Raw genomic sequence first — 507,637 nt, forward strand, 5'->3', positions numbered from 1 at the left:
AAAACTTATACTTGAAGTTTTAAGCCAAGAAAATAATGAGAAAAACTTTTTTACCAAACCTCTTGGACTGAGAAAACCTTTAAACCAAACTCTTGACCTGTAATCTCTCTCTTTTTTCTGTCATCACTTCTGGCCATGATAACTACAAAATATGTAATCAAACCCTCCTTATTAGTTGCTGCTTGATAAAAGACATGTCAGTAAGATGTTCGTTTTGATCAACCATGGTTGGTCAGGTAGTAATGTTAAGAGATCCAATGGGCATCACATTGTGCATTGCATACTCTTTTCTTCAAGTAATGGTCATAGAGTGGAAACTCTTATTTTTAATGGTCAGGGGACTATATCTATCTGCTTGACCAACACCTATTCACTTAGATTAATCTTTATAAAAGAATAGAAAATATGAATGATTTTTTGTCTCCTGTCAGCAATGAAGAAAATTAAACAGGCATTGTCCACTGGAAGAAGGCTGGGATTTCATGCCTCTGGTGAGCAGTGTGGGAGAACAGTTGCCAATATGATTTTACTTTAGCATCTCTAGTCCTTTCTGAAAAAAAGAATTCCTTACTAACAAAAGCTGAATGAAAGCCACAGACAAAGACCAAAAGCATATGAAATTAATTTCAGTTCAGATTTGTAGTGTTTTTGTACTTAAAATGTGAAGGTTGGCATGTCTGAAAATACTGATGCTTACCTAAAACAAAATGCTATGTGCCCAACTCCCAACCTTTTATTTAAGATATTGTATTTTTAATATTACAATTTTTAGTTATTTTTATTTCTTGATGTCATTTCCTTTTTATTTTTAATGTAAATGTTTATGTCTTTGCACATAGTTATAATAGCTGCTATAAATTCTTGCCTGCTAGTTTGAGAATCTGGTCTTACAAGGGCCAATTTCCCTGGAATGTTCTTTTGTTATATGAGTCACATTATCCTGAATCTTCATATGTGTGGGAATTCTGGATTGTATATAGGACACGTGAATAATACATTGTAGAGCCTCTGGATTCTTTATATTCTCCCAAAGAGTGATTTTTGTTTTTGCTCTATTTTATGAAGTATTTCATTCCAAACTTCATCTCTGCTTCTGTGGGCAGCAGCTGAAATTTCTGTTCCAATCTTTTTGCCTTAATTAGGTTTCTTAGAGTCTCCTCTGCTCATGTGTAGTTTGGAGTTCTGCTTGGTAGTAGGCAGTTAATACACAGCATTTGTCCCCCACTACCCTCCAACTGTTTCCAAGATTTTCCCCTTCACTCTCAGGATGCTGTGTTAGCTCCAAACTCTGGTTCGTTAAGGCAGTAAGACTGTGGGTTTTATTTGTGTAACTTGAAATTACTGAAGCGAGATCAGCAAGCAGAAGACAGAGGAGTTGACATGTAAACTTAGAAAAAGAGAATGGCACTGGCTGAATTCCAGTAAGTTTCCTGGTTTTAAAGGATTTTGCCTGAAGGCCAAATAAATAAAGTGTGTAAATAAAATATTTGCTACATATAGTTCATTCCCCGATTTTTAGACTGTAGTTTTTACATATAGGAAAGTTGCTCTTTCTGACTCTAGAAGCAGAATTCTACTCTAAGCTTTTTTTAAATTTCTTTATTGATTAAGGTGTTACATATGTGTCCTTATTCCCCCATTACTCTAAGCTTTTAACTGCAACTATATCGTTCTATATGCCTACTTGAAGTACCCCTCAATTTTATTTCATATTCTCCCAATTTAGCAACCATTTAGGACCAAATTTTATTCCTGAAGGAATTTTTTTCTTACTCTTCTAGCTGACAGTATGATTTCCATCTCATATTACAGCATAAACTCTCCAGTTTAACCCACCAAGCCTCTGTTTTCATATCTATAAATATAGAAACAATAATTCTTATCTCCTAGGACACTATGAATTTTAATAATACCATATATATGTATGTGTTTGTGTGTATGTTTATGTGTATTTATGTGTCCATTTGGTAAGTACTCAGCAAAAGATAGGTTTAATTTCTGTCTACAATTTTTACCTGAATGGAAGGTGATGCATTTTCAATTGCTCTTTGAAGTCTTAGAAGGCTGGAACCAGGTACCAAGATTCAAGGGTGCTTTTTATATAGTAGGTTCATAATATTGTTTAATAAGTAGATAAAGTAAAAGTCATTATAAGAAAATCCTGGAATACTATGCAGCTTTTCTCTCCTCTCCTTTGGATAAACTTTCCATCTTCTGTGCATTCCAGATTAAGGAAGTATGTAACTTCTCTCATCTTAAAAGTTCTTCATATCTTCACCAGGATGAGAAGGAACTTACACAATTAATCAACTTTTTCAGGTTCTTCTGGGCCACAGTAAGCAATGAATGTATTTGTATAAAGAAATGAGTCAGTAATATAAGCAACCAGGTTGATGGAAGTTAGGCAGCAAGTACTTAAAGGTTAAATGTGATTAAAGTAGTTTATATTTTTATAATCAGAAATTGTGCATATAAAGTTATTTTAAAGTTATAAATAGGATTAACCATAGTACTCAGTTTATCAGAATTTTGTAACACTGAGATTTGAAAGAAAGAGAAAAGTGAGGAAAAAGGAAGTGATAAACAGGATTTATTCTGAAGAAAAGCTTCTGTGGCATTGCTTGAAGATTATATATAATCAGTTCAAACTCCTACACTATCCCAGAAATGTACAATAAGAATTGTTATTCATGGTGATGATTCTGAGTCACACGATCTAACTCACCAAATATGTTCATTCTCCTCCACAGATTATACTTAATAAGCCAAGAAGGGGATTAAGCCATTTTCAAAAGGTTTTTAAAAGGATTGAAATTCTAAAAAAGGTTTTTCTCCTGAGTTTACTTTAAGTTCATGAGAAGATTTAATTAGTCAGAACATCCCATTTTCTGAGCACTGTACTATTAGTATGTAAAGAGCTTTTTAAATCTCCAAGCTGCTCTGTGAAATGTTACATTTACTTTTATAATTTCCTGCCCTTCCTCTCAACTTTAGTTCTCCCAAACAAAGAAGACTGGGGAAAGGAGAAGGAAGAAAATAAAGAGATGTTTATTCTAATGCATGTAGATAAATTTATTTATTTATTTATTTAAATTTTAATATTGCTTGGAAAATTGCTTCAGTATGGAACTGATCAAATTTGATACTGTGGGGAATAAGTTTTTTATTGTGCTATAGTTAAATTATTCTCTTTGGGAAACCAGAATTTAAATCTTGTAAGTTCAAACTATTGAGAAAAGAGAAAAAGGAAGGAACAGTGTCATTTCCTAAGAATATCTTGGCTGTATAAAGCCTGATTATAAAAAGGTCAGCAAATGAAAAATGTTCTAAATAAAAGGAGTCAACATTAGCAAGACAAACTTGGCTGTGTGGAGAATTTCTATATAAATGCTACTTAATTTTACACTAGTTAACTTATGGGGAGAAAGTATTATGGTAAGATAACATAAAATTGGCACTGGATTTTGTCAGCTGAAACATAAAGCAACATGCTTCTATAATAATAAAAAATAAATGAACAATTTATTTGAAGACAAATGATTTTTATCTTTGGTTCTATGTATGTTTGGTGTTTTTCCCTCTGGCCCCTAATATTTTAAAAATTAATTTCCTGAAGTTTGAATATGTTATACCTAGGGACTTTTGAGGCATTTATTCAGCTTGGTGTTCTCTGAGTTTCCTGGGTTTGTGGTCTGTCTCTTCAAAGTTAGTTTTGCTGATGATGTCTCTACAATCTAAACCAATAAAAGCATTCATAACAAAATTGTTGTTATAATAGTTTTGATCAATATTTAGGAATATTGATCCTCAAAAAAACACACCACACAACTAAAAATGGACTTGCCTTATGACCCAGTGATTCCACTTCTAGATGTATATCCGAAGAAACCCCAAACACTAATTCAAAAATATATATGCAACCCTGTACTCATTGCAGCATTATTTACAATAGTAAAGCTATGGAATCAACCCAAGTGCTCATCAATAGACAAATAGATAAAGATTCAGTACATACATAAAATAAAATATTGCTCAGCCATAAAAAGAATAAAATCTTATCCTTTGAGACAGCATGGATGGACCTGGAGAACATTATACTAAGTGAAATAAGTCAGTCAGAGAAAGACAAATACCATATGATTTCACTTACATGTGGAATCTAAAGAATAATATAAATGAACAAACAAAACAGAAACAGACTCAAAGAAACAGAATAAACTGATGGTTGCCAGAGTATAAGGAGTTAGGGGACTGGCTGAAAAGGTGAAGGGAATGAGAAGTACAGCTTGGTATTACAAAATAGTCTTGAGGATGTAGAATATAAACAGGAAATATAGTCAATAATATTATAATAACTATGTATTGTCCCAGGTGAGTATTGAAAATATCAGGGGGATATTTTCATATACTTTGTAAGTATATGATTGTCTAACCACTATGCTGTACAACTGAAACTAATACAATATTGAATGTAAACTGTAATTGAAGATAATATAAAAAAAGGAATGTGAGGAAAGTACAAAATGCTATTATATTGATAGATCCCATGTCTATTTTCTTCTCTAAGCAATGGAGCAAAAGTGGCACATACCCATATTTTGAGAATTTTATCTTGGCACCTTCATGGGCTTTCTGGTAATCTAAATATTAATATCAATCAACAGTTTAAATAGACAATTTATTATTATATTGTAACATATATTTGTTTGAATGTCTGAAACTGAGGTCCAAGAGGACTCAGCAAAGAACATAAAATCCATGTGGTCAGGTCCATTTGTTTTACTTATCCTTGTTTTTTCAGCAGTTAGCATAGACCATGGTAGGCCCTTGTACTGTGTCATTATGATTAATTGCTGCACATTCAAAATCTTGGGTTCAAACATTCCAGTTTCTGGACACAATGACATATCCTTCTAGCTTACTTTCTCTACCGTAATCAAAAAAATGTGTTGATATAACAAGACAATACTTTCTTTTCAAGATTCATCAGCCTTCCCCATCTTGTTCTTACTTCCATCTTTCCCATCCTAAATCCTCTGATCGTTCATTGTGGTTATATCTTTACCAACTATAACTCTCTTGTCCCTTGAATCATCTATTTTTCTTACTCAACAAACCCTAATCCTATCTAATAAAAGAGTAATATGCAAATTGACCATCACTCCAAGATGGCTGCTCCCATGTGGTCAAAGATGGCCACCCCCACGTGGTCAAAGATGACCGCCCCCATGTGGTCAAAGATGGCTGCCCCCATGTGGACAAAAGTTGGCCGCCACAAGATGGCCAGCAGGGGAGGGCAGTTGGGAGGGACCAGGCCTGCAAGGGAGGGCAGTTGGGGGTGATCAAGCCTGCAGGGGAGGGCAGTTAGGGGTGACCAGACTGGCAGAGGAGGGAAGTTGGGGGTGACCAGGCCTGCAGGGAAGGGCAGTTGGGGGGGACCCAGGCCTGCAGGGGGGGGGCAGTTAGGGGAAAACAGGTTGGCAGGGGAGCAGTTAGGCATCAATCAGGCTTGCAGGGGAGTGGTTAGGTGGTGATCAGGCTGGCAGGCAGAAGCGGTTAGGGGCAATCAGGAAGGCAGGCAGGTGAGCAGTTGGGAGGCAGCAGTCCTGGATTGGAGAGGGTGCAGGCTGGGCTGAGGGACACCACCCCCCCGTGCACGAATTTCTCTAGTTTAATATAAATTCAGCTGTCTTCCTACTCTAGGGTTACATACAAACTGATGAGCATGGCTAGAGAAAAATTGTATAACTATTATTACTAGTCTCATATATAATGTGCATGATCACAAATCTCAGATGAACACTCTTCAATTCTCAGGAATCCTACAATATGGTTATAGTAAGTTCCTTTCTCATATGCTTATGTTTTCTCAATAAAGCACATTGTGACTAAGGAAATTGTGCATGACTCCCATCCACCAAGTTTCATGGTACATCCCTTCTCCTACTCCATCCTCCCCCACTGAAGTCTTGGACAGGTATTTGGTCACTTCAGCCAGTAGGGTGATGTGGGTAATGAGACAGTTTTTCTTCAAAAAGTTAAGCTGACTATCTTCAAGTATTTGTCAAAAGGTTATGTACAAGGTTAAAACAATGATTTTATGGGTCAGTTACTGAGGATATGTACTTGTGGTTCTATTTTGTAGCATTTGGTTTCACTGACAGTAATTGGGAAATGATTCTTTGAGGCTTTAGCAATTACTCAAAACAAATGCTGTTTTCCTAACAACATCAAATAGATTATGTAAACTTTGTTATAAGAATTTTGATACTGTTCTGTTACTTGACCACCCATAATTTTGAATTAAAGATGTACTTAGACAATGAATAGAATTGTTGTTACCTATTCTGCATGTCAACTCCTCTCTGCAGTGTTCACGTAACAGCTTCACGACTTCTATGTATGTACTCCAACTTGTTCCCTACTGCAATTGTTAGATCAGATTGAGGTATCATATGGAAAATTTTCTGAGCATGTATTTTCTCTTGTGAGAGGATGTTCAGTCTATCAAACTATCCCCAGAACAGGAGGTTAATACCTAAGAGCAACCATATGTAACTTCATTCATAATTGGTCTTTTTCACTTGGTAGCTCTGCTTTCAAAGAAAAATGAAAATACTCAGACATAAGACTTCCCTTATTTAAAAAAAGGATCTTTTTTTGTTCATCAGTTTATGTTGTTCATTATAAAAACAGATCCAGAGACAGAGAAGCATTGATTAGACTGTCAAACCTCAGAGGGAAGGCAGGGGAGGGTGGTGGGAAAAGGGGGAGGTCAAACAAAGGACTTGTGTCATGCATATAAGTGTAACCAATAGACACAGACACTAGGGGGGTGTAAGGGCATGAGCAGGGGGGTGTGGGGAGCGATGGGGGATAAGGACACATATGTAATACCTTAATACAAAAAATCAATAAAAACATTAAGAAAAGGAAGGAATAAAACTTAATTATTATTTTACATTCAAAAGTTAGTCACTTTCTCTTGGGAGTAAGTGATATCTATATGCTACATTGACAGTAGACATACTATAATTTTTAATTATAATATTTCTATGATCATTATAATCTATTTATAAGAATTATTGTTTTTAACTTAAAAAGTTAAGCTGACTATCTTCAAGTATTTGTCAAAAGGTTATGTACAAGGTTAAAACAATGCTTTTATGGGTCATTTACTGAGGATATGTACCCGTGGTTCTATTTTGTAACATTTGGTTTCCCAGTTCTTTTTATTTTTGCCATATATAAAATGCTCCAGCCAGTCATTCATTCAACTGGCCAGTTGAACATCATCCCCATAGCAGCTCAATTAGAGCAAATGATATCTGATTATTTAACAATGGATGTACTATGGCTGATGTTTCATCTAATCACAAGTTAGAACAGCTCTGCCATGTTCTTGCAGTTATAGCCAGAGCTACGTACCTAGCTCCTTTGGTGGCTAAAATCCTGCCAAGTCACTTTCTGATCTATTTTATCCTTGAGGGTGCTTGCTTACATTGTCAGTATGTGAAGGGAGTTTGTTTTGAAACCTGGACTTTGAATTTAAGCCATCAAACAAAGTCTATTAATGCAGAAGTTTAGTTTGTAGTTTCCTCAATGAATACATTTTAAAATGGCACAAATAATACTATGTAATATCCTTCATGTGAGGTTGGCTTATGTGCTAGCAAAATGTAAAATAAGATTTAAAAATCATTCTGGTTGCTCTGAGGAGAAATCACTCAGTTAAAGCTACAGAAATAAAACACTAAATTGCAATGTTTTCTGTTCGTCTGGTTCAGTTGTGCACTTGCTTGAAAGTAACTTGCTAAGTTATCATTTCCCTTTAAGATGGTGTTTGCTGAGTAGATAAAACACATCTATAACTTTTCATTAACTGAAGCATAAGTTTTAAATACTGAAAACTTAATCTCACATAAACACAAAATTTGGCAGTAAAGTTTTCAGCCTCGAATATAACTATCTTATAAATTTAATGCTCAGCAAAATATCAGATTATTTGAATAAGTTTAAAAGAAAGCCTCTTCTAAAATATTGCCTCTGATTATTGGACTAACTCTTAAAATGTAAATAATTCATCTCAGTCATAACTTCCACCAATTCTTCAGGAACTTTACCCTCTCTTGTGTCTATAATCTCTCCCTCTGAAATGGATCTTTGCCATCATCACCATGCTCAGAATTCTCCCACCTTAATAAGTGTTTTTCCTTACCCAACTTTCCTTCACTCTTCTATATGCAATTTTCTCCTTCCTCCTCTAGAAACACCAATCAGAAAGGATATATGCACCGCTATGTTCATAGCAGCACAATTTACAATAGCTAAGATTTGGAAACAGCCTAGGTGCCCGTCAGCAGATGACTGGATCAGAAAACTATGGTACATCTACACAATGGAATACTATGCTGCCATAAAAAAGAAGGAATTATTACCATTTGTAGGCACCTGGATGGAATTAGAGAACATTATGCTAAGTGAAATAAGCCAGTCAATGAAAGAAAAATACCACATGATCTCACTCATTTGGGGATAATGAAAAACATTATAAACTGATGAACAAAAAGATACAGAGGCAGTAAAGCATCAAACAGACTGTCAAATTACAGCGGGAAGGTTAGGGAGAGGTGGGGGAAATAAGAGATCAACTGAAGGACTTATATGTATGCATATAAGAGTAACCAATGGATGCAAAACATTGGGGGGTGAGGGCATGTATGGGAGTGGGGTGCGGGGGGGCAATAGTAAGATATGTACACATATAATACCTTAATAAAAAAAATTAAAAAAAATATTAGAAAAAGAAAACCCTTCTCTGATGCCCACTTCTGCATTGAGCTGTGTACCTAAATTCTTCCTCTGAATGTCTTTACAATACCTCCACTAAAATTTTATACATGTCCCAAGAAGTACTCTATAGTTCTTCCACAGAGATCTACCTTTTCCATGTTTCCCATCTCAGCAAGTACAAGTAGCATCAGCATCATTTAGTTGCTTAAGCTAGAAACTTGGAAACCATTACTTAGCCTTTTCTTTCACTCTCAAAATCGGGATATCTACTATTCCTTTAAATTTTAAACTCGCTGTCTAAAATGCTTCAAATGGCTATCTGTTTGCATCTAGGAAAAAAGCATGCTTTACTTGTCTTCCAAACTCAGGTAATCTTAACTACCTTACCTGGAGACCATACTTCCTTTCTTTCTGTGTTCCATTGACAGGCTGCTGCTTAGTTCCTTCAAACCCATTTTCTCCTCCCTGATTCACAACCTCATTTATTCTTCCCTCTATCCAAAACTCTTTCCATTGATTAGTTAACTCTGACTCATTCTTCAAAGCTCGTTTCATTTACTGTCACTTGAGGATGTCTACTACATGCTTTGATAATATCATTTACTTCGTTTTTATAGCACTGTTATAATTAAATAGTTATCTATTTTTGTATTCTAATTTACTTTCTTACTTCTCCACTGGAATATAAACTATATTAGAACAAAGAATATGATTATACCCTTAACTCTTGGCATAATGCCTCACAGTATTTCTCAAATTAATAAATACATAACGAGTGAAATTTTCTTCTCTAATTAGATTTTAAAAGATAAATGTTTCAAAAATGAAAACAGAACACAAAGTTAATGTTTGGTTATATAAATCTAATAAAAATAAATGTTGCTATTTTAACTATTAACATTTTTTTAAAGCTTTCTGCCATTTACACTTCAAGAACTGAATTAAAACTCGTTGATCAGGTTGGAAGTTGTTCAGTTACTGTATTTTAAATTGTGAAATCCCTTTTAATCATACAATATATTATACATATTAAACAGAGTTTTCTTTTCAAGCTTGATTGAATATTAACAAATACGTTTAAAAATAGGGACAATCAGTGAAAAATACTGACTACCAAAGACTGCAAAATTAAACTGTTTTGGGAAATGTGGCAAAGGTAGATACCGAATCTCATAATTATATTTTGCATTTGTATCCTTTTCCTTTAGGATCTCAAAACAAAACATGTAAATTCTGAAATATCACTAACTAGACCATTGACCACATATATTTAAATATTTTATTACTTATAAGTAAGACCACAGCCTTTTGCTTATCTCTGAGCTCTTTCTCTTCTTAAGTTCTATAACAGTTGAGTGTATTAGAAAATGCATCATATATATTGTTTGGGAAGTTTATTTTATTCATAAATATATTTCATAAGTAACTAAAGCTTAGCACTTAAGTCACAAATACTTTTTCTAGGCATCTTGTTATTGGTTCTAATTTAATTCCATAGTGGTTAGAAGATACATTTTTTATGATTTTAATTATTTTACATTTGAGAGTTGTTTTATGGCCCAACATATATCTATCTTGGCATATCAACTACTTGAAAAAGTTGTGTATTTTGCAGTTGCTGGATATAGAGGTATATAAATATCAATTAGGTCAAGGTTGATAGTGTTGTTAAGATTATCTACACCTTTACTGTTTTTTTGTGTCTAGTTGTTCTATCAATTTCTGAGAAGATGTTTAAAATCTCCAACTATGACTATGGCAACATTTATTTTTTTTCCTTTAATTCTATGCATTTTTTTCATCATGTACTTTGAAGCTCTATTACTATGTTCATATATATTTGTGATTGTTACATCTTTTTAACTGATTATTTTATCATTATTAAATGCCTTATCTGATATAAAATAGTCACTGCAGGTTTCTTATGCTTACTCTTACCACAGTGAATCTTTTTTTACATACATCTTTTTTTGCAACTACCTGTGTCTTTGCATTTGGATTAAATAGCCATTCCTTATGAACTTAGATGGTGTGTGTCAGTCCCCCAAATCCAATCACACCAGCAAAGCTTTCAACAAGATTGTGTGCTATGGGGATTTCACTCAGTTGTGGCTACTCCAACCTTAGACCAAATACACTGAAACAGGCCAGCTTTTATTCATAACATCTCTACATTCCTTACTACCATCCTAATAATATGAATTTACACATTTTGGCAAAATCTGTTAGCAAGCCGAAACCGGTTTGGCTCAGTGGATAGAGCGTCGGCCTGCGGACTGAAGGTCCCGGGTTCGATTCCGGTCAGGGGCATGTACCTTGGTTGCGGGCACATCCTCAGTGGGAGGTGTGCAGGAGGCAGCTGATCGATGTTTCTCTCTCATCGATGTTTCTAGCTCTCTATCCCTCTCCCTTCCTCTCTGTAAAATATCAATAAAATATATTTTAAAAAAATCTGTTAGCAAATAATGATATTTAGAAAAAACACAGTGGAAGGAAGAAAAATTTAAAAGTTATTCATTGGCCTCAAATTTTTGGTCTAGTCAGGGTTTTTTAAAGTCCTTATGTGTGTGTGCGCGTGCATGTGTGTGCTTGTGTGTACATGAAGTCTTTGAAAGAGTTCTTAAGAGATGGCTTGAGAAGGGAGCAAAATTCTGAGCCGCTTATTTAAAAGAAAATCATAGAGTTCAGATCCAAATCCCCCAGACATGATTTCAGCATGGCAGTCATCAGGGATTGTTGAAGGGGAATGCTAGGCTAACATGCAGCAAGACAAAGGTCTTGTCAGGGTGAGAACTTTTCTCCATCTAGAATAAACTTGACTTTATATCTTTTTAAACTTCTATGTGTGGTTACCGTGAACCTCTTGTGTTTATGAAATAAAATTTCACATAAAATTTATTTTCTGGGAACAATTTATTCATGTTAGAAAGTGCTTACTAGAGATACAAGCACTGTCATTTGTTCCCCTGATCTTACACAGTAAGTCAACAGAATTGCTTGTTTGGGGATTCTTTCCTTTGTTTCCGGTCTGGTGGAAAGAAGGCACCAGAGAGTGAAATCCTGTTGTCTGATTGATGAGATTTCGTTCAGGGTGTGACAGTGCATAAGTCTTCTCATTGCCCTATCTGTTGACCCCCAGAGAGGCTAGGAGTAGCACAGCCTTGGGACATAAAAAGTTTAAAAATTTTTTTTCTAACACAAAAACAGGAATCAGCAGCAGCTATAATAGTGGACAGTGGAATGTATTTTTTAGCCAGAAAGCTAAGAGAAAATTGGTGAGCTCAGGATACTTAATAGGGCTAATAAAGCAAATACCACCAGACTTAGTACTTTTATCAGATATATAAAAATATTTTATTTTTCCAAATCAAAAATTAACTCATAACTATAGTCCATATTTACTTTTTAATATTGCTCACTGATTGCATGGGGGACCAGGATGACTTAGGTGTATAACTTAATGCTATTCATATTTCCATACTGGAAGCAATTGGAATTTCATTTTCCACTGATTGAAGTGCAAAGCCTTTACCTTTTTTTCTGAAGAATGGAAAAATCATAGCATAGGTTATAGGTCACTGGTTAAAAATGTAGTGTTAGTCCTTAAAAAGACTTAAAAATAAGTGAAATGAGAATGAAAGGTAGTGTGCAATTCTGAGTTAGTAGGTTTTTATTATTTATTTCAAGAAGAGTAAGTCTATAAGTAGTCCAGACTAAATACAGATTTAAAATGGTACCTTTTCATTTATTTAATTTCCCCACATATTTCTTGAAGTGAATTGTGGCATAGAGTGGCACAAATATAGGGATGAGAGGTTTTCTTGATGGAAAAAAATTAAAGTCATATTTTCTCTTTTTCAGTTGTTTAGGTATTTCTTAATCTGTACTTTATAAAATGATAAAGGTGTTATTTCAGCTTTTGACCAATTCATTAATGATAGTTTTTATGTTTAACTTCAAAATGATAATTAAGTTTGTTGGCTTCTTCACTATTTACTGAATCATATCTGATAATTAGAGAATAAGCAACACATTTTATAGGCTTCATAATTAGTCCTGAAAAGAAAGTTTAATGGAACACATTTTTTAAAAATAGAGTCAAGAAATACGACTTGAGTCTTGATCATTTCCTACTAATATTAATTTATATTATAAAGGAAGAAAGTTTCTAAATTATCAATAATTTTTAAAGAGAATGTATTATGAAAAGTTGAATCATTCTTATTATTACTATAATTATTAGTGCATAATTAATCCATTTCAGAACAAATAAACCTAGTAAAAACCACCAAAAAAAACTGTTCATAATAAGTGTCACCATATAGCTGAGACCAGCCCAGCATTGGAGCATGCCCTACAAGAAGGCTGTGACTGCATATGATCCTATAGATTTATAAGTATGTTTGTACAGCCTACACTTTTTATTAAAACATAAGATTCATTTGGATTCATATAAAAGTTCATAGAACAATGTAATCAGCTAGTTAATTGAAGTTTCATGTTTCATGATCTGTGGCTAAAATTTGGGGATAAGTCCGTCTCTGTAAGCCGTTAATTTTGCAAGACAGAGATCATAGGTTCTTTAGGAAAAATTGTACCCAAGAGCATCTAAGCAGTTATAGCCACCTGGAAAATAGAGAAGTCAAACAGGTCTTTATGGAACCTGCTTAATTCCCCTTTGTCCTCATCTAATTTTCCCCTGCTACTCAATCTAAAGATATTAGTAGAAAACTAAGTAGATTATAAATGAGTAAGTAAATTTCTTCATTACCTAGATTTTCATTCTTCAGAAAGACTTCCTTGAGTCCCAGCTCCGGTAAAGTACCTCTCATATATGATCTCTCTTGCAACCATAGCATGCATCATGTAAATATTCTTTTATTTGTCTCTCTCCATTTGTTAGAATGCTCCAAGGCTAGAAACTGTCTTAGTCATCATTCACTTGCTCGCTCTTGTTCATTCATCAATAAGTATTTATGGAGCTCCTCTTATGTGGTAGATTGGGGGAAAAGAGGAAAGGACAGATAACAGATATCAATAAAATATGATGGGAGGATTTTGTGAATCTTTAGTTGTGGGGAATTGAGGGTGGAAGAGAAATCTAGAGTGACGTCCAAGTGCCCAATTTGGTTTCCTGTATAGATTGTTGAATTAGTAGTCAAGTAGAAAATAAAGAGGAGAAGAAGCTTATGGATGACAGGATGAGGAGAACAGGAAACTAATTAGTTCAGGTTGGGCTTTATTGAGCTTAAGATGTCTGTGAAACATTCAGATGAAGAGGACCTGTGAGTAATTGCAAATGTGGGTCTGAACCACTGGAGCATGGTCAGGCTGAATATACAGAGAGGTTCCCACAGCTGGATGCAGTTGCTATAACCTGGACATCCAGGCAGACTAGGAAAGGGAAGGGGGCACTCAGAGAAGAGAGAAGAGTAGTGGGAGAGCAAGATACCATGAAGATAAAATAAGAAATGTGTATTATATAACATATGTGATCACAAGTTACAGTGGAGTCAAAGGAGGTGAAATGAACCACATGCAATAATTAACATTTTTAAAATCGTATTTATAGTTTTTTCTATTCTGAATGTGAAAGCTTCACCTGTCTGGGGTTTTTTAAAACCCAATTAATTTACAAAATACTTTGTAATAAGCTATGTATAATTAAATAAGTTTCAATGTCTCCTTACCTTTTTTCTTTCTCAAATTAGAGATTCAGTGAAATGATTCTTTTAGCTCTAATATTTTACATACAGTATTGGAAATAAGCAGGAAACTTTCTTGGTCAGAAGCAATTTTCTAGAAAATAAAAGTGGACAAATATAGACATCTTATGTCAAGTTCATATTATACATCATAAAATCAACCATGTAAGAAAATTGTGCAAATAGGAATGTAAGAGAGCAACTATTCCCAGTTTTTGTTTTGTTGGATGAATTGCTTTTATTATATGTCAACTGAAACCAAATCAAAAATATATATAATCAGGACACTGTTGATGTTTTCCTTCACAAGCTTTATCCAAATGACATATGATTGCCACACCAGGATTCAAGGAAAAGTTATTAAATCTGAATGATTCCTGATGAACAAAGGTCAATGAATCACATTATTATTACTGGGCAATATTAATACATACTCCATAGAGAGAGAAAATTCTATTAAGTTATATATAGTTAACTGAAAAATATTTACAAAAACTTAAGCTTTCTTAACCAAAATCAGTGTGGATGACTTTCAGGGTGCTATCAGTATTATGAAAGCTGAAAGATACTAGTACCTGGTAATATCTGGGTCAAGACAACAAGAGAGAGGGGAGAAGAGAAATCATTAACATCCCAGGCATTTATACATGATAATAATTATCCCCAGAGACTCATATGAATAGGCTTTCATTGGAAACATGGAATAAATAGCTGTCATGAATATATGCTACCAAAACGAAAGCTCTGCTCAACTAGAGAAACAACTGGGACACTGGTGAACCAGTGCATGCTCGCACCTTAGGAAAGCAAATACTTTTCACTAAGCCCATGATATGACTTATCATCAGGAACGATTTATTTGGGAAATAGTAGAAATCTCTAAATATTCTCAGTATTTACCAAATGTCCTATAAACATTGGCTCAAAATTAAAATATAATAACCTTTTTTATTCATTGTCCAATTTTTAACTATCAGACCTTGAATTATGAAAATAAACTCTGCTTTACAGATGGAGATAAAAATAAATGTAAATATTTGGGGAAAAACAAATTTTCATGTCTAATGCAGTGTGAAAAGAAGCCTGTGGATGGTGCATCCGAATTGCTGGCATGAACCCTGTTCACACACAGACTGCTCCTGGTCAGAATGCCCTTGTGTTTTGCCTTGAGTACTCCATTGATATATATTTGAAAGAAATCATGCGATTACAATCCTGAAAGAAATCCTAAGAGATAATCTAGTCTATTTTAGTGGTGCCAGACAGTACTACATTGAGAGGGGCGTGTGGTTGGGGGAGAGAGAGAGAAGGAAGAAAAGAGGGAAGTAGGGGTAAGACCATTGCATATAATTAAAAAATAAAGAAGAAATTTACCTCCTTCTATGATTCTTAGAAGGCAGAAGCCACATGAAATCATTATGATTTAACCCAGAAACTTGGTTAGCATTAGGTCTATAAGCAGATTTATAGATAAAAGAGTTATGTCAAATATCCACTATTCATTCATTCATTCATTCATTCATTCATTCAATAAATATGTAGTACAAGCTAATCATTTGGGTTACTGGATAAAATTATTAATGAAATTATATATCTATCAATCTTGGTTTTAGGTTAAACAATATGAAATTTCTAATATTTTATTTTTACCTCAAAAAATGAAAAATTGAAACTAGTATTCAAATGATAAATGTTAAATAATAGCTTATAAGATTAGCAGAAATTATATCAATTTACTAAAAAGGATAATTATTTTTAATGTATTTTTTATTGATTTCAGAGAAGAAGGGAGAGGGAGATGGAGATAGAAACATTAATGATGAGAGAGAATCATTAATTGGCTACTTCCTGCATGCCCCCTACTAGGGATTGAGCCCACAACATGGGCATGTGTCCCCCCTACTAGGAAATCGAACTGTGACCTCTTGATTTGTCGACACTACACCAGCTCTGCCAAAAAGGATAATAATTCTTAAAAATCTGAGTAAAGTAAGGACTTGCTCCTTTTTATGGGTTATCAGCTACCAAAATAACAATAACATCAGATTTCTTGCTAGAAAGTTATTGCCTACAAATCTTTTTGTATCAACAGTTGTTTGGATACCTTTTAATTAAAGCATTAATGAGTTAATCTATTTGTAACAACTTTGAACCTTCTAAATTTAATGTTTTTAGATGAAAGCCTTGATCTTCCCATGGGTCATAAAACAGCATCCTGTCATTACAATGATGGTCCTACTGGGAAAGACAGGAGCCCAATTTATTGAATAAAGATTTTAATATTATGATTAGATATTTCTAAATCTCACCATGATTTAAAAAAATGCTTTTGTGCATAGTGGATGACTACTATATTTAGCTATTTCAGATGTTGTGGCACTTAGTGAATTTTCACATAAATTGATATCCTCTGAATAAGCTATTATATCAGTTTATAAAGCCTTATGTATTTGCTACCTTCCAAATGAGTATTCAGCAAACATCAATTGTGTTTTATAGTATACTTAACTGTAATTTAGTAATTCTTCTTTAAGGGAAAGGGGAGTAGAAGAGCTCAAATTGCATGACAAAGTCCATATTAGAGGAAATTAGCATTTGTTTTTAATAAGGGGAAAATGTGTTCTATGTAATTCTGAATTCTCATCTTAAGCATTTTAGTGAGCAAACATCTGTTATAATTGCACTGGTTGTTTACTATGTAATTTACCACAGAACGGGATGCATATACATACAGTTAAATTCATTCACCAGATATGCGGGATTTAGGAAGGTCAGCTTTTGACAGTTAACCAATCCAAAGGCATTCCTAAAAATATGGTTGGAAAACTTGCTTCAGGAAATAGCTTCCATTTGTCTTTAAACATTAATTTTTAAATTGATTAGCATGAGGTCTAACTTTAAAATGGATGAATTATATTTTGACAATAAACACTTGCACTAAAAATTAGGTTATTTTTAACAGAGAATTATTCTTGTACTATCTCTCTGAGCAGAGTACACGACATTTATTTATTTAGTTGCTGTGCTAGGCTGAAATTCAAAAGGGGTTACTAGTGAAGGAAGAGGATTTTTGCCTAGTTTTGCAAGAGTTTTATCTATAACACCTGTAAAAAGGAAAGCTTTCAATTGGGGAAACCAGCTGAGATTCAAATGTCATAAATTTTAGAGGTGGAATAACTATTTAAAAAATAAATCTAGCCATACAAAATTGTCTAGGTCCCTTTGACAGTTGCAATAAGAAGGATTTCTCTTATTGTGCTCTTCCAGAGTGTCCATATCTCAGATCCTCATATAGTGCTATGCCCAAGAGGGATTCCAGGTAAATTAACACTTTTTATTGCTAATTAGACTTTAAATTTAAATCCCTATGCTCTTGCCTAGTTGGGCTGAACTTTCATCTAATGCAATGTATGTCTCACAGAAGACCTGAACTAAAATCTAATTTGCGGGGTCAACTCCTGTTCCATTTTTCCTGGTTGATGCCATGGGCTTGCGAGAAGGAAATGAAGTGTTTCTGCCCATGGCCCCCTATTACTATACAGGACGATTAAGAGAAAAGCAATGTCGAGAAGACAAGCAATCCAAGAGCTATAACATACCATAAAAGGGAAACTGGACACAGAAGAGTTCTTCATTTTTTCTTTCATCAGAAATCATAATCTCCTGCATCATGCCTTTGCCATGACTGACATTAGTGCTTATTTTTATGAGTTAATTAAGTACAGGATTAAAAAGGGAGGTAGAGTTGAGATTTATTTTTTTTCCTAACCGAGAAATGAGATTAAAGATTTCAAGGTAAATAACAAGACCAGTCCAGGAGATCTATCGATGTAATAGGGAAAGATATAATTGCTAGTTTAAGAGGTCACAGACTGAGCCAGTAAAATTCAAGGACCTTGCTCAGAGTGCCACCACCTGAATGTCAAGGTCAATCCAGGCAAAAATGGAAACCAGGAGAACAACACTGGAAAATGAATAAAGCTTTAATTTATTCACAGGCCCAATAGCAAAAATGGAACAAAGGATTTGTGAGGCATAAATAAATGGGAGTCCAACTACAAATCTTGATAAAGATATGCAGAAAGGAATCTAAGGGATAATAATCCCGTTAAACAGCTTTGACACTGGCATGTGGAAAAAGAGTGAGTGTATGAATTTCAACAAAAAGAGTTAAAAAAAAATAACTGGATACCTATAAGTGAATGTGAGAACCTGTCAGTAAGACAGCGTAAAGCATGTTAACACTTGATTAATGTGGTAAACCAAGTCACCTCTCTGGAATTTATATTTCAATTGTGAAAAATGAGGGGATTAGATTGAACCTGATGATTTATAATGTTCTTTAAGGATTTAAAAACCTATGATTTACGGCTCTAAATTGAGTTGAATAATGTATCTATTTACCTGCAACAAATTTATTTAAACTCAAAGGTGTTTTTTTTTAATTGATTAAGGTGTACATACTGGTATGTGTCCTTATCTGCCCTGCTCATGCCCTCACCCCCTTGGTGTCTGTGTCCATTGGTTATGCTTATATGCATGCATACAAGTCCTTTGGTTGTTCTCCCCCCCTTACCCCCTATCTTCCCTCTGAGGTTTGATGGTCTGACCGATGCTTCTCTGTCTCTGGATCTGTTTTTGTTCATCAGTTTATATTGTTCATTATATTCCACAAATGAGTGAGATCATGTGATATTTATCTTTCTCTGACTGACTTATTTCGAAGGTGTTTTTTTTTCCCCACAAGAATAACAAAAATTTTGCTAAAGTTATGTCATATAACGAAAATAATCCATGATGGTAGTCTGAAGAGTGTTAAATGGAAAGATTGAGATCCAAAAAAAAGAAAATCCTGATTTCTCAGATGATAGTAATGAAAGTCCGTCATGAGGTCATTTTATTGGAGAGTTATGTGCTAACTCAGTGCGTCTCAAATGTATGTGCATAAATACCATGTAGGCCGGGGGGAAGTCAGTGGGGAAAAAAAGGAGACATATGTACTACTATTTGTAATACCCTAAACAATTAAATTTAAAAAAAAATACCATGTAGGGATATTGTCAAAGTTCTGAATCAGTAGGTCTTAGGGGTGGGGGTAGTGCTGAGCTTTTTATTTCTAACAAGCTCCCTTGAGATAGCAATAAATACCCCTTTTTTCATATCCAGGTACATATTATATTCTGATGGTTTAAAGTGAAAAAAAAGCAAATCCATGTATTCCATATTTGTTCATAAGTCAGATTTTGGCAGTTTTCACAATGCCATTCATCCAGAACTAGTTCTTTATCTATCCTGTAGCAAAGATGAGGAAATGCTGCCAGGATTTAGGTAAAGGAGAGAGAAAAAAAAAAAAAAAAGGAGTACACTGATTTAGTTTCTTATGTGAAAAATTTAGACTGCTGAATTTTAAATCTCAGTTGTCTGACTTAGTTTATTTTAGTGGAAGACAGTTTAGAAGTAGCAAGGAAAACAAGGGAAAAATCATTAAACCAGACAAACTAAAGAAATGGTGATCCACAGTGATGAAGGAGGTTGAAGAATCAGAATTTAAAAAAACACAGCAATCTGGAAGGCATTTAATGGATGGTCCAACACTCTCAGACAACGTGGTACTTCCTAGGAGATTCATTCTCTTGAATACAGGACAATAGTTTTGACCCTCATATCATCAATCATAGGATAGATTATACCCAACATATTACCCAGTTTGATGGATAAATCAGTGGAGTGTTCAATGCAGTTTAGAAAAATTGCCATTCAAAATGTCAAACATGTTTTGTTAATATGGTGTAATTTTATAACTAAATGGGTATTTTTTAAGCATATTGAGGATTTTCTCTTCTAGAACATGTTATTCCCAAGGAGAATACATAAAAGAGGTGTCAGTGACAATATACACATTAATGCTGCCTTTAAGCATAATTCAATCTATTTTATTGGACTGAAAATAAACCACATTCTCTGAAGACTGTGCTGGCATAGAGAAAAGACTTACTACTGTTAAAAAATGTATCTGGATACTTTTTCCCATACATCACTTGAACTCACTCTGCCAGGTCACCATTTAATGATTTTCACCTGTGTAATTTTTCACATTTCAGTCATTATGCCAATAACACTCTAGAAGTGGAATTAGTACGACTGCTATCAGTCTCTACACTCAGATATGATTCCAAGGTACATTTTAAGATATTGTGTTTCCCTAGCAAGTAACTAAGGAGTTTGGAAAAGTAAGGATCAAAAATATTTTTTCCTTGGGCTGCAAGTGGCCTCTTTCCTAAAATTTTTCTTTATTGAGAGTTTCTAGGTTGCAAGTGCCTTCAATATTTAGGCATTGTAGTCAAGTTTTTATTATCTCACATTTTCTAAATACTAAATGTTTGAGCCTCTTTTGTCCCTACCCTTTCACAAACATTCAGTGATGCCTTAAACTAGAAGAGTGATGTCAAGTGACCATGTGGGATAAAATTATTTTAACACTTAATGAAAGAATTCAGTAAATAAATATATCCGTTCAGGTTTACTTTGTGATACTGAATCCTCTTAGTCTATAGTGCCTTTGAAAAAGGAGTAAAAGTATTGTTCTTTCTGAAGTACACACTTGTGTCCTGTGATTCTTTATTTCCTGGTTGTTTTTTTTTTATTTATTTAAAATCTCCTCTCTCTCTCTCTCTCTCTCTCTCTCTCTCTCTCTCTCTCTCTCTGTTGTTTGGGAGGAATGGTTAAGATGAAAGGAGGATATAGATTAGGATTTGGATTGTGGTTTCTAAATGTTCTCTTCATGTAAAATTAAAAATATACTTCTATTGGATTTTTTTCTTCATCATTTATTGAACTGGACTCGATAAATCTTGAATGTTCTTGATACTAACCTTTTTGAATACCCATTATCTTTGACTCTTCATGGACTCCCATAAGTGAAAAATGAATTTTCAGTATCTGTACTTTTTACTCAATATTAACCTGTAATTTGAATACAAATGATTATTCCACAGAAGAATCAATTTTAAATAGAATAATACATACTTTGAGTATCATGTATACTTGTGTTTATACTCAGAACACTTGTATATCAAGGGATATAAAACTGCCATGAGAAGGTATATTTAACATAGCTAGAACATTGTGGAAAAATACACTTGTCACTCATTAGTTACATGTAAACCAGAAATTCTATCATCTATGCCTATTTCAAATAGCTAAATTAATTGCTAAATTGGCTTTTGGTCAGATAATCCCAGTTATTCTACAAATGAGGTAACCTCTTTTCATGAGATCCTAAAGAAAAAAAAAAGCAGAAGTTACAAAAAGAAGTAATAATTAGGAATGACTTATTTAGAATTAATAGAACATTTCCACCATTGTTTCTCATTCAAGTAAGTTTAATACTACTATGCATCAGATGTCTAGAAATTTGAAAAGTTTGCCTTCAAATAAAAAGTGAAGAAGTTCATAAGTTTATTGGGGGAATAAGAGATATAGCCATCAAATGCCTTATCATAATTTGATTTAAATGTGTTAAAAATAGAAACATAACTTTGCTTGCATTTGTCTATGTAAAGTGTTTATGTGACCAAAATAGAACTATTGGCTTATGTTAGATTTGTAGATGTCATTAGGCTGTGCTTACTTCCCTCTACCAGGGTTTATTGGTGATGTTTTAAAATTGCAACCCAGCATATTTCAAACAATTTTGGTGTGTAGCCTATTTGAATCAACATGGAAAGTTATAGAAGAAAAATGGAATACTAGGTTAGTGATATAATGCTATCATAAATTAGAAATGCAATGTTCTCTTCTTAAGGTGTTGATTTGTCTACTGAACAAGGGTATTCATTCAGAACTATGCTAACAAAAAAAGGAAAGGAAAGGAAAAGCAAGCAAGGAAAAATAAAGGTACAGAGATATATTTGTTCTCTAAAAACTCACTTTTTATAATTCTAAATTCTAAACCTGACTTCCATGAAGTTTAGCAATTATTAGCATTCTCCCTAACACATTTTAAGAGCCTCTTACCTAATAATAGAGAAACATGTAAATTGACCATACCTCCGCTAACCGCCCACAGCCAATCAGAGTGAGTATGCAAATTAACCCGACAAAGATGGTGGTTAATTTGCATACATACCTGGGTCCTGGGTACCTCCTTGGCACCCAGATCACTCCCAGCCGGCCCTGGGAGGGGCTGAGCCTGCCATCGGAGGGGCGGGAAGAGGGGAGGGGCGCTTCCCAAGCCTAAAGCCTGGGGCTTGGGAGGGGGCCGAGCCTGTGACCAAACACAGACCATCTGGAAGTCAGTGCTGGGTTGCCCAGCTGCAGCCTGTGGACCCAGCACTGACTGCCCAGGTGGCTGAGACCCAGAAAGTGAGTCAGGGTCTGATCTGCAGCCTCAGTGGAAGCTGTGGATCAGTGTACTTACCTCTCTCTTTCTCTTCCTCTTTCTTTCTGATCTTCGCCAGCAGCCAGGCTTTTCTTTCTCTCCCGGCCTCTGAGGGGGCTGCTATTAAGCCCTGCCTGTTTGATCAGGCCCAGAGATAGGCCTGGAGATGCTGACTGGCATAGGAACCAACCAATCAAAACCAAAGGTGGGTGCTGTGGGGAACCAATGGCTGCCGAGGAGGCAGAGCTTCTGATGCTGACTGGCATAGGAACTGACCAATGAGAAACAAAGGCGGGTGCTGTAGGGAGCCAATGGCTGCCTAGGAGGCAGAGCTTTTGATGCTGACTGGCATAGGAACTGACCAATCAGAACCAAAGGTGGATGCTGTGGGGAACCAATGGCTGCCTAGGAGGGGGAGCTTCTGACGCTGACTGGCATAGGAACCAATCAATGAGAACCAAATCTGGGTGCTGTGGGGAGCCAATGGCTGTCTAGGAAATGAAGCTTTTGACGCTGGCATAGGACCGACCAATCAGAACCAAATTGGCCACCAGAGGAGGGCAGTTGGGGGCAACATTAGGCCTGCAGGAGAGGGCAGTTAGGGGCAATCAGGCAGGCAGGCAGGTGAGCAGTTAGGAGCCAGTGGTCCCAGGTTGTGAGAGGGATGTCTGACTGCCGGTTTAGGCCCGATCCCTGGGATTAGGCCTAAAATGGCAGTCGGACATCCCGCAAGGGGTCCCCAATTGGAGAGGGTGCAGGCTGAGTTGAGGGAATCCCCCCTCCGTGCACGAATTTTGTGCAACGGGCCTCTAGTTTCTATATAAAACAGAAAAAATGTTTCAATGGTTTTATGCTTTTGGCTATTTATTTATTTATTTTTTTTTTTCATTGATTTTTATTTTTTTATTTTATTTTTTTTTAAATAAATCTTTATTCAGATTATTACAATTATTTCTCCTTTTTCCCCCATAGCTCCCCTCCACCCCTTTCCCACCCCACCTTCTGCCCTTACCTCCCCCCCACTGTCCTCATCCATAGGTGTATGATTTTTGTCCATTCTCTTCATGAACCCCCCATACCCCTTTCCCCCTGAGAATTATCAGCCCACTCCCTTTCTATGCCCCTGATTCTATTATATTCACCAGATTATTCTGCTCCTCAGGTTTTTAATTCACTTGATTTTTAGGTTGGCTTGTTGATAGATATGTATTTGTTGTTCATAATTTTTTCTCTTTACTTTTTTCTTCTTCCTCTTCTTTAAGAATACCTTTCAGCATTTCATATAGTACTGGTTTGGTGGTGATGAACTCCTTCAGCTTTTTCTTATCTGTGAAGCTCTTTATCTGCCCTTCAATTCTGAATGATAGCTTTGCTGGGTAGAGTAATCTTGGTTGTAGGTTCTTGCTATTCATCACATTGAAAATTTCTTGCCACTCCCGTCTGGCCTGCATAGTTTCTGTTGAGAAGTCATCTGACAGTCGTATGGGTGCTCCCTTGTAGGTAATTAACTGTTTTTCTCTTGCTGCTTTTAATATTCTCTCTTTGTCTTTTGCTCTTGGCATTTTAATTATGATGTGTCTTGGTGTGGTCCTCTTTGGATTCCTTTTGTTTGGGGTTCTGTGGGCTTCCTGGACTTGTAAGTCTATTTCTTTCACCAGGTGGGGGAAGTTTTCGGTCATTATTTCTTCAAATAGGTTTTCAGTATCTTGCTCTCTCTCTTCTTCTGGCACCCCCATAATTCTGATGTTAGTACGCTTGAAGTTGTCCCAGAGTCTTCTTACATTATCTTCAACTTTTTGGATTTTTTTTTTTGCTTTTTGCTTTTTCGGTTGAGTGTTTTTTGCTTCTTTGTATTTCAATTCTTTGACTTGATTCTTGTGTTCCTCTATTCTGTTTCTGGGTCTCTGTATAATATTTTTTATTTCAGTCAGTGTATGTTTAATTTCTAGTTGGTCCTTTTTCATATCTTCAAGGGTCTCTTTATATTTATCGGCCTTTTCTAGGATATTCTTAAAAAGCCTTATAACCGTGGTTTTGAATTCTATATCCAGTCGTTTGTTTTCCTCCATTTCTTTCGTTTGTGATCTGATTCTTTGACCCCGCATTTTCACTGAATCCCTGAGTTGGTAAGGTAGATATTTGTGCTAGGTTTCCAATATGGCCCAGTGGGTCTGCTTCCCCAGTTAACCTGAGGTGGACACTCTTGGTGCACCCCTTTGTGGACTGTGTGTACAGCCTTGTTGTAATTAAGTCTTTACTGTTGTTGGTATCACTGGGAAGAATTGACCTCCGGGCCAGTTGGCTGTAAGGATCAGCTGTGTCTATGCTGGGAGAAGCCCGGTGCTGGAGACAGCCTTATAGGATTAGACTTGCCAAATTGCAATAGCCTCTGTGCTCAGCTTGGATGGGGTGGAGTCTCAGTCTTGGCTTCCTGTCAGCCCCGCCCCTGCGCGCTTGTGCGCTTTCAGTCCTCCGCCTTCCCCAGCTCGAGTCTCCGCCTGAGAGTCCAGACTCCCCCCACAAGAGCGTGGGTCCCCAGGGGCTCGCCTGGAACTGGGGTTCACTGCAGTCAGAACTGGGGCTCGGTGCAGTCAGAATCCTCTGACTCCCCTCCACTAGGGAAAGCCTGTGGCAACCCCCGCAGCCTTTGTGCGCACCGGCGCGGTGCGCGTGCGCACTTTCAGTCTTCCGCCTTCCCCGGCTCCCGAGTCTCCGCCCGAGAGTCCAGACTCCCCCTACAAGAGCGTGGGTCCCCAGGGGCTCGCCTGGAACCGGGGTTCACTGCAGTCAGAACTGGGGCTCAGTCAGGATCCTCTGACTCCCTTTCACTAGGGAAAGCCTATGGCTACCTCCGCAGCCTTTGTGCGCACTGGCCCGTGTGCGCCTTCAGACTTCTGCCTTTCCCAGCTCGCGGTCCGAGGCTTCCTTCCCCCTTCCGCCAGAGGAAGTCAGCCAAGCTCTCAGCCGCCCTTCCTCTCTGCGCGCACAAAGCCCCTTTGCCGTACCTCCAATTCTCTGTGAGCTTTTCTCCTTCCTTCTAGTTGTAGAATTTTCACTCAGCCTGCTTTCCTGTGGTTCTGGATGGTGTCCGTTCTGTCTTTTAGTTGTAGTTTTGAAATTGTTGTGCGAGGCAGCAGTTTAGGTGTTTACCTATGCCGCCATCTTGGTTTCTCACTCTATGCTTTTGGCTATTTAGATAAGGAATTTAGTTTCATGTTTTTGAGTTTCTATGCAAATTAAACATTAAATTCAGTATAAATATTAAGTATACATTTCAGATTACTGTTCTCAGCTCCGTAATATGGGAGAACACTGTCAGTTCAGGACTGCTCAACCAACTGTACAAAACCAGCGTCCTCTGGCTGAATGGCCTGTACAAATCATTTAAAATCTCTTGGTCTCTAATTCCTCATCTGAGAAAGAGTTTGTAAATGTGTTTTGGAGAGCAGGGTCACTCAGTAGCACCTGTTATAAGAGTCTGTAGGTGCATGCCCATCTCAATAAAATAGTAATCTATACTAATAAAAGGGTAATATGCTGATTAGACCAGACGTCTTCAGAACGTCTTTCCTGACAAAGCCGGGCCTGGATGAAGCCACCCTGTCCTGGGTGCCTGCGGCTGCGGCCAGCCTGGGAGAAGCTGCCAGTGGTCCTGGGTGCCTGCTGTTGGCCAGAGGGAGGGAAGCCCGGGTCCTGGGTGCAGGGGCCAAGGCAGAGGTGGTTAGGGGCTATCAGGCTGGCAGGGAAGCAGTTAGGGGTGATCAGGCAGTCAGGCAGGTGAGCAGTTAGGAGCCAGTGTCCCGGATTGGAGAAGATGCAGGCCGGGTTGAGGCCCCTCCACCCCCACCATGCACGAATTTCATGCACCAGGCCTCTAGTGATGATAATAATGAAGTAATAACATTTATGGAGTACATGATATACCAGACTGTGGTAAGCAGAATGACATGCTGCCCACAACCCCCTTCCTCGGATGTCCCCATTCTATTTCCCAGAACCCAGGAATATGGCACTTTACATGGTAGGGACTTTGCAGATGTGATTAGGTTAAAAACCCTGAGATGGGAAGAACATCCTGGATTATCAAAGTAGGCCCAACCTAATTGCAGGAGTCCTTCAAAGCTTTCCTGCAGGGGTGAGAAAAAGATAGATACAATGTTGTTGGCTTTGCAGCAGCAATAAAATACTCTGATGTATCAAACTCCACTGTGGTAATTTAAAGTAACTCTTTTTGGTCTCAAAACAACCCAAAGAAACAAAGACCATCATTATCCCTAGTTTACACATAAGGAAATTGAGGTTTAGGGTGTTTATGTAACTTCTCAAGCTCACAGTTTATAGATGATAAAGCCAGCATTTGGTCCCAAGACTGTTTTGTCTACTAAAGACAATATGTTTAAAATACCCCTATGTATGAAAACCATTTAAGAGTTTCCTGTTTATTTTCCTACTGTAGAATGAAATCTTTTTTTTTTTTTTTTTAACAATTTCATAGTGGAAAGAAGGCCAGTGAGGATAACTGTGATATATTCTAGAATGTAGCAAAGGGTCTTTTGTTTGATGGGGGGTTTCCTTCCTTCCTTCTTTCCTTCCTTCCTTCCTTCCTTCCTTCCTTCCTTCCTTCCTTCCTCCCTTCCTTCCCTCCCTCCCTCCATTCTCTCCCTCCCTCCATTCCCTCCCTCCCTCCTTCCCTTCTTTCCTTCTTCCTTCCTCCTTTTTCTTTTTCAGCCTAAGCAGTACCTTACTTACCTAAGAAGAAAAAAAGTTTGATCTCTTTTAAAAAGACACTGCCAGGCAAAAATGCTCCCACCTGTTTGTCTTCTCTCTTATTCTTTGTTACTCCCAGATGCCTTTCTTCTCTTTGATGCTTTAATGCTTCTTTTCTCCTTCTTTCAAAAGCCTTCCTACTTTCCTTTTTACTCATTCACGTTGGGGAGGTTTGTTTTTTCTTTTATCATTTATTTATTTACTTACTTAGTGACTGACTTATTTACCAGGGAGCATTGGATATTTTATCTCCTCTTCACCAAAATAATACTTCTTCCTGCCTCTGAATGGCATCTGAGGTGATGAGCTCCTGAGAGCTGTGAGGTCTCTTTGCAAAGCACCTGACAGGTAATTCCAAGTCAGAAAGCTGGAATGACTAGCATGTAATTTAGCTCCTTGGTTTCTTTTTCTTTGGTGCTGCATGCCTTTGAAGCTTAGGGGCTCATAATATCTCAGAACCTCTATAGGCAGGATCCCCTCTGGTGTGAACTGCAGTACAAGAAGGACATTTTGGTGTGAAAAGGAGGAAGTTGAACAGGGTGAATTTACAGGGAGTTTTGCTTATGTTGCATATTCTAAGAAAGGCAGATGGAGTAAGGATGGAGGAGGAGGAAGAGGGAGAAAGTTAGTACTTTGGATACTGTCACCTAAACAGGCTTTATAAAAGCTTCCTGTCCTCAGTCACTGTAAAGGAAATACATATTTTATACCTCTTCACTGTCTTCAGTTTTGTTAGACGTAGCATACAGTCATCACGGACATCCCTCTGCATGCTCTCCCATTGTCATTCTCCACGAGGTCTTCTGACATTCTTGGTGCTGAGTGCAGTCACAGAACAGAGTAACGGAGGTAGATAAGACTATCTTCAGGTAAAGTTGTGAGGTAACTTATTATTAATAGAGGAGGTCCTTTCTGAAGAGATGACGTCTCACCCTGTTCAGTGAGGTTAGATATTCGTGAACCAGTGTCTGGCAGAGTAAGGAGGAGACAAGAAGGAGCAATGAAGAAGTGCAGTAAAGATTAGCCCTCAAAGATGAGATGGAATAGGTTTGTTCCATCTCCTCTTTCCCCCTATTACTTCTTCCTAACTACTCTTAGGAGCCAAATAAAAATTCTTCTATTCTATTTTTGAATTAAATCAATGAAGAAAAGCAAGGTTTGTAGTATCTTAAGGAAATTAATTCAAATAAAGTATACTTGCTTTCTACCTAAACCCAGGGAACCATGCTGTTTCCTATTTCTTCAAACAAGGAATCATTCTCACTAGGAAAGGGGGCTTTTAAAAAGTCACTGAATATATTGAAGATAAGAAATGACTTCCCTGTAGATACAAAATAGAAAGAGGAGGTTGAGAAGGAAGAAAAGCATTCTCCAGTCATTCTAATTGATAAGCAACTTTCTTCAAGTTCTCTTTGTCTTTGTCTTTGAATCTGCATATATCAGAATTGGTCACCCTGCAATTTACAGTAACATGGAAAGTATCATGCAGGTATCGAGGTGTCTTTTTGGGGAAAAAAAAATGACTTTCTGAATGTATTGTGCTCTAGTTAGCTGCCTCTATTTTTGTGAAAACACCAAAGGTTGTTAAATAAAATTCCTTTAAAGGATGAATGTGCTTGGATGCTCTCCTGATGTCTACATTCCTCATTACGTGATGATCACCTATTACGGCTTTGCAGTGGCGTTCGGAGTTTCGGATATTTTGCCTTGCTGTCACCATAAATGCACTCGTACTTGGCAGACTATGTCTCAGTTTTTCATTGGGGAGATATGGTCACTTGTATGTTTCCAAACAGATTTCCTTGGCTCTTACTGTTTGAGATGGAAATCGAACTGTTCTTTGGGAAGCACCTGCCATGTGCCAGAGTGACTGATGGCCTGCATTCATTACCTACTTCACGCGAAAGATAGGTACCATTAGCCCCATTGTGCAGTTTGTGAAGTAGAGAGGCATAGAGGTTAAGAAATGTATCGAAGATTATACTGCGAGGAAGTCATGGTGCTGGGGTTCAAACCAGAACTTTAGAATACCAAACCTCTGGGGGTTTTCCTTCAGGCAGTAATTTTCTGCCTCACTCTTCTGTACTTTCTGCTCAATTAAATATGAAACTTTAGCATAAGTGAGAAGTTTTCTAAAAATTAAATGTGTGAAGACTTTGTTATGAAATGTAGGATTTAAGTCTCAATACTAGAGAAGAATCACAGTGCAATTTGTCTTAAGTTTGATAACCTTGTTACCAGTCTGTCATGTTTGTCTGCCTGTAGTCGTGTGTGTTATAATTATCTGTTTGGTAGTATAGTATATGTTTATCTTTCTTGCTGTCATCTGCTCGGTGTGACATAACATATTAGCTTTGCTCCACTGGTGAAGAAATTTTGTACTTGGAGTTCTACTCTCTGCTTGAAGGCTGCTGACATAGAAGGAATCTAACTTACAAACGTTCAGAGGTACAGAACAGCCCAGTAGTGAAACAAAAGTTCAGATAGAAACCTTTTAGCTTAACAATTAAAGTAGCACCTTGCTAAATCTCTATTGTATTATTCTTATATATGAGAAAACAATATGGGTTATGGTATAATGTCTTTAGTTTTTTTTTCCCCCTCTAGATTGAGTTCTATCACAAGCTGCTCTAATGAAGTAAAAAAAAAAAGTTTCTCCAATATGTTATATAAATATTGATGTTTTGAGGAATTCTCTGAATAGTAGTAATCTTTGGTCAAAAGATATATATGTTGGGCAATAGAAAGGATACAGCTTATCTCACCTTTCCTTAGGCAAATGAATGGCAATAGGTTAAATAGTATAATATCACAAAATTGCTTCTGACTTCATGAAAGTTGTTAAAATGTACGACCTGAATGTAAATGATGTTTAAATCACTATAATACTCTAAACAAAGTAGAATTTTCAAAAGCACGTAGAGATCTTATATCTTTAATATCCAAGAGCTAGAAAATAATTAAAAATGTGCACATATCTCATACCCTCTAAGAGTAAATAACTTTAGGTAAGAGGAGACCAAAATTGGTAAGTCAATTACCAGTTAAGACAAAAAATTAGATTAGAGTGTTATTTACAGTTAAAAATTAAAGAAGAAATTTTGTTGGTTTTCTTCATGGTAAAATATTGTCAGTTTAGAAAATGGGCCTAGTGATGAGGTATATTTTGTTTATTCTTTCCCAAATTCCCAGAAATCTCACCTAACTATAACATGGTTTAATTTCTAACCATATATAGAAAAAATTATTTCATTCTATCTTACTAGATAGAGGAAAGAAATTTATTGCCTTAAAAATATGTTCTATAAATCAATTCATGTCCTTCTACATACCAATTAATTTTTGCTCATTAATTAAAATACTGGGGTGACTGTTGGATCTCAGAGGGAAGGCGGGGGAGGGGGAGGTGAGAAGAGATCAACCAAAGAACTTGTATGCATATATGCATAACCTATGGACACAGACAATAGGGTGGTGAAGGCCTGCGGTGGTGGGTGGGAGTGGGCTAGATGGAATCAATAGGGAAAAAATGGGGGACATATGTAATACTTTCAACAATAAAGCTTTTTAAAAATCTGCTGGGGGTAAAGAAGTGGCTGTGTGAGGTAACTGGTCTATCAAGTTTAAATGCAAATAATTAAGAAGGATAAACATTAGCAGGATGGCAAGCAGAACCACATTTCCTCATGATCCTCTGGGGAAAGCCCAGGTGCTTTCTAGAGAGAACAGCTTACCCAAAATGACCTGAGTTCAAATATGGCCACACCTCTCTCCTGCAATCTTCACTACTCTACTTTCATTTAATTCTAGCAATCCTGAGGGAGAACTGCTGTTTTAAACAGAATTTTGTTAATTGCTATGCTGATGAATACTGGTCCTAAAATTAATTTAAAAATTGATATTATATCTGCTACCATTTCTTGTTTCAAATTACTTTACAGAACAACCACTTTGTCTTCAGAGCCTATTTGTAGGACGTCAGTGAGCTATGGATTGGCTTCTCTCACAGAGTTTATTCAGGATCCTCATTATACCTGTTGTTTAGGACTTCATATCAGTGACAATCTCCTAATTTATTTCTTTGATGTTATACTTGATTTATCAGCACAGTTTCCACATTAATTGACAGTGGAATTTCTTCCCTAGAATTCTAAGTCCATTGGCAAATATGTGAATCATTATGAATATGTCATAAGAACAACAAATCTGCAATTATTCAAGCCAGTTTCTTCTAATCAAGGGGAAAAGTTTACTTCATTTTGTTGTTGTTGTTGTTAAGTATGATGCAAAGTTGTTACTAATAAGGAACTAACAATCTGACTTTTCTAAAGTGAGATTTATGGACTACTTTTATTTCATTATATAAGTGGGTTGTTTTTTTTTAATGAAATATTCTAACCTCAAGGGTTCTTGCTCCATTTTCCTTCTAGTCCAGAGTGGTTATTTGACCAGCAAGAGCATAAACTAAAAATGGTAATAGGCAAACAGTTTATTCCTACTTTCAACACCTACAAAGTATCAAATATCAAGTTACACTATCACTGACTTGAACAACAAAACGTTTGGTGTTGTGTTTACTGTAGTTGACAGTGAAATATTTAGGGGGAATAGCAATAAGTTTCCAGCCACACCATTACTTACAAGTAACCAATTAAGCCACCCTTAACCTGCTTGTCAGAAAGCTGCAATTGAAATAGCAAACTATTCTAGTTTATATTAGGATGGGAGGAAACTCTTGACACATAAAAATTGCCATACTTTCTTAATATTAATATACAAAGAATGACTAATTTTCTCCTAGTTCTGCTTCCTTCCTTCCATTCCTCTCACTTCCTCTCTTCTTTCCTCCCTCCTTCACTCCAAAATCAATCTCTTTGTTTTTTTACAGAAAGAATGAATATTTATTATTTTTTTTATTTACAGTTTGTAATCAGTATTATTTTGTATTAGTTTCAGGTGTATAGCACAGTGATTAGACAATAATATACTCTACAAAGTGATCCCCCTGATAGCATCTTTTTTGAAGTGTTTCATTTCTAACTTTAGAAGTTCCAGAGAAAGTACTGATACAGTATTTACACTTTACCAGTGGAAAGGCAGTGGTTCTATTATATGCTTCATTGCATGTCATGGTACCTACATTTGAAAATGCATTATCTTCTACATATCAGTTATGCCAAACTCTCCAAAATTCAATACTTAAAAAATACCAAGATGCTGTGACCTGCACAGCTGGGTTCAGGATCTGAAGGAGGGTCTGACACACAAATGAAAACACTAAACAAGAAATATGAATTATTAAGGGGTGGGGGACCAGGTGGTGTCTCTCTCGTGAAGAGCACACTGACCTCTGACCTATCCGATTTTTATTTACTTAAATACACATTTTCCCTTTAGCAATGCATATAGGCATATCAAAGGTAAAGTTTGGTAAACAGTAAAAGGATTATCAGGTTAGAGAATTGCCTTGAGCCACCACTATCTCAATAGATGAGGTGCTTAGTGTCAGCCCTGCTAACACCTATGGTCTATGGGTCTTCTGCATTCCTTGGTGCACTCTCATGATAGTATCGGCAGTGTGTGGCTTCCCGCACCAAGATGATTTAGAACAAATGCATGGTGTTGTGTTAATAAAATTAATAACTGGATTAAGAATAAGAAGGGTCATTTTGTTAAGTCAGTTCTGCCTTTAATACTAAAAATTCTCTGGTCCTCAGCCTCCCTAGTTATATCATGGGAATCCTGCAGAAAATAATCTCCATGATTTCTTCACATTCTAATGTATAATGTCTATAAACCACTAGATATTTCCTTATAAAAGTTCAGTGGCAGAAATAGTTCATAAAGCCGGAGGCTTCTTACCTGCCAACCTCAACCATTCAGGGCCCAGCCCAGAACCCATGGGAAATACAAAGGTTCTGAGCAGCCAAAATAAATGCTGATGTCCATGAACTAAACCTTATTCTGAAGGCAACTCCTTGGGGCCCTCACTCCGAGACTATTCACTCTCTAAATAGAATCTCTTTTTAAGTTTGATTAGCTTGTTTTCAAAGGCCTGGCACTTTGGTGGCAAATTGGAAAGGGACTGGAAGGCAGTGACATAGTGGAGCAGTGCATGGGAAAGTGCTCCGTAGGCTCTGAAGTGCTGTGTACGGTGAGCTGTTAGCAGGAGTGACAGGAAGAGTGAGAAAAAAAGATCAATCACCTCACACAAAACAGCAATTTCAAAATCCTGTTGGGGTGGGACTGTTTAGTATCCTGGCAAACGGGTTTAATCATTTTAGTAGTTCCCCAGATCCTCACTGAATTATAGCATAATACGCTTATGGAAATAACTGAGTTATCACAGAAAAGTTTATTTATAGCCTGAATAACACTGACTTTAAAAGGTGATATACTTGGTGACATACCTGGAATATGCATGTTCAAACACTACAAAATGTTAGCTATTGTCATATTTGAAGTCAGGAGAGTATGCAACGTAGTACAAATGTTTTCCTTGTAAAAGAATTAAAAATCTACGAAACATAGGGGTTACATTTGAATTACCTAGAAAATTGTATCTGAATAATCTTAAATACATAAAATATTACTCTAATTTTGAAATACAGTTAATTTTTATTACCCGTAATGAAAACAATTAAGATAAAATAGCATTGATTAACTTTGTTACATATTTAAACAAAATGATTTTTTCTTGGTTCAGAATTTTTGCAGCATTGTTTCTAAACTCATGAGCTTATTATCATAGTACTATCGGAGAGATATAGAACAGGGAACATGCCAACACTCAAAACATAGTACAGGCTGAGGAACTATTATGAAAAGTTTCAACAATTATTAAATGATAGTGGTACCCAATCTAGAGGAAACCAAGTTATATCTAAAAATATTAATCACTTGATATAGAGTTAAAACCCCAACCGAAGTTTGTTCATTGTCAAGTTACTAAAATATTCATGGGAACCTCCAACAGTAAATTAAGTTCTGAAATGAGAAATATGACATTCTCTTTTTGTAAGCTTTTTCCAGTCCAGACACAAATGTAATATGGTTTCAAATCCCAGCCAAGCATTAACTGTATGCTTTTCTCATATTGGGGAATGTGAATCCTAGACTATTTAAGCTTTGTTTTATATCATATGATCCATGAATAAACTGATGCCCAGGAAGGCATGATTACAATGAGTAGAGGTAAAGATGAGACAAGAATTCAGGTCTCTAGACCCCTATGCCAGTGTTCTTTCAACTACAAGTTATAGAACTGATATTTTATCTAGATATCTGCTGCATAACATCAATGGCAGACTTTTTAAAAATATATATTTTTGTTGATTTCAGAGAGGAAGAGAAAGGGAGAGAGAGATAGAAACATCAATGATGGGAGAGAATCATTGATTAGCTGCTTCCTGGACATCCCATACTGGGGATTGAGCCCACAACCCAGGCATGTGCCCTGATGGGGAATTGAGCCGAGACCTCCTAGTTCATAGGTTAATGCTCAACCACTGAGCCACACTGGGTGGGCAATGGTGGAGTTTTTAATAATAAAGATCTGAGGGACATGACAGTCCTTGATTCTGGGGGTTTGAGGCCATAATTTTGGAAATCATTTCCCAGAGTTGGGGCATTTAAGGAAACTACACAGAAGCAACTGAATAGTGAATAGGAGCAAGGCCATCAGCCAGGCAGGTGCAGGTTAGTGGGATCGATGGAGCACAGATAGCTCAATTACTCCTTTGTACAGCAGGGAAAGGAAAACTCACACACACACACACACACACCCCACCAGAAGCTGAGCTGCTAACTCCCGGCTATGAGCAACATTCAAAAGAGATATTTGAAAAATATTTAAGTAGTATTTTCCACTCCCTCCCTGTATAGGAGAGGCATAGTGCATCAAATGAAAGCTGAAATGCACTAGTAACTGAAGTTGGCAGCACTAGGGCTGGCAAATCTCTGTGGTCACACTATCACTTGGGAATTGGAATGTTTAAACAATAATGGCACCATGGCTTTGTACTTTACATCAGATCTTTGCATGAGGTCCTTAGTCCACTCATCGGTGTTTGCAGAACACTTCGGGAGTTCCAAAAGAATTCAGGAACTGCTCTAAAGAAGAAAAATTACTAGTGACAGAAGAGCACAATTTTATGTCTTTTTCTTTTACATTTCATGTTTGAACTTTCTTATCAAAATTCTAATTGGTAAATATAAAGCCATACAAAAAGGAATATTTTATGGCTATTAAGTTCTAGCTTTGGGCTTTTCTCTTTCTGTAAGTGCATAGGTTTTACCAAAAAGGTCTTGCATGTGTTAAAGTCAAAATGCACATTACATTAACAATCTGAGTTTAGAAATCCAGGCACCCAACGCCAACAGAGTTAATATTTGCTTTGGACTGTTCTGCTTATTTAGTCTCAAGCTTCTCCAAAGAGCTAACACAAAACGGCAGCTTTCTTATTTGCCTAGCCAGAGTGTGATTTCACACACAGTGTATGATGTGCTTCTGCAGAGACTGAGTATTAGCTGTTCTTCATGTGAGCAGTGTACCTAGCTGTGTTGGGAAATGTGAACTTTGTAGTTGCACCATACAGCAAACTTACTGAAGCTCATGTCAGTTACACTTTGGAAATGTCTCCTCTTTATCATGCTTCCTCTTCTTCATTCCCGTTCCTATTTCACTATGATTACGTGACCTCCTAAACAGTTTAACTTCCTAACAGGTCTACCTCCCCCTAGTTCCTTCTCCAGCTGGTTATCCTCCAGGCTACAGCCGAAATCTGACCACTTCACTGCCATCCTTTTATTGCCTCCTCACTCCTTATGGGATAAGGTCCAAATTCTTTCAGCTATTATTTAAGGGCTTTCAAAGTATCACCCGCAAAGTTCCTTTCCCAGCTGTATTTCCTCTGCTGCCTCTCACATGCCCTCAGTGTCAAGCCACACTGGCTGAGCATGATCATGCCTTTTGTTCCTAGCCTTTCTTCTGCAAGGGCTTTCTTGCATTTTCCTTTTCACTTGAATAAGTTCTCATCTGTGAAGATTACTATGAATATCCTTTTTAGGTAAAGTCTTCTCCAGTCTATTTATCAATCTCTCCTCTGCTCCTACAACATTTGGCATATACTGTATTCCATTTAATTAAAGCGAGGGAGACATAATAGCTAATTCATTTTGAGCCTTTTTGAGACATTTTATAAATTCTTAATGTTAAAAATTGTATATATTTTTTAAATTATTTATACTTAATGAATTTAAGGTATACAATGTGATGTTTTGATATATGTATACATTATGAAATGATTACCACATTCAAGTTAATTTACATATCACATATTTACCCTTTGTGTGTGTGTGTTGGGGGGAGATAAGAAACTTGCGATCTACTCTCTTGGCAAATTTTAAGTATATATAGATTAGTATTAATTATAGTCACCACACTATGTATTAGGTCTTCAGAACTTATTCATCCTATAAGTTAAAGTTGATACCCTTTGACCAATTTCTCACCATTTTCCCCCTACATTCCCAAATCCATCCTACTCTCTGCTTCTATAAGTGTTTTTATTTTTTTATGTTCTTTTTAGATTCAACATATAAGTGAGATTTGTATTTGTAAGTAGGCATTTGTCTTTCTGTGTAAAACTTATTTCACTCAGCATAATGTCTAGATTCATCCATACTGTCATAAATAGATGATTTTCTTCTTCTTTTTTTAAGGGTGAATAGCATTCATATGTGTGTATGTGTATCATTTTTTTTATCCATTCATCCACTGACAGACAGTTAGGTTGTTTGCATATCTTGGCTATTCTGAATAATGCTGCAATTACCATGAGAATGTAAATATCTCTTTGATAAAGTGCTTTATTTCCTTGTGATATATACCTAAAAGTGGTAGAAGTAGGATTACTGAATCATATAGTTCCATTTTTTATTTTTTTTTAGAATCTCTGTACTGTTTTTCTTTTCTTTTCTTAAATTTTATTTTTAATTAATTTTTAGAGAGAGAGGGAGAGAAAAAGAGAAACATTGATGTGAGAGTGAAACATTGATTGGTCTCCTCCTGCACACACTGGGGCCAAGCCCACAACCCGGGCATGTGGTCCAACAGGGTATCGACCCTGCAACTTTTTGGTGCACAGTGACGCCCAACCAAGTGAGCCATGTCAGCCAAGATCCTCTGTACTGTTTTTTTTTTCCTTTTTTTTTTTTATGGCAGTACCCACAAACAGTGCACAAGGTTTCCCTTGTCTCTACATTTTTGCCAATACTTGTCTTTAGGCTTTTTGGTAATAGTCATTCTCACAGGTGTAAGGTGATATCTCATTGTAGTTTTGATTTTTTTTAAAATGTGTTTTTACTGATTTTAGAGAGAGGAGAAAAGAGATAGAGAGAGAGGAAGAGGAACAGCAATGTAAGAGAGAAACATTGATTGGTGGCCTCCCATAAACTCCTCCATCTGGGACGGAACCTGCAACCTGGGCATGTGGCCTGACCAGAAATCGAACTCGTGATCCTTTAGTGCACTGGATGATGTTCAACCAACTGAGTCACACCAGCCAGGGCTGTGGTTTTGATTTGTATTTCCCTGATGATTAGTGATGTTGAGCATCTTTCATAATAGCTAATATTTACTGAGCACTTCTTCCATGAAAAGCACTCTTAAGCAACTTACATATATTTATTTATTTTTTAGTCACCTTAGTCCTGTGGGCTTCATACTGTTACTGTCTTCCATTCAATAGTTGGGGAATGTGAGCACCTTTCAGTTAAGTAACTCTCACCTACCTTATTAGTAGCAGGGCTCCAGTCTGACTCATGCATTCTGAGTCCAGAGACTATGCTTTAACTGCTGTGCCGTGCTGCTAGTTGTGTTTCGTCTGCATCTTGTAGAGTTTAATCTCGAGTAGAGAATGTCTTTATATTTGTATGCCCAGCAGAAACATAGTATTTGACATATTGTAACCAATCAATAGCTTTCTGTCCAATGTCTTTGAATTAATATGAAATAGAATCCTTGTCTTTGAATTAATATGAAATAGAATCCTTGGATTAAGGGAAATTTGATTTTCAAAAGTTTATAGAAAATATTCATAGGAAAAAATAGGAAATGTTTAGCACAGGTCAATAACAAAAAAATCTATGATATGAAGATGCACCATGTGGCTCTTGATGTTTAACATATATCTTTTATTTTTAGTATTTTTTAAAGTTTTTCTCCTTTTTATTGAATTTATTCGGGTGATACTAGTTATCAAAATTATACAGGTTTCAGATGGACAATTCTGTAACACTTCATCTGTACACAGTATTGTATGTTCACTACCCCAAGTCAAGTCTCCTTCTATTACCATTTATCCCCCCTATCCTCTCCTGCATCTCTCTTGACCCCCTACTCCCAGCACTCACATATATATTTTACAGTTTCTCAATTACATCAATAATACTGGATAAATGTGTAACCCATATTTATATGTAGTCTATTTTCCAAGCACATGCAATTTTTCTTTTTCAATAGATTTCACTGGATTTCCATATACATCATCATAAATTGTCTTATAACTACAAAGTTTTGAGAATGAATACCACACTTCCATAATGACATATTTCTAAATCCCATGTGTATCAGTTGTTTTCATTGTCCATATGTTTACCTTGGGTGACTGTTAGATAAGGTGTTATGTTGGAAATTTCCTTTGTAGAATAGCTTCCAGATTTTAAAATTAAATGTAAGAATCAATGGATTTCTGAGTAACAAACTCTAAAGTCATATTAATCACCTAGAAAGTATTTAATATATACTATTGATTGAATATGTGCCAGTAATCATAGTTGTATGTTAAAGCTGCCTGCAATTCAAAAAAGATAAAAAAGAAAGTATTTTCAAGTTGATTCCAGAGATGTTCTTTGTCATCTGTATAATATACTCAGAGGTAGAATTATGGTTGGAAAGCATGCACTTAAATTCCATATTTTTGTAGGACTCTTAAGAGGGAGTTAGCTTGCAAATTACCATTGGCTTTTCAGACAGTGACAGTCTAAACATTTCAGTCTTTTCCATTTGGTTTGTTTGGTTATTAATTCATTTCTTCTTGGGAGGACAGTAGCTTTTGGAGTTCTTTCCGTTATAGAACTTTAATGAGATTCCTAAACGAAAGCCATGACACATCTGAACCCTTGCTGAAACTCTTAGAGCTCATCTCTGTAACCTGGAACTCTTTAATGGGTATGAACAGTGAACTTTTTTTAACCTTAATGACACATTTGTCTTTAAAATATGTTATAAATAGCAGAGCCGAAGAAGTAATATTATAATATTCAGTTTAGGGGAATTTTTAGTGTCATTATCTCCTTGAGCAGTAACCATGAACAAATTATCAAAGACACTATCTCTTTTAAATGGAAAGATGAACCAAATGTATTAGCTCCTCAATGGGATTGGGAATCTGTGGGGAACATAGTCCTAAAACAGAAATTACTTGGCTTCACCTCAGCCCCAGGACACCATGTTCAGCAGAGGTCTTGGTGTGTCAGCACCTCCTGAGGTCCACCTGGGGACACAGCTGCCTAGGCTGAGATCACCTGTGCTGGTGGATGCAAAACTTTGCCCTGGATGATTTATGTCCTTTTCTGCACCGTAATCAAGGAATATAGATGACATTATCTAAATATAGAACATGTTCCATAGACTGAAGAAACTTATGGCATCTTTTTTTTTTTTTTAATTCATAGAGTATTTTGTGTGTTTTAGGTTTATGGGAAAATTGAAAGGAGAGTTCCCATTAACTCCTTCAACAGTGCCCTCTCCCAGTTTCCTTTTATTAACATCTTGTTTTAGTATGGTCTCATTGTTAGAATTGTTGAGTCACTATTGATACATCATTATTATTATTATTATTATTATTATTATTATTATTATTAACAATAGTCTATACTAGGTTTCCCTCTTTGTATTTCCTTCAATTTATGGGTTTGGACACGTGTATAATGACTTGTATCCACCACTGTAGTGTCAGAATAATTTCACTGCTCTAAAAATTTCCTGTATTCCATGTATTCTTTCCTCCACACCCCACCTCTCTCTGCTTGAACCCCTGGCAACCACTGATCTTTTCCCTGTCTCCATAGTTTTGCCTTTTCTATAATGGCATATAGTTGGAACAATACAGTGTCTATCCTTTTCAGATTGGCTTCTTTCACTTAGCAATATGCATGTAAGGTTCCTTTGTGTCTTTTCATGACTTGATATCTCATTTCCTTTTAGTGTTGAATAATATTCCACTGCAAGGCTGTACCACAGTTGGTTTATCTATTCACCTACTGAAGGACATCTTGGTTGCTCCCAAAATTTGGCAATTATGAATAAAACTGTTATAACATTCATGTGCAGGTTTTTGTGTGAACTTAAATTTTCATCTCAGTTAAAAGTTGTAATTGTGAAAAGTACTTTTGATGGAAAGGAAAGACGTGGATTTTAAAATTAGAAATACTGGATTTGAATCCCAACATTTTCATTCAATAAAAAGTTCTTGGCAGTCTATATCTCTACTCTGTTAGGTGTAAAGTGCTGCTCTCTCTGTTGAGTGCCTCGTCTACATTAAAGAGCTTTATTATAGCTCTGGATCTTTATCTGAAAGATGCCTATGTTCTCAGTTGTTGTTTTTTTTAATACATTTCTATGTTCTTTTAAAAATTAGATGAGCTATCATTGAAAGGCGTTAGTATGCCTGGGAATAAATGCTCATTTACTACATAGCAGCCCATTGAGAGATAGGTGATCAAATATATTAGTTTATTTTTTGGTAGTCCTTCCAATCTACAGGGTATTTTTTTAAAATATCTAAGTCTAAATGTGGAAAGCATTATAACACTTTTCAGGCAATATTCCTAAATTGGCTATCATATAAAATGAAATATGAACATGTAATGACTCTCTCTATATCTATAATAATGATGAGAATTTAACTTAGTTAAGAATTAATTTTGAGCCCTGGCTCTACCACATATTGGCTTTGTGATGTTGGAATCCTCTCTTAGCTTTGCAGGGTGAACAGTGTCTTATCAGTAAAATGAAGTATCATAATATTTGTTCAACATACTAGTTTATATGCTCAAAATACAGGACTTTGTGAGGTCCAAATGCAAAAACATACCATATATATATATATATATATATATATATATATATATATATATATTTATAATGTTGTGAACTATAAAGTACCATAAAAAGTCCATTATTATTACTATCATTGCTCTACTATATCACTTGTTTATAATTTAGCTAATTCTTTACTAAATCAAAGTGTAATGTGTGTTTTCTTATGTTCATATTGAAATCCTAGTATACTAATGTCAGAGAAGGGGTAATATAGTTATGTTCTGCTTAATTTCCTCCATGTGTTAGTCAGGAGCCTCTGAGAATAGCTGCCAAAGTGCATTAAACATGCAAGGACTGTATTAGAGGAAACACTAATGTTATAAAAAAAATGAGGAGGGAGCTGGTGAGCTGAGAGAATCATCAGACTGCAATGTAAAACTGACCCTAAGGAAAGGAGGTTCAGTAGACATGTCCTAAATTGCCGTGTAGTCTAAGGAATGTTTGCCAGAAAGTTGGGGAGTCCTTGGCCATAGTCAGACCTCAGAGAAGTCCCTTGTCTCAGCACCTTGCATGCCTTCATATTGCTGCTGCACTCAGTTGTGAGCTGGAAACAGCTAGTAGAAAGTATGGCTTTAACACAAACTTGGTGATGGCTAGTAGAGTGTCCCAGTTGGGCTCCTTGGAAAGTTACATTCCCTGCAGTTGGGAGCTATGAAGTACATTTCATGTCCATCAAACCTCACAAACATTTTTTTCCTTTGAATAGTAAAGAGGAAGCATTGATGTAGTGATGCTTTATGAGGCTGTGACGATAGAAAGCAGGAGCAGTGAGATATGACATAAACTTTTGCAAGCTTGGAAAACCAGCTACAGGTACGTTTCTCAGGAGAGGTGTTCCCGTGTAGAGTTTAATAGCACTTCACATGCTTGGGTTCCTGTGTGATCACAGTCTACAGAAGACCCATTTTCTTGTAAGAACCTATTTCCTTTATCTAGCTTTTTTCCCTACCTGCCCATGATAGCTAGTTTTCCAAAATTTCTTCTGTGATGCATTAAACAGTTTTCTAAATTAAAGCATAAATATGGCATATTTTATTTATTCTTTTAAAATAAATTTTTATTGTTGACAGTATTACAGATGCCCCCATTTCCCCCTTCCCTCCCTCCACCCCCCCTCGACCCCCCATCCCCCTCTACCTGGCCCCTGCTCCACTCCAGGCCTTCCTTGCACTATTGTCTTTGTCATTGGGCTATGCATATACAGTAGGTTCTCGGGTTACATCGGAGATCCGTTCCTAGGGCGTGACTTAATGGGATTTTCACCGTAAGTTGGAACCCACCTACAGAAGCAACTACATCACTCACATGGAGCACATACACAGCAGTAATGAAGTGAAACAGTAAAAAAAAATTAAAAGAAATAACAATTCCTGACCTTTACTTGTGGTAAATAAATAATAAAAAACATAAAACACATACGTACATACGTCAAAATGACGGAACTTTTTAATTTATAAATACTGTAAATGGGAGATGGCGACGTAACAACAAAACGACGTAGTCGAGTCCGATGTAACCCGAGGACTGCCTGTATGCACATATTTCTTTGATTAAGTTACAAGTGGCCACTAGTACTATGAAATGGAGCTTTCAGAGTTAAAGTCTTTGGGAGTAAGGGACAGTTTCAAAGCCAGAGACAACCTCAGGTCCAGATTTCACATGCTCTTTAAAACATTCCTCCACTCTAACACCCTTAGAAATGATAAAACTAGCTTTCAATACAGCTTTCTATATTTCTCCTCACTACTCATTGCCATCCTAAATTATCCTGTTCTCTTTCCCACTTTTCCTCCCACTCTTCAATTAAGAATAATAACTGTCAGGGAAAATGGAATATATAAAAAGTTACTGTTAATATTAATAGATGACACCATTGTCTCTCCAAGTTCATGCATTCCATAGTTACTTCATTGAGCTGTCATTGTGGACAAGCTACAATGGGTATTGTTTTCCAAGCTTACTTGGTCTTTGAGGTGACAAAAGATCTCCAAAGTCTGGAAAATGATTTCCATTTCATAGAACAGATTATGCTGATTTCCTAGGTGTATATAACTACTTGTATTACTTTAAAATTGTATCTTCCCGGTGGTTTTCATCTCTTTCAAAAATATTATCTTGGAAAAATGTTTCTATTTCTCCTTTTTCCTCAAAACTAGAAAGTTAGATTTTATAGTAAGCTGAGTTTAGTTCTTAAAGAAAGGGAAAATGCAATGGACAGCCATCATTTTCTTCCTATGACCTTAAATTATATTACAATGCCTCTGGGGAGTTGTCAATTAAAAGCATGGAATTTACACAAATCTCTGTCTCGGATACCAGCCAGCAATCTGTGCTGAATATGTGGGAAAACCTATTAAATAGATGTTTAACCTTTATTACTTACCATGTTTGATTGAAATATATATCCTCAAGAGACATAGGCAATGCTAATTGGGATTCATGTGAAAAAAAGGAGCAAAAAACGATTTTAACCTATGTAAACATTTTCTGGTACCTAATTAAATACTTAATATGGAATATTCCAGAAGTGATCCTACTGGAAAAGAACATTAAACCAATCCAGAAGCAGAAGTTTACTACTCTGCTCATTCAATAGCCTTAACAATTAATTTCCTATCACTGGTAATTCATTACCTCAATGATAAATTAAAATTATCTAATGCTGTTAAGTATTACTTTAAATGGTAAAGTAATACAATTAGCACAGGTTGTTATTAAGTGAAGTTTTCTGTGAAAATAATGATGACCTTATTAGCTAAAAGTCTTTGTGATACATCTTTCCTAAGACATTTTGAGAAGTAGTAAAGCTATTAGAAATTTGTCGTTTGGGGATCTGAGAGTGTTATCAAGGACAGCTTTGATTTTCTCAAATAAAGAGGTCTTTTAGTTGTCATGGCATTAAATTACTTGCAGAAAACAAATTTACTAATGTCATAATAACTATGAACTCTTTCTGAAGGCAGACTCTAGTCTCAATTCCAAGATTCCATTACTTCAGATGATACAATTAAGGTTTTTCATGAAGTGTCACGCCTGCTTTCCTGTTGATAGTGTTTTCAAGAATACAGTACAGTTATTGTTCTTGCTATAAATAACTGAACTGTATTCACAATGTCAATATGATTTATGTCAAAATGCACAGGAAAATGTAAGTTGCACATTCAAATACAACTGATTTTCTTAAGTAGTTAAGCCTGGACTTTCAAGCTCAAAAAATATGCAAAGCAATGGAGCATAAATGTATTCGTCTTTCCTTTGCATTATTTTAACCCAAGGAGTGTTCAAATATTGGTTTCTTCTACCTACCTCTTTTGATAAGCTACTTCGCAGTTGAAGTTGTCAGGATCTTAATACAGTTAATACAAGAACTAATGCAGGAAGGAGAGCAGAAGGAAAATAATATTTAAAATATATATGTCTAGAATTTAAGCTCTATGTGAGAATTATATTGACTAATTATCTGAGTGCAGAACAATTATATGATTCTCCTTATATGAGCATTTTAAAAACACAGCATTAAATTCCTAGATAATTAGGAGAAGTGTGCTAATAGACAATAGTCAATTTTATGAACTTCAACTATCATAAATTATTAATTACATAAATGTTTTTTCATTTATAATAAGCTAACTATCCTATCTAATAAAAGAGTAATATGCAAATTAACCATCACTCTGCTACACCCACAAGCCACGACCACCAGCCATGAAAACCAGCCCATCAGGAGCGAGTATGCAAATTAACCCAACCAAGATGGCTGTGGCCACAGAGGGAGCAGGAGGGAGGCTTGGGTTTCCCCAGCGATAGAGGAAGCCAAGCCTTCCACACACCCTGGCTGGCCCACTCCAGGCTACAACGTCTCAATTATAGAAGATAAATAAATCCCAACAAAAATGGCAGCAGCCACGGAGATGGAGAGAGCAGGAGGCTAGGGTTGCCCCCGGCAATGGAGGAAGCCAACCTTCTGAAGACCTGGTCTGCCTTGGCCTCCACTACAAAGTTTCAATTATAGAAGATAAATAAATCCCAACAGAAATGGCTGCCACCTCAGAGGAGCAGAAGGCTTGGCTCTGCTCCAGGCTATAAAGTTTCAGTTGTAGAAGATAAATAAATCCCAGATACCAGGGCCTCCACTTGGGTCACCTGGGTGTGTGGCTGGCCTGCAAACCACCACAGGCCCCTTGCCCAGGCCACCCCACGCCCCAAGGGAACCCCCACCCTGATCCGGGACACCCTTCAGGGCAAACCAGCTGGCCCCCATCCATGCACCAGGCCTCTATCCTATCTAATAAAAGAGTAATATGCAGATTGACCATCACTCCAACACACAAGATGGCTTCTCCCATGTGGACACAAGATGGCCATCACAAGATGGCCAGCAGGGGAGGGCAGTTGGGAGGGACCAGGCCTGCAAGGGAGGGCAGTTGTGGACGATCAGGCCAGCAGGGGAAGACAGTTGGGAGGGACCAGGCCTGCAAAGGAGGGCAGTTGGGGGCATTCAAGCCTGCAGGGGAGGGTAGTTAGGGGTGACCAGGCTGGCAGAGGAGGGAAGTTCAGGGTGACCGGGCCTGCAGGGAAGGGCAGTTGGGGGGGACCCAGGCCTGCAGGGGAGAGCAGTTGGAGGGAACCAGGCCTGCAGGGGAGGGCAGTTAGGTGTGACCAGGCCTGCAGGGGAGGGCAGTTAGGGGCAAGCAGGCTGGCAGGGGAGCAGTTAGGCATCAATCAGGCTGGCAGGGGAGTGGTTAGGGGGTGATCAGGTTGGCAGGCAGAAGCGGTTAGGGGCAATCAGGAAGGCAGGCAGGTGAGCAGTTGGGAGCCAGTAGTCCTGGATTGTGAGAGGGATGTCTGACTGCCCGTTTAGGCCCGATCCTACCAGGTTTGGGCCTAAACGGGCAGTCGAACATCCCTCATGGGGTCCCAGATTGGAGAGGGTGCAGGCTGGGCTGAGGGACACCCTCCCCCCCCACCCCCATGTACGAATTTCGTGCACCGGGCCTCCAGTATAGTATAAAGGAAAATACTAGTATGTTTAAACAATCTCCTGTTTAGTCTTCTTCACTGTGAAAATCTACTTTAAAATAAAATATAAAATATTGTCCTTTCCATATACAAACACACAGCATTAAGTGTTTTTAAGGGTTTGTATTTAAATTGGTCCCTGCACAGAGACCCGTATTTGGCATGTTGGCATAGACCTCATAGCCTCGTCACTGAGGAATGATGACATGGTAAACACAGAGTTCAGCTGTGGGACAAGTGTGTGGGAATCCCAGTCTCATCACTAGAACAAAGAGTGTGCAGAGAGTTGCCAAAGAGACCTTCAAGTCTGGTGCTTTCAGTGATGTTCCCAAAAGGCTAGATCTGTGCACTGTTTTGCATGTATGTTATATATTATTAAAAAGGTTTTTTTAAGACAAAAGTAGATTTTTTTAAAGCAATTTTAAGACACTGACTTCTAATCACCATAGCACTTCTCACCATCAACTTGTTGGAGTCCCTAGAATTTTAAAAAGTAGCACACATGGCTTTCTGGAATGCTAAATGCAGAGAAAAGAATACGAGCTCTAGAATATGTTCTTGAGAATTACTTTCAATATAGTGCAGTGGGCTTTATTTTACCCTTTATTATTGAGCTCCTGCAAATGGTGCTGCAAAAATTTTTAAAATGAGTAAAATGTAGGCTTTTCCTTCGAAGAACTTACAGTATAGTGGAGGAATTATACTGATAAATTCCCCTTTTTTGAAGGAAAATTAAACTTGTAAATATATATATGTATATATACAGTATAAACTTGTAAATATATACTGTATATATATATATATATATATATATATATATATATATATATATATATATATATATAATTTAAACTCCATGCAAGCAGGTTTATCAGGTTTTATTTATTTATTTATTCCTGCTGAATTCTCCAACCTGGACCTGGAACAGTGATTGGCACAGAGTAGGCACTTAGTATTCAATGAATAAATGAAAATGAATGAATGATTAAAAATTATGATCACAATATATAGAGAAAAGAAACAATATATTTGGCTTTCAGCTCTTTTCAATGGGTTAATGTATAACATAGTGTGGATTACACTTAATCTTATTATTGCTATATTAATGAACATTAGGTTACTCCAGTTTTTAGTATTCAAAATAATGCTGTATTATATTTGTATTCAATTGTGCATTTGTGCAAAAACTTTTGTAGGATGGATTCCTAGTGGTAGAATGACTGGATCAAAGGTGTTAGCCTTTTAAATTAGGTGTATACCATCAAATTGTGCTTCCATACTTTCTATTCAACCTTAAATATTATATTTTTTATTCAGTGTTCTCTTTGACAATTTGATGGAAGCTTTGAATTCTCTTTATATAAAAACAAATGTTTTTATACCACAGTTTGGGGACTTTTTAAATTACTTTAGATGAATTACAGATGCTCTGGAGTTCATTTATGGACCCAAAGTTAAGGAATTCTAACAATCACAGTAGAATCTGTACATTTGCTGATTTAAAATGTATGTGGCATCTCTCAAAAAATAAAAATAAGCATGTATGACTAAAATCAACTCTGTTGCTTTTTAAATAATTTCTAAATAGAATTTTTGCTATAAAGTAGCCCCAAAAAGGAATTCAAATGCTAGTGTTGAAAGTAAAGAGAAATTAAAAAGATCTAATAGTTTATTGCATTTTATTAGGGAAATTTTATGTGCATTTATGAATTTGGAAAAATTGCCAGTCTTAGGACATATTCCTTATGAAGGCCAAAGATTTACTATGTAGAAATTACTATAGTAAAAAAATGGAGTTTGCCTTCAAAGAGGAGACCAAATGTCACTTAGTGCCTCTACATGATCCCTGCTATGACATTCTGGTGACATAATTCATCTTTCCATCTATAGAAACTAATGAAATTTATTCCAAGAAGCCTTTACCGGTATCATCAAGCTCGTTGTTGGGATTCTTTTCTCTGCACTCACGCAGCACTTAGTTAACCTCTTAAGCAGAGCATACGAATTCCATCATGTTCCTTGAGGAATAGGCCTCAGTATTCGTTTTATGTGTTTTCCCACAAAGAATACTTAGCAATGTGCCTGTAGTTGGTGCTTTACAAACAGATGATGCATGGAGATACAAATACATGATTTTTGAGATGGGCCTTAAGGATATATAGAAATTCAGCCAGAGCCTAAGGAACCATGATAAAATAAAGGCGAGATGGGGCAAAACCTAAAACAATTGGGAAGAATTATGACTTATCCAGCCTCATAGATCATTCCATGCTTATAGTATACTGAGCTATAGGGAAATGGTAAATTAAGAAGATAGTTTTCAACACAGTTGTGCAAATACTGATACTCTTTTAAAATTTGTATTGTTTTTTATAAATCACCTTTGTAAGACATGATATGAATTCTTACATTGACCTATACTTTTTAAATAATTGAATATTTTGAACATTATAATATACCAAATTTGGAAGGGAGTGAAGAGCGCATATCCTAAAATATATTTATGTATACCAGCAGTATTTTATAATTTAATATGTTGGTTCTCTTTCCTCTAAATGTTATTCCACAATGTCCTCACCATAGTATCTAACGATACATTGTAATGAATATATATATTACTGATTTTCTTATTGGTAGGGATTATACAATCATACCTACTTTATGATATATGACCCTTTGAAAGGCAATGCAGAAAGTAAATGTTAAGCAAATGTATCCCTGCTCAGATTCAGCAAAGACACAACTTGGCTCCCAACTATTTAAGTTTACTGAAAGGAAATTGAAAAAGGAAAAGAGAGGAGAAACACCCTTTTATCTATTTCTCAAAAATAACATTAGATTTCATCAGCTCTCTTCTCCCATCTGCCATCCTTTCCAAATTACTTGCGAATTGCAGGCCCTTGTAACACACACACACACACACACACACACACACACACACACACACACACAGTCTTACTTGTTTTATATTACTTGACCTTGATAAATATCTTAAACTCTTGTTTAATGCAATAAAGTATGGGAATAAATGTGAAATAACTTTGTGTCATTGAATCATAAAATCACAGGTTTGGAAGATACTTTATTTTTTTTTTCTTTTCCAATTTGGATGCCTTTTATTTTATTTCATTTTTTTGTGTGTCTGTTATTTCTTTATTGATTAAGGTATCACATATTTGTCCTCATCCCCCCATTCCCATCCCAAACCCCTCCCCACACATGCCCCCATCCCCCTATTGTCCATGACCACTGGTTAGGCTTATATGCATGCATACAAGTCCTTTGGTTGATCTCTCCCCCTTACTCCCACCCTCCCCTACCTTCCCTCTGAGGTTTGACAGTCTGATCCAGCCGTGGGCAAACTACGGCCCGCGGGCCGGATCCGGCTGTTCTATCCGGTTCTCTTGCTCTCCCCTCCGCTCCTTTACTTTGAATTTATATTAGTTCACACAAACACTCCATCCATGCTTTTGTTCCGGCCCTCCAGTCCAGTTCAAGAACCCATTGTGGCCCTCGAGTCAAAAAGTTTGCCCACCCCTGGATCGATGCTTCCCTGTCTCCGGGTCTGTTTTTGTTCATCAGTTTATGTTGTTCATTATTTCCCCTAGATGAGTGAGATCATGTGATACTATAAATACCCTTATAAGAACCGAAAATGAGACAAGCAGTAATGGTTATGCTGAGAGGCAAATGAATCAGTTTGTAGTGAGTTTCTTTCTGGGCCAACAGTTCTTTTGAGTCCCAATTTCAATGTCAAACAGTTCCTTATGTGTACATGTCAGCAATGATATTTCAGTTCTGGATGGTGGACAAATGGTGGTAATGCCAGTCTGACCCTCTCTGGTTTGGTCCTGGGCAACCTGCAGCGACGCAGAGCTGCTGACTGCTAGTATGGCAAGGCATTGTCAGCGTCTTCCATCTCTGGACTATTTCTCTTCTGTCTTCATGGCTGGAGCAGTCCTGTCAATTCCCCTCTGTTGCAGGAATCCACAGGGTCTTGGAGTTGTTTTCTGAAAATATACAAACATATTCTCGACCAAAAGTTAATAAAGAAATCCTTTCTATAAATTTGACTTGGGATCCTTTTTCATTTTTTGCCCAAATGATTTTCCTTTGGCTTGTTTTGACACCATGTGTGTTTTTCATGGGTGTCTTGCTGTTAGCATTTAAAATGAAAGTTAATTTTCTAAAGTAAAAATTTTCTAGATGTAATTTACTTACAGGATATTTTTCCTTACATGATATTTTTCTACTATCCCCCCTTTTTTTGATTTACATATTAGGAGGCTTTTGGAAATTTTATAATGTAGTCTTGATAGCTTTTAAATTTTAATTGTTTGCACTAAAATATGATTGCTTTAGGTTCATTACATGTTATGCAATTTTAACATGAGATGAACTACCAATAAAAATTTTAGTTAACACTTTAGGAACAGCTTTTTGTCCAGTACCATTAATTTTTCTAGTATATTCGCTTATTTCAACTAGCCAATTTAAATTAGTCTGAGAACTTGACTACTATTTTACTGTCAAATTTAATACTCTACAGCAATCTTATTTTACCCTGTAAGTATTAGTGGAAAGGATTATTTGCCTTCTTGAGTAGGCCCTGAGCATTCCTGGTGCTAGGCTGGATTTAGATATCGAAATCCCACTTCCCCACACCATGGGTACAAGACAACTCAAACAAGTCTTGTTGCAGTGAGAGGGCAGCTGCTGTCGGCCAAGTCTCTGTCTGTTACCTGGGTCCCGATTTGAGCTGGGCATGGGAAGTGAAGCAGCCATGGGGGCAGGAGACCTCCCTCAGAAGGGGTGAGGGTTCAGGCCCCTGCAAAGTTGAGGGGGTGAGGGTCTGTACCCCACCTCTGTTGACCCCCTAGTTCTCTCCTGATGGCCCCTCTGCGACTGTGCCTGTCTTAGGTTGTTCCTTCCCTGAGGAATCTTACCAGTCTCTGGCTAACCAGCCATCCTCCGGGGCCAAGCAGGGTGATGTGAGGTTCAGTTCTGTCTCCTTGGTAGCCTATGCCCCTGTGGCCTCCATGCCCAGCATCTGCCTTGGGATCCCCCACCTGCTGGTGGTGCCCCAGCTCTGATCACATATCTTGGGGAACCCAGGTTTCTTCTCCAGGGAGGGCCCAGCTCACCCCACTGGGAGAGAGACAGATCCATAGTACCAGCCACCACAAGGTTTCAACCTCGGCATCAACAGAAAGCTCAGGCAACAGCTGTGGGCAATTGGATTGTGAGAAGAGGGTCCCTCTTGGCCAAAAGGGCAAGAGGGGCCAATATAGAATGCTCAGGTGCCTTCCCAGGGGGCCCTCTACACAGTGGAAGGGATTAAATCCTTTCATGTCCTTTTTAAATTGCTGCCAGACATTCAAAGAATTAGTTTCTGAGTTTGTTTGGGATAATTGTACATTATGCTGTTGTTATTCTAAAATATCAAGAGATGTGTTACCTTTGTCTCCAAGCACCATAAAGATGATTTTTTATTGATTCCCAAGGGTGCGAGGTACTATTATAGGTAATGGGGGTATGGAAGATTCTTTAAAGTTATCTGCTTCACTCTCTATTAAAAGAGCTATGCTATATTATCATATTAAATAAAATGTCATATGTATATTTTAGAAAGTACATATAGCATGTATAATTTGTGTTTGATTGTGGCACATGAGTTAGATTTGTTAGACTGTTTCTTGACATTTCTGTAAAGAGATTGCATCTCAAATTCCTAGAGTCAGGAATCAATGCCCTTGTATAGTTTAATATAAGATGTTTTGTGAGGAAAAAAGTTTGGATTTGATAATAGCAAGGTGTTTTATGCACCTTTTCTAGATCCATCCCTTCATTCATATTCAGACCTACTGAATGTTTAGTTCTACACGAAGATTCTATTTTGTAACAAAGTTCCCTTTATTGGAAACCACATTTTATTGAATGAAGGAGGCCAATTATTGAAAATCTAAACTAGTGATTCTCAACTAGACTGGAGTTTGGGGGTGGGCATTTTCCTCCCACGGGACATTTGTCATGTCTGGAGATTTTCTTTTCATAACTGGAGGAGGGTACTTTTGGCACCTAATGGGCACAGGTAGGGATGCTGCTACCATACACAGGACAGTCCCCCACAGTAAAGATTTACTGTATTCAACCCAAATGTCAGTGGTGATGAAGTTGAGAAACACTGCTATAAATGGATGTAACAAAATATTTACATGTTTTAGTTAGAGTTGTACATATCTTAATTTATTAATAAAGCATATTGGGACACTAGCATTTTTACCTGTCAAATTCATCAAATAAGTGTGAAAGTAACTTCTAAGAATAACTTTATTTCTACCTACTTCTCCCCAACAATTCATTTGCACAAATAAATTTGCCTAACATTTCTGTATAACTGAGAGTTATTTCTTATAAGCTCTGAGTCAAGTATATTTTATGATCACTTGCCTGAGATTCTATATGTCAGAATTATTTAGTCAGGAGATTTTTCTTATGGTGTGGTTTTCCTATGTATTTTCACTGAATTCTCCTATGTAGCCTTTCTAGTTCTATTGTTCTCTATCTTTAGTTAGTTATTATTCATAAAAATTTAAATAATTATGCATGTATTTTCAAATATATGTTTTTATAATTTATTTTATGTCAGGACATTTTTATAGAAACATTAGTATTAATAATTTATAACAATACCTTAATTTAAAGAACACATCAAATATAGTTATTTTCTAGCCCATTTTAAAGCCTCTTATATCATATGCATGTACATGTAAATATAACATATACCACATAGAAGTGCACATGCTTGTACACACACACATTTCTTCTACATTTTACACTTAACCTCTTTGAGGAAGGACATCATAGGCATTCTATATTTGCAATAATGTCCAATAATCTCTAGGCTACAAAACCATGAATAATTTATCCAACTTATATTATAGGGAGAAAGTTGTAGGGAAATTCTAAGGTAAATTTAATTTAGGCTTGGCAATTCAAAAATAAAATCTCTTCTATGAAAAGTATAAACAGAATCATTTGTGTTGACAAGTACTTTGAGTCTCACTGGCACTTCATCTTAAAGACAGACACCTTTAGAAATCAGGATGCCAATTCACACCAAACCACAGTTGTCTTTGTAGCCACTTCATCCCTACAGAGTTGAAGAAATTAGCTTTCTCCCAGGTTTAAGCATTTACTCTTTCTCTCAGGTGAACCTGGAAGTCAGTATACTCTTACCAGAAGAGGAAGGTTGATGATTATAACAAACTTGAAAATTATTTTTAAAATCATTATAATTGTGGACCCTAATTCCACCCAATTGATTACCATTCATTCTGCCCTAAATTTGTAGAACAATGCTTCTGTCTGTAACTGTTGGTCTTTTATCCATTGGCCTCATTCTTGTCACATGTCATATTTTCCTTATGTTTTTTATGTTCTAAAGAGTCCTGCCCTGGCTAATTTTGGATGTCAAGTTGTCATTAAAAGACCCAGTGCATGAATTTTTAAATAATTTAAATGATCTCTGCTTTAAATCATCTTTAAATTATTGTGGTCATCATAGTAACAAAATGACTTTTCATAGTATCATTTACAAATCACAGAGCACAAATAATCCTTAATTTCTCTTGAAAGGAAAGGGGGAGGGGATGTTTTCTGTAGTTTCATCCATGATCTCTTACAAAAATGTTGTATTGTTTCTCTTCAAAAAAGAGAGTGCCAGGCAAAAACAAATCCCCGTTTTATATGAATCAAAAATTTATGACACCCTTGAGAATATATGGTAGGAATAAGACTTCTCAAAATCCCTGTGTTGTCAACTCCTTCCTGATTTTCGAAAGTTAATTTGATAACCAAAATGGAAAGGACTCCACAACGTTCAAATGAGAAATCACCTTATTAGAAGCCCATTTTATCCCAGGAACTGCTCATAGGGATGCAGGGACTAAACATGCATGGTCCCTTCCCTGTTGTAACTGCACTTTCATTACTAATACACTATGGACTTGAAATCTGTAGAGTTTTACCATTTTTAATAAAATTTGATGTGTGTGTATATATATAGCACATTAAAGTTCTCTAGGGAAGAGAAAAGAAAAATGGTCTGTATGAAAGAACGAAGCATTCCATTTTTGGAAAAGGAATTTTCTTACTTCTCTTTCCTTACTGTGTACCTAGCAAAGGATTCCCCTTGTTGGTACCTAAGCTCTGTAAGTTGTTTTCACTTCTTGACTAACCGTGGGAGCATCCTCAGTTGTCCAAAGATGTGCTTTTATAATGATGAGATAATTAGAGGTGGATGTCCTGCCATAATCGAAGGTATAGATCCAGATAATTTTAGAGTTATTGCATATTCAAACACCTTGCTATATACTGATAAATAAAACAAAACATTAAATCACAAAATGGTTTCCTTGGCTTGACATACCTGCCCCTGGTTAGTGCATTAACAGATGTTAAAATGCACTATTAAAATTCCATATTTAGAAGCCAAAGAATTGTAGAAAATTATTCTGTGTTGTGAAATAAAGCAGTTTCTTAACTCCAATTAGTCGGCCTGTCTGCAACCATATATCTCAATCCTCACAATTCTTATTTTTATTTTAATAAGGCTGAAGAGATCATCTCTTCATTTACAGGCTTATACTTTTCAATGGATTGAAGTTCAAAGGAATTAGAGTTACAACATGGGAAAGATTAAGCAATTTAAAAAAATATTGAGGTAATTTTTATATTATAGCATTGAAGATACAGTAAACAATTTTAGTAAACATCTTATCTCCAATAGCAAGTGAAAACCACATTCTCATGGGATAAACCATGTGTTCTTTATTTCAACAATGTTAAAAATGCTGGAAAATAGTTGTTATGTGACATAAAAACATAAAATTTGTGTTCTTTTTAATGTTTTTGTTCACCGGAGCAAAATTGCTTTAAAGGGGCATAGCTTCCTTAACTGACAGAATTTTTAAATAGGGATTTTACTACTGTTTTTTATTTTTACAAAGGTTAATTATTTTTATCCCAATATGAAATTTTGTGTGTGTTGTGATTCATGGGTAATGGTGAAATATGCTATTCACCCTGACCTGTTTCTTCAGAAAGTCATAGATGGTCTTATTTATGTGTTGCAAATTGCCTTAGCTTTGCACTTTAGCACCACCTGGTGGACAAAATATTTTTCCTCTACCGTTAAATTTAGCCCATTCACTCTATATCCAATTATGACATATCTTAATTATAAAAATATTTAATCTTAAAGATTATGGCTAACAATGTCAGGTAAAAAATCTGAGGTGTTTCCTAAGTACTATTGACAAGTTAAATATCTGAATTTTTCTAAAACTACATGAATATATATGGATTTGAATAGTCTGTTACATACATATATAAACATTGTGGGGTGTTGTTTTTTTTTTACAATTTAATATTTTTATCATTTACATATTTTATATAGAATTTAAATAAATGTAAGAAGTTTTCAGTGCCTTAGTTGCAAACTATGGTTTAAGTTAGATTGTTTGCATTTTGAAAATACTTTATGAAGAATTTTTATACAACAAATTCTTATTGTGATAATAATTTATGTACAATTAAAATTCAAACTACTGTTTTAATCATTACTACTACAATATAAGCCATTTTCATGCTTATTTTCCCACTTATAATTAAAATGTATTACAACCCTATATGTATTATTTCTTAGTTTTTAATACTTTAAAATTTTTTCTAGAAGATAAATATGATATTTTCAAGTAAAAAACAATTATATTTTAAGTTAGTTTTGGTAATTTAATACATGTTTATCTTTGTCTAGTTCAGGGGTGGGCAAACTTTTTGACTCGAGGGCCACAGTGGGTTCTTAAACTGGACCGGAGGGCTGGAACAAAAGCATGGATGGAGTGTTTGTGTGAACTAATATAAATTCAAAGTAAACATCATTACATAAAAGGGTACGGTCTTTTTTTTATTTTATTTCAATAGTTTTATTCATTTCAAACATTTTAACAAGAATGTAAACACTAATTATTATAATTTGAAACTTCAAAAAATGGAGGAATCATAGCACAATAACATACCTTATATTGAAGATGGCAAAGGCAAAATAAAATTGCCTAACAAAGGAAAGGTACAAAAGCCTTTCAAATTAAACTTAAATATAATAAAATAATTTTAAACTAAAACAAATAGAAAAGAACAAAATGTGTAAACAGTAAATTAAACATTTTCTTTAGTGCAACTTCCAAATTATGCCCGGGACGTAGATGTAGATGGCAATGTAGACTGGGTTGAAAGGTTTTTGGTCTTTAAAACATCAACTTCAGTGGGAACAGTGTTGTTGGTCTCCTTTTTAGCTAATGCTCTGATACTGTGCTCTCCAGGGGCGTGTCTCCCTACATCACCACGATAAGGTGTCTACACATTCCCAGGGTGATGTCGGGGGATGTGTCCGCGGGCATTACAAGGAGCCTCTGGAAGATTGAGAGGTTGTTCCTTCTACTCAGAAGAAGGAGCTGCGGCTGTGTTTCCCGACGTTGCCGTGTTAACACTGCTGCTGGTGAAGGAGCGGAGGGGAGAGCAAGAGAACCCTCCACTCTTTCGGCTCTGCGGGCCGGATAGAACAGCCGAACGGGCCGGATCCGGCCCGCGGGCCGTAGTTTGCCCACGGCTGGTCTAGTTCCGCACTTCTTTGAAATATAGTGAGTGTTTTTCCCATGAAATACAGAGAGCCCGGCCGTTTATGGCTCAGTGGTTGAGTGTCGACCTATGAACCAGATAGTCACAATTAGATCCCTCTTTAGGGCACATGCCCTGGTTGTGGGCTCAAGTGGCCCGATGGGGAGTGTGCAGGAAGCAGCAGATCAATGATTCTCTCTCATCATTGATGTTTCTCTCTCTCTCTCTCCCCCTCACCCTTCCTCTCTGAAATTAATTAAAATATATTTTTAAAAATACAGATTTCACTGTGTCCATTGGGAATACACTCTTATGTATGCCCTGATAAAATTGGAGGAGGGAGGCTGTAAATTTGAATTGTGTAACATTCAAGGCTTAGTAGCTAAATAAGAGCTGATGATATTTAGTAATACTAGTATATATGTTCTAGCTTCACACTTTTAGTATGTCATTTAAGATAAAATGGTAATAACCTTCGTTAAGATATGCATCTTAAAATGAAGTTATTTACAGCAGTCTCCCATGCCCCCCTAATCCAAGACTTCACTTCTTATGTTTCAGTTACCAAAGACAGCCAAGGTCAGAAAATATTAAAGGGAAAATTCCAGAAATAAACAATTCATAAGTTTAAATAAGCACCATTCTGAGTAGTTTGACGAAATCTATGCCATCCTGCCCTGTTCTATTTTATTGTTAACTAGGGTCCCAGTGCACAAATTCATACACCTTGAAAGAAACTGTGGGCCATGAGGCTGCGGTGGGCCCAGGGATGGGTCTCAGCCCATCCTCCACGCCCCTGCCCAGCCCCTCCCGCTGTGGTCCCCAGTCCCCTGTCTGCCGGCAGTCCTGGTCCTGCCACAATCACTCCCACATGCTGATGGCACCGGCCCCACTTGCACTATGGCATGGCATGGAGTGAGTGGGGCTGGTGCTGTCAGCGGGTGCCAGCAGTGGTTGCTGCCCCATTGCCCCTCAGAAGCAGGGGGAGGTGGAGAAGCCCTGAGGGGCAGTTGGGGCCAGCAGCTGCTGCTCACACCCATTGATGGTGCCGAGCGATCGGGCCGGCACTGGGCGCTGGCAGCGGGTGCATGCGGGGCCAGTGCTGGCAGCAGGTCTGAGCATCTGGTCGGACCACAGTGCTCAGGAGCAAAGAATTTTCAATAACCACCAGAGGCTCACCCCAATGACAGCAACCAGTGCCCCACCTTGGTCTGGCACTCCCACTCACCTGTTCCACCATTCCGCCGTGGCCGATGCCCACCATGTCCCACGTGCACCCTCTGGTGATCAGCACACATCATAGCGACCAGTTGTTCTGTTGTTTGGTTGTTCAATTGTCCTACCATTCGTTCTATTTGCATATTAGGGTTTTATATATATAGATTATTGCTGTTAACCTCTTATTGTGCCTAATTTAGAAATTAAACTTTATTATATGTATGTACAGGGTAGGGCAAAAATAGGTTTATAGTTGTTTGTATGGAACAATATACAATAATTAATAAATAATGATACAAGAATGAACTCTGTGTTTTGCATACTCACAACTGTAAACCTACTTTTGCCCCACGCTCTATATGTAGGAAAAATACGTATTCTATTTAGGGCTTGGTACTATCTGTGGTTTCAGGCATCTATTGAGCGTCTTGGAATGTATCCCCTGTGGATAAGGGGAACTACTGTACTTTGTTACTTCAAGAAAATACTTAAAATCTTCTCTGTCTTTTCCCTTTTTTCCTAAGGCCTTGGATTGTATACTGTAAGTTCAACATATGGAGATACCATTATCATGCCTTGCCGACTCGACGTACCTCAGAATCTCATGTTTGGCAAATGGAAATATGTAAGTGGGACCTCCCTTGGATTTGGTTAATTTGGCCTCTAGTTTTTGAAATAAAATTCCATCTGTGAGTGAATGTGAATTTCAAATGAACATATTGGAAATATTCAGCTGCAGTACAAATGTAAGAAGGTAGAATTCATGTGTTGAATATATGAAAAGAATTAATTCCTAAGTTTTACATAGCAAATGCTATTTTAAAATAAAGCCAATAAACACCTAATTCTTAGGTCCTATTAATCTGAAAAATCCAACCTTAAGTGTTAGAGGCAGAAGAAAAGGCAGAGTTCCCGAGAACAGCAGGTGGTGCACAGGACAGAGCCCCGTGGAAGACAGCAGCCGCACGCTCATGTTCTGCTTAGTATGCCTATTGCCATAGCCAGCACACCCAAGTATTCACTGAAAATTAACCAATACTAAAAGCTCATTTCTGGTGATTTAGTCTCAGAACTGTGTTGATATGGTAGGTCCCTTTTACATTTAACATTGTTGACTTGATCCATTTTTTTGCAGACAGCAAATTCATATTTTCTCAAGTATCAAGGTACAGATGAATCTGGAAATGGAGGGTAGATACCCTGGAAGGTGGATGTGGAGTAGTTAGGTAACACTGGCTGACAAAATGTCTCAACTTAGTTACCAAAACCAACAAAAGGTGTTCTATGAGACATGATTTCCCAGTGTTGGATCACATGAGAACCATGGTAGTTTATAAGCTTAAAATAGACATGTTTCCTTGAACATAATGGCAAATGTGCCCCAGCTTCTTGATATATTAAAATATATTTGAATAGGAAAATGATTTGATAGATAATTTTTGAAGTTCATTTATTGCAACACTTTTCAGAGACTTTCATATATTAGGGTGCATTATGAATTGTCTTAGTTTGATTGATTTCTTAGGTTTATTTAACCATACAACTCCCCCCCCCCCCCCCCGGATATCTATAAAAATAAACATTCTACAGAGCACACTTTAGGAAATGTGGTCAATGTGCTAAAGGCTGCACCCTAAGGGTGGTATAGCACATTCTTTTAAAATATGGGTTCTGAAGTCAGACCAGCATGTTCTATCACACACTCACTGTGGGATTCTGAGCTGTGAATTCATCCCCATTTTCTCATCGATAAAATGAGTTGATAAGAATAATCTTCCCTGTAGTATTGTGAGGGTTACATGAAGTAACTCATATCAGAGTGCTTGGCACATGGATAGTTGCAAGAAAAATATAAGCTGTTATGACTGTGGGGCTGCGAAGTCCAAAGCACACTGTATGTGAGGGGCATGTGAAAGGAGGGCAAGGCCGTGCTACGACATAGCACTTCACTGTGCTCACCCGCCTCTGTTATCCAGCGCACATTAAACTATTTCTGACTTCCTATAAAAGTGGACATATGAAGTTAAGGCCTATGAGGACAAAGTCTATTTGAACCCCTAAAATTCCTACGGACTGGAGACTACCACAAAGTCTATTTGTACCCCTAAAATTCCTACGGTCTGAAGACTACGACCTGTTGAGTCAAATTTACTGCCAAAATTAGTAGAACACAGATGGTACACGCTTCTGTGATCACAGACTTTTCTGAGGATAACCCAGGGAATAATTTTCACCTAAGCTGCACTGGCACTGTGGTGGTGGAAACAAACAATAATGGCAATTTTCAAATGGTTAATTTAGTAAAAAGCTTCAGCAATAAACTGATGAGATGCATCTGATGTACCATGTGCTCTGAAAACTGTTGATTTGCAGGCATAATATACAAGCTCTAATTTAATGTAGCCTGAAAGACAAATGGCAGGTTTGGACATAATGAAGGGAGCAAACATTGAAGGATGGGTCATCTCTTCCCCTACTGCGTGGTCATCTCCCAGTGAATGGAGATCCTAACTCCCAGTGCTCCCCTTTGCACCCCACTCCCACAACCACTTCACCTGTATCTGCCTCAATGCCTGGTATGGAGGCAGCATCTAATGGCTGTAGAGAGTGGTGCTAGGTAGTCATCATGGAGCCAGATTGCTACGCTGCAATCTTGCTTTGCTGAGATACACTAGCTGGGCCTTTGGAGAAGTTACGTAACCAACCTCTGTCTCCATTGTCTAGCCGGGCACTAATATCATAACTCTCAAGGTTGTTATGAGTATTACATTAATGAATGCATAGAAAGCTCAAAGAAAGCACCTGGTATATAGTTAAGTACTCAAAACTTAACTATTATTTATTACGTAAGTGAATGAATACACAAATTTGAGGATATTCAACCAACTAAAACTTGAGAACTCCAAGATTAGATTAGTAATTGCATTAGTGTGGGCCCTTATTACAAAATACCAGAGACATGGACTTAAACAACAGATATGTCCCACAGCTCTGGAGGCTGAGAAGCCCAAGATCAAGGTGCTGGCTGGCACATTTGACTCTTGGTGGGGGTCCTCCTGATTTGTAGACAGCTGACAGTTTGCTATGTGCTCATATAACCTCTCCTCTGTGCTCTCTTGGAGAGACAGACACAACCCATGTCTCTTACCTTCTTATAAAGGCACTAATCCCAAATGAGTGCACCATTGCCAGAACCTCATCTAAACCTATTTACCTCTCAAGAACTCCACCTCCCAATACTAACTCATGGGGGCTAGGACTTTGACATGGATTAGAGGAGGACATAAACATTGCACCCAGAACAGTAATAAATACTAATAATTTTTAAAATGTAACACTTTGAAATTCGCCATGCACTTTAAAATGTTTTATCATTTTTATTTTCTCAAAGGTCTTGAGGTAGGTAGAAGAGAGATTCCCCCTATTTTTTATTAAATTCCTTAATAAGTAAGAGAATTCTTATGGGAACAGACGAAGAAATGAATTACATGTCTTAGTGCTTTTGGCATAGATGTGTATGCCCAGGTTATATTTTATTTTGATAAAAAGCTTTTATATGAAAGCCCTTTGAGCTAAGTTTTATGCCTCAGGTACAAAACTATGGATTTTAGTGATTAATCTGATTCTATTGCTAAATGGACATCATTGTTTCACAAGGGCAAATACTGTTCCTCCATGAAGAGTCATTAAACTATGCTATGTGTAAAGGTCAACTGTGTCAGTCTTGGCTGAAAATGAAAGGAATGGGCATTTAAAGCACCGTATGTGCATTAAAGTAATGAATATGCAAAAGAATTCCCCATGACTGCTAAAGGCGTGTTTGCAGCTCAGGTGTATGCTTGCTGTGATGATTAGCTGAATATCATTGTGTACATTTGTATATTTGTTTACATCTTTTGTTTTCCTTTATATGAGACACAAGGCCAGCTCTTATTAGTTTTAAAACAGTCACTAATTCTGCCCTCCAGATGCAGGGAAAGCTCAGATTCCTAGAGCTTTGCCCTTCCCTCTTCAGATATTTAAGCTGGTACCTGTAAAATAACTTTCAGCTTCTCGTACAAAGATTAATTTCCTGTACTCAAAGATTTATGTGAGGCTTGTATCCATAATAATTCTTTTTGGACACAACTGTAAATATCAGTGGAAGAATATGGCCAAAGAAATTTTGTTGTTCTGGATACGATCCTGAAACATCTGCATAAGCTTGTATTTAAAATGTATTGTTATTTTAACTTTTAGGAAAAGCCCGATGGCTCCCCAGTATTTATTGCCTTCAGGTCCTCTACAAAGAAAAGTGTGCAGTATGACGATGTGCCAGAATACAAAGACAGATTGAGCCTCTCTGAAAACTACACTCTGTCCATTAGTAATGCGAGGATCAGCGATGAAAAGAGATTTGTGTGCATGCTAGTGACTGAGGACAACGTGTTTGAAGCTCCTACAATAGTCAAGGTGTTCAGTAAGTAGTCGGCAGTATAAGTGCTAAGTGGGATTGATGGCTGGTACTAGAAAATGTTCCTGAGAAAGAAGAGAACTCTGTAGTGTCTCCACAAGCAGGTAGGTATCTATGTAAGAGGATTTCTAGCGATCTTCATTCTCCTGCGTTCTGTCAGTGAGGAAAACAAAACAAAACAAAACAAAAAATCAAAAAGGATTTTTGAAGTGTGGGACTAAAAGAATATTCTCTGTTGTTTTGTCGGCTAAGATTTCCTGTGATGTGAGGTACTACTATATGAGAATTGGCACATGATCTTTAATATTCACTGACATGTACAAATAAATATTCTGTGATATTACATATTTATACAACACATACACATAATCATGCATGTCATGCATACATATATATGTTTTAGGCAGAATTTTGATGTATAAAAACAATAAAATATAGGCAAAATCCAAACTATCTTACGATTTAGACATCTAAGCTTTATATGTGTGTGTGTATGTATAACCCCCCCCCCATACATACACACATTCTAACCTTTAATGCTTGCTGATTTATTTTCAAAGTGTTCAGTAGGTGTATAAAATTGACCTAAAATAACAAAGTTTACCATATCCTGAATGTGTATGTAGAAAACAAGAAGGAGAAACATAGAGTAGGGTTAAAAGAAGAGTGTGGAAGAAACTTGGAGTAACTACCCTAGTCATTATGGCAAGGCTCCCCTGCCCCAACAGTTAATGTGACTTGGCAAATAGCTATGCAAATGAGTGACTCGAGAAGTTCTAATTAAATTATTTTATCTTTTAATCCTATCTAATAAAGAGGGAATATGCTAATTGACCATCACTCTATCACAAAGATGGATGCACCCACAGCTGAGGCAAGTTCCCATAAGGAGCAATCAGCAGGGACCTGAGGCTATGCCCTCCCCCACCCCCCCGTGGGGCTTGATGGGACCTCAGGCCACGTCCCCCACCCGGCAGGGCTTGACAGGGGACCTCAGGCCGCACTCCCCACCCTGGCATTAGGCTGGGGGACCTCAGGCAGCACCCCCCCACTCCAGTGCCAAGCCAGGGGACCTGAGGCCACACCCCCCTCCCAGCAGGGCTTGACGGGGAACCTCAAAGTGTGCTTCCCGTCCTGGGGCTGGGCTAGGGGACCTCAGGCTGCTCCCCCTGCCCCAGTGCCAGGCCAGGGGACCTCAGGCCGTGCCCCCCACCAGGTGGAGCTTGACAGGGGACCTCAGGCCACGCCCCCTGCCCCAGCACCTGGCCAGAGAACCTGAGGCTGTACCCCCCTGCCTGGCTGGGCTTGACAGGGGACCTTAGGCTGTGCCCCCGACCCAGCGGGGCTTGACGAGGGACCACAAGGTGCACCCCCAGTGCTGGGTTGGGGGAACTCAGGCCATGCCCCCCACCCGGCGTGGCTTGACAGGGGATCTCAGGTCATGTCCCCCACCTGGCGGGGCTTGATGGAGGACCTCAAGGCACGCCTCCCGCCCCGGTCTGGGCTGGGGGACCTCAGGCCACGCCCCCCATCCTGGCAGGGCTTGACAAGGGTGGGACTGGTCAGGTCTGGATCTAGCCCAATTGTGGGGGAGGCCGGCTGGGTCTGGGTCTCATGCGATTTTGAGGTGCATGTGGGTGGGCGGGGACTTGACTGGGTCCTATGGTGTGCCCCAGACTCTGACAGGAGGAAGGTTTTCATATACATTTTACTAATTTTCTTTCATCTCTGACACTTCTATTATAGAGAAAGGGCAAATAGCAATATTAAATTATTTCCTCTAATTAATCTCCTTTTAATGTGCATGAATTTTGTGCACCAGGTCACTAGTATTCAAATAAAATGTCCCGCCTCTGTTGCATCATAATATCTTAGAAAATACAGGGAGAAAATCATCTCCAAAGCTCCAGAATGCCAGTCTTTTTAATTAGGGAAGAAGGTCTCATGTTTCAGTTGTTTTCCCTCTGCTTCCTGATGAATTGGCAGCACCTAGGAATAATTAAAATAAATAGGGAAGGAAGAAACCCAGAGGGCCTTGGTATTGCAGCAATAAGCATGGATTTTTCCTGTTTCTCTTGTAATAGCCTATGCAACCAAGGAGGACTGTCCCTAGTATTTATATGGACTTCAAAGCTCCTATGGACTTCATGACACGGATTCAAAGAGTGCTTTGTTCTCCAGAAGAAACTTGTAAAAGCGTATTACAGGTTTCAGTTGATTACCTTTTACCTTAGAAGGCCCTTGCCAGAAACCATCCACTCTTCTCGATTATTTTAGGAATCAAACCAACTGTCAAGGGTTTGTCAGTCATGCCACCTTCTGTTAAACACCCCAAATAATCTACAACCTGTATTTGGCAATGGCCCATGTATGTTTTCTTTCTTTCTTTTATTTCATTTTGATGCCATTAGGAAGATGGATGGGACACTGCTAGGGACACTCTCTAAAGAGAACATTTTTTTAATGAGGTCATGATGTCATAAATGTAAACACATTCAAGAATGTACCCCAGCAGGTACAGAGATTAAGTCGCAGCACTCCAAAGTTTGTATGTTTGATTTGTCATTGTCGGGTTTCTTTTTTACTGGGTTAAAATTACCTAATCTCAAGATAGTATACAAGAAAATTGAGAAAGTTCAGGTGGTTACATTTGTGACAATTTTCAGACTATACTCTTTTTTTAAAAAATGCCCTACAGCAATCTGAAAAAAAATTCAGTTGGTCTAATTGGATAAAATTTGCAAACCATTTTGGAATACAGAGGATTTCTGATTGTGAAAACAAACTCACACCCTCACCCTCAGCACCCCTACCCCCTTCTCTTCTGAATGTTGTGGAAAACAAAGTGATTCTCAGAAACAGAATTTGCATTCCAGGCCCTGAGCCAGTGAGAATTTAAATAGACAAGTTACAAGCTCTTGAAAATGGAGTTTTATACTAGAAACCATGGGACACTGCAAGGCTTATCAAATGAACAGCACAGCTCATGATAAAGAAAATGTGTACAAGAGCATATAGGGGCTTCTCTTCATTTTTTAAAAGAATGAATTTACTTGGGGTCACTTTTCATAAAGCAAACAGCAGCTGTGGCAGGGAGGCTTTCATGCTATGCATGTATATATTGCAGTCACTTAAGAGTTACTGGGCTCATCAATCAGTCCTCTGTTTCCTTCTGTCAAATCACCTAGCAACATGCACTGTGTACCACAGAATGGAGAGTGGTTAACGTGAGCTAATCCCAGATCAGCTTGCTGCAGAGTGTCATCTCATGGGCAAAGTTAAATTGCATTTATTAAAACTAGGAGCCATGACTGATGACTTGTTACCTCTGATGTAGGGTTGTTTGTTTAGTTTCCACCTATACCTCAAATGCAAGAAATCATTTCAATAAAGCAGCCCAGAACACAATAAATCATGTGCCTTGTCACCACTAATACAGCTTTTTAATTTTTGGCAGATGAATGGCATTGAAATCAAACTGTTTTTACATTTAATGTCCATCCGAAGTCAATACCATTGAAAAGGAAGAATAGACCTTTAAAAGTTCTTAAATATTCACTCCAGTCATTGTGCAAAGGTCTTAGAGGTCAAATGGGTAGCCAGATTGCCAAATGGCTGCTGTCAGTGGTGTCATGGAAAAATCACGGAACTGGTCATCAGGAGACTGAGCGTTGTTAGATGTGCTGTTGCCTGGCAGGGGTGGCTCAGTATGAATCAGGAGGTCATGGTTGGATTCCCAGTCAGGGCACATGCCTGGAATGCAGGCTTGACCCCCAATGGGTAGCATGCAGGAGACAGCCGACCAGTGATTCTCTTTCATCATTGATGTTTCTATCTCTCTCTCCCTCTCCTTCTTCTCTGAAATAACACACACACACACACACACACACACACACACACACACACACACACACATATATATATATATATATATATATATATATATATATATATATATATATATATAAAATATGCTGCTAATTTCTACCCTTGGGTAAGTCACTTCATAGTATGCTGGGGCTAAGAATCCCTCCTCATCACTAAAATAAATTCTTTGGATTAGAGGCCAGTTTTCCCATTGTGTTCCTAGGATCCTCCTGACCAGTGGTCAGCAAACTGCAGCTCGTGAACCACATGCGGCTCACGAGCCGCGGTTTGCCGCTCTGTTGACTAGTGAGTTTGCCGACCACTGACCTAGACACTCGATTCCAATAATTACAGGCTGTTGTTGCTCCTTGTGATTAAGCCCCGACAATTCTAGAGAGTTGAGAAGGTGAGGAGCTACTTCTGAAGATTAGCTAGAATTCTACCTACTCAATATGTCAAAGTTTTCTCATGATAATTTGTTCAGAGGGGAAATGAGGGGAAGCAGAAGAGCTTCACCTCTAAGAAATCATTTGAAACCACCAATCCAGGCTAATTTGTCCAGCCTCTTATACTCTGGTGTCTGTAGTGTTAAAGAAAGACTTGTTCCCAGGACATAGAGTCTGGTGTTCACCTGGACCCGCTCTTCTCTGTTTTAGTTATTTTAGAACTTGCTTTGGATATTGTTCTCAATGTTTTATCAGAGTAGAGCATGCTTCCTCCTACCTCCCTGGGAAAGTTAGTCAACCTGCAAATAATTTTTCTCATGAAGGAAGCAGAAAGTGACCTATTTAACAAATGAGACCTAAATTGTATATTTTATTCTAATTCTTTAAATATAAAAAAAAATTACCTTTCCCATCTCATGAGGAAAATAAACTCAATCCATGCTCACAGTGGTTTACTAAAGTACATCAAGATTTGTGAGGGGTGATTGCTAGCAAAGTACTGGGAGAAGCACTCTGAGCCACCATCACAGTTCACCTGCCTTTCTTTGCTCTCCTGCCACATCAAATTGAGCTCTCCTGTGTCTGGTTTTATAATAACACTCTACCTTGTGGATGATATAGAGCAGTTTTGCATTCATCACTCCATCCTCACTTGGCTATAAGACACTTGACAAAATTATTTTAATAATGCAAATAAATTTGGGGCATGAATTTTTCTTTCAGTTCTATAGTTTTTCTTTCAGCTCAGTTCTATGAATCCTGGAATCATATTAAGACATAATTCATGAAAATTTTTTTAAACACTTTGGAATCAATATGCAATTTTGTTAAAATAGTACGTGTGTCCTCTTTTATAGTCTTCCAACTAGTACTCATTGATTGTTGCAAGCTAATGTAAGAGAAAATTACATACAGAATATACAGTTAATATAGAGGGTTTGAAACAAAAGCTTAAAGAGAAAATAACTCAAATAAATGCAATAGGTATTACTATTACTCCCACAATACCCACTGTGACTCCCTCTTCCAAACAGAAAGATGAACCACAGTGTAAAGAGAACTAAAGTTTAAGCATTCTTTCATCAAGATTCTTTGGGTTTATTAGTTTCATTTTATTGAATTAAGAATAAATTTTTGAAGACATTAATGGAAGTTTGTCCTTTACACATGGCCAAATATTCATGATCTTATGTGAACTGATAAAACATCACAGGATTCACCAGGCAAAGGAGAGGAATATATTTCACATAAGAGGAAGCATGTTCTCAACTATCTAGGTATGTGATTTTGGTGAACTAGAAAGTAGTGAGACTTAAGCAAACTGATTACCTACATTTTGTATTAAGAGCCTCAATTTTTTCAGAGGATTTTTCAAATCTCTCCATGTATTCCAGGCATAGATACTACTGAAAAACAAACAAACAAACAAAAAAAAACAAACAAACACATTTTTCTTGTTAATTTTGACTTGATAGACCACATAAATAAATTTAGTATCTTATTTCCCTTCAGCTCTCAGAGAGGTTTTACTAAGTTACTGATTTTAGTTCCCAAAGGATTTTTGTTTACCTATTTAAGCCCCAAGAATTTTCATTATGTTTAAATATTTTGGTTGCAGACCTCTTTAAGATGTATTATATTTGCATTAAAACATCAATTCTCAACAGATTTAATGATTAGCAATAACTCAGAGTTGTAATTATGAACACAATGACATTACATTAACTATAGTGAAAACATCAAGGCTTAATGATATATGGAAGGCTTCCCAGAAATTGCTGTTTATATTGAGTTTTTATCAGATTTTAATAAGTTTCTTGGTCATTTTTTTATTTGTTCACCTTCACCAGAGCTTATTGGGAGGGAGAGAGAGAGAGAGAGAGAGAGAGAGGGAGAGAGAGAGAGAGATGGATGTGAGAGAGACACATCGATTGGTTGCTTCCTGCATATGCCCCAACCAGGGCATGGGACCAAATAAACTTGAAACCCATGTACATGCCCTTGACCAGGAATCAAACCTGTGACCCTTCAGTGAGAAAAGCTGATGCTCTAATGGCTGAGCAACACCAGCCAGGGCTGATCACATCTACACTAATAAAAGAGAAACATGCAAATTAACCATACCTCTGCTACACCCACCAGCCATGCCCACCAGCCAATCAGGAGCGAGTATGCAAATTAACCCAACAAAGATGGTAGCAGCCATGGAGCTGGAGCGAGCAGGAGGCTTGGGTTGCCCTGGCGATGGAGGAAGCCAAGCTTCCCACCCACCCTGGCCTCCCACCCGCCCTGGCCTGCCCTGGCCTCCGCTCAAGGCTACAAAGTTTCAATTATAGAAGATAAATAAATCCCAGATACCTGCTTCCTGCTGGCCCTGGCCTCCGCTCAAGGAGTTGCTGATAAAAAAAAAAAAAAAAAAAGGAGGGGCTGGGTGCCTGGATCACCAGGGGACATGGCCAGCCTGAAAACAGCCCTCAGCTCCTCACCCAGGCTGGCCACACTCCCATGGGGTGAGGGTCCCTGCTGGGGGGCTTGGCCAGCCTGCAAACAGCCATCAGCCCCTCCCCCAGGCTGCCCCATGCCCCAAGGGAACCCCCACCCTGATCCGGGACACCCTTCAGGGCAAACCAGCTAGCCCCCACTCATACACCAGGCCTCTATCTATACTAATAAAAGGGCAATATGCTAATTAGACTGGGAGCCTTCCGGATATTCTTCTGGACAAAACCATGGTGGCAGGGCCGAGGTAGAGGCAGTTAGAGGCCAAGAGGGGAGGGCAGTTGTGAGTGATCAGCCTGGTGGGGGGTGGGGCTGTTGGGGGTAAGCAGACCAGCAGGGGGGCCAGTTGGGGGTGAGCAGGATGTCAGTCGAGGTCAGTTGGAGTGAGCAGGCCAGCAGGGAGGCAGTTGGGGGTGAGCAGGCCAGCAGGGGGGCAGTTGGGGGTGAGCACACTGGCATGGGGAGGGCAGTTGGGGGTGATCAGGCTGGCGGGGGGGGGCATTTGCGGGGGAGCAGGCCGGCAGGCAGAGTGGTTAGGGGCAATCAGGCAAGCAGGCAGGCAGGTGAGCGGTTAGGAGCCAACAGTCCCAGATTGTGAGAGGGATGTCTGACTGCCGGTTGAGGCCCAATCCCTGTAAACTGGCAGTAGGACATCCTTCAAGGGGTCCCAGATTGGAGAGGGTGCGGGCCGGGCTGAGGGACCCTACCCCCCACCCCCCATGCATGAATTTCATGCACCGGGCCACTAGTTTTTAATAATCAGGGAGTCAAGTGTCACTTCCTGTTTGTATTAATGTAGTTGCTTCTGTCATATCTTTCTATTCTTCTATGTTTCTTTTTTATATTTTTATATCTTTTTAATGTTTTGTTTCTAATATATGTATTTAGAAAATAATCACTTGTGAAAATTGTATGATATTTCTAGAGTTAATAGTAAATAGGCCCTCCTATAATTAAAGTACACGAGTTCCACACATAAGCAGATTTATTATTATTCTAATTTATAATATAAAACATATTTGCAAAGGGGAAATTAACTCTCAATATTAACCTGAAGAAGTTTACATTTTTTGCTTATAGTCTTGGTGATATTCACTTTGCTGCCCCAAAGACTTTTTGTTTTCACCTTTGTCTCCTGGAATGGTCAGGGGAGGTAGCATGTCTGATAACTGAATTCCAGACTGAGTAATAATTATAAAAAGCCAGTTTAGTTTGGTATTGGAGATGACGAACAATAAGACTATAAAAGAAAGACTAGCTGGTTGTTTTTATGTGTCTGTTTATATGAGAATAGAATAATTTTGCTCCGTGCAACTCACAAAAAATCAATGCCAGTGAGGCAATCTCCATTTCCTGTAGGCTAATTGTTAGAGCTAATTAAAAATTCCATCAATGTTAGAAAACTAGTGGCAAAGAATAAAATAAGCTAAAATACTACCTTGTTGCTGAACTTTTTAACCAATTCTTCTTGATGCCTCTATTAGAATTTGTGCTCACAGAATTTCCTGTATTTAAAATGCTTCTGTCCATTATCTCAGTTTAAAGATTTGAAAAATGTCACCACATTTATAGTTTTATAATGTGACTTCATTTGATAAAGTTTGAGAAATACTGGAAAGTTGGGCCTCTGTGTCCCTTAATTATTTCTCATTATTTTAGAGCAATGATTCTGAAACTTTATTGTGCCCTCGAATTCCCTATGGAATTTGTTCAAAATGTAAATATACATGTACCTCTCCCCCCTCCCCCCGAGACTCTGGTTCTATTGGACTGGTAGAACTCAGAAATCTGCATTGTAAACAAGTACCCCTGTGATTCTGATGCACGTGTATTCAGGTCTTCACCTAAGGAGTTGGAAGCTATCGATAAGTGGACATGGTAATCAATTCCATATTTATTCTTTATAATGTGCCCAAAAACATTATTGATATTTTATTCAAAGAAGTTACAAACATTTTAAATAATGTTTAACATAATAAAGCAAATATTTAAAGGGGGTGGACTGACTTGATTTCATAATGACATATTATACTGGAAATGTATATGTTGTTGCTTGATGTTTCTAGTTTGAGTAAATGAATTATTTTTATAAGCCAAAACACATCTTTTTATGCTTCCACATGTACTTAAAACCTTTCTCTACTTAACTTTAGAGCAACCATCTAAACCTGAAATTGTTAGCAAAGCACCATTTCTTGAAACAGAGCAGCTAAAAAAGGTAAGAACTTGTTTTTGACTAGTTGCTTTACTTAGCCTAGTATTAAATGTCTTCTCTGGGCCTCAGATGCCAGGACAAATAAGAGAGTAATTGTGTAGCTGACAGCGTGACAGGTGCCAGTCAGAAAGTCTGCAGAAGGTAGAGTGGGGACACAGAGGAAGGCGATGCCATTTCTGAAGGAGAAGAGGGAAACGAGAGTAGAAAGAGGCATGTCTTTCTTGTTTGAATGAACTGAACATTTAATGGAGTCATGAAAGATGTGTAGATTTTTTCCCAGGCCAGCAATTTGAAATAATACAATGTGAAAGAGAATGACATTTTTTGGAAAACATAGTTATTTGCATGTTGAACCTTTGGGTGCTAAGACAGTAGGTGGGAGAGAGAAGTAAGAGGTAAATCTGGAGAGGTAGGAAGAGGCTGGTTTATGATAGGCCTTATATGTTACGTAGGGAATTTGGACTTTATTCTATTGACAAATTAAGCTACTGAAAAGTTGAAGTAAAGGTCAGATTTGAAATATCACGTTAGCAGAGGTGTAAGGGAGGCTATAATGGAAGAAGGACATATCTGGAGTTCCATATTTGGGTACATCAATTGCCTAATAATCCCATTTCAGTAGCTAATTTTACTTTATGGGGGAATAAAAACAAGTCTGGAATTCTTTTAATCATATTAACTTTTTCTGCATAATATTATTTTATAAACACTGAATGTTAAAGTTAAAACACATTTGAAGAAAAGCGGTGGGTATTATAGATCTCGGTGGGTGTATGTACTATAGTATGGAGCGTATATAGTATGAAGCCAAAGAGGTAACCACACTGTAACACTGTTAGTGACTTCTGCATATGCAGATCTATGAACCATGGCAATAGCCAGTGTTAATTTAATTATGTTATTTAGTTCATGTTAAAAATGAATCATGCACAAAATAAAATTGGTAATGTTTTTACATGAATGTGGGTTTTATTAATAGTTGGAGCATCTGTGGCATAATTTAAAATGGGCAAGACCATAATTGTTTCTATATAAGAGAGCATTCATTCAGCCCTTAGTCAGTGCTTGGAAAATGAGTAGGTCAGGAAACCTTTGGGATAACTCTAAAATTCCCTGACCATTCTGAGCTTCCAAATTGACAACTGCTGATGAAACCAAAGTAGTAACATTTCCTCTTTTATTTTGCAGTTGGGTGACTGCATTTCAAAAGATAGTTACCCAGATGGCAACATCACGTGGTACAGGAGTGGAAGAGTGCTGCAACCCCTTGAAGGAGGTGGGTACTAAGTGGGCAACAGTTGAGACGACCTGTTTTCACTTCTCTCGACTGAGGATGCCTTGAACTGTCCCGCACCTGAATGTGTTGCCCTCTTTTGATCTGTGACTATGTGCTTTGTTTCTTTAAGTACTCATTAACTCACTAAGTGATTTTTTAAACACCATTTTAGCCCTTGTGCAGAAGAATCTAGAGCAGAGAAAACTATTCTGTGTGTGGCATGTTTTAGAAGTTAGAGTGAGTGGAAATCAGATTCTGGGATTCTGTTTCTGTCTTTGTCTCTGGTTCATGGTGTTGAAAAGACATCCTACCTCACTACATGCCACTTTCCCCTCCTGTTGAATACATTGAGAAGGACAAAACCACTTCTTAAAGGTGTTTGTGGCATTTAATTAAGAATTATAATTTTTTAAATGAAAGATCCTGTCATTAGTGTTCTGTATTTTCTTCAGTGGTGGACATAGTTTTTAAAAAAGAAATGGACCCGGTAACTCAACTCTATACCATGACTTCATCCCTGGAGTACAAGACAACCAAGGCTGACATACAAATGCCATTCACCTGCTCTGTGACATACTATGGACCATCAGGCCAGAAAACAGTTTATTCTGAACAAGCAGTCTTTGATATCTACTGTAAGTAACTCAACATATCATTATGCAATTTTAATTCATTAGGGAAAAAAATTCAAATGCTTATCAGCCTTTTAAGTCCCTAACGATTTTGGGATTCTACTTCCAACCCCACACCCCTACTCCATAGCACGCTAATAATCTCTTCCTCATTGAAAAACCTATAGAATAAAGGCTTACGTGTCTTGTGATATCTTTCACTCCCTAATTTGTTATTTTTTAGCAATTTTTTCTGTATTCTGCTAGATGATAAAGTTCCTTAAATACAAGATCTCTAACTTAGTATTTCCCCTCTTATGGTTCTGAGCCCTGGCACACAGCCCTGAACTTTCTAGGAGTTCAAAATGCCCTCTGATGGTTTCCTGAATGAATGACAGATGAATAGAGACTTATGGCTGATTGATCTTCTAGATAAGGGCTTTCCATTTCAATTAAGAGATTTATTTTATTAATGAAATCGATTTCTTAAGTTAAATAAGATGTTGTAGTCCAAGATGTTTTGGTTAAAACTTTATTTCACAGATTTGATACCTAGAATAGTAGACTACAAAGGAAACTTCTTAATCATCTTGTCTGACTCAATTATTTTACTTAGCAGTAAAGTGAAGCCCTGAAACTTATCCTAAATTAGAGGCTGGGTTAGAATCCTTTTCTCTAATGCTTTGCTGTTTCCTGTAAGACAGATGTCAAGATAATCTAATAATGAAGAGCAAACGTGCTGGTGATCCTGTCCCGGCACTGTTATTACTGTGTGTTTCTAGAAGAGTAGCTTAAATACTCTAGGGTTCACTCTTCTTATCTCAAAATGGGAAAAATATAATACTTAATTTTATAGTGTCATTATGGAGATTAAGTGAAATCACAAATCTAAAATAGCATACTGTATGGCACATTAAATGCTCATTACTAGGTACTATTGTCATTATTACAAAATTATCATTGTTACTACATAAAGATATATATAGTTATATCTTTTTAGGAAAAGGCAAGAAAGAAGTTAATTTTTAAATGCATCAAAAATTCTTGTAATGCTACCATGTGTTGGAGAATAACCTAACACTTCTACATCTGTTCTGGAAAAAGGACATAAAGTCCACCTGAGCCTCAGAGTTATTACCCACCTACATTTCTATTTTGGTTCCATAAAGTGTGGAACCTTATTAAGAACAAAACTGAATTACCACTTGTCCTAATAATAAAGAGTCATTTTTGCCTTTCACTTTGAAAATATGCACATTTCAGCTTGACTCAAAAGCAGTGATTGAGAGGATTTTATCATGTACAACTTATCTTAAAACCAACTATTATTTCTGTCTGTTCAAATATCCAGTTGGAAATAAACTATCTTGGTATAAGTGCAAGAATAAAAGAGAGGAAAGAACATAAAGATGAGTAATAAAGAATGGGACATTGGCTTAAGAAAGAACAGAAGTGTACGTGCATGTCAGGCATGGGGAGTTTGGTAGGCAGAGAGGTTCTTGATCTTATTGAAGGAAATTATTTTACTGTGACTGGCTGTGTTGGGTGCATTCGGCATGGCTTTTGAGAAGGCACAATGTATGCAGTTCTGGGCTTCATGGTGAAGACACAAAATTGTTTGTGATGTAGTCCTGATATTTAAGGAATTTGCTACTGCACTAGGGAAATTGACAGTGCCAGATTGCAAGTGGTCCAAGTGCCACAGGGACTTGGTGAACAGTCCTAAGAGCTCAGGTGCTCAAGGACAATGATCATCAAACTTGAATGGGCATCAGCATCACCTAGAAAACTTGTCAGAACACAGATTGCTGGACCCTGCTCTAGTTTCTCATCCACTGGTGCTGGGAGGAGTCCAGCACTGTGCATTTATAACAAATGCCCTGGTGATGTTAATGCTGCTGATCAAAGACCACACTTTGAGAAGCCCTGCTCCAGTGTGTCGTCAGAGAAGAGAAGGGGGCAGCTGAATCAAAAGGACTCAAAGTACACTCAAGAAAAAGAAATTTGATAAATTCATCTTGAAAAAGTTGTCCTAATCCATTCCTTCCTTCTCTTATTCAATCAGTTAAGAATCCTTATAGAATCTAGTTCCTTAATCTTTGTGTTTACCTGATTTCTGCCTTCTTGCACCACTCAAGATTATGCCACCATTCTTCATCATCTGTATTTTGGTGACACTTTTCTAAATAGTATCCCTCTTGTTTATTCACTGCAAACTGCCCTCCAAACTGCTGTCAAAAATCCATATGTATAAAAGCCTAGTGACCCGAAGAGTGGAATGACCAGAATGACTGGTGGCTATGACACATACTGCGGCAGCCAACCAGCCTGATCTGAGTGCCAATCACCATCCCCCCCCCCCCGGCCCACAGCCAGCCTGGCCCCCAATCGGCCCCCAACACCCCAATTGGGGGCGGCCAACCACCTGCACCCCCCACCCTGCTGGCCCAGCCTAATGGGCCCCCATTGGGGCAGGCCGGCTGGACCCCACCCCTGCATGAATCTGTGCACCTGGCCTCTAGTATCTTTCTAAAACACAAAGGTGACCATGTCACTGCTGCAATTAAAATTCTTCAATGACACCTTAGATCTCTGAGACTGATCTTCACACTCCTGAGCAATTTTAATATGCCTTAAGTCTCCTATGGACATGGTCTTGCTCTATGTCTCAACCTTCATTACTTCACTGTACCTACCACAGTTTGTTCTGTTTTCCAGATTCTTCCTGTAAAATACCACTTACATGCCTAGCCATATACTGTTACCCCCTCACCATTGTTATCTATCAAACACCTACTTAGTCTCAAAACCCAGATCCAGAGTCAATTTCTACTAGAAGCTTCCCAGTCTCATGTATGTATAAGGTACCAATGGTCACTTTGCTTACATCTATGCAGTTTTTACATTGTAGTCTTAAGTATGGTGTGATAGTAATTTGAAAGTTCATTGAAGGTGGGGACTATGCTGCTTTCACATTTATAACTCTAGTACTTAGTAGCACAAAATAATTATTAGCTAACAAATGAATAAATGACTGGACAGAGGATAAATGAAGAGATTGGAGAAAGAAAATTTGAGTAGTCTCTTTTGCTTATAATGTAGGGGTATGTACAGAGTAGTGAGATGAAAAATAGATACCAGGTTAAGAACTATTTATTTCAGTCATACATATTGGGAACACATGAGGGTTTTGAATATCCTTGTAATAGTCAAAGCACAGCTTAAAAACTGATTGAGAGGAAATACACAGGAATGGGCAAAACTGGGTGTATAGTTGCTCATATGAAAAATACAATCTATTTATATATATATCAGTCTAAGCAACCATTATGACCAGTTGACCAAATGACCGGTTGACCAGTCACTATGATACACACTGACCATCAGGGGGCAGATATTCCATGCAGAAGCTGCCCCCTGGTGGTCAGTGTGATCCCACAGCCAACCTCCCATGGCCTCTACCCCCAGACTGGGCAAGATGGCCCCAATAGCCCCGATCGCCAGCCAGGCCGAGGGACTCCACCCATGCACAAATTCGTGCATTGGGCCTCTAGCAATTAAATAGTAATACAAGAATAAACTCTGTTTGGTGCACTCAAAATTGTAAACCTATTCTTGCCCATCCCTGTATATGAAGGAGTAGAAAAGAGAAAGGTTCAAGGTGAGGGACTGAATGAAGTTTGATGGCAGTGTTTCCTCTGTAGGTTAATTAGATCCTGGACTAGGGAAGTGTTATTAGGAATAGGAGAGAATCACATGCCAAATATATTAAGTATTAATCATTAAGACTTGGTGATTGAGTGGATAAGAGAAGACAAAGGAGAAAGCCAGAGTAACTGGCAGAGTGACAGAGTAAAATTCAAAATCAGGGCAAAGGGAGTGCAAGAGATCATTAGTTTTGCTTGAAGCATGTTAGTGGATATCAAGAAAGTTACTGTGAAAAGTAAAATGTTACATTAACCTTCTGAACTCAGTCCTTCATCCCCCTAATTCAGAGCAGAACCTATTGAAAAGGGGACACAGAGAAGGGGAATTTTGAAATGGAGCAGGAAGTCAGATAGATTGTGTCAGCCTTGATTGGGGATGTGCCACAGTGGTAAGCAATGGGCCAAAGCTAGTCAGAGAAGGGACACCTAAAAGAGTGAGGAAGGCCTAGGAATGGAAGGTCAGTATGGGCACAAAATCAAACTTAATTTACTTTCCAACTTTACCGGGAACTTCTGGTCAGGATTCTACCTCAGACAATTTGAGAAAAACAAACAAGAATTATATTAAACCAATCATTGTTCAGCCTCAGAACATTCTGGGCAAATACTCAGAGATGCCCAAGCATGAAGAAATGGCAAAGAAGCAATTTAAAACAATCCTCCTAAATTTCTCCTGTACTTTAATCTTAGAAATATAAGTGACTGCAAGAGATAGAAGAGAGCACCCAAATCTACCACTTACTTGTTTTAGCTAATAGCAAAATAAGTCTTCATAGATCATTTTTAGTGCTACCAGTTTGGAAATATAGATGCATACCTCAATGGTATTAAGCCTGTGGAAAGGTTCTGTAAAATAAACTTTTGCATTAAATGGTTTTGAAATTCATTGTTTATTGTATTATCAAGCTATATAACAGGTGGCTAAGTTAGAGAGTGGGTGATTTATAACTACCAGCACCACCTCCTTTTATTTTATACTAGAGGCCCAGTGCACGAATTCGTGCATGGGTGGGGTCACTTGGCCTGGCCGGCGATCATTGCTGATCAGGGCCAAGGGAGGTTGGCCAGCGGGGAGAGGGGCCACAGGAGGTTGGCCAGCAGCTCCGATCGGGGTCATCTAGGCCAGCCAACTCGGGGGGAGGGACTGCGGGAGGTTGGCTGGCCTGGGGAGGTTGGCTATGGGAGCACACTGACCACCAAAGGGGCAGCTCCTGCATTGAGTGTTTGCCTCCTGGTGGTCAGTGCACGTCATAGCAACTGGTCGACTGGTCGTTTGGTCCTTTGGTGGTTCAGTTGCTTAGGCTTTTATATAGAGAGATTTGCTATATATGGTCCACTGGCTTCAGGCTTTAATTTCTTTAGCATTCTACTGTTGAGCAGTAGCCTCACTAAAGAATACCCTTTGGCCCTATTTTCTCCATAAAATTGATCAAAAGGGAATGAAAGTTGCATCTTGGCTCCACTGAACAGAACAGAATTACAATATACTTATGGTCTTGCATCACCCTCAGTTCATGGCATTCATCTTTTTGAAAGCGGATCTGTTCTCCTGCATCCCCAAAATATTGCTGGCATTATTTAGCTCATGTGTCTTTTTATTTAATATATAAGGTATTATTATGTAATGTGAGTGCAGGAGTGCCTAATAGCTTTAGCTACTTTAATAGCTGATCCAGTCTTTCCAAACTGTTAAGATTCATATAATATAGTTAAATGTCCCTATAATGAAATCATATAGTGCAATTGTTCCTACTGGTATGGTACCCATAAAATAATTATGTTCATTCCTACCTCAGTTGAAGAAATTTTTCTAAGAATAAATTGATTTTTTTTTTTATAACAAGGTTTCTTTGCAGTTTGTTCTAACCAAGATTAGTGCTTGGTGTAGCAAGTAGCTATTAACTCCAATCCTTCTATAAAAGGATACATTTAAGTAATTACCATTACTAGCTTTTTGAGAAAATTGTGTATAATTTAGTGATTTACATTGTATGTACAGAGTAATTTGGTATTTGACAAAAATGGTTAACTCGTATCTGTGACTCCTGCAGATCCTACAGAGCAAGTGACCATCCACGTGCTGCCACCAAGAAGCGCCATCAAAGAAGGGGACAACATTACTCTGAAATGCCTAGGCAATGGCAACCCTCCTCCTGAGGAGTTTTTCTTTTACTTACCAGTAAGTGCTTGAGGGTTATTACTTGAGCTAGAACTCTATCATTTGTTTGGCAGCTGGCTGACAGTAAGGATTGAATGGACATGAGCAGCTTAAGTGAGAAAGGCTGTTTTTCTTGGGGACAAGGGATACCATTTTTCAGCATCTTCCAATGGTCTTGCCCTTTTTTCAATGTCAAGAGATTTTGAGGATAAATGCCGATCACAGGAAAACATAATTATAAAACCTCAACATTCATTATCCAAGTAAACTATAAGAATCTGCTCTTTAGATGCAGGCAACTGTGAAATGAAGAGTGATGGCAGCAAATGCTCTGCTACAGATTTTTAATCTACCCATAGCACCTTCCTGAACACACCTGTGGACCTCTGAAGTAGGAACAGTCCTGTTGCAGATTATATTTAGCTTGTCACACTAAAGCTGGGTCTATACCTTGCAATTGTAGATGGTCTCGAAGCACCAGTTCCTTGACTTTTATCAGTATCATAGATGAAAGAAAAGATATGTATAGAAGATCATTTAGACAATTCTTCTAGAATGAGTTCTAGATGTCATAGTGATATGGAACCATACCAGAAGACAGCTCATGTGAGGACAACTGTTTGCTCCCCCACAGCTCTTCCTGAGTCTTTCTTTGACATAACCTTCCATTGAGAGAAGCCTTATACAACTGTGTATGCGTTTACTGCAGGGGTATGTTTACAAATGCCATGTGCTGCATTACTCAGTAGTGCTTAAGACTGTCATCTTAATACCAAGCAACATTACTCAGAAGACTAGTATAAGTAATTTCCTTTAGACTTCATTGTTGATACACAACTTTGTTTCTTCTAATAAATTGACATACTGTTTTTGTCTCATGTGCAAATGATGTTTTGAAACTAGTTATGTTTCCTTGGCTGTTGGGAATCACAGAGCCAAATGTTGTCTTAGTTTTAGCCATAATATCTGGTACTTACCCTTTTTTTTTAAATCTATATTCCCAGTTCATCTATGTTTTTATATTTTAGTTTGTTATTGTTTTTTTCCCTTTTATTTATTTTTTCTCCTCTTTTACTTTCTCTTTCCTTCTTTGCCTCCTACTTTCTTTTCTTAATTTCTTCCTTCCTTCTTTATTTCCTACCATTCTTTTCCTCATTTTTTTTATTTGGATAAATGGCATGTTTTATTTTAAGTTGCCTTGAATCTTTCTGTCAGATTAGGCAAGTTATAAATATAAAAATAAAATATTGGAAATTAAAAAAATAAAATGTAATCCATGCTATCAATAAAATAGATGTCACCAATACAATGTAAATTAGCTCCTCAATATCAGTTATTTTTCCAGGAATCAGATAATACAAACTACTCTTATTTGTCCAATCAAAAACTATATAACCTTTATTTTTCTTATTTGAGAAAATGTCATTTTCATCAAGAAATACAACTGTTCTTATTGTAGCTACCAAGTGCAATAACCTGATATTTTGCCTCTATGAAAAGGGACAACCTGAAGGAATAAGAAGCTCAAATACTTATACACTGACAGATGTGAGGCGCAATGCAACAGGAGACTACAGATGCTCCCTGACAGACAAAAAGAGCATGACTGCATCAACAACCATCACCGTGCACTGTAAGTCACCTTATTCTTCATATAAGGTGGTTTCATGTGACTTGCTGAAGGGCATAGAAACAAGCTCCACCACTCTCCAGATTTGCACTGCAATATTGAAACCTTGCATGGATCGAATAGCTGCAACTTTTGACAGTGGTAAACCTCCATCTGTTTTATAAATGCCTTCAGTTTGAGGTATCAACAAAATGCATACATGGATTTTAAAGAAATAACTCATTTTATCTTTTAAATAAAATATTAGATATTCTTGAAATTTACAAGATTTGCACTTGGCACATAAAAGTATAGATTAAGTATCACTTTGAAAATAACATAAATAATATTAATACCCAATCCCAAGCAACACAAATTTAATGTTAAAAAAAAAGTTAATGTAGACTCAACCTTTGGAAGAGGAGGTAGAGACTACTAAAAGCCATTTATTGGCTTCTTTAGAGAAAGATGAAACTTTTTAGAACTAGAGCCTCTTCAAAATCACTCTGAAGTACCTTTTTTTTGTTAACTTTTCACCCGCTTTTGATCTCCAGGTACTTCAAACGTTATATTTACTCCAGTGTGATAGCAAAAGGTACACATAGAAAACAGACACTTTACTTGTGTTCCTTATATTGTAACTCCTGGAAGTCTATATTACAGATGTACCTGATGCAGCGTGGAAATTGGGAATGAATTTGAACTGTTCTCTAGTGACACTAGACTTCACAGAGTGCCTTGGGGAAATGTCAGTCTTGCTTGGAAGTACAGACCAAACATCCTAATATATATTTTGCACCCAACAGCACCATCATATAAATAGGTTTCCTCTAGACATGATCCACTGCCATCCCATTAGAAACTGTTCTGAGGAAATGACTCTAAATCTTTCACTCGACCCATAATGCTTGGGAAACATGTAGGATAGAAGCTAAAACTTTGAGGGAGGTACTTTATGGTTATTCTGGAGTGTGTGATGTTGGAAGGGCATCCTGGGAGGCCTTTAAAAATGGTGCAGTTAAGAAATATTCACAGCCAGTCCATGTCTCTGTTTTTTGCTCCATATTCGTGTTGCACAGATCTGAGTATGTCTGCCACCAGGGACTGTTTAGACAAAAAGCAGTGACCTCTCAGGATAGCAACAGCGCTACTTTTCTCTGAGAACTAATCAGTCATGGGGCCATTTTTCCAGCCTGTTCTATATGAAAAAAAGGTAAATTAAGAGACTATAACCAACATATAGAATTGCCCATGGAAAACTATATGATATAACTGGGTCAATGACCAATAATTCAGTGCTAAGAGGTGGTATGTTTATGTTGAAGAGATGTTAGCTACTTAGCTACTCAGGACCCTAAAACGAGAGGGCTCTTATTTGTATCACTTATAGATCAAGCAGGGAAAAATAGATAAACTGATAAAGCAAAACACTTGGATACAGCCACATAGTACCTCCAGGATACTGGGATAAGAAAAAAAATGTAAACAAAGCATATAATAGTTTAATTGGAGTTCAGTGCATTTTACTGAATTTAAATGATTTTTATTTTTGACAGACAGACTGTTATTATTAGATTTTAAGTCCTAGATAGCTCCTTAAAAGCTGAAAACAAGTATTGCAAGCAAATCAAGATTCTACTCCAAGTTCCATGAAATGAAAACATAAAACCGTATTTTTGCCCGTTTATCTTGATTGCTTGTTTGTTTTCCAAAAACAAGATTTGTTTTCTTTTCATTGGTGGCTGAAGGGAGTGTGTGTGGCTGGAGGATCTCCAGCCCATACTTGCACATGTTTGCAAAACAGACCTCTCAGCAGGGATTCCACCCACAGACCCATCGTTGTTGATGAAATGTCTACTAGTCTTCTGCCAATTCCTGCACATGTAGATTCTTCAGCAGAACTTCCAAAGCCCGCCATCATTCTTTAAAGCTTTTTATCACTGGCAAGTTAACTACCTAGGAAGGGAAAACTTCTAACTCACCCTAAATAGAATTTTCATTTAAATATAATTCATCAAAAAACTCCACTTTTCTATGTGAACATGCATATTTTAATATTAATGAGAAACTGAGAAAGCATACTTCATTCATTCAACAAATAGTTTTGAGAGCCTACCATGTGGCAGACACTATGGAAACACAGTGACAACTCAGATTGTTGTCCCTACCCTCATGGTGCTTATAGCCTAGCAGGAGAAACAAGAATTTAAAAATGATGTTCAAACAACCAACGAATCACAATGATAACATGTAAAACCGAGGAGAAGCACAGGGTGTGATAGCAAATTCCCACTGATAGAGAGTAAAGTTACAACTCTGAGATTGGCAAGCACAGTCCTTTACATCTTGGCCTCAATTAATTTATCTTCCATGTGTTATAACCATTCATACCAGATTACTCACCATTGGGAAATCTCTCTTTGACTGTTTATGTGGCAGATCAAGCAGGGAAATACACCTCCACTTTATCTCCACTTATCAAAGTCCTTCTCAACCACTGGGGCCACAAACATACTGCCCCCTATACAAAACCTTTATTACTGCTTTGAAATCCAGTTTGGCTCTTGTCTCTATACTCTCATCTTTGCTTCTACCTCTGTTTGTAGCCCTTCCTTTATTTTTTTCAATAAATATTTATTGAGCCCCTTATTTCTAGCATGTTTGCCACCAGGTGCTGATTTCATGCTGCTGTGCATTATAGTTGCATAGTTGAGTACAATTACCTCTACCTCAAAAATTGTACATTGCAAGCTTAAGTGATTCATCGCTGTGTCTCCAATCAGTGCTTGGAACATAGTAGCTGTACAATAAATGTTTACCATATGGAATTTGATATTCCTCATACAGATTATTCTATGACAGTAAAATTTTTATAGAAATTACTGCTCTAAAAGAGTATACTTCCTTAGATATGTATACACTCTATTTTTAAAAGATGATATCTGCTAACAGTGTACCTTACAATAGATCTGATTTAAAATGTCAACTGCATGAAAAATTGAATCCTTTTTTAAAAAAAATACTTACCTACCATAGTCACTTCTCTCTGAAGAAACTATGTCGACTTCCTCATGACTTTTTAATTTATCATCTGCTGGCTACATATACTTGATTTCTCATGTTATGCTTTACCTATTGTTTTTATAATAGTTACCTAGTCATCATCATTCTTTATGTTATTCCAGAAGTGATTTAAGAAATTTTTTTTCTTAAAGTGATAGACCCCTGGGGAATACATATGTACAGTGAAAACATCAATCATGTTAACTGCAAATAAATGCATAATCAATTAGATGGACCATTCACTTAGCTGGACTCAAAGCTCACTTGAAAAACAACTGATTATGTTACAGTTCAGTTATTTCAGGCACACAAATCGGTTCTGAATTTTCAAGTGCAGTTAGAGGGATTTTTCCCATCATTTCTTCTCCAAACTATTTTGATTATCTTTCTTCCTGGAGTTTGAATTTTAAGCACATTTTCTGCTTCACAGATTTGGATTTGTCCTTAAATCCAAGTGGGGAAGTGACAAAGCAGATCGGGGATGCCCTGCCTGTATCATGCACAATATCTGCTAGTCGGAACGCAACTGTGGTATGGATGAAAGTAAGTAATATTCCTTGGTAATATTCTGCTGTTTGAACTGATTCTTCCTCAGGTTTCTTTTGCATTTTATGTGATATCCAATATGTATATTCATGGGTAATGTGTTTATGTACTCACACTCATACTCTATATATAATAATAAAAAATCATGTCACAATACAATTTTAGAGGTACTAAACAATAGTGCAGCATTTATAATTGAAACTTAGTTTGGGGGTATTAATTTAATAATGTGTATATACTAAGTAATTATACACATATATACATGCTCAGAGACACACACATATACATCTATATTCTTTAGGGCTGAACGATTTATGATGTGTTATAACCCACATTATTCTCACATGACAGTTACAACAACCCTGTGAAATATGCAGGACATTTATTATTTCCTCATATTAATCATGAAGAGGTTGAGATGAGAGAAATCACCAAGCACATAAGTGACAGAGTAGAGACTTGAGCTCTGGCCTTACTGAGAGTAAAGACTGCTAAAACTAATCGTAAGTGTCTGAATGTGTGTTCTACTGAACTAGTAGCCCTTTGGAGGTACATATCTCTTTTCATCTTTAAACCATAGTAGAACATCTCTAACATGCTAGGATCTCAGTCAGTACTTCTTGAGTGAGTGCTAATATTTTCTTGTAATTGTCTGAAATGTAGGGCATTTCCTGGACCCAATTATTGTTATATTTTTAGAGTACGAAAGTAGGATTGGTAATTTGTTATTTGAGACAGGGTTCCCCCGAAAGTCAATGGTTGTAACTGTGATCCCTCCACCCAAATCCTTAGCTACTAAATCTAAACACTTAGTACATTAATCCCCAGGACATGGCATACAACAGGAGCATTTTACCAGTAATGTGTTGACAAAATGCATACATACTATTTGAAGTAAGAGTTAGCAAATATTATCTTTATAAACAATTGTGGAGAAATTTATTCCTAGAGCTTCTTCTTGATGAAAATATAAATGATTTTGTATTGCTCTTTGATCTCTTTTAATGCCAGATTCTGTTACTTGTTCTCTGACTCTTACTAGTACTTTCTTATTGCACTTTGTTTTAACCACCTTATCACAACTTTCTGTTCACTCAGATATTAGTGTTACTCAAGATACTGTATATTTAACATAATATATTTATGATAATTGATAATCAAAGGGCTAGACAAGTTCTAGGCAACTAGACTACTCAGTGGCATTATGAACATTCATAGTGTGTTTTACTATAGGACTAAAGGCTCTAGTTTACTTGACTAAACCAGTTTCTATATCAACTGCAGTCACTGTTGTTAATTGAATACCTAATATCAGTGATCAGTATTGTCTGGCCATTGGTTCATTGATGGGAGAGGGAAAAATTCATAGTGGACAAAGATAACATAATCTTAGGATTCAGTTTAGTTGTCTGCTTCTGAACATTTCAATTCCTGATAAAATAGCATCATTTTCTATATATCAAGTGATTTTTTAAATTAAATGTTATATTTTCTTTGTTCATTGAAATTAGGATAGTAAGTTGTTATTAAGAGTTTCTTTAAAAAGCATGTTGTCACCCTAGCCAGTTTGGCTCAGTGGATAGAGAATCAGCCTGTGGACTGAAGGGTCCCAAGTTTGATTCCAGTCAAGGGCACATACCTTGGTTGCAGGCTCCATCCCCAGCCCAGGTCAGGGCATATACTGGAAGCAACCAACTGATGTGTTTCTATCTCTGTCTCTCTGCCTCCCTTCCACTCTCTCTAAAAATCAATGGAAAAAATATCATTAGGTGAGGATTAAGCAATAAGTAAATAAATAAGGCATGATGTCATAATTGCCATGGCTCTGTAATGGATATCCTCTGTTGATAACTGTATCCTTTCACACATCTATACCCATCACCGATTACGTAGCACAAGTCTTCAATGTCTGTCATTCCTAGTTACATTTTCTACAAGGGGTAATTACTATGAATCAAGAGCTTTTCTTAGTATAAACACATTGTATTGTTTTTATAAAAAGGCCTCATAACAGTTGAAGAAGGCTATTATCCTCTCTTACAAATAATGAAACTGAGTCTCAGAAGTTTAAGAACTGCTCCAAATTACAAGTTCAATACACAGAAGAGTCTGAAATAATGTCCAATTCTAGCAGTACAAAAGAAAAGGGAAACCTACTTTTGAAGTTACCCGAAGTTAAGAAAAAGAAGCTTGAGTTTTCATTAGACCCAGAAGAATCATTTTAGGCCTAATTATTTATCTAGTAAACACATTGAGAGTTATTATTGTGCCCTGTGCAGTAATTAACTTTTTATTTAATCAGGATAACACCAGGCTTAAATCTAGCCCATCATTTTCTAGTCTCCAATATCAGGATGCGGGAAACTATGTCTGTGAAACTGCTCTGCAGGAGGTGGAAGGACTAAAGAAAAGAGAATCATTGACTCTCATTGTAGAAGGTAATAAAATACTTGAATACTCCTTCAGTTTTTTGAGAATTTGCTGTCTGGTTAATTTTATGACCTTTGTTCAACATCTTATTTTAATTTTAATAATATTTCAGGAAAACCTCAAATCAGAATGACAAAAATTATTGATCCCAGAGGCCTGTCTAAAACAGTCATCTGCCATGTGGAAGGGTTTCCGAAGCCTGCCATACAGTGGACAATTACTGGTAGCGGAAGTGTCATAAACCAAGCAAGTATTCGTCTTCTTGTTATACGCTGCACTTGGACCAATATGGGGTTTTATCTGGACTTAAACTGTGGGTGAAGCTGCTTACCAAGGTGAAATTTTCAGAATGTCCTCAGAAGAAGCTTTTGCTAAATTCTTAATTTTCCAAAAGGCAGAACTTTGCTCAAAGAGAGATTTTAGCTACCAGGGCCATGGAGAATAAAAGAATCATGGTGTTGTGGTCAGTATCTGTTTTTAAAAGAACATAAATTGGATGTTGTTCCATGGTAATTAACTCCTGAAACCTAGTGATTAAAACATTAAGGGATGTACTTTTCTGCATGATAAACTTACACATCCTATATAATAAAAGGGTAATATGCAAATTGACCATCACTCCAACACACAAGATGGCCACTCCATGTGGTCAAAGATGGCTGCCCCCCTGTGGACACAAGATGGCCACCACAAGATGGCCAGCAGGGGAGGGCATTTGTGAGGGACCAGGCCTGCAAGGGAGGGCAGTTGGGGCAATCAGGCCTGCGGGGAAGGGCAGTTAGGGGTGACTGGGTCGGCTGAGGAGGGCAGTTGGGGGTGACCAGGCCTGCAGGGGAGGGCAGTTGGGAGGGACCAGGCCTGCAGGGGAGGGCAGTTGGGGACAATCAGGCCTGCAGGGGAGGGCAGTTAGGGGTGACTGAGCTGGCAGGGGAAGGCAGTTAGGGGTGACCAGGTCTGCAGGGGAGGACAGTTAGGGGCGACCAGGCTGGCAGGGGAGGGCAATTAGGGGTGACTGGGCTGGCAGGGGAAGGCAGTTAGGGGTGACCACGTCTGCAGGGGAGGACAGTTAGGGGCAACCAGGCTGGCAGTGGAGGGAAGTTAGGGGTGACCAGGCCAGCAGGGGTGGGCAGTTAGGGGTAATTGGGCCAGCCGGGGAGCAGTTAGGCATTATTCAGGCTGGCAGGGGAGTGGTTAGGGGGTGATCAGGTTGGCAGGCAGAAGCGGTTAGGGGCAATCAGGAAGGCAGGCAGGTGAGCGGTTGGGAGCCAGCAGTCCTAGGTTGTGAGAGGGATGTCCGACTGCTCGTTTAGGCCTGATCCTGGTGGAATCAGGCCTAAACGGGCAGTCGGGCATCTCTCGAGGAGTCCCAGATTGGAGAAGGTGCAAGCTGGGCTGAGGGACACCCCCCCCCACCCATGCACGAATTTCATGTACCGGGCCTCGAGACAGTATAAGTGTCCTCCATTACTTTGCTTACTTACGCACATTAAGGGATGTTTCCTCTTAAAATTGGGCCCTGAAGTGTGGTAGAGAACACATTCAAGTGTTTGCTGATATCTGGTCTGGTTAGTGTGTGCCAGGGCCAGGGCCAGAGTAAGGCTAGGTAAATACATAGTATCTAGGATGTGTCCTTCTGAACCAAAGGAAACATAAACCAAAACTTAATATTTGTACCTTTGCCAGGACATTTTAGTCATAGTAAAGGGCTAAGAAGTTATGAACACCACCAGTAATTTTCTTTTTACTTTGATACATTTTTTTAAAAAATAAAAAGATGAAAATCTGGTCTGTCACTAGGAGTTCAGAGCTAGAATCTCATTAAATTGCCTTTCTGCTGGGGTTACGGAGATACTTCTTAATTCCATTTTCTCTATGACAGTCTTCAGGTCCCTCTTCTCAGTAGAGCCAGTTAAAGACTCTTTAGCAACACCCAAAGGCGCCATTTAATTCTCTGAATCTTCTGTGCTGCCCTCTTCCCAGATTTGGGCCCAGTTGCAATGTGAAAAGGCATAAATAAGTAAAGCAGAGTTGCAATTGGGTTTTAAGTTTAAATTTCTACTCTCTCTGTCCAGGGATGTTGGGCTGCTGGTCCAGATTATGTAATGTGGTTTTGTAGAGCAAGGTGAATTTTGTCTCTTTAACCTATGGTTGATGCACATATATTTGCATAACTCCAAATATGGAAGGTCCCCAAAGCAAAAGACTACTGATCTGGTTAGGTGGGATGGGGACACACAGAAAGCATGCATGAGCAAGACAAAGAGGCTCTGGCAGGAAATGCAGGTGTCCTGAGCCAGGTGAAAATGTTAACCACCTATACAATGTACAAGTTAAATTTTAGCATCAAAAATGACTATTTTTTTTTTTTTTGCTTTTTCCCCTTCTCTTGTTCAATTAAAGCCAAAAGAACCTATAGGTATTGGTAATGTAAGTATAAAAAAAATAGAAAAATAAGCACACAATAAATATTTGATGAATGAAAGATGCAAAGGTTTAAAAGAAATGAGTAAATATATTTTGTAGAGATAAAAATAACAAGAAGAAAGACTCAGTGAGAAAGTCACATGAAAAATACTGGTGGGAAGTGGTACAATAGCAGGTGAACTTACTATGAGGATAAAAATAATAATGCCATTCTTCATTGTCAAGGAGAAGAATTGATTCTGGTCCACTAGGTGATATGTTATTTTTCTTGTTCTAGGTTTGTGCTGATACACATAATCTTTTATTTGTTCCCTCCAAAAACACATGGTGAATCTATTATTTTACAACTCCTGAAAACCCTGTCCCACTCTGCCCCAGGAACTAGAAAAAAATCCCTAAGCATGAAGCTAGCTCTTGTTCTCAAGGTCCTTACATTACAGCTGAAGGGAAACTAAGTAGGGGCCAATGTGTCTAAATAAGGGGATTGAGAAAAGAGCACCAGTACATATTTGCTTTTGTTGTGTTAGACTTAGGAGTCTAGTCCTAGGGAAGAGATTAAAGTGAATTGTCTCATTTTGGGAGGAATTAAATACAGTGATTGTCCTCATCAACACTTCACAACAACAGAATGAATTTACCAAAGAACTCATCTTCTGTGTTTAGCTCAGGACAATTGAGAAAAAAAAAGAGTTAGATTTCCCATGAGTAAAAGCCTATATAAATATGTACTTAGATATAATGGTCATCCTATGTACCAAGAGGTCACTGATTGGATTTCCAGTCAGGGCACATGCACAGGTTGCTGGCTCAATCCCCAGTAGGGGGTGTGTAGGAGGCAACCAGTTGTTTCTCTCTCATCCATGTTTCTATATCTTTCCCTTTTCCTTTCTTTCTCTGAAATCAATAAAAACATACTTTTTAAACAAGAACTGAATTCATTAGTTTATTGGGGGAAAATTGATGATTAATATTTTGAAATAAGCACTCTCATGCCAAAATATTAACTAATCTGAGTATCTTTTGAAAAAGATGAGTTTAGTGAATTTAATTATTAGAATTTATAATACAAGCATAAACAGGAATCCATTTATAAATTTACTATTCTTTTCCCATCTCTGCTGTAGATGTAAACCTGAAGCGGTCTATGTCTATGACCTTACATATACCCTTGAACACCAGATAGCACTATAGAGCACCACACCTATCCTATTTCACTCAGCATTACTCTTTCCCATGTTGTTCACCTAGTTCCATTTCTAAATCTGTATTTCTTTGTTCTTTTCCAGACAGAGGAATCTCCTTATATCAATGGCAAGTATTATAGTAAAATTATCATTTCCCCTGAAGAGAATGTTACATTAACTTGCACAGCAGAAAACCAGCTGGAGAGAACAGTAAACTCCTTGAATGTCTCTGCTAGTGAGTATTTCATTTCTGACATTAAAAAAGTAAGAAAATTTGAAGTTATTCTTCATTAGTTTAAAATCTTCAATTCCATCTTCCTATCCTGCATTATGGTAAGTTTTATTTATTTTTCATTTGGTATCATCATCATAGGTTCTTTTTTTTTTTATTATTTGTGGTGTCCATTCTTGTATAATTCTTGTCTTGACAGCTAAATCATTTCATGTCTTATGGGTCAAAGGCCTTAACTTATATGGCAATATTTCCCAAGAGCATGAGATGATATGAACTGAATTGCTATTATTTAATCTATATTTTGTGTTCAGAGTACAGATAATTCAAAGATTTTCTTAAAACACTTGTGTAACAGTTTCAATTTTGATAAAACTTTAATTATTTTTAATCTGTTATTTTGCATTCTATTTTTGGTATTTATCCTTGTACAGGAATGTCACATGCTTAAAGTCATTTAGCAAATTGGTAGTGAAACTGGTGTCAGAATTAATGAAATCTAGTTTTAAAAATTGATGCTTTTGAATACAATATTTGAATCATAGCTAAAAAAATCATGTGAGATTATCTCTGAAAAAGTAAAAAAAAAAAAAAAATCGTTCATTACTGAAATCAGGATAATACATATACACCAAAAGCAGCTTCTGAAAACATTTGTCATTTATTTGAAACTAGAGGCCCAGTGCATGAAAATTCATGCACGGGAGGGGGGGTCCATCAGCCCGGCCTGCCCCCTCTCACAGTCCGGAAGCCCTCAGGGGTAGGAGGCAACCTGGTGATCAGGGGAAGGCGATGCCCCATCACACCTCTGCTGCTGTCACTGCCGGCAGTACAAGCCTCAGCCAGCCCTGGATGCCTGAGCCGGGCGGCCATGGGCGGCTGGGCAGCCGCCATCCGAGGCTTGCCTGTGCATCAGGCTGGTCCTGGGTGGCTGGGGGGTTGAGGGGACTGAGCGCCGCCATCTTGTGGCTGTGGCACCACCATCTTTGATGGCAGGGCAGTCAATTAGCATATTCCCTCCTTATTAGATAGGATTATCCATCGTCTTCAGTTCTGTCATTGTTCCTGTTACTATGACAACCTGAAATCAGGAGAGGCTTAGAATGAGGTTCAGCTCTGAATAGAGGCTAACTGACCTTCCAAACTCTTATTCTTCAGTCTGTTGGAATCTGTATGTGACATTAGCAGGATAGGAGTACACTGGCCAGGAATTAGCTGGAGCCAGGAGAAAATAATTATCTAAAGATAATAGTTTTTAACAGATTATGACTGGAATATAAAAGCCTGCTGAACTGACAAGAAAAGAACCAAACAAATTTAACTCAAAAATAGGAGCATTGACTTCTCAGAATTTAATTCAGCGAGTATTGATTTGTCCTACCTAGAAAGAGAACTTATCCTTTTTCCCTGAACACAAGTCTCTCTTTTCATTTTAAACCACTGAAGAGTGGTCTTCTAGACTTTGCAGTGGCTTGATCAACATTTAATACAGTCGTTTTTCAATTCAGTGAGCACCTCCTGAGATCCCCATTTTTGTAAGGAAGGACTGGGGAATCTGCAGTTTAACAAACATCACTGGAAGTCCTGGTTCAGGCCCATGCCTAGAAGAATATTTCGGTAGTTAGACTTTAGCTGGTAATCCACTGCAGCAGTGATTCTTAAAATGAGCCAGGAGCCTGGCACCATCAGAGTTATTTGAAGGCTTTTACAAACATCACACATGGTGCCTCTTAACCTCCAGGACATCCCTAGTTTTAACCTCCAGCCCCACCACTTTAAGGAGGTCTCTAGTGGTGAGTCCTTAACAATGACGAGGGAAATTACTTCTCTATTGAGGCAGGAAAAATTGAGAAAATTTGAGAAACACTGCATTATAGATTTCAAATGTGGCAACTTGTTTCTCCTTAAAAAAAAAAAAAAGTCCCATTAAAAGGTGGTAGGTTGTGGGGAAATTTCTATGTATTTTAGATTCATACTATAGCTTGCCAGTTGTGAAATTTTTATGGTAAATTAATCCTTTTGCAATTTTAACTACTCTCCTTCCTTAAAAGAAGATTAATTTTCTTGTAGGAAAGTTCCCGCTCTATTAAATGTAAAAAAATTGTCTACCCTTAGCTCTAGAATAGATATTTTATCTTTAAGTATTATTATATCATACTATAATAGTAAAGGTGACTTTCATTTATCAACAGATTTTGTTTTTAATTTCATATTAACATTTTTCATTTCAGTAAGTATTCCAGAACACGATGAGGCAGATGAGATAAGTGGTAGGTACTATGCTGCCGACTCTTCTTCCTTGACTATCAGCTCAAGATTTATGAAGTGTCAATGTTTAAGTAATTTTCTTAGCCTCCACAATTCTGACTTGAATTAAAAATGAAACAAGATAGTAAGAATGCTAAAATTGTATCCTTTCAATTCACAAGTTTGCATGTTACTAATAGTAGTGAGCCACAATCATTTTTAATAAGAATATAACCAGATTGATTTCTTTCCAAAAATCCTTGCATTGTCTATAATCGCATGGGTCTTTCTTCTTTGTTGTAGATGAAAACAGAGAAAAGGTGAATGATCAGGCAAAGCTCATTGTGGGCATCGTCGTTGGTCTCCTCCTTGCTGCCCTCGTTGCTGGAGTTGTCTACTGGCTGTACATGAAGAAATCAAAGTAAGTTGTGTGGGAAAGATCTTCCTTGTTCATTGACATCCACTGGGAGGAAATACAGTGTGTTAATTATGCTCCCTCCAGCTGTAATTTCTATGATAGGAAAGACATATCATCCACTCCAGGCTGATCCTGTTTGCTTTCAGCTCATCATGATGACATTACCAACATCGGGGACACAGCTCGGGCTATGATTTCACATGTGTCTCATTACTTTTCTCAGTCAGTAGTCTGAATTCAACTATTTAATTTTTTCAATGCCTAGGTGGATTTTTAAAAACCATATATTGCCTAAAAGTCAACCATTCGAAACCATTTTATGGAGGTTGATAGAGATTACTTAAAAGTGACTAGCACTTCCTGCACATATGGCCAGGTGTCTTTGAGGGACAGGTCTAGCCATCAGTAAAACTGCCCGTGAGCTAGAATTATCCTGTTGTCACTACTCCTCTATTCTATTTAGGTCACTTTGCTCCATACAATGATGTAATTCAGAGAAAAAGTATTCGTTATTTCATCTTGAATTTTTTTAAAAAGATGATTAGACAAAGTACCAAGACTGCTTTAAAATGATTTAGATGGCGTTTAGGTTTAAAATTATTAGAATCATAAAATAATACACATAGTATCAACCTTATAAATCACCTTAACAGTGGTTTGTAATGAAAATACAATGAACTAATGAGGATTCTTAACATTCACACATGCCTGATACTTACTCCTCATCACCCCACCCCTGACCCTATATTGAGATGCACCTGGGCAGAGATGGGTTTTAGCAATTGCATTTTTTAAAAGTTTTATTGGTGGTTCTATGATATACTGCTCATTTAAAACATGGGCTTTTAATCCCCTTGTGTTATAAATGAAGACATTGACTTTTGCAAGGGGATTTGTATAGCTAGTGGCAAATTTGGACTTAATTTTATATTCTCTTGTTGTCTAATATAACCACTTTTCCCAGCTCAGGTAAATTAACCTAAAAGAAAATCAAATGAAAAAGCACACTCAGGGTTCATGATCTTACCCTATGAAGATATTAATAATTTCAGTGGAGAAATATTCAAATGGAGCTCAAAGAGAGGCTCTAGCTCAGAATTTTTAAAGTCACATAATATGAGCATTTATTGAGCTCTGTTTTGTTCTCATAACCCATCTTTGAAGTAGATACTATTATTATCCATACTAGAGGCCCAGTGCACGAAATTCGTGCACGTGGCGGGTGTCCCTCAGCCCAGCCTGCACCCTTTCCAATCTGGGACATCCCTCTCACAATCCAGGACTGCTGGCTCCCAACTGCTTGCCTGCCTGCCTTCCTGATTGCCCCTAACCACTTCTACCTGCCAGCCTGATCACCCCCTAGCCACTCCCCTGCCAGCCTGATTGATGCCTAACTGCTCCCTGTCAGCCTGTTTGCCCTCAACTTCCCTCCTCTGCCAGCCTGGTCACCCCTAACTGCCCTCCCTGCAGGCTTGATAACCCACAACTGCCCTCCCTTGCAGGCCTGGTCCCTTCCAACTGCCATCCCCTGCTGGCCATCTTGTGGTGGCCATCTTGTGTCCACATGGGGGCAGCCATCTTGTGTGTTGAAGTGATGGTCAATCTGCATATTACTCTTTTATTAGATAGGATAGAGGCCTGGTGCATGGATGCGGGCCAGCTGGTTTGCCCTGAAGGGTGTCCTGGATCAGGGTGGGGGTTCCCTTGGGGCGTGGGCAGCCTGGGCGAGGGGCCTGTGGTGGTTTGCAGGCCGGCCACGCCCCCTGGCCACCCAAGCAGAGGCCCTGGTATCTGGGGTTTATTTATCTTCTACAATTGAAACTTTGTAGCCTGGAGCAGAGCCAAGCCTTCTGCTCGCTCCTTGGGGGAAGCCATTTTTGTTGGGATTTATTTATCTTCTGTAATTGAAACTTTGTAGCCTTAAGCAGAGGCCTGAGCCTGCCAGGGTGTGCAGAAAGCTTGGCTTCCTCCATCTCCAGGGAAACCCAAGCCTCCCTCCTGCTCTCTCCATGGCCACAGCCATTGTGGTTGGGTTAATTTGCATACTCGCTCTTGATTGGCTGGTGGGCGTGGCTGGTGGGTGTAGAAGAGTGATGGTTAATTTGCATATTACTCTTTTATTAGATAGGACTAGGTGCCCAGTACATGAATTCATGCACCTTGAAAGGAACTGTGGGCCACAAGGCTGCAGTTGGCATAGAGGTGGATCTCAGCCCATCCTCTGCACCCACGCCCAGCCCATCCTGCTGCTGTCCCCGGTCCCCTGTCTGCCAGCAGTCCCACTCCCTCCGCCACCACTCCCATGTGCTGATAGCACTAGCCCCGCTGATGGCGCTGAGAGATTGGGTCCTGATCGTGCAAAGCGATTGGGGCCGGTGCCAGCAGCAGGTGCGAGCAGGGCCAGCACCATCAGCAGGGTGTGAGCGGCAGCTGCTGCCCCAATCACCCCTCAGGAGCAGGGGGAGGTAGAGAAGCCCCAATTGGGGCCGGCGCCAGGTGGTAGCAGTGGGTGCGAATGGTGGCTCTGGCACCGGCAACAGTTGTGAATGGAACCAATGCCAGCAGCAGGTGCAAGAGCTGGGTGGGACCATGGCACAGGAACAAAGAATTTTTGGTAACCACCAGAGGCTCGCCCCGATGACAGTGACTGGCACCCACCTTGGTCTGGTGCGCCCACTCACCTGCTCCACCATCTCATCGTGGCCAAAGCCTGCCATGTTCTGCACTCTGCTGCCTGTTGCCGATGCCCACCATGTTCCACGCATGCCCCCTGGTGGTCAGCACACATCATAGCGACCGGTTGTTCAGTTCCGTTGTTTGGTCTATTTGCATATTAGGGTTTTATATATATATATCTGTTTTACATTTTAAAAAAAAAACAGGCAGGGAATGGTTAAATGACTTGAACAGTTGGTAAGGGACAGAATCATGTTTAAGGCAGTGATGTTTTAGAATCTTTGTGTTTAATCACCAGGCCTTACTTCCTCTGTCTGTGCCTTACTTTTTCTCTTATTTGGTCATGTAAGGCAGAACCATTTTCTTATTGTATGTTGAGGTTGATGTATATGTGCACATTCACACTGGGGTACAATCACTTCTGATCTTGGGACTTCACTCCTCAATCTTGGTCAGTCCGCACCATCACATGGTAACAAGTGTTCTTTTTCTCAATGCACATTTTGCCTATAACTACTTCATGTGGGTTTGTGTCTGTGGTTTCTGTGGAAAATTTAGAAGTTTCCCTGCCTGTCCCATGAAAGTGAAAGGAAATGCAAAGAGTTTCCCAGATGTAATATCTATCTTATAGAAATTCGCTGTCTATTTGTATGTTTCCTAATGATCAACATCTATAACAGACAATAAGGAATGCACAAATCTAAGAGCTTGGGCTCTAGGGTTTTTCTATTTTAGTTTCTTAGGATTTCTGACATACTCCAAAGTATTTATTTCTTTTATTTCCTAAAAGAATGAAAATAAAATTTTTCTATACTGAGAAATTGAGCTGAAAAAATGAGCAGTAGTCCTCTACATTATGGTCAAATTACTGTTAAATTCTTGAACTATCCCCAACATCCTTAATCACTGTATTCTAATTCCCAGTATTTCATCAGATACCATTTGTCTATGAATAAAAGAAATTTATGTGGGCAATTAGGTTGTTACTCCATTGGTTATTACCATATGGTAATCTAAAATTAACATCATGGATAAATAAATGCTGGTCACTTGCCTTTGTAGTGTCAATAGGTTAATGGTTAAGCCTTCCTAAATTTCCTTTACAGTATCTTATTAAAGCATTATCCTAATCCCAAAACCAGATAAAGACTCTACAAAGAAAGAGAATTACAGGCCAATATCACTGATGAACATAGATGTTAAAATCCTCAACAAAATTCTAGCAAATCAGATCCAGCATTACATTAGAAAGATCATACACCATGATCAAGTGGGGTTTATTCCAGGATGCCAGGCTGGTACAATACCCACAAATTAATAAATGTTATACATCACATAAAGAAATTGAGATACAAAAATCACATAATCAATAAAAAATATCCTGGAAACAAATGACAATGAAAACATAACAATCCAAAATCTAAGAGACATAGTGAAAGCAGTCCTGAGATGGAAGTTCATAGCTCTGCAGGCATAACTCAAAAAAAAAAAAAAAAGAAAAAGAAAAAATGGTAATAAATTACCTAACCCAGTGGTCGGCAAACCATGACTTGCGAGCCACATGCGGCTCTTTGGCCTCTTGAGTGTAGCTTTTCCACAAAATACCACAGCCTGGGTGAGTCTATTTTGAAGAAGTGGTGTTAGAAGAAGTTTATGTTTAAAAAATTTGGCTCTCAAAAGCAATTTCAATCGTTGTACTGTTGATATTTGGCTCTGTTGACTAATGAGTTTGAGTTTGCCAACCACTGACCTAACCCAACAACTTAAAGAATTAGAAAGAGAGCAACAAGAAAAGCCCAGAGCAAGCAGAAGGAAGGAAATAATAAAGATCAGAGTGAAAACAAAGGACATAGAGACAAAAAAAAATACAATAATAAAACCAAGAGATGGTTCTTTGAAAGGATAAACAAGATTGATGAACTTCTAGCCAGGCTCACCAAGAAACAAAGAGAGAGGACCAAAATAAAATCAGAAATGAAAGAGGTGAAGTAACAACAGACCCCACAGACACACAAAGGATTATAAAAAAAAATACTGTGAGCGACTCTACTCCAACAAACTGGACAACCTAGAAGAAATGGACACATTCCTAGAAAAATACAAGCTTCCAAACTCAATCAGGAAGAATCAAAAAACCTAAATAGGCTGGTAACTACTGATGAAATTGAAACAGTAATCAAAAAACTTCCAGCAAACAAAATCCCTGGACCTGATGGCTTCACAGGGGAGTTTTGCCAAACATTCAAAGAAGAACTAAAACCTGTCCTTCTCAGATTATTCCAAAAAATTCAAGAGGAAGGAAGACTTCCAATTCTTTCTATGAAGCCAGAATTACCCTAATCCCAAAACCCGATATTGACACTACAAAGAAAGAGAATTATAGGCCAACTAGAAGCCTGGCCCACGACATTCATGCACTGGTGGGGGAGGGTCCTTCAGCCTGGCCTGCACCCTTTTGTAGTCCGTGAACCCTCGAGGGATGTCTGAATGATGGCTTAGTCCCGCTCCCCGTGGAGAGACTCACGCCACTGCCACTGTGCTCGCCAGTCATCAGCTGCCTTCTGGCTGAGCGGCTCTCCCCCTGTGGGAGCACACTGACCACCAGGGGGAAGCTTCTGCATTGAACATCTGTCCGCTGGTGGTCAGTGCACATCATAGCTACTGGTCATTCGCTGTTTGGTCAATTTGCATACTACCCTTTTATTATAAAGGATAGGATATTCATGATGAACATAGATGCTAAAATCCTCAACAAAATTTTAGCAAATTGGATCCAGCATTACATTTGAAAGATCATACACCATGACCAAGTGGGATTTATTCCAGGGATGCAAGGCTGGTAGAATATCTGTAAATAAATAAATGTGATACATCACATAAACAAATTAAGAGACAAAAAATCACATAAACATATCAATTGATGCAGAAAAGGCATTTGACAAAATCCAACACCCTTTCCTGATAAAAACTCTCAGCAAAGTGGGAATAGAGGGATCATACCTCAACATAATAAAAGCCTTATATGACAAACATACAGCCAACATCATACTCAATGGGCAAAAACTAAAACCATTTCCCCTAAGAACAGGAACAAGACAGGGATGCCCATTATCACCACTCCTGTTCAACATAGTACTGGAACTGCTAGCTATAGCCATCAGACAAGAAGAAGAAATAAAAGGCATCCAAATTGGAAAAGAAGTATAACTGTCCTTATTCGCAGATGGCATGATACTGTATAGAAAACCCCAAAGACTCCATCAAAAAGCTACTAGACCTAATAAATGAATTTGGCAATGTAACCGAATACAAAATCAACACTCAGAAATCTATGGCTTTTTTATCACTAATAATGAACTCACAGAAAGTGAAAATAAAAAACCAATCCCTTTTACCATTGCACCAAAATATTAAGATACCTCGGAATAAATTTAACTAAGGAGGTAAAAAACATATACTCAGAAAACTACAGGGCATTGAAAAAAAAAGAGAGAGATAGAGGAAGACATAAACAGATGGAAGAACATACCGTGTTCATGGATTGGTAGTATCAACATCATAAAATTGTCCATACTACCCAAAGCAATCTATAGATTCAATGCACTCCCCATTAAAATACCAAGGACATATTTCAAAGACCTAGAACAAACTTTCCAAAATTTCATATGGAATAAAAAAAGACCGGAATAGCCACAGTAGTCTTGAGAAAGAACAAAGTTGGAGGGATCATAATACCAGATATCAAGCTAAATTACAAAGCCACTGTTCTCAAAACTGCCTGGTACTGGCACAAGAACAGACATATAGACCAATGGAACAGAACAGAGAACCCAGAAATCAACCCAAGCCATTATGCTCAATTAATATTTGACAAAGGAGGCATGAGCATACAATGGAGTCAAGACAGTCTCTTTAATAAATGGTGTTGGGAAAATTGGACACATACATGCAAAAAAAAATGAAACTAGAGCACCAGTTTACACCATACACAAAAATAAACTCAAAATGGATAAAGGAGTTAAACATAAAACGGGAAACCATAAAGTCTTAGAAGAATCCAGAGGCAGCAAAATATCAGACATATATCTTAGCAATATCTTTACCGATAGAGTTCCTAGGACAATGAAAACTAAGGAGAAAATAAACAAATGGGACCACATCAAAATAAAAAGCTTCTGCACAGCAAAAGAAACCATCAACAAAACAACAAGAATGCCCACTGCAGGGGAGAACATATTTGCCAAAGTTATGTCAGATAAGGGTTTAATTTCTAAAATTTATAGGGAATGCATACAACTTAACAAAAGGAAGATAAAACAATACAATCAAAAAATGGGCAAAGGGCCTAAATAGACACTTTTCCAAAGAGCACATACAGAAGGCCAAGAGATATATGAAAACATGCTCAAAGTCTGAGAAATGTAAATCAAAATGACAATGTGGTAGCATCTCACACCTGTCAGAATGGCTAACATCAACAAATGACAAGTGCTGGCGAGGATGTGGAGAAAAAGAACCCTCTTGCACTGCTGGTGGGAATGCAGACTGGTGCAGCCACTGTGGAAAACAGTATGAAGTTCCTCAAAAAATTAAAAATGGATTTCCCATTTAACCAAATAATCCCACTTCTAGGAATATATCCCAAGAAATCAGAAACACCAATCAGAAAGGATATATGTACCCCTATGTTCATAGCAGCACAATTCACCATAGCTAAGATTTGGAAACAGCCTAAGTGCCCATCAGCAGATGAGTGGATTAGAAAACTGTGATACATCTACATGATGGAATACTACGCTGCTGTAAAAAAGAAGGAACTCTTCCATTTGAAACAGTGTGGATGGACCAAGAGAGCATTATGCTAAGCGAAATAAGCCAGTCAGAAAAAGATAAATATCACATGATCTCACTCCTTTGTGGAATATAATGAACAACATAAACTGATGAACAAAAATCGATCCAGAGACATAGAAGCATCGAACAGACCAACCTCAGAGGAAAGGTGGGGGCAGGGGGGCGGGGTAAGAGATCAACCAAAGGTCTTGTATGCCTGCATATGAGCATAATAAAAGGACACAGATAGTAGGGAGGTGAGGGCATGTGCTGAGGAATGGGAGTGGCTGAAGAGAGGTCAATGAGAGAAAAAGGAGACATATGTAAACCTTTAAACAATAAAGAATTTAAATTAAAATAATAATAATATTATTAAATTAAGTACAGTTTCTACCATCAGACTTGAACATTCATTCAAATACCTGTTACTTAATTGAAAAGTGTTCCAACTTTTCAAGAGTTAATATTATTGGTAATAAATTTCATTTATCATCCCAAGAACCAAAGTGTTTTCCTTATGAATTTGTGGCACTCTTCAGGTTTGCTAAGTGCTTTGCTTTCCTGATTATTCTTAGCATGTTATTCCCTGCTGGTGCCGTCTGAGATAAGTCAGCATTTTGGCAATACGAATTATTGTTAATCCCCTTGTCTAGTGCTCATATTTATAATAAAAGCCTTCAAGTTCAGAATTGCTAAAGTCTATTTTTGGCTTTACTATGTTCTCTTTCTTCCTCCTCTTCTAGATCATTTCTTAAACTTTACAAATTATTGTAAGGGTTTCATTTTTACCTATAGCTAATTCATCACCATTTTATATACATGTGATAAATTTTTAATAAAAATATGGTCCAGACTTTCCCTCAGATACCTAAAAAAATATAGCTTTGTGTTTACCATCCTACAAAATAATATCAATAAACTTAGAGTCACTTATTGTTGCAAATAGCTTTGAGCAACAATTAAATTGTGAGTCAAATATTTTATTTAAAAGCCTCAATGATACAGGTAGCCCAGTGGTGAAGTTCGAGAAACATTTAGGGAAGTTTTTGTATTGGCCATTTAAAAACTCATTTGAGACAGACGAGAAAGACAAATCTTTTATACCCAAGTAGAATTTAAGAGTATATTTGATAACATACTTAGTGGCTACCCAGCTAACATGCACTCCCCATTCCATTATTATGAGCTATATATTTTTATATCCATTTTTTATATGGAGACCTGCAGCAAGAAGTGCTTAGCATTTTGAAATGATATACTCATAGCAGAGTAAGAACTCATGATTCCTCTGCTATTTTGATTCATATAACTTCTCACTGGAAGTTTTTTTTTTACTTGGAGATTTTTTTAGTAATGAGAATGGATATTTCCCTAATGTGTAGGGTTTTAACTAACAGTTCCAGGCAAAAGGCATTATTTGACTAAGCCCACTCCATGTCTAGTTGTAGAACAGGTTGGAGAACATAGAAGATCTAGAAATAATTTAATAGTTTTTAAATTATTTACTCCTTTTATCGTCATCCTGTCCTTTATACATTGTTGTTAGCTCTGCAGGAATTTAATGTGACTATTTGAGTTCCAAATCCTCTCCTACATAGTTTATAGTACAAGAACTAATGAAAAATTAAAAGAGCCAACGATAAAGGGGAAAAGGCAGCATGATGTAGCCCCAAACTTGTTCAGAGGTTTATTAAAACCATAACTTTCAGTTTTATTGCATTTAAGAGACCCCTGACCACCATACTTCTTATCACTAAGCTGGGAGCAAGCATATACCAGACATCTGTAATCTCAAAATACACATTGTCTGAGCATTAGAAACTTACCGAGAGATTTATCTTTTGCAACTCTGGAACTCATGACTATTTTCATGAAAATTAGTGAGTAATGTATAGGCCATCTGGAAATCTGAAAATTACAAATATGTTCTGTTAGTTCTGCCTTTATATAATGCTATATTATTCCACTACTGTGTCAGGAAAAGAAAAAGACAGTTCTAAATTGGTGAAGGACTAAAGAGGACTTGCCTATAACACTGAATGTTAAGAAACACTGTTCTATTAAGCCTTTCTAAAACCCTTCTCATTAGTATTTCTTGATGTATGGAATTAGGATCTCACAGGAGAGTTTATTTTAACTGAATGCTGTTTCCAATCCAATCAATACTCACTCTGATGAGGGAATATTGACTCCATACTGAATAAATCTAAAAGATAGTGCTGGGGGACCATTCATAACACATTTTAAATCTTTCCTCATTTATCATTACCTAAGCACCTACTACCCTTTTTGTTTGTTTGTTTGTTTTTGTTCTTTTACTTAAATCCTCAACAATTTAATGAGGGGAATACAACTAATCTTGTTTCATAGTATCAAAGGCTCAGTGAGATTAACTTGACCAAGCATATTCCCTATCTCATATATTTTCAAATATATTTTGGTGCCTCCCCAGGACTTCTTTGGAATTAAAATTGCGTACCTGACTTTGATGTTCTGCTGGCATTTAATATAGTGTTCGGGTTGGAGGGTGAGTTCTGAAGCTCAGGGCTGACGTGGTCTCTCCCCCTGTATGAGAAGAGGGGCTAATCCAAGTTTGGCCTTCTTTCTCCTTTCCTATCCATGGTCTGGCAGGAACCAGAAGGAAAAAAGGAAATTCCTCATTCTTCTATCGAACCACAAATAATAGGGTAAACTAGAGGGAAAATAAGATCACATGGAAGTACCAGAGCCCTCATCTAGTCAGTCACAAGGTCATTGGCTACTTAAAGGGCAGAACCAATCATGGCTGTCCCCTCCCCTACTACATGTGACCTGAAATATTTCCAGATGAAAGGGCTTGTATCAAAATAGAATGTTTTCAAGTTTTTAAATTTACTTGATCTGTATATATACATGCTTTTTTTATTTCAAATGTTTGTTTGTTTTAATTATCTTTTCAAAGGTAAAGGAAGTCCTGTTCCCTGAGCACCTGCCATGGGCCAGGCTATGTGCTGACCCAACAGTAGCCACCTTAGCAATGCACTTCAAGCCATGATGCAGAATGCATGCAGGTGGCATCCTGTTTTTATGCATATTCAGTATGGTTATGTTTGTGTTGGCCTCCTCATCTTTTAAATGGGTGGTCCCCATATTTACTAGATGAAAAGGCCGTTTTCTATTTCTTACTGAGGACAAAAGGATTCCCTATTTAAATGGAGAGTTTCTCTGGAGACTCTTGGAAATTCTAAGGACATAAACTTGAAAGTTGTAATAAGACCAACTATTCATTCTTCATTTTCTTCTTTAAACCCAGAAATTGCTGACAGAAATTGTCCTCCTGAGATGCAGGGATTAGAGCCTTCCTTTCCTTTAACTAATTAATCTTGGGCCAAGAGGAAATTCAGTCTGCTGACAGCTGTGATCAGGGAAGAGAGAAAAGAACTATTGTCTTGGTTGGGATTCTAATTGCTTGTACAGATGTCAATAGCCAGCTTGCTGGAAGTGGCAATTCTACAGGGCCAGGGTCCCAAGTCTTAAATACCTGCAGTCCCATTGCCCTTTTGTGGTGAGTCCCAGGAATACTATACATTAAAAATCACAGAAAATGCTTCTCAAACTAGAAAGTATTAATGACTTCTCATGCTGCCTCTGAGTTTTCAGATTCGTTGTACATATGCCTACATTTGGAAAACCTAAAATCTTAATGAGCTCTTTCATGTATGAATTATTTTAAATGGGATTTTTTTGTTTTTCAGGTATGTAATTCTATTTTAATAGTTCATGTATCTTTTCAAATGATAGCACATCGCAAGATTGTGATGTATTAGCTATATCCACCACGCCCATGCTCTTCACTTTTGCTGCTTCCTCAATCCCCCACTAAATAATGTTTTAGTTGGACTGTAATTGACATATAACACTGAGTAAGTTCAAGGTGTACAAAATGTATTGACTTGTTACATTTATATACTGAAATAAGATTACCACTGTAGCATTAGCTAACACTTCCATCAGGTCAAATAATTATCATTTCATATTGTGGTAAGAACACTTAATATCTAGTCTCTTAGCAACATTGAAGCAAATTTAGGAGATGCCACCAGATTAGTCCACTACATTCTTTGAAGGAGATTTGGAAACAACATTATATTATTGGGGAAATCTCTCAAAAAAGCTAAATCATCTTTTAAAAAGTTATTTTAAAGTAACTTGAACCCTTAATAGGCACTTCAGTTATGGAAATAACACAGATGAAGTGTCCAGACCAGGTTTAACTCCATTCTGCTACTTCATAGCTAATGGCCTTAGGAATAGCTTCATGACTCACCTTCAGTTTGGTGAGGCCCCTCACCTGCTGGGGTCTCCCTGAAATGTCAAATTTATCCTCACAATAGCCCTGTGTGTAGATCCTGTTGTTTCCTTCCTTTATAGATGAGCAAGCATGCTTTAGAGGAGGGACTTGTCCAAGGACTTTCAGCTCAGACTTGACACATGAGGATGAGAACCCAGGCCCACTGGCCTCTTCTCTCTGCCTCATGGATTAGACTAGAGGGTCACCTCTAGGGCTATTTCTAATGCTAATTTATTGGGATTCTATGATTTAAAATTTCTCCCATATTGAGTTACAAAAAGTCAACTGATGAAGAACGTTTAAGACAAATAACCATATAATTAGTATTTTTTACCCAAACACTCATTCTTTATAAATGCCTAACCTTGTCCCTCAAATCAATTGACTGAAAATATTTTGCTGAAAGGAATGATTTAAATAATTGTTTGTTCTCTTCCAGTCATAGATGGATTTTTAACCTCTGTAATTCTTTCAAAACTGAACTTTACAAAAGGATGCATCCATAAAATTATATTGATTTTTGTCACAGCAATCTCAAAACCAAGCCAAAAGTAATCAGAATAATTTTTAAGGGTATTTCTCTGCTAGGGAGAGTGGATTCTCAGTAACAAAAATAAAGAAATTTATAATAAAATGCATATAAATAGTATATACATATACTCAATGAATAAATCCACCTAGGAAGTAAATAAAATGGGAATGGATTACATGTTTGCCACTTAGGAAGTAAATAAAATGGGAATGGATTACATCGTTTGCCTGGTTCTTTCAATCTCTGGCCAAAAGGATCATGCTTTAATTGTTTTCACAACAGGGTGGGGCAAAAGTAGGTTTATAATTGTGAGTCCACGAGACATTTTATTCTTGTATTATTATTTATTGTATTATTTTCCATAAGAACAACTGTAACCCTACTTTTGCCTCATCTTGTATGTTTTTGTAGTATGAAGGTAACATTTGCTTACATTAAATGTACAATTACATCTTATTGGATAAATGTATATACCTTTGTAACCATTACTTCAAATCATGATATAGAGCATTCCATCACCCCAGCTAGTTCTCTTGAACTCCCTTCCTGTCTGACCCCACCAGCCCTGTTCTCAAAGGCAGACACTGTGTAACTGTTAACAACAAGATTTGACTAATCTTAAACCTCATATAAATGGAATTATACATTATGTACTCCTTCGTGTCTGACTTCCTTCATTTAACATAATGTTGCTGAGATAAATGTATTAATAATTTTATTTTAATTTCTGAGTAGTTTTCCATTGTTAGGATATATCATATTATTTTAATCCATTCTCTTGTTTATGGACATTTGCAGAGTTTCTATTCAGGATATTATTAAAAATATGGCTAAAATCAACATTCTCAAACAAATGTTTTGGTGGGCATATACATGTTTTTATTCTCTTGGGTAAATATCTAGAAATGGAATTTCTAGGTCATAGGGTAGATATTTGTTCATGAGAAATTACCAGACAGCTTTCCAAAGTATTTGTCCTTTCTGAGATTCCCACCAGCAGTATATAAGCGTTTCAGTTCTTCCAAATCCTCACTTGAATTTGGGGTTGTCATTTTGTTTAATATCTCTCATTGCAGGAGGTGTGGCATGATATCTAATTTTGGTTTTAACTCACATTTTGTTGAGACCTAAGGATTTTAAAGTCTATTGCTTATTGGTCATCTTCTTTTGTGCAGCGAATATTTAAATCATTTGCCAGTGACTTTATTGGAATTTGTCCTTTTATGATTGATTTGTAAGAATTATTTGCATATTCCACAAAAGTCTTTTGTCATAATTAGATTTTGAATAGTTTGTCCTAGTTTGAGGCTGGATTTTTCCTTTTATTAATGCTGCTTTTGTTGAACAGAAGTTTTTCATTTTGATGAAAAACTTCTCAATTTTTTCTTATAATGTCTAGTGCTTTCTGTGTCCACTCTACAAAATTTTTGCTTTCCCCAAAGTAGTAAATATACAGTATTTTTCTACGTATTTTTGAGAAATTTTATAGTTTTAACTTTTACATTTAAGGATATGATACATATAAAATTTTGTGTATGGTACAAGGTAAAGGTGGTGTATTTGTTTGCTTGTTGCTTTAGTTATATATGTTTAGCCAGTCATTCCAGCACCACTTGCTATAAAGACTTTATTTTGGCCTTGGGGCATTTGTCATAATAATGATAATCATGTGAGTCCTTCAACTTTGATTTTCTGTTCATGTTAACAATCTTATTTCTGTACACTTCCATATAAAATTTAACAACTTGTTAATTTCTACCAAAAAATTATAAAACATTAGGGATTGTGGCTGCTTTGAATTTATAGATATACTAGAGGCCCGGTGCATGAAATTCATGCATGGGGAGGTGTGTCCCTCAGCCCAGCCTGCACCCTCTTCAATCTGGGTCCCCTCGAGGGATGTCCAACTGCCCCTTTAGGCCCGATCCTGGTGGGCAGTCGGACATCCCTGTCACAATCCAGGACTTCTCGCTCCCAACCGCTCGCCTGCCTGCCTTCCTGATTGCCCCTAACCACTCCCCTGCCAGCCTGATCTACATCTAACTGCTCCCCTGCCAGCCCCATCGCACCTAACTGCCCTCCCCTGCTGGCCTAGTCACCCCCAACTGCCCTCCCCTGCAGGCCTTGTCCCCCACTACTGCCCTCCTCTGCTGGCCTGGTCACCGCTAACTGCCCTCCCCTGCTGGCCTGATTGCCCATAACTGCTTTCCCCTTCTGGCCATCTTGTGGTGGCCATCTTGGACCACATGGGGGTGGCCATCTTGTGTGTTGGAGTGATGGTCAATTTGCCTATTACCTCTTTATTATATAGGATTATATAGGTTTGGATAGATTTCATATCTTAAAAATATTTAGTTTCCAGCCTGGCCTGTGTTGCTCAGTGGTTGAGCATTGACTCGTGATCTGGGCACAAGTCCTGGTTGCAGGCTCTATCCCTAGTAGGGGGCATGAAAGTGGCAGCCAATCAGTAATTCTCTCTCTTATCATTGATGTTTCTTTTTTTTTTTATTGTTTAAAGTATTACAAATAGTAGTACATATGTCTCCTTTTTTTTCCCCCATTGACCTCTCCCCCCAGCCTCCCCTACCCCCCATTACATGCCTTTACCTGCCCCTCCCACCCCCAGTGTCTTGTATCCATTGGTTATGCTTATATGCATGCATACCAGTCCTTCGGTTGATCTCTTACAGCCCCCACCCCAACCTCCCCTGCCTTCCCGCTGCAGTTTGACAGTCTGTTCAATGCTTCTTTGCCTCTGTATCATTTTTTCCCCATTTCTTTCCTTTAAAAAAATCTTGCCTCTGCAGACTAGAAATAAACATATAATAACAAAAAAGGTTTGAGTCCCAATTTCAATGTCCAACAGTTCTGAGTCCCCTTTTCAATGTCAAACAGTTCCTTATGTGTACATGTCAGCAATGATATCTGGATGGTGGGCACATGGTGGCAATGCAGGTCCGACCCCCTCTGGTTTGGTCCTAGGCAACCTGCTGCATCGCACAGCTGCTGACTGCTAGCGTGGCAAGGCGTCGTCAGCGTCTTCCATCTCTGGACTGTTTCTCCTCTTGTCTTCGTGGTTGGAGCGGACCTGTCAATTCCTCTCTGATGCAGGAATCCACATGGTCTTGGAGTTGTTTTCTGAAAATATACAAACATATTCTCGACCAAAAGTTAATAAAGGAATCTTTTCTATATAATTGATTTGGGATCCTTTTTATTTTTGCCCAAACGATTTTCCTTTGTCTTATTTAGACACCATATGTGTTTTTCATGGGTGTCTTGCTGTTAACATTACAAATGAAAATTAATTTTGTAAAGTAAAAATTTTCTAGATGTAATTTACTTATAGGATATTTTTCCTTACATGATATTAATCTACTATCCCCCCTTTTTTGATTAATGGAGGCTTTTGTAAATTTTATAATGCAGTCTTGATAACTTTAAATTTTAATTTTTTGCACAAAAATATGACTGCTTTAGTTTCATTGCATGTTCAGGAATTTTACCATGAGATGAACTACCAATAGAAATTTTAGTTACTACTTTAAGAACAGCTTTTTGTCCAGTACAATTAAATTTTCTTGATTATTCACTTATTTCAATTAGCCTATTTAAATTAATCTGAAAACTTGATTATTATTTTACTGTCAAATTTAATACTTTACCAACAATCTTAGTTTACCCTGTAAATATTAGTGGAAAGGATTATTTGCATTCTTGAGTAGGCCCTGAGCATTCCTGGTGCTCGGCTGGATTTAGATATAGGACAGCTGCTGTCGGCCAAGTCTCTGTCTGTTACTTGGGTCCCAATCTGAGCTGGATGTTTCTATCCCTCTTTCCTTTTCCCTTCCTCTCTCTGAAATCAGTGAAAACAGATTTTTAAAAAATATTTAGTTTCCCGCCCTAGCCAGTGTGGCTCAGTTGGTAGAGTGTCATCCCGTGCACCAACAGGTTGCCAGTTCGATTCTCAGTTGGGGTGCATTCAGGAAGCAGGTGATCGATGTTTCTCTCTCATTGATGTTTATCTCTCTCTCCCTCTCCTTTCTTCTCTCTCTCTAAAAAAATCAATAAAACATATTTAAAAATATATATATTTCGTTTTCCAATCCATGAATATCATATATTTCTTCATTTACTTTAATTTTTTCCATTTTTTCTTAGCAATATTTCATGAATTTTAATGCAGATATTGGACATCTTATAAAATTCATTCATGGTTTTATGTATTTTGCAGATGTTATAAATGCAAACATTTTATAATTTTTATTTTCCACTTATAGTAATATATGGAATTATGATTAATATATGTTTTAAATTTACCTTTATTGTTGAAAGTATTACAGATGCCTCCTTTTTTCCCTATTCACCCCCTCCACCCCACTCATGCCTTCCCCCCATAATTAATATCTTCCTAAATTCATTGGTTAGTTCTATTAGTTGTTTTGTGGATTTCTTGAGATTTCTATCAAAACAATCAGTCAATAGAGGTAATTTTACTTTTTCTCTTCTATATGTCATTTATTTTTCTTGCACTCATAGAGAGCTCTAATACAATGTTGAATAGAATGTTGACAGCAAACATCTTTATTTTTTTAAACATATTTTTATTGATTTCAGAGAGTAAGGGAGAGGGAGAGATAGAAACATCAATAATGAGAGGGAATTATTGATCGGCTGCCTCTTGCATGCCCCCTACTGGGGATCGAGCCTGCAACCCAGGCATGTGCCCTTGATGAGAATCGAACATGGGACCCTTTAGTCCCTAGGCCGATGCCCTATCTGCTAAGCCAAACCGACGAGGGTGACAGCAGACATCTTTACATGTTCCCGGTCTTACAGAAGGAATTATTCAGTATTTCCCACTATGGATGATGTTAGCTGTATGTTTTTCATATGAGCCTACCCAGAGTTAGCCAAACTGTAAGGTTGAGGACACAGTCCTCCAAACTGCCAAGTCTGTTCAATATTTCTGACCTCAAATGCAAGGATTTAGGGTACAAACAGGAAGTTAGAGGGAAGAATCCATTTAAGATTGCCCTCATTTCTGACATCAACTCAAGTTTGATGGTTTTCTCAAAACCATCCTCAGGCTTGGTAATTTTCTAGAAATATAGAACTCACTGAAACCTATTATACTCGTAGGTTTATTATAATTAAAGGATACCCTAAAATTGACCAAGGGAAGAAAAGTATAGGGTAGAGTCTGGGAAGGTTCCACATGTGATGTATCCTTTGTCCTCAGAGATTGTTACTTTACCGGTATAGACATGTGCCAAAAGTATGGAGTTTGCCAATCTGAGAAGCTTCCCAAGCTTTAGTGTCCAGAGTTTGTATTGAGGCTTTATAAAGTAGGCTTGATTGATTAATCGTCCACGTGGATGAACTCAGTCTCCAGCCTTTCACTTTCCCAGTCAGGCTGATATCTCATGGCCAAAGCCACCCAAATGCATATAGTTGTTCTCTCAGCTGGGGCCACCGTTGATGGCTCTTACCTGGGGCATTTCCTCAGCATAAACTATCAGGTGTGACCTAAGAGGCTCACCATGAATAAGATGACTCTTATCACTTAGAAAATTCTAACTATTTAGAGGTTATCTCCCAGGAACTAAGGACAAGGGCCAGACCTCTTTTTGAGCAAGGCCAAATTCTTTACTACACAATGTCCTGTAAAAGGTTACAGAAATTTTCAATATTCCTATTCCCAGATTGCTAAGAGTTTTTTATCATAAATCACTGTTGAATTTTCTCAAATGCCCTTCCTGCATTACGTTACATTTATATCCATGTTATTTCTACAAATAATCATTTATTCTCATTTTTTATTCTTAAAAAAATGGTAAACTACATTGATTGACTATTGAATGCTAAGCCAGTGTTGCATTCTGTAATAAATCCAAGTCTTTATGATGTGTCATAATTTTTATATATTGATGGATACAATTTGCCAACATTTTATTAAGGATTTTTTTTCTATCTGCATTCATGAGGAATATTGGTCTGTAATTTTCTTTTCTTGTAATATCTCTGTCAAGTTTTGTTGCTAGGATAAGGTGAGCTTCATCAAATGGCTTGGAAAGAGTCCCATCCTCTTCTTTACTGAAAAAGTTTGTTACTTTCTTAAAAGTTTCATATAATTTAATGGTGAAACCACATGGGCTTGGAGCTTTCTTTATGAAAACTTGTTTTTAAAAAAATAAATGACCCTAGCCACTGTAGCTCAGTGGATAGAGCATCAGCTCCTGCACTGAAGGGATGTGGTCCAGGTCAAGGACATATACCTTGATTGCAGGTTCCATCCCTGGCCCCAGAGCTTATGGGGGAGACAACCAATCAATGTTTTTTTCTCACTCTCTCTAGTTGATGTTTCTCTCTCTCTCTCTCTCTCTCTCTCTCTCTCTCTCTCTCTCTCTCTCTCTCTCCCTCCCTCCCTCCCTCCCTCTCTCCCTCCCTCCCTCCCTCCCTTCCACTCTTCCACTCTCTCTAAAAATAAGCAATGGCAAAAATAAATATTCTCAGATGAGGATTAACATATATGTTAATAGAAATAAAGTTGCTTCTTCTTGAATAAATTTTGGTTTTTCAAGGAAAATGTTTTCTTCATTTAAGTTGTTGATATTTTTGCAAAAAGAAAAGTTATACATAGGATTCCCTTATCCTTTTTTGCCTGTGATTGTGTAGTGATAACACTATTTTTCTAATATTGTTATTTTGCACTTTGTTCTTTTTCTTGCTCAGTCTTTTTAAGGGAGTTATCAATTTTCTTAATATTTTAAAAACTCTTGGCATTGTTTTTATTTCTATTTCTTCTTTCCCATTTTAATTACTTTTGCTCTTATATTGCTGTTTTCTTTCTTCAAGTTATTTAGAGTTTAACTTGCTCTTCTTTCTCTGATTTCATAAAGTAAAAAATTTACATCATGGATGTTAGCCTTTCTTCTTTTATAACTCAAGCATTTAAACTATTAATTTAATCTCAGCACTCTGTTAACAACATTCCACAAATTTCAGTATGTTGTATTTACATATTTATTCAGTTCAAAATATTTTTAAATTCCTTTTGTGGTTTCTTATCTGGAGTCATGTAACTAGAACTGTATTAAATTCTAAACATTTCTCATTTAGTTCTGTTTTGTTAAGACAGCCAGCTCTGCATGCTTATACTCTTTTAAAATTCATTGAGATTTATTTGTAGGGTTTTTTTGGGGGAAGTGGGGTTGGTGTGCAGGCATGCAATATTTCCTAGTAGATGCTATGTTGGACCTTGAAAAAAATAATTTGATTATTGGTGGGTATAGTGTTCTATAGCTGTATATTAGGTTAAATAAGATAGTTTAAATATTATCATAATTTTTTTCAATTATATAAAATCACTTTACATATAATGTAAGGATATACTAGTAAGCATACATTTCCAGTACTAGAGCTACCCAATACTAGCTACTTTATTAAGATCAAGCATAGTGAATTTTGATTTATTAATCCTATCAGCTACTGAGAAACGGTCATTAAAGTCTCTAAATGAGATTGTGTACTTGTCTATGTTTCCCTCAAGTACTTGTCAGTATTTGCTTTATTCTTTCATTAGGTACACACACTTACAGTTGTTATGATTTTTTAGGTGTTAAACCTGCTATAATTGTGAAATGTCTCTCATTATCGCTGCAATATTGCTTGTGTTGAATTTTACATTGCCTGGTATTAAGATAGCCACACGGCATCCATAAGCTTACTGGTTACATGTTTATCTTTTTCTATCCTTTTATTTTCAACTAGGGGCCCAGTGCACGAATTCATGCACCTTGAAAAGAACTGTGGGCTGCGAGCTGCGGTGGGCAGAGGGACAGGTCTCAGCCCATCCTCTGTGCTCCCGCCCGGCAACCCCATTCCTGCCACCACTGCTCCCATGCTCTCCAGCAGCAAGTGCAAGCGGGGCCGGTGCTGCCAGTGGGTGTGAGTGGTGGCTGCTGCCCCAATCACCCCTCAGGAGCAGGGGGAGGTGGAGAAGCCCTGAGGGACGATCGGGGCAGCAGCCACCACTCGCACCCACTGACAGCACCGAGCGATCGGGGATGGCTCCAGACACCGGCAGTGGTTGCGAGCAGCAGCTCCAGTGCTGGCAGCGGGCGTGAGCAGGGCCAGCGCCAGCAGCAGGTGCAAGCACCCAGTGGGACCACAGTGCGTGGGAGCAAAGAATTTTCAGTAACCACCAGAGGCTTGCCCTGATAACAGTGACCGGCTCCCCTTGGTCTGGTGCTCCCACTCACCTACTCCACCATTTTGCCACAGCTGATGCCCACCATGTTATTCGGTTGTTCTGCTCTTTGGTCTATTTGCATATTAGCGTTTTATATATATAGATATTATTTATCTCTTTATGTATATTTAAAGTGCATCTCGTATAAAGTAAGGCTGATCAAACCATGACTCCAGGCTGCTGCCTCATTTTGTAAATAAAGTTTTATAGGAGCACAGCCATTGTTGGTTGCTTCATACTACACTGCCGGAGTGGAAGAGTTGGACCAAAAACTATGCAAGCCTAAAATATTTGCTATCTGGACCTTTCAGAAAAATAATTTAACCCCTGCCCTCAAGCATTTTCTTGTCTTACATAGTATAGTATGACAATCTCTAACTTTTAATTGGATATTTTAGCCAAGTTACATGACTTAACTATTGATATAATTAAGACCACTATCTCCCTATTTGTTTCTTAGTTGTCCTCTGGTCCTCTTTTCCTGCTTTCCAGTACTCAAATAAGTTTTAGTATTGCATTTTAATTGCTCTACTGGTCTTTTAACCCTACTTCTTTGTATTCTTTTATTGTGGTTGTTCTTGAGATTATAATAACAACTCTTAGCTTATAACATTCTATTAGAATAATCAAGGTACATATGTATGTATGCATATGATTTTGTGCAGTTTTATCTGAAAAGATTGTTGTAAGACATCACTCAAGTTCTGTCATTCTATGCAGTATTCTCTATATTTTACTTGTCTGTAAGACAGCAGCTGGGTATATAGAACTTTATGTTGGTGAACACTAATATAAGGAACAGTAGAAGGAAATAGATATGAATATAAACAACCAATTACATATTTTGTGTGTTACATGTATTATCCTATCTAATAAAAGAGTAATAGGCAAATTAACCATCACTCCGCTACACCCACAAGCCACGCCCACCAGCCAATCAGGAGAGAGTATGCAAATTAACCCAACCAAGATGGCTGTGGCCACAGAGCGAGCAGGAGGCTTGGGTTTGCCCGGCAATGGAGGAAGCCAAGCTTTCCACACACCCTGGCAGGCCCAGGCCTCCACTCAAGGCTACAAAGTTTCAATTATAGAAGATAAATAAATCCCAACAAAAATGGTGGCAGCCACGGAGCTGGAGAGAGCAGGAGGCTTGAGTTGCCCCCGGCGATGGAGAAAGCCAAGCTTCCACAGCCCTGGCCTGCCTTGGCCTCTCCTCAAGGCTACAAAGTTTCAATTATAGAAGATAAATAAATCCCAACAAAAATGGGTGCAGCCACGGAGCAAGCAGGAGGCTTGGCTCCGCTCAAGGCTACAAAGTTTCAATTATAGAAGATAAATAAATCCCAGATCCCAGGGCCTCCGCTTGGGTCACCAGGGGGCGTGGCCGGCCTGCAAACCACCACAGGCCCCTTGCCCAGGCCGCCCCACGCCCCAAGGGAACCCCCACCCTGATCCGGGACACCCTTCAGGGCAAACCAGCTGGCCCCCGCCCGTGCACCAGGCCTCTATCCTATCTAATAAAAGAGTAATATGCAGATTGACCATCACTTCAACACACAAGATGGCTGCCCCCATGTGGATGCAAGATGGCCACCACAAGATGGCCAGCAGGGGAGGACAGTTGGGAGAGACCAGGCCTGCAGGGGAGGGCAGTTAGGCGTGACCAGGCCGGCAGAGGGCGGAAGTTGGGGGTGACCGAGCCTGCAGGGAAGGGCAGTAGGTGGGGGACCAGGCCTGCAGGGGAGGGCAGTTGGGGGTGACCAGGCCTGCAGGGAAGGGCAGTTGGGGGGGACCCAGGCCTGCAGGGGAGAGCAGTTGGGGGGGACCAGGCCTGCAGGGGAGGGCAGTTGGAGGTGACCAGGCCTGCAGGGGAGGGCAGTTAGGGGCAAACAGGCTGGCAGGGGGGAGCAGTTAGGCATCAATCAGGCTGGCAGGGGAGTGGTTAGGGGGTGATCAGGCTGGCAGGCAGAAGCGGTTAGGGGCAATCAGGAAGGCAGGCAGGCAAGCAGTTGGGAGCCAGCAGTCCTGGATTGTGAGAGGGATGTCCGACTGCCCATTTAGGCCCAATTTTAGCGGGATCGGGCCTAAACGGGCAGTCGGACATCCCTCGAGGGGTCCCAGATTGGAGAGGGTTCAGGCTGGGCTGAGGGACACACCCACTCCCCTGCCCTGTGCATAAATTTCATGCACCAGGCCTCTAGTATACTATATTCTTACAATAAAGTCAGCTAGAGAAAAGAAAATTTTATTAAGAATATTATGGTGAAGAAAAAACACATATACGGTGAGGTCAGTTCAGTTCATCAAAAGAAATAACATATTCAGTCAGTGTATTATATGCTATGGGTAAATAAAAGTAAAACATGGTCCTTACTTTCAAGAAGCTATACTCAAATCAAGAAGAAGAGTGTGCCCATATTTTGAAGTGTCATGAGATTGATGGCTGGAGATATGGATGGAAACTCTCCAAAGAGATGGATCTCTATTTAAGTGCTGGAGAAAGTAGCACTTGCTAGAATCTTAATCAGAAGCCTTGGAGGGTCATGCCTTAGGGCAGTGGTCAGCAAACTGCGGCTCGCGAGCCACAGTTTGCCGCTCTGTTGACTAATGAGTTTGCCAACCACTGACCTAGACTCTGGATTCCAATAATTACAGGCTGTTGTTGTTCCTTGTGATTAAGTCCCTATCCCAGTGGTCGGCAAACTCATTAGTCAACAGAGCGGCAAACCGCGGCTTGCAAGCCGCATGTGGCTTGCAAGATGCATGTGGCTCGCAAGCCGCAGTTTGCCAACCACTGCCGTAGGGAAAAGGGCAAACAAGAGGAACACTGGGTCTTACTAAAACTGCAGCTGAGCCTCAGCCTAATTTAAGCCCTGATTAAACTGGAGTCATCAGCCCCTCACCCTGCCTACTTAACAAAGGAAAGGGGGACCTTATCTGATGGGAAAGAACATTGTTTGCAGTCTCTACAGCTCATTTATATATGGTGTCATACAAAATACTCTAGATAAAAAGCAAAGTGTCAAGAATATACAATCAAAAATCAAAAGAAAATGTAGACAAGCAGATTCATGCATGATTTTGGTACTATAGTTAACAGACAAGGATATTAAAATAACTCTAAATAATATCTTGAAAGTGGAAGAAAATATGGTCATTGTAGATTAATGGAATAGAGAATTTAAATGTATTTTAAAATCAAATTGACACTTTAGACCTGAAAATATATATTGAAAAATAAGTCTTGGGTGGATGAATTTAAAAACAGATGGGCTACAGCAGAACACAAGAGAAGTAAGCTAGAACACAGATCAATGGAAATCACCCAGATTGAAGCACAGAAAGGAAAAAGAATAGATAAGACACATAAGAAAATAAGAGATGTGGGACAACACAAAAGATCTAATTTAAGTATAAGTAAAATCCCAAAAAGAACAAAAAGCAAGAATGCCCACCACTAGCAAAATATATAAATAAATTATAATTTATTTAACCAGTGACAAACTATACAGCCATGAGAATCAAAACCTACACTACATACAACATTATATATGAATGTCACAAACATCAGTTGTGTTTAAATAAAAGGCAGAGAAAAGTGAATACATGAGGTATAATTCCATTTATATTCACATTACAAGAACTGGTAAAACTGTTCTTTTTTTTAATTTAATAAATCTTTACTGTTCAGATTATTACAGTTGTTCCTCTTTTTTCCCCCATAGCTTCCCTCCACCTGGTTCCCACACCACCCTTTCTCCTTACCCCCCCCCCCCCACTGTCCTCATCCATAGGTGTACGATTTTTGTCCAGTCTCTCCCCACACCCCCACACCCCTTGCCCCTGAGAATTGTCAGTCCACAACCTTTCTATGCCCCTGATTCTATTATATTGACCAGTTTATTCTGTTCATCAGATTTTTTATTCACTTGATTTTTAGATTCACTAGTTGATAGACATGTATTTGTTGTTCATAATTTTTATCTTTACCTTTTTCTTCTTCTTCCTCTTCTTACAGAATACCTTTCAGCATTTCATATAATACTGCTTTGGTGGTGATGAACTCCTTTAGCTTTTTCTTATCTGTGAAGCTCTTTATCTGCCCTTCAATTCTGAATGATAGCTTTGCTGGGTAGAGTAATCTTGGTTGTAGGTTCTTGCTATTCATCACTTTGAATATTTCTTGACACTCCCATCTGGCCTGCATAGTTTCTGTTGAGAAATCCACTGACAGTCGTATGGGTGCTCCCTTGTAGGTAACTAACTGTTTTTCTCTTGCTGCTTTTAATATTCTCTGTTTGTCTTTTGCTCTTGGCATTTTAATTATGATGTGTCTTGGTGTGGTCCTCTTTGGATTCCTTTTGTTTGGGGTTCTGTGCACTTCCTGGACTTGTAAGTCTATTTCTTTCACCAGGTGGGGGAAGTTTTCTGTCATTATTTCTTCCAATAGGTTTTCAGTATCTTGCTCTCTCTCTTCTTCTGGCACCCTCATAATTCTGATGTTGGTACACTTGAAGTTGTCCCAGAGGCTCCTTACACTATCATATTTTTGGATTCTTTTTGCTTTTTGCTTTTCTGGTTGAGTGTTTTTTGCTTCTTTGTAATTCAAATCTTTGACTTGATTCTTGTGATCCTCTAGTCTGCTGTTAGATCTCTGTATAATATTTTTTATTTCAGTCAGTGTATGCTTAATTTCTAGTTGGTCCTTTTTCATATCCTCGAGGGTCTCACTAAATTTATTGGCCTTTTCTAGAAAATTCTTGAAAAACCTTATAACCATGGTTTTGAACTCTATATCCAGTCGTTTGCTTTCCTCCATTTCTTTCATTTGTGACCTGTTTCTTTGTCTCCGCATTTTCGTTGCTTCCCTGAATTCATAGAGTGGCTTTGTGTGCTAGGTGTCCTATTGGGCCCAGTGGCTCAGCCTCCCCAGTTACCTGAGGTGGACACTCTTGGTGCACCCCTTTGTGGGCTGTATGCACAGTCTTTTTTAAAAAAAATATATTTTATTGATTTTTTTACAGAGAGGAAAGGAGAGGGATAGAGAGTTAGATACATCAATGAGAGAGAAACATCGATCAGCTGCCTCCTGCACGCACCCTACTGGGGATGTGCCCGCAACCAAGGTACATGCCCATGACCGGAATCAAACCTGGGACCCTTCAGTATGCAGGCCAACGCTCTATCCACCGAGCCAAACCGGCTTGGGCATGTGTGCACAGTCTTGTTGTAGTTAAGCCTTGATTATTGTTGGTATCACTGGGAGGAATTGACCTTCAGGCCAATTGGCTGTGAGGATCAGCTGTGTCTATGCTGGGAGAACTTCTGTGTTGGAAACACCCTTATGAGACAAGATCTGCAAAAGCCTCTGTGCTCAGCTTGGATGGGGCGGAGTTTCAGGGCAGAGCATAGAGCATTGGTTTCCCATCAGCCCTGTCCTAATAGCCCCCTGTGTCTCAGTGTCCCGTGGTAATCGCTGCAAGCACCTCTGAGAGAAAGCTGCCCTTGAGTTCCGCTCGCTGCCAGACAGTCCAGTTTCTCCCAAATTAGTCTGGGTCCCCAGAGTCTTACCCAGAACTGGAGTTCAGTGCAGTCAGGAGCTTTTGTCTCCCTCCCGCTTGAGAAAGCCAGCCGAGTACTCAGTTGCCAGTAATCTCTGTGTGCGTGTCTCAGTACCTCTGCCTCCTGCAGCTCCTCTGAGTCTCAGTGTGCTTTTCTCTTTCCTTCTAGTTGTAGAATTTCCACTCAGCCAGCCTTCCTGTGGTTCTGGATGATGTCAGTTTTGTCTTTTAGTTGTAGTTTTGAAATTGTTGTGCGAGGCAGCAGTTTAGGTGTTTCCCTATGCCGCCATCTTGGTTTCTCCTAGGTAAAACTATTCTGTGAGAACTCAGGACTGTAGTAACTTTTGGGAGGCAATAGTGAGAGGAAGGAGCATAATGTACTTCAGGGTCTGCAACTGTTCTATTTCTTGAGCTGCGTACAGGTTGCATTCATGCATGCAGTTTTTGAAAATTTATTGAATTTTACTTTTATTATTGGTATATTATTTTATATGTATATAATTCTTCAACAAAATAAATCTTAAAGGATTTGTAAATTTATAGAAAGTCTAGGCCTTAAAATAGGACTTAGAAAGCATCCTAAATCACCACCCCTCATATTTTACTGTTGAGGTTACTAAGATTTTATTAGGCATTAGTTAAGTAATTTGTTAGCAAAAGAGAATAGACCTCAAATCACCTATAATATATAATATATAGTATATTATATAATGTAGATGATATATATACACACACATTATTATATACACATTTTATTATTTGCCTGGAAAATATATATAATAAAGAAGTTGTCATTCATTGTTGTATATGTTAATGTACAATGTATAATGTACCATTTTAGTACAAGATAGAAGATATTTATGTGATATATATAATTCAAGATATAGACTCAAACTTACAACATGGTCTCACTTACATTTTTAAATACCTTTCTCATAAAACGCTATCACATATAGGACTTAATCATGTTGACAGAGTTTGAGATTGCTCTCCTGCCTTTATGCATAGATTTAGAAGGCTGTAATTTAAGCTAAACTAAGGATTTTTAAATCACAAATTAAATTTATACTAAATATAATGAATTTCCAGTTTGAATGAGCTGTATGTCTTTATCTCAATTGGACCAATGTCATACACCATTATAACACTTTTTCTGGTAAAATTGTGATTCTTAGCAAATGAGTTCAGAAATTTTATTTAAAAAATAGAAATACTTTGAGGGAAATTGGAGTTTACTACCCCAGCTTCCATAACCAAGAGATACATCTAGTATTATATAATTTCTTAAAAGTAGAAGAATTACTAGGAATTATATGGCAATAATAATTTGAAGTTCCATATCACTGTGGTTCCCCTGATGTGCTTACAACAGAGAGTGAAGGAGTTAGGGAAAGAAAAAAGGGAGGGAGGGAAGGAAGGAAACGGGAAAGAAGGAAATGATACACTCTTAGATACAGTGATGACTTCTCCTGAGTGATCACAAAACCAAAGAATTTGGCCGTGGGTTTAAGAAAACCTGGTTTAAGTGCTTAAAGGATGGGATCTAGTCAATCATATGTAAACATGGCAACCACTAGGGCAGCGGTTCTCAAACTTTAGCTTGCAGCAGAAACACTAGGTCTTGCTTATCATAGATTGTATGCCCCATCTGCATTTTCTGTTTCCATAATTCTGTTGCTGATCTGGGACCACTATTTGAGAAACACCACAGTAGAGCTGCTTTAACTTCTGCTGCTGCCAATCTTCTGTCGTAAATCTCAGTCTCTTTCTAATCTTGCATTTGATTTATCCAATAAAACAAAATCCATAAACAAAACTACAGGGAATTGGCTCTACCTGGAGGCATAAAAGGGGATGCTAAAAAGGAAATGACCTTAATGAAACTCCCTCAGAAAACTTTTGCCAGAAACTATTTGCACAGAATGAAAATTTTGACTAAAAAGTGATAGTAATTACTTTCCAGAAAGTGGAGAGAAAACCCAGCCAAAACCAGGATGCAACTATGTATATATAGTCTGTGTTCAAAATAATAGATTTATGTTTCTCTTAGCACATATTTAATGCAACCCAGCTGTCAAAGTCATTTCATTGGAATGGGTCCTGTTACCAATCAAGGCTCACAAATGTGGAATTGTTCTTCCTAGTGGTTTGCCTATATTAGAGGTAAAACATGTGCTTCTCAAAGATACATTAATGTGAACCCTAAATTTAAAAAAGGAAAATGTGTGTGTCAATGTAATAATGTTTGATTAATTCCTTTACAGGACCGCATCAAAACATGTAAACAAGGATCTTGGTAATCTAGAGGAAAACAAAAAGTTAGAAGAAAACAATCACAAAACAGAAGCCTAAGAGAGAAACTGTTCTTGTTGTTGTCCAGGTAAGTAAGCTGTGTGAGGTTTATAGAAATAATTCCAAGTAAAGAATGAAACACCCTATGAGATGAAAAGGAAAGCCTTGACAGTAAGATGCTTCATAATTGAGGCTTTTAAAACAGGAAGAGAGCTTTTCAAAAGCAAGCTTTGGTAACTCAGGTGTCTTCAAAAGAATGGAATCTCAACCATTTCCATATCCTCCAAACAAATAATCATTATCCTCTGAATAATTAAAATCAATTTTGAAATTTTAACATTTAATTAGCATTTTATATTCTAATGTCAAAAATTTTGTTGAGTGCAAAGAAGCTTAATTTTATAAACTGTGTTTTGGTTGGATGAGCGCTGATTCTAATAATTTAAATTTATTTTTAAAAACAATTATGAGAATAACTTAAATATAAAAATTCAAATCCAAGGATTTAAGATATTAAAAGTATCAGAGTGTTTATACAGCCATCTCTCAAATCATTTTAATGAAAAGATTAACAAGTTTGTGTACACACACACACACACTTTTGCGGGTCCCTTGGCCCAGCCTGCACCCTTTCACAGTCTGGGAGCCCTTGGGGGATGTCTGACTGACGGCTTAGGCCTGCTCCCCATGGGCCTTTTATTACCCTTTTATTACCCATGGGGAGCGGGCCTAAGCCATCAGTCAGACATCCCCCGAGGTGGGAGAGGCTCCCACCACCGTCGCTGAGCTCACCAGCTGTCAGCCTGGCTTCTGGTTGAGCGGCGCTCCCCCTGTGAGAGTGCACTGACCACCAGGGGGCAGCTCCTGCATTGAGCGTCTGCCCCCTGGTGGTCACTGCATGTCATAGCGACCGGTCGTTCCACCGTTCGGTCAATTTGCATATTACCCTTTTATTATATAGGAGGTATATGTATATATGTGCCTGTATATGCACATATACATATATGTGTGTATAATATAATATATATACACTTGTTATGTGTATTGCATATATTTTATGTAATTTATATGAGTGTGATTCTTTTAAGGTAAGTCATTTGGGCACATTATTTTGTGTGTCCTTGAGTGAGAATAACTTACTGTAGCTGACTCTCTGAAGTTAAAATCCCCAACAACCATAGTAAAACTTTGCTTCATTATACATAAGCCATAGTCACAATTTGAATATGTCACCCAAATTAATCCCATAGAGAAGATATGGGGCATGGGAAGAATTGTAATTGGGAGGATGCACACAGGAAAGAAAAATAGAATAATTTAGGTAAGACACTTTTAAAATCTGAAAACCAGGACGACAGACTGATTGGGAGAAAGAACTGGATTCTTTCCCCATATTTGCCTTTCATTGGAAGCAAGGCAGGCAGCATTTCCACCTGTGGTTTTTTTGTGTTTTTTTTTTTTTCTGCTTCTCTAGAATTCATTCCTCCATCTTCCATAAATATAGATTTTTACCTACTGTTACCTTCAAAATTGGATAGAGTAAATCCTCAAAGGAAAATTGAGATTGAAGACAAAGCCCACAAAAGAGTGTGATTTGAGGGGATAAGTGAATTTTTTAAACAGAATGAAATGTTTTCCTGAAAACCTTTATGCTCTTCACATGAATTAAGCAATTTTCATAAAAATAAAGACACTCAACTATTCCAAAAAAAATTATTTGCAGAAGGGGCATAGCAATGCCTAGCATTACAGATGGGTTCGGGGACAATGGAGTTTTATGAAAGTCTCCTATAAAGTAATTCCTGTCACTTTTAGTACAAAGCATCTGTTGATGGTGAAAAATGATTGCTATAGTAACTTACTAAATTATGTTTTTTTTTTCATTATTTCAGAGAAAAAAACTATATAGGCCAATTGAAGCATGAACGTGGATTGTATTTAAGACATATACAAAGACATTGACAGCAATTCATGGTTCAAATATTAAGCAGTTCATTTTACCAAGCTGTCACAGGATCTTAGAGAATTATCTCAAGTCAAACAATGAAATGAAATTGCAAACAATAACAAGTTTTGGTAGCCATGATGATAGGTCATATGTTGTGTTTGGTTTGATTTTTTTTTTTTTTTCTGTAAATGTCTGCACTGAGGATTTCCTTTTGGTTTGCCTTTTATGTAAATTTTTTACGTAGCTATTTTTATACACTGTAAGCTTTGTTCTGGGAGTTGCTGTTAATCTGATGTATAATGTAATGTTTTTATTTCAATTGTTTATATGGATAATCTGAGCAGGTACATTTCTGATTCTGATTGCTATCAGTAATGCCCCTAAACTTTTTCACAAGCCCCTAACTCCCAAAGGTGGCAGCTTGTGAGGACTGGGAACACGCACATTGCCCAATTCCAAAACTGTGGTTTTATCCTGAGACGGGGAGGCGGAGAGTCAGATTGATAAACCCTGGATGAGCTGATTCTCCGTATGCACCACCAGCTGGCTCTCAGAAGGAAATCTCACATGCATATGGACGCACATACATAATAACGGTACTCCCAAACTGACAATTTTGCCTATACTGAAAAAAAAATAACATTACAGAATTTGGGTAGCACTTTAGAGACATCTGCTAGTAAATTATTTTCTGTCAGAAGAAAGGGAAAAAAAAAACAATGTGTGAGAGACAGTTTGGAAAAATCATGGGTAACATTTCCATTTTCATAGATCAGAATGTAAATCACTGTATTTAAAAATTGGTATTAAATCCTTTGGGTTATCCACTGCCTTAAAATTATGCCCATTTCCTTTTTAAAAAGATATCAGTCAGAATTGGAGATTTTTAACAGTGGTCATTATCAAAGCTGTGTTATTTTCCACAGAATATAGAATATATATTTTTTTCGTGTGTGTTTTTGTTAACTATGCTACGGATATTGAATGCACCTTGAGATAATTTAGTGTTTTTAACTGGTACATAATTTATCAAGCAGTACATAAAAGTGTAATAATAAAATGTCTATGTATCTTTAGTTACATTCAAATTTGTAACTTTATAAGCGTGTTTTATGCTTGAGGAACTTTATAGGGTGGTAGTATAAATGGAAACTTTTTGAAGTAGACTGGATATGGGCCAGTAGCTACTTGTGACTAGACTTTTAAACTTTGCTCTTTCAAGCAGAAGCCTGGATTCTGGGAGAACACTGCACAGCCATTTTTGTCCCAGGATTTACATAACTTTATAGAAAAAGAAAATGAACATCAGATTCCCAGGTATAGAACTGTGTTCTTGGGAGAGAGGAAAACTGGTGTTTGTTTTTTAGATTGATGGAATAAAAATTATGATGGCAATGAAAAATAAATTGAAGATGGATATTAGGAATAATATTTTGCCACTTCTGCATTATTTAGAAACACATGCTGTTGTACATTTGTAAACCATTTACTATCTGGGCAATAGTATCTCAGTTTAATAAAAGCTTCCTGTAGTGCATTGGTATGAGTTAAATACATAAAATATCTTATTAGACTCAAAGCTGTGTAAAATATTATGGGAGGGGGGAGAAAACATGTTATTTTGCCTCTAAACTTTCATTTATTGAAGTTTTATTTGGCAGGAAAAAATTGAATCTTGGTCAATATTTAAACCAAAGTGAAAGGGGAAAAACCAAAGTTATTTGTTCTGCATGGCAAAGCCATTCTGTTATCTCTCTGTAAATACTGTGATTTCTGTTTTCTCTTTTCTTTAGAATTTTGTTAAAGAAATTCTAAAATTTTTAAACACCTGCTTTCCACAATAAACCATGAACACTAAAATGAAATCCCTTTGATATAAATACTTTTTCTTTTGGTGTGGGAGCTCAAAGGTTTAAAGTCTAACTCCTAGGGTATATTTGCAGAAAGAAGCAATGCTACAATAGAAAGAGAGGGTTATGCTACAGTTATTTCTTGGCTTTCATTTGCTGTGGTTAACTGAGTCCGAAAACAGGTGTCGGAACCTAGAGAGCAGAACATTCACAGCACAGAGCTCTGGATGGAAAGCAGAAAGTTTGCCGGGAAACGGGAGGCAACATTAGAACTATTGAATTCATGCCCGGATGAAAAGGAAAGCTAATTTGTGTAATGGCAGAGATGTGCACAGCAAGGCTGGGAAGGAAGATCATGCACAATCCTCAACTTCCGAGGTTGCGTCTCTTCAGTTTACTACTAACTCTTCGGCAACAGGAGACAGGTTTTGCCAGTTCAAGTTTCACTTCCAATCTTTGATTATAGGAAATGTATGTGGAAATGGATTAACACACCCGTCTATGCCTAAAAGATAATAAAACTGAAATATGTCTTCACATATCTCTCACAGCTGTCTGCCTCTTCTCTAAACTAGGGTGTTTTTGTATAGAAAATAGTTGTCTTTATTAAACAGTAGAAAACTCATTGTGACTCTTCATCTCTCTGGAGAGGGAATTCAGCAAGATGAAATTGTCTACACCTTCCTATTCTGCCACCTTAACCAGTCCTAGATTTTACCTAAAATTGGTTCTATAATGTATGTGTCTCTATCTTCAGTGATAGGATCATATTTATTGTGGGTGTCCCATGTGGCTGTCCTAGGAACATAATTAAGAGGACATGCTCCTATTTCTTTACTTCTATTATTAACACACCATTCAGTTTACCATTGGAAATTACTGAGGCATGAACTTTCATAGCAATTCTTTACCTTTAAAATAAGGTAAAGTCAGCTGTGAACATCAGAGAAAAAAATTAATATTTATTGAGCCCATACTATGTGCTAGGGCCAACCATACATTATCTTATTTAACCCTTGCTAGTTGCAAATAGTATTAAATATCCTCCCATTTAATAGCTGAAATCTAAGGTTTAGAGAGGTTCCATAAGTCCCAAGTGCATTTAGCTTCTAAGTAGGTAAGTTGGTATAAAAACCAGATCTGATTCTAAAGGCCATGCTTGGCCCAATCTGCTATAGTTTCCAAACTTCTTTAATCAAGAAATCCTCCTTTTTTATAATATGTAAAATTGGGAAATATTAATTGACACATGAACTGGTTATACCATCTATAAAGGATAGAATAGGCCAATATTATATAACTAGAGGCCCGATGCACGAAATTCATGCAAGAGTAGGCCTTCCTTCCCCCGGCTGCCAGCACCGGCTCCCCTCTGGCAAACGGGACCCGGGCTTAACCTCTGGCACCCAGGACCTGGGCTCCCCTCCAGCCACCGGCTTCATCCTGAAGGTTGTCCGGAAGGACATCCAGTCTAATTAGCATATTATGCTTTTATTATTATAGATTTTCCAGCTGAGTTTGGATGATCAGATATTTTATTAGACATTATATGTATAATTACATGTGTTTATTTAAAACACATGTTTAAAATGTGCATGTATATGTGAGACATTTTAAACATGCATGTTGCTGTCATACACCAAGTACCTCTTATGTGACCGGCACTGTATTGATGTGTTATTTACACTTTCACTTGAATGTATTCAACATCCTGTCACAGGAGGCACTATATCCATGTTACAGATCAAGACAATGTAAATAACTTTGTCTACAATCACAGACATGGGAGGTGGGTAAGCCTGGACCTATGATCAAAATGCCAAAGTCCAAGTTCTATTCACTACATTGCTTGCCTTCCCTGTTATAAGAACATACATCTATCAGCCGAAACCGGTTTGGCTCAGTGGATAGAGCATTGGCCTGTGGACTGAAGGGTCCCAGGTTCGATTCTGGTCAAGGGCATGTACCTTGGTTGCGGGCACATCCCCAGTGGGAGGTGTGCAGGAGGCAGCTGATCGATGTTTCTCTCTCATCGATGTTTCTAGCTCTCTATCCCTCTCCCTTCCTCTCTGTAAAATATCAATAAAATATATTTAAAAAAAAAAAAAGAACATCTATCTATGCTTGGGAAGACGACCAAGAGAAAAGGTTTGAATTGAATAACTTATCTGATCCCCTTAGCAACATGTCATTCATATTTAAAGACATGACAACCACTTTGAAAACAAATTATTATATAAGTATTAGTTTTTTGCCCCATTTTCTTTATTTAAAAAGGAATTTCTTGAATACATACAAAATATTTGTCAAATAGGAAGCAGCTGTAGGGTGAACATGTTCATGGCACTTTGATGTGAGGCATTCATGGGTGTTACAGTTACAATAGCACATACAAGACTCAACAGTTGCAGTGAAATTTGCATGAATAAACCTAATTGCATAAACTCTATGATATCAGGAAATAAATGAGGGCCTCAACATAATAGGTGCTCAAAATAAATTATTAGATTTTTGAGAAAACTTGTATATTCAGAGAACAGAGGTTGTGGTCTCCAAAAGGTACAGCACTTGACAAAATGAGCCTTTGGAAGTTGACAGCAACTCGGTTTAGACTGTGTAAGGGAATCAAAATTAAAAATCAACTTCCCATAAATATTTTCTTTCTGATCATATCTTCCCAGGTAGGCCAGGATAAATGGAGCTTCAATTAACAATTTAAATTGATGGTTGACTCACATATGATCTGAGATGTTCACTTCCACAGAAATAACAATTAAAATTCGGGCAACCCTATATTATTCTTTGAATTCTCATCAGTAAGAAATAATATGTAGTGAAATATTAGTGAAATAAGATGAAGTTACTGCTTGAAAGTAGATTCACAACCCTCTCCCTGGATGGCCTATTAAGGAAATAGACTACTAGTATTTCTGTTAAGAAAATGTTTATGTCTAAGTATTAGAGTCATCCCTTGGAAACTAAATTGTTATTAAAACCCAATTTACCCAGAAATTCTTGGCTTCTACATTGTTGACAATAACAATTAAGTTCCTTTTTCTTAGCTTGATTAGAATTGTCCACCAAAAGCTTTAAAATAGACTTTGTATTGAGAGACAAAGATATATCACCTATTGTTGAATCTGATTCCAAGAGGAAAGTTTATTGTTTAAAACTTTTGCAGGTTCATGTACAGGAGTCATATTCTGTGAGTTTTCTTAATTTGGAGAGCTTTTTTTTCATATATAACAGTTGCACACAAGCTGTTTAAAAGATGATGAATTTTTGGTCATATTGGCAAAACCACAAAAACAACCCATAGACCGCCCCCCACATTCCTAACTGATAATCTGTTAAGATTCCTATAGTGACTTTGTTACTCTCACATTCTTTTGAGTTATTTTTCTTAAATGTAATAAAATATTTAATAATTATTAAAATAAAAATTTGTACTTCATAGTTTTCATGACAGGATTCGGATTTTCTGTTGTCCTGATGATAACCGGCAATGTATGGAATCAGTGTTCATTTCAAAGATTGTGCAGATTGATAAATATTAACGCTGTTGTTTTTGTGGTATTTCTGCAACAAAAATGGAGTTGAATTGACATTAATACCATCAACATCAGTATCCAGTGACTCTTGGCATTGTACTGAAGTGGAACTGGCACTGAGGCAGATTTATTGGTCCATCTTCATCATTCCCCCTCTTTTAAAATTTCTTTTCTAAGCATTTGATCCAATGAGAAAATCATGTGGTTGGGAGCAAAGTCAAATGGACTTTACCAAAATAGTTTATTTTTTTTAAATCTTTATTGTAGAGAGTATTACAGATGTACCAGATTGGAGCAGGAGAGGGTTAGAAAGTTGGATAAGCACAGGAAGCTGTTCAGTTACGATTTGGTTCTGCATGTCAGCTCGAGTTTCCAGATATAAAACACATATATTTGCAATTGTAGTTAACTGAGCTTTTGCTAAAAGATGACTTTATGGGAGGAAGCATGTCAGCAACAGTTCACACAGTTTTTGATTTTGTCTTTGGCTCATCTTTTCTTCCTAGACAAGACTAATACAGTAATACCACAGCACAGGCCTTTTCTTTATATCCTCCCTGTGTGTTTCAGAAGATGCTTCCTAATGCCAAGTGCTTTTGCAAAAAAAAATCCTATTCCTGTTTCACTCATGAGCCATTTTTTGCATTAAATGCCCTATTTCTTTTTGTTTTGTTTTGTTTTTTAAATATATTTTTATTGATTTCAGAGAGGAAGGGAGAGGGGGAGAGAAAGAAACATCAATGATGAGAGAGAATCATTGATTGGCTGCCTCCCGCACACCCCACACTGGGGATCAAGACTACAACCCGGGCCGAAACCGGTTTGGCTCGGTGGATAGAGCGTCGACCTGTGGACTGAAGGTCCCAGGTTCGATTCCGGTCAAGGGCAAGACTACAACCCGGGCATGTGCCCTGACCAGGAATTGAACCATGATCTCTTGGTTCATAGCGACACTCAACCACTGAGTCACACCAGCCAGGCATTAAATGCCCTAATTCTTTACCTTTACCTGTCTCCATACCCTTTTTATGTGACTTTGCAATTCTTCCCACAAAAGGACCAGAGAATGTTTTTCAATTCTTTGACACTAGGTTCATCCATATGATTCGCTTTATCCAAAAAAATCATGTGGAAGTGACAGTTTTTCAGTTCTGAGTCTACAAGCAGCATACCATATTTCTTCTTGACTTCTTGTACTTCTCTGATCACCATGGGAAGGACAAGCTGAGGCCAGCCTGTTCATGCCAAGATGGGGTTAAAGACACGGAGCAGATTCGCACCAGGTAAGGTGCCTCAGACAAACCCAGAGTATGGCAGGGCAAGCTCAGTCAAGATCACTGGAGCCCAATCTGCCTCAGCTGTCAGTCAGATCCACCTGGGCTACAATAATAAAGGAGTGTTTTAAAGCACTAAGTTTTGAGATTGTTGTTATGCAACAATAGCTAACTGGCACACTTCTTCAAGGGTAACAACTTCCTGATTGGATAATTAGGTCAGGATATAAAAAATACTAGAGGCCCAGTGCACAAAATTCATGTACTAGTAGGGCCCCTAGCAGTTGCTGGCTGCTGGCCAGGTAACTCCCTCCCTTCCCCTGGCCACCTGCCCCCTGCCACTGCCGCTGGTTGCCGCCGGTGGGGCCTGATCGCCCCACCGATTGCACTGCTGCCGCCCAGCTCCCAGGTGCTGAGGGAGCCGGGTGGCAGGCCCCTGCCCTGCTCCCTCAGCACCTGGGAGCCCAGCGGTGGCGGGAAGATCAGATCAGCAGGGCAATCAGCCCCTGCCCAGCGACCAGTGGCTCGCACCCGCCTTGGCCTGGTGCCGCCCACTCACCTGCTCCACCATCCCACCCCAATCCCTCTTTTATCGGGGCCCATCGGGGCCTGCAGTGCCTCCCCTGCTGCCCACTGCCAGTGCTGCTACACCAACACCAGCCATGGTCTGCGCCACCCCCTGGTGGTCAGTGCACATCATAGCAAGCAGTCGAACACCTGGCAGAACTCCTGGTAGAGGGGACAATTTGTATATTAGGCTTTTATTATATAGGATTTCTTTCACACAAAAATAATTGGGCATACTTTATTAAAGCTGTAATGACTAAACTTTTGTGCTTTTGAAATGTTCCCCTCTTCCCTGACTTTCTGGGAAAGTCACTACCCAGGGCCCCCTACCCTGCTATATGTATTAAATATACTATGGCATCAACACATAGGGATTGTTTGTAGTAATGCCAGGTAGCAGTTTAGAGATGTTTCTTGAGCATATAAATCATATACACATCTCCTGGCAGTCTGGGAACATTATGAGTTCTGCCTGGCACTGGTCCCTATTTGTCCTTTCTCGTTGTTCTGAAAGTTCAGCATTTATGACAGGTTCATATAATTGCTCTCTCTGTATGTCCACATAATTACATGCCAATACCTTTACTCAAATTAGAAATTACATTCAGTCTAGATATTCTGCTGACACCACATTCCTCACCAAATGTCAGAGTCCCTTAAAAATATTCTCAGCTCAGAAGGCCTAATTAGATTTCCAGCTCTTCGTGTCATTGGTTGTTAGGACAACCACGCAAACCAACCAGCTCTCAGGTATCCAGGTACTAACGAAATGGGAACACCCTAAAAGAAATAAAAGTTGTTCTAACTGCATTTATTAACCTTTTCCTTATGTTTTCACATTTCAGGCTTATAAAACTCAGCAGGAAGTTTCAGTGTAAAAATAGGGAAATATGGACAGGGCTATTTAAATACAAACAATTAGAAAGGAGTTATTAAACAAACCTACACATACATACACCCTCAGCAAATTTTCCTGCAAGCTATGCAGATTCTCACTGTCCACGGCATCCTGGACGAAGAGATGGTGACAATGGTGTGAGGGTAGACGGGGGCACTTCATTTCTGTGTCCACCAAATGGCACAAGGCCTTCTTGAGGGACAGATGTACTTATTGGTTTAATGAAAAAAAATGACAGTCTTTAGAAATAGATTTTGAATGGACTTCTAAAAGGATGGGGATCTGCAATTCATTAGTAGTGAGGCTTTGAACATAACTCCTGAGCCTCAGTTACCTCATCTGTAAAATGGCTGCAGAACTAATTACATAAGATCTTCTGAACAGAATAAAATGCACAAGTTAAAGAGAAAATTACTCTGGCTCCCACTATTTAGTAAATTGCAGATTATTAAATTGCAGGGCGGGGGTAACCCAATTCAACAGAGTATAGTTTACAAACATGGAGGCAGTGAGCAAAGAAACAGGTATGTGTGTGTTTTTTTAAATATGAAAACTATAAGCAGTATATTTTCCCACATTGGGAAGTTTTTGAGAACTGCTGACTCGATGGTGGTATTTGGCCTAGTAGATTAGTCCTGGGGCAAATGCTGGCCTAGCTGTTGGTGGTTATTCCTGAAAAGAGTCTTCTCCACAAACGTGAAATGGGTCTTCTTTATGGCCTACGTCAGCTCTGTGCTGCTCTCAGCAGGCCGCTGGCAATATCCAGGTTTGAATCATCAAAGGGATCACAGTGCCTGCTCTATAGTGAGTAGGTGCTCGATGTAGGTGTGTCTATCTTACATTGTCCTTGACTACTACCCTTAGCAGCAATATGGATGTAGATGACCCCATACAGCTAAAACGGATTGAGTAATCTTTGTGGTGACATCACCTCTTCCAATTCAATCAGGTTAATTACTTGCTTCCTTTGTATATTAATGTATTTCAACTGGTATGCTATGTTTGAGAAAAATAATAATAACAAAATAATTAAAGGAGACAACTTTGAATATCCCGAAGCTGAAGGGGAGAAAGGAAACAGTCACACCTCATTTCTGTGCCCACATCTTAGAACAAACTGGAAAAAGGAAAGCCTCCCTCGGAATTAACATTGAATTATTGATTAATATCTTGGATGGACACTCTTACTGAATTGAGACTAAGTTTGGTGATTTCAAGTAACAAGGGAATTGTCCACTTTCTCCCATGAACCAAAAGTTCCCGAATCCTTCCCAAGTTCCTATCCAAGGACAGGGCACTTAAGATTCTCTTCATTGGGGTATCTGGTTCTTTAGACGGAAATCACTGAATAAACAATGCAGCAATCAACACCAGGGCTAACTTTGCCTCAGTATTGCATGTATACCTAGACTAAACAAAGGAAAAATGATTGTCTGCACTATGGAATACCAGTTAGGCTGCTGAAAGTAACTAGGAGATTGTAGATAAGAAATATATTATTGGTAATTTCTTTCTTACCATTCCTTCCACTTTTCTCCTCTTACAAAACTCTTACACACTCATCAAATACAGGATGAGTCAAATTATCTCATCACCATTACAACTAATGAGATGAGCTTTCTATTGTTCACAATTACAAATTCAATTTTGTTAACAAATCCATCTTCCGTTGTGCCCTGGCAGAAAACTTTGTAGACAGTCTTATAGAATTCTCGCAATTACTGCCAGTGATAGTGGATTTAAAGGATTTGAGGTCATCGATCTAAATTAATGTCTGGTCTGATTAGAAAGCAAATCGCAATGCAATTCATTCTTTAAAGGCTCTTCTCCAGAATTAAACTAACACGTGGTTAGAGTATCTTTTTCCTGAATTTCCTCTGTATCTCAAGCAGCTGATAATTAGCATGCAAGGACAATCATTTTAAATTCAAAATTTAATACTTTTGACAGGCTCCTCCCTTTCCAGCTAGCAATTTTAATCCCTTTATTATTAACTTAATTAAGGCAAACTACTATATGTGACTGTGAAGGAACAAAGGCCAATCCCAGTTAGCATGCTGATTTATTTGTTTCAATTGCTAAAAACGATATGCTCGTTAGCCTGTGATATCAAGCAAAGGAAAAATATTTCCTGCACAAAATAATATATGAAGAATCCAGAGAAATATTTCAAATTTAAAATGGCTATTTGTGTTGGGGGAGGATGTGTGCTTTTGTGGATTTAAAGGAAAAACAAAATCCGTAACACATATAAATGACATTACAGCACCGCCAAAGGCAACTTAGTTAACCAAGAAGTCTGTGCTAAATGAGCGGGTTACCTGGGCTGCACATGATACCTTAGAGAAATATAACCAAGATAATTTCACAAACCTCATTTATGTTTCATTTTCATGCTGTTGCTCTTTTTGCATTTCACTGATCATATTAGGAAGAAGTTTTTCTTCTTCACCTTGAAGAGAATGCATGATATTTTGTAGAAGAGAGCTCCATCTGTATTTTTATTTTAAAGTGTAATAGACACAAACAAATCCATTTGTACACACAATTTATTCATGTAACATGGAAATAAAGAATTTGAAGGTTAAAAAAGAAATTTCTGAAGAGCCTAAATTAATAGTAGGGAAAATACATTTTTATTTCAACTTTGTTGATTTACTTTCCTCCTTTCCCTTAGACATTCCACTTATCTAAATTGTCTTTCTTTTTCTCTGCCATCACCAAATGCTCTTCTTTCTTTAAGACTAGAATCAAGTTGCATAAAATTGTGATCCTTATTTTATTTTCTAATGACTTCCAAGCACCTATGCTAGTGTTTACTTCAGAAAAGACACACCAAATACGTATAGGAAAGAAGGCTAGGAGGATGGCAGTGATTTGGGGTTTTTTGGTGAGCAGGGTACAAGAGTGATTTCTTTCCTGGGTTCTTGTCTAGATGGATTTGAAGAATGAAGCCACGGACAAAAGATGGTGGATGAGAAGTACAGAAACTCTATTGCAAGCAGATTCTATCTCTATCTCTAAACCAGATTCTAATTCTAATACCCTGTCTCTCCTGGCTAAGGAGAGAAAGAGGAGCCCCCTAAAGAGGGTGGCCACTGCTCTCTTTATCTTGAGGTATTATATACCCTGGAGACCCTTTCTCTTAATCATGGGCCACTCTGCTATATAGTACCAGTTTCAAAGGCCAAAGCCCAGGAGGTGGCCCCCTCTTCCCCCTTATTTTACAACATTTCTATATCCTCTGTGAAAATGTTTCCTCCCCCCTCCCCATATCCTGTGACTTTTTTTAATCTCCCATGAATGTATGTCTTTCTCCCCCCTTATCCTGTGACATTTCTCTGTCCTTCATATATCCATCTTATCTGTCCAGGTTGGAGTTGCTTTTGATCTACCTTATGGCTTTCTCTCAGTTGTCCTGGCTAGATATCTTTTATTACCCCTCATGGGTCTCCAAGCGGCTCAGGTCAGGGCTGCTTTTGATCTAACTTATGGCTGCTTTAATTGTTCAGGCCATGATGCCTCTATCCTCTCTAGACCCCCTTCCTTCCTGTCTGCCTGATTAAGCTAGCTAGCTCACCCTTATCAGTAGAGCAAGAGGGAAAAAGATGGCCACTGGACACACAGTAAATAATTGAAGAGGATTTAAACCCAGGCAGTCTACCAGCAAGCTATTAGAATTAGATTCTGTTCCCACAAGGTCATGATGCTTAAGTGAATCTTATTTTTAACTACCATATTTAACAACCCTAAAGCCTGCATTTTTCTTATATTTTAACATCTCATAATTAAGATACAAGTTATGATCAATGACACCTTACTTTACCTGGCAGCAATCATGATAGTTGTCATTTTATAGGAAAACTAGAGGCCAGGTGCATGAAATTTGTGCACAGGGCGGGGGGGGGGTCCCCCCTCAGCCCAGCCTGCACCCTCTTGCAATCCAGGACCCCTTGGGGAATGTCCGACTGACAGTTTAGGCCCGATCTCTGTTGGCTATCCCTCTCAAAATCAGGGACTACTGGCTCCTAACTGCTCGCCTGCCTGCCTGATCACCCCTAATCCTTTTGACTGCCTGCCTGATCTCCCCTAACCTCTTATCTGCCTGCCTTATCTCTCCTAACTGCTCACCTGCCTGCCTCATCACATCTAACTGCCTCTGCCTCAGCCTGGAACCCAGGCTTCACTCCTCCGGCCAGCTGAGGCAACCGGGACCCGAGCTTCCCTCCCTCTGGCTGGCCCCAGGCGCCCAGGACCTGGCCAGCTTCCCCTGGCCACAGGCAACCAGGACTGTGGGTGGCTTCCCCTGGGCCAGGCCCCAGCTTTGTCAGGATTGATGTCCTGAATGATGTCCCGAAGACATCCAGTCTATTTGGTCTAATTAGCATATTACCCTTTTATTGGTATAGATATGAAAAGCTCCAGCACTGAAAGTTGCAAAATTAAATTTTGGTACATTGGAGAAAAATCAAAAGTACTCCTTCAACTTTCATTATAATAAACAATTTCAGGGAGAGGTGGAATTTAATGGGCTGAGTAAGTTCCAAATGGTATTTACAGGTAAACTACCTCTATATCTTTTCAAAATTGACTTAGGAGCCCAGCACCAATGGACTTTAATTATATTCTGGCTCTTAGGGGCACAGAGAAAAAGGTATGAAAAAACATAAACCTTGAATTGAAAAGCAATGTAGAACAAGTCACACTCTGAATGGTAAGAAATTTTAGGAATTCTTAGCCAACTTCATTTGGTAATTGTTGATTTTCTGTATGATAATGGTGATATATATTCCAAAATGAATGTCTTAGTAATACTATTGAAATTTATTTATTAGCAAATAAAAATTCTAAATGATAAAATATTCTTATGCCATAAGTTAGTTGACAGCATTTTTTTCTTAATACATAAAATAATTGAGTCTTGCAATTGTTGGCACTTTGGATCAATAAAATGTAGTATGTGATAAATAAAAAAGCCACGGACAAATCACAAAGAGTGATTTGCATTAGCTAGAGAGGTGTAAGCAATGCTCTCTCCCATGAATTTGCTCTTCTACCATCAAGCAAGCATTAATATTGACATTTTGAAACCTCCTCTGTGTGAGTGCTGGGTATCCTTGGGGAAGTTATTTAACCTTTATCTGTAAAACAATGAAAAGAATGCGTCCCACCAAAGATTGTTGTGAGAAGTAAGTAGAAGAAACTTAGTGCCTGGTCCCTAGCAAACAGTTTATAAGTGATTTCAGTGTTTTTATTTGTTTGTATATACACAGGTGTCAGCCAGATATGGTCTCCCACAATACAGCACAGCACCTGTGATTTCCCATAGGAACTACTTGTTATGGGTTTGGTTTCTGCTTCTAAAGCTTTCCTCTCACCCCTTCTTCCTCCTGTAAAACTTCAAGATGTTGCTTATCTCACCCCCGCCTTCGCCCAGGCCTCATACTTTCAACAGTAAAGATAAAAAAAAAAAAAAAAAAAGCTAAAATAGTGGTTTGGGCCAGGGGAAGGTTATCTCTGGAGACTGGAATTGTGAATAGGTACAAGAAGGGTAAGGAGATAAGCTTTTTGAACCTTTACAAACTATGTTTAAAGTAAATTTTTAAAAATAAATTTGTTTAAAAACTAAAAAGAAGATAAGGTGTATATTACCTGTGGAGGAAGCTCTAGTTTAAAAGAACAATTATGGCTCTGACCAGTTTGGCTCAGTGGATAGAGCGTCAGCCTGCGGACTCAAGGGTCCCAGGTTCGATTCCGGTCAAGGGCATGTACCTTGGTTGCCGGCACATCCCCAGTGGGGGGTGTGCAGAAGGCAGCTGATTAATCTTTCTCTCTCATCGATGTTTCTAACTCTCTCTCCCTCTCCCTTCCTCTCTGTAAAAAATCAATAAAATATATTTAAAAGAACAATTATGGTTAGGCACAAGGAAATTTTCCTTCTGATTACAGAAAGATAATCACCAATCTGTGATTGTCCTCTATCTAGTTCTATGACACAAAGATAATAAAGTTAGAATATGAAAAGAAGGAAAAAAAAAAAAAAAAAACTAAAAACAAGATGCTGCTTATCATTCCAAATTCAACTCATTCCTCACCCTGATAGTTAAATTTGGATTTCGGTGCAATTATTTGGGCAAACATCTCTTGTAGGCCATAATATGCAGGTCCTTTTGTATCACATCAAGAGACATGTGTCTGGTAGTCTTACTTTTTTGTAAAATTGTGGTAAATATACATAATATAAAATTGACCATCTTTACCATTTTTAAGTGTACAATTCAGTGGTATTAAATACATTCACATTGTTATGCAACCATCACTATTCATCCCCACAGGTCTTTTCATCTTGTAAAACTAAAACTCTCTACCTATTAAAAAATAACTCCCCATTCTACATTCCCCCAAGCACCTAGTAACCACCATTCTACTTTCTGTCTCTATGATTTTGACTATTCAAAGTACCTAATATAAGAGGAATTATACACTGTCTCTTTGTGAGTGGCGAATTTCACTTAGCATAATGTCCTCAAGGTTTATGCCTGTTGTAGCATGCCCTTTTTGAGAATAAGTAAATAATATCCCATTGTATAAATAAATACTACATTTGCTTATCCATTCATCCTTCAATGAACACTTGGTTGTGTCAACGTTTTAGAGATTGTGAATAATGTTGCCATGAATGTACAAGTATCTCTTCCAGACCCTGATTTCAGTTCTTTTTGGTATACAGCCAGAACTGGAATTGTTAGGTCACATGGTAATTCCATTTTGAATTTTTTGAAGAAATGCCATACTGTTTTCTACAGTGGCTGCACCATTTTACATGCCCCACCAACATTGCACAAGGGTTCCACATCCTTGCCAACACTTGTTTAGTGATTGTCCCACTTTTAGTTATGATTACATTTGGGGTTCAAGGTGCTTGTCATGAAGTTCTCTATCGATTTTTAACAAATGGTTGAACATCCATTGATGATCTTGTCCAAGTTCCACTGATAATTTAGGGGTTGATAAATGATGATTTTCTAATTCTATCATTCTATCTGCATGTATTAGAGGAAATTATTCTGTAACACATTAATTACTTGGTTACCCAAAGTAAAGTTTACACAGGAAGGAACAACAGATACCTGGCTCTTCCTTAAATAGTTTTTAGAGAAATGGCATTGGGTATGAACATTAGTGATCTCTAAATGATGATTAAAGAGTCTTTTCATTTTTTTAAGAATTTTAATGAACTGATAGATTTTTATATATTTTGTGTGTTTCAGTACATGGTAGTCATTGTTCTTTTTGATGTTCACTTTGTCTTATTTTAGGCCGATAAGAGGAAGCCCTTTGCATTTGGTTTCCTAATTCTTTACATATAAGGCCATTGATATAGACAAATTCCTATTTCTGGTTACAATAAGATGTTCCATGTTCACTGTGGAGAGTGGTTACAGTGTTTGGACAGGTTCAAGCCTAGGACTGATGAGAGGGCACAGTCCTCTCATGGGCACGTGCAAGTCCCAGCTTGGAGGGCAGAGCCCTCCCAGCACAATTACAGCCAACAGCTATAGTTGTAAGCTTGAACCTATGGTCTGAACATGTGGTCCCACGTGCCTGAGTAATGTGGGCTTGATAGAGTTCAGGTGCATGTAATTGAGTAGGATCGAAACTCAGGAGAATCTTGTAAACATCTTGACCACGCCCTTACTTTGCCTCGTGGAATCTGGCTATAAAATAAAGACACGGCTTGTAGTCCATAGCGCTGTCTCTCCACAGAGGAGCAGCATCCCACCCAGCCCCAGCTTCATTCTCTTGTCTGTCTTTTCCAACTCCTTCACGGCCCCCACTCAGGCTCACCCTTGGCCGTGCTGGCGCGGCACAGTTCGCCTCTCCATTTTCTGCCACATGTCTGAATAGAATCAGCTATTTCACCAAGAGTCCTAGAATATTTTAATGGAAAATCAAACTTACAAACCACATGAATTCTCATTGCTGCTAGGCCTTTTCTATGGACAGTCAGGAAATAAAGGTTTTTATTAAGAGAAAAAAATTTTCCACTTCAAATTCAGGTTGCAGGTTTTATTTTTGTTTTATTTTAGATAGGTAGGTATCTCCCATATTTTCTCATGCTGATAATCATTTTCCTTAACTACAATAATTATCTACTTTTATCTTAAATATATGTATTGTGGTTTCAAAATAACTTATCTACTACTAAAAGTAGTCACCTGAATTTTTTTAACCTGAAATAACTTTTGTCTATTTGTTGTTATACAATCAACAGTTGAGTTCATTTGTTTCAGTTTTTTAAATTTAAAAATTTTCTCCCTATTTAATATATTTTTTCTCAATTATGTATAAAATATTTACATATTTTCAATGTCAAAATTGTAACTCAAGTTCATAATGCAGTCCTTTTCCTCCTTTACCCTTTATGTTTCCTTTCTGATAGATAGTAATTATTGGATTTTTTAAAGTTATCCTTCCATTGTTTCTTTTTTGAAATACTATAAATAAATTATATATTTATTTATATATGTATATAAACTCTCCCTATTTACTCCAGTTTTACAGAAAGGTGGCAAACTATAAATACTATTGTGCACCTTGACTTTTTCCACCTGACAATATAACTTAGCAATCACTCCTCTTAGAGACTAATCTCTTTTTACACCTGCATAATACTCCATTCTATGATTGTACCATGATTGATTCAATCAACTTCCTTTTAGAGCAGTGTTCTCAGCCTTTCTAATGCCGCGACCCTTTAATACAGTTCCTCATGTTGTGGTGACCCCCAACCATAAAATTATTTTCGTTGCTACTTTACTTTATAACTGTAATTTTGCTACTGTTATGAATCGTAATGCAAATATCTGTGTTTTCCGATGGTCTTAGGTGACCCTGCTAGCGATTCTCAACCTGTGGATATTTTAGTGTGTGCAATTTTTTTATATATTACTAATAAAGCTTCCATGGGTATTCTTATGTACACGTTACATTTTATACCAGTGTATATCTGGAATATATTTCTAGAAGTGAGATTGCTAAGTCAAAGTGTAATGTGCATTCAATTTTCCTAAATATTTTTATGTACACAGAGTTGTATCTTTTTTTTCTGGCAATAACATAAGAGAATCCTGTTTTTCCACAACCAATGAGTATGAGCAAGCATTTCATTTTTAATCATTTTGATATGTAACAAGTATATCTTAATTTAGTTGTAATGTGAATTCTCTCACTTTGAGCAAAGTTAAATATGGTTTGCATTTTACATGAAAAGTTACAGAACAGTGTTGTGTTTTCTTTTTTAAGTCTGTGCCTTAATTGGCTGGGCTGGCTACTTGTGCGGGATGAAGTGGATGAAGTGGGTGGCCCGATGCCAATGCCAGACACAGTGCTTCACAGGCTTGTAGGTGAGAGAACTCGCCCAGGTAGTGGCCTATCATGTTAGGTTTGATTTCCACCTGGTTGGAGCTCCTGCCGCTGTAGAAGCCCACCACACTGCCCACAAGCTTGAGCAGGATGCTCCTGACGCACAGGTGTGTCTTACCACCTTGGGCTTCTCCCCTGGCTCCTCCTTCCTGGCCTCGCGCAGGCACAGCAGTGGGGCAGGCTGCCTCCCTGCAGGTGGGTGGCTGCAGGCGGTGGTGTTCAGCTGCATCAGCTGCTCCTCCCACAGGCCCGCATCTGGTCCAGGTCAAGGACAAGGTAGGTGAACTTGGAGAACGCCCTCTTCTGCTCTGCTTCCACTCATTTTATTCTTGGGTTATTGGCCTTTTCTGAATTTTGGATACTGTATAATTTAGGGATATTGTGTTAGTCAAGATTCTCCTGAGAAACAAAACAGAGAGGGAGAGAGGGGAACAGAAGGAGAGGAACTGGCTCGGGCTCATGTGTCTGTGGAGGCTCGAAAGTCTGACTTCCTGGAGCAGGCTGGCAGGTCGGGGGAGTGAGTGTTTGTCTTCAGCCCAAAATCTGCAGGCTGGACACAGGGGGTGTTTCTATGCTGCAGTCTTGAGGCAGAATTGCATTTCTGAAAAATCTACCGGTGTGTGTGTGTGTGTGTGCAGGTTTATTTTTTTTCTATCATTTATCCGATCTTCTCCCCCCGCACCTCCCACTCCCACTGTAATCACCATACTGTTGCCCATGTCCATAAGCGTGCTCTCTTTTTGCTCTTCAACTGATGGGATGAGGCTGCCCACATTAGGGAAAGTAGCCTGCTTTGCCCAGTCTACTGAATGAAATGTTAACGACATCTAAAATACAGTTTCACGGCAGCAAGACTGGTGCTTGAGAAACAACTGAACACCATTGCGTAGCCATCACAAAGGATGTTTTCCCCAAGTGTCAACTGACTTTTGACATTGTCTACCTCAAATCTTACACATAACAAGTATTCAAGTACTTGTTGAGTTAAATTGACATTTATTTACATATAATATCCATTTTTATAGAGCCTAAGATGTCCATTGTGAATTCTTAGATCTTAGTCTTCTGGGAACTTAAGTTCAAATATTAATTTCTTTATGTGAGGGTTATTAATAAATAATAGTTTACATTAATTTTTTAATTGTAGGACTACAGTTAAATGAGAACTTTTTACATATTCATAGAAACACTGGCTGTCTTTGAGAAATATCTGTCACAAGATATTTCCACAAAAGGAAACATTTGCCCTAACCGGTTTGGCTCAGTGGATAGAGCGTCGGCCTGCAGACTGAAGGGTCCCAGGTTCGATTCCGGTCAAGGGCATGTACCTTGGTTGCGGGCACCTCCCCAGTGGGGGGTGTGCAGGAGGCAGCTGATCGATGTTTCTCTCTCATCGATGTTTCTAACTCTCTATCCCTCTCCCTTCCTCTCTGTAAAAACCAATAAAATATATTTTTTTAAAAAAAGGAAACATTCTTTTAATTCTCAAATCTACAGTCTATATTAAATGAAAACATTTGAAAATCTGAAAAAAGTCTCACAAAATAGTGTATGTGTGAATTTTGTCTCCTCAGAACCACATTTAGCCTCTTTTTTCCCCCTAGGAAATGTCCCTTCCCCCCACTCCCACTCCCACTCTATGTTATACAAGTGGTCCCCACTAGCATCTTTTGGCCACAGTGATTGGTTCTGATCAGGACAGGATATTCAATATCGTTTCTTGGGACTTAATTTGGGAGTAGAGAAAAACAGCGTCAGTTCCTCTCCACTATGAGTGATGTAATAATCTGAATCCATGCCCCCTGATGTGTTTGGAAGAAGCTGGTCAGCTGGGTAAGTGAGTAATGCCCACCTGTGGGATAAACAGAGTCACGAGGTGGCGGGAGCACCTTCGCTCTATTCCAAGCCCTGGTTCAACCTGTTTCCAAGGTACCCATATTTCCACCTGTACTTTATTTAAGTTCCTTTTTGGATATGCTAGTATGGGTTCAGTTTCTGTCACCTGCAACCCAGAGAGTCCTAACCTATGCAGATGCCCAGAAGTTTTGCATATTGTTTCAGAGGATTCATGAGCTTCCTAAAGAAACCAATATTTTGATCCCTTATCCATAGTGCTCAAACATGAACCTCTATTCAAAATATCCATCAATTCTCTATCTGCTGTTTATCCAGCAAAACACTAATATCATAAACTTTTTCACCTGGTAACTTTTATGCACTTGATCACATTCAGTTCTTATAACCACGATTCAGTCAAGTAGACATCATCATCCTTGGTTTATGCCTAAAGACATGAGCCAGGGAAAGTGAAATAATAATTTCTAAAGTGGTACAGCTAAACTAAACCTACTAATTTTGTCTCAAATCTAGAGTTTTTTCTCTTTTACTAAAGTTGTCCGTAAGCATGATAGACTCTGTTAGCTGTTTTTAATTATTGTTTCAAATTACAACTTTGAAATTTGCCTTTAAAGAAGAAATATAATTTAATTGAAACAGGAAAGTACACACTATTGGCAATATAAGAATGTAATAAAGAAAACATGTATAAATGTAATTTTAAAAGAAACTTTTAGATTGCTTATTAGCATATCACCTCCAATTTTTAAATCAATAAGCTGTGATGAATAGCAGTAGCCTAAAGCATGCTGAAATCAGAACATCATTATGAGAAAAGAGCCATAGTAATGAAAGTGTTATTATAAGTAATTAGAAATGCCTGTCACACATCCCCCTTCAAAGGTTGTATAAAATGACTAACATGCAACCCACCTGGATTAATCTTCCCACTTCGGTTTTGGTTTAGTTTCTACAAGAAGCTAGTTAACTTGGGGAGAGTGAAACCCACAGAAGCAAACCATGAGAACAAAGCCCAGGACTGTGTGGAAGGGCTTGTTTTTTTCCCAAGCACCAGCATGTGAATCAGCCCTTGCAAGTTTGCATTTCAGAAATAATTGAGACAGCAGGGGAACTCGTGCGCCACATCTCAGAGTGGAACAACCTGCTCTGGCCAAGCAGAGGGTGGAGCCCACAGCAAAGCTACTAGTAAACAAGTCCACGTTCGGCCCCTGCGCATGGCCCCTGCACACCTCCCCTCCCATCCCCAACCATCTCTGGTGAAGTGAGATTTTCCTTTTGATCAGGCAATGTCCACAAATGACAAATCAGAAAATTTTAAAGGGACTGAGTAAACAAAGACAGCAGGAGGACTTGGGCTGAGCTGTGGCTTCATTGTTTCTGCTGTCCTAGATTCTGTCCTTCTGCGAAGCCATTGCACAGCATCTACCTTCATTCGGTTTACAAAAGGCTTCTGTGCACCCTTGTGCCTGGAACACATACTCTCACTGTTCTCAACAGAGTGTTCAGGTTGTTCAGCAGCTCTGTGATTTACAGGGCCCCCTGGGTGCTCTGGATCTGGTTAACGCCCGATTCCCTTACTCCAGGAATGAATATTTTCTGTGCTAACAGATAGAATACTTGCCAGCTTAAAATTAGCTCCTCTTGAGTAGAATGCATTGTGATGTGACATCCTTTCGGCTGACCTTGACTCTCCGGCTTCTCTCAGGCTTCTAAGATGTTGGCAGACAGAACAGCCAGGCAGAAGGCCCATCTTCTCCTTCCTGTGTCACCCCTCACTGAGCCCAGTGGGTGCCCCAGAAATGTTCTTGTTTGTCAGGCCAACTGTGGTCTCACAGAAGGTGGGACCATAGTGTCACCTCTCCTTCCCAGGAAGTCTCCATTCCTCTCATCCCCACAACCAAGCACTGAGGCTTTGGAATTATCCAGCTGGAGGCATTTCTACAGCCACTTGCTCACCACTTGCATCTTTGAAGCTGTTGACAGGGCTAGATGAAACAGGCAATGGGTTCAGCGTAAGAGTTTTTAATAGAAGGTGGATCAAGAAGATAAACTAAGCAAGTCTGTGTGTAAAAAAAAAAAAAAGCATTAAATAGTTAAGCTTGAATTATGGGCCAGGAATTTTTCCATTCATGCATTCACTTTAGCACCAATGATTATTTACCAGAGTACATTATTACCTCCATTGCACAGTTGAGAGAATTGAAGCTTAACTGATGTTGGTCCCATACAGATAAATAATGACTGTGTCATACTGTAAAATCTGTGCCTGGTCTCAAAGACCACTCTGCCTCTTTGAATAAGGACTAGTACAAGACTCACATTAGTATCCACTTCAAATGTTATGGGCAACATTTGGGAAGAAATAGAGCAGGAAAACATTGTGGAAGGAGACACAAAGCTATACGATAGCTTAAATCCAGAGAGTGGCTGGAAAAATCCTGGAAGAAAATTTGCAAGACAGATTTGGAAATAAACAATTTGCTTTAGGGACTCACATAAAAATGAGGACATCTTAGGGAGGCAGTTATAATGAATGGGCATTTCAGTACTGGGTAAGCCGGTGAAGTTGCTAGAAATGGGGTGTTAAGGATGCCATCACTCTTGTATCCATCCAGGACCATATTCTGAATCAGTTGACGACATTGGTTCACATACTTTATTTGGGCTTCTCCTCCAGAGAAATGGTCAGCTGACCTTGAGCAATAAAGCATCGCTATCTGCTAACAACACATTCTAGGGAACACTTGTGTGGCAGTCAAGAGCTGCTGCTGCTCGGAAAGAGATAACAGGTTTCCATCAATCACTCATAGTAGGAAGGAATGTCTGGGGCTGCAGTCCACTCATTCAATCCTCTTGTCTAGAGTGGAGACTCACATAGGGGAGATTCAGGAGGAAATGGCAAAAGCATTGACATTTACCAGTTACTTTACATTTATTCCTCACAACAATCCTGAAGTAAAGGTTACTGCCCCATTTTTCAGAGGAAGAATTGCAGATTCAGGGAGGTTAAGTTAGCCAAACTCAGTCGTTAAGTGTTTCAAATGTAGGCTGATGTGATTTCAAGATCAGCTCTTTGCATTATACCACAACTGACTCATGCATAATTTTAATACCTAAATTATATATTGCCTTGGATCCAGATAGTAGCAGCAGCAGCAATTTTTATGAGATTTCCATGTGCTAAGCATTTTATAAAAAATGGCTCATTTAATAATCAAAACAACCAAATGAGGTAAAAAATTTTTATTATGCTTCAAGACATGAAGAACTTTGTCTTTCTTCCACTTACAGGTGTGTTTGTGTGTGTGTGTGTGTGTGTGTGTGTGTGTGTGTGTGTGTGTGTGTTGGAGAGATACAGATGACTGCTTGACTGCTTGGTGTTGATAGTAATGGAATGAACATTATGATAGTAATGGAATGAACATTATGAGCTCTAGGCTGCATCATGAAAATTAAACAACAGAAGAACAAAGGGGTATCTTTTTAACCAAAATGTGGGCTATTAATGAATCCATGGAGCTTTTTCAACTGGGCATGTCTTCCTTGTCATGTAGGACATTGATAGTCAGCTGAAGTATACATATCATGGTCTTGCTCATTTGTTTCTACATTCTGGCTATGTTCATTAGCCTAAGATTCTTATTACTACAGATTACTTCTTCTGATGTTATCTTAGTCCTATGCATAAGCTTTAGAATACATATATTTTCTTAAGGCTGTTTTCTATAGAAACAGTACTCATTAAGCACATCCTTGCAAGCATGTGACAGGTATATATTTTTAAAAAAACACACACACAAAAAAAAACCAGGGACTTTGTGAAGATTTTCCCTAGTTTGGGAGAGGATAGAGATTCCCATTGGAGATCCTTCCTCCTCAATTCCTATCACAGCCCAGCTTATCACTCACATCGGTTACAGTAGATGCAATGTACAGTTAGAGTTCTGGCTTTCTTTCCTGCCAGGTATGTAACACTGAATAGGTATCACTTTCTTTAGGTCACTTGTTACCAGTTTAAAACACTATAGGTCATGTACTAAACTTACACATCTGTTACTCTGCCCTAAATCTAGCAGCTGCCTTCTGCTCAGAGATGGGAACTTTCCTGAAGGAAAAGAGTCAGCACCCCCCTGGGACTCATCACAAAATCGATTTCTACTTCCATTCTCAACTTGCCCTCGAAACACAGATGCTGTGCTTAAAAGACTAATTGATTATTTTATTTCAATTGCACAGAAATGATGATGAAAAAGTAGGCGGAACACAGGCCATTAGAGCTCAATAGTAGCAAAAAGCAAACGGTTTATCAATTAAAATTAGAAACTCAAATCCCCACTGCTTCCAATTGTCATGGTAATAAAAAAAATCTTCCCAAATGCTACAGTATTGACTACCAATTTAATTCTTATAAAACTATATCTAATGCAATGTTTATAATATTAGCATTGCCAATTACAGTAGAAATATGCTGGCTCTAGTAGCTAATAATTTATATGTATTCTTTAACACCATCTATAAGTTAAATGTAATATTTTTATATGCAATAGATTCAATTTCCCTTTCTACTACATACTTTACATGAAACCATTCACTATTGTTATCATTTGTGTAATTTAATGACTTCCTCCCCATACCATTCTTTACATTTTACCAATGAAATGGCATTTGGATCATTATCAGTAAAAGAAGACCAGGAAATCCAAACTGCTTAGGAAGCTATTGTCATTAGTCTATAGGAGAGATTATGAGGAACAAAATTTTTGGACCACCATCAGAAAAATGGCATTAAAAGAGATTGTAGCAGAGAAGACTATGGGGAAAAAAAACATTTATTCACGTCTTCATGGAGTTTTAAATAATGCATCATTCATAAACAGGAAAATCTGCAGAGATCAATGTACTCTCTAAATAGCTGTCATTTTATTCAAGAAGAAACATAAAACTATAATAAGAACATTTCCGCAGGACTTGTTTGATCATACTGACCAACCTTTTGCATACACATAACTCCTTGCAGGGGCCGGGACCCTTTTCTCTGCCAGGGGCCTTCTGGATATTTATAACATCATTCTTGGGCCATACAAAATTATCAACTTAAAAATTAGCCTGCTCTATTTGGTCAAACATTTAATTAACTCACCCCTAATGTCTTGGCAGGGCCAGACCCAATGATTTCAGGGCCTTATATGCCCTGCAGGTGGGACATTCCCCACCCTGGAGAGGATCTCTGCCTGTCTGGAAATAAACATTTCAAGGAAAGTACAAGGTATTAGCTAAGAAAGCACCGATGCAAGAAAGCTTGAAATGCCTACTGTGCTTTATCCCAGAGGCCAACTAAGGACAAAATCAGGATATGGGAGTTTGCAAAGTGGTGTAGAATTACAATTAGAAAGTTAACAGATACTTAGGGCAGGGACAGATTCATGGGGTAGACTCAGCCACAGGATGGGGCGACCAGTAGGACAGATGGAGCGTGGCAGTACAAGAGCATAGTGAAAAGATTGCAGATGACTGCTGGCGTGCTAGAAAGGTGGCTTTTGAAATGGCAAGCAAGCCCAGCAGTGACAAATGTATCATGCTGGCCAGGGCACTGAGCCTAGCCACGGAGACACTTGTGGACATTTAACAGGCAGGTAAATAGAATTATGTTGGTGACCAGGTGACCTAGTAACTGAAAGCCCACCCACTGGGTCACTGGATCAGATATTGGGTCTGAGAGAGTAGCTTAATCCTGAGTCCCACCCTGCCTGAAATATCCTTCCTCCAGGTATGCACATGGGCACCCTGCTTCTATTAAGTAGCCTTCAGTGTCAAAGAAGGTCTCTGTGATAGGTGACTGTAGATTCTAACATGTTCCCACTCCCCACAGGGAAACCGCCAATCCCATTCCCTGCTCTATTTCCCTTCACACTTATCACTCTAGTACATTTAAAAAAGTAATTTGTGTATTTTCTCCATCATACTGTCCCTAAAAGAATACAGTATCCATGTAAGTAGTGGCATGGTTCTCGCGTGTATTCTCAGGGCCCAGTATAGTACTCGGTTTTAGGCATGTAATAAATGTTTTAGAAACATTGAGCAAAGGGAAGAATAATAAGTTAATGAATAAATGAGTTGAGTCCAAGTGTGGCAGGGCATGGAGTTCTGTGCACATGGAGGCACCATCCATAGATCATCAATGATAAACCAAGGAAAACAGAATCAGGGGCTATTATGACCGTTGACAAGAAACAATAAGCAACATTCTAATCAATTTTAGTGATTCTCTTGATGATAAGACACATTATGTGAAAGGTATGTGTGGAGGGCTATGCCTCATATTTGATAAAATGTCATACTATCAATTGCATAATCTTTCTCTTAGTTAATTATTAACCAAAGGTTGAAGATGGAGAGAGAATTCAGATAGTAATTAGGTACCCAACTGGAACTGCCATTGACCTATGTAGTATCTATTCTTCCCATCCTCCTTAGTGATTAATGCGCGAGTTACACCTTGAGTTCATTGCCTTTCATAATTAACGACAACATCCCCCAGATTTCCCAGCCACCCTTATAGTGAGTCATATGAAGTTCTGGATGAATTTGTTGTGGGGACTTCAGTGACTATTGCTTAAAAAGAGCTGACTCCATCGGAAGCACTCGTGTTTAGTGGTATTCTGCAGTTCTCCAGGTAGCCTCCAACTGGGAGGTGATGGTTGGAAACCCTGAGAAACCAACAGTCCTCTTGGAACACAAACTGATACTGATGATGGGAGCCCTGTGCTAGGATGGTGAGGAAGAGAGAGAGGAGCCTGATCCTTAATGATGTCATAGTGTCACCGTGGCAACTCAAGACTGCTCATCTCCAGGTAGAAGCATAAGTAAAAGACAACTTCTATCCCATTCTGGCTATTGCTGTTGGTATATGCAGCTGAATGTGATCCTAACTTGTGGGGCACAGCTACAGTGTTTTGGACAGGTTTTAGCCTCAGATTAATGAGAGGGCACAGTCCTCTCGTGGCCACGTGCAAGTCCCAGCTTGGAGGGCAGAGTCCTCCCAGCACAGTTATAGCCAACAGCTATAGTTGTAAGCTGGAGCTTATGGTCCAAACAGGTGGTCCCACGTGACTGAGTGATGTGGGCTTGATAGAGTTCAGATGCCTGTAATTGAGAAAGATGGAAACCCAAGAGAATGTTGTAAACAACTTGACCACACCCTTACTTTGCCTAGGGCATCTGCTATAAAATATAGACACGGCTTGTGGGCACTGGCGCTGTCTCTCCATCAGAGAAGCAGCGTCCCACCCAGACCCAGCTTTCATTCTCTTGTCTACCTTTTCTAAGCCTTTCAGCCGCCCCCACTCAGGTTCACCCTTGGCTGTGCCGGCACAACACACTAACATACCTGGTTTCAAGAATTATAGCAAATGGGTTATTAATGGAAAAAATACTGAAATTATATCGAGAAAAACGAGTTTCTGTTGCTGGCTTCAGTGACAATCCGTTGTCACAACTGGGAAAGTAATTTAATCTTTTTGAGAATCTGTTCCTCCACTTTAAAATTTGGGAAAACAATACATGCTTGTAAATTTGGTATGAGAATTAAGTGTAAAAGTATATAAGAAGGTGTTTTAGATACTTCAGAGTATTAACTGTAACTATGAATAAATAAGCAGTTTTTGCAAAAACAAAACATAAGTCCTTGCTTCTGCTGGCCTATTTCAACATTCTGAAGAAGTGATGAATCAGTGTCTCATCATGATTTAACTAAAAAATTAGAAACCACCTACTATGTGCAAATCAATATTGGATTTTCTGATAAAAATAAATAAATTAAATACCAGACACCAATCACCTCTAATATAAGTAGAAAGGAGAAAAAAAAAGCAACTTTAAACAACTACAACCCAGTCATGAATTACTATTCCTGACAGAGTAAATGATGCCAGTGACAAAAATTAATTTTGGTTTCTACCCATCACAAATCTCTCTGGTTAGTCCTTATCAAATCTTGGAATAATTTACTGAAACGGATTGAGAACTGCTGGCTATTTTCTAACAACTCTCATACAGAAAAGTTTTAAACCACATTTTAGAGTTAATTTGGTAAAATTCCACATTTCAACCTCAGGCTACCCTATAGCATGGATAAAATATTTTGTTGGTTATACTTAGAAAAAGGAAACTGGAGCTTAAGAATAGAAAAAGGGAGGTAATATGGATGCTAGAGTACAAAATGCTGTTTTTGCAATGCATCTTTGTAAGAAATAAAATCAATGGAAAAGGGACAAATAGTGCCCAAATGTTAGCACTACACTTCTCATTTTGTGGGGTGAAAAATGAGAGGTGTACTGAGAAATTACTTATACACTGTGGTTATTATTAGTGATATTTACAAATATTTTTGGCTTCCTACCTTCTGGGCACATGGAATAATGTGTTTTGGCCCCTCTGCAGATAGGTGATGAGTTATGGAAGAAGATATAGATCAATTTTGAGCCTAAATATTCAATTATTGCTGCCAGACCTCACAGAGCGCTCTCCCTCTCCCTCTCTCTCTCTCTCTCTCTCTCTCTCTCTCTCTCTCTCTCTCCTAGGATGACCACCAGTGTTTTTACATAGTAGTTGCTTCATCAGACTGGGTTCTGAAGAGTGTGGTGAAAGGCACAAAACCCCAGCTGACCCACATGGGTCTATGGAATGAGCAAGTCATATATTTAGATGTTTTTCTGTTGCTGAGATTTTGGATTTCTTTGTTACTGCAACATAATCTAGTCTTCCCTGACTATATAATACTAGAGGCCCGGTGTATGAAATTCATGCACGGGGGGGGGGGTCTCTCAGCCTGGCCTGTGCCTTCTCGCAATCCGGGACCCCTTGGGGGATGTCTGACTGCTGGTTTAGGCCTGATCCCCCGGCAGTCAGACATCCCTCTCGCAATCCAGGACACGGCATGCACCAGTGACCATACTCTTCATACAGGTGAAAGGCATCTTGCTGTTGTATGGGCAGCTACATCCCCCCCCACCGCACCCCGATTATAAAAAGTAGTACATAACATGATCCTTCTGAGGCAGTAGTGCCATTTTTCTCATCTTATGGGTGGAAAAACTGAAGCAGAGAGAAGTTAAGTAATTGGTTTTGTCACACAGTTATAAGTGTCAGAATCAGGGCTGACCACCACATGTGCAAGCCAGAGCTTATGCATGTCATTGCTGCATCATCCTGTTTTTCAGTGTTAGAGTAGCCTTGCCAGGTTTTAATTTTTAAATCTAAGAGACTGTTCCCAATATATAGGGTAGGGTCCCTAGGCCTGGCCAGCAATCAGGGCTGATCTGTGGGGCAACCGGTGGGCGGGGTGATCGGGGGGCCCCCACTGGCACCCACCTTGGCTGGTGTCCTGGCGCTGCCTGTTGGCTGGCCCCGCCTCCCAATCGCCATCGCCACTCGCTTCCCTCTTCGGGGGCAGTGCACATCATAGCAACCGGTCATTCCACAGGTCGTTCCACCATTTGGTCAATTTGCATATTAGGGTTTTATCATATAGGATTAGAAAGTTTGCCATAATATGCCATGGAGAGGCTAAAGGTAGTGCTAGGGCAGTGGTCGGCAAACTGCGGCTAGCAAGCCACATGCACTCTGTTGACTAATGAGTTTACCAACCACTGACCTAGACTCTTGATTCCAATAATTACAGGCTGTTGTTGTTCCTTGTGATTAAGACCCTATAGGGCTATAAACTTTATAATTAATGTAGGAGATAGAAATAATAACTTGATGTCAAAGGAGATTTGCTCCATTAGTTTTGTGAAGCTAACTAAGTTAAAAATATGATAGAAAAATTATAACAAAACCTCAACTATTTACTGACTTCCCAGATGAATAGATAATAGGGAGCTTGTATTCTTTAAGTAAATGGTGAGGCTGAGAATTACTGTTAAATTGCTCTGTACCTAAGGAAAAAGGAAAGGAAGAATTATAGCAAGACCTGAGGGTAGGAGTGGTGTGGAAAACCGAAGCCATGAGAGCTAGAAAAACGGTTCTGGGAGGGGAGAGAGAAAATGAGACCAGATGAATTAGAACTTTGGAGGTAGAACAAGGAGAGCTAATGGAGAATTACATTAAGTATTTTTGTGTGGCATGCAAATGCAACCGTCTTCTCCTTTTCCCACAAAATTTTTACTGACACACCCCCCTGCAAAGCAAATTTAATTTCACCATATCTTATAACTATTTTAGGTTATACCAGTTGTCGGCAAACTGCGGCTCATGAGCCACATGCGGCTCGCGAGCCGCGGTTTGCTGCTCTGCTGACTAATGAGTTTGCCGACCACTGGGTTACACTAAAGTATTGATTCCTTCTTTAAGCAAGGGGTAGGGCAAGACTATTAAGTTTCTATGGAGCCCAGACCTAATTGGGAAGCAAACAATTTATTCCCATTTCAAGCATTCACATTACTCTGTGCTTGTAGAATCTCACGGAGACAATTTTGAAACTGCAAAAAATGAGTCAAGAGACTTATAACTACAAAAGTTGTCAAAGCTACAGAAGGAGAATTTACAACTACCGTTTTTATAATTTTCAAATACATTTTTTGGAAAACTTAGGTTGTCTTCCATTTTAAGTCAATATTATTTTTTTAAAAATGCAACAGTGATCTCGCTCTAGTAAAAACTTGGATAAAGAGGGATGGTTTTCAAACAGTGGCAGCTTCAGGGTAAGGAGCAGGCCAAGGCAAGAGAGCTCTCAGCTTCCATCATCTCTTCCATTCAATCAGAGTGGCTTCGCTTTTATGTATTTCAAATATTATCATTCCAGATTTAAAAATTCATCATATTTTAAAGAAATTTAAAAATTCAGTTTTTTGGGGAAAGTTTGAATACTTCCATGTGTATTCTCTTTACTAGGTAAAACATAATAATATACAACATCACTCCCATTTTCAAATACTTATCTGCCTGGTTTCTTCTGAAAAAACTGCCTTTAAGTTCTTTCTATACGTTTTCCCCTCCTGATCAACCCTCACCACCTCGTACATTGTACTCTCAAGACAACTGCAAATCTGCCACGTTGACCTTGTGTGCTTAGGACATCTGTGGCATTGATCTTGACTTGTGCCTCCCTCTCTATGTTCTGCTAACAATTTTTATTTTGCATTTTGATTTCAGACTTTTATTCTAAGCTTGGTATCCTCCCATGTGTCTCTGACTCCTTCAGCCTTATGAGTGGTCTGTGAAGTCAAGTGCCATGACTTCTGATTCCTCATCTTCAATTATAGAATCAAACAAAATCAAAATATGATATTTAAAACTTTAAAGCAGAAATTATCAGTCAGTTTATAGATGTGCTTCATGGCTTACATTAGAGCTCAGAGATGATATTCTACTATATTTAAATTATAAACAGTTTCCATGTCAGGCAACTCTGCCAGGAGATAAAACAATACAGGGACAAATCTTTTAAGAAAGCATTGATAAAGCAGCTTGCCAATTTTTATTCTTTAGTCAACCTGTCATAGGCAACTTTTTCATGTAACCAAAAATGCAGGTCAAGAGAGATAAATCAGTGGCTTAAGTGCACTGTGAGACTCAGTCACCTGCTTATGCAAATATCTTGTGCCATTAGAAGCTTCTCAAGCCCAATGTCGTATATACCCCATCCATTAAATAATGGGCTGTTGTCACCCATGCCCAGAAATGTAAGACAGGTGGTTCACATTCCTGGTCACTCATCCTATGGTGACTGACTTCCTCAGTCTCTAGGACAAGCCATACTTCAGAGCTATATCTCAAATGGAGCGTGGTTGCTGAAAAGAGCATCCTCTTGTTCAAAATTCTGAAACAGTCAGACAGACACTTGTGGCAGGCTCCATTTAGCATTCCAGGAGCCTAAAGGAAATTTAAGCACTTTTAGATCAGCTGGATGCTAAGGCTTAAGTGACAGAGCACTTGCAATGCAACCTAGGACAGCGGGGGAGCCTTCTCTAGGTCATATTTAAAGATTCAAAACCTGGTGCTTCCCCTGCGACTCTGTGTGGCATGCAGTGACCCCTTTTTCTAGGACCTATGAGTATAATAAACTTTGTTTTTTGTGCAAAAAAGAAAAGTTCTATAGGTTATTTGGTAAATGGTCAGAGCAGCACATCCGAATATTGGATTCATGTTGCATCCAAAATCAAAGAGGCCCACTAAATGTTGAACTTTTTCCCTGTGGTTGGTAGGACAAAGTGTAGCAGTTGTCATTCCTTTGAAGGATATAACATGCCAGAAAAATGGACATACAGAAATTTCATTGAACTGGCATGTCCATGAATTTTCTTGGGGTTTATATCTCATTATCTTGCATTCATTTTTCTTCCCAAGATATTATGTGTATTATGCTCACCGGGTCCAATATTCATGATGTCTTTAATGTAGTGGACAGTGTAATGTTCTGTGGAATGTGAGATGATCAATATTCCTGTGCACTTAATTATGATAGAGAACCAGAAAGTTAATATAGAGGGAACTAAGATTGTAAAAAATACTGTTGGCTCTTCAAGGTGAAAGAAAATTGATTCTGATAGTCTTGGTTTATTATTATCTATATATATATATAAAAGCCTAAGCAACCAAACGACAGAATGACCAAACACCCGAATGACCAAACGGCCGGTTGCTATGATGCACACTGACCACCAGGGGACAGACGCTCAACACAGGAGCTGCACCCTGGTGGTCAGTGCGCTCCCACAGTCAACCTCCCACAGCTGGCCAACCTCCCGCGGTCCCTACCCCAGGTGGCCAACCTCTCGCAGCCCCTCCACCCAGCCCGTGGCCCCAATCGACCCTGATCACCGGCCAGGCTGAGGGAACCCACCTGTGCATGAGTTCATGCACTGGGCCTCAGGTTATAAAAATAATTTGCCATCTCACAAACTTCAAACTTCTATCAATATGAGTCACCAAGGCACTAGTCAAGTACCTATATTGGTAAGTCTTCTCCAGTTGAAGTTCCTACCTGACAAGTTGAAATACTCCCTAAAACCCATCTAAGTTTTTCAGTAATGGAGAGGAGGAGGAATACCACCTGTATCAGTTTCTTTGGGCTGATGTAACAAGGTACCATAAACTGGGTGGCGACAAACAACAGAAAATTATTGTCTCACAGTATTGGAGGCCAGAAGTCCAAAATCAAGATGGTGGTAGGGCCATGCATCCTCTGAAATCTGTAGAGGGGAATCTTCTTTGCCTTTTCCTACCTTTCCATGGTGGCCATTGATCCTGGACACTCCTTAGCTTGGCAGTTGAATCACTCCAGTCTCTGCCTACATGGTCACATGGCTTTCTACCTCTATGAGTGTCTGTATCTTAACATGGGAGAGAGCAATAGAAACATCAATGATGAGAGAGAATCATTGATTGGCTGCTTCCTGCACACCCCCTACTGGGTATTGGGCCCAAAATTCAGGCATGTGCCCTGACTAGGAATCAAACCATGACCTCCTGGTTCATAGGCCAAGGCTCAACGTTGACCGCACAGGCCGGGCCAGTATGACCTCATCGTAATTTAACTAATTATATCTGCAAAAGCCATGTGTCCAACCAAGGTTACTATCTGAGGTACAGAATGTTGGGACATCAACATATCTTTTTGGAGGTTGGGACACAGTTTAACCCATACACCATCTTTATTTATTCTCAGAACTTTGATATTGGTCCTCATTTCTGAAATTTCCCTAAAGATTCAGTACTGTATTTTGTGAATAAGGATCTTCAGGGGCTTCAAATATATTATTTATATCTTAATAGATTCCATTCCTTTGGTCAGGAAGCTGCTAGTTATAATATATATATATATATATATATATATATATATATATATATATATATATACATACCAATGATACATTGAGAAACATGGAAAAATAGTATCAGAATGTACCTGCAAATTCACTCAGGCTGAAATTCCATGTTGTTGCAAATGGTAGGAATTCTTCATTTTTTTAGAGCTAAACAACATTCTATTGTATATATTTTACCACAACTTCTTTAATCATTCACTGATGGGCACTCAGGTTGTGTCCATGTTTTGACTACTGTAAAGTAATGCTGCTGTGAACATGGGGATGCAGATATCTTTTAGAGGTAATGTTTTCATTGCCTTTGAATATCCCCAGAAGTGGAGTTGATGAATTATATGGTAATTCTATTTTTAGTTTTTGAGTATCCACCATATTGTTTTTCACAGTGGTTGTACTAATTTATAATCCCACCAATAGTGCACAAGGGTTCCCTTGAACCATTTCATGGTTTCCTTTTTTTTATTGAACTTCTTTTTTTGTTGTTCATGCATTTAAAAAAAAATGTTTTAGTTGTCTTTGTGTCCTTGTAGTTCACCAAACTTTTTAAAGATGATTATTCTGATTTCTTTGCCTGAGTGTTCATATCTCCATTTCTTTAAACTTAGTTATTAGAGCTTTATTAGTTACCGTTAGTGATGTCATATTTACCTATTTTTTTTGGGGGGGGGGGGTCTGGTGTGTTTTTTTACATATACTTGTTTTCTTACATTGTTATCTGTGTGTTTGAGTAATCAGGTTCCTTTTCCAGAGTTTACAAGTTTGCTTTGGCTAAGACACATCTTCACCAGTCAGTTCAGTTTAGGTTTCTGGGCACGTCTGCTAGTAATATCCTTGGGCACGTGGGGCCAGCTATTATGGTCTATTTGGGGGGGTGAAGCAACTGTTCACACTCTGGGTTTGGGGGAAGAGGAGAGTGTACCACTGGCTAAGAACACTTGGATAGGAACTAGGTGTTCTGGCCAGTCCTGCTCGGGTGCAGAGGGGAGCCACAGCAGGTGGGATTATGTCTCAGTTCCCTTGCCTGGGCAGGAAGGGGAGGGATCACTCCAGGCAACTTTATTATTTTTTTTAATATATTTTATTGATATTTTACAGAGAGGAAGGGAGAGGGATAGAGAGCTAGAAACATCGATGAGAGAGAGACATAGATCAGCTGCCTCCTGCACACCTCTCACTGGGGATGTGCCCGCAACCAAGGTACATGCCCTTGACCGGAATCGAACCCGGGACCCTTCAGTCCGCAGGCCGACGCTCTATCCACTGAGCCAAACTGGTTCTTAACAGGCTCCCTGGTAGGAGAGTCTGGGTATTTCCTCAGCCTTGGCTCTGAATGAAACCTCCTGCCTATGTGTAACGGGGAAACTCCTCACACCCAGTACTGGCTTTGCTCTGAGGGTTATCAGCTCTGCCTGCCAGACTTTAGGCATGAGCTCCACCACTTTTAGGAGTTGTCACCAGCCTTTAGGCTGATATGGCTGGGTGGGGCTGTGACTCAACTTGCATGGTCATGGGCAAACCAGGCTCAAGGGTCAGCAAAACTCCTCCTTTGAGGATCTGAGTCAGACAGATCTGCACTCCAGTTAAGTTTCCAAATCAGAGTGTACCCCTGTCTTGGTTCTGCAGATAAACAATCCAGAAAATCCTTAGCATACAATAGAAAGAGGAATATAAAGACTTAGGAAGCTAGGGATGATGGAGTAGATTATTACATACAGCTTACTCATCCAAACTCTAATTATGCTATTGCTTGGGACTTCTCCCTGGGCACTGCAGGTATGAACTTGGTCTGCCAAGATCCATGTGCTAATTGTTGCAAGACCCTCCCGCTTCTGTCAGATTCCCAATGGTTGAGCCCAGAAGAGTCTCCTATAATTCCCAGCGGTGAAATCAAATTAGGTACTTCCACAAAGTGACCCACAATGCTATAGGGGCTGGTTATCCCCTTCCACATGGGTTCTTTTTTCCCATTAGAGGATCAGAGGAGACCTCTTGTGTGGCGCTGTGCTGGCCTTGGAGAGGGGCAATGTCATCGACATGTATCCACTTCTCTTACCTTCAGTTCATCTTGGTCACTGCAGTGCAAGGGGTCACTTCAGCCTCACCCCTGTGTTCTAGGGTTCTCTCCATGGTGTTTTGTTCTTGAATAGTTGTTAGTTGGTTTGTTTGTTTTTGTGAGGGGAAGCAAAGTCAGGAATGACATATATTGTCATCTTGGTGTCCTCATTATCCTCTAGTTTTGCTTTAAAGGCTTTCAACTGATAAAGTGAGGCTCCTGCAGATTATGAAAGGTAACGTCCTTCCCTTACAGTGACCTGATTATAAACGTTAGCTTCATTTACAAAATACCTTCATAGCAACATCAAGATCAAGGTTTAATTGAATAACTAAGCACTATATCCTAGTGAACCTGACACATAAAATTAACATCACACTTCTCTTTCTGGGACCCATCACTCAGTGAAATAAGTCAGACCATTTAAATGGCAGGATTTCCTACTTTAATAAAGGCCTACAAGGACAACCTCTATAGAGCTTTATAATAACCTGTTATGTCTCTCACTTATGAGTTTTTCAGGGCTTTGGTGAAAAGTTTGTTCTCTGGGTCCTCCTACAGACATAATTAGAGTTTGGATGAGTAAGCTGTATACTGGTATAATAATGTACTCCGTCATCCCTATCTTCCTAAGTCTTCATGTTCCTCTTTCTATGGTGTGCTAAGCATTTTCTGTATTGTTTATATCAGTCAGTGAAAGCCAGTCTTGAGTCAGAAGCACTCCCAGGTACTCCTGCTGGCATACTGAATTCCACCTTTCTGGAAAATGTACACACATTGTTAAACTTGACCTAACCTAAAAATTTGCTCCTTCTTTTCTATTTAGACACTGGAATTTATTTTCACACATATTCTTCAGTATGATTACACAGAAAGTAGCAAAACCTTGAAAATTTTGGCTGTCAAACTATCGCATCCCATGATTGATTTTGTTTTTGAACCCTGGACATATGGGGTGTGACTCTATTTTTAGTCAGGATGCACTAAGTTTAGGGCAGTGTCATGAAAACAGTTGGGTTTTGCTTGCAAGGTAAGTACCTCATGTGAGGACTTACAGGATCTCCAAACAACATAGAATTAGCCTTATAAGACAGAGATAAGGGGACTTCTGTGGACATGGGAGGATTAATAGGTTTGGTGGGCCAGAAAACCCAGATTCCTTTTAATCTACCTAAGTACATTCATCCCAGTTGTGAGATTCCAATTTTTTTTTTCCTGAAAATTGCCCTAAATTACAAAGAGACTTGATACACTGTGCTTGCATCTATATATATATATATATTTTTGGTAGCCTGCACTAACTGTGCCTTTCAGTTTTAGTATATTGTCCTGATAAGAGATCATTTTAGGGCAGCCACAAGGTTCCTGGTCCTTGATAATACTTCAAGCTGAAAATGGAAAAATTTCATCATTTTTGTCAAAGCTCCCTTCCTCTTTCCCTCTCTATCCCTTGTTCCATCTATCCCCTTTCTCCCTTCTTCCCTTCCTTCCTTCCTCTTTTCCTTCCCCTCCTCCTCCTCCCCCCTCTTCTCCTCCCCCTTCTTCATGCATATCTTGTTTAAGTACAAGCTTCCAGTCCATTTATAGTCTCTGTGTTGTTCTTTCTCTTTATCAAGGCCCATGTTAGAAACCTGTTTTTCTAACAAAGCCCAGCCTTTATTCCAGGTGATACCGTGTGGTGATTTAAGTACCTTTTTTTCTTTTTTTCATTTCGTGCATGGTATTTTTTGTACTTCGTTTTTCAATCATATTACACTATCATTACTGCTTTTACTCCAAACCAGATGAGACAATCCCAGATGTTCATCTTAAGTGTTAACATATTGCTTCAAATATTTCATCAGTGTTGTTAACAGAAACCATTTATGTTCAGAAGATAAAGTTTAATACAGAATATTAGGTGGTTAGAACATCATTTGAAGGGCTTCAGGAGAATGTTTTAGGTTTGGTCTAGTGAAATGATTTCCAGATACATACAGGACTGACTCACAGGAGCATTATTTTTACCTCGGGCAAATACTAGAGTTAGGAGTTTGAGAACACCCTGGGGCTCTGATTCAGGCTTTGTAAAATTGGAAATAAAAAAGCTGTCATGGAAACTATCTCTTAACACAGAGGAAGAAAGAGATGACATTTAAACATTGCTTCTCTTAAGCCTTCCAAATCTTAAACCAGTCCATCTAACAAGTAGAATCTAATTCAGATTTTAAAATAAATCTAAGTTGAAGGTAGTCTGGAAAATAGGGTTTTCACCTTTCCAATTTAACTGATAGGATGATGGATATGAGGTTGTGTAAGTCCTTTTCTCAATTTTTATCAGAAATGGAAATCTGGATGCCACCCAATAGTGACTTAGGAGGCTCTTGAATTTCCCTCCTTTCACGGATGCACCAAATATAATATACAGCTTCACATAGCAATTCCCTCTGAGAGAAATCCACAAACTAGCTAAGTGACTCCTACACATCAGGCAACTGAGAAAAAGCCACATCAAAACAGGCTGGAAAGGCTAAGACACATTCTTGCCAAAAAACCCACCCCTACCATAGTGTGATAAAATCAGGAGAAAAATCCTACCCCCCAGCTGCTCCTTGAAGAGCAAGGAGTTTGGCCCATTCTTATGAAACCCCAACTTTTAAGGCTATCCTCCAAGAGATGAACCCCCAAATTACCTAGCTCTGAAAGCGAATGGGGCTGGCATTCATGAGTCCAACAGAACCCTAGCAAACAAAGGAGCACTGCATGCAAGCACTAGCTGTGGCTACCTACCTAGGGCTCAGTGCAGAGGGATCCGGCAAAAATGCCCATCCTCAGTCTTTTCCTGGAAGGAATTTGACTACATACTTTATACACTGCTACTTGAAGGCCCGGCTTCTAATTAGAATACATCTGGATGCTGACTGTGATCCTCCCAGGAGTCTGAAAGAGCCATGTGCACTTCCCTGCCTTCCCCTTCTGAATCACTCTAACAGTAAAACCAAGAATCCAGCTTCTCCCTGGAAGGAGCTTGTCCACACATCTAGTGCTCCAACTTTTGAGGCAACCATCTGAGAGACAGGCCTTCAAATCACCTATCTCTGATAGCTAACAAGCCTGAGCCCTCACATATTAAATTTTTAAAAAGCAGTCTTCAAATGGGTGAACAAACACTTTTGTCAGCTATTCCCTCAGGGCTAAGCACAGAGAGAGCTCACTAAAATGCCTGTGTCCCAGTTTTTCCTTGGAAAGAATTTGCATACTTTCCCAGCTGCTGTCTGAGGTTCTGGCTTCTAATAACTTCATGTGCTCACTGTGATCCTCCCAGGAGCCTGATAGAACTGGTGAGTGCATCCCTCCCTATTTCCCCCCCAGCTTGCTCTAGCAATAATACCAGTGTTCAGTTTCTCCCTGGAAGGAGCTTATTAACATATGTAGCACCCCAACTTTTATGGCTGTCTTCCAATTGTTATTAGCTCCCAAATCACCTAGTGCTAGGAGCTGATAAAGGATTAACATTCATGAATCCCCAGGGACCACACAAAACAAAGAGGCAGTTCTATTTGGGTGCGTAAGCAATTTCAGAGACTATTCCCTCTGGCTCAATGCAGAGGGAATAGACAAAAAATACCTAGTTCCTCGCTGATAGGAGCTAGACTGCATATCTAACATCCTGACTTTCCCAGCTGCTACTTGGAAGTTGAGCTTCTAATTAGCCTACATTTGGGAGCTGATGGGGCAAGCAATCAGTAGTCATCCTGGTGCCTGAACAAGCATATGGGTATTTTCTATGCCTGTAGGAAACCAACAGGTCTTGGTACATTCTCAGCTTCTGGGAGCCACTCATAACAAAGACAGCTGCTTAGACAATCACGTAGGTTTGAGCTGGGCGGGGCTGATTGACAAGGTTCATCTATATGAGGCCAGGCTCTCAAGTTAGAGAAATATGCAGAAACCTACACAGATAGTTAAATAAAATAAAGAAATGAGGGAATATCTTCCAAACAAAAGAATAATATGTCTCTAGGAACTGACCTTAATAAAACAGAAATGATTTACCCAATAAAGAGTTTAGAGTAGCAATCATAAAGATACTCACTGAGGAAAGAAGACCAATATATGAACAAAGTGAAAATTTCAGCAAGGAAAAGATATTAAAAACTATCAAATGTAAATAAAACTGACAAATACAGTAACTGAACTGAAAAAAATTTAATGAAGAGGTTCAACAGCAGACTAGTTCAAGCAAAAGAAAGGATCATAGAACTCAGGAATAAATGGTAGGCTATTAAACTTTAAAGAATAATGAAATTATACCAAGCATCTTCCCCTACTACAGTGGTATAAAAGTAGAAATTAGTTACAAGAGAAAAACTTGAAAATTCACAATTATGTGGAGATGAACAGCCGGCTCCTGAACAAACAATTTGGTCAAAGAAAAAAATCAAAGATCAGAGTAGAAATAAATGAAATAGAGAGTAGAAACTCAATAGAAAATATCAATGAAACCAAAAGCTGTTTTTTGAAAAGGTAAACAAAATTGACAAAAGTTTAGCTAGACTAAGAAAATAAAAGAGAAGACAAATAATATCAGAAATAAAAGAGTTGTGACTTATTAGAAATACTAAGAATCATAAGAAACTACTGTAAATAATCATATGTTAAAAAATTAGAGGACCTAGAAAAAATAATAAATTCCTAGAAACTTACAAGCTTCTAAGACTAAATTATGGCAGAATAGAAAATATGAACAGATCAATTACTAGTAAGGAGATTAAGTCAATAATAAAAAAAACTTCCAACAAACAAAAGTCCAGGACCAGAAAGCTTCACTGGTGAATTCTATAAAACATTTCAAGAAACATTAATACCAATTCTTCTGAAACTTTTCAAAAAAATAGAAAAGTATAGAACACTTCCTAACTCATTTTATGAGACTAGAATTACCATGATACCAAAGCCAGACAAACACTACAAGGAAGAAAATTATAGGCCAATATCCTTTGGGAGAATAGATTTATTTTTAAATTCTCAATAAAAGTACACAGTACACTTAAGGGATAATACTCCATGATCAAGTGAGATTTATTGCTGGGATTCAATGATGGTGCAACATATGCAAATATATAAATGTTATATATACCAGAAAAACAAAATGAAAGATATAATTCATGTGATTATCTCAATAGATGCAGAAAAAAAAGCATTTGATAAAATTCAGCATACAGTCATGACAAAAACTCCCAACAGATTAGATATAGATAGAATGTGCCTCAACATTCCATGTATGATAATCTCACAGCTAATGTTATATTCAAAGCTTTCAGAGAAAAGCTGAAAGTTTTTTCTCTAAAGTCAGAAATGTGTACTCTTGCCATATTTATTCAACACAGTACTGGAAATTCTAGCCAGGGTATTTAGGCAAGAAAAAGAAATATTAAGGCATCCAGTTGGAAAATAAGAAGTGAAATTGTCTGATTGTAGATGATATATTATATAGAGAAAACACTAAAGACTCCACCAAAAAACATTTTTAGAATTAATAAACAAATTCAGTAAAGTTGCAGGATACAAAATCAATACCAAAAAATCAGTTGTATTTCTATATAGAAATAATTACTGTCAGAAAAGGAAGTTAGAAAACAATCTCATTTACAATAGCATAAAAAATATCTAGGAATAAATTTAACCAACGATGTGGAAGATCTGTACACATAAAACTACAAAAATTGATGAATGTGAAGTGAAGGCACAAAAGATACTCTCTATTCATGGATTGAAAGAATTAATATTATTTAAATGTCCATGCTACCCAAAGTGATCTACAGACTCAATGCAAAAAAAAAAATTTTCCTAAAATTTGAGTGGAACCTATAAGACTCTACATAGCCAAAACAATCTTGAGAAAGATCAAAGCTGGAGGCATCAGATATCCTGATTTCAAACTATATTACAAAGCTATAGTAATGAAAGCAGTATGGTATTGTCATAAAACAGACACATGGATCAGTGGAACAGAACAGAGGGCACATGGGTAAACCCTTGCATATATGGTCAATTAATTATTAACTAAGGCACTAAGAAAACACCAGAGGAAAGGATAGTCTCTTCAGTAAATGGTCTTGGCAAAACTGGGCATCCACAGGCAAAACACCCCTATCTTACATCATAAGCAAAAGTCAACTCAAAATGGATTAAAGACTTGAAGAGAAGGCCTGGCCCTGTCAAACTTTAAAATATACACACACACACAAAACATGTGGTAATCAGCCGTGGGCAAACTACGGCCCGCGGGCTGGATCCGGCCCGTTCGGCTGTTCTATCCGGCCCGCGGAGCCGAAAGAGCAGAGGGTTCTCTTGCTCTCCCCTCCACTCCTTTACTTTGAATTTATATTAGTTCACACAAACACTCCATCCATGCTTTTGTTCTGGCCCTCCGGTCCAGTTTAAGAACCCATTGTGGCCCCCGAGTCAAAAAGTTTGCCCACCCCTGGGTAAGAGCCTTATCATTAGTCTTGGCAATTGCTTTTTGGATATGACACCCAAAGGAAAGACAACAAAAGTAAAGTCAACATAAAAAGCTTCTGCATAGCAAAGGAAACTGTCAACAAAATAAAAAGGCAACCTAACCAAATGGGAGAAAATATTGCAAACCACATACCCAATAAGGTTAATATACAAAATATACAAGAAACTTATATAATTCAATAGCAAAAAACAACAACACACAACCCAATTTAAAAATGGGCACAGGTCCTGATTAGACATTTTCCCAAAAACATACTAAATGACCAGCAAGTATATGAAAAGGGACTCAGCATCACAAATTGTCAGGGAAATAAATACAAATCAAAACCACAATGAGATATCATCTCACATCTGTTAGAATAGCTATTATCAAAAAGACAACCAGTATGAAAAACATCATATAGATTCCCCAAGAAATTAAAAATAGAATTACCATATCATCCAGCAACCCTACTTCTGGGTGTTAATCCAAAGGAAACAAAATCACAATCTCAAAGAGATAGCTGTACTCCCATATTCATTGCAGCATAATCACAATAACAAAAAACCTAAGTGTATGTTGACAGATGAATGGGTAAAGAAATATATAAAAATTTATATATAGTATCCTATCTAATAAAGAGGGAATATGCTAACTGACCATCATGCCCTCACAAGATGGCAGCACCCACAGCCAATAAAGAGGGAATATGCTAATTGACTGTCACACCCTCACAAGATGGTGGCACCCACAGCCACAAGATGGCGGCGCCCAGTCCCGTCAGCCCTGCCTCATCCAGCCTCAGTCCCCCAGTCCCCTCAGCCCTGACTCATCCAGCCTCAGTCCCCCAGTCCCCTCAACCCTGCCTCACCCAGTCCCCGCAACATCCAGCTTCATCCAGCCTCAGTCTGCCAGTCCCCTCAGCCCTGCAGGGGAAGGCAGTTGGGGGCAATCAGGCCAGCAAGGGAGGGAAGTTGGAGGCAATCGGGCCAGCAGGGGGGAGCAGTTGGGGATGATCATGCCAGAAGGGGAGCAGTTAGGCATCAATCAGGCCAGCAGGGGAGCAGTTAGGGGGCTATCAGTCTGGCAGGCAGAGTGGTTAGGAGCAATCAGGCAGGCAGGTAGGCGAGTGGTTAGGAGTCAGCAGTCCCAGATTGTGAGAGGGATGTCCGACTGCCAAGGGGTCCCAGATTGAAGAGAGTGCAGGCTGAGCTGAGGGACACCCCCCACCCCATGCACGAATTTCGTGCACTGGGCCTCTAGTATATTATATATTATACATCATATATATCATTCAGCCTTAAAATAAATTAAGGTAGTTCTACCATTTGCAACAACTTGGCTGAATATGGAGGGTACTGTGGTATGTGAAATAAGACAGAGAAAGACAAATACTGAATAGTAGCACTTACGTTAGAATTAAAAAAAAAAAAAATCACACTCATAGCAACAAAAAGTAGAATAGTGGTTGCCTGGGCCTGGTTTGGGGTAGTGGGGGGAGTTTAAGAAATAGTGAGATGTTGGTAAAATGATACAGGCTTTCAGTTATGAGAGTCTGAGGATCTAATATATAACATGGTGGCGACAGTTGATAATACTGAATTGAATAATTGAAATTTGCTTTGAAAGAAGGCTTGGTGATGGAGGCAGGCTAGAAAGGGTCAATGGGCAGAAAAGGGAACATATGTGACACTTTCAACAATAAAAATTTTTTCAAAAAACAAAAGTAGAACTCAAGAGAGTAGAACTCACCCCCCGAAAAAGCAGGAATTTATGGAGCAGAGGACCTGCCTGGTGAAGTTGTTTTGCTGAGGACCTGTCCTGCAGCCTTGATCGTACATGGAGTCTTGTGTGGTTAAAATTCTACATTTTCTGTCATAGATTATAGATTACAAGATATCTGGACCTCATTCTGATAATGATCCCAATTCTATATTTGCCCAGGAAGGGAGTAGACTGGAAGCCCTCCTGTGTAGTTTTTATTGTTTTCAGAGTGTAAATTCTCCTTCTGACATCATGGCTAATGTCGAGCTATCAATCTAATGCCATTGGAATAGGAAGGGATGGGCATAATCAACTCTTAAAATCCTTCAAGAGTGGGTGTCAGCACTTTGCCAGGCCTCTGGCTTCCGAGAAGAATGGAGGAAGTGTTCCCTTGGATAGAGCTTTGGCTCACCCTGGAGGCCCACTGAGGCATGCTAGTATGCCTGCTCAGTGTAATTCTGAAGCTGTTGCTGTTGTGTAGTTCTGAAGTACATTGCATTTATGAAGTGAAGAGAGAAGATTAGAAGGCACACAGTGGTCCTTAATACAACCCCCGTGACTTCTGTCTGAGATTAGATAAAGAATGTGTGAGCATGGGGTGCCCAAACTGGTTAATTGAGCCACCTTTGGAAAGCTGCTGAGTACATACACCTTAAATCTAGAGCTGTGTTTCTTTCCCCGTCAGAACGTGCATCAGTTTGTTATAGATATTCACTAGCATGACTATCTTTCTGGTGCTTTTCCAGGAAAGAGCCACGAAAGTTTGAACACTATATGCTTTTGCTTATTACCATATTCCCAGTGTCTAGTGATAGCACCCAGACTGGCACTTTGAAAAGTATAGAATGCCCAGAATGCCAGAGTTCAATTCTTTCTTAAAGGAAACCTACCTATTCCTGTACCTTTTAAAACTTCCTTATAAATCAGGCATTACTCTCCTTCAGATACTGCGCAACCAAATACTGAATGCAAAGAAATCTATCCTGGGTCTCAATAAAGTAATATTTCTTTGTTTTATTTATGACAAATACCTTCTCATGATTCACATCTAAGAACACAGTAACACCCCCAGAGAATGGGACAGAGGAATCATACTGGATTTATTATTATGATAAATGAGACATATTTCAATTGTGGAAAGATTCAGAGATGCCTCCTAGTGAGAATCTGAACTTAAGAAGATGAAATCTTCTACTTCAATGACTTTCTGCTTCCATTTCTAAATCAACCTACCAATTTCATATTTACAACTGAGATAATTCATTCATTCAAAAATGTATTATATAACTACAGTCTATACAGTCCTTTTTGCCTGTCTTTTAAATTGCTATGATGCTAGGAGGGCTATGAATTTTTTCAAAAGAGAGAGAAATATAACCACAAGAAAACTGAAAATTAATTTCAAAAAACATTTATTGCAAAGAGTCAAAAGTAATAAAGAACACTGGAACAGTGGGTGACAATACATTTTTGATTGTCAATTTCATGAGCTCATCACAATTTGAAGATTCTCAGAAAAATTCAGAATATTTTTAGAAAGAAATTTATCTTCACACACTAAATTCAAGAAACTCAGTTCGTGGGCTCAGCAATCTCTTTTTTGTGCTGTGCCCCTAATAAAGGCAACAGTAATTGGTAAAGACACTTTCCAATTGTAAAAAAAAACTGTCAAAACAGGTAAAAATCTTACAATATGCGTTGACCTAAAATGGAGCCAAGTTAAACGGAGGCTGGATTGCAACCAGATGGAAATATTGGAGAAAATATTAAGTACTAGATGAGTAGTTGATCTAAATGTTTTATAAAGCACTTTTCTCCTAAAATTCTGTTCCTACAAAAAATATGAAAAGAAATGATGGATATTTTAGCCAGTGGACTATATAATAGTATCCACTCAAGTGCACAAAAAGTTACCTGATTGTCTATATATCTTTTTTATTTTCTTTTTCAGTTAAAATTGATATTCAATATTACTTTGTATTAGTTTCAGGTGTACAGCATAGTGGTTATAATTTATATAACTTACAAAGTGATCCCCCAACAAATCTTATATCCATCTGGCATCATACATCGTTATTACAATACTAGAGGCCCAATGCACAAAATTCATGCAAGAGTAGGCCTTCCTTCCCCCGGCTGCTGGCACTGGCTTCCCTCTGGCACCTGGGACCCGGGCATCCCTCCGGCCGCTGGCAGGGAAGCCCAGGACTCAGGCTTCCCTCTAGCCACCGGCAGGCACCCGGGACCTGGGCTTCCCTTGCAGCCCCAGCTTTGTCTGGAAGATGATCCGAAAGGATGTCTGGCCTAATTAGCATATTATGCTTTTATTATTATAGATTATTGACTATATTTTCTATGCTGTACTTTACATCCCCACAACTATTTTGCGATTACCACTTTAGTTGATTGTCTATAAATCTTGATGTCAATTGATAAGCTTCACAGAGTCATGGATGTCAAACCCTCTTATTTAGCCCTCCTACTTTGTATCACCACATTGGTCTCTCCGAATGCTGATGTGCTTTGCATATGCAATCACAGTGGTAGATACAGACCAGATATCATGATTCTAACGTAAGAAGTGTGATTTTTCTACTACTCTACCTTGAATTAAGTTATGGCCACTTAAGGAAAAGAGACTGTGCTTATTTTACTTCTCATGCTTTCAGAAAATAAGTACAATTAAAATGTGTTTGCCACTCCTGCTGCTGCTGCAAACATTAGTTTTTGAGTTGGAGAGTTAGGAATTTTGAATTAGGCAAAGCCCTAACCTTAAAAAGTACCTTGCTGAGAGATTGTTTTACTGCACAGCAGTTTGGAGGACAGGGCTAGCAAGAGACTATGAAGTATTAAGCACAAATAAGTTCAACAATAAGAAATGGTTTCTTATGAAAATTTCCCCTTTGTTTTGAATATTCTGAAAGAACAGTTTAGAAAGCTTGCCAATAGGTAAAAAAATCCTTTTTTAAATACACTTTTAAAAATACACTGCACTGAGAATTAAATCACCAGGCAGTTTCAAACCATAGGGCAAAAATGAATCTACAAATTACATTTATTGGACACATTTTATCTGGAGGAATCTCAGAGCACCTTATAACCTGATTAGAAAGCATATATCTAGGAATCGGAGCACCCACAACTCAAAGAAATACTGCTGCCCCTGGGGCCGTCCGAGCAGCTCTTTAGGAAAATACAGCCATGTCACACCGAGAAGGGACACAGAGGCCCCTGGCTAACCACACCACACATCAGCTCCTCATTCAGTGCCAGGGAGCTGCGTATTACAAAGCATGGTCTTGAAATGCGAACGTCTAAAAAATTACACTAGAACCAGCCATCCAGGAAATGACAGTGATTCTCTCATAGCATAGTGAATAGAGCATGAGCTGTGGACTCGGACTATCCTTGGGGGTGAAACGCAACTTAACCATTTAGTAGCTGTATAATCTGGGGCAAGTTCTCTAACTGTTGAAAGTCTCAGTTTTCTTATATACATTACTCCTTGTAGTAAATGAGATGATACAGCACCTTAATCCAGTGCTTAGGACACAGCAGCTGTTCAATAAATTTTTGTTTTTGTTTTCTTCTTTTGCTTACTGATTAGAGAAATTAGCATTTTTTTAAAAAAAACATTATTATATACCTAAATTTGCTTTCTTATTCATGTTGGTGTTATCCTTACCACCGTTTAAATATATGCACACACACTCTACAATATATGATATATGTATATCAATATAATATGATTTTGCTATATATGATTCCATATATACACATATAGAATACTATGTGTATACTAGAGGTCTGGTGTACAAAATTCTTGCACGGGGGCAGGGGGGTTCCCTCAGCCCAACCTGTGCCCTCTTGCAATCCGGAACCCCTTAGGGGATGTCCAACTGCCGGTTTAGGCCCGATCTCCTAAACCAGCAGTCGGACATCCCTCTCACAATCTGGGACACTGCATGCACCAGTGACCATACTTTTCATACAGGTGAAAGGCATCTTGCTGTGTATGGGCAGCTACATTTTTTTTTTGCCCTGATTATAAAAAGTAGTACATAACATGATCCTTCTGAGGCAGTAGTGCCATTTTCCCCAACTTATGAGTGGAAAAACTGAAGCAGAGAGAAGTTAAGTATTGGCTTTGTCACACAGTTATAAGTGTCAGAATCAGGGCTGACCACAAAATGTGCAAGCCAGAGTCCATGCATGTCATTGCTGCATCATCCTGGTATTTTTAGTGTTAGAGTAGCTTTATCAGGTTTTAATGTTTAAATCTAAGAGACTGTTCCCAATATATAGGAATGCATGTTCATCCCCATCCTATATAATAAAAGGGTAATATGCAAATTGACCCTAACCGTGGAATGACCAGAACGACCACTTGACCAGTCACTATGAGGCGAACTGACCACCTCTCGGTCCCGTTCCCCAGCTGGCAGGCTCCGATTGCCCAATGGCAAATGGGGAACCAGGGTTCGGTGGCGATGGGGGGCGGGGCTGGCTGCGGGCAGCCGGGGAAGATGGCCCTGATCACAGGCCAGGCCTAGGGGCCATACCCACACATGAATTTCATGCACTGGGCCTCTAGTGTAGAATAAACAGGATGTGGACAGTTTGGAGATCCTTCTGATGAATTAGGATTTAGTAGCAAAGATCTCTTTTTCAAATGCTGCAGAAGCCACCTTCCTTGCTTAACTGTGTATGGGATGTAGCAGTTTATGAGCTATGACACAGTCACTCGCAATCAGGACCCCTCTGGGGATATCCGACTGCCGATTTAGGCCCAATCCCCCCAGGCATCAGGCATAAACTTGCAATCAGACATCCCCTGAGGGACGAAGCAGTGTGCCAAGCGGCAGACGACCAGGGGCTGAGCACCATGCAGCTCACACTCATCCTGGCCGCTGTGCCTGCTGCTGCCACTTGGCAGTGCTGCTGTGGAGTTGGGAGAGGCTCCCGCCACCACAGCTGTGCTCGCCAGCTATGAGACCAGCTTCTGGCTGAGTGGCACTCCCTCTGCGGGAGCGCACCAGGGGACAGTTCCCGCGTTGAGCGTCTGCCCCCTGGTGATCAGTGAGCACCATAGCGACTGGTCAACTGGTTGTTCTGGTTGTTCCAGTCATTCTCCCATAACAGTCCCTGGGCTTTTATATATATAGACATGTACATGGAGTAGGCTTTGATTTGCACTCTTGCCCTGCACCCACCATTGTTAGAGGAGACCTTGGAAAGACAATTGAATCTAGTGCACACGTAAAGGGATGGACTTTATGCAGGAGCAAAGGGAGCTCTCCCATGTTGTCAGGAGGGGAGGCTGAGTCTGAGTGCAGGTGATCAAGGCGGGTAGGCATGGTGGTGGGAGTCTTGCGGAATTTTACTGATTTTTTTTTTTAATTTTTGGATTTTTTTTTTTTTTCAGTGGAGTGGATGCAAAATTATCAGCTGAGAGTGAAGGTAAGGCAGAAAGTTAGGGATCTTTGAGGAGAGAGAGGTATATAAAATAATCATCTGGATAACAGTGGGGATAAATAACCAGGGTAGATGAGGCAGGGTTCCTGGCCAGCATTAAAGGCCCTCTTGAGATTTGTGCTCATGATTTTACTTATTTATTTATTGTCTAAAATTTTACATATGTCTCCTTTTTCCCCGCTTGCCCCGCTGGCCCACTAGCCATTTCCACCCCGGGCAAGCCTCCACCATCCCAGTGAGTGTGCTCATGATTTTAAAGTGAGACCAGGCAGCATATTTGTATTTTTCTTTTGTCATATTCAGCTGCATGACTACAAGCATGGAGAAGACAGAGAATTTGATTTAACCAGCATTTAAATTAAATCTAGGGTTTAGGATGGCCAAGAAAATAGGATGACAAGAGAGAGGTAACAGACTGGAGGGTGTGTGCATTGAATGGATTACAATGGTGGGCCTAGAATTTAAGCTGTAACAGGAGGAGAAACAGGACACCAAGGGTGTGAGGGAGAATGGCAAGGTGGTAGGATCGACAGACGGGAGGTGCTGGTAGGGTTGAGGGATTATGAAGAAAATGGTCAGAGAACTTGCTGCTGCAATTGAGATTATGGAGGGTGGTAATCATTAGCAAGGACAGGGTTTAAAATGTGACCATAGCAGTGAGTGGATGAGGGACAAAACAAGATAGTTGGCGTAGAGAAGGTCAAAGTTCCTAAGAGGCCACTATGTTGGAAAGATCATCAACTTCTATATTAAAATCACTAAGATTTTCAACAATGATAGTGTGAGAGAGACTTTTATTCACCCAGAACTTAGCATATTGAGAAATGAATGGGAAGACCCAGGAGTTGGGAAAGGACTCCAACAATAAGGGGGAAGTCAGTGATTTAATATGATTCCATGATCTTCAGAGCTGATGGGATCTCATGGTCTTTGTTGACATCTGTAGATGGAAATGAAGAGATCCTGGGTGGTGGGGGGGGGGGCGGGATATTAAGAATAAAACATTATCTTGTCACCCATAGATGATGGTATTTTGGAATCCATTTTTACAGATTTTAGATACCTATCCATATTGAATAGAAAGAGTGGTAGAGTCAGTTACAAAAAATGTGTGTCTGCTGTCCTCTTTACTTCACTGGAGAACTCAGGCACCTACTGGTGAGCTGAGGAAAACAGCTGGGAATGATGAGAGGAAAGAAGAGCTGGGAAGAAAGTGTAGGCTACCTTCTCTTTCAAGGAGTCCTGCTTAGAACCTCCAGAGATGTTCTGCCACTTCGTTGCCTCAGACTCAAGGTTTATGAACTGAAGCCAATTATAGTGCATATGTTGTATGAATTTGGGATTAATGTCCCTAGGTCTGTGTATTGAAGATATCTTTCCCAGTCTGTGATGGTTTATGTTATTCTATCTAACCAAAGTTATGAATTTTATCTGTTGGGGAGAACTTTGTTCCCCTGCCCCAAGTTTCCACCAGAGAAAGACTTTTCAAGCCAGTATCTCACGTGGTGAAAAGCAAACTGGCCAAAGAATAAAGTCCTGTTCCCCAGCCATTGCTATCTGATAAAACTGATCTTTTGATCTCCTACTCATGAGCTTTATTCCTCCAATAGTTCTGAACGTGGGAAGGGAAAATAGGCAGTTGTGTGTTTGCCCATCCATCATACACATACATATGTTTATCCTTTATGTTTCTTTGTTTTAATGTCCTGTTTCAAAAGGTCTTCCTCACAAGGTAATACGTTTTTCCACATTGCACTGTAGCACATTTATGGTTATCTCTTTTGTAGTTAAGTCTCTACTCAAGCTCAAACTTACTGTTGTATGAAATAGCAATTTTTTAACATTTTAAAAATTCTTGATTATCTTCAAGCCATTTATTGGATAGCCTATATTCCCCCCTCCCCAACACACACACACTGGATTGAAATTATTACATGTATAACCCAGATATCAGAAAAATTCAAATGTTCTTGAACTAGAAATTTCTTCTACTCTCTGGATATTGTGGAAGTTCATATTCTCCAATCATTTTTGGCTTAATTTGCATCATCTCCACTTTTGTTTATCTGAAAAAAGATTGTGTTTAGTTTTTTTGTTTGTTTTCTTTTTTTTAGGTATATAGATTCTAGATTGAGAGTTTATTTCTGTTATCACTCACTTTAAAATGTCATTCCCCTGTATGTAATATTTCTTTTTGGAGGTGGAGGGAAGCTGCTTATAAGATTCTTCTCTTAATATATGTTTTTCAGAATTGAAAATTGTGTGACTTGTTTTCTGATCATTTATCTTTCTTCGGATTTTTTGTTGAACTTCTGTCAGTGTCTATAGTTTTCATGTAACTTCAAATTTTTCAAACAATGTATTTTCACATAATTTGTCAATGCCCATCTCTTCTTTCCTCATGAGTCTCCAATCAGAACATGTGGAATTAGGTCACAGGTCCCTGATGCTTCTTTTTTTAGCCTATCTTTCTATACTATATGTAGATGTATGCTATTGCAATATCTTTAAATACTATGTTTAATTTGTTGTTAAACCAGTCCAGTGAAATTTTCAGACACTGTATTTCTCATCTTTAGAAGTTTCATTTGTTTTAATTTTTAAATATCTTACATTCCTCTAATATTGTTTGCATTTTCTTTTAAATACATAAATAATATTATATACAAAGTTATAATAGCTATTGTAATATCCTTTTATGCTTCTTCTATCATCTCTGGCATTTCTGCATCTGTTTCAATTGATTGAGTTTTCTCCTGGTTATGAGTTACATATTTCTGCTTTTTGGCATGTCTAATAATTTTGATCGGATGCTGGACATTATGATGATTACTTTGTTACAGTTATGGATTTTGTTGCTTAACTCTAGACTGCTGGATTTCTTTTAACATTATTTACCAATCAATTTGATACCTTTGAGCTCTGCTGTTAAACTTATTAAGGTGGGTATAAGTACCTTATACTCAGGATAATGCAGCTCTAATGGTGAGGCACAGGGCAGCTGGGTCTCCCCTGAATGACCTGATGACCACTGAGGAGGTTCCACTCTGGTTGGACTGAAATAATCCCTTACCCACTATGGGCTCTGGGAATTGCTCTCCTTACAACGCCCTGGTCATTCTTTAGTCTGGGTTTGTAGTGTTTTATACTATGCATGTGTGGCACAGTCCTTAGCAAAGACTCAAGGAGAAGCTAAAGCAGACAATTGGGGCACTTTTTCTGCATAACCATCTCCTTTTCTGGGACTCTGCCCACAAATGTCATCTGCAACGGTCTCATTTAACACTGATCTCCAAATCCTCAACTCCATCAGACTCCCACATACTGGTTAGTTTCCACCTCTCTCTGACCGTGATCAAAACCTGCCTTTTGCCCAATGTCTGAAAAGAGTTGTTTTCAAACACGGAGGCTTAGTTTTTTGACTATTGATGTCAAGATGTTAAACCTTACATCTTCATTTTTGGAAGCAAAAGTAAAATGTTTCTATCAATTTACTTATCCATTTGTATGTGATCTATCTTTCTGCAGTATTTGCTTTAATCTATCTTTCATGGACATTAAGAATTATCTATAATGTATCAAATCTGTCTCCCAGTTATTGAATTCTATTTATAGAAGTTCTAATTGGTCCTTACTCAAATTTTTATCATTTTTAACTTTATTTCTTTTTGTATTTTTCTTATCAAATATTATCCATATTTATTTTGTGTTGCTTTTCAGATTATGATCTATAATTTCAAAGGTATTTTTATTTCAGTATTTAAATATGCAAGACTTTTCAAACTCAGCTCTTCAAATTTTCAAGGGATACTTGTTTTCTATCTAGAGTCTAGATCAAGACAGGTAAACTTCCTTTTCAATTCCCTGTGTTTATGTAAACTTTGCCATAATCTTCTTTTTTGCTGAGATTTTAGCCTTTTGAGATCCTAGTTTTATGTAGGAGTCTCAGTTTTAGCTCCTATTTGTAGGGGCTCACAGTCCTACCGACTCTCTTTCCACAAGCTTTATAAAAGTCCTTCCATAACTCAGAATAATAACAGCCCCTTGGGCAGAAACACCCTAAGTTCACATGTTTATTACCTTCATTTTCAGTACACTATTTGTTCCTGCACCTTGAGATTTTCTTTCCTTTTTTACAAGCACTGTTGTGAAATCACAATTTTTTATTGTGTTCAGCATCTATTCTTACTTTTAAGAGGAAATGATTCAGTTCCATAGACAATCATATTGCCTGATTAGAAATTCTGTATTATTTTCTAATACATCAAAAATGAAAATTACTTCTCATTTGAATCACATATAAATATGATAGTCTAAATAAAGATTTCTTCTCTTCTTGAGAATTATCTATTTAATTAAATTTTTGGAGGAGTATATTCACTACCATTTTGATTAATAAAATATCTGACTGCAGTTGAACATATAGGGGTGTTTTGGGTTCAATTTGTTTTTTCTTAAATATATATTTTTTATTGTTGATAGAATTACAGATATTGCCCATTCCCCTCCACCTTTACTCCCACCTCCCAGCCCTTACCTACATCCCAGGTCTTCGCCACCCTATTGCCTGTGTCCATGGGCTATGCATATACATATATAAGTTCTTTGGTTTCTCTCTTCTCATCCCCCCAACCCCACATCAAGGTATGTTAGTATGTTTCATGTCTCCATGCTTCAGGTCTTATTTTGTTGGTCAATTCATTTTGTTCATTTTATTCCACAAATAAGTGAGATCATGTGATACTTATTTGTCTTGCTCATATTGGCTTATTTCACTTAGAATAATATTTTCCAGGTCCATCCATGCTGTCCCAAAGGTTAAGGGATCCCTCTTTTTTACAGCTACATAGTATTCCATAGTATAAATTTCCCACAGCTTTTTTATCCATTCATCTACTGATGGGCACTTGGGCTATATCCAAATCTTAGCTATAAAGTTGCTATGAACATAGGGAAGCATATATTCTTTCTGATTGGTGTTTTGGGGTTTTTAGGGTATATTTCCAGAAGTGAGATCACTGGGTCAAATGGAAGTTCCATTTTTAATTTTTTGAGGAAACTCCATTCTTGTTTTCCACAGTGGCTGCACCAATCTGCATGCCCACCAGCAGTGCACTAGGGTTCCCTTTTTTCCACATCCTTGCCAGCACTTGTTGTTTGTTGATTTTTTTGATGATAGCCATTCTGACTGGTGTGAGGTGATATCTCATTGTGGTTTTAATATGCATTTCTCTGATGATTAGTGACTTTGAACATATTTTCATATGTCTCTTGGCCATTTGTATGTCCTCTTTGCAGAAATATCTATTTATGTCTTCTGACCATTTTTTACTTGGATTGTTTGTCTTCTGCCACAACCTTTTGCAGCAAGGATTCAGAATCTGGAGAAGGGGCTATACGGAAATGGATATTCTAGATAAGAAATATAAATTTAGAATGCATGGGGGAAAGCCAGGCGGGGGGCCTACCCTCTAGTGGAGTGTCCGGACCTATAGCTTTTTTATTTACTGGAATATACATTTTCCCTTTAGCAAAGCAAACAAGCATATCATAGGTAAAGTTTAGTGAACAGTAAAAGATTATCAGGTTAGGAGATTGCCTTCAGCTACCATTGTCTCAACAGAACAATTGGTGCATAGCTTTTAGCCCTTGCTAAAGCACCAAGGTCCATCAGCCTTCTGACGGACCTCTCACATTTATTATGCTAACTACTTTTTGGTCTTAGCCTCCAGCAGTCTTCCTTTTGTTGAGTTGTATGAGCACTTTATATTTTGGATATTGATCCCTTATCAGATGTATCATTGGCAAATATGTTCTCCCATATCATGGGTTCCTTTTTCATTTTGATGGTGGTTTATTTTGCTGTGCAGAAGCTTTTTATTTTGTTGTAGTCTCATTTGTTTATTTTCTCCTTAGTTTCTTTTGCCCTAGGAGATTAACCCTCACGCAGACTGTTATGTGGGATGTCTGAGATTTTACTTCCTATGTTCTCTTCTAAGATTTTTATGGTTTCATGCCTTACATTTAAGTCTTTTATCCATCTTGAGTTTATTCTTGTGTATGGGGTAAATTGGTGGTCTAGTTTCATTCTTTTGCATGTGTCTGTCCTGTTTGCCCAGCATCATTTGTTAAAGAGACTCTTTACTCCATTGTATGTCTTTGCCTCCTTTGTCAAATATTAATTGACCATAATGGTGTGGGTCAATTTCTGGGGTCTCTATTTTGACTCATTGGTGTATATGTCTGTTCTTGTGCAAGTACCAGGCTGTTTTGGTTATAATGGCTTTGTAGGATAGTTTGATATCTCGTATTGTGACCCTCTCTCCTACTTCATTCTTTTTTCTCAAGATTTCTGCAGCTATTTGGGGTATTTTATGATTCCATATAAATTTTTGGAGTATTTTTTCTAGCTCTGTGAAGTGTGCCATTGGTATTTTAATAGGGATTGCATAGACTCTATAGGTTGCTTTGGGTAGTATAGACATTTTAATGATGTTAATTCTTCTAATCCATGAACATGGTTTATGCTTCCATTTGTTTCTACCTTCCTCTATTTTTTTCAATGTCCTATAGTTTTCCAAATATTCCGGACTTTTACTTCCTTAGATAAGTTTATTCCTAAGTATCTTATTTTGTTGTTGTTGTTGCAATGGTAATTGGGATTGCTTTTTTAGTTTTTCTTTCTGAGAATTTATTACTGGTTTATAAAAATGCCATCAATTTCTGGATGTTGATTTTGTATCCTGCTACCTTGCCAAAATCATTTATTAAGTCCAGTAGTTTCCTGGCAGAGTCTTTAGGATTTTCTATGTCATTTACGAATAAAGACAGTTTTACTTCCTCCTTTCCAATATTGAGGCATTTTATTTATTATTCTTATCTGATCACTATGGCTAGGACTTCCAGTACTATCCTATATAATAAAAGGCTAATATGAAAATTGACCAAATGGCGGAATGACTGGTCTCTATGATGCACACTGACTACCAGGGGGCAGATGCTTAATGCAGGAGCTGCCCCCTGATGGTCAGTGCACTCCCACAGGGGAAGTGCCACTCAGCCAGAAGCCAGGCTCACAGCTGGAGAGCACAGTGGTGGTGATGGGAGCCTCTCCTGCCTCTACAGTAGTGCTAAGGATGAGCGGGCCTAAGCCATCAGTCAGACATTTTCCAAGGGCTCCTGGACTGTGAGAGGGCACAGGCTGGACTGAGGGACCTCCTACCAACACCCCCCTGCCCCCGCAAGTGCACGAATTTTGTGTACCGGGCCTCTAGTGTTGAATAAGAGTGGTGAAAGCAGACATCCTTGTCTTGTTCCTATTCTTAAGGGAAACACTTTTAGTTTTTGCCCATTGAGTATTATGTTGGCTGTAAGTTTGTCATATATGACCTTTATTATGTTGAGATATGAGCCCGCTCTTCCCACTTTACTGAGAGTTTTTATCAAAAAAGGATGCTGGATTTTGTCAAATGTGATTTTTATCTTATAATTTGTTTATATGATGCATCACATTTATTGATTTGTGAATATTGTACCAGCCTTGCATCCCTGCAATAAATCCCGTTGGTCAGGGTTTATGACCTTTTTAATACATTGCTAAAATTTGTTGAGGATTTTAGCCTTTGTGTTCATCAGGGATATTGGCCTGTAATTTTCTTTCTTTGTGGTATCTTTATCTGGTTTTGGAATTAGGATAATGCTGGTTTCCTAAAAAGAGTTTGGAAGGGATTCTTCCTCTTAAATTTTTTTGGACTAGTTTGAGGAGGATAGGTGTTAGTTCTTCTTTGAATATTTGGTAAAATTCACCTGTAAATCAATCCTAGTCCAGGATTTTTGTTTCCTGTAAGTTTTTTGTTTGTTTGTTTTGTTTGTGTTTTTTTTTTTTTACTGCTTCAATTTCATCGGTTGTTATTGGCCTAGTCAGGTTTTCTGATTCTTTCTGATTGAGTTTTGGAAGATTGTATGTTTCTAGCAATTTGCCTATTTCACCCACATTGTCCAGTTTGTTGGCATATAGTTGTTCATAGTATTTGCTTACAGTCCTTTGTTTTTCTGTGGTGTCTGTTGTTATATAGCCTCTATCATTTCTGATTTTATATATTTGAGTCCTCTCTCTTTGTTTCTTGATGAGCCTGGCTAAGGGTTCATCAATCTTATTTATCTTTTCAAAGAACCAGATCTTAGATTTATTGATCTTTTGTATTGTTTTTTTAGTTTCTATGTCACTTATTTTCGCTCTGATCTTTATTATATCCTTCTTCTAATTCCTCTGGAGTTTTCTTGTTGTTCTCTTTATAATTCATTTGTGTTCAATTTGAATGCCACTATGCAAATTAAGAAGTGATAAGCTGTAACTCCTAGTTTAAAACAGTGGTTTTTAAACCTGGGTCTATGTCAGAAATGTTTATAGATATTGGTGAAAATAATTGGATATTGTGATTCAGTAAATCTGGGGTGCAACCATGTATAAATGGAATTAAGTTTTAATCCTACTTCAAACATTCCTGAAAACTCCATGGCCTCAAAAATTGTGTTCTCTACTAAGTCTAAAATGCCATTAACCAGCATCCAACAAAACCCTAGAATTTGATAATAGGAAAAAAAAAAAAAGAAATACAGATAACTATCATTTTAACCATAATGTCTTATTTAGGACATGCAAATTTGTGTTTTCCATCCTGCCCCCTATGTGATAAAGGGCAAGTTGGCAACAGTTATTTTTTGAAATGTGCGCAGATCTAAAATTTTAATCCTGTTGATAATTGGAACTGAATATCCTGGTGATTTGTTTTATTTGCTTCAGCTTATTTTAAATGGAGATAGGTTTAAGCTTGATATATACTTACTTAGTTCTACTTTGTACTTCTTTCAGAAATCTTATTACTACTGTGAATTGCTATATAGGGGTTGAATTTTATTTTCTATTTTCCATTTAATTTTTTTTTTTACCTTTTATCAAAGGTAAGTACTTTTTTCCTTTTATCAAAATATAGTTGACATACAATATTAATTAGTTTCATGTGTACAACATAACGATTCATTATATACTTTATGAAGTGATCACCATGATAAGTCCAGTAACCATCTGTCATTTCATCTTTTTCATTTCAAAAACACTATTAACTTGGTGTGGACAAATACTCCAAAATAAAAAGCTTTCAGTACTACCACTGTGTCTAGAAAATCACTAAATACCCAAGTACTCCATAAATGTTTAATTGATTTCATGATCTTTATTTGACATGCATTTTCCAAATAATTACAAACTTCTTACTCTCTCCTAAGTTCATTTATTCATCCTCTTTCTCACTCTGCTCTTTCTCAAAATCCTAGATACATAATGATCAAGAGGCTATTACATGTATGTCTCACCTGAACACTATCCTTGTGGTCACAGCTGTCCATAATGTTCCCAGAAGCACCACCAGTTTCCCTGAGTATCACCATAGTACCAGAACCCACATTCATTAACATTATTTGATGGGGCACTAAAGTCTACCTGCTATTAAACTACAACTCTCATCTGGGGGAAACACACTAATATTTTCAAAACAGTAGCCCGGAAGTACCTATTCTGTTCATGACAAAGTAGCTGCTATTGGGCTACTGGATCAACCCACTGGCCAATAAAAAAAAAACCACAAGAACTGAGTGTGTGTGTGTGTGTGTGTGTGTGTGTGTGTGTGTGAGAGAGAGAGAGAAAGAGAGAGAGAGAGAGAGAGAGAGAGAGAGAGAGAGAGAGAGAGAGAGAGAGAGAGAGAGAGAGATGGAGGGAAGAGGGGAGACAGACAGACATGATACTGGAGAGCAACTAAGCAGGGGAATAGAGCACAAACAAAAAGCATCAATTTCATTGGGTTGAGGATGCAGACAAAAAGATTTCCAGAGAGGTAAAATTCCAGAGAGAATGGTTCCATGGAGGAGGGAGGATAAAAATCCATATATGATTTCCCTTTAAGGGATTGCCTCCTAAGCTGCACAAATATAGAGAAAAATTTCACAAAACCATGAAGATAGCAGCAGCTGGAGGTTGAAGAGCTGAATAGAGACAGTAGTTCAGTGTGAGGGACTTGTACATGGATGTTCAAATCCTTTCAAATTAGGCCCAGTAAACCTTAGGCATTCCCTTGAGGTCCTGAAAAGGTTATATCCTCCTAGGACTAAGAGCAAAACCCAAACAGCCCAGGCCTATCAAAAACTAAAGCAAGTCTATAGGAGAATAAGTGTTCCACCCCAAACTCTAAATACCTTTCAACATATTTTAATATGTTTGGAGAAAGAAAATATCAAGAGCCTCTACAATTTATTTTCCACAATGTCTGGCTTCAAATCAGAATTATAAGGTAAGCCAAAAAAAAGGCTAATTGACTGGATACCAAGAAATGCAGCAGGTAATAGGAAGAGACACATCAATGACTCAAATATTTATATTTTCAGCAAAGACTTTTAAAATGAATGCAATTAATATATTCAAGAAAATAGAGGAATATATTTGTAGTTCCAGAAGATACCCAGAATTTATAAAAGCAAGTCAGAGAAATTCAATTTTAAAACAAGAAAATGTAAGTTTTTTATTGCCCAGAGAATAATGAAAGACTGTATAATTTAAAAGCTGATAATGGAAAATATTGAATAATTTAGAAAAGTTTGATTTATTCCAAGGAAGGCAAGAAAAAAAGAAACACATAGAGAAAAAAATATTAAAACAAACAGCAAACCCAAGTATATGAGCAATTAATTGAAATTCATCTGGACTAAATACTCCACTTACAAAAGGTGATCATGTTGGCTAATAAGATAATTACATAAACTTATAGGTAAAACACTTTAAATATCTTCAGAAAGAAAATTGAAAGCAAAAGTATTGCCCAGCAGGTGTGATTTAGTGGTTGAACATCGACCCATGAACCAGGAGGTCAAAGTTCCATTCCCCATCAGGGCACATGCCTGGGTTTTGGGCTCCAGCCCTGATGGGGGATATGCTGGAGGTAGCCAATCGATGATTCTTTCTCATTATTGATGTTTCGGTCTCTCTCTGCCCCTTCCTCTCTCTGAAATCAGTAAAAACATATTAAAAAGATAAAGTATTTAAAAAATGTACCATTAACATATTAACCAAAATAAAGTAGATATGGCTTTAGTAACATAAGATAAAATAGTTTTATAGGAAAATATTGCCAGAGATAGTGCTACATTTTATAATGAAAAAAGTCAATTCAATAGGAACATGTAATAGCCCAAATTCTCTGCATCTACTACCACAGTTTAAAAATATATAAATAAGGTTAATAAAAAGGAAATAGAAAAAACATAATTAACTACAGACTTTAATAATAAAAAATGAGGAAATACATATAAGATATGAAAAAAGAGGAACTAACTTGACTTAATTGGCACTAATTGCAGTTTTATAGCATTGTACTGTGCAATTGCAGAATAGACATTCTTTTTAAGTGAACATAGAATATTTATAAAAATAGACCATGCATTGGTATCAAAGCAAATATCAATAAATGTCAAAGATTGAAATAATTTAACATATGTTTTCCAATGGCATTGAAATTAAACTAGAAATAAATAAAAAATACCTAGAAAATTTCATTTGTTTGTAAATTAAGCAGTATACCTCTCAATAACCAATTCCATTCAAGAGAAATGAATGCATATGTTCAATAAGAGAGTGTATGATTATGCATAGCAAATTTATTCATAATATCCTCAAACAGAAAATAATTCAAATGCCTTTCATTGGGTGAATGAGTTAATTGTAATATATCGATACATAGCAGTTAAAAAGAACAAGCTACTGCAACATGGAACTAAACAGGTAGATTTTATAGATATACTAGAGGCCCGGTGCCTGAAATTTGGGCACGGGTAGGGTCCCTAGGCCTGGCCAGCGATCAGGGCCGATTGGGACCTTCTGGCTGCCACCTGGGGCCTTCCCTCTGGCTGCCGGCTGGGGCCTCCCTTCCCTGGCTGTTGGCTGCCAGCCAGAGCCTTCCTTCGTTACTCACCGCCCCGTGGTGGTTGACGCACGTCACAGTGAGCAATCGAACTCCTGGTCTCCTGGTTGAACTCCCGAGGGGACAATTTGCATATTAGGCTTTTATATATAGATTGTTGACTACAAGAGGCCAGACACAAAAAAGTACACACAGTATTATTTCATTTATATGAAATTGAAGGACAAGCAAAATGTGTCTATTATGATAGACATCAAAATAGTGGTTATTTCAGGAAAAAAAGATGGTAATGGTTGCAAAGGCACATGATAGAGCCTTTGGGGTAAATAGAAAGATTTCTATGTCATCTTCTAGGAGGTAGTCACGTGTGTGTGTGTGTGTGTGTGTGTGTGTGTGTGTGTGTGTGAATGTGCATACATATGACTTTACTTTATTGTAAGCATCTTATACCTCTTATTATGGACTGAATGTGTCCCTCCCAAAATTCTTATTTTGCAGTGTTAATCCCTACTACCTCAGAATGTAACTGTTTTTGGAGATAGGGAATTTAAGGAGTCAATTATGGTTACTGTAAATGAGGTCTTGTGTGTAGGCTGTAATCCAGTCTGACTAATATTCTTATTAGAAGAGGATATCAAAGAGATACCAGGGTCATGTGTGTGCAGAGAAAACCCTGTGAAAGGTGGAAAAAGGGTGGCCCTTTGCAAGCCAAGGAGGCAGGCCTTAGGAGAAACCAGCCTGCTGGTACTTTGATCTTGTACTTCCAGCCTCCAGAACTGTGAGAAAATAAACTTCTGTTAGTTAAGCCACTCAGTCTGTGGTTTTTTGTTATGGCAGTCCAGGCAAACTAATACTGCCCCCAAAATAGAAAATAATAGCTAATATTTTAGGTGTTTATTATATGCTCATTTAATTCTTTCAACAATACTATGAAATAAATACAATTATTAACCTTATTTTACAGATAATACTTAAAAAGAATGAGTAACTTGACAAATCATAAAGCTAGTAAGATGCAGTCGAGTGATTTGACTCCATGCTGCCTGACTCCAAAGTCCATATGTTTAATCCCTAGATTATATGTTTACTTTCTAGATTGTATTTCCAGATTATACTGCAGAGGGTTTTTTCTAACAGTTATCTAGCAGACAGCAGTGGTTGTGCAGGAATTTCCAGGAATGTTCTTGGACATGGTCACTGGGAAGGAGAAAATTCTAGAGCATGGGGCATTAGAATGAGTAATGGAAGAGTAGGGTTAAAAGGATCTCTGGTGTTGAGTCAGGAGGAGAGGAACCCTGGACTTCATCCTCTGAATTAAGTGTCAGCTACAGAAAAAAGGCTGTTCACATGTTTAAGTAGATACTTGATTTACTTCATTCTAACTATTTATGAATGTTTCCCACTGTGGACGAAAGGGGCCACATGCTAATCTGACAGCTCAGGGAAGGCCTACATGGCAGTCTTGCAAACTCTTAAGACCTAAAGTAACCACAAGGATGGCCTAAAATTAAAACTTTAAAAGCAGTTATGGTAGGTAGTCACATCCTAGGACAGCATCTTCCCTGACAAGGTCAATCTTTACCTTAACTGAGCCTATTGTCTTTTTGCATCTATAATAACATATCCTTGAAATGTCAGAGTAACTTGTAACCACCCTTTTTTCTGGACCTCTCAGGACACAACTAAATTCCCTGGGTGCCAGGACAGATACCACAAATCCCTTCATTGTTATTATTACTATGTTAATTGTTGACTGTTATCTATCTTGTACCCACCTAAGTAAAAGAAGTATGTGTCTATCATTTTACTCTTTATCCAATCCCAGAAGTCCCCCCTGCCCCCACCTTTGTTTTCTCCCACCTCTCTAATCTATCACTAATGGATTTCATGTAATCCATCTACATCTCCTCCTTTGATTGTAATGTATAAAAATAGGTAAAGCCCTGACTGGTTTGGCTCAATGGATAGAGCGTTGGCCTGCGGACTGAGAGGTCCCAGGTTCGATTCCGGTCAAGGGCATGTACTTTGGTTGCAGGCATATCCCCAGTAGGAGGTGTGCAGGAGGCAGCTGGTCAATGTTTCTCTGTCATCAATGTTTCTAACTCTCTATACCTCTCCCTTTCTCTCTGTAAAAAATCAATAAAAATATATTTTAAAAAAATAGGTAAAAAAACAACAACATAACAACAACAAAAAACCATTCTCTGGAGCATTGTCCCAATACATTGAGATTTTGCTTCCTGGCAATTGTTGACAGTTTGGTTCAAATAAACTCACAAAAATTCGTTATAGGTTTGAATGTTTTTACATTAACACCACCATGTCCCCAGACCCTAAACTCCTTGAAGTAAGTGTAACCAGACAATCAATGGGTCCGTGCTGCCTGTCACTACTTGAGCCAATTAAGCAGAGACAGGGTTGAATCACATATGAGCATTTATTCCAATACTGACGGCAGTATGGAAGAGCAGCAGGTCATCCACAAAAATCTGTCTGCAGCCCCCCATAAGCCAGCTGCTTATATAGGGTAGGACAAAGATTACATGGGAAACCAGGGACTATAGGCATGGGGGGAAGTAGGAGGCTAGCGTGGGATTCCATTGTTTGGGCAACAAGTTTGTTAATCTTTCCATGATAATACACAGGTCTTGAATGAGAATAGACTGCATTCCAAGGTTGACTCCCAGGTCCCAGGGCATACAACTCTCAGCCAGGTCAGAATGCCCTTTCTTTAACCAACATAAGGCAATCATGGTTAACGGAGCATGATTAATATTTCCCATAAACATAGCTAGTCCCCAATATTCTATTTTTGCCCCTAACATAAGGACTGTGCCTAGTTTCCATTCTTTTATATAAAATGGGACACTGAATGGACACTCAGCACATGTTGTTAAATTAAATGGGAAGGACTGGCAGGTTCCCAAATGACTTTCCCTACTTAACACTTTTCCTTGAAACTCACCTTATGCTCATCTCAAATCTGGAAAATAAATTTCAGGCTCACTTTCTACTTCCCAAGTTCTGTTAGGCTTTATTTATTAATGCTAATCAAATCTGCCAAATGTGCCTGTTGAAAATAAAATGGGATTCAGCCATGAATTTTTGGTGCCCTGTTTCCTCTGTCATTTATTCTTCTCTAGAGCTTTGTTTTTATCTCTGTTCCTTGCTTTCCCTTGCCCCCTTCCTCTCTGTGCAGTTGTCTCCCTGTCTTTTGCTCTCTGATTTACTCTCTTTTAGGAGGGCTGTTACTGGAACTGCATCCAGAGATTGATAATAATGTCTTGATCTTGCACTGTAATTGCTGTGTCAAGATGGCAGGCGCAGCAGGCTGCCACATTTTTAACTCTGACTAGAGAGCAGATTTGCTGCATGCTGATTAATTTCAGGGCGCGAAGGAGTGAGGGGTTCAAATGAGGATGTGACTCTCTCAAAAAAGGCTCCCTTCCTTCTCACTTCAAAGACAGAATCACTAACCATGCACAGTACACTCATTCACAGTGGTCAAGGCATTGTGTCTTTCCATATATTGTGTTTAATTGGTTTTGAATAATCTTTTCAGAACTTTTCAAGATAATGCTTATTTAATCTTTCCCAAGTTCTTTTAAATAAATGAGAGGCTGTACTACCATTCTTTGTTATAGATAAGGAAATTTGTCAATAAAGGTCTTCCATGTGCGGTTTGGGGGGCTAATGCACACATTCCATTCCATTAGACAGTGAATCCCAAAGGTGGATATTTTTGAGTGAAGCAATTAATTGCATTTGCATAAATGAAGCATGGGATTGCAACTGGCATCATGTTGTACTCATAGTTTGAGCTAAAGTTTGATCAACATTTCCTGATATTTGAATTATAGGTGGTCAGTGTATATATTTTAACCTAAGGGAAACTTAATTGTGTCTAAATATACATTAAAATCTTACACTCAACCAGAATGTTGGATAGTCTTGCAGTATGTCAATAATTTGTCTTTGTTTTTAATTTATATAACTAAATAATATTGTGTGTACTTTAAACTCTCCTTTAGCGTTGGAATGAATGCTATGCAGTGATTAAGAATAGCAAGCAGCTATTAGTCAAATGTAGGGAAGGTTGGGTCTGGAGTGAACGTGGTATGCATATCTTTTAAGATAACATGAACAAAGCAATGAGGTTGGGAAGTTGAACAGGATGAGCTCTTGAGGGCTGCTTCAGGTCTAACCATCTATGAAAACAGCTCATCTGTAATGCCCTGAATAAATTCACATTTAGCATAGGCCTTTAAAGCTTTCTTCAAGTGGGTAGGTTTTGTAGTATGTGCTGTGGGTGTTTTCAGATAACAGGAGAGAATGCAAAGCCCTCAGCAGCTGCTTATCTCTAGGTCCCCAGAATTTAACACTTAGGGATTTATAGCAAACCCACTACCCTAATGGAAACAAAAGGTCACTCATCTTGCTCAGAGCTAAACCAGTATGTGCTTAAAGTTAATCTCCCTAATAATATGCCAAAGACAGCAGTGTAGTGAGCTGAAAGCTGTTGCAGAATCTCCCAGCAATTCTGCCTAAAAATGTGTTGGCTTCCAAATTCCTGGATTGCTGAAGTTTAACTGAAAGTATACTCTTGTCAGAAAAGTGTTATACTTATTGCTTCTGGATTATTATTTATGGGGGAACCAACAAGCAGATTTAGGTGTATGTATATGAAGCTAACTCCACCAGTCCTCCTCTAATGGAAAGGAAATACACGGACTAGCTGGTGTGGCTCAGTTGGTTGGGCACTGTTGTGTGCACCAAAAGATTGCTGGTTCGATTCCTATTCAGGGCACATGCCCAGGTTTCAGGCTCAGTCCCTGGTAGGGGGCATGCAGGAAGCAGCCAATCAATGTTTCACTCTCATATCCATGTTTCATCTCTCTCCCTCTCTCTCTAAAAATAAAATAAAATAAAAAATATATTAAAAAAAAAGAGAAGGAAATACAAGTTTTAACCTCAAAGAAATATAAGGTTTGATTATCTTCAACTGTCCTAATCATGAGGTTAAGTAGTTTATATAGAAGTAGAGGCCCGGTGCACAAAATTCATGCACGGGGTGGGGAAAGTCCCCTCAGCCCAGCCAGCACCCTCTCCAATCGGGAACCCCTCAGTGGATGTCCGACTGCCGATTTAAACCAGCAGTTGGACATCCCTCTCACAATCTGGGAACACTGGCTCCTAACAGCTCACCTGCCTGCCTGCCTGCTCGCCCCTACCTTCCCCCACCACCATCCTGGTTCCCCCTTACTGCCCCCCACCTGCCAGCCTGGTCACCCCCAACCACCCCCCCTCGCTGGCCTTGTCACCCGTAACTGCCCCACCATGCTGGCCTGGTTGCCCCTCACTGCCCCCCCTGCTGGCCTGGTCACCCCCAACTGCCCTCCCCTGCTGGCCATCTTCTAGCAGCCATATTGTGTCCACATGGGGGTGGCCATCTTTGACCACATGGGGGCAGCCATCTTGTGTGTTGGAGTGATGGTCAATTTGCATATTACTCTTTTATTAGATAGGATACTTTTCTCATAAAGAATTATTTTAGCCGAAACCGGTTTGGCTCAGTGAATAGAGCGTTGGCCTGCGGACTCCAGGGTCCCGGGTTCGATTCCGGTCAAGGGCATGTACATTGGTTGCGGGCACATCCCTGGTGGGAGGTGTGCAGGAGGCAGCTGGTTGATGTTTCTCTCTCATCGATGTTTCTAGCTCTCTATCCCTCTCCCTTCCTCTCTGTAAAAAATCAATAAAATATATTTAAAAAAAAAAGAAAGAAAAGAATTATTTTAGGTCTAATTTACTTTTTCAGCTTTATTGAAGTATAATTGACAAAATGTTAATATATTTGAAGTATATAATGTGATGATTTGATACACATTATTAAAGGGTTTCTACAATTGAGTTAATTCACACATCATACCTCATATTTACCCCTTTTTTTGTGAAAACACCTAAGTACTACTCTGTTAGCAAATTTCAATTATACAATACAGTATTATCAACTATAGTTACATTGTTGTACCTTAGATCCTCAGACCTTATTCATCTCATAAATAAAAGCTTGTACCCTTTTACCCAACCCCTTCTCTAATAAGGGAGATGCTAGGAGTTGGGGGTTCCCTCCAGATTGAATGGTGCTGTGGGACTTAATGGCAAAGTGTATCTTAGACTTTCCTACTTGTTGAAGTTGTGGGTACTTTTTTAGTCACCTGATGTGTAGGAGTCACTTAACTAGTTTTGGAATTTCTCTCAGAGAGAAATGATCCATGTGTGAATGTATATTTAGTGCATCTGTGGGAAGAGGGAAATTCAGGAGCCTCATGTCATCTTCTTGGTGACATCCTCCTCCCCATATCGATTTACATTTGAAAGAACCTATAGAAATAAGTTGGTCCATGCTTGATAAGTTGTAGATGAGGAAATGGGCATAGAGAAATGACCTGACTTGCTTAAGTGGTTCAAAAACAAAAATGGCAATCACCAGTCTGATTTCATTTCTCCTGTGTCTTGATATGCCAAGAAAGTTAATAATAGAATGAGATCATGATTTCTGAAGTTATGAGTGAACAGCATTAAAGATCAGAACTCTTTCTGGGGGCTTATCCCATTGAGACAACTAATTTTCTAGAATTTCCCTCTAAGAACTTGGATAAGATGGAACCACATGAGGAAGCAGTGTGTTAGAGAAGCTGGTAAAACTTAATCTTTAAACAATCATAGAGAGTTCTGTTTCCTGTTCACAGTAAAAACTATACAGATTTTATGAATATATTTGTTAAATGTAGTGAACATAACTGAAGCCATTTAAAGTCTTTTAAATTAAACTGTGGATTTTCACAATATATTGAGTCATATATTAATTCTTGGGGCATGAAATAAAATCTGAGAATGCTAAAGTTTAACGTAACTAAAGAACACAAAATTAAATACCGAATTAACACTACTAAATCAATGCTGTGCATCAGCATTTTATCTATAATGTTGGATCAAATCCTTGATAATATTTTTGAGGGAAGTGGAACTTGAATCTCCTTATGGATATATGAACATATTTTTATTAATTATTTTATTTTTTATTGAATTTGTTGGGGTAATATTGGTTAATATAATTATACTAGTGGCCTGGTGCACGAATTCTTGCACATTGCAAAGGAATTCGGGTATCTGGTTATCTGGCTCCCTCCTCCCTCCTGTCAGGGTCTGGGGTGCGGGCGAATGGGATTCAGGGTTGTCAGCGTGCCAACAGCAAGCTGACCAACGGCCGATTCCATAAGGAATGGGGATCCCACTTCCCTGCTATCAGGGTCCAGGGTGTGGGTGAACAGGAATCTGGGCTGTCAGGGTGCCAACAGCAAGGTCTGGATCAGTGCTTGTCATAGCTACCAGCTGGTCATCTGGTCGTTGGTCATTCTGGTCGTTAAACCATAACGGTCGCTGGGCTTTTATTATATAGGATAAGTTTCAAGTATACAATTCTATAATACACCATCTGTGTATTATATTGTGTGTCCACCATTCAAAGTCAAGTTTCCTTCCATCACCACTTATCCCACTGTACCCTCTTCTATTCCCCCACCCTCCTTTCCCTCTAGTGATCACCATGCTATTGTCTGTATCTGTGAGTCTAGTTTAGGTTTTGAGTGTGTGTGTGTTTGTGTTTGCTTAATCCCTTCACCTTTTTCACTCAGCTTCCAACGCTCCTTTCCCTGTGACAGCTGTCAGTCTGTTTTCTGTATCTATGAGTCTGTTTCTATTTTATTAGTTTTTTGTTTTTTTCATTAGATTTTACATATAAGTGAAATCATATGGTATTTATTTTTCTCTGGCTTATTTCAGTCAGCATAATTCAATCATGCTGATGCAAAAGGTAATATTTTCTTCATTTTTACAGCCCAGTAGTATGCCATTGTGTAAATGTACCACAGTTTTTTGATCCACTCATCTACTGATGGGCACTTGGGCTGCTTCCAAATCTTGGCTGTTATAGATAACACTGCAATGAACATAGGGATGCATATATTCTTTCTAATTAGTGTCTTGGGTTTCTTTGAATATATTCCCAGAAGTGAAATCTCTGGGTCATAAGGCAGTTTCATTTTTTATTTTTTGAGGAAACTCCATACTGTTTTTCACAGTGGCTGCACCAATCTGCATCCCCACCAACAGTGCACGAGGGTTCTCTTTTCTCCACATCCTTGCCAGTACTTGCTGTTTGTTGATTTATTAATGGCAGCCATTCTGACAGGTGTGAGGTGATATCTCATTATGGTGTTAATTTGCATTTCTCTGACAATGAGTGACATGAGCATCCTTTCATATGTCTATTGGTCTTCCATATGTTCTCTTTGAAGAAGTGTCTATTCAGATCCTTTGCCCAATTTTTAATTGGATTGTTTGTTTTTTGATGTCAAGTTGTATAAGTAGTTTATCAATTTTGGATATTAACCCCTTATCAGATATCTCATTGGAAAATATGTTCTCATTCAGTGAGTTGTCTTTTCCTTTTGTTGATGGTTTTCTTTGCTTTGCAAAAACTTTTTATTTGTATTTTATTATTTTTTTAATTTAATATTTATTGTTCAGATTATTACAATTGTTCCTCTTTTTTCCCCCATGGCTCCCCTCCACCCGGTTCCCACCCCACCCTCTGCCCTTACTCACTCCCCCACTGTCCTCATCCATAGGTGTAGGCTTTTTGTCCAGTCTCTTCCCGCACTTCCCACACCCCTTCCCCCCTGAGAATTGTCAGTCCACTCCCTTTCTATTATATTCACCCCTGATTCTATTATATTCACCAGTTTATTCTGTTCATCAGATTTTTTATTCACTTGATTTTTAGACTCACTTGTTGATAGACACGTATTTGTTGTTCATAATTTTTATCTTTACCTTTTTCTTCTTCTTCCTCTTCTTAAAGAATACCTTTCAGCATTTCATATAATACTTGTTTAGTGGTGATGAACTCCTTTAGCTTTTTCTTATCTGTGAAGCTTTATCTGCCCTTCAATTCTGAATGATAGCTTTGCTGGGTAGAGTCATCTTGGTTGTAAGTTCTTGCTATTCATCACTTTGAATATTTCTTGCCACTCCCATCTGGCCTGCATAGTTTCTGTTGAGAAATCAGCTGACAATCATATGGGTGCTCCCTTGTAGGTAATTAACTGTTTTTCTCTTGCTGCTTTTAATATTCTCTCTTTGTCTTTTGCTCTTGGCATTTTAATTATGATGTGTCTTGGTGTGGTCTTCTTTGGATTCCTTTTGTTTGGGGTTCTGTGTGCTTCCTGGACTTGTAAGTCTATTTCTTTCACCAGGTGGGAGAAGTTTTCTGTCATTATTTCTTCCAATAGGTTTTCAGTATCTTGCTCTCTCTCTTCTTCTGGCACCCCCATAATTCGGATGTTGGTTTGCTTGAGGTTGTCCCAGAGGCTTCTTACACTATCTTCAACTTTTTGGATTCTTTTTTCTTTTTGCTTTTCTGGCTGAGTGTTTTTTGCTTCTTTGTATTTCAACTCTTTGACTTGATTCTTGCGGTCCTCTAGTCTGCTGTTAGGTCTCTGTATAATATTTTTTATTTCAGTCAGTGTATGTTTAATTTCTAGTTGGTCCTTTTTCATATCCTCAAGGGTCTCGCTAAATTTATCGGCCTTTTCTAGGAAATTCTTGAAAAACCTTATAACTGTGGTTTTAAACTCTATATCCAGTCATTTGTTTTCCCCCATTTCTTTCATTTGTGATCTGTTTCTTTATCTCTGCATTTTGGCTGCTTCCCTGAGTTGGTAGAGTAGCTTTGTGTGGTAGGTGTCTTCTAGGGCACAGTGGCTCAGCCTCCCTAGTTACCTGAGGTGGACACTCTTGGTGCACCCCTTTGTGGACTGTGTGTACAGCCTTGTTGTAATTAAGTTTTGATTGTTGTTGGTATCACTGGGAGGAAATGACCTCCAGGCCAATTGGCTGTGAGGATCAGCTGTGTCTATGCTGGGAGAATTTCTGTGCTGTAGACACTCTCATGAGACAAGATTTTCAAAATTGCAAAAGCCTCTGTGCTCAGCTTGGATGGGGCGGAGTTTCAGGGTGGAGCAGACAGCCTTGGTTTCCTGTCAGCCCTGCCCTATGAGGCCCCTGGGTCTCAGTGTCCCTCAGTAATCGCTTCAAGCACCTCTGAGAGAAAGCCGCCCTCAAGTTTTGCCCACTGCCAGACAGTCCAGTTTCTCCCCGAATGAGTCGGGGTTTCCAAAAACTTGCCCGGAACTGGAGTTCAGTGCAGTCGGGAGCTTCCTTCTCCCTCCCACTTTAAAAAGCCATCCACGCACTCAGCCGCCCATGCACACAACCGCCCATCCTCTCCACATGCAAGTCTCCGTACCTCAGCCTTTTGCAGCTCCTCTGAGTCTCAATGTGCTTTCCTGTTTTCTTCTAGTTGTAGAATTTCCACTCAGCCAGCTTTCCTGTGATTCTGGATGGTGTCCGTTTTGTCTTTTAATTGTAGTTTTGATATTGTTGTGCGAGGCAGCAGTTTAGGTGTTTACGTATGCCGCCATCTTGGTTTCTCTGCAAAAACTTTTTAGTTTGATTTATTTTTTCCTTGGTTTCCCTTGCGTATGGAGATATATATATACCAGTATACATATATATATATATACACACATATATATACATATATACGTATACATATATATATATATGTGTGTGTATATATATATCTCACCTGAGGAGTGAGGATATTTTTCCATTGATTTTTAGAGAGATTGGAAAGGATGCGGGGGGAGAGAGAGAGCAGAAAGAGAGAGAAAAAACATCAATGTGAGAGAGACACATTCATTGGTTGTCTCCCACTCACAACCCAACAGGGACTGGGATTGAACTTGTAACTGAGGTATATGCCCTTGACAAGGAATCACAACCACCACACTTTGGTCTGCTGGCCAACACTCTAAACACTGAGCAAAACCAGCCAGTGCAGAAGCTCTTTCTTTTGCCTTCAATTTTAAATGACAGCTTTTTGACTATAGTAGTCTTGGTTGTATGTCTCTGTTTTTCTTTTTCTTCTTTTTTAAAAAATTCTTTATTGTTTAAAGTATTACATATAGTATTACATACTGGTATGTCTCATTTTCTCCCCATTGACCTCTTCCCGGCCACCCCCATCCCCCAGCACATGCCCTCAACCCCTAGCATCTGTGTCCATTGGTTATGCTTATATGCATGCATGCAAGTCCTTTGGTTGATCCCTTACCACCCCCCCCGCCCCTGCCACTGCCTTCCCTCTGAAGTTTGACGGTCTGTTTGATGTTTCTCTGTCTCTGAGTCTATTTTTGTTCATCACTTTATGTTGTTCATTATATTCCACAAAGGAGTGAGGTCATGTGATATTTATCTTTCTCCAACTGACTTATTTTGCTTAGCATAATGCCTTCCATGTACATCCATGCTTTTTGCGAATGGTAAGAGTTCTTTTTTTTTTACTGCAGTGTAGTATTCCATTGTTTAGATGTATGACACTTTTTTAATCCACTCATCTGCTGATGGACACTTAGGTTGTTTCCAAAATCTTAGCTATTATAAATTTTGCTGCTATGAACATAGGGATACATGCATCCTTTCTGATTGGTGTTTCTATTTTCTTGAGATATATTCCTAGAAGTGAGATTACTGGGTCAAATGAGAGTTCCATTTTTAATTTTTTGAGGAAACCCCATACTGTTTTCCACCAGTGTGCATTCCCAGCAGCAGTGCAAGCAGGTTCCTTTTTCTCCATATGCTCTCCAGCACATGTCATTTGTTGATCTGTTGCTGATAGCCCTTCTGACAGGTGTGAGAAGGTACCTCATTGTCATTTTGATTTGCATCTCTCAGATGTTTAGTGACTTTGAGCATGGTTTCATATGTCTCTTGGCCTTCTGTATTTCCACTTTCAAAAAGTAACTATTTAAGTCCTTTTTTTTCCTCTCAGTCATTTATTTCCACTCTGATCTTTATTTCCTTCCTTCTGCTCACTTTGGGGTTTTCTTGTTGCTCTCTTTCTAATTTTTAAGTTGTAGAGTAAGATAATTTATTACCAGTTTTTCTTTCTTTCTTTCTTTTTCTTTTTCTTTTTTTTTTGAGGTTGTCTGTAATACTATAAACTTCCCTCTCAGGACTGCTTTCACTATGTCCCATAGATTTTGGATTGTTGTGCTTTCATTGTCATTTCTTTCCAGGATGTTTTTATTTCTTCTCTGATCTCTTTGGTAACCCAATCATTATTTAATTGCATGCTATTCAGCCTGCAAGTTTTTTATTTTTTTCATTGTTTTTATTGTAGTTTATTTCTAATATTATGCCATTGTGATCTGACAAGATGCTTAATATAATTTCAATTTTCTTGAAGATACTTTGTCCCAATATGTGGTCTATCTTGTAAATGTCCCATGTGCACTTGATGAGAATGTACATTCTATAGCTTTGGGGTGAAATGTTCTGAAGTTATCAATTAAGTCCATGTGATCTAGTGAGTCATTCAGGATTGGTGTTTCTTTGCTGATTTTTTCTCTAGAAGATTTATGAAGTGATGTCAGTGGGGTATTGAAATCCCCTACTATGATTTGTATTGCTGTCGATCTCTCCCCTTATATCTTCCAAAAGTATTTTTATGTACTTGGATGCTCTTGTATTTGGTACATATATGTTTAGCAGAGTTATATCCTCTTGTTATATCGATCACTTAAGTATTATGAAGTGTCCTTCCTTATCTCTTGTTATAGCCTTCACTTTGAGGTCTATTTTTTTCAGATATAAGTATTGCTACCCTAGCTTTTTTTTTCCATTTCTGATTGCCTGAAACATATTTTCCCATCGTTTTACTTTTTCCTGTGTGAATCCCTTGTTCTGAGGTGGGTCTCTTTTAGATAGCATATATATGGATCATGTTTTCTTATCCTTTCAGCCACTCGATGTCTTTTGATTGGATGTAGTCCATTTACGTTTAAGGTTATTATTGATAGGTACTTGTTTGTAGACATTTTTATTCTTTATGCCTGAGTTTTTCTTCCCTTTCTATTTTTTCTTTTTAAAATAGTCTCTTTAGCATTTCTTACATTGCTGGCTTGGTAGTGATAAACACCCTTAGGTTTCTTTTGTCTGTGAAGATCCTTATTTCCCCTTCAATTTTGAATGATAGCCTTACTGGATAGAGTATTCTTGGATTCAGATGCTTGCTTTGCATCACTTTGTATACTTCATTCCATTCTCTTCTGACCTGGTCTGTTTCTGTTGATAAATCATTTGGTAATATAATGAGAAATACCTTGTAGGTAACTATGTCTCTCTTGCAGTCTTTTAAGATTCTCTCTTTGTCATTAACATTTGCCATTGTAATTACGACATATCTTGGTGTGGGTCTTTTGGGGTTCATCTTGTTTGGGACTCTCTGTGCTTGTGTGACTTTTTCTTCCCCAAATTAGGCAAGTATTCTGTCATAATTTCTTCAAATAGGTTTTCTAATTCTTACTCCTCCTCTCGTTTTTCTGGTACCCCTATTATACGGATGTTACTTCGTTTCATGTTGTCTCAAAGCTCCCTTAAGCTGCCCTCCTGCTTTCTAATTTTTACTCCAATTGCTGTTTAGATTGGCTGTATTGTCAGCCCTATTTTCTAACTCACTAATTCAGATTCCACTTCTTCTGGTCTACTGTAGAAACTTTCCATCATTTTTTTTTAATTGTAGCTATGTCATTTTTTATGTCCTCTTGATTCTTACATAAATTGTTGATTTTCTCATTTACCTGGTTTATGAACTGTATGACCCTTACTCTTAATTCTTTTTATGACATATTTCATGCCTCCATTTCATTTAATTCCTTTTCTGGTGATTCCTTCTTCTTTCCTTGTGGGGTACTTTGTCTCCCCATTTTTGCTGTCTCTTTCTGGCCATGGGCACCCTTCTTGAGGTTTGAGAAGTTGAAGACCCTATCAGGACAATTGTCCAAAAATCATTAGCCTGGAGGCTGGGACTGCCTTGAATCTCACACCTTTATTGTCCCTGCTCTGAGTTGTATCCCCTTCTCCCACAGTCCTGGTTCCTCAGTTGTTTACTTCAGATGCTTGGGATGGTGGGATTGTGTGCACAGTTCCTCTGGTGTACAACTCCCTGTGAGGACCCAGAGCCCTCTGGCATGCAATTCGCTGTGAGGCCTTGGCACCTGTAGCTGGTTGACACCCTAGGTTCCTCTGGCAGCACACGTGCAGCTTGATCCTGTGGCCCTTGGCTGGGCACATGGCTTGCTCTGGGTTGCCCTGGCAGACCTTTCCTATGGCCTGGTGAGGCGTGTGCTGGGTTGCTCTGTGTAGTCCCTGCAGGACTGTCCCAGGGGCCAGGGAGAAGCAGGTGTGGGTTGCTCTGGGTCACACAATCAGAGTTCTCCTATTGCCTGAGTGGGGCACATTCTGGGTTACTCCAGGTTGCCCCAGTGACAAGACCCTGTGCTCGGGGTGGAGTGGGTGTGGGTTGCTCTGTGTAATACAGTCCTTGCTTTCTTGTAGCCCAGAGTGAGATGTGAGCTGGGTTGCTCCAGTTCACCTTTCCTCAGTGTGAAGCGGGGGTGGGTTGCCCCGGGTGGCTCAGTCCACATTCTCCTGTTACCCAGAGTGAGGTGTGCATTGGGTTGCTTTGAATGGTCCCGTCAGGACTGTCCTGGGTCTGTGGTGGAGGGGGTGCCAGCTGGCTCTGGGTCGGGCTAGCAGCACTATTCTGGGGTCCAGGGTGGGAGTGGGGTACAGGGTTCCCCCTAGCTGGCACACACTGTGTGGTCTTGGAGCCGGATCCTAGGATGCTCGGTCCCAGTGGGCTGGTGAGGAGGCCTGGTGTGGGAGTTCACTCTGGCAGCACATGCTCCCTGCAGACACACTGCTGTGGCACGGTGGTGATTCCACATAGGTTATGGCTAGCAAGCGGCATTCTCTAGGCATCCTCTGCCCTTCCTTATTGAAAATTGTCTCCTCGGCTGTGTTTTATTTGTTTACTCAGGGTGGATGTTCTCCATTTTAGTTGCTTTTTTGGCCTGACCCTAGGAGGAGTGCATAACACTGCTGCCTATTTGGCCACCATTTTCTATTCCCATCTCTGTTTTTCATCACTTGGAATATTTTGTGCCAATCCCTTCTGGCCTGCAAAGTTTGTGTTTAGAAATCAGCTGATAGCCTATGGGAACTTTCTTGTAGGTAACTAACTGTCTTTTTCTTGCTGCTTTTAAGAGTCTCTTTTTTTTTAACCTTTACTATTTTAAATATGATATGTCTTGGTGTGGATGTCTTTGGGTTCCTCTTGTTTGGGGTTCTCTGCACTTCCTGGGCTTGTACAGTGTCTTTTTCCTTTATTATGTTAGGGAAGTTTTCAGCAATTAATTTTTCAAATAGTTTCTCAATCCCTTGCTCTCTCTGTCTTCCTTCTTTTGCCCCCATGATACAAATGTTGTTATACTTCATGTTGTCCCAAAGGTAACTTAAACTCTCCTCATTTTTAAAAAATGCTTTTTCTTTTGCTCCTCTAATTGTATATATTCTGCTACTTTGTCTTCCAAATCACTGATTAAGTGCTCTGCTTCATTCAACCTACTGTTTATTCCTTCAAGTATATTCTTGATGTCAGATATTTTATTCTTAATTTCTGACTGGTTCTTTTTCATGGCTTCTATGTCCTTTTACATGCTGTTGAACTTCCCATTAAGTTTTTGAAGTTCTCACTAAGTTCCTTGAACATCCTTATAAGAATTTTTTTTAATTCAATATTTGGTAAATTCTTTGCCTCCATTTCATTTAATTCCTTTTCTGGAGATTTCTCCTGTTCTTTCATTTTGGACATGTTTCTTCCCATTTTGGCTGCCTATTTGTGTTTGTTTCTATGTATTATATAGATCTGCTTTGTCTCCCAGTCTTGATAGGTTGGCTTTATGTAGGAGGTGTCTGATGTGAACAGATTTTAATTAATAGTGGAGACTTTGAATACTTCTTAATTGTCCAGGTGGAAAGATTGTATGTTATCTCTTAAGGGAAGCCATACTCTTATTCTAATCTTCAATAACAAGTGAGTTTAATTTAAAGGGTTAATACCACAAAATACTGACAAGTCATTTGGTGAAGTGGTAGTGGCCCTTTGAAAGGTGAACAAGAACATTGGTCTTCCCAAGGCACTGAAGTGATGATGTGAGGCATAAGAGTCCTTATATGCCATTAATGTGAAAAGCAAAGTATATTAAAGCTAACTTTGCAGTGTTCTTAACATGACAAATTTATAGCTACTAAGAGATTAATAGCATGGTGGCCAAAAGTGCTTCTGCGTTACACATCAGAGCTTCACAAATGAAACAGATGCTTTTTAATTTAACCTGTGATAATATTTATTTTTTTCTCCTTCTCTACTTATTGGCTGTTCACTGAAGCAAGCAATTACCCACTTTTCTTTTGCTGAGAAATTGCAAACTATAATGTAACTAGAGGCCTGGTGTACGAAATTTGTGCATGGGGGGGGGGGTCCCCTCAGCCCAGCCTGCACCCTCTCCAATCCAGGACCCCTCAGGGGATGTCTGACTGCTGGTCTAGACAGGCAGTTGGACATCCCCCTCACAATCCTGGACCGCTGGCTCCTAATTGCTCACCTGCCTCCCTGCCTGGTCGCCCCTAACTGCCCACCCCCCTTGCTGACCTGATCGCCCCTCACTGCCTCTGCATGCCGGCCTAATCACCCCTAATTACCCCCACCGCTGGCCTGGTTGCCCCTAATTGCCCCCCGCTGCCGGCCAGGTCACCCCCAACTGCCCCCTCCCTGCCGGCCTGGTCGCTCCTAACTGCCCCCTCCCCACCAGCCTGGTTGCCCCCAACTGCCCCCCCCCCTGCTGGCCTGGTCACCCCCAACTTCCCCCCCTGCCAGCCTGGTCACTGCCAACTGTCCCCCTGCCATCCTGGTCGCCCACAACACTCCCCCTGCTGACCTGGTCACCCACAACTGCCCCCCCCCACCAGCCTGGTCACCCACAACTGCCCCCCCCCACCAGCCTGGTTGCCCCTCATGCCCCCTCCGCCCCCTGCCGGCCTGGTCACCCTACACAGCCTGCTTGTTCACTTGTTTGGTCGTCCCTCAGGCCAGCCCTGGGTGGCTGGGCAGCTGCCATCCGAGGCTTGCCTGTGCCTTGGGCCGGCCCTGGGTGGCTGGGGGGCTGAGGGGACTGGGGGACTCTGGAGGCAGGTGCGCAGAGCGGCCGCACCCGCCTGGGGGCAGGCCCAGCTGTGCCACACACCTGCTGCCCCAGCGGGGCTGAGGGGACTGGGCACCGCCATCTTGTGGCTGTGGGCACTGCCATCTTTGAGGGTGTGGCAGTCATTTAGCATATTCCCTCTTTATTAGATAGGATTTTTTCTTTTCCACTTTTTAATATACACTATAAATTAATAAAAAAATAGTTAAACACATTGAAAATGGCTAGGTGGAATGACCCATAATGCAAAGTCACTGCAGAATACATATTGATTGACTCTTGCACATTTTCAATTTGCTAATCACTTCACAGAATTTGCAGTGTATAGTTCAGATTCAACTACATGGTTCTATTTACTTGCAGGATAGTGTTAGTCAGTTATCAAATTATTCTTAATAAAAACAACTGGTCAATAAGTAAAACATGTTTAATCTTTCTGGCCACACTGCAATATGCAATAATGGTAATAGGTGAAAGTTGCTTGCTCATTTTCAATTCCTTTTCTTGCCCACAAAAGGATTGCTTGGATCTTGCCTGAATGTTTTTATGTCTATTTTTCATATCTAATGTTCAGCATGGGACTAATTAATGGATTATAATTCTAGCTCATGTGAATTATTGAGTGACCCAAGGAAAGTTATTTTTGTTCTCCAGGTTGTAAATTCTTTTTACGTGCAAAGAGAGGGTACCAAATGTAATGTACCTATTTCAAATGAGTTTTGAGAAATGTAACTTTGAAAATGCAATATAAAACTTTCCCAAATCCAAAGTACTATATAAATGTTTAATTATTTTAACACTGATTAAAATGCCCAATAGAGGTACATTCGTCTTGCTTTTAACCATCTATTCTCCCTTATTTTGCAAGAAATGCCAGGTAAATAACACTGCACATTACTCTTGATTAAACATTTATACAAATAAGTGCCTTGGTACTGTTTTTGATTCATGTCTGAGTGGCCTGGGGTCTAGGTACTTGTGGTTAAGTTTAATTTTCTTCAAAGTTATTTTGCATCATGCATTGGAACATTTCTTCAGGGAAACATATAGTTCCTTTTGAGAGTAATTTCAGCATAGTCACTGATATTCTAGATAAGTTGATGCCAGATGTCTTATTTCATGCCCCACATATTTACTTTATAAACAAGCTAACAAACGAAATTTGAATAGTTTACTGGAGGAGAATGAGTGTCTGTAGTGATGGGAGAGTTGGGGATGAGATTGGACACTGTACTGTTGGGTGACAAAGAGGAGAGGGTCTCTGCTGGTGAGACTGTGGGAGAGTGAGCCAGCTTGAGGGCTGCATAACACTGAGCTTGCCAGGCTGGGAGATTTTCCAGAGAAATAAGCTGAATCTGACCAGCTCACAGCATCTTTTCAGAGGAGCTTCTAGTGATGGCAATCTGACTTTGAAACCTTTTTTTTAAATCTTCACCAAAGGAATGAAGATATTTTTCCATTGACATTTAGAGAGTAGAAAGAATGGGTATAAGGGGAGGGGGGAGAGAGAGAGTAAGAAGAGTAAGAGAAACATCAACATAAGAGAGACACACCCATTGGTTGCTACCTACTTGTGCCCTGATCAGGGCCAGGAATTTAACCTGCAACTGAGACACCTGCCCTTGACCAGAAATTGAAACCATGAGCCTTCGCTCCATAGGCCAGCACTTTAACCAAGCCAAGCTGGCCAGGGTGAATCTTTTTTTTTTTTTTTTTTAACCTAAGGAAACCACCATTTAAATCCATTTTAAATGAAATAATTTGTTTTACTTTTAGTCACCAACTTAATGAACTGTGAACCTAATGGGCGGCCAACATGGTAAGGTGTGATGTTTTCTTCTCTAATAATTACTTTTGACCTTTGAATTTACCTTTTCTTGTCTGTTCCACCAACACTCTAATCCAATCTATCTAGTCCACTGTCTCCAGCCCTGGCCAGGCTTCACCTTGGGGGCTAGGAGAAGAGAAGGAGCAAGAGCTACTTTCCTACCCTTGCTCTTCACTCTTATGTTGCTTCTTCGGGATTGGAACTGGGCAGAAAGAATTAAAGAAGGGTGATAAAATTATTTTTACATCACAGATGCTATTGTGCATCCTTGATTTTTTTTATTTCATCTGTGTGGTATGCCCCTAAATGTGGACTCTATCATTGACCATATGTGAGTTCTTTAGGAGGTCACTTGCTGAGTCATTGTCTGACATTAGGAATCCTTTGGTGGACACCCTGTTGCCTGATCCAGTCATGCATACCACAAAGTCTCTTGCTGTTTAGTTATAATGCCTGGTAGGCAGCCTTCTTGAGTCCTGTTAAGATGACTCAAGCTCACTTGCTTTGACAGGGGTCCAATCTCAATGTAACCTTGGCCCTCCCAGTGGTGGGCTGCGTGTCAAGTGATTCGTTGAAGACTCCTCCCAAGCATTTTGTTTTCAATCGGCTCAGTTACTCACAGATGGCAGATTAGTAAGTCCACTGCATAAGTAGATTGTCAATGGAATCAAATGACAGTTTCCTAATCTCTGTAATGGAGATGTCATTATTTGGATTGAGAGAGGTGGATTCAATCCCTAACATTCTCACCCATCACTCACTTCTCCAAGTCAACCCTCAAATGCATCATCTTTTGCTTATATACTTTTGGGGCTGTGGAAGAGAGTTCTGCCAGCAACTCAGAATGGGTTCTGCAGAGGTTTGCTAAATAGGATTTTAGAATATGGAGGCACTTAGTTAGTATCTCTTGTTTTCAGCTTTGGAACTACAGCCTCATTCTAGGAAAAAAAGGGAAAGTCCTGTTCAACAACCTGCTACATTTGGTATGAGGGGATTAAAGGAACCCACACGTTATGCCACTGTTCTCTATACCCCAGAGTCAACATTATTTCCCATGCCTAGATTTTAAACACAAAAAAGCCTTTCATTCTATATAATAAAAGCCTAATATACAAATTGTCCCCTTGGGTGGTCGTTTGACCACTAACTATGACTTGCTCTGACCACCAGGAGGTGGTGCAGAACATGGCACTGTCAGTGGGCGGCAGTGGAGGTGCTGCCGGCCCTGATGGGCCCTGACGAGAGCGGGGCCGTGGCAGGATGGTGAAGCAGGTGAGTGGGCAGCATCAGGCCAAGGCAGGGTGCCAGACAGGGCTGCGAGGCTGGGGGCATGAGCTGGGGTCCGATTTCCGCAAGCCACGCTGAGGGACCACACCCAAGCATGAACTCGTGCACTGGGCCTCTAGTCTATCTAAATAAAAGGCTAAGTGACCGATCGTACGGCTGTCCAAAGGTCCGACCTACCGACTGGCCAGTACATATAACACATGCACTGGCAATTTAAAAATAAACGTTGACGCACATGCACGATACATATAAAGCTCTAGCTGGCGCCAATCACACGTGAAGCCAGAATGTATGTGAAGACCAGAACTTATCGCACCTTTTACATGCAGAAGCAAAAGTCTTAGTTAATATCGTTCTGGTCATGCAGAAGGAGAGGTTGTTCTGATTCCAAGAATTGATTTGTCCCCATCTGACACAGGCCTCCCATCTATAATAATAAAAGCGTAATATGCTAATTAGACCAGACAGCCAAACGACCTTCTGGACGTCATTCTGGATGAAGCCTCAAAGGCCGAAGCAGATGTGGTTAGGGGTGATCAGGCAGGCAGGCGAGCAGTTAGGGGTGATCAGGCAGGCAGGCAGAGGCAGTTAGGGGCAATCAGGCAGGCAGGCATAATGGTTAGGGGCAATCAGGCAGGCAGACAGAGTTGTTAGGGGTGATCAGGCAGGCAGGCAGGTGAGCGGTTAGGAGCCAGCGGTCCCAGATTGCAAGAGGGCAGTTGGACATCCCCTGAGGGGTCCCGGGTTGTGAGAGGGTGCAGGCCAGGCTGAGGGACCCCCCATCCCCATGCACGAATTTCATGCATCGAGCCTTTAGTTTAAAATAATTTGAAGACAGTTTCCCATGATGCCAGCATTTGTGATGACTGTTAATAAATCACAAAGTCAACTCTAGACAGAGAAGGAATATTCTTACCTGAACCTGTTTTCGGACATGGTCAGTTATATGTTGCTTTCTCTTGAGTATGAAGAGCGTGTGACGTTAAAGTTGTAAATACTTCATCACAAAGGAAATTAGTCAAGCACTCTGAAAGTGTTTTTACTCTTAATGTGTACAGGGAGATATTAGAATAAGTTTAATCACTTTATCAGTCACTGTTTTTATCAATGTTTTTATATCATGTTTTTGTTGTTTTTATATTATGTCTTTATTGTTGTTATATCATGTTTATTAATCAATTTATCATTCATTGTTTTTATCAATGTTGTTTTTACATCATGTTTTTGTTATTTTTATATAATGTCTTTGTTGTTTTTATATCATGTTGTTATTGTTTATTAATCAATTTATATATTATTTTCATATATATTTTACTAATTTTCTTTCATCTCTGACACTTCTATTATAGAAAAAGGGCAAATAGCAATATTAAAATGTTTTGTATTTTAATTTTATAATACTATATTATATATACTATTTTGACATGTAATTTTTTGCAGTAATGTAATTACTGCACAAATCTTTCTTCTAATTAATTTCCTTTCAATGTGCATGAATCTGTACACTGGGCCACTAGTTAATAAAATAAAGGACTTGCAAATATTTGGTCTAGGTAGTGGTCAATGATGAGAAAAGCAGCTTTCAAGAAATCCACACTGACCTTTGGCGGTCCACCCAGCTCATCATCTCTAATCTCTACCGTCATCACATGGGGTTTCAAGTACCAAGCACAGGGACAGTGCATCGTGTAGGAAGTTTTTAATGTTAAAAACTCAACTCTGAAAATTGGTTGGCAGAATTTATAGCTCATTATTCTTCAAAGTTTCAATGTTTCTCATTTTAACCAAAACAATTTTGTTTCACTGTAGTCTAACCCTTGCTATTGAAGTAATAAGAAAAATCAGACATGCTTTTCTTTGCTGTCTACTTTGGGGATTCTGAGAGATGAAATGTGACTTAAGGCCCCCGGGTAGGGTACATGGCAGTTACAGATGAGGCAACTAAAGTACAGAGAGGTTAGGATACTTTACTAAGGTCACACAGCTTGGAAATGGCAGAAGTTGGAATTGATCCTAGGCAATCAAGTTATAGAGCTTTTTTTAAAGTTAATACTTTATTGATCCAGTAAAATTTTTCAATTACCACTATGTGGAAAACTTGCTGATTATTTTTAAATTTTTATTATTTTTTCTGTTTTAAAAATATGTTTTTATTTATTTCAGAGAGAGGAAGGGAGAGGGAGAGAGAGATAGAAAAATCAATGATGAGAGAGAATCATTGATCGGCCTCCTCCTGCACACTCCCCACTGGGGATTAAGCATCCAACCCAAGCATATGCCCTGACCAGAAATCTAACTATGACCTCCTGGTCCGTAGGTCGATGCTTAACCACCAAGCCATACCAGCCAGGATTATTTTTATTTTTAATTATAGTTGGCATACAGTATTATATTAGTTTTAGGTGTACAGCATAGTGATTAGATATTTATGTACATAATGTAATTTCCACAGTAAATATAGTACCCATTTGGCACCATACATAGTTATTAAAATACTAGAGGCCCAGTACACGAAATTCATGCACTGGTAGGTTCCCTAGCGGCTGCTGGCTGCCAGCCAGGTATTCCCTCCCTTCCCCTGGCCACCTGCCAGTGCCAGGGCCTCCCTCCCTTGCCCTGGCCGCCTGCCAGTGCCAGGGCCTCCCTCCCTTGCCCTGGCCATTTGCCAATGCCTGGCCTTCCACCCTTCTCCCGGCCACCTGCCCACACTGCTGGCTAGGGCCTCCCTCCCATACCCCAGCTGGCCTGCCCCCTGGTCGAACACCCCGAAGAACTCAAGTCGAGGGGACAATTTGCATACTAAGCTTTTATTATATAGGATTTTTGTCTGTATTCCCCATGCTTGACTTTACACCCACATGTCTGGCCCTCTGTACTTCTTAGTTCTTTTTTTTTTTCCACTCATTATCCTACTCTTCTCCCCTCTGACAACCATCAGTTTATTCTCTGTATCTGTGAGTTTGTTCACTTATTTTGTTTTTTAGATTCAGCATATAAGTAAATTCATATGGCATTTTTCTTTCTCTGTCTGACTTATTTCACTTAGCATAATACCCTATAGGTCCATTTATGTTGTAGCAAATGGCAGAATTCCATTTTTTCTAATGGTTGAGAAATATTTTGTTGTATATACCAGTATGTAAACTTCCTCTTCATGTATTCGTCTATTGATGGAAACCTAGGTGGCTTCCATATCTTGGCTATTGTAAATAATAATTCTGCAATGAACATAGGTTCATTTATCTTTTCAAATTAGTGTTTTTAGTTTGATCAAATAAATACCCTGAATTAGAATTGATGGATCACGTGGTAGTTCTATTTTGAATTTTTTGAAGAATTTCCATACTGTTTTTTACAGTGCCAATTTAACAATCCCACCAGCAGTGCACAAGGGTTCCTTTTATTCCACATATTTACCAACACTATTCTTTGTTTTCTTTTTTATAATAACTACTAGAGGCCCAGTGTACGAAATTTGTGCATGGGTGTGGTCCCTAGGCCTGGCTGGTGATTGAAGCACCAGCGTCTGGTTTGGACAGGCAGGTCCCAGCTCACCTCTGAGCCCTGGGCATCACCTAGGCCCTCAACCCCCCATGTGCCCCCTCCGCCTGAGTCATTGGGCCACCGCCTGGCTCCCTCAGTGCCTGGGAGCTGGGCTGCAGTCCCGCCTCCCACCACTACCACTGGTCACTATCTGCAGGGCAGTTGGCATGGTGATCAGGCCCCACTCGCACGCGCCTTGTCCTGGGGCTGCCTGCTCACCTGCTCCACTGCTGCCTGCTGCCAGTGCCACATCGCCGATGCCCACCATGTTTTGCGCCACCCCCTGGTGGTTAGCACATGTCATAGTGAACAGTTGAACTCCCAGTTGAACTCTCAGTTGAGGGGATAATTTGCATATTAGGCATTAATCATATAGGATTCTGACAGGTGTGAGGTGATATGATATTAGCTCATTGTGGTTTTGATTGCCACATCCCTGATGATTAATGATGTTGAGTATCTTTTCTTTTCTTTTTTTTTTTTTAAATATATTTTATTGATATTTTACAGAGAGGAAGGGAGAAGGATAGAAAGCCAGAAACATCGATGAGAGAGAAACATCGATCAGCTGCCTCCTGCACACCTCCCACTGGGGATGTGCCTGCAACCAAGGTACATGCCCTTGACCGGAATCGAACCCAGGACCCTTCAGTCCGCAGGCCGACGCTCTATCCACTGAGCCAAACCGGTTTCGGCTTGAGTATCTTTTCAAGTGTCTGTTGGCCATCTGTATGTCCTCCTTGGAAAAATTTCTGTTTAGCTACTTCAGCCATTTTGTAATCAGATTGTTTTTTGGAGTTGAGTTATATGAGTTCTTTATCTATTTTAGATATTAACCATTTAGCATATATATCATTGCAAATACTTTTTCACAGTCAGTTGCCTTTTTGTTTTGAGAAAGGCTTCTTTCACTGTGAAAAGTTTTTTAGTTTGATATAGTCCCATTTATTTATTGTCTTTGCCCCAGGAGACATAACCAAAAGAATAATGTCAAACTTTATTGCCTGTGTTTACTTCTAGGAGTTTTATGGTTTCTGGTCTTACAATCAACTTTGAGTTTATTTTTATGTATGATATCAGAAAGCAGTCTAGTTTCATTTGTTTGCATGTATCTGTCTGATTTTCTCAACATCATTTAGAGAAGAGATTGTCTTTATCCCATTGTATATTTTTACTTCATTTGTCATATATTAATTGACCATCTTGGTCTTGGTTTATTTCTGTGCTCCCTATTCTGTTTCATTGATAAGTGTATCTTTTTTGTGTGCCAGTACCACACTGTTTTGATTATCATAGCTTTGTAGTATAGTTTGAAATCAGGTAGGGTGATACCTGCAACTTTGTTCTTCCTAATCAATGATACCTGCAACTTTGTTCTTCCTAATCAATGTTTCTTTTCCTATTTGGGGTCTTTGTGGTCCCATATAAATTATATAATTATTTTTTCTAGTTCTGTGAAAATGCCATTAATAGATTGATAGAGAGTGTATTGAATCTATATAATGCTTTGGGTAAAATGGACATTTGAACACTATTTATCCTTCTAAACCATTAATTTGATCCTTCCATTTTTTGTATATTTTTCAATGTCTTTCAGCAGTGTTTTATAGTTTTCTGAGTACAGGTCTTTTACCTCCTGGTGAAATTATTAGGTATCTTATTTTATTTTTTTGATGTAATAGTAAATGGGATTTTCTTAATTTCAATGACTGATAGTTCATTATTAGTGTAGAAAATGCAATAGATTTCTGAATCTTAGTTTTTTATCCTGCAACTTTGCTGAATTTTATTCTAATAGTTTTTTGTTTGTTTGTTTGTTTTGTGGACTCTTGAGGGTTTTCTATATAGTATTATGTCATCTGAAAATCGTGACAGTTATACTTCTTGCTTTCCAATGTGGTGTATTTTTTTTCTTTTTCTTTTTTTGCTGTGGCTAAGATTTCAAATGCTCTTTTGAATAAAAGTGGAGAGTGTGGGTCTCCTAGTCTTATTCCTAATTTTAGAGATAAAGCTTTCAGCTTTTCACCATTGAGTATGATGTTAGCTGTGTATTTGTCATATACAGCCTTTTTAATGTTTAAGTGTGTGCCCTCCATTCCCAGTTTGCTGAGATTTTTTAAAAATCATAAATGGATGTTGGATTTTGTCAAATGTTTTTTTGTATGTATTGAAATTATCATATGATTTTTATCCTTCATTTTGTTGATATGGTATATTGTATTGATTCATTTGCAGATATTGAACCAACGTTGCATCTCAGAACTAAATCCCACTTAATCATGATAGTATGATTTTTAATGTCATACACCATGACATTTTAAAAAATGCTGAACTTGGCCTACTCCTATTGCTGAATTTGGCTTATTACTGTTTTATTGAAGATTTATATATCTGTGTTCATCGGGGTATTGGCTTGTGGTTTCCTTTTTGTAGTGTCTTTGTTCTTTGAATCTTTTGTAGAATTCACCTGTGAATCCGTCTGGTCCAGGACTTTGTTTGATGGGAGTTTTTGATTACTGATTTAATTTTATCACTACTATTTGTACTCTTCAGATTTTATATTTCTTCTTGTTCAGTATTGGAAGCTTTGTTGGTATATAATTGTTTGTAGCATTTTCTTGTAATCCTTTGTATTTCTATGGTTGTCACTTATCCTCTTTTATTTTTATTTTTATTTTATTTTACTTTTTAGGGCTCTTCCTCATATTTCCTTGATGAAGCTGCCTAAAGGTTTATCAGTTTTTTTTATCTTTTCAAATAAATATCTCTCGATGTTCATTGATCTTTTCTGAGCTTTTTTTTTTTTAATATATTTTATTGATTTTTTACAGAGAGGAAGGAAGAGGGATAGATAGTCAGAAACATCGATGAGAGAGAGACATCGATCAGTTGCCTCTTGCACACCTCCTACTGGGGATGTGCCCGCAACCAAGTTATATGCCCTTGACCGGAATCGAACCTGGGACCTTTCAGTCCGCAGGCTGACGCTCTATCCACTGAGCCAAACCGGTTTTGGCTTTTCTGAGCTTTTTTGTTTGTTTGTCTTTGTTCTTTTTATTTTTATTTATTTATTTATTTTTATATATTTTTATTGATTTCAGAGAGGAAGGAAGAGGGAGAGAGAGAGATGGAAACATCAATGATGAGAGAGAATCATTGATTGGCTGCCTCCTGCACACCCCTCACTGGGTTCGAGCCCACAACCCAGCCATGTGCCCTTGACTGGAATCGAACCTGGGACCCGTCAGTCCCCAGGCCGACGCTCTATCCACCGAGCCAAACTGGCAAGGGCTGCTGTCTTTGCTCTTTTTAGTCTGTCTCCCTATTTTGGCTCTAATTTTTATTATATCCTTATTTCTACTTACTTTGGGCTTTATTTCTACTTATCTTTCTAGTTCTTTTAGGTGTAAGATTAGATTGTTTATTTGAGATTTTTTTTTTCTGTTTATTGAGGTAGGCCTATCTATATTGCTGTGAATTTCCCTCTTAAATCTGCTTTTGGTGTGCCACAAAGATTTTTGGTCATTGTGTTTCTATTTCATTTGTCTGAAAATATCTTTTGATTTCCTCTTAGATTTCTTTGTAATTGTTTAGTAGCATGTTTTTTAGCCTACATATGTTCATGTTTTTCCAATTTTATTCTTGTTATTGATTTCCAGTTTCATAACATTGTGATTGGAGAAGATGCTTGTTATGATTATAATCTTCTTAAATGTACTAAGGCTTGTTTTGTGGCCTAACATGTGATCTGTCCTGGAAAATATTCTATATGCACTTAAAAATAATGCATTTTCTGTGTGTTTTTTGGGGGGGAGAGTGAAATATTCTTTAATATCTGTTAAGTCCATCTACCCTAATGTGTCATTTAAGGCCACTGTTTCCTTGTTGATTTCTGTCTGAATGATTTGTCTATTGATGTAAATGGGTTATTAAAGTTTCCTACTTTTATTATACTATTGTTGACCTCTATTTCTATTAATATTTTCTTTATGTATTTAGGTGATCCACCATTTCATGCATAGATATTTACAAGAATTATATCCTCTTGTTGGATTGACCCCTTTATCATCACAAAATGCCCCTCTTTGTCTCTTGTTACAGTTTTTGTTTTAAAGTATATTTTGACTGATATAAATATGGCTACCCCATTTTATATTTGTTTCCATTAGCATGAAATATCTTTTTCCAGTCCTTAACATTCAGTCTGTGTGTGTCTTTTGATCTCAAGTGAGTCTCTTGTAGGCAACATAGTGTGTTTTTTATCCAGCCACCTTATGTCTTTCGATTGGTGTATTTAGCCCATTTACATTTAAAGTAGTTATTGATAGATATGTAGTTATTGCCATTTTACTTATTTTTTCTTGTTTATTTTCTGTTCCTTCTTGCTGTCTTCTGTTATACATCGATAACTTTCTAGAGGTGTTTTGTTTAGATTCCTTTCCTTTCTTTATCTTTTTGTGTATCTATTATAAAATTTTGGTTTGTGATTACTAAAAGATTCATATAAACCAAGCTATGTTTATAGAAGACTATTTTAAATTTATAATCACTTAACTTCAAACATTCTAAGAACAATACAATTTTTACTCATCTCCCCTTATAAACATATTTTATATCCTGTGTCTATCTCTTAATACTGTATTTACACATGCTTTTAATACTTTTTCATCTAACCTTCATATTAGCTTTATAATTGTTTGACCCATTATTTATAATAAGTGTTTGCCTTTATTGGTGTGATTTTTCTCCCTTTGTTTTCTTATTTTTAGTTTTGACCTTTTCCATTTAAAGAATTCCCTTTAACAGTTCTTGCAATACCAATTTAATCTTGATGAACTCCTCCAGCTTTTGCTTGTCTGGGCAAATCTTTGTATCTCCTTCAATTCTGAATGATAACCTTGTGAGATGGAATAATATTGATTGTGGGCTTTTCCCTTTTATCATTTTGAATATATGGTGCCTTTCTGGCCTGTAAAGTTCTGTTGAAAAATCACCTGATAGTTTTATGGGGCATCCCATTGTATGTAACTAACTTCTTTTCTTCTGCCAATTAAGATTCTCTCTTTAACTTTTGCTATTTTATTTATGAAGTGTTTTGGTGTGGGCTTCTTTGAGTTCATCTTGTTGGGACGCTGTGCTTTCTAGACTTTTACGTCTATTTCCTTTCCCAGGGTGGGTGGGTTTTCAATTTTTTTTTTTTAAATAGCTCTGTCTCTCTTCTCCTTTTGAGATACCTATGATGCATATGCTGACACTCTTGATGTCCCAGAGTTCTCTTAAAAATCCTCAGTTTTAATTTATTATTTAATTTTTTACTGTTCTGAATGCGTGATTTCTATTAGCTTGTCTTCTAGTTCGGTGATTCACTCTTCTGCATCATGTAATATAATTTGATTCCCTCTAGTGTATTTTTAATTTTAGTTATTGTATTCTACAGTTCTGATTGGTTCTTTCTTATATTATCTGTCTCTTTGTTTAAGTTCTCACCGAGTCATCTGGTTTTCTCCCAAGTTTGTTGAGTATGTTTATAACTATAGTTTTATACTCTGTATCTGGTGGATAGCTTATCTCCATTTCATTTAGTTATTTTTTTTTTTTAGAGTTTTGTCCAGTTCTTTAATTTGGAACATATTTTACTGTCTGCTCATTTTTTCTGTCTTTCTGTGTTTGTTTCTATGTATTAGGTAGATCCTCTACATCTCCCAGTCTTCAAAGAGTTGGCTTATGTTGAAGGTGTCCTACAGGGCCCAGTGGAAGAGTTCCCCCTGGTCACCAGAGCTAGGTGCTCCATGGGTGTCCCATATGGGTTGCACACGTCCTCCTATTGTGAGGTTGGGCTGTGATTGCTACAGGCATGTCAAGGTTGACCTCAAGCTGATTGTTTGTGAGGACTAGCCATGACTGCAGTGGACCAGCTGTTATGTGAGGGCTGGTCCAACAGTGCAGGAATCGCTTTAGCAGGGCTCTGGCACCAGCTGGGTCACTAGTTGTGTCAGACTTGGGACCATTAAGTGGGAGATAGATGTAAACAAAGTCTGCCTGCCGTTTGAGCTGGGCTTGTGGCCACTTGGTGAGCGCTACATTGTGAGCTGAGACCAGCCTTTACTTGTGCCAGGCATGAGACCGCTTGTAAGGAGCTTCATTGTGAACTGAGGCCAGTGTTGTGTGTGCTGGGCTTGGGGTCATTTGGTAGTAACTACAATGTGAGCCAAGTCTGGTTGCTGCTTGTGCCAAGCCTGAGTGTGAGACTTCAGTATTAGCTGAGGCTGGCCTCCACTTGTGTTGAATCCAACCAAGGTTATCAGGGGGGTCTCTGCAGCCAAGATATCCTTTTTTATTAATCACTATACCATGGATATGGGACCTGTTCTAACCACATATCCATTCTCCTACCCATCCTGATGTTGCTTCTTTATATCCTTAGTTATAGGAATTCCAAATAGTCTTCAGTGGTTCTCAGTGATGGTTGTTTTATAATTGCCATTTTGATGTATTCATGGGAGGTAGTGAGTTCAGGATTTACCTTCTGTATTTTGACTAGAGCCTGTATTTTAACCACTATTACATTGCTATAGGAATCTGTTGAGTACTAGTCTTTTGAATAGACATGCTTGACAAAACCTCTTTATGAAGAATTAAGTATTCTTTTCACTTCTCAAATTACTAAAAAAAAAAAAAAAAAAAAACAGGTTCGAGTTTTACCAAAATATTTTTATAACTCCTAGCTTGTTTTTTAAAAAAAATATATTTTTATTGATTTCAGAGAAGAAGGGAGAGGGACAGAAACATCAATGATGAGAATCATTGATCAGCTGCATCCTGCATGCCCCCTACTGGGGATTGAGCATGTACCTTTGACCAGAATCGAACCCAGGACCCTTCAGTCCGCAGGCCAACGCTCTATCCACTGAGCCAAACCCACTAGGGCTATCTCCTAGTTTTTACTTTGTGTATCTTATTTTTTATTAAATAATTTTTGCTCCCAATCCAAATAGTGATAACAAAACTAAGGCATCTACTATAATCACATTAGTGAGTGGGCTTATTGATCTTCTCCAGGCGTCCTCAAACTACGGCCCGCGGGCCACATGAGGCCCGCTGAAAACATTTATCCGGCCCGCCGGGTGCCGCTGCCTGTCCTGCTTAGCAGCCGACTCGTCCTGGGCCCGCAGTGTGCATAGGAATTTGTTCATAGTGTTTTTTTTAAACTACAGTCCGGCCCTCCAACAGTCTGAGGGACAGTGAACTGGCCCCCTGTTTAAAAAAGTTTGAGGACCCCTGTGTCCATGGGCAAAGAAAGTAGGTTCACAGATGCTATTCCACACAGATAACTCCAGACTGTTTCCACTACTTGCTCTTTAAATGTGCAATTTTCATTTATTTGAAACATTTTGTTGTGTACTATGTACTGGGCTCACTATTAGGTGTGTGGGACAAACATAAATTAGACATGCTTCCTTTACTATAGAAGTTCAGTGTAGTTGGGCCATCTATGGAATGAAGTCATTGCAAAATCACACGTGAAGTGTTATGAGATTGGTGCTATGAAACATAAAAGATGCCATGCTCATCTCAACATGTGGGGTAAGATAGGAAATGCTTCATGGAGCCAGTGATTGAGCCGGCTTTAAAGTAAAAGACTTGACCTGGCTGGAAAAGGGAAAGGATCAGAAGTAGTAACATGTACAAAGACATAGAGCACATCTGGGCAGTTGCAAGCTCATAAGTGAAGGGGGGCTAGGCTGGGAAGTACGTATAAAGAGGAATGCAGAGAAGGAATCCCTACAGTAGAAAGCCATTAAGTGTTTTAGGTCGAGAAGTAACATTGGATTTGAATTTCAGAAACTTCATTCTGTCTTTCATTAGAGCAATAGAGGTCAGTTAGAGGCTATTTAAAATTCTAGGGAGTCATAATTCAGATCCAAAATATGGTAGTGGTAGTCAGGATGAAAAAGAAAAATAATTAAGAATACTGCCCAAGTTTGCCTTGAAAATCAAACAAAAGATATATAATTAGCCTGTTGCCTGATTATGGCACACACTAATTCCTCTGTTTTCATGGTTATGTAATCTCTGACCTCTATCTAGCAAGTGTTTCCTGATTCCATGATTCCTATGATTGTAGAATGGTCTACACCAGCAGTCGCCAACCGGTGGTCTGCAGACCACTGGTGTGTCCATGAGGTCCGAAAGGTTGATGGGTCTACACTGTCCTTACCCTTCAGGTACCAATATACCCTCTCCAGGCTCTTGTGGGTTCCTCAGACCCCACTACTTCTTGCTTTTACCTTAAATAACAGTATTTTTATTATGTGTGATATTCCTGGTTGAAAAGCTTTACTTCTGAAGTTCTTTCATAACAACCACAAAAACCTAGCTCCTCTTTTAGGCTGACAAAATGCTATTCATTTACCAAACTTTCAAAAGGAAATGTGTCACACCCTGCTTTCCTCCCTGTCCTAGATGAGGCATGATGGTAGTTGAAAGGATTAAATGTTTTAATACTAAGTTCCATGTATATAGTAAGGGCCTGATAAAAGTTCTTAAGCACTTACGGTAAGCTCAGAATTCCATTACAATGTGATAAATTATGTACAGTATTTAGTATATTGGAACTAGAGGCCTGGTGCACAAATTCGTGCACCAGTGGGGTCCCTCAGCCTGACCTGCGGGATCAGGCCGAAACCGGCTCTCCCACATCCCCTGAGGGATCCTGGATTGCAAGAGGGCACAGGCCAGGTTGAGGGACCCCACCTGTGCACAATTGGGGCCGAGGAAGGATGCGGGAGGTTGGCCAGCTGGGGAGGGACTGCAGGAGGGCTCCAGGGCATGTCCAGCCCTTCTCACTCAGTCCTGATCAGCTAGATCCCAGCAGCAAGCTAACCTACCAGTCAGAGCATCTGTCCCTTGATGGTCAGTGCACGTCATAGCGACTGTTCGACTGTCTGCCCCCTGGCGGTTAGTGCACGTCATAGCGAGCAGTTGAACAGCTTTAGCATATCATTAGCATATTACACTTTGATTGGTTGAATGGCTGGCCGGCCACTTAGCATATTAGACTTTTATTACATAGGACTAAAGGCCCGGTGCACAAAATTTGTGCATGAGGGGGTTGTCCCTCAGCCCGGCCTGCACCCTCTCCAATCTGGGACCCCTCGGGGGATGTCTTAATGCCGGTTTAGTCCCAATAGGCCTGACAGTCGGACATCCCTCTCACAATCTGGGACTGCTGGCTCCTAACCATTCACCTGCCTGCCTGCATGATCTCCCCTAACCACCTCTGCCTGCCAGCCTGATCACCCCCTAACCACTCCCCTGCCAGCCTGATCACCCCCAACTGCTTGCTCCCCTGCCAGCCTGATTGCCCCTAACCACCTCTGCCTCAGCCCCACCACAGTGGCTTTGTCTGGAAGTCAGGACGACCAGAAGATGTCAGGTTGGCCCGATCTAATTAGCATATTACCCTTTTATTAGTATAGATTACTTGCTAATGTATAGCTCCCATTTAATTCTATGTGCTTTGAGGGTATAATTATTACTACTATTATTACTACTATGCATGGGATTTTGCATGTACCAATTACTTTCACAACATTCTGCTAAGGTTCTTGATTTAAAAAGTTATTCATATTCTTTTTTTATTTCCATTGTTCTCTCCTCACTATATACTGTCCAGGAACAAATGACTCAAAAAATTAAGAATTTGGAGAACAGATGTTATTGTTGATTAGGAATTATCAATTATACGGTATGTCATCCTTCAGCCTTTTCCAGATATGTATTTCTTACTTGGGAGCTTAATATAACTGAATATCTTAAATATCTTAAAATAATGATATGGGATGGGTACTTTGCATTACTTTGTCCACCAGCTCTTAAATGTCTTTTGCTTAACATGAAGAAGAAAAATTACAACATAGAAATGCTCTGAAAGAAATGTGTGTGTTCATTTGAAAAGACCATACCAATTCTGCATTTAGTTAACATTCATTTTATAAAATACCTTAAAAGATAAAGTACTTGAGTTTACATAATAACCAGAATTGAAAAAGGATGAATAAAATATAAATTAATTGAACACATAACTATTTTGCCACATTAGACAAATTTTTTAAAAAGGCATTTAAAAATAAAATAGTAATTGGGAAGAAAACCCTTCATTCTATTGCTTTTTCTGGAAACTTTTCCTAGAAGCACTAAAATTCCAGGTTAGCAGGTTGTACCTGTATTATTGAAAACATGCCATAATTTGCTTCCAAATCTGTCAGCTTAAGAGAAATAATTGGAATTTTAAACAGGATTATAATTCAGTGCAAATTAAAGCTTTAAGTTGAAAATTGGGGAGGAATCATAATGTCCAAACTGTAGAAAATACTTCTGAAACTAAAAAGGAAATTCACATTATGAAGAAATCTTTGCAAGTGTTCTTGTGTGTGAAATGTTTAAAAATTGGCCCTTTGAAGTTGCAACTGGGAGTCTATATTAAGACTATTTGCAATGTGGCCAAGGTCATCTTTGTGGAAAGAAGTTTAAGTTAACCATAAGCACTGCTTTGATTCAATTTCAGAAAATTTGGCCAGGATATGACAGACATTGAAGGGAAATAAATTTATGGAAATTAATTTACTTGACTACCATTGAGGATAAATACTTTTACTCCTAGAATATGTTGGGGGATGGGGGAGAGCAGGTTAATGCTGTCCATGATTTGTTTTAAATATTAGGGATATTATAGCATACCAGCTAAAAAAAATAATCATACTACCAAGTCTTGGAGAAATGTGAGGAATGCCTAACTTTTTGGATCACAGTAAAACCAAGTTGGGATCATTATCAACCATTAATGGGCAGTCACTTTATAATTAAAAATATTTGGGTTTAATTATTTCCTCAAAAGTTTTTCTTGGAGTTTGATAAGTCATAAATAATAGGTAGCAATGGGCTTTTCATGACAGTTTTTGACAGAAAGTTTTCTCTTTTCATTCCATTCTGTACAAGTTTTTGATTCATTCTTTTAAATGACAAACCAATGGTTGCTATTGAGTACAAGATGTAGAGATTTTGGTGGAAGTTAGTAAAATAGATTTTTATAAAAAATTTCCAGTCTAATTTACTATATTTCCATAAGTCTCTTCTTTTTTTTCTAATTCTCACTTGAAATGCTCACACATTATTCAGAAATTATTTGACAATGTACTGTTTTCTAACATTGTATTTTGCATCATTCCCTAATCTATTAAGACTGTCATAACAATGTTATCACAACGAAGTGGCAACTCTTAGATTTTAGACTGTACCTATGATCAGCAAGTCATAAAGCCCAAAATACAGTGCTATTCCCATGTGACATCCAAAACTGATGAAATAACTGGAAAACCATGATGACATAACATGGAGTTCATAAAGCAATGGAGAATTAGCCAACATAATTTTTAAAAGTGTAAAAAAACTGCAGTCATATACCAAACTCACAGGAAGAATATCTAAGGCAAATTAAAAATTCCCTTCCAGGGACATTAATCGGCTCAGAATCACCTGAAGAAATTAAAACACAAGCACAAACTATCCAAGGCGTGTGACTCCTCAAGGACCCAACATCATGATAGCCAAACTGTCAAGTGAGGGCAGGTGTCAGTTTGCACAGGAGCGCATCAGTTCCCCTCCAGGTCACGACACATGTCTTAAACAGCATTACTTTCCATGGGATCTGCTAGATGTTTGGTCGTGTCCTTTCATATCCTGGAGAGCAGCTCACCATCCAATGCATCTTTTTACATCGCACTGTGTCAAGTTACGGAGTGGGAGAAGCATGCACAATCCTGCAATTAGTCTGTATTTAGAACACCTTCTGTGGTTCAGATACTTTACACAGACTTGGTTTTGTCTCATTTCTCCACTAACTTGTCATTAGGAAAGAAAAAAAAAAAAGCAGATTGCCTGAAAATTCTGAAGCTTTGATGGAAACTTTCCAGGCTTTGTCCATCAGAGACTTTTACCATCAAAAGCGCAGATAAAAAACCAAACTGAAATCAGATTGCAACAGTTGTGCTTTAAAAACAGTGCTGATTGCATCACAGATGCACAATAAATATTTGTAGCGTTATTAAAAGTATCAACATGGTTTCTGAAGAACCAACCTCAATATTGAAAAAAAAAGGCAAAACTATACATTTCTTTCACCTGACTGGATGGAGCATTGTGAAGCAATGAATGAATTTACAAATTTAATACAAATTGTAATTTGATTGCAGAGAGAAAATTACTAAGAATTTTGCAAAAAAACAAAAAAACAAAAACAAAATACAAAATAAAACAAAAAAATTTGCCACAGTAGCATTAGCACTTAACAGTGCATCAAAGATTTAACGTTTCCACTGCAAAATGAACTGGATCCTAAACCTGTTAGGTACCAGAGTGTAATCACTCAAATAGGAAATTTGGGAGAGGTATGACCATAATTTTACCTGAAAGTCATGAGTGTATTTCGGGGAGACAGCATGCCTCACAGTGATTCAGGCATACATATCAGGGGACCTCGTTATACAAGTTCTGTACACATTGTCATGTGCGAGAGTATTTCCCCCACCTCTGCAGGTAGTTGCTTTCTAATAGTTTAGTTAGGTTTTTACAGTCAGGACACCCTAGGGATGACAAAGATGAGAATAAAGAAGATTAAGATCCCAAAACTTAGACTAAAAAGGGAAGCTCCTCTATGTTATATGAAAACACTTTATAAAAGGCAGTTCACTGACAAAAAAAAAAAAAAATGCTTTATACATTCTGATTTTCCCCATCTCTCAACAACAATGGTTTCCAAAAGAAGACTCAGTAGTGAAGGCCACACACTTTTTTTTTTGCATTAGTTTGATATGTTGAAAATCAGAACCTTTAAAGCATCTTGTAAATGGGAGAGATGCAATTGGTGGGGATGAGGTGTGCGGGGAGAAACCAAAGTGAAGGCGTGACTTAGTTGTTTGGTGTGGACAGCAAGGGAGTTGGTGGGAAATGTTACAGCAGACCTGACCGCTCAACAAAGGGTCCATCAAGAACACAGTACAAGTATCAAAAAAAACAAAACTAAAAACAAACTGCAATTCGACAACTTGTAAACAAGGAAAAGCATTTCACAGATTCAAAGTTCAAGGGAAGTAAACGTCTTTAAATTATTTTTTTTTGTCAGTTCAACCCTGATTTAAAAGTATGGCTAGCAAAAATAAAGAAGCCGCAGCTGTGGCCATCCTGAGCAAACAGCTGTCTTCGGAGAAGCAGCCCTTCCAGGCCCTTCAAGAAGCCACGTGAAGAGGAGACACCTTCTTTCTCCAATTCCACTGCACGTCTCTCCTTTCCATGCTCCTGGAATATGCACCAATTACTTGACATGAGGGTGGTGACAGTCCTGGCTGCTATAGATTCAGACGTGGGGAGACTGGAGGGGGGAAGGCAAATTCCCGGAGGATGCTACGGGCCACTTCGACATTATTCTGCGCTATCTCTAAGGCTCTTTTCACCTCTTCAAATGCATAACCCTCTCCCATCAGTTTTGCAATTTTTGCATCGACATTTTCCAACGCTGCCTCGGGCCCATGGGGTTTTCTGTGGTGGACTTCCGGTGCAGTCCTTCGGGGTCGTGGTTTAGGAGGTCTGGCTGGTGCCTGTGAACCATCTGTGTAGATTTTAAAGAGAAGCATCATTTAGATAATGAGATAAAAGGAAAGACATAAACATTAGTATGATCTCATTTTATATGAAAATCTATTTTTCATTTTCTCTACAACTGAACTTTTTTTTTTCTTTTTATATACTACTAGAGGCTCGATGCATGGATTCATGCACCGGTGGAGTCCCTTGACCTGGCCTGCACCCTCGTGCAATCCAGGATCCTTTGCGGGATGTCAGATAGCCGGTTTTGGCCCGATCCCCCTAGGCTAGGCCGAGGGAAGAATCTGTGCACCGGGCCTCTAGTATGCATATAAGATATTTGGTTAATCTCATTCCACCCTCCCCTCTTCCCTCTGAGATTCATCAGTCTATTCTGTTTCCACATGCCTGTGGTTTCTGCTCCTGTGTTGTGTCTGCCCCCTGGTGGTCAGTACATGTCATAGCTACCAGCCAGTCAGCTGGTCACTTAGGCTTTTATATATATACTAGAGGTCTGGTGCACGAAATTCGTGCACGGGGGTGTGGGTCCCTCAGCCCAGCCTGCACCCTCTCCAGTCTGGGACCCCTCAGACATCCCTCTCACAATCCAGGACTGCTGGCTCCCAACTGCTCGCCTGCCTGCCTTCCTGATTGCCCCTAACCGCTTCTGCCTGCCAGCCTGATTACCCCCTAACCACTCCCCTGCCAGCCTGATTGATGCCTAACTGCTCCCCTGCCAGGCTGTTTGCCCCTAACTGCATTCCCCGGCAGGCCTAGTCACCCCTAACTGCCCTCCCCTGCAGGCCTGGTCCCTCCCAACTGCCCTCCTCTGCTAGCCTGATCACCCACAACTGCCCTACCTTGCAGGCCTGGTCCCTCCCAACTGCCCTCCCCTGCTGGCCATCTTGTGGTGGCCATCTTGTGCCACATGGGGGCAGGATCTTTGACCACATGGGGGCAGCCATCTTGCGTGTTGGAGTGATGGTCAATCTGCATATTACTCTTTTATTAGATAGGATAGAGGCCTGGTGCACAGGTGGGGGCCAGCTGGTTTGCCCTGAAGGGTGTCCTGGATCAGGGTGGGGGTTCCCTTGGGGTGTGAGGCAGCCTGGGCGAGGAGCCTGTGGTGGTTTGCAGGCCGGCCACGCCCCCTGGCGACCCAAACGGAGGCCCTGGTATCTGGGGTTTATTTATCTTCTACAATTGAAACTTTGTAGCCTGGAGCGGAGCCAAGTCTTCTGCTTGCTCCGTGGTGGCAGCCATTTTTGGGGGGATTTCTGTATCTTCTGTAATTGAAACTTTGTAGCCTTAAGCAGAGGCCTGGGCTGGCCAGGGTGTGGGGAAAGCTTGGCTTCCTCCATCACCGGGGGCAACCCTAGCCTCCTGCTCTTTCCAGCTCCATGGCTGCCGCCATTTCTGTTTGGGTTTATGTATCTTCTATCATTGAAACTTTGTAGCCTTGAGTGGAGGCCTAGGCCGGCAAGGGCAGGCGGAAAGCTTGGCTTCCTCCATTGCCGGGGAAACCCAAGCCTCCCTCCTGCTCTCTGTGGCCGTAGCCATCTTGGTTGGGTTTATTTGCATATTCGCTCCTGATTGGCTGGTGGGCATGGCTTGTGGGTTTAGTGGAGTGATGGTTAATTTGCATAGTACTCTTTTATTAGATAGGAGGACTAGTGGCCTGGTGCATGGGGATGGGGTGTCCCTCAGCCTGGCCTGCACCCTCTCCAATCAGGGACCCCTCGGGGGATGTCTGACTGCCGGCAGTGAGACATCCCTCTCACAATCCGGGACTGCTGGCTCCTAACTGCTCACCTGCCTGCCTGCCATTTGCCCCTAACCACTCTGCCTGCCGACCTGATCGCCCTCAAATGCTGCCCCCAGCAGCCTACTCACCCCCAACTGGCACCCTGGCCTGCTCGTCCCCAACTGTCCCCTCCCGTCAGCCTGCTTGCCCCCAACTGCCCCCTCCCATCGGCCTGCTAGCCCCCAACTATCCCCCCTGCTGGCCCGATCGCCCCCAACCGCCCCCCCCCCCGCCAGCCTGATCACCCCCAACTTCCCCTCCCGCCGCTGGCCTGCTTGCCCCCAACTGCCCCCCCCACACCAGTCTGATCGCCCCTAACCGCCTCTGCCTCAGCCCCGCCACCATGGCTTTGTCTGGAAGAATGTCTGGAAGGTCTCCCAGTCTAATTAGCATATTACCCTTTTATTAGTATAGATTATAGGGTAGGTTACATTGTCCCCATGTTTAACACAAATTTATTTCCAATTCCATATACTATTCTTCAAGCTTTATGAAGTAAGAGATGTAGAAGAAAAAAAATAAACCTGACTGAAAAAGACAGGCTTTTACTCTGGCAACATCATGCATCTTATTTACTAGGTGGAGGAAGTGTCTACTAGATGAAAATCTGTTACAAGCTCACAAACATTCCTTATAGAACACCCCACCTGGCCCTCCATCCCACCCATGTCACAGCAGCACTGCTCTGAGAAACATGTTTGTACTGTCTCTGCCTGTCTGATTTTTCAAGTTAATAATGCTATAAAGTGATGCCTTACTGATCCCAGGGAGGGAAGCAGGGGAATAAAAAGAAATGTAGATGGCTCGAGTCTACTGCTAGTTAATAGGATGAACAGAAGTACTTTGCTCAGATACTTTATCCAGATTCCAATATAGGAAGCTTTGCTTGAGAAAAAGCAAAGCCAGCCAAAACATTGGCAAGGGCCAGCTGGGTTCCAGATCAGTCCCCTGATGATAACGGTTTCTCTCAGTTAAACCAAATGAACATTGGTGCCCACAAGTGGAGAGTAATTTTAGTAAGACAAAATAAAATTACAGGCCACCACCCCATACACATCATCAGGGCATGGGCTGGTAACTTGAGAGGGTTGTATACTCTTTCATGGATTTCCATGTATCTATATTTGGCATTTTAATTGAGATGCCGGGATTTTAAAAATATTACAATAAAAATTATCAAATTTATGCCATAAAACACTATGTATACATCAACATTTATTTACCATTTTTCTTCTTAGAGCATTCACAAATGCCAAGTGATAAATTCAAGAACAGGTTAAGTAAAGGAGGAAGGTGAAGCTAGGACCCAAATGCCTCTTGCCACCTGTCCCCATCTTATCCGCTCCCAGTCTCTGCTGCCTTGCCACATTTCCCAGTGGCTTCAGGAGATACTGTAAGTAGATATTTTCAATAATAAAATCTAAATCATGAAATATTATCTAATACTTTATTTCATATTTTTCTAAGTATGATATTTTTATATGAGAAGATAACTTGCAAAAAACATCCCATTCACATTTCTAGCAATCCTATACAATAAAAGCCCAATATGCTAAGTGTCCAGTCATCCGTTCAACCAATCAAAGCATAAAATGCTAATGATATGCTAAGGCTGCTCAACCACTCACTATGACATGCACTAACCACCAGGGGGCAGACAATTGACCAGTTGACCAGTCACTATGATGTGCACTGACCACCAGGGGGCAGATGCTCTGACCAGTAGGTTAGCTTGCTTCTGGGGTCCGGCCGATTGGGACTGAGCGAGATGGGCAGGACATGCCCTGGAGCCTTCCCGCAGTCCCTCCCTGGCTGGCCAACCTCCCGCGTCCTTCCCCAGCCCCGATCATGCACAGATGGGGTCCCTTGGCCTGGTATGTGCCCTCTCGCAACCTGGGACCCCTTGGGGGATGTCAGAGAGCTGGTTTTGGCCTGATCCCACAGGCCAGGCTGAGGGACCCCACTGGTGCATGAATTCATGCATGGGGCCTCTTAGTATCTATATAACATACATAAAACCACCCAAGATGAAAATGTTTGGTTCCATACCAAACTGAATAATAGTCTTATTTTTAATTTTTTCTTTCTTATAAGATAATGCTTAGTTTGAAAAAATATTACAGTGGTAGGTAAAGCTTATTAAATTCTGCTCATATAAAAGAACACATTAATTTCTGGTTCTTGCTAAGTCTGTATTGTTTCTTGCTGTAACTAAATATCTCAAATATTTATGGTCTGCTAAATTGCATTGTTTACTGTGTTTTGAGGTTCCATTTATTTTTCTATTAAGTATTTCCATTATGTTATGCAGAGATGAACAATAAATTATGCTTTGCTTCTAATCATTTCCAAAAAAACTATTAGAAATTCTAACAAGCCTTTCTTTAATCAATTACCACAGAATTTATACATTGAAATCTCCTCTGTTCTGATTTAACTGAGAAAAGTACCTAGACATAAATGAAGTCTAAATTCCTTGTATTCTGCTGGTAATTTTCTAAGATTTTTTCTACTATTGTTATTTTGTTTCTGTCCAAAATACTAAGATGGGCACACGAATGTCAAGCACCTGTGGAAAGAACAGCTACTAGTGTGTGTATGTACTGCTAAAGTAGTGCAGGAAGGCAGCCAGAGTTGCATCAAATAGGGTAACTGGAGTGAAGTCTTACGATTTAGAGCTTTTAGATTTAATAAACGTATGTATCTTTGATTTTGGTAGATGTCACCTATTAAAAAACCCCAGGAAACCTATCCACTCTGTGAGGCTGCTATAATGAATCCTGGCCAAATGCAATGAAATTCCGATGACTAATTTTATTTAAGGGAAAGCTATTCTTTGCTTGTAAAATTAAGCAGCAAGCATAATTTAGGAAACCTAAGTTAGCAAGGAAAAAACACTTGCATATACACACTACAATTAAATCAAATCTCTAGTTAGAGAAGTGAAGGTCTCTCATTCTCGAATTGTTATTTTATTTTTGCACACAAACTATAATGGAAATATCAACTAGAGAAAATGATTCAAACCCATTTTGGAATGAGTCCAGATAGATTTTTGAAGACATTTTAATAAAAGTAAAAACTTATTGAAGCAAATATTTTTTCAATACATGGATTTCCCTTTTAAATCCAAAACTCATAGATCCCAGCCCTCATTGCCCTAACTCAAAATCTATTTTCCCCAAACAGTGCTGATAACTCTTCAGAATCTTACAAGTGTCCAGAGGTAGAACTGTATCATGCATTAGAGCCTACAAATGGAAAAATGGAATCTTTGTTGCAATTTTTTACCACCTGTTATATATGAATTTCTACTTGTCATTGAATATTTTATTCAATTTTGAATATGATATTTTTTTTTTTGTTTGGCTGTTGTGGTCAGATACATCTCAGTGTGGCCTCTAAGATATTGAGTAATTCTGATTTAAGCAATTTACTTTTACAATTCTCATTCTCTAAATCTATGCCTGTATCTCCATTTTTAGAGTTATTACTTATCCCTTCCCAGGTAGCGTGTAAATTAATTAATGTAATGTTCAGTGTATGTGCTCAGGAGATGATTAAAAAGAAAGGACGATGAGTTCACATTTACAATGATCACTGCTACACTGAAAACATCAATTACTGTTATTAATAGAGGTGTGGAAGAGGATAAAAACATGCCATTTTTTTGTGAGTGCATACTTATGTAGAAAGCTTTTAAACAAGATCTTAAGCAAAAATATCTTACAACCTGAATAGGGAAAGCTGTTTTTTAAAAAAGAGGCAGACCATTTCCATGCTGATCATTAGAACAAATTGCTTAAATGAATCTCTCTTTTGACATTTCTTCCCAAAGCTCCTAAACAGCCTTCTCTGTACCCACTTGTTCTTTTTCACAATGTCTAATGGTAGGAGACTGCAGGTCCTTATTTGCTTTAGAGCGTGTAGTAGGAGAAGGAAGCAATGAAACAGAAGATAAAGCTATCGCACAGTTCCTCGAATTATTATAGTGTAGTTTTGGAGTACATGGCATGACAGAATTTTACCAACTCCATGGGAATTTCTGTACCTGAATAAATATCATCCTTAAAAAGTTATTGAAAAGGCCTGTGTTTACTCTAGAGCTGTTGTACATGCTTAGAGTATTTTTAACTCCTATGTGCAATAGCAACATCAAAGTAAGTACAAGAATATGTGGATATAAATATGTGCAGCACCAGTTTTACTCAAGGATGTCAGATTGTTAATAGTTTTTAATACTGAAATGAATACAGGTATACCAATAAGTAAAATGCAAAATTTGCATATATTTTTTAAATTAAACTGACTTTGAAGCAATTTTCCTGCATGTGATTGTCCACTTTTAGTTAGAGCCTTACTCCCTGTGTTGTTCAGAGTTAACTATTTGGTGTGGAGAAAGATTTTAGAAGCAATGATTTAAGAGTAAATTTGACTTAATTTTCATTTTCTGAATCTATTAAAGAGCAGAGTCATAAAGTCCTGGATAGCATGAGAATTAACCTGATGACAACACAATTAGAAGAATCCCTTGAATGAGTACTGTGCATCATGCATTTTAAATGAGGACACAATCAACTCCTACAGGGCAAAAGCCACAGTACATAGAAATATGTAATATATCTAGTGTATCTGTGGTAATAAACTTTCATTATTGCAGAGTGGGGCAGGATTGAATAGTAGAAAAAAGGACTAAAAAGGCCTTTAGGTGGACTATGATAAAAAAGAAAAGGGTTTGACTCAGTGGATAGAGTGTTGGCCTGCAGATTGAAGGGTCCAAGGTTCGATTACAGTCAAGGGCACATACCCAGGTTGCGGGCTCCATCCCCAGAAGTGGGTGTGCAGGAGGTAGCCTATCAATGATTCTCATCATTGATGTTTCTATCTCTCTCTCTCCCTTCCTCTCTGAAATCAATTAAAAAAAAAAAGGTGAGGGACACTGTTGTATGTCGACATTTATAGGAGTGAATACCAACTATTTTACCATAAGAGGTCCTTATTTTTTCCTCCAGTATTTAAACTTCGGTGTTTCTTTTAATTTTTGTTTTTCTTTTAGTCCATATTTTGAAAGATGTGTTTAATAAGCAAATGTCATCATTAATGAGTACATTTTCCTACTTTCTATTTCTTTTCTATTAAGTCTTATTTAATAATACCTACAACACCAAGTTTCTGTATTTTAAACCAAAGAAAAGGCACTTAATGTGTTAGTTTTCTTGCATATAAAGTTAGAATTTCTGTTAGACTTTTAAAATATTAAGTAGTGTTTGACAATACATAAAAATAATGGACTATCATATAATTTAAAATGACATTTATTTTAGAAGTTTATGTGGTAAGATAATATGATACTATGTTAAATGGAGTTGAGATAGAATTGACATATTAAGTATGATTTCAACTATGTGAGCATGTGCATAAAAAAAACATGTTAGAAAGAAATACTCATTTGGCAAAAATGTTCTTTGATGATAGGATTACAGGTGTCTTCTTTTTCTTGTTGCTTTTCAATTCTATTCCATTTTATACATGTCTATATTTAGAATACTTAGCATAACATTTGGCCTATAGTATGCCTTAACAAATTTTAAAATGATTATTTTGTACAATCTGAGACAATCTCTAAAAGCTTATTCAGTAGTTTAGTGACAACACTTGGGATAGACATCAAGACTCTTAAACTACTGATTTCTCAACTGTATCTGAGGATTAAATGACGAAAATAATATAAATTTAATTGATTAAGGCATGATAGAAATCTGAAACTCATCTATACCATATATTATAATAGACAATTATGATAGTTAAGGTTATAACATACCATTTTTAATGGTTATTAAAGAGCATTAGATTTGTAAGGAAAAAAAAAACTTCAGGTATTCCAACTGTGTAAACTGTAACAGTTTTATTATCCTTGTTAAAACACAAAACAAGATCTTCAATAATTTATCTTAAAACATCCCTAACAACAATACACAATTCTAACCCTTTGTGAAGTGAAGCTATGATTTCTCATTGAGATTTTAATGGAGATAACTATAGAATATTTGGCCTTAATATAAAATTCATTCAATACTCAATTACTTTTCCTTTAAGCAACCAAAGGAAATGCAGTATTGGAATTAATTGCTTTATAATGAAACCTCCTTTATTTTGTCTGTGTATTTGGCAATAAGACCTTTAGCAGTTACAAATAGATTCAATACAAGTTATGTGCTGAAATTATTGTATTATTTTCAAGTGTTGCCTTGAACTGCTAAGAATATGAAAAATCTCCAGAGCTAATGCTCCATTTCCTCAGCATGACTGTGTTGTTCTACTACAAGATAGATTCCCTGGGTTTTTCAAGAACAGTATTCAAACTGTAGCGAATTTTATCTTATAACGAAAAAGCAAAACTAAAGTTTGTGAAAACTCAAATATATCTAGTAATAGGCATGAATACCACATGAATAATATATCCATGTGAAGAAATAAGCAGATTATTAGCAAAAAATCGTTGCCTCATATACAGGTATATGTGAATTTAATACAAGCTGGTTAAATCCAGTTACTTCTGATTAACTATCATTAAATATCAATTGTTACATCTAAAAACCATCCTCCCCTGCCCCAATTTTTATAATTGTCTTAAACATTTGGAAGGCTCTTTGTACATGCAGATATGTGTGTGTGTGTGTGTGTGTGTGTGTATATATATATATATATATATATATATATATATATATATATATTTATATTTGTATATGTGTGTGTATATATATATATACACACACGTATATATAGTATATATATACACATCCTTTTAAAATAAAATCATATTTTCAAATTCTATAGAAAGCATCTTTACATAGAAATTTTACACATAAGTCACTACTAGTCATTTAGATCACCATAAAGACCTGAGAAATTGAATTTATAGGTGTAGCAATTACATCAGAATCCTCAACGGTCATCTTAAAAAGGCCTTAATAAAAGCATATTACTGCAAAATAAGGGCTATTAGAATCCTAAAGGCACATAGCATCCAGTCTCAAGTTTTTGATGCAAAGACCTAGGATAGAAGGCAAGCCCAGTCTCTCTGCTGGTGTGAAATTAACAAGTGGACATCTTGGTAGCTCTGTGAACTACATGCGAGCAAATATCTTGTTGGAAAAAGTATCTTATTTTCTGAGGTTTGACCTTGTTTGTAAAGAGTTCAGGGAGTAGGTTGAAATATTTGATGTCATAGCTAGTGGAAGCTCTCAGAGTAATAACCAGGTCTATTTTATCACGCAGGTAAAAGCTGGTTCAGGCTTCTGGTAAATGCCTATTTGGGGACATTTCAACAAGGTTTGTGACTCAAGGTTTATCCTTAAAATTTCTAGTGTAATCAGAATTCCTACCATTTGATATCACACAGGTGAATGATGTTCCTCTGGGCTCTACAACACTCACATTTTATGGAACAACTTGTAAAGAAGCTGTGAAAATAGAGCATTCTGGCCACAACTCTTCCCATAACTTGAGTATATGTTTCTTCTAATTCAGAGTTGGTGGTATTCTAAATCAGTCATGGTACTCTCCTCAAACTCGTACTTTTACATCATTTCCTTATGGGACTTGATTCCTTCATTTACATAGAAGCTGCCTGGTATTGTCTCCCCTTCTTCTTGACTTTCACACTTTTTCACTGATCTGAAAATCTACCCCTTTGACTGGAATTACAGTGCTTCATTGGCTACCCCATGGATATATCTAAAATCTTGGAAAGACTAGAAGTAAACTGGTAAGAGCATGGACCAAAAATTGAAAAGGCTAATAAAATTTTCTATGTTCTCCTGAGTTTTATTCAGGTATTAAAACTTACAGGAGAATTTCAGCATTTCCAATGCATGTCATCAAGTATGTAAGAACTGGCTTGATAATTCTCAAATCAGCCAATACTTATTTTGATTCAGAAGTTACAGAATATATGGCTATCACTAATAACAAACTTTCTGTAAACTGAGGTTTGAGCTAAAGAATAAAAATCTAGTAAGAAAAATGTCTGATGTTTACAATTATGAGATAAAAATATTGTCCAAATTGCTAAAAAAAAGTATGGGTTATGAGTATGGCTTATATTTACTAAAATGGGATATCCTTCTACTTAATGGCTGGTAGTGGAGCATTGACTGACAGCCCTAAATAAGCTGTACAAATTAAGAGTTTGGTGCTAGTATTAATTCTAAAGAGATTTCTTCCTTAAATGGAGAAATGAGAGAATGTTGAATTATAATGTATAGAGAGATTTTCCCTTTTCAGATATCTGGTAAGGCAGAACAAAAATTAGAGAATAGATATGCATCAGAGAACACATTTTACTGACTAATCAAAGATAACAGAATAGCGATTTTTCTTTTCTATGAAGTAATTTTGTAGGCAATCCTCTCATAATACAAGCTTTATAAATAACTTGCAAAGGTGATAAAAATACTTTCTTAGGCTGGCAGTGCTCGCTGAACTGTAAATGAATAAAAAAGGTAAGGTACTCCAAAGAGCACTGAATAAACGGAAGGTATTATTACTATTATCAGCCAACTCACCTGAAGAGGACGGAAGCTGATCGTAATCCTGGGATGTTCTGTTGGATTTGACATTTTCACCTGGCAATCTCCTAGCAGGAGGCAAAGGAATTTGGCCACTTGCTGGATCAAAAAAGGGATCTTAAAAATTAAAGATAATTTTTTAAAATTAGAATGTCTCTGCTGGTTGATTGAAGAAAAAATTCTAGAGATTCTAGTTTTTGAAAATAAATTACAAAACTAATTTCATGACTGATAACAATTTTTAATCTGCCAGCATATTTTCTTTCTATTTGTCACTCAATAAAATGTTTTTCCATTTATTCCTAGATAATAAAGGTTACCCGATTTTATATTTGTATTTTCAGATATTATTTAATTGTAAAATTGTTGATGCAGCTGTTTCTAATTTTTATTTTCTGTTCCAATCTTTCATGTACAATGAATAAATTACAGAAACTGTTGTAATAGTTATAAAAAAGGATTTTGAATTTTGCTCTATCTGAAATCAGTTAATCATTCTTAGTAGGCAGTCTGTAAAATGGACATTATATTTGTGATTTGTGAGGATTAAATGAATTTATGAATGTGAAATTCCCTGTACACATATGGTGCTTTTTAAAATAACATTATAGGCATCCTATGTTAAAAATCACTGTTGTTAATTGGCTCACTGAATAATGAATTCAATTGTTAAAAGTTGTGATTTTTTTTTACTACTTTGGCAGTCAGAGAAGGAGCATCTGAAATAGTGAAAAATATATATTGTAGACAAATTAAAATTTACTACTTCTAATGATATTTATTAACTGGAACTAAAGGCAGGAAGAGATTTTGTCAATGCTACTATATCAAAGTGTTAGGCCCATAAACTTAACTGGTTTAAAATTAGTAGTTCCTGGGTTTAAAGGCATATAACTGATTGTTTTGGGTCACTGATCACTTATTTAGCCATCACTTCCATCACCGGATCCTCCGTTTTCCTCTCCCATCTCACGCACTCTTACATCTGCCAGATCTCCAAAGGTGCTACCACAGTTCTTGGAGGTCAGGGACCTTATCTTATTCATCCTGTTTGAATTTTATCTCCTAACACAAACACAGTACCAAGAACACTTAGCAAATAGCCTGGACTTCATAAATATTTACTTTTAACTACAAAAGGTAAACACAGACAGATTGATTTTTCAGAAATTCAAAATCAAACCCTGAATTTCACTGACAAATCCATGAAATGTGAATTGCTGACAAGGCTAAAATTGTAAATATTAAAGACCTAATTATATTTCATTGTTTTAACTTCCATTTGAGTTTTTCATTAAGAATATGTAAGAGTTTGGTTACTTAAGAAGGTAATTCATGCTGATTTATACCAATTTTTGTAGATAACGTAAGGCAAGACTTGAAGTCATTGATTATTTTTTCCCTACTCGAGTACAATAATTATCCCCAGCTTTACTGGGGACTTTTTGGCCTAAGCAAGGCTACTTAAGTTGCTTTCATTAATTTCAAGATTAAAATGAGTCTTAGATTTTGAGCTTTCAATATTTGAACAGCCAGTGGTTCAGCCTCATTAATTTTGCTGAAAAGTTTTAGTAAGATAAATCAAATTCTATGCAACAAATGTTAAATGTTAATCTTGATGAGAAAGAGTAACCAAAGGAAGCAAATATAGTAATTTCTGAACAAATTTAGAAATTTTCCAAGGATTTAGATTTATTCAATAAAATTTAAGTTCTTGTGCAATCTAAAACATCACTGATGTAATAGGTTAGAGCAGTGGTTGGCAAACTCATTAGTCAACAGAGCCAAATATCAACAGTACAATGACAGAAATTTCTTTTGAGAGCCAAATTTTTTTAAACTTAAACTTCTTCTAACGCCACTTCTTCAAAAAAGACTCGCCCAGGCCATGGTATTTTGTGGAAGAGCCACACTCAAGGGGCCAAAGAGCCACATGTGGCTCGCGAGCCGCAGTTTGCCAACCACGGGGTTAGAGGAAAGATTCTTTTATAATACATATACTTTTTTATTTTCTTAGGGGTAATTTATGGGTTTTTCAGATATGCTGTTTTCAATCATCTATTTATTTAAGGCTAAACATTAGATTCTAAATACATAGTGTCATAAATAGACTACAAAATATACAGTTGTTATGATGTTGTTCTGTTAAACTATTTCACTTAAAAAGTCACTAGATACATGAATAATACCATAAATAATATAAATATAGTTTAGTCTGAATCGCTGCCATGTTCTGTCACGCTTTTATAGCAAGTTGGGAAGTTAGTACTGGTGCTTCGTTGGGAAAAAATACACAATTACTAGAGATACATAATTAACTGTCTCCTGATAAGGACAAATTGAAAAGCAATAACGTTTAAAAAAATAATTCTTCAAAAACTAATTTTAGTAAAATTTTATATCCACACTTAGGATTAAAACATACAAATGGAAAATACCACAGCCAATGTACCATTATCTATGTATATAAAAGGCTAATATGCAATGTGTCCCCACAGGAGTTCGATCAGGAGACCAGGAGTCCTATCGATGTGCGCTGACCTCCAGGGGGCGGTGCAGAATGAAGGGAGGCCTCGGCCAGCAGCCAGAAGGCCCCGATCGGCCCTGATCACTGGCCAGGCCTAGGGACCCTAACCGTGCATGAATTTCATGCACTGGGCCTCTAGTCTATATATATAAAACCCTAATATGCAAATAGACCAAAGGGCAGAACAATCGGTCACTATGATGTGTGCTGACCACCAGGGGGTGCGCGCAGAACATGGTGGATGACAGGATGGTGGAGCAGGTGAACGAGGGTGCCAGACCAAGGTGCCGGTCACTGTCATTGGGGAAAGCCTCTAGTGGTTACTGAAAATAATTTGCTCTTGTGTGCCATTGTCCCGCACAGCGCTTGCACCCGCTGCTGGCACCGTCAGCAGGTGTGAGTGGTGGCTGCTGGCCCTGATCGCCCCTGAAGGTTTCTCCACCTCCTCCTGCTCCTGAGGGGCAATCAGGGCAGTAGCCACCACTTGCACCCACTGACGGAGTTGGCCCCAATTGCTCAGTGCCATCAACATGTGGGAGTGTTGGCAGGAGTGGGGCTGCCAGCAGACAGGCTGTGGTGGGAGGGGCCGGGGGGGCACGGAGGATGGGCCGAGACCCACCCTTGTGCCTACTACAGCCACACGGCCCACAGTTCATTTCAAGCTGCATGAATTCGTGCACTGGGCCCCTAGTATAGTAATAAATATTTAAGAAATGAGAATAAACATGATGGGATTAACCTATTTTGAAAAGCAAAATACTAATGCCTGTGGTTTATAGTAGGTAGTGCTAAATTTAAAGTTTAATACTTATTTTAAAGATTATTTTAAAAAAAAAAACGAAGGGAAGACTAGAAGGAAAAGGTTTGCTAATGATAAAAGAAATGGGAAAGACTTTTGGTAAAGATGGCAGAGTAGGCAAACACTGTGCTCAATTCCTCCCACAACCACATCAAATCCTATATAATAAAAGAGTAATATACAAATTAACCATCACTCTGCTACACCCACAAGCCACGCCCACCAGCCAATCAGGAGCAAATATGCAAATAAACCCAACCAAGATGGCTACGGCCACAGAGAGCAGGAGGGAGGCTTGGGTTTCCCCGGCAATGGAGGAAGCCAAGCTTTCCGCCTGCCCTTGCCGGCCTAGGCCTCCACTCAAGGCTACAACGTTTCAATGATAGAAGATACATAAACCCAAACAGAAATGGCGGCAGCCACGGAGCTGGAAAGAGCAGGAGGCTAGGGTTGCCCCCGGTGATGGAGGAAGCCAAGCTTTCCACACATCCTGGCCGGCCCAGGCCTCGGCTTAAGGCTACAAAGTTTCAATTATAGAAGATACATAAATACCCCCAAAAATGGCTGCCGCCACGGAGCAAGCAGAAGGCTTGGCTCCGCTCCAGGCTACAAAGTTTCAATTGTAGAAGATAAATAAACCCCAGATACCAGGGCCTCCACTTGGGTCGCCAGGGGGTGTGGCTGGCCTGCAAACCACCACAGGCTCCTCACCCAGGCCACCCCACGCCCCAAGGGAACCCCCACCCTGATCTGGGACACCCTTCAGGGCAAACCAGCTGGCCCCCACCTGTGCACTTGGCCTCTATCCTATCTAATAAAAGACTAATATGCAGATTGACCATCACTCCAACACACAAGATGGCTGCCCCCATGTCGTCAAAAATCCTGCCCCCATGTGGACACAAGATGGCCACCACAAGATGGCCAGCAAGGGAGGGGCGTTGGGAGGGACCAGGCCTGCAAGGGAGGGCAGTTGTGGGTGATCAGGCCAGCAGGGGAGGGCAGTTGGGAGGGACCAGGGCAAGGGACGGCAGTTGGGGGTGATCAAGCCTTCAGGGGAGGGCAGTTAGGGGTGACCAAGCCGGCAGAGGAGGGAAGTTGGGGGCGACCAGACCTGCAGGGAAAGGCAGTTGGGAAGGACCCAGGCCTGCAGGGGAGAGCAGTTGTGGGGGACCAGGCCAGCAGGGGAGGGCCATTGGGAGGGACCAGGTCTGCAGCGGAGGGCAGTTGGGGGGGACCCAGGCCTGCAGGGGAGGGAAGTTAGGGGTGACCAGGCCTGCAGGGGAGGGCAGTTGGGGGGGACCCAGGCCTGCAGGGGAGGGCAGTTAGGGGTGACCAGGCCTGCAGGGGAGTGGTTAGGGGGTGATCAGGCTGGCAGGCTGAATCGGTTAGGGGCAATCAGGAAGGCAGGTAGGCGAGCAGTTGGGACCCAGCAGTTGGGAGCCCACCAGGATCGGGCTTTAATAGGCAGTTGGACATTTCTCGAGGGGTCCCAGATTGGAGAGGGTGCAGGCTGGGCTGAGGGACACCCCCATCCCCTGTGCACGAATTTCGTGCACTGGGCCTCTAGTTTACAAATAAACAACCATAACTGAGAACCACCTGAAATCTAGCTGACCAGAAGTCCTATAACTAAGAATATAAAGGAGCCATGTAGAGCCTGGTATGCAAGGTGGAGATATGAAATAGGCAGATCCCACACCCCCACTTTGGCAATTAAGAATCAGGAGGCATAGCTCAGATACAGAGGTGTCCCCTAAGGAGCAAGGGGGTCTCAGTCCAACCCTGAGCTCCCCAAACCAGCACTCCAGTGCCAGGAAGAGGAGTCTTCATAACATCTGGCTATAAAAGCCAGCAAGGACTGCATCTAAGTGAGAGGAAAGGCTGCTGGAGAACTAGGTGCTGTAGGTCTCTAAGGGCACAAACTCACTCACTCTGGGCTCCTGTGCAGAGGCAGCATCTCAAAACCAGGGACATATGGGGAGAAACTGAATAGACTGGCTAGGGTTGGATGGGCAGGGGTGGAGACAGCTCTCTCCAGGGTTGGAAGTGCTGGCAGGTGCCATTGTATTTTTATTGAAGGCTTCCCCTACCCAGCCATTCTGTCCCAAGTCGGTGCTGAATCTGGGATCTCTATTAACCTGGCTAACACTCTATGCCCTACCCTGGTGATTCCCTGAGATCATGCCTCATCCTACCAGCATGTTCACTTGAACCTTTTCCAGTGATCCTCCACACAAGCAGCCTGCCTCGGCTCATGCTGCACTTTCCTAAAACCCCCCAAATGTCCACAAAATCCAAAAAAGCACTAAGTATCTGGCCTTTGTGTGTTTTTCTATGCTAAGATAGGCATGATCAGTGATCAATCTCAACTTGGCAATGTACTAGGTGTACCAGTTAATAATGCGGATTTTTTTTTTCAATAGATGGAGTTACACATAGGTTGATATGTATGCTATTTTGTTGTATTGACAGCAAGCCTCAAAACTTCATGTCAAATTTTCTGAAGGTGTTAACATAGATATTTTTACACTTAAAACTGTCGAATTCCGTGCCCCAAAAAAGAGCATTTGCGGGAAGTTTTAATTCATTACTTTATTTTGAAGAACAGTGCTGCTGAAAGTTGTCGTATACTGCGGAAAGCTTATGGTGAACATGCTCTACCTCAAAATACTTGTGAATGCTGATTTAAACACTTCAAAAGTGATGATTTTGATGTGAAAGACAAAGGAAGTCTAGGTCAACCGAGAAAGTTTGAAGATCAACAATTACAAGCATTATTGGATGAAGATATGTGTCAAACTCAAGAACAACTTGCAGAAAGATTAAACGTTGCTCAGCAAACAATTTCTGATCATTCATAAGCAATAGGAAAGATTTTAAAGGAAGGAAAATGGGTGCCACATCAACTGAATGAAAGACAAATGGAAAACTGAAAAGTCATCAGTAAAATGTTGCTTCAATGGCACGAAAGTCTTTTTTGCATTGAATTGTGACTGGCGATGAAAAGTGGATTTATTTTGAGAATCCCAAATGCACAAAATCAAGGGTTGATCCATGTCAACCATCAACATCGACTGCAAGGCCAAATTACTTCAGGAAGAAGACAATGCTCTGCTTTTGGTGGGATCAGGAAGGTGTGGTGTATTATGAGCTTCTAAAATCAGGTGAAACCATTAATTCTGATCTCTATTGGCAACAAATAATCAATTTGAACCACACTTTGATCGTGAAATGACCACAATGGGCCAGAAGACACAGCAAAGTAATTTTGCTTCATGATGACGCACCATCACACACTTCAAAACCAGTTAAAGACACGTTCAAAGATCTTGCCTGGGATGTATTAACCTGCCCACTGTATTCACCAGACATTGCTCCTTCAGATTACCACTTGTTCTGATATATGGCACACGCACTTTCTGAGCAGCACTTCAAAACGTTTGAAGAAGTATAACATTGTGTCTCTGAATGGTTTGTCTCAAAACAAGAAAAGTTATTTTGGGATGGTATCCACAAATTACCTGAAAGATGGGGAAATGTGTAGCTAGCCCCATCTTGTACATTACAGATGGACATTACAGTAGGTCCTTGGGTTACACTGAAGATCCGTTCCTATGGCGCGACTTAATGTGATTTTCGCTGTAAGTAGGAACCCAACTACGTCACTCACGTGGAGCACATACACAGCAGTAATGAAGTGAAACAGTAAAAAAATTTAAAAGAAAGATAACAATTCCTGACCTTTACTTGTGGTAAGTAAATAATAAAAAACATAAAGCACATATGTACATACATTGAAATGACGAAACTTTTTTTTTTTTATAAATAGAGGCCCAGAGCACGAAATTTGTGCACGTTGTGTGTGTATGTGTGTGTGTGTGTTCCTCAACCCAGCCTGCACCCTATCCAGTCTGAGACCCCTAGAGGGATGTCCGACTGCCTGTTTAGCCAGGACTGCTGGCTCCCAACTGCTCGCTTGCCAGTCTGATCAACCCCTAACCGCTTCTACCTGCCAGCCTGATCACCCCCTAACCACTCCCCTGCCAGCCTGATCAATGCCTAACTGCCCTTCCCTGCCGGCCTGACTGCCCCTAACTGCCCTCCCCTGATGTCCTGGTCACCCCTAACTGCCCTCCCTTGCTGGCCTGGTCGACCCTAACTGTCCTCCCCTCCAGTCCTGATTTCCCCCAACTGCCCTCCCCTGCCGGCCCGGTCACCCCTAACTGCCCTCCCTTGCCAGCCTGGTTACCCCTAACTGCCCTCCCTTGCTGGCCTGGTCGACCCTAACTGTCCTCCCCTCCAGTCCTGATTGCCCCCAACTGCCCTCCCCTGCAGGCCTGGTCCCCCCCAACTGCCCTTCTCTGCTGGCCTGGTTACCCCTAAATGCCCTCCCCTGCAGGCCTGATCGTCCCAAACTGCCCTCCCCTGCAGGCCTGTTCCCTCCCTACTGCCCTCCCCTGCTGGCCTGATAGTCCCAAACTGCCCTCCCTTGCAGGCCTGTTCCCTCCCTACTGCCCTCCCCTGCTGGTCTGATTACCCACAACTGCCCTCCCCTGCCGGCTATCTTGTGGCGGCCATCTTGTGTCCACATGGGGGCAGCCATCTTGTGTGTTGGAGTGACAGTCAATTTGCATATTACCTCTTTATTATATAGGATGGGAGATGGTGATGTAACCACGAAACGACGTACGTCAAGTCCGACGTAACCCGAGGACTGCCTGTACTTTGAATAAAGTACTTTTGATGTTTCTTTTGAAATTATGTGTTTTCTTTGATTACAAAATCCGCATTAACTGGTACACCTAGTAACTCGCATTAGGTAGCCCCAGGTCTGATATAAGCAGTGGCCAGTCTTGACTTGGAATGTAGCCTCAAACATGGTACAAGTGGCAGGTGGCCTCAACCCACATCCTGGGGCCATCAAAGGGTCCCAAGCCCAACACTAATGGCTGCCAGCCTTAGTTTGTAAAATAGCCTCTCAGGAATCTCCAAGCCCAGCACAAGTGGAAACCAACCACAGACTGTTCACTTTGTGGCTCTTACCAGATAACCCCGAGCCAGGAACAAGCAGTAGGTGAACCTGACCTGCACTATAGCCCCACCCAAGAGGCTCCAGAACAGTACACACCTGGTGCCAGTATCAGAGCCCCACCAACCAGCTTTACAAATGACAAACCCAAAGGGCAGACTTGGCTGGCATTAGAGTCCCACTAAAGAGACCCTTAAACTGTGGGGTCAGCCCTTGCAAAACAGCTTGTCCTCTATAGTCACAGCCAGCTCTCAGACACAGTCAGCCTGAAGGTCAAACCTACCCACTGACATGAAAACAATAATCAAGCCCTGGTTGGGTGGCTCAGTTGGTTGGAGCATTGTCATCCCATATACCAAAAAGGTAGTGGGTCCGGGGCATGTACTGGAGGCAACCGATTGATGTTAACTCTTACAGTGATGCTTCTCTTTTTTCTCTTGATGTTTCTTTCTCACATCAATGTTTCTTTCGCTCCTTTCCTCTCTCTAAAAAAATCAAAAAAAGCATATCCTCAGGTGAGGATTAAAATAAAATAAAACAAGTAAGCAAACAAACAGTAATCAAGGCTCAACTACGATAGGAAGGTATACACAACACACACAAGGGGCATCTCTGGAGCAATCAGCTCAGGTGACCAGGGAAACTGCACCACTGGGTCCCACAGGACAACTATATTAGGCCACACTGCAAAGACTGGGTGATGAAGCAGATCTACCTAATACATAGAAACAAACACAGGGAGTCAGCCAAAATTAGGACTCAAAGAAACATGTCTCAAAAGAACTAGAAAATGAATTAAATGAAATGGACAAGCAATCTACCAGACGCATAATTCAAAACACTGGTTATAAGGATGCTCAATAAATGTGGATGAAGAGTACATGAACTCAGTAAGAACATCAACAGTGAGGTAGGAAAGGTAAAAATGGGATAGAAAACAAAACAAAAAAATGAGTCAGAAATGAAGAATGCAATAAATGAAATTAGCTGGAATCAGCAATAGATCAGATGAAGCAGAGGATCAAGTCTGCCATCTGGAAGACAAGGGAGTTAAAAACACCCAATTAGAACAGCAAAAGAAAAAAGAATTTAAAAAAATGAGGAGAGTTTAAGCGACCTCTGGGACAACATCAGTTTTAACAACATTTGCATCAAAGGTACTACAAGAGAAAGAGCAAGAAATTTAATACTATTTGAAGAAATAACAACCAAATCTTCCCTAATCTAACAATGGAAACAGATGTACAAGTCCAGGAAGTATAGAAAGCCCCAAACAGATGAACACAAAGAGGCCCACACTAGGACACATAATTAAAATCCCAAAGGTTAAAGACACAGAAAAAATCTCAAGCAGTTAGTTATGTAAAGGGAGCTCTATTAGGCCTCAGCTGTTTTTCAACAGAAACTTTGCAGGCCAGAAGGGAATGGCATGAAATATTCAAAATGATGAGAAGCAAGGACCTACAAACAAGATTGCTCTACCCAGCAAAGCTTTCATTTAGGATCAAAGGAGCAACAAAGAGTTTCCCAGACAAGAAAAAACTAAAGGAGTTCATCTCCACTAACTCAGTGTTATAAGAAATGTTAAGTGACTTCTTTAATTTGAAAGAAAAGATACAAAATACAAATAAGAAAGTACAGGAAAGAAAAAAAGATCTCACTGACAAAGGCAAACATCTAGGAAAAGCTGTGGATCATCCAACTATAAAGCTTGTACAAGCATTAACCCTTTGTTCGCCATAAGTGTCTATAGGCACAATTTAATTCAAAATAATGTGGCATGTGGGGATGGTTTCCAATTTGGATGCATGGCAGTTAACTGGTTAAAGACAAGAGTTAGAAGATTATGTGTTATTACAACAATAAATTAAGGGATACACATAAACACATGCACAAAAGAAGTACAAAATGACAAAATATAAGTATGTAGGGATGAGTAAAAATGATAGTGATTTTAGAATGCATTCAAATTGAAGCAATCATAAACTTAAACTGCTATAAACAGCTTGTATATATGAAGCACATAGTAATCACAAACCAAAAATCTATAAGAGATGTACAAGAAATAAAGAAAAAGGAATCCAAATACAACACTATAGAAAGTCATCAACATACAAAAAAAAAAAAAAAGAGCAAGGAAATAAGAAAGGAACAGAGAAAACTACAAAACAGAAAATAATAAAGTAAAAGTATCTAAATAACTATCATTAATTTAAATAATTAATTTAAATGTAAGTGGACTAAATACTCCAATTGAAAGACCTAGCATGGGTGAATGGATAATATAACAAGACCCATACATATATTGCCTACAAGGGACCCACTTCAGATTGAAAGACACAAACAGACTAAAAGTAGAGGGATGAAAAGAGATATTTCATTCAACTGGAAACAAAACTAAGCTGGGGAAGGAATAATTATATCAGACAAAATAAACTTTAAAACAAGGGCTGTAATGAGGGGAAAAAAAAGAACATTCCATAATGATAAAGGGATCAATTCAACAAGAAAGTATAACTCTTGTGAACATCTACACATGTAACCCAGTCGCATCTAAATATATTAAGTAAATATAAAGGACATAAAAGAAGAGATCAACAGTAATACAGTAATAAAAAAAACTTTAACATCCCATTGATATCAATGGATAGATCATCCAGACAGAAAATCTACAAGGAAATAGTTGCCTTAAATGACACTTCATACCATAGAACTAAACTGATATTTTTAGGACACTTTCCCAAAAGTATAAGAATGTACATTCTTTTTAAGTGCATGTAGAACATTTTCTAGGATAGATCAAATAGTAGGCCACAAAATAAATCTCAATAAACTGAAAAAGACTGAAGTCCAATGAAGCATCTTCTATCACAGTGGTATGAAACTAGGAATCAATTACAAGAAGAAAACTGAAAAACACACAAAAATGTGTAAGATGAATAACATGCTACTAAACAATGAATCCTAACATATAACTTAGCATACTACTTAACAGTGAGATCAAGGAAGAAACCAAGACATCTGGAGACAAATGAAAATGAAAACACAATGACCCCAAATTCTATCGAACACAGCCAAAGAAGTTCTAAGAAGGAGATATATAGCAATACAGGCCTACCTCAAGAAACATGAACAATCTCAAATAAACAATCTAACATTACACCTAATGGAACTAGAAAAAGATGAACAAACAAAGCCCAAAAAGAGTAGAAGGAAGGAAATAACAAAGATCAGAGTGGAAACAATAGAAATAGAGTCTAAAAAGACAATATAAAGAGGTTCTTTGAAAAGACTAATAAAATTGATAAAACTTTAACCAGACTAAGAAAAAAAGAACTGAAAGAGGAGAGGTGACAACAGGCACCACAGAAATACAAATGATATAAGAAAACTAGAGGCCCAGTGCATGAATTCGTGCACCAGTGGGGGTCCCTCAGCCTGGCCTGCAGGATCGGGCTGAAACTGTCTCTCCCGACATCCCCCAAGGGGTCCTGGATTGCCAGAGGATGCAGGCCAAGCTGAGGGATCCCACCGGTTGGCCAGCCGGAGAGGGACCACAGGAGGGTTCCAGGGCATGTCCGGCCCATCTTGCTCAGTCCCAATCAGCCTGACTCCAGCAGCAAGCTAACCTACCAGTTGGAGTGTCTGCCTCCTGGTGGTCAGTGCATGTCATAGCGAGCAGTTGAGTAGCCTTAGCATATCATTAGCATATTATGCTTTGATTGGTTGAACGGCCCACTGGATGACTGGACACTTAGCATATTAGGCTTTTATTATATAGGCTAGGATTCTAGAAACAATTATAGTCCAAGAAAATGGACAACCTGGAAGAACCAAATTCCTAGAAACATACAATCCTCTAAGACAGAATCAAGAAGACAGAAAATATATGCAGACTGATATCTACTATGAAATCAAAGCAGTAATCTAAAAACTTCCTAGAGTCAGAAAACCTGATTGACTTGTCAGCTTCATAGCATAAGCTCCCTTGGTAGCCACATCATGATACCACTTTATAAAGGTCACAGTCAAGTCCCCATGCATACTTTTCAGTACTGTTACTAATGATTACTTAAAAGTAAAAACAGTAACAAAACAATAAAATGAAGGTAATTCAGAAAAACTTATCACTGTTATAACAATGTAATTTACCAAAATATGTTTTTTAATGAAATTATGCCCCTAAAATATATGTAGTAACATTTTTAAAACTTACTAAAAAAAATTACTGTACTCAGAATCAGAGACAAAGTCTAAATTTTGTCTCCACCATCACGATTAGCCCAATCATGGAGCCCTCTGGTTCTCAGGGACGGTAACACAAGGGTGTTATCTGGACTGGAATGATGTCTACAGCACCATTTCCACATTCTATTCTTCCTATTGCTTTTGCCATTTTTTTAATCCTTTTGCAATTAGACCAAGCAATTGACAAACAAACCTACTCAACTGCTATTTTCCCTCTCAGGTGTTTTTTTTTTTTTTTTTTTTGCCAAGGAGATAGAAACCAATGAATTACTCATTTGACAGTATGACCTTAGAAATATTTTGGCTTTAAGTGAAAAGTTTCTCTCCTACCTGAAGGAAGAAGGAAAAGGTCTTGTCCTGAGGATGGCCGGCTACTGGAGCCAGGAGGTTTTGAATGTTCGATTAGACTATGCCTTGCAGGAGGTGGAGGAGGTGGGAGGGAAGGGGGGAGGGCATCAAAAGCACCTTCACCTGCATTTAAAGAAAGGTCAGTATCAACAGCAGAACTTCATTAGTCAAAACACAGTATAAGGCCAAAGTAATTATTGATTTTCTCTTGTTGCTTATAAAGAACTTCACCTGCAGTGTTTATCCAGCTGTTCACCAACTTTGATAATGGGAGTTAAATATTTTGTGGACTATGGAAACAGCAAACCAGACACACAAACACATATGTGTGTGCAAACTTTCCCTATTTCCCAGGTCTTCCTATTAAAAAGCAGCACTGGTTATGAAACAGCTTATTATTCACCTGTGAACTTTATAATATTAAGACACTAGAATTTTGAACTAAAAATTATGTCACACCATCAAAACAGAACTTTTTGTGTAACAGCCTCTAATTAGAAAATCACACTATGCACAAAGATTTAATGTCACATAATAGATTATCTTTTAAACTTTATCCTACTAGGTTGTAATTTATTGAAGCTAATGCTCCATATATTTCATTATAAAAATATACAGCAAATGGCCACCTACAGGAGAAAAATACATTTTTCTATTACAATATATCTCTAAAGAGAAACAGTTAAATACTACCTTGTGTGGTCACAAAGCTAATTACTCATATTTGCATATTTTCCAGTTTTAGAAACTACAGAACACTGTGGAATGCTTTTGTCTATATCCCCCTGCCACATGTACTATTTTATGCACATTTTCCCTTATAATGATTCTTTAAAAAAATTAAGTTGCAGAGTACATAAGCAATCTCAAATGCTCTGCGAATGAAACATAAATAAATAGCTACATATTCCAGTAACAAAAACTCACACATATTTAAATTTACTGACAAACAAAAAGGTATACGTAAAGAAAATAGTTTTACGATTCATGCAGCTTGCTTTGCAAAAAATACTTAAGATATTTTCGCTAATGATCAAAAATATTTTTTCTAACTTAAAATATGTGAAGGTATAGAAGAGGTAGTTCTGTTATCATTCCAACCTTAAGCTATCTGCTAAATTATCTGATTCATTCAAGTACTTTTTCAGCCGTACAGGGCACCATGCCAGGCACATAGGTAACGTGAAGATCTAAGTCATAAGGATCTTAACCAAAGAGCTTAGAGTCCATAAGGAGATCTAAGAAAAGTTCACTAATGATTCAAGATGAAAGTTCCATAGATCCCACAGAGAGAGATTCATTTTAAGAGGGAAGAGGAATGAAGAAATTGGCATTAAGCAAGGTGTTACCAAGAACAAGAAGGTCTGGGCTATCAGTGGCTCAAAAATACTTGTCAAATGGGAAGATGGTATCTTTTAGACATAGTAAACAGTGTGAATAAAGCATAAGTTATACAGAGGAAAGTGGGGTTAAAAAGATAGGTTGGAGCATTTGTCTATACTGCCCAATATAGTAGTCACCATGCACATGTAGCTATTTAGTTTAAATTTCACTAAAATTCAGTTCCACCGTCACATGTGTGAATATATAGACCCTTACATCACCACGTGAAGTTCTATTGGACAGTGATCACCTAGATCCTGTAGACTTGGGTAATAGGTCAAACATCAGTGTGTAAGAAGAATAAGGGAGAAAAATACCACATAAAGAAGTTAGAAGACTTGTCGTTCATGTAGGTGAGAATAAAGCACTGAACTACTGAAAGGACAGGAGAGGTTTCAAGTGTAAAATAAAAAGAACAGGAGAGTAAAAGACACCACAATAGTGTAACTGGAAACACTGGTTGATAGTGTTTGAGGAAAAAAATAAAAAGGTTTACTTCACATTTCTGGTAGTCTAATAATTCAGAGAAGCTTAAAAATGGACCTTCATCATACATTATTTTACATTATGGTGACCCGTTATTGTAAAGCCTTAATGTGTATGAAGGTTCTAGTTGACTTTCTCTAAAAATAGGGCAAGAAACTTCCCACCTAGACTTAAGGAATTAACACAGGCAGCCAACTTTAGCATGCATACACACCTGTGTATCTCCACACAGGTACATACACCGAACACAAAGTATGCTTCTTCATATTAAAATTTGAAACAAAAATTTAGATTCGTTGGATGTGTTTTTTTTTACAATTCTTTGCAATGGTGGTAAGATAATTTATTCTCAGCTCTCTACAATAAACTATATAATTTTCCATAATGTAACTAAGTGGGACCGGATCATCTTATGCTGAAAGAAACAGTACACATTCATTAAAAACTGTATTTAAAGAAAATTTCAGCTGACCACTTCAAATCTACTAGAACACAAGTGCCTGAACAATGCTCTCATATATTTTTTTGTAGACTACATTTAGTACATGAAGATATAACCTGATAAAAGTCTGAGGGCCAGCTATTGACACCATTGCTTCAATCCTCTGAATGGAATAATGGTCAAATGAACTTGAGAGCACCATCACCTGAAGAATCCATTCTAATTCAGACAGATTCAGAACCTAGTGAGTCTGCATTACATGAAACTCCGATTTCTGATTAATTCAGATACTAAGTGAAAGAAGAGGCAGGGTGGCTTGTTAGAAATTTTTAAAAAAGGTTTCAACCTAATGGAGGGATGAGAAGATCATAATCAGAGGGCGTCCTGTTGAGTGAAGAACCATGCTTTGGATTGTCCCGAGTTGGAGGCCTGGCAGGTGGTAATGGCACTGGATCAGAGGCTGAATCAAAAACATCTCCTAGAGGATAACACAAAATCTTAATGTATTTTCAGTTCAACATTGGCATGGACTTTTGCCTTTAAATTCTGACCATTAAGATGTAGAATACAATGAGAATATGTATTATACATACCCTTTATATATATGCCTAACTCAGGGATGTTTGATTTCTTCATCTCTGAAGATGTACCATGTGTTCCATTCAATATACAATGACCATTATCATAAGACCTACGGCAGAGATCAGAGGATAAAAATCATATGGATAATTACTTTCCATTTAAAAGTCACTTGGGAGGGTAATGGGAACTAGCAACCCAGCTCATATAATAAAGTTTGAAAATAAATATAATTAAGTTGCTTTTCTGGGAAAAGTACAAGTAATATTATCTAGATATTCTTACTCGAATATTTTTACAAAGTAGAAATAAATATCCCATTGAACACAAATTACCTTTTTTAAGTGAAACTAAGAATTACAATAGTCACAAAAAGTGTACTTGAAACACATCTTTGAAATTAACATATTGCTTTGAAAGAGTTCCCTAATACTTTGTCAAGTTTTTGAAGAAAAAATGTAATAAAGCGAAGAAATACGTTATTTAACATTATATTTTTATTTCTGTAACTTGAGCTGTCTTTATAACAAACTAGAGCCCATCAAAGATGGAGAACAATATTAAAGGATCAGCAATTGATTAAAATTCTAATGGGCAGCCTGGCTGGTGTGCTCAGTGGTTCAGTGTCCAACCATGAAATAGGAGGTCATGGATCGATTCCCAGTCAGGACACATGCCCGGGGTGTGGGCTCGATCCCCAGAAGGAGGCGTGCAGGAGGTAGCTGATGGATGTTTCTCTATCATCTATGTGTCTATCTCTCTATCCCTCTCCCTTCCTCTCTCTAAAACAAACAAACAAACAAACAACATATTAAAAAAAGTCATTAAAAAAATCTGATAGGCATATTCAAAGACCTAGAGTCTATAGTATAATTTCACTGCTGCCACAAATAAGACATTGGCAGTTCTGACAAATGTACAAAAATGACTTTAGCAAAAGTCTTGGGTATACAACCAATATTTTGATCTAGGTGTCTATAAAAATAATACTAAAAATTATTTTTGCTGTTGAAATCCATGGGAAGACAGCAACAGGAAGAGAAGATACAGACCATGTGTTGTCTTCAGGATATAGCTGTGTAACAATGAACTCTCTGTTCATCAACTTCTGCTCACAAGAGCTATATAGAAAGCAGAGTTTAGATTTTGCTTTTCTCTAATTTACTCTGAATTCTTGGGGCAAAATAGAATTACATACATAATGGAGGAGATAGTGGATATTTAAATAGTTATTGTAAGAGTGCTTCATTTGTAATTCATTTCCATTCTCTCAGGTAGCCACCTCTCTTCAAGGGGCCAGAGATGTTTCATTTAAAAATAGTTAGCATGTATTGAATTTTCATAATAGTGATGGATTTTTACTGAAACTGAATTGAATTATTCACCTACTGTTTAACTTTTTCCACATATTGACAATTTGATTCTTCTGATGTTCAAAAGGATAAGGGGGAACAGAGGAGAAAAAACTGTTTAAGCTTAAATAGTGTTTTGTGGAGGACATAAGAAGATACTCATCCATCAGCTTTCAAGAACAAATTAGATAAAAAATGCACTCCAATTAAGATTAGGGATTATCAACATTTATTACTTCTCTATAACAGTACAAAGATGGTAATGGTGGACATAATTCAATTTTATTTTCTAGATTTGGGAGGCCTGCCATCAAATAGCTCATTCAATATGATGTGACAATAAAAATTTAAAGTATTAAAATTATACCCCTCACTTCTCCAGCAATGAAAAATAATGATACCGTGTAGACAGAAGTATTTCATCTAATTTCAGTTTTTAAAAATTACTACACATTTGTAAGAGTCAAAGGAATTGAAAATTGTAATAATTTGTATTTGACGTAAAGGAATAATTTTTTTTCTCTTATAAGAGTAGTAGACACTTGGTTCTCCTGATACAATAAATTGCCTCTCAGTTATTTCTTTGTCTTCTCAATGATATTATTTTAGCAGCAAATGTCTTAAACACCAGCAATTAGCAAGAAATACTTCGGTTCTTGCTTTGAAATATGAAGCCCTGGACTTCAGAATGTTAATAATACCAGTTAATAACTTGGCAGAGTGTTGATAATTCCAACCAGGATCACTCATTAAGACAGATCTCTGGTTATAATGAAGAGTTGCTTTTCTTTTCCAAGCTTTGCATTTTCTGTCTCAGTACAATACTCAGAGAAAGGCATTAAGAACATTTTTAGATTTCTCATCTGAAAAGGGAAAGCTGCTCACGTAAAATGCTTTCCGTTGATTGACTAGACCTCAAAAGGAAACAGTACACTAAATAAGGATGGCATAGATGATTGAAGTGTTCAAGGGCTCTCCTATCTCTCAGTCAATCAAGAGACACTGGCAGGGAGAAGGCTGGGCCATCGCAGCAGTGGAACCCTAGTTTAAGTTCCCAGCACAGCTCCAGGGATGTTATTACACAAAGAAAACTGAGGTTTAGAAAGGAAGTTTTGAAGCTGAGATTTCACTTATTGAGTACCTCATATATGTCAGGCTTTTAAAAAAATTAATAATATATTATGGTTTACTAATTCAATTAAAAAAGACAAGTTAATATTTCAATACATGACACCCATTTTTAATAACTCATAATTTAATGGGGCTGCTACTTCAAAGATCAAGGATGTCTCTAGTATAGTGAGAATAAATAACTGACAAGAAAAAACACTATTCCTCACATTCTTATTTGATCCAAGCAAAAGGAAGATAGATAGTACCTGATAAAAAGCAGTTAAGAGAAAAAGTTTTAGGGTTTTTTTCTCTTTTTCTTCAAGATCTGAATAGAAAAAGGTAGCACATCAAGATGGGAAGTGAATAGAAATTACACTACTCTTTACATCATGAAGAAAAATTCTAAGGATGGTTGGCATAATACCTTAGTTTCTAAGCACAAATTTTTCTTCAGGAGGTATGTACTTAGAATTTATAAAAATGGATTGAAATTAGCTTATGGAAAATTCATGAATTAATCACTATAGGTAACCATTAACAAAATTTGATCAGAGTATGATTTGTTTTTAGGGAGGGAGAGAGGGGCAGAAGAATGTTCCATTAGACTTACTAGTCAACTAAATTAGTCAAATGACTTGCTAAAAAATTTTTATCTTTTAGTTTTTTCTGAAATTAATTCAGAAAACAGTATATAAGAAGAAGAGACTTTGAGCAAGAAAGCAAGGATTTTTAATAAATAGATATGATTTAATTGCTTAAAAATGAACATCACAAATGATAATGTGTATGCAGATGTGAGGAGATTGAAAAGGTGCCCATATTCTTACCTAAGAGGAGGTTTTACATTATGACAATGAGATGGCTGTGAATTCAGGGAAACAGGATGGGATGAAGGAATCTTATATTCATCATCATCTTCCTCTACTGGGTCTCTTGTTTTCTCTGAAAGACAATTTGCTAAAGGACCAGTACACCTACCAGAGGGGGAAAAAAAAATCCAGTCTAGTATAAGCATAGTAATTTAGAACAAGAAAGTCTGATGTGACATAATCAAATTAAAGAAGCTACTTTGTCAAGTGTATTCATTTTTCAGTTACAAGGTAATAGCAGAAGGGCTGTTCTTATGCTAAATACAAAGAAAAGAATTTTCAATCTTTTGTTAAGACTCTACTGATGAAATAAAAGAATTGTTATACTTATAATTTTAAATGGCACAGTAAGAAAAACTAGTAACCTGTCAAATAAAATGATCTTGGAGTTAAGAGAAAATGCATAAAATTATTCAAAGCAAAGCTACTAAAATATTAACATTTTGTTCCAATTTAACTTACATCAGTAAATTAAGATAATATATATGTATATGCATGGAAACTTAATACTAGTATATTAATGAAGTTCTTTTAGAAAGGTCAAACTTTCTGTCTTTAGTAAATATTACCCATAATTGAAAAAAAAAATCCAGTTTAATTAAATGAAACAATTCTTCCTCCTGTGAAGTCACAGTTTAAATTATTTTTTTCCAAATACAACCAAGAAATAAAAATGACCGAAACAATTAGAAGTAGATAATGAGAAAACAAATTAAGTTGTTGAGGTATAGTACATTATTTTTCTGGCTTAAATGAAAAAGAATGAAAATGAGTAAGATGATCACCTAATATATGTTCAAACATTTTATTCATCCATGAAAGTAAATGAATTAAACAAAGCCAAGGAAACAAAAACCTTTTGTTTTCACAGTTTTTGTTACTGGAGTTTAACCCTTGCTGATGCAAAAGAGAAATACCAAATTAGAAACGCACAAACCTATCCTGATCAACTTTAGGACAACCAACCAGTTTACAAGACAGTGGAGATACATATGGAGCCAAAACTTTTTGTTAATCATCATGAACTTCATGGCAAATCTATTTCATTAAATTAAAAAATAAAAATAAAATATCTTTTTGACTGCAATTTTGAAGCACCTTCTGTAGAGGGAGCAAGAGTCCTTTGGTATGTTTGCCATCAAGCAAGCCTGAAATAACTTTCATTTTGATCTTCTCACTAGTTAGAATGAAAACAATTTTAAGGGCTTTCTTTGTGTCCATTATAAGATGCTTTGAAAACCTGGAGGTTTTCAAGTTTTAATGATAACTGAGTCTCTAGGAAGTTCAGAAATGAAAGAAAAATTGCTTATAAGATTTTTCAAAAGTATATTTTTACCTATCTTTGGAGACTTTTTCAATACTGATTTTGAATTCTTGTTTGAGCGACCTTGGACTTCAAATGACAGTTCATGGTGGGATAAAAGCACAGTGATGCAGTGACCAAGTCCACTGTCAGTGCCCAGAGCACAAGTTAATAACCGTATTAATAAACTAAGGATAACACCTTCTGTGGTGTAACCTTGCGAGATGTACATTTCAAATGAAGGCTGGTGAGGATATGGACTGCAAAGTGATGGCTTGATTAGAGCAGGGATTTCAAACACAACCTTTCCACAAACTCCTTATAAACATGGATATATCAATTTAGCTAACTCGAGGACCAAAGTGGGTTGGTTCCATTAGCAAATGAAATGAGAGAAATATATACCCTTTCTATGTCCTAATACTTTAATTCATAATGAAACTTTTTTCATATGCAATTCAAATATATACTGTGTAAAAGAATAAGACCTATTGACCAAATATTCAACAATCATATCAATGTCAGGAAAGTTCTACTACCTGCCTGATGCAGGTGACTTCCAGAGATTTAAGTTTTTAAAGGAGCACTGCATTATGAGACTAGAACAGACAATTCTAAAATCACATCTGTTGCAGCTGGTTCTATATTTTCTCTTCACCTTACTCTTCCCCCCCCCCCCCTCCGCAAATCAACTGAGGGAGTATTTCTGAAGGAAATGAAAATCAAAGCAGGGAAGGCGAGGCACTTGACTGGGAAGAGGGCATAGAGGAAATCTCTGTACCTTCTCCTCAGTTTTGTTTTGAAACTAAAACTGCTCTAAAAAATAAAGTCTGAATTAAAAATAGAAATGGAAGAGGAAGGTACAATGAAGATAAAGAAGTTGTATATAAAATACCAAAAGAGTAATCTTGATTCATGCAAACAATTACAATATGTGTAATTATATGTGGGAATTTTTTTCCTCTTCACAAACTCATTCAAGAAGCAGGTTCAATTTAAGTTGCAACTAAATAAGTGGTAAAATAATTAGTTTAAGAATTTTCATTAGCAATCATGTATGTTTACTTTACTTTTGGCAGTGGAGAAAATATCTAACTTTGGGACATGGGAAAATGTGCAGTCACTGATTTAGTGTAAGGGAAATTTTTAAGATACCAGTTAAATAAATCGAAGCAAATTCTATTTGACTGGTTCCGAGTTAAAGATGCCAAGTGAACCATCCTACCATTTACACCTATTGCTTCACTTTCTTTATATTATCATCACACGTTGATGGAGTGTTCTTCATCACTGTGGCTGCCATTGTTGAGCTAATAAACTGGTAATGCACAGGACACATACTCTCAAAGATGTACAGCCATCCTCACCACAACCTTGTAAAATTCATTGTGTGCTAGTTATTTGAGCCGTCACTGAGTAATACATCCATTTTCTTCAGGTACACATTTAAAACAAAAAAATATGTAATCTAACGCTATTCTTAGTGATTTTTATATTTTGAAACTTAAGGCTCATAGGTGCATCCCTCGCAAACATGTCAAAGTCGCGGCTGGCGGACTGTGACTTTGACATGCTTGCTATAGCATTCTATATTCCTGGTGTGAAGCATACAGGGTGGGTAAAAGTAGGTCTACAGCTGTGAATACATGAAACAGAGAGGTTATTCTTGTATTATTATTTATTTATTGTTGTATTATTTTCCATATGAACATTTGTGAACCTACATTTGCCCCACCCTGTATAATCAGAGGGGTGCCTTCTACAGATCCCATTGGATTTACCTATATAACATACTTCAGACATCACCCTAGCAAGTTCTTTCCTTCCCTTCATTTGAGCAACTCTTTTTTTATTGAATTTATTGGGGTGACATCTATAGTAATCTATAATAATAAAAGCATAATATGCAAATCGACCAAACGGTCAAACAGCAGAACTACTGTCCAGACAACCATGCTATGACACGCACTGGTGCCAGGCTAACCAAGGTGGGTGTGATGCAATTGGTCGGGGGTCCCCACCATTGCCCCATGATCGCCCTAGAGAAGGAGGCCCAGGCCACCAGCCAGCAATGCTGTGGTGGGTGGGCGGGGCCAGCCAGCGATCAACCCGCAGAGGGATGCCCAGGCCAGCCAACGGATTGCACCCCACTCCTGTCACCCACAGAGGGAGGCGAACAGTGGCGGGGGGGGAGGGGTGCTGCCACAAAGATGGCAAGCAGTGGCAGTGGCGGGGTGGGGGCAGGGCCATCTGCCATCAGCGGGTGAAGGAAAGCCCTGATAGGCCCTGATCGCTGGCCAGGCCTAGGGACCCTACCCATGCACTGCGGAGTCCAACCAACTGGATCTGGGCCCATCAGCTCCCCCAACCTCTTGCAGCCCCTCCCCATGGCCTGCCCCGCTTCCAGTTGTCCCTCCCCCCCACTCCCAACCCTGACAGGAGGGAGCCCAATTCCTCATGGAATCAGCCATTGGTTAGCTTTCTGCCAGCACCCTGACAGTGCCGAATCCTGTTCACCTGCACCCTGGACCCTGACAGGAGGGAGGAGGGAGCCCGATTCCCTGTGGTCCCTACCCCAGGCTGGCATTGGCAACAGAATATGTCTGAAGACCAATTATTGGCACAATGTACCTCTGAAGCTTAAAGAAGCCGGCCTTGTTGACAGAATGTATCTGAAGACCAACTATTGGCACCAGGCCTCTAGTTGGTTAATAAAATTATATAGGTTTCAGTTGAGCAATTCTTAATACCTCAGTTAGTCCACCCACTTTTTCAGAAAGAAAGCAAAGTAGAAACATCCATCTTCACTTTCTATACATGAACCTCCTGTGACATTGCCCTTGACATAAACATGTCTCTTCTATTGTGTGTATTTAGTTATGCTTGTCCACTGACACTGCATTTTTTTTTTTTTTATATTCACCTAGGTCTCTCTTCTATTTCTATCTTAAATTGCAAAATACTTAAGGGCAGACCCTGAATCAACAAAGGCCTGCCATGGTATGTGTCCAGGAGAGTGCCCACAAGCTTTTAGAGGAAAATAATGACTGGTTATTACAGGAATACATGACCAAGCTGTTAATGGAAAAGAAAAAACATTTTTAGGATCCTTTCATAATCTAGAAAAGCATTTTAAATATAATATGTTATTTTCCTGGTTTTAAACATGTAAGATTCTTTATTTAAGAATATATGAAGACAAGGCATTTAAAAATATTTTATTAAAACTGAATCTTTAGAGCCTGCAATGCAAACTGGTCCATATTTTTTGTAACTATCCAAATTCTAACAGGAAATATCTAACTCAGAAAAATAATACCCCAGAGAAGTGCTAACACCAACTATAGTTGAATTTGAAATGGCTACACATGTGCCACATGTAAGTCATTTCCCCGATATATCAGAGTAAGGCTTATAATATATGTATTAATTTTGAGGGTTCTTTCATCACGAAGGAAAGTCAGTGTGGCATATTATTAGGTTTCATATGCTTAAATTATATGCATTTTCACTGACTTGTTTTTAAATTGGAGAAACAAATTTCAAGTTACATTTTTAAATTAACTTATTCAGGACCAGCATTATTTCTAACACTTTTAGGGTCTGCTTTAGCAATCAAAAAGATAAATGTTGAGAAAACTTGTACTTTTCTCGATACCCTAATTTTCCAATATATGTCAAACATTAAAGACTTCATGATGATATTTAAAGTGGCATTACTTACAATAGCAAAAAAAAAAAAAAAAAAAAAAAAAGAAAATTACCCAAATGTTCCTCAGTGGAGGTGTGCTTTACAATGGAATGCTTACTCTGAGCAATAAAAGGAACAGATTATTGACACACCTGACAACATGGCTAAATCTCAAATGCATTATGCTCCCTAGAAAGAAACCAGACTCAAAGGCTACATACTGTATGATTCTATTTATATGACCTTCTGGATAAAGCAAAACTATATGGACATAAATCAGACTGGTAATTTCCATGGGTTTGCAGTGAGAGGAGAAATTCACACAAGACATGGAGGGATGTTTATTGAATAATGAGTAGTCCTTCTTCATTGTGGCGGTGATTACATGACTATGCATTTGTTAAAACTCACAAAACTGTACATTAAACATTAGGGTTTTACTGTAAATAAATTATGCTTTAATAACAACTGGAAATATTGTATTTTACAATTAAAAATTTATTTTAACTCATTTAAAATACTGGCCATAGCATCTTTTCACAAACAAATATGCTTAATCTTCCTAGTGGCCTTCAAAACATTATTTAATTAATTTGAGCCTATGGAGAAATGTTAACAGAAACATAAGAAATGCTTGGATATGGTGTAATACGTGAAGATGTCCTTATTTAATATGAAAATAAAATCGCTTTCTAACGCTACACATTTTCTATCAATGGATCAATATGTTCATGGAAAAATGGAGAATATATGGTAGATTATGCCTCTGTGGAACAAAAAAGAGACAGTATAAGGAATATAATTTAGATTGTATCTTTAAACAGAATCTAGTGGCTCACATGTCCATCAAAGACTACCTAATTGTTTGTGATCATAAATTACAGGTTACAGATTGGTCAGACTACTGGGATAATGTTAATACCAGTTCCCATCAAAGCTTTTAGATGGAGAAAATGAAAGGTTAGTGGAATTAGTGGCATTCCCCCATCCAGATTATAGCCATCCTCCAAATGCCCATATTATTTATTTTGTACCCTTTTCACAAACTACTGATCTTTTAGTTGAGGCTGGTTTAAAATGATTTATTTGCAGCCCTCAATTCTTCTTATCCATGTGTCAACAAGTAGGTTCCAGCAATTCCCCAACAAAACACTAGAAAACCTATGTTAGGATAGTCCAGCTGCTTTGCAGGAGGCTTAAACAAAACTTAACCTTTTTTTTCCTGAATAATCACTCTGATTTATAAATTAAGTCTGAGTTTCAAATACTGAATCATATCAATGGGTCCAAACCAAATGCACAAACATTTCTATATGCTCCATCAACGAAAGAAAAATGTGATAGGGATCACAACGAACAAAGTGAAAAGAAGGCCCTGTTTCACACCATCTCCTCTATACCATGCCAACTGTTACTTACAGGGCACTGCCAGCTTTGGTAATAGTGCACTTTTCCATCTAGCAAAGGCAAAATAATAAACAAAAATAGTACATCAACTTAGCATGTCTAAAAAGATTTTAAGGTAACAGAATGAAAGCCAGTACAAGGATTAATAAAAAACCAACAATGTTCACTCACTAGGGTTCACTAGGGTTAATAGAGTAATTCTTAATTATAGTTGTAACTTCCATTAAAAAAAGTTTCCACCACATTATATTTAACTCAGTGATACTAATCCCCTCAAAATCTCTAACTGAACATACCAATAAACTGGATTAATGTAAAACTGTAGTACACATTGCCTACATAACAGAAAATGTTTTCCTGCTCTTTTGACTTCAAGCATAAGAGAATGTAGACTGGTGTGCACCATATACAAGATGAAAAATGTCCATCAGGCTCATTACCTTGAAGTTTTTAAAAATTACAATGTGATATTTGTTTTAATAGGTTCTGTAGCTTAGTACTTTTTTTCTTTTCTTTTTTCTGTTATTTGCTCTCTAGTTATAAAGGAAGCAAAATAAAGCAAACATTTTACAATGAATTTGCCCATCACTTCAGTCAAACTGGTCTAGCCTTTATCTATCTATGGACCACTTTGGCCACTATTTAAAGACAACCACACTCCCTGGCATGCACACATGCCCAGGTATGGACCTCTTAGATGACTCTCACTAGAAGGTGGCAGTAGTTGAGGCTGCATTCACAAATCTACATTTCTAGTTTATTTTCCCCAACAGTTTAGTATATAAAGGAAAATTATTATAATAACCAATAAAAGGTGATGTTTACTAAAATTTTGCTACACAGAAATGTTCTGAATATGTTTTCTATGATATCAAAATTTCAGGGGTAAAAAATATGTAGAAGGTAATACTTTAAATATATAAGTTCCTACATTGTTAAAAATCTCACTGAATTACATTCATATGTCTAGGAATGTAACCAGTCTACTAAATTTGGCCCAGGCCATGTAGAATGGAATTTATCAGCTTTAGATAGTACCTACTGAAATTTCTCCCTGCAAGGCATTTACATGTCATAGGTGTTTGGTGATGTGCTATACCATGAACCTTAACAAACCTGAGCTGGACTTACTGTGCAGCAGAAGGCAATACTACTGCATTTTCTTTCCCCTTGGAAACCCTAAGATGAGACTGTTCACTCATTTGTAGGGTCACCAGTGTTGGAGCCAACTTGATGACACATACTACTAGTAATTGAAATATTTGCCTGAATACAATATAAAGTTTAAAGCTTAGACGGTATGGCCAACTATCCCCTCAACATCTCTATTTGAAGATGTGTGTTGTGTAACAAGCATCCCAAACTCAACAGATCCGTAAGTACTAATTTTACCACCTCTACCCTTTCCCACACATGCCCCTTCTTTGATTTCCCTCACTTTTGTAAATGGCACCAACCAATCACCAAGTTTTGTTTTGTTTTTGTTTTTTGTTTTTTTTTTAGCCAAAGACCTATGTAAGTGTCATCCCTGACTATCATACCTCAGAGACATTCAATTTATTAACAGACATTAGTGGATCCAAATGCAACCCAAAGCTGACCATGTAACTTCACCAGTATCATGCCAGTGAAAGCCTGGCCATCTCTCACTGGTCTACCCATCAGACGACTGCAAGTCTCCACTGATCTCCCTGCTCCCACTTTTGCTCTCTTAAAGACTCTTCTCCAAAGAGCAGCTAGTGAAACTCTAAAAACACAAACCAGCATCATGGCATAATGCTGATTAAAACCTTCCAATAGCTCCTAAAACTAACCAAACCAAAGTTCTTAGCATGGCATTAAACGCAGCAGAGGAGTTAGCTTCTGCATCATTGTTCAACTCCAGCCGCATTGCCCGCCTGACTCACTGACTTCACTGTTTTGAATTTGAGTTCTGTTCATGCTTGTCACCCAGACAATCTAGTGGCTCTTTCTTTTCTTTGCAGGTTTCTGTTAAAATATTACCTTTCCCAATGAGCTCATTTAAAGCACAAACCTCTCTATCACTATTTACTCCTTCATTTTTCCTCCTAGCATTTACCATTGCCTGACAATACACCACAGTTACTGGTTTCCTTTCTATCCCCCTAACTAGAGCATCGATTCCAATGAGGATGGGGCTCTATCTGTTCACACTATATCTCCAGTAAGAACATGCAACTGAATGAAAATAGAACAGTTAGGCCAAATCTGATTCTCTATTCACTGAACCTAAAACATTAGCAACTTTGTATGTTTAGAAAAGTATATGACAATAATCAACACCACTACCTCCAACAACAAAAGAGCCTTTTTATAAAAATATAAACCAAGTAATATTGGTTCATGTGTATTTGAAATCTTAATAGGTCAAAAAGTACACAAGATTCATCTCTAAAAGACCAGGCACATTAAAATATTATTTAAAAAAAAAACACATAAAAACATTCCTCAGCATTCCAGAACATTCTTTTATCTGGAAACAATTATTCCATCATTACTTGCAATATTCTTTTGCTTATTTCCAACATCTTATCTTGTTTCAAATTAAATATTTTAACTGTTTCAGGTTATATTTAGTATAATTTTGAAAAAATCAAATTATCTTAAGATTAAATATAATTTAGTAAAAATTTAACTACAAAGTAAACATAATCCACATAGGATTTTTTTATTCATCCTCCCACCCAAAAATAATTACCTATATCTCAAGGTTTTATTTAAAACTTTTATATTTACAGCTAAATGTCAATGTTAATTAAATAGAAACCATTTAGAAAAACATTTAAGAAAAAAATAAGTGAATCTATACACACTAGTACAGTTTTGGCTTTTATGACAATATTTTTAAAAGATAAATTACAGCTTCTTCTAGGTCTCAAGATGTATTACACAATAAGTCACATAATTACAAACACACAGTTTTACAAGAAAGTAAACATCATCACAGAGTAGCCTCTTTTATCAAGTAAGTAGGAATCAGAGCAGCGTTATATACTTTAACAATTACACCTCAGTAAACATTTACAAGAACATGGTATAGATTTAAAGGTAAATACTAGCTTTGACATTACTGAATTCAACATTGGGGTTTTTAACATTTGTGAGACTGCAGAAGTCGATATTAGGTAGTAATTTGTAATTTTGCTTTGGTCTGATTTTTGAAACATGCACTAAGAGTCCAATATGCAAACAGGTACTTGAAAATCCATCCAACTTCCCTATTTCAGTGAGTTACATTTGTCCTCTGTTCTATGCTTATAGAACTCATTATACTCTGGTTATAAACTCAAATGAGGCCATAGTTGACAAAATATCAAAAAAACTTAAAAAAGCAGGGCAGTATCCAACTCAGACTGGCTTCAGCAACGGGACACAACTAACCAACTACAAATGAATATTCAAGTTGCCAAATATTTGATATATAATTAACACTACAGATAAGTACCCCTTAAAATATTTCATAGAACCTAAAAAGTTAAAGCTCAGAAGGATTTTGGAGATCATGTAAGTAAACTGATCCCTTCTTTTAGTAAAGGGAGAAAGGGAGGCCCAGATAAGTTACCTTATTCAGATACAGACAAATACTTAATGTTGGAGTCAGGTCTGGGACCAGATCTGAGTTTATTTTAATGTTCACTTTGGAATTATATGCTGGTTTCATAATAAATACAGTGCATAAAGGATTAAGAAAAACACTTATTTAAATATTAAGTGACGAAGGAGGACATGAAATTATCTCTACAATATAATCTAAATCATGTAAAAAAAGTCTTAAAGAAAAAATGTCAAAATATTAAAACTGAGCATTGATATCTGGAGTATGTATATACCTGTATTTATGCATTTAATTTTTTTCTTTTATATACTTCCTATCTTTTCTACAATGAACAACTGCTAGCTAATAGTAAGAATAAAAATAAACGTGAGAGATAAATGTGCCATTAAAGCCAACAGTTGTATTATTAACTATGGTTAATTTGTAGCATGCAAAATACAAAGCTAATTTGCAGTTAAGCATTGCTAAAATATTTCGCTGGTTATGTAAAGCAATTGCATTGAGGGGAAAATCAAGAGTAAAGAGATAGTGTATCCACAAACATGTACAAATGAAAGTATTACAAAAAATGTCAGTAAATACATTTTACTATAAATTTATTCTTCTTTTTTTATTTATAAAGAAACTACAGGCCCGTGCACGAAATTCGTGCATGGGTAGAGTCCCTAGCAGCTGCCGGCTGCCAGCTGGGGCCTCCCTTCCCAGGCTGCCAGCTGCTGGCTGGGCCTTCCTTCGTTCCACGCTGCCTCCTGGTGGTCAGCGCACATCATAAGGAGTGATCAAACTCCCGGTCCATCAAACTCCCGAAGGGACACTTCGCATATTAGGCTTTTATATATATATATATATGGGTACTTACTATTAAATACAAATGAAGCAAACTGCAACCTCTGACTCTTATCCCACTTGTCAATATAAATTTAATAAACAGAATGTGAAAATTTAATCTTTAAGTAGCAAGTTTCATTTATCCCACTTTCTGATGTTCTCTGAATTCTCAAAGGTAATTGAACTTATATGTTATAGTACATATACATTTATCCAGAGTTCACTTGAGGCTCAAGTATCAAAATGCTCCTACTGATTTAGAGCCTACTACACAGAATATGTGTATATGCTTCCAACTTCTATGTCTGCTACATATCTGTCAGTTTCAGGAAAAGTGACCACTGGAAAATGGTCCAATTAGCTTAGTTTTCCACTGTCCCCTGAATGATGTCACATTTCACACTCTGGCTTTTTCTCATGCACTCCCCCTTTCCCAATTGTGCCTACCCTCCATGATTCAGGAAATTTCCATCCTTTCTATAAAGCATCTTTGACTTACAAAATCTATAATAGCCTCTCCTCAAGCTTATATAAAAACTAAAAAGTTCAAATTCATACAATTTAGTGCATAATGCTCTCTAGTGATTTCATGTATGTTAACTTCATATTAAAGTAGATTGTAAATGTTCTGTAAGCTCATATCTAGTGTATCCTTCTTCTGCATTCATATGCACAGTGGGAGTTCAGTGACCAGAAGAGAAAGAAAGATGTGTTAAAAGTTTCAATAAGAAATGAGAATCTTAGCAGATTATGAAGTCAATCAACCAAGCAACCAGGTATTCTTGGTATCCATTTGGCAGAGAGCAAAAACAGGTGTTATGGGAGAATCAGAGAATACAAGAATATGTTTTTGATGTGAGAACCTTATAATCTTTTTAATGTAAAAGGCACTTTAAAATTAGAAAACAGTAGACCAGAGTACATTATTATATGTGTAGAAAATAAACGGTGGGAAGGGGAATGAGAATCAGTTTTACTACTAGCATTATGCCTGAAGAATTCCACAAAATGTTTCATAAAGAAATAGAGCTTGAGAGACATGGACTTTTAGAATAAAGGTTCTGAAAAAAAGTGGTGCATAACAGGGAACAGACTGAAAAACTGACAAAGCCAGAAAAAAAAATCAAAACAAGATTAGAGGCAAGCACTAGGAAATTATTGAACAATATTGTAGTTGGGTAAAATTCTGTAGGTCTTACTGTAGAAGAGTAAAGGATAATTTAGGAGGAAAGAAAGAACAATGCTGGAGAAACCAAGATGGCGGCATAGGTAAGCACCTAAACTGCTGCCTCGCACAACAATTTCAAAACTACAACTAAAAGACAGAACGGAAACCATCCAGAACCACAGGAAGGCTGGCTGAGTGAAAATTCTACAACTAGAAGGAAAGAGAAAAGCTCACAGAGAATTGGAGGGAAGCAGTGAAAATGCGGCGTCAAAGAATCAGATCACAAATGAAAGAAATGGAGGAAAACAAACGACTGGATATAGAATTCAAAACCACGGTTATAAGGCTTTTTAAGAATATCCTAGAAAAGGCTGATAAATATAACGAGACCCTCGAAGATATGAAAAAGGACCAACTAGAAATTAAACATACACTGACTGAAATAAAAAATATTATACAGAGACCCAAAAACAGACAAGAGGAACACAAAAATCAAGTCAAAGAATTGAAATACAAAGAAGCAAAAAACACTCAACCGAAAAAGCAAAAAGCAAAAAAAAAATCCAAAAAGTTGAAGATAGTGTAAGAAGACTCTGGGACAACTTTAAGCGTACCAACATCAGAATTATGGGGGTGCCAGAAGAAGAGAGAGAGCAAGATACTGAAAACCTATTGGAAGAAATAATGACCGAAAACTTCCCCCACCTGGTGAAAGAAATAGACTTACAAGTCCAGGAAGCGCACAGAACCCCAAACAAAAGGAATCCAAAGAGGACCACACCAATACACATCATAATTAAAATGCCAAGAGCAAAAGACAAAGAGAGAATATTAAAAGCAGCAAGAGAAAAACAGTTAGTTACCTACAAGGGAGCACCCATATGACTGTCAGCTGATTTCTCAACAGAAACTATGCAGGCCAGACGGGAGTGGCAAGAAATTTTCAATGTGATGAATAGCAAGAACCTACAACCAAGATTACTCTACCCAGCAAAGCTATCATTCAGAATTGAAGGGCAGATAAAGAGCTTCACAGATAAGAAAAAGCTGAAGGAGTTCATCACCACCAAACCAGTATTATATGAAATGCTGAAAGGTATTCTTAAAGAAGAGGAAGAAGAAAAAAGTAAAGAGAAAAATTATGAACAACAAATACATATCTCTGAACAAGTGAACCTAAAAATCAAGTGAATTAAAAACCTGAGGAACAGAATAATCTGGTGAATATAATAGAATCAGGGGCATAGAAAGGGAGTGGACTGATAATTCTCAGGGGGAAAGAGATATGGGGGGTTCATGAAGAGACTGGACAAAAATCATACACCTATGGATGAGGACAGTGGGGGGGAGGTAAGGGCAGAAGGTGGGGTGGGAACTGGGTGGATGGGAGCTATGGGGGGAAAAAGGAGAAACAATTGTAATAATCTGAATAAAGTTTTATTAAAATTAAAAAAAAATAACAATGCTGTATTTGTTTATTGGTGTGTGTTTTTTTGTGGAGGGGGTTGTTGTTGTTTCTTTTTTAGTCTTCACATGAGGATATCTTCCCACTGAGTTTTAGAGAGAGTGGAAAAGACGGGGAAAGACAGTGAGAAATATCAATGTGAGAGAAACATATTGATTGTTTGTCTCTTGCACGAGCCCCAACCAGGTCCTGGGCTGGTGAGGAGCCTGCAACCAAGGTATGTGCCCTTGACCAGAATTGAACATGGGACCCTTCTGTCTGCAGGCTGACACTCTATCCACTGAGCCAAACCGGCTATGGCAACAATGTTGTGTTTTCGATAAGAAAGTGATCTTGGGAAAGCATAATTTAAATTAAATTGGCTACGAGAACAAAATATATTGGAGGAAAAGTAGGCAGCCTGATTTAATATAAAGGGTAGGAAAATGGGAATCAGAAGACTTGGTTTTATCCTAGTTTGATTTTGGTAAATGTATATAACTGTCCATTGTGCCTCCTGTGTTCCCATTTTTCTAATGAGACCCCTGGGTTAACCTATTTTTCTAATTTTAAAAATCTATTGATACTAATTCTGAGCTCATATCATATGATCAGGTATAAGGCTTGTCCAGCTATGAGCTGAAGATAGTGCAATGGGGAAGATCTGCTGAATATGACAAAATTCAAAACAATAACCAACAGGGTTTAATGGATGAATGGATCTGGGAAATGAGAAAATTGGAGGAACCAAAGATTATTTATGATGTCAAACTGCATAGCTGGGGGAAATGTGGTATCTCGGAGGAAGAGAGCATACTGGAAGGGAGAGCTTGCTGTGCTATGTGTTTCTCCACCTTCTCTTGGCTGCAGGGAAGACAGCTTTCGCTCCCTGCTACTCTATGTGGAATCTCAGTGCTTAGGGTAGGTCTCCAAGATGCTGTGGTCACCAGCACAGAACCAGGAAGGCCCTAGATTTCTGGCATTTCAATTTATAAGTACAGCTGGATTATTTCATTGATACATTTGTATTCACTCCATACTTTCTGTGCTGAGAACATCAAAACCACTCTTTATGATATCTTTATACATGGGCAAAGATCTCCATATTCAATACAACTCACTTGATGCTAGGGAGGAGGGTGGTAGCTGGAGGAGGAGGAGAAAGCCGAGGAGGAACATCATACTCTTCACTTCCTAGGTGACCATTGGAAAATACCTGAAAGGAAATCAAAGGGTAGTTTAGAATTTAATTTCTGGAGGACCTTAAAATAATAGCACCTTTAGAAAAACTTTGAAAAGAATTTATAACTTTGGTTTATTTAATCAAGTGAAATACAATACAATTTACTTTAAGAGTTAATAGCACCATAGTGATAATTCACACCATCCAAAGTAGTGCCAAGTTACATTAAAGAAATCCAATACAACATGATTCTTAAACATAGTGATAAGGAATACTATAATTTCTATAAATCAGATACAGAGAGCTAGGTAAATAAAGAGTAAAATTCCCCAAGCATGATCAGTTTTTACTGAAAAGTTAGAGTCTCTGTAAGGATTCAATACAGAAAAAAGTAGCACTGGTGCAATTCTTATTTCAGTTCATCCCAAGTGCTTGAGGTTGTATCTCTCAGGGGCTAACAACATTTTAAGCTTCTCAATAACACAGTACATGAGTATAACCAGAAATGCCTCTGCTCTTTCAAACTTTAGCACAACTGGCAACTGGAGACCTGTTCTGACTTTCAAAGTGTAGACACTTTTATACATATATTTCCTTTTGTAAATGACACAAACCAAAATTGTTACCTTGCTCATAAAGTACCACAGTCACTGTTTTCCAGGGTGCTCAGTTACATTACAGAAACTGTCTGAACAACTGCTCTGTACTAATCTAACAACTTGAAATTAACGCAACTTAAACAGAGAGAGCATAACTTTGCAAAGACATACTCACGAGAAAAGCTTAAACGTATTTTAAGACCTTTAAGCAACCTTTAGGGTTCTATCATTGGCCTCTTTCCCACACTCTTATTAATGAATACTTAAAAGGTATAGGTGAATGTTGGTGCAAAAAGGATGTAATATACCCTGAATAGTCCTAGGTAACAATTAATGACCTGCCAATTCCTTTTTTGCCCCCTTCATATGTCTAAAGTGGTATTGAAGCTTTAGAATGCAAAATTGAAAAGGCCCTACATATCCTTCTCTATCAACCTTAAAAGAAGTAAAGCAACAGGTTAAGGAATACATTTGAAATATATCAATGTTTACATTTCAAAGCTACACAATCTAAATTTTATAGCATTAAAGTTTCACTCTAAAACCTAGGCCCTATACTATAGTAACATTTTCTTTTTTTTCATACCTCCCCACTTTAGATCCAATATACTATAGTTAAGCTATGAGAAAATGTATCTTTAAATGAAATTATGCTATCACAGACATCTGACTATAGACCAAGTATCAGAACAAGGCATTTTAAAAAAATTTACTAGAAAGAAAAAATTATTAAGTACATATTAATCATTGTAAAGTTCAATAAAAACTGTTAACTTAAAAAATGCCTTGTAGGGATGAAGGAAGATGGCAGACGGCAGGATGGCAGTGAGGAAGAGAGTGTGAGAGAGTGAGGGAGCTAAAGGGGTATGTGTGTGTGTGTGTGTGTGTGTGTGTGTGTGTGTTAGGTCCTGCAGGACTTTTGAGGGCTGGTGGACAGGGCTCTCCTAGATGGGGAGACCTGCTACCAGTGCAATCACTCCCAGGGCAGCTGGCTCTGACACAATAAGCACACCATCTTGAAGGGGAAAGCTGCTGTGACTAGGAGCCCATCCTCACTACACCCAGAATGGCCCTAGACACCACCCTAGACCCTACAGGCACTCTGACCCAAGACCTGCTACCTCAGATGCAAGACCTATGGACACTGGGACCCCAGCCTCCCTGTCCACAGGATCCTGTGAGTTTCAGAGTGTGCTCCCCTCCTGCCAGCCCACCACTTTGGCCCTGGGCCCCATGACTGTGTGACCTGCCTGCCAGTTCCGCCACTTCAACAGCAGGCCCAACACGTCCAAGCCACTGGGCCCGCCAGCGAGTCTCGGACTATGCAACCTGCCCCCCACGCCCACCGATACAACTGCAGGCCCTGTGCATCTCGATGCCAGGGCCCTTCAGGAAGTCTTGGTGAGTGTGACCCTCCTGATAAGCCCACCACTGTAGCCACAGGCCCCAGGTGACTCAGAGCCTAGATCTTTCAGTAAGAGCAAAAGTGGGGAGACAAAGGAACAACCTCCAAAGAGTAATCACCAGAAAAGGTACTAAATGAAATGGAGGCATGCAATATATCATAAAAAGAATTCAGAGTAAGGGTCATACAGTTTCTAAACTGGATAGATGAGAAAATAAACTACTTATGTAAGAATCAAGAGGAAATAAAAATGATATAGCTACAATAAACAACACAATGGAAGGTTTCAACAGAAGACTAGAAGAAGCTGAGGACCAAATTAGCGAAGTAGAAGCCAGTGCTGAAAAAAACTACCAATCTGAACAGCAATTGGAGAAAAAATTAAAAAGCAGGAGGAGAGCCTAAGGGAGCTTTGGGATAATATGAAATGAAGTAACATACTTATATTAGGGGTGTCAGAACAACAAGAAGAGGATCAAGGATTAGAAAACATATTTGAAGAAATAATGACAGAAAAATTCCCTGATTTGGGGAGGAAAAAGTCACAAAATCAGAGAGTCCCAAACCAAGACACATCATAATTACAACGGCAAACGTTAACAACAGAGAGAATCTTAAAGACTGCAAGAGAGAGAGAGAGAGAGAAAGAGATACCTACAAAGAATCTCCCATTAGATTATCTAACGATTTCTCAACAGAAACACATCAGGCCAGAAGGAAATGGAATGAAGTATACAAATGATGCAAAGTAAGGGACTGAATCCAAGAATACTCTGTCCAACAAGGCTACCATTCAAAATTGAAGGGGAAATCAGGAGCTTTGCAGACAAAAAAAAAGGCTAAGGAAGTTTATCACTATCAAGCAATGCAAAAAAAGCCAAAGGTACTGTTGTAAAAAGAAAGGGAAAAGGGAAGAAGGAACACAGGCACAAAAAATAAAAATGGCAACAAACAAGTACCTATCAATAATAACTTTAAATGTAAATGGCCTAACTGCTTCAATCAAAAGACATCCAGTGGCTGAATGGATGAAAAAAAAAAAACACAAAAAAACATTACCCATCTATATGCTGTCTACAAGAGACCCACCTCAGAACAAGGGACTCACACAGACTGAAAGTGAAGGAATGGAAAAATATCTTTCAGGCAAACAGAAATGAAAAAAAAGCTGGGGTACCAATACTTATATCTGACAAAATAGACCTCAAAGTGAAGGCCATAATAAGAGATAAGGAAGGCCACTTCATAATACTAAAGGGATCAATACAACAAGAGGATATAACTCTGGTAAACATATATGCACCCAATGTAGGAGCACCCAACATACATAAAAAAAACTTCTGAAAAATATCAAGGGAGAAATTGACAGCAATACAATCATAGTAGGAAATTTTAATACCCCATTGACATCACTGGATAAATCCTGTAGACAAAAAATCAGCAAAGAAACAGTAATCCTAAATGACTCACTAGATAAGATGGACTTAATCGACATCTTCAGAACATTTCACCCCACAGCTGCGGAATATACATTCTTCTCAAGTGCACATGAAACATTTTAAAAGATAACCCACATACTGGGTCATAGGCAAACTCTCTCCACAATCAAGAAGACTGAAATCACATCAAGGATCTTCTCAGATCACAATGGCATAATATTAGAAATAAACTACAATAAAAACAATAAAAAAATTCAAACACTTGGAGGCTAAGTAGCATGCTATGAAACAATGATTGGGTTACCAAAGTAGAAATTAAAAACATCCTGGAAACAAATGACATTGAAAACACAACAACCCAAAATCTATGGGACACAGTGAAAGCAGTCCTGAGCTTCGGGAAGTTCATAGCATTACAGCCCTACCTCAAAAACAAAATAACACAAACAAACAAACAAACAAACAAAAAAACACCCCAAAAAAACAACAAACAAACAAAAAAACAAATTGGTAATAAATTATAAAACTCTACAACTTAAAGAATTAGAAAGAGAGCAACAAAAAAGCCCATAGTAAGCAGAAGGAGGAGATAATAAAGATCAGAGCAGAAATAAATGACATAGCGACCAAAAAAAAATACAAAAGATCAATAAAACCAAGAGCTGGTTCTTTGAAAGGATAAAGATGATTGATGAAACTCTAGCCAAACTCACCAAGAAGCAAAGAGAGAGGACCAAAATAAACAAAATCAGAAATGAAAGAAGCACAATAACAACAGACCCCAGAGAAATACAAAAGATTGTAAAAAAATACTATGAACAACTATATTCCAAAAAACTGGTCAACCTAGAAGCAATGAACATATTCCTAGAAAAATATAACCTTGCAAAACTCAATCTGGAAGAATAAAAAAATATGAAAAGGCCAACAACTATGGAGGAAATTGAAGCAGTCATCAAAAAACTTCCAGCAAATAAAAGCCCTGGGCCAGATAGCTTCACAGGGGAGTTTTACCAAATAGTCAAAGAAGAACTGAAACCTATCCTCCTCAGACTATTCCAAAAATATTCAAGAGGAAGGAACACTTCCAAGCTCTTTCTATGAAGCCAGCGTCACTGTAATACCAAAACCAGATAAAAGACACTACAAAGAAAGAGAATTATGGGCCAATATCCCTGATGAACACAGATGCTACAATCCTCAACAAAATCCTAGCAATTCAGATCCAGCATTACATTAGAAAGATCGTACACCATGACCAAGTGGGATTTATTCCAGGGATGCAAGGATGGTACAATAACCACAAATCAATAAATGTGATCTATCACATAAACAAATTGAGAGACAAAAATCACATAATCATATCAATTGATACAAAAAAAAAGCATTTGACAAAATCCAACACCCTTTCTTGATAAAAACCCTCAGCAAAGTGGGAAAAGAGGGATCATACCTCAACATAATAAAAGCTTTATATGACAGACCTATATCCAACATCTTACTCAATGGGCAAAACCATTTACCCTAAGAACAGGAACAAAACAGGTATGCTCACTCTCATTTCTGTTCATCATAGTACTGGAAGTGCTAGCCATTGTGATTAGACAAGAAGAGGAAAGGAAAGGCATCCAAACTGTAAAAGGAGAAGTAAAACTGTCATTATTCTCAGATGACATGATATTGTACATAGAATACTCTAAAGACTCTATCAAAAAACTATTAGACTTAATAAATGAATCCAGCAATGTAGCAGAATACAAAATTAACACCCAGAAATCTATGGCTTTTTTACTAGTATACACCAATAATGGACTTACAAAAAGATAAATTTAAAAAACAATCCAATTTACCATTGCAACAAATAATTAAGACACCTAGGAATAAACTTAACCATGGTGATAAAGACCTGTACTCAGAAAACTACAGGACATCAAAAAAAGAGATAGAGGAAGAAATAAACAAATGGAAGAATATACCATGTTCATGAATGGGTAGAATCAACATCATTAAAATGTCCATACTACTCAAAGCAATCTATAGATTCAATGCAATCCCCATTAAAATACCAATGGCATATCTCACAAAAATTCATATGGAATAAAAAAGACCCAGAATAGCCACAGCAATCCTGAGAAAGAAGAACAAACTTGGAGTGATCACAATAACAGATATCAAGTTATATTACAAGCCACTGTTCTCAAAACTGCCTGCTACTGGCACAAGAACAGACATATAGACCAATAGAACAGAACAGAGAACCCAGAAATTGACCCAAGCCATTATGCTCAATTAATATCTGACGAAAGAGACAAGAGCATACAATGGAGTCAGGACACTTTCTTCAATAAATGGTGTTGGGAAAATTGGACAGATACATGCAAAAAAAAAAAAAAAAAAGAAGAAGAAAAAGAAACTAGACCACCAAATTACACCATACACAAAAATAAATTCAAAATGGATAAAGGACTTAAATGTAACATAAGAAACCATAACAATCTTAGAGCACTCCACAGGCAGCAAAATATCAGACAATATCTTTCCATTTTTCCTAGGAAAATGGAAAAGAAGGAGAAAATAAACAAATGGTACTACATCAAAATAAAAAGCTTCTGCACAGCAAAAGAAACCATCAACAAAACAAGAAAGCCCACGGCATGGGAGAACGTATTTCCCAATGTTATCTCCAATAAAGGATTAATCTCCAAAATTTATAGGGAACTCATACAACTTAACAAAAGAATCCAATAAAAAAAAAAAATGGGCAAAGGACCTAAATAGACACTTTTTGAAAGAAGACAGAGAAGGTCAAGAGACATACAAAAACATGCTCAAAGTCACTCATCATCGGAGAGATGCATATCAAAACAACAATGAGCTACCATCTCACACCTGTCAGAATGGCTATCATCAACAAATCAACAAATGACAAGTGCTGACAAGGATGCGGAGAAAAAGGAACCCTCATGCACTGCTGGTGGAAATGCAGACTGGTGAAGCCTCTGTGGAAACAGCATGGAGTTTCCTCAAAAAATTAAAAATGGAACTCCTATTTGACCCAGTGAGCCCACTTCTAGGAATATATCCCAAGAAATCAGAAAGGATATATGCACCCCTATGTTCATGGCAGCACAATTCACCATAGCTAAGACATGGAAACAGCCTAGGTGCCCATCACCAGATGAGTGTATTAAAAATGGTGGTACATCTACACAATGGAACACTACGTTGCTGTAAAAAAGAAGAAACTCTTACCATTCGCAACAGCATGAATGGACATGGAGAGCATTATGCTAAGCAAAATAAGCCAGTTGGAGAAAGACATGATCTCACTCCTTTGTGGAATATAATGAACAACATAAACTGATGAACAAAAATAGATCCAGAGACAGAAGCATCAAACAGATGGTCCAATCTCAGAGGGAAGGCAGGGGAGGGAGGGGTAAGAGATCAACCAAAGGACTTGTATGCATGTATATAAGCATAACCAATGGACACAGACACTAGGAGGGTGAGGGCATGTGCCTGGAGGTGGGAGTGGCCAGTGAGAAGTCAATGGGAGAACAATATGTAATGCTTTAATCAATAAAGAATAAAAAAATGCCTTGTAACCAACAAACACATACATCAAACTACAAATGGTCAGTGTGATAAAAAGTCATTCTTCAGTGGAAATCTGTGCATGTCTGCATGGGTATAAGGCGAGACTTTTGGAATCAAATTACCTAGATCCGTGGTCGGCAAACTATGGCTCACGAGCCACATGCGGCTCTTTGGCCCCTTGAGTGTGGCTCTTCCACAAAATACAACGGCCTGGGCAAGTCTATTTTGAAGAAGTGGCGTTAGAAGAAGTTTAAGTTTAAAAAATTGGGCTCTCAAAAGAAATTTCAATTGTTGTACTGTTGATATTTGGCTCTGTTGACTAATGAGTTTGCCGACCACTGACCTAGATGTTTTTTAATTCTGGAAAATATAGTATGGCTCAGCCGGTGTGGGTCAGTGGTTGAGCATAGACCTCTGAATTAGGAGGTCAGAGTTCAATTACTGGTCAGGGCTCATGCCCGGTGTGGGCTCGATCCCCAGTAGGGGGCACGCAGGAGGCAGCTGACCAGTGATTCTCTCTCATCAATGATGTTTCTATCTCTCTCCCTCTGAAATCAATAAAAATATATTGACAGATCTGCTCGAACCACGAAGACAAGAGGAGAAACAGTCCAGAGATGGAAGACGCTGACGACGCCTTGCCACGCTAACAGTCAGCAGCTGTGCGACGCAGCAGGTTGCCTAGGACCAAACCAGAGAGGGTCGGACCTGCATTGCCACCATGTGCCCACCATCCAGATATCATTGCTGACACGTACACTTAAGGAACTGTTTGACATTGAAACAGGGACTCAGAACTGTTGGACATTGAAATTGGGACTCAAACATTTTTTGTTATTATATGTTTACTTCTAGTCTGCAGAGGCAAGATTTTTTAAAGGAATGAAATGGGGAAAAAAATAGATACAGAGGCAAAGAAGCATTGAACAGACTGTCAAACTACAGCGGGAAGGCAGAGGAGGTTGGGAGGGTGGGGGCTGTAAGAGATCAACCGAAGGACTTGTACGCATGCATATAAGCATAACCAATGGATAAAAAACACTGGGGGGGGGGGGCATGTAAAGGCATGTACTGGGGGGAAGGGGAGGCCGGGGGAAGGTCAATCAATGGGGGGGAAAAAAAAGGAAACATATGTACTACTACTTGTAATACTTCAAACAATTAAAATATATATGTATATATTTAAAAAAAAATTAAACAAAACAAAACAAAAATATAGTATGAATTTTATATGCCATTATTTATTTTCTTGGGAGAAAGTATCTAATGTACTGATGATATCTAATAAAATTCCAGCAGTTATAAAAGGGAGATATGGAAATAACAGTTTCAGTTATATTTGCTCAAGTTTAACAATAAGCCAGCCGTAATTTTATAATCAGAACACTGTGAATATAGTATATGAAAAGGAATATCAATATACTCAAACACTTACTGATGTTAAAAATGCTTTCATTTGCACATCAGGTAAATGAAACAATAAATCCTATATTAATAAAAGGCTAATATGCAAATCAACCGAATGGCAGAATGACTGGTCGCTATGATATGCACTGATCACCAGAGGGCAGACGCTTAATGCAGGAGCTGCCCCCTGGTGGTCAGTGCGCTCCTACAGGGGGAGTGCCTCCCAGCCAGAAGCCAGGCTCACGGCTGGTGAGAGCAGCGGTGGTGGCGGGAGCCTCTCCTGCCTCTGCTGCAGCGCTATGGATGTCTGCTGAGTTAGGCCTGCAGGGAGTGGGCCTAAGCTGACAGTGGGACATCCCCTGAGGGCTTCCGGACTGTGAGAGGGCGCAGCCTGGGCTGAGGGATCCTCCTGAGTATATGAATTTTGTGCATGGGGCCTCTAGTATATTAATAATAAAGCATACACAATATTTTTGAGTACTACCATTAAATTTTGACAAGTCACACAGGCAATGATGTCTACCATCAATAAGACCATGAAGCACAGTTAATGATATACTTTATTCTAGGAGAGCAATAATCTATCAAAGTTAAGTGACTTGCCCTAATTTTGTGACACTATCTATTCCTTTGCTTTAAAATGCAAGCAATACTCTCCCCTACTGCTTTAGACACACTGTTATTAATGCACAGTAACCCGAGGATTTCCCCTGCTTCTGCAATGTCATCGTCTTTTCTGAGCCATTCATTTGGTTCTTGGCATGTTCTGCTGTTTTGTTTATGTTCTGTGGAAGAGCATTCATGCCACAGTGAGTCTTAGCACAAAGCCTCTCTGACTTCCTCATTTTATAAGACATTTACTTCAGTGCTTTACACACAGTAGGGCTGGGTGAAAACTGACTGCTGATTTATTTCAATGACCTTTCAATGGAAGCATTAACCAATGAAATGACTTTCTCTTAGTACAGTTGGAAGAAATTCATGAGTTTACTGAAATTCTCGTAGCAAACCTACCCAATTTGTTTAATGGCTGATCCTGCATACAATACACCTAATACCAAACAGGTAATTCGTCATAGTTTGTTTTTTTTTTTTTCTATTTGATAGATTGAGGTTACACATATATGCAAACATCAGAGGACCTTAATATGCGGGTACTGAGGTGATGTTCATATTTCAGCTCCTCTAAAGTGCTCCTTTATATTACCTGATAGTGGTAGAATTACAAGATTAACACGATTTCATTTTTGAATTCCATGCTCCCAGCTGTACCCATTTCACTAAACAGAAAATCATTTTAGCTGCCCCTACCTGAGTGACTGCATTAAGTCACAACTTTTTGAGTTAAAGATAAATATTTCATTTTCTCTGGAAATCTAAAAGGCTTGCTTGCAAATGGGGGAAAATTCTAGTTCTGCAAATGCATACGTTGGTAGTGTTGACTGAAGCAGTTCACACAGAAATCCCACTGATTTGGGCCTCTTTAATTCTCAAACAAAGAAACATCCTTTTCTTCTGTCTTCCTAGCTCCCTGTCCCCAACCCACAACAATTCCATTGAACATTAAGCCTCAACACCAGAAGAGCAAAAGCCCCAATTTCAAAAAGCGAAATCATTCGATATATTTATCTAGAAATATCTTCAACAGATACTACACACAGGATCATTTTAGAATAATGTCATGTGCAGTAATATGACAAGTCAGAGATAGTCTTCATCACATAAACTATCAACTTAATTATTCTGATTCTATCACTCCTCTGTCAGAACAACTTTTGAATGTGCTTTCCTGTCCAAATTAGCTTCATGTATAATAATAAAAGTATAATATGCTAATTAGACTAGACAGCCGAACAACCTTCCAGACGTCATTCCAGACGAAGCCGTGGTGGTGGGGTCCGAGACAGAGGTGGTTAGGGGCTATCAGGCAGGCAGGCAGAGTGGTTAGGGGTGATAAAGCAGGCAGGTGAGTGGTTATGGGCGATGAGGCAGGCAGGCAGAGTGGTTGGGGTCATTAGGCAGGCAGGCGAGCGGTTAGGAGCCAGCAGTCCTGGATTGTGAGAGGGATGCCCAAGTCCAGGATCAGGCCTAAACTGACAGTTGGACATTCCCCGAGGGGTCCTGGATTGTGAGAGGGTGCAGGCTGGACTGAAGGGATCTCCCCACCCCATGCACGAATTTCGTGCACTGGGCCTCTATTATAGAATATAAGACATTCCATACTTAGTTTCAATCTGTTGTAGTTTTGCCTGTTTATTCTGTGATTATGCCCTATATTCTGTTCAAAATTGACTTCCTATACTATGCGTGTTTCCCCACCTCCATTCCAATCCTTCCTTTAATGTCTATAAAAATACCTACCAGTCTTGCAATGTCTAAAACCAATGACCCTCTTACATGAAGCTTTTTTTAATTCTTTTACCTTATATCTCAAATAGAATGTTTTTGTCTTGGCGAACCACACTGTATTTTCTGAATGCTACTTCTGTGTCTTATTTCTTAGTTAATGGTATACCTGTCTCACCCTCACTATACTGTGCTTTATTCATTTTGTATTCCCTGCAGTATGTTGGACATCCTAAGTACTCATATAGCCGAAATAGGCTTTAGGAATAATAATTCTCTAGGGGAAGTTTAGACATGTGGGAGAGGAATAATCTGAGTTACCACATATGTTATTATAAACTTTTGGTTACTTATATGCTAGATTAATATTTTTCTACATGCCTCAAGATAGCACTGGATCCTAATCTTGAAGTTTGAAATATTTTCTCATGATAGATGTTATCTAACAATTACGGTTAAAAAATCTGGGACTCCTGATATATAGGGAAAATAAACACTCTGTGATAATCTTGGCACAATTAAGAAAAATCTTTTTATTTGCACAAAACCTCTAAATATCTTGTTTTATTTTCATGGTCAGAGATTTCTGTCCTATAGCGCTGTTTGTATTCTCTGAAATTTTCAGGTTCTAGTCACATTATTAACCTGTTCCTTAACAAATATTTTGTTGGCTAGATATTTATTTGTTATTGGTGGTGGGTTTTCCTTATCTCACACATGTAATCCCACACATTCATTACCCTCACAATGTTGCTATAATTTGTCCTTCAACATCAGATTAGAAATAAAACCAGCACACAGAGTGTATTTATTTTCTGAAAGATAGCCATAGACATTTATAGGCAGACTTAAGGTCATTCATATGAACATGAGCCTCACCAGCAGAAGAGCAAAAGCCACTATCTCAAAAAGCAAAATCATTCGATGTATTTATCTAGCAATATCTCCAACAGATACTGTTCACAGGGTCATTTTAGAGTAATGTCACATGAAGTAACATGACAAGTCAGAGACAGTCTTTATCACATAAGAAACAGCAGCTTTAATTTTTCAAGAGGAACAAACCAATATAGTTGGACACAATATTAGTATCTAGAAATAATGAGATAAATTCCAAGTGTCAATGATATTTTACAACATTATACTGCAAATATTTTCACCTCAAATGGTTACCACCAACTGACCAACAAAATATTTCTGAAGGAATAGGTTAATAATGTGACTAAGACTCGAGAATTTCAGAAAATGAAAACAATGCTACTGGACAGAAATCTCTTACCAAGAAAATAAAACAAGGTAAATAATCCCAATAGCTCTTAGCTTGCAGATTCATGTTATAAGCATTATGTTAGCTATTTGGTTATGGTAAGTGGGAAGGGGAAGAGAAAGGGGAGTAAATGGAAGCCACAGAAAATTCTTACACTTCACTTTAACTATGAATTAGAGGGCTTTTTTTCCTCAGAGCTCTCTACAGCTAGCAAATGGAGTAATTAGAATTTAATTTATTCTTGCTTCCCTTACCATTTGTCTAGTGAAGATGCAAATAAAAAGGGCAAATGTTCTAACGGATGATGAAAACTGGCACATGAGAGAAGACACATGATGACAGGGAGTGAGTTGTCACTCCATTTATAGGGTGTTTAGTTTTATGAATTCTCCGTATGGTATTCCATATGTACATTTAATTTTAATTTACACTTTTAGAACTTAGCCAAGTTTTCTTATCTTAAAGTGGGAAGACAATACTTAATTTGAAGCATTGCCTCTAATGAAAACAAGTCTAAATAACATATTATATTTGAAACAAAAATGTAACTTTCCGTACAAAAATTAACAACCAGCATCCTAGGGCTTTTAAGAGCAGGTTTATATTAGTATTAAAACTGTATAACATAGTATTGAAAAGAAACTTGAAAGGAGAGGTCTTCAGTGAATTGGCTAAGATAATTATTTTAAGTATTTCTGAAGTTCATTCAGGAAATATTTTTTTAAAATATATTTTATTGATTTTTTTACAGAGAGGAAGGGAGAGGGATAGAGAGTTAGAAACATCAATGAGAGAGAAACATCGATCAGCTGCCTCCTGCACACCGCCTACCGGGGATGTGCCCGCAACCAAGGTATATGCCCTTGACTGGAATCAAACCCGGGACCCTTCAGTCCGCAGGCCGACGCTCTATCCACTTAGCCAAACCAGTCAGGGCAGGAAATATTGTTATATGCTGCTAATAAATAACTAGTCAATTCCTGTCAGAGATCATTTCAACACTCTTCTCAAGAGAAGTCTGATCATGTAGGAATGAAAAGAAATAGAGACTAAAAGGGAAAAAAAGCATTAAGAAAAAAAGAATGGTGTGGAAACATTCTTTTGAGGATAACAATCTCCATTTTCAGAAAGGATCATAAAGATGCTTTTAAAAATTCTTTCTCTTTAATTTACATATTTTGATGACTTTGGGGGGAAACTTTGGAGATCTTCATAAGTATAATAGACTAGAGGCCTGATGCATGAAATTTGTGCAAGGGGCTCAGCCCCCACTGCGGTGGCAGCTGCCTCTGCCTTGGCCACCGCCTGCCACTGAAGGACATCTGGTCTAATTAGCATATTACTCTTTTATTATTATAGACTAGAGATCCGGTGCACGAAATTTGTGCATGGGGGGGGTGTGTCCCACAGCACAGCCTGCACCCTCTCCAATCTGGGACCCCTCAAGGGATGTCCGGCTGCCCATTTAGGCCCGATACTACTGGGATTGGGCCTAAACAAGCAGCCAGACATCCCTCTCACAATCCAGGACGGCTGGCTTCCAACTGCTCTCCTGCCTGCCTTCCTGATTGCCCCTAACTGCTTCTGCCTGCCAGCCTGATCACCCCCTAACTACTCCCCTGCCAGCCTGATTGATGCCTAACTGCTCCCCTGGCAGCCTGTTTGCCCCTAACTACCCTCCCCTGCAGGCCTGGTCAAGTCACCCCTAACTGCCCTCCCCTGCAGGTCTGGTTCCCCTCAACTGCTCGCCCCTGCAGGCCTGGGTCCCTCCCAACTGCCCTTCCCTGCAGGCCCAGTTGCCCCAAACTTCCCTCCTCTGCTGGCCTGGTCACCCCTAATTACCCACCCCTGCAGGCTTGATCGCCCCCAACTGCCCTCCCTTGCAGGCCTGGTCCCTCCCAACTGCCCTCCCCTGCTGGCCATCTTTTGGTGGCCATCTTGTGTCCACATGGGGCAGCCATCTTTGACCACATGGGGATAGCCATCTTGTGTGTTGGAGTGACAGTCAATTTGCATATTACTCTTTTATTAGATAGGATAGAGGCCTGGTGCATGGGTGGGGGGCATCTTGTTTGCCCTGAAGGGTGTCCCGGATCAGGGTGGGGGGTCCCTTGGGGTGTGGGGCAGCCTGGGCGAGGGGCCTGTGGTGGTTTGCAGGCTGGCCACGCCCCCTGGCAACCCAAGCAGAGGCCCTGGTATCTGGGATTTACTTATCTTCTACAATTGAAACTTTGTAGCCTTGAGCGGAGCCAAGCCTCCTGCTTGCTCCCTGGCCGCAGCCATTTTTTTTTTTGGATTTATTTATCTTCCATAATTGAAACTTTGTAGCCTTGAGTGGAGGCCAAGGCAGGCCAGGGCTGCGGAAGCTTGGCTTCCTCCATCACTGGAGGCAACTCAAGCCTCCTGCTCTCTCCAGCTCCTTGGCTGCCACCATTTTTGTTGGTATTTATCTTCTATAATTGAAACTTTGTAGCCTTGAGTGGAGTTCAGGGCCGGCCAGGGTGTGCGGAAAGCTTGGCTTCCTCTATCACCGGGGAAACCCAAGTCTCCTGCTTGCTCCGTGGCCGCAGCCATCTTGGTTGGGTCAATTTGCATACTCCCTTCTGATTGGCTGGTGGGCATGGCTTGTGGGTGTAGCGGAGGTACGGTCAATTTGCATATTACTCTTTTACTAGATAGGATGAGACTGAAGGTACCAAGTGCAGTCATTGGCAAAGAGTCCTGTCAAACCACCACCACTCTTCCCTTTGTGTTCAATGCCATCCTAGACAGTTTTGTGTGTTCCTATCCTGGCTATCCTAGAATATCACAGAGGTAAAATATTATACAAAGGTTTCATTATTACCTCCCTTCATACAGGGGCACACAAACACAGGTGCACACAGACACAAACACATACATGCACAGGAGTTGAGTACATGTCTCATTTCACACTTGTTTCTAGAATATATTATAGGGTGAATTCATCAAGTGCAAGCCATTGTATTGAAGGAATAAGTTACTTCCTTAAAATAACAATTTAAGGTCAATAGAGGTGGGTTCACTTTAATATTAAAGTCTTCAAAAGAGGCAAACCTCCTTTAGCTGAGGGAAGATGGGATGATCTGATCTCAGAGCCAAAAATAGCATGGAAGCAAATATGAGAATATAAGCAACTCTGCCAAGGGCTTACTAAGTGTTCTAAACTCAGTGATTCGATTTTGCCACTTTGGTTTCCTGTATGTTTAAATTCTTTCCTGAACATATAAAGGAGAGTGGCGATATCCTTCAAGAAATCAACATATGTGAGAGTCTCTCTCTCTCAGTTTTATGGAGAAATAGCTGGCTTTGTAACAGTGAACTGGACTTGGTGTTTTTACATTGGTGAGAAGATTCATTTTACCTCTTTGCATAGGTGTACTGACAATTCTAATGCTTATTTCTGATATGCTATAATTACACAACTTTTTTCAAGTTAGATAGAACTAGGAGATTAAAAAATTAGTGCTAATTCTCCCGCCAAGTTACTAACAGGAAAAAAAGTTGTTCGTTGAATAAGAGAAGGTGAAATAAATCTCTGGCAAATTGTCTAGTGTCGTCATATTAAAATTAAATCATTACTTAGAACCTTTCCTTAACTTCTTTTAAGTTCAATTTTTAATGAGCTTCTAAATATTTATAACAGGGACTTCATTAAAGACCTGCAGGGAAGTACCACACTAGGCAAAAAAAAAAAAACACTGCCCAACCTTTTACACTACCTCCTGCCAGAAGAGTTTAAGCAGGTTTGTATATTTCTTACCTTGGCTCCTTCTAAAGGCAAATCATGGCGTCTGTGTTTCCTCATTAGTACTGGGTCAGAGCCCATTCTACTGTGCCTTCCATTTATATTTGAGCTTGCTGTGATTCCAGGCTTTGGAGAGCCATCCCCTACCAGTCGACAGCCTGCTGACTGATTAGTCCCAAATACATCCCGAGGGCACCAGGCTTCAAGAGGCATTGGCTGGTCTCTGGAAGGCACACTCTCCACAGGATGCAAATGGCGACTCAGTCTGTTGTCAGGTGGGATAGGGGGAGGTCTCTCAGGTGGAGGGGGGGGAGGATCTCTTAAGGGAGGAGGTGGTGCTGGGAGTGGTTTATCTTGTTTTCTCACCATGCAAGGAGAAGACTAAGGAGACACAAGACAAAATAAAATAAAATAAAATAAAATAAAATAAATAAATAAAAATCAAGAGTTGTACCAGGCACTGATATTACTTCCAGAATACTGTATTACTGCTTTTGTTTTCTAAGCCATAATAGAGCTTTATTAGATCCATATGTCACCTTCTTATAAGTTTCTTTTTATTACCAGTTAATGAAATTTTAAAATGTTAATGGAAGACTCTTATAAATATATTTCATTAGAAATTTCTGTAGAAATGAGTATATAAACTGAAATGTTAAAATTTTAAGGACTGTACAGGAAAAAGCAGAATACCAAAATTATATGGTGATTTGGAATGGTTAACATTAAAATAATAGAGTCATTAATTAATTTATTTGCACATTTCTATGACTTGGGAAAGGAAGCCATCAAAGCTGTTGTTCTTTTTCTTTTTTAAAAGCAACCTGATTTGTAATATCATTGGAAAACTGAGTGTTGGTTTTGCTATATTTGTATTCACTGCTGTAATATAAAGAAATTAATAAGGAACAAATTTGCTCTGGAAATAGTAAAAAATCACAAATAACATAGTAGCATCATTTATAGTCCTCACTTTAATTTTATGGTTCCTTAAAATGAAAAAAAAGTCTGATTCTTATATGGAAATATGAAGGTATATATGTTCCAGAATTGACTCTATATAACTTGTGAACTTTCCCTTTTATATACTTGGTTCATCTGATGAATGATTTGTGTGTTTTTTTAATTTATTTGTTAGACAGATATCAATTTGTTGTTCCACTTATTGATGCATTCATTGGTTGACTTTTTTAAAAATTTAAATCCTTTATTGTTTAAAGTATTACATAAGTCTCCTTTTTCCCCCATTGACCTCTCCCCACCCACCTCCACCCCCCAGCACATGCCCTTACCTCTCCCCCATCTGTGTCCATTGGTTATGCTCATATGCATGCATACAAGTCCTTGGGTTGATCTCTCCACCCCCTCACCCCTACCTCCCCTCATAGGCTGCACAGTCTGTTTGATGCTTCGATGACTCTGGTTCTATTTTTATTCATCAGTTTATGTTGTTCATTATATTCCACAACTGAGTGAGATCATGTGATATTAACCTTTCTCTGACTGGCTTATTTTGCTTAGCATAATGCTCTCCAGTTCCATCCATGCTGTTGCAAATGGTAAGAATTCCTTCTTTTTTACCGCAGCCTAGAAATCCATTGTGTAGATGTACCACAGTTTTCTAAGCCACTCATCTGCTGATGGGCACTTAGGCTGTTTCCAATTCTTAGCTATGGTATATTGTGCTGCTATGAACACAGGGGTGCGTATATGCTTTCTGATTGGTGTTTCTGTTTTCTTGGGATATATTCCTACAAGTGGGATTACTGGGTCAAATGGAAGTTCCCTTTTTAATTTTTTGAGGAAATGCCATACTGTTTTCTACAGTGGCTGCACCAGTCTGCATTCCCATCAGCAGTGCATGAGGGTTCCTTTTTCACCACATCCTCGCTAGCACTTGTCATTTGTTGATGATAGCCATTCTGACAGGTGTGAGATGGTAACTCATTGTTGTTTTGATTTGCATCTCTCAGATGATCAGTGACTTTAAGCAGGTTTTCATATGTCTCTTGGCCTTCTGTGTATCTTCTTTCAAAAACTGTCTATTTAGGTCCTTTGCCCATTTTTTGATTGGGTTGTTTATCTTCCTTTTGTTAAGTGGTATGAGTTACCTATAAATTTTGGAGATTAAGCCCTTATCGGAGATAACATTGGCAAATATGTTCTCCCATGCAGTGAGCTTTCTTGTTGTTTTGTTGATGGTTTCCTTTGCTGTGCAGAAGCTTTTTATTTTGATGTAGTCACATTTGCTTATTTTCTCCTTAGTTTCCATTGCCCTAGGACAGTGGTCGGCAAACTGCGGCTCGCGAGCCACATGCGGCTCATTTGCTGCAGTTTGCCACTCTATTGACTGATGAGTTTGCCGACCACTGGGATAGGAGCTTAATCACAAGGAACAACAACAGCCTGTAATTATTGGAATCGAGAGTCTAGGTCAGTGGTCGGCAAACTCATTACTCAACAGAGCGGTAAACCGTGGCTCGTGAGCCACAGTTTGCCAACCACTACCCTAAGAGCTGTATTGGTGAAGATATTGCTTCGGCATATGTCTGAGATTTTGCTGCCTGTGGATTCCTCTAATATTTTTATGGGTTATTTAAGTCCTTTATCCATTTTGAGTTTATTTTTGTGTATGGTGTAAGTTGGTGCTCTAGTTTCACTTTTTTGCATGTATCTTTCCAATTTTCCCAACACCATTTATTGAAGAGACTGTTTTGACTCCATTGTATGCTCTTGCCTCTTTTATCAAATATTAAGTGAGCAATGGCTTGGGTTGATCTCTCAGTTCTCTGTTCTGTTCCATTGGTCTATATTTCTGTTCTTGTGCCAGTACCAGACAGTTTTGAGAACAGTGGCTTGTAATATAGCTTGATATCTGTTCTTGTGATCACTCCAAGTTTGTTGTTCTTTCTCAGGATTGCTGTGGCTATTTGGGGTCTTTTTTTAATTCCATGTGAATTTTTGGAGAGTTTGTTCTAGGTCTTTGAAGTATGCCGTTGGTATTTTAATGGGGATTGCATTGAATCTATAGAGTGCTTTGAGTAATATGGACATTTTAATGATGTTGATTCTACCAGTTCAAGAACATGGTATGTTCTTCCATTTTTTTTTATGTCTTCCTTGATCTCTTTTTTCAGTGTCCTATAATTTTCTGAGTACAGGTCCTTTACCTCCTTGGTTAAGTTTAATCCTAGGTATCTTAAATTTTTTGTTGCAATGGTAAATGGGATTTGTGTTTTTGTTATTTTTTAGTTTCTGTTTCTGTGAGTTCATTATTGGTGTATAAAAAAGCCATAGATTTCTGGGTGTTAATTTTGTATCTTGCTACTTTGCTGAATTCATTTATTAGTTCTAATAGTTTTTTGATGGAGTCTTTAGGGTTTTCTATGTACAATATCATGTAATCTGTAAATAATGACAATTTTACTTCCTCTTTTTCAATTCGGATGCTTTTTATTTCTTCTTCTTCTTGTATGTGCCCTGACCAGAAATCCAACCCCAATCTTGGTACATGGGGGCAACACTGCAACCAATTGAGATACCCAAGCCAGGGCTGATTTGTGCTTTTGATATTAAAAGGAATGTATTGTGTGTTTGCATAACTCTGCCTAAATAACATCCTAAGATGTCTTAATATGATCTTAAAATCAAGTTAACTGTAATATAGAGAAATCAAATATTAAGGAAATGTTTTGCTTCCAACTAATTTAGACTGCAAAGCATAATACCAAATGTAATTTTTTAAATCTTGTGCTTAAGATTGCAAAATATGCCCTTATAAAATTTGGAAAAATATCTGCATAGACTGCAAAGAACTAAAATAAACTGTGGGCTTAGATTTACTGAGTTAGAACTATGTCCTTAATATTAAACAGTAATGTAATTACTCTGCAAATAATGTAATTCTTTATAATTAATTGCTTCAGGTATAAAAAGTACATATAATTCCCTCTTCTGAGTCACCTTGAAACATGGGTGATAATTTATCACACCTTAAGCCTTTATGCAAATATACTCTCATTACATTTTTCTTGTCATGACACTATGAAACTGAGTATAAAATCTCATTTGACAAGAGTATTTTAATACATATAATGACCTTTTAAATCCACTTTATAGAATAACTGTACTTACTCTGCTATTTATTTTAGCAAGTCAGTGGGCTGTTACAGACATGTGCTCTTTCTGAATAATTATGTAACTTTTATAATAAAAAAGCTAGGAATATGACAGTGATTTCACCATACACAAAATGAGAAACCTATCAATGTTGTTCAGGAACAATTAAGAGCACAAGAAATATGTGAAATGAAATTTAAAAGAAGCTGAGCAATCAATAACTGTCATGTAAAATCACTATCTGTTTCTCATAAAATCGATTTACCTTTGGCGAACCAGTTGGGCTGCTACACGGAGAACGAACGATGCCTTTCTGAATCAGATCCAGGCGGGGAGGCACGGGCGGCAGGCTGAGATGTGGGATTTGCAAAGGGTCCTGTTGGGGCTTTCTTCTCTGTGCAAGGGGAGATGACCCTGGTGAGGTGACAGGTGAATTCTGCCTATCAGCACACTAGAATAAAAAAATATATAACAATGCTGTTTATTTGATGTGTAAAGTGAATGCTTTTCATAAGGAAGACATTTGGCTTTGAGAAGGTGTCTGCCATTGAACATCTGCTGAAATAACTCGCTTAGTTAACTCTGATTAATAGATGGAAAGAGCTCACACTGTCCCTCAAGGGTGCTATTATATAAAGAATAAATGGACAAGTTTCTCCTACATATTGCAGCAAGGGCCTGAGAAAAAAAGAAGAGCAAAAGCATAGTTTAAAAACAATTGAATGCAGACATTCTAGAGGAAAGGAGACACATTCAATGCAGTAATACACATTGTTCTTGGTTATCTGTATTACAGAATTTTCTTCGGTCTTTGATTTATAGCACATTCTAGAACTTAGAAACCATTTCGTTCCATATAAAATATGTATGTATCCAGTGTGTAGTCTACTTTCCTACAAACCAATTAAATCAGGCAGGGTTTAAAAAAAAAATTGTGTATTTAAAATAAACAGGTTCGAGCCCAAGTATTTTCTTCCCCAGCCTTCATATGGAAAAGGAATTTTCAAGTTCAATGTTATTTTTTTAATCGATTAACTAAATCTATAAAAGTCTGTTCTTCTGCTAAAAACTAATATATTTCTATGCCACTACAGGTTTTCCATTTTGTCCGGTAGATAGCATCAAAAAGCCAATAACAAGTACTTCTATTTCTATGTATATTACCCTCTATGCTTTGGAAGTTGTTTTTGTTAATGTGAAATAACCTGATTGCTACTTGGTACAAAAGCCATACTAATTAATCAAGTGGCCTCACCAGGACAAACAACAATCTGTTCTGATATATTAGCTTGTTGTAGATTTAGGCTTAATTTTTACACTTACTGCGTCAATCTAGCATGCTTTGATATTCACCTGTTTCCTAATATTAGTACTTATAAAGAGTTTAAGCTTGTTGTTAAGCCATTTCTCCTCTAGCATTACTCACCTTTAGAAGAGTAGTCAATGTCAAAAATTGACAATTTAATTCAAAATCTAGTGACATTGAGGAAGATTTAGCCATTCTGTCCTTATCTAACTGAGATGGGATGACAGATTTGTGTTCATATCCAAACTTAGTTACATTATATAAAAATTTCTTTCTAACTCACTACAATTGAGTTTTATCTTATATTTTTTCTCATGATTAGACAGGGGTTGTTGGTTTGATACAAATGACAACAGAGGTAAAGTAACATTTGAACCACTTCATGTCAAGGGTCTACACTATCAATAGGATTGATCAGTACTGATATTGATCTTGATTATCTGGCTGATGTATTAACTGTCAGTGTTTCTTCACTGTAAACTATAAAGTTACTCTCTTTTCTCCCCCTTTCCCTACTGTACTCTTTGCAAGAAAGTCATTATGCACAGACCACACTCAAGGAGTGGGGTGTTTTGTTCCCCCTTGTGAAGGTTTTTAAATAAATTTGATTGGCTAATCAGAAGACCATACCTCAGATATGCCAGAATACTGTCATGACATTACTAAAATCTCAAGTCTTTGTCTCTTTCAATTAATGCCAAATAATTTTTAAAAGGTTAATACATTTAGACATAACTTCATGACAATTTTAAGAAACTTTTCTTTTTAGCAATTTCAAGGTTCTTTTTATATCTCTTACCTGTGATAAGAAAATATCTTCAATTATTATTAAATTGAAAGAGAAAATAGTAGAAACTTTATAGTTATAAACTGATTTTAATGCAGTCAGTGATTCTTAACAAAATAACAATTCTACCCATAAGGTCATTGGGCCTTACATAGTCATGAACTTGAAACTTATAGAATTAAAGCTATCAAATAATGATCACAGAGCAAAAATAATTCCTGATGTAAAGATATGTGCATCATATGTCATAGCATTTCAGATCAGGAGATCTCACAGCCAGCTAATTCTCCACAATTCCCTTTAAGATAAATTACATTCTCTGAGAACTAGCAAGATTTAACTAATAAAAATACTTTGTTGACCTGGTTATTCTCCTTTACAAAAAAACAAAACAAAAAACAAACTCAAGAAGAAAGCTATTTACACAATTCCTACCCCAATTTATTCCTATCCCAAGCAACATACAATTGCACTTCACTAATTTAGGTATTTGCAGATACATTTTTCAGTGCTAGGTGTACACACTGCTAAGGCTACTGAGCAAGACATGCTCCTCCAAACACTTTCCTTCCACAACTATCTTCCAGCTTCCCTCATTACCTGAAACAGCCCATTACCATCAGAACTTGACTTCCACTTTAATTGATAATATTTAAGCAATTACCAAATTCCTGGTATGTTTAAATAATGGGGTGGATTTTATTGGAAATGGAAGAATTATTAGACATGGCAAGGATATAATGAAAAGTCGTTGAGACAGACATCCAAACACCTTGAACTTGTAGATATTTCCAGACAAGCACACTGTCTTACAGCTATGATTGTAATTGGAAGCAGACCTCGCTTAGCACAATTCATATTATATTCTAAAAATGATTATGGACTGTCCTAAAGAATTAATTCATTTTGAAGCATTACAGTACCAGTAAGTTGGCTGAGGTAGAAGAATTTTGTGGAGAAAAGATCTGTATGTAGAGGGACAAGAATGTTTTATCTTTATTGATTATGTGGATTAAATTCACCATAACTTATTCATTTTACCAAGTTCTCCTAAAGCAGTGGTTCTCAACCTTTTTAATGCCGCGACCCTTTAATACAGTTCCTCATGTTAGGCTCTACAGCAGTGGTTCTCAACCTGTGGGTCGCGACCCACAGGTTGAGAACCGCTAGCAGGGTCGCTTAAGACCATCGGAAAACACAGATATTTACATTATGATTCATAACAGTAGCAAAATTACAGTTATGAAGTAGCAACGAAAATAATTTTATGGTTGGGGGTCACCACAACATGAGGAACTGTATTAAAGGGTCGCGACATTAAAAAGGTTGAGAACCACTCTCCTAAAGCATAGTAGATAATTTAGCAATGCCCTTTATATAATAATGCATTATTCTTTGCTGAACATAGCTATCTCTATAAACAATTCCGCAATTAGATGATTGAGTCTTTGCATCAACTTTTATTGCTGGTAAAATTCAATGCTAACTATGAACATTTCTAAAAATTTTTAGTAGTTGGTCACATAAAAGATCATTTTTAATTTATTTGAATAATTACCATTTTTATTTCCTTCCTACTTGAAAGTCTAAGGAACAAAGAAGCCTAACACAATGCTTCACACCCCAGCTCAAAAATAAATGTTTAGATGAGACATTAAAAATTCATGACATCAAACTTACCAGTTCAACTTACAGAAAAGAAAGGAAAGCCATTTTTCCCTTCTGAAAATAGAGAAGCAAAATAGATTGATTTAACATAGATCCAAATTATTTCTTCTTTAAACTATGCTTGACTCTATATAATATTTGAATATTCAATAGCCAACTGTAAAGAACTTTAATTTTTAAAGTATCATAATTTCCTTGTTATAGGTAGTCATCAGGAGTGACAAAGGGATATATCCAGTCATCTTTAGTCTACTGATTCTATTATTCTTTTCATAGATTCCACAAACATTCCTCTTAGCCCTTCACTCTGCCTTCTTCTTCCACAGATCACTTAAGTCATTTATCTTTCTCTACTTCTGATAGGTGATAAAGGGAGTTTGGGGGGATAAACAACAAGGAACAACAATACTGGAATCCATCCTCAGGTTTAAATTCTAAGATTGTGCTAATTTAATCACCTCTTACTGATTTGTCCTGTATTCCTCAGAATAACTACTATTTCTTATTCTGTCTAGAAATACAGATTTAAAATATTTACCTAAAACATCTTGAGTAGAGAACAGGAAAATTTTATTTAAATCTTGAGTAATAAACGGTAAGCATTTTGTTGATAGGGATATACTTGATTGGAATGTGAATTTCAAGTGTAGCTGTCAAGATAAAGGTCTCAAGGTAACTGATTATAAAGAATAAGATTTTTTTTTAAGAAAACCACATAACCACATAATTAAATGATAATCTGACTTCATTTGCACATATTCCCTATATGTAAGACTTAACTTTCAGCTAAAACTTGAAATGCCATGCAAAAATCACTGCCTACTGCTATTGTTTCTGGTGGATTACAGAATAAGGTTAATTTGTTTTGTGGAGACTTTATGAATTAATAAAATTAAATGAAATATGATAAAATACGCTGCTATAAAACATTTAGCTTTTGTTTGGATGATATAGTTAGGGACACTATTTTTGATATAGAAGTGACAGATGCAATCTATTATATATCCAGTCAAAGTTTGCCCATTTTCACTGTGAGAATATATCTATTAGAGATATCTTTAAACAAAATGTTCTCACTCTTCCCATTTCCTTTTTTGTCCTCTACAATTTCTCTCACTACTAGGCCTAAACAAAGCAATAGTGACAAAATCAAATATCTAAACAAATGGATTATTTCCAGATTAAATACTTACAAGGCATTCAAAAGTCAAACAGAAATGCTGCTTGGATTATTTGCTATTATTAACGCTGATCAATAGCACAAAAATGAAGAAAAGTAGTTTCAGAGCAAGAGTAGGTTCATGAGTTTAGGAGAATGTATGTTGTCAAACTTTTCACTATAATAAATGTTTTCTTGGTTTGGGCACTCTACTCCTGACTTTTCAATTGTGTTTTATTTCATTTTTTTCCCCTCATTATTTAGAACATTCTTCATTAAGGCATTCTTAAAAGGATCCTGTCCTTTTTGCCACTGCCTTAAATGAATTCCTTTCTTTGTTACTCCTTCATCTTTAGCTATCCACTTTATTAAGTTAAGATAACGAAATAGAAAACTATGCAAAAGTTAACTAGTAAAACATAGGAAATAGGATGTGGACAGAATTTATTGCACAATATTAAAATTCATTTATATAGAGGTAACTGCAAGAGTTGGGAAGAATGGAGCCATGACTTGAAATCACTGAATAGCTGATTTGTATAATTCTATTCCTTTACCTTGATTTTGGGTAACATTCAGTTTTTTCTAGTAATATATTTGCTTTTAGAACTTCAGAATAGATTGTCTCTTTTTTTTTTTTTTTCATTTCAACTCCTTTTAAAATGCAAAAGTTGGGCACCGGTATCATCAGCATACCAGCATATGAGTCTAACAATTTTTCACAAGTTCTTTAACACTAGTAGCTGATGAGTACCTCTTTAACAAACTGGAATCCTGGAGCTCTAGAGATTTAAAGACCACATTTGATTCTTTTATGTCTACCTACTCGCCAACTATTCCCAGGCCTTTGCTTCCTGAAATGCATAAATGCTATTCTTTATTTATCTGACAAAATTTACAGAATTCTTTAGCACTTAGAATGGGATGCTAATGACTACCACAGTGAATAGAGAGATCCGAATTTATAATTTTAACAGAAAATTCTGATAGAAAAGGTCCAAAAAGTAAAGTAGTCAAAAGCCTGTCTCAGCATGCTCAGCAATTACCAATAATAACCAGGGACTCACTCTATTTTAGTCACTTCATTTTATCCATACCTTTTTTTTTAAGAGTGACTTTTTATAAAAGCTTTAATAAGATCTATTATAGTGGAAATGGAAAAACATTTGGTAAGAGATTTCAAACCCAGGCAAGATATTATTAAAAACAGGACAAGAGAAAACCTCTCCAATTACTACTAAGATGGGATTTCTGACAATTTAGGAGATAATCAAAGTCAATTTTATAATATTTCTAACAAGATTTTTATTTAATGAATTTTCATATCTGAACAAGATAGATACACATATTATACAAATGATGAGGAGGGCTCTTAGAGGCTCAACATTTCCCTCTAAATGCATGAAAATTAATGAAGGGCACTAATAAAAATGTAATCACAAAAATATATGTTCTAAGTGTATTTTCCTTTCTATTAACTATTGTCTTCCTTCTTCTTTATATTAATTTGTGAACATAACACAGTCTAAAGTCTTTTAAAAATCGCCTATACAGAATGTTATTCAGAAGGTATCCATTAGAAAAACATTTACACACACACATTATTTATAGGATAATTATAAATGATTTATGTTCATCCATTTTTTATTATCTGTACCACTGTTCCTTTAAAATAATAAACAAAAGCTTATATGAGGATTGTAGTACGTGAGCAATAGAATCCTTTCCTGCTTATTCAGTCATATTTCCAGAAGCCTCAATCTATAGGAATTCAAGAAGAAACTCAAAGTGAAAAAGAAAAGTTCTACCAACTTGTTCTATAGATTCAGTGCATCCCCAGTCAAAATCCCAGCAAGTTATTTTGTGGTTATCATAAAACTGATTCTAAAGTTCCGATATTGAAGGAGAAGAACAAAACTATAGTAATGACACTACCTGACATCAAGACTTACTATAACTACAGTAATCAAGCATGTGTGCTATTGGCAAAGAATAGCCAACTTCATCAATGCAATATAACATAGTGCCTAGGAATAGACTCACATAAATAGTCAACTGATATTTGATAAAGGAGCAAATATAATACAATGGAGTGGAAATAGTCTTTTCAACAAATAGTGCTAAAAACAACTGGATATCCCCATGCAAAAAAAAAAAAAAAAGAATCTAGATACAGACCATACACTCTGACAAAAATTAATTCAACATGGATTACAAACCTGAATGCAAAATCAGCAAACTCCTAGAAGAAAACAAGGAAAATATAGATGGCCCTGGGTTTGGTTGGATCACTTTTTTAACACAACAAAGGTATGATCCATGAGAGAAATAACTGAAAATCTGGGCATCATTAACATTAAAAATGTTTGCTCTTGAAAGACACAATCAAGAAAATAAAAGGAGAAGCCACAGATTAGAAGAAAATATGTATTATATAAAACACATCTGATAAAAGGACTTTTATTCAAAATATACAAAGAACCCTTAAAACTCAACAATTAAGAAAACTAACAATTGTACTAAAAAGAGGGTCAACGGCCTTAACATAAACCTCACAAAGATACAGAAATGGCAAATAAACATATGAAAATCTGCTGCACAGCATATGTCATGAGGGAAATATAAATTAAAACAACGAGATAACACTGTACACCTTTTTGAATGGCCAAAACCCCAACCACTGACAACGCCAAATGCTGATGAGGATATCGAGCAACAAGAACACTTATTCATTGGTAGTGGAAATGCAAAACAGTACAGACACTTTAGAAAACAGTTTAGTGGTTTCTTACAAACTAAACATACTCTTACCGTATAATACAGTAATCATACTCTTTGGTATCTACCCAAAGGAGTTGAATACTTTTGTCCACACAAAAACCTGAACACAGATATTCATCGCAATTATTCTTAATTGCCAAAACTTGGCAGCATCCAAGATACCCTTCAGTAGATAAATGAATAAATAAAATGTGCTACATCGAAACAAGGGAAACTTACCTAGTACTAAAATGCCAAGCCATTAAGAGACATGGAAGAATCTTACTGCATATTACTACATGAAAGAAGCCAATCTGAGAAGGCTATGTACATACAATTCAAACTACATGATGTTCTGCAAAAGACAAAACTAGGGAGACAGTAAAAATATTAATGGTTAAAAAAAATAAGACTAATGGTTGCTGGGGAGTGGGGTGGGGGAGATGAACAGGCAGAACACTGAAGATTTTTAGGGCAGGGAAAATTCTCTGCATGATACTAACAGTGGATATGTATCACTATACATTTGTCCAAACTCATAGAATGAACAGCCCCCAAAATGAACACTAATGTAAACTACGGACTTTGGATGGTAATGAGGTGCCAACAGAGGTTTGTCAATTATAACAAATGTACCACTTTGGTGGGGGATGTTAATAATGGGGCAGGTTAGCATGTGTGGGAGCAGGGGGTGTTATGAGAAATCTCTGTAGGGCTCCCTCAATTTTACTGATCCAAAAGCTCTAAAACAGCTCTGAAAATCTTTTTTTTTTAGTTCAATCTTTTTTTTTTTAATTTTTAAAATTTACTGGGGTGACATTGTTCAACATGAACAAACAGATTTCAGGTGTGGGTTTCTATGTTGCAAAATATGTCTATTGCACTGTGTGCCCACCACCCAAAGTCAAGTCTCCTGTCACTATATATTAGGATTCCCTTCTCCCTGCACCCTTTCTGCTGGCAACCACCACACTGCTGTTTGTGAAAGTCTTAAAATAAAAACAACACAAAGCAAAACAACCACCACCAACAAAAAAGTCCTCTAACAAGAGGGAGGGAGGAATTGTGCTGCTTTTCTCCCTGTAGGAAGGAAATGTAGACAGGCACTTTCCTACTTTTACTAAGAACATGGATGTGTGTTTGTGTAAAGTGATGTTCACTACTTTAAGTTATTATTCATGTTCTACTAATAACTTCTGGAAATTTTTAGATACCACAATTAGAAGCAATGAAGGACAGGAAAACTGAAGCATACTTGGAGAAATAGTGACTGGATTAAAGAGCTGACTTCTCTTTGAGGTTTGACAGGGAGGCAGTCAATAAAACTGCCAACAGAGTCTACTTTAAAGAAGTGCAAACAGCCTCACAAGTAGAATAACCCCAAGGGCACAGTTTCATTAAAATGTGAAACATTGTTAACTACACAGAGTTATACTGCTTCTCCTTGAAGCACCTTTTATGAGAAGGATGTCATCTCCAGGTTCCATAACCCTGAACATTCTTTAAAGTGTCACATTTTACTTTAAACATTTCTATGAATTTTGAACCCTGATACAAATATATGTGATTTTAATTTAAATATATGGTTCCCCTCTTTTCGTGCAACCTCCCCTTAAATCTTGTAGCAAAATGTAAGCTTTGAGAAGTATGTCATATTGATTGTAATGGCTTCTTATGCCCTTTGGTTCACTCAGCTGCATAACCAATTTTGAGCAGTCAGGGAAAGGTGACATGTAATTCAGAAATATTTCCATAAAAATAGCTGAAAAACAAGAACATCCTGAGAATTAAAAGGAATAAACTTCAGTCACTGAAAAATGCTCTTATGTGAAACACCTATTGCTCCAAAATACCAGGCACAGCTGGTTTGAATAAGCAATTACTATTGAGTTACTACTTTAGAGAATACTTAATCATTTCAATTTACGTATGTAGAAAATAAAATTCGTAAGCTCATGCAAATTATTCAGTCCTTAAAATGTAGTATCAGCTGACATGTCGGCAACTTTGCATTTTCTCTGAGTTTTGAACATAAAAGATGGTTTCTGAGTACATTATTTTAATGTGACTATGTAATGAAATCATAACTATGTATAGATAGCGATACATTAAAAAATTACAACCAACTGCTTATCAAGCTAATATAGTTTTGGTGTCTAATAACAGTATCTAAAATTAAAAAACAAAACTTCCATAAATGTCTCAAAAATACTGTTATTTAATTCTCAGAAGTACAACAATATTTCAGGAGTCTTAAGTAACATTATATAAAAAATTAATGTTAATAACAACTAATACTTAACGTATACTATGTACCAGGACTGTTCCAATGGCTTTACATATATTAATTCATTTAATCTCAACCCTCAAAGGTAGGGTTTCACAGACAAGATCACCGAGGCATGAGGCACAGGGTTAAATAAGCAACACAAAGCACACAGTTATTAAGTAGCAAAACTAGAACATGAATCCAGATTGATGGTCTACAGGGACCATAGCTTTAAGAAAAGTACAGTTAGGAACTGTGTCACCACTGAACACTAAGTAAAAAAACAACACCACCTTTCTCAGTGCCATACTATACATCATACTATGCCAGTCTCTGACAATGAAAAGAAGAGCTAGGAGCCACTTTGCCTTCCAGGAACTCAAGGTCCACCAGGAGAGGCCAAGTCAAGTACAAGAGTTCAAGTGCTTGCTTCTCCTAAATGACTACATATTCAAACTGTTTTTTGTGGAATATATAACAACTAGAGGCCCAGTGCACAAATTCATGCATCAGTAGGGTCCCTTGGCCTGGCCTGCAGGATCGGGCTGAAACCGGCTCTCCGACATCCCCCAAGGAATCCCAGATTGCAAGAGGGCACAGGCCAGGCCAAGGGACCCGACTGGCACAGGATCGGGGCCAGGGAGGGATGCAGGAGGTTGGCCAGCTGGGGAGGGCCAAGGGAGGGTGTGTCTGGCCCCTCTCCCTCAGTCCCAATCAGCCAGACCCCAGCAGCAAGCTAACCTACTGAGCGTCTGTACCCTAGTGGTCAGTGCACATCATAGCGAGCAGTTGAGCAGCCTTAGCATATCATTAGCATATTACACTTTGATTGGTTGAACGGACAACCTGACGACCAGAAACTTCGCATATTATTAGTCTTTTATTATATAGAAGGCTATCTTCAAGGTCCCCTATAACATCACACAGCACTTGGAAAGCAGTGTTTGCTTTGTTAATCACATACTAATGAAGAAAATGCTACTAATTTGCAGGAAGAGCTTTAAGAAAATCAGTAAACTTAATGCAATTAAATGGCAAACATGAACCTGTGCCTCTGGATTGCTTACTGTCATCCCTAACTGTGCCTGTGGGCATAGTGGGAGAAGTAAGGGTGACTGGCAGGTGGTCAGCATGATTCTTCTTGGGTGGTATTGATGTTTCACATCTCTGGCCCCACCCACTAAAGGACAGTGGTTTTCCCTGCCCATCAGTCACAGTGAAAACAAAAAATGTCCCCACATATTTCTGAACACCCTTTGGAGGCAGAACTGCCCTTGTGGAAAATCATGTTCTACACTGTGGATGTTTATTTTGAGTCCTGTATTTCACTGGGGTTGTAATCTTTGTCGTTATGGCTCCAGCAAAGGCTCAAGCCCTGCATTCAGAATCTAAGTCACATTAAAAAGGCAATACTCTTCTAAAAACACTTCAATGACACTGATCTGTACACACAACCTCTTTCCTCAAGATTAGCAATACTATGATTCCTTCCTTTACCCTTATTAGAAAAAGCAAGAATTGGGTGACATGTTAAGTTTTTAATTAGTAATATGTGTTTTAATTGATGAAAGCAACATTAGGAGAATGTATATAAAACTATAAGACAAATAATTCCCTTGACCTATGGTCACACCCATTTTTGTTCTTTTATGGCAAATCGTTTATATTTTAAATACTGTTTTTAAAAAATATAATGTTTAAAACCAAATGAATTAATCTGGGTTCATATACTAGTTCAGTCTGTCACTATTTTTTATTTTGTATGCAAATCCTTATTTTGTTTGTAATTTTATGTATTTGGTGAATAATAATACATTATATCAACATAATTACTAAGGGAATATTAAGACTCTCCTTTACACCTTTGGCAAAATGAAACAAAATTCTGACTAGCAACAGATAGCTTTTCTAAGCTCTGATCTCCCTGAAGTCAGAGAGAAGGATGTGATCCTACCAATCATGCCCTGGAATTCCTTTGAGGGCTCACATCAGATCCAATTATCCTAAAATTCTGACAGATCAAGAACATAGTCAATGGTACAACTTGAAGCAAAATCTAAAACATGTTCCAGTTAAAATCCTAAAACAGCTTATACCAAGGAAGGCGACCAATACACGGTATTATAGATCTGTAAGTTCTATTTGCGTCTGTAAAATTAGCATTATGAAATATATTTAACTTATAATAATACAGTCTATATGCTTAGCATGCTACTATTTATAAACTCTGGCTGTTGGATGGGATCTCATCAAGGTAACGGGAATATACAAACAGCTTAGTCCGCTATGATATGATGAAAGCATTATATTTTTTTTATGTGTTGATTGATTTTAGAGAGAATGAGAGAGAGAGAGAGAGATCGACTGGTTCTACTTATGCATTCATTGGTTGCTTCTTGTCTGCAACCTTGCCATATTGGGACGATGCTCTAGCCAACTGAGCAACCCAGCCAGAGAAAATCATTACTAATTTAAAGACTGCAGTACGCTTAAGATAGGCAGAAAGGTTCTACAATATAGTCATCTACCTATTCATAAAAGAAGAGAAAGACGAGATGAGACTTTGAAACAGCAGATTAAAAAAAATCAATCATTTTGCTGGACAATGACTGTAGTTACTCTTGGAGTTGAGAAAATGAAATAGTTTTAAAATGAATGAATAAGTGAATGAGGCAACAGAAAGATTAAATAAACATAGAGGAGGAAAATTCTGGCAGAAGAGCTACGATGTCAAAATGACCATGTTATATTTGTTTATAATCTCAGCTGTATGACAGAACTGGATAAAACTTAAAATTTGATGTACTGTACATATATATCGTCTTCAGATTGGAACAAAGGTAAAAAGATGTATAGGATCAGATCACTGGCCTCAAAGAAATTTAGTAAATATTCACTGAGTGTGTTTAGGTGCCAGGGAACTCAAAGTAATAAGACACTGGCCCTAGCCTTAAGAATTAATAGCCTCACAGAGAAGTCAGTCCTCTAAATAAAACACTAACAATTCAGTACTTCTGCTGAAATAGAAGTACATATAGCATGTTATGGGAACACAGGGTCAGCAATCTTTTTGCCAGTTATTCAGAAATAACTGATGCTTTTGTCTACATTAATATTTAGGTTTTACTAAGTGGCAGCGATTTATGAAATATTATAAAATCCAGTCTGTTTAATTGACTAGGAGATCAGTGCACATAAAGGCATTACATTGAAATATGATTCCTCAACTTAAAAAGAAATAATTACAAGTTCTTTAAATTTCTCCAATATCTAACTGCTATAAAAATGTATAGAAATAATTGACTGTAATGAAAGCTTTATTAAATGACACTACTTACTGTCAAATATTAGTAAGCCACTGAAGTGGTACTTTTGGGACAATAATGTCTGAAAGTACCATTCTCTTTTTCGCATAAACTACAGAGGAGATTAATGTGAAAATTCACTCAGCTCCCTTGCCAGAGAACTCGCGGATACATAGGAAGAACCAAACATGCATGGCTGAGACAGTGGTAAAGAGATCAGGAAAAACCACTCAAGCCACCTTCAGCATTCTGTTCATTTCATGTTACCAGTGACTCCTTTCACTCGCCAGTGCACCTCCTGAAACAGAGCTCAAGCTTCAACTTGTTCAATGGGAAATAGACCCAGAATGCAACTTTTCCCAAAATCCTACATGGCAATACCGTTTTCCCCCAAGCAGTACAGGGTACAAAATTCTTAAAAGAATTGCTGGTAAGGCCTCCCCTGACATGAATCACTGAAAGAAGAAAAATCCATTTAATAAAGAAGATTGAAATGCCCTTTTTCTAGCTAAAAAACATTACCATCTAAGTGACCTGGACTACCTGAGCTGTTGTATGCTTCTAAAACACTTTTGTATCATTCCCTATTATCTGTGCATTCAATAAACATTCTTTAAATACTTACAATGCCCTAGGCCTGGTGACTACAATCTTCTTAAGAGCCACATAGTGAATATTTTAGGCTTTGCAAGTCAAGGAAATTTTGTAGGTACTTATAAAATCATTTAAATATATAACCATTTAAAATGTAAAATCATTCTTAGCTCACAGAAAACCAAACAGAAACAGGCCATAATCTGCTGATTTGAGTGCTAAATCACAGTCATATATCCAGACAAAACTAAGACAATTAGGTTATTAAATTTAAGTGAAAGATCTTTTGCATCAAGACCTAGTTTCTTCCAGTAGAACTTGTAAGAATGATCTAATAAAACTCTGTCCAATAGAATTATCTACTGGAAACTTCTATTATATCTACCTTCATTAGATACTTCAATACCTATAGAAAATGTTCTATATCTGTCAAGTTTAATTCAGTAGCCACAATGCAAGTGGCCACTAAGCATTTAAAATATGTCAAGTGTGTCTGAGCAATGAAATTTTATTAAATGTTAATTATTTTAAATTTGCATTTGAATAGCCATTTATGTTCTCTGCATCAAGTGATTTCCTACCAGAAAGAGAGATGCATATGGCAAATACAACCTGATGCCATTTCACATTATCAGCACTCCACCCTGGCAAATAGGTTTCCTGTTACCTGCCAAATCCTAATGAATTGCAGTGGAGGTCCCACAGGCTGTGTAGGCCAAGTCTGAATACAGCGGGGAAGAGGGCCATGATTGATTAGCCATGCCTGCCATGTGTTGGCAGGCACCTTCACATGGTATTTGCAGGCTCTTTAGTACTACTCATTGCTATTTCACTTACACTGAGAGCACAAAAGTTCTGAATAAATCTGAAATTCATGTATCTTACCGTACAGAGACTAGCTTGATATCTAGAGTCTAGCTCTCTTGATCATTCTATTTCTAGTTTGTAAATTACTCAATTGGCATTCTGGTTCATTGACTAGTCTCTGGTGAGCTTGGTTACATAAACACCAACTGGGCAGTTGCATCCATTCTCAGTGAACTCTCAAAGGCAATTTTGTGAGTCAGCAATACTGAACCACAGATTATGGTAAATGCACCAAGGTAAATCTTATGTGACCTCTTAGTAGCCAAACAGAAGGCTGACTTTCCTGGGAAGAAAAGAACTTTATTAGACACTTCTTTTAGACTTCAACAAAGACTAATTTTAATCAGTTTCATCATTTCCAATTTTAATAATTTTATTTCTTAATGTTTATTCACATTCTGCTGTTACCACTCTTAGATAATGTATAGTTCTATATGAAAGCTCTCACCATCTCTCACTTTGAAGTTATAACCAGTGAGAATGTAGTTTGAGTCCACAGTTCTTTCACATCCTATGAATTCATCATCCTGTCAACATAACTTCTATCTTCACCTTCCTGTTGATGCCTGAATCTTTCTTTCCAAAACACACTCAGTCACACTGCATTTGTAACAGCATCATTTTTTTTTTCATGCCCACACATCAGCCTAATTAAACCTATGTTTTCCAGTTTTACCTTTCGAACATTTGCCAACCGATTCATCATCAAGGACTCCTCTCGGTCATCGTCATCATCCAAGTCCAGCATCGGCATTCCAAAGGGGTCCATAATGCCGCAGCACCGGGAGCCTTCGTCTCTTGGATCAAAGGGGTCCACAATTATGGGCTCTGTTCCTTTTATTTCACAGCGACAGAAGGGGCAGCCCTGGCCATCTGACTCCTGAACAAACACATAAAATGTGCTGATTAGTCTTTAAATAAAACAGTACTCAGAGGAACCAAAGTTTTTAAGTATAAAACAAAGTTGCAAAAAAGAGTTTTTGGCAAGTCAGTGGGGGTAGGGGAAGTGGTAGTGGAATAGAACAGAAAGCCAAAATATATGATAAATGTACAGTATTTCTAATTTCAAACTTTTACAGAAAAAAAATTCTTTTTTAAAAAAGTTTGCTTTGTCAAAGAAAAGGAACCTAACCTAATTTTACTGAATCTTCACTCATAATTTTAATGTACCAAAACTTTAGTACTGCAGAAACGAGAAGTTGAATCATGTCCCTCTTTAACAAAAGACACCAATGCTAAACATTTTATAAAAAGAACACTTTTTACAAAAGTTCATTATAAATAATAGAAACAATAGGAATAATTCATTTTAAAATCCATCCTGGAAAAATTCCTGTGCATAAAACTATGGCTAAATAGTGCCATTTTAATTGCTTGTCTTTTTCATCATTGAAGTTTCTCTCTCTCCCTCTCCCTTCCTCTCTGAAATCAATAAAAATATATATAAAAAAGGAAGATATATGGTATACTATATTCACCACTGTATTTTAGTTTCTGCATTTTACCCTGAATTTAGTAGTGTTTCATTTAAGAAAAAGTAAAAATCATAAAATCATTGAAAGGCAGAAATGACATGAATTAGAGCCATTTTAGAGATAAGACATGCAAAGGAAACTGACATCTTTAAAGAAACCATTCAGTACTTAATTCAAGACTGCCCCTTCCCCTTGGTATGATGGGAAACTGGTGATCTACCTGCCCTGCAGGGACACACGGACTAGCAGTGAAATAACACTCTCACTCTCCTCTCATGGGACAATGACTGAACAACTCCTCTGTGGCAGATCCTGTGGTAGGTAGTTAGTTCTTTCCAAATTGTTACTCAGATGAGCAAACTGAACATCTACATTGCTACATAAATGATCAAAGGAACACATACAAACAAACACTCTTTGGGTTGGTTAATGAGAAGAAATTGCAACATTCCCTTATTTATCTAGTGTTACATAATTTTGGAAAGAAACTTAGAATGGTAAAATAGTTGAAACAAAGTGGTGGAAAAAAATATATAGACATGTTAATACATATTTAATTTGCCTCAAAGCTCACTGGACCTGAGTGAGCATATGTGATGTTTATTTCCACACGTGCTCAGGTGGGCTTCGAGGCAACTTAAATATTATTTGCTCCACATTTTATGAGTGATAAAATTGAAAATATCTTACCCTGATATTTCCTAGCATAATAGTAAATATTTAAGCAAAACTAAACCTTTCAATAAAAAGAACATTAAATTTAAGTACACATCCTATATAATAAAAGAGTAATATGCAATTAACTATCACTCTGCTACACCCACAAGTCACACCCACAAGCCATGCCCACCAGCCAATCAGGAGCGAATATGCAAATAAACCCAACCAAGATGGCTACCGCCACTGAGAGCAGGAGGAGGCTTGGGTTTCCCCGGCAAGGGAGGAAGCCAAGCTTTCCGCCTGCCCTTGCCAGCCTAGGCCTCCACTCAAGGCTACAAAGTTTCAATGATAGAAGATACATAAACCCAAACAGAAATGGTGGCAGCCACGGAGCTGGAAAGAGCAGGAGGCTAGGGTTGCCCCCGGTGATGGAGGAAGCCAAGCTTTCCACACACCCTGGCCGGCCCAGGCCTCGGCTTAAGGCTACAAAGTTTCAATTATAGAAGATACATAAATCCTAAAAAAAATGGCTGCCGCCACGGAGCAAGCAGAAGGCTTGGCTCCGCTCCAGGCTACAAAGTTTCAATTGTAGAAGATAAATAAACCCCAGATACCAGGGCCTCCAGTTGGGTCGTCAGGGGGCGTTGCCGGCCTGCAAACCACCACAGGCCCCTCGCCCAGGCCGCCCCACGACCCAAGGGAACCCCCACCCTGATCCGGGACACGCTTCAGGGCAAACCAGCTGGCCCCCATCCCTGCACCAGGCCTCTATTTTATCTAATAAAAGAGTAATATGCAGATTGACCATCACTCGAACACACAAGATGGCTGCCCCCATGTGGTCAAAGATCCTGCCCCCATGTGGACACAAGATGGCCAGCAAGGGAGGGCAGATGGGAAGGACCAGGCCTGCAAGAGAGGGCAGTTGGGGGTGATCAAGCCTGCAGGGAGGGCAGTTAGGGGTGACCAAGCCGGCAGAGAAGGGAAGTTGGGGGCGACCAGGGCTGCAGGGAAAGGCAGTTGGGAGGGACCCAGGCCTGCAGGGGAGAGCAGCTGGGGGTGACCAGGTCTGCAGGGGAGGGCAGTTAGGGGCAAACAGGCTGGCAGGGGAGCAGTTAGGCATCAATCAGGCTGGCAGGGGAGTGGTTAGGGGGTGATCAGGCTGGAAGGCAGAAGCGGTTAGGGGCAATCAGGAAGGCAGGCAGGCGAGCAGTTGGGAGCCAGCAGTCCTGGATTGTGAAAGGGATGTCCGACTGCCTGTTTAACATCCCTCGAGGGGTCCCAGATTGGAGAGGGTGCAGGCTGGGCTGAGGGACACCCCCCTCCCCCATGCACAAATTTCATGCACCGGGCCTCTAGTTCAATATATGTTGTCATCTGGGTAAAATCCCCTTATTATAAAAGTCAAAAGGGATCTATATTGTGTGCCACTACTGGAATTTTCTTACAGATCTGCAAAAAATAATTTCAAAAGGGTTGTTCTAATATATAAGAGCAAGATGTGAAAGAGCTGATGTTCCCTGTGTCTTTGCTGTATGGAGGATGGAAAACAGTACTCTGGGCTGTAAGTGGACACTTCATTCATTCGTACATTGAAAAAAAATTAGAGAAAGATTTGAACATATACAAAAGCAGTGAGAAAGTATAATGAATCCATATGTGTCTATCACACAACTTCAACCATTACCAATTCCCCAATCCTGATTCACCAGTATTTTTGCTTGCTCCCTCCACTCTTGGATTACTTTGAAGCATATCTTGCACATTACATAAATTCATCTGTAAATGTTTTAGTCTGTATATCTACAAATAGAAAATCTTTTAAGGTCTAACTACAATATAATTATTACTAAAAATTAGTCCACTCAATCTAAAACATTAAAGTCATACTATTCTTAGTGCATTCCCAAGAATGTGTGAGCCACTATACTCAGCTACAAAGGCTTCTCTTAGAACCCTCAAGGTCAATTTGCATGTTGTTTTCGTTAAAAATGATTTATAGTTTTTTATCTATTTCCAAACAAAGGGTAACTACAAAGATTAAGTTTGGAAAGGGAAGGGCTAAAAGGCATAACAACTTGATGATAAAAGAAAAAGCCTGGGACCAGTTAATCTAAAACCCAATTTAGGTTTTACTTCATCTCTCCAACCTAAAATGCTATACAAATCACTGATGTGTGTTAGAGTAGCTGTTTTATGTATATACCACAAAAATAATCTTCTGTTCAGCTTTATCTTTGTTGAGAGTTAATATTACTCACTAGATCAAAACAACAGCTGCAATGTACATCCTTTTTAATTTGCAAACAGATCACACTAAATGTGTCTCCCTAGTGGTATTTACTGTAATAGGACTTCACTCACCCTCTTTCTCTGTAAACTGACTACTGTCATATGCAAATTAAGTTTCGCCATAAATTCTCAAATGCCACTGTGGTGCTCTGCCCTGGTTTCTGTTAGATGGTTGATTGACTACCCATGAGGGATGTCTTCCACAGGCATATAGTAACTCATCAGCTTGGGCATCAATAATTAAAATAATGTTTCTGTCAACATATACTTAATGCAAGGTCAAGGAGCATACGTTAAAGAAAAAGAAAGACCAATATATAACTCCTTTTCTAGCCTCCAACATATTAACATTCTGAGAATGTTAAGAGGAAGTACTTGTGACTCCACCATTCTAATTGACTCAGTAGATTTCACTTCCTAAAATAAGAAATACCCCCAAAACAAAAGATACAGAAGTTATTGGGAGTACTAAGCTCATCTGAAATTTAACTATGTAATATGCTCATAATAAAGTAATTCAGATATATGCCAACCATTAATATAATAAATTAGCGATTTCCAACAGGTGTGCCACAAAAATTTTTAAAACATGCAATACCTGACTATTTATAGTCAGGGGTACTGACCTCTTTTCCCTTAGAATGTCAAATAAAAAAATGACAACAGCCAACACAACAAGAGGCATCTGGTGTGAATGAATAAAAATTATACATGTTTTTTTGTTTTTGTCAGATCAGCAAAAAATATATATTTGATGTGCCATAGAATTTTAGTGATTATGTATATCATGAGATGAAAAAGGTTGAAAATCACTGCTATATTTATACTAGGGGCCCGGTGCATAAAATTCGTGTGCTGGGTAGGGGTCCCTCAGCCCAGCCTGCCCCCTCTCACATACTGGGAGCCCTAGGGGGATGTCCTACTTATGGCTTAGGCCCGCTCCCCATTGGGAGCAGACCTAAGCTGCAGTCTGGCCTCCCTTTGCGGGAGGCGACTGAGCTGATGAGGGGAAGGCACCAGCCCCATCACCCCGCTGCTGCAGCCACTGCCAGTCACCACAGCCGCCAAGGTATTTTCATCAACACGGACTCCAGTCCCTTCACCATGAAAAAATGACAACTTTCTTTAAGCATTTTCAAGATGTGTCTTTCATAGGATATGACATTTCTTTATTTTTCTTTTTATCCTCACCTGAGGATATGTTTCCATTGATTTTTTTCCCCTTCCCTCCGATTCCAGGCTCGGCCCCTTCCCAAGCCTAAAACCTCCGCCCCAGGCTTTAGGCTTGGGAAGGGGTTCCCCCACCCGCACCTCGGATCTCAGGCTCAGCCCCTTCCCAAGCATAAAGCCTCCGCCCCAGGGTTTAGGCTTGAGAAGGGGTTCCCCCCCCCGCACCTCTGATCACAGGCTCAGCCCCTTCCCAAGCATAAAGCCTCCGCCTCAGGGTTTAGGCTTGGGAAGGGGACCCACCGCCCCTCCGATCACAGGCTCGGCCCCTTCCCAAGCCTAAAGCCTCTGCCCAATGGCCGGCTGGGAGTGACCTGGGTGCCGAAGAGGTTCCCAGGACCCAGGTATGTATGCAAATTAACCACCATTGTTGTTGGATTAATTGGCATACTCACTCTGATTGGCTGTGGGTGTAGCGGAGGTACAGTCAATTTACATGTTTCTCTATTATTAGATAAAATTAAATATAAATATAACTTTAGGTAACCTGAGAAAAAATCAACATTGACAAAAAATAGGAAAAAAATTATTTCCCTCCCAAATTTACCAGCCTATATAATAAAGAGGGAATATGCTAATTGCTGCCCCACCCTCAAATATGGTGGAGCCCACAGCCAATAAGTAGGGAATATGCTAATTGACTGCCACGCCCTCAAAGTTGGTGGCACCCATAGCCACAAGATGGTGGCACCCAGTCTCCTCAGCCCCGCCAGGGCGGCAGGTGCATGGCCTGCCTCCAGAATCCCCCAGTCTCCTCAGCCCCCCAGCCACCCAGGGCCGGCCCAAGGTGCAGGTAAGCCTCAGATGGCGGTTGCCCAGCTGCCCAGGGCCAGCCCAAGGCACAGGCAAGCCTCAGATGGCGACTGCCCAGCTGCCCAGGGCTGGCCCGAGGCACAGGCAAGCCTCGGATGGCAGCTTCCCTGCCATCTAGGGCCGGCCTGAGGCACAGTCAAGCCTTGGATGGTGGCTGCCCAGCCGCCCAAGGCTCAGGTAACCAGGGCTGGCCAAGGTTGCACTGCTAGCAGTGGCAGCAGCAGAGGTGTGATGGGGGCATCGCCTACCCCTGATCACTGGGTCGCCTCCCGCCCCTGAGGGCTCCTGGACTGTGAGAGGGGGCAGGCCGGGCTGAGGGACGCCCCCTCCAGTGCATGAACTTTCATGCACTGGGCCTCTAGTTCTTTAATAACATCTTAAGTAAAAATCTTAATAAATGCTACCAGAATCATCTCATTATCATCATGTCAGTTACCTTCCATATCCTTTCTGTTTTAAATATTGTTCACATGGATTTTAGCTTTTCAATAAATACCTTCTTTCATTTTTTATAATAAACATTATATGTAGTACAATTTATTTGCTCTCAGGATGATTAGTTGAGGACACATTTTAAGATCAAGCACTTCATACTTTCACGTATATACCATATATGGAGGGCCTGAGAGGAAACATAGGACTTCATGAGTCTCGTGTTAGAGTGTGTTTTATGTTTTTACCGTGCATGTGTGGTTTCTGTATAGTCTAATTTATATTACCTTGTTATACTTCAAGTAGATTTAGAGTTCCCATAAATCTTTTTTCTAAACATGGAAGAATTAGAAATAGATAACTATATAGATACATACATTAAGAGTAAATTGGTTCCATATTAAGCATTTTCAGAGCGTATTTCCCACAGAAACTCAATAACTTATTTTTAAAAGAATAAATAAAAGAATGAATGAGGATTGTTAATAGTAATCTTAGACTAAATAACCCAGGGTTGGAGAGATCTTTGGTTTAGTGCTCTTTTATGATGGGCAAAGGAGAAGACATTGGTGAATCTAGACTTAGAACTTCTAGTTTTAATTTGGGAGGCTCATAAAAACAGTGAATCAGAAAAGGAATACAGGCAGTCCTCGGGTTATGTCGGACTCGATGTACGTCGTTTCGTGGTTACGTCGCCATCTCCCATTTATTAAAAAAAAAAAAAGTTCCGTCATTTTGACGTATGTACATATGTGCTTTGTTTTTTATTATTTATTTACCACAAGTAAAGGTCAGGAATTGTTATCTTTCTTTTAATTTTTTTTACTGTTTCACTTCATTACTGCTGTGTATGTGCTCCATGTGAGCGACATAGGTGTTTATGTAGGTGGGTTCCGACTTATGGCGAAAATTGTGTTACCTCACGCTGTAAGAATGGATCTCTGACATAACCCAAGGACCTACTGTACAGACTTTCTGAATCAAAACAATTGGATTGGAATACTACACCCAACAATTGCAGCTATGTGACACTGGATAAGCCATTTCATCTTATTTGTATGGTGTGAGAGAATGTATGTTTTAAGGAACATCTTAAAGATAAAGCAAGATAAATTATTTCAAAGCTTTCCAAAGTGCTATGTGAATTCCAGTTGATATTTATATGTATAAAAGCCTAAGTGACCGGAACACTGGAATGATGGCAACGACTGGAATGACGGGTTGCTATGAGGCATACTTCAGTGGCCAACTGGCCGGATCTGGGCCCCGATCGGCCCCCTCCAAACGTCTGCAGACCCTCCCCGCAGCCGGCTGGGCCCCTGATTGGCATCCCCACCCCGATCAGGGGTGGGGCCAGCCAGCCAACCACCCATGACCCTTCCCTCAACCAGCCCCAATCAGGGTGGGCCGGGACCCCACCCGTGCACAAATTGGTGCACAGGGCCTCCTGTAATTACTATAAAAATAGTCTCAATAACAAAGAAATAGAGTAAGATAACTGAGGAAACATCTTAGCATCTGAAAAAAGTTAATAAGAATCCCATCTTGAAATGAAATGAATTTAAAAAAAGCAGGTCCTGGCCAGGTAACTCGGCAAGCTATAGAGTTGTCCTGATAGCCAAGGTTGCAGGTTCAATCCATCCTGGTCAGAGCAAATGAATGCATAAATAAGTGAAACAACAAATTGATGTTTCTCTTTCTCTCTCTCTCTCCCCACTTCTTCTCTTTAAAATCAATAAATAAAATAAACAAAATTTGCAGAATTATCAGTGTATATAAAGTATTAATCAGAAATATGAAATCCTATATAATAAAGAAGTAATATGCAAATTAACTGTCATGCCCTCACAAAGATGGCTGCCTATGACCAGGCTGGCAGGAGGGTTAGTGAGGAATGACCAAATGACTGAACAGCAGGCTGCGTGGGGTGACCAGGCCTAAACCAGCAGTTGGACATCCCCCAAGGGGTCCCGGATTGGAAAGGGTGCAGGCTGGGCTGAGGGGACTCCCCCACCACCCCGTGCACAAATTTCATGTACCAGGATGCTAGTATCTTCATAAAGTGATACCATCAGTTACTATATTAGAAAATAATAACTAAAATTGCAGGCACTGTTGTAAGCACTATCCACATATTAACTCATAAAATCCTGAGATAGGTAAAATTATTATTCACATTTTACCAGTAAGAAAATGGAGAGTTTACATAATTTGAGGGAGGTCACACAGCTCAGCAGTACTGAATAAGAAATTATATTTATCCCAGAAGTCTATTTTAAGATCCTAATCTTTTATCACTACACTATCACTATATGATATTATAATATTAGAATATTACCTGAGGTTCATAGCCTATGTTAAAATAAAGTTTAAGAATAGCTGCCTACTACTGATCATTTAAAAATGAAAAAAAATTAAGTATTTTGTTTAAGTTGCAATTTTCAAATGAAAGAAGCTACTATAATCAATAAATATTCTGTTAGCTCTAACTGAAAAGTTTCAAATTTAATATGAAGATGCAGCAAACCTTGTTGTAATTATAATATTCCTTCAGATATATTTTTTTTTACATAGTAATAGCTTTTTTTGAAATACTTGTTTCTAGAATCCAATTTAAAACTTCAATGCATGAAGCTTATGAGAGTTGGCATTCTGAGGACATTTTATTTAATGGAGCCAACTTTTAAAACACCAATCAGATGCCCTAGTTAAAGGCAACTGAAAATGTTTCCAAAGTGCCAATATCTGCTACTGTACAGCAAGGCACAGCACAATACAGTGAATGTCTATTTACTGTAGTCACTAGATTCAGAGACAAGTATCTGTCTATCAGATTTAATCCTATATAATAAAAGAGTAATATGCAAATTAACCATCACTCTGCTACACCCACCAGCCATGCCCACCAGCCACGCCCACCAGCCAATCAGGAGCGAATATGCAAATAAACCCAACCAAGATGGCTACCGCCACAGAGAGCAGGAGGGAGGCTTGGGTTTCCCCGGCGATGGAGGAAGCCAAGCTTTCCGCCTGCCCTTGCCGGCCTAGGTCTCCACTCAAGGCTACAAAGTTTCAATGATAGAAGATACATAAACCCAAACAGAAATGGTGGCAGCCACGGAGCTGGAAAGAGCAGGCTAGAGTTGTCCTGGTGATGGAGAAAGCCAAGCTTTCTGCACACCCTGGCTGGCCCAGGCCTCGGCTTAAGGCTACAAAGTTTCAATTATAGAAGATACATAAATCCCCCCAAAAAATGGCTGCCGCCATGGAGCAAGCAGAAGGCTTGGCTCCGCTCCAGGCTACAAAGTTTCAATTGTAGAAGATAAATAAACCCCAGATACCAGGGCCTCCGCTTGGATCACCAGGGGGCCTGGCCGGGCTGAAAACTACCACAGGCCCCTCGCCCAGGCCACCCCATGCCCCAAGGGAACCCCCACCCTGATCTGAGAACCCCCACCCGTGCACCAGGCCTCTATCCTATCTAATAAATGAGTAATATGCAGACTGACCATCACTCTAACACACAAGATGGCTGCCCCATGTGGTCAAAGATTCTGCCCCCATGTGGACACAAGATGGCCACCACAAGATGGCCAGCAAGGGAGGGCAGTTGGGGGCGATCAAGCCTGCAGAGAGGGCAGTTAGGGGTGACCAAGCCGGCAGAGGAGGGAAGTTGGGGGCGACCAGGCCTGCAGGGAAAGGCAGTTGGGAGGGACCCAGGCCTGCAGGGGAGAGCAGTTGAGGGGAACCAGACCTGCAGGGGAGGGCAGTTAGGGGTGACCAGGCCTGCAGGGGAGGGCAGTTAGGGGTGACCAGGCCTGCAGGGAAGGGCAGTTAGGGGCAAACAGGCTGGCAGGAGAGCAGTTAGGCATCAATCAGGCTGGCAGGGGAGTGGTTAGGGGGTGATCAGTCTGGCAGGCAGAAGCAGTTGGGGCAATCAGGAAGGCAGGCAGGCGAGCAGTTGGGAGCCAGCAGATCCTGGTAGGATCGGGCCTAAACGGGCAGTCGGACATCCCTCATGGGGTCCCAGATTGGAGAGGGTGCAGGATGGTCTGAGGGACACTCCCCTCCCCCGTGCACGAATTTCGTGCACCGGGCCTCTAGTTTTTTTATATTGGTCTCATGCCTTTCATTCCTGACATGTATAGAATTATCAACTGTAGTTCATGACATCAATATAACATTTTTGGATAACTCAAGTAGCCCCTACGTTAATCCCAAAGTGAAAGAAGAGCTCCAACGTTTTATCAAATACAAAATGATACAACATGTAATCAAGGACATAAATACTGATTTATAACATTCTTAAAGTCAAATATTATTTGTAGTACCAAGGTTACAAAATTTCACTGATGCTAGAAATTGGCTGCTTTTGAAGGAAGATATGATAAAAGATTATTTCTTACTAGAGGCCTGGTGCATGAATTTGTGCACCAATGGGGTCCCTCAGCCTGGCCTGTGGGATTGGGCCAAAACTGGTTCTCCGACATCCCGAGGGGTTCCGGATTAAGAGAGGGTGTAGAACAGGCTGAGGGACCCCACCAGTGCACGATCAAGGCAGGGGAGGGACCACAAGAGTGCTCCAGGGTGCTTCTGGCCCATCTCACTCAGTCCCGATCAGCTGGACCCCAGCAGCAAGCTTACCTAACAGTCAGAGCGTCTTCTCTCTGGTGGTCAGTGCATGCCATAGCAAGTGGTTGAACAACCTTAGCAAGTCATATTACACTTTGATTGGTTGAACGGCCGACTGGATGACTAGACACTTAGCCTATTAGGCTTTTATTATATAGGACTGCCTTAAATGTGGTGGTGCTGCCTACCCATCTCTCTTAATTTATTACCCATCTCTCACATTTATTTTTCCTCGGATAATTTACAAATGTCTAAATACAGAACATCCAAAATTTTTTAAATCACATGCCATATTAAAATTAGAGCTTACTGATTTTCATCTATTGACTTTTTTGTGAATAATTTTCAGGCTCCTATATCTTTATTTTAAATTATTTTGCAAAAGTATGCAAAAGGAATAATCACAGGAAAAAACTAATCTTCCTTTTAATTGAATTAAAATTCTTAGCAGTAATGCAAACTATGGTTGCAAATCTAATTGATACATATGTATCCATTTTTATTATGAAAGTAATATTTGAGGAATATGGCCTAGAGTTTGTGCCATTCATTAGCCCAGAAGCCCTTATCTAGATTCCTGGAAGAAATATAGAAGGAAAACTATTCCTTACTTAACACTTTATGTGGTAACCTTGCAATATCACTGATGCATAATATGCTACTATAAAAAGGAAAATGTAGAGGAATTCAGGGTGAAGAAGAAAACTGTTTTGTTAATATCTGAGGAAAAGTGTGGGCCTGAAATAAAACCATCCCAGTTTTACCACATAGAGTAAACAGAAATGCCACACCCAGCAAGATACTGTTTCAAAGAATGCCTCTAAAGAGGCGATTATTCAACTTATTTAGTATTCTGCACAAACTCTGGCTTGCTTATTCAATTGATTAAATAACACAGATGTTTCAGGAGAAAAAAAGTATCTGACACCCCTTCCCTTCTGAAGCATGACTAATGGGCCATTATGACAGCAATTAAAGAGTAACCACTTGTAGCCTGTAACAACTGACACCACTACTGTGCATTTCTTAGGGTTTCTGTTAATTACATAATATTTAAGTCTCTAATGAATTTCAATTAAACTAAAGTAGGGCATCAAATAGAAGGTAAAGCTGGTGAAGAATGACTTGCTAAAAGTTCACACAGGCACCATGTTTTATGGTCAGGGTTTAATCTTTCCTATTGGACTTGGACAGATTTATCAGAGCTTCTTGGCAGACATGCAGCCTTTAAAATCTTTTCCATATCAGCACGGTCAACCAAGGTAATAGAAAGTGACAAAAAATATCTCAGATCCATAATTAAATTTGAAGGATAACAGGATGTTCGTTTCAAGTAATTATTAATACCATTTAATTACCTTTATAAAACGTATAGATTTCATTTTAACTTCTTGAGGGTAGGGACTATTTCTTAGTGTTTTTGTTTGTTTGTTTGTTTGTTTGTTTTCAGTTCAGAGATTAGCCCAGAACATGGGAAATAGCAGCTGCTTAAGGAATGTTTCCTAAATAAATAAATGAGTGAATGAATGAATGGATTTGAGATCTTGCAGAATGATGGATGAAACAATCCACTGCTGCTTCTACCAACCCAGTTAAGAGAAAAAAAATGACAAATTATTCCTGTGCATAATTAAGTATAAAAACTTAACTTTTTCTCCACAGAAAAAATGAATAAAAATATAAAACAAAAACACTGGCTTTCAAGTCAGAAAATATGGACTCTAGCCCTGAAAGTTGCAAACGAGTCATATTATTTTCACTACATGCACTCATATCCAGAGACTTAATGTCATTTTCAATTACATCTATAAGTTTAGATACAATTTTTAAAATATATTTTATTGATTTTTTACAGAGAGGAGGGGAGAGGGATAGAGAGTTAGAAACATAGATGAGAGAGAAACATCGATCAGCTGCCTCCTGCACACTCTCTACTGGCGATGTGCCCACAACCAAGGTACATGCCCTTGACCGGAATCGAACCTGGGACCCTTCAGTCCACAGGCCGACACTCTATCCACTGAGCCAAACCGGTTAGGCCTAGATACAATTTTTGACAATATATTGTAGAACTATGGAAATGTTCAGTCATTTCGTTCTCATATTAACCATCAATTAGGTAAGTTTAGTGAACAGCTCACTGAGGCAACAATGTGAGGATTTTAGAATAGCTAATGTTTGTCAACTGGATTGACATTATAAGACTTTTATTTTTACTCAATAATGGGGCATTTTGCAATCATGTGTCTAATGATTATCAAACACTGATGTTCATACAACAATATGAAAGCTGCCAAAACAGATCTGTTGGTTAGCAGGAAGCACCATGGTGTGAAATCTATATGTAAATGTAGAAATATTCAGGTTACCCAAAGTAGAAATGATCAGTAGCTGAAGTTTACTTTAGCCACTAAGACTATGTATGGAGCCAAAACCGGTTTGGCTCAGTGGATAGAGCGTCAGTCTGCGGACTGAAAGGTCCCAGGTTCGATTCCGGTCAAGGGCATGTAACTTGGTTGTGGGCACATCCCCAGTAGGAGGTGTGCAAGAGGCAGCTGATCGATGTTTCTCTCTCATCGATGTTTCTATCTATCCCTCTTCCTTTCTCTCTGTAAAAAATCAATAAAATATATTAAAAAAAAAAAAGACTATGTATGGAATATCACTTTGGAATTCTCAAACCTTGGCCTAAGAACAATTTTCTTCAAGGTGGAGGTAATTTGAAACAAGGGGTCACGATGCATGTTTCCTGGTATAAAATGCAATAAAATAGAACTTGGGTCTTGCTGCCTCTAGGTTAGTGTCAGTATTATTGCAAGCAAAAAAAGTAAAATAACATGGCTCAAAAATAAATGGAAGAAGCAAAAATGTGAAAAGTTGAAGGGAATCACACAGCTACTAAACAGAACAAATGGATCGGATCTGAGATTTAAAATTCTTAGGATTCATTCTCAGCTTAAGCATGATAAAAATTATTTGAAAAGATCACAGCTACTTCTAAAAAGAAAAATGGACAGAACTAAGGCATTACAAGGCTTTTCCCAAGTGATCTCCAGTATCAATATTTTTTTATTAAATGTAATAGACTCCCCTTCTTCTCTTTTCTTTATAAAACCTATAGGATATAGTCACAAGTATTTACTAAGTAACTACCACGGTGTAGGTGGGTAGCATGCTCCTGCAGTGAGGATTCAAAAATAGGTAAAGCAATCCATACTCTAGAGGAGAAACATGTAAATATGTAAATGTGTACAATACAAAAACAATGAAGTAAGAGCTCACAGGAACATATGTCAGAGAAATGTCTATTAATCACAAACTGTCTTATGTGGGAATAATTAAAAAAATAATGCTGAAAGGATTCCTTAGCAAACCTTTCATTAATCTATATGCAAAATTCTATGATCTGATTAAGATGTTAATAACTTTAACATCTATTGCCATGAGTGTGATTTATTTTGATAAGTACTTCTGAATTTGTCATCTTTTGTTACTACTTTACTTAGTAAACTACTGCTTTAGTACAACTGTTTTCAGTGATTGACAATTGATGCACTTCCTCAATTTCTAAAAGTAAAACTGAGAATTATTTCAAAGTAAAACAGAGAAATAGAAAATGGTAATAATTTATGAATATGACTGGACATATCCTCATATAAGACCATTAGGCCAGTATGAAAAACCATGAAGTGAATCAAGGAATTGATCTGCTACTAGCAAGAGGAACTGCACCATCTGGAATGCACAGTAATACACAGAAAGGGTGTGGCGATGCAAAGTGCAAAAACACCAATGACAACTGGGAACTAGTCCTATGTCTTTTGCACATAACTACCTATTGCAAATAGTTCGCAAACTTACTATGTAAAATATATAGTACTGGTCCTAACATTTTAAAAGATATAGTTTTTTCAAGAAGTATACAGAAAGTAAAATGAAATCGTTTTTGTTTTTTGTTTTATATCCAGCTATCCTCTTTTATTCGCCCTAGGCCACAGGTAAACAGCTATTTTGTACAATGCTTTCAACAATAATCAAAGGTGTCTGCCAAACTCATGGGAGCTTCTGACTTTTAACCCAATTAACTTCCAAGTATGAGTATAAGTATCAACTTAAAGCAGCCAGGTCCTGCAATATGCCTGTGTGTCTATGCTTTAAGATCAGGGCTCCAAGAAGAGGCTGAAATGCACAGGCCAAACAAGGAGGCAAAGTACTTTGAGTTTATATCAGCCTAAAATTTTGGTTTTCTTTAGAAAGGAATGCAAATGTTTAGTTTCTTTGTACCTGTGAGAACCATACTACCACACTCAAGTCTAAGTCAATTCAAAGGGTGACTCATAATTGCCTCTGTCAGTTTAATCCTTACTCTGAAATGCTGAGTGTGTACCAAATAAAGCAAAGCACCATAAGTAGTCCCATCCCAGTCAATGTGGCACATCCAAAACAGGTCGAGTATTTTTTAATAATACATTTGAAACACGCTTGCAAATAGTTTTGCCTTCTACAAGCTTAACTAAATTTACTGTAAGTTATTTATAAAAATAAATGTTTAAGTCTACAAACTATTATTGTTAGTATAACTTAAACATGTGCCCAGAAGCTGAGAATGAGCTTCCTGACACCATACTGAGCATCCCTCTTCCTGCAACTTCTCCTACACTATGTAAAATTCACCAACACCATGAAGGAATAAAGGGAAATCATGGCAAGGATATCAAGGAAAACTAAAGTAAAATAGAACCTCAATGCATATTGAAAGAGAGAAGTATAGGAATATTCAACAATTTTTACTGAGGTCACAAAGACATCAGCAGTTCAGCAATGGCTTTGAAAATGTAACTGAATTTTTCTTCATATGTTTTTAAGTATCCTCACAGGAAGAAGGAGGCCCTTATTATAAGACTGTGAACAAGTGGAAGTCATTATATTTTACTAGTGGCCCAGTGCACGAAATTCATGCACGGGGGTGGGAGGGATCCCTCAGTCCGGCCTGCACCCTCTCCAATCTGGGACCCCTTGGGGGATGTCTGACTGCCAGTATAGGCCTGATCCCTGCATGCCTAACTGCCTCTGCCTTGGCACCCACCACCATGGCTTTGTCCAGAAGGACTTCGACATCGGAAGTAATCCAGTCAATCCAGTCTAATTAGCATATTACCTATTTATTAGTATAGACTAGAGGCCCGGTGCACGAAATTCGTGCACGGGAGGGGGTGGGTGTGTCCCTCAGCCCAGCCTGCTCCCTCTCCAATCCGGTAGGATCGGGCCTAAACAGGCAGTCAGACATCCCTCTCACAATCCAAGACTGCTGGCTCCCAACTGTCCCCCTGCCTGCCTTCCTGATTGCCCTAACCGCTTCTGCCTGCCAGCCTGATCACCCCTAACTTCTCCCCTGCCAGCCTGATTGTTGCCTAACTGCTCCCCTGCCAGCCTGTTTGCCCCTAACTGCCCTCCCCTGCAGGCCTGGTCACCCCTAACTGCCTTCCCCTGCTGGCCTGGTCACCCCCAACTGCCCTTCCCTGCAAGCCCGGTCGCCCCCAACTTCTCTCCTCTGCTGGCCGGGTCACCCCTAACTGCTCTCCCCAGCAGGCTTGATCGCCCCCAACTGTCCTCCCTTGCAGGCCTGGTCCCTCCCAACTGCCCTCCCCTGCTGGCCATCTTGTGGCGGCCATCTTGTGTCCACATGGGGGCAGCCATATTTGACCACATGGGGGCAGCCATCTTGTGTGCTGGAGTGACAATCCATTTGCATATTACTCTTTTATTAGATAGGATAGAGGCCTGGTGCATGGGTGGGGGCCAGCTGGTTTGCCCTGAAGGGTGTCCCGGATCAGGGTGGGGGTTCCCTTGGGGTGTGGGGCGGCCTGGGCAAGGGGCCTGTGGTGGTTTTCAGGCCGGCCACGCCCCCCAGGAACCCAAGCAGAGTCCCTGGGATCTGGGATTTATTTATCTTCTATAATTGAAACTTTGTAGCCTCTAGCGGAGGCCAAGGAAAGCCAGGGCTGAGGAAGCTTGGCTTCCTCCATTGCAGGGGGCAACTCAAGCCTCCTGCTCTCTCCTGCTCCATGGCTGCCGCCATTTTTTTGGGATTTATTTATCTTCTATAATTGAAACTTTGTAGCCTTGAGTGGAGGCCTGGGCTGGCCAGGGTGTGTGGAAAGCTTGGCTTCCTCCATTGCCGGGGAAACCCAAACCTCCTGCTGCTCTGTGGCTGCAGCCATCTTGGTTGGGTTAATTTGAATACTATCTCATGATTGGCTGGTGGGCGTGGCTTGTGGATGTAGCGGAGTGATGGTTAGTTTGCATATTATTCTTTTGTTAGATAGGATTACCAAGTAATGAGTTCAGCAGGCATCACGGCTCCTCTAGTCTGCACCCTTTCCTGAACCTAAGGCATCCTTCCTCAGGAGGGCAGAGTTTCTGGGGTGGAGAGAAGATCAGGACTGAGGGGGCTTAGGAACAGGGTAGGGATATCAATGACATACTCAACTGCAAGTCTTTAAAAAGGCTTGAAAGGTAATTATTTTCTTTCTAACTAAACCTCATCAACAATATTCATTTCAACATTGGCTGTATTAAACAACAGTTTAAAAATGGCTTGATCAAAATATTCTGGATATTGGAGGATATGCAATGTATTCTGGTATTTGCAGCATGTGCAAAATTGGAAATCTGTCCAAAGAGCCACTTTAAAAATCTCACCTTTTATTATAGATAAAAAGGGTAAGAAAGGCCTTGGGGAAACCAGTTATTCTCTAGGTCTTATTCAAAAATATCAAATCAATTTGTATTTATTGAACATCTGCCTAATTTATCTTTGATTCTGCAATTTATTGTAGATTCTGTCTGTAAACTGAAAAATTTAATGTCTGTTTCTGTGGGAACTATAAGTATTTCGGAAGCATTTCCTGTCTGATTTTCCTATTTTACCATTACGGAGCAACCATAGAGACAGTAGCTACACCGCCTCAGGAGAAGAGGGATGGTTTAAATATCAACCTATGATTTATCTCCTGAAGTTTACTTTTCTTTGGAATCTGATCTACTATAAGTAGATTCTGATCTACAGTAAATTATGTAAATGTAGTAAATTGGTAATATGGATAAGGGACTTTCTGAAATCAATAGTGTTATAGAAGAACTACTTAAAACTAATATAAACTGACACATGCAAAAGAAGAAATATAAAAACAACAAAAATATATTACATAAAAGAAACTTAAACATATGAGGTTTTTTTTTAACAACTCTTCAAACAAAGCACTTCTCAGTATTATTTCCTGAATCATTAAGATGAAGAAAACTGAAAAGACAGATATTGCTAAGGACTATAAGGGAGAATTCACGTTGCTAATTAAACATGGATTATACCTGCCATGCTGTAAGGCAAGAGGTGCACATCAAATGCCCACAGGGCTCAATCTTGACATCTTTGTCGTTCTCAGCACAAATTTTACAGAGCTGGAAAGTGGAGCCCATTTCACAATATAATTCATATTGTTCCTGCAATTTGGGCGAAAAAGTAACATTAATGTTATTTCTTGCATGAACTGTTAACATTAAATATTCTCAAATACCATTACTTGCTCCCGTCAGGATTATCTTGCCATTTGAGACATGTTTTAAATTGATAATGGTAATTTGGTCTACAAAAAAAAATATTTTAAAGATTTGAGCTTTTATTAAAAGGCAATGACATAAGTTCTTTTACTCCTTGGGATTATTTAATGTTTTGTACCATTCTTTTAGGAAGGGACTTGCTTCAAAAGTCACAGTGAGCCCTAGCTGGTTTGGCTCAGTGGGTAGAGTATCAGCCTGTGGACTGAAGGGTCCCGGGTTTGATTCCAGTCTAGGGCACATGCCCAGGTTGCAGGCTCGATCCCCAGTAGGGTGTATTCAAGAGGCAGCCGATCAATGATTCTCCCTCATCATTAATGTTTCTATCTCTCTCTCCCTCTCCCTTGCTCTCTGAAATCATTAAAAATATATTTTAAAAAAATAGAGTGATACAAAAGACAAACAAGGTTTTAAAAAGCAATGTAATTAATTTTTATTTTTGTAAATGCCACATGCTCATCTAATTTTATTGTCAAATTACCAAAATCTATGAATAAACATGATTCTGGCTGAACATTAAATTTTATTTCTTAGATACCTATAGAAATTCCAGAATGGAAAAAAGGTAGCATTTGCCAAGCCCTTCCTGCATGTTAGGTACTGTGGCTCACATTTACATGTCATGTAATCTCCAAAGCATAATAAAATATATTGAATTAAAAAAAAAATAATTACGGTTCAATAAGTTTAAATTTTCCTCAAATTCTACATTAAATTTCTAAACTGCATACTTTCCCCCCAATCTTAATCACTTCAGCAACCAAAAGTTGTTTTATTGAAACTCTGATGTACTAGTTCAGAACCTTTTGGCATAGTACAATTTTCAGTGTTCAAATATTGAAAAGATCTGTCGCAAAGGAGATACAAATATATTGGTGAGTGTAAAGAAAATACAAAAAAAAGGTGTTATTTAATAGGGATACAAAAAAATGAATTATAGAAATAAAATCTGTTTAAATAAGGCTATGTTCTAATCTAGAAAGTGCCTATGTACTTGGTACTGGTAGGGTAAATAAATGACAATATTTAATCCCTAACCTACTAAAAAATTTTACAATCTTGGTGAGGAGAAAAATATACATATACATAGTTAGATATATAAATATTCACATATACACATGAATATGTAAATTATGCCTACCATAATGGATATATGTGTGACTACGTAATTTTTTAATTTAAGGAAAAAGACAAGAGAGAATAGATCAAGATGGAAAAAAATAAATCTAAAGTAATCCAAAATAAATTACAAATCACTGAAGTCCATAAAATAATAGATACGTTTTTATGTAGGTTATGACATCCAAAGGACCAATTTGCAATTATAAAAAAAAATTTACCATAACTTAAAAACCTAGATGCAGAATTTAATTCAATGTAATGGGTACACTAGTCAAATGAGTCATTTAACAAAATGATACTATTCTTGAATATGTATTTTAAAGGAATTGTTTTATAAAAAGAAATTTCATGAAATATAAAAATTTTATTAAAATATTATATACTATAGAATCACTGTATAATTTAAAAAATGGAAGTCATATGTTAAATTTTAAAAACTGCCCACAAACTGTACATATGTTAACAAGTATAATAATATCAAGACCACTGGGACTAAAATCTAAAAAATTAGAAAATTTAAAAAATTATTTATTGTCTTCCCCAAAACCATTAATTTCTGTTTTTTATTAGATTTTTGCATTGTCCCATGCACCAAGAGGTCTCTGGTTCAATTCCTGGTAAAGCACATGCCTGGGCTGTGGGCTCAATCCCCAGTGGGGGGTGTGCAAGAAGCAGCTGATTGATGTTTTACTCTCATAGATGTTTCTATCTCTCCCTTCCTCTCTCTCTAAAACATCAATACAAACATATTTTTTAAAATATATGTTATAAAATATTTTAAAACTAGATTATGTATAAAATGATGCTTTCATCCTCTCCTTGACTCCCCAATATTTTTACTTAGTTAAAAACACTGTTACCAGTTTGGTGTTTCTTAATTTTTATTTTATAAAATTATTTTAATGTGTTCATATGTGGTCATTTCTTTATTCACAGAAATTAAACTTACACAGTGTAATTTTACAAATTGAAATGTTATATAATTGAGTGTCCCATGAATGGAAGTTTTTTACATAAAATGCAGAAGTGACCATGTGAATATGTAGAACTACCATCCTCCTGCTAATGACTTTTCAGTATAATACAGTATGGGTATAATTTTTTTTATTTTTTTTACTTATTTATTTTTTAAATATATTTTATTGATTTTTTACAGAGAGGAAGAGAGAGGGAGAGAGAGTTAGAAGCATCCATGAGAGAGAAACATCAATCAGCTGCCTCCTGCACACCTCCTACTGGGAATGTGCCCGCAACCAAGGTACATGCCCTTGACCGGAATTGAACCCGGGACCCTTGAGTCCGCAGGCCAACGCTTTATCCACTGAGCCAAACTGGTTAGGGCAGGTATAATTTTTTTAAACTATGATAGAATATTTCAGTATTTTGTAAGTTTCCATTTTTATGAAAAATGCTAAAGCAAACACCTGGGATATAGAGCTTTGTGTATATATGCAAGTGGTTTATATATGGAATCTAGAGTCAAAGGTATTTTTTATTTAGATTTTGGTAATTACTGAATGTCACCCAGTTACACTCATAATCTATGAGGCTGCCAACAATGGATTTATACAAATATAATTATTATCTTCAATAGGGTTCACTTACTCATTTGACTCTAAAAGCTAATGCCTATAAATTATCCTAACTGCTATGGAGTTCCCTAACCCTGTGGCTCCGTCATATTTATCTACCTGTCTTTGGATTTATCTACCTATCTCCCCAAATAACTAACAAAATTATATTGGAAGCAAGAATATTAACAGCAAAAATTTTTATTTAAAAAATGGAAAAAGTAATGTGTTTTTTTCTTTCAAACACCCTTAGAATTCCTTAAGTATCTTTTACATTAAGTGCCTGTACATGATTTTGGCTCTAGAGTAAGTAGAGAATTTTATTTGGCTCTAGATACTTAATTATAAATATATTTGCACAAATTGTCCTTACCTGTGTAACTTTTATATGATCATGTGGTGTAGGTTCACATAATCCAGTTAAATCAGGATTGTAACTCCTCCCATCAGGATAAAGGTAGCTAGAAATTAAAGATAAATTTTATTATTATAAATTTATATTTTAATTGCAACTAGGTTATTTTATCAGATTCTTCTATATTAAAACACACATTTGAATACCTCCTTTTTATTTAACTTATATCAAGAACCTATTCCATCTCTATTTCCATAATATTGTTATTTTTAATACATTTAAAATCTAGAAATCACTTTCACATAAGAAATATATAACAAATATGAACTCAGCTGCTAAGCAACAATTTTCAAATAAATACCTTTACTATATGTCTGTTAGGTAATTTAAAAGTTTATTTTACTGGTCTCTCATGTTCTATTCCAATATACTTTGAACATGCATATTTTTGCAATTATTACATTTTTCATCTGAAGCACAGTTAATGTTAATGTATCATTTTAAACCATATTTAACACAAGGAGAGAAAACTGGAATTAAAGCCCATAATTTCCCCCAAAAGTTATTCAAACATTTATATGGTGTCCCTGTTTCTCCAGTTTCCTGTTCTCTCTCTTTCCATCTTACCTTCTACTCACCCAACACGTTTAAAGAAATCAGAAAGTATTACAAGTCCATGTTTCATTTACTTCAAATCAAACTATGAACACAGTTTTATGAACATAACCTTCCATTATTAGAGAGAAATGAAAGAAGAACTAACTCTTTAAAGTTATAGTAATAATGCCATCTTGCAGTGGTATAACAGTTTTTACTAAGAAATTCATTAAAAATTAAATTTATTGGATTGGTAAATACCTATTTTTCATTTTTTAATGGCAGTATTATTGTTGGATTTTGTCCATCCACTGCTATGACTAATTTTGTTCAATATATTTCTGTGCTAAATGGCTTAAATGAAAAATTAAGAATATACTACTACAGTGGTGAATATTTTAAAGGGCAAACTATATTAAAACTGTTCTGTGAAGTAACAAAAAATTTATCCTTAAATAGTCTATAAATATGTTAGTGTTAAAATTTACCTAGGAAAACCAGAAAAAATTAACTTAGAAAACAGACAATTCTCAAATGGTAAGGAACGAATCAATTAGATAAATCTTTAAGACTTAGGAAAAGTGGATGATTATATTTGAATATGATACAAAGTTATAGTGTCATTATGATGATGGGATAAAATTCTATAAATATTAAGTGAAGAGTGATAGCAAAAATTAATAAGGAACTTTCTTTTTATACCCTAAAGTGGCAAATTTTAAAAATTATTATATAACATTTTGATCATCCCACTTCAAAAACATGAAATTCTATGAAGTCAGAAATGAAAGATTACAAATATGACAATAAGACAGTTAGAGAAGAGGTTAAAACACTCTCTTTATTTAATGTATAAAGAAATGACAATTCCATGACCATTCTCCTCAGTGAACATGGGTGCTACTGATGAGCCCCTTTACAAAGACTGTGAAGGAAGAAAAAAAAATCTTAGCTGGTTATCAAAGTAAATTTATCACTTATGTCATATAATATTGGATTAAATATCAGGAAAGAACAGCTGACCCTGATGATAGCTGGACTAAGATAGATGATATGCCTCCCATGTTTCTACTGATCTTAAAACAAAAAATGATGTAATTAATGTAATATCTATTTTAACCTATTCTAAAACCTGATCTACTTATCAGATTAAAATTCTGATCTAATCTATTTTTAATGTAATTCATCCCTAAAGTACAAATTCAACTCATCAAACACCCCTGAAGATGTGTGTATGCATGTGTGTTTGTGTCAATATTAACAGTAACTTTATGTAGGTGTTCAGAGGCAAGACTACTACTTAAAAATCATAGAGTTTTGGTTTTGATTGACTTGAAAAATAGATGGAAGGCATTGTAAACAATATACATAAGCCATATCAAATCACAGAGTTGCCCACTCACAACCTCTATTGATAAATTCAAACTTTAAAGCATATTTTCTTAAAAGTAAAAATTCTGCAATCATAGTAAATCAAAGCTACACATGTAAATCTCTGCTGCACTAAAGGTCAAGTCTAACTAACTGAGAACAGCAAATTTATCATAATTAAGAGGGAAAAAAACATAGTACCACAGTTTGCCATACAATTCTCATATAAGTATTTCTAGAAAGCTCACAACTTTAAAAATGCATTCTTTTTCTTTATATTGTTCCCATCACTAATTTTTTTGTTTTCTTTTTTGTTTTTGCAATTACTTTTAGAAAGGTAACACTTAAATCATTTGCTCTTTGCTGACTCTGGTGGACCTCCTCCTGCTAGGTTTCTATCACAATCCATGCTATGGCAAGTTGAATCAGCGCTCAACAATAAGTGTGATGAAGTGACACTGTAAACACAACAAAAGGAGGAAGTGGCATAGGACTAAAATGAATGACAGATATGTATATATGAAGGGACTTAACAGGTTGCCTAAACTTTGTGGGTGGGCAAAAGTAGGTTTACAATTGTGAGGATGCAAAACAGTTTATCTTTGTATTATTATTTATTAATTCTTGTATTATTTTGCATACGAACAACTGTAAACCTACTTTTGCCCACCCCTGTGTGTGTGTGTGTGTTATATCTATTTTAAAACAACTTTTAAGTAGCAACTTCTTTTCTGATAATAGATATAAAATCTCATTGCCATTTCATGTTGGAATTTATTTGCTATAAATACAGGGAAATTCAAATAAGTAGGTTATCTTTGAATAACTATTTTTAAAAGATAAACAATAAAAACAAAGGAGCATCCATTTCTTAGTCTTGAAATAAAAAACAAGCAACCAGGTCACCCGCCTCACACTATCCATTTTCTCCATCTCAGAGCAGCCTGTATTTTTTTCACATTTGTGAATGTGCCCTGATGCCCATTTCTCATACTCACAATCCTTCCCTGCTGCCATCAATCAGGGCTTGAAATAAGGGCTTGTTATGAGGTATGGTCTGTAAGATATTGCCATCCCCTGTCACATAGCCAATGGCCCACTGTCCCAATCTAGTGCAGCTTAACCGGAAAATGTAACTGTAAAACATGAGGAAATTATGTTTAATCATATTTGAAATGTATATAAGTACTACACAATTTGTTAAGTTTTTTTAAGGTAAAGAATAAACAGACTCATTTAGAATTCCTAATATAAATTTTCCTTCTAAATTATTTTAACACTGTTGTACTTCTCTATGTATTGATCTGTAACAGAAGCAATGATCATTTCATTTAAATATCTCCAGAGTTATATGAGAAAATAACTGAAGTTGTAAACTATCAAGTGATTTATTGCCATCACCATTAGGTAATGCCCTGGCTGATGGTTAGAACATCACCCCATGTACTGAAGGTTTGCAGGTTCAATTCCCAGTCAGAGCACATACCCAGGTTGTGGGTTTGATCCCCAGTTAGGGTGTATAGGGGAGACAACCAATCAATGTTTCTCTCTCTCACACCCCCGCATCCACTCTTTCTTCCTCTCTAGAATCAATGAAGAAAACTTATGCTTGGGTGAATATTAAAAAAAAAAAAAAAAAAAGGAAAGAAAGTGCTGGTGGTAGAAACAGCTATGACAAATTATTTTGGAAATTAAAAATAAAATACATAGGTAAAAATTTAATTTGTCTATCCCTGACAGAAACTGAGCCAGTTTCTACTGTGGAATTCAATATACTATTTTATAATTTAAAAATTATACAGTTTTGGTTGTTAATAATGTGTATTACTATTGAAAAAAATGCTTTTTATTTCATGTATTCTAGTCATATATCTTTAAATAAGAGCTCAAAAGACCTGATCTATAAATATTAAGAACCTCACTTTGGTTATAGAACCTTACAAAATAACTTCGCAAGTAAATGTAAAAACATTCTCCTAGACAGCCTGAAAACAGAATATAAACCCATCAATTACTGGCATTCTTAATTGGATCAAAAAATTCCACATAGCTTTATTGTGACTGCCAGTTGGATCCCAGATAAAGCACAACCTGAGGAACCCCAATGTCCTTGGCAAAGGCCCAACTGTTCCCTTTACCATGAAGCCAAAGAGATGAAATACTTTCTAAGACAAAGGACCACTTAAATAGATATATTTTGTAAAGCAAATATTTATCAAAATTATTTGATGTGTTCATTAAAGGAGTTTTCCTAAACACATTTTCAATGCCCTATCACACTTTACATATTATAGTTTACCACAGACTAAACATTTCATCTTTAACTAACAATAGAATAAATTGTTTCAGGGCTGGTTCGGAAAAAAGACATCTTTTCAGAGAGCAATAACTTTTTATTCAGAGAACTATTCCAATAGCGATGAGACCTGGTTTTTGTTTCCAACACTGTCATTAATTATCTCCAGATCCTGAACCAGAGAACATAAAATGGACTCAGTTTCCTTATTATATTTATAGAATTGAGCAGGGTAATTCCCCAAATAGTTTCTGTGTTAAATTGGTAAGACTGCATGATCCCAACCATATCACATCTTTCAAATCATATTTCATGACAAAAACATACTTTAATGCCAATCCAGACAGTAAAAATTATGGAAAATCTTGGCTTGAGAGATCCTTGGATGAAACAAAATGATTCATCTAAGCCACTGTCCAAAATATCTGACCTGCTGTCATGGTCACAATGAGAAACAACTCTCCTTAATCTTAACAGAAGACTTCAACCTGAGCTAAATAAACTGTTGTTTGCACCCACTACCTTCTTTTTATATACCATACAAATTGTTAAATATAGAAAGGGGGAAATTTTAATTATAGCAAAGAAAGGGATCAATAATAGTGGCTTGTACTTGAAAATACTTTTTAAAAAGACATCACTTATGCTACAAATCAAATAAAAAACAATATTAGAAAAGGTAGACTTTAAAAAAACACCAACCAAATTCCTTCCTAAAATGAAATGATCTATATACGTATATATAAAAGGCTAAACAACCGTCTGACTGGTAGCTATGACTCGCACTGACCATCAGAGGGCAGACACTCAACGCAGGAACTGCCAAGCTGTGGTGACTTGGCAGCAGTGGTTTTTGGGTGATGCACCGAGGAACCAGAGAGGAGGGAGCCTGATTTTGGGGTGTGTCACCCGAGAACCGCCCTCTCGCAATTCAGGACCCCTTGGGGGATTTTGGAGAGCCGGTTTTGCCCCGATCCCTGCATGCCAGGCTGAGGGACCCCACCTGCAAGAGGGACCCCACTCACCTGCAGATGCCCTTCAAGACGTGGCACCACTCCAGGTGAGGCCAGCTGGGAAGGGACAGCGGGAGGTTGGCTCCAGGGCTTGTCAGGCCCCATCTCACCCAGTCTCACACTGCCAGCCACCTTCTAATTAATTTCCTTGCAATGTGCAGGAATCTGTGCACTGGGGCACTAGTCCCTATATAAAAAGTGTACATTCGTGGACATTGAAATGGTGTCTCTGTACTAAAATGTGAGTGTGAGTGGACAGGTCTCCACTGTCCTTACTGCCATCCCCAGCATGCTACTTGCCATGGCACAAATGGCTAGTATGCATCCAATGTACTTCTAGATGAGAAGTAGAGAAATGCATTAACCAGAGAGGAGGCATTTTCTGATGCCAGATTTGTAATTAATAAGGTGTGATTTCTTGGGAAAAGTCAAAAGGGCTGACCAAATAGTCAACCTCTATGCATCTGACGCAGTTTATCATCTGGAAAATAAAACCAATTCTCAGCTGTAAAGAACCATGAGGTATAATGGAAGAAGTTCTATTGGACATGAAATTGGCTTGGTTTATAACAATGGGTTATTTATGTTTATGTACTTACTAGAGGCCTGGTGTATGAAAATTCATGCACTGGAGGGGGGTCCCTCAGCCCGGCCTGCCCCCTCTCACAGTTTGGGAGCCCTCAGGGGTGGGAGGCAAACTGGTGATATGGGGAAGGTGGCGCCCTCATCACACCTCTGCTGCTGCCACTGCCAGCAGCGCAAGCCTTAGCCGGCCCTCGTTACCTGAGCTTCGGGTGGCCCTGGGTGGCTGGGCAGCCACCATCCGAGGCTTGCCTGTGCCTCGGGCTGGCCCTGGGAGGCTGGGGAGCTGGGGGACTCTGGAGGCAGGCAGGCGGAGCGGCCGGACCCGCCAAGGGGCAGGCCCGGCCATGCTGCATGCCTGCTGCCCCGGCAGGGCTACGAGGACTGGGCGCCGCCATCTTGTGGCTGTGGGTGCTGCCATCTTTGAGGGTGTGGCAGTCAATTAGCATATTCCCTCTTTATTGGCTGTGGGCGCCGCCATCTTTGTGAGGGCGTGATGGTCAATTAGGATATCACCTCTTTATTAGATAGGATATGTGTTTATATATACTTATGTTTATCATAGAGCCAAATTAAATGTCTTGAAAAATAAAAAATGAACATAAGCCTTAGACAGTTTGGCTCAATGGATAGAGCGTCAGCCTGTAGACAGAAGGGTCCTAGGTTCAATTCCGGTCAAGGGCACATACCTCAGTTGTAGGCTCCCGGGTGAGTGCAGGAGGCAACCAATCGATGTTTCCCTCACATCGATATTTCTGTCTTTCCCTCTCTCTTCCACTCTCTCTAAAAATCAATGGAAAAATACCCTCAGGTGAGGATTGAAAAAACAAACAAAGAAATGAACATGAATCTTACATTCAAATATACACATACAATTATATACATAAACACAGGTAACTTGAAAATAGTCAATATGCTAATATTATATTCCAATTTGAAAACCAGAACTCTGAGACCTAACAAATTTCTAAGTTCATAAAATTACACAGTATTTTCTTTCACTTTATGAACATACATTTCAGAACAAGCACAATGTATCATTTTAAAGGATTCACTTAAGAAGCACGGTTTATTAGTATTTCCCTCCCTCCGCCCACCCGATGGGTGTTATTAATCTACTTAAGAGAGTCATAAAGGAGTTTTCCTCTTTAGAACATCACATAATATGACTGCTCAAAGTCCTACCTTCCAGGTTTGGTGCTGTATTTCTGCAGTCGTGCCTTAACTTCATCATACGTGAGAAATGCCATGTAACCCGGATGTGTTACAGCTAAGAAATTCCAATTCCGCAAAATAGAACCCCAAGGCTAAAAATATAAATAAAACATATTAACTAGATAATATCAGCTATCAATTACCAGCCCATTATTTAATACACTTACTAAAATGCTCTTTTATCTTTTTTAAGATGAGTATGAGCATATGTGGTTGAGGCCAACTTTTATTATGTAACAGTAAATATGCAAAAACTTACTCTCATTTTGGAAGATGATAATTAGGCAGAAAACATTTCCTAAATATAGAAAACAGAGAACAAAAAAGAAAAACCACAAAAATTCCCAATAAAGCACTGTGATAATTTAAAACTTAAGCAAACGTCCTTATAAATGGCTTAGAAGAACCTTACAGGATGGATCCCCAGTTCCCTTTCTTCCCCACCTGCAGTGATTCTCCCACTTTCTGCCTCTTGTGCACACATGCTGGCCTCAGTGCTGTTGGCCTGAACACAACTGCACTCTCTCACTGCAGAGCCTTTGCATCTGCTGACTCAATCTTAATTCTCTTTCTCTAAATAACCAAGATTGCTTTCTCCTCAACAGAGCCTTCTCAGACCTCCCTATTTAAAACTGTTACCTATCATCACCCTGTATGTCTGTTTTATTCTCTACTGTACCTTTAAGTGTCTCATTTTATAGAACAAGTCACCATATCACAGAATGTAAGTGATTTAGCAAAGTTTACACATCAACCATAAGCCACAAAGCAGAGAACATGCCTGTCTTGCTCACCAAAGGAACACCAGCACTGATGCCAGAATCAGGGATGAGACAGGACTATCCCTGTTGAATAGCTCCCGCTAATCAGTGACTTGTCTACAAGGCCCTGACTCCCAATCTGGTGTTCTTCCCCTGGTAACACATCCTGTACTCACTTTGGTTTTATCCTCGCACAATTATGAAATTACAAAAGGTTTATGGTTTAAAGTGAGTTATGTAAAAATCTTTCCCAGAAATACACACACAAACACCAACAAAAGGTTTGTATCATTCTCTCTTTAATGTGATTAGCTGTCCCTCACTAGTTACCATGGCAAGAGAGAAAAAGAAGGCAATCAGTGACAGAAAACTTGATTTGAGGGTGTGACTGAATCATCTCGGCCACATTTTAAGGCTGAAGCTACATTTTTCCCAAGCAATTGGCAGCACACTGTATCTGTTGTGCCAGATTATTAACTCACATCTTCTACATGAAAGGGAAAAAAAGGTGGTTTATGTTGCCAAATGAAAGTTGTAGAAATAGTCATCTAGAAATGATTATTAGTAGAGGACTTCTGCTTTTGTTTGTTTTCAGACTTGCTTCTCATAACTGTTAAGGGTTTCAAATTTGCAAGGCAGAATTCTTTAATGATTATATCCCTTGAGATGAGGAATAACGATGGAAAGAATGATTTAGTAATGAAGAACTTTTTAACCTTTTCTGACAAAAGAAAAATCTTTAATGCATAGCCCCATCAAGCAGAAATATCTAACTGGGCAGACAGGAGCTCTACAGAACACTATTATGAGAGCATTGTCCATGTACGTGAACAAAAGGTATTTTTAATTTTCCTCTTAAGGCATGACTAAAAATTACATAAACAATGCGTGGAAGAAAAGCAGCATATGTTTTTGTGTGTTTTTTTAACTGAGAAAAAAACTGATATTATAGGCATGGAGTTTTGTTTTCTTATGTTCTGCTTCCCTATCTCAAATGGACAAGGATGGAAAGAATATAAAATATTTGGGTCACTTCCATTGAAGTCCACACAAATTCACGGAACAGTTGTTTTTAAAAAGTGCTGAACTTTATAGACAGCCAATGCACAGATCAAAATACAAGTGAAAAAAACAAAGTTTGAGTTTTGAGCCAACTGCTGCAGTATTTAGCAACCATTTATTAGGACTAATCCAGAGGGCCAGCTTCTACTGCAAAAATATTTATTTAATAGAAAGAGTCTGTGTACTGTTTTTCTTGTGAATGTACCCCACAGTCAGAAACATGTGGTAGTTATGTGTTATTGTGTTTTTTTATATATATTTTGCCAACTAATGGTTTAAAGAAGGAAAAACAAAGTGCTTTGGAGAATAAGAATTATTTTTGCAATTTTGTTTTTAGAGATTAGAGGAAATCTTTTCACACACATTAAAACAAAATTATCTGGAAATTTTTAAAGACTAATAATAAATAAATGAAGTGAATTCAGGAGACTTGTCCCTCCATTCTCCCCAAATTCTATTATTTGCAAAAACAGCCGTTTACTAAGTTACAACTTTCGCTGGAAGAGGGGCCTCAGCAGGTCTGCCCAGATATTTTTTCTTACTATTTGCTATAATGAGTGATTTTCCTCCTATTATATTTCTCCCTATTCCATTGATGCTATCTATTCCATAGTATAGCCCCCAAATCACTCATTCCTCACCCTGCTGCCCTCAAATGTATTGTCCCATTTCTCAGCAACCAGTCTTCTCTAGCAGTGGCAGAAATTGAGGGAGAAGGGGAACAGCAGCCCCAGGGAGGGGGAAGAGAGAAGCAAAACCCTGTATTTCCATCCCAGGACTTTAGTACCTGCCAATACATTTCTGAACTACCTGAGGGGAGAAGATTCAAGGCAGAAGAAAGAGGAAGAAATATGAAAGGTAGCTATTGCAAGTTCTTATCCGTGACTCCCCAGCATTTGTCCCAGTTTTGGCAGAATAACAGAATGAGGGAAGAGAGGAAGAAAGGGTAACAAGCATCCAGCTTTCTTACTTCTCTCATTTCCTAGTCATTCTCAACTTCATCTCCTAGCCTCCGCTGACTCCTTCTTCAAACCTTTATGCTAGTTCTCAATGTCCGACTCCCATCTTGAGAGGGTACCTTGCCCACTTTCAGATCCCACTCTGCTAACTACCTCACATCTAGCAACTGAGAGCTAGAAGAATTCACTGCCAATTAACCAGCATAGCACAGCTGCAGAAGAATATTTGTTCAAGTAGTGACAAGTATTCACAAACCTACATTTTCATACAGAATACACAATTATAACAAAATTATTACTCAATTTTTAAAGTTATATAGAAAAGATCAGTAAAAGTTAACAATCCACTTTGGTATTCATAGAACCAATTTTTTTCTTATTTTAAGTTACATGTATGATTACTCATTTGAAAAATAAAACCAAAAGAAGCAAAATATCTCAGAACTCTATAGGGGCTAATGAGAGTTCTGTAGCTACTTCTGTAGTTATGTGTCTTAAAAGGAACAAGGCACTGAATGGTCCACAAGGAAGAGTTCGATTTTATCTAAAACTTGTCACAGTTGCTCTGCTTAAAAAGATTCCTTTCTTCTCCCATTCCAATGGCATAAATAAGATATACACAACTTACTATATTAAGATAACTTGGGCTGTTTTAAAGTAAAACAGCTTATAAGAAAACTAGAGGCCCGATGCACGAAATTTGTGCAAGGGGCTCAGCCCTTGCTGCCTCAGCCCTTGCACCCCAGCTTCGTTTGGAAGGTCATCTGGACGGTTATTCTGCTGTTCAGTCTAATTAGCATATCAGCTCTTTATTATATAGGATATGTGCACATATTAAATAGCAATTTGGTTAAATGTTTAACCAACATTAAGTTGCCCTCATACTTTTAATATACTGTATAACTCTGAGTTAGTCTAGAATTTAATATCCATACCAACAAAGTCATCCAGGCTCCCCCCCCAAAAAAAAACACACTCTCCCCAGAATGAACAGTTAGGTTTAATGTATGAAAATAACCTTTGTTCTCTTCCTTCACAAGTGGGCGAGGCAAAGCTCCTGCTATTTATAATGTCTTTAGAATGCTAACTAAAGTATTTGGAAAATGATCAGAAACCTTTAAAGAAAGGAGAGGTTCCATTATAAAATGATCAATAACAGGAAACACATCCTTTTTCCAAAATTTATCTTAAAATCATATAAGCTGACAACCTACATATACCAAGGGAATAATCAGGAAATTGCAGTAAATTGAAAATAAGCAAAAGCACACTTTCTGTAGTCATTTATCTAATTTCTTATCCTATATGCCTAGGCAGAATTATGACTTTAAAGTTGTAATAAAGTAAAATGTATTCTATGAATATTGCTGACAAGAGTTAATTTGCCTTCTGTTAACAGGTTCTTTCATAAATTAAAACTTAATCCCACCCAATCTTGTTTTCTTACATGAATCAGTCACCCGATCCTTGCAGGCTAGTGCAAAGCAGAGTCACACATAACAGAAGCAAAATACTTATAACATGGCAAACACAAAAACCAATATTGTACTCTTAACATTTGTTGGAATCAGGTTTCAAAAAGAATAAATCCAACTAAGACCAAAATAATAAGAAACTGCATCAGATTATAAGCAAGCCTGATTTCTGATCAATTTATCTCACTGACTATATAATTTATCAGAAAGATTTTAGGTGGGATTCTTTCATTTTATGACTACTTAAATTGAATCCCATAGATGGTAGGGCCAAATTCAAAACACAAATTTTAGGTATACATGTTCAGGAAAATTCCATTAAGACATACAAAAGAATAAAATGATAGTGTCCAGCTTTCCTCATATGATACCTGCTTCTCTGAAGACAATTATAAAGAACTAATTAAAAAAAAAACACCATAATAAACAAGATAACACAGTTAATCTCAAAGTCATATATATTAGGGAGAAAAGAGGGAGAAAGGCTTAATTTTCCAAAATAGATATTCGTTAAATGCCCTATTACATTGATGAAATATTATGTGGCAACTGAACATTGAAAATTATACCGATGAAAATATTTTCTGACATGGAAAGATGTTTATAACCTATGACTGAATGAGCAAAGCCAGTGGTAAAACAGTGCACAGAGTAATTGCCTATACTGAACAGGATAAATTTGCTATTTATTTCCAAGTTTACTCTTTACCTTCTCACCTAATGAAAGTGGGAGGAAAGGAGAGAAGTTGGGAGACAACCCCAGCAGATGCCCACCCATAAAAGTTGCATTATATCAATGATTGAGCCAAAAAGACTAACAAAGTAAATTGAGAAACCAAATAAGGAATTCAAAACAACGCTCCTTTGCATGAATCTTCTCAAAGATAACAAGCAACTGTTAGGTTCACAGCACCTGGTAGTCCAAACAAACTCAACATTTACAGCAAAGACTAGACTGGCTTTAAAATTATAGACCACCAAAAAAGAGACTATTTCCAATATGCTTGTGTATATGTGCATGTGTTTGTGAAAGAGAGACATAGACACATGTGTCCACACAAATGCACCTAAGCACTGTACACGCATACTAAAGAGGGAAGGATTAAACAAAAGGAAACTTACCTGAAATAGCCTGGTAAAAATATCAAATTCAAAAACTGAAATATAATCATTACATGTTAAATCAATTGTTGATTTTAGAGCCATAGCTTCCAGGCCAGAGCTAATTTGATGGACCTCATGAAGGCACTGTCTGAATACTTTCCATGGCACGATAGTTCTGTGCAAGAAAAAAAAAGAGTAATTGAATCAAGTGTCATTTAAGACATACCTTCCATTGAACACACAATTCCATCATAACATTAATATAATTGCATTTGTACTAAAAGACAAATAGTTGAGAATATTGCCCATAATTCAGAACACATGCAATGGGTTTTGCTAGCTGTATTATGTTTCATTTGCTAAGAATATGACTAAAATCTAAATCAATTTTTCTCCCAAACAGTCCTTGGCTATCAAGATATTTCTATAAATACATGTGAAAGAAGGTATTAGGTCAAAGTCCTGAATGTCTGAACTCTTTGTGTATATAAGATTATGTAACTTATAATCAAGTTAAATTTTCCCCTCTATTTATTTTCTTAAAATAAATTACAAGACAATGGATTCATATAATAGAATCCTTTGTTCACTGCACAATTTATCTACCATCTTGAGAAAGACAAGGTGAAAAGTCATTAAGACATTTCAGCCCTCACCCAAAGTTTTCTGCAGAGAAAAAAAGCACATGTTATCTAACCTTTCATAGTAACACAAAAGGAAATCTTAATATTTTTAACCAACCACACAAAATGTCTATCACATAGAATTTCATTTATTAAACACTTACTAATTTATTTATATTTAATGTCATGTATCAAATATTGTTTTAGGTAATGCATTGACATGGTTGAAAAATTTGGAACAGCATAGAAGGGTAGCCATGGAAAAGTCTCCCAACCTATCCCTACCTGACCAGTCTCCAACACTCACCCACATCCTCCCCACCATGAAAATAAGTAATACTCATTAATCATTCCTTAGTTAAGTTTTCTCCTTAGGGATGTTAAATACCTACTCCTAAATAGGTGGAAGAAATAAATCATATTTTTAACATTTGAAAGCTGCAGTTTTCACAATAAGACATCATAAAGGTTATACATACCCTCTTATAAGATTGCATATATTTAAATTTTAGGCTGATCTTTACCAGTATCTCTTCAGAAATAAGATTCAGGCAGAACAGACTAAATTGGCTCCACCCTGTACCAATCCTCCCAAGAAAGCATCACCATAAATGTACAACTTTCATTTTCATTCAAATAAGTATCTACTGTGTGGTGGTCAAACTTGAGTATGCATCAGAATTATTAAAGAGATTGGTAATACAGAAATTGCTGATCCTCAACTCAAGATATTCTGATTCAGGATGACTGGCGTGGGGCCTGAGAACTTCCAGTTCTAACAAGTTTCCAAGAGATGCTGGTCTGTGGACAACAAGCTCAAAATCACTGTCTACTGTATCTATTAATTGCTAAGGCAAGGCATATTTCTGTGGAGAAATCTAACTATGCAAATACAAAATATCATCTCCCTTCTTGAAGAGCACATTTGCAGGGTATAAGTAAGATTGTAATACAAAGGAATATAGAGGTAGAATGCTTAAGGAAAAGCTGGAGGAATTCCATAGAAGGATCAGTCTGTGGCAAGATGAATAAATGGAGAGAGGTTTACAATACCATGCTGCAGATACAAGAAAGTTTAGGTTTGCTATAACATTAAAAGAAAAAAATATGAGTCTGAATACATCAAAAGGTTTTTCTCTATGTATGAAAAAAACAGGAAACCACAGAGAACCGAAGAGAGACACCACATCAGACACCATTTAGAAGAAATGCGCATCAGGCTCTGATTAAGGTTACCAAAATGTTGCTGTTTTAAAAGAACAAGGAAAACTTTTGATAATATTAGAAGGCTATTGATTGATAGTGAAGTGCAAATATGCATCTGTCCAGCTTCATTACAGTTACAGTGGAAGTAGTGACAACTAAGAAGCATATTTTCCTTCTCCATATTAAAGTTCTAAATATTCAACACACAAAAGGACATGAACCATTATATTCAATGTAAAAAAAATTAAAGAACTACTGATTTAAGAATGAAATATGTTTTATCTTTTGTATAGAGATCTTTAAAAAATGTGTCTTGTGTATAAAGTATAAAAATAAATTGACTAAATAGACACTTTTAATATATATTATAAACACATCCTCATCCCAATATTTAAGGTACCTGCAGATCATAATTCTTTTGAATAGCCAATGATTTCCCAAAGCAAATTATTTTTTTAAATGTACAAATTTCTAAAATTGTAGTTAAACATAGCACTTTGGAACAATAATTTATAAAGGGGCAAGTTATATTTACACAATACCTGGGTAAATCAGACTTTCTCATAATTCACTTGTAATAAACCTAATGTTCAAACAAGCATTTGCTAGAATCTTAATTAAGAAGTAACAGGAATTAAGAAGGGCAATATTTGGTTAACTACTATACACAGAAGTTTGTACAACAAATACTCTTCCTTTGATCAGCTGAGCCAAATACCCACCACAGGGATAAGGTGGGGGGAATGGTCGGGAGGGGGGATCATGAGTGAAAAACAGAAACAGAGTGCAATGACAGCTTTTAAAAATTTGTTTAAAACTGTTACACTAAGGATCTAAACTTTCCAAAGAGGATTTCAAGTTGCTACCACATTCATTCCTGATGTGTCTTGAGGGACAGCAGGGAAGGTGACTTTTCCCATCTTTAAATTAAACTGTAGCAATGAGACAGAATGGTGGTTTCTACTACCTCTCTCCTGAGAGATGAAGAAAGTGAGAAAAAACATTAATGGTGAATTGTCTTACAAATACACAACAACATCAGTGTGCTACCTGAGACCTAGGAAAAGGAAAGAGGAAGAAAAGGAAAAGAAAGAGAGGACATAAAAAGGCCATCTAAGCTTTAAGATCTCATCAATCCAGAAATATTTTAATCTGTCCTTTTGCCACTTACAATTATCAATCACAAGTTGAATTAACTTTCAAATCCACTGCAAAGCACAACTGGCAATCCACAAAGAATGGAATACAAGACCAATAGGAGCCAGATACTTGTAATAACAGTATGATCTGCAGATCTTTAGACTTCCAATAGGAATAAGAGCTGCCATTTACTGAAGGCTTACTTATTATCTGCCAGTCACCAAGTTAAGTTCTTTATATATACAACGTGAATTTAAAACAGTAACACTATGAGACATATACTTAACTTCATGATACAGACAGAGAAACTGAGGCTTAAAGAGGTTAAGTGATTTGCCCAAAAAAGACCTTACATATGTCAGGCATTGTGCTAGATTCTGAATAGAAATATAAATAAATTCACAAACTAATAGGTGAAAAGACTTCCAAATAAATTATAGTGTGGCATGTGCTAAGGTTATCACAGAAAAGGATGCATGTGCCATGGATGGAGATACATGAGAACAGAAATTGCATTTTACTCATCTTTTCCCAAGACAAATGAATTGTGCAACTAAAATTTGTGTTTTCAAATTAAACTGTGTTCTGGGAAGTCAAGGCAATGTTTCATGAGTGTTTCACAGAGAAGGAGTCTAGAAATTTGACTGTGCTACCATTTGCCTACTACATAGAAATATTTGATGACTTTTTAAAAAATGATAATAGATTCATATAATGTCAGGAGAGACAGAAACTTGATAAATATAAGGCTACATTATAATTCTGTTATTAGATAATGGATGCTAGCATATTACAAAAACAAACTAATTCTATTTTAAAATCTTGAAAATTGAGTGTCCTTTCAGAGAAAATAGGATCAAATTGATACACGGAAACAAAACTGCAATGGGGTCAGCAGGTTGGCCACTGACAAGTCACTCGATCTTCGAGGCTTATCTCCTCCTCCATAAAAGTGGAGGTGGGTATTAGATCTTCTACTTTGAAGATACTGCAGTTTTAATACAAAAGTATAAGGAATGGAAGACAAAAATGTTAGAAGATGGATACCCAAAGAAAAGCAAAAAAACAATTTCATGAAACCACAAGTTCAAAAAGAGCCATAGGTTTTATTTTTATCTCACATGGGGGAAAATCACATACTTAAGGTGTGAATCTCAACAAAGGCCAGGGTGTTTGGAAACAGGAACTTTAGTATACTTCTGGTGTGAATGAATGGTAATTTACACAGCATTTCTAGAAGGGAATTTGACAGCAAGTTTCAAAAGCCTATACATTTGACCTCAAAAGCCTACTTCTAGGGATTTCACCCAAGAAAATTATGTCAAATGCACACACACACACACACACAGCAATGCAAAGACCATTCATAAGTATCTTCACAGTGTTGTTCATAATAGCAAAATCATAGGACATAATATATCCATAGATTAGAATATTTCATAGCAATTAACAAGTATGCAGATAAAATATTTATTGACATGGAAAAGTGCTGATGGCCTATTAAATGCAAATAACATTTAAAAAATTGTATGTCCTTTATGATACAGTGGAACAAACTATCCAGAATGTCTGCAGAGATCAATACAGATTTAAGTGATGATAAGTGATTACTTTATCTTTTTATAATTCCTAATATGCTCTGATAGCTTAAAGAAAAAAAAGATATACTGAAATCATTTTAAAATATATTATGGAATCATTAGGAGAATAAATTTAAAAAATAAGAATAGTATTTTCTTATGACATAGTGTTTTATGTAGGAAATACAGAAGAATTTTCAGATTAAACTATAAGAAGCAATAAGAGACTTCAACATACTTGCTGAATACAAGAACAATACATAAATATTAGTTGTATTTCTATATGTAAACAATACATATTAGAAAATAAGACTTAAAAATACTTGACTTTTACAATAGCATCTGAAAATTTCAAATAAATAGGAATAAAGCTAATAAAAGATAAGGGAAGCCACAACATAAACATACACATTTACAGAGAGATATGACACAAAGCAATATAACACTTATTGGAGCATTCTGCAGTTTTAAGATAAAAGTATAAGGAAATAAAGATGAAAATGTTAGGAAATTGATACCCAAAGAAAGTCAAAATATTTTCATGAAACCACAAGTTCAATAAAGGCCACAAGTTTTATTTTTAACTCATAGAATAAATTAGCAGATTTGATACAGTCAAGATGTGAATTCTCACCAAAATAATTCCTAGATTATTTTTTAATTCCTAGATTTAATATAACCCCAATCAAAAATTCTAGAAGATAATTTTACAGCTGAAAATGAAAAGCTGATTCTAAACTTAATAGGAAAATGTCAACAGCCAAGAATAATCAAGCCAATCATAAATAAAAACAACACTGACAAACTTATACTCTTGAAGTTAATTAAGACAGTGTGTATAGAGAAGAGACTGACAGCTGTCAGAAGGGAGGGGGTTTGCATGGTGGTGCAAAAGGTGAAGGGATAAAGCAAAACAAACCAAAGCCCACAAACAACAACAACAACAAACCCCTCATAGACAGAGAAAACAGTACGGAGATTACCAGAGGGAAGGAGCGGGGCGGGGGGGGGGGGGGCGCAGAAAAGGGTATAGGGTATGGGGGGATAAATGTTCTTGTAGCTATGTGCATGAACGTGGATGAATTCCATAACATAATAAAGAGTGAAAGAAGCCAGATTTTTTTGGAAAGAGTATAATTACATGATTTCATGATGATAGAAGTTAGGATACCATGGGCAAGCAGTGAATGCATGGGACGACCTGAAGGGTTGGGGGAAGGTGGATTCTGAACTGTAAGTAATAATATGTTATTACCTTATATAGGTGGCATTTACACTGGTGTGCTCACTTCATAAAAATTCCTCACCATACATTTCTGATTTGTGTACTTTTCTGTATGTATATTAAACTTTAGTTAAACTTTTTAAAAATTGACATTAAAAAAAATCTAAGATTAAAAAGAGAGAAAGGAATGTGGGAAAGGACAAAGTACCTTCCATACTATAAATAAGAAAATCACGATGTATGTGTTTCGGCTGTTAGTTGTTGCTGAGGTGGTGGTGATGGTGGTAGCTGTCTAAAATCTATTCCAGCTCAGGGAAATAAAATGTCATCTTGACTTTAAACAAAATGAAAATCTATTCTCTATTAACCCATTTATTTTCAATGTCATCTGAATTCACCTTGATCAACAAAGATATATTCAGTGTCAGTACCTTTAAATTGAGGAGTAGCTTTGTTCTGAAGATAATGGAATATTCAAAAGATATTTGATATTTTTATTTTCATTATGGAAGCAAAATATTAGTACTGTGACTCCTAAGTGTGTTGGTATTTTACATATAGTTATTCCTTAAATCCAATTTTTTTTGTTTGTTTGTTATGACTACTTGTTAAAGGACATGCAAATAGATTTTTTAACAGGCTATTACTGCTCTTGCTATTCCATCATTAAGAGAAAAACAACTGTTTCCGGTAACCCACAGGTAGAGGATATCAAAACCTCTCTAGTCAAACAGTCCCCTTACAACTAACTAATAATGGACAGGATGATAACCATGGTTACCAAGGAGAGACATAATTAGATCTAACTATTCTACCTCATAAGTGAAAATGCCCGACTCTCACAAAGAAAGACACATATGCTGGATATTTCTGATAGATATTTTTCTTTGTCAAAAAAGTTCATAACATTTTGTCTATATTGCAAGTCAAGCATTACTTCTCTGTATAATGAACAAGTATTCTCATTTTCCCACTTCTAAACTTAAATTTAGAATCAAACATTTTTTAAAAGATTACAAAAACAAGGAAAATAGCTACCATTATTCCTGATTTTCTCAATAACCTCATGTGATAGCCGTGGGCCAACTAACTAAAGACTGCACACATTCCTGAATATATGCTGGAACTTTGAATCAACTTCTGTAATGACCACCAGGTGCCACAGCATCCTGCACATGCATAAACTTTCAGAACTGTAGGCTATGACCAATCAAAAGTAGTATTTCTGCCTTGGCCAGTGTGGTCCAAGGTTAGAGTGTCAGCCCACCAACCAAAGGGTCATGGGTTTGATTCCCAGTCAAGGGGATATACCTGGGTTGCAAGTTCATACCTGGCCCCAGACCTGGCAAGTACAGGAGGCAACCAATCAATATGTCTCTCTCCTTCTCCTCCCTGCTTCCCTTCCACTCTCTCTAAAAATCAATGGGAAAAAATATCCATGGATGAGAATTAACAACAAAAAATAGTATTTCTTACAGATTGTGCACCTATTATAAAACTGCCATACTCCACATTTTCCCACTCCCCTTATCTGTAACCAATATAAATTTTTCCACAACTTACACTTTTCTTCCCCAAAATATAAACGTACAAGGTGCCAATCATCTCTAAGACAATGAGCATGTCTTTTCTACCTAGCCATGCTACTGTGGTTTAGGCTTTGCCCCAGAACTTAGTCCCATATTGAATAGCATATGGCTCAATAAACCCTTTCTATTTTGAAAAGCTTTCAGCTCTGAAAGTCATTTTTAAAAATTTAATTAGAGGCCCAGTGCATGAAATTCGTGCATGAGGGGGGTGTCCCTCAGCCCAGCCTGCAACCTCTCCAATCTGGCACCCCTTGAGGGATGTTTGACTGCCCATTTAGGCCTGATCCTGGTGGGATCGGGCCTAAATGGGCAATCAGACAACTCTCTCACAATCCTGGACTGCTGGCTCCCAACTGCTCGCCTGCCTGCCAGCCTGATTGCCCCTAATTGCCCTCCCCTGCTGGCGTGATCACCCCTAACTGTCCTCCCTTGCAGACCTGGTCGCCCCCAACTGCCCTCCCCTACTGGCTTGGGCACACCTAACTTCGCTCCCTTGCCAGCCTGGTCGCCCTAACTGCCTTCCCCTGTCAGCCTAAATGCCCCTAACTGCCCTCCCCTGCCAGCATGCTTGCCCCTAACTGACCTCCCCTGCTGCCCTGATCATCACCAATTGCCCTCCCCTGCAGGCCTGGTCCCCCACAACTGCCCTCTCCTGCAGGCCTGGTACCACCCAACTGCCCTCCCCTTCAGGCCTGGTCACCCCTAACTGCTTCCCCTGCTGGCTTGGTTGCCCCCAACTACACTCCCATGCTAGCCCGGTCACCCCTAACTGCCCTCCCCTGCAGGCCTGGTCACCCCCAACTGCCCTCCCCTGCCAGCCTAATTGCCCCCAACTGCCCTCCCCTGCCCGTCTGGTCCCCCGAAACTGCCCTCCCCTGCAGGCCTGGTTGCCCCCAATTGCCCTCCCCTGCAGGCCTGGTTGCCCCTAACTCCCCTCCCCTGAAGGCCTGGTTGACCCCAACTGCCCTTTCCTGAAGGCCTGGCCCCCCCCAACTGCCCTCCCCTGCAGGCCTGGTCCCCCTGCCAACTGCCCTCCCTTGCAGGCCTAGTCCCCCTGCAACTGCCCTCCCCTGAAGGCCTGGTTGCCCCCAACTGCTCTCCCCTGCAGGCCTGGTCACCCCTAACTGCCTTCCCCTGCAGGTCTGGTCCTCCTCAACTGTCCTCCCCTGCAGGCCTGGTCCCTCCTAACTGCCCTCCCCTGCTGGCCTGACTGCCCACAACTGCCCTCCGCTGCCAGTCATCTTGTGGAGGCCATCTTGTGTCCACATGGTGGCAGCCATCTTTGACCACATGGGGGCATCCATCTTGTGTGTTGGAGTGATGGTCAATTTGCATATTACCCCTTTATTAGATAGGAGGTCTAGAGGCCCGATACACGAAGATTCGTGCAGGAATGGGCCTTCCTGCCCTGACCGGTTTGGCTCAGTGGATAGAGCGTCAGCCTGTGGACTCAAGGTTCCCAGGTTCGATTCCGGTTAAGGGAATGTACCTAGGTTGCGGGCACATCCCTAGTAGGGGGTGTGCAGGAGGCAGCTGATTGATGTTTCTCTCTCATGGATGTTTCTAACTCTCTCTCCCTCTCCCTTCCCCTCTGTAAAAAAATCAATAAAATAAAAAATAAAAAAAATAAAAGAATGGGCCTTCCTTCTCCTGGATGCCGGCACCGCCTTCGCTCCGGCCGGAGCCGCATTTCCACCTTCCCATGCTTCCCAGAGGCTGGAGCAGCTGGGGCAGTGCGGAATGCATGCCCTGCCCCCAGCCTTTCAGCGCCTGTGTATGCAAATTAACCCGCCATCTTTGGTTGGTTAATTTGCATACCCACTGCTGATTGGCTGATGGGCATCGTGAAGGTATGGTCAATTTGCATCTTACTCTTTTATTAGTGTAGATAGAATAATAGACTGACAGGCAGGTAGATATGTTCAAAAAGTTCTTAGTAATAAGGATACAATTGAAATGGGTTTAGAAACCACTGCTCAAATTCATTATCCATACTTCAGCAATAGTGACCCACTTAAAACCCATCAATGGTCCCCATTTTTCTCAGGCCTCCAAAGAAATTTCCAAAAATGCAATTTTGCATATGGAAAAAGGAAGTCCAACAGGGCAGAGATGGACAAATCTTTCAGAGCAAAGTCCAAGAAGGAGAATAACAATTACTTTAGTCCTAGAGGCAGGCAATTCTTTTTTTTTTTAATATATTTTATTGATTTTTTACAGAGAGGAAGGAAGAGTGATAGATAGTCAGAAACATCGATGAGAGAGAAACATCGATCAGCTGCCTCTTGCACACCTCCTACTGGGGATGTGCCCGCAACCAAGTTACATGCCCTTGACCGGAATCGAACCTGGGACATTTCAGTCCGCAGGCTGACGCTCTATCCACTGAGCCAAACCGGTTTTGGCAAGGCAGGCAATTCTTACAGTGATTTCCATGTTCACCAAGGAATGTTCTGGATATGATATGGCTCCACATATAATTTATCTACAGTGACACAAGTACCCTCATCTGCCTTAGAGTAGCATTAATTGTGGTAAATTTAAAAAACCATTACTCTGGTTACAGATCAGCTCGTGAGCTTAGCTAAACTGTGTCCAATCTCTAAACATATGCTTTGTTCTAATAAAATCAGATTTTAAGAATGAGAACCAGAACCTAAATCTTGGTGATTTACTGAGGTAAATGTCACTTACTGCAGGGCTCAATTGGAGAGAGAAGGAAAAAGGGAGGGGGGCGAGGGGCAAATGAATGGCAATTATATAACCTTGAAGTTACATTGTATCTTTCTCTACAGCAGACACCAGAACAATTCAGTCCCAAAGATCCCATTCTCTTACTGAATAGACTGCTAGACTCTTCATTAACGTATGTGCAACCCACACACAATACCAGCTCCTCCATGGGCCTGAGCATTCTTGACCAGTCTAGTAAATAATTCCTAAGGAACTTTCCTAAAGGGACAAACTGATTTTAAGTATCTTTCATTTTTTAATATACTGTCTTACTAAAATTAAATACATACTGCTTAAAAGACAGAAAATTATAATTTGGCATCTTATTTGCTTTTTATATCTAAGATCTACGTTAGGATGAGTTGAACAAAATAGACTTATAATTTTATTTTCCTCATTGATATAAAGATGCTTTGCTTTTTTAAAAACAGGTAATAATATTTTACTAAATAGAAATATTGAAATGCACTATTGGAGTTCTATTTTAGTTTTTGTTTTTTTTTCCCTTGCTCTCTAAAGCTCTTGCTGCAGTTTCCTTGTAAAAGTCCTTAATTTCTATTATGCAACCCCTCCTTTAATTAAATATGACTAAGTTGCCTCTTGTTTGACTAGAGGGAAAACTGATCGCTAATATGCTAGAAAAACAAGCATCTCACTCACTGTAAAGGTAAAGCAACCATTGTCTTTTGTCTCTTGTTAAAAGTGAAAATACAGGAAACCAAAGGAGGTCCATACCACTTCCCCAGGAAATCAAAGGTAGAAGCAATGAACTGAGCTTTAAATAGAATTTTTCCCCCCATGGTAAATAGGGCATTTCCTTACATTCTACCCTACTTTTATAAAGGGATACATACAATTTTATTTATTTTTTAAAATATATTTTTATTGATTTCAGAATGAAAGGGAGAGGGAGAGAGACATAGAAACATCAATGATGAGAGAAAATCATCAATCAGCTGTCTCCTGCATGCCCCATACTGGGGATTGAGCCCACAACCAGGGCATGTGTCCTAAACTCATTTCAATTAAATGAACAACAGTTCCTGAAATTCTAAGCATGAGACACTGCATTGAGCTTCTTCAGGAAACTCAAAGATTAATAAATAAGCCTGATTTCATGGAGCTTATAGTCTAACAAGAAGTAAAATAACTACACAAATAATCTTAATGAAACAACAAAAATAATGTCAGGGGTTAAGCAAGAGCTTAGAAGAGTTTAAAAAAGATATCTAGTAACAATGATAGGGAGAGAACCATAAGTGAGGTGAACACTGAAAGATTAGTAATAGGAGAAACCAAGATGGCAGCATAGGTAAGCACCTAAACTGCTGCCTTGCACAACAATTTCAAAACTACAACTAAAAGACAGAATGGACATCATCCAAAACCACAGGAAGGCTGGCTGAGTGGAAATTCTACAACTAGAAGGAAAGAGGAAAGCTCACGGAGAATCAGAGGAGCAGCAAAGGAGGGCTGAGGTACCGAGACGCGCGCAGAGAGGAAGGGCAACTGAGTGCCTGGCTGATTTTCTCTGGCGGGAGGGGGAAGGAAGCCCCCGACTGCACTGAACCCTAGTTCCGACTGCACTGAAACCCAGTTCTGGGCGAAACCCCGTGGACCCAGGCTCATATAGGGGGAGTCTGGACTGTCAGATAGAGAGAAAGGCATAGGGAGACTCAGAGACTCGGAGACCCGGGGGAGCTGCGGCGGTTCTGGAGGCGTGCGCTCGCACGCAATTGCTCTCAGAGAAAGCTAAATGTGGAGGTTGCCGCAGGCATTCCCTAGCGGAAGAGAGTCAGAAGCTCCTGACTGCACTGAACCCTAGTTCCGACTGCAATGAACCCCAGTTCCGGGCGAGCCCCTGGGGACCTATGCTCTTACAGGGGGAATCTGGACTGTCAGGCGGAAACTCAGGGGAGTCGCAGAAGGCAGAGGTCTGGAGGCACGCACACAAGGGCAGGGCTGACAAGAAGCCAAAACTGTCTGCTCCGCCCTGAGACTCCGCCCCATCCAAGCTGAGCACAGAGGCTTTTGCAATTTTGCAAGTCTAATCCTATAAGGCTGTCTCCAGCACGGAACTTCTCCCAGCATAGACACAGCTGATCCTCACAGCCAACTGTCCTGGAGGTCAATTCCTCCCAGTGATACCAACAACAATCAAGACTTAACTACAACAAGGCTATATACACAGTCCACAAAGGGGTGCACCAAGAGTGTCCGCCTGAGGTTAACTGGGGAGGCCGACCCACTGGGCCATATAGGAAACCTAGCACACAAAGCTACCCTACCAACTCAGGGAAGCAACGAAAATGCGGAGGCAAAGAAACAGATCACAAATGAAAGAAATGGAGGAAAACAAATGACTGGATATAGAATTCAAAACCACGGTTATAACGCTTTTCAAGAATATCCTAGAAAAGGCTGATAAATTTAGTGAGACCCTCAAGGATATGAAAAAGGACCAACTAGAAATTAAACATACACTGACTGAAATAAAAAATATTATACAGAGATCCAACAGCAGACTAGAGGAACGCAAGAATCAAGTCAAAGATCTGAAAAACAAAGAAGCAAAAAACACTCAACCGGAAAAGCAAAAAGAAAAAAGAATCCAAAAAGTTGAAGATAGTGTAAGAAGCCTCTGGGCTTCTTCAAGTGTACCAACATCAGAATTATGGGAGTGCCAGAAGACAGAGAGTAAGATACTGAAAACCTATTTGAAGAAATAATGACTGAAAACTTCCCCTATCTGGTGAAAGAAACAGACTTATGAGTCCAGGAAGCACAGAGAACCCCAAACAAGAGGAATCCAAAGAGGACCACACCAGGACACATCATAATTAAAATGCCAAGGGCAAAAGACAAAGAGAGACTATTAAAAGCAGCAAGAGATGCCGAAACCGGTTTGGCTCAGTGGATAGAGCGTCGGCCTGCGGACTGAAGGGTCCCGGGTTCGATTCCGGTCAAGGGCATGTACCTTGGTTGCGGGCACATCCCCAGTGGGAGGTGTGCAGGAGGCAGCTGATCGATGTTTCTCTCTCATCGATGTTTCTAGCTCTCTGTCCCTCTCTCCCTTCCTCTCTCTGTAAAATATCAATAAAATATATTTTAAAAAATAAATAAATAAAAAAAATAAAATAAAAGCAGCAAGAGAAAAACAGTTAATTACCTACAAGGGAGCACCCATACAATTGTCAGCTGATTTCTCAACAGAAACTATGCAGGCAGACGGGAGTGGCAAGAAATATTCAAAGTGATGAACAGCAAGAACCTACAACCAAGACTACTCTACCCAGCAAAGTTATCATTCAGAATGGAAGGTCAGATAAAGAGCTTCACAGATAAGAAAAAGCTAAAGGAGTTCATCACCACCAAACCAGGATTATATGAAATGCTGAAAGGTATTTTTTAAGAAGAGGAAGAAGAAAAAAGTAAAGAGAAAAATTATGAACAACAAATACATATCTATCAACAAGTGAACCTAAAAATCAAGTGAATTAAAAACCTGAGGAACAGAATAATCTGGTGAATATAATAGAATTAGGGGCATAGAAAGGGAGTGGACTGATAATTCTCAGGGGAAAAGGTATGGGGGTGCAGGAAGAGACTGGACAAAAATCGTACACCTATGGATGAGGACAGTGGGGGGGAGGTAAGGGCAGAGGGTAGGGTGGGAACTGGGTGGAGGGGAGCTATGGGGGAAAAAGGAGAAACAATTGTAATAATCTGAACAATAAAGATTTATTAAATTTTTTTTTTAAAAAAGATTAGTAATAACTCTGTTGGCAAAGATTATAAAAATCTTCCTAAGAAAGAGCAATAAGAGTAAGGACACAGAAACCTACAACTACTGATGTGTCAGGAAAGAGCCAAATAATCCACTTCACTGAAAAACAGGACATAGGTAAAGAAAGAGAGAACTTAAATGCTGGAAAAATATGCCAGGAACTCAACAATCACTGCTAAGTATACTACAATAGCCAAAGGACTAATTCATTAACCATTTAAAGAATGTTTCAACATTATATTGAAAATAGGGTTAGCTTGTATGGAAGCAATAAACACAGAGTTCAACATATAACTCTAATAAATATGTTTTCACTAATTTTTGAATAAGAAAATCAATAAGAACTTCATAGTCAAGTGGAAAGACCCATATAATAAACATTCAATAATATAAATGTATTTAAAACACAGTAGGAACACAAAGCATGGAGTAATTAAAGTTGAATGCATAACAGGGTGTATATTATTGAGAACAACCAAAAAAGGGGGATTTCTGAGCTAGAATTGAAGAAGGGTGTCAAAATTCTAGGATGGTAAAAAAGAGGGAAAGAGGCATTTAGGGAGTAGAACTATGGGAACTGATGATAAAAACAACAATTTGTAGAGAATAAAGTCGTTGAAAATATTGATCAGAAATAGACATCACCCATCCAGCTACCCATTCAATTATTTATATAGTCTGATAACATTTATTAGTGCCTACACATACCAGGATATGTGCCAGGCTCTGAGAAATAACAATGAGTAAGGCATCATTCCTGCCTTCAAGGAACCCTCCTAGTCTATGGTGAAATGCAAACATGTCAGAAGTTCACTGTGGTCTAGTATGACAGATGTGAGCACAGGTATCTGGGAGCATAGAGCAAGGGTGTCCACCTTAGATTAGTATAGTCAAGGAAAGCTTCCAAAGTGGCAACACTGGGTAAATCATGGGAAACTGGTTTCCCACCCAGTAATGCAACAAAGAGAAACAAACACAATCAGGTGGGGGGATGGAAGGGGTAGGGTCGGGGGGAGAAGACACACCATTAGGAAATAAGTGTAGAGTGCTGGATAGTTTATTTCTTTGAGGATGAGCTGGGTACAAAAAGATGAAGCTGGAAAAAATAGTTCCTAAAGCTTGTCATGTTAATGGGAGTTTAGACTTTAACCCAGAATCAATAAGGATTTGGAGAAGTACTTCAGGGAAACAAAATAGAATGATTAGTTCTACTTTTTAGAAAGATACTGGTCTCACTAAGCAAAACAACTGGATAGGTTGTTACTGAAGACAGGAAGGCCCATCACAAAGCCAGAAAAGAATCTGAATTTGAAATTGAAGAATAGAACTTGAAGCAAAGCTGGGGAAGAGAAGATATATAAGAATATTCAAGAGTTAGAATCCAAGGTTCTTGTTGAATTATAATTTGGTTAGAAATGTATGTCTGAATCTCCTCAATGTCAAAAGTACTTAGTAGGAGTAGTCCAGTAACTGCTATCTGACCTTAGAAAAATGATGTCACCCAGAGTCTAATATATTAATGTGTCTTTCCTTTAAAAGCTAGTAACACATTTCTTGAAACTTTGTGCCTAAAGTTTCTAGATTACAAATTACTAATCCATAGTACAAAGATTCAGTTTTGTATTGGCCTCATTTTGCAGAATTTACTTAGACACATCCTATATAATAAAAGGGTAATATGCAAATCGACCGAATGGTGGAATGACCGGTCACTATGACATGCACTGACCACCAGGGGGACAGATGCTCAATGCAGGGTCTGCCCCCTGCTGGATAGTGCACTCCCACAGGGGGAGTGCTGCTCAGCCAGAAGCCCTGAGCCGGGCTCACGGCAGGCAAGCACAGCGGCAGGAGCCTCTCCCACCTCCTCAGCAGCACTAAGGATGTCCCACTGACGGCTTAAGCCCGCTACCCATGGGAAGTGGGCCAAAGCCATCAGTGGGACATCCCCCAAGGGCTCCCGGACTGCAAGAGGGTGCAGGTCTGGCTGAGGGACCCCCCCTGAGTGCACAAATGTTGTACACCGGGCCTCTAGTTTATTCAATAATGTCACTTCTCTTTTCCTACATATTTCTACCATCTCCTGATCAACGACAAAGTAAGCAAAAGCAGAACTCAACTATGAAAACATTCAATCCATTTGCATAAGAGTCTAACAAATACAGAACTCCCCAACCAGTTTACCCTGACACAACATGTTCTATGATCCCCTCAGGACCTCAAGCAGGCGGGTCTCTTCACAGCTGAGCAGGGAGATGAACCCTGCCATCACTTCAAAAAGGTTGAGAAGCAGAGAAAGTAAGCATTAGGCATATGACACCTGAAGATTTTATGTTGGCTGCCTGTTTTTATAAGGGCTGAATCCTAAAATTGCCTGTAGAAGTTTTAACATGTCCTTTGAAAAATAGCTTTTTCCCAATTTTAACTCAATCTTAATTTGTTCTTACTGATAGTTCTTTTTGGGGTAAAAAGTCACAATAATACTCCTCAAGCTAAAAGCTGCTTTATAAAAATCATAATCTGTTTGGCTGATTTTTGGAACTAAGCCCTCAATGGTTCTGTTTTGGGCAAAAATGCTGCTTTAAGTTCAAAGGTGCTAGTTAGGGCAAATAAAAGAATTCTCATGTGACCTCAATGAAAAGCTGGATAAATGATAAATGACAGGAATGCTTCCATGCAAGAACTAAGTTATGTGAAATGCAAACTAGTATCAGAACATAAGGAAGATAAACGAATTCAACCTTTTGAAAGGCTATATCATTCATTCATTTGTTCACTTGCGTTCAATAAAATATTGTGGAACGACAAGCTGAAAACCCACAGAGAATATTAAGATGGTTTCTCCAATGATCTATTAAAAGAATCATTAATTTTGATGACTACAGAACAATATCTGAATTCCAGAAGGAGTTTTAAATTTGGCCCTCATCCCAAAAGTAAAAATGTTAAAGAAAAACTAAGCAGCTTCTTAAATAAGTGAAGATAGGAGATGTAAGTGCAAGGATTTGGGAGGTAGAGAGAGTATTTAATGGTTATTTCAAGAATCCTGTTTGATTTAGTAGCACTTTTACTCATGTAGCAGTTGAACAGAAACTTCAGCTCCTCGATGTCTATGGCTATAAATAAAGGGAAATAAAGATGTCTCAAATGCATAATGCTCTGTGGCTTAAGGTGCCAACAAAACAAACTCCTCTCTTGAAAAAAGTGTGAGCAATCTTTCCAGTTTTTACTGACCTTTTGACAAGTAATTTCATGACTCACTAAAATTTTCAGTTTTCAAAAACAAATACCACAATTTGTCCTATAGATTTTCTTAAAATGTTAAGATGAGAATTATTTTGAAGGTTACCAACAATTTGCATTAGGTTCAGTGTTGACATTTGAACTGTGACTTCCAGAAATTCTCTCAGTTCTTTTTCTCAGAACTCATCAACACCTTTCTCTTTTCTACTATTCACAAATATGTAATTAACACACTCTTGGCTGTTATTCTCATTTCTTTTTTAATTCCTCATTTGTGACTGGATATCAGAGCATTGCAAATAGCTAGATTTCTGGAATACAGAATGTCCCTAGTAACGGCAATAGTGGCATTTCCTCCTTTAGTGCCTAAAAATAATGCAAAATATATGGTATTTAAGAAGTGGGAAAAAGGCTTTCACAATCTCAAAGCCCAAAAATTATGTATGTAATAAAATGTGCTTTGCTTTATGTAAGTATATTTTAATCATAGTGGTAACTATAGATAAACATAGCACTTCCTAAAGAAAAAAACAAAGACAATAGTATAGTTAATTCACCAGCATCAGAGAACTAAGACCATCAAAAGCATATACCAACATTTAATATGTCTCATTTCGCAGTTAATGTATAAACATAGGCCTTTTCACACAGGATGAAAACAATAATCCATGTGTAAGCAGTCTCTTCCTCCTGAATACTCAGCTGGGGTTCTGCCTACATTCAAGGACATTTTGATGTACACTCTCATCAAAGGGACCCTTCAAAGGTTACAGAAGAAAACATTTGCCTCCTGATGTTCAGGTATTGATCAATCTACTGGGAATTCCCAACAAATTCTTTTTAAATTTTGTAAGTTTTAAGTTATGCTGGCTTCAAATATATAGCTCCTATTATTTACCACACTCACCTGAGTCTGAGCAGGAAGTACCTAAAGGAAAACATCTTTATCTGGCCACTTTATGATATAATGCAACTTTGAGCTAATAGCACCCTTATTTATATTCCTTGTTTACTACACATATATCCTTTCTGTGAAATGATACAAAGAAAGCTTGAATCAAGGTTCTAAGGTTTCCTCCTACCTGGATTTCAGGTCTTAACCAAGCTTAACCACCACCTCCTTTAGGAAGCAGTCCCTGACTCCTGAAATTCTGAAGCAACTGCTCCCCGCTAAACTGTCAGAGCAATTAATAACACCATCTTCATAGTTATCTATCTTTTTTGCCTCTTATTTTGTACATGTGTCCTGTGTTGTTTACTAAATTATAAAAAGTTATGAGCATCTCATGTACAGAAACTGTTTTACATATGCCTTCTTCTTAGAGCAAACTAACTCCATGAATGATCATGAAATAAATGCTGTATAACTGATATTTACTCTGTAATAACATAAAACTATTCAGTTACTGAGGTATACTTGTGGTCACTGAACAGAAAAATTAGCAATCAAAATACTTATCAAAAAACACTCAAGTACATTCTCAAACTACTAACTAAAATCTATACCATATGGAAATGGAGGAAGGACTAGGTCATTCTTCAAAGATGGAGCCAAACTAGAAAATGATTTTTACTTACTTGTCTCCAAAAAACTTTCTCCAGAATTCGGCAGCATCTGCTTTCGTGATACGAAAATTATCTCCCTGGAATTGCCCATTGGGAAAGATTGCTTTGATTTCTGCCAGCATGTGACTGAAGATAAGGGACAGTTTTGTGAGATTTCGCCTGTAAACACAAAGGGGTAAACAAAAGAAAAATAAATAAATATATAGTTTTAATAGTATCACATATTATGAAAAATAAAATTACATACAGTATCTACCTAGGTGCTGGTGGTTGATCATGAACCTCTATTTAATAATGACTCTAAAAATAATGATCATAAAAAGTTGTCCATTTCAATTCCTAACAGGCTTTCCATTTACTAATCCATATAGTCATTTAACATAAATATGAACAAAATAAATTACATGAATTTAATAGGAGAGATGGACACTGAAAAAAAGTAACCAAATATAAATTCTAAATACGGAGTGGCTATTTCAACATGGGGGAGTAAGGAAAGACATGACATTAGAGGAGAATCTAGAAAGATAAGTATTTGTTTGACAGATTTAGGACTTAGAATGGAGAAAACATGAGAGTAGGAACAACATGTGCAAAAGCACAGAGATGTGGAATAAAACTGTTTATAAAATACCTATGTTTAGCATGGCTAGAGAAGAACAGATGAGTGGAGGAAATGGCATGAGACAGGATGAGAAAATTTGGTTGGAACATGATGCAGAGGAATCTAAAATAATGAAAAAAATTGTCAAATACACTTTCCACTCTTACAAAAAAGTCAGTTTCTGATGATGGGTTCCAAATATGTGCCTATTTTAGAAGCTCCTCAAGCAATTCTCATGTACTCCCCTTGTTAAGAGCTCTCACTATAAAAAATGGGGTGCTTGCCCTGGACAGTTTGCTCAGTGGATAGAGTATAGGCCTGTGGGCTAAAGGGTCCCGGTTCAATTCGAGGCAAGGGCACGAACTTTGGTTGCAGGATCCTCCCTGGCCCGGGCCCTGGTTGGGGCTCATGCAGGAGGCAACAAATTGATGTCTTTCTCTCACGTTGATCTCTCTCTCTGTCTTTCTCTCTTCCACTCTCTCTAAAAATCAATGGAAAAATATCCTTGGGAAAGGATTAAAAAATACACACAAGAAATGGGGAGCCAAAATGAAATGGAATCAAGGGAAATGGAGATACTGTCTATTCTAATGTCCAGGTAAAGTCCTGGAGATTTTTACATGATTTAAGACATAATATAAAGTATGACTCATATTTCAAAATAATAGTATCATCTGCACTCCTTCCTACCATTTCATAAGCTTAAACCTTAATAATGTTAGTCTTTTTTTTTAATCCTCAGCCAAGGATGTGTGTGTGTGTGTTTTAATAGATTTTAGGGGGGAGGGAGAGAGAGAGAGAGAAAAAGAAGGAGAGGGAGAGAGAAACATCAATGTGAGAGAGAAACACATCGATCGGTTGCCTCCGGTATGCACCCAGAGATCAAACCCACAACGTGGGTAATGTGCTTTGACCAGGAGTCAAACCTGCAACCTTTTTGGTGCACAGGATGACACTCCATCTAGCCAGAGTGTATGTAAATCATAATTTTTGAAGCGACCTTGCTTCTTTATATTTCTGTTTATGCACTATATATATATATATATATATATATATATATATATATATATATATACAACATTTCCATTTTGAAGTTTCAACTGCATTTGTGTGCCTGTTGAGGAGTCTGAAGGGTAGGAGTTGGGGGTGCAATAGTTATTTCAGGACTAAAAGTAAAGACAGAAGAAAATTAACAGAGAAAGCTATCAAATCTGTAATGTATATAAAATCCTACAATCTTTCTACAAGACCTTGACAATGAAAGTTTTGGTTCTTTTTTCTCTTTTTTAGTTATGTGTCTGTGTTTTATGACTCTCAAATAACAAGCAAAAATAAACATGTTAGGTACCAATGAGATCATATAATATACACCTGTCATTAAAGTCAATGGGTATGACTCTTTCTAAAAGGTTTATTATGAAAGAAATATGTAACTTTTTATGTGATATGAATACAGAATAAATGAAGGTATTTGTGATAAAAAGTGGAAAAAGAATGAAAAGCAAGCAATCAGGTAGAAAGTAATCTACATCTAAATAAATTCATCTCTATTGGAAAATCAAAATGTCCCAATTTCCATAACCTTTATTAGGTATGAGAAAATTCATGGGAAAAAAGGGTCAAGCCTTAGACCTTATTTTAGTGCTTAACTGACAACAATAAACAATCTGCAAAATCATTATCATTATGCATAATGTTTCATCATTTGCTTAGATTCAGCCACATTTCCATACAACTCCGACTAATTCAAATGTGTAACTTCTTCAATTAGTTGAATCTTTGATCTTCTCATTTATGTCAACACACCCTCATTTAGATGATTGTAGATATAAGAAATTCAGTCTTAGAAAATGAAAAGTAAACTGCTGAATCATATCAAAGGAAAGCATTGTGGCCAACACAAACTGCAACTGACTTTTGAAATCTGAGTTTAGGGAAAAGCATAAAGTCACTTTAGAAAATCTGCACCAAATTTATTTCTATAATTAGGCAAAGGGTTAATTTTCTACTGAAACTCCAACTGTTACATACATACAGAAGAAAAAAGAAAAATCAAGATGGCTATAATTAGGGCAAACCAACTGTTTCATATTTTCTGAATTGGTTGTTCTCCATCCCCTTGTTTCTTTGTTCTTTAATCCTTTCCAAATGTTTTCCATTTTTATTTGTTAAGATCTAAAGTCTGAAGCACAATGCCAATGATTACCCATTTTGGATATTTGACCCACTGGCTATGTAGACACTAAACTTTAAAACACAAATAGTAACATTGTCTCTTTATAATTTACAGCCCTGAAGCTCTAGTAATCACTAGTACCTATATATCTAACCACTGTTTAATTATAAAATGTGTGTAGTTTAATTTTTCTTGTTCTGGCAAATGAGTTACCAAATCTTTATTTGACTTTTTGCATTCTAAGGCAATGAAAGTGAATTTTGCCTTAGTCTTTAAAAAAAAACACATAACTTAAATTCAAGTTGTTAAACATACAGTATGTAAATGCAAGAGTTTCATGTTACCTTATTTTCCACATATAACAGACTGTATTTATTTTATATATTTTTTAAATATTTATTGTTGAAAGTATTACATATGTTCCCTCCCCACCTCCATTGACCCCTTCTAAGTCACCCCAACCCCTGCCCCAGGCCTTCATCACCCTATTGTCTTTGTCCATGGATTATGTGTGTGTGTGTGTGTATGTGTGTGTGTGTGTGTGTGTATACACACACACACACACACACACAAGTTCTATGGTGGATCTCTTCCCACCCACCCACACTTCTCTCTGAGATTAGACAGTCTGTTCCATGCTTCCATGTCTCTGGACCTATTTTGTTCATCAGTTTATTTTGTTCATTATATTCCATACATGAGTGAGATCATGAGATACTTGTCTTTCTCTGCCTGACTTATTTCGTTTAGCATAATACTCTCCAGGTCCCTCCATGCTAATTTTTATATACATACACATACCATAAATATGTAAGTGATTATTTTGGAAATCTATTGTTGAAAAGACTGATTTACAGAGCTTGCAATCAACATCAAGATATGGAAAAAAAAGGAAATAATTCTACTATATGATGTCAGTTAAATTTATTACCAGGGCAAATAGGTTTTGTTTTTCATATAATTGTGTGGGTTTCTTTTTTGTTTGTTTTTGCTAGACATAATGTGCTTTAATTCCCTAGCCTTCTCTGAACACTGAGATATCTATTAAAAAATAACTTCCTAATTCAAAAGTAAATGCCAAGAATACAGTCATCTCTAACTATGTAGACAGTGGAAAGAGGGCAACAACTATACATCTTCTTTGTAGCTGAAATGTTTTTTCCTATTATAAAACTTTCCCATACTTGTCCAATTCTCCCTAAGCTCATTTGATTACCTCTCATCATAAGACCAACAATAATGACTGCTTAATAAAGATTTGATGCTTACTAATTAAGAATGTTTCCATCACTAAAACTCCCTACTTCAAAATAATGAAAATATAAAATTATGTCTACAAAGGCTCAATAATCTTATAATTATAAATGTAATTAATTTTACAAGGAATTTTGCAATATTCGTTCACTTTTAGTATAAGAGCTACTTTATTTTGACTAATTACTAACACATTTCCCATTAACCATCACAAGCCCCTTTTTAAAATTTTGTTTTGTGTGAGATTTTGTTATTAAGAAATAATTATGAAATGAAACTATTTTGATATACCAGGTAGTCCAAAGTAGCTTCTGGATTTCAATAGGGGTTAAACCAGTAAAGATGTTAATATTAGAGGAACCATGAAGAAAATTAAGGGAGGAAAAGAGAAGAAAAGCAGAGAGGGGGGAGAGAAGGAAAACTAGCTACATTAAAAAAAAAATATATATATATATATGAACAATGTATAAGCAATGTCAAGAATATCACCTAAGTAGCAAAGTACCTCTTTTATCCTGGACTCAATCACTTAACACTATATTTCTTTAAAATGCTATAAATCAATTTCTCCACAAGTCAAGTTATACTACTACACAGAATGCAAGGCTGAAGCAGAGTGAATTAACACAATTGAAATGATGATGCTTCACTATTCATGAATAAGTCACTGAAGCTTAAGGTGGCTACAGCCAACATCATTTGGAGACTCAGGGTGCACAAGTTTTGATGAAGAATGATACAATCCCACCGTTAATAAAGGTATAACATATTGTGGGGCAAAAAGGCATGAGTAGATGATTATTATACAATATGGTGGGGGCAATACAACATCTATAGCCATCTCAATGTAATAAGTTAAATCTTAAAAATATAAAATAAATCAAGATTTGATTAGCAGCCTCCACTAAAATGTGGGGAAGGGGGCACAAAAAGAATGTAATCTAATTCGGTTGCATGTAGATTTTGCATTTTCTCTATTCAAAAAAACTGCGTCATAAATCAAAGAAAAATAAAAAGCTTTAAATGCTTAATTAGTGAAACACTTTAAATGACACTTTACGTTAGTGAGGTCCAGAGTTTATGAGAATGCACTGCTTTGGGGAAAAAACAGGGGAGGACCATTTTTTAATTAAAAACTATTAATAATTCAATTCTCACATTTAAAAGCTAGAACATGTTCTTTTTAATCTTTATAAGGTGAAACAAAATCAACATACAAAAAAAAGGCAGGACATAAAAATATAAACAGTGGCACTTAAAATAAAACTCACATCCAGTAAAAGAGCAATTTTCATTCATAGAATTTCTGATGTAGCAGCCTCCAGGATAAGTAAATAGAGTTACTTCACACAGTTATTTTATCTTGTGAACATTATAGTTCCTAAGAATTTGAGCAGACTCTTAGGAATAGACTATAGTTAAGATGGATCCTGAGAGTTTTAAATAAAAGTGGATCTTACCCATTCCCTTGCTCAGATGCTTTTAAGTTTTCAATAATTTGAAAGTCCAAATTCCAATGAAGACTGAGAATCTCCCCAAGTTATCATAGAAGTCAGGAGTGTGCCCAGGAAAGATCTAACCCAAGATTCAGGCAGAAGGGCAATTTTCAATCTACTCCATACCACCTCATAGAAACAGACCATCAAACCTCAGGGAAGGTAGTGGAGGGTGGGGGTAAGGGGAAGAGATCAACCAAAGGACATGTATGCATGCATATAAGCATAACCAATGGACACAGACAACAGGGGGGTGAGGGCATGAGTGGGAGGGATGGAAGATAATGGGGGAATAAGGACACATATTAACACCTTAATCAATAAAGAAATTTAAAAAAAAAAGAAATGGAACGGCTCACTTAAAAAGGAATTTAGCAAACTGTGTCAGTCAAAAAACTTCACTAAAATAGGTAACCAATGAAGGATTTTTTTCTTTTGTTAAAGAAAACATAATAATACACCACTAATGTGGCTAGGGAGACAAAGCCCCGAAAGTGTGGCTAGGAAAGATGAGCCGGGAGCTCCCTATAGTATACTCTTGAACAAGAGCAAGAGGCTACCCCTCAAAATAAGGATGCTGCCCCTATGATTAATACATTTGCTTTCTATAATAAATAATTTTAAATGGACAACTTACAAATGCCTTATTTAAACATAACCCAACCAGGAAATACGCCCATGATAATCAATTGTAATACCCTTTGACAAATTCCAGGAGATAGTCAAAAGATATGCTTAATTTACCAACTATCCTATATTAAAGAGTTTGGTTCAGAAGTTCGACAGTACTGGGTTCACACCCTTCTTCTCCTGGTAGTCCTGAAAAAGTTACATAACCTCTGTCTGAATCTATTTCCTCATCTCTAAAAATTTTCAATTAAATTTATTTCTTTGTTATGAGAAATAAACAAGACATGTAGGCAAAGCCTACCACATCTATTTTTTAAAACTCTTAACAAATCATTTACTTACTATAATTATTAATTTACCTACCACTTCTGTTTAAAAGTATAAATATTCGTCATAGCAGTCTTTCTTCTTTCTCCCATATAATATTGATAGCCATCTTAATAAGGTAAAATCAACCCTCTTGCCTTATGATCCAATTGCTATGTGATCTTTGATAATTCCACAGTAAACAATGGGCAAGTATTTGATTCATCCATTTAGTCATTTATTCTGCAAATCTTGATTGTCTATTATATAGCCTGATCTAGATACTGATGATACAATCCTATTCTTAATAAATTTAAGGGGCTGAGAGATCTCCCAAAGTATAGAAAATTATGAGAGTAAAGCTGAGATAGAACCAGAACAAAGGCAGTAATCCATGAGAGCACTGTGTAATTTCTGGGGTGGTGTAGTTCTGACCAGAATGTGGCCCCGCACTGGGAAGGGAGAGTGAATGTGAATTAGGCTAGCAATTAGATATCATTAAATGAAGCCATGTGGATTTTAAAATCTATGATTATAACAGCAGTTTACAGGAAGAAAAGGATTACATACAGCAAACCATATCTCAATATATTCAATAAAGCTTCCCAAATATTTTTTTAAATAACAGTTATTTCAACTTTGTGGCAATGTCAAAGTAGGGTTAACAACATCCCTTTGATGATTTCAGCAAACAGTTTTATATGGAAAATTTATTATGAAAACCTACTACAATATAATATGATCTCTGGTACTTTCATCTGGTTTAAAAGCTTAACAATCTACTTCAATAAAGAAAATTATTTTGTCTTTGGTATTAGAAGTCTTTTGATTAAACCTAATCTGTAACAAGTATCCCTTTGTAAAATATATCTTAAAAATACAGAGTAGTCTAATACTTGAAAGAGAAAAGAAAAAAAACTACTTCTACATTTCTTTTCATTTAAGATAAAAGTTCTGTGAACTAAGCAGAAAGTCACTGTTGCTGTGAGATTCATATAGAAGCAACTAGAAGATAGTAGAACTTTGTTCTCTTTTTTTTTTCTATTTATTTTGAAACATTAGAAGTTCAAAACCAGGGGTAATTTGACAGAAGAGGAGTCTCACCAACAAACAAAACAAACTTGCCCTTGAAACAACATTATTTCAAAAACTAGATTCACTTTTTTTCTTTGCAATTCCTAATAGGCCACCATTGAATTTTGTATCATATCTGACACTTCAGAGATGGCTTTTAGTGTTTTTACTCTACAGAATATAGTTTAAAAATCTCCTAAAATATACTAGAGGCCCGATGCAAGATATTCGTTCAAGGGGCTCGGCCCTCGCAGCCCCGGCTTCATCTGGAAGGTCATCCGGAAGGACATCTGGAAGGTCATTCAGCTGTCAGGTCTAATTAGCATATTACGCTTTTATAATTATAGATATTTTCTTCAAGGATTTCTACCTTCCATGGGACCAAGCTAACTTTCCTGGACTTCTCACACCACTTTTCTGTGCTCCCCTCAAGCTATATGAATGGTCTGCTTTTCCTGATCCACACCTTGGGTTAATCCACCTCTTCCTCCTCTCTGATACAAAGTTTTATGCCTCAGTCTGCTTAAGTGTCATCTGTACCAGTTTTAAGTTGAAGTACTCCTATGGCATCTTCTCCATACCCTCCCAGAGATGTGATCTACCAGGCTTTTAAATGCCACACCACTGCTACCACTTCACCTTACCGGCCATAGCACAAAGTTTTCTCTGAAGAGCATCACGGTTATCTTATACCCATATTGCATTTAACTTCTATCAGAGCATAAGTCTTTGCTGGAGAAGAAAATGTCTTGTTTTACCTATAACAACTTCTCACACATAATAGCCAACTAATGTTAATTTCAAGAACTGTGAAAATTTTTAAAGAACTATAAGAAAGGATTTCCTGACCCCAAAACAGTGCTAACAAACACATATATAGGAACAGTATATAGAAACAGTCCACAGAAACCACATGCAGAGTAAGGCATCAACTTGCTAAAACCTTAATGAAAAGTAATTTTAACAAAAGCTGTTTAAGTAGAGAATTAAAAATCGGGGGTTTGATCTAAATTACAAAAAAAATATATATATTTGTTGTGTGAGTTCTGAGATCTTTTCTTTCCCTTTTTTGTAAATTTTCTCTGTGAATGGCAAAATAAAGTACCAGCAAGCTAAAGGAAATTAATGCTATGTTCCCCATGAGTGGTTTCCAGAAACTCAAGTAAACTGAACAAATGTGTCATACATCTCGAGGCAGCATAACATAGTTTCCCATCACACTATCTATTCCCTGACAATTACTTCCTCCTTGTGGCTTTGGAAATTTTCCTTATGGATACCTTTGTCCTACTTCAACCCTGCTCTCTCGGAGTGGATGAAGTGAAAGACAAGTGAACCACAAGGGGAGGAACGGGATGGCTCATCTCTCTGGTGCTCATGTTGTGTGTTACTAACTGAAGAAAACTAAAATCATGAGACTTATTCCACCCATTCCCCAGAAATTAAAATCATCTTTATTTATATGATTGGAGCAAATATAAAAATAAAAGCAAACTCAAATCTGCCAAGCACTTCTCATTGATGTTTGGTATAATCTGATATGAATGCCATGTCATAATGTTTTGTGCGTGTGCTCACATACACATGCATGTACCATAAAAGTGTGAAATGACATAACAAATAGTATGCCAGTCTTAGCTCTATAAAAAAGCTTACTATCACATTATAGTAAATAGAAAAAATATATAGAATATACCAAAAAAAAGAAAACCATAGTAATCTCCACTAGTTTATCAAAAATTTTTCTTCATTTTTTCTTTAACTTTTACTATTTTCAACAAGAAACAAGAATGTCATTAAAAGCTACTGTATTGCTTTTCTCAGCAGGCAAATCTACAATGTGTTTTTAGGACAGTGAATAGATTTCCAGACACCAGTACTCACAACCCTCTGACAGGCCCCACTGATACCATGTTGCTTTTGCTTTCAAGTTGAAAAGGCATCTGTGAGGCAGTCTCCCAACCCACCTACTTGACCACTAATCCCCGACATTCTAAAAAGTATTAGCCCTTCCTCCATACTATTAGTACATTCACCAATGGCGCACTAGTATTTTTCCAAATATTTCCCTAAAAGAAGGACTCAATCATAATTTCACATTTTTAGAATATAAAACAGGGAATACAAAGGTCAAAAAGTCCAAGAACTTCTCCAAATAAAATGAGAAGTCTAATTCTAATTAAAGACTGTATCTCCTGCTTTTATAATAGTCCCCTGTAAAACATGACTCCAGTTGAATTATTTTAGAAAATACTTGATGGTTATATAGATAAATTAGCATATCACATATATTTCTTATCAGAGAATGGCATTAAATAAGTTTATAATCACACATGACCTGAGGATTCAATTACCCACATTTCTTCTTCAGCTTACCAGATATATGATATGTATGTATGATAATGGTTCAAAGGAAAAGAGTAATTTAGATGTCTATAGTTCCACAGAAGAATGCTATTTTTTAACAAGCATTCTAAGACCATATTAGGATTTTTTTTTCTTCAAAATGAAAAAACAAAAAGGTAAAGCAATCATAGAAAATCATGGCTGTAGTAATTTACCAGTTTTACAGTAAAATTTTCTTAGACAGGTATAAAATTCTTAAACTTTCTGAATATAGCAAGAACAATAAATATTTCTTTTTTAAAAAATATTTATTGTTGAAAGTACTATACATGTCTCTTTTTCCCCATTGACCCCTTCTAGTCTGCCTCTACCCCCTGTCCCAGGCCTTCACCATACTATTGTCTGTGTACATGGATTATGCACATATGCATACTAGAGGCCTGGTGCACAAAATTCGTGCACGGGGGGGGGGGGGGGGTTGTCCCTCAGCCCAGCCTGCACCCTCTCCAAACTGGGACCCCTCGAGGGATGTCCGACTGCCCATTTAAGCCCAATCCCGGTGGGATCAGGCCTAAATGGACAGTTGGACATCCCTCTCACAATCCAGGACTTCTGGCTCCCAACTGCTCGCCTGCCTGCCTTCCTGATTGCCCCTAACTGCATCTGCCTGCCAGCCTGATCACCCCCTAACCACTCCCCTGCCAGCCTGATTGATGCCTAACTGCTCCCCTGCCAGCCTGTTTTCCCCTAACTGCCCTCCCCTGCAGGCCTGGTCACCTCTAACTACCCTCCCCTGCAGGCCTGGTCACCCCTAACTGACCTCCCCTTGCAGGCCTGGTCCCCCCCAACTGCTCTCCCATGCAGGCCTGGGTCCCCCCCAACTGCCCTCCCCTGCAGGCCTGGTCACCCCTAACTGCCCTCCCCTGCAGGCCTGGTCCCCCCAAACTGCTCTCCCCTGCAGCCCTGGGTCCCTCCCAACTGCCTTTCCCTGCAGGCCTGGTTGCCCCCAACTTCCCTCCTCTGCCGGCTTGGTCACCCCTAACTGCCCTCCCCTGCAGGCTTGATCGCCCCCAACTGCCCTCCCTTGCAGGCCTGGTCCCTCCCAACTCCCCTCCCCTGCTGGCCTGATCACCCACAACTGCCCTCCCTTGCAGGCCTGGTCCCTCCCAACTGCCCTCCCCTGCTGGCCATCTTGTGGTGGCCATCTTGTGTCCACATGGGGGCAGGATCTTTGACCACATGGTGGCAGCCAACTTGTGTGTTGGAGTGATGGTCATTCTGCATATTACTCTTTTAATAGATAGGATAGAGGCCTGGTGCATGGGTGGGGACCAGCTTGTTTGCCCTGAAGGGTGTCCCGGATCAGGGTGGGGATTCCCTTGGGGTGTGGGGCGGCCTGGGCGAGGGGCCTGTGGTGGTTTGCAGGCCAGCCATGCCCCCTGGTGACCCAAGTGGAGGCCCTGGTATCTGGGGCTTATTTATCTTCTACAATTGAAACTTTGTAGCCTGGAGCAGAGCCAAGCCTTCTGCTTGCTCCATGGTGGCAGCCATTTCTGCTGCGATTTATGTATCTTCCATAATTGAAACTTTGTAGCCTTAATTGGAGGCCTGAGCCGGCCAGGGCTGCAGAACCTTGGCTTCCTCCATCGCTGGGGGCAACCCTAGCCTCCTGCTCTTTCCAGCTCCGTGGCGCCACCATTTCTGTTTGAATTTATGTATCTTCTATCATTGAAACTTTGTAGCCTTGAGTGGAGGCCTAGGACGGCAAGGGCAGGCGGAAAGCTTGGCTTCCTCCATTGCCGGGGAAACCCAAGCCTCCCTCCTGCTCTCTGTGGCCGTAGCCATCTTGGTTGGGTTTATTTGCATATTCGCTCCTGATTGGCTGATAGGCATGGCTTGCGGGCATGGCTTGTGGGTGTAGCGGAGTGGTGGTTAATTTGCATATTACTCTTTTATTAGATAGGATATGTTTTGGTTGATCTCTTCCAATCCACCCACCCCCTCCTTCCTGCTGAGATTCGACAGTCTTTTCCATGCTTCTATGTCTCTAGATTTATTAACAACAAATATATAATTTAAAAATAGGCCTAAGATTTTCTTAACTAGCAAAAGGTAAACTGGATGTAACTTACTCTGTATCTGAGTGGTAGTTTTAAGATCTTCTAGAAAACTGGTTCCCACATTTTCAACTATAAGCCTCATAAAGGAAATTCTGGAATATAGTGGAGGAAAACATGGCAATGGTAGCATGGGGTTCTAGACCCAAGTATAGCTATCTCATTATTACACAACTAGAGGCCCGGTGCACAGATTTGTGCATATTGAAAGGAAATTCATTAGAAGGTGGCCAGTGGGGCGGGACCTGGCGAGACGGGTCAGACACACCCTGGAACCAACCTCCCACAGTCCCTCCCCGGCTGGCCACACCTGGGGCAGGGCCAGGGCTCAAAGGGCATTTGCGGAGTGAGTGGGGTCCCTCTGGCAGGTGGAGTCCCTTGGCCTGGCCTGCAAGGATCGGGCTGAAACCAGCAGTCTGACATCCCCCGAGGGGTCCAGGAGTCCGAGAGGGCACTCTGCAAAGTTACTGTTGCTTGGCAGCTCCTGCGTTGAGCATCTGTCCCCTGGTGGTTAGTGTGCATCATAGCTACTGGCCGGTCACTTAGGCTTTTATATATATATATAGATATGAAAATGAGCTGGAAGCTTCTCTTATCAGTTTGTCCTCTGTAAAGTGAGGTTATTGTGTACCTAAGTTCTGAGGTCTCATATCATGCAGCAGGGCTCTCATCACTTTTATTCCAGCCAGCAGAAGGTGACTAGATGACTCTGGCACTACAAAGTCCATATGCTTTGGGCAAAAACTGTGAATACATTTCCCAACCTGCAACTAATACATGAGTACAACAGGGAATGTAACATTTTCAGTTTTCAGACGTTCCTCAATATACTTCAGTCAGAGGCTGCAGAAATCCTGAAGTCAGGACATAAAAATCTAACATAAAAATTTGAAATTATACCAAGCATAAAAAGTCATTAGTATATTTGGAAGCCTTGATTTTTATTTTGTTGTTTGCCATAAAAAGCATATCTATTTTTTTCTTTTTTCAACAAAGAAAAATCCTTGAATAACATTGGCTCTCAAAACAATGAAAACCACAAAGCAGCAGAAATAACAAAAATAAATAAATAAAAGGCAATGTGAGAGCTCTGTGTTTCATGTTAATGAATAGTTAATACCAGAACACTGAAACCATATAAAAATGTGGACTACCAGAACAGAGTATCCCCACTGGAAAACTTATAGTTTAGAAAGTCAGTTTTATTTATTTGTTCTTGGTAAGGAAATATGCTACTACATGTAGTAGGCACAGAAAAATCAGGTCTAAAAATTTTACTAGTAACTTTCATTGCAACCAAGAGTTTAAAAATATCCAAATTTAGGGAGACTGTTACATTTACCATACGATGGCTGATCAATACTATGAATCAAATCCCTTAACTATTTCAGTCGGATTGATTACAAATGGAATAACCCACACATCAGTAAACCAGCCTCCCTCCAATACTGGCTCTGAAGTAGAAATACAAATGTTTCTAATTGGCTTAAACCCTGAAGGCTGCAAATCACTATAGTAAAAAGCCCCAGCTCTAGAGTCAAACTTATCTCTTAAACCAATTCAAAACTGAATAACCTTGAGTATTAAGTTAACCTCTCTAAGCCTCAGTTTCCTCCTCTTGAAAGGATCCTATATAACAGTGGTCGGCAAACTCATTAGTCAACAGAGCCAAATATCAACAGTACAATGATTGAAATTTCTTTTGAGAGACAAATTTTTTAAACTTAAACTTCTTCTAATGCCACTTCTTCAAAATAGACTCTCCCAGGCTGTGGTATTTTGTGGAAGAGCCACACTCAAGGGGCCAAAGAGCCGCATGTGGCTCGCGAGCTGCAGTTTGCCGACCATGGCTATATAATAAAGAGACAATATGCAAATTGACCCTCACGCCCTCACAACGTGGCTGCCTATGACCAGGCCAGCAGGGGGGTTAGTGAGAGACGACCAAATGACTGAACAGCAGGCTGTGTGGGGCGACCAGGCCAGCAGAGGGGTTAGTGAGGGATGTCCAAATGACTTAACAGCAGGCAGCGTGGGGTGACCAGGATGGCGGGGGGACCGTGAGGGACAACCAGGCCAGCAGGGGGGCAGTGGGGGTGACCATCCAGTGGGGGAAGGGCAGTTGGGGTGACCAGGCCAGCAGATGGGGCCAATTGGGGGCAACCAGGCTGGCAGTGGGGACAGTAAGAGGCAACCAGGCCAGCGGGGGGGGGGGGGGCACTTAGCAGTGACCAGGCCAGCAGGGGGGGGGGGCAGTTAGGGGCACACAGAGGCAGTGAGGGGCGATCAGGCCAGTGCGGGGGGTGGGGGGGGCAGTTAGGGGCGACCAGGCAGGCAGGCGAGCGATTAGGAACCAGTGGTCCAGGATTGTGAGAGGGATGTCCGACTGCTGGTTTAGGCCTGATCCTAAACCAGCAGTCAGACATTCCCCAAAAGGTCCCGGATTGAAGAGGTTGCAGGCTGGGTAGGGGACCCACCCCTGCCCCCGTGCACGAATTTTGAGCACTGGGCCTCTAGTGAATTATAACAGTACTTAGCTCAGAGGATTTGTGGAGGAATACAGATGGCCAAAATGTTTGCTACTCTTCCCATCATGGAGTGGAGTCTATCCCTTGTACCTGAGATAGGCTGTGCCTTGCTTTGATCAACAGAATGTGGTAGAAATGACACTGTGTAAATTTTGAAGCTAGGACTTATGAGATCTGCAGTTTCTGTCTTTAAATCTTAGAAAACACCCTGGAATTTAACCACCATGCTGTGAGGAAACCCAGTCATGCAAGAAAGGCCCTAGTGAGTTCCCCGCTGCAAGATAGCAACAAATGTGAGGCATACGAGTGAGGCCACTGGATCCTCCAGCTGAACCTGAACCCCAGCCAACACCACATAAAGTGGAAGCTGCTCTCAAACAAGAGAGGTTCTTATAAGAACCCTGGACTATGCTAATTGGAAATGAGCCTACTACTACAGTGAATTCCCAAACCATATTTATTTAGATGGCCAAACAGCGAACTGAACTGTGAAAACATCATTACACTAATCCACTGATTTATACTGACAGCAGACTTAATTTCTACAAGTCTTAAATGCTTAAAGGTAGAAACCCCCTTAATATTATATGTATGCAAAGTGTAAGCAAATACCTGGAATGTTTATAGACTTTATAGCAATCCTTTAATTGAGCTGCCATTTAAATCACATGTGTTCTGAAAATGATTTAACATAACCAGATTTGACATATGTCTAGATAAGAAATCATCATGAATGTTGGCTTGTCTACTTCTATTCACTGGGGTCTCTGTTTAAAAGTCAGACACTATTAATAATTCCTTACTTATCAACACTGAAGTATACATACTGATTTTTAATCATAGTTCCTATCGCTCCCAGCTGTACCTAAATCATTACTATAATAATCAGAAGAACACATTTTAAAATACTGCTGTAGAGATCATTGTACCTGTCTACCCCTGTAAATGCATTTAAGTGAAATGGTTATTCAATAGATGTATTGCTACACCCAAGACTTTGTATGATTTAATTTATACATTAAGCACAAGAATCAATCATTATTCCTCTCCTGGAGATACCTATCATTTAAAACTTAATAGAAATAAGAAAACCCAAATATTTAAAAAGAAGAAGTCCCAAATATTTAAAAAGAAGAAGCTGTTTGGATATTCAGTTAACCCTTAGAATAAAGAAAGAAGGATCATGTAATCCTATTCTATATAATAAAAGGCTGATATGCAAATCAACTGAATGGCAGAATGACCTGTCACTATGAGGTGCACTGACTATCAGGGGGCAGACACTCAGTGCAGGAGATGCTCCATGATGGTCAATGCACTCCCACAGGGGGAGCGCCGCTCAGCCAGAAGCCAGGCTCACAGCTGGTGAGCGTAGCGGTGGTGGCAGGAGCCTCTCCCGCCTCCATTGCAGGGCTAAGGATGTCCCCCAAGGGCTCCCAGACTGCGAGAGGGCTCAGGCCTGGATGAGGGACCCCCACCCCCGCAAGTGCACAAATCTCATGCACCGGGCCTCTAGTAACTTATAAAAATTTTATTTCTGTCTTACCTATTTCCTGTTTAGTCACATATTAAAGGAATTAAATATTAAAGAGAACTAATATTTACTTGTAGTAATCTGCAAAGATCAGGCTGTAAAAGCAGGACCAGTTAATCTTTTCCTTCTCTGACATATCTTACCTCATGATGCAGCTAGCTCACTGCTTCTCTAAAAGTCTAGCTTATTTGCACAAACATCAGTTCTCCGTTTTTCAGAATGATTTTATGTACATAGAAATTGCAATCTACATACATGGAATTCCAGTGACTTTAATAAAGTTGATTCACTCAACAAATACTTTTTGAGGCTTTGCTCTTATCTGTCACTATTCTAGGCAATGGGAACAATAAGATGAAACCAGTTATGTCCCTGCCCTCTGGAAGTTTATAATCTGAATAATCTATACAATAAAAGGCAAATGGCCATAACGACCAAAACGACCAAACGAACGGTCACCAGGAAGTGCATGGAGCACCTCTTGGTCCCTCCACCATGGCCCACAGGCTCCTATCACAGCAAGGCTGACGGCTGGTGAGTGGGCGGGGCGGCAGGCGGGTGGGTGGGGCAAGGTGGGCGCAGCGAGAGAGGCAGGGCCTGGTCAGCAGCTGCCGTGGAAGCTGCGGATCAGGCCCAAAGATAGGCCCGGAGAGAGAGAGAGCTGTCAGCGGGGCCATTCTGGATTTCCCAGAAGTGCCAATGGATGCCTAGGAGGCAGAGCTTTTGAAGCTGACTGGTATAGAAACCAACCAATCAGAACCTAATCTGGGTGAACTGCGAAGACAAAACCTAATGTGGGGCTGAGGAGGGGTTTTAAGGGCAACAGCTGTTTGGTGTAAGGTGTAAGAAAGCAGTTCAATTTTTTAATATCTGGTTTGGCAGTATAGTGCATATAGCTTGCTATCAGTCCAGATATAGGAGTTATGTATTTTTGTCTGCCAAAAGCATCTCCTCCTGATGAAATAGGCTTCCTCCCCCCACCCCATTTAAGCAATCCTATATAATCTATCTATACTAATAAAAGGGTAATATGCTAATTAGACTAGGTCAACTGGCCATCTTCTGGACGTCTGACTTCCTTCAGGACAAAGCCATGGTGGTGGGGGCCGAGGCAGAGGCAGTTACGGGCAAGATCAGGCTAGCAGGGGAGAGCAGTCAGGGAGGAGATCAGGCTGGCAGGGGGTTAGGGGAGATCAGGCCAGCAGGGGAGGGCAGTTGTGGGTGACCAGGCCTGCACGGGAGGGTAGTTGGGGGCAAGATCAGGCCGGCAGGGGAGGGCAGTTGGGGGCAAGATCAGGCCGGCAGGGAAGGGCAGTTGGGGGTGACAAGGCTGGCAGGAGAGGGCAGTTGGGGGAGACCAGGCCGGCAGGGAGGACAGTTGGGGGTGAGCAGGCTGGCAGGGGAGGGCTGTTGGGGGAGACCAGGCCAGCAGGGGAGAGCAGTTGGGGGTGACCAGGCCAGCAGGGGAGGGCCGTTGGGGGTGATCAGGCCAGCAGGAAAGGGCAGTTGGGGTAATTAGGCAGGCAGGTAGGTGAGTGGATAGGAGCCAGTGGTCCTGGATTGCTAGAGGGATGTCTGACTGCCAGTTTAGGCCCAATCAAACATCCCCCAAAGGGTCCCAGATTGGAGAGGGTGCAGGCCGGGCTGAAGGACAGCCCACCTGTGCATGAATTTCGTGCACCGGGTCTCTAGTTACATATAAACACACACAATTACAGCCCTGGCCAGTGTGGCTCAGTTAGTTAGAGCATCGTTCCATATACTAAAGGTTGTGGGTTCGATTCCCAGTCAGGGCACAAACCTTGGTAGCAAACTCAATCCCTGATTAGGGCACGTATGCGAGGCAGCCAGTTGATGTTTCTCTCTCACATCTATGTTTCTCTCTCTCTCTATGTATCCCCCCTCTTCCTTTCTACTTTCCCTCTTCCTTCTCTCTAAAAAACCAATAAACAAAAATATAAAATAAATTTTAAAAAATCATTAAACATATCCTCAGGTAAGGATTTTCTAAAAAAACCACACACAATTACAATGCAGTGTCACTGTTCAGGGTGGGGCAAAAGTACATTTAGAATTATTTGTATACCATAATTAATAAACAATAATACAAGCATAAACTCTATGCTTCATATACTCACAACTGTAAACCTACCTTTTCCCCACCTTATGTAACTGAGGTACATTCAACATGCTTCAGGAACACAGGGGCAAAAAGGAAAAAGTGCTCAATTCTGAGCCTCTTAAAAAGGGTTAAGAGAGACAGTGGAAAGGTGGAAGAAAAGCAGCAAGCCTGTTAGACAAAGACATGTGGGTGTGGATCAGTCTGGCAACATGACAGACTGCAGGGTCAGAAGTAATTTGTATCCAGAGGAGAGGCTGATAGGGTAGCAATACCACACTACAGATATGAAACTTGCTCCCTATGCAGCAGGCCTGCCCATTTGACTGGCACAGGCCCACCATCTACCAGGCTACTCAAGGATATAGAGGTCTACATATCCAAACATGATTCCACCAGGGAGAACAGAACTGGGGGAGGAAGGGGTTGAAAATGAAAACCACTTTCAATAAAATGTCTCACAAGATATAATTTAATAACTAGGACTTCTTAGATCTTGATCCAAATGCAAAAACTTTTGTTGACGTTTTCTCTGTTGTAAGATAGTAATTGAATTTTGAGGGTTTCTTCCCTATGCCCTTGATGGAATATAATATAAATTTAACAAACTGAGAAAACAAGCAAAAGAAAGTAATGGCTCACAGAGAAGAATGCACCAGAAGCCTATGTCTTAGAAGCAGATGTTCTACTTTGGCAGACTCTCGGCCCCTGGTGTATTACATTCGAAACAGACTCAGAGATCACATTGCTGATGCACAAAAGGATGTGTTTCCATTTCAAAATACCACAGTGATTCCCTCACTTCCAGAAATGATTCACCAGATAAATATTTAGTGTAGTAAAGAAATGTATCCTTTTTCCACGATCTAAAATAGGTCACTCGATATGGCCAACTCCACATTATCAATAACCAATCAAATACCATGCCACCAGGTGACATTCTTATAGATAACTCCCTGGATAGAAGGCTCTGTCAAAGCTCTCAAGAATAAGTCCTGTTTGATTCCACTGAATGCACTGCAATCTGTTCTTTAAAAATGGATTGTAGTTAAAAAATACATTTTTCCATTAAGTTTTATGGAGCCTGATGTATTTCCTGTGTCAAAGTCTGCAACAAAAATCTATTTCTCAGACATCTGTTTGGTGTAATGCACATGTGAATATGGTACTGCATGAGAGGTCTGCAAATAGCAATTTATATACCCTAGTATTTGGTTTCTGATCAGGAAGAATTTCCAGTATGTTGGTTGGTGGATTTAATTCAGATTATATTAATATCTATTATTTATTACTGTTCATCCCATAATTCACCATATATATTTTTTTTCATTGTAAATAGCATTTTTATAGTCAAGTATAAAGAAAAAAAGAGTAAACATGAATAAGAATACTTATTTTGTGGGCCTTAGATTTAAATTGGTATTTAAGTTCTAGGGCAAGAACAAAAATAAATGCCTACCAATTATATACAAAATTCAATCCTTACACCAACAGCCTAAGCATTACTTCACAGTTTGATAAAAATGCATTATCTCAGGCTCCACCCCAGAAACTACTGAATAATATTCTGCACTTCAATGCAGATTCATAGATTCAGGTGATTCATATACAGGTTTAACTGCTGAAAAACAGTAGTTTAGCAGGAACCTCAAAAGACCTTTTCTTTTTCATTGTTCTGCCTCTAAGTAAAATTGCATGTAAAGCAACCCCAAGATTTAAGGACCTATTATAAGACTTGTGAAATATCCCACTCTACTGTCCCAGACCTCCCCAATGAGCTGGTCAGCAGCCAAGATCACCACAGGGCTGGAACATCACTTTTTTAGAGTGATTTAGCTTCTCTTTCAGGTTAGACCTCAAGGGCAACTACTGGTAGGGCTTTCATTTGTCAAACCTCTTGCTCAATAACACTAAAGGACTCACCCCTAGTCCTTGGTGGCCCAGTCCTGGGACAGTCTGTACTTTTCATTTGTAAATATTAATATCAGACTGATAGTAACCTCATCACCACACCCCAAGTCACCCCCACATCTTTATCCTTGGAGAACTTGTTTCTTCTGATTGGCTAATACATTGCCAGAGGTCAGACAGAGGGCCAGCTTCATCCTACTACAGAAAATAGAAGACACACACATCACTGGTTCACTGTAAGTGTGGCTCACCTATATGCCTAATTTGAGAAAGGAACAAATTAGTTTTCTGTTCAATAATCTCCCTCAATCACCATTTTCCTTTGAGATTCATAATGCAAGCAAGCAATACATCTGCCATGTTTGATTCGATCCTTACAGCAAAGTGGGTGGCTGGTAGGGTGGGAGCAGGGAGGGAGAATAAGACCTGCCAGCTGAGAAATAAAAAATATCATCTCAAAATGCCACAAAGGTGCTTTTCCCACCTAAAACTGATTTTTCCCATGCTATATATCTCCTTGTAACTTAATAATTAAAGAGCAATCAGCGCCTCCCAGACTATCCACCAGCATAAATATCCTTGGAAAATGTCAATCAAGCCCGGCTAACTAATTTTATCATGAGAACCTCTAATCAAAGAGAGAAAGATCTTGGCACAGCCTGTGACAGAGTGATGAACACAAGAGCACAGGCTGGAACCAGGCCAGGGAGTGTCAAAGCTTGAAAGGAGCAGCTGCAGAATCCTGAGGGCAACGCTGCTCCATTCTGGCACCTGAGAGAAGAAAAGTGAAAGGCAGAAAGAGACTCTTGGCAGGGCATGTAAGCATGCCCAACACTGAGAGGCAGCTCAGAGTAATAAACCAAGGGTAAAATTAACTAAGAGGCTCTGAAGAGCAGTGATGCAGAGAAGCAAGCCTTTTCAATAAAAGAGGACTGATGAAGGAAGATGTTCTATAAACCACTGGTTTCCAACTGCTTGGATTTAAAAGACCTTGAAATGTCTGACAACAACAAAAATAGGGGAAACTAACATAGGATTCATATTCATTTCACCAAAAGGGCATTAACACAAAACCAATCACTTGTTTGGCGTTAAAGAATATTTTCACACCACAAGAATAAGAGAGACATAATTTCAGGGGGGAAAAATGTATTCCTTTAAATTGAATAAATTTAAGTTCAGGAAAGACTCACTAAAATGTGTGCTATAACTTCCAGTTCCTGGTCACAGACAGGTCTGAGGAGTGCCTGTCAGGAGCAGTTCAGAGAATCATGTAGAGTGTAAAAGTTTCACCTCCACGTACCTCTAACCACAGCTGAAGAACTGCGCTAGGGACACACTACAAGCTTTGAAAAAGAAATGAAGTAAAAAGTGTCAATAATGAATTGCATACGGTCTGTTAATATAATTATTATTCACCTATGAAATATTAGCTCATTTTTTTTCCAACTCTGAAACTGGCTTGAAATTACGGATCATACATGGTAAAAGTCCATGAGGAAAAAGAATGACTTTAAAAATATAACCAGCCAACACTAAAAATAACATGGGAGACAATGGTTCCCATACACTCATATATTTAATTCAACTGAAAGTTTAACACAACATGGAAAGATTTCTTTGGACATAAAATCCCAGGTTACCCAAGTATTTGGATAGTAAACTTTAGTTATGTTAAGTACAAATATTCTCTGTTAAACTTCCTGACAATTATTACCATGGAAGGGAAGATAAATCGTTATTTTAACATGAATCTTAACTAAATTAGCCTATTACTAAGTCATGCCTCCTTACTGAAAAACCCAAATAGATTTCTGCATATCCCAATACTTCTCAATTGTTGAAATATAATATGATCAGACATTTATCTTTTTTTTAAATATATTTTATTGATTTTTTACAGAGAGGAAGGGAGAGGGATAGAGAGCTAGAAACATCGATGAGAGAGAAACATCGATCAGCTGCCTCCTGCACACCTCCCAATGGGGATGTGCCCGCAACCAAGGTACATGCCCCCGACCGGAATCGAACCTGGGACCCTTCAGTCCGCAGGCTGACGCTCTATCCACTGAGCCAAACCGGTTTCGGCTAGACATTTATCTTACTAGGCAATTTTGTTTCCCAAGTTAGCACTATCACAAAGGCATACTTAGGTAACATTCTTTTAGGACACTTCAAAATTACAGAAATATAGATGACAGCACCTTAGAAATCATAATTATTTCTATCTTCTCATTTATAGAAGTGGAACCGCAAACTCAAAAAGGCTGTGATGGGCCTAAATCACAAACTAATTAGGGGCTTTGAACTCCTACTTTTACTGAAACTACACTTGCATTTGGTTCCCAATATAAATTGGCAATACCTTTTTGTGGGCTAACAAATTAATCAGACATAACTCATGTTTAAATGACAAAAAAAGTTAACAAATACCAAATAAACATATTAAAATATGATAAATACATATGCATAAATTCTACTAAACAGAATATAGGCATACCTGATGACACAGTAATTTCACTCATATATATATATATATATATATATATATATATATATATCCATCAGAAATCCTATATAATAAAAGCCTAATATGCAAATTGTCCCCTTGGGCAGTCGACTGAGAGTTCTACAGGGAGACTGAGAGTTTGACCGCTTGCTATGATGTGTGCTGACCACCAGGGGGCGGTGCGGAACATGGCGGGCGTCAGCAACACGGCACTGGCAGCAGGTGGCAGTGGAGGCGCTGCTGGCCCCAATGGGCCCTGACGAGAGAGAGACCGCAGCAGGATGGTGGAGCAGGTGAGCAGGTGGCACCAGGCCAATCACCCTGCCAATCACCCTGCAGACAGTGACCAGCGGCGGTGGCAGGGAGCAGGGCTGCCACCTGGCTCCCAGGAGCTGAGGGAGCCGGGCGGGGGGCCCAGTCGCTATCGATTGCCCTGTAGGCAGGATGGTGGAGCAGGTGAGGGGGAAGCGCCAGGCTAAGGTGGGGTGCCAGGCAGGGCTGCGGGGCTGAGAGGCTGGGGGGCGCAAACTGGGGCCCAATCTCCACAGACCACCCTGAGGGACCCCATCCGTGCACGAATCTGTGCACTGGGCCTCTAATGTATACATATGTTCACAAAAGACATGCTCTGGGACCTTCACAGTGGTATTATTCAAACCAAAACTACTCAAATGTCCATCAATAGCAGAATGGATAAATTGTGAAATATTCACAAAATGGAATAATAAACATCAATGAAAATGAACAAACTGCAACAACATGCAGCAATAGGATGGCACTCAATCACAATGTTGAGCAAAATAAACCTGACTCAAAAGCACACACGCTTTGATTTCACTTTTTAAGTAATTTATACCTATTGAGATTAATATAAGGATATATTACCTATTGCTGAATATAGATAATCACAACCATGTGGCTAGATATATGTTCAGTGTGTTTGTAAAACATATATGTATGTATTCCTCCCATCCCCTCCTCTGGGCAAAGAAAAGAAGAAAAGATTTCTGCACTTTTCTTCACATTCACTCCTTGAAAACAGGCTTATGAATTCAAGAGTCTGACCTCCCCACTGGCTATGTTTCAGTCCAAGCTTATCCTGTTAAATACAAGACATCAGGCTCAAAATGGATTCACTTATGCTAAGCCTCACATCATCAAACAGACTCAATTCAATTACAGTTTCGGCTCCCCCAGAAATGAAATCTTAAACCAGTGAATCAGGAATCATCCAATCAGCACTAGTTAGATAGTCTGCCTCATAGATCTTTGCCATCCCCTTACAGGGAAGTAACCTTGCATTAGCCAACCCATGTTTTTACAGTATAACTTCCTGCTTCTGAACCCTATTGCCTATGAAAGTCTTTCCTTTTGTACAGTTACTTGGAGCACCTTTCTTTTTGCCACTCTGAATGCTACAAGATTTGAATTGATTTTTGCTCAAATGAAATCTTAAAAATTTTAATATGCCTCAGGTTATCTTTTAACACCCCTAAAGCTGAACATGAAACTGCCAAAGTCCATGAATTGAGGCTAATATCAGAAAGAAAACTGGTTTATCATTTTTTCAACCTGCCATTATTTATACCATAAAATTACTATGGTGGTTGTGGGTTTTTTTTTAATTCATCTTCCTTCCATTAAAAAAAAATCCAACTGCCAACTTCACATAATAAACTTAGGATCTCAATAGAAATTCAGTTTTCCAATAAGATACTTTCAAATTTTTAATATAAATATATAAATCAATGTAGGTAAAATTAGGCCTAATTTAAGTTTGTAATTTATAAATTCAGATAGCAGGACAACTTGATTTTCTTGGGTATGAATCCCTCTTCCTCAGGCATTTCCAAATTCTACACATGGAAGCAGAAAGCACAATAATGGAAAGTGGAAGCTGTATATTTTTCATTAACCTGTTCAAGCTGGAGTAAGGCAGCTCTCACTGGTTATAACTACTACAATGATAAAAAGCAAGCTGAGAGCTAATTACTGAGCTCAACTCAGGTGCCAGTTGAAGAGCAATCCAGACCACCCCACTTTGGTTATTCCAAATTTTAAGGTGACGCCCATTACCAGATTCAGGTACACATTTAATTTTGTTAAGAGACAAGCTAATGTTCAGAAAAAAATCTCAGAAAAGTATTAAAAACATTTCCTTTTCAAAAATGTTACTTTAGCTCTAGCTGGTTTGGCTCAGTGGATAGAGTGTCAGCTTGCAGACTGAAGGGTTCCAGGTTCGATTCCAGTCAAGGACTTATGCCTGGGTTGCGGGCTCGATCCCCGGAGGGGGGCATGCAGGAGGCAGCCAGTCAATGATTATCTCTCATCACTGATGTTTCTATCTCTCTCCCTCTCCATTTCCCTTCCTCTCTGAAATCAATAAAAACATATTTTTTAAAAATGTTACTTTAAACTTGTGTTGAACAAAAAAAAAAGATGTAAAGCACTGGTTAAAATGTTTTAAAAAGTGGAGTTTTACAAATACACAGATATCCTATAGCACCATTTGAATTCTACCCATGTGAATTTAGTACCTATTCAAAAGTTAAAATATAAAAATAAAATGCCATTAGCCCTAGCCTGTTTGGCTCAGTAGATAGAGTGTTGGCCTGTGGACAGAAGGGTCCTGGGTTCAATTCCGGTTGAGGGCACATGCCTGGGTTGCCGGCTTGATCCCTGGTAGGGAGCATGCAGGAGGCAGCCGATCAATGATTCTCTCTCGTCACTGATGTTTATATCTCTCTCCCTCTCCCTTCCTCTCGCTGAAATCAATAAAAATATATTTTAAAATAATCAAAATAAAATGCCATCAGAAGATGAATTAAATGTGTCTGTTTCTTTTGTTGTCTCTAAAACACGACAGAAACACATGGAGTTCAATAATTACTTTCCTTCAAAGTTTCATTAATGGATGATTTAATTTAATCTGATCTAGATACTTGAAATGTTGGCATGTTACATCATAACCACTCAGAAAAATCTAAGGCATTAGGCACAACCATCAGATCTGTTTAAAGTCATTAACCAAAACATATGACCCCACAGACAACAATAAAAATAAAAATGTTAACAGAAATCAAACTGTTTGGGGGCAAGAGCAGGTTGATTTAAGTCTCTCCCTCCACCCCACACCTGTTGTCAGAACCAGATATTAGAGATTGAGATTGGGGTGGGAAAAGAAACTTCTTCTTTTAAAACCCAAGAACTACCCCTTTCCCCCCCTTACTGCTAATTTTGAGTGACATGAGTTAATGCAAACATTACAAGGTTTCAAATGAAAATTTGCAGCCTACATTTCAAAATCTGTTAGTGAATGTATGTGTGCAAATAGTTGAGGAATTTAGACAGACATGTATTTTTTTGTTTGTTTACTGGGGGATGGCAGGGCACCACATGTAAAGCCAAAAGTTGATTAAGTTGTACTCTCAAAGAGCACCAAATAGTAGTACAGCTCAGCAGCAAGGAAGGACATACTTCCCTTCTAAAGAAAGATCAATACTTCTAAAAAGAACAAATGGTAAAAGATAAAATGAGATTTCCAGGCTGATAATTTGTTGCTAATCTCTCAAGATCTAATAAACATATTTCTAGGTAAGAAAATTAAAAGTTTAAAAATGACAGAGTAATAAAGATAAAAATGTAGGAAAGAAGAATAACAGAGAGAAAAAACACATATACTAGTATATATATAAAAGCCTAAGTGACCATTGCAACCAAACGACCAAAATGATCCGTTGACCAGTCGCTATGATGCGCACTAACCACCAGGGGGCAGACGCTCAATGCAGGAGCTCCCCCTTGGTGATCAGTGCGCTCCCACAGCCAACCTCCCGTGGCCCCTCCCCCGTGCTGGCCAACCTTCCATGCCCCCCCCCTACATCGGCCCCTTCTCCCATCCCCCACCGGCTGGCTGGCCAACCTCCTGCAGCCCTTCCCCCCCAACCCCCTGGCCAGCCAACCCCCCTGATAGGCCTCAATCGCCACCAGGCCAAGAGATCCCACCTGTGCATGAATTCATGCACCAGGCCTCTGGTGATAAATAATAAGAAAGGAAAAAAATCCCTCCAACTGAGAAAATGAAGAGAAAATGAAAAACATCAATAGGAAATTATTAACAGAATAAACAAATTAACAAAATAAAGGGTAGGGAAACAAAACATTTAAAGTAAAAGTTATAAAAGAGAACATTACCTTTTGGCAATCTTTACATCTTTATTAACTATATGTAATGGGCATAATTAGTACATATTTGTTAAACAGATGAGGCAATAGTTGTGAAGTTTCAGTACCTCATATATACAGACTATTCCCATCCACAATTACAATATCTGCATACAAGAAAAAAAAAAGGCATTGCAATATTTGATACAGAAACAGCATTTGTGCTATGTTATCTCTGGGTGGTAAGATTATACACATGTGAATTTAACTTTATTGTTTTGTCTATACTCATATATTTCCAAATTTTCTATAATGAATATGTATTCTCCCTATAATCCAGACAAGAATAAAATACATTTTTAAATATTCAGTTTTGAGGTTGAGGTTGATACCACATAAAAGAATGTTCTCATAGCAACTAGTATTTTAGAAGATACCTTGAATTGGTGACTACACCAATCACCCCTATCCCTCCCCACACATATACACCCAATGAAAGACACATGGAAAGAACTCCAGCCATTCAGCTGAGGCTCCAGACAAAGTGAGGCCACTCTAGGCCAGTGGTCGGCAAACTCATTAGTCAACAGAGCCAAATATCAACAGTACAACGATTGATATTTCTTTTGAGAGCCGAATTTTTTAAACTTAAACTTCTTCTAATGCCACTTCTTCAAAATAGACTCGCCCAGGCCATGGTATTTTGTGGAAGAGCCACACTCAAGGGGCCAAAGAGCCGCATGTGGCTCGCGAGCCGCAGTCTGCCGACCACGGCTCTAGGCTGTTGAGCCACAGCTGAGCAGCCAAGACCACTGGAACCACCCAGCCAACCCAAAGACTAATGAGGAATAATTACTGTTCTCTTAAGTCACTAGGTTCACTATGCAGCAATAGCAAATTGATCTAGCTACTAAGTGCTACGCACTGTGATAAAATCTGTAAAGCACCCAGCACAGGATAAGGCATCTATGATTACTTTATAAATGCCATCTTATTCTTTATTCTAGGTCTTCAGAGAATATAAAAAAGGTATGGTAACACTCACCTATGACAGTGAGCATCAGAAAACCTGAAGGCTCTTAAAAGGATGATGACTGAGCTCCACCTCCAGAGATTTTGATTCAGTAAATGGGGCCTGAGAATCTGCCTTTTCAACAAATTTCCCAGGCATGGCTGCTACTGATTCTGCTGGTATGCAGGTCATATTTTGCAAAACACCATCTTAAGAGTTTGCAATCTACTTCAGTCATTCAATAAATATTTTTTAAACACACCCTAGTTTGAACATAAAGGCTACAGAAAGACAAGTGTAATAAGTAAAGCAGGGTATGGGTATTATGGGGGCTGGAGGTGTGCCTAGAGAAAGGCTTATGTTTGTGTTTAGGAATCAGATGTGGACAGGATAACAACACCCTTTCTCTGCCCTAAGAGTATCAAATACACATTTGTTCCCCAAATACCTGAGAATTATAGTTAGCCTATAATATTTTTGCAATATTTCCCCTTTTCTGACATTCTTAAAATTGTATTTCTAAACCACTACTGTAACTTCTACTTTAGCTATTAATATTATTGATGAAGTACACTGTGTAATGTATATTGCAGTTTTAACTCCAAGCATATAGACCTGTGCAACCTTCTCCTAGAGCATGACCATTTGTAAACACAAGCATTTATAATTCCTGCTATAGAAATTTTGCATGGGGTTAACCTGGTCCAATACATTTCAATTGCGTTTTCTTTGCCTGATTTGCTTTCAGATAATGTGCACGAGCTCTAGAATACATAAAATGTAGGTGTCTAATTCCTAGCGCCTAATTCCTCTTATGTCCTAACTGTGGAAATAATTAAATCTTGGTTAACTTTCACGTTTCCAGTGTTAAAGAAAATATTTGTCATTTTCTGAACTAAAGAGCTGAGAAACATACTTTTGTAGGAACTTCTGACATGCCAAAACCTAGACTTCCATAAAAATATGTGGTGTTCTGATTACTACATTTGACTACAAGTCCTAAACTGAGATTTCTGGTTCTGTCCTGTGGATCTTAGACAAGTCACTTTATCTCTTTGGTTTGAGCTTCAGATTCCTCAACTGAAAAAAAAAAGTTTGGTGATAGTGGTTCTCAACTTTGCTGTAGTATACATTCACCTCACTGTTTTTAAAAAATCCACCTGCACAGGCAATATCCTAGAACAGTGGTCGGCAAACTGCAGCTCGCAAGCCACATGCGGCTCTTTGGCCCCTTGAGTGTGGCTCTTCCACAAAATAACATGGCCTAGGCGAGTCTATTTTGAAGAAGTGGCGTTAGAAGAAGTTTAAGTTTAAAAAATTCGGCTCTCAAAAGAAATATCAATCGTTGTACTGTTGATATTTGGCTCTGTTGACTAATGAGTTTGCCGACCTCTGTCCTAGAACAATTAAATCAAAACTTCTGGAGGTAGGACCCAGATCTCAAGAGCTGCTTAAGCTCCTCCAGTGACTGCTATGCATAGCCAACGTTAAAAGCCACTAAGTAAGAGGGGCCTTCTAACTTTCAATGGTTCCCAAGGTGGGCTGTAGATCAGAATCACCAGAGGAGCTTATTGGCCCTATCACTACCAGGGCCCACCCCAGCCCAAGTCAATCAGAGCCTCAGAGGGTGTCAAGGCACTGGAGTTACTTTCAAAGCTATGCAGATGATTCTGATGGATGGCAATGATCAGGAATCACTGTAAAGACTCACACATTTAATCTACAGAAAAAATAACTTTAGAATTCTTTAAGCAGAAAGCTCTTATCTGGTTATAGTAGGCTTGCTAACAAAAACCTGGAGTTACATTCAAATTTCTTGGGAGTACAAAATATACATAAAACCACAAACTCTAATCCAAAATTGCAAACCAAGTAATATTCCAAGGACAGCTACTGATAATTCTAGACTAAATCCCTGGGATAACTTATTGGGAAATGACAATTACAGTACATTGACAGAGGTGAAAAAAAGTAAAGACATATAAGTTGGGTTTTAACAAACTACTGTGCAAATTAAATTTAGTAAATAAAAATAAACAAACTGTGAAAGACAGTCAAATGCATACTTTATTAAAAAAAGAAATTGTCGGCCCTAGCTGGCTTGGCTCAGTGGATAGAGTGTCAGCCTGCAGACTTAAGGGTCCTAGGTTCGATTCTGGCCAAGGGCACATGCCTGAGTTGTGGGCCCGATCCCCAGTAGCGGGTGTGCAGGAGGCAGCCAATCAATGATTCTCTCTCATCATTGATGTTTCTATCTCTTTCTCCTTCTCCCTTCCTCTCTGAAAAAAAAAAAAGAAATTGCCCCATTTTGCTTATTTGACCACTAAAAAAAAGAGAAGGGCACATAAGAAAGAGAGAGAAAATGTTACCTTGGTACATGAAAAAAAAAAAAAAAATCCTGAGAAGAGTTTTAAAACACACTTTGAATGTTTGACTAACGAGTTTTCTTTTTTTTTTTTTAAATCACTGATGACCTGAACAGGTTGAAAGCCAAATTTTAGAGAGAATTTATCCTTTCTCTGGCACTGAAATATTGATTTAAAAAATAATATTTAAAGCACCCAGAAAAAAATAACATAAAAAAGCAGCAGCAGCCATTAACACAAAATTAGCCTATAACTTAATAGCTTGTAAAACACAAATATAAGGAAATAAATGATATACAATCACTCTATAAAATACTGTACTTAGAGAAGTGGGAAAATATAGTATTTTTAATGAGAAAGTATATTATTTTTAATATCGTAATATATTATAGACTATTTAAAATATGCTTAGCTATTTAAAAGACAATGAGTTCAAAGGCTAAAATGACTAACCCTCTAACAAATTGCTAGTCAAATTACTCATTTAGTTTCTAAGTAAGCAGTAAGTACTAAGATAGGTCTGACAACTGAAATTTTCATTTTATAAAGAACTTTGTTGTGCTACACCACACCACTGAATTCATTTACATGAAGTGGTCTCCTTCCTTTTATTGCAGCCAACAGCTAAGGGACTTCCCAACAACGGCTGGGCCTCGCCAGTTGCCCATCTTGAAGGTGCCTTTGCAATTTGTTGTTGTTGTTACTACTGTTGGGTTGGCATGGGCAAAATACAACGCTAAACTAACCTATTGCTAACAACAAAATCAAGTTTGTTAAAACTCCTAAGTGTAAGAATTAATAATAATAAAGATGCTTCAGAAATGGTGACAAGCTCAGGATTCCACCTCTGTCAGCAGGTCACTTTGAACTGCAAACTGGGACAGAATTCTGAGAGATCCAAGGGGGTATTCAGGGAAGATGAGGAACATACCTGAGTTGTAAGAGGAAATAGAAAGTTTTCTTCAAATATATAAAGGAAAATATACATATTTGAATCAGAGATGATAAAGCATATCAATTCACCCAAAATAATAAACTGAATAATATTAATAATTTTCAAGATAATCCTGTAAACAAGCCAATAATGTGACATAAATCTAAATACCTCAAGGAGAAACTCACATACCTCCATACGCTCACAATGTACTGGATGTCAGATTCCTGCCCTTCTTTCATTATTTGGCCCCTGCCTCTGGCCTCATTCCTCACTGGAACTCACACAGGATCTGCAGTGACCTAAAGAGGCAGTGCTGTTTCAGGCACCAGTGCCCCTTCTCACTTCCAGTTCTCCAGCTGGAACAGTTCCCAGTTTACTTCTCAGTCACACTAATTCTTCCCTGCCTTATGCAAAATTGTCCAGGTGCTTACGTACATCTTTCTTGGAAAAAGAATCCATAGATCTCTACTAGATTCTTTAAGAGGTGGCTGTGAGGCAAAAGGTTAGAAACCAGTGTTCTCCAAAGTTGCTAACTAAAAACTTAAGTGTGCCGAAACCGGTTTGGCTCAGTGGATAGAGCGTCGGCCTGCGGACTCAGGGGTCCCGGGTTCGATTCCGGTCAAGGGCATGTACTGTGGTTGCGGGCACGTCCCCAGTGGGGGGTGTGCAGGAGGCAGCTGATCGATGTTTCTCTCTCATCGATGTTTCTAGCTCTCTATCCCTCTCCCTTCCTCTCTGTAAAATATCAATAAAATATATTTTAAAAAAAAAAAAACTTAAGTGTAAGTTCTATAATGCATGGATACCAAATACCAAACCAAAGTCCCAGACTCCAATGCTCACTACCAATGCAGGTCCCAAACAGTTTCCAAGGGACTCACAGGCAGAACCAAAAAATGAAAACAAGGGTCAAATCCTAAAAGTCTAGCCATAAAAATCATGCACTTGTCCCTATGTTTTGGGAGGGAAGGTCAGAAAAAGGAAAGAGGAAGATATTTAGCTGGTTCCACCTAGATATGACTTCAATCTATACTTGAGGAAACTACTATAGAAGCAGGTCGAACATTTTATAAGATCAGTGGACTCCACTATTAAATTAACTGCTTCCTAAAGTACTTAGAAGACAATGAAATTTTCATTTAATAATGGGGGGGAATTTTAATGAAGTTATTTAGCAAGAGGATTAATATATAAGTGACAAAGTTAATATTTTCTTGGAATGTGTAAATATATGTAGATATTTTAATGTATTATTCAATTTCACCAGTTTAACTGCTTTATTTTAAGAATAGGACTACTACTGTTTGGCTTAGACAGGGAGGCAGGTAACATTTAACCCTGTAGTGTTAATGAAAAATAAATCAGAGAAATCACCCAAGTCTTCACACACTCCATTATAAATAGCTCTCATGCATAATCACTTTATGTTCAAATTTTGGTTACTGAAAGATATGCACTGAGCAAGCAATTCCAGGTAATTTGCTAGTTGTGATTACTGTAATGTGTAATTTTTAGTTGTGATAATTACCCAAGAGATTTGGAATACACAATTTGTAGAATAATTACAGAACCTCTATTTATTTCTTTAGTCTCATAATAGAGGAGACTGAATTTATAAGGTCTGAGATTTATTTTTTAGGCCCCCTCCCGAATTACCTTTGCATGGCAGTTTGTATGCCTCTAATTCCCCACCATAACTGCTACACTCATTTCAAAAATCAAGGGTAGCATAAAGACACTCAGTTTATTTTCATGGAGTGAACCCCTCCTCAGCATCCTCAAAGCTCAGTAAAAAGAGCCTACCTGGAAGCACTCTGCTCCTGCCTTCCACCTGCCTCCAGTTGAAAGCTGGTGGGGCACAGAGGAGTTGTGTCTTCAAATTCTCTCTTGTGCTAGTTTTAATTATGTGTCTTACTATTACAACGCACAGTGCACTCTTAGTGAAAAAACAAATTTAAATAATATAAATGTTGATTGAAAGGACAAAGTAATAAAGCTGTTTATATATTATTTAGGATAAGGGAATAAATTTAAATTTACCATGTTATACCCCTTAAATGGCTACAAATTTTCTCATTTCACTTTTTTTTAAGTTACACTGTCCCCTCAAAAATGTATTGCTGGCTTAAAAATATCTGATACTAGTATCAGTTATTAGAAATACCAAGACATTCCATTACAGGAGTGCTTTTTAAGGTAATGCCAAGAGGAAGTTTTTTCTATTTACCTACGATCATGTTTTTCTCTCAAGCTACCTACAATTTTATTCCATAAAAGTACCAGTTCTCACATAGCACTCTGCACACTTAAACTCCCTCCTAACTCTAACATTGTTAATATGGCTAAATCGTAGACAATTAAAAAAAGAAAAGACTTCCCAAACCTCCAAAGTCCTTTACAGGCAGTTACTAGGCACTTCTCTCCAGCACTTCAAATGTGGTTCCTCTAAACTGAGCTCTACTGTAAGTGCAAGTGTACACTAGATTTCCAAGAACTAGTATAAAAAATACTTTAAATGACAATACTTTTCATCTGCTTCTTTTTACTTTCTAATATGGCCTATTAGATAATCTCAAATTATATGTACCTTCAATTATATTTCTAGTAGGCATCACTGTCCTTCGAGCTCATCCTCTCCCACCTTCCGTTATATCTATTGCTTTGTTTCTATTTTTCTTTCATTTTTGTCTCCTCTTCAAGGATCCTTGAATCCACTTAGACATTCCCTGTAGAACCGCTGTTCCTCTATTCTCACTCCATAGTGAGAGAGCATTCCATTTCTAATACCTTCTACCAATATCTAAAAAAAGATAACTGACATTATAGTTATCAGCTCCTTTTCCTCACCACACAGTAACTTCCACATCCACCACAATAACTGTTCTTCAGGTCAGACCCTTTCATCCAAAAGATAGCCATGGGCAACTATTGGTTTCCCTGCCTCCAATCTCTCCCCTCTGATACATTTCCATACTTTGTCCATGATTATTTTCTAAAACACAGGTCAGAGCACTTCATCCACCTCCTAAAATAAATGTCAATGGTAGTCTTATTTTTATAAAGTCTGCATTTCTGAACATAGCTGTCATTCTCTCTAGCCTGAACTGACAATCCCAGCCACATTTTTTATTACATCTCTCCTTTAAACATCTAGCCCAACTTCTTGTACTTGTACATATAATTCTCTGGAATGCTAGGTACATTCCGAAGCTCCTGTTTTTGCTCTTGCTATTGCTTCAGACTGCAAGACCCTTCCCTTGCATGGGTGCTTACCCAAATCCTACTCATCCCTTAGGGAAGTTATCTCCAGTCCCAGAAGCTGCAATTAATCACTCTACCCTCTAAAGCCGCATACCACTTTGCCAGTATCAATAGTGCAGCATTTACATTTTTCTTCCCTTGAATTGTATTCACTGATCTGTCTCCTCTGATGTGATTCTTTTTTAAAAACAAAAGAATGAAAAGGAGTTAGGAAGGGGGGAAAATGAGGGTCAAATGATTCCTAAGGATAGGGTCATGTTATACATTATGTTCCCATAGTACCTTTCCCCATGAGCTGCACATTGCAGGGACTGAATAGGATAAATGTTTGCTAGATGAAGAACAATGTGAATGAAATTCATTATGCTTTTAAAATCTCAGAAATTCAAAAAGATTTTTAATTATCAGTTTAATAGGGCAATTACATATAGCATGTAAGAGTTAATAAAGGAATTAACTTCTATATGCCTTCAGCTAGATACCTTATGTCTATAAAACTCTCAAGAAACATAATCAATCTTTACCACACAATGGAAATTATAGGATAATGAACACAGTCCTCCAAGGGAAACTGCCTATATTTTGCTATGTTCATCAAATTCCACTTCAAATCAAAAGTAGAACTTGTATGGTGATTACCAGAGGGAAAGAGGGGTGAAGAGGTAGAAGTAAAGGGAGGATAAATGGTGATGGAAGGAGACTTGATTTGGGATGGTGAACACACAATACAATATGCAGATGATGTATTTTAGAATTGTACACGTGAAACCTATGTAATTTTATTAACCAATGTCACTCCAATAAATTCAATAAAAAAATTTAAAAATGAACACGGCAGGATGCAGGAAAAAGGAAGATTGTATACAAACCAGAAAGGGGTCGCAACAACTTAAATTTACATCTTGCTAATTAAAATTTATTTCCAATAGGTCTTTAAAGCAAAAATAGTACACTGAAATTTTAGAATACTTGAATTGGAGGGGTTTCAAAACCCCAGATTATTAATCTTAGAGGCATTTCTTTTGTCTGTACAAATGTCTCCATTTTGTGGATGGGCAAACCAGGATACTAGGAATACTCACACAAAATTAATTAATTAGTTGATTAATTAACAAATAAAATAAATGTAAAAAAGAACTTGTTATTTTTATTTATATGTTCTAATAAACTGACTCATTAAAACTTCTCAAAAAAGGCAGAGATAGTAAGTATGAGTTCCCTATCTATTACGATCAAGCAGATGTTCTTTTTAAAGGTCACAAAGATATGATGAGCCTTAACCCCTCACACTAAGCTTTGCAAATAGCTGGCTGAAAAGCAACACAAAGAAAATAGATATGCCACAGGAAGCAGCATGGGTTACACCAGGTTATTTTTATTTTAAAATTAAAAATTAATGGGCAGCCAAAACCGGTTTGGCTCAGTGGATAGAGCGTCGGCCTGCGGACTCAAGGGTCCCAGGTTCGATTCCGGTCAAGGGCATGTACCTTGGTTGCGGGCACATCCCCAGTAGGGGGCGTGCAAGAGGCAGCTGATCGATGTTTCTCTCTCATCGATGTTTCTAACTCTCTATCCCTCCTCTCCCTTCCACTCTGTAAAAAATCAATAAAATATATTTAAAAAAAAAAAATTAATGGGTAGAAATTTCCAAAAAAGAGTCAGAAAAAATAATCTGAAAACTGATAAAATGTAAATCAAATATATAGAAATGTTTAGTAGTTAAATCTTTACTAGAATTAAAGAAACAGATGAGGCTGATTCTAGCTATGAATTTATGTAAAAAATTCACCATTGCTTACAAAAAAACTTTTTTAAAAATTAAGGAATGCATTTTCATTTACAAACCTGAAAACAGAACCCAGGTGATTTACTAAGCTATTGTTATTGAGCTGTTCAGAGACACAAATCAAGATTCTTTTAGGCTTACTCACTATCTATTGCAATGAGTTAGTTTTCATTAACAAAAATACCAAACTAAATATTTACATCAATCAGTTCCTAGCACAGTTCATCACACATGTATCTAATAAAATACCATTATACAAAAGGAAAATTAAAACTTTCTAAGTAAACTTCTATTGAAACATCTAAATTGCACTGAAATAAATTTTACCAGACAAAATTTTTCAGAAATAATCATTTTCCTATTTTTCATTATCAGCAATTCAATTACTATACTAGCTAGCCACATAATCTTGTAAAGAACCCTGGAATTTGGTATGTGCCCAGTAAGTATTTTTAATAGTTCGATATATAGTTTTATTTGTGAAATAATTTCACAATGTTCAGAGAAACACATACAATTAAGAGAAAACATAGCTTCATTTCATCTATATATAAAATTTCACAAAGCATAAGAATTTATAACCAAAACAAAAAATTTTATTTGAGTTAAAGAAAAAATAATCAACTGTGATCCTTCTCAAGATTATGCTCAAAGATTATTCAGAATGACTGCTTTTAAAGTCTAATCTAATATATCAATATCAGCAGGAAAGGACTTTAGTGATCGCATGGTGCTAAAGTTCATGAATTTATAAAGTATAAAGTAAAAAGATCCAGAAAACTTGTCTGACGTCATACAACTAGTTGAAAACAGAATCAAGTCTAAAATTAGAATCTTAAGATACCTTAATAAGTACTCATTCATTATACTACCACTGCACATAGAATAAATATGTCACTACTTTACATGATAAAAACAGAAACCAAGACACCAAGAAGGAACCTTTGTTTACAGAACTTTTCCCAAAAGATACTGTTGATCCATTATCTGTTTGGCCAGCTTAGCTATGTTCATTTCAGTACTAACATCTTTCGTCTATTGAGCCTTCTAAAATCAATAGGCAAAAAATTTTCCATATAAATAGAAAAAGAAGAAATTAATTTCCCATTCATCTACAAAAATTATTCAATTTTTCATCTAAAATAGTATTTTTGTTAAAAACTTAAGAAACCTAAAAAAAATAAACTTTATTTTAAACATCCTTAGTTTAACATTAAAACTCTAAAAGACCAAGCTAAATTATTAATTGTATTCTCCTTTACTCACCCTTATGTCATGCCCTATCCCTGTCCCATACTCTTTAGTAATATCTGTTTCCTTAAGGATTTCTGGGTGCATTTGTTTGGAATCTGTGTTAGTGGTAAGCTGTTCAAGTAATCACTCGTTCTCCAAAGATCCCATTTGAACACACTATGTGTTTTCATAATATAAACTTTACATCAATTTCATGCTATACCACAGACTTTCTTATATAATTGTACTGTATTTATGCAACTATACTCTTAGGTTTCTTGAAGGCAGGACTCAATTTCTACATCTTTTATTTTCCTCTATATGCTTTGTACATATTAATGTCTTTCAACTGTTCTTAGTTAACATAGATAACAGAATCTGTAACTTTTTTCTCACTCTTTGAGCCATGGACAATAACATACATGAAGGTTAAAATACTTTAACAATGAGAACATTAGTAGATATTCACTGACAATATTTTCCAAAAGTTGTTATATGTTGTTTATTTGGTTCCTTTAGTTCCATTTACAAAACTAGTAACTACTGGTGCAAATACTTCATGTCACAATTTAAAAGATCATTTTAGGGCAATTCCAAGAGTACATTATATCCAAACACTAGAAGCATAGAAAGTAAATTATGAAAAATTCCTAAAACTAAGTAATGTAATTAGCTAACCTAATTGTTGCCTTTAATAGTTAAGATCAAATGCCAGCTGCTTAAAACATAAAATAACCCACCATTTAAATAGATTCATTCATTCATTCATTCATTCCTGAAATATTTATTGAGTTAGGCCAGTGGTCAGCAAACTCATTAGTCAATAGAGCCAAATATCAACAGTACAACGATTGAAATTTCTTTTGAGAGCCAAATTTTTTAAACTTAAACTTCTTCTAATGCCACTTCTTCAAAATAGACTCGCCCAGGCCGTGGTATTTTGTGAAAGAGCCGCACTCAAGGGGCCAAAGAGCCGCATGTGGCTCGCGAGCTGCAGTTTGCCGACCACAGAGATAGGCTATCTGCCCTGCACATTTCTAGGCAATAGTAATATAGCTGTGAGTATACACAAATATACTTAAACAAATGAATGAACATCCAGATAAATACAGACACATACACAAATAAAACAAAATAATTTTTCAAAATAACTTTTGTTTCATTATACTCCATTTTGTTACAATAAGATCAGAAGAAATTACAATAAGAGCAGAAGAAAGTGTATAAGCAATACTTCCATCTATGAAGAGCTCAGGAAACAAATATACCTAACATTTGAGCTTAATCATAGGAGATTATTAATATAACCTAACTGAATGACATGAGTGGAATATCATTACTTGAAAATTGTGTCAGTAATCATTTGACATCTATGTGGAGGCCTAAAAGCTGATGGAAGTTAGGAGGAGAGAGGATACACTCAATATGCTGCTTCTGTCACAAAGCTACTCGTTACTCGTAAGCTTACCAATGGCGACTGCAGACCTTTTCCTTATTATAAAGCACACCCATCATCTGTCACGAATAATAAGCGAAAGAATATCGTAAGGCAAAACTATGGAGCCATTAAAAAAGATCAGTGGGTGCTAGGGGGTAAGGGCTGGGGGACTAACAGACCGAGAACAGAAGATTTTTAGAGCAGTGAAATACCCTGTATGTGCATATAAGCATAATCAATGGATACAAGACACTGGGGGGGGGGGTGGGGGGGGCAGGTAAAGGCATGTACTGGGGGGTAGGGGAGGCCGGGGGGGAGGTCAATGGGGGGAAAAAAAAGGAGACATATGTACTACTATTTGTAATCCTTCAAACAATAAAAAAATTTTTTAATTCAATAAAGTAAAATAAAATGGGAAAAAAAAATACCCTGTATGATACCATGTTACATGTCATACCTTTGTCCAAACCCACAGAGTGTACGAATTCAAGAGTGAATCATAGTGTAAACTATGAACTCTGGGTGATTATGATGTGTCAATGTAGGTTCATCAATTATAACAAATGTGGCACTCTGGTGGCAAATGCTAATAATGGGGGTGGTTACCTTAGAGTGAGGGCAAGGCGTATATGGGAAATCTCTGTACCTTTACCTCAATTTTGCTGTGAAACTGAAATGTCTCTAAAAAAATACAGTCAATAACAAGAAAGTAATAACATCACCACCATCTTGTGTGTGTTTTTAAATTCCAATGTATCTAATAAAAGGTCTGCTTTATGTTCACTCTTGTTTATAGTTATTTGAGTCATAAAATAAAGTACTGGGAGATAGGAATGTGTACAAATCCCAGGCCAACTCAGTAACTGCCAAATACTGTTCTTTTTGTTTTCATTTGCAAATCCTGGTTGGCTAACTGTTTTCTCAAACAAATGAGTGCTCAGATCGGGCAAAGGTCACAACACTGTTTAATGGTATGTAGCAAAACAATAAAGCCATGGTAAACTACACATGTGGCTTTAATATCCCACTATCATACCTCTGAAATGAAGAGTTTCAGTAAAAAATAAAGGTGGTATATTTATTAGTAGGGAACCATAACTCTCAAATAACTAAATATAAGCTAGCACAGCAAAAATAGCAAGTCTAAAATTTCTAAAGAAACACATGTTTGCAGACATTAGATGAAAAAACAAAATTTTAAAATTCTCCACCGACTTCAGGAAGAAATATAATGTTTCACCAAGTACAAAAAGCATATACGCAGAAACATGCTTTAAGCCTTGCTAGGAGTTCTACAAATTAAGTGAAACTGGTTTTGCTATGGATTTTTGCCCATTCAAAATCGATGACTACATGGAAATAGTGCCAATCTAAAGACATTTCTATTGAAAAATACTTCCCCTCATTTTTTGTCAATTAAATTGATGATATTGTTTACATTCTCATTATAATCACTACACCATTCTCTATTTTATTACTAAAATAAAAAGTTATTGGCCCAAAATCTTTAACAATTTTCTTATAAAAATTAAAATATTCAATTAAAATATCCAGAATTCTTTTGTGGATCAGATTTATTTAAAGTATTTTAATATTATTTTAAATCCATAAGAATCACACATTTTAAATGACAACCTATATTCCAGAGCTTATCCTAATGTAATGAAATTATTAAAAATATTAGAATCTGTCATGGACAGATGACTCAGTGGTTAGAGCATTGGCCCGTGCACTGAAGGTCAATTCCCAGTCAAGGGCACATACCTGGGTTGCAGTTCGACCCCAGCCCTGATCCAGGGACTGTGTGTGGGAGGCAGCCAATTGATGTGCCTCTTTCACATCAATGTTTCTCTCTTTCTCCCTCTTTCTCTCCTCCCCCCCTCTCCCATCCTCCTTTCCACTCTCTCTGAAAATCAATGGAAAAAATATCTTCAGGTGAGAATTAAAAGAAAAAATTGAACTCTAGTTTACAGGTATAATTTGACTTGAGGAAGAAATAGCTAATCCTAATAAACTTTATTTCTAAACCTCATAATTGTGTTGGTCATGTCAAATGCTAGAAAACATCTCCCCCAAAATATTGCATAGTTTGAGAAAGTAATCCATAGTTATAAAACATTTTTTCTACAATCAGAAAATATAGAAAGGCTTTTAATAGAATTGCTTTCAAACAAGAAGAAATTAGACACTTTATCAGATTCCAAGACCAAACTAAACTCATATTAATTTCTTAATACTTCTTATTAGGAATAAAGGCCTGCTACTTCCAGGAAATACTAAGGTTACCCCTTAAAACAATTCATAGGTTTAAGTTTAAAACACTGCTCTATACATTAAGTATACATATTCTATAACATATATAGTTCAGAAACAACATGTTTAAAATCCATTAGGTCTCCACTTTTATTACTATAATTTTATTATCAAAGCAATTAGTTACCAGAAGAAAAGCATTAGCAGATATGTATGTGATTTAAAGCATTTTTAAAATTCTAATCCAAGTGATTAAAGAATAGTTTCAGGAAACCTTAATTAGGTCTTCCCTGAATATCAAGGGCTGCAGCTGGGCAAAATCAAAAGCAGGGATTTAATTCCAATATTTGACAAAGATCCAAGCTGATAAAACTAAATGTTTTGAGTCTGTATGAACATAGTTGGCTAAGAGGCATAGTTAATACCTTCCAATATTAAGAAGATGAATCAAATGCTAGCGCTAATGCTAAGGAACAGTCCTGATACTTGTAGAATTCTATTGTAGAACTCATGTCTGATGGACTGGTAGCAACATGAAATTAAAGAATCAATTATTTTGTCTCATGGATTGGTGGGTGACCCTTAGCAAATCAATCTCAATCTCTCTCCCCCCCCCCCCCCCCACTCTCTCTCGCACTCTCTGAGTGCATGCATATAACTAGAGAAAACTGAATGAGCTCAGTGGATGATGTCAATGTCAATTTCTTGCTATTGATATTGTGCTACAGTTATCCAAGATGATAATGTTGAGGGAGGCTGGGTGGAACTTAAAAAGTTGGGGGGAAAAAGATTTGCCTAGATAAATTCCAATATTCTATCCAGCTCTGAAATGCGTAAATCTGTGAAAATCCACTTCCTTTTTTCCTACCTGGTTTCCCTCCCTTCTTCTAGTCACCCTTCTTAAACTTGTTTACTTGTTGTTTTACTTAACCTCCAATAACTTGGGCCTACCAGTAATTTCCAAGTTACCACTTTGCTACAATTGACACAGAGCAAAAGAAGACAATTGGTAAATGCAGAAATGGACCAAGAAGAATGGTTGATTATAAATGTTAAAAGACTCTGTATGTCTCAATGTCTATGCCAGTCACTGCACAACACAACAGTGAATAATAACAGACCTAGACACAGTACAGTCATCTCAAAGAATTTACAGATCAGTGTGACAAAAGCAGGAATCAACCTATCGTGCAAGTAACATTGCAACTGTGCTTTGTGCTATTCAAAGGCATTTCACCTGGCATCTTTCTGAGGAAGGTAAGATCTGAGGAATAAGTGGAAGTTACTGATACTGAAAAGAAGATAGGGCAGCCACAGGCAAAAGAGAGCATGGACAAAAGTTCTGTGGTAAAAGGGAAAAGAACAATTCCAAGGGACTGGAAGAAAGGCTCAGCAAAGAAACATGAGAAATCTAGTGTGAGATGAAGCTACAGGGGTAACATGGGACAGACTCAGGAGGACCTTGTAGGTTATGTTTAGGATTTGAGACCTATCCAAGATTTGAGACTCATATTCTTTGTTCTTCCTATTTCTATAAAAATTTTATATAGGATAACTGCAAAGCTTTTCCTTTACTACTGTTTCAAATAAAATCAATATGTTAATTTCAGAATCCTAATTTCTTATTTCAATTTAGTCATCTTAGGTTACTTAAACTGACTGCCTTTCAGGTGCTCTTGGGAGCATGTCCACCCTTTCCCTTTCAGTCTCTTCTTCCCAGGCCCATTATCTTTGCCTTTCTCTCTCCTATGTTCCTAGGGCCCTTCTATTGTCTTGGTAATCTGATAAATAAATGCTCTCTTATAATTTGAAAAAAAAAAAACACAAAAAAACCTGACAATCCATCAATTTTCTCATCTATAAAATGTAAATGAAATCATCAAGCCCATATATGTCTACTGAGATAAATGGCAACATGCATTTTAAAAGATAAAGCAAAGAATAAATTAGCACATGGATTCAAAAACGACACTGCAAACAGTATTAAAACTAACCTACCGCCGAAACCGGTTTGGCTCAGTGGATAGAGCGTCGGCCTGCGGACTGAAAGGTCCCGGGTTCGATTCCGGTCAAGGGCATGTACCTTGGTTGTGGGCACATCCCCAGTGGGAGGTGTGCAGGAGGCAGCTGATCGATGTTTCTCTCTCATCGATGTTTCTAGCTCTCTATCCCTCTCCCTTCCTCTCTGTGAAATATCAATAAAATATATTTAAAAAAAAAAAAACTAACCTACCAAAAAATATTTTTAGATGGGGAAAATTCAGCTAACTCAGCAAACACAGAAGGCAACAGTGACAGATCCTTTTCTCTGGAAGGAAGAAGAGTGATAAAATTATTTTTAAAAAATACCTCTAGAGAATTTTTCACTATGTAAGAGCACATTCTTTCTAAGTGACAATTACAAACAAAACAGGAAGAAGTCAAATTAAGTATAGATTGAACAAAATCTCCAACATAGGTATCTTAGGCCTTATCTTTGTTAGATTGTGTCACGGAGGAAAATATTTTTAGAAATTAGTGATGACAGATATAAGAATAAAAAAACTATTGTCACTTTGCAGACAATAGTTATCAATTATTCTAAGTTATTAATAAATGCAAAGTGCTTGCTCCTTAGTCACTTTATTATTTTTTGCAAAGGTTTTTTTTGGAAGGTTATAAAAAGCCATTTCTCCTCCAAAACATTATCATTTTTTACTATGAAAATATGAGTCCAAATTATAATTACACATTTGTATTTCAAGGTCCATTAAGTTATGCCCCCAAGGGTCAACATCAACATTGCATTTATAATTTATCACAGAAATACTAGAGAATGTATAATTTTGTGGAGTAAGACTCACATTTGAGGCACAAGTAAGCAATTATACATACAGAACCAATGTAAGGAGATAACTTGTAGGCTACACACACACACAAAAAAAAACACCTCAATTGGAAGAACTCCAAGCTAGGTATCACACTCAATTCCTCTTAGAAAACTGTGGCTGTTTTTGTGTTTTTTTTCCCTCCTGGGAAATCTTCTTTTCTATTCCTCATCAATAGCAGAATATCACTAAAGAAAATCTGTCTTACATGCTGCTTGCAAAGCCTATTAGATTTTTCCATGAAGATAGATCCTATGACTGGAAAAGCTGGTTGATGGTATTGAATGTAGCCTGGCTTAAAATAGAATTCAATTAAGCAATTTTGATTTATTTTTAATTCTTTCTAACGAAAATGGGGAAAAAAATCATCTGCTTTTTATGACCAAGTACTAGTGCCCCAGAATTTAAGAAATCAAGGAGTCAGACCCAAAATTTGAATAGGATTTTGGACAGAATTAAATTCTCCCATTCAAAGCTCTTACATGCTTCATTTTTGTATGTTCATCAGTAATAAGAAGAAAAATATAATTTGGTGAAAAAGAAAACTTACAAAATAGAACTCAGATATGAGGATTTGTCAATATACTTAAATCAAAAAGCATCAGTGAGACTAAGTAACTGTTGCTTTCACTTTGGTTTTATGCAAAATAGAATATTTAACTTGATTTAAATTCTGTAATAAATCTCATCTAAGTTATTTGTCGTGAGAGTGAACAGACTTTATGCTACAACTAAAATATTTGAATAAATTATTACTTCCATTATCGACCATATATGAGAATAGTAGAGATATATAGTATATGCTCAAGGAATGACTAACTAGACTCATGTAAGCATAAAGGGACATAGCAATAAGTTTTGCTAATTCATTTGAAATCACTCTTGTGCCCATTCATTCTGTCCCATTCTCACTGACACTATTGTAAATTCAGGCTTCAATTACTTCTTATTTATCTATACTAATAAAAGCCTAGGTGGCCCTCGTGCCCTCACGCGACACCCTCACGTCATCACAAGATGGCCACCACAAGATGGCCGGCAGGGGAGGACAGTTATGGGTGATCAGGCTGGCAGGGGAGGGCAGTTGAGAGTGAACAGGCCAGCAGGGGAGGACAGTTGGGGGTGATCGGGCCAGCAGGGGAGGGCAGTTGGGGCAACCAGGCCGGCAGGGGAGGGCAGTTGGGGGCGACCAGGTCTGCAGGAGAATGCAATTGGGGGCAAGATTAGGCCGGTAGAGGAGGGCAGTTGGGGGCCATGAGGCCAGGAGGGGAGGGCAGTTGGAGGCGAGATCAGGCTGGCAGGGGAGGGCAACCAGGCCAGCAGGGGAGGGCAGTTAGGAGCGACCAGGCCAGCAGGGGAGGGCAGTTGGGGGCGATCAGGCTGGCAGGGGAGCAGTTAGGCGTCAATCAGGATGGCAGGTAAGCAGTTAGGGGGCGATCAGGCTGGCAGGCAGAAGTGGTTAGGGACAATCAGGCAGGTAGGAAGGCGAATGGTTAGGAGCCAGCAGTCCCAGATTGTGAGAAGGATGTCAGACTGTCCCTGCGAGATCGGGCCTAAACTGGCAGTCGGATATCCCCCGAGGGGTCCCAGAATGGAGAGGGTGCAGGCTGGGCTGAGGGACTCCCCCCACCCCCGTGCACGAATTTTGTGCACCCTGCCTCTAGTACTATAATAATAGTCTCTATAGAAGTGTCCTGATTACTAATTTCATCAAACTCCATTTTTTTTCTGCCCAGTGATGTCAAATCTTCATAAGTACAAAACTGGTCATGTCACTGCTCTTCTATTATTCATCATATCTTAATGAATATGAAACATATTCCTTAGTCTAAGATTCAAGATCTGGTGTCACTCATCTCCATTATCTGTATTTTCTTTCTTTCTTTTTTTTATTGTTTGAAGTATTACAAATAGTAGTAATGTCTCCTTTTTTTACCCATTGACCTCCCCCCGGCCTCCCCTACCCCCCAGTACATGCCTTTACCTGCCCACCCCTCCCCCAGTGTCTTGTATCCATTGGTTATGCTTATATGCATGCGTACAAGTCCTTCGGTTGATCTCTTACAGCCCCCCCGCCAAACTCCCCTGCCTTCCCACTGTAGTTTGACAGTCTGTTCAATGCTTCTTTGCCTCTGTATCTATTTTTTCCCCATTTCTTTCCTTTAAAAAATCTTGCCTCTGCAGACTAGAAATAAACATATAATAACAAAAAATGTTTGAGTCCCAATTTCAATGTCCAACAGTTCTGAGTCCCTGTTTCAATGTCAAACAGTTATGTGTACATGTCAGCAATGATATCTGGATGGTGGGCACATGGTGGCAATGCAGGTCTGACCCTCTCTGGATTGGTCCTAGGCAACCTGCTGCAATGCACATAAGATTGTTGGTAGAGTAAATTTGACAATAAAATAATAATCAAGTTTTCAGATTAATTTAAATAGGCTAATTGAAATAAGTGAATATTCAAGAAAATTTAATTGTACTGGACAAAAAGCTGTTCCTAAAGTAGTAACTAAAATTTCTATTGGTAGTTCATCTCATGGTAAAATTCCTGAACATGCAATCAACCTAAAGGAGGCACATTTTTGTGCAAAAAATTAAAATTTAAAGTTATCAAGACTGCATTATAAAATTTACAAAAGCCTCCATTGATCAAAAAAAGGGGAGATAGTAGGGTAATATCATGTAAGGAAAAATATCCTATAAGTAAATTACATCTAGAAAATTTTTACTTTACAAAATTAATTTTCATTTGTAATGCTAACAGCAAGACACCCATGAAAAACACACATGGTGTCTAAATAAGACAAAGGAAAATCGTTTGGGCAAAAATAAAAAGGATCCCAAATCAATTATATAGAAAAGATTCCTTTATTAACTTTAGGTCGAGAATATGTTTGTATATTTTCAGAAAACAACTCCAAGACCATGTGGATTCCTGCAACAGAGAGGAATTGACAGGTCTGCTCCAACCATGAAGACAAGAGGAGAAACAGTCCAGAGATGGAAGACGCTGACGACGCCTTGCCACGCTAGCAGTCAGCAGCTGTGCACCGCAGCAGGTTGCCTAGGACCATATCTGTATTTTCTATTCTTCCCCCATAAACACCACCACCATATACCTTGTATCTGCTGCCCTGTTCCTTGCACAGTAGTCTCTCCATCTCCCATCCTCTGCCCACTGATATCCCATTTGTTTCTGAAAATGGAACTACATGCTATCCACAAAACACTCCACGAAATAGCCCAGTCTGACATAAGAAATCCATCTTCAAAAGTTCTTTTTTTACTTCTTCCCAGCACCCTACTTATGAAAAATCTTAACGTTCTTTATATACCAACATTATTCCCTGAATTTGAGAACTACTTCAGGATAGATAGCTTTAAATCTAGGGAGAATGTCTGAAACATCTATAGGCACCTATGTGTTTCTTGAATGTGTGAAAAATAATTCCTTTGAGAAAAATAATTTCTTTGTTCCTTTTGAGTGCAGTAGTAAAAGGAGAGGTCAAAAAATGATAAGCAAAGACCACAGGAAGAAAGGTTGTTAATAGCTTTACTTTACAATGGAATATCCATAACCTTTACCAGTTCCATTGAAACATACAAAGATTACATGATGTCATCTGATTTAATCTTGTTTTCCACTTTGCTAAACTATAAAATTAAGAAGAGCAAACTGACTACTCCAAAGCCACTTGAAACAAACCTGTTAATTAATGTCATTTAAACCACTTAGACAACTACAAGGAAGGTTTGCCCAATCTTCATATTTAGTGCTTAAGCTTCTTTCTTCAAAAGTTTTATTTTGCTATGTTAATTCTCTTGAGTATACATAAGGCTACAGGTACATTAAGAGAACTCTTATAAATACTATTTATTATTTCCTATGCTAAAAAAGACATTTTAAGAAATAGAAGCACTCCAGAAAGTGGCTTACAAAAAAAAAAAAAAAAAAGTGAAGCAATAAATATCTCTTAGAAGTACCTACAGGAGTAAATGGTACATAAAGTGAATTATTTTTTATGTTATATCCATCAGCTGTTCACCTAATGTCAAGATATGTGCTTTTAAGAAACAAAGTCTGTATTTAACAGTTAAATTATCACCTCCTTAATCAATTCAATCAACTATCAAGTTTACTGAGTATCAAAATATGGGCCCAGCACTATCAAAGTGAATACTGCCAAAAGAACCTGTATTTCAAATGAAGTGACAAGTCTACCACAACTGTAAAGCAATGTGTAACAAAGTATACTTTGGCATACATTGGTATCCAGCTAAGACAGGTTCAGGAAAAGGAGAAATCAGCAAGGCCAAATCGTGGAAGAGCTGGGACAGGACCTGGGTGGGTAGGATGAAGTGATTTCAGGGGGTGTGAGGAGAGGAAGAGAAATTATGACCAAAGGCAAAAGGACAAAAATTAGCTTGATAGGAAGGATTAAGAGGGAATGAAAAAGAGATGGAGACAAGTCTGGAGCAGTGACTAATGAGACAGGATATGTAAAGTAAACCAGATTAATCTTTTGCAACAGAGGCAAATGCCCACAATGGGGATTAAAGTGTTAAAGAAAGCTTCCCTAGCTTTAGCACAATGGAAGAACAAGATACTGGAAGGCCAGTCTTTAAAAGTAACCTAGCCCTAAGTGAGGGAAGGCTGAAAAGCACAGTTGCAGGAGTAGAGAATAAGCAGCAGCAGCAGCAAAAATTATATTTAAGGGAGAGCAGATTCATAGAACTCGGGACTAAATGAAGAGAGGAAATAGATGAAAAGGATGAGTAGTCACAGATGACTGGAAGATTCCTGACAGTGGTAGAAGCAAGAATGTTGGGAAGTAAGAGGAAGAGTTCAGCTTCATTAATCTGAGATAATGTTATCAATTCCCAGCATACATGTTCACAAACAATACAAAACTAGAGCTAAGTTGAACAGAAATAGAGACAAGAGAACCATAAGTATGACAATGGTAACTGACAGTTCAATGAAATCACCAAGAAAAGATGAGACTTGGGTCAAAGACTAAGCTTTGAGGAATAGTGGCATTTAGGAGGAAGAAAACCCAGAGGAGTGCAGAAGGAATAGTTTAGAGACAAGAAACAAATTGAGACAGATAATGTTACTGAAAACAAGAGAAGTGAGTATTTAAAAACCAATGGGAGGAGCAGCAGAAGCCAAGCCACTGAGTTAAACAATAAGGTCAAAGGAAATCTTAGAGCAAGTTCTGAAAACTGGACTATACTGAAGCCCAAATTCAGGAAATAACAAAAGGCATGGTTTAGGAAAAATTAAAGAGTTGGTACACCACTAGTTTGGCAATAGAGGCAGACAGAAAAGTAACCAAGGCAAATTTTCAGGTTTATGTGAGAAAGAAGTTGGTATTTAATGAGCACTTTACATGTCCAATGTATTATACACATATACACAAACAAGGTACATTGCCACAGCCAATAAAATCTAATTTTCATTAAAGTTTATTTCTATCAATTTATCATTTTAAATCATTGTGCTGCAATTTGTTTCCAGCAATAAAAACACACTTTTGAAAATAAATGATTATTTCAAAAGGTTTCATTATATTATCTCTGTTTAAATATTCTGGTTTCCAGAAATCCATGTGCTTTCACTTAAATATGTCACAATACTACTAAAATGGCTGTTTAAAATACCCAAAACTTCATCGGAATTAGTGAAAACTTGTCCTGAAAAAACTTCAGACAATAATTATTCCAAAGAATGGAAACTAATAAGTTGGTACTAACCAAATGCATTTACAATCATAATCTCGTAAAATCAACTTCCAGACAAACACAAAACCCTTTATTCCATAACAGTTCAATTTAGTAAATAAGTCATTAATTTTTATGGTTCAACATCATCAACAATCAACATGTATTGAGATTATATTCTTGTCCTGAAAATAAGAAAGCTTAAGACATAAAATCTCAATGTATTTATAGTGCAATTACAGACACTGGAAAGACATTACAAATGTAATAAATTCAGGTTCATGGCAATAGCATTCCCTACTAAAAGAGAGCAATTTAAAAATAAAGCACAATGACTTCAGTTTTTTCACATCAATAAAAATGCTGACAATAGCACTGAGATTTTTAAGACAACAAACTAAGTATCAAAATTAGGTTAAAAGGAAAAAAAGTGAGATTATGTTTACTTTTGATGATATACCATAAATACAACTGCATCAACACTAAATGTAATGCAAATACTGCTCAAATAATTCTAAACATAACAGAAATTGTACGAATTCTTCAACCAATAAATTAAAATGTAGAAAGCCTATAGAAATTTAGAAAATGGTGATTGTGAAGGTTAGTTTTATTTAAACTACAAACACTAAAGTATACAGCTAGTTTACTAGTAGCTACTCTGACTTCAAGACCTTTAGCAGTTTATGAAATACAGAGTACAAAAAAAGTAGTCTAGAGATTTAGATTTAGAAAACTAAGGATTTGTCGTGTGCTACTGACTTGTGAAAAAAAAAAAAAACTCAGAGAAAATGGTTATGTCAGTGAGCAAAAGGAAAGTGGAAAAAAAAAACTATTTCAACTCAACTCTCTCCAACTTAACTTCATAACTGCACCTGTCAATCTACGAAACAGAAATACTACTTATATGTACACAAAAACTCCTTTATGCTTTGAACATAGTTGGTATAACTTGACTAAGTCTAGACTTGTATATCAGCTAAATATAGTCAACCATTGTGAAAAACACTTGAAATGTATAAATATAAATATTTAAGTTGGAGCATGAAGCTTCTCTGAGAGTCAAATTAAAAGATTTCATCAAAATACATAATGAGGTGAAAATAGGATTCTAAACTCAAATGCAGAAACTGAATGGCCCTACAACTTAATTTCTGGTCAAAAGTAATCAATAATATAGTTTTTTTGTTGTTGTTTTGTTGTGTTGTATGTTAGGATTTTTCTTTTTTTTTCTTTTTTTTTTAATATATTTTTATTGATTTTTTACAGAGAGGAAGGAAGAGGGATAGATAGTCAGAAACATCGATGAGAGAGAAACATCGATCAGTTGCCTCTTGCACACCTCCCACTGGGGATGTGCCCGCAACCAAGTTACATGCCCCTGACCGGAATCGAACCTGGGACCTTTCAGTCCGCAGGCTGACGCTCTATCCACTGAGCCAAACCGGTTTTGGCTGTATGTTAGGATTTTTCTGTCATGTTTCTTGTGTCTTGGTTTCCTTTCTCCTGGAAAAGTTCAACTCTCATTTCTAGAAATACAATAACATCAGAACTTTCCCCACCCCAATCCCTTTTATTGTCTTACTAGAGGCCTGGTGCACGAAATTAGTGCATGGGGCGGGGAGCGGGGGGGTCCCTCAGCCCAGCCTGACCCTCTCCAAACTGGGACCCCTCGAGGGATGTCCGACTGCCCATTTAGGCCCGATCCTAAATGGGCAGTTGGACATCCCTCCCACAATCCAGGACTGTTGGCTCCCAACTGCTCGCCTGCTTGCCTTTCTGATTTCCCCGAACCACTTCTGCCTGCCAGCCTGATCACCCCCTAACCACTCCCCTGCCAGCCTGATTGATGCCTAACTGCTCCCCTGCCAGCCTGTTTGCCCCTAACTGCCCTCCCCTGCAGGCCTGGTCACCCCGAACTGCCCTCCCCTGCAGGCCTGGTCACCCCTAACTGTCCTCCCCTGCAGGCCTGGTCCCCCCCAACTGCTCTCCCCTGCAGGCCTGGGTCCCTCCCAACTGCCCTTCCCTGCAGACCTAGTCATTCCCAACTTCCCTCTTCTGCCGCCCGGGTCACCCCTAACTGCCCTCCCCAGCAGGCTTGATCATCCCCAAATGCCCTCCCCTGCAGGCCTGGTCCCTCCCAACTGCCCTCCCCTGCTGGCCATCTTGTGGTGGCCATCTTGTGTCCACATGGGGGCAGGATCTTTGACCACATGGGGGCAGCCATCTTGTGTGTTGGAGTGATGGTCAATCTGCATATTACTCTTTTATTAGATAGGATAGAGGCTTGGTGCATGGGTGGGGGCCAGTTGGTTTGCCCTGAAGGGTGTCCCAGATCAGAGTGGGGGTTCCCTTGGGGTGTGGGATGGCCTGGGCAAGGGCCCTGTGGTGGTTTGCAGGCCGGCCATGCCCCTGGCGACCCAAGCGGAGGACCTGGTATCTGGGATTTATTTATTTTCTACAATTGAAACTTTGTAGCCTGGAGTGGAGCCAAGCCTTCTGCTCGCTCCATGGTGGCAGCCATTTCTGTTGGGATTTATTTATCTTCTATAATTGAAACTTTGTAGCATTGAGTGGAGGCCTGGGCCGGCAAGGGCAGGTGGAAAGCTTGGCTTCCTCCATTGCCAGGGAAACCCAAGCCTCCCTCCTGCTCTCTGTGGCTGCAGCCATCTTGGTTGGGTTTATTTGCATATTCCCTCCTGATTGGCTGGTGGGTGTGGCTAGTGGGCGTGGCTTGTGGGTGTAGCGGAGGTATGGTCAATTTGCATATTACTCTTTTATTAGATAGGATAGTGATCATGGAAAATAACCCATTCCAGCTTAGGAAGAGCAATTCATTTGTTTTCAACCTGTCACCATAATTAAAAGTTTTGTGAATTTTACACGCACACACAAAATTAAAAATGTAAAATCTCAAAGAATACAGAAAGAAAATTTTTAGGATAAATTTTAAGAATTCAATACCATAAAATACATATACAGATAAACTAGACTCTGTTACCCTGTAAGGAAATCAACAGAGCTGAAAACTTAAAAAACATTCATTTGGCTTAAAGAGTCCTAGGAAGCTTGTTTTCCACCTTTGGGGCTACTACTCCCCAATCCATTTTGTCTTGACTAGAGAAAGTGAAAATTTGATTTTTTTTAAAAAATGAAAATTTAACAATTTTAATAAAGGTTCGTCACATCTGGTTTAAAGAAGATATTTTACCTATATCCTTAAAGGTGGGAAAGGAAGTGATGGCTGTGAGGTGCAATAAGATGCCAACATTTAAATTTTTATATAAAAGAGAATTAAGTTTTACATTATTTCTATTTTCCTAATATTATAGGATTTAGAAAATTGATCTAGGTATTGTTCTGTCCCACACATCTAAACACAAAATAATTTAGGTGCCTGACTAACATGATTCAGCAATCCTAATCCCTTAAAGATCAGAGAAACTAAACCTATTCAAATAGTAAACATCTGCCTAAGAGACCCATCAATATTTCAATGCCAACCAGTTCAAAGGTTTATACATTCACCTTCTTAAAAGTCAAGTGCCAGAAGTAAATGATCTTACTACCAGTAACCCCTTTCCAGTTCTACCACTAAGTAATACCCTATCTCAAAAAACAGTCTATAGGCAGGATGTTAAAATTTCATAATAGGAATACAGATTCACATAAATATTAATGCAGAAAGAAAGAGAGAGGAGACCAGGGAAAGGAAAGAAGGGGAGAGAGGAAGAAGGGGAATAAAGGAGGGGAGAGAAGGAGAGAGGGAGAAGAGGGATGGGAGAACGGAAGAAAGGGAGGAAGGGAGAAATTTATGCAAGGCAGGTAGAAAAAGAACCTGCTTACAAAAGTCAGGGGCACTGCCGAAACCGTTTGGCTCAATGGATAGAGCATCGGCCTGCGGACTGAAGGGTCCCGGGTTCGATTCCGGTCAGGGGCATGTACCTTGGTAGCGGGCACATCCCCAGTGGGAGGTGTGCAGGAGGCAGCTGATCGATGTTTCTCTCTCATCGATGTTTCTAGCTCTCTATCCCTCTCCCTTCCTCTCTGTAAAATATCAATAAAATATATTAAAAAAAAAAAAAAAAGTCAGGGGCACTTCATCATGCTAGTGCCAAGTAAGCATTTGTACTCTTCTCCCCAAACAAAAGAGAAGGCACTGCAATCATCCCACCAATGACCCTGGTTTCTCAAGATTCCCAGCTATTGAGATGTGCATTTTAAAAAACATACAAGATTGCCCGGCCGGTTTTGCTCAGTGGTTGAGTGTCAACCTACGAACCAGAAGTTCATGGTTCAATTCCCGTTCAGGGCACATGCCAGGGTTGTGGGCTCAATCCACAGTATGGGGCATGCAGGAGGCAGCCAATCAATGACTCTCTCTCATCGTCGATGTTTCTGTCTCTCTCCCCCTTTCCCTTCATCTCTGAAATCAATAAAAATATTTTTAAAATAATAAATAAAATAAAAAATACAGAGGATGTTGCTCATTGACTGCCCTTCCTTTTTTCTTCAACTCTTTTGTAATTATTTCAAAACTAGAAACCCAGTGCACGAAAATTCATGCACTCTGGGGGTCCCTCCGCCTGGCCTGCACCCTCTTGCAGTCCAGGAGCCCTCGGGGGATATCCGACTGATGGATTAGGCCCATTCCCCCTGGGGAGTAGGCATAAGCCACAGTCGGACATCCTTAGAGGCGGGCTGCCGCTGGTCACCACCATCCCCGATCATCATCCCCTCCACCTGCTGGCACCTGCCTTGACTGGCCTGGCACTGCCCGCTTGCTGGCCCTGTCCCCCGTCTACCAGTTGTTCCACCCTTCGGTTGATTTGCATATTAGGCTTTTATTATATAGGATTTATCTTTATCTTTGCCCAAATTCTCCCCCATCTCAGAGGAAGAAGCCAGGCTTCTCATTCCCAAAGTGATGATTCCATCTTTTCTCACCTCTTCTCATGGTCCAAATATAAACAAGCATAGATGTGAGCGTGTGTCTATATGTATCTATCCCTGTTCATATCATATTATCACACTAAACACACTTGTCTACATTTTGCTGTATTTTCCTTTTGTTTGTGTAACACCTTAAAAACTGTTCCATATCAGCTCATAGAGACAACTCATTATTTTTATAAGCAAAAACGTTCTATTGTGTAGGTGTATAATTCCTTTGATTCTATCATTTGCTACTATAAATTACAATTTTTATTTATAAGTATTTTTATTCATAGGCATTTACATATGAACTAGAGGCCCGGTGCATGAAATTCATGCACTGTTGTGGGGAATCCCTCAGCCTGGCCTGCACCCTCTCGCAGTCTGGGCCTCCTTACTGCCAGCCTGCTCGCTGCTCCTTAGCGCTGCTACGGAGGCAGGAGAGGCTCCCGTCACCGCCGCTGCTCTCGCCAGCAGTGAGCCCTGCTTCTGTCTGAATGGCTTCTGTCTGAATGGAGCTCCCCCTGTGGGAGCGCCGCTCAGCCAGAAGCCGAGCTCAGTATTCCTTAGCGCTACTGCAGAGGCAGGAGAGGCTCCTGCCACCGCCACTGCTCTCATCAGCCGTGAGCCCTGCTTCTGGCTGAGCAGTGCTCCCCCTGTGGGAGCGCAATGACCACCAGGGGACAGCTCCTGTGTTGAGCGTCTGCCCCCTGGTGGTCAGTGTGCATCATAGCGACCGGTCGTTCCACCAGTCATTACGCCATTCGGTCTATTTGCATATTAGGGTTTTATTATATAGGATATTTTTATTCATAGGTATTTATATGTGAATACATATGGCATAAATACACCAATTGTGACAGTGTTTAACATACTTAACAACAAATCACACTTTTGAATGGCATAACATGTTACCTTTTTCTAGGAAAGCTGCTCTAGAAAAGTTGGCAAATGTGAAAGAAATAAAATGACTTAACAATTGTCAAGTCTGCTAATTCTTGAGCAACTCCAATAGTTCAGGTCCTATTCTTAGGATGATCATGCTGACAGGCAAAGATTTTAAATCTTTCCATGGCTGGTTAATTTTGGAACAAACAGTACTCTGTGTTTTGGATACAGTGAATGAGATCCCCTCCCTTTAGAGTGAATTAAAATAATGTCCTCACTCAGTTACATGTGCTGGGGGGTGAGAGTTAAGTATCTCTTCGGGCACACTCAGGGCCAAAGAAAACAAACTAGTTAAATCTAAAATACAGTGAAGAGATAAGTAAGAGCAGGACCCTTTCAGATGTGGATGGGAAATAAACCTCCCATGTGATAGGATTTAAAATTTTCTTCGAAGTCTCCACTATTCTTAGTACCCAAACAATTCTATCCATCTTGTTTTGCCTTTCCATCTTGTGGTTTCTATAAAAAGCAACATGTTTAATCAACATACAATATTATTCACATATCACTCAGTAGCACTGTCTAGAGAACTGAATAATGGTGGTTAGGTACATCAGCATTTTCTGATTTATAACGTAACTGCTCCTTAAATCAAAGACAACAGAGTTGCTTCCCCAGACTGGAGCAGAGAAAGCTCTCAGCCTCGGCCCTCTCCTCACATCCCCTGTCTTGCTGCTTGTGTTCCTATTTATGGCTCAGAAACATACTTGTTTATAGAACCCGTTCAATGCCCTATTCATCCCCAGAAGTTAAGTGTGTTGAAATTAAAAAGCTGTGCTTAAGTTTGATAAGTGAAATGACAGAGGACAGAAGGTCTAAACAGTTTTATCGTGTGCCCTTCTAAAAGGCCCTAAAATTCAAACATCACCTCTGACATTCTTCCTGCTTCTACTGAAAATAGATGGCAAGTCTGAACTTCACTAAAACAGCCGGCTTCAGGCTTAGATCAGTGTCACTGACAAACAAAACTACACAGAACTGACGGCTCACTGGCCTGATCTCATTTCTGCTTCTTTGGAGACCTCCCATCCACACCCCTGTAAGAGGGCAAGAAGGATGGTCCCCTCCAGACCGAATCAATAGGTTTTGCATTTCTCTTGCTACACCAGACCCCCTTCCAGGCTACAGCAGTTCAACAGAGACAATGTCAGATTCACAAACTATTTTTACATTACTAGAAATCTTGAGTTCAAAGTAATGAAACACATGGGAGTTTCATGTTACTTAATTAGCTTATATCCTATTTACAAATCAGTCTATTCAAGTTCCCCCCATCCAGTCACCTGTACACTTTGATAAATAAGCACTTTTCCTCCTGGGTCCCTCTTCCTGCTGGAGAACATGGACTGGGTCCTGCACCTCAGCAATCTTGACCTTTGAAAAGGAGGATGCTTCTCTATCTTGGTCACAATTACTCTCTGTTTCATGTTGCAATGAATCCCTTGTGCTGAGTTCTAACTTGCTAAGTTCCCCTACACTCTGTACCCAGAAATTCTCCTCTTCCCAGAGTAAATATCACCCTATAGGGCTCCCTTGAGTTCCAATTCTTACCATTTCTCCAGTACTCTCCTTCCTCAATGCCCCCCCCCTCTCTCTAATTCTGGCTCTACTGCTAATTCTAAATAGCTGATTCTCAATTTCCCCACTGCTCTTCATTTGCTTTAAAAAAAATCCAAATAAGGTCCTTCCTCCCCACTCCTCCTCACACTGTCACCCTTCCTACTTTACCTTTTGAACTCAGAGGTTCTCTAAAACCCTCCCTCTTTCATAACTCTCTTCCCAGTCATCAGTCCTCCTGAGGAGCAGAACATTCATTGGGAGTCTTAAAATTAAGCCTATTGGTGTTTTCTTCCTATAGCTTCACAATTCCCAAAACTTCAGATTTACAGGTTGTCAAATCCCTCTGAACTCCCTCTGCAGCCCCATTCACCACTCAGGGATGAATGTGAGGGAGCCAGTCTTCTTTCTTTAAAGGGCAATTTTATGCATAAGGGGCCTTGTAACTGGTACTATTGTGGTGACTCTCTTACCACAGCTTCAAATTCAAATGTCAAACACCAACCCTGCTTACGCATGTAAAATGGACTGCAGACTGCTTTTCTGCTGGCCAAGCAAGATGACTTTAGTTAACAAAACATGTACCTAGAACCTAAACCAAATGCCACAAATTTCTGTCACATTAAGGGCTTACACCACAAGCAGCCTTGGCTCAGGGTACCTGTGAAGTAGACAAAGGCTGTCTTTAGTAATTCTACCCTCCCCTCTCTGGACCCCATTCTTCTTTCACTGAACTATTCCCTGGTGCCCAATCACAAAGCACACTCCTGCTCAGTTAGCATAAGGTAATAACAAGTTAAGAGAGGATCTGGATACCAACTATGGAAATCTGGGTGGTGGAAATGGGGGAGGAAGCCGACAGCTCACCCTGATACAGTAACCTGATGAGGTAGCCAGAGCACTGAGAGCAGGGGCGGTCTCCTGCATCCTTCCACTTCACACCAGCTACTAAAAGGGCAATTGCAGTCTTTTACCTTCTCCCTTTGACTCAGACGTACAGGAAAAACTACCTCTTTACTCCCAGCAAATGTGTCAGGAAATGACAGTATATAACACTAGAGTGAAACCAGAATAGTTACCTAGAGCATCACTATAAAGCATCTTCTCTTTCTATTCTCTTACCCTAGATTACCCTATAAGTTCTTCAAAGAACTTATCACTAACTGAAATGACAGCATTTTGTATATGTTGATATCCTGGTCTGCATCCCCCACAAGAATGCACAGCAGGTCCTAGAATAAGGTCCTTTAGTTCAGTGTTGTTATGTTATAAAGTTGATGAAATGCCGTGGGAATTTAACACTTGTTAATATCAGTTAGCCTGTGGTAAAACTGGTTTCCTTCTACGTCATATCATTTTAAGGTACAGACCCTATTAATGACGTTAAATAAGACTAACTATTCGCTCCAAGAGGACTGAGGTGTATCTTGTTTGTTCACCACTGTAACCCTGTTGCCTGGCATACAGATAACTGTGGGATGAAGGACTTACTCTAATCATTGTCATCTCTTCCTTTCACAGTTTTACAGCTAATGGCTTATCAGACTCTATGCCAAGATTCAAACCCAGGGCAGACAAAAGGTTTCTTTAAACCAGTCCCATCTCCTCATCTCCCAGAACCCTGAGATGGGTGAGGAAGGATGAGCTAGAATGGAAAGCGAAAGGAGAGGAGGAAGACAAAAGGGAGACAGAGAATTAAAAAACATTCCAAACAAAATGGAGCTATTGTTTAGTCTTCTGTCTACTTTCTGATCCACATGGAAGAGACTAATTATCTTATGCTAATATATAAAAAGCTAGGGGCCATCACGACTGAAACAACTAGACAGACGACCAAACAGCAGGCTGCATGGGGCGACCAGGCCAGCAGGGGGGTTAGTGAGGGACAACCAAATGACTGAACAGCAGGCTGTGTGGGGCAATCAGGCCGGCAGTGGGGAGCAGTTGGGGGCGACCAGGCCGATGTGGGGGGGTGGGGGGGGCAATCAGGCCAGCAGGCAGAGGCAGTTAGGGTTGATCAGGCTGGCAGGGGGGCAGTTAGGGGTGATCAGGCAGGCAGGCAGGTGAGCAGTTAGGAGCCAGCAGTCCCTGTGGGATCGGGCCTAAACCGGCATTCAGACATCCCCTGAGGTGTCCTGGATTGGACAGGGTGCAGGCTGGGCTGAGGGGAAACCCCCCACCAGTGCACGAATTTCGTGCACCGGGCCTCTAGTATAACTAAAATAGGACCAGGACAGACTTCATGTTCAACAAATCATGTTGAAGGAACCAATGAATAAGTACATGAATTCACAAATATTTGAGAGTAAGGTAAATTAACAATAGCAGATTTTACGATCATGTATCTCTTGCTTCAGTTTTCAGATTATGAATAACTCCTCATTAAATTGTTTTAAGGTAGAAAGTGCCTTGCCATTAGTTGAAATTTTTATCTGCCTTTGACTGACTATTCCTGATAAAAAGGTGTGAAGCCAATAATTTATGAAGACATTATGTCACCATCCTAATCTGATGCTAACTATTCACTTTCCAGTATAATAAACAATGTGCTGCGTTATCAAGTGAACCGTAATCTTTCCACTCATATTTAATTTCCAATCTGAATGGCAACTTTGAGAGTATTTTGATAACATAAATTGATGGGAATTAGACAAAATCAACTTAATGGGGTTTAAATTCCTCAGAAGATTGCTTTAATTAAGCACCTAAACAACAAATCCAAATGACTTTGAAATTTAAAACCAAGCACTTCAGGCTTCTAAATGACTCCCACACAGCACGTCCCCAATTTTATTTATGGAGACTCGAGTTCATTGTACAACTCTAAGGCAACAAGATAGTAGATAGTTCAAAAGAAATCCATTATGTCCTTGACCATACAAATGTATTCACATACTACCTAAATTGTTCTCTATTAAGTCATTCTTTAAAAAGTAATAAAACCATGTGGTACAAAATGTCATAATAAAGTGTTAAAAGATGATCTACATTAAAAAGAGATAAAATATTAAATGAGATACAGTAACCTGGAAACACCATAGCTTCAGTATATAATCCAACAAATTTCCTACCCTGTTCTCTAGTCTTTAACACTATCACATAAACTGTATCAGAATAACCTTTCATGTGCATTGTAAATGGTGTCACTTTACCTACAATGGTTTTCCACACTTCTGTAAGATCAAATCTATATTCCTTTGCACTTAATTATTTTGTCTCTAATTTCTTTCACCTTTTCAACATCTTTTATCATTCTCTCAAATAATATCAAAGCAGCTCACATTAATTTCATAACTAATAGTATTGATTTCCACTAGGCGGTTAACCAACATTTTTTCTATATACACTCAACCACTCCACTAGATGGGTATTACAATGCTCTTCTTACAAGTAAGAATGTTGAGACACAGAGGTAAATTTTCTAAGTTACAGTTAATAACTTGGGGAGCCAGAGTTTGAACTCAGATCTGTCTGGCTAATGATTAATGGGATCCAAATTGTATATGGAAATGAGTGAAGCCTGAAGAATAAGTAACAGAATACTAATGAAGTTTAAAAGCAGATTTCATGGTTATAAGAAAATGAGAGGTGGAAGAACTGGGGGTGTGTTTGCAGAATGAGATTTTGGAATCAAGGATTCAAAAGGCAGCATGATTTGGCCAGGGATATACATGGATGAGTGGAATAACGATAAGAGTCCCTAATAGTGCAGCCACTGAGGTGAGAACTGTGGTTGCCTAGCATGAAGGTAACATCTGGAATGCAAAAAGACTGTGCAGCAATTTCCTTCAAATGCTAGAGTATGCTATGAAGACTCATATTGACATCTACAAAGATGTGCCTGTTACAAGAGTCAGAAAACTATGGAAGCCTTGACAGGAAGGTCTTTTAAAAGTAATTAGGAGAGCAATATACACAGTGATCCAGTTGTACATGAAATTTCCAATATTGGTCCAAGGATCAAAATATAGAATGTGATGCTAAAATGTTTTCTATGTTAGTGTGGAAGGAAATGTTCCCTTTACTTTTCCATTCATTTATAAAATGAATTGTAAAATGTGAATGAATCACAGGCAAGGAAGATTACATGTAGCCATTCCCTTGTTTTCTCTAAAATGCAAGATGCCTGTTATTTGCTTGCTTTATATCTATGCATACAGAACGTAATGCAATTTGGCACAGCCACAAATAGAGAACTTGGAAAGGGCATGAATACAAGAACATGCATTATTCTTCCAATACAATACTGCCCTTCTTTCCACTTGCCCACCTAGAACATATCACAATTTTTAATGATTCTGCAGGGGCAGAGTATCTCAATACCGGGATGGGTGTTCATATGAAAAAAAAAACAAACAACATGGTTATGATCATTATAATAGCTTTATCAACTGTGTTTCACATACTAAAAACTGTAAACCTACTTTTGCCTACTCCTGTATAATGAAGCATAATTAAATAACTTGGGGAACAAATCATATCCTTCGGTGAGTCTATATATATCCCATCCCCAGTGTGATGATGTAAGTTGCCTTTTAGACTGAAAATGAAAAACTAAACAATGCTTTCTGAAAATGTCTCACTCATCATTATGAAACTTTTTTTTTCCCTAGTACTCATCTCCCACACAAAATTTGGTTCCTATAACATTTGCAATTTCTCGTAAGTGGTATTACTTAGTCTAAAAGGTTGCAAAGCACAGGGCATTTTTCCATCCATTACAATATAAGCCCACAAACTCTCCAAGCAAGGAACTGAATTTCACCAGTGTGTGTGTTCAGGAACAATGCCAGGTACCTGGGCTCTATTAAGGTTCTGTAGCTCTGGGGAACAGGCCAGGCAGAGCTGCACCAGAGCTGCTTCCCCAGACACTGCACAAATGTAGAAAGGGAAGAGAAATATGTGGGGGACACAGGTAAAATAAGGGAAGTATAGTAAATCAAACACAAACACTACAAACTAAGGAAACATGGACTATTAATAGATAATATCCTGTTTAACCCTACATAGGTCATAAGAGCCAACAGAGTTAGGGACAGTCACATAATGTTTTAAAACAGAATAACAACATAATATAAATCACAACAATATAATATTAAAGGGCCTCATTAGCATGACTCAGTGTTTGCTTTGAGCTAAGCAAGGTATAGTTAATAAAGCTTTATTTACATGGCCATGGCTTTACTTATTATACAAATTTCAAACTTAAATCTCAAAACAATGCAGAAGAAATGGTGAATACTTTCAATACGGTGCTTGATTTTAGCATGTAGCTTTGGCTGACAGAATAATAGTGTTTTACAATGATGTTTATTTCCCTCTCATCTAAAAGTGTAGCAGTTCTAGTCTATGACATGATGGTCAATGACCAAGGCTTCTCCTTTGCATTCCTATCCCATCACTCTTCTCCAAGTGACTTAAGATGGCTCAAAACATCCTCACATTCTAGACAACAGGGAGCAGGAAAAAGGGGGAAAGAAGGGCGTGTGACCTCCCTTTAAGGGCATAATCTAGAAGCTGCACACCTCACTTCTACTCACATCCAATTAGTCAGGTCTTACTCACAGGGCCACATCAGCCCATGCAAGCCCAGGAAATACTCTTTACTATGGGTCGATAAAAATAAGGGATGATCTCATAATAAGAAGCAAAATAAGTTTTGGAGGATATTTAGCAACCTCTAATAAAGATGGAAATGGAAACTACAAAATTATTTTTGTTACATATTAAATGAAGTTTCACTGAGTGGATTAAGCCAAATTAGACCATCTTTCCTTAAAGGATAAAATATTAAGATAGAGCCAAGTAACATTAAATATGGGATTATATAGGCCTACCTGGTTTGGCTCAGTGGATAGAGCGCCAACCTGCAGACCAAAGGGTCCAGGGTTTGATTTTGGTCAAGGGCAAGTACCTCAACTGTAGGCTCCTCCCCGGCCTGGGCCCTAGTCAGGGTATGTGCAGGAGGCAACCAATCGATGTGTTTCTCTCACATCAATGTTTGTCTCTGTCTTTCCCCCTCCCACTCTCTCTAAAATCAATGGACAAATATTCTCAGGTGAAGATTCAAAACAAAAAATAGAAATAAAATAGGATTATATAAAATATTAAACATTTTTAAAAACTAACACAAAAATAAGTATTTTTCCCATTTCAGCCTCAAACTTTTAATTAGTATAGAAAATGAATAAATATGCCTCAGTAAGGTTAAATAATATTACTCTCGATCCTGGGACAAAATACTCTCCACTTTTCTTTGAGTGATAAATTTATAAGACAGACATGATTATATTTAAAATATAAATTGAAGTATTTTAATAAATAAATGTACATATTTGAATACAACCTATTTGCTTTTTGAAATAATCAGCACATCTATGGACCTTAGCCCTTGGTCCAGAAAAGGCCAAAGGAAATTTTACACTTTCTCTAGGCACATTTCAAGTTATTACCTAAATCAGCCGTAATGAGGGAGTTCAAGAAGGTGAGAAAACATTTCAACCACAATGGAACAGAAGCTTCTAGGGAACTTCTCTGCCACATTTCTAGACCCAAAAACTTAACATGTACAACTTGCTGAAATTCTTTTTCAATTACAGTCCTCCTGAAATAAAAAGCAATTTAAGCAACAATCTTTTTTTTTAATCTTCTATCTCCCATGTAGTGATGGCTAAAGAGACACTATAATAACCTTTAATCCTATCTAATAAAAGAGTAATATGCAAATTGACCATCACTCCAACACACAAGATGGCCACCCCATGTGATCAAAGATGGCTGGCAGGGGAGGGCAGTTGTGGGCGATCAGGCCAGTAGAGAGGGCAGTTGGGAGAGACCAGGCCTGCAAGGGAGGGCAGTTAGGGGCGATCAGGCCTGCAGGGGAGGGCAGTTAGGGGTGATCAGGCCATCAGGGGAGGGCAGTTAGGGGCAACCAGGCCATCAGGCGAGGGCAGTTAGGGGCAACCAGGCCTGAAGGGTAGGGCAGTTGGGAGTGACCAGGCTTGCAGGGGAGGGCAGTTGGAAGGGACAAGGCCTGCAGGGGAGGGCAGTTAGGGATGACCAGGCCTGCAGGGGAGGACAGTTGGGGGGACCCAAGCCTGCAGGGGAAGGCAGTTGGGGGGGATCAGGCCTGCAGGGGAGGGCAGTTGGGGGGACCAGGCCTGTAGGGGTGGGCAGTTGGGGGCAACCAGGCCTGTAGGGGAGGGCAGTTGGGGGTGACCAGGCCTGCAGTAGAGGGTAGTTGGGAGGGACAAGGCCTGCAGGGTAGTGTGGTTGGGGGTGACCAGGCAAGCAGGGGAAGGCAATTGGGGGCGACCAGGCCGGCAGAGGAGGGCAGTTAGGGGTGACCAGGTCTGAAGGGTAGGGCAGTTGGAGAGGGTAGTTGGGAGGGACAAGGCCTGCAGGGGAGTGCGGTTGGGGGTGACCAGGCCAGCAGGGGAGGGCAATTGGGGGCAACCAGGCTGGCAGGGGAGGGCAGTTAGGGGTGACCAGGCTGGCAAGGGAGGGCAGTTAGGGGTGACCGGTGCCAGCAGGGGAGGTCAGTTGGGGGTGACCAGGCCTGCAAGGGAGGACAGTTAGGGGCAACCAGGCCTGCAGGGGAGGGCTGTTGGGGGCGACCAGGCCAGCAGGGGAGGGCAGTTAGGGGCAATCGGGACGACAGGGGAGCAGTTAGGCGTCGATCAGGCTGGCAGGGGAGTGATTAGGGGGTGATCAGGCTGGCAGGCAGAAGCAGTTAGGGGCAATGAGGCAGGCAGGCAGGCAGTTGAGAACCAGCAGTCCTGGATTGTGAGAGGAGTGTCCAACTGGGATCAGGCCTAAACGGGCATTCGGACATCCCTCGAGGGGTCCCAGATTGGAGAGGGTGCAGGCTGGGCTGAGGGACACCCCCCGCGCCCCCGTGCACGAATTTCATGTACCAGGCCTCTAGTGCAATGATAAAATAACATTTTAAAATACCATTTTTATAAAACTCCTTTAGAAAATACAGGTTACTTTTCCAATCTGGTTTTACAGTTTATGATAAAACTAGAGGCCTGGTGCATGAATTCATGAACGGGTGGGGTCCCTCAGGGTGGCTTGCAGGGATCAGGCCCCAGCTCGCACCCCCAGCCTCGCAGCCCCACAGCCCCCTCTGGCAGCCCGCCATGGCCTGGTGCCGCCCCCTCACCTGCTCCACCGTCCCGCCTGTGGGGTGATCAATCGGGGCCTGGCCCGCCACCCGGCTCCCTCAGTACCTGGGGGTCAGCGCACGTTATAGCAAGCGGTCAAACTCCTGATGGTCAGCGCACGTCATAGCGAGCAGTCAAACTCCTGATCAAACTCCCGGTCGAACAACTTGCATATTAGGTTTTTATTATATAGGATAAACATTTCAGTACGGAACACACAGGTAAAATAAATGTAATGAATACTGTTTATATAGTTGTTTTCTCACAGTGAAGGCAGAAGATCAACTTCTACACACAAAATTGCAACCATCTTTATGATATGAAGGTACTCCTCTAAAATCAGGTTTCTATCTTTTTCTTCTCCACTTCTACTAGAATAAGACCTGATATCAGTAACGCCTATCCCTGTGCCAAGTCACAATTCTCCTAGTTATCTTGAGGATGAATCAAAATTTAAAAAAAAATCCTTTCAAGGTAATAAGCATTTATTTTAATTTAAAAGTTCCTATCACTTAGTCTAGCATATCGCTAAAAAAATTTTTTTAAGATGCATTAGTATAATTTTGGAAACATTTGTTCACATTTTCCCTCTGCAAGAGAAATTCCTGCTATTTTAAGCCATTGTAAGAAGTGCAAATCATTTATTATTGCTGCAAATTTAATTTAATGAAGTCTTAATAATTGTATATAAAGTGCTATCTTCAAATACTGTCAATGTAAAGAAATATCTCATTTTATATATAACTAGTGGGCCAGTGCACAGATTTGTGCACATTGAAGGGAAATTAATTAGAAGAAATATTTTCATATTGCTATTCACTCTCTCTATATAATAGAAGTGTCAGAGATGAAAGAAATTAGTAAAATGTATATGAAAAATATATAAATTGATTAATAAACAATAACATGATATAATAACAAAGACATGATATATAAACAATAAAAACATGGTATAAAAATAACACTGATAAAAACAATGACTGATAAATTGATTACAGTTATTCTAGTACCTCCCTATATACCACATTAAGAGTAAAAACACTTTCAGAATGCTTAACTAATTTCCCTTATGATGAAGTATTTACAACTTTAACATCACATGCTCTTCGAACTCGAGAGAAAGCAACATATAACTGACCATGTCCGAAAATGGGTTCAGATAGGAATATTCCCACTCTGTCTAGAGTTTGTCCTTGTGATTTATTAATAGTCATCGCAAATGCTGGCATCACAGGAAACTGTCTTCGAATTAATTTAAATGGGAGGCCAGTGTCAGATGGGGACGCTGGCTTCTTTTAGCTTCAGAATGTCAACAAAAACAACCAAATATTCACGATCAACAATGACAGATCAAAACACATGCATGCAATTGGTGCCAGTGAGAGCTTTACATGTATCGCGCATGCACAAGTCAACATTTATTTTTAAATTGCCAGTGCACGTCATATGTACCAGCAGGTCGGTTGGTCGGACTGTCAGACAGGCAGTCGGTCACTTAGCCTTTTATATATATAGATTAGTCAGCAAGCTTGTAAACCCAAGAACCCCCGCAATCAGGTATATTTGACTTGACTCCACTGTCAATAGAACAAATGAACGCTTACTAAATTCTACTGCTCTAGATGTTAAGGAACAAACAAAAGAGTAATAATGCAGAGTTCCAATCTGTGCTATCTATCCCTCCTCCATAATGCACTGCTGTCAACAACAAAACAACCTGTAAGGCTGCCTGTGGTATCCCACCTTAAAAATCTCTGAGAGTCATGAAGGGAAAGTATACTAATAAAGCCATTCTATAGGGTGTTCCAAAATTGCCTAATAAAGTTGTCCCTTATTTATGTGACACACATTTAGATCTTGTACTTCATTTCCTAAAGGAAGCAACATTTCCTATCAAAGCCTTTTCCTCTGTAGATTAATACTTTCTCCTGAGTCAGCAATACAAAGATCTGAATGTTTTTCTTCTGCTAGGAAAAGTGTTGGCAACCTTGATACAGGATCAATCTTAGGAAATATCATATAATGACAAGAAAGATTAATCAGATTTTGTTGTAGGAGACAGGAGACAGATGAGAACTACATATTTCTTCTTTTAAAAATACTATCTGTCTCTAAGAGTTGTTAAAAAAACAACCCTGCAGTCTAAGATTAAATTATTTGATCATATATTTTCAGAGACAAAGCCATTTTAGGTTACAAAGTGAGGCACATACTTGCATGTAATCAACTGCTTATCTCATGAGCCTAATGTGGAGCAAGTCTACTACAACTGTAATTAGGGCACAATAAAAAAAAAAAAAAAATCACCAAATTGATTCTTTCAGGTGTTGAGTGCCCCCTCTGCAGAGGGTACATGGTCTAGTACAGTGGTCGGCAAACTGCGGCTCACGAGCCACATGCGGCTCTTTGGCCCCTTGAGTGTGGCTCTTCCACAAAATACCACGTGCGGGCGTGCACGTACAGTGTGAATGAAACTTTGTGGCCCATGCACAGAAGTCAGTTTTCGGCTCTCAAAAGAAATTTCAATCGGTGTACTGTTGATATCTGGCTCTGTTGACTAATGAGTTTGCTGACCACTGGTCTAGTACAAAGCTAAAAGTAGTGAAGCACTGAAAATACAAGGCAGTAGAACGAAACTTCAAAACGAACAGCTAATGGGTTCATTTGAAATATCCAAAAATGCAAAAATTTGTTATTTAAATATGAAATGATGTGGTACTTCCTTTCTTGGTGACTTCCTTTCTTGTCATTTTTTAAATATATCCCCATCCCATCCCGCATCAGAAACATAACCATGCTCATAGTTGAAAAGTCAGAGAGCAGAAAAGTATAATAAGGAAAGAGAAATCCCCAAGTTTCTATCCTGCTGAGACGCCCAAATCCACAGAACCCCAACACAATAAGCTTTCACATATTCCTGAGCTAGGTGAGTTAAGTTTCATACCTTTAAAATGTCTTCCATGACTCCTTGCCCTGCCTATATCTAAAACTGCTATTCAATTCAACCCTCCAGCATCAGCTCACCTATAATTTCCACTGGAAGTCTTCCCTGACCCCCCCTTGAGTCCTGAGGACTCTGAGGGTCCCTTAACTAGATACAGGACATCGAAGAACCAAGATAGAACTGTTTCTACATGACTGACTAGAGTTTTTTGACAAATAGTAAAAGCTGAAAAAACTAAAGTGCCAACCCTCAATTGTTCAAAAAAATGCTTTAAGAGTATGCATTTCAGTTGTATCTTAAAGGACAGGTAACATAAATTGGAAAAAGAAGAAACCATCAGCAAACATCCTATCTAATAAAGAGGGAATATGCTAATTGACCATCACTCTGTCACAAAGATGGCTGAACCCACAGCTGAGGCCAAGTTCCCTTAAGGAGCCTTAACAAGCAATCAGGGACCTGAGGCTATGCCCTCCCCCGCCCCTGTGGGGCTTGACAGGGGACCTCAGGCCATGCCCCCCACCTGGCAGGGCTTGACAGGGGATCTCAGGCTGCACCCCCGACCCTGGCGTCAGGCTGGGGGACCTCAGGCCCCACATCCTGCCTTGGCACCAGGCCAGAGGACCTGAGGCCACACCCCCTACCAGGTGGGGCTTGACAGGGGACTTCACGCTGCGCACCCCACCCCGGCACCAGGCTGGGAGGACCTCAGGCCACACCCCCTGCCCCAGCACCAGGCCTGGGGACCTGAGGCTGTGCCCCCCTGCCTGGCGGGGCTTGACAGGGGACGGCAAGGTGCACCCCCGTGCTGAGTCCGGGGAACTCAGGCCGCGCCCCCCGCCCACTAGGCCTTGACAGGGGACCTGAGGCTGTGCCCCCCTGCTGGCGGGGCTTGACGGGAGACCTCAAGGTGCGCTTCCCATCCTGGTGCTGGGCTAGGGAACCTCAGGCTGCTCCCTCCGCCCCCGCGCCAGGCCGGGGGACCTCAGACCATGCCCCCCACCAGGTGTGGCTTGACAGGGGACTTCAGGCCATGCCCTCCACCCCGGCACCAGGCCAGGGTACCTTAGACTGCACCCCCCACCTGGCGGGGCTTGACAGAGGACCTCAGGCGGTGCCCTCTGCCCCAGCACCGGGCCAGGGGACCTGAGGCTGCGCCCCCCTGCCTGGCTGGGCTTGACAGGGGACCTCAGGCCATGGCCCCCACCCAGTGGGGCTTGACAGGGAATCTCAGGCCATGTCCCTCACCTGGCAGGGCTTGACGGAGGACCTCAAGGCACACCCCGCCCCAGTCTGAGCTGGGGGACCTCAGGCCACGCCCCCCATCCTGGCGCCGGGCTATGCCCCTGCCTGGCAGGGCTTGACAAGGGTGGGACTGGCCAGGTTTGGATCTAGCCCAATGGGGGGGGGTGCGGCTGGGTCTGGGTCTCACATGATTTTGAGGTGCATTTGGGTGGGTGGGGACTTGACTCTGGGTCCCGTGGTGAGGCCCAGACTCTGACAGGAGGAAGGTTTTCATATACATTTTACTAATTTTCTTTCATCTCTGACACTTCTATTATAGAGAAAGGGCAAATAGCAATATTAAATTATTTCCTCTAATTAATCCCCTTTAAATGTACATGAATTTCGTGCACTGGACCTCTGGTCTATAATAATAAAAGCGTAATATGCAAATCAACCAAACGGCCAAACAGCAGAAGGACCGTCAAGACAACCATGCTGTGACACTGTCGCCAGGCCAGCCAAGGTGGGTGCAATGGGACTGGTCAGGGGTAGGTGGGGCCTGCCATGGCCCCACAATCACCCCGCAGAGGGAGGGAGGCCCAGGCCACCAGCCGGCAGGGCAATCAATTGGGGGGCTCCATGATCGCCCCAAAGAGGGAGACCCAGGCCACCCAGGCCACCCTCTGTGGGGCAATCGATCGGGGGAAGGGGGGGAGGGAAGGGGCGGCTCTGGGGAACTGGGGATGTGTGGTGATGGATGCAGGCAGTGCCAGGCCAAGGCGGGTGCAGGCAGGGGGCGGGGCCAAGAAGCCTGCAGCCAGAGCCGCAAAGCCAGCCGCTGGGGGAGGAAGGCCTACCCTTGCATGAATTTTGTGCATCGGGCCTCTAGTTGATAATACTAACTGAGACAAGCTATTTTAGTGGTCAAAGCAGACCCATCTAAGGAGGTGATAGGTACACTTAGATCTTTGTCCTTGGCTTAAAAATGTGAAGTGTTGGGGAAGAGCTTTTCAGGAAGGGGAAGCAATCTGAAGCGGCAACAAGGTGGAAAAAGATCTTGGCTCAATCCAGGAATTGAAATTAGACAAATGAGGCTGAAGTTTCAATGTTCTTCAAGAACATTGCAAGAGAGAAACATGGTATTTTTTTAATTATTTCAAATTATGGGAACCAAATAAAGCAATAAGAGGGAATACTATAGTATGGAATATTGAGTAATGGATGGAGGTAGAGAACCTGGTTCCAAAAAGTAGGGTGAAGCCAGAAAGCTAATCAAAGCAGTTTCAGGGTGACACAACTGGAAAAAAGGAACCACTAAAAACTGTTATAAAAATTATCTGGCATGATATAATTAGAATATAAAGAATAGCAATTCCTTCAAGAAAGTATACAGTAATGACTAAATATTATTCACCTGTTTTAGGAAGAAAGCTGTGTATCAAAGACCGCCATATATAATATATTCATAATATTATGTTCATTAACTTGGGAGTTACCACCAAGAAACTACTCAATTGGCATTAAGAAGCAATATATCACAGATGCAGCAGGTTCCAATTTCATGCGTCTCAATAAAACTTTTAAATATGCTAAATTTAAGCAGCAAAGTACAACAAATAATTAAATATGTGGAAAGTGGTTTCAATGCAGTTCTGATGGTTCTATGGTATTTAGTTCTACATTAAAACATTCTAGACCAGCCTTGGGCAAACTATGGCCCGCGGGCCGGATCCGGCTGTTCTATCCGGTTCTCTTGCTCTCCCCTCCGCTCCTTTACTTTGAATTTATAGTAGTTCACACAAACACTCCATCCATGCTTTTGTTCCGGCCCTCCGGTCCAGTTTAAGAACCCATTGTGGCCCTCAAGTCAAAAAGTTTGCCCACCCCTGTTCTAGACAGTGGTTCTAATTATGGATCAGTAAGCCAAAGAGTAATGCATGTGGCTTCAAGGCCTTTTTCACTCTTTCTAAAATGTTACATGAAAACACAATCCTCAGCTGATTAATAGAAGTATCATATAAGATTAACATGCTCAACTGAATTAAATTTCTGTGGCTTAATAATAATTAAATTTTTCCTTCCATCCCCAGAAAGAAAACAAAAACAAACCACCAACAACTCCTGTGTATAGAGGTTCAATCACACCTGTCTAATTTTATGGTGCTCCTTAAATAGCATGTATCTTGAGATTAGTATACATTCATCCATTGTTCCTTTAATACATAGTTACTGAGTACCTACTATGTGTAGAAACTGGGGTAGGCACTGGAGAGAGAATGGTGAAGAAAGAAAATTATATGAATTATGACAGGTTTTGGAAAGAGAACAGAGCACCCTGAGAGTTAATAACGTGCAGAATAATACAGAGTGATCGGTCAAGGAAGGCCTCTCTCAGGAGCTGACATTTAAGCTACGATCTGAAGGATGAGCAAGAGTTAGATAGTGGAAAAAATTACCAGGCAGATGAAGCTGTGGCTTATGTGGAGGTCCTAAAGGCCTGAAAAACTAAAAAATGTTAAATGCCTGGAGCACAAAGACCTGAGGAAAACTGTCTTGAGATGGGGTTACAAAGGCAGATAATGGAGAAATATAAGTGATAAACCATTCATATGAATAAATAGTGCTTTTTGTCGTGTTATTTCTCAAGGTTATTGCCATCACAATTTCCATTCACTTCAACCATATGGTCTTATATAATGAGAATAGATTTTGAGGCCAGAAAATAAAAACTGTAACTCATTCAGTTGATGGCTATGGAGAGATGCCAGGGTCTTCAAGCAGAGGAGTGAAAGCAGACCAAATACCTTTCTCTGGGACAAACAGGCTTATTAATTTCTATGACCAGTTAAAACTACTAAAGACAAAAAGACTTCCAGATAAAAAGACTGTAAGATAAAAATGAGCGATTTTTACTTTTTTTACAACTCATTTGACTTGCAGATACTCAGTAGGATATTTTCCTTCTGCTTGAAATCAGTTTCATTTTCTGAATAAGAAATGCTATTAAGATTTTTTTTTTCAGTATCCAGGGGTATTGTAAGTATAAATGTTTGAATTCAACTCTGATTTGAAATAAAGACTCAGATTCCAAGGCATTTTCCTTAGAATTCAAACATTTTTATTATTCATGGAAATTTCAAAAGCCTAATGTTTCTCTTTTAAATTTACTGAAATCAATAATGATCAATTTAGAGACATGGTTTTTTTTAAAATCTTGAAGCAGCATAACTTTTAAAGTGAATATTCAGTTTTCTCTGAAAAAGTTACACAATCACTAAAGACCAATGTTCCAAAGGATTTAGAACTTGATAATTGAGTAAAATCTTTAATTTAAAAAAAAACTGAAAGTTACTATTTTATCTAGATCTTAAGATTACCAGATCTAGAATTTGACCTTCTCAAATTATGCATTAAATAGCCCACTGTTTTATTACTAATATTTTTTCTTACTGCAAAAGAGATCTTTAACTCTATACCATTAAAAATTTTATCAATCAAAACATCTTCACTGTATACTTAAATGAGGAGAAAATGTTTATGTTTAAGGATTGGGATAAACTTTGATAATAAAAAAAAAAACAGGTTATATAGAGAAAATCTAGCTTAAGTAAGAATATCAGGACTCTGCACTTCTTTTACCCTATTGATCTCATTTGGAGAAACAGTTTTTAAAACTCCATAACACAAAAGTACAACAGACTTTCTGATGTTAATTTTCTAGGGCTTTTACTCAGAATCCAAGGAACTGCTTCTTACATAGTTGTACACAGTAGTTGGTATTTTTCCAATAAAATAATGCTAAATGCTATTTAAACCAACAAAAGAGCTAAAGGAAACACCAATATATTTCTAGTAATAAAGAGAAACCAGAAAATTAATACAGGTAAATGGGGGAAGGGGAATGAGCTACATAATATTGATATCATGTTGTCTTTAAAACACATTTTAGCCCAAAATTAACTATGTAAGTTGATTATAAGTGCAAAATGAGAAGGAAACAAAAAGGACTCACTCATGTTAAAAATCATTACACATAATGTGTGCAGGTCTTTTTCAAAATTATAATGTTGTTTTCTCTAAGTTTGTACCAATTAAAGAAAATCGCCTTACAATTTTCACTTTACTATGACCATATCACAAGATACTATAGTCTCCATAAATGCTGTAATCTTGAGAGGAAAATCATCTATTGGATCTTTCACAGGAAACTTACTTTATTCACTGAATAAACCATGAATGCATGCTGTGCCCTGAGCTGGTGAGTGATACAACTGCGTAATATTTTGCAACTGAAGAAGAGTCTGCCTTTTGTGTATCACTTGTTAACCTACATGAACTATCAACACCAGACATGTTTCAAGGCTATTTTTATTTTAATGGTAAGAAACAAATGTTTTTTCTATTATCTTCATATTATTTGTACAGATGAAAAGAAATATGTACTTCTACAAAGAATAAACTAGGATACCTTTATATGTGAATTTATTTTCCTATACCAAATAGTTCTAAAAACTAGCTTCTATCTGAAAAAAGTAACTGTGAAGTCACATTTTACAAAAATTATTTGTGAAAATTGAAGAGTGAATTTTGAATTATGTTAACGACTACTTTTTCACAGTGAAGAAAATCTCTAGTAGAGCTGTGGAAAATTACTTACTCTAAGGCACACTGGGACCCAGAAAAATTTTCATATTCTTAAAAATATAACCTAGTTCCAGATGAACTTTCAACCACATGCAATAGATTGTTGACATATTAAAATACATGGTGTACATTCTGCTCTGTCCAAGCTTCAATGACCTGCAGTGAATTGGAAACTTCCTAAAATAACATCTAATTAAAATTCTTTACAGTAGTTTGAGATTGTAATACGGCAAATAAAGTCCTTCTCTCTCCTTGTTTACTTGCCATCTGTCTCTTAAACGTCAAGTACTGAAAATGCTACAAGAATTCTAGTTATTTTAATCCCATATAAAGAGCTGTTTTAATTTTAATCTCACATAAATAATTTTAATCCACATAAATAAAGTAAATAAAGAACTGTTACATAATAGAAAATTATCAGCAACATAAGATAGCCACACTGGTCTTTAAATGTATTGGTTACTTTGAGTGACTAAAGGAAAACACTGTTTGCCTTCTTGTGTCTCATATATAAAGCTTTATTTCCCAACCTTAATATCATGTCAAAAATGTACTAGGACCACCATGCTGCACAACTCCCTGGAGTGCCAATTCTCCTAGGAAAGCGTAAACGTGTCAAGACAGATCTGCTAGCCCACCTTCTCTTTGTTAATGGTTTCTAAAAGTGGAAGATTCACTCCATCAAGTCCAGGAGCCCCGTCCTCTGTTTCAGATGGTACCATCTTCCTCCATCCCTGATCAAAACAATCTATCATGGTTCTTTGTGTCTAAAACCAACTCTCAAAAAATGGAACATGAACTTAGGAGAGTCCCCAATCTTACCATAATGAATTAAACTGAATTTTATTATGTAAGATGAGCTATCAAGATAAATTAAAAAGAGTAATTCAAGGAGGTTTCAAAATTAGTTTACAGAAATACCTTGAACATACCACAGAGGCAATGTGAATAAAAAAAGAGTATATGGGGGAAATAAGAGATCAACTGAAGGACTTGTATGCATGCATATAAGAGTAACCAACGGATGCAAAACATTGGGGGGTGAGGGCATGTATGGGAGTGGGGTGGGAGCGGGGGGCAATGGTAAGATATTTACACATATAATACCTTAATAAAAATTTGAAAAAAAAAATAATAATAATAAAAAAGAGTATACAGGGTGGGGCACAAGTAGGTTTACAGTTGTGAGTAGGCCAAACACAGAGTTTACTCTTATATTATTACTTATTAATTACTAGAGGCCCGGTGCACGAAATTCGTGCATGGGGGGGGGGGGGGCCTCAGCCCAGCCTGCACCCTCTCCAATCTGGGACCCCATGAGGGATGTCCGACTGCCCGTTTAGGGATTGGGCCTAAACGGGCAGTCGGACATCCCTCTCACAATCCAGGACTGCTGGCTCCCAACTGCTCGCCGGCCTGCCTGCCTGCCTGCCTACCTTCCTGATTGCCCCTAACCGCTTCTGCCTGCCAGCCTGATCATCCCCTAACCACTCCCCTGCCAGCCTGTTTGCCTCTAACTACCCTCCCCTGCAGGCCTGGTCACCCCTAACTGCTCTCCCCTGCAGTCCTGGGTCCCCCCCAACTGCCCTTCCCTGCAGGCCTGGTCGCCCCAACTTCCCTCCTCTGCCGGCCTGGTCACCCCTAACTGCCCTCCCCTGAAGGCTTGATTGCCCCCAACTACCCTCCCTTGCAGGCCTGGACCCTCCCAACTGCCCTACCCTGCTGGCCTGATCGCCCACAACTGCCCTCCCTTGCAGACCTGGTCCTTCCCAACTGCCCTCCCCTGCTGGCCATCTTGTGGCGGCCATCTTGTGTCCACATGGGGGCAGTCATCTTTGACCACATGGGGGCAGCCATCTTGTGTAGAGTGATGGTCAATTTGCATATGACTTTTATTAGATAGGATAGAGGCCTGGTGCACAGGTGGGGACCAGCTGGTTTGCCCTGAAGGGTGTCCCAGATCAGGGTGGGGGTTCCCTTGGGGCATGGAGCGGCCTGAGCGAGGGGCCTGTGGTGGTTTGCAGGCCAGCCACGCCCCCCAGCAACCCAAGCAGAGGCCCTGGTATCTGGGATTTATTTATCTTCTATAATTGAAACTTTGTAGCCTTAAGTGGAGGCCAAGGCAGGCCAGGGCAGGCAGAAAGCTTGGCTTCCTCCATTGCCGGGGAAACCCAAGCCTCGTCCTCTCTCTGTGGCTGCAGCCATCTTGGTTGGGTTAATTTGCATACTCACTCCTGATTGGCTAGTGGGTGTGGCTTGTGGGTGTAGCAGAGGTATGGTCAATTTGCATATCGTTCTTTTATTAGATAGGATTGTATTATTTTCCATACAAACAGCTTTTAAAAAACACACCTACTTTTGCACCACCCTGTATATCTTAAGGATCGATTTCAACCTCCAAAGTTATAAAAAGAGAATAACTGTTTGCCAAATATATTAAAGCAAGTTTTAGTACTAAAATATGGCCTGGGAAAAGGATGGATCAAGGCCAATCAAAATGGTAAAGTTGAGATTACTGACATCCCACACTAGTTAACTTATAAAAACACAGAAAACCACCCCCACCTTGGTATAGTGAGTCAAAACAAACTGCTGACAAATCTTCACAACTATGTGAGGGGGCGCAACAATAATACACAGTGAGAACACACATGCCTCTGTTTTCCTTTAAAGTCTGTTTCTAAGTCTGCATGGTTGATAAAAAAGAACAGCCATTCCTTTCATTAAAAGCCCTGTCTACATATTTAAAATGTCTCAGATGTCCATGCTCCTGCTAAAAAAAAAAAAAAAAAAAAAAAAAAAAAAAAAAAAAAAAAAGAAAGAAAGCAGCATATATGGCAAAATAATACCTGATTCTACCCTCCAAGCTTGCCTTTAAGAAAAAGAGATAGCAGTTAAGTAAATACATAAATACAAATAAAATGTTAGCTAAAATCTGAAAACTAAGTTTCAAGTTTAGAAATTCTTATCTGTTGTGGGGAACCCCATCAATAAGAACACAAGAGGCTTACACTAATAAGCCATTTTTTATTTGTGCACATGTACTTATGCACTCTCTGAGGAGTCGTAAATGCTATAGCGACCATCTGCTACACAGCAAGCTATAAAGAGGATAGAGCACCTCCGTCAATAATACGTGCCAGATGAAACCAGACTATTCATGTCGAAAGCATAGATTTTTTGGAGGATTCCCCAGTTGCTGAAAAGTCCTGAGTATTCAGAGTCATAAATACAACATAGCACAAAAACAAAAACAGTCTTTGAAGAAATGTTAAAATAAGAATAAGAGGAAGTGAAAACACTCATAAGAGCTCAGAAGGAGAACTAATCTGTCAGGAGAGCTGTGAAATATGCTCATTACCATGCATATGTTGGGGGAATAGGCAGGATGGTGAATTTTTAAGGGATGTATTTTATAGGTGTTAAGGGAAACCACAAGGACATTCCATTAAATAAGTGCTTCCAAATCGTAGTAACCACCAGCTTTATCCAAAAATATCACTACATTAAAGACAGCTTGTATACACATAGAATTAAGAATTATTTTAAAATATAATTCTCTAAATAATGGTACTAGCGTGTTTTTTCCTTCTAAAATCAATGGCCCTCATGGCCAAATCTGAAGAAGCTGATATTCAAAGTTAACCTACAAATCCTAAAAGGTAGCCTTTGGCCACTTTATTGGACATTTTCCCATGTAACACTTTCACTTTCTCCTGTTTCTAGGTCCTAGTAGACAATAATCAAGGAATAAATCAGGTTTTTCAAATAATCCTACAGCAATTCTAGAGAAATAATCACAGATTTTTATGAGTGTTTGCCAACTATGGAATACTGTTCTGTATACTGTGGATACACAGGAGCAAAAAGTGGCTTTTGTCTTTAAGGAATTTGAGACATTAAAAATGACTTTTCTTACCGCCATTTTAAAAAGATAGAAATATTTGATAATATATAGTTTAGTGCCACATAATTGCTATAGTCTGAAGAAAAAGAGATTTTGGCTAGAGCGATCAGAAACTGCTGAAACAAGATAGGGATGGGGACAGAGGGGGAGTTTTGGCTCTATCAAGAATAAGAAGGATCTGCATAAAGGGAGGCACATAGAAAAAAAGAGATAAAATCTAATGATAGTGATTATGCCAGAAACTTTCAACCTTTTTCATAAACTAATTACTAAAATTCTGCAGCACACCAAAAAATATATTATATATGCTGTCGCTCTGACAAAAAAAAATAAGTATAATATTGATTCATTCATATTGGGCGACTATTGTATTGCCTGTTGTCAGTTTTGTATTTGACAATCTAAGGGAAAAGGGATCAGTGCCCTTGACTAAACAGTCAGGTATTGCACGTTTTAAAAATTCTTGTGGCGCACTAGTTGGAAAATCACTGGATCAGGCCAATCTGAAACGGAGAGATAAAGAGAATTTCAATCCTTCTTTTCCAACAACATTCCTTCAAAGGCCTTACAGAAATTTATCTTTCTTGGAGATTCTTTAAAATAACTTAAAACTGTGAGTGGATCCCTGTGATGATAGAGCAAGCTTAGTAAAGTTCTGAACGGATCCAGGATTCCAGTCCCCTCTGTGCCACCTCAATGATCCCTCATTACTATGTATATAAAATATAATTTGACTTAGCAATTCTAAGAGCAGGCAGGTTATCAGAGATGGCTAGGGTATTTTTTAAAATGTGGCTACTCTGATCTCAACTGGTAAAGACAGAGGTACTGTAGGAAGTCAGGGGTCTGTACTTAACCATTAGGATTAGAATGCATCATCTGGTCCAGGGACTATGTAGGGAAGCACTAGACCAGATGACCACCAAAGACATTAGTAACATATCTTGTGTTCAAAAAAAAAACCTACGAAAGAGTTTAAATTTACTGAATTTAAAAATTATCGTATTTTATCAGAATACTGACAATAAGATAGGAATTGAGGGTCTAGGGGGACTTTAGCTCTCAATCATTGACTACTTGTCATTAACTTTTTATTGCCCTTAGAGCAAGCATGTCAAACTCAAAGGTAAACATGGGCCAAATAAACAAGGTTTAAGTTTATGTGGGCTGCAAAAAAACAAAAGCTTCAATTTTCATAGAAATATAGGTTTATTTCGATAGAGACATGATGAATACAAAGGGCTGAAATAAATGAGTAATCCTTAACATAAAATAATAGAAAATTTTAATTAAAATTAGTATTTTTCTTGAACATTAACTTACCAAACACTGAATAACTGCACAAATTAATGAGCGTAACACAAATAAACCTATTTTTCTTGTTCTCCAAAAGCAAAATACTTCTTGTTGCGCATACCAAACAAGTCAGTCCAAGACTAATGACGTGGCAATCGGCTGCTAAAATATTCGCTGCTAGTGCGTAAGGTGTATAAGGGAAATGAATGCAATACAATTACAGTAATCAGTCGTTAGTGAACATTGTAGTTCGTTATTAATAACTAGAGGCTCCATGCACTGGTGGAGTCCCTTGGCCTGGCCTGTGGGGATCAGGCTGAAACCAGCTCTCTGACATCCTTGAGGGGTCCCGGATTGCAAGAGGGTAGTTCTTGGGTGACGTGCCCCAGAATCAGGCTCCCTCCTCTCTGGTTTCGGGTGCGTCACCCTAGAACTGCAGTTGCCAAGTCACAGCAGCTCAGCAGCTCCTGGGCTGAGCATCTGCCCCCCTGGTGATCAGTGCACATCATAGCTACTGGTCAGATGGTCAGACGGGCAGACGGTCGAACAGTCAGCAGTTTGCTTACGTTTTTATATGTATAGATTATGTATAATGGGATATTGTAAAAATTCAGTTACGAAATTTTTATTAAAATGTTTCCTACATTCCATTATATTGGCTGGGCAACAAAAATATTCGTTGTGGGCTGCATGCTGCCTGTGGGCTGCAAGTTTGACATGCTTGCCTTAGCAGGCGTCCTCAAACTACGGTCCGCCGAGGGCATTTATCCAGCCCACCGGGTGCCGCTGCCTGTCCTGCTTAGCAGCCAACTCATCCCGGGCCCGCAGTGCGCATAGGAATTTGTTCATAGATGTTTTTTTTTAACTATAATCCAGCCCTCCAACGGTCTGAGGGACAGTGAACTGGCCCCCTGTTTAAAAAGTTTGAGGACCCCTGCCTTAGAGGATCACATTGGTCAGTAATTATAAAGCATTACTTGCAGAAATAGGAGAAAAAAGAAAATCAAAACAAAGAAAGTGTTTATAAATGCCAAGTTCCTAAGACTGCTGTAGATTATATCAATAGTGCAGAGGTCAGTAAGTTATGCAGTCTCTGTGGCAACTTCTCAGTTCTGTCATTGTAGTCAGAATGGGCAGGTATCTGTGGCACTGAAATTTTGTTTGTTTGTTTCTTTCTGGATCTGACCCACAGGTTGTAGTTTACCAAGTATTAATAAAATGGAAAAAATTATGTAATACATTAGCAACTTCAAGATTTCAGATGCTTTATAAAAACAATTTTTATATATCCAACTGTGGGGAGAAGAAACTAAAGTTAGAATTTTATGGGGAAAAACACTCACAAAATTTGGTAAGGAGACTGTTCTGTTTCTTAGGCCTTGAATCCATGCAAACCTCCCTTAATCAGATAAATGAGACCTGGCTGACCAGAATGCATTCATTCTTTAGTCAAAGTAAAGGTTTCTGAAATTTCTGGAAAAGGATAAACCTGACAGCTTCATATGCTGTCACATTCACAGAAAAATCAATATACCTTATTAAAAAACCTTTAGAACAAAAAGTGAAGTGTTTGCACAACTGCAAAATAAGCTAACATTTTGTTTCCATTAATATATTGGGGGGGGAGTATTTAGGTAATCTTTTCTATTAAAGGAAAAAAACTCATCTAGAGAAGTTAAAAGGTTAAAAAATCACAGGCAAGGTTTCACACACATACACACAGGGCAGGGCGAGGCGGGAGGAGGAGGGAGAGAGAGAAAGGCATGCTTGAGAAATGGAACTTTAAATAGTACTGAATTTAATATATAGAAGCTGTCTTGTTAAAAAAAAAAAAAAACAAGCTTGCATTTACTGACCATTTGACATATAATACTAATACTGGTGTAATGAAGATGAGAAAACACACTTCATTTTCACAAGTATAAAATGTGCTAAGTGTTCAAATGAGTCCTCCCGAAACAAACTTGAAAAAGGGTTTACAATGCCGACACCTTCAGACACAAACAGCTGCAGGCTCAACTGGTAATGAGACATCGCTCAGAAATATGTCACAGGTGATTCCTGTCAAGTCATGCAACCTCCACTCAATTTAGCTTCTCTCAATAGAAAATGGAGTATTTACCACTCATCTCTGAGGTATAGACATTGATAACAAAGATAATGATGTAATTCTTATCAAGCAAAATTCCACTCTTCCTAACCTACGAATATTTTGTTTTCCATTATTTGGGACTACACATAAGTTTACAGCAGTCAAAGTTTAAAAGAGAATGAGGTAATACTCAAGGGAAAAAAAAACACACAATTGTTTTCTCTTTTAAAGGATAATGAGTTTGAGATAAAACTGCCTTAGTATATTTGTGGCTTCTTTTATCTTTGAATATTTTTTCTCCCTAGAAAACCAACAAGAATAGAAAAAATTTACACTCAATCGTTTTCACTATTGTTCTGGATGTCACCTTTTTTTCAGGCTTGAGAAGACTAAGAGGAATCAAGCTGGCAGGAGCAAGTCCGAAGAGAGGTTCCAGGGCAGCTTTTCAATCAATGATAAAAAGAGGACAGGCATATGTGGTGCTACCCGTCTTTCCTCAGTCTTGTAGCCTTAAAAATACAGAGCTGCAGCAGAAAGTCTACAACCATGTGGTTCTAGAGCAGGGGTGGGCAAACTTTTTGACTCGAGGGCCACAATGGGTTCTTAAACTGGACCGGAGGGCCGGAACAAAAGCATGGATGGAGTGTTTGTGTGAACTAATGTAAATTCAAAGTAAAAGAGCGGAGGGGAGAACAAGAGAACCGGATAGAACAGCCGGATCCGGCCCCGTAGTTTGCCCAAGGCTGTAGGAAAAGCCCAAATACTAAGCAAGGGGACTGCAAGATCAGAAAGACCTTGGGTGTCTCATAGCACCGGTGAGAGATATACAGGATGGGCAAAAGTAGGTTTACAGTTCCCGGTATGGAAAAGACATGTAGGTTATGATTATTACAACAGCTTTATACAATCAAAAGAATGTCACAGTGCAACTGTAAACCTACTTTTACCGACCCCATATATCCCTAAATATGTAAGCTACTATTGGTTAGGTATCGTTACTTTTATTTTTCTTTATTAAGGTATTACATATGTGCCTTAACCTCATTGTCCCCCCAACCTCCCAATCATGCCCTCACCCTCAGCCCCTGTTGTCTGTGTCCCATGGGGTATTGTTACTTTTAGCCAAACGAATTCCTAAGTGATACAACTTACTTACTCAATCCATGTTGATAAACAGTTGTAAAATTTTGACCATCCAAAATTTAGATTAACACTTTAAGCCAAGAGTTGGCAAACTATGGCCTATAGCACAAATTTAGTCTAACACATGGCTTTGTAAATAAAGTTTTATTAAAGCCATTCCAATTCATTTAGATACTGTCTATGCCTTCTTAACTACTCTAAAAACAAAGTTGAGCAGTTGCCAGAGGCGATCTGACAAAGTCTAAACTATTTACTATCCAGCTCCTTATAGTTTGCTGACCCTGTGCCATTTTTAGAAACAATTATTTACTCTTGTTTAAACTAAAAGTCTTGAATTGATTCTCTGAAATCTTAATTTGAAGTCATACTTAAAATATTTATCTTATTATTAGAGACACAAAAAGTGAATGTGAATGTACCCTTTTCTATATGCCATCACCACAGAAAACACCTCCCACCTCTTTTTTTCATTTGCAATACAGAAAACTTTGTAAACAGATTTAGTGGTGATGATATAAGTCATAATTAAATATTTTAATTAATTCTCCAGAGTTTATCACAAAATAAAAGAATGAAACAGAAATTCTTAATCAAAGATAATCAGGGCTATTAATATTACAACTTTTAATTAAATGTATATATTTATAGCACTAATAATTTCTAAAGATATAGCATTTTATACATTAAAATCAGTAAGACTGTCATAACAAATTACTTATAAATTAACATATGTAAAATTTTATTATTGATAAAAGTTGAACTTTCTATGCTTTTCAATATATACATAAAATTAATGGATAAATTAATGCACCATGCTTTTTATTATAAACCTGAAAAAAATTACAAAAATATTTAAGCCAGAGGTCTTTCAAAAAGAATAATTTTAAGACATTTTGTTTGGCATTATCTTCTACCAATCGAAGTTTTCATACTTTCGTGACACACACTCAAGTTTCAATTTTCTCCCCCTCCTTCGTATAAATTTTACATTACCATATTTGGTCACTTAGAGTGAATTTTGTCTTTTAAAAAGATTTTTTTTAAAATATATTTTATTGATTTTTACAGACAGGAAGGGAGAGGAATAGAAAGTTAGAAACATCGATGAGAGAGAAACATCGATCAGCTGCCTCCTGCACACCCCCTACTGGGGATGTGCCCACAACCAAGGTACATGCCCTTGACTGGAATCAAACCTGGGACCCTTCAGTCCGCAGGCCGACGCTCTATCCACTGAGCCAAACCAGCTAGAGCTTAAAAAGATTTTTTAAAAAAATCCTAACCACCCTACCTATGAATGTGACCTTATTTGGACATAAGATCTTAGTAGACATAGTAAAGTTAAGATAGGGTCATTATTCTAGGCCTGATCCAATATAACTGGTATTCTTGTAAGAAGAGAGAAATTTGTTTTTGTTTTATTTGTTTGTTTTTAATATGGAACGCTTCACGAATTTGCATCTCATCTTTGTGCATGGGCCATGCTAATCTTCTCTGTATCGTTCCAATTTTAGTATATGTGTTGCTGAAGCAAGCACAAGAAGAGAGAAACTTGGACACATGCAGAGAGCAGAACACCAGGTGATGACAGAGACTGTGAAGTTATGCTGCCACAAGCCATGGGATGCCCGGGGCCACCAGAAGTGGAAAGAGTCTTGGAAGCACCTTTTGATCTTCAGTGGTCCAACCAAACAACACAGGCAATCTCAATCTCTTTATTATTTGAACTAGAAGCCCAGAGCATGACATTCGTGCCCTGGGGATTAGGGGGGTAGGGGGTTTGCCTCAGCCCGAGCGTCCCGTGCGCATCATAGTCACCAGTCATTCCGCTGTTTGGCCGATTTGCATATTAGCCTTTTATTATATAGGATTCTGTAATGACCTCACATGTGAATCTTGAAAACTGTACGTGTTTAAATGCAAATTAAAACAAGATCTGAAGTTTTAACTATGAATTTAAAGATACCAAAGATTAATATTAAAAACAGGCCTAGAAAAATAAGTATTTCTGAAGCACTGTATCGCAAAACAGGACAGGACTAAATTTTTATGACCTGCTCAATTAGTGCTTGATGCTAATCTGTTTGGATTTCTGGAAACTTCACTTCTTCGTTAAATCACTGGAACACAAACACACACACACACACACACACACACACACACACACAAAGATGCTTCTAGGGCTAGGATTTCTAAGCATTCCTCAGGGCTATAGGATTATCACTGCAGCTTGTCTGTTTTATAAATATACTTTAATTTAGTTTTGTAAGAAACTGCCAAAGGAGCTTTCTTTAACTAAATAACAAATCAGCCACTTGAAAGACATCAGTCATCAACCTTCTCTGTGGGAGTATTATTATTATGAAACTAAAAACAGGCATTCTTTCTTAAGTGCTTTTGGATTTTAATTATCAAATTTGAATGTCACCAGATATTTAGTGAAAGGAAAACATCAATTTTAATAAGCTGCCTTAAGACTGAAAACATAAAAGGTATTCAACCATAAAGCCAAGTTCACTTGAGTCTTGTGAGTTGGCTTACAGTAATACAATAGTTATCACTCTCAGGAATTTATAAACATTTGATGAACTCTATGCTGCAAGAAAAAAAATTCTCCAATTTTAATATCAAAGTATCATGTGTGTATAATATATAATTTGACTTGGAAGGAAATTAAATGCATTGCAATAAAAATTTTCACAGCTAATAAACCAGGAGTTGGGGGATGGTATTAACACAGGACTGAAAAAAAGTAAATAAAATAGCAAATAAATGGATTAAATGTAAACATTTTATTTAAAAACAATGGATTTAGTTTAAAGTTATACCTAATAACTTGTATTCTTTTGTATTTTGAAATTGTACCCCAAAAAGGAAACTGCTGGGGAAACCACTTTCACTTTTTACTTACATGAAAATCAACAAGAAAATTACTTTGTATCTGGTTAGCAAAGAAGCATTGCTATTTAGCCATGAAGTCTTTAACAGATTCTGCAAGTTCTCACCTGCCCACTCTCACAGACTCCCTTTGTTTAATTTGACATTTGTCTAAATAACTTTTTTGTGGCCTCTACTTTCATAGTGTGTTAAAGAAATAAGCTCCTTCATTTCCAAACTTTAGAAAAGTATATTCACATTTCCCAGATGTCTGAAATATGAATAAAGGCATTCTTATCAAAACTTAATAAACTTTTTACTCATTAATGATAAATCAATGTCAGGAAGATATTCGCGTTTTCTAAAGAAAATTTCATTTCCTACCTGGCAGACACACTTCCACTTAAAAGGACTGACTAGTATTTGTCCTCTGAATCCAAGTTATAGATTGTCATTTTAAAATATTAAAAAGTAATATTTTCATTCCTCTAATATTCTGCTAAAATAGAAAAAAAAAATGCCTAGGATACAAACAAATATAGAAAAAAGTTAAATAGTAACTACTATGTATGTTTACATTAAAATACTTGTGTTCAAAAAAACATCAATAACCTATTTTGATTTATTAAAAAATCATTTTTTCTACTTGCACTTATCCCATGAAATGCAAAAGAACTGCAATTTTCACCATTTGTAAATTTAAAAAGAGAAATAGACTAGGTTAATTTTTAAAATGTAAAATTATTTTTAAAAAGAGTATAAGCCATTCCCTTTCTGTATAATAAATGATATTTCATAAATATCATTCGCTAGTGCACAAATTATTTAAAAAGAAAGACATAACCCTAAGATTAATTCTCTTGCAAATAATTATTGTGATAACAAAAACAATATTTTTACCATAAACTTACTGAATTTGAAAAACTATAAACTGATGTAGCAACAGCAGCATTCATCTGAAACAAACTACAACTTCCTTTTATGATGTCGAATGAAATATGTGAGCCAAAAAATATGGTGAATATCCAGAAAATAACTTAAAAGCTGAAAAAACAGATTGGAGTCAGGAAACCAACAAAGGTCACAAAGACACTTGGGGCAGAAATGGCCTCAGACCGTGAGATTGCTGTACTCGGTTCAGCAGCACTCTTTCCTCACTTCCTGCTCCTATGTACAGAGCTGCCTAGGAAAAAATGTGGAACTATGTGACACTACAAACAAGGCCATTAACCTGTGAGGTCCAAGTAGTAATTAAAACTATTACATAAAGCCCACATTGTGCAAATAAGTCAATCTCTTTATGTTGTTAAACTGAAAACTCATGAGGAATTTCAGAACTACTTCGATGACCATGTAACCAGCATGTTTTGTGTTTATACAAACATAAATATTTAAATTAATTCAACATTATTCTTTGGCCAAAGCAATGTTGTCATACAGTGGTATGAGTAAAGAAAGTAGGCTTGTTTGCAGCTTTGTGTGTTGCTGTCACTTTTATTATTATTATTGTTGTAACTAATGTTTTTGATTCAACTTTCAACTGAACCATGTATCTTTAATATGTCACTTCCACAATGTTTTTGGTACACTAACTCATAAATTACAACACAGATATAAACAGCAAGCCAAGTGATCTGTAGTCCTTTAGCAGGAAAGGCATTTTATTAATGTAACAGGTTATACATTTTCCTTTCTTTAGCCAAATGGTCAGTGGAGAAAAGATTTTTTCCTGAAAGATTTTAAATAAAGGCTATCCTTTTCTAGAACTAATTTTTTGATGTCAAAATACTTGTAAAAAAAATCTTAATTGGAGTGAATATTATTATACCAACTATACAAACTATGATTTGTTTCTACATGTGCACAAGAAAAGGTCCAGGGCTTTGAAATGACATAAAAAATAACACAACATCTGTGTGTCACTCTCTGGCACAAATATTTTAAAAGCCTTTATTTTCTTTACAGATAGGTTATCAAACACAGAGCTATTTAACACCTCAGTCAACTTTTGGTTTTGTTTCAGTGGTTGTAAATCAGAGTGTGGGAGGGCGAAAATGGGTTGTAGCACTCTGATTCACTGAAACAGTTCTAAAATATGGAAAATCTGAATATTATTAGGCCATCACCTCTGGGTGTTCTTAAAAACAGTGCCAAACATCAGGCCTTGCAGAGCCTGTGATTAATACATTACTTTTTATATGAAAAAGTACATTTTATTATTAAAATGGTCATCTGATGAAACTGCCAGTCAAGTCACCAAAGAAAGGTATCTCCATCAGTGTTAACATTTGTCAGCGATCACTACCGTCATACCCATTTGTTTCTGCTACTAACACTTTAAGCAATAAGTTTGTCATCTTCTCTGTGCTTCAAACTATAAATTCCCCCTTCTCACAAGATCCCTCACCCCTACTCCACACATATGCACAAAAACATTATGTGTGCCAAAAATCACTGAATTACTCTTCCAAAAAATACCAGCTCAGAATGGTTTAGACCAGGGGTGGGCAAACTTTTTGACTCGAGGACCACAATGGGTTCTTAAACTGGACCGGAGGGCCGGAACAAAAGCATGGATGGAGTGTTTGTGTGAACTAATATAAATTCAAAGTAAAGGAGCGGAGGGGAGAGCAAGAGAACCAGATAGAACAGCCGGATCTGGCCCGAGGGCCGTAGTTTGCCCAAGGCTGGTTTAGACACTCAGCTGGAGAAGCACTAGCTCAGGGAGAGGTTCGATTATAAGTAGAAAAAAGAAAAAAAGAAAAAAAACATGGAGGAAAAGTGATACTAGAGAAGGAAAAGGTTACTGTAAAAGTCGAGCAAGGCATGCAGCCTGCCTCTACAGAAGTCACTATTCCACCTATTCTCAAAGCAAGAAGCTTGCACTATGTGCCTTAGGACCTATTTCAGTAGTAAATAAATGTATCTATACTTTCTACCTCTTGCCTTCTATACAGGAAATACATTTTGTGGCATTTGCTATATTTATCTTTCTATTTGTTTGTATTTTTATCACATATATGTTAAGTTGCTTTAAAAATTCAGACTACTCATATTTTCACAATCAGTTAAAGCAGAAATAGTTCAAAATTGATACATGAATTTTACCCATTTGCCCTTACATTTAAAGCATCTACACAGTGTATTTTTGATACAACAGGAACATTAAAATAAACATTTTGATTCATATACTCATCTAGCATAATTTTCTCCAATAAAGTACTAAATCACTAGAGAAAATACTGGTTTACACAATGAACTCCAAATTAATATTTCTACTATAACTGTCCTACATTTTTAACCTAATAATACTAAGGTCCTCAGTGACATCATTTGTAGAATTAAAAATATATATATATTGTTTAGGGAATTTATAATATTCCCAATAATTAGTGTATCATACATGTAACAGCCATTTTACTAAATAGAATACTCTATTGCCTAACAACTATAATCATTTTTTACAGTTTCTTATATATTCTATAGAAAAAAATGCCCAAGAGCTCCCATATACAATGGCACATTTCAGCCTCAGTTTGCATTTGGAATCCTAAGGGAATCTGGAATTGAGCGTAAAAACATATTACTACTATAAGAAACCTAAGTCAAAAATCTATGTCCTTGTTACAATGGACCAAGAATAGTCCATTATGATGATTAGATATTTATCAAATGTAAATATCAGCTGGCCACAGAATACTATCAGAATATGGGACATGGATGACAGTAAAATCTAACTAGGAATGCTAGACAAGCACAAAAACTAATAAACTTGGTCTTAAGGTTGATTTTAGGAGAATGACAAAATTTAGACACTTAAAAGACAGAACTTAAAGAGTAGTATCAATATAATCAGTTAGCATTATGCAATATATCATCATCTATAGAAATCTACACACAATCAACAAAAATTTATAGAGTCCCCATGATATGCTCCTACACAAAAAGTCACAAATATAAAAATTTATAAATGAAATAGTTGTTACAACTAATGAGTGAGCAAATGTTTCAAGTTACCATAGAAGATGTAAAAAGTGGGATACAAGTTTACCACATTACATATTACTACAACCAATTAAAACACTGTGTCAACTCAAATTCCTGACCTAGAAGTTACACACCTTCTCACTGTCCTAATACCCTAAAATGTAAATTTTAAGGGACCAGGAAGAATTTCAGGGCTACTAAATCTGAATAAGAACTATAAAGATATTTCTAGAAAAACTTAGTTTTATTAGATCAATGGTAGAACTACGAAGTGAAAATACAGTTTTAAACAAACATCTGGCATCTCACAATCGTGACCATTCTTAAAAGGTCTAAGAAGAAACAATCACTACGATACATCTCTACCTTATTTCTGGCTCCTTCTGGCAATCCAAACTGCCCTGGGCAGTCCTGGGGAACAGTCTTAGAGCTTTAAGCTAAAAGGCAATTGGAAGATTTACCACCTTCAAGATATGTAAACTGTGGTCCAAGAATATTAAGTGATGAATCTACAGTTATATAATTGGCTAGACTACTATGATTATGTTAGGTTTCATCACTAATTTAGAGAGCAAATTATGAATAAGTAAATCTTTATGCCATTTTACATTTGGGAGAGGGTTTTCCTATGTTTAAATTAGTTTTATTCTCTCTGGACTATTTGTTTTTCTGGTATTTACAGATAAATTCAGAGTCTGCATACCTAGGTAAATTAATTTTCTCTATACAATCATATGTTTCATTAGGCTAATTTTTCCAACCTGAAAGAAACTTTAGAGGTTTCTTAGAGATTTTTCTATATAGAAAAGAAAAATAAAATCCACAGTGGTTATCTTAAACTGAAATTCAACTTAACTATGTTAAAACATTATATATTTTAATTAATACTGTATTTGTTTTTCAGTTTGAAAATCTAAGTAAAGTAGCACTATCAGTGAATATTCCCAATATATTTAAAATATCCTAGAAATCAAATGATTTATTATATTTTTTACTTGGTTTAAGGTAGATCATAAAATTTAACATTAAATTAGCCAAACAACAAAGCTTTATTGAGGAGTCTCTAATTCAAAAATTATGGCCACAAAATAAGGAGTCAGTTGATGTCTCCTCCACCCTAGTCCAGTTTCTCACTTAATAGACAAGTATGAGAATGGAAGCTACATCTCTCACCCACATCTACCACACCCACACATTCAATCAAGACTCCATCTTAAAGACAGTGTTTCCTATATCAAATGCTGGTGGATGTGGAGCAATAGAAAACCAGTAGCAATGTAAAACATTACAGCCACTTCGGAAGACAGTTTAGGAACTTCTTACGAAGCTAAACATAAGCTTACCATAAGATCAAGCAATCATGCTCCTAGGTATTTACTCAAAGAGCTGAAAGCTTATGCCCACACAAAAACCTGCATATGAATAATTACAGCAGTTATATCAATAATTGCCAAAAACTGGAACCAAGATGTCCGTCAACAAATCAATGAATAAGCAAACTGTGGTATACCCATGTAATTAGTATTACTCAGTGATAAAAATAAATGAGCTACCAAGCTATGAAGACATGGGGGAACCTTAAATGCATATTGTTAAGTGAAGGAAGCCAGTCTGAAAACATTACATTATTACATGCTTTCAACAATATGACTTTCTAAGAGGGTTAAACCATACTGAGGAGCAAAGGGCATTTTGTAAGCAGTGAAACTATTCTAAGATGATACTGTGCTAGAAATTACATGACATTATACATCTGTCAAAACCCACAAAACTGTATCCCACAAAGAGAGAACGCTAATACAAACTATGAACTGTAGTGAATAATTCTGTATCAATATTGGTTCATCAACTGTAACAAATGTACCACACTATACAAGATATTAATAATAGGAATAACTGCATATACGAGAGAGGGTACTTTCCAAGTAATTTTTCTATAAATCTAAAACTGCTCTAAAATGTAATATCTATTTTAAAAAATCAGAACACTCTCACAAATTAGCTATTATCACAAATTTTTGTAAAACTACAAGGTCTAGATAATGTGAAAAGTGAATACACAATTGAAATATTTCCCCAAAGTAAACACATTTTGACATTTATGCTACCTGTGAAACAAAAAGCAACATAAATGACCCTAACACTAAGAAATAAAATCTGAAATAGTCTTACCTGTCCTGTGACTGCTCCTCGTACATCCTCTCCTTGCCTTCTTTAAAGAGTCTTATGGCCCGCTTTGACTTTTTCATTAGACTATCAATGTAGATTTTAAAATATTCATTCTCACTAAGTTGGGCAAGTTTCTGGTTGTCATCATATTTATTCAATATAAGTCGTAAATGCTGATATGTATCAGGTAAAATATCAAGTATATATGGTGGGCTATTTTTCAACTGAAGTTTGGGATTTTGGCACAGTCTGACCTAAAAAACAAAGACGAAAGTAAACATTTCATATGAACCACAAATACTTACTTTTATAGAGAAACTTAGTAAACTATGTACTATTTCTTCACTTCCCATAGTATGAATTTTGACTTTAAATTATTAACACCAGTCTACAAAGAGTTGACAAATATCTGTATCTATCTTAATACAATTAAAACCTATTTCCTTCTCCTATTCAGTTTTTTTTTTTTATTGAATTTATTGAGGTGACATTGGTTAATAAAATTACAGGCAGTCTTCAGGTTACGTTGAACTCGACTTACGTCATTTTGTGGTTACGTCGTCATCTCCCATTTATATAAAAAAAAAAGTTCCGTCATTTAGACGTATGTACATATGTACTTTATGTTTTTTATTATTTATTTACCACAAGTAAAGGTCAGGAATTGTTATCTTCCTTTTAAATTTTTTTTACTGTTTCACTTCATTACTGCTGTGTATGTGCTCCATGTGAGTGACGTAGGTGCTTATGTAGATGGGTTCCGACTTATGGTGAAAATCGCATTACATCGCATGTAGGAACGGATCTCCGACTTAACCTGAGGACCTACTGTACATAGGTTTCAGGTGCACAATTCTATAGTACATCAGCTGTATACTGTATTGTGTGTTCATCACCCCAAGTCAAGTCTCCTTCTATCACCATTTATTCCTCCTTTACCCTGTTCTACCTCCCACCAACGCCCTTGCCCTCCGGTCACCATACTGTTGTCTGTGTACATGAGGTTTTTTCTGGGTGGTGTTTGTTTTGTTTTTTTGCTCAGTTTTATTTTGGTCATACCTTTACTTTCAAGTCCTAAAGTTTTCATCCTCTCTTCTACAACGTCTCATTATTCATGGCTTAATAGAACTCCAGGGTATTAATTATTGCATACCACTAACATTCTCTTTTTAAAATAAAAATGAGGAAATGAGTCTCTTCTGCTTGTAACCAATGTCTCATATCTATATATTATTTTACTATAATGAACTCCTAGGTAAAATGATTTTATAGATTTTAATTAATATTTTATATATTGTTCCTAACCCTAGGGAGAATAAAACGTAAGTGCAATTTTAATAACTGAGTTATTAGGTAGTAAATGGTGTCAGGTTAGAACGAGTCTTTTCCACCTCCCCAGATTATCTACCATGCCTATAAACCTGTGTTACAGTATAACCACTCAGTCATTCTATCAGGTGCTGCACAACCACTGGGTGTTTAGGGCTGCCTGCAGAACTGAAAATACCTTCTGCTAGCAAGAAAAGATAGTAACTCAACTAGTACATTCACTTTCACATGTTCTTGTGACAGGGTATAAGGAACCACCCGATTATTTAATTAAATCATTGGGAATTGCATAAGATCATACATAGAGTGAACTTGCAAAATGTACACATACAGGCACATTTACTGAAAAGCTAATGAAGAGTAAACTTGAGGGTCCCTCATACACCTGGCTCTCTTCTAAGGCCTTCATCATCATCATCATTATTATTATTATTTTGTAAAATTCTCAAGAGCAAGACATTTTAAACACAACTGGCTAAGACTGCCATCTTTTTCTAATATGACTTTCCTTCCATCACATATATCCTTCTATTGGTTGGCAATGGAGTAGCCATGGGCATTTATGGAATCTGGCTATTTAGAATTTGGGCTGGAGATACATTTAGTTTAGCTTTAGTGAAAGGTACATGTGAAGTGCACAGTTACTTCTAGAATTAAATTACTGCCAGCAGTTGTAATAAAAGAATGGCTTCAGTAATACTTTAAGTGCCCACAATGCTGACTAGCCCAGCATAGGAGCAGGAAGGTCCAGGTCAAATCGGGTCATCACAGTGTGTCCAGTGGTACTCACAACTGTGGACAATGTAAGAGAATCAAAGTATAAAATGTACAGAGTGAAAATTCCCTAATGTTTGTGAATTTCTCATACTTTTAAAGTATGACTTGTTGTAACTTTATTGTTCAAAGAAAATTGACCTTCATATCCAATTTTGTATTTACACTTTTGTTGTTGTTTTTTAATTAAAAGGACCCCTCCAAATTTCAGATTCCGCAAAACTTGCATCCACTGCTGGATACTCATAAAAATGCCTGGGCCATGCCGAAACCGGTTTGGCTCAGTGGATAGAGCGTCGGCCTGCAGACTCAAGGGTCCCAGGTTCGATTCCGGTCAGGGGCATGTGCCTTGGTTGCGGGCACATCCCCAGTGGGGGGCGTGCAGGAGGCAGCTGATCGATGTTTCTCTCTCATCGATGTTTCTAGCTCTCTATCCCTCTCCCTTCCTCTCTGTATAAAAATCAATAAAATATATTTAAAAAAAAATGCCTGGGCCAAATAGAAAGCAGTTGAATAATAATACTTTCAAGAACCACAAACAAAAAAACAAGGAGCCCTGGCCAATGTAACTCAGTTGGTTGGATGTCATGGCGTGCACCAGAAGGTTGCTGGTTCAATTCCCAGTTAGGGCACGTGTCCAGGTTGTGGGCTGGATCCCTGGTAGGAAGCAACAGATCGATGTTCCACACTTGACATCAATTTTCTCTTTCTCTCTCCCTCTTCCTTCCTCTCTCTCTAAAAATTAATTAAAATTTTTAAAAAACTCAAGAAGACAACAAATTTAAAAGAGTACTCTTAAACTTATTATCTCTCTTGCTTTTTAAAAATAAAAACCATATAATTTTTTTATGGGGAGAAAAATCTTCCTCAAACTATCAAGCATGAGCCTCTAACTTAAGACAACCATTTGTCACATTCACTGAGAGCATCTTTATATCTTCCTCCTCTTTGTATACAGTGCCCAAAGCAGAGTTGTCTAGCATATAGTACAGAACTAATAAATGGATATACAGATGACTTGGTTAATTAATTTGGAATACCACATACCATATATATACATAAGATATATATAAAATACATAAATAGTACGATTATATTACTTCCCTGTTTTCATGATTAAACTACACTAATATTCAAATCAATAACCCAAAGGTATAGGCATAGTTTAAATGTAAAAACTGCCCTAAAGCCGAAACCGGTTTGGCTCAGTGGATAGAGCGTCGGCCTGCGGACTGAAGGGTCCCAGGTTCGATTCCGGTCAAGGGCATGTGCCTTGGTTGCGGGCACATCCCCAGTGGGAGGTGTGCAGGAGGCAGCTGATCGATGTTTCTCTCTCATCGATGTTTCTAGCTCTCTATCCCTCTCCCTTCCTCTCTGTAAAATATCAATAAAATATATTTAAAAAAAAAAAAAAAAACTGCCCTAAAATCTGAGGAAGTCACAAATATGTCAATGATTTAAGAAATCCTAGTTGAAATAAGATAGCTTTTCAATTCTTAAAACTAAAAAATGGTATCAGAAGTATATACAAATTTCAAAAATATCTCTACCAATATCCTCCAGGAGCAGTTTAATTTCAGCACATAAAACTTGGTACAACATGTTACAGTTTAAAAAATTATTAACTTGTAGTTAGTGGACTGGTCAATTGCAAATTCATTTTCTCTATTGTTGAATATTTTAACTGATAAATAAAAAATTTCTCCCAGGTACTTTTTTCAGACATTCCAAATAAGTGTTCTTTAATAGATTCTTTTAAATGTTACACATTTTTAATTAACTATTATCTACCTAATCTTTTTCTCATTTGCTTTATTTAAATTGTAATTCTCTCTGGGAATTTATTGTTTCATTCAGTAATATTGTTTGAATAACTACTATATACCAGGTACTAAGCTTTGTGCCAGGAAATTACAGATGATTAGAAGATACTTCCTACCTCAAGGAGTCTGGCAGAAGAGACCTAGTTCTCTATAATTAACTTAGGAGCAAGGCAATTCTGCTCTAAGGGATCTTAGTAAAGATCCTGTCCAATCCATTCATTTTCAGATAAAGCAACTAAGAACTACAAAGATTAAGGGACTATTAAGAAGTCATTAATCCAACACAAGAGCCTGCATCTTCTGAATCTCAGGCTGATCTTCTTTCTACCTATATCATAATTTAATTAGTATCAGACATATAATCAATGATCCCTGGCTAAACTCATTTACATTTTTATTTTATTCCATTTGCAAATTTACATGAACTTCGGGACCCATTTTTTAATTTTACAAACCTTTGTGTCAGGCATTGTTTCAGGCGCTAGGGAATATAGAAAGAAAGAAATCACAGATCTGTGAGTTTTGTGGTGAAAAGGACTAGTGGCTTAGAAAAGAATTGCAGGAGAATTTGAGCACTGCAAAACAGGAATGTATGAAGTGCTACATGGGAGCGTTAAGAAAGGCATACCGAAAATTGTAAAAGGAATATTCCAGGCAAAGGGTGTGCAAAGGCTTGAGAGGAAGCAGAGTGCACAGTGTGTGAAGAGCAGAGTCAATGCACTCATTCAAAACCATGGGGACACAGAAAACCCATGGGTGAGTGGTGCAAATAGATTTGAAATCGGCTAGGTAGAGTCAGTTCATCAGGCCCTTACAGGTCACACAGTTTTCTAAATTTGCACTGAGGAACATGCAACATACAGTGCTGAACTACCATATGCTGCTGAGCATGCAGTTCATCAGGTGGATTAGTATTAAATTCTGATTTATGACAGCTTCTGCCGAAAATGAATAACCCTACACCAGGACTATGCCTTCTAAAAAGGTCAAATTCAATTCAATTCAATAAATATTTATTGAGTGCCTGTTATGTACAAAGACTGCCAAAGCCAGGGAAAGAAAATTTGCTTTTCATAAAGCAGTATAATAAGAAGAAAAATCAAGCTCACCACAAGGTTCAAGTTCTGATTCAAGCAATTTTGACCTCTTCTAGAAGTACCCAACTCACTCCCTAGAATGAAAGTGGGTCCCAACACAGAAGAGCTTACCCAAAGAACAAATCTGCAGTCACATTTTACAATGATAAACTTTTTAGGGCACTGACTGAAATATGAAAGCATTAGTTCATTAGCAACATTACTCTTTGCTTTTGAACTAAAACTCAAAACACTTAGTATTGGAATTAGGCTAAAAACTGCATTATAGTCACTGACTCAAAGGATTTTAGAGCTAGCTAAAGAGGACCTTGGGGATCATCAATACTAACTCCCTCCCTTTGAGATGACAATACTAAAACACTGAAATGGAACCTAATTGAGAGTCAGGCACTCTCTCCATTACAGTAAACAACTGCCCGGTGTATTTGTTTAAATGTATTTAAAGAATTTTAAGCAGACCTCTCTGTATATGTCCGCATTGTTTGACATACATAAAAATATATGTCTAATCTATACATACTGTATATTTCAATAGATACATGAATATGTATACACATACATACAAATTTATATTCAATCGTATCAAAGCAAAAGCACAAATATAAATAAAAAATTTACAAGAATGTTAAAACCCATAAATTATTCTTGGAAACCCCTGGATTTATTTTTTATTTTTTTTTTAATTTAATAAATCTTTATTGTTCAGATTATTACAAGTGTTCCTCTTTTTTCCCCCCAAAAGCTCCCCTCCACCCGGTTCCCACCCCACCCTCTGCCCTTACCTCCCCCCCACTGTCCTCATCCATAGGTGTAGAATTTTTGTCCAGTCTCTTCCCGTACCCCCCCACACCCATTTCCCCCTGAGAATTGTCAGTCCACTCCCTTTCTATGACCCTGATTCTATTATATTCACCAGTTTATTCTGTTCATCAGATTTTTTATTCACTTGATTTTTAGATTCACTTGTTGATAGATATGTATTTGTTGTTCATAATTTTTATCTTTACCTTTTTCTTCTTCTTCCTCTTCTTAAAGAGTACCTTTCAGCATTTCATGTAATCCTGGTTTGGTGGTGATGAACTCCTTTAGCTTTTTCTTATCTGTGAAGCTCTTTATCTGCCCTTCAATTCTGAATGATAGCTTTGCTGGGTAGAGTAATCATGGTTGTAGGTTCTTGCTATTCATCACTTTGAATATTTCTTGCCACTCCCGTCTGGCCTGCATAGTTTCTGTTGAGAAATCAGCTGACAATCATACAGGTGCTCCCTTGTAGGTAATTAACTGTTTTTCTCTTGCTGCTTTTAAAGCTTTTATTTTTTTTTTATTTTTTTAAATATATTTTATTGATATTTTACAGAGAGGAAGGGAGAGGGATAGAGAGTTAGAAACATCGATGAGAGAGAAACATCGATCAGCTGCCTCCTGCACACATCCTACTGGGGATGTGCCCGCAACCAAGGTACATGCCCTTGACCGGAATCGAACCTGGGACCTTTCAGTCCACAGGCCAACGCTCCATCCACTGAGCCAAACCAGTTTCGGCTCTTGCTGCTTTTAATATCCTTTGTCTTTTGCTCTTGGCATTTTAATTATGATGTGTCTTGGTGTGGTCTTCTTTGGATTCCTTTTGTTTGGGGTTCTGTGCGCTTCCTGAACTTGTAAGTCTATTTCTTTCACCAGGTCAGGGAAGTTTTCAGTCATTATTTCTTCAAATAGGTTTTCAGTATCTTGCTCTCTCTCTTCTTCTGGCACCCCCATAATTCTGATGTTGGTACTCTTGAAGTTGTCCCAGAGGCTCCTTACACTATCTTCAAATTTTTGGATTCTTTTTTCTTTTTGCTTTTCTGGTTGAGTGTTTTTTGCTTCTTTGTATTTCAAATCTTTGACTTGATTCTTGTGTTCCTCTAGTCTGCTGTTAGGTCTCTGTATATTTTTTATTTCAGTCAGTGTACGTTTAATTTCTAGTTGGTTCTTTTTCATATTCTCAAGGGTCTCGCTAAATTTATGGGCCTTTTCTAGAAAATTCTTGAAAAACCTTATAACCGTGGTTTTGAACTCTATATCTAGTCGTTTGCTTTCCTCCATTTCTTTCATTTGTGATCTGTTTCTTTATCTCCGCATTTTCGCTGCTTCCCTGAGTTGGTAGAGTAGCTTTGTGTGCTAGGTGTCCTATATGGCCCAATGGCTCAGCCTCCCCAGTTACCTGAGGTGGACGCTCTTGGTGCACCCCTTTGTGGACTGTGTGCACAGCCTTGTTGTAGTTAAGTCTTGATTGTTGTTGGTATCACTGGGAGGAACTGACCTCCAGGCCAATTGGCTGTGAGGATCAGCTATCTACGCCAGGAGAACTTCTGTGCTGGAGACAGCCTTGTGAGACAAGACTTGCAAAATTGCAAAAGCCTCCACACTCAGCTTGGATGGGGCAGAGTCTCAGGGCTGAGCAGACAGCCTTGGCTTCCCATCAGCTCTGCCCTATGAGGCCCGTGGGTCTCAGTGTCCCTCAGTAATCGCTACAAGCACCTTTGAGAGAAAGCCACCCTCGAGTTTTACCCGCTGCCAGACAGTCCAGTTTCTCCCCCAATGAATTTAAATTCCCAGATTCTCACCCAGAACTGGAGTTCAGCGCAGTCGGGAGCTTCCGCCTTCCTCCTGCTAGAGAAAGCCAGTGGCACACTCAGCAGTCAGTCCTCTCTGCGTGAACTGGTGCGCGTGCCTCCAGACCTCTGCCTTTCGCGGCTCCCCTGAGTTTCCGTGTGCTCCTCTCTTTTCCCAACAGTCCAGACTCCCCCCATATGAGTCTGGGATCCCAGGTCTCACCCGGAACTGGGGTTCAGTGCAGTCGGGAGCTTCCATCTCTCTCCCGCTAGAGAAAGCTAGCCAGGCACTCAGCCGCCCGTCCTCTTCGCACGCGTGTCTATGTACCTCAGCCTTTTGCAGCTCCTCTGAGTCTCCGTGTGCCCCTCTCTTTCCTTCTAGTTGTAGAATTTCCACTCAGCCAGCTTTCCTGTGGTTCTGGATGATGTCCGTTCTGTCTTTTAGCTGTAGTTTTGAAATTGTTGTTCGAGGCAGCAGTTTAGGTGTTCACCTATGCCGCCATCTTGGTTTCTCCCACTCTTGCATTTAAAGAGTTTCCTGACTTTGCCTTAATTAAAATTTCCAACCAATAGGTAACAAAGAGGTATTAGGTCACCCAACATATTTCTTGCAAATAAGGTCAAACCAGCCCCTAAAATGTATGAAAGAAATTATACTGAACCAAATGGAAACTTTAACAGCAAGAAATTGTGTCTGCATGGTAGCAGACTTACATTACGAAACACACCTCACTTCATGGGGCATTCAGTTATATTAAATCAAGTAATGTACCCACGAAGTGAAATAACCATTTTTAAAGACAATACGGAAAGCCTGAAAGAATGCCTTGTCTCTGCTTCTCATGTAAATGTTGTAAGAGGTTCTGTATTATAGTTACATAAAAGTACATCATCATGATAAAAAGCATCTATAAGTAGTTTGGGTTTTTGGTAGGCAGTTAGACATGAGCAGAACAAAGATGATGGGCCAAGTACAGGTCACAAGGGCTAAAAGCCCCGAGTGCCTACCATCAGGCAAAACTGGGAAAACAAGGACCTCGCCCCTAGGTAACCTTTCCTGTTCTAGCATATGCTGGTAATACAGTTCAGACTCTCCCCTGATCTTTCCTCCCCTGGCCTATTGCTAGTCATGTGGTTTTAGACCACCTTAGAGGAGAAACAAGAGGCAGAAGGATAACTTCATACAACCCCCAAACAAACCCTTGCACTAACCCCTAGGGATAACATCTAGACTTCAGTTGTGTTTCAGCTCCAGGACCAGAAAAGCAGCAAAACCAGACAAGGGATGCATGGCTGGCCTCAGGACCAGATGCACTGACTAATGACCCCCTGCCCTGGTGCCAACCACTCAACCACGACCCTGAAAGGAGACACCTGGAAAGCTGATGAATATTCTATTGAGATCCTCCCCCTGGGACCTCCCCTAAAGCCTCCACCCTTAAAAGCCCTTAGGACAGAGAACCCAGCACACTGTTCCTCTCAAAAGCACACCCATGCTCTTCATGTTCCCCTTTGCTTCCCCCAGGCCAGGCACCTTTAGCTTTCTCTCTCCTAAGCTCCAAGGCCCTTCTTTTACCTTTGTAACTTATTTCCTGAGCCTATTTCTTATAGAGCTCACTTCTTCTTCCTCTCTGAATTTCCACATAAATGTTCTCTTATAGTTTGAGTCTTGGCTCTGAACGCTTTCTTGGCCAGAACTTGAGTACAGAGGTTGCTAAACCAATGTCTGGTCTGACCACTTGTCTAACACCTGGAGTGGTTATCACTGCCAACAGGTCTTTCCATTTGAATTCAGCAAATCATCACTAAATGTACAAAAGGCAAAATGTATAAAGTATAAAATGTAAAAAGTAGAAAAATAATATAAACTCTCCCTATATAGAATAATAGTTGGGCAAAACAAGAAAGTTAGCATATAAAATTGGATTTGGAGAAAACTAACAATTCCTCTATGGTTTTCAATAAAGATTTCTTTAGAAGACTGATATAATGAAGCACCATTAAAAAACTGATTGGTTGTAATTAAAATGGCAATTGTGTATTTATTTGTTTGCAATTTTTCTTCCAAATAAGAAAAAATTGGAGCCCAGCTGGTGTGGTTCAGTGGTTGAATGTAGACCTATGAACCAGGATGTCACCAGTTTAATTCCTGGTCAGGGCACATGCCTGGGTTGCGGGATCAATCACCAGTAGGGGACGTGAAGGAGGCAGCCGATCTGTTTCTCACATCAATCTTTCTTTCTCTCTATCCCTCTCCCTTCCTCTCTCTCTAAAAATCAACAGAAACATATTTTATAAAAAAAAAAAAAAAAAAAAAAAAAAAAAGAACAGAATTTCCTTAAGGGTAGAGAACATCTCTAATCGCACTGGTCTATCGCCTCACCTAATGTAGAATCTTGTACATAGTAGATGTGCAATAAATACTTGATGAAGGGAAGGAGGAAAAAGAGGAAAGGAACAAAGGAAGAACCTCTCACAAGAAACTAATAATACAAATAGGAAGTCTATAATATATGATAAATCTGTCTAAAAAAGTGAGAACAAACTTTGCAGAAGAATTTGATCTTATCAAATACAGGAGTAAAGATACTCTTGACTTAGTACTTGTTATAGAAGGAGGCAGAATCATATTACTCCACGGAGCAGTGTGCTTGAATCTATATACTATGAACATAGACATTAGAATCAATAAAAGCTAGGATGTGGCCCTGCCATTTACTAGCTTTACAACCTTGGGCCAGTTTCTTCTTCTGGAAACCTCTAAGGATGTTTAATTCTTAGAAGAGGAAACGTAAAGTGCTCTGCACAGGCCCTGGCACATAGTTGACACTCATTATTTTTTAGTATTCCTTCTTCTTCCATATGTTATGTTATACCATACATGACAAGATCCCTTCAGGTTTTGCAAAGGTATGAGAATTAGACCAAAGGTACTAACCACTTTGTAGATCATTAAGAGCTTTTTTACCTCCTAAAGTTTTTCATACTACCTGAAACTCTTAAATATGGAATGTTTTGTGCAGGAAAGCAGCAAATAAAGCTAATAAGCCCAGAGCAGTTCTCCTGAGTACATCCTGATACAAAAATTTTAACAGGTAAAACATTTAATAATTGTTTTATTATTGCTATTGGAAGATACTATGAGTAAGCTTAACAATTATTTAAATATGAATATGTTAAAAAGCTAAAACTTAAAATATTTTCAAAATGCTTCTTTCATTACTAGGGGGGAAAATCACTTACAAATATATTTTAAAAATTTAAAACCTTTAAATATATGCCCAAACAGAGTAGATAAAAATAGCATCCTGGCATCATTTAAGTCACAGCATGTTTCTAAGATGATTTTCATGTACAGGGTGAGAAATTATTTCCATTTCAATGTTTTACTTATTCACCCACTTAATTGCTAGAAGACAAGTAAAAATATATATTGTTTATTCTATAACATACAATTTTAAAACACATGGTTAAACATTATAAATATTATATCTTAAATCACTTCCTGATAACCCAAGATAAAATTTACAAATGCTCTCAAAACTTGTGTTTATTTCCTTATTTCCCTTTTGTCTGAGTGGAAGTTAGTTATCTACGAAGGGTTTATTCTTCTACTTGTTCTTAGCCCTTCCCTCTCACCCTTATAATCAAGGATGCCACTTTACCAATTACTTCTACTTACTTTACATCTTAAATCTTTCCCTACTAACATCCCTTAACTACCATCTACTAACATCTCCTACATCACCCAGAACACGAAGTTACGCTCTGCTCAAACAGTTAAGGCATCATAACTTCCTTCCTTCACTGGTTGTCACAATTTTAGAACAATTTCTAAATAATCCACACACACTTTTTTTTTTTCAATCTAGCCCCATCGTATAAGTGAAACTACTCTGAAAGATCAACAGTGGTCTTTACTCATGAAATTCAAAGACTTCTTAAATTTTCATCCTACCTGATATTCTCCACTTGAATTTGATTTTCTCAGAATTTGAAACTATCTCCTTATTGATGTTGTCTCTACCCAAGAAATCAAAATGTTCCAATTATTTTCCCACCTCTCTCCTCACTGTTCTTTGAAGCATTATTTTCCCATAATTGCCATCGAATTACAGATACAACCTGACATACAGCCAAAAATTCCAATCTCTGACTTTTTCTCTGACTCTCACTTACTCTGCCTTGCTGATCTCTTACTGATCTATAGCCTGAAATGCTACCTCTATAGGCATATCTACCAAACATATTCTCTAGTTTCAACTTCTCTCTTGAACTGCACATTCAATTTTTCTGACTTCAGAATGAATTTCACTCTGGCATGTCAAACTCAACATGGTCAAAAACAAATTTATCATGCACCAACTCCCAAGCTTCCTCTTTTTCTTCCTATGTTCCTTATATCATTAAGAGCATCACTGCCTTCAGAGTCAACTAGGCTAAAAACCTCAAGAGTCACTTTCACTTCGCCTTTTCTTTCATTCTCTATATCTGAAGGGTCACCAAGACGTATGAATTTTACCTCCAAAATACCTCCCACATTTGAACCAATATTTGCCATACCTACTGTCAATTCTCTAGCTTAGCCCTTCACTATATCTTGCCAGTCTGTTTTAATTTCTCTTGATCATTATTACCACTTTTAAGTTTATTTTCTTTTAATCCTCCTTTGTAGAGGCAAGAAAGTTATCTATCTCACCACAGCCTTGACTTTCTCTGCTCAAAGACTTCAATGGTTCTTTGTCTAATAAACAAAGTTCAGATTCCTTGACAGAGTTATAAAAGCCTCTTCATCTTCCTCTAACACACCTCTCTCACTCCACAATCTCCCTTTACCCATTATTTCTTCAACCTATGCCCTCCACCTCACTGGAACCCAAAGCATACAAATTAATAGCTTGATAGTACCTCCACCATGCTGCATTCTACACCAACGTTCACCTCTGCCTCATACTATCTCACAGCACTTTATTTATACCATATTATAGCACTTACTGCATTTTACAGGCTGGTATGATTAATTATAAATCTCTATCTCTAGAGTTGGGATATGATAAATGAATAAGGAAATCAATAGATAGTATATAAAGCAACTTTGAAAGAAAGAAGTTGATTCAAAATCTGAATGATTAAAATTTTATACCAGTTAAAAGATTACTAAGTGATTAAGGCTTATGCTACATATATGCCCTATATCACAAGGTAACTCCTGGGAGGATTCCTTTAAATCTTTTATTTTATCAAAAGTTTTTTCTAAAAGTGACAAGTAGCACAGCATGGATGGACCTGGAGATTTATGCTAAGTGAAATAAGCCAAAGAAAAATACCATGATTTCACTTATATGTGGAACATAATGAACAAAATAAACAAACAAAATAGAACCAGACTCACAGATACAGAGAACAGATTGACATCTGTCAAAGGAAAGGGGGTTTGGGGGGGGGGGGCGGGGGGCTAGGTGGAAAGATGAAGATTAAGCAAAAAAAAAAAAAAGTAAACAAAACTCATGTACACAGATAACAGTATGATGATTACCAAAGGGAAGGGGGTGGGGGAAGTAGAAACGGGTAAGAAGAAATAAATGGTGATTGAAAGAGACTTGACTCTGAATGGTGAACACACAATACAATACACCGATGATGTATTATAGAATTGTACACCTGAAAACTATACAATTTTATTAACCAATGTCACCCCAATAAATTCAATAAAAATATTTTTAAATAAATAAACATAATAAAAGTGACAAGTAGCAAACTGTAGGATCATTTAATTTAAGACAAATTCAAAACCTAACTCAGTACTAAACAAAACTGCCCACACAATTACTGCGTTATCATCTATGTAGGCCTACTTGGGCACGTGATTCTGCTAACACAGAACAATTTCACTAAGCGCCGTGGTCGGCAAACTGCAGTTCGTGAGCCACATGCGGCTCTTTGGCCCCTTGAGTGTGGCTCTTCCACAAAATACCACGGCCTGGACAAGTCTATTTTGAAGAAGTGGCGTTAGGAGAAGTTTAAGTTTAAAAAATTTGGCTCTCAAAAGAAATTTCAATCGTTGTACTGTTGATATTTGGCTCTGTTGACTAATGAGTTTGCCGACCACTGCACTAAGAAAAAGAAAATATGTAAAAAAATTTTTAAATATATGGTACTTCCTGTCCCAAGGGCCCAAGGAAGATGATATTCTCAAACCCAACAAATAGTTGTATATAATCCAAGCTTCTTTGATTGACAAACTTTAAAATATATTATGGTCACAATGAAATTTTGAGATAGAGAATGAATTATATTCCAAGCTTGACAAATGTGCTAAATGTACTGAGGATAAAAGGCACAAAAGGCTGTTTGGCATCATTTTTTAAAGACTTTTAAAACTCAGTAATGTAATTTCAAATAAATGACAAGAACAGTGAAACAAAATTGCATGCAGGTACTCAACGTGCTTTGCTCTCTGCCATCAATTAATTACTTTATAATTTCCTGAACTGCCACACATGCTCAGTACATTTAGTATCTATTAGATAGAAAATGGTTTCCTCCATTTTTCATCACCTGGCTAAGATGCTTGTGAAAATCATGTTCAGAAACCTCACATTAATAAATTATCATTCCTACCATACTGATTAGCAATCATTTCCTTACCCTCACCTCAGCACTTCTAGCAAGAGTACCATAATGCTGTTCCTAAAGGCAGTGGCCAGCAGAATCCAAACATACAACTATCTCAACAGTGGCCAGAAAACAAGGGGGCATTTCTCTACTTTGCTGCCACTGTACTTTGTGTAAGTCTGCATCACAGCCCTTTCCATACTAAATGGCAATTATGCATTTTTATGCCTGGCTCTGCTGCTGGTCTCTGAATTCCCTGACAGATTAGGGGTAGAGTTATATCTTATCGAACTTTGCAAACCCAGTATAAGCACTTAATAGGGGCATAGTAGGCTCTCAATAAATGTTTTATTATATAGTGCTTTAAAAAACCCATCTTTGCAACAGCTTTGGAATGGACTCTACATTTTAAGTGTATTTGAGTTCAGATGCGTATTCATGAGTAATAGTCCTATCACTGTACCAAATAGAAATGAACAGACTTGAAAGAGTTTGGCGTCAGCTACTGAGTTATACTAACACACAGAACTAAGGCCAGAAAATATGAGATGCTTTGGGATATGCTACTATTGTTTTTCTCAGTAAATTTACTATGCTAATTCTATGCAACTCAAGTTTTGTTACAAAACACTTTGCATCTAATAAGGAACACAACTGAACAATTACTCTCTTCTCTCAGTGACCTTGCATAGAAAGACTTCCTTCTCTCTTGAACTGTACATTCAGTTAGAACTGGAATCTCAGTTGACCGTTTTAAATTCTAGAAGTCAGGGAAAACGACACAGTTACTGGACTGCTTCATATCCCCTGTAACTAACTAAACTCTTAACCCTGCCCTTTACCTAACTACCAGTTAAACCTGAAATTATGATTTTCTGTTATTCAGAAGCTAAATTCATACTATTGCAATTACTTTACAAAACAGTTAGGTGATGTGTCAAGGGATTAACTTTTGGATTACTAATAAAGTTCCTGATGTAATTACTGGGACAATGTTGAGAATCTAAACTACTTCCTTCACCACTGACAAAGAAAGATGAAAAGATAAACACATGTGAGGATTGCTTGTGCACTACACAATTAAATAAAATATATTTTCAATTAGTAATGATCAATTCCTTTCTATTAATGTGTAATAGAATAGTAACAAATATACTGAACTCTTTTATAATGATTTATGTAGTTTCCCTCCAGGAAGCCCACAAATGTATTCATAAGTGTACAGAACAATTTTCATAACTGACAATGAAGACAAATGGGGTAAAAACCATACAGTACACCTTTGCCAACACCCACACCCACATTCCACTAAGTAGAGACTTGAGATAATTGATTTCCTTGCAAGTCAAGTTTCTCACATGAAGAAGCTAAACGCAAATCCACAAAAGGGTTAATAAAATAAACAATAGCAGAAGCTTAGCTATTAAATATCCATCTATTTTACCATAACTCATGGTGAAATAATTAAAAGTAGATAAAACTTACATTAACAATCAGTTACAGACCAAAATTATGGAGATATTTTTTAATGTTTCAAAAAGAATAACTTTATGTTAACTATAGTTCACCACTTCCTTACATAAATCTTGTTCATTTGATGTCCTGTACAAATTCTGACCACTCAAAGAAGGGGGTGGAGTAGGAGGAGTAGCTCCCTGGCAAAATCTGACCCGTTTTTTTGTCACTCATGTAACAGGTAAGTTAGACGAAAACCTTGCATTCCTTCTCTTATACCGGAATAATGATTTCAGCAATGAGTGACCTTCAATTGAATACACTTTAGAAAAGGAAAGACAGCTAGTATTGCGCCTGCCAAATACATGCAATTTTTCCAACTGCATACTCCTCATTCTTAAGTATCCAATGCTAAAAATCAAAACCTGACCTCAAGCAGCAAGTTGCAGTTCTGACACTATGACGTCATTCTGTCTGGAGCACTTTAATATCACAATTTGAATAAATTGGCAGAAGCTTAAATAGGTCACACTGAAGCCCAAAGCTAAGGATATTTATCTGGCAAAAATATTCTGGCTCTGCAGTTAGCACCACCAGCCACAGAATGATAGGCCTATCATTCATCTAACCATCTGTACTTTCCATAAGGATAAATGAAAATAAAGTAAATCTTATCACCTTCTTGTATTTGCTAATACCACTGACAGTGGCTTTTTATGGCAAATATTTGCACACAGTTACAAACCAAAGTAAAGGTGACTGATACCATTTGATTTCATGGAGGCTTTAGCATATCCCTGCAAAATAATACTTTTTAAACCTCCATTTCTGCAATAATTAAGTTATCAAGAACCCTGAGTCAAGTAAGTTTAGAATTAGCCCCAAATATCTATGCAATAAAACCATAAGGTGCTAAAAACATTTACCAACATGTTAGGGGAAAGTACTATTGCTTCAAAAGCAAGAACTATTAATTCTGGATCTGACATCTTGCTTCATTTCTTCTTGTGAAATTGTAGTTCATCTGAAAGCAACATGCAGAAACCATAGTGGTTTCTGATACTCAGCCCCACACCTCCATCATAAATTTTCCTTTCGTGATAAACAATGTGCAATCAAAAGGTTTCCTGTTTCAAAATGGAATAGATGAAAGAAACTTGAACTTTACCATTAACAACAAAAAAAGTTTCTTAATGAAGATGACTTATCAAAGATGAAAATGGAAATTCTCTCAAATACTGCTTCCTCACTTCAGGACTAATCTTTTTCCCCTGTAAATATTCTCAGCATCACACATTGTGGTTGTCAGGAATGGTCCATCAAAGACTTCTTAAATTACCTGTTTGCACTCTTTTGTTATCTAATTAATAGCAACACAACATCACATTGGATAGAACTAACACTTCCAAAGTATTCTATGGCCATGCACCTGACAAAGAGCAACCAACAGTAAAAACTTTGCATATCTGAGTCATATAGAGGAACTTAGAACCTTGAAGAGTAGGACAAAAGGGGGGAAAAGGTCTCTGCTCTGAATCCAACTTTTCAAAACACAGAGTGGATGTTAAAAAGACAAAAAGAGCCAATCCAAATTAAAAGATTGTTGCCATAATAATAATAATTATCAATTACCAGTATAAATAAAACTGAAGAAACCATATCCAGGGTGACTAGGTCTAAGTACAGGCACAGTCAGACAGAACTTACCACTTTGTCCATGAGTTTCCAAGTTTTCTCCACAGTTCTGCGATCTGCTGCTGCTTGCTTAGGGGGTCCAACTGCATCTTGAATGGCATCAATAATGCCCAAAATTCGTCCTTTTCGGGGATTTCCTCCACGACCTCCGGGGTTTCTGCCATTCATAGAATTTGCCATCTAGAATCTCAGTTCTTCGAGAGGAAATTTTTAAAAAAATAAAAGTTAGGTGGTCATGAAAATACTTACTCAAGAGAAAAGGGCCTGGTTACTTGCACCCACTATATCTTCCTACATCAATGAGAACAAAATCCAGGGTCCCAGATTCAACTTTTCAAAAGTGTGTGAATTTGCACTCTCAAGTTCTACACACAACAGGTTTAGAAGCCAAGAGCTTAGATTTGCATTTGGAACACTAAGAGTTAAAAATGCATCCTTCTCACATTTCAAGTAGGGAAGGCTTGATTAATACCCAAGTCATAACAACAAAAAACTTACACAGGTTTCCTCCAACTAGTTAAGAACATAATGTTCTCCCCCTCTCTGCCTTAATTCCAATTCAAAATACTAGAACTGAAGCCCCTGGAAACATTTGTGAGAGCCCTACTTCAAAACCGCCCTTTCACTCAGATTTTTACCAAGTTATATACACGTAAAGATTTTTCTACAGAAGCATAAGAGGCACACATGTCTGTTGTCTACAAAGGCTCAGAACTTGGATATTCCCCGTTAAAACCGCCAATTACAGACACCTGAACAAGGATACGCGAACACACAATTCTTTACCAACGCGGTGAGGAGTTAACCCCAAGTTAAGACCCTTCCTCCACCCCCCCCCCAAAAAAAAGAAATAGAAACAAACAAAAATCCATTTTAAAAGAGAGGGTGAGAAACTGACAAGAGCGGGCACAGAAAGAAAAGAGTTCACTTCTTTCGCTCCTTGCCTCTCATCTCACCCAATGGGGGGGTGGGGAGTGTCCAAAGCTTTGTTTCGGGACGCCCGTGCCCCCTTCCCTGCTCAGGGTCCTCGCCTGTCACTTTCGGACCTTGGCTGGGAGAGGAAGGTGGACGGAGAAGGACAAAGTATCCCCTGGCGCCTCCAGCGCCCGCAGCCCCATCCGTCTAGGGCGCTCGGGACTCGGCTCCCAAGTGCACGCACCTCCCCGGTAGTCTGCAATCCCAGCCGCCCGTCTGCTTTACTCCCTCTTCCCCCTCCCGGGCCTGACCCGCGTCCGGTCTTTAAATACCCTCTTCAGGCTGTGCCTGCGGCGGCGGCGACAGCTGGAACCGGGGCTGTCCCCTCTTCCTCAGCGGCCGGCGCCCGGCTGCCCCTGGGCCCCCGGGACAGAAAGAAACCTCGAGCCTCCCCGGCGCCCCCTTCCCGCCCGGCCTCTCGGCTCCGTCTCTGTCCAGACACACGCGTGTGCGCGAGTCCGACTCGACACGCACGAGCCCACGGTGCGTGGGCAGCCCGGGCAGGCAAAATCGGCGTAAACCCAAGCTCGCGAGGAAGGAGCAACCCAGAGCGTAAGCCAACGAGACGGGGAGACGCAACAATTACCGTCAAGACCAATCCACACCCGCTCTGTCCTCCCGCCCGACTCGGGAGGCCGCGGGACGCCGCGGCGGCACTAGCGGGAGGAGGAGACCACTCGCTGGACACTCCACCCCTGTACCCTACACACACACAGAGACGGGGCGCGAGGCGGGGCCGGAGGCGGGGCCGCTGAGGGATGGACCAATCCCGTAGGCCGGTGCCACTGCCAGACAGCGCGTGGCGCCAATGGGCGGAAAGTGCCTGTCCTCACAGCCACCCGTCCACGTCTTCCACGGTGCACAATGGCCCTAAAGGAAGGATCGCTGGCCGCCCGGCCCAAATGACAAGGGACTCCAAGAGAAATGAGGAGACTGGTCTCACCCGAGAACAAAAGTGGAAAAGAGGAAGAAAATGGAAAAGATTCAAGTCACTAGGGAGCTGACCAATAGGGAGTGGGCCGGTGGGCGTAAGCGTTGGGAGCTGGAGCCTAAGCCAACTGGGGCTGAAAGGCGGGACTTCCTGCTTTGCTCACCTTCCTAGTCTTTTGTTTCATAGCAACGGAGTAGAGCCTGAGAGGGTGTTGCTTCTCTACCTGGGCGTGTCCCAGGCCCACGAATTTCAGTTCCCTGGGGCTGCCAAACTCTTCTACCCAGGACAGCAGCCACTGAGGTCTAGGCATTGCTTCTTGTTGGCTATCAAAAAAGAACTACAGTCACCCCAGCCTCGAAGATGAAGTAGAGACCTCACAGAGAGTAGACTATGATTGCCAAACAACACTTCCGAAATTCCTGAGTGTTTTCCTGTTACAGTTAATGCTGGAGGGATTGCAGATCAAGTATCAGGCTAATGAGAAAGCAAGTAGTTAACTACACTGGCCAAGCAGTCTCCACTAATCATGTCAGGGCAGTGAAACAGATAATGGGAATTGCTAATATATGCATTGTCCCTTTCATTTACTAGAAGTTTCTGCATAAGTGACTGAAGAGGAAACAGTTTTTGTATTTTGTTCCAGTCACCTTCACTCTATGTAGGTTTCTCTCCATCTTAAAAACAAGCTGTCAAAGATTCTGAAATAGCCAACGTAAAAACAGTGAATCTCTGAAGTAGAAGTTGGTAAAAATTTGTTGTGCACATCCCCAAAAAACAGTTTGCAAACTGGGAACTCTCAAACCAAAGCATGGAATGAGGCTTGGGGTATACCGCTAGAGAGCAGCCTATATAATGAGAAAGCAGTGTCTTCACAAAGAATGGTAATTAAGCTAAATTAATGACTAAACTGATTTTATCTTCTTAGGGAAGCTTCAAAGCTATTCTCCATTTACTTTTGATTTTAACACACCTTATTGTATCTGCTTTTCTCTCCCAGCACTTGTATTCTCTCTTTCTGTGGCTCCATATACCATTAGAAAGGCCCATATCTGGCTAGTCTTACAAGGAAAAAGCTACTGTGCTGGAACTCTTCTTTCAACAAGATTATAGATTAAATGCATGCCTTCTATTTTTTTTTTTTCTATTTAACTTCAATCCTACCACAGGTGCTACTAAAAATTGCCTTAGATTGTCATGCTTTGGAATTTTCTTTCCACTACAGTTGGTAGTCTTAAATAAACTTTATACTGTGGGCTTCTCAGATGTTGTGATATATATTCTTTCTCTAAACTGGTAAAATGTTTCTAAATGGTTCTAACCACTTTCTACCTAAATAATCATTTTAGTACCATGATTATTACTATCAAGGATCCTGAGTTCTTATAAACATACGTTACAGCCCTAAATTCAGATGATTAAGATTTGCATTTGATTAAAACAGGTAAAACGTGTTCTTTGCAAGTAGTAAGATGATAAAATGTAGTTCAGGAAGTAATTTTGTTTCTTTGCCATTATTTCTGTGCCAATAATTACAGAGTAGTTCCTTGTTTTCACATTGTTTATCTACAAAAGTACTGGCCTCTCCATATCTCCTCTACCCATACATATCTACTTTATTCATAGTAACAGAAATTACATTTACTGAGGGAAGTTGCAAAAGGAAAAAAACGCATATTGGATCAGCTTTTAAATAAATCCAAAAAATATATAAACTGTATGTATAAAGTTTTCAGGATGTACAAAAACAGTGGCTTAAGGGAATATTGTAAGTACATTACTCATATTTATATCTACTAGTAGATACATATAGAATAAGTAAAATACATGTGATAGCAGTGGCATTTCTTTTATATTATTTTTTCAACTGAAGAAATAAAAATTACAAGTTTTATGGGATATGGTAATATATATATATACATATATATACAAAACACACACATAATATCAAGAAATTACAGCTTTATTCTCAACTAGCTATTTTGTTAAAGCCATCTAGAGTCCAAGTTAAGTTCTGGTGTAGCAGGGTTTCCATTTGAGCCCAAAGTCTGGTTTGGTTATTTCTGATGAACTAATGAGACAGTAATCTTCCCTGCAAACTGTTAGCATGAGTTGACGCACATGGGAGAATAAAGAACTATTGATATAAAATTTCATATCCCAGTGAAGACACAAGGGATAGAACATAATAAAGGAATGTATATTAAAGGGCTATAAAGAACATATAGAAATGTTTTCATTAGAGACTTTGTGATACTCAGAGCATAAGCAGTAGCACATCAAGGTGACAGAGTTTGCTAGAGAAATACTCTCCTAATTTCTAAACAGAAAAAGTCTATCTCCAACAGGGTATGGTTTAGCATGAAAGTAGCCTCCTTTGGCAGCATGGTGATTTGTAGCCTACAGTGAACTTGGATTTGGCATTTTTACAGGAGAGGAGTGTTCTCCTGGAAGATATTACATGCAGCAGAATGATGAGACAGTTTACGTAAGAGTCTTGCAAGCACCATAGCAGGCAGTAGGTGATTAATACGAACAAAATGATCATAAGCACATGTAAGACCCTTCCCCCAGAACTCCCAGGAAAGATTGGGAGATTTTGTGGCAGGGGTACTGAGAAATTTTGTAATGGTATCTATAAACCCCTGTAATTTGAGCATTAATACTTGATATTAATATTTTTATTCACAGAAAATGCACATGATTACAGTTTTTAAACACAGGAAAAAATGTTTAGAACACAACTATTTGGGGAAAATATTTAAACTGTTTTCATTCAGTTCAATTTTTCTTTTTTTTTCTACTTTCCCCAAACTCACAGGTGACTCGTGATATTGAATATGAGTTGACTAAATAACAAAGTATTCCAATAATTTATTTGATCCATAAAAGCTGGTCGAAAAAATATTTGCTGAATGAATAAATTAGCTATTTAAGGCTATTGCCTAGGAAGCATAAGCTGTCTCTGTTTCTGTCCAAATTCACATATTAAAGTGAAATAAGAGCATTATTACCTAATCACATTTGGGTTTAACAAATCATTCCATGTTAAGAGTAATAAATTCCCAACTACCCTTAAGAACACATACTAATAGCTGCCAGTGAAAGATGTTGACCTATGGATCCATCAGATATAACCACACTCTGTGTATTGGTTTGGGCTCAACTGGAATTCTTGCTTAACAATAACCACAACACAAAAATAACAATGACTTAAGATAGAATCTTATCCTTCTCACACATAGAAAAAGTATGAAATGGTGGCTCCATAATTTTCTCCTGTATCATCCCAGCACCTGGATTTCTCTCTCAGAATCACCATATATTCCAATATGGCTGTTGATGGTCCAGCTCTTACCACTGGTTTTCAGGCTAAAAGTTAAGAGGAAAGGTGGAAGGGTATATTGAACTTTCAGGTAAGTCAATTCTCTTTAAGCAATTTTCAGAAAACTCCCACAAATATTTATTTTTACTATCTCAAAACCAGAATTCAGTTTAAGGCCAGACTTAGCTACAAAAATGTCTGGAAGACAATGTGCTTTCTATTTTGGGAAGCAATATAACCAGCTAAAAATCTGGGTTTTGTTTAGAGAGAGGAGTGAATAGATAGATGTTTGCCAACAAACTAGCAAATCCTACCACAAAGATCTTGTTCTATGAATTAAACTTATTATTAATAAATCAGTTAATATATATTATATAGAGAGTAAGTTATCAGTTCCTTAACAGATACTAACATCTGCTATTACCAGACACACACACACACACACACACACACACACACGTATATATATATATGCCTAAAGTTTGTCATATATGTAGTACATTATATACGATTTCTTTACAGCACGTGGGCTCAGTAATCCTAAACAATTCAATAATATCACAGGGTGCAAAATTAAGTAAGCTACTGCCTTAATACATTCAATCCTAAAGCTTATATCAGATTAAACAATTATACATCTGAAAAAAAATCTTCATAATCACTTCTTTGTGATTTTTTTCCTAGACAATTAATTCCAAGATAATTGTTTTCCAGATAATTATTTATTTGGCAGTTATTCTTTGTAATCAAATAAAAGGATTTATGCTAAAAATAGATACTTCAAAATTTGTAATAAACTTACTACTTTGTCTCAGGTTTGTATTCCTTTGTACCTCCATTGCATTATTCATGTTTCATATTACATTTTCCATGTTCACTTAACAAGCCTTGATTCAGAAAAATATGGATAATTTTATTTCCTCTCAAACATTTGTGTGAAGAACATAAAATTTGATACAAGTTACAATGTAATTTATCTATAGTCCTTATGCATTTTGATGTATACATATTGATAAAACATTGAATTTTTATTTTTCAATTAAAATATAAAATCCAAATTTCAAGGCCAAGGGGGATCTTTGTACTAATCACATCACTCAGTTTTTAGCAGATCTGGAATTTGACAAATTTACCCAGGGTGATTGGACCCTAAAAAAATAAATGATAAGCTCAAATTCACAGGAGATTAATGTATAGTATAAAAATATATGATTGTGTGAGGAACATAACTGCTAAATAGACCAGTATTAATATAGACCAATTATATATTTATTTTTCTACAAAAGAAGCCAAATTAAGACCAGAATTTTATTTTTCTTTTTTCTTTTATCCTCACCTGTGGATAATTTTTCCATTGCTTTTCAGAGGGAGGGTGAGAGAGAGAGAAAAAAAGAGAGAGAGAAAAACATCGATGTGAGAGAGACACAGAGACTGGTTGCCCCACTCCATGCACCCAGACCAAAATAAATGTAAAAATCAAAAGCAAATAACCACTAGTAATGTTACTAGAGATCTAGTATGTTCTTAATCTAAAGAAAGTCTTCTCTACTGGTTTACAAGTTCCTCATTCTCAATGTACAAAAACTAACCCTTTCTATTTTAAGTATTTTGATTGTTTCAGGACCCAATGTCACTGGCATTCAACCTTATTTTATCACCTCTGACTAGACACCAAGGAATAAAAGGTGACTAAACCATAATAAGAAATCATTATTAACTCAACTGGTAAAAGCAGCAATTTCTTTAGGTAGAGGTCATTATGAGGAAGGTGCTTAACCTAGCTTCAAAAAAGTAATTACAAAGTTGAGGCATAAGATAAATTAGATTAACAGTTAATCACAAAAGGGCCATTTTAGTCAAAAGACTACTCATGAGCAAAAGCATAAAAGAAAGAAAACAATTACATATGCATAGGAATTAGTGGGTCCATTTTGGGGGAACAAGAGACAAAAGTGTCAAGTGATGAGTAAATTAAAAGAAGACCTCTGGTGTCCAATTAAAATACTTGGATTTAAACTTTTTTATGGAAACCATCAAAGGGTTTTAAGCCAGAGCAGAGTACATAGGATTAGATTAAAAGAGCAAGGGAGATGACATTGTAACATTTATATTTCAGAATATTCACCCTGATGGTCAGATTGATAATACTAGTAGATTAGAAAGGCTAAGACTGAAGGCAGGGTGGCCAGTTAGGCCATATGCAAAAATGATGATGAGAACCTACAAGTGGGGCAGTGGTATTAGAGGTAAAACACAAGTGACATATTTGAGGAATATTGGGAAAAGTTGTTTCCAATCCTATCTGCCCCTTAGAATAACTAATTTCCAGGCCCTACTCCCATAGATTCTGATCTGATCCATCTAAGATAGTGTTAAAACTCCCCAGATGATCCTAATTAGCAAGTGAGGCTGAGAACAGATTAGTTAATTTAGTCACTGATAATGACATAAATATGAAAAGTGCAGAAAATGGAGGAGTCTAGAATAATAGTCAAACTCCTAGCTTTAAAGACCTGGTAAAAGATAACCTCAACAACCAGTGTAGAGACTAACAAACAACAGTCTATTTAGGGGAAAGGGAGAATTAATTTTGTTTTTAAAAATAAAAAAATAAGAAATCTATCAAGTTAGCAGAAGGAAATTTTAGTTAGATGATTGGATATATATGATTATGGTAATAGGTTTGGCAAAATTAACAAGTGAGTAATTCCTGTGAGTTACAAAGTCATGAAGGGAGATTACATGGGGTAAGAAGAACATAAAGTTTACAGTTGAATGCTGAGGATCAAAATTCAAAGAAAAGCAGAAAAAAATAGATCACAAAAGCAATCAATTCGTTGTGATATACTGGGGAGAACACCATTTCCATGGAGCAAACAACATTTTCCAATGTAGCAGAGGGGTCCAATAATAAAAAGAAAAATTGCAAAACACATTGGAGTTAACAATTGAGAGATCATTTGTGACCTTAGTGGGTCAATGTCAATTGAAAAATGGGTTGAAAAGAATGGGAGATGAAGAACTGAAAAGTAGAGATTGGTTTTTTAAAAGAAATCTGTACAAGGATAAAGACAAGAATTCAGACAGTATCTATAGATGACTGCAGAATCCAGTAGAGTTAGGAAGGACAATATTTTGGAATGAGGGAAATTTAAGCATGTGTATATATAAAGAGATACATTTTTAAAAAAGAGAGATTAAAGGGCATCTTATCCTATGAGAATAGAAATAAGTATACCACTAAGAATAAAAAGGGGAGACATGAGAATATAAAAATAATATCTATAAAACTATATATATTTTAATTATAAATACATTTCTAGAGGTGGTAAGACGTCAAGAGTGATCACACTTGATGGTTTCCACCTCTTCTAGATGTAGCAGACAAAACTGTCTTCTCAAATGGAAGAGAACTTAAAGGAGAGTAGTGAAGGTTTTGAGTTGAAGAAAGCAAAATGGATAAGGAAAAGAGAGATGAGAATACACTGGAACTAGAAACCATGAATCGGATAGGTGATACCAAGTAGAATAAATTGTAAATTTCTCTAATAGGCTGCTGGGGAAGTAAGATTGTAGCTTCAATACAGGTTTGTGTTTTTATTGAACAGGTGTTGCAAAAATACAGGAATGAAAGAAATCAAGGATTTCGGTGAGAAAGTAGTTCTGATGATCAACTATAGGGTTCAAGATGGGTCAGTAAAGAAGAGATAATACATAGGAAAGAGGGTTATCTTTTTTAACATGGAATCTTAATATGCTTCAGCCTACAAGAAGAGCCATGTTATAATATCCAACCCTGAAAGAAAAGATTAGATTTGGTTATGCAAGTGGGCATGTGCTTGTGTAAAATTTTACATGGTTATGTATGGCATTATATATTATTAAATACATTCTCAAGTAGAGTCTATGTGTAGTTAAATATATATTTCTTTACTTGTTATTTCTTCTCTGCTTTCTTATAAAACACATTTCTGAGATTATGAATGCAATGGATCCTTGTTGCAAAAATTCAAAAAATTTTTGAAAAATATGAAAGTGAAAATGAAAATTTCCCATATTTGTATCACTTAGAAATGATGACTATAAGTATTTAGTGTAATCCCAGTATTTTTATTGAATGTATTGGGGTGACATTGGTTAATAAAATTATACAAGTTTCACGTGTACAATTCTATAATACATCATCTGTATATTGTATTGTGTGTTCAACACCCCAATAATTAAATATATTTAAATACTACATTTCTTTTACAGGAATTTTTCTTTTCCAGTTACCAGAGTGAAATAAGAAATGAGATATTTTCTCATATTTATTATAAAGAGATTTAAAATGTTTGTGGTAGTATATTTTTCACAAAATAATAAAACATTAAAAAACAACTTAAATTCACTTTTACTATTTGGAAATGTATGGGTTGCCTTAGATTATAAGAGTTTTATTTGGTTTTATCCATTTTTATATAACCAGTAATTAACTTTGTATGTGCTCCTTTACACTACTAGTAAGTGAAACTGAAATCATCTAGAAAAGAAAGTGGTCTTAGAAGATGACATACAGGACACACCAAAGACAACTTTCTGGACTACTACATGCCATTTTAATCTTTATCTATGAGTAAAGGATATATATTCAGTAATCAGATTCATTTCCAATACTGGGCCCTGCATGTCGAAGAATCAAAAAGGGCATTCATTAAGCCCCAGCTCTCTCATTCATCATTGAGAAGAATCAACAGTTTTAAGTCCATCACCAATGCTCTTGTCTCTGTCAACAGTCAACATCTCTCAATAGACATTTTATCAGATTTTGACATTTATGAAGTAGATTTCTGATGTTTTCAATTAGGGCTGGCTGGACCTGGGTATGACAGATATCATCTGATCATTTTTAATGGTTACCCCTTTTAGCAGTCCTTCTCACGTCATAGCCTCCTACACATTTGCGTGAACAAGTGTACATACACACACACACACACACACACACACATAACACGTTTATGTGGCCCATCTGACCAAGCCTGCTTTACTTAACCAATCTCAAGTTTTTAGGACTCAGCTGTCTGTGCACTTTAATGTTACATTTACCCACATTGCACATATTGTATTCAGATTGTATTCAAGTTTTGCAGGCAATCTTTTATTTTCTCTATCCTCCCCAGTTCTCTCTTTTTTTCCTCCTCCTTCTACCCCCAATTGCCTGGTAGAAAAATTATGACAAGTTTTTCACATAGTAGGTATATCTTTTTCCAAATAGTTGCATTATTTCAGGATAATGGATGTCTTCATTGGGTAATGTTTTATGAAGTGTCAGGCTTGGGTAATGTTGATGCTTTTGGTTATATGCACTCCTCTACCACTACATCAAACAACTTCCAGCAGGAAGTCACCTGCTTCACTTATATGATACATTCTTTGTCCCCTGTCATGTCGTGTTTTTGTTTTGCCTGTTGACAAGAAGAAAGTGTCCATTTCCAACATTAAAAGGGAAGATCAGGAAGGTTTCATGATGCAATTTAATCTTTAGTATTAATTAAAAAGCAGATGTACATTTTAAATACAATTTCATGACCAGCAAGCAAGGTCGAGGAGCAGAGACCTCAGTCAGGAGATATATGCAGGGTATATTTCTTTAGTAATGAAAAGGGATATTCACACAAATAATACTTAGGAAATACAGATCAAAGGCTTTCTTACCAGCTACAGTTGCATCTAAATATGAAGAAAATTTTAAAAATATAAGGCAGCATTTTGGAACACGTCCTCTGGGAAGGGACTAGGGTGATAAATATAATTGATTTTCTACTTTTATTCCCCCATGCCTGCTCTCTAAATGACCTCTTTTCAATTTTCCATCTTACTCTCACAAGTCACCAGAAAATTTCTGATAAGGCAATCAAAATTATAAACATTGATTTTTTTAAATGTACATAAAAGAATAAATAAGGGGACTATTTAAGTTGAATGTCAATAGCAGAGATGGAGAGAATTAGCTACCACCTGCTAAAGTTAGTCAATATTCTAAAGAAGCATTAAAAATGTTTAAAGTTTTTCAGGGAAAATAACCACCTCAGTTCTTCCCAGTTGCTAAATCCCTTCAGTCTTCTTTCCCCCTAGTTACAAATAAGTTTGCGAAAGAAAGAAAATCTGCTCATACCCTACAAGTCTCTTTTCTTTTTCTCCTTTCTTGCTTACCAGGTTTTTAAAGCATTAAACAATTCTACTGTTGCATCAGTGTATATAAAAACTAGCCAGAGAATCTTTGCTCTGGGTCAGGTGCAAAATAATTCTTGCATGAAATTAGATATTTCTTGGCAGAGCTAAAAATAACAAACTGCTTGAAATGCTATCATGGCTCGTTGCAGCTTTCAAGTAAGCTTCTTTTCTCAGTTCCAGTGTGGATGGCATATCCTCTGCCTGCTAGCTGCAATGCACCAGCTAAGAGGACACATTTCCTCCTCTCTGTGGATATTGACAGAGAATTGCCACATGTTTTCTCAGGGTCTATTTAATGTTGGTAGGAAATAAATGTTATTGTGGAACTGAGACCGCATATGCACAATTAAGCCATGTTATTGGTAGAAAGTGAGCAGGACTATGTTATGTATCTGGAGTTACCTTCATACACACTGTTAATTGGCCTCTACTGGTTTGTTCAACAGGTATTTGATATAAGCACATAATTACAGTGCCTACTATAAAAGTAAGAAATAAATGGGTGTTTAACTTGGCCAAGAGAAGTGAGGGAGGAAGTAAGCTAGACTTTCAAGGATGTTGAATGAAGAAACTATAACTCAGAGATTAGGATTAAAGGTTGAGGAATGGAGTGCACACAGGAAGCATAACAAATATTGAGGTTTATATGTCCAAGTGAAGGAAAAATATGAACTCCTATGCCAGAAAGTTCACGTAGAAAATGACAAAATTCAAAAGATAATGAAAACTGTCCTGGCCAGTTTTCTCAATGGCTAGAGTGGCAGACCGTGGACCAAAGGTTATGGGTTCAATTCCTGGTCAAGGGCATGTACCTTGGTTGCCAGTGAGATCCCTGGCACCAGTCAGGGTGAGTGCAAGAGGCAACCAATCAATGTGTCTCTCTCACATTGATGTTTCTCTTTCTCTCTCTTCCTTTTCCCACCCTCCCTTCCACTCTGTCTGAAAATCAATGGAAAAAATATCCTCAGGTAAGGATTAAAAAAACAAAAAGTAATGAAAACTAAATTATAAGAAGTTTTAAATGATATAATTTGGAGTTTATGCTAATTCAGTAGTCAAAAGGGATTTTAAGAGTTACTAAAAAGGGTAAAGGTAAGCCCTGGCCGGTTTGGCTCAGTGAATAGAGTGTCTGCCTGCTGACCGAAGTCCCGGGTTCCATTCCAGTCAAGGGCACATGCCTGGGTCGCAGGCTCGATCCCCACTAGGGGCCGTGCAGGATATGACAAATCCATGATTCTCTCTCATTGATGATGTTTCTATCTCTCTCCCTTCCTCTCTGAAATCAATAAAAATATATTTTTTTAAAAAGAGTAAAGGTAAAATAAAATGAGTTTTTAAAATATTTTATTGATTTCAGAGAGGAAGGGACAGGGGAGGGAGAGAGAAACATCAATAATGAGAGAGAATCATTGATCAGCTGCCTCCTGCAGGCCCCCCACTGGGTCAAGCCCATAACCCAGGCATGTGCCCTTGACCAGAATTGAACCCGGACCCTTCAGTCCGCAGGCCAACAGGCCAACGATCTATTCATTGAGCCAAACTGGCCAGGGTTAAAATGAGTTTTTGAGAGACATTATTATTAGTATAGTGAACTATCTAACAATGTATAAAAATGATGAGACTAATAGCAAAAGCTCTTGGTAGGAGGCTGTTGACCTGATTTGGGTTGAGCAGTTTGAATCTGGAGTGATGTGGTAGCTCTAACAGTGGGAAGAAATTAAAAGGATAGACAATTAGACACACTTTAAAGAAGGATCATGATGTTGACTCTAATTGAATATTATTTTAAAAATAAGTGAAAAAAATAACATTTATCTACTCATATTATGTGTTTGATAAAAATAGAGAAATTAAGGGGAACAGACTTGACTTGAGTTTAGAATGAGTTCATTTTTACACATATGGGCTTAAGTGATAAAGTGGTCTATTTCATGTAGTTTCCCTTCTATGTCATAATGTCTAACAATATCTGGTTAAATAATCATTAGTTTGACAGAGGGGAAAACATCTTAGGGCAGAGGAAATCTCTGGATTAAAGAAGATCCAGTGCTTCATAAACATATAACCCTGCAAAGTGAACAACAGTCTTTTGTTAAACATACTAAGAGGAGATTCCATTCCCATGTAGCACTTCTGATTGTGAAAAGAAAGCTCAACTCTTGCTTACTAAGAGCCAAAGTCTGTCAGAAATACTTTAGTGACCTCAGTTCTGCCACTTGGGACCATGGAGAAAAAAATCTTCCTTTTGGTTGAAAGCCTTTCACAGTTTATTCATATGACAACATATAGCCTCAAACCTTCACAGTATATTAATATGACAACATATATCCCAGAATCTTCTATTCTTTTCATTAAATTGCTTTAGTTTCTTAAACTGGTCCTCAAGTCATTTGGTTTCTTCACTTTTTGGTTTTCCTCTCTGACGGTATTCTAGTTTGTATCTGTTAAAACGTGATGCTCACTATGAACTTTAGGTGACTATGATGTATCAATGCAGGTTTATCAAATGTAACCAATGTACCATTGTGGTGAGGGATGTTGATAAGGTTATTATGTATGAGGTTATTATGCATGCATGGGGACAGAAGGTATGGGGCAATCTCTGAATCTTTTTTTTCAATTTTGCTGTGTAGCTAAAACTGCTCTAAAAAATAGTCTTAATAAACCTGATGTTCAGTTATGAATACAATTGCAGATATGGTCTCATTACAGAATATAATTGGACTTGGTTATTTTATAGATTGTAAATTTATTAAGGCAACCATCGATGCCATTAGTTGTAGTCTACCTGCTCTTTATTTGTTTAAGCTCAAGCACATTTCATTCGAAGTGCTACTCAGCTATTTTTTACCCATCTTGTTGACTGAATAAATAAAACTCACTATCCATCAGTAAAAACATGCACACCCACATACACACCCACCCACACTTTATGTAGAGATAGGACCATTTACCACACAGCAGTCCCCAATGCAAGAAAATTGTTCAAATACACTTTAAAGGCTTTTTTTTTTTTTTTTGAGGATCAAAGGAAGAGGCTTCAAATCCACTTTAGATAATTTCTCTTACTGATTAAACTCAACATCTATGTAACACAAGATACCTGATGACTGAAATGGAGGAGCCTATTAGAAATGCCTCAACATTTTCCTTGAGGTCTCATCAAAGGGTAATCTTTAATAAGAGATATAAGTCCAAGAGAAGAAAAAAATGTATAATTACTTCATAAATAACACATAATTACAGAAATGTGCTAAATCAGGATTTTATAAGAATGTTCGTATTCTGTATAGTTTAGATTTATGTTTTTCATACATGGCAGCTTCTACTGTGTAATACTTAACTAGTTAAGGAAGTTTATCACTGTGGAAATAAAAACATTTATTTGAAGTCTAACATGGAATGGATGGGATTTAATCCAAAAATTTCTTAATAATGCTTGAATCATAAAATCCATAATAAAATTTAAAAAGTTAATCATAGTCATTAAAAAACAATGTGTGAAAATAAGTATTTAATAAATGCTACCTTGTGCAAAGAGTGAGAAAAATGGGGAGGGGTAATGAGAGTGAAGGAAACTGCTTTACATAAGTGTAAATTTAATTAAAAACCTGATGTAAAAAAAAAACCCCAAACAGCTTTGGATTAAATTAGGCCAGAAAAGTGCAAGTAGAACTTGAATTAATAACTTTTTTAAATTTAATAAATCTTTATTGTTCAGATTATTACAAGTGTTCCTCTTTTTTCCCCCATAGCTCCCCTCCACCCGGTTCCCACCCCACCCTCTGCCCTTACCCCCCCCCCCCCACTGTCCTCATCCATAGGTGTACGATTTTTGTCCCGTCTTTTCCTGCACCCCCCAATCCCATTTCCCCCCGAGAATTGTCAGTCCACTCCCTTTCTATGACCCTGATTCTATTATGTTCACCAGTTTATTCTGTTCATCAGATTTTTTTATTCACTTGATTTTTAGATTCACTTGTTGATAGATATGTATTTGTTGTTCATAATTTTTATCTTTACCTTTTTCTTCTTCTTCCTCTTCTTAAAGAGTACCTTTCAGCATTTCATATAATACTGGTTTGGTGGTGATGAACTCTTTTAGCTTTTTCTTATCTGTGAAGCTCTTTATCTTCCCTTCAATTCTGAATGATAGCTTTGCTGGGTAGAGTAATCTTGGTTGTAGGTTCTTGCTATTCATTACTTTGAATATTTCTTGCCATTCCTGTCTGGCCTGCATAGTTTCTGTTGAGAAACCCACTGACAGTCGTATGGGTGCTCCCTTGTAGGTAATTAACTGTTTTTCTCTTGCTGCTTTTAATATTCTCTCTTTGTCTTTTACTCTTGGCATTTTAATTATGATGTGTCTTGGTGTGGTCCTCTTTGGATTCCTTTTGTTTGGGGTTCTGTGCGCTTCCTGGACTTGTAAGTCTATTTCTTTCACCAGGTCAGGGAAGTTTTCAGTCATTATTTCTTCAAATAGGTTTTCAGTATCTTGCTCTCTCTCTTCTTCTGGCACCTTCATAATTCTGATGTTGGTACACTTGAAGTTGTCCCAGAAGCACCTTACACTATCTTCATATTTTTTGATTCTTTTTTCTTTTTGTTTTTCCAGTTGAGTGTTTTTTGCTTCTTTGTATTTCAAATTTTTGACTTGATTCTTGCATTCCTCTAGTCTGCTGTTAGGTCTCTGTATAATATTTTTTATTTCAGTCAGTGTATGCTTAATTTCTAGTTGGTCCTTTTTCATATCCTCGAGGGTCTCACTAAATTTATGGGCCTTTTCTAGAATATTCTTGAAAAACCTTATAACCGTGGTTTTGAACTCTATATCCAGTCGTTTGCTTTCCTCCATTTCTTTCATTTGTGATCTGTTTCCTTGTCTCCACATTTTGGCTGCTTCCCTGAGCTGATAGAGTGGCTTTGTGTGCTAGGTGTCCTATAGGGCCCAGTGGCTCAGCCTCCCCAGTTACCTGAGGTGGACACTCTTGGTGCATCCCTTTGTGGGCCGTGTGCACAGTCTTGTTGTAGTTAAACCTTGATTATTGTTGGTATCACTGGGAGGAATTGACCTCCAGGCCAATTGGCTGTGAGGATCAGCTGTGTCTATGCTGGAAGAACTTCTGTGCTGGAGACATCCTGATGAGATAAGACTTGCAAAAGCCTCTGTGTTCAGCTTGGATGGGGTGGAGTCTCAGGGCGGACCAGACAGCATTGGTTTCCTGTCAGCCCTGCCCTAATAGGCCCCTGTGTCTCAGTGTCCCGTGGTAATCGCTGCAAGCACCTCTGAGAGAAAGCTGCCCTCGAGTTCTGCCCACTTCCAGACAGTCCAGTTTCTCCCCGAATGGGTCTGGGTCCCCAGAGTCTCACCCAGAACTGGAGTTCAGTGCAGTTGGGAGCTTTTGTCTCCCTCCCGCTTGAGAAAGCCAGCTACGCACTCAGTTGTCAGTCTTCTCTGCATGCATCTCAGTACCTCTGCCTCCTGCAGCTCCTCTAAGTCTCAGTGTGCTTTTCTCTTTCCTTTTAGTTGTAGAATTTCCACTCAGCCAGCCTTCCTGTGGTTCTGGGTGATGTCCATTTTGTCTTTTAGTTGTAGTTTTGAAATTGTTGTGCCAGGCAGCAGTTTAGGTGTTTACCTACGCCGCTATCTTGGTTTCTATCTCTGAATTAATAGCTTTTGATAACACAAGAGAGACACAGCAGTGAGGGCAATGAGCTATGAGTGACTAAAGTTAACTGTGGAAGTTGGTGGTTCTTGGACTTCAATGGTACCTACCCTGTTAATAATCAGAAACCAAATTCATTTATAGTTTCTGATGTAAAGACATTAGAAATGCAGAGAGTGTGATAGGTAGAATCAGCATACTAATAAGCACTAGAGGAGAGCAATTAAAAAATAAAATTCCATAGAGTGCTAAAATTTCACTACCTCTATTCTTAAGACAGTTCCAGAAAAAGAGTAGATTATTTTCCCTCTGATAGCAAAATAAAAGAAACAATGTTTGTAATTTCAGGAGGGGGAAAAATAGCACCAAAATAATGAGCACACTATTCACAGTTGGATAAAGAAGTCAGACATTTCATTCTGATCCTAATGAAATTGGGAATAGTGAATATCCTATTCCATTCCCCACACAATGGATGAGCCATACTTCTAATTATATTCATTCACAAAATATATCAATACTCGTTTACAGAAGCAGAATTTGCAGGAGAATAACTGGGTATAATAATAGTTAGGTAACACTGATTATATCAAGACATAATAACATTAACATGTATATGTTTCATAGGTTTAAAAGTTTATTAGCAATAAAGGGATACAAAAGGCATTATACTAAAAACTTAGAATAAGAATAAATTTATCAAGTTGGACCTTAATAACAAGGTAACAAGGATAAGAAAGAAGGTAAATGTGATAGTGCACTTTAAACACTAGACAAAAGGTCAAATGAAACCAACAGGAGAGTTCCAAAATGGTGGCAAAGTAAGTGGATGCTATACTGACATGCTCTCAGGACCAAACTGGAATTACAAGTAAAATAAAATAAAAAAATAAAAAAATCCTGAATAATCAATTGAAGACTAACTGGAAAGAACCCTGATAACCAAGGACAGAAAATGGGGATTGTGTAAAGACTGGTAGTGCAGGTGCATGAAAAGGCTGGCCAGGCTCCCACAGAGAGCAGTTGAAGTCCCAGAGGGCTATCTCAGTTGTGGGGGGTTCCCACTGACAACTCCTGGGTCTAAACTCCAAGCTGAGCTCCCCAGCCAAGAACACTAGAACTGAAAAAGGAACCCATATAATATCTGGTTGTGAAAAGCTATGAGGTTGCTGTCTGCAAAGGAGAGATGACTGGAAATGCAGGCACCCTCTTAAAAGGCCAATACACAAAATTTCGTGTACAGCTGCTCACCTTGGGCTTCAGCAGAAGGAGGACAGAGTGAACTGGAGCTGTGTGAGCAGAAGCCAGGGTTGAGGGCCTTGGGGTTAGAGCTCAGAAGTCAGCCACTCCGATTTCTGGTGCTGAATCATTCCATCATACTGCAGAGGGCATCTTTCTCTAGCAGATCTTTACCATCCAGGCAACTTTCACCTGGGGGAGAAGCAATTGCTCCACCCTGTTGGAAAACCTCTCAGCCCACTTTGTGGAGTCTATGCCTTGCTGTTCAATAGCCAGAGGCTAATTAAAACTGAAAATAACAATCAGATTGCAGGCAGAGGTGAATTTCTGGAGGCTTTGAGTCTTTGCCTGATCTAATTCAGGCCCTGGGCTTAGGAAAAGCAGACCTTGGTGCACATCTTGGTCCTTCCCAAAGGCACCCAGCTGCAGCAGAGGGGGCCACAAGCTGTGGATTGCTGATAGCTCCTAATATGGTATTCATTGTCAGTTACAAAAAACATCTGACATTGTCCTGCACTAGAGACTGGGAGTCATAGCAGATCTATAGCAGCACAAACCCAAAGAAGCAGCCAAAATGGGGAGACAAAGAAAAAAAGACAAACAAGCCCCAAATGAAAGAATTCTCCAAAATAAGAGCTAAATGAAATTGGGATAAGAAATTTATCAGATATAGATTTCAGAATAATGATTACAAGGATGTTCAACAGCATGAGAAAATATATAGAAACAATGAAAAAAGAACAGTTGGAAATGTAGAATGACATAGCACTAACAAAGAACACTTTGGATGGAATACTCAGCAAATTAGGGGAAGCCTAAAATCAGATAGGTGAATTAGAAGGCAGGATAGAAAAAAACAACAACCACTTAATGGAGAATAAAAAAGAAAAAAAAAGAAAAAAACCAGTATGGAGAGGAAAATGAACAAGAAATAGAGAACCCAATTAAAGAAAACTTCCCTAACCTGGTGAAGGAAAAAGTCACACAAGTTCAGGGGGCACAGGGAGAACGAAGCAAGAAGAAACCAAACAGGCCCACTTCCAGACACATCATAATTAAAATGCCAAAAATTAAAGACAGAGAATTTTAAAGGCAGCAAGAGAAAATCAATTTGTTACCTACAAAGGAGCTCCCATAAGGCTGTCAGCTGCTTTCTTATCAGAAAATCTACAGGCCATAAGGGAATGGCATGAAGTATTCAAGGTAATGAAAAGCAGGAATCTGAAACCAAGATTACTATATCCAGCAAGGCTATCGTTCAAAATAGAAATAAAGAGCTTCCCAGACAAAAAAAAAAAAAAAAAAAAAAAAAAGAAAGCTAAAGGAGTTTCTCACCACAAAACCAGCACTGCAACAAATGCTAAAGGGACTGCTGTAATGAGAAGAAGAAATAGAGAAAGAGAAACTGGCATAAACAATTAAAATGGCAATACATAAGTAGCTATCTATAAAAACCTTAAATGTGATTGGATTAAATGCTTCAATCAAAAGACATAAGGTAGCTGAATGGATATGAAAATATGACCCAAATGTATGCTATCTACGCACACCCATCTCAGAACAGAAGACCACAGGGTGAGAGTGAAGAAATGGAAAAAAATTTCCAGGCAAATGGAAACAAAAAAGAAAACTGAAGTAGCAATACTAATATCTGACAAAATAGACTTCAAAATGAAGGCCATCACAAAAGACAACAAAGGTCACTATAAAAATAATAAAGGAATCTATCTAACAAGAGTATATAAACCTGGTAAACATATATGCACCCAATATATATATGGCTTCTAAAGGACTTTAAGGGAGAGATCAACGGCAATAAAGTCATAATAGGGGGCTTTAACACCCCACTGACTTCACTGGATAGATCTTCCAGACAAAAAGTCAATAAGGAAATGGTGACTCTAAGGAAATGGTGACTCTAAATGACACACTGGAGCAGATGGATTTAATTGACATTTACTGAATATTTACTGAACATTTTCCCCCAAAGCTACAGGATATACATTCTTCTCAAGTTCACATGGATCATTCTCAAAGATAAACCACATGTTAGGACACAAAACAAGTGTCTATAACTTCAAGAAGATTGAAATCATATCAAGCATCTTCTTGGATTATAATGGCATGAAATTAGAAATAAATTGCAGTAAAAACACTCAGAAATATTCAAACACATGGAGGTTAAATAGCATGTTATTAAACAATGAATGTGTTACCAATGAGATCAAGAAATAAATCAAAAACTTCTTAGAAAAAAATGAAAATGAACACACAATAATTAAAAATCTATGGGACACAGCACAAAAGCAGTCCTGAAAGGAAAGTTCATAGCATTATAGACCTACCTCAAAAAACAAGAAAAATTAATAGTAAACTATCTAACCCTACAACTTAAAGAATTAAAAGCAAACAACAAGGGAAGTCCAGGGTAAGAAGAAGGAAGGAAATGATAAAGATCAAAGCAGAAATAAATGACATAGAAATTAAAAACAACAATCAATGAAACCAAGAGCTGGGTCTTTGAAAAGATAAACAAATTCGATAAACCTTTAGCCAGATTCATCAAGAAACAAAGAGAGAGTACCCAAATAAATAAAATTAGAAACAAAAGTAACAACTGACACCACAGAAATACAAAAGATTGTAAGAAAATACTATGAACAACTATAAGCCAACAATGTGGGTGAAATGCACAAATTCCTAGAAAAATACAATTAAAAACTCAATCAGGAAGAATCGGAAAATCTGAATAGGCTAATAACAACTGATGAAATTGAAGCAGTAATAAAATAAACTCCCAGAAAACAAAAGCCCTGGTCTGGATAGCTTCACAGGGAAATTTTACCAAACATTCAAAGAAGAGCTAATACCTATCCTCTTCAAAATATTCCAAAAAAATCCAAAGGGAAGAATACTTCCAACCTCTTTTTATGTGGCCAGCATTATCTTAATTCCAAAACTAGATAAAGACACTACAAAGAAAGAGAATTATAGGCCAATAACCCTAATGAACGTAGATGATAAAATCCTCAACAAAATTTTAGCAAATTGGATCCAGCAATACATTAAAAAGATCATACACTATGACCAATTGGGTTTTACCCCAGAGATGTAACACTGTACAATATCTGAAAATCAATAAATGTGATATATCATGTAAACAAATTAAAAGACAAAAGTTACATGAGCATATCAATAGACACAGAAAAAGAACTCAACAAAATCCACCCATTTTTTATAAAAACTCTCAGCAAAGTGAGAATAAAGGGATCATACCTCAACATAATAAAGGCCATATATGACAAACATACACTGAAATTCATACTCAATAGGCAAAAACTAAAACCACTTCCCTAAGAATAAGAACAAGACAGGGATGTCTGCTTTCACCACTCTTATTCAACACTAGAGACCCAGTGCACAAAATTCATCATGGGGGGGCGGGGGGTGGGTCTCCTCAGCCCAGCCTGCACCCTATCCAATCTGGGATGCCTTGGGGGATGTCTGACTGCCGGTTTAGGCCCGATCCCAAGGATTGGGCCTAAACCGGCAGTCAGACATCCCTCTCAAAATCCTAGACTGCTGGTTCCTAATTGCTCACCTGCCTGCCTGCCTGGTTGCCCCTAACTGCTCCCCCTGCTGGCCAGGTCACCCCCAACTGCCCCCTCCCTGCCGGCCTGGTTGCCCCAAAGTGCCCCCCCCCCCCCGCTGGCCTGGTTGCCTACAACTGCCCCCCCTGCCGGTCTGGTTGCTCCCAACTACCCCTCCGCCTGCCGACCTGGTCATTCCACACAGCCTGCTGGTTCAGTCGTTTGGTTGTCCCTCACTAATCCCCCTGCCGGCCTGGTTGTAGGCAGCCATCTTGTGAGGGCATGAGGTTCAATTTGCATATTACCTCTTTATTATATAGGATAGTGCTGGAAATCTTAACCACAGTGATCAGAAAAGAAGAAAGCATAAAAGGCACCCAAATTGGAAAGGAGGAAGCACAATTGTTATTATTCTCAGATGACATAATATTGTACATAGAAAACCCTAAAATCTTCACCAAAAAGCTACTAGTTTTAAAATATGAATTCAGCAAAGTAGCAAGGTACAAAATTTACACCCAGAAATCAATGATAGTTTTATACACCAATAATGAATTCTCAGAGAGAAACTAAAAAAACAATCCCATTTACCATTGCAATAAAAAAATTTAGATACTTAGGAATAAACTTAACCAATGAAGTAAAAGACTTGTACTCAGAAAACTATAGGATATTGGAAAAAGAGATAGAGGAAGACATAAACAAATGGAAGAATATAGCATGTTCATGGATTGGTAGAATTAACACCATTAAAATGTCCATACTATCCAAAGAAATCTATAGATTAATGTAATCCCTCTTAAAATACCAGTGGTATATTTCACAGTTCTAGAAATAATACTCTAAAAATTGTTTTAATCTTTCCTTTATTAATTATTTTATATATCATTATTTTGTTTCCTATCCCTCCTCTTACTCTCTTTTGTGTTCATATTCTATCCTTTTGTTTTCTTTTTTAGTCTTTTATTTCTGTTTTGCTATTCTATATTTTTTATTTGTTGTTATTACTCCTTAAAAATTGTTATTATTGTTTCATTTGTTATATTTGTCTTTTCCTTTTTATTCTTATCTCTTTCTTTTCTCTTCTTCCTTTTCTTACATATTATTTCCATATTCTCTTTTTCTTTTCTAATATTTTTTATCATTGCCTCTTAACATCCATTTTATCTTCTTATTCTTTTTGTTGTGGTGGTGGTATGTTTTCATCTTCATGTTGTTTATGAATTGGTCTTCTCTTGTTCTATCAGCACCAATAAGAACCCCTAGAGCAGCATTCTAAAGATCATTGTGTTCTGCAAAAAGTGATATAATTTTGGAAAAGATTGATTTACACATAAGGTTTCCTTCACTATCTTTGGAAACAATACTAGGTCTAACTTCTTTCTCCTGGCCCACCTTTAATACTCCTTTTAAAATACTACCACCAGCCACACCACCTTTAAGGTCATCAACCTCACAGCCAGGTTTGTTGACATCAAAAGATCTAATAACAATAAGTTGGAGTTCTAAGGTAAAGTCTCTTAAAGGTACTGAAATTTTTTTACAATATACTCACAACTTCAATATTGTATTTCAACTGAGAAGAAATTGGAATAATGGGAGCTCCTTCTGTCACTGTACCTTGTTTTTTCTTTTTATCTTTATTTTTGAAAGTATTACATATATCCGCCTTTTTCCCCATTGACACTTTCTAGCCCATTCCAGCCCCCACCCCAGGCCTTCACCACTCTAATGTCTGTGTGGAAGGATCTGTTCATACTGCTCTTTGGCCTGACTTTCTTTTTCCAAATCAATTTTATTTTGTAAAATCAAAATATGTTTCTGTTTCATAATTTATATGGCAGCCACATGTTCAGAAGTTGGAGGTTGAGGACAAGATCCATTACAACTATCAACAGAGCTGCACCATTCATCAAAATATTGTGGCTAGGACAATCAACAAACGTAACATGTCTGATTAATTTGAAGTCCCTTTGGTCCCTGGAATGTCTGTAGGAAACTCACCAATCAGAAAAAAATATATATACCCCTATGTTCATAGCAGCACAATTTATGAGCTAAGATCTGGACATAGCCCAAGTGTCCATCAGTAGACGAGTGGATAAAAAAGCTGTGGTACATTCACACCATAGGATACTATGCAGCAGTAAAAAAAAAGATCTCTTACCCTTTGAGATAGCATGGAGGGACATGGAGAGTATTATTCTAAGTGAAATAAGCCAGTCAGAGAAAGACAAGTATCACATGATCTCACTCATATGTGGAATCTAATGGACAAAATAAACTGATGATCAAAATAGATCCAGAGACATAGAAGCATGGAACAGACTTTTGAATCTCAGAGGGAAGGTGGGGAGAGAGGGGGTGGGAAAAGATCCACCAAAGAACTTGTATGCACAGACAATAGCGTGGTGAAGACCTGGGATGGGGGGTGGGGTGAACTAGAAAGGTCAATGGAGAAAAAAGAGGACATATGTAATACTTTCAACAATAAAGATAAAAACAAATACATAAATAAGTTACAACATTTATTGTTTTTTTAAAGAAGAAACCAACAGGAGAAGATTGCCCTGAAATATTTGTTCATCCATGAAACTGTGAAAATAAAGCAGGGGGGGGGGGGGGGAAGAATAGTCTTAAATTTATAAAAGTAATAATAGTAAAAAAAAAAAAAAAAAAAGAAAGAAAGAAAACCTAAATCATTCCTTTCTCAGAATGTTGACATTTTGAATAGACCAACAATTTGGTCGAAACTATTTTTCTCACATACCTGACTGTTTTTGAGTAGTAATGGGATGAAAGGTGTTTAAAGTCCTTTAATTTGTCTATGTTAAATAGCTAAACTGATTGTTTAATTTAAAATCAAGGTATTATCATTAAACACTGGTCTTTAATTTTATTCAGAATACAAATAGAGATATGCTGCTATACAAATAAACCCTCTCAAAAAGCACTTTACTAGAAAATTTTTAGTTTCAAGTGGTAAAAACCCAACTAAAACCAGTTTAAGTAAGATAATGAGGAGAAGGAGCTTGTGGGGTGATGCTTTTGGCTCAGGCCCAGCTGGGTTTCCAGGAACTCAGTCATCCATGTGTTGCTTCTGTGTTGGTCCTATTTGTGAGCAAGCTGTACCCACGTGGTAGTAAGTTCACCACTGGCAGTTTGAACATTTCCTCATTCTCTTACTGAAAAGAATCTCTCTTTCTCAATACTTTAAAGAAACTCTTGAGGAACTCTTGGTTTGTATCATTAGCCCATTCTCCAAATGGTTACTGGAGCCAGAACATTGGAGGTTGACCTCATTCCAGCCACATGGAATGAGAATGGAGTGGGGAGGTCCAGATGCTAATCAGACAAAAACCAAATGTTCCCTCAGGTATCTCATGGTTACAAGCATTCTATATTTAAGATGAATAAAATTCATTCTACTGATTACTGTCTTTTAACTAGTCATCCAATCACAGTAACCTTCAATTTCTTCTAAAGTGGAAACATAAATAGTTGGTATCACAAATATTGTGTTCACTGTATGACAACTTCAAGACAACTTTCCTAGTTTTATTTCTACTTTACCAGCAACTTCTAGTCTTCTGAGGCATCTTCCTCTACTAGTGATCTCTAATTGTGGAACCCACTACCACTCTATCCTATATTCACCTCTTGTCCTTCTCCATCTACAACATCTCTTTAAGTGACCTCATCTACCCTCATGGCTTTAAATGCCATCTATATATCCATCCTAAGTACTTAGCTGCAACTCTGATCTTTCCCTGTAACATCAGATTCATATATATAAATAACTATTTGATATTTCCTCAAGAGTATTTAATAGGCTCAAAGAAGAAATTTTTATATCCTGAACTCTCAAACCCACCTCCTCCCTTGAGTCCCCCATATTAGCAAACATCATTGCAACTCATGCAAATATTGAAGACAAAGATATAGATATTATCTTTGATGCTGCTTTCTTCAATTTCGAATTCACATTATTGACAAATCATGTAAATTAAACTTTCAAAACATCCCGAATTCATCTCTATTATTAACAACACTGCTGAAGAAACCATTGTCTCTTGGCTTGACTATGAGCATCCTAACTGGTCTTCCTTGCCTTTCTGTATCCTAGTCTCAATAGAAGAGTGAGAGCATCCTATTAAAATGTAACTTAGCTTGCATCACACAAAACTTGTTTTGACTCAGCTTCCCATCTCATTTGGAGTAAAAGCCTTCATTTCTAGTATTCCCTCCAAGGCTCTACTTGATCTGGTGCTATTATCTTTCAGATCTCACCTGAGAACATTCCTATGTCCCACCCACATTAGGTCACTGTTGCCTTAAGGACATCATTCTAGCCTCTCCTTTTGACTACTTTTCCCTTTCACGTGCTCTGAATTGATTTCTTCTAATCAGTTTTCAGCTTAAACATCATCTGTACAGAATGCTTTTGTCTAGAAAAAACTCCTGTTATTTCTCTACTGTTCACTTAATAACTTCTGTACTCCAAATGTGTATGAGTTTTTTCCCCCACATGAAGCAATTCTCCAACTCTGATGGACACCAACTGGGTGCCCTACAATTCAATTCAGTTCTGCCACTATATACTTGGATTTAGCACCAGACTGAGGCTTAGTCCCATAAGAGTGCCCATCCCACCACCACTTCAGACACCAATCACAGGTTTAGGTTGTTACTCATGTTTCTGTCTAACTGGCTAGAAAATGGAGGTTCCCTGAACCCCCTTCTCTGATTTGATTAATTTGCTAGTGTAGCTCATAGAACTCAGGAAAACAGTTTAGTTACTAGATCACCTGTTTATTATTACAAAAAGTATTAAAGAATACAAATGAACAGTCAGGTGAAGAGACACATGGAACAAGGTCCGGAAGGGTCCTGAGCACATGAACTTCTGTCCCCGTGCAGTTGTGAGTGTGTCAAACTTGCTCACGAAACTAGAGCCCTCTGAACTCCATGATTTTGGGTTTTCAGTGGAGGTTTCAATACATACAGGCATGGTTGATTAAATCTTTGGCCAATGGTGATTAAGTCACTCACTATCCCTACCTCCCCCATTTAGGAGATAAGAAGGGGTGTGGGATGGGGCTGAAAGTTCCAACCCTCTAAACCAGTGGTCGGCAAACTGTGGCTCGCGAGCCGGGGTTTGCCGCTCTGTTGACTAATGAGTTTGCCGACCACTGACCTAGACTCTCAATTCCAATAATTACAGGCTGTTGTTGTTCCTTGTAATTAAGCCCCTATCCCAGTGGTCGGCAAACTCATTAGTCAACAGAGAGGCAAACTGCGGCAGCTGCAGTTTGCCGACCATTGCTCTAAACCAGGAGTCCTCAAATTACGGCCCGCGGGCCACATGCGGCACGCCAAGTACATTTATCCGGCCCGCTGGGTGCCGCTGCCTGTCCTGCTTAGCAGCCGACTTGTCCCGGGCCCACGGTGCGCATAGGAATTTGTTCATAGTTTTTTTTTTAAACTATAGTCCAGCCCTCCAATGGTCTGAGGGACAGTGAACTGGCCCCCTGTTTAAAAAGTTTGAGGACCCCCTGCTCTAAACACTTGGTTGTTTTCCTTGGGAATAAGCCCCATCCTTAGGGGCTTTCCAAAAGTGATTGAAAGGGTTGTTATGAACAACAAAAGACATCTTTATTGCTCTTAGAAAATTTCAGTTAGAAAATTCCAAGAGTTGGGGGAGAAGTGTGCTATGACAGGGCAAAAATCTGATATATATTTATCACAAATCTCAATATCACAATTGTTCTCCATTTAATCAATAAAAAATGGCCACCCAGTCTTACTCTATTTTAGGAGAGTACAACTTTTTTTCTATAAGGTCCGTCTAGCAATATTTTAAGATTTGCTGGCCATATGTCCTCTGTTACAACTAATTGACTGGTATTGCAGCAGGAAAGCAGCCACAGACAATATGTAAATAAATTAGTGTGGCTGTGTTCCAATAAAACTTTATTTGCAAAAACAGGCCAGCATTGCTTGCCAATACCTGCTCAATTACATCAAATTGTTTTGATGCTCTGCTCAGGAGTCTCTTATTTGTGTACTATGTTTTTCCTCATTTGAATTAAAGTCTGTGAAAACACCAGCGAGCTTGCTTATCTCACTCATTGTTTTTTTCTTTACACCTAATGATGGGGAGCACAAAGGTAGCTTCGTAAATACTAATTGAATGAATAATGAATGAATGAAACTAATATGTAAAATTCAAAACACTACCAAGAAAACACGAAACACCACCCTTAGAATGTTTACCTAATTTTTTAGAAAAACAAGAAATATTATTACTACAAAAAATGATTTACTATTTAAAAGTTTCTATTTATTTTTAGGTATGATTATACCACAAAAAGAAAAGGGAAAATTTAAATTATGTTTCACAGTATACAGGGGTGGACAAAAGTAGGTTTACAGATGTTCATATAGAAAATAATACAATAATTAATAAATACTAATGCAAGAATAAACTCTCATACTCACAACTGTAAACCTACTTTTGCCTACTCCCATACATCATTTTTAGTTTACAATGAGGCACTTAGGCCAATGGCTCAAAACTTGTGGTGATTTTTCCCCCAAGGGATGTCTGGAGATATATATTTGGCGATGTCTGGAGATATATATTTGGCGATGTCTGGAGATATATTTGATTATCACAACTTGGAGGAGGGGTACTTTTAACATCTGGAAGATAGAAGTCAGGGGATGTTGCTAAATATTCTACAATGCACAGGACAAACCTCCACAACAAAGAATGCTGTAGTTCAAAATGCTATAGTAGTGACATTAAGAAACCTTGTCTTAAGTTTATTTCCTGTATAAAGGAAGGTCTTTGACCCTAGCCAGTTTTGCTCAGTGGATAGAGCATTGTCCTGAGGACTGAAGGATCTCAGGTTCTATTCCAGTCAAAGGCAGGTACCTTGGTTGCAGGCTTGACCCCCAGCAAAATCAATGTGTCTTTCTTACATCAATGTTTCTCTCTCTGTGTCTCTCCCTCTCCCTTCCAATCTCTCAAAACATCAATAGAAAAATATGCTCTGGTGAGGATGAACAACAACAATAACAACAACAAAAAAGAATAGGTCTTTGCTTTTCTTTCTTTTTTTTCTTTATTGATTAAGGTATTACATATTTGTCCTTATCCCCCTCATTGCCCCCTCACCCCTCCCCCACTAATGCCTTCAACCCCCTGGTGTCTGTGTCCATTGGTTAGGCCTATATGTATGCATACAAGTCCTTTGGTTGATCTAGGTCTTTGCTTTTAAGAAAATTATTATAAAATTTCAGGATGCTACCTAAGTCTATAGGCTATTTTTGAAACCTGTGAGAAAGCAGATTCTATTTCTTAGAAGCTATAACGTTTGTATGAGATGCAAAACCATTCTGAAGGGTACATTTCAGTGGTGGTGGTGGCGGGGGGGGGGAGGGTGGGGGGAGTGGGAGGAGGGGAGACAAACTTCACTATCACATTTGCATTCCAAGAACATTCAGCCCATCTGATAACCTGCTTAAAGAAGTCAGACTTCAGGCTGCCTGCTTGTGGAGTCACACAAGGTTAAGTGCCTACCACATTTCATGATATTCATTGCCCAAATGACAACAATGACAGTAAATTTGAGCTGACATCCTATAGCAGCAACAAAACAGGAAAGGAAGGAAGGAAGGAGCATTCCAAGGGCAAGAACAATACAGCAAATATCCTTTTATAGTTTTCATGTAAGCCTGTGACTTTGTTGTTAACATGCAGATACCGTCCATTGTTAAGTTAAACTGGCCCTATGCCACAATATCTTAACAAGTTAAGCTCAGGCAAACATTGACTACAGTTTTTTGATACTTAATGCTAGAAATATTTTTTTACTTCTAATTTTTTTTAGATCTCAGTAGAATACATCAAGAATCTGTTGTTCTAAATTCAGATATATTATTGAGAAATATGAAGAGTAACTTTCATAACCATTTACTCATACTTACCTAACATAGCAGGGAAGTACAGGTGTGTGTGTGTGTGTGTGTGTGTGTGTGTGTGTGTGTGTGTAGTGGTGGGGAAAGAGTATCTAGAAGACATCCAAAAATAATATTGGCACATTTTGATGCAGTTTATATCGTTAAATAAATAACAGGGACTAAATGTGAACAATTTAGGTAATTATGTTTTCATGAAACTCTATGGTGTTTTATTATTCACATCCTACTCATATCTCTGTGCTTATTCCTTCCCTGCCACCTTCCCAGGGATGTCTTCTTTCTGTATTTCCATACGGATATTTAAAGTTCTGACTTTGGTCTCCTTTATCTCATGCTGTATTTTATTTTTGGATTTTATCTACTCTAGCGGCTTCAACTATTGTTTTCCTGCCTGTGACTTTCAAGTCTTTACCTCCATTTTTCATCTACCTCAGGAATATCTATTCAATTTTAATAGCTACAGATGTGTCTACTTGGAAATCATCTTGGTTCCCCTAATTGTTTATGTCCAAAACTGAGGTCATAGTTTCCTCCTCTTATATGGCCCTTCTCCACAATCCCCATATCATCCATCTCATTGGATAATACAAAAATATACACAATGGAATACTATGCAGCTGTAAAAAAGAAGGATCTCTTACCCTTTGAGACAGCATTGAGATTCCTTGAGAGTATATGGTAAGTGAAATAAGCCAGTCAGAGAAAAAAAAAACTATCACACAATCTCACTTATATGTGGAATCTAATGAACAAAATAAATGGATGAACACAATAGATCCAGAGACATGGAAACATGCAAAGAGGGAGGGGGGGGCAGGAAAAGATTAACCAAAGAACTTATATGCATATATGCATAACCCATGGACACAGACAATAATGTAGTAAAGGCCTGGGAAGGGATGAGGGGTGGGGTAGAGGGTTTAATGGGGAAGAGGGAGGGGAAGATATCTGTAATACCTTCAACAATAAAGATAATTTTTTTAAAAATACAGAAGTCATCCTTCCTTTTCCCTAATTCGCAATTTCCAATCCATCATAAAATTGTACTTTTTTTTAAACCACTGAAATATTTCTTAAACGTGTTCACATCTCCCCTGTTTAGCTACCACCACACTAATCTATGGTACCACTCTGATTATGGTTACTCTTATGCTTAAACATTTTCAAAGTCATTCTATTGCTATTGAAGGTAAAAGACCCTTTTAACATAACCTACAAAAATCTGCATGATTTAGCCCCTTCTTGCTGCTCTTGTCCCCTTCTCTCACTTCACTTGGCACTTCAAAATTGAATTAAGACAGATAAGAATCTTATCTGTTTACTTCAATGTCATGGCCATCTTTCCATTTCTTACAAATGCCCCTCTCTAGAAGGTGTAGCAGTGGTGGTGGTTGTTTTTACAACACACACACACACACACACACACACACACACACACACACACACACACACCTTTAGAAAGAAGGCTCTTTGCTGTCCTCTTTTATTTGACTCCCAGTCATTTTAGTGGGAGAAACAGTCATCTAGAAACCCCCAAAACACTCCTCTTATTATAAACTCAAATGCAACTCAGTGTCTCCCCTTCACAGTGCTGGTCACTTTTATGTTTGTATTTGTTTGCATTATCAAGCAGCTCAGCATTGTGGCCCCAGCACTTAGCTTGGTTTCTGGCATGTAATAGGCTATCAATAAATATTTATTAAAAGTACAAATAAAAAACTAATCATTTTAACCTATCAACTCACCCCCAAATACTTACACTTCTGAGTTCTCTAATTCTGTTGATTTTACCATCATCTCCTATACCCCAGGCCCAAATTTTCAGACTTCCTTGGCTTCTCTTTCTTTTTTTACTATCCACATTTCATTGTTCGCCAGGTGTCATGGACTCTACCTCTAGAGCATATGTCCCATAAACCTTCTCAATATCATTACTACTCTTTCCTGGGGCAGGTCCACCCCATCCTATCTCTGGGCTATTGCAAAATCACCCAGTTGGACTCCACATCTAATCTCTTCTTGCCTCAAACTTTCTTCTAGTCTTCCACAAACATGTTCTGTTGCTCCTATGATAAAAAATAATTTTAGGATTCCCACTTGTCTCTTCAATATAGTATCCAGTATGAGGGTTCCCTTGATTCAATGAACATTTTCTCAGTTAACTCTAAACACTTTCTTTTTTAACATCCTATATTCCAACCTAACTGAAATATTTTGGGTATCCAGTACATTCCTTGCATTCACCAAATTCTAAGATTTTTATCTGTCCTACTTCCCCCAAGAGCTCCTTGTCCTTCAAGCACAAATTCCACTTACCATTCCTAGACTACTTTCTTAAGTTCGGGGACTCTTTTTTTATTGGTCATTTTATAGACTACAGTGGTAATTATCAAAGCTTGGAACACAAAGGATGTTCAATAGATATATTCAATAAATTGCTTCTTTCCTCTTTTTTTTTTCTATGTAGCTTCAGTCTATAAAAGATAAATATTTTCTTACGTACTTTACATTTTTTTCTGAGTTTTTCCCCTATTATTTTTCAAAAAGACAGCCAAAAAATAAGATTTTATGAAATTTACCTCCTTTGCCATTTAGTAATGCTTCATTAAAAGAAAACTGACAAGAGCAGGATGTTAAAATTATGATCGAAGAACAATGAGCACCAACACTTGTTAAAGATTTGTGCTTTGCCCTAACCGGTTTGGCTCAGTGGATAGAGCGTCTGCCTGCGGACTCAAGGGTCTCAGGTTCGATTCCAGTCAAGGGCATGTACCTTGGCTGCGGGCACATACCCGGTAGGGAATGTGCAGGAGGCAGCTGATCGATGTTTCTCTCTCATCGATGTTTCTAACTCTCTATCCATCTCCCTTCCTCTCTGTAAAAAATCAATAAAATATGTAAAAAAAAAAAAAAAAAGATTTGTGCTTTTCTGTACTCGAGTATGACATGTAAAACTAGTTAAAGACTGGAGAAAGCGAAAGTTTATCTAAATTAATACTATATACTGTAAGTACTAAAATATTCACCCTGGGAAACTTTAAATTGGCTTTTACTGCAATAGTTATCTTTCATCTCAGAAAATATCTCAACTCTTTCTTGAAGAGGTTAAACATGGGTGTTCTTGTCACTTTAAGCTAAGACAACTTACCATATTATTGATTGTATTCATTTTCACATAGTCAACCTGAAAACTATGATTTTAATTATGAACAACATGGATGTATTTTTCTTTTCTGCAAAAACCAAATCTTAAGTTGAATCAGTCTTCTCCATCTGAAAATGCTCATTCTCAGTTACAGTGTGATGGAAAAGCAAATTTCAATGAAATAATTCAATTTTGAAGTGTCAAGTGAAATCATGCTGAGGATATTAGAACCTAGCAAGACAGGTCAGACAATGATGTCAGAGGCCTTTAGGGGAGATTAGAGAAGGGGGAAGTGGTGGTGCCTTTGGTCAATTAATTAGAATAGCAATGATTGGGAACCTACTATGGGGTTAGGAGACTTTCACCAAACAATACTGTAAGAGACAAAGCCTTCACTGTGACAGCATGTGGATTGTGCCAAATAAGTGAACTATTAAACTTAAACCAAATGAAAAAATTACATATAGTCTATTGCACATATTTTCTAGTAAGAATGAATCCACTATATTTTAAAGCAAATTTTATCTTCCATTTTAAATATTTCTTCAACATAAACCATGTGAACATGATTTTTCAATAAGCATATAGTCACTTTTTTTTTTTTTTTTTACTTTTAATGTGTTTTTTTTTTTTATATAGAGATGTTCCTTGTCTTATGATGGGGTTTTATAACCTCATTGTAAGTTGAAAACTCGTTAAGTTAAAAATGCATTTTATATACCTAAACTACAGATGATCATAGCTAAGCCAAGCTGGTTTCTACTGAATGCTATTGCTTTAGCACCATCGTAAAGTTAAAATAAATCAAACCATCCTACGTCAAGGACTATCTATAGTCCATTGCTCCAAGATATATGTGTACACAGATACACCTCAGTATGGCTAATAAAGTGCATGAAGTATAAAAGATTTATAGGTTAAAAGAAAATATGAAAGTATATAATATGCAGTTTAAATTTCATCTTTAAAAAATATTCATATGTGAAAATCATGATGGTAAAACCATAAACCAACCAATGCATGAAAGTCTTTTTTTTTTTTCATCTTCAAGACTCTTCCAAACAGAATTTAAAGTTTTTGAGGGCCTTTATGTGGAGTAAACTTAATGTAGATGTGTAAAAGTGTCTAACAATAAAATAATTTTATCCTTACACTATTTCAAATTTTAATTCTGTGGTCATGAAACCTAGAGTGAATGTCACCTGATGAGGATGAGCTGTGGTATGGAAACAGCCATATTATCTGTTACAATATAGTAAGAGAAATGTTTATTTACTTAAAAGTGAAATTACAGTAAAGAAATCTTACTCTATTGAGTTCATTTTAACATTAATAGTTATTTATTAATTTCATCTCACTTAGGTAAAGATAATTTAAGAAATAAGAGCATCATTTAAAACATTGATTATCAGTAAAATGTTGAAAAAAAGACCTTATTTTAGTAACAGCTAAACTGAATTCATACTCCATAATAACAGCAGTGACAATTATTGCTATTATTGTTACTTATGTATTTGGCAACATTTTATAGTTTTTACTAGAGGCCTGTTGCACGAAGAGATTTGTGCAATAGGCCTTCCTTCCCTTGGCTTCCAGCACCGGTTTTCCTCTGGCACCCGGGACCCAGGCCTTCGCTCTGGCCAGTGTCTGCTGTCTTTGTCTTTGCTGCAGTCTTCGTCTTCGCTGCGGCCAGAGTGCCGCTCCTGTAGATCCCTTCGCCCTCCCCCGCTCCGCCCTCCCTCTCATAGCAGGCGTCCTCCCCCACTCGGCCACTCCGCACCTGGAGCAGCTGGGCAGCTTCCATCTTTGTCCTTCTAATTTGCATATCTCCTCCTGACTGGCTGGTGGGCATAGTGGAGTGATGGTCAATTTGCATGTTTCTCTTTTATTAGTGTAGATATTTTGGTTTATGGAATTTATGAAAGTTATTTTGTAGCATACAAATTTGCCTTGGGTATTATAGGTAACTAACATTTTGAAGACTATTATTAGCTTGCATTTTTTGAATATGTAATGGGTACTATGCCCCATGCAAAGTATTGTACTTTTATTTTCTCAGATAATTCTTTAATTCTTACAAAATCCCCATTAGGTAGGTGCTGATGTTTAGAAAATTAAGTAATTGACCTAAATCATACAGCTAGTAAGCATCAGAAATTGGATTCAAATCCAGGCTTTTCTGATTCTAGAATCTGGTTCTTCAAACTCTACAACTCTATCTTCACCTCCTAAGCAAAAGATAAGAGAACCTTATGAAAAAAAAAAATTAAATGAGCTTAATTATTAAATCAACTCAATTTTATTTTTTACTTTTTAAAATTTATCTTTACTGTTGAAAGTATTACAGATGTCCCCTCCCCCTTTTCTTCCAATTGACCCCTTCCACCTGGCACCTGCCCCTCCCAGGCCTTCAGCACACTATTGTCTGTATCCAAGGACTATGCATATATGCATATAAATTCCCTGGTTAATCTTTCCCCTCCCCCCTCTCACTCCTCTACCCACACCTTCCTCTGAGATTCATCAGTCTGTTCCATGCTTCTATGTCTCTGGATCAAAATAACTCAATTTTAAGTAAAGACAAGTATCACATAATCTCACTCAAAAGTGGATTCTAATGAACAGAATAAACTGTTGAACAAAATAGAATCTCAGAGGGTGGGTGGGTGAGAGAGAGGAGATCAACCAAAGAACTTGCATGCATATATGCATAATCCATGGACACAGACAATAGGGTAAGAAAGGCCTGGGGCAGGATGGGGGAGGGTGGGGCTGACTATAAGGGGTCAGTGGGAGAAAAAATGGGACCTATGTAATACTTCCAACAATAAAGATCTAAAAAAACAAACAAAGATTTTAAACATCCTCATAAAAACATGCAGAATAATATTTGACCAACTATATAAGTATTTAAATGTTTGGGTATACACTTGAACTCTCCATCCAATTCCATTCATTAATATGCCTGTCCTTATGGCAATACTTTATTACTGTAGCTTTATTGTAAGTCTTGAAATCTTATAGTATAAATTACCCAACTTTGTTCTTTTTCAAAATTGTTTTGATTTATTATGAGACTTTTACATTTTCACATAAATTTTAGGATATGTTTGTCAATTTCTACTTTTAAGAAGCCTGTTGGCATTTTGATGGGAATTACATTAAATCCATAGGTCAATTTGAGGAAAATTGACATCTTTAAGTTTTTTTTAAAGTAATATTCTAACTGTTAATAATCTGATGATCCTCATTGTTGATGATATTCATAACAAATGATAATAAAATAAAATATATATTATTGAAAAAATAAATTCAGCTATTTTTATTAGTTAATCTTTTAACTCAATATAAAGTATAATTTATACTGCAAAGTAATCCAGTCATATTAATGTAAAACTCAAAATTTTTTCTTTCTCAATTCTTGCTCTAAGGTAACATTTTCCACTAGTTGTTTTATTTCTACTTTAACTTCCTTTCTAACTGGTTAAATCAACTCAATTTTATTTTTTATTTTTTAAAATTTATCTTTATTGTTGAAAGTATTACAGATGTTTCCCCCACCTTGTCTTCCAATTGATCCCTTCCACCAAAAAAAATTACACATTTACTAGTAAGTCATGTTGGAAAAGTCATGTTGCATTTTACCATGCATCCTTCATAGTCTCCCCTTTATTTGTCTACCTCTAGAAAATGTGAACTCAGTCTCCAGTCTTTCTGCAGTAAATCTGTGTTGTATTTTACTGGTCATTTTGTGACACTCACAGATCAGTAAGTTCAAATTTAGAGGACTAGGAGTCAGAGATGAGGCGGTTAAGTCAAAAGGGGATTGACTTTAATGTCACAGTTCCTAGTCTGGGAAAACAACCCAAAGGCTTACAAAATTAACTGTTTCCCCGTTGCTGGCAGACAAGCTACCTTAGTACCAGCTTAAGTGCCCACCTAAGTCGAGGACTCTGAAGCAGCCCTTGCCCCCTTCTTGCTCATGCAAACATTATAGGATTTCTGGCTACATCAAGATGATATTTATGGCTTAGAACTGGTCTTAGAATCTGGCAGGATAATATCTGGACTTTTGAGAACCAGCAAATAAATCAACTTGTCTTTAGCTTGTGAAATTGCTACAGATCCTTCCTATGCTATTTCTTCTCTTATCCTCGTGTGCCTCGCAAAGTCACCTGATGAGGAAAACAATGGAGCTATATAAATACACATTCATACCTGCTGAACAGTTTCAAACATGCACATTTCCCTGATATTTCGTAGATTCCAGGTACCTTAGTGTAAATTTTGACTAAAATCTGAATTCATTTGAGATAGCCTTATAATATGGCTTATCTTTATTATTCTATCATAATTATTTTCTTTAGGTCATTTTAAAAAAGAACAACTGATTCCAATTTAAGATTAAGCAAAACTTACATAATACAGTTCATATACCAACAGGATAGAGATAATTTGAAATCATTAGCCATGTTTCTCATTAATGACCTCATATGAATTTTATTATTAAACTAGAGGCCCGATACACAAAATTTGTGCAAGGGGCTCAGCCCTCACAGCCTTGGTCAGACCTCACAAGGGCTTTGTCTGGACCAGGCGTCCTCAAACTACGGCCCGCGGGCCACATGCGGCCCGCCGAGGACATTTATCTGGCCTGCCGGGTGCTGCTGCCTGTCCTGCTTAGCAGCCAACTCGTCCCGGGCCCGCAGTGTGCATTGGAATTTGTTCATAGTTTTTTTTTTAAACTATAGTCTGGCCCTCCAATGGTCTGAGGGACAGTGAACTGGCCCCCTGTTTAAAAAGTTTGAGGACCCCTGGTCTGGACAGTTGTTCTGCTGTTTGGTCTAATTAGCATATTAGCTCTTTAGAATATAGAACTAGGGCAGCCATGGGCAAACTACGGCCCGCAGGCCGGATCCGGCCCGTTCGGCTGTTCTATCCGGCCCATGGAGCCGAAAGAGCAGAGGGTTCTCTTGCTCTCCCCTCCGCTCCTTCACCAGCAGCAGTGTTAACCTGGCAACGTCGGGAAACACGGCCGCAGCTCCTTCTTCTTTTATTATATCCGCCCATTCAGTAGAAGGAACAACCTCTCAATCTTCCAGAGGCTACTTGTAATGCCCGCGGACACGTCTCCTGACATCACCCTGGGAATGCGTAGACACGTTATCGTGGTGATGTAGGGAGACACGCTCCTGGAGAGCACAGTATCAGAGCCTTTCTGAGGTAAGATTAAGAGCTCTACTCAAACACATTTTTTTCCTGTTCCCACATTCTGTACATCACAATGACTTGTTAATAAAACAACAAAGACTTTCAGCTTTTAGGGCTTGTATCCACTGCAGTTTTTTTTCCCACTGCGGACGCGTGCAGCAGGGAAAAAGACACACAGAGGACATGTCACACTAGCCATGCTGCAGCTGCATTTTTTTGCTGATACGGATGCGGTATCAGTAACGCTACTGTGGCCACTAACAGCGTGTGTTAGTGGCAAAACAAATGCATTTTGTGATGCGTTTGCTTCTCCCCCTTGCGCCTGTAAAAATGCCTGCTACAGGGCATTTGTGTTAACATGCACCACTGCACATTAGCATCAACGCTGGTGTTAAAATGTTTGAAATGAATAAAACTATTGAAATAAAAAAAAAAAGACCGTACCCTTTTATGTAATGATGTTTACTTTGAATTTATATTAGTTCACACAAACACTCCATCCATGCTTTTGTTTCGGCCCTCCGGTCCAGTTTAAGAACCCATTGTGGCCCTCGAGTCAAAAAGTTTGCCCACCCTTGAACTAGGGGCCCAGTGCACGAATTCGTGCATCTGGAAAAGAACTGTGGGAAATGAGGCTGTGGTGGGCACAGGGGCAGATCTTGGCCCATCCTCTGCACCCCTGCCCAGCCCCTCCTGCCACAGCCCCTGGTCCTCTGTCTGCTGGCAGCTCAGCTCCTGCCTCCATCGCTCCCACGCACTGATGGTGCCAGCCCCACTCGCACCTGCTGAAGGTGTGGAGCGATTGGGGCCAATGCCAGCAGTGGGTGTGAGTGGGGCTGGCACTGTCAGTGGGTGCGAGTGGCAGCTGCTGACCCGATCACCCCTCAGGAGCAAGGGGAGATGGAGAAGTCCTCAGGGGCAATCAGGGCCAACAGCCACTGCTCCCGAGTGGTGTGAGTGGGGTTGGCGGCGGCAGTGGGTGCAAGTGGCAGCTCCAGTGTCGGCAGTGGATGCAAGTGGGGTGGTCACTGGCAGTGGGTGTGAGAGGAATCTGCTGGCTCCGATTGTGCCTCAGGAGCAAGGGGAGGTGGAGAAGCCCTGAGGGGCAAATGGGAGCCAGCAGCCACTGCTCACACCTGCTGACAGCACCAAGTGATCCAGGCTGGCACTGGGCACTGGCAGCAAGTGTGAGCAGCAGCTCTAGCGCCAGCAGCAGGTATGAGCACCAGGCAGGACCACAATGCATGGGAGCAAAGAATTTTCGGTAACCACCAGAGGTTCACACTGATGACAGCGACCGGTGCCCCACCTTGGTCTGGCGCCCACACTCACCTGCTCCACTATCCCACTATGGCCGATGCCACCATGTTACATGCTCTGCCACCTGCTGCCAATGCCCACCATGTTTCCAGCACCCCCCCGCCCCTGTTGGTTAGCGCATGTCATAGTGACCAGTTGTTCAGTTATTCCGTCATTTGGTCTATTTGCATATTAGCCTTTTATTATATAGGACTAGAGGCCTGGTGCACAAAATTTGTGCACAGGGATGTGTGTCCCTCAGCCCAGCCTGCACCCTCTCCAATCTGGGACCCCTCAAGGGATGTCCAACTGCCTGTTTAGGTCTGATCCCAGTAGGATCAGGCCTAAATGGGCAGTCGGACATCCCTCTCACAATCCAGGACTCCTGGCTCCCAACTGTGCACCTGCCTGCCTTCCTGATTGCCCCTAACCACTTCTGCCTACCAGCCTGATCACCCCCTAACCACTCCCCTGCCAGCCTGATTGATGCCTAACTGCTCCCCTGCAAGCCTGTTTGCCCCTAACTGCCCTTCCCTGCAGGCCTGGTTGCCCCAACTTCCCTCCTCTGCCAGCCTAGTCACCCCTAACTGCCCTCCCCTGCAGGCTTGATTGCCCACAAATGCCCTCCCTTGCAGACCTGGTCCCTCCCAACTGCTCTCCCCTGCTGGCCATCTTGTGATGGCCATCTTGTGTCCACATGGGGGCAGTCATCTTTGACCACATGGGGGCAGCCATCTTGTGTGTTGGAGTTATGGTCAATTTGCATATTATTATTATTTTATTAGATAGGAGGATTAGATAGGATAGAGGCCTGGTACATGGGTGGGGGCTGGCTGGTTTGCCCTGAAGGGTGTCCTGGATCATGGTGGGGGTTCGCTTGGGGTGAGGGGCCTGTGGTGGTTGGCAGGCCAGCCATGCCCCCCGCCGACCCGAGTGGGGGCCCTGGTATCTGGGATTTATTTATCTTCTATAATTGAAACTTTGTAGCCTTGAGTGGAGGCCTGGGCCCACCAGGGCAGGTGGAAAGCTTGGCTTCCTCCATTGCCGGGGAAACCCAAGCCTCCTGCTCTCTCCATGGCTGCAGCCATCTTGGTTGGGTTAATTTGAATACTCGCTCCTGATTGGCTTCTGGGCATGGCTTGTGGGTGTAGCGTAGGTGCGGTCAATTTGCATATTACTCTTTTATTAGATAGTACTAGTGGCCTCATGCACTAAATTCATGCACGGAAAGGGGGTTCCCTCAGACCAGCCTTCACCCTCTCCAATCCGGGACCCTTTGGGGGCAGTCGGACATCCCTCTCCTAATCTGGGACCACTGGCCCCTAACTGCTCACCTGCCTAACTGCCTGATCACCCCTAACTTCCTCTGCCTGCCTGCCTGACCGCCCCTAACTGCCCTCCCCTGCCAGCCTGTTGTCCCCAACTACTCTCCCCTGCCGGCTTGATCTCGCCCCCAACTGACCTTCCCTGCTGGCCTGATTTTGCCCCCAACTACCCTCCCCTGCTGGCCTGGTTGCCCCCAAATGCCCTCCCCTGCCAGCTTGATATCACCCCCCACTGCCCTCCATGCTGACCAATTTGGTTCTGATTGGTCAGCTTCTATGCAAGTCAACGTCAAAAGCTCTGCCTCCTCGGCAGCCATTGGCTCCTCACAGTTGACCCAGATTTGGTTCTGATCGATCAGTTTCTATGCCAGTCAGTGTCTCCGGGCCTGATCAGAGAGGCGGGGCTGATCAGCAGCCCCCACAGAGGCACAAGAGAAACAGAGGTGAGGCTGCTGGCAAAGCCTGGAGAGAAAGAGAGAGGCAAGGGCTGATCAACAGCTGCCACGGAGGCTGCAAATCAGACCCTGCCTCTCTCTTTAGGCCTCTCTCCAGGCCTGATCCACAACCCACTCGACAGTCAGTGCTGGGTCGCCGTGCCTGCACTGACTGTAGGACTGACTTCTGGTGTTCGGTCAAGCCTTCGGTCAGTCGTTATGGACCCTGGGTTTTTATATATTAGGACTAGAGGCCTGGTGCACAAAATTCATGCATGGGGGGGGGGGGGTCCATTCAGCCCAGCCTGCACCCTCTCCAATCTGGACCCCTGGCTCCTAACCGGTCACCTTCCTGCTTGCCTGAAAACCCCTAACTGCCCCCCTGCCAGCCTGGTCACCCCTAACTGCCCCCCCGCCAGCCTGGTCATCCCCCACAGCCACCCCCCCCGCTGGCCTGATCCCACCCCTTACTTCCCCCCTGCCGGCCTGGTCACCCCCAACTACCCCCCCCCCACCAGCCTGGTCGCCCCTCACTGCCCCACTCTGCCAGCCTGGTCACCCCTCACTGCCCCCACTGCAGGCCTGGTTGCCCAGACAGCCTGCTGCTCGGTCATTTGGTCACCTCTCACTAACCCCCCTGCCGGCCTGGTCACCCTATGCAGCCTGCTGCTCGGTCATTTGGTTGCCCCTCACTAACTCCACTGCTGGCCTGGTCGCCCCACACAGCCTGATCAGTCGTCTGTTTGGTTGTGATGGTCGCTTAGGCTTTTATGTATATAGATTAGATTGATTAGCCTGGCTTAGTGGTTGAGCATGGACCCATGAACCAAGAGGTCTCTGGTTTGATTCCTGGTCAGGGCACATGCCTGCGTTGTGGACTCTATCCACAGTATGGGGTGTGAGGGAGGCAATCAACCCATGTTTGTTTCTCATTGATGTTTCTATCTATCTATCCCCTTCCCTTTCTCTCCCTATAAAAAAATCAACAAAAACATTTTAAGAAATTAGATTGATGAGATATAAACTTTTTTTTATATATATGTATATTTTATTGATATTTCACAGAGAGGAAGAGAGAGGGATAGAGAGCTAGAAACATCGATGAGAGAGAAGCATCGATCAGCTGCCTCCTGCACACCTCCCACTGGGGATGTGCCAGCAACCAAGGTACATGCCCTAACCCGGGACGTTCAGTCCACAGGCCGACGCTCTATCCACTGAGCCAAACCGGTTTCGGCAGATATAAACTTTATATGTTTTGTGCTTTTGTTGCAATCTTGACCCTGACTCTTATAAGCCATAGCCTTGCTCAAGATGTTTTAGTCTTCTCACTCTTGGTTTCCTTCTCTGAAAAATGGGTTTAATAATAGTACTTGCTATACAGAGCTGTTGCGAGGATTAAATGAGATAATTTATGTGAAGTACTTAACACAGGGCTTGACATATTGAAAACACTTAAGAAATAGTATTATGATCTTTGTATTGATGTCCATGTAAGGAAACTAATGACAACTAATAGATACACATTTTAGTCTATTTGTATGTAGAGCAACACACAGTAATTAATATTCAGTGAAAATTAGGGAGACTTTAATTTGACTAAAAAACATTTAAAATTTTCTCATAAATCTATGATTAATTTTTTAACTAAACTAGTAAAGAATATTTAAGTATTAGTTGTAAAGATAAAACTTTGAGAGCATCTATAAAGAATTGAATCTGAAGACAGGCCTCTAATCTTTGAAAACAGGTTTTCCTACTACTTAAGAATAATAAAATATAAATAAAAAATATTTACAATGGTTTTCTTGATGTTTTACCTGGAGCTAGTTAACACCAATTTGCATATTTTAAGAAAAAAATAAAACTCAGAATATAAAGCAGAAATGAAACACTATTTACATTATTGCTCTTATACATTTTCAAAACATTAACTTTTATGATGTTTCCTTATAAAACCAATTATTTTCCTGTGGGTTTGCAATTTAATTATTTAAGCCAGAGACATTACAGAAACCATTGTAATTTAAGAGTTTCTTTTCTTTTCTTTTTGCAAATGAATGGTCATAACAGAAATTTAAAAACTAATTAAAAAGATGAATGTTCTAGCAATTGATGTTCTAGTAATTTTAATGGTGAGCAAAATTTTGTTAATATAAGTTGGACCGTCTTTCAGT

At 38.4% G+C, this 507,637-nt stretch overlaps 2 protein-coding genes across 8 annotated transcripts in view; one reads left to right on the forward strand and one right to left on the reverse strand.

The window, feature by feature from the left end:
- The window catches only part of ALCAM (activated leukocyte cell adhesion molecule), a 224,915-nt gene extending 97,982 nt beyond the window's left edge, over positions 1-126,933 (forward strand). Inside the window, exons 2-16 of one of the 4 annotated variants that reach the window (XM_080654159.1) lie at positions 59,254-59,354; positions 62,969-63,188; positions 72,148-72,212; positions 73,398-73,485; positions 73,938-74,120; positions 79,855-79,982; positions 81,462-81,594; positions 85,064-85,176; positions 87,482-87,617; positions 87,722-87,855; positions 91,320-91,452; positions 93,681-93,719; positions 94,000-94,117; positions 122,565-122,680; positions 124,485-126,933. In XM_080654159.1, the coding sequence (XP_080510285.1) occupies positions 59,254-59,354; positions 62,969-63,188; positions 72,148-72,212; positions 73,398-73,485; positions 73,938-74,120; positions 79,855-79,982; positions 81,462-81,594; positions 85,064-85,176; positions 87,482-87,617; positions 87,722-87,855; positions 91,320-91,452; positions 93,681-93,719; positions 94,000-94,117; positions 122,565-122,652 (1,679 nt within the window). In that variant the 3' untranslated portion in view covers positions 122,653-122,680; positions 124,485-126,933. Of the gene's footprint in view, positions 1-59,253; positions 59,355-62,968; positions 63,189-72,147; positions 72,213-73,397; positions 73,486-73,937; positions 74,121-79,854; positions 79,983-81,461; positions 81,595-85,063; positions 85,177-87,481; positions 87,618-87,721; positions 87,860-91,319; positions 91,453-93,680; positions 93,720-93,999; positions 94,118-122,564; positions 122,681-124,484 lie in introns of all 4 variants that reach the window. The other 3 variants (XM_080654160.1, XM_080654161.1, XM_080654162.1) reach the window with 3 other exon arrangements.
- Positions 126,934-219,393: 92,460 nt separating this feature from the next.
- Positions 219,394-465,810, reverse strand: CBLB (Cbl proto-oncogene B). Of its 4 annotated transcripts, none has more exons than XM_080654163.1 (19): positions 465,683-465,810; positions 464,134-464,315; positions 446,743-446,993; positions 355,210-355,356; positions 336,524-336,680; positions 331,115-331,236; positions 327,037-327,174; positions 324,089-324,176; positions 320,777-320,908; positions 302,551-302,754; positions 287,425-287,610; positions 283,056-283,421; positions 267,150-267,244; positions 252,569-252,715; positions 249,291-249,388; positions 249,044-249,175; positions 246,369-246,509; positions 233,430-233,549; positions 219,394-223,083 (listed from the first exon to the last, which is right to left on the reverse strand). In XM_080654163.1, exons 2-19 carry the CDS (start codon positions 464,299-464,301, stop codon positions 222,824-222,826), a joined length of 2,952 nt encoding a protein of 983 aa, XP_080510289.1. In that variant the 5' UTR covers positions 464,302-464,315; positions 465,683-465,810; the 3' UTR covers positions 219,394-222,823. The 4 variants fall into 4 exon arrangements, with proteins under 4 accessions (XP_080510289.1, XP_080510290.1, XP_080510291.1 ...); XM_080654164.1 differs by lacking the exon at positions 465,683-465,810 and adding an exon at positions 465,369-465,472; XM_080654165.1 differs by lacking the exon at positions 249,044-249,175.
- Between the last annotated feature and the right edge of the window lie 41,827 nt (positions 465,811-507,637).

Source organism: Plecotus auritus (genome assembly GCF_963455305.1).
Source record: "Plecotus auritus genome assembly, chromosome: 2".
Taxonomy (NCBI): domain Eukaryota; kingdom Metazoa; phylum Chordata; class Mammalia; order Chiroptera; family Vespertilionidae; genus Plecotus; species Plecotus auritus.

Coding starts and splice junctions, on each gene's coding strand:
- CBLB (XM_080654163.1), bottom strand. CDS start 464,301: ATGGCAAATTCTATGAATGGCAGAAACCCCGGAGGTCGTGGAGGAAAT. Junction 331,237..336,523: donor TTTTTACCAGGCTATTTCAG/GTAAGTTTCCTT, acceptor TTATATTTTTAG/CCTTGGGGTTCTATTTTGCG. Junction 320,909..324,088: donor ATCATATAAAAGTTACACAG/GTAAGGACAATT, acceptor CCCAAATTGCAG/GAACAATATGAATTATATTG.